A 448,447-nucleotide genomic window follows, 5' to 3' on the forward strand; every position below is an offset into this window, starting at 1 on the left:
CGATGTCTTTACTCCTTCCCCCTTCACCCCACTTCCTCACGCCGCAAGTCTCAAGATTACAGTCGCGAACAGTAGGTAAAACTTTTTTTCCTCGCTGTAAGGCCGGGTGTACACGAAAGCAGATGGAAATTGCAACTCATCGTCAAGTATTCGCATTTTTCGGTGGGAAAACTTCTTCTTGAATGCGTGCTCATAGAGAAAACGGATTATGCGTCAGTTACTCAATAGTTTTTCAAAGGAAAGTGCCTTCGTTCACGATAAGCGACGCTATGTGTGTTGATCCATTGTTATCCAGTGATGGCGTTAGAGGAGGGGAGAAATAATAACCAAAAGAGGAGGAACTGTACTCACCCCTTCATTTACTGCTGAATCCTGCACCACTCATGGTCAGTTTTGTCTCGCCTAGAATAATTGATCTGGACTACACTTCTCGTATAAGCAAGGATCCTGTTAACTTAATTGAACGAATTTATTTCTCAAAGATATTTCTACTCCACTCTAAGTTGTACAACTGGACGGGAAATTAACTTACAGGAAGTTTGGATGCCGAGTTTTTTCGCAGTTAATTTTCTAACCTTCCTCCAGTTGCGGTCGGGTTCCCCAGGTGTAAGCTGCACCATATTACTTCACGTGGTTTGTTCAGTTGCGGTGGAGTTAGAGCGTAGTTGCAGCTCCCAGTCGCCATGGTTTACACCCGGGCTAAGAGACGAACATAGATCGAAGTTGTTTGAGGAAAGGATACTAAGGACAATCATTTGGCCGTAAGAACGAGAAATTAATAGGGAGACGGAGAAAACTGCTGAGTAACCATAGGGTTCATTTATGCTGTAAACATAAATTGTGCCTGTTGTTGCATCGATGTTTAATATTTTTCTCTGTCAGAATGATTATAGCAAAATGTCATACGAAGAAAGTGACAGTCAGTGTATTTTCAGGTGCCTGTGACTGGCCTTGCAAATGAGGGCCTTTCGTGTGACATGACCATTGCTGACAAGATCATTCCACATCAATTGATTCGATGTCAGAAGCCACGAGACGTAAGTACGTACTGATAATATCAATTGGACACTTCGAAAGATCATTCATGTGTTGGTTGAATGGGGAAGGTACATTCGTAAATTCAAGTATGAACAAGCACCGACAGGTCAGACCACCACAGATTTATGCGATAATAATAATGTTTCGCCAGTCAGGAAACTTTCTTAAACCTGTAGTCGCTATGATGTATGGTTTAAGTTACAGATAAGCAAAAACGGGGATCTGAAATGTATTACTCTGTAAGTTATACATAGGCTGTGAACCATCTGATTGTTAGAATTGCTGTAAGTGAGGAAACCCGCGGAGAAAAGGCGGTTAAGCTGGATAGCTGTTTAAAACAGCGTCAGTTAATCGATAGTACACCTTATTTGTTTGTGTCGTCGTATTCTTATCTCCGGTATCAAAGTTAAATATAACTTTAATCAACACTTTGTCTTCTATATTTGCCACTAATAAATTGCATCATTTATTCACTACAAAGTAAAAGCAATTTGTATGAACCGTAAATTCGTTCAGTTTCTGAAGGTTTGATGCTATGTGGAGGTGTAACTAATTGCTATTCTTCATCGTTTACTGACCTGTCATCCATTTAAAACAGTTTCCTCCTTTGTCTTGTCTTAACTGTTCTTGTTTCACTATAACAGTCTTTTCCGTTCTATTTTCTTTTTATATTAAGAAATTCGATTAGATTCATTACCCTAATGAAATAAATACAGCCGTATTGAGTGTGTTAATAGTAAAATCTCCCATGTGCGTGAGAGAAATTTTGTTTTATGAGATCGATTTAATATTAAACCAATGTTCAATGCTCTCATAATGAAACCTCAGTTGTGTTTTGCTATTTTAGTTTATTAGTAATTTTAAAATTGTTGACGAAGTCTATATTTACATCGTATACTTATTTTAGTCGTTGATATTAACTAAGTAACTAACTACTTGTTGCAGAGCCCTTATTTACAGTATACTAGTCCTGCTAATCAAAAATTTGCTATCTGTTATGGAACATTAATGTTTATGATACTGTTTGAAAGAGTCCGTCAGTGGTTCCTGCAATGACCCAAGCGAATTGGTTTTACATCCTCTCAAACGATGTCTTATTATTAACCTACCATTTATGCCTAGGTCTCCCATATTTGACAGATGTCTCACCCGTCTCATTATTCTTCACATAATTATCCTAATAAATATGTCTAAGACTTCAAATTTAGAATATTCTTGGATTTCTCTCCGTTCTCCTATTAATTCCACTTACGTCCAAATATTCTCCTCAGAACCCTGTCTTCAGATACTGGTAACTGTGAAATTGTAAAAATAATAACAGAAAGAAACGATGTGATGGAAGATGGCTTCTTGCGTGGTTTATATACTCTAAATCAAAGTGGTAATTATGTTTACCTCCTGCTTTTACATTCAGCAACTGAATGTTGTTCACGATGTATAGATTTTATATGAATCTTAAACTGAAGAGCTATTATTATCTACGTAATAGTTTATCATTGGAATGAAAACCCCTAATGTTTTCATTTAGACTTGAACTGAAGTTTTAGGTGAAACATTATTTGTTTATGTTTTATGCTTCAAAGGATTAGCGATGCTGTACTAGTAGTTCAGTCCATACCAACTCTGATAAGACATTCCCCTCTTTGTAAGTATTATTAGTCTCTCAGATTTAGAAAATATTAACATTTTTTTTGTTGCTAAATTGGTGATTACTTATTACCGGTTACTTTTTAAATTCAGTATAGCCTCAAATACTATCCAACAGTTCTGTAATCTTTAAGTAATGCACTTTCTTAAGAAGTCTTTTGATAATATATATTATCAATAATAAGATCAATTTTATTTTGAACATTCTTAATGGACCGCGGTTTTCCTTTGTAAAATTCATATTTGACCCATTCCCATAGGAATAAGGCGTTAAACCTGGGATTTGACCAGGTAATTTGATTGGTATTCGACAACCTATCAGCGGTTCTGAGAAACCGAACATTAAGCCAGACTCAATCAGTTAATGCGTTTGATACAGAACTCATCATTAATTTCATATGACAGCTTTTGATGGTTCTCGGATCAAGCAGTGTGTATCTGTCCACCATCTTCGTAATGAATGACTGCTTGCCGTAATTTACGTCCCACCAACATTAAAAGCATTTTTTCTCGATAAACAAAGCTTAAATTTTCAGCCAGTTTTCACCTGAATCATAAATGGTAATAGTTAAGTATTGAAATAGTTACGTCATTACAGTATCTGATGTAATTTAGGGGCATTAACTATTAAAGAGCGGACAGTGGCATATCAGACACACAGTACGTGGTATGGGTTTAACACATTGGGATTAATGGTAACTATAAACACCAGCTGCTATAATAATCATTAGCTCTTTATTTTGTGTTTATGGCTCTTGTGCGACTCTCAGTGTAAACAGGCATTATTTCTGTAAACAGCATTGACCACTTGAACTGTATAATACAGAAGTTTCGTGTTTTCTTTGCAGTACGGACTGAATTCCGAAACACTATTTAGATTAGCTTCGGCATCGAAGAGTTAAAGACTTATATTGTGGTCTATTTTAATATCTCGACATTGTCAAGAGGGGTCTGAGAATGCCCACTGGAACCTTATTCATGATAGCTAATGGCTCAGGAGAGATTCGAACCTGCCACCTTCTGAGTATAAATACGAGACGTTACTGTTACACCAAACCGTTTATTGACACAAACTCAGAGAACAGACTTAACATCTGTGCATATAAATTCGTCGATATTCATGATGAATATTTCTGAATCTTATGAACAGAATATTCTTCAACATATACAGATATATTCTCAAGCTAGGTAAACCCTCAGTGGATCGTTATTTTATTTTGAAGGTCCTGCGGCATTATTTACTAATGCTACTCTGATGTTGCTAGTGTTTTATTGATGTTGAAGTTTGTGATAGATAATCCTGTGACAGGGTGTGAAAGACTTCGCATTCACGCTTCAGGAATCGTTGTCAACTTCACATGTAATATGCATACGCACTGAGGCCCATTCTGAATACGCTCATATTCATCAATCATGCTATCGCTTGTCTAACGCGTCCAGAAACCTTCATACTCTCAATGGGAGGCTTTACTTGCAAGATTCTGTCTTAACCCGAACAGAGATATGTTAATGTCGTTAGATTTCTTGATTAAAAACATGTGGTTATTCCTAGGGCTTCCAGATCTTGTCTCAAACATCAGAAAGTATTCAAGTATCCACATACGTCTATAATTAAATATTTATGACAATTTTTGTGAAACATTCTGCATATTCTCTTAATTTTTCAGTTTTGCTCATCCAAGTCCTGAATTCTTGAGAGACCGTGGTCGTTCATTGTGGATAGGAGTACCTTAATTCCTTATTTTACTATTAGCGTACACCCAGGGCTCTCGTCTATTCGTGAAAGAATTAGTTACATTATATAGAACAACAGTATTTTATGAAGATGGCTGTCTTTTGAGTTGTTTCGCCGTGTAATCTGGTAGGAGTTTACCAACGTTTCAGTGGCCCTTGCTGTCTCCAACATCAGGGCGTGCCCTGATGTTGGAGACAGCCATTTTCAGACCCACCGCCGTGAAAACCTCAAATCCTAAACAGTATTTTATTCTGAGAGACTTGTCAGTTTCTCACGGCGACGAGAATAAAGATGGCTGGCTTCTGGGATGTTGCGATGATTGAGGCAGCAAGCACACCTGAATTGCGTAATCAACAATGAAACATCTAAATTAATGTCATTTAATGTAAAACAATAAGAAATACAAATTGAAGAAAATTTAATGTTAGTTTAGAAATTAAATTTTCAGTACAAAGATGTGGGTAATAGTTCTAACAATAAAGTTTTCAACATATGTAGTTGAGATTCCTTCAGCAAGAAATATTGATTACTGCATATGAATCAATCACTGTTATAGAAACTTTCTTCGTTCTTTTTTCCTTCCCTCGCCGGATTTTGAAATGTGTGATTCATCTGAGATGTCTATATCCGCCCTCTTTCACGTCACTTTCAGAGAAAAACAAAACTGCGTATGTTTTATATCTGACATGGGCAGACTACAGATACAAAGAATGGAAAAGTGCTACAAAAAGGTGTTACTTATTGGTGTTCCCTATGGTAGAATCTGCATAAAAATAAACGGAGAATTCTCTAAACGTAAGCAACCTTAAAGATAAGCGTTTGTTTTCTAAAGCAGAACGTTATAAATTATGTGAATTTTTTAGGGGGAGCGTGTTTATGTATATACTGACCCTCCATAGGGGAGATAAATCATTATGTCTGGTCTTGTACAGTTACTGCTAACCTAAACAAAACAAAAGAGTAGGAGGGGCAGAAAAGAGAGACAGGGAGGTTTTAAAGGAGGCGTACTGAAGCTTTACGATAGGGACTGCTTTCGCGAATGAAATTATTTTACAGATTCTAAAATAATGTAATATTTCCACGGTTATTCATTTCTTCTTTTGTAGTATTTATGAGATCTATTCTCAAATAATTGTGGCAGTGTTCGGTCTAGCGGTACTCTTCTTCAAGAATAACAGAGTTATACGTCTACCTTAGGTTAGACTAGTTTATGATACGAGATCCTTTACCAGTTTAACTAAAGATAGCCTAACCTAAGGTGCAATTTTATTACACACTCAAAACACTGTTAAGACCGGGAAACGCTGCAAGTTGATAACTGTTCGAAAAAATTATGTTTTACACCTGTTAATTTTATGTTTTATGTTACTTGTACTTAATAATATTAACTATTCTGTAGGGATATCACATGATTTCTGTGCCAAGAGCGCATATTCGTTGCGGATTGTATTTTAAGCTGGGGTATTTCAGTATAATTAATCTAATGTGTCCCATTCAAATCAGTTTTTCCGATTAAAATTTCTTAATTATTGTGAAGGAATATATTCTACAATCAGTAGGCAAAATGAAGATGTCTTGGTTAGAAAGATATTTATGAATGTATTCCCCTGGGGGTCTAACGTTTTCGGAGAAACTTGGTAGCCTCCTTATTGAAGGTTTTAAGTCCGTTTTTCGACAGATGGCAAATTCCTTGCACAAGGGGTCTACTAGACGCAAGTACTGCATACACTGGAAAAAAACCCACACAAAATACTGTGAATAAATTACATGCCTTGAGTGGGATTCGAACCCATAAATTCAGCATCAAAGCAGCTAGTACTTGCCCGTTAGATAGCGCAGCCATTGAGATTTGCTTTTTGATTCTCTCGCCAGATTAAAGCTTTCTCATATTAACATTAGTTATTTTTTATGAAACAGTGGATGAAATGGAGTGGTTTCCTTTGCTCGTATATGTCAGTAGACAAAATCTTAATGCCGAAACGGGTCTCAGTGTCATAGTACACAGGTAATTTTTTTTGCATTGGATGAGTCCCCATTAAGTTGCTGATTTGCTACGCGTATTGCTTTGGAAGACATCAAAAGTACCAGAAATATTTCACTAGTTTCTAGTCGACGTATTCTATCGTCCCACTCCATCTCCGTGACCAAGATCTGTAGAATAGCCAAGCTTGTCTCAAATAGTGCGACTATCCGACCAATGATCGATGTGCTATTCTCTGTCTCACCCAAGAAAGATCCTGCTGTAAACAAACACACAATTGGTTGGAGACTTGGACAAATAGCTGTTATTTAAAAATCGCTGCTCTGCCGCGTATTGGTCAGATGTAGCAATTGAGTTTCGGTTACAATATTTATCTATAATTATTTGTTTCCTTATATTTTCTTGCAGTCTGGGTCTATGTTCCCTCTTTTTAGCACCATAAGTTTTTACTTACTTTACAAGAACCTCAAACAATTTAAATTTCTAAACTTATTTTTAACGTAAAGCATGTTGGCCCAGGACAGGGTCCGGTGGAGGGCTTTGGTTAATAAGATGATGAACCTTCGAGTTCGGTGAGCCATCTAGTTAGTTAGCATCACAATAGACATATCGATGCTTTTTAATTTAATTTAGTATAGATGTAAGATCTGATATATTGGAAATTGAATAACAAGGTCTGGACAGGAACATAGAAGATCACTGATTAATATTGCATAATTATTTTTAGTTTTGAATTTATTATAACCTTATTTGCCTTCTTTAGTTTGTGTTACTGGCGTATGCATTCCATTAGACGAGTCTATAGCTTTCCGGTGGCTTTATAGACCAAACCACCAATATAGGGCCTATACTTTTCTCTATATTCTCCGCTGTATAAGCAGGCATGCACACGTAATGGACCATAAAGCATGGATATATAGTTCAACCAAAGAGAAGTAATAGCAACTTGGGGTAAGTCTTGAGGGAGCCATCTGAGAGTACACGCAAACTCACACCCTTACCCCTTTTACTCTTTCTCTGTTTCTGTGCCTGGTGTTTGGCCAAGGTAACCAAGTTGTTGGACTTGACAAAAATAAAGTAAAAGATATTTAAAATGGAAGTGATTCTCATAACAATAGGATTACTTTACCTTATATTCTCCAAAGGGTTATTTCATCCAGGATGGCATAGGAATGGGAGGCAAGGAATATAAATAGAGACAACATCTTTTCTTTCTCTTTTTACACACACATACAAACACAGGTGCGCAAATATATACAGCATGAATGCAGTCTAAATACAAATGGGAGCCAAGACCACCGTCAGCCCACAGAAACCTGGACATGTACCTCATTATTATTTTGAAAGGTGTTGAAATTTGTTCGATTTTCTTGTGAGTCAATTACGTATGCTTATGTGAATGCTCACAGAATACAGATCGAAACAAGTTTTCTATTTATATTCACTCGTTTGACTGCTACGTTTAATACTGTGTCTCTTTGTTTGTGTCCTGAATTTCGCTTGATTTTACATCTTTATGTTTGTCTTCTTATTAATTATATTTTTGTTAAATATTATCTACAATTTAAGATTGCGAGCTTTTACAACGGCCTCTAAAATCTTATCGAAGGTAAGCTGCTTAAATTCGAAGCGAATGTCAAAGTAATGCCGAATGAAAAGTACAAACAGTGACGCGCTCTATTTACGAGTTTTACTAGGGAAAAATTAATCGTGTTTCTTTAGTGTTTGCTCATTATAGGTCGGAATATTTTCAAAGTCTTTCCTGTACCTAAAATTATCTGTTGGTAGTCTGTTGAAGGAATGAGCGTAAATGTATAATATCCTGGAAGGATGACGCTGGTTCAAATTCGAATATACATTTTGTACCTGTGTAGCATTTGTTGGGGGTCCGCAGTGGCCGCGCGGTCTGAGGCGTGGGCCTTGTGCCGCTTGGTCGCTGGGACCGTGGATTCGAATCCCGCTCAAGCCATGGATATTTGTCCGCGTTTTTCTGTGTTTGTGCTGTCCTGTGTACAGGTAGAGGCTTTGCGGCGGGCCGACCCCTCGTCCAAGGAGTCCTACCGAATGTCTATAGATTAAAGCCAACGAAAAGTTGGGACCCGCAGTGCTCAGGCACATGAAGAACGGGACGTTTCCAGTATCCCCAGTAGGATTTGTTATAGAAAATTAATTTCCACCTAACCTTTCTCTTCTTTTCTGTAAATTAGAGAGAAATTATATTAGTTTAACACGGAAAGTCATTATTTATTCGTAACTTTATTAACGATAAGTGAAGATACTTGGACAGCTAAAAGAAGTCGGTTTCTTTTTGTTAATTTTAATATCAGGGCACTGACGTAATTACAATTTTGTAATATGTGCTGCAGATTGACTGTTACCAAATAAAGAGACAGTACAATGTAGTAACAATAATAAATACATAGTTATTTAAATTATAAAAAATAACCAATTAGTCGGTTTTACAATTTTTCTTTCGTGTGAATAATTTTGCGAGAATTATCAAAAAATAAATTCAACTCTTAAAATAATGTGACACGTAACTTGAAACAAGCGTACATATCGTTAATCTTGAAAATAGAACAGGAAAGTATCAAGTTTTATTAAAATGCCAAAGGACTGAAAACAGAGGTACTTAACATTTTGCTTAAACTTGTAAAGTAAAATGGCCCTTGAAATCAACCAAACCGAATTAATCTTACACCTGGAAATATTTATGTAATAGAAGGGCCCGTGTGTCAAATAAAATCAGAATCTGTTAAAAGCTTGACTTTTTTAGATGCGGGTGAATGAATTGAAGGCCGGCCGGATTGTGTGTGGTTTTATAAATTTCAAGAAGAATAAGTAGCTTTAAAATTTCTTTCAATATATGTCGAGCAAATGGTTTATTCTGTAGAAGAAAATTACTTGGCGATGTGAAAGAATAACATTTCATGCTCTTCATTACTGTTCATCATAGGTTGAAGAAAATTACAAGATGTTAAAACGTCATAAGTTTGAGAACTTGATTATAGCTAATCCAGTGATGTTAAGGTAATATGACACAAGTGGTTTTTTTTGTTTGAACAGAGTCACGGAAGTGGTGTTTGTTAACCCTGTCAGAGAATTTATGAAAATAACCTTACTCTTCATTTTAAGTCACGAAATCTTGGAAAAGAAACATGCATTTCATTTTAAAGCCCTGTGTAGTATTTTATTGATTTCTTTCATCCGTATAAAGGTGAAAATAATTTGTTGTGTATAAGATCACTTAATTTAGTCGTTTTATATACAACTTACGACACGAGATTGATAGCACTGAATTTAATAGAAGTATTTATTTTCGTTTGCGGTGATATAAAATATTTCAAGCAAATGTTTGCGCTTTCTTTTTCGAATGTATAACAATTTTATAATATAAAGATAGCCAGTAAATATTTCGAAATTGTGGAAAGTTTGGAGCAACTGGATTAATTTTTGTCGTAGTAGGGGCTAATTTAGGGCTTTTATGAACACAATAATGAGCCATCTAGTTCCATAATAAAGCCAGGAAATTTCTTAACCAGAGGGAATCTTTTGTGTCCTTATGAACAACGTTGTTAATAGAGTTGGAATATTAAGTGGTATAAAGACATTTAAGTTCATGCAGGACTTTCTAAACAACTCGTGTTGGCGCTTTTTTGCAACTGAAAGTTGGAAAACTGGGATATTATCTTTACCATATCTCTACGCATGCTCCAATTCGATAACGATTGAACATATTTTTATGAAATTTATTGAAACGTTACAGTTTTTTTAATGGGACACCAATTTTACTCCTTAACGTTGATATCCACCTACAATTCCGCACGACATTAAACCCAGAAGATCAAAATTGTCGCCTGGACGAACGTGATAATTTCAATTCTCATATTGACTGCAATGGCTTCATCACTGAATTAATGCTTTTGTAAAATGATATACAACGAAATCGCGTTGTACCTTTGTGTGCAGCCTTGTTGGCTTTTCGAGTTTAATGCTTCGTTTGTTTTGCGTGCAAGTGAGCTTATTTTTTTTTATGACCAAGAAATGACAGGACAGTGACTGCTGATGTTTGAACTTGTTCCTTCTTGCCTTCCGTTATGAGTGACTTTAAGGAAATTATCTCCTTTCCAAGTTTCGTTCAGTAGTGTGTATTCCGACAGTCTTATATAATTGGAACAATAAAATGTTTTAAATAAATAATTTATTTTGCTTAATTTTTCTCGTTTTGGAAGCCATGTGTAATACTTTCTTTAGACGATTGTGAACTACAGGTCAGTGATCCAAATTACAAAAAGATACTCAGTAAATTGCTGAATTACTTGCGATTATTATCTTTAGGTATGATTTATAATTAATTAAGTCTTCATAGAAAATCATAAGAATGGTACTTTCTGAAGAAAATACAGAAATATAAAAAATAAATATTATTTGTGCATATTGATATTTTAGGATCACACGAGGGCGAATATGAAGATGGATGTCTTTAGTGCTGTTACACCGTGTAGTCTGGTTGTAGTTGATGGGCATTGCAGAGGTCTTTGCTGGTTCCGCTATCAAGGCGATGAAAAGGCTTACTCATCGCCCTGATGACTGAGACAGCAAGAACCTCTGAAACTTCGTGAAAATTCCTACCAGACTACTGACACAAGAACCCAGACGACAGCCATCTTCAATATAACACATGCTTACTCTAGACCAGGGGTCGTCAACCTGGTTCCTACCGCCCACTAGTGGGCGATTAAAGCTCTCATGGTGGGCGGTGGGGTTTTTTGTCCATTGTTACATATTTTGTTCCTCCTCCATATATCGAATACTTTGCTAACAACTTCGCGAGTTTGACTTTTTAAAATATGCTTTTGCAATTTACTTTTGAATTCCATCTCTAAACTTTGAATATAGATAATAATTCACCGAACACTTCTCGAAGTATACTCGTGGACGAGGGAGCAACGAATGGGCTCCGTAGCCAAAGGCACGAGTTTAGTGCGCATAACGAGGGCGGGGGCTATCAGCGGCCATCACTCAGTCTTCGAGCTGTACCTCTTTCATGGTGGTGGGCAGTACGTGCGGCACCGGTGGTCGGTAAGGAAATTTTACCATCAAAAAAGATACAAAAGTGAGCGGTTGGTATAAAAGGGTTGACGACCCCTGCTCTAGACTATCGAGTTAGTAAAATGTTTATTATATTGTCGGAACGTGAAGGCAAATGCATTGAAGTTGTCACTTGGGCCTATGTTACAGTTTGACATTTCTTTCAGATAAAGTTAGGTGTTTCGCAGACCTTTTCTCTATTCCAATCAACCAATCTCCTGTGTCTCTGGGCTTTGGTCTTATTGCTGTTTCCTGCACGAACTACAGTTTACTTGTACTGAGACAAATTGAAACGCATGTCGCGTCCAAGACGTTCCAATGCCGTACCCCGCGCCCTCTCCTCCTTTACCCACCTCCTCAGCGATATTGCATTTCTCCTTCTTTCTTGGTGTCTCCAAGTTCTTGTCTTTTCGTTTTCAAAATTCGCATTGCTGTTCTTGTATGTTGTTTATATACCAGTCTGTTTTAAAATGTCTCTTCGTTCTGAAATGTTTGATAGTTCATAATCGAAGTTTTGAGGTTATTTCATAGTTCAGTATACTGTTTCCTTAATTTCAATGTTTGAATCTGTTTCTCAAATGAGATTTCAGGTTCTCACAGTGGCGAATATGATTATCTCTACCAGATAACACGGCGCAACAATTCAGAACAGAGCCATTTGTTTCATAAATGTGAAATGAGACTGGTGATTCGATGTCACAGAATATTTCCTATTTGCGCATCCAAAATAAAATGTTGCCTGCTTAAGTGTTTCGGGTTTGAGCTCTCTCTGACAGTACTAGTAATGAAGAAGCTACGTGCCTGCTCCTTAACTCATAGCGTTAGTGACAACTGATAAATGATAATTATAATATTTAAATTAGCGTCTGAGGTGTATTAACAGAAATAGTTTCAGGAGTTAACTAAGAATTCACTGTTCATGTTAGAAGCCAACAGACATTGATGTAAGAGCACTGATATATTTTAGATATTATCTTATATAGCTTAATACACATTAAGTAATTTCAAAAACCTGTGACTGTCGAGTATTTCGAGAACCGGAGATTGTACGAGAGTAAATAGTGCAGTTCGACGCGGAGTTAAGATGGAAGTCTGGACTGAAGGGGCCCGTTGTGTTTCTGTCTTATGTAACTGGACTCATGACTTTGAGGAACAGACATATTAATTGTCAGCGTAAAAGTATGACTAAGTTTTGCGCCCAGCTTCTAACAAAATTAATAAAACGAAACAATCTGAAAAATGGGCCATATTTAACTTAATTTTATTTGTGCACAAAATCTTTTTAATGCAAAATTATTCTCTTACAGACATTGGAACCGTGAATGGTTTTAAAGACGCAAAGGCTGATTTCATGATAAACTTTCTGATCGTGATTGTTTTTCTCTACAAGGGTAGTTCATTCAGGAAATAAATACTGTCATTTTAAGTGAAATGATACATGACACTTGTACAATGTTTATATTAATTGCACTCTGAACGGTGATTGGTTCCTGGAATGAATTTTATTTCTTCGTGATGAGGGACTCTTTTTTTGTAATTTCCTTCATCCTACTTATTTTGAAGCTTCCCTAGGGAAGTTCGTCTTCCTAGAATTGTTCTTGATGAAGACTTCTTCAGCAAATAGTTTTACATCAGTGATTGATGTAGCAGTATTCGTCGAAAGAACACTTCATTAGTTCTCCACTTTTCCTCGAATAGCTTTTATCTAGATGGCTTGATACATTAGAAAACTCATAAGCTATAATAAGAAATGGGAATCTGACATCTTATACATTTTGTTTAGGCTATTATTGTTCCAGTGAATGTTCCACTAAAGACCTTCACATTTCTATTTGTCTTAAAGAGTGCGGGTATTTGGCGGCTGTGCCGCTGTAAGATCAGCTGCAACAGGCGCAGTGATAGCACATAACGGAAAGACCGATTTATGCAGCCAACACAGCCGCCAAATTATACTCCTTGTATTATTACTGTTATTAAAACAAGAATACCGTGACATGGAATACACATTTGGAAACAAATCTATACATCGTGTTGGTTTAAATGCCTGAAGGACAGAGGCCACAAGACCACCTAGAAATTAAGTTAATAGATCAGATGGGAGTCTTTGCATTGCGCATAGTACGTTTCATTCAAAGTCAGGTTTCCATATTGACCTACGTACCTATCGTACAAAGTAAAGATTAATTATCTTTAATTTTATTAATTAACGTAATTATAATTTATGACTTAGTAATTAAATTGTTTTTAAACAAATGGGTGATTAAAAGGCACTGGGTCTACTTGGTACTGTCTCTAGAGGCGGTGTTTGTGACTCGGGTGATTATAACCTGTTACTAGGACATTATTTTGCAGCGTCTGCTTGCTTACCTGTGTAGCTTTCTTGCGGGGTTTTTGTTCTGACGTCCGTTTACCCTGCGAACGAAATTATTATTACGTTTTGGAAAGAGCTAGTATGTTTTTGTTGATTACCAGGACAAGTTTTTCTGATAGGTCTGTACTTTTATCGACTCTTCGTCTTATTACAACATGTTTTACATTCATTTCTTATGTATATAGTGAAAAATGAAGTAAATGTTTAGCCTTCTACTTGAGAAATTCGTGAAAAAATAACCATTGTCATCTGTATTAACTTTACTGTTTCTGTACGTTCGACATATCCCCCCCCCCCCCACTACTGTTTAATGATTTGAACATCTCTTGAGAACAGAATGACAAGAAAATGCAGGATAACATCGCATTGTCAGACCCGAAAAAATAGAATGAGCAAACACAAGAATATAGGTAACAAATGAACTCTCATAAGTTATTCTGGTGGCTTAGACACTCAGAGAGAGAATGAACACAGAGACATGGTGGAATTGAAGCCACGAGGTGAAACGGAGACAGGAGAAAAATGAAGGCGGTAAGGAAGAGAAGAAATGAAATAAAGACCTGATGTTTATATAGACGAAAGAGGGAATGATGATGGAAACCTCCCTTGTCACACATACTGCCGGGGTCGATAGGTATCCAAGCTGGGTCACTTAAAGCTGTTCTCCCTTTAGTTCTCTTCGAAAAATGTAAAGTTTTAAACTGTTTCATAACGAAAACAAAATGTGTGATACTTAGGTTTTGTATGGCTTTGTATCAAGTTTCTTTAGTCTTTGTATGTGCAAAATTGCATCCGTTCTGTAAAAACTTTAAGGTGTAGTTCTGTGTTATATCTGTTTGCAACAAAAAGTAATAGAAAGGTAAAGTTGTTCCTGGTGTCACCCCATGCAGTCGTATTGGGAAAGTGGGGTATAGCTCCACACGTTCTTATCGTCAGAACTAGAAGGCGGTGAATGGTATCTTCACGCCTCGGCTAATTTAATAGAAAAAAATAATTCCGGTGCTCACAGGGTAGGGGAGACGATATGTACGTTGTGGCTAAGAGAAGAATTTCCTCCTCTAGTCTGTGAACTGACTGAGCTATCCCAGCGCCCATCTTTGTAGGTCGACACTGTAAAATAACAGGCGTTCTATATTTATAATTTCATCTGATAGCATAAACATTGGAGAAAGCCAAGCGATACGTTGTATAGCAGCAGATATTTTTAAAATTTTCTGTATCAATTTGCGGACATATTCTTGTGTCTGAAATAATTTATGCAACGACATTGTTTTAAATTATGAAAGTTCTAACCCAAAATATTGCAGTCTACAAAAAATAATTAAAACAGAAAACTGGATAACCATACTCCAGCAAAGTATCGTGTGTGTATTATGATGTGCTGCTTAGTCTGGGCTGTCGCAAACTCCATGGGGCGGTGGTGGATTGACGATAAGTGTAGGAACTCGAAGAAATCAGAATAAAGCCTACACCAGTACCACTTTGTCCGCAACAAATCTTACATGAATTTACCCGGGATTGAACCCCGGGTCTCCTCGGTAGGGAGTTGGAGTCTGGTCTACTAAGCTGTGGTACGGCATTTTCAATAAACTGATAACGTTTAAACCGAATTTAAGTCCTTCTTCCACTGGGGATCTAGGGAACGCTGTTGCAAGCAATATATCTTAGTTCCTTTGAAAGCAACGTAGCGCCATCCTTTCGCCCGACCGACCACTGCGCCATACGAAAACTGGCGACCCTCTGGAGATTCTGAGACCAGGTGTCATGGTGTTCTTGTATTTTATGTGTCACTCCCTGATAGCACTGTGACTCTTAACTGTACACAGTAAACAAGTTTGCGCTGGAAGAACCGAATTCCGATATTCAAAAAAGTCCGTCAGAAATTGAAACAGGCTATGTAATCTCCCTAGTTCATAAATATTTACGCAAATATTACCTACTTTTTATTCACTGTGATAGTGAGCAGTAAAGTAAACATAAATCATTGCTGGTAACCCTGTTCAGTTCGACTAAATGTCGAGAGCTAAAGTACCAATGCTAGGAACATCCAGGTTTCGAATCTATGACCGGTCTTCTTACAGAGGTGTTCTGTAGTGTTCGTCAATTCTATCCCTGTGTAATGTAGGAAAATGCCCCCAGTTATAAATTACTATGTAGGTAATAAAACTAGTGTTTTTTTCATTATTTAATATCCCCTGCTAACACCAGATGTGTATCTGCAATACGTAATAGTAAAGAACGTTAAAAATTACAACACCGAAAAGAATGGATTCCCGAAATATGCTTACTTCAAGTGTTCGTGTGTTGTCGTGTAAATTTTTTTCTCAGAAAGTTCACGATCTGGTAAACATTATATTAACGTCTTTTAAAGAACCGTGTGAATAGATCTCCCTGTTCGTCACGTTTAAACTGTAGCGAAATTCACTGGATCATGCAAGCATCCGTTTCCTTGAAAGCGGTCTCAGAAAAACATTTGTATAGTTTTATCCGACATAAGATGAGTATTACATGGCATCATGGTAGTCATTCAGCATTCCTTGTACGTGATATCCAATGTCGTACTTGTAGTAACGTACCATAACAAAAGTGTGGACTTTGGTTTTGGATATTTTTTAATAATAGGGTTTGGTACTCGGCGTATTAATTTGTTAGTTTCTTCAAGTATTAATAAATGTTTATTATACCAACTTGTATCTGTGTTTGAAGACAATTCTGGTATGCCAGAGTTAACGATGAAGTTTAATACCAAAATAATTTTTTCGAACTTCTAATATTTTTTCTTCTAATTTCATGTGTCCGTTAGTCTGAACGAGTTACAGGTTTTATGGTACTTTGTATGAATATGTTACCACTGAAGATTTTCACTTTTTACTATCTTTTATTTTTTTAAATGAGGGTTGTCTGTAATTGTAGAGTAGAATAAACACATTTTTTAAAGATCGTTAAGGAAATTTGTATACGTCAATGGTAATAACCATAAGATTATCTTTGTGTGTTCTGTTGTTCTCTCAAATTCTCATTTTATCAGGATGTGAAGGATTTGACGTGCTTAACCGTCGTCTTTCCAAGAGCGCTGCCAACCTCTTACTCTAATTCTCTATTATCTTCATACACTTTTCTATGTCCATACATATTTAGCAAGGAACGTGAATTAAGAACAACTCTTCATGTTAGCGACAGTTTGCCAGCATTGTCAAGAAAATCACACCAAGTACACAAGCCGTCAGCCTGTTGTTTGCAGAGCGGTTGCTAAACTGAATTACTTTACAGAACACTGTGTTGTTTTGTGCACTGGCCTGTAGCAGCCAATGAACAAGGCTAGTGCGTGGACCCACATGGTGTACGCACGCACGGCAGACATTTCCTTCCACTTCGTTGAGGCTTTTGTCTTTCCTGAGTGAAAATATCAGCTGGTGGTGGCCTATTCGACAACATTTTAGCTGTGTCAACGCTCTATGTGCGCGTCATTTCAGATTACGACATTCTCATATGGGGGGGGGGGGGGGGGGTAGATGTAAAAATGGTAATAATATTGAAGTTTAGATATTACAGACCGTCCCGCGTCGTAGCCGCGCGGTCTGAGGCATCATGCTTCGGACCGGCGATACGGAATGCGTGCTGGTTCGAGTTTCGGGGGAGAAGAAATTTTCTCATGAGCTTTCGACCAGTGTATGGGACTGGTGCCAACCCAGCATCGTGAGGAAATTGGGGAGCCACAATGAGTAGCGTAATCCGGTCAGGAAAACTAGCAATGGCTGTATCTGGTTGGATGATCATTCATCTCTGCTTAGGCATGTGAACGTGAGGCCAGCATCCAGCTAGTCGGCTTTGGCTCTCAGAGGGCTCTTACGCCATGGATTTTTTTTAGATATTACAGACCGGCTGCTTTGGATATATGTATCTTTAAACTTTTCTGCAGATTCATAAATCTTGTAAGTGATAATAGTGCTTACTTCAGGTTTAACGCATGCCAGTTGCGCAATGGTCCTATTCCGAGACCAAAGGACTATAAAGTAAATTATACACCCTTCCTCATTAACCAATAATGAAAGTTTCTTTTCTTACGAAATCTAAGAGTATTTCCTAACAGTTTACCACAGAATTCTTCGTTGTCTTATGATTGATTTAAATTATTTTTATAACTTGCGTGACTTTAGAAATAATTGACGAATCTTCAAGGAAGTTCGTAAACACGATATACCCCTGGATGCTCCTCTACCCACACAACTTTTGATACCTTATTTGTCATAAGTGGAAACAGCGGCCATATGTTTTATAACCCGAAGGTCCATCATTAATAATATTTATACAATGACTTCTTTTATTTCGAGCTAGATTCTTCCAATCTGCACCCACACATCCTACTTCTTGATGTAAATGTTGTGTAATGTAAAATAGGTCGGCCATGCAAATTCTGTATTTATTTATCCTTTCGATTACAGTGCCAGGATTGTTCAAAGACAATAAAGAGGGACTGGAGTTAAATGTCATTGTTCGGCTAACTGTTTATGCAAATGCGGGTCAAATAAGTACTGTAAAAAATAACAGTAACTCTTTACATGCTGCTGTACAGTCAGACGAACAGTCAGGCATTTATCTGACTGTTGCATTAAAGTATGAACGAGTTTGTTCGTACTTACCATTGAATCGAACCAACAAATTAAGCAGAATTTTTGAGTGTGTTTTAGATTCTGTACTAATAAGTCCTAGACCCATTCCAGTCCCGTAATGACGAAAATCGTATGTTTATATTTCTGTGCGTTTGAAACACCTCGTACATGCTTCAAAGGTTTATACAGAACTTCCATTGCGTGAAGTCCAGACTATTTGTGTAGGTGTACCTTTCAGGACAGGTTAATTCGCTACAGTAAATATACGTATATCCTGATTTCGTAAACCAAGACCTGTGTGTTTTATCAATGCATGTACGCATGTTTGCACATATGTCGGCACGTCTGCATCTATTTAGATGTTAATATGTCTCGCGGCCTTATAACTATTGACCGAAATTGTGTTTAGAAGAATTGGTATTGACTGACATTGGATAATATGCAGGCGCCGTGGTTGACTTTATATATTAAACAATTTCATCTTGAAAATCATACAAAAAGAGGTGTGCTTAAAATCAGTATCATTCAACTTGTAATACTCATAGTGCGTATAATAATATTAATATTAATAATAATAATAATAGTCTAGGCACCTTTTTTACATATTTATTCTAACATTCGTCTCGAGTGTAGTATAACGTAATATCGTTCGAGTGAATTGTTTGGGTTCGATGACAATAACTGAAAGATTACACCAGAAATTTAATTTAATTATTGGCAAAGCATAAAAGCATCCTCGAAACTTATATTTATATCCCGTTCTATATTAAACACAAACATCGCTACAGGACAAAATTTGATTTTGTTTTTCGAGTTAAACTGAAACACTCACTTATTTGTGTTAGCTTTCTGCGAAGTAAACTTAATACAATAATTGAGTAACGGACCCACAATTTCTTTTCTGATAATCTAAGAGCAAACATAAATGTAGATTGAGGCTTTTCCACACACCTAATTTCGATGTTTTTTCTTGTTTTATTATATTTAAAATTGATAATTGTTTCGACAAATTTTCCCTATCGTTTTAAACAAATGACAGAAATCTAAATACTTGGGCTGTAGTATAACTTGCACAGAAAAGTTATGTGACGGCTTTAAATAAACACAAAGTTCGCTAGGCCATTGTGTTAACTAGCCCTCCACCACAGGAAATGGTTTCAGTTGGCTGTGTTCCACGCTCACCTCCTCTTTCGTTCTTTAGTTTACTACCTAGTTTCTCCCTCTTTCCATTCCTTTTCAGTTTATTACACATTGAGTATTATAACCGACTCCTTTTGCCATGGTGCCATAAGAGAATCTGTCCCAGTCTCCGGGGTTGTGTCCCTTTTCTATCAGCCTTGGAACACAGACACTGGACGCACTGGTCTCCACAGACCGTGATTCTGACATACACAAAACCCCAGCCCTTCACAATGCCCCCCCCCCCCCCTACGCATACACACACAAACTTCAACACTATTCAAATGAAGTTGGGAGTCGCACTCAACTTCAACGCCGCTGGTCCTGGGTTTAAGTTACGACTGACACCACCACATGGTTCCGTACGTAGTGAGTACTCTGTCGTTTATTTTATGGCTGACATTATTAAACACATCTCATCATTCCTAGCGTTTTTGTTTTCCGTTATTTAGGTCCGCGTTTCATATTGTATACCTAATATTGTTTTGAGCTCGTAGATACAATGGTATGATTTCAAAGTTTTGTGATTTATTTTAAACGCTTTTTGGAAATTATTCTGTAGAAAGTAAGACAAATGAAGATTCTACCGTGGTGATGGTTTCTGAGAGTCGATCCAAGTAATTTCCTCTTAAGACTTAAATTCTTCTGTCGGACTTAAAATGGAATGTATGCGGTGGTCAGTGTTTTTTGTTATTCTTGTTGCATTCAGATAGATTCCAGAAAAGTAGACTAAATTCGATAAAATGTTTTTTTAATGAACTTAAGATTTCATGTATTTGTGGAAATAATAGGTATTGCCTAATATTGACTGATAATACTGTGTTAATACGTAAGCTACTCAGCATAAGTTAGTGTAACATGGCTGACTTCTTTTCAGTCCGACCATAAAGTATATCAGCAGTATAATGTGGTATTTCATGCCAGTTCCGAAAATAAATTATGTTTTCAAGTAATTTGCAAAGCTGGTACACTTTTGTTTTATACGTGGCATTTTAATTAGAAACACTTGAAAGTGCAGATCGGCAGAATTAGCTGCTGTGAGAAACAAAATGATCAGGGAAGAAATTACGGTGATTTGGTGTATTCGTCTCCATACGCATCCGTTTAAAACTTATTACAACAACGGAATATAGCGAATGCTAATGCTTGCTTTAAACTAGCTTAATTCGTTACACAGTCCTAGAACAATAATTAAGAGATTAGTTAGCCAGTTCATTTCTATCATAATTCCGACAATATCAATTTAAAGTGATTATACAATATTTAATAGAAATGTTTTTCTCCGCATAAAATTAGGGTTTTTTTCCGTAAATATTTTGAGAGTGAAAACCCCCCCACTGCGGAGATACTTATATAATTATTAGCCATAGGTAATTTCATTACCTTAGGGGTCACCCAAACATGTCACCTAAGTAATCAATGTTTAAATATTTAAATGGCTTCATAACATTGACCGTGAGGGATGTGAAAATCAATTTTATTCCTTAGTTTGTATGTTCTTCGCCCTGTTTTATTTTCCAGTTACTCTCAAGATTCTCTAAGTATTTTCCCATATGCCTTTTTGTCCAAAAATGTGTCCATGATGAAAAGAACGAAGCAAAGTTAGAAGTTATAGCTGACATGGATTTTCTGAAAATTATCTACTGAACTATGGGAGTGGAGTGTGAAACTAATTAATATAGGGAGTCTCTAGATACATAACTGTGTGGCATATTTAAAGGCCGAATCGCACTATATATCATCATTGCTGTAGAGAATAGACAAGAACCCTTCTCATAAAAATATTTATTCAATAAAGGTGTACCATCTTCATAAGCAACCCCTCAAATTGAAAAGGTCGCTTGTTTTGTTCGATTTTTTATAGGACTGGTCTAAATAAAGAAGCCAGGGAGCTGTGCTCCATTCGTTAAGCCCGGATTACAATGTGATTTTCTCAAGATCTATTGGTAATAAAAACTCAAATTATAATGTTTGCGAATTAAATCAATGGTGCATAGATATTACACTCTCTAGACACGAAAAAGTATTTTTATATGATTTCTTCACATATTAAACCGATAGAAAATAGCTTTAATAAATAGTTATAGAATTTGTTTGGTATTAATAGTTTACGACACGTGCGAGTTTCGTTGTCCAAGTCATTGTTAATTTCATTTGATTTCAATTTGGGCTTCGATTAAAGAGTGGGTCAATTGGGCCTTGAACAACCCAAATGAAATCCACCTCACAAGTGCCTGTGTAAACCACAAACACCACCCAGCATCGACATTCTTTTTGCTGTGTGCACGTAATAAAACATGCTGATCCTCAAACAGGCTTGCCCAATTATACGTTAATTTAACTCATTTCTTTAAAAACTCGCAAACGTAACTGAAGTAAGGGAAAGATAATTTTGCAGTCGAATACATCAAAACTTGTCATGCCATGGTAGACTCGATTCTCATAGAACGGTGATCATTAGCACCACAGACGTATTAAATCATGGTCCCTAACTTAACCTAGTAAAACCACCAGGAATTCTGTGTGCGACATTTTATATTGTGCGGAAGGATATATGGGAGAAACTTTTAACAAGGTTTTCATTACGAAGACCTCTCAGTCTTTACTCTTTCCAGAACTGCCACCCCGGCCGTGACCCCTCACACAGTGTTCAAAATCGATTTTTCAGAGACTAGAAGAGGAGTGCTTTTTTTATGCCTGATTGTATCTTGTTATCTTCACGGGATGTGTGCGTAGAAGTGAGAGGAAAGGTTTTCGACTGTTTATACCCCGGCAGCTAAAGGCGCCAGTGTTACTAATTGTAACAACAAGCGCGTCTGAGGGTTGGTTGGTAGTGACGGGCTGCGATGGCACTGAGTGCGGTGAAGGGTGGGGACCTTCAAAACTGAAAAATAAAAAAATAAAAGGCTGTGATGAATGAAGTGACGTTGAATTATCGTATGGTGTGGAAGCACAAATATTTTCCAAGTAGTATAATGGTTAAGCAATCAATTCTCCTGGATATAAGTAACATGACTTTTAAAATTATTGTAACCTAAATATAAACTATTGTTTCCTTACGTCTTTAGAACCTAAGGACATTTATCTCTGGGTGTTTCTTTAAAGTTATGTAAATACCGATTTTAACCACAGAATTAATCATTTGTTTAGGATCTCGAGTGTTTACAGGAAGATGAATTAAGTATTGTGGTACATTCTGAAGGTATTTTCCAGAGAAACACATCTTATTCGAGATACGAGGTTCTCACGGCGTCTTAGATGCCAGAGTTGGTCTTCTGAGAAGAAAAGCAGTGTGGACGTTTACTCAGATACAAACGTTTCGGAGAAACATACTGCTTTCTACTTCAGCCCTGAAGTCAGAAGAATCACAATCCCCCGAAACGTTAGTACCTACCTACAAGTCCGTAAGACTTTACTACCAAATCAACGTCGGTCTTGTTTGTATTCGTAAAGGAATTTAGAGCGTACGCATAGTTGGTTAAAGTGACTCTTTTTGTAAGAAGTTGTTGACTTTTCCGTTCAATATGATTAAAATTCTAATAAAATTTAAAGGAAGCTTAAAGATGTGCGTGCCCATAACTATATGTTAATGCATTCAGACTAAACAATTTTAAATAAAATAACCTACATATAATTTTAAATAATTCTCGCTGTTACTTTTTATATATTGAGAATCTAAATTGGGAAACAGGAAACTAACTCCAGACTTAATGAATGAAATTAAAATATCAGATGTGATTAAAATTTTTGCAGTTATTGGAGCTTAAAGAACGGCCACATTGAAGCTACGAAATAGGATTATTTTCGGTTTGTTGCTGAGCACACTCGCAGTTCGTAATAGAATATTCAAACCCTTTAAAATATATTTTTTTTCCTTCTCGTTATCATTTATACCCTATACTTAAAACACGATGTAGTGCAGTTCTACAGCACCAAACTAGGATATTCCGCAAATACAGGAAACGTAATTTACTTCTGGTGTTAGGTCTGCCTGTATTTAAACTAACTGCAATTCGGACGATTCTTTTAAGTTGGGCGATTTAAATCCGTAATTGTTCAGTCCACTATCACTCCCTAACCTTATTCCTACACATGGTCTTGGAGTTCACTCTCTATCCCTGGGCCCCATACTTCACTCAAACTGTTGATGTTCTTGTCTGAAAGCAATTTGTTCAATTTTCTCTGAAATCTTCCTTTTAAAAAGTCGGGTTTTATTAGACGCACCAAATGAAGCAGCTCGCTTTCGTTCAGACTTTAGTCCTAAGAAGATATTTTGACTACTTTAACACACTCTGAGGACAGGAACACAGCTTCGTTAATGCATTACACTGAGGAAGGGTGCCTACAGTAGAACTCGAGTATCGGTCTTCTGCGCCCAGAGGCTTCTTTTCACCCTTCTCGCTTGCACATTGAAGCCTTGAAACGACTTCGTTTGAATGAAACCGCTCAACCATGAACTAAAGATGCAAGATCTCTTCCTTTGCAAAAAAATAAGCAGATTCGTTTAATCCTTTAACTTAACCCAAGTCACACCGAGTTTCCACTAAACATTACACCAAGAAGGGGCTTGGTGAGTATTCCTTGAAACCTTAAATGAGGGGGAAATGGTTAGCTTCACGTTCTGTCTGCTTTACCCCTATGACTATAACTGAAATTTGGTCAGTTTCAGATCTCTCAACGATTGCGGTGATGTCGTTTCTGTCTCCAGTCCACAAGCGACTGAAATTTAATCCTGAATTCGGTTATTTGCAATTACATATTTCACGGATTATTTTTAGGAATTTATCTTTTCATATGCAAATGCAGAATCCTTCCTTCTGGTTCATGACTGTCTCCCTCTAAACACACACGCGCACATACGCTCATGCGCGCGCACTTTTCATCGTCGACTCTGTAAGACACGAAATATACGTTTCGAGAACATAAAATGTTATTGAACGCACCACGAAATTAACAATATTCCCTGTGGATAGGATGTCGGTTCGTTATGAATAACCAGATTTTGCAATTGCTTGGATTCACAGAGACTCTTCTTTGTCTTTGAGTAAAGTTTTATTTGATTAGACGTACTCACTGGGTTGCTTCTTTAAGCGGAACATGAGTTTCAGCGGTGAGAATCAAAGAGACTTTTTTTTGCGTTTTGTGCAATTACAGAATGTTGAAGAATAGGTTGGACTACAGGTAGAAGCACTTGCTAATGGCATAAAGTTTGTTCACCAGAGTGTGAAATGTTGAGATCTAATTTAGTAAGTAGCTTACAGGCAGCATTAAGTGAATATGGGAGTACCTTAACGAAGCAATGAAATTTGGAATGCAGTTCCTTAAAATGTAGTGTTCTGCTGTTGGTAGAGAATCGGTCAGTGTAGAGCTACGCGTATCCATGATCCATGTAGGTAATAAAGACACAGATAATTCCACTGTGGGATTGGGACAGCAGCCCGAAGAGCATTCTTCTAATGTCCATCACATTTGAGCATGTGATAAATATGTATTATGTGTTTCAGTATGTGTGTATAACACATGAAGCAACTACAGCAAGAAATTTGTTTATGAGGTAACCTTTGGCCATCGTCTAGTATTCCAGTATTTACGAAATCCCGTCCCTGATTGCTGGTTTGACTGCAGCCCACGTTGTCACACTCTGTTTTTCGTAATTGTTCCCTTTACTTCTTGGTCTTCCAAGTGATCTCTCCCTTTCGAAACTTTGGGACTTAGTATTGCATGTATATAGGCCTCTTATCACTTTTACATTTTACTTTCTTACGTTCAGAAATGCTGATATTGACAGAAGACCGGAGTAAGAAGTGCATCGATTTCTGACATATGATAAAAATTATTTATTGTGCATTTAGTATTACATTTTTTATGCATATTATGAAAAAATGCAGGAAGTTAATTACGTCACATATTGCTTTATTTTAGTTCACATGTACAATCTGCCATTGCTAGATGTAAGAGAGATTATAAGAGGTAACACTACTGTTGAATTCAAAGTAAGACCTTCAGAACAAATTTAACGTTTGCAAATATTTCAGAAGATTAATTTTATATTTGAGGTCTATATGAAACACCAGTATTACAACATAACGAATCATAAACCGATGTAAATGGATGTACAGTGTATCCTCGTCTCTCTTGATATTTTATAAGTCATGAGCATCACGAAGTAAAGAGAAAGAAAGGATGTGCACGTTAGAGATTAAATTATGATGTATCCAGACACGAGGACAGGAATATTTTTACATATTATAGGACTTTACCTTTTCAGTACATTTTAATCTAAAATGTTGATTCAGTCAAAAGCTTTGCCAGTGTGCAAGACTAGATTTTGAAGAAAATGACTTTTTTATGAGTAAGGTTACCATTTCCCTTTAAAACCATAAATTAAAGTAGACAAACATTTCACACATGTGAAAACATTTCAAATAAAATTTACGGCTTATAAGTGATTTGGACGTTGTGTTAAAGGCACTCGTATTACAAATTCAAAAGTGATAGTATATTATTTTATTTTAAACAGAATTATGTTAATATAGTATAATAAGTAGATTTTAGTGGTATAACATATGCATTTGAATAATTAATTATTCAACTTGAGCATACAGATTTCGTACTTACCACTGTATTTATTACCGGTATGATATATTAATATCATTATCATAGATGGAATATGAAATAAAATAATATGGATCTAAATGCGAAGAAAAGCATTTTATAAGTATTATGCCGTATTTTAAGCTCATTGAGGACAACGTAACACACATAAAGAAACCGCAGTATACTTTTCAGTTAATTCACACTTCCCGTTAAGATGAAAACAACTACCTTTAAAGCAGACGCCATATTTATGCGGTACCAATTTAGGCGAACTTGTGCGGAAGTGTACGCCGATTTAAAGGACGGCTTCATCGTATATTGATCACGTGGTATGAATAAATGGAAATATATATGATTTACAGGTTGATTACTTTCTGTTGGCGTGGCGCCAAACGTAATGCATTAGCCTGGTACTTGTATTTTGTTCTAGTAAGAAATAAAACTTTCATACCGGTACGTAGAATATCTTGCTTTTGCGCTGTGCGCACCATGCATATCTTGCGTCTCGGGATCAATCAGATATATTATCTTCTGTAAACGGAGCAGAGGCGAACGGAATGGTTGGAGTAATGGAATACCACGGCCCATTTGACTTGTACGACTTTCATAAGTTTAATACGTACTCTTATTCGTGAAAGTCATCTCTGTGAGATGAATTTGTTATCATATAGTTCCGAACTTTATTGTTCCTTTGTGTTTCGCATCTTTTATAGTCCCCACTCTCCTTAGCAGCATTTATTGCCTTATTTTTCTCTTGTCTCTCGCTGACCCACGGCGTAAGGGACTTCAGACCGAAACATACGGGGAGGTTTGCTGCCTTTTACATGGCGAGAATACAAATGCTTGTTTTCCTGTAAAGGACTGTCTTTCTTTCATCCCTTATGAATTCGGAGAAGGTTGTTTTATAAGCACTGTTTAGATGAACCCGTGAAGCATGAGGGAGGTAGATATATATCTGTGTTTGTGTTGCCATTGTAACAAATGGATTATTAGACCCTCGCGTACATTCACAAGAGGAGGGGCGTGAACATTTTTCCTGCTATCGAATTAATGAGAAACACAAGAGACTGTTAAAACAATCCAAGGTATTAATGTCTGCTTGGTATTGAAGTTCGTTTTTAATGACGAGAGAGGTAGGCCTATTTATCAGAAATTGAATGAAAGAGCTAGAAATAGAATGCGTTTATTTCCAGGTAACGAAGTTGGCGAAACCAAGTAAGTTAAAAGTGCAACTTGTAATACACGACAGCTTCACTTTGTAGCAGAATATTTCCCCTGCTTCCCCTTATGTGTCAATATTTGTGATCAACTTTTTTCCAGTTCAGCTTTCCTTTCAGGTTAAAACGAGTGTTACACATGTCGACAGCAGCGTACAAAGTAGCAACTTACCGCGTGCCATTGACAAACACACATCTACATTTTGAACAAAACACGACATGAAGGGTTTTATTTTACCGACACTTCAAAGCATTAAACACATTCAATCAAATAAGACCTGTGCTATGAAACAGGAGAGTTCGAGCGGTGGAAAAATTAATACTTTAGCGATTATAATCAACGTTAATGTTAATGCATATTTTGCTGTTATACTAATTAAGCTAGTGTAAAAATATCAGAATTTTAAGAAGCTTTTTATTTAAGTCATTCTGACCGTTTACGTGACATCGACGTCATTAAACGTTGTTTTCGACTTTGGCATTACCGAACGTTGCGACCAAGTGGTTAGGACTTCTGATTCTTGTCGAGGAGGTCCATGGTTAAAATCTCGATCTGGAGATCGGCTGTGCTGACTGAGATTTCTCGTAGTTTTCTTCGGTTCCTCCACAGAACTGCTATGGAATAATAAATTAAATTACGCAACGACCTCTTCATCCCACATCCATTCCAATTCATTACTCATTAAGCGTCCTATCATTCGAAGCTTGTGTTCTGAGCCCCTGACAGTGTAGTTAAGTAAACTACAAATAAACATTCTCTTAGGGCTGGAAATAAAATCAACAATTTCTTATAACTGACTAACACACTTCGTTTTTTATGACCTTTCATTAAAAGTGAAAATAAAAAGAATAGCTGTGGGTGATTGTTTGGAGTCATTAAATGAAGACAGTTTGCTTAAAATTGTTTACATAATCCTATCACAAACTTTCCTGAAGATGTATGCCCCATGCAGCCCTCGGTATTTACATTGTCATTATACACAACTTCAAGTGACGTATTATTAACCTTATTAAATCTTCACCAACAAGCCGACTGATAGGTTCGAGTGTTTTCTCAGTCTCTCCAGACGAATTCCTGCAGTATAACATACTATCAACTAGTTCGATACACCGCTTCCAACCCTCAACCTTCATGAAGCCTTCAGTTTATTCAAATCTTATTGATATCAACATATTTGCTTCGGTGGATAAAACATTGCGTAGATTATTACAGTATCATCCTCCATCTTCGTCATTTTATCGTTCCTCTTCTAAGCCCTCGTTACTGAGATTTTTCAATACGTAAACACATTTTCAACTCAAAACCTTCCGCCTGGAGCCACAGAAAGGGACGTAGCCTCTTGAAGGCGGTTCGCAGTGTGTGTCGTTTTTTTTTTTTTGGGGGGGGGGGGGCGGTGTTTATGCTTAATACTCACTCAGCATCTGATTTACATAACTACAGCCATTTCTAAAACAGGTTTGTGAAGTTTATGCTTCGCCCAAATCGCCAGTTGTCATGTTTCGTTGTACCTTCGATATAAACAAGCAGGGATATAATTGACAAGTGCATTTCAATTCACATTTTAATATTTGTTTCCGAAATCGGGCCTTACTTTTAATTAGAATAAATTAATTGTGAGAGAGGAGGTTTTTTACGGCCTTGAGGAAGACTTCCTTTTGTCCAACATTATAAAAATTCTTCTACTTCAACGCATTGCTACTTTAACTCTGAAAATTGAGGCTGCATGTTTCTGCGAAACTGTGGCATCTACCTGCGTGTCTATACTGTACCAAAACATCGATAGAATAAATTATTATAAGCACAGATTTTTAAATAACACCGAATAATTTATTCCATGTCTAAATCGGGGGATGCATTAACCTATAAGACTTGTGAAATTGTAGAAAGTTTGTCATCTGTTCTGTGACATTTGCATCCGTACTTTCCAGAACGAGTTTCCTGGTTGTTTGGATGCGTTGAATTCGTCATAAACCTCGTGCTCGAGAGACTGGTTTCTTGTGAGCCCCATTTTAACTAACCCCAAGAAACAGAGTCCATGAGCAGCTGCTAGCCGATCAGTTCGTTAAGAAATTCATCACCGCTTAGAAGGTCAAACGTTCATTAACGTGTTCAGAAGAACTCGCTTCTGGCAACTGTCTTCAATTTCAACAGAAAGGACCTCAAGTGGCTCTTTAAGGTAATAAACCTGGACACAGACTCCCAAACTATTGAGCTGCTGTTCTTGGCACGATGGTAAAGGGAATCATGTATCACACCTCATCAAAAAAATACAAAATACCGATCTATCTCGGTTCGAACTTATGGGACAGGAACAAGACACTAAACAAATTACAGAAAAAGTAGTCAGAAATAATTTCGTGGACATTTCATTACAAGTCATAAATACACGTGTCGTCGCAACTGTGATACTTCCTATAAAGCACACAAATTTGTGAGACAGTTCAACACTTCCCTTTGTAAATACCGTGACGACGAATTCGGTCAGTGTTTCATTTGGGACTGTACAGAGGGAATGGCTTTTACTTAATCTGATGAAGAACACTGCGATGTTCCATCACCCGTTACTTTTTGTGTTGTTCATTTATTTGTTTGTCTGGGCTTGAGGTGAGAGTCTGCAATTAGTCAGTTTCAGGCAGGAGCAAATTAGAAAATAGGTCCATTAAAACGGTTTCGTTTCGAAGGCTTTAACGGAACGATCGTCATCTATATTCATCAGCCTTCAGGGTTTAATACTGTAGCTTTACGGAGAAGAGGGAAGTAAGGAGAAGGAAGTAAATTATCACTGAAGGCCTTAAGGGTGTTCGAGGAACCATTTCGGTGTCTATCAATCGTCACCTTATAACAACAGAGAAACTTACTGAGGCTTGGTAACTTAATTATTTAGGACTCGAAAATTAATGCCTAATAAACTTTCTTTCTGTTCAAGTTCTTTCATGTATCTAACTAAGCATTAAACACCTAGAATATTTGTGGTTTAATATGGATGTCTGAAGACAGATTAATTGTTTAATTCTGCATTTGCGTCGAAAATATAGGGATACTGTTAATGTCTTCACTCAGGTAAAAGAAAAATACGCCCAAAGGAATGGAAAGGCGTGATTTGTGATTCATGTCAGTGCACTTTTCTCACCTCAATTTGTGTACAATTTTGGCTTGTAGTTGTGGTGCCGTTGCCCTGATGATGGAGGCAGTAAGTTCCTCTGAAACGTCAGGTAAACATCCAGAAGACTATGTAAGACTTGAGGTTCTCACAGCGGTGAGTATGAAGATTTCCGTCTTCTGGGTTGTTGCGCTGTGTAGTCTGGTCGATGTTAACCAACGTTTCATCACCCTGATGACGGAGGCAGTATGACCTCTGAAACGTTGGTTAACATTGACCAGACTACACAGCGCAACAACCCAGAAGACGGAAATCTTCATCCAGAAGACTACACTGTGCTATAATCCGGAGGACAGCAATCTTTGTACTCATTGCCGTCAGATCCTTAAATCCTACCTAGAAGGTCCGTGTTACATTAATTCTTCATAGCCTTTCTAAATTTGAAAGACTGGCAATTGATGCATGTTACTGAGTAGGCGAACGTAAGGCTCTCTTGTGAATACCTTAGCTAACGTGGTTCTGTGTCATCTGTTCGAAGTTTCATCTAGTCTATAGCAAATGTCCCAAGCGACAAAAATGTAAATTTGTTCTTTGCGTGTCGCGAGAAATGAATACACAGTCTCTATTAATAGACCTTAGATCTAGACGGGAGAAATTGATGGAATGAGGTGGGAGGGTGTAATCTGGATTTATGTGGCGAGCTGTTGTGATACTGACAATGAACCTTCGAGTTTCACAAAAATTAAGAAAATTTACTCTGCTCTGTGGAGATAAGTAGATGATTTGTCATTGCGTTACCCCGTACCTTAAATTCATACCCACATAGGCTTTTATAAAATATTAAATTTATTTTTAACGGGTTCCATGTTAAATGAAGTGGGCTTATGCATGCTTGCCGAAAATGAGGTTTCTGAATGCAATTGAAGATATTATGGATTTCATTGTTTCTAATACCGGAGTAAGAGCTTAATTTGTACGAATTAAATGAATTGCTCACAACAATTATTTATGAGCAGAAGCGTCTTATATGCTGTTGCATGTGCAAAATTAAATAGAACAGAATGGAAAACGCATTCATTTACTTCAGTATTTACTTTTGTTATCTAGCGATGAAATATCGACCTTACATTATTGTTTGAACAATATCGATCCTCTCTTCCGTTTTCCTTTTCGTAAATTGAATTTGTTATTTGTACAGGAAACAAACGGGTGACGTAAGTGGATTGGCTTTACTAATTAAAGGTAACCACTTGACGATAAAATAGTTAATTAGGTCAACATAACGACGTTTACTAATTAACACACACACTCCGGGTCCCATGGGGCCACAAATAAGTTTAGCTACATTAGCACAAGTTGCTATTAAAGAATTGAAATGGTAAATAAGGGATTTGTTTCTCTGACACAGTTATTGTTGTTATTATTTGTTTTGTTGATACGCACATAGAATAGTTATAGTGACCGATACGCTTCATGTCAAATATATTGTTAGTTTAAAAAACATCAGTTTTGGTGCGGCACGTGTATAACAGTTTGTCAAAGTGAATTATTTTCTATTACAGAATTTTAAAATAAATCTATCACTGGGTGTATTATCATGTACTGCTTGAACTCTTTAATAAATGGCTGTCTTCAGTGTAATAATGGGTATTGTTTGAACCTGTTAATAAATCTGCACTGGATATAATAGCAGGTGTAATATTGTGTTACATATAGGACTGATATTGTGCGGAACTGATCTTGGTGTCAAATTTGACATATCTTCTTAGTAATTCTAACTTACGTCTCAGTTCTCTTCGTCACCACATCCAGAATTGTTCTCTGACCCGCCCTGTGTCCTAACCAATAGGAACAGATGCTTCTTTTTTCAGAAGCTGTTGATTTCGAGTGCTTGGCATTTGAAATAACAACAGCCTGCAGATAATATTTTATTCAATCAAAATACGTGTTTTATCTCGAACAGGACAAATGGTTATGTGGCCAGAAAGGGAAATGCTTACTCAATATAATGAATTGTTATGCGACCTCTCGACTCTGTTTACTAGTTAGAGAAGTCGGCGCCCTCAGGGGCTGGATACCCATTGACCTTTCTCTGGATATGTCATCTAGGCACAATTTGAAGCCTACAGTGAACTGAAATGCAATAAATTTGAGACTATATTTATAAAATAAATTCCCTCACTGCACATTTTAAAATATTTTCGGTTAATTTCAATAAGTTTTGCTGAGAGCTCTGACATAAAATTCAGTTGCTGGCACAGCCAGGAAATTTGAAGTGACTTTGTTCTCGTTTCGATCCGGATATTATACGTTTTACGATGTCCATTCAAGGTATCTTTGTTTCATCCCTTCATCCACACGAACAGTATTGTTTTAGTACCATCTGCGTCAATTTCCTTGGCGTCTGCTCTCCATGGTCTTGATTTTGGTTTGGCTCGTTACGGTTTAGTTTATACAAGGGGATAGTAACATATGCACGGCGTTGTACATACTGCTCACATTGTTTATTTTGACGGCAGTTCTCCAGAGAGCATGCGCAGACCGTGTCATACTAACGATCCTTTCTTCCAGTCACCGCTTCTCGAGGAATTCAAGTTAAATCACTCGGACAGTACGTGAATGGAACAGACATTTAAATATTTCCATGTCCACTTTTCTACATTGATTTGAAGTCCAAAGATGTTTATATCTAAAAATATTAGGTTATTGATAAAATAATTTCTGATGGAATTAAATTGACTTTTATATATTAAATAATTTATATTTATGAATTTTATAATTACCCGTACATTTTCCCATGTTGTTCTCTGCATGTGTATTTCTCTGTCGCAATTGACTTCATAAAAATATGCAAGCTTCTCTGGAATGCAGTTTTATCAATAAAACAGGCATTTTGATGGCCGTTCAAATTTTGAAATAAAGCATTACAAATACAGACCAGGCTTTGCATACGCCATAACTCCCCCAGGGGATGGAGACGTAAAACATATTTAGTGTTTGTCATTAGCAATGGGCTGCTGATTACTTAAACGAATGCGATATTTGAGGATTAGCTTTAAATCTGTGTTGTGTGTCTACAAATTAAACAGTTACGCTGGGTAGCTAGTGAAACTTCACAGCTTGCTACATATGTAATGAAACATAAACATTGACTATACTTCCTTCTCGTTCAGATTTATTAAGCTTCAAAATAAATTCAATATTCATGAGTGGTGGTGGTATTTATTATGATGTTATTTCTGTTGGTATTAGGCTGTACATGAGAACACTAAAGATGTTTACTGTAATATAAAATACGTATTGTGAGAAGATCGTGAAATGTAAAAAATCTCTCTAAATGTAATGTTCGTAAGTTAATTTTCATTGTAGTATGACAATCAGCAGTACTGCAGTGAGGAAATTTCTCCAATTGGTACGCAACAGCGTAATAAAATTTTGGTTTGCAGTGATTAATTACCTGCACAATGCACGATGACTGAAAGAATATTTCTGGCCTTCGTTATGGTTCATTGCAAATGTTTCTGGATAATTATGTGTGTGCGTGTGCTGACGTTTTGAAGTTCCCTAATGATCCAACCTTCGCCTACATCTGCAGGAAAATAATTAGAATCCATATTGTGTTATAATTTCCTAAAGTCGTTGTTTGAACAATATTCATTTCAAAATAGATTTTTATTCTTATATGTATTCATAGTTTACAGGATAATGATCGCGCCTTCACTGAATGAGCGGATAATATTGTTATGCTGTTCACAGAGTTTCTTGCATTTTTTTTACAAAATTTTATCTGGTTTTGATTTGAATGCCATGAACTTAAGTACTAAGTTATACACTTTAGAATGTGATTTACTACACGTTTCTCATAAAGCAGTGATTGGAATGCTCAGTAATACTTAACTTGTCATCAACGTTATCAAAATTTGTTTTGCTTTTGATATTGAACTGTTTATTGTTATTTGTACTGAATATACATATATATATATATTGTTGTTTGTATATATATATAAGTCTGAATACTTCAGCGAGGTTCTTGCGCAAACAGATACGAAAATATGGACAGTGTCAAGAATTGTTTAAAAATGTGGATTATGCTAATTAATTAATATAGAAGTGTGAAATACGTTTTATCTGACATCAGACTGAAACAAATGTTGCCATAAATTCTGAGTATTAAATTGTAGTTATGACCAGAATGAGGTAAAAGAAATTCACATTGCAGCTGACATTTTGTGATATCAAGACGATGACGTTAACATATAAAATGAGACGTCAATAATTGGAAATCTGTGTCACTCTTTTATGTTGTACTGACTCGAAACATAAACCATTTATATGTGTTTTTGTGTACATAAAGTTAAAAACAGTGCATTTTAATACCTTGCTATAAAACGAGGGTTTCTATTTGAAACAGGGGGAGCTTCGTTTTATAATACATTTTAGTGGCTATAACTGTGGATTACATTATTTTCCCTCTGATTCTGAGTCCAGACATATGGAAGCGTTGCTCAAAGATAGACTGGAGTAGTATGTTTATTTTGAAAGCAAGTGCATCTTCTTGGCGAGAAAATTATTCCTTCTCAGTTCCTACACTGTCAAACCCATGTAACAAAATGAATTAAGCGACCGCTTTCCTTCTATGTATTTAAAAATTGTAACGACACACATATTGGATGTAGAGTCTATTTCGTCTACTCACTGTCAGCAATATTTCGGCAATAAATCCATAATTATGATCGAAGTATGTCGGGTGTTCACAGTTCAATCCGCTGTTGAATCGGGTGATACCTAGTAGAAGATCCTTCATGCAAAAATTAATCACTTAATCTTTTAAACATTAAACTGCAAATTATTTAATTTATGTTAGGCTAAAACAAATAATTATTATAATATAATCGTACATGCCGACTGCTCCCAGTTAGATGATTACAGAGTAGTGTATTCGGTATCGTGCTTTAAAGTGTAAAAAAGTTTATAATTTCTTTCGTGTGTATAGTCTGTCATGATTTCCTCCTATGCAGTTGAAGCTGACTAATGAGTGTGAAGTGATTCGAGGAGACCAGGTTGTAATAGATAAAAATTTGAGGACATTGTATTTGAAATTGAATGAACAACTCATATATCGGTATAGAAACGTTTAGAATTCAGTTCATCATCAAATGTCATAATTATCTGTGGATTATTTGTAAGGGTCTTTGCACAGAATTTGACTGTACACTTTCCTAAGAATATTACTGTGTTTAATTACTTATGCTGTGACAGCAGACGTACGAATTAACTACGTCTCATTTTTTTACATGTGACTTATACTGTTACGTACAATTTATATGATTATTTCTGATATTTCAGTTGAAGTAGGTTACACCGCACTGAGCACTCTGGAACAGTAATTTTCCCAAATAACAGGGAAGTGGTTGAAAATAAATAAATAGCAGCTTTAAGACATTTGTATTTAATTACTTGATCAGTGTAAGGCATGTGGTAACATTTTTTGAAGAAGCTAACTTTGTCTTTTTACAGATTTTCTCATTACTCATATAATGGCTGAGAGTAGGTTGGAATTCTGACTAGGATGGCTAACTTCAAGACGCTCTGAATAAACTTGTTTCTACTTCTTTTAAACCAGCTACCTGCTGTTTTCAATATGACTTAGGTTAGATTAAATTCCTGAACTCTGTCCTGAGTTATACAGAAATGTGCATCATAAACATTTCCCTAAAGCGTGCAAACATACAAAATAAAGTGACAATGTAATGTTTACGCCCGTGGGCTTAACACATCGAACACGAGACCGACTACACAGGCAGGTTCGCGACAGCTTCCTTACACATCGTTCCCAGTTTAGTGTTCATTAATATTTCCATCATTTGATGCTACTGTACGGACCTTCTATCAGGGTCGTTAAATACACACGAAATAAATAAATTATCCTCCCACAGATATTCACTCCAAACATTGCAACTGCAGTGCTTGACGATGTACGTTCACGTTCATCATTCGACGGTGTTTGCCCCGAAGGTCGAAATTGTACACTAACTTTGTAGCTCTAATTTTAACTTTTCTTACAGCACATTGTGATTTAAATTACGATACTTGAATTATTTAAAACTACCTCGTAGAGATACGTTTTAAGAGAAGTTACAAACACAACTATTCTATGAGTCTCGGGAATGAATCATAGGCCAACCATAACATTGTTCTGTTTATTCCCTCCGACATAATATCGAGATATTACCGGGTCTACAATTTATGCTGTAACGGCCTTGCTTGCATTGCGTGCTCGGCCGAGTGCACTGTTGGTGTGGGATAGAGATAGCGTGTTCTTCCCGTGAGTCACAGGCGAATCAGTTTCAGTGCCGCTAGTAACAGCGAACTACGAATATTTCTCGTCACTAACACATGTTATTACATTAATTTTCTTACCTTAAATCACAAAAGATGTTCAAAGTGACTTCCTTGTGCTTGCAGGCAAGCTTCACATCTCGTTAACATGTTTCGAAATACTTGACGAAGCTCTTCTTGGGAAATTGCCGAAATGAATTGTGGTTTCCTGTTCTTCTTTTTATCCAAAACTGATCCCGTACTACAAATTTTTTTTATTAATCTCTCTATCGTGGGCCTGCTAGGAACACTTTCCCCGGGAAAATGTTTGCGATATTTACGGCGGCATCTTCCGTAGGATGAATATTTGGCATATGTTTCGACTAAGAACACACGTTGCTTAATACTGTACACCATATTATCAACGTGAATCCGCGACGAGAGACGCAATGAAACTGAGTCGTCTGTGACTCACGGGAATAACACGCTATCTCTATCCCACACCAACAGTGCACTCGGCCGAGCACGCAATGCAAGCAAGGCCGTTACAGCATAAATTGTAGACCCGGTACAATAAAATGGTCTTCCACTCAAAAAGCATAGTTGTGAACTCGACAGTGACATCAGTTTGTTCTATAAATATTTTGGGGAGGTTTGGCTTTAGTGTCTGTGAGTGTTATGTTAAAAATTCAGGTAGAGTAATGAAGATGTTTCTTCCTATGTAGAATACGTTCCAGGAGCCAGTTCTGTTTGCTTCATTGGTCTTGTTAAACTCCCTAGCGGTTGGATCGAAGTTGTTGCGCCAAGGCATATTTTACCGAGTTTTGTGTGGTGTTTTACAGTAAGGAAAGAGATTCTATCTCTGTCAGATGATAGCATCCTGCCTAGTTTTAACACAATTAAGACTTAGATATATTTAATTCATATCGCGATATTCTAAGGAACGTTTCTCAGTAGGTTATGTGGTTATCTCTTTCTACTTCGATATTTCTCTGTATACAGAAGACTCATTTAGTCGATGAACATGTATAAATTATTAATGTAAAAATATAAGCATACCAAGAAGCAAATTTATGATTATGTGACGAACACAAACTCTATTTAACAATATCTTGTCAAAAATATACATTATTTGATAGTACGTTGAAAATTATGTACTTATACATATGTAAATAACAGTAGCGAACAAAATCGAGTTTCATGATGGAATCGAGACAATAATAAATTTATTAAATATATTGTTAAAATAATGTATCGTTGTGCCTACTTTACACTTTGATAAAAAAAACTAAGTTATGTTTATAATTTAGGTCTGCCGGAAACAATTAATGTTTTTTTGTCTATGATTGTGAAATTTAATTTATTATTTTCTACTAGTGTTTCAGAAGAAGGAAGCAAAGAAAATAATTTTACTTGAGAGAAGAATAAAGATATTGTGTAAAATGAAATTTGCGATTGAAAGAAATTACCTGTTACTGCTACGGTTGTGATATCAAGTTACTGTGTATTCGATATGTAGATTTGATTTGGAAACAATAAATCTATACAGAATATTGCCCGGAAACTTCAGATACCAAAGAGGATGTGAGGAAAATAAATGGAAATGGATTACAGGAAAATAATTTCTTATGATTGGAGTTGATGGGACTGGGTCTCACCCAAAAGTGAGCTTTTGTATCGGCAGCTTAGAACTTCCGGCTCTCAGTGTGAGACAGTTCCCATCAGTTAAGCATGTTCTGTAACTTCGAAACATAAGTTTTATCCAGAGAGGCTTGGAAGGAATTATATCTATTTAAAGATAAAGTTTTGACATTCACAAAAAGGAATTGGATGAAGCCTTCGTCTCTTTTATCATAACCACGAAAAATTTTCTATTAAAATTAATAATTCAGATTTTCACTTGTGTTCGTCCCATATATAATTCGTCACTAACAAGAGTTTTTCAACTTGTATAGGACAATTCTGTCTGACATACATCTACGGAATTATCGCTCATATACTAGATATATTGTTGTACTAAACATGCATGCATATAGCCTACTTATACTGCTCTGATGGCACTTTTAACTAAAACAGACATATAAAACGCATTTGCACGCCCGTGCACACACACACAGAACAAATTTTACAAGCAAAGTTACATTATGCAGAGGTACTCTGTATGGCATTTGAATATCATCTCGAGGATGGCGAATTTATGTAAGGGTTAAAGAAGGAAAAAGAGTTGTGTCTGTGACTCTAGCAGATGATATTTATACGGTCTTGATTTACATGTTCCATTATATTATAATAAGAGGTAAATCTCTGTAAAACTTAAAACCTGTTTACGTAACCATGTAACAAAAGGAGACCAGAAATGTAATCAGTCAGGAGTATACAGAATGAAAAGAAATTCGCTCACAATCCTCTCCATAGTGATTCCCTTTTAAAAAGTAAATCGAAACAAAAAGTCCTGAACACTTGCTTTAAAAGTTACACGTCACTATTAAATGGGTAACACTTCTCAGCAGTGTTATTTGTCACTACGATACATAAAGCGAGTTATAAATCCGAATCCTTCTTTATGGAATTTAAATACGCCAGTAAAGAATACAAAGGAGAATAAACTATGACTCTTAGTAGGAAAACGCACGTATCGTATGAGCATTTCTTCTTCAATTCATATGCAATATATATATATATATATAAATATATATATATATATATATATATATACACTTAATAGAGATTTGTTATTAAAATGTGAATTTACGTGGACATAACATCGAAATAATTCTCGTAAAATGTAGGGATGGTTTCATTTGTGAGAGAATAATAAACTGATACCTTTTTTGTTCTGCATTATCGTATGATTAAATTATTTATTTGTATTTTAAAACTGTAATCACACAATTTCAAGCCTCCGGTAAGCTTAGTGGAAACTGTGGCAGGCTCCGGTTTGCATAAGAGGATTCTGTTTCCGATTGTGGCAGGAATATTTGTATTGGCCTCAAAGTCCATACCAGCTCTGGAGTCTGTCTGTCCTCCTATCTGGAGGGGGGTTACCGCAAGTCTTTTCTCGTAGTGTGTTGCAGCTAGAGAGTGAAAAATGGTCTTCTACCTCTATCTAATATCGGAGTAAAGAATAAGTGGAGCTATACCTTCACTTCCCACGCACTTCTTCAAAGGATGCTCGTAGATGCATATACATTTGTGTTTCTGGCGTTTGTAGTTACAAGACATCACCGATAGAGACAAAGAAGTACCCGTGTGCCTCGTGAATTATTTTGCGTGCTGACTGAGACCATTATCCACTTTTACACTATGGTGTTAGATAATTTCAAACATCACGTCTTAGTTGCTTACTGTTTACGTTCCCTTCCAAGAACGTACTAACAATATGTAATCTCCAGGAATTAAATGCATCTTCAATTACGTATGTACATTCTGTCCGAATGAGGGCATTGGTGTAATCATTTATGTTTCTTTTCTCTTTGAATGCTGTAAAGTCATAAACAACATGTATCTAGTAATTAACCCTTTTCTGGTAAAATAAAATAGAACTGTTGAATATTAGAGATGGCATCCGTTAGGAATGTCATCGATCACCAAAATCTGTTTACGTATGAATATCATATTCTGATGTCGCAGGAAAGTGACATTTATAAAGGGAGTGTAGTGAAGTATGTATTTTGTATTTTGTTTTAATGCATCCGCCGAGAGTATATTTTTGCTTTATTACCAGCAAACAAAAAGTTACTTTGAATATTTATTTATAACGAACATTTCTGTCAACGGCATTTCCATGTCAGTACATGCATAAGATTGCTTGCATTGTATTCTAAAATATAATAATATTCTTATGTTTAGTTCGTGTATCAGAACAGGTTAAGGCTGAAGGACAATAAATCTCAGGGCAGGAAGTTTTAAGTACGCAATGTTAAGATAGTTTAGGGACTGGCGACGGGAGAGTTCTGTCGCAGCGAGGAAAGGGCAATGTTGGCGTAGACACCAGATGGTCGTTGAACTTTCTCCCTAACCCCGTACAAAGAAGACTAGTCTGGCAGTGTGAGCGACTCACAGATCCTCTGAAAGACTTTTAAGCACCGAAACATCAACGTTTTATAGTCTACTGGTGTTTGGGGAACTGTTCAACTTCGTAGGTCATTTTACGTCTAACTTTATGGCATAGGATATTTTTCGAGCAGTTGATAACTACTCATCTGGTTAAGAAATTCGTTGTTGTTATTGACTGCGCTTGCTATTTACCTACACAGCCTATTTATCTTAAAATCCACATTAATATTATCTTCGTTTATATGCCTGGTTATGCCTTATGTGATATTCTTTTCAGATTTTGTTTCCCAAGATTGTATTTATTACATTTAAGGAATTATCTAGAATTGAGGGATGGGAACTGAATGAATAAAATTCTCTCGGTCTATCAGTTGTGTCAAGGACATTCGGACAATGCAACTGTTTTCGCGTACCAAGTGCTGGGTTCTTGAAATACGAAATTGCTTTTTGTTAGGTTCATAGTGTGTGTTTGATACGAGATTGGCCACGATTTGTTTATCGAAACTAAATGGTAGTTAATGCGACTGTCGTCTATAAAACATTTTCTGTCACATTAAAACATGTTGTGCTATTAAGGAAAATGTAATATCTTTGCGGGAATAAACGTCACAGAATCACAGATACATTGGCGATAAGGAAAGAAGTGTGTCTTAGATTAAGTGAAAATGTTAAGCCAAATGGTGTATGTTGTTTATAGTTTTGTCTGGTGAAGAGTTTTCCGTCTTTTGCATGAAACTACTGTTTCTGTCTTTTCGAATTTACGTCATATAGTACATGATTTTACTCCCGTTAGAAATGTAACAATAGCCTCCCTCCCCCCCCCTTTAAACAGATATCTACGTTCTCATGGTTTTCTTTCACTAAGAGTCGTAGTAAAGGTAAACACAAGAGGAAGTAATCCAAAAGTCTGGTGACAAGTTTAAATATTTACAGGTCTCTCCACTTGGAGAATAGTTGAGGGCGAAGAGGACTTTGAAAGTCAAGGCCTGCTTCGACTCCATCCAGCCCGTCATGCACATGGGTTTCCGCGTCACCCATAAACATTTCATAACGTTCCGAGAATGACACGTTCCAGAGAACACCAAGCGGTTTCCGTTCCACATCAGCAGGTTTTTCTCACTTTGAAATGTTATATAATTCATCACTACCACAGACTATTGCCTCTGGGTTCACGTCGTTAGTATCCAAGAGTATCAACGGAGAAAATACTAAAGAACGAAAAAGTTTCCACTGATATCATTTCTGCTTATCGCCGATGTTTCAGTGAGATGAATCAACGGCCGAGGTAACGAATGAAGTGGTGGGGGGGGGGGAGATTATAGTTCTGTGCCTGAGCAGTAGTCTGTTGTAATTCACAGTCACGAAACTGCAAAAGCTGTCGTTTTGCACAGTGAGGAACTTCTTAATTCGTAATCTTTCGCCGGATAATATTATGAAGATAAAATAATTACGTATGAATTAGGTGGGACATCAAATATGCATGAGAGAGAAAAAAAATCATTATAAAATTTTAGTCGGATAAACTTTAAAGGAAGACTCTTGGGAAGCCTGTGCTTAAAATAAGAGGATAATATTACAAAAGGATATAAAAGTGCGGAAAGATTTGCACTGATCTGTGTGGCTGAAAATGAGTTCGGGCGAACTGTATGTTCATAAATATTTTATGTTACGCAAAGAATCTTAAGTTTCTGTTCTGTAAGTAGAATTATTTTTAATTTAAATTGTAACACACGACAATAAATTCGTGATAGTCATATTTATCTTCAGTATTAATAGGTGGTATTCAACGAAGTGTAAAATTTCACATTTAAGTGTTCTTCGCGCTCTAGCGTGATCGACAAAAACCTCGCGGACCCGTCCTTACCTGTCTGTAGCGAATTTCCTTTAGAGTAGGCAACCCGCATTACACGATGTCATTATTTAAACATTCTCGTGCGTTGTTCGAAAAATGGGAGCTGAGGCCAATGTTAGGACACATTGTTGTAACAATGAGAACCGGGTTTGTTGGTGGCTCACAATGAATACTGATCACAACAATGGCCTTGGATACCGTTACTGCCTTTAATGCCATCCTCGCATTTATTGTTCGTTTCGATTATGACTAATATTTTTGCGTTCCTTACGAGCCATGGTTCCTGCTAGTCACCATGCTGATATAAACGCCAGTGATGTGGAGTGGAAAAACATCTTGCAATATCAGTGTACTCCAAAGCTTATGTATTTCTCTAACCTGTTTCTTTCGATGGGAAGATTATCTTCTACCCCGAATTTAATATCCAGTCTCTGTAAGTTTATAAACTATCGGTTTTAAATTTTAGCTATTCAGATATTCTTCAGCATATTTCTTTGGTTCTCAGTATCTTAAATTCGTACAAAACTCGTTGTCTGATATGCCTTGTCATTTAACCTGCCAGTTATGTTATTTGTCATGTCAATGTTTTTTACATACGCGTTTTTTACAAGCTGTAGGTCTACGCTGGAACCTTTCGACGATTCTTTGATTTGCACCTTTGCAGACTGAATATACCTCTAACGTGCATGCACTTAAATACGGTTATGATGTTCAAATTGTACTCCATTATTTAATTACATAGTTAAATTGAAGGGTTTAGAAGCAGCAGTGTCCATATGTAAAGCAGTTCTCCCTAAGTGGAATGGCAGGCAATTACAGTGTTCATAGACCCGTGGTACAGTGGACTGTAATGTCTGAAATTACACCCCAGAGTACAGTGGCTTACTTTGCCTCGAGGAAGCCTTGGACTTTACTTCAAAACTGTAGGTTGCAAGCTTCGTTTTACCAAATATGTCATAATTGACATTCTCGGAAGTATGTAAAGGAAGGTTACGTTTAATAGCAACCTTTGATAAGCTGAAACATTTCTAAAGTTAGGAGAGTGTGAATACTATATATGAAGGTTTAATATATTAATGAAGATTGAGTTCCTGTAGCTTATGTTTATTTTCATTTTCCATCCGTCCATTCTTAAGACCTACATTGAATGATAAGTTTGGAAAATCAACTACTGACATCAAGCACAATCAATATCAAACTTTCCATCGAATTTGCCAGAAATATAATGTTCATAAAATTTTATGTAGGTTTAAATTCAGCACGCCTGCTTCATCCCCGTATCAACTAGTGACCTTTTACGTGACTGATTCCAAGGAATTCAGTTCGCGTAAAAGAAGTACAACAGGGAGTATATTCAAGTGCGTCTGTAAGATAGACGTTTTGGTACGCTGTAGCGTCTTACAAACTTACCTACAAACTACACTCAGGACACTTGCTTATCCGGTTGTATTCCAACTTAGAACCTATATTGCTAACCATGCGCGTTAATACTGAGAAAACATGCTTATTTTCGTCTTTTAAATCCATGACCAAAATGTATTTTGAACCATTGGCCGGTACCGTTCAGGCATACGACGTAATCGGACAACCACGTTCACAGCGATTAGCGTTCTTTGTTCGTTATCCTCTTTCCTTCTTTCTGTCTGAATAACGAGTGAGATCTAGCGGAACTTCAATCTTGGCATGTCTGAAGACATAGTGGAAATCAAATAAACTTTAATTTATTTGAGGTTTCAGTTTCTTACAGCGGTGAAGATGTCGATGTTTACCTTATGGGTTATAACACTTTGTGGACGTTTAGGTAGATACAAACGTTTCAGAGGGAAATACTGCCTCCAGCTTCAGGGTCAGTTAAATCCATACACACTCAGTGTTGAAGATGGAAGCAATATGTTCCTCCGAAACAGTAGTATCTGCTTAGAATTAAACAGTTTATTACTAGACTGAACACCAGCATGGATATCTCTTTTGTTTCAACGGAACCAGATGACATATCTCATATAATGTGTCACTGAGCTAAACTGCTTCCTTTTTATGGGAGACAAACACAGTTCATACTGCAGTCAAATTATATGCTTCCAGTGACCTGTAGTAATCGTTATGTCAATGTCCACTTGTTACCTTGGGAAACAACACATGCTATTAAAAGTGGACGGGCTAGTTTCATCGTGCAACCACGTGATACGACTGTGAACGCCACGTGCAGTAGCTGTTCACAGCGAGGAATCAGGCTTTATGCAACCTGAGGATGAGGAGACATGATTAAGTGTAATTCTACGGATCAAATATGGAAATGTCTGTCTTGGCAAACATTGGTATCTCAGATCAATCGAAGATGTTTTAGAGTACCACACGTTATGACAAGGAGTGCTAAATCATTGTCGAAGCAGTTCGAATAAATAACAGTTTTGCTTAATCAGACGGTTTATTTTATTTTAAAAATAAAAGTCTGTGTGAATCAGTGTTATACTGTCATCCTTGCTTAAGTATACATTATTAAACTCAGGTTAAGTAAGTTTAAAGTAACTCAAGAACACATTCAGACTTGTTCCCATCCTGATCTAAACACAAAAGACGAATTATTGTAACATCCACTCATAAAGTCTTCATGAACGTTTGAAATCATGCGACTCTACCAAAACATTGCCTTGTAAGCTAGATAACTTCAGTAGAATGGTGCTGTAACGAGTTTGTTCCTTTGTAGTCCCTCGGTCAGGAGTACGTTCAAGAATAATTGACACAGAGGTTTATTTTGAAAGGTCTTCGAAATTAAAACACATTCTAGTTCCAGCCCGAAAGAATGCGAGATATTGTTTGAGTGATAACATAAGCAATCGATTAGAATTATGAAAATACATCACACAAAATTATTTGTTTCAGGATTCACAAAATCGTCTTCTGTCATTAAATATACGTATTATTTTGTTTTCGTTTTGTAAGAAACTTCGTGAGACCAGGTGAAGGGTTTCTGGAATGACGTACGTCACTGAAACGGTTTACCAGACGAGATATTGTCTACTTGTTTGGAAAAAGAGAGCAGGAAAATGTTTCTTTAAACTCGTCCTGGAACGTTGAGAAGGAGATGCCAGATAGTGTACAGTTACAGCGATATCTCGGTTTATTCATCCAGTCAATAAATATCTTAATATGGATTCCGTAAATTATGAATGACAATGTAAATTGCTCTGTTCTGGTTTTATTGGAATTACACAAGAACATTTTTAGGATTGAGCTGTGCTAATAGCGATGTTACGTTCTAATACTAGAAACTTAGTTTCAGTCAGTTAACTGGATGAAATATCATACAATACCGCAGACATCGACAGTGTTCTTCTTAATTCATTCGTAATATTCTTTTTCGTGTCATTTGGCGCTGTATAAAGTGTGAAATTGAAATAACGTCTTTAAATTATTGTAAGTACTTCATATTTCTCTAAATGTTTCACTTTTTTATATGCACTATATGTTGCATGTTTTATGTAGGACTTCGCTAAAGCCTGGTAAGGAGAAGTACTGAAATTTGTGTGCCTTCCACTGGGGTCTGAACCCAAGCTCTGTAACCACTCCTATGTTCTGACTACAGCAACCTTCTGTTGTGTACTCGGCTGAACTAAAACAGACAGTGCGCTTAGTGCTTATATACATAGGTTGGAAGAGAGGATGCAGAAAATGTAATTATCAGCTTATTATTTATGCAAACTGCCAGAGATGTTGCGGTATGAGAAGAGTATCCCTTGTTCGAGGAGCTCAGATCTAAGTCAAGATGATTCAGGGCTGGAGGGATGGAGAGATGGAGGCTGCAAGTGTAGAATGCTTCAAAGTTAGCTTTCTAACTCGGTATTATCATTCTTCATGTAAGCGTTTAGTATCAACTTTAACAAAATATCACTTTTGCTTAGAATATGGGCATACCGTTTACTTCAAGTGATACTGTTCTGCGGGTTTTCTACCAAATTTGTTACGAAACTTTTTGAAGAATGAGGCATATATTATACAAGATCAGTTAGGGTGAGATGAGAAGATGGTTCTGATGTGTTATCATTTTCGATACTCTATTCAGCATTTAAACACGCTTTGTGTGCTGAGGGGGTTTGTATAGCGTCAAAGTATAAGCGAAGAAGAAAGATACTTGAATGTTAAGTACGGACTTGCGTGAAAAGAGTTGTCGAGTTTTTTCAGGATTTGCGTGAAGGGACTGAGAGAAACCATGGAAGACCTCCGGCAGGAAAGTCTACAAATATGTCGGATTAATGTAAGGAAAATTTCATGTTCTCACGGCAACGAGTATGAAGTTGGTTGTCTGCTACAACGTTTAATGTCTACTGTGGTAGATGCTGACAGACTTTTCAGAGTAGTCTGCTGTCTCCATCATCCAGGCGATGATAACGCAGTAAGCTCTCCTGAAACGTCTATACATATCTATAGAACGTTATGGCACTATATCCCAGAATACAGCTATATTAGAAATGAATTCATTTGACCTTTCGTTGTGCCAAAACACTACCATGGCGACAAATTATGTCTTATGCTCAAGATCGATTCTAGAAGTTATTTACCTCAACTGAGATTTTTTTTTGATTCTTCCTTCAGTCCATGCGGAAATAAATTAACTCTGAAATCGTTTAAGTTAGCCGTACATTTTCTTTGCATTTAACTTTAAGAATAATATGAAAACTACAAAAGTGCGATTTGTCTGTGTAAATTCTTTTGGAATAGAAATTAACAAAGTAACAACTGTATTTTCTGTTTTGAGTAGCCTAATGTACCTCTGGTGATCGCTTTCGTCTGTTATTATTGCAACGTGGAGGTCTCACATTAAATCTGTTTCTTAATTAAAGATATTTTTGTCAATTAACGAGAAGAGAGTTCTACATCTGTTCCATGTTTGTTAGTTGCGGATGAGTAAAGAACAAAACGAGACTTGTGTCTTCGTGGATGCAAGCAAGAATGCTGTCACGAAGAACAGACAGAATGTCAGAAAGTGGAAACCCCTGGATCGTAAAGCAAACTAAGCACTACTCGCATTAAGAATACGAATTAATTTAATTAGTCTCTACCGGCACGATTTAACTCTGAAGTCTAGTTAGATTTACATGGCCAATTCCCACCAAATAGCTACTTAATTAATGGAAGCAAATATGTAGGTCGCGATTATTACAAATCTGGAAGGAACTTACTTCTATTTTGCTTTTCGAATTTTGAATTAACTAGTTTGTTACGCAGTCTCTATTACTTTGTAAGTGGCAGACGTGGAGTCCTGCAAAGTTGTGTCTGATTCTGTGAGGAGGAATCAGACGAAACTATTTTCACAAACAACCGATTTACAGCTTTTAGTTTCCAAATATACGTTGTGTTCTACTCAATAAAGTTGCTATTTGCAGTTTATACTGGTTGTACAGAACAGACCATAGTATACATTACTTGTTGTAAAATTTTATTTCTTTGTGTAGAGTTTTGTAGTTGTTACGTTCATAGAGCAAATTCCCTCGCACTGACTAAGAAATGAGTTATTTTGTGCGTCTCATTCATGGACGTCTTATATATGCATGATATTTGTTTATTCGAACAACACATGTTTGACCTACGTAAAATGAATGTTGTTCAGACATCCTTATATTAGTTTGTTTATGCAGTCTGCTTAATTACCTCACTTTGAAGATAAGAAACTGAAATATCTCTCCTTAAATCAGCGTAGTTAAATTACACATAGCGAACAAGATTTGTCACGTTCTCAGTAAGAGCAGCTTTCCGCGTATATAATTCCGAAAAATAGTGTGTTATTTATACGGTATTTCATCTTCGTTATCGGAAATGATGGTAAAATTTAATTGTTTTCATACAGATTAATATGAACATCGATTTACTTATAGGATACATCTTTACCGAGTATTCTTTGTTTGGTTACTAAGTACCGTTCCGTCATTCTTGATTATGACTTCCGGCAGTTGTTACACGCGACAGAGTTGAAAAAGGCTGCAACATTTTTGCGCGAAATTGAAGAAAACAGATCACTGATAATCTTGCTGCAGATGAGAGAATAATAATAGACAGAATTTTAAAGTAATACGGAATAATGATGTTAACTGTTGTCTTCTAGTTCGAAACACTGTTCATGTCTCGGACTTCGATGTATACGGTAACGAACCGTTGTGTTTAAAGAAAGGAGGGTTTTCCACTAGTTAACCGGCTACCGAATTCTTAAGAAATCTACTCCATGATGTTATTTCTGACTTGTTGATACCGTGTGAAATTCCTGTATATGTACAAATAATTCCAAATAAACAGTGCCGCTCTGATCAACTTAACAAATCAGATTATTGAATAGAAACATGCGGAGTACAGCACTGTATGAATGTATTTCAACTGGAGCTGTTCGCAGTATTCTCACTGCAACCCACTCTGTTTCACATAATATCCAAATTGCAAGTGAATTTTGTTTGTCGTATTGGCGCTGTTTTGTAGAGCATCACACATGCCGCTTTGGATTATTTCACAACACTAGCGTGTGTAAATTTAAGTGGTCTGTTTGCTTGTAGTGCGGATTACAGTCGGTATGTATCCAGCGTCCCCAAATGGATGACGCTTTTCCGCCCTTCTGTTCAGTTAGTTCTCTGGTTGTACGGGTTACACTCACAGTGGCTGTTTGCCCACTTGCCTGTATCTCTTAAAGCGCATCGGATTTTTGACGAGCTTGTGTCTTGTTATGTACCAGTTTTAACTTCAGCCGCCAACAGCTATGCTTAAATTGGCGTTAATCTGTAATTAATGCCAGTAGTACCTTAAACTATGATCCGGGATAGCTCAGTCAGTATAGTGACTAGCTACGGGCTGGACGACCGGGGTTCGATCCCCGACGGGGACAGAGGATTTTTCCTGTAGCCTCTGCGTCCAGACCGGCTCTGGGGCCCACCCAGCCTCCTCTACAATGGGTACCGGGGTCCTTCCCCGGGGATAAAGCCGGCCGGGGCGTGATGCTGACCACTCACCCCCATCTAGTGCCGAGGTCAAGGAAGAGAGGAGCTATACCTCCTCTCACCCCAAGCGTCTACATGGCGTATAGTGGGACAAACTTTACTTTACTTTACTTTTAGTACCTTAAACTAAATAATAAATTAACACCATGAACCACAGTCTTTCCCGATCAGCTAATGAAAATAATTCCCCCTTTTATGGAACCAGAAGATGAATTAGTGTGTTCGAAACTTTGCTCTGACAGCGATTTCTCTTCTGAGTTTGATAAACTTTATCTCAATCCTTAAACTATATTTGCGTACAATTAATTATGATTCTATCATCCACGCCTTGTTCTTTCGAGTGGACTCTTTCCAACCAAAATTTCTCATCTCTCCGATCCATGCTACATTCTCCACTTTTATTATACATACTCCTCTGTTTCATATTCTAATGTCGGGTGAAAGGTAAGAGCTACGGAGAGCTTGTAGTTTGAAACCCAAATGATTTTACTTCTCGCGACCAGTCACCCATCTGCCGCCTTCATGACAGAATAAAACGTTGAACGATAGATGTATAAAGTGAAGCTTTCACGGCGACCGAAGTTGATGAAAGACTCTCGGGTTACAACCCGCGTTAGGTGGCTGAACGGTGAACAAACCATATCTTCTGCCAACATTTCGAGAACAGGCTCTGTTCTCATCCTCAGGGTTGCTGGGTAACCAGTCCGTTCCGATGTTGCGCCCTAGTTGATAGGAAATAGCGGTTGAACGATAGATGTTCTGCGAAATGGAACGCAATTATCAGTAGAAGCAAAGAGCTATGAATGGCTTGCATGATTTTAGGATAGAAAAATTGCTTTATTTGTAAATGAGGTTGCTTTTGGTAAATATTACAACGCCATTCTCTTACCTGATGAAATATTGATTCATCTATTTAACAGGCAGTCCAAATTTCGTTTGTCTGTCCTCAGTTTTAACACTGATATTGCTATATACGTAAACGCGTTTACGAAACAAAAGTGTTGTATGTGTCTTCATCTCTGAGTCAGTATATCTTAAGTTATTCTGTAGGACTTAACCGCAAATCATTATCTCCTTTTACTATTTTATAAGTTTCGTGAGAATTGTAAACTGTAGTTGAATCCCTGTTCTCGCAAAATACTTACCCCCTTCCCCCAAATCTTCTCTATTCTTCATCTTTCTCTCTCGTGGCGCCTTCAGAAATCGCGATGGTTATTACACGTACCAGCGGCGTGGTGCCTTACAGCAACATGCCGCTCTTCAAGAATTTCATCGCTCGTAATCTTGCGGCGTCCCTATCGTCCCTCGAACGGCCGTGGCCTGTCCGGCACAAGTTAACCGCATTTCCACCACATCAGAAGCAAGGATTCTCATGCTACGGTGTACAATTATCACTCCGTAAAGAGACCGCTATAACATGCTTCAAAATATCTCGTCGCACTTTCTGTTCTAGCATCATCACTTGGTCTGAAAACTTGTATTGCAAATAAATACTGACGTTTTTCCAGGTATATTTATGTATCATTGCTACTGTATTGTCCAATTCATGTATAAGATTTGCATTTGGTGATGTATAGATCATTTTAAGAAAAAATAAACTTGCTCAAATAATACGTATTATACAGAGTGATCCGGGAGGAAATGTCTAGACTTAAGCAGTTTTAATTTTGGGTAAATTCTAAGAAAAACTGTTATATCAACATTGGTCTCATTGCTAATGGTTACCGAGATAATGCAGGTGTCTACATCACCGCCTACGCAGATCTCAATACGTTGGAGCGTGTTGGCGCTTGTTGATTGGGTCAGTGAGTTAGGGAAACTTGGGAACAGCTAGTAGCACGCATTCAGAATGCATTCGATGGCTTTAGAAATGATTTTTCACGTTTCCCTTGGCAAGATTCGTTGGATCGGCGGCTCGCAGCAGGGGGTCGTCACTTTGAAAATATTCTGGGCTAGTATACTGGTGTTTAGTGTGCTTTCATTTGGTATTTACCACAGTTATCCATGAATAGTCATCTAAGATCGTTTTTTTATTATTTTTTATCGAAATTCAGATACCTGCATATCTTGGTAACCGTTACGAATCTGACCAATGTTTATATACCAGTTTTTATTTAGAATTGCCCCAAGAATCAACTGATAAAGTCTTGACATTTACTCCCGTAACACACTGTATATGTCCTTTTTGCTGTAAGGCAAAGGTATGGCGATGTTAGGTGTTATTTCAGTGCTTGTCTGTAAGATAATTAGGAAAACACCGATCATGACAGTCAGTGTCACGGTATTAAACGTCTTTGATTATTTGGATAGAGAAGTTGATACTTGCTACGCGTTTAGGCTAAATGAAGGCTAGAAATTTAAAATTTGGGAAAGATGAAGATTGGAATGTAGACGAATATCAGCAATTAGTAAAAACATCAGCTTCAAATTTCCGTTTAATCGAGAACATTGTAAGGGGTTCTGGTGGTGGCGTATTACAATCTGGATTACTGAGGTTTTCGGCTTTGTCCATCGCCTAGTACTTAAAAAACACGTCTAGAAAATTGGATATGATATCATCCTTAGGTGCAGCTTTTATAATTGACAAAACACGTGGCACAGATGGATATAATATGTTGCATCAAAGGCGAGCATAAGAACGTTTTTGCTTAAAACCCTTTTGTATAGTGAGAAAATGGGAAACGAAAAATGTAAGAAAGAATTACAATATAACCAAAACACAAACTGGATTTAATATTTGAACTGAATTATTATTAATTGTGGAAAGCAACGCGATTTAAGTGACTGTATCGGATTTCAGTAACTAGAGAAATACTTTGTATTGATAAATAATTATAAAGTTATGAATGAAGGCTTAATATCAAACAACATGGTCATTGTATTAGGTTGGCTGAAAATTGATTTCTAATTTATTCAGAGAGTAACCTAGTCAAGTATTTACTTAATTATGACTAATAGGTTTCCGGAATATGTTGGTAGTCACTTGTTGTCTTGTGAGTTGCAGTTACTTTTTGAATGTCAGTAGGTAAACAAACTAGTATTCGTAATCAAAATAAATCGATAACTTTCTTCCTGGAAGCGGCTGAAGTTAAATGACTTCAGCTTTCGGAAACCGTATTATATAACATATCAGTTGATATTTTTAGTTAATGACGTCTGCCATTGAAACCTGCACCCCGCTGCGATACTGCAGTCTGTATTCATTTTCTTATTTCTTTTGTGTTTCTTCCATAAAAATATAATTATAATATATTTGGTAGAATTTTTCTTCGAAAAACTATGTCAGTAACAAGGAAGTCGGTTGTACACGTCACAAAACTTCCAATAACTTGAGACCAAAGGCTTTTTGGGAAACGTTTAATGAAGTGACATTTTAAGTCTCACAGACACGACGTAAAAGACGACACTTCCCTCCGGTGACTGCAGGTCTTTTGTTTTGTTCTATAATACTCAACAATTTCTTTTCAAGTCCTTCGAAACACCAAAACGTTTGAGTTTTATTTACAAGAGATTCCTCAAAGAATGTACGCAGTTTCTTTGAAATGCTCAGACGCTGAAAGCTGTAGAGTTGAGTCGATTGTTTACAGGCTATAAAAGAAAGTCACCTTGAAGGACCAAATTTAGAGACGGATATTTTATCCCGGTGTGCTTGAAGTAACATTTTCATAACGCGATATTCTAAAGCGTGTCTTCAGCCTAAAGTTTCCAAATGAATTTGAGAATTTTAATTAATTTTATATGGAATGCTCTAGGTACCATTATAGGTTACCAAGTCTTTTTCTACATACTTAATCGTCATCATGGAACTATGGAAATAATTGAAACAAAATAGTACAACCAGCATATTTCGTGGTTTTAACTAGCATTATTGTTCCGAATTCAGTACATACTGAGTTGAAATATTGGTCCGGAGACCCATTACCCTTACCAACAAGGACGGTTTCCGTTTACATGTTATATGTTTATTATTTACGTTCATAAAAGCCATTCGACGCATTTAATGATATTAAGATAACAAATATCGTTAAATAAACAAACTAAATGCACTGCCGCATTTCGATGTAGTGAAATCACGGCGTTGTATTATGATAAGTATTATTTAAACATTTCATTCCTGTTTGGAAAACCATGAAGTATTTAAAAATACGAATTTTCTATTTTCAAAGTGAGAGATTAGTGCTGTTAAATGAATAACATTGATAGATTATTTCTCATTATTAATATGATTGGAGATGATAATATTACAGCAAATTTTATATGGTACAATTTATTTATCTTAAAGGTAGTAATATTATTTTATGTATATTTGCAGGTATATCTTAGGAGGAATTCAGTAAAGAATCCGAGCAAGTTTGCACTGCGGTAACTTATATTCGAAATACACCCGTTCAAATGCATACCACGGCATTACTGAGCCAATTACTCATCATTATTGACTGTATTTTTGTGATAAATGTATTCACATGTAAATATTTGTTTAGTCCAAGCACTTGTTTGTCCATTGCATAAGGTCGGGAATAAACGTGACGGAATTTGAAGCAGACTACTTATCGCCCTCTTGTGTCAAAATTATGAATGCGTGGAGTTTAGCCTCCATTTTACAAATTTAACAAGACACGCCATATTTACCACAAATGCTACGAACTATTTTAAAAGATGAGAGCCCTTTTATGTCGTTAATGTGGCAAAGAAACATAATTTCGTGTTCCTGCACCTCTCAAAATGTTAAATTCTTTGTAAGCCTTGTAGAGCATTGTTTATTTTGTTGGGTTTTTGTATGAATGAGATTTTTATTAAAAAGTATGTTCTAAAAACTCATATATTGAAATTTATTTACATTACAGTTACACCGGTGCGAAGAAAGATATGAACAACGAGGTTAGTAGTATAATGCTTTTAATTCGAAAATGGCTGTAAGTAGTGCTTTATTTGTTGAACTTCAACAAGAAATGTTCCTACTTTATTAGTATAATTGGTAGAAGTGGTACTAGTTTCTGGTTGCAGGTTAATATTTTGCTGCTGCTGTTATTATTACTATTATTATTATTATAATTAAGCACATAAGTGAGTGATTCCAAAGACTGGATTAAATTTATATAAAATCGGTTCCGTCCCACAAGGGTTACATTTACTGTCTAATATAACTCAGGGCCCGAGTATTTCCAGTCGTTTCTAAATTAGAAGGGATCCTAGTTGAGTCCTTCTTGAAGAAACCGGCACGAAACAACCTCTTTAAAACAACTCCCTCTGCCTCTTGAACCTCACTAAATCAACTTAACCCTCAACAGTCGATTTACATGGTAATCGCAGCACAATAAAGTTAGTCATAATCGACCTGGGATATCTCCGCAAGAGCTCTCCTTACATCCGATGAGAAAATTTCATACTGGCTGTTTTCATTGCATTTTCAATATTCTGAAAAGCTTGCTTTATGGAAACGATCTTTTAGCGAAGACACTTCTCTCGGTCTGTTTGTCTCTCTCTGAAGCTAAGTTCTTGAATAATTTATTTCCACCATTATTATTGTAACCATAGATGGTGTTTTAAAAACACACAATAAAGAACATAGTGTGAGACTAAATGGTTACGATAAAAACAAGGTTCAAAACTAAAATTTGCCTTAGTGTTGGTAGAAAAGTGGAACGTAAAAAGCTATCTCTTGTACTAATAAATAACCGTGCATTGCCGAGGGCCATAAGATTAGAAAGTATAGACACTTTTCATAGATACGTGTAGCTTATTTTTATATTTTGAGTAATACAGTGTTGATAAACTCGGGTATGGTTTCGATTAAGTGAACGAAATTGAGTACGTTCCAATAGCAAGTTATCATTATTGTCGGGCATTAGCTTAATGCTAATGCGATAGTGGTTTTAACAATCGTGCTAGATCTGCAGTGGTTTTCGCCACTTAAACTAAACGGGTCGTGGTAGAACTGAGGTACATCGTGTAAGGACGCGTAAAAGGAGAGGAAATTTACCCACCACAAGTTGGTAGTTAGCATCCCTATACCACATGTTTTCAACGCTTTAAAGCACAGGGGTCAGTGTGGACAACACGCTTTAACATTAGGTATTTTTGCGTTATGCCCACTGAATGCGTTTATGTTTAAATAATTATCAGAATAAACAGTGATAAGATGGTGTGTGTGTGAAAGGAATGGTAATAATAAATATCAAAGTAGAATTTAAGGTTTTCATATCGGTGAGTACGAAGATGGCTGTCTTCTGGACTGTTGGGCAGTGTAGTCTCATAGGAGTTTGCCATCCTTTCAGAGGTCAGGTTTGTGATGGAGGAAGCAGCAAGGACCGCTGAAACTTTGGTAAACATCTGCCAGAGTGGCGCTTCAGCCAAGAAGACAGCCACCAACAAAGATCAAGTATCTGTAAAGCAACACAACGGGATGCTGTATTATAAAATCGATAAACAGCTGTTATTCTCCTAAATAGCGTTAACCAATTGATCATTGCATTTGAAATGCATAGCGCTTTCTTTGTTGTATAAAGTGAATTTTTAAATATAATTTACATAAACTTATTGTATCTGCAAATGTGAAATGAAGTTCTACATCTGAGTTGTATGCTCTAAAACCTCCATACTTGAGAAACTACAGAAATGTTATTAAAAATAAACAATATAAAATTGTAGTTACGCCATAAAATTAAAATAAAATAAATATAATAATTAGAAAATTGCGATGTTTTAAGATTAAATAATAGAAACTTGTTTGCTACTGTTTTTGGCTGCTGTATCTAAATTCAGAGTATGATATTTCCATATCACAGTCATAGAGTAATAATGTTTCAAGGAACTGACAGCGTTCGTGACTGCGTGAGAATAAGAAAGACGGAGAAATAAATGAACACCCAGAAACAGGAAGTACTGCTTCAGAAGCATGGCTCCACAAAATCATATTCTTTAAGGAGGGCTTCGTTTGGATGTAAGACCACGGACGACACTTGCATTGGTTTGTTATCCATAGTCAGCATGAATTCCAAAGAGTCATATCTGTCTTTCTAAATAACAGATTCTAGTGTGCTCTGACGGATAGATAAAATCTGTAAGTGAATGAACGTGAACAAAATTAAAAGTGTCGTGTAGATGTCATACAAGTTTTTATATGTGTTACGAGTGTTCATAATTTTTTACGTGAAATAGGCAGAACAAAACCGAAACGAAAGAATATTTGTGAATCTTCTTCAAAATCTATAAACAAATAAGATCAGCGTAGAATAAAGGCTGATGTGACCGATTCAATTCCGGTCACCGTTGGTTTTCTCGGACCCTCTTAAAAGCGTACAGGTATTTAAAACTAAGAGCGAATTGTTTAATTATTGCAGTATTCTGTTTGATATTTGCATCCGTAATTGACATTGAAACACTGGAGAGGAATAAAATAAATATATGAGGTAATGCGTCACATAAATATGTTTGAAAAATATGTATTCACTAGTTTGAACAACAAGTTTCCACTCTTAACTAATTGTTCAACAGCAGAAAGGCGTAATGCGTAAAAAAATTATAGCTATAAATACATAATTTAAATAATTTAATATATTATGTGAATGTTTGCAACTACGGAAGATTCCCAAAAATTTGGAAAGCGTAAGTTTCTAATATGTATATATAATTGAAAATATGCTTAAATTTTAGTCTGTACTTCGTCTGCATCTTGATGCTCTCTCAGGTAAGATTTAAAATCATATTAGGATTGACAGAAACACCGAAGTTTTTATTTCCATTTTGAAAATTGTAAATCTCATCGGCTCCCTACATTATTGGCGCTAACACGAGGTAAACTCGGGTGACACCATTTCAATATAAACGTAAGTGTAAATGTAAACACGACCAAGGATAGGTACGAATTTAACACTTTAAACGGCTACAAAAGTCTGCCAAACGCACAGGAAGATACATATCTGCTGTTAAAGAAATGTGTGAAGCTATAGGATATTTTTTGTTGTTGTGATGTGCGAGTTCTTCCCTTTAATACTGAAACGTGCCCGTGGAATAGCCAGTGTAATTTCGTATTTCCCCGAATCGTGGCACTACTCTTTCCCTTATTAGAGCGCAACCGATCCTTATCGAACAGCCGGCCATTCTTTAACGATACCCGTGCGTACTCAAATAATAACAGTAGTCATACACAAGTGAAAAAGCCCCCGAGCACTAGGGTGTAACGGGATTTTCCTGAACCCTGTTTTGTAGCTAGAGCGCTTAATATGCAACGGAAAGAAATGCTGAATTAGAGGCTTGCTTATTTTAATATAAATTATGGAACAATTTTACCAGCCATATCGAAATTTAAAATAGTAGATAGTTAGAAATATAAGCCAAAAAGAGCCAAAAATCAATACTTTCGTGTTCATCTTTAGGTTGTTAATATACGTTTATAGCTCCACTATGATATATATTTATTTCGTAATATGAATGCGGCATGTGAACGTCCATAGGTAATTTAATTTAATCGTTGTTGAACGTCCATGATTTGTGGAAAAATTGATTCAGCGTCTACCTAGCACGTGTCTAGCCATTGGCGCCACACTGGATAATATATTAATTGTATAATTTTGGTACATGTGTCTTATTTTCCAGATGACGAAACTTGTTAAATGTTTTTTCCCCCTCCGTCACACGAATTAATGCATAACAACCTCTCGCATTCTTGTTTCAAAAATTGACTTAGCGTTGTATCTAACTACTTCGTAGGATTTGGGGTTCTCACAAATATGGCTGTCGTCTGGGTTGTAGCACCGTGTATTTTGGTAGAAGTTTACCGACGTTCAAGACCTTCGAGTGTGGTAAAATCTACATCCTGCAGAACGGCCGTTCTGTCGAGACTAGACTCTTGATGGAGGCCTGAGAAGTACACTAAGACAATTCTTCAGCTAGGCGTGTCATTGATTAAATTACATTTGCAGATTTGTGGACATAAGATTATATGCAATCAGTTTATTTTTGTTTTCACGACTTTTTGTTTAATGTGTATATTTATTAGTGTTTGCTTGTCATAGGTTCTTTGTTGTTGGCAAACACTCTAATAAAGGAATTGAACTATTATTAATTTTAAAATACGGAAAGTCCTAGGAGGGATGAAGCTAGAGGGGACTGGAAGTAACTGCATAGAGATGTGCAGCGAGCAGCTTTGCTTGTGCTCTGCACCAAATATTATTACGATAATAGATGCAAGGAGTATAAAATGGTGGGTTTATATAGGGTACATGAGGAGAAGAAAAATGCAAACAAAATTTTTGTTGGAAAACATAAATTTCGGAAGACTTTGGCGTACTTATTAATTTATTTTAGGGAACTGTGTCCAATTGTGTGGACTGGACTCACCTGTTTCAGGGTAGCGACAGATGGCAAGCAATTTTCAAAATGATAGCGAAACTTCGGCTTCCATAAAAGTCGGCTAATTTCGTGAGCAGCTGAACGTAACGTCTGTTTATGAAGGACTCTGCTTCATGACGTTTGTTAGTTATACTAGTATTTATGCCCTGGACTTCGAAACAATTAAGAGTACAATGCATTATTTATGCCTGTCTGATAAGATTGTAAAATGTGATTCCATATATGTGAATTGTACTTAAAATCAGTGGCGTTTGCGATAGTGGATGGGATAATTAGACTATTCAGTATGAATTACGCTTAGTTAGAATTCAGTCTTACGCTAACAGTTAGCGCAAAGATGTTAAATCACTGCAATAAAGGTGAGATTAGAAATATATCGGGTGCTATGTCCTTTCGTTTCACCATGAAGCAACTGCACGAAGAAGGGACACAGTTGCAGCATTGACATCCCTGAGCAGCGATACATTCTCTCTTTAATATGGGTTAGACCCATATTAAAGAAACCACGGCTTCTGAGATGAAACTTACCACTACAAAAAAACAAAAAAAATGTCGCTGGTTGGTGCTTGTTCTAAAATGCAATATGTCTGCTACTACGGCTCTGATCTCTCCAGCAAAGTTGCGTGAGGACCCAGGAATTTAATTACAAAAGCCCTCAGTTTATACATAAAGTTTGTATTAGACACCTTCTCTAATTTTCAATAATACAGATGCTCTACAGATAGGTACAGATTCCTTAATCTTATAGAGCTGACGGCGTTGTAAAAAGAAAGTTTCAATTTAATTAATTTTGTTTAAAGAACTACTATTTTTCTTATCTGCACTAATGTGTAGTAAGAAAACAAGAATGTTAAGATGTTATGATCTTGGGCTGAACTGCAGACCCGTTTAGAGTCCCAAGGGCGGTCGTAGGTACCGTCGAAATAAATGACATTGATAGAGCCTTTGGCATAAGTACGTATTTATATGAGATGTGCCCCAAAGAAACTCGATAATTTATCTTATGGCATCATCTTGCCGTTTTCTCCTGTTACTTGCATGACAATGAAATAGGCCTAAGATATAATGTAATTTTAATGTGATATATTTAGGGTGTTTGTTAATTTATTATTGTTACTTATTCAGTTTACGCTTTTCAGGATAACTGCGAGTGAAGTGAAGGCGGTACAGAGAGAACTGTGTGAAGATTTATCAGGTATGTAATAATTTAAACACAAGGTTAAGAGTCCTCTACTTATGTTGGTTCTTCGTTCTATTGTTATCCAACAGGAAATTAATTAAATGTGTTCAGATTTATGTATTAATGCGTTAGTTTAGAACGTAACAGATTTGGGGTCAATTTCCGGGATTCAAAACAGAATACTCTCATAGAAATAGATTGTTACAGAACTTACAACGTCTGACTATATCGTAAGAATTAATTTTCGAAACTCATCACGGTGTTATAACCAAAAATTGCAAAACCTTTTGTTCATATTTAGGTATTAATTTACCTTATGTTTTACATTTACAAACTGCTGTTAAGAAAGATTCTTGAGTTTATTTACAAAGGGCCCTGGTGCTGGACCTAATGCCATCTCTTGATAAAAATATGCTTGAGAACTAATTTATATAGGATGTTATAAATACGCCAGTGATTCCCAAATCGAAAATCCGAAGGCCGCTGACCTTTTGGTGACAGTAAAACTGCATAACACTCGTGTGACTCCAACACAAAGTAATGTTAATGTAGATCAGGCAGTTATCAAATCCAGTGCCTTGCTAAGGGGTCTTATAGAAAAGGTTACAGTTTTGGGGGCCATCAGATGGTCTGGGAAAATTGTGTCCGCTCACTTTTGATAATTCGAATTCTAAGGTTATGATATTTTTTGTTCGTCTATTTTCCCACAAGCACACACAAAGTCTTCTCAGCAACCTTTTTCAAGCAACCTTAGTCTGTGAAGAGAAACGATTTGAGCTCTTTTACTAACGATTAGAAGCATTCTTGATACATGTGAACTCAATCCATATTTTTACATCCTATTTATGTTTTTTTTTCTACTTACTAATTTCCTAACTTTCCTTTAGGTGTTAGGACTAAAAGTTTGTATCCGTTTTAAAATCTCTCAAGTCTTTCTACACGCATTTCCCATCCAATTATCGCAGATGTTATCATGTTCTCTGAGCGAGTATAAATTATGAATATTTTTATTATGCCACTTATCCAGTCTTATGCTAAATTTTCTCTTCTAGGGCCAGATAATCTAATCAGCATTCTTTTTCGAAAAACCCTCAGTCTGTTCAGAGAAGCAGTTTAAGATGCCTTAGTAATCATTACAAGCATCTTTATTTGTAATTAAAACTCCGAGTGAACCGACGTCATTTGTCGTCGTCGGTAGGATAGTTTCAGCCCTTCCTGCTATAAAGTTACCGTTCTAAGAACTAAATCGTACGCTGAAGCGATTCTCATGTGGCTTTTAGCTCTTCATATCTCAAGATCCCTCGGGCCGTGCTCAAAGCAGTCTGTACCTCTAATACTTCACAGTAATGGAAATGGAGTACAAGATGAAAAAGTTCTTTTATTCATAACATATTTTTGTTTTTGTACGAGAATAGAACAGCATTTAACAACAGCTGAGGTTATTTTGCTTGCAATTTAATATTTATTTATATTTTCTTAATGGCAACCAATCGTTATGCTATCTCGTACATGTAATTAACTTCGTACACTGAACAAATGACATCTAATGACTTAGCTAAATGGCAAATGTTTCCATAAAGTCTGACTCATTATTAATTATTATTTGACATTGGAAGTTAATATCTGTGTTGTCTTTAATATATTTAAAATTATATATGGATTAAATAGCGAGAGCTGAACGTTACGTAAATACTAATGATAACGAAAATTTATTACTTTATAACAACTGTTAATTAAATCACAGTATGTTTATGATATCTGCTGCATATAATAATGTCACCTAAATATGATTTAATTATCAGGTTATTTTGTGATGTTCTTTTACGAGTTAAAAATTACAAGTAAATAAATTATTATTTACGTAGAATTTAATACTGTAAAGTATTTTCCAGGTTCAGAACAGTTGAGTGAGCTAACTGAAATGTAAAGCATATATATAGAATGTGAACACAGAACAATCCTGGAAAGCTTTTTTGAAAGCAAACGTAGATACGGGCAGTTGCTCTTTTAAAGTTGAAGAGGAATCTTCTTATATTTCATGCATAAACCAGTTTGCACAATACTTAGTTTATGAAAGCGACAATTTGAGGAAAGGCGCAAAATAACACCGTGGAAAGGTCATTGTGACTGAGTGCCAAATGACGTGCCGGGTACGTTTTTTACTACGTAAATTATTCTTTGTATTATTTCCATAGTAATGGTGTTGACCTTGGAACACCTTAAGGAGTAGCCAGTCCTCACAAGAGGAAGGTATTGTGCAACCTAAGATACATACTTCTATACAGCAAGAGTTTGTTCACCTGTCAAATCAGCAAAAAATATATGAATTCAAACGGATGTATTTTTATGTCATGAGAGATTTCTCAGTAACTCCTGGTCTTTTGCATACCTGAATAAATCTAGCTGTCCACGTGCGTTGGTTCATGAATTTTGTAATTTAAAATAAATTCAGTTTCAATAAATGTCGTTAAATTGCCACTGAACGTATTCTCGTAAATTCTGTTAGAATACTAATTATAGATTTTAAATCTATACCCCTTTCCTTTTTATTATAATAAGTCTCTGAAATAACAACTTAAATTTTGAAATAATAATCCAGCACTTGAAACATTCCTTTTCATTTGCTCGTAAGTAATTCTGCTCAAATTGTAAGGATATCTGTAGAACAGAATACTGCTGGTGTTCACTACGTTTCGGCTTACCAGTGTCTATCGATATTAACTCAATATGATAGTCAACTTATAGTACCACATATTTATTTATTAAATATTTAAATGAAACCTTTGAAACTTACACAAGAAAGTTTCAAGAGTCCCGTTTACTCACAAGTTTCAGAAACGTTTATGATAGATACAAAATTGAAATTGTGAATGTGTGTATATAAGTGTATGTACTTTCGTTTATAGCTCGAGAGAGGATTTACCCATTTTCACGAAACATGGGAAGTTTATTCCTTGAGACCAGAGAAAGATTTTAGATAGGTTAAAACTCCGGAAAAGTCATCCTGAGTTTGAGTTCCGGTCAGAGAATATCTTTTAGCTCGGAAAGTAATTATGGTAGAAGAACGACGCTAAGACTGAAGTTGTTTCATCCGAAAAGGATATTACAGAAACAAAGACCAGAATCCAGAAAACCTATCCTGAATTCGAGTCTCGGTGAGTCTATGTGCTATAGTCGTACCAGGAAACAGGAGTTAACTGTTTTGTAGCAAACATGGGTCTTCTTAGTAGCCTGTTATATTATTTTCTCCATCTCCATTGCAGTGTCCATCGGTTACCTATCATGTGTGTCGCAGGCAAAAAATAATGCAACATTAATGTAACAATGTTACTGACCTTATGTTACTCCGTGAAATATATTAATTTTGATAGCGATCTGTACAATAATCTTAGAACACAAATAAATGCATTAACTATTTTATTTGTCGTACTTTAATGCGAACATCTAGTCTGAGAAATAAAAATAAAGGGATGTCGGTTTACTGCAAGATCGGCAAATGTCTGTATTGAAATGAGGTTGGAATAACAGCCGAGGTAAATTCATTTTCGACATAATAGTACATCTCAATTGGTACAGTTCTCAATTGAGCTTCACTGAGACGCTTAGTACTGACCAGCATAAAATACACAAAGGGCTATATGGTCAAAGACCTCAACCCTTTATGGATTCTTTATGGGTTCTATGACATTTCCTACTTTTTCTTTATTTTAGAGGCTTACACGAAAAGAATTGTTCTCTTTCCTTCTATTTCTAAGTTTTATCGTGTTATCTCTACCACAGTACGCAAACTTCCATGGCGTTCTAAATCTGATGCTTCTTATACCTTCACTGATCCTCAGATTCACATCTCTCATGGTTATTTCCTGTCTTCCTCTTGCCCACTGATGTTTGCAGACGGTTCTGTTCTGCCGCTAGGAACTCTGTATTACTTCTGCTGCCGTCACTTCATTCGGATTTCGAACTTCCATGAGCTTGAATAAATAGCAAAGATTTCCTGCAGAAATGTTGGTCCACCCACTGCCGTGTTGTAAGACCAACAGTAGTAAGATCCGGGGATGTCCGGCTTGGTCTTCGTTCTTAGGCCATAGAAACAGCCCGTGTAAGGTGTACAGTGGCAGGCTATGTTGCAAGACAGACCCATGTATATCAAAAGTGCTGACATAGGAATCGATAGCTATCATTCCGTAACTTACATGACTGTGGTTCGAATTTTGTGCGTGTTTTCTAGTTCCCACTTGCATGCCACATACTGAGATCACGTAACCTGATTATGGAGGCAGCAAGGTCCTCTGAAACGTTGATAAACAATACCAGACTGCACGGCACTGCCTCCTAAGACAGCCATTTCCACGTACATGTGCTTAGTATAGGGCAACGTATGATTCTGGTCTGTCATCATACCAAATTACACCTGTTGTGATCGATTATAACTAAAACTTACGTGACTTGTGTTCATTTTTATTCTAATAAAACCTGAAATTAAATAGATTTGGTGCTAAGTCAAACTCTACTATGGTGCAAGCGGAACGTTCATAAAACTGCAGGCTTGCTCAACGACCACAGTCTGTTAAGTGGGTACTTGCTGTCAGTTTTGTTCATGTAATTTAAATGCATAGGCATAATTTAAGGCATATCCAGGCCATTTAAGTTATGTGTCAGTGCAGTCACAGATACTACGCCCTACGTGTTTCTGAAGGTCTACCACCACAAAATATTTTAACGCTCAGTATCAAATGGTACTACACCTGTCGGATCTCAGAAATTTACACGACTCTTAAATTTATATTATTTGTTGCATCGACTTAAAACGTGCGAGAGTCGAAGACTTTATACGTCACTAAGTGTTTCGTAAATTTGGTTCATTGGAGTCATTAATTTTGACGGGATAGCCACGTGTAGATAACATTCGAGAATGCTAATTTCATTAGGTCGTTTTTGTTTAAAAACCGAGGAAGACCGTTGTTTCTTTAGTTATTATTGTAAGCAGTTAACAGTTACACACTTGTACTATTGCTTGCCAGCAATTCTTCAACTTTGCTAAGTTTATTTTACAGAAGGCAAAACTTTACCGCATCATTCACCATTAAAATTACGTTGTGTGGTTAAATCTGTGTAGTCTAGAATTGACACTAAAAATAAATTTTATAACTCTTTCAATAATTTTTATTACCAATTTAATATAATACATATTAATATAAAAAATCGTTTCAACACTTAAGAAATGGCTGTATTTAACTTGTGTATTCCAATTAAGCATTAATATATTAACACACAAGTTTAAAATTCGTAATTATTTTGATGTAATTTTAAGCTACTTAAATGCTATAAAATTACATTTTGTTGGTTACGACATGCAGTTCTGTGTAAAAATAAATTACATTTGACTTGGCTTATCTTAAAGAAACCAATTATTTATTCTACTGCCTGATCATTCTTATTAATGTTGACAATTTTATTGGAATTTTAAATAAAATAAACTAATCAAGTAGAATTACGTTGTGTTGGTTACGAAATGTCATTTCATATCAAAACAAATTACATTTGACTTCGCTTAACTTAAAGGAACGTGTCATTTATTCTGCTGACTTATCATTTTTATTAGCGTTTATAATTTTATTGGAAATTTAAATAAGGTAAAGTGATAAGTAGGGTATGAGGTTTTCACGGCGGTCAATTCGAAGATGGCTGCCTCCAAAATCGTCCTGGTGCTGGAGACATCAAGGACCTCTGAAATTCTTTAAACTTCTAACAGACTACACGGTGCTACAAACAAGAAGATGTAATAAAGTGATGTCTTGTCGGTGTTTGTTTCTGCTTGATGATTCATGTGTATAGGTTTGCTAAAGTGCTTTATGCATCCACATATATCACATGGTACAGGATCTGTTGACAGTAAAGCAGTTCCGTTTCAGGCTCTGCCTTCAATGGACATTTTTCATTGCCTGAAGTTATCTGCCCTTTTATTTAACAATGCAGTTTACTGAATGCATGCCCTGTGCAGAGTCAATGTTTAATTCCAGGAAAGAGAACACCCATCAACCTTCCAGCAGACTGGAACGTAGTTACTGTAGTGAAAACTCAAATTTTAAAAGAGCGTTTGTGAAAATATTCTAAATTTGACATAATAATTCCGCATGGTTATCGAACGAATTCGGTCCCATGTACTTTGTGTGAATTATAACGCATTAAATGTTAAAGTGGATATAGCATCAAACGCAGAAAATTATTCGTGTATTTTTTCTTCATTTCGTGCACTGTTGTAAAATTTAAACTATTTTTCTAAAGTTCTTCAGGTATCTCATAATACTAACCTATTTCCGTAGGCGCATGAGTGACCGAAAGGCGTCTGTGAGAAAAGCATGAAGACATAAGTAATAGCTGACGGAATTTAGAAACATAATTTAAACATAGGAGTATTTACTTTATAATGCTCGTCCACTGTTTATTAAAAGTACTTCACTATATGTAAAAATTGTATAGCGTAATTTTAATTATGAATGTAAAATTGGGTTTTAGGTGTATGAATATTTACAGTACATAACAGGAGTGTTAAACACGTTTCACCTGTGACATGTTTGAGGTGACAGTGTTAGACAGTGATTAAATGAGTTCTGTATTCAGCCGTCAGCTTCTCGCCGGCAGCATCATCTGCACAGTATGAACTGTAATTTATATTCTGTGACAATATTTTAATCACAATTTAGTTTTAAACTGGGGAGAAAGAGTGCTACCTGCTGGGATATGACCCTGGAGAGTTTCTATGGCTGCATTTACGAAAATATCTTTGTTAACGTCATTTGTAATGCTTTGACTTTACACAGTTTAATTTTCTATTATGGGAATGAACTGTCTTTAATATAAGGAATTATATTTTGAAGACAGTCGCCTTTATACAACTCTGCATGAACGCTAATACAAAATAACTTTCAGGGGGACAGAGAAGAAGCAGATATATTAATTTCTTGCTTTTACGTGTGTTAAAATTATGCCTACTGTAACTAATCCATTTATTCATCTGTTATGCGTATAAATCAGTCAAGGACGGCTAAATGGATTTTTGTAAAATTTAATGTAAAGCTTATATTAATTTTGTTTGTTTAAGGTAGAGTTGTCACTTTGACGCCTTAAATAATTATTTGTCTTTTTTTTCTGAAGTTAATATTTATATAAGTATTACTCCATTCTGATAAAGGTTTGCTATAGCTGGCATTACTCCACTCAGTTTGAGTCAGCACTAGACAGCTGAATTAAGGCCGTGCGAATGTAAAACGCTACATTATCTACGACAACAGGACACGGCTGCAAGGATTTATTATTGCCATTGTTTCTTCATTTTTTGAGTGAATTTGTTCGTGTGCAGTTAGCAGGGTCGCGTTTTAAGTAAACACATCTGTATACAGTCCACGACTGTAATCTTGAGACTTGCGGGGTGATGAAGTGGGGTGAAGGAGGAAATATAGCGTCTGCCTTTAACGCTACGGACTTCCTACTTTCCTTACAAGTCTCAAGATTACAGTCGTGACTATGAATACAGTAGGCCGAACTACTCACGTGTTTGAAGAGTGGTATTCGAAAACTAGTTTTTTATGGCCAAGGTTACCAAGAAGAACTTCCACATTTTGAGCTTGATTGTTTTTGCGATAATAATGTTTTATACTGCGCGCATGAAATTTTAAGCCTTAGTACATGTAGAACATATCAAAGGACCTTAAAGAAATTATCTAATTTGTCTTTAGAACTTCGGCTTGTATCTTAAATAAAATGCACAGAAATATGTTAAAGGTTAGTCGGTTGATGTGTGTATAGATTGAATATCGAATTATGAAGGAGGATATAATTTTGTTTAAAATCGGATACTTCGTATGAACCCCAGACTGAAAATAATATTTTTCTCAATTGACTTTTACATTATAAAACTTGTTCCCATATCACATACAGTTAATATAGATCTCTTAAAAATAAAGTTTTGTTCCAAATATTTTTCAATACAATCTGACATATTTTGCGTAACACAAGTAAATGTTGTTCATGATATTTAAAGGCGTAGGTTGTATAGAAGAAGCCAACGGCAATATTGAATTTTTTAGCCATATCCAATTATTGTAGCTGATGCACTGATTCAAATGTGTAGAGCCGTAGTTCCAACTGTTAGCCTTTCGATAATCGGCTGTCAGAGACAAACATTTTTTGTGTCGCTGTTGTTAGGAGTTGGTGCATTATGTATTACCTTGTTAGATAATGGTGACTTGAGTGCCACTGATGTGGCTGGGAAAGTCGTACGAGATGGCGGACCTACTTGTGATTCGACTTTTTACTGTAGTACGTTATTATTGATGGGCTATGTTATAAAATTGTACACTCTGTATATTTCATATAAACTTCATTTTATTCAGTCTTATCATATGAAGATACTGACCAAATGCTATGCTACAGTTTTCGTTAAACATCTATTAAATATTTGCTCCAGAGCGACATAAATTATAAGTCTGTGTAATAATTTACAGCAGCTGTAATAATTACAACAAAACTTGCTGCAAGCATCCACCATTCTGAGCAGAGTTCTAATCGTCTGTCCAATAGGATCAAATTATTATTCCCGATTCACCTCTCGTACCCTAATAGGACGTGTGTTAAGATATGGGGTCCGCAGTGGCCGCGCGGTCGCTGGGACCGTGGGTTCGAATCCCACTCAAGCCATGGATGTCTGTCTGTGTTGTGCTGTCCTGTGTACAGGTAGAGGCCTTGCGACGGGCCGATCCCTCGTCCAAGGAGTCCTACTGAATGTCTATAGATCAAGCCAACGAAAAGTTGGAACCCGCAGTGCTCAGGCACTTGAAGAACGGGTCGTTCCCAGTATCCGAGTTAAGATATAACTTTTGAGAAGACTGTAACTTTCATATTGCGATGATTATATCCATCAATCGACGGCAAAAATACCCCCAAAGAAAACTGTTTCTTATTTACAATGAAATTATCGGTAAATGATATTCCATATTATGATACATTTTTCGTACTCAGTAGAGACGTTACGGTTCGAGTTGTATTTATGATTCATCGTATAAAATTTAATTGAATTCTGTAGAGAGACAATGTAAATGTTAAAGAGAAGCATCAAAGCATCCTTAACAGACTGATGAAATCTGAAGCACACCAACAGAACCAGTCACTCCACTTAAACCGACAACTCTCATCGATTTCTGCTGAGGTCATTACCGCGGAAGCGAAGCTTTCGTGCTCTAAAGCCAGGGACTATTTTCCTTTAAAGGAGTATCTAATATCGCAAATCCGTTCGAAAACTTCGATTATTACCTTTACACGCAACACTATTATTACGAGTAGTTTATTCCTTTTAAGCCTAGCCTTTTCACTAAAAATATTTCTGGTGACAATTGGCCGCAAAGACTAACTAACTAATTAACGGATTTAATCTTTCGCTCAGTTTATAAGCAGCTGTGAAGTAAGCGTTGCAATGATTCCTTTTGAATTTACTACACAAAGAGCAAGGAACAAGATTTATTGTATCAAAGTCGAAGAACACGTGATATAAAAACACGGAAAGTTTCCTTATACCGGAGGAAGAAAGCATGTGGGATTTTGTAATTTTGCGTGATGTTTAGAACTCCAGACAAGTGAAAAAGTCCAAAAAATAAGTAATCCTGAGAATTTATTGTCTAGACCAGGATAGACATATTTTAGCTTCTGAAATGACCGTCACTTTCATGCAGTAAATCAGTTACTTGCTTGTAATAGAGAGCTATGATTTGCCAGAGCTTTGCATTTTGAACTAAAGGGGTTTGTGAATTGGCAAAAGAAATTCACATTTTGCTGAATAGTTTTATTTGTTCCATTCCTTGTTTACCATACCAGTAATGTAGAGAATTTATTCTAATGCTAGAGAAAATTTCAGTATATTGTACCAATATATTATTAATTTTTATCAGTATAAATTAATTCATTGGAAGATTATTAAAAATATGACAGATTACGCTATATTGAATAGATTAACATGCGGTTTTTTCTTATTACCTGGTAGCAATTACTGAGTTCACAGTTTCCTTTCTCGTATAAAATAATAATCCATATCCACAGCCAGATATTTTCATGCCACACCAAGTATTTACTCTTATCTCTCTTTTACACTCACATACTGTACACAAAGTGGGCTTTTCCAACACTTTCCGAGTCCATTATGAGATACTATAATGTAGTGTTACGAATATAGTGCAGGCTGATATTTATTTCCAGTTTCAGTAGGTGGACGAAGTTGTTCATAATCATCTTGGTAATGATCCAGTTTGATCTGAGCTTTGACCTTTTCTAATACAAAACCTTCGAAAATACGCATTAAGGCAAGCTTGGCAACGTTGCTAACCAAACCACTTGTTTCGCAATTCTTCGGAATTTTATTATAGAGAACAAATGTTTTAACGTTGTGTGATCTCTCTCAATACAGGCAGAAATGCCAATTTCATAAGTCTTTTTTTGTTCCCACTATAGTGTTTTTCCATGCGCTGGCAACCAGTGACGTTTGGTATACAACAGCTAGGAACACTATTACAATACATTTTGTATTCCAATCAATCTATCTCTTAGACATACACATTTATCTATGTAACTTGTGTATTCAAGGACGAACAACTGAAGTAAGGGCAATTGGTCGGAAAAAGTCCAGTACCAGCTACTGGAGTATGTCATGACCTCAGTAATTCATATTCCCTGACTGCATACTTTCGTAACAGCTTTTAAAATGGTATTTTTCATATAAGTTTAAAGAGATGCACAGTAGATAAGAGACTTTCCTTCCCCGTTTGTACGAAAAATGCATCTATTGAATAAAAACTATCGAATAATGTGAAAGGATTTATTCTTCTTTGGAAACATAATTTTGGTTATAAATGTACATCTGTGTGACAGAATACGATAAAAACTTCCTTGCATAATTAATCTTCCAGGATTATACCGATGAGTTTGTGGAGATAGTGATGAGATCATATTCTGTGAGATGGCTGCGTTTGGCAGGCAACTGTAGCGGTCTCTTCTAATGAACCATCACTAGTATTTTTTGAGAATAATTTTGAAAAACCAACAATCATAGGATATCTAACCTCGAAGAACAATCCTGAGGTAGAAGAGACACGAGCTTTACGTAATGCACTGAATAGAGGATTCTAAGGTAATTTATAGTATTAAATTATTACGCACTTGAAACTTTGCTCAAGGAACTAACTTTTTAGAATGTAAAATAACATTATTGAGACCATTCCAACATATTGTTTACCTATAAGTAAAGAACCATTGAATCTACGCATTTAAAATTTGCTCTGGTAACAGTTCGTATCTGACATACTATTTACCTGGAAAACTTTTATTCTACTTTAGGTTTTTGAAGTCAATATATGAGAGTCAATAGTATTTCCGAATCTTCTGAAGCAAAGAAAACAAATAACATTGTAATAACTGGTAACAAATAATAAAAAATAATTTTGCTGGCCTTGATACAAATTGTCTCGGGCAGGAACAAAAAATGAACTAGCCACGCTAAAACACTCTTTCTGCTCTGCCGAGTAAACGTTAGTCACGCTTTCTTTAATGCGTGGGTAGACAGAATAAAATTCTGCAGTATTTTTTTTAATTATTTTCAGGTAACTAAGGTAATTCCGGGAGAGATGCCGCACTTTTTACAACATTTGTTCTAACTCAATCCGAAAATGGTCAAAACGGCTGAAAATTCAGAGATATTATATTTAAGACCTCTATTATACCAATTCTTAAACAAAATATCTAAAGCAAATTAATTCTCAGAGATACAGGGCGATAAAAAAAAGTTGTCTTTGCGGCGTCTCTCCCGGACATGCCGGGAGAAATGCCGCTCTTTGAAAACATCCTTGAATTCAAAAAGAAACATATGAAAATGAAAACTGATGAACTTTATTCAAACTAATGAATTAATGTGAACATTAAAATGGAGAAAATATGTGAATACCAATTAAAATTGAAAAGTTAACGAATATTCAAATGAATTTTCAATTATCAAGTAACTTGAAAGAAAAATGTTCCAGAGGTTGCTTGGAGTCTAAGTGCAAACCAGTGAATTTAGAGTCTAAGCGTTAGTCAATGAAATTTGTACGGAGAGCAGAACTCATGCAGCCAGTTTTCTCAGTACTCACAGCACTTGTTGGTGTTACAGTTTTCAGGGGTCTCTTGATTAGAACTTCTTTTTTTAAGTTTTTCAACCTTTTAGACCTGAAGTACTCGGACTGTTCACCTTTGCTTTTTTCCTCTTTGCTTCTTTCGCATTTCCTCTATGTTGGTTGTTTCAGTGAGGACAGAAGCCAGTTGCCTCCTTGCAGTTGATTATTTTCTCGGTATTTTCAACACTGGACTAATTTTCCTCAATAATATAAGATAATGCAATAGACCAGGCATTTTTGAGTACTCTATATTGTATATGTATGATTTTTTCAATCAGATGCGGTATTTTTTTAAGTGCGGTATCTTTCCCTTAATTTCTTGCGGCGTCTCTCCTTATCTTCAGGGAGAGACGCCGCGCCCTCCCACTTGCCTTACCCAATGACCAACATGGCGGCCACGTCGTGCAAAGTCAAGACCAGCAACGCTGGGAACTTGTAATGTATCGTGATTTCATAGTTACTTCGATTGGAACTAATGAAGACACATCTTATGAACAATAGAAATAACTTCGAGCATAAAATTATCAAACTCACCGCATAAAATCAGTTATAACTCTCGCAAAACAGCACTGATTTTCATTGCGTCCACTCACAACATTTCTCTTGGCTCACTGAACAAGGACATGTACTGACATCGGAATAGAATTAACGGAACCCACCGAATTAGAAAATGCGGCGTCTCTCCCGCCGCGGCATCTCTCCCGGATTTACCTTATAGACTTTCAGAAATCCTAAGGTGTTGTCTGATACTGAGTGTTCCGTCTTATCTTCATTTCAACAAACACACAAAAGTATGCATGTTGCAAAAGTATGATACGTTTGTGGTCAACAGGTTTCTACCTGTAGTAGTAGTAATCTTACGTTGTCTGTTACACACAAAAAAATATGGACCACAGGATTGCTCAACACTCTACCCGATTCTATATCCAATGAGATACACGGGGTTATTTCACAAACAAAATACTGAACGTATTTATAACTGAAATATTAACATTTAGGACCAGTACCATAAAATATAATTACTAGCATCTGGCCTACGGTCCGGAGTGGATTTTTATTATAATTTAAATGCCATCTTATGGTAAAATTACGTTTATGCATGAGTATGTTTTATTAGTTTACGTTTTTATGAGAACACTTGCACTTCGTTTCCTTACCATGTCTTTGTCTTGTAATATACATGTATTCACATCTCATTTTAAATATTTATTTCTCTTTTTAAGTTTATGCTTCAGATTAAGTGTGTCAGTAAATTGCCCAGAGCCTTTCGATTCTTTCACGTTCCAGAATTTTAATTATTTTCTTTCTTCAACACTTTAACTGCTGTTTGTTATGAAGAGGAAGTTCACGATGTGCATTACACTAGTGCCTAGAAATCGCAGCCTTTACCCCTTGAAGTCGACAAACGCTCCCACCGGGCGTTAACTCGTGGCGAACCCAGGAGAGAGAAAAATTCCCACTGGAGTCGTGTGGCAGTCAGCATCCACTGTTCAAATATGGCGTGACTGAAGACAATGAAGTCTCCAGGAATAAGTGATGAAAAGGGCTAGAAGAAGCTGGGTCGCTCACACGATTCGTGATTGATCCAATAAGAAAACGTTATGAGATAAAATATTACGTCATGGACGGCTACAGCTGGGAGAGTAAACAATACAACCACGCCATTTCACGATCACAGATTGAATATTTATCTAATTGAGATTAATGTCTTCATAGTTCGTAAACTCGCTACTATATTAAGCGCAAGTTTGTAATGGATGTGTTGTAAATCACGAGTTGTGATGTGTACTGACTGGATCGATTTTGAGTTAGGTCTTTATTATGTCTTTTATTCGGTGTGTTCATACGATTCAGTTTCGTAAAGTGTATCATGTTTTCCAGTTTAATAGTACTAGTGGTCTTAATAAATAACACTAAATTCCTACCCTTATCGGTTCATTCATGACTAGCTACAGTGCGTGATTAATAGCCGTTAATCATCCCAAGAAGACTTCTGGGTTTCATGAGGCACCCCTTGTTGGTTGTACGCAACAATTTATAGCTATATTCGCGTCTATCCTTCACGGGCCACCTGCGGTCCAACTTACGAATTTGCTGAAACGTTTGATTTCAAGATAGGCTTGTAAATATTCGTAATGGGTACAATTACGGAGAGTTGTTTGATAAAGATAAATGTACAGTGGAGTAACACCTACGGTCCGTGAACCGTGTGCAGTCCCCTAGAAGGTGAGGTGAAAGGAATTTCATAAACCAGATATCACATGAAGTATTTAAAGCATGTGTTCCAAACCAGTAACCTCTATATCTGTCTCTGTAATAATCCTAAAAGTAGATTCAGTGTATATAATGGAGAGAATATTTGCACCTAAGGAAGTGGAAATAACAAGAGATTAGAGAAATTAAATATTGAGCATCTTCATAATGAGTGCTCATCAAATATTATTGTCGCGATCAAATGAAGGACGAAAATATGGACAGGACATGCAGCATGCAGAATGAAGACAATGAGAAAATCATACGCGTTAGTCGAAAACCTGTAGCGAATGAACACTTTAAAGGGTATGGTGTAGATAAAGTAAAGTAAAGTTTGTCCCACTATACGCCATGTAGGCGTTTGGGGTGAGAGGAGGTATAGCTCCTCTCTTCCTTGACCTCGGCACTAGATGGGGGTGAGTGGTCAGCATCACGCCCCGGCCGGCTTTACCCCCGGGAAAGGACCCCGGTACCCATTGTAGAGGAGGCTGGGTGGGCCCCAGAGCCGGTCTGGACGCAGAGGCTAGAGGAAAAATCCTCTGCCCCCGTCGGGGATCGAACCCCGGTCGTCCAGCCCGTAGCTAGTCACTATACTGACTGAGCTATCCCGGCTCATGGTATGGTGTAGGTGGTAGGATAATATTAAAAATAATCTTGATGAAATTGGTTATGAGTATGTGGACTGGGTTTATGTGGCTGAGGGTAGAACTAAAGTGTGGGCTGTTCTTAATATGATAATAATCTGACGGAGTTTGTAAAATGCGAGTAGCTTAACGACTGTTAAGTCCTTTAAAGGACTCTACTTCATCCTGTTATACCTACCGTTCTACTTTTATAGTCGTTGACATATGATGTAAAAAAATTGTTACTATTTCTGCTATTTTTAATTATCGGACTAAGTCAACAAATAGTGGAAGCCAAACACTAGGATCGAATTGAGAGAGCCTAAATATTTCAGGGGTACCTTAATTAACGATCGAAATTTTCCTGCGGTAGGAACGATAGTATTCAACCTGATATTTTTGGGTACCATCAGACTTACCACTACATATCAGCAATTTATCTTGTGAGACACGAGATAAAAACGCTTACACTGTATTTATCAGTAATAGCTATTGTAATATTTCATATAATTTTTAAATTCGATGTTTGAAGTGATTTGACAGAATCGATCTCTGTATGTTTAGAAAGCAACATAACTCACGGATTAGTCAGAGCACTCTTCGTGCGTGTTTACTCGTGGTTGTTTGCACGCCTATGATAGGCAGTAATTCCAGATCGTGCTTTCCTGCAAAAGCAGTTGAAATGGATTTGCGTCAATTGTGTAATTATATTTCCTGTTGTAATTAGTGAGGCGGAGCATAACGTATGGTGACACGGACGTATAGTGTGTTCTCAATCATCCGCTAACGTGTAAGGCAACGATCGATTTTCTCAGCTAGTAACATGACTCATTAATATGAACGTACATACAAATCTGCTTTCAAGACCAGCGAAATTGACTGCAATCGTCACCTTTCCCCCCCCTTGTTTTATCGTTGAATATGTCACTTCAAAATGGGTTATGATCTTTGACGTCTGATTTATCCACATTTATAATCACTATTTAGATCAGTCTTCAATGTGTCTGGAAGTACTGGATGGAAATATTGATGAACTAAGCCGACATATACTGTAAATAAATAACTTTAAATTAGTCCAGTGAAAAGTTCACTTCTGTACCACTGCATTAATCATTCGTTCCAAGCTCTAATCTCCCTTGTTCAATTTAATTTATCTTTATAATATGCATATAGTTCCCGTTTGCATCTTGGATGAACACAGCTAAATGAACTTGTAAAAATACCTTGTACGATGAATAATTTAGTTTAAGCTTCAAGCAGAGTAGGCAATTGACATGAGCGAACTCAAATTAAATTCGCCCCAAACATTTTCTGTTGTTCGTCAATAGAATATTGAATTTTGAACCGTTACTTTGTTCCTCGATTGAAATATGTAGACAGTTTCAATCGTCCATTCCATTCTGCGTAGCTTGTGGTATTAACACATAGCGTTACCCTGCAAACGTTTCCCGTCACACTTCGTGCTGATTCATGACTTTGTTGAATGATGGATGTAACTCCAATTACAAATCCAGTATCGTAAAAAAAATCGAATGTAAAAGCAGAAAGATAGTTATATTTGAATACCTACAGTTTAAAAAAATCAACGAATGTTTTGCGACGAGTCTAAGGTGCATTTTCTATGTTTCCAATGTTTATTTTGTCTTGAAATGCATTCCATGAAGTAGGAACAGCCACAGACATGAAAGTGGCCGGTGATATTGGAGATTTTTGTGGTAGTGAGTGTGAAGATGACGTGTCTTCTGAGATGTGGCGCTGTGCGATATGGTGTACATTGACCAGCGTTCGAAAGGAGCATCTTTCTGGTTTTGCGATGGGAGGAGTCTGGTGTCTTCGTGGAACTGCTTTCGCTAATGAAGTCATTGTCCATCCCCCATATGTTACTTAAGTGAATATGGAGCAGATGTGGAATGTTATTCACAGGAGAATACCGAAGGATTCGGAGAAAAACCTGTCCCAGTGCCAATTTATTCATTACATATTCCACATGGATTTCCCTGGGCGCACACACGGGCCTCCTCAGTCATAAATCGGCGACTAATAGCCTGATCAGTGACATTTAAAAGAGGCTTACTGCCTCCATCATTAGGATTTCTTAACAATTGTCGTTAGAAGTTCAAATCTTGCTAATCAAATGTTTGTGGATAATGTAATTCACGTCAGAGAATATATTAAAAGAAATAAATTTTATGATATCGTAGAATGTCCGTCAGAGTGATTATTATGAAACACTCTTGGCTTTTTGTAGTGTTCCATTAATTACTGGCTCCAAACAGCGGATTCTTCAGATGCCAATAGTCAGTCAGGTAATCAATAAATTCGCTATCTTTTACCGAATGGAAGTTACATTATAATGTTCAAAATGGCAAGAAGATGAATCCTGTACAGCATCATTTTAAGATACATTTATGAACTATATTCTCCAAGATGGCTGTCTCCTAGTTTACTAACGTTTCAGGAGTTAGGGCAACGAGATCCTAAAACCTCACCTAATACCAATCAGCTGTCAGGTTTCCCAATTCCAGATACGAAAAGAGGATAATTTTGATACACCAGGTCTCGATTCGTTGTTGAAGATTCAGCAGGATTCTTCTTTATGGCCGATACTGTACAGACCTGTCCGCAACTGAAATTCACGTGGGTTGTCCTGCGTTCCGTGATCCAGCTAAACCCTACCGTCCCGTCATTGTGTACACGTACATACAATTCCATGGACACTGAATACGTATGTTACGTGCTGATAAAACAGCAACGCAAATGTATGTGGAAGGCTGTTCTGAGTGTATGTAGATTTGCAATCCACCCCAGTTTGTTTGAGATTTTAGGTTTCTGCGGCAATAAAAATTTCAGTCGTTGTTATCTCGCTTGTAGATGGTTATCAGCGATTCTGTATTGAATTAATTCTAGAATTCTACAGCTTCACCAGTCGTTCTATAACGCTCCTTGTCCACCATTCGTCTAAAATGTTTCACAAATCTGGTTGCAGTGACTGCTGTATTTAAATGCACTTTGGGAAAGACACCGTTTCTAACACACCCGCTGTTATTCTATTATTAACATGTAGATGTCTCTCGGAGCCATTTTATCTACACAAGAAGGGTGCATAATTTTGTGTTAAGATGTTAATCAGATATGAGCTTCATTTAAATTTCTCGTCATTACAAACTTAAAACAAGTTATAATAAGTTATACTTCATCCCTTTACCTTCGCCGTAAGTTAAATTGCCATCAGTCCTACGAGCAAAAAAATACAGTTCTTCTATTTGTCACCAATATAATAAATATACCTATCTTATTATAGGTAATTAAATTATTACTTTACTGACAATTGCTGATAAATTCAGTATCGATACTGTTAATGCCTTCCATTGATAACGATTCTGAGTTAATTCAGTTTGCATCAAATTTTGATAACCTTTTCCCAAAGATCGCTTTCAATATTATACACCGAATCCTGTTTGCTCCTCTGAGTAACATCTATCTTAGAGGCTTAGCACAAAGTTCTGTTATTTATTACTTGATTTTTTCTATGGCTAAACTGTATAATTCACGAAACACCCTGTACTTCATTTTTATAAGCAGTTAAGTTATTAATTATATTATTTTTGGAGTACTGTTTGTTAGTTTCCGCCAAATAAATAATTCATTGCTCGAAAACTGTTTTGTAAAGTTAGCTGCTTTACAAAATATTATTGAACGTGACAGAGAACACTGATGTGGTTTTAGTTAAAACCGTTGTCATCGGCTTCGTTGACTGTTGACCTTCTCCCAATTCCCTAAACATCGGTTGTATTTTTTTGCTATTATTTAATTACTCTTTGTCCTGGAATTTCTGTTGTGGAACAAAATAAAATGATGAATACAGCCATCAATCGCAACACAACTGTTTCCAGACCGAGATTATCTAGAAACTATGCAATAGTGAAACACTGCGTTGCGAAGTACGGTGTGAATAATAGCGATTCCTCGATACACTACACTCCGAACGTACTATAACCGTGTTAATATTTGCTTTCAGTTTCGCCTAGTTAGTACAAAATTTTTAAATAATTTATTTTCGCATTAGTGAGACCAATTCCGTTCTGTATTTTAATTAGCTCCACTTTGCGTCATCATTTTCCACTACGTTAAACAATTTCAGTGATAATTCTTATTTCAATCCTCGTATAGTGCTTCTAAGAAGGGTCGTTGTCTCAAGATTTTAAAAAGTGGATTGAAAAATCCTTAAGGATATTCTTTATTTCCTTTCTGGCGCGGCGTCTGGCCTCATTAATTCCGATCTGTCTCGCTTCGTTCGCTGATGTAGGAGGCCCTTTATAAAATATTGTGAGCAATATAAACAGGAACGTGAAATATTTACTGTGAGAGTCTCGTGAAGCCGGAATATGCGTATGGAATATAGACAGTTCTTAAATTTCCTCTCTCAGGCATATGCTTTTCAGTTTCTTATAACTTACCTTAATATTCGAATGCATCCGTGGAATTCTAGTCATAAATTCACTTCAATACTTTTAAGAGTAGCTATCAAAGGCACTAACTTAATAATTCTGGAATATCGAAATGGCGAAGACAGGACCGGCATATATATTTCAGGGCGCACGGAATGTTCTCAGAACTATGTGCAGAGTTTCGACAATTCAGATCATCAAGAACGTTGTAAGTCTCAACTCATGGTGTAGTTACTATACGAATTATGAAAGTAACTAACAAGACAAAATCCCAAAGAGAAGAAAATATATGACAAGAATTTTAGAAGCACGGTGTTATAACAGTATTGAACTACCTGAACATAAGACATTTTCTAGAATTATGTCATTAGTGCATTATAAAAGAACTTGACATACTTCGATTTTGTTTAATGAATTTTGTTTCACTGTAATATTACCTCTCATTGAGTAACCTGTGTATCATTAGCTTTTGGTGTCCATGATTGAAGAACTGAGTATAATACATACTGGATTTGTCTTGGCAGCAGTATTATATACTTCCTTTATTAATAATATTTTTTCTGTGCTAAGCAGCGTCCTTTTTGTTACTTTAAACCAATCTTGGGTAAACAATGAATTGCAGGTCATATTTGGTGCTCGAGTTAAAACTGACGGGTGAGCCATTCTTAAGAAGTAATGCAGAAGTTCAACTATTGTCCAAATTACTAATATCAAAAGGCTTGAACATCGTATTATCCTAGTTCGAAAAGAAGTTTAATCTCCTGAGATATGAACATCATACTGCATGTATCGTATGCCCATACTTGTGTAGGAAACGGAAAGTAATTCACTTAATAGCTCGGATATTTACTGTAGATAAAATTTAGTAGCGACATAATAAAATCGATACTCGATATTAGAAATTTTACTTGGGATTAATTTCAGAAATTCTACACAGTTGTACATTTCCACATGTAATCAATCAAGGGATGTGTAAAAGCTTTTTTGTCGGATTTTTTTTAAGTAGTTGAAAATGTTTCATGTACATTGCTTGAAATTACTTGTGTGAAAATAACCCGTTTATATGTACTAGGTATTGGCTGAACAGAGTATAGGCGTACATATATACTGCTTGCTAGTTGGTAGCACGTCACACTGGAAATATAGATTTCTCTCTGCCAAATGGCAGTTGCGTTTTTTTTTAACTCCCTGACCACTAGATGACGGGATACTTCACCACCCTACGGCAGCTTAATTCATATTCCTCTTATCAAGGGAATATGGTCTATATGGAAATAAAAGTGGTACACACTCTTCCCGCACAGAATTAAATGGAAGCTGAAACCTCATCGACCTATCCGAAGGTGGCGTTCGCCTCTACAGACCAGCAGCTCGGTCGAGGTTATAGAATCATCCGCATCGTTCCGGTTTGCCGTATCGACGCCTATGTTTAATTTACGACAGTAGACCACAGAAATGCGGGTTGAATTTGCTGATAACGTTATTACAATCATCTGCGACACAGAATTGTGTTATAACTGATCAGAAACAATGTACGTACGCGTGAAACTTTCGTAATGAGGTGTCATTTAAGTTTACCGGCGTGAGTCATGACAGTCTGAAGATTAGTAGCTGTCAACCTCGGGGCTTGAAGTACTGCTTCCGATGCAACATGTTCAGAAGATCGAATTAGTTAGATGTATGATTATGAACAGTGAGTTGGTAAAAATTTAGTTGGAGTGGGTCGTGGTATACTTAAATGAACTACTGGAGAAAGTATGCTAGAGTAGCTCAGTCAGTATTGTATCTGGCTACGGACTGCAAGACAGAGGTTAGGTCCGTGGCAGGAGAAAAAATTATTTTAGCGTCTGCGTCTAGACCGGCAGTGCGGACAACCCCAGTCCAGGTCACCTGTCGAGTGGGTATTGTTGGTCCTCTCCTCGGGGGCTAGCGGGACAACTTTACTTTTCTTACTACTGAGAAAAGACCGGAAGTTTACATGATAGTCATTAACTCTGTGCTATATTATCAGTGTAACTGTAAAATGTATATTTAAAGCGCCAAAATTTCTCTTGTTTCTCCGTCAACTCAACGCACATAGGGACAAAAAAGTGAGACAACTGTGATGCAACCAGCAGCTGCATCGATTTACAAAGGCACAGTATATTTAAAGTACCACGTGTAGAAATGCTGATATGCTATAAAAATGTAAATCAGCTTTACGTACAGTTCGCTCTTGTTAGTGCAGTACATGGTTATGTTATAAGGGATGGTGAATGCGGCGTATTTGAAAATTGTCGCGTGACGCTGTGTGATTAGACCCGTTGTTATTATTCTTTTTCTACTCGCGACTCACGCAAAGCCCCTTCATGTATAGATGCAATATTACCGCTCAGGATTCGTAATATTACACCTACCACTTGTATTAACGAAATAAGTCACTACAGGGTGCTCTCTGGGGGCGGACAACACACAAAATGTACAGCAAGAAACGAAATCAAATATAGTGATAAATGAGGTAAGTTAAATTATGCCGAGTGATTGATCAGGTACCGTTTGTCTCTTGGGATATTCGATATATAAAACAACTTCAGGACTTCATGACGCACGATACCACATTAAAGAATGCACATTGGTAGATCACACACATTCCGTGAATTTATTCTTTCGATGAACTACCTTGGCGTGAGGGCGGATAATGGGAGTTCCCTTATGCGCCAGCTCCTGCAGAGAATAAAATCCTCACAAATCAGCCCGTATCTAGCCAGTATTTGTCACTGGGATATACTGACTCCTGCTTATAGACACACACACACCGGCACTTACGTGTACGTATATACATTTTATGTTACTTAGTAAGGCTTTATCGGCTAAATTTTGGGTAGGTTGTCGTATCTGGAACGTTATAAAAAGACATACTAAATTAGGAGAAAGCACCCTTGTCTGTTTCGAGGTCTGTCCTGCATTCGCCATTATGGGATGTACCATAACAACAATTGAATATATGCTATTTTGCTTACGCGTGTGTCAACTCTTTTTTATCTGTGTTAATTAGAGATGAATAACATTTAGAATGGCAAGTTTCCAAAAAGTGACCATTCCTTAATTGAAGGCACTGTGCCAGCATTCTATTGGATGGGATTAATGTCTTAGAGATATGGGGTGTTACAAAAGTCCCTGTGCACCTGTGACAAATCTTTTAAGTGGGAAGTGTTTCGAAAGTCCTTGTGCACACTCACGATCTACGTGGTGCGTGGGCCACGTGACTGTAATGCGGCCTTTCCTTCAAGCAGTTGTGCATTGTTGGCTCAGTACGTTCACCACGAGAAATACGTGTTCTCTTACAAGTGCGCCGGAAGGATCGAAACATTCTGTATACTATAACTCGTTTATTGTAATTACTATAACCCGTCCAAAAGAGATTTTTTCTATTGATTTTAAAATTCCTGACATATTGTGTACCTTGTAGGAGTATGTTAAAAAACTCTTTGTAGTTGCGTATTAAGACACAATTGAATAGAAACCTACAAACTTAAAAATAAGGAATTTACTTAAAACGGGGTCATGGAATATGGAATTAGGCTATAAAGGATTTAATAATACAAAGAAGCTAATTAAAATTTGTAAAACTCGTTGGCGCCAAGCACCTACAACGTAACATTTATTACAATCTCTTTTCTACTCTCTTTTAGGCTCAGTTACATTTCTCTATAAAAGAGGCAAATAAAACAGTGTTCATCGTAAAATTAAAAAAAATTACTTTCCAGTTCAGAACTCATATTAAATTCAGGTGATTTAAATGTAATACAGTTTTCGCAAATCGAAACAAGATGAAGAACTTATTCATAATCATACACTACGCCTGAACATTTAGATAACTGTGTAACATTAAGTGTGACCCAACTCTCATTTTAACAAAATGTTAGTTTTATTGTCATAAAATGAAACGTAGTGGAAATAAACAAAAATATCGCTAGAAACAGACTCTAGTATGAGTGTCGTTGGTACGTAGGAAGAAAATATATATTACAAACTATATTATTTATTTTCCAATTTTCAGGGTAAGTTTACTTAAAATTAGCAGATAAAGACATTGGACTGAACCAGCTGCACTAGGTCAAGAACGATTCTGGAAGCTGTTTTAATTAATTCCACATTTCCACTTGAAAACAAATGTTACCATGGCTGAGAAAAGAGCGAAAAAATTTTGGCTTTAAGGACTTTACAAGAATATCCACTTCAGCATCTCAACGGATCTGTGAGCTAAGTGCTGTTTCCTTCCACCAACTAAATAATTCATACCAAACTTCATCTAAACACTAACACAACACAACACAACACAACCCAACACTAACACAAGTTAGAGGCAATGTAAGTTACACCGCACAAGAATTTACCTAATATGAAGGCCGTTTACACTATTGGCATTACTCCACCAAAGAGAGAAATCTCTTATAGTGACTCTTTAGTTCTGAGTCGGCTTCATATCTGTGTAAGTTTCAGCTTAACATTATACGTATTTCCACCTCACTCTTGCTTTCCCAAGTAACTCTTTGCAAAAGTTTTCTTCATAAAAATACATAAGTATATCTCGTCTCTCCACCTGATATAAACGTACAGGCTATCTCAGCATCATTGATTTTACTGTAGAAACAGCTGTGGGTAACCATGAATCACAGAGTTCTCGGTCTTTAAACTTCATAACGTCATTCGTATTCACAATTACGTATTTTCCTGATTAAATCACAAAATTTATTTATACGCTTAGTTAATGAACTCAAGACCACTCTGACGTCACTGGTACTGTTTACAAATGTCAGAGGGGAATTTCATTTGATCGCACCAGAATTATTACTTTTGTATACACTTCCTAAATTGTTTAAAACTATTTACGTATAAAGTACACACACACACACACGCATATCAAGTTCTGCAATATCTCACTGTGCAAAAATATGCGGTTAATTAGTACACATGTTGATTGAACCGAATTTCGAAAGGAAAATATATTTGGATGCTTTGGACCTTTCCAGTCGATTGAGAAGCTCACGAGCAGAAGAAGAGGATCTTTCCGTTCCAGGGTTATCTAAATTTTAAGATCTCCGGATTTATGATTTCACATTCGCTGTACTATTTGTTCGTGAGACGACTAAAATATTAAGTTGTAAAATAAATAGCACCAAGCTCATGCAACTGAATAGACAGATAACATTCATTCAGTACTCAAGAAATTTCACGATCCTTTTTTTTCAAAGCAGCTCGCTATTTGACCCCAATCCTGAAACTGTTCAATCCATTTAACATCTTTGCAATCTGAATTACTAAGATCCAATGTTGTATCTGTGCTAGTTCTCCCAAGTGGTCCATTTTCATTACACAAATGCAATAAGACAGACATACAATTAAATAAATGAAAGGTATTTATAATTATAAATTCCTCTTGTCGTACCACCTCCCTTCATTATCCAATTGAAGTATAAACTCCCAAGCTTCAAGAATGTCATTAATTCAATTCAAAATTACAAAGAGGTTCTTTACTAAATACGAGTGGGGTGTATTGTAGTCCTATTGTTCGGGAAGTGGTTATATATTATCCACTTGCCATGTTAATGCTGTTTTAATGTGAGCAATATATAAAACAGACGTGTATTACGGGCCCCACTTTACGATTGAATTTCTTGTAATACTGCGTTTGTTTTGGGAGTTACATGTAGATGTCGGAACATAGGGAATTTGTCTTTCGAAGGAGTTGCACACAGCCCTACTTGATAGCATTTGGCTTTCATACCCTTAGTGAACTTCTTTATTACCTCGTTGCCCGTAATAAAACTAAAGACGAATCTAAAATGTAAGCAGTGAAATACGTTTCTTTGTTTCTAACCTTAGGGTTTTGTATCAGACGGCGAAACTTAATACAGCAAGATAATCCAATAGTACCTCAAGGCAAGTGCCGTGACGTCACCAATATTCCTTCTACTCTATGTTCCACTCCTCACAAGCTGTTATTTTCTTTCCCCTTTTCCTTCTTCCCGTCTTATTTTTCATTTTTTCTACAGTTACGTAATTTCTGCCAGCTACCGTCTCCTTCAAACGGACGGCTAAATTAAAGAGTGCCCAAATTTAAATAAATATACACAGTCATTATTGACTATCTATAATGTGCAGCAAATATTTAGGGCTTATAAAATGAGAACTTTATTCTTTGTTCGTGGATGGAATGGTGTCCTTGCTGATTGGACGTGCTAACTCTGTGGAGTAGAGTCCTTCTTGAGAAGCTAGTAGCACGCTCCGCCAGTAATTCACAAGAACCTACTACAGGTACCTATTCTAAGCCAGACAAATCTACCCCATACCCTCTAACTTCATTCATCTTAATATTATTCTATCATCTACGTCTAAGTCTTTGGAGTAGTCTCTTCCAAAAAAAGTCGTGTAGGCATTTTTCACTTCCATATTCTATTAACCGACAATGCTTTAAGCTTACGTAAAAAATATGGACTATAATTAAAAGGATGTTTTATGAATTTTACCAGTAATAATCACTGATACATAACAACTAAGATACAGCTAACATACCTGCCAACTTGACAACGGCGAGATAACGAAGACTTGTGGCAGGCACGTCGTTTATGGATTGAGATTATCTGGTGTCTGTTTTCTTAATATTTGTTATCATGCATACCTAAAGGAGCTGACTATCCTTCAAGAGAAGTCAGAAGTTGCTTAGCTAGTTATATATTTACTAGACTGTTACGGTATTTACATTGAGATGAGTCCAGTTCATAATCTTGCATTCTATTCCTTTTCCCCCTTAGAAGCCGAAGCCCGTCTAAATATTATTTAATAGATCAGTCCGTACCGCGAAGAAAACAGAACACTTCACCATTACAAATGACAACTGGTTGACGCTGTTTAAGGAAATAATCCCTGTTTACACTGAGAACCTTCCGAAACCCATACATAAAAAACGCAGAGTGAAGCAGGTGGTACATATAGTTACCACTGGGTCTTAAATGATTAAGATAAGTGTCATTGTCATCCTCCTATTTATGCTCAGGTCCTCATGTTTTACGGCTAAACTGCTGTATTTTTTATTCGATACAAGATAATTCTGATGCATACGCGAACTTCATTGTATTTTGATGTGTAAGATGGAAATCCAATTAAGTAACTTCATTAGTTCTCTGGTTCCTACAGTTAATTTTTAGCTTTTAAACGTCACTTAAATTATCATGTGGAATTGAGCCAGGTTACTTTCTTTAAGTTGCTGGTAAATTTAACTTGTATTTGTGTGTACCTCGTCGCAGTTATTTAATGTATATTAAAATCTAATTCCTGGCTCTTTTAAAAATGAAAAATGAACTTTTGGGCTCTCCACAAGACGAGAAATTTCTTGTCTGCCCAAGCCGCTATCTGGCCTATTCGTAAACACCCAATAAAGGGCTTTGCTCCATGGCGCCGTTCAAAATCGCATTACTTGCAAGTGAAGATTGTATCGAAGAACGAGAGGGGCGGGCGATATACGGAATTTGAAAGCGGTGACGCAACTTCTCCATGTTGGTGCTCCTTCCAATTTACAGACCTAAGAGCAAGAACGGAATAAGTGCGTAAGTGCATTTTGATATCAGCTGCGATCACTTGTTATGGAAATTTAATTTAAATTCCGTGTTTCAAAAATTTAATTAACGCTTTAATAAACTGCAAAATATTGAAATAATTCTAAGGTATATTGACGATAGTGTGTGGTAATAGTTTTGGCTGAAATATTGAACATTATCCATCTTCTGGTCCATTGGTGGAGCCTAGCTCCTCTTAAGGGACCCAACAGAGTAGCAACCCCTTATTACTCTTATTTTACCTGTTGGCGGAGACAAATCCAGTTCCCGAAACGTCGTGTTATGAGAAACAACTGATTATGGGTAATTTTCAAAATTTTATCTAAAACTGTTTTAAATTATGGACTGTTGATTATTATTATTACTTTCAAGAAATTAACTCGTTTTACAAAATCTGGCGGAATATGATATTCGGATTTAGTTGCAAATTTAATATCGATTGCAAATCCTGCAGTTTCTGTCGCATCCACGTCCTTATAAACAATGTTAATTAAAATCTTATTGTCAAGCTGCACCTCGGTATCTGCCCGAAGCCCAAGAGGAGACGACTTATAAGGCAGAACTTCATTAAGATTTATTCACTGTGAATTTTCATCTGATACATGGAGGCTTTGACACACATGCAATGACAGTTCGCAAAATAGATGCACTTTACCGGTAGGTGCCTCTCGATCAGTCTCCATTTCCCTGCTGGAAGATACTTTTAGTTCGGGAAAGCGACTGCTTACCTCTGATGAGATCCTTTTCTTCGTCCCACGTTGTCGACATACTGCCATACAAGATCATTTATCTTGTCTGTTTGCTTCACCATACCGCACTATCACCTGTCACACATCTTCAGTACAGGATCTCATAAAGTGTATTCCCTCATCGCAGCTGCCTCACGGACGTGCAGGTATTTTTGATTAGAATTAGGAGGCGTCGTAACATTGTTTCTACGCCTTTATGTAGCACATATTTTCTGAGTTATTTTGATTAATGTTTGGGTTGTTATCAGATGTATGAGAAAGAGGTGGTAATTAAGGTATCGAATTATTCATCACTACAAGTACTCAGAAAAACATAAGAAAAAATATGAGATAGTTAATACAAGGGGGGAGCAAACTTGTCAGAGTGTAACTAATTCTCACAATTAGAACATTTTGATGAGAATTGAGTGTCCTTAAGTATTCCTAAATGATGTTTATTAACCTACGTTGTTTCATATGTAAGTTTGCAGAAAGAATGTCTGGTTAGTGTGAAAGAGGCTATTGAGTATCTTTCCAAGCTTTAACGAACTTAAAGTAGAAGTTCACAATCTGACAGAAACAAGAAAGAGAAGACATAAAGGCATATTTGTTTATGCTGCTTATTTATTTAAAACTGTCATCATTTAAATTGGTATGACGGTAAGGTTTCTTAATTTTATTTAAAAAGTTAAAGAGTGTGAATATGCAATAATTATAATTTTTTTATAAGTCACGAGAAATGAACAGATATATATGAGGATGATTAATACACCTTCGACTATTAGCGTTAAGACAGCGATGCTATTTTAGATTTTCAAAGCCAAGTTACGATAATTGTTAAAAGGAACATAAATTATATTAAGACATAATTTTCCACATTAGGTAGCGACATGTCAACTTGCTGTTATGCTCTTGATACTTTATATTCTACACAAATAATTTACAAAAGAAAGTGAAGTTTGATACAGACATAGACATTTTCCTTCATAAAAAAGTTCAAGAACCTTCAATGATAGGCGCCGATATTGCTCCCACCTTAGTTGTTTCTAGTTATGGTGTTTTACATACTAATGAGAGTAAAGATGGGTTTTTCTGCATTTTATTCAGTGACACAGATTTGACAAAGTTCTTAGAATTGGTTCCAAAGTTTCTCCGCGGTAATCATATGCGCACATATAAAAATATTCAGTCTGCCTCCCACCATAATTTAACACACACGAAGGCGATACCATAAACCCCACTCCATATAAAATAGCGGAGACACGGTAAGAAAATTGACATTTTTATTTTTAAAAATGTACAGTGACAACAGGAGGCAGGGGGTTTTAATGTTATGAATCGACTTGAAAATCGTCATGTAACTTGGATCTGGGCAATATTTATCAGCTCGGATCATACTCCTGGCTACTTACAACAGATTGGAACTAAAGAATGAATGCAGAGACTTATCTTTTCCACTAGTTACATAGCTTTTTCTTGCGTTATACAAACGTACGTTATTTGACAACATACTTATCTAAATGATTAATTGTCTTGTAAACGCTGCAGGCCATGAGGTGTAGCTGCTCACAGTATTTGAACAATTCATCCTGCCTCATTTTGAAGGAACGGGGTTATTTATTTCCATAAGTAAATCACTCTTTCCCTCTATCTCGTTAGCGGAGTTTAATATTTTTTTTATAATTAGTTCTGAACGTTCTTTTTTTCAGTTTGCCTGTGTTGTGGAGGCTAACTAGTACAATATTTAATTGTTCCTGCCTTAACGATAAGCATTGCATTTCTTGTTAACACGGGTTGCGGGATGCGGAAAACGTCTGCACATTGTTTAAACAAATTAATTTTAATAAATATGTATTCTAACGTTCTATGTACCTGAGACAAACCTTGCCCGTTAGGTACATAGTACAGCAGCTATTTCTGAAATATATTTTGTTATTATTATTATTATTATTATTTTCACCTTAATTGGGTGATTTGTGCTGGCCATTATATTTTAATTTATTAGAACATTTTTGGTAATACCTTCATAAAATAAGCGATTAACTGGATGGTGTTAGATTAGTTTTGTTTGCCAATGTATTCAGAAGCTTGGAAGTATGAGCTTTACGTTCAAAACATCCTATAACTTCGGAGAAGTCTATAAAGAGAGGTAGGGTTTAAAGAAATCCACTTTAGTTTGCAGAGATGGCGTTGTAGTCTGCAGACTTCACGCAATTTCTGGTGAGAATGATGGCGCAATTGATCTCTGTGACGAGCGAAGGGAAGTCAAGGTTTCTGTGCCGTCAGCATCATGAATGTAGCTGTCACATACCAAGGTTTACCTCTTGGAGCATTTATAGCTTCAGGTCTTCTTAAAAATGCATTTCCCAGTCTCCTTCAGCCTTCTTCCTCCACTCATGTCAGGACTTCATTTCAAGATAGAAATACTAGTTCTCTTGCTTTATTTTACCTTGTAGCGTGTTTCTAGTTAGGAAAGTGTAGGGCCTGTTCAGAGATAAATTTATTGTAAGACGATCCTAAGGAACTAAGAAGTTTGTGAAACTTCTTAGCATATAAGAGTTGCACTTCAGATATATTCATTAGCAAAAAACTTTTAAAGTTTCTCGGTGTTCATGGCAAAATCCAAACACCGAGACAAAAATAGAAAAAAGTTTGAGATTTTAGAGATAAATGGAATCTGTAATTTTATTTAATTTCAGCGAAGCTGGGTTCTTACAACAGAGTGAACACACAGCAGGTCCACGGTTTGTTGCATTACAATTTTAAAAAGTGCTAAAACTTACGAATATTTAAGAAATGTTAGTTGTACACTTCTGATAAGTATTTAGAGAAAAGTAATATAATATGTTTGTGAAAGTTAATAGGCTTCTAGTCACAGTTGGCAATAGTAATATTTAAGTACGAGGTGCGATCGGAAAGTTTAAAGACTGCGCGTATAAAAACCCGTACACTTATCTCATGTATTAAATTCATCCATCACCCTCGAAGTAGTTCCCCTGGGAGTGAACACAACGATCCCAGCGCCGCTGCCAAGCCTGGAAGCATCCCTGGAAATCTTTCTTTGTCAGCCTGTCAAGCACCATCTGCGATTCTGCCTGAATCTCTTCTATCGTCTCAAATCTCCTTCCCTTTAGCTGAATTTTCATCTTTGGGAAGAGGAAACCTTAGAAAGGAAGTTGGGGTCGGTTCTTGCAAGATCTTTGAGCTCCTGACAAACGAGAAGTCGATTCTGCTTCTGGTCCTCAGACAGGAGCCTTGGCACAAACTTGGCTGCGATGCGTCGCATGTGGAGTTCTTCCTTTAGAATCAGCTGACAGGTCCCATAGCCTATCCCAACAATGTCGCACAAGTCGTTGAAGGTACGACGTCGATCTTCGTGAATGGCCTGCCGAATCTTCGTAACATTTTCGGGCGTTGTGCTCGAAGGTGGTCGTCCAGAACGCTCGTCATCATCGACAGAGGTTCGGCCATTTTTAAAACGTGAATGCCACACAGACGTTTGTGCACGACCCATTGCGGACTCCCCAAATGCTTGCTTTAGCATTTCATAGGTTTCCTTGGCGGTTTGGGCCAGTCTTTGGCAAAATTTGATTTGTTCATGAAAATCCGCCATTCCGAAATCGCAGGAGGGTCGGTGTAATGCACTACCAAAACGCCCGTAACTAAGAAACAAATGCTAATTCGATGATGCCGGCTGGCACACTGATTCTCTATGAATGTAGGCCGCACCCCCTAGCAACAGAAGCTCGTACTACATCCGGTTCGCCCTCTATTGACACAGTCTTGAAACTTTCCGATCGCACCTCGTACTACAAGACTGATTGAACAGTTATAAAGCGACTATTAGTTGCTGATATTTGTATTGTCAATCTCAACAGTTTGGCTCTCATGGTTTGTCACTGCAATATAGACTTCATTGTTCTTAACCCTTTCAAATACAAGTTATTATTATTTAAATTAGGGTTTTCTAATCCATGAATTTGTTCGGCTGGACAAGCGGTCTGTCCACACGAAAACTGTGGTTCTTTGAAACGAATGACTTCGATTTCAGGATTGTGAGCTAAGCGTCCAAGTAGAACACGTTCATTGCTATTGAATCTACGAAAGCCTTGCTCAACTGTTCCAGTGCATCATCCTCGTTCAATAGTTGGTAGCTCATAAGACGAAAGCAAAGAACTCGATGCACGGAGCCGTAACATGTTTTCGCATTGTGCGATCCGATAATTTACCTCGTAGTAATGTAGGCAACTGAAGGTAATAGTTACGTAGGCCTGTTTTCATCATCGTGTCACTGGTATTCGCCCATTCTGTTAAATTCGAGCAGCAGAGGTAAAGCGGCCAGATCCTGAGTCTAAAATTACAGCTTCATTTGATGACAATGCTGAGAAGTCATGAAAAGTCAGCTTTCTAACTTCGACAGCAAAGGAAGGCGGATGTATTTTATCCACATGTGATGGACTCGAGAAGTCACATGTGTATGTCGTTCGTATAAGACACTGCCATATTGTATGCAGTGCGTACAACATTCCTCGAGCCTTAACCACACGCGAGGTCTCCGTACATACTGAGATATAGTCAGCAGACGTGATGCCTGCCTACCGAAAACATAAAAACATCTTTACTGACCTCGAGACATGTACTGAATTCCTATGCATTGCTGTGTCCCGCTATCTATCTCGAATAAATGTTAGAATGTAACACATTGGATATGGAAAATTCTGCTCAGGTCTTGCTCGCACTCTTGTTAACGACAAGTCCTGCATTCAAGGTTTCAAACATGTGGCATGGTGTATGAATGTGGCTTCTTTCACTCCTGAGATCAGTTTTCAAATCTCGGCAAACGTCGAAGGGTCTAGTGATATGTTACCCAATATGCTCTACGTTCCATCTTTCCATATACCCTTCGAACAAATGTTTTCTGTCACAAATCAGAACACAGTGTATATAGGGTAAGATTTCATTACATAGCGAGGTACAGTGGAACATTGAATTTTTCTAGGAGTTGCGTAATTCGAAAGATGGCCTCCTGTTTTGTGCGAGGGAACTCTTGAGGTACGGCGGGACTACAGACGCAAATCGATTTATCTCTAGCTGCGTAGGAGACCCGAGATCACGGAACCGTCGAGATCGGCTATGGGACTTGAACATTTGCGTGCATGTTATTCTGTATTAAATGTTAACACTCATTGCTGTTTTATCTGCAGTTCTTCATAATATGCAAGCCATCGCCCGAAAGAGCAACATGTATTATTATGTTTCGCGCTTTGTTCATTCTGCGGCAGTGTATTATATGCGTCTTTACTCTCTGGCTAGTTGGTGCAAGTGGATGGTGAATGAAAAATATTCTCGCGTTGTTGGTTGATTCTTTGAGTGTTGTGTTTGGTGAGAATGTTTCAAGAACAAAATTTTATACATGCTGGAAATTAAGTATTTGTAAATAATCACTAGTTTCCTAATTTGTATATTCTATCCTGTAAACTGCCAGATATAGTAGTCGCAGTAGTTTTTGGCCGGTGGAATTTTCAAGGGGAAGGCTGTCGGCGAGTCACTTGTACGATAGTATAATGTTTCATCTGCCTCCAGGAAGGACAAGGAGGTTATCGGACTGAATGTCCAAACAAATCAAACACACTGACCTTACCACCTCAGGTACACAGAGTAGGTCCGTCCGCCAGTTCTGCTAGCTTCTCGGCCAGGTCAAAAACTACTTCGCCTGCTATAAAGGCAGAGGCAGATGAGAATTTCCGGTACTCTGACCTCTCCCACATACCGTCATGTGAAATATTTTTAAAATATTCGTAAGAGTGGAAGACAGCCACTTAGAAGACTGAGGATTAGATGGTATGAAAACATAAGGATGAATTTTAATTAAATAGTGTACGAGGAAATGAGGCGGGTGTGACGAGCTTTATATTGTATACAATGGCGGATTCTCTTATTAAAAGTGAATTATACTGCTAGGTCCAAAGAGTTCGATGCAGTAACTACAATGATAGTAACAACAAAGGCTTTGAGATTGAAAATCCGCTCCTATTACCACATCTTTATTGGCAAATACTTCCCAAAGTATTAAAGCATAAGCTTTTAAAATGTCCAGCTCTTGAAACTGTTTTGAGTTGTATTTCAGAATCTGGCGGAAAAAAACAGAAGAAATTCAGAACTCATACCAGGGCTTTCTGATTTCTACGTTGTTTTAGAGAACTGGTTTCTCACACCGTAGCGTAATGAAGCAACACATAACTTTAACGCCATTAATTTAAGAATTTAATCTAGTAATTACCACTTCAGCCGATTGACCTATATTTCATGGAGGTCTAAACATTTCCAGAGGGAACGAAGCATTAAGAATGATCACGATTTCTAGTCATGACCCGTTACTTTTTATGCTTCTTTTTATCGTTGGATTATTATTCTTGAAAACACACATAATATGTGGATCGTGGTGGCTTGAAGCCCGGAACATGGTTCCACCACACGCTAAGCCGTCGAGGATTCAAACAGCAGGGAAAAGCTAGAAACACGACCGTGGTTGGGTAAGGTAGGGAGGCAAACATGCAATTAAAAAAGGGGAGACGACGGTTGTAGATAACTAACTAACTAAGTAGATGGCTTTCAGAACCCGAAGGTTCATCATCGTACTAACTAAAGACCTCCACCGGGCCTTGTCTTGGGCCAACAAAATCCAGTCTCCTTCAACTCCTATCTCCCATAGATCCCGCCTGACATTATCCTACGTCTAGGTCTCCCCAGCGGCCTCTTCGGACCAGGCTCCCCGACCAATACCCGGTGCACACCTCTTGTCCTATCCATTCGCTCTAGATGTCCTACCCATCTCATTCTTCTTGACGTAATCACCCTGACAATACTGGGAGAAAAATACAAATTTTTAAGTTCATCATTATGCAACGACTGTTGTAGATAAAGAAGTTACCTCATTCTGAAATAAGTAGTATAGGCATAGGCTAGACATTGTTAAGTTCTGCTTAGGCCATTTACGTTTCACACACCATGGACTGTAAAATGTGCGTTTAACTGAGATGTCCCGTTTCTTACAAATGAATAAGATATTCACCGTCCCCAAATCTTAGAATATTATTTGCTAGATGTGCAAGGCCGATTCATTGCTAAGAGTTTCAAAACAAATTGTTACGGCGACGTGCTGACAAGAAAATTACACCATCAGAAAACTGGCAGTTTGTTCTGAAATTGTTAGGATAAAATATCTTGGTATGTGGGGGTGTATCGCAAAAGACAAACGAATAGTATAAACAACGTGTTGGTGAGAAAATCTTAAAATTGGAAATTCATTAACGGTAGATGAGAGGATAATATTAACGTCTTTAATCCGAAGCTCGTCTAAATATTATTTACGAATTCATTCCTTAGGTCAAAGAAAATACATAAATTTTAAATTACAAAAATAGCCTAGTTAATGCTGTTTTAAGGAAATATCTTAGTTTACTCTGAGAATCGGTACATAAATACAAAATGCAGAATTACTGATTAGTAAAGCAGGTAACCCATATGTTTACAAAGAAGCTGTTTTAATAGAAGTAATAGAGTTATCATTTATGAAGATGTGCAAGTTGTGGCTCAGGGTAATTGTATTATAGTATTTTGTTTTTACAGCGATTAAAGTTCAGGTAATATAAAGAATGGAAGTTTTGTGAACATTTGACTGCCGTTTGTATTACAGACACTTTACCGTAAAGCTAGCTGCGAAGGCAGTCTATTGGTTGACTAGTTATGTAGGTAAGGTTAGGCTTTTCTCGTATAAACAGAGCGGTCCTACGAGATACAGGTTGCTTTAAATTCCTCACATCATCAACGTGAAAATCGTTAACACACATCAGAATGAAGACGAAGTTGATAGAACGGTGAGGTTAGACAGGGAAAGAAGTCCTTTCTAATTACTTTAAACTTGTCATCGTAAATTGCTTAACTGGATGAAGCAATCAAGCTGTGTACCCAACATCCAATTGATAATCAAATAATGCAGTCAGGATATTGCTTAATGGAATGTAACAGTACAGGGTCGCTGTCTGCCTGTTGGCAACAAACGGAGGGTCGTGTGTTAAAACTTTAGTTATCAATCAGTAAAGTCCATCTCAGGATCTCCGGAGATTTGATCTAAATTGATGTTAAGACCTGTTGCCCTTCGGCTTCGATAAGTATGGCCATGGGAATTGTAAACTTCCCTGTTTGGTAAAATGAGTGGGTGAGGACGGATTAAATGAATCAACTGGGTGGAGTTCAATTTATTTCGTGTTAATATCTGTAATCTCTTGTATCCAAGGAAAGATTATTGTAAACTTCGAAACCAGTATCGCAATTCTTATGTGTACAGTAATATCATTTTGGACAAGTTATAATTTTACTTTGACAGCACCTTCCTCTAGCTTCAAAAATGGCAGTTTGTAAAGATACCTTCCGTTTAAATTGACGTCAGCTGAAAGCAAATATCATTCCTTGAAACATACTTATGTAACCTGCCTTTAGTACTTACTAAAACCTGCCATTAGCAAGATACCGAGCCAGTCCCATTTACCTCCGATCTTCAAAACCATTCTTCGTAAAATCAGTTAAATTGTAGGGTCTATCCTCTCATCTTATTTTCACAAGCGGTGACATTGAACTAGGTTTTCCAAGAAGAATTATGCATACGTTTCTTCCGTCACTAACCCACATGTATTGCCAGCCCAACGTATACTCCTAGATGCCAGTAGCCGAACACTACTATGCTTCCTGTATAAATCATGAAGTTTCTCGTTTTGTTCCACCCATCGGTGGCTGGCTGTTCAATATAACATCAGCTACCCTCCATATCTGGAGGACATTTTCTCCCACAACCCGAGCATGCCGTGTCGACAAGGGACATCTGTAACATTTACATTTCTGGAGCACGTTTGTACATATTTAAGTGGCGAGTAACTTAAAAGCAGAAAAACAGAAAGAGAAAAACATCGCGATAAATGACAGTAACAAAATCAGACGATTGAATGATGAAAGTAATTACGCTCGTTGGGAAAAGTGCGAAGGAAGTGCGCACTGCGTTAATGGAAAATGGCTGATGTCATGGGTCTCGGAGGGCCGTTAAGGGTGAGATTGTGTTACAGAATAGCCAGCGACGCTGCCTTAAATATCATTCCTAACTCATTGCGGTATCGAAGATAACGACGTTGTATACAACATCACAGATTTATATGAATGCCTTGTACATTTCGTAAAGAGTTATAAGGTAAAGCACATAATAATCTGAGAAGTCCTCTGTAAACCTAATCTGATCTTTGGCTTAATGATAACAAATTTCGAAACACGAACTCGTCGGTTTTACGCCTACAAACGTAGTCACAGATGCTGAATCGCTTTATTAGATATTTAACTTACTGTGGCTTAGATCGTGCGGAATTTCCTGTGTGTCATGCGTCTGTCCTTTCATGTGTCAGAGTCATAATACTTGATGTACAAGCAACCGCCAGGGGCCAGGAAGTGAACATAATTAGGGACCTTGACTGTGCACAAAAGGAACTATACTTTATGCATTTATTTGCTTATGACGAAACTCCGTCATCATTTAGTTGCCGTGCTTTGGTGGTGTGGAGTACAGCCTTCTTGGCTGGTCCACTTACACACTTAACATAACGTAGGAAATTACGATAAGTGAGAGAAGTTATTATTATTATTATTATTATTCGTATATTCAGTTCGTTTTGAGATATGAAATAATGTTTGTAAATAATTTTGGTTGGAGTTTTAAAAATCTCCTTTAACTCCTGGGTTTAAGCACTTGACATTGACAGGCTTTCGATGTGCAGCAGAATATGTCTATTTACTGCTTCTGTTCTTATATTTTTTTGTAAACGAAATTTATTTGTTTTGAATGTTAATGCTAATAAATTATGAGGACTCGTTATGGAATTCCGAAATATGATTTTATGGATTTCATATTACTGGTATTTTTAAATGCAATATATAGGGTGTGAAGCAGAATGAAATTGTGTTCCTTAACACACGCGTGTGCACACACACACACACCTACTGTTCTCAGATACTCTCTATTCCCCTTAAATTTCTAAATGATTTTATCTTCCAAATTTGTGTCTTCACCCATGCTAACCCTCTTTAAACTGTGCAGCAGTCAACACCATATATTCTTTATTGTAAGGTGAAATAACTTATTTCGTATAAAATGTTCTGTCTTTCTGAAATCCTATATGCTTTATTAGTTTCAAAGCCTGACACATGTTTAAGAGTTAAACTTGATATCGCGAGACATTGCAAAGAAGATAACCAAAACAATTGTACACTAATTTCCGGTAATTTAAAATGTTATTAATCAAAGTAGTGATCTCTGCGCATTTTCTATAATGTTACTTTAATGTTTTCGTAGAAATATGTAATACGTTTAAAATTTCCATTTCTGTTGACAACAAGACACGAATTATGCCAGGAAATTTAGTTGAGTGAAACATTAATATAAAGAACTTTTCAATAATAATTACACAACTTCCTGGACATTCGAACCCAATTATTATTAAACACTGTGAATAAATGTCACATATTTTTGATCCTTTAATCATTCAGGTCAGGTCATTTTAACCTAAGGTTTCAGAATGTTGAGACGTTTTGGCATCGTTTGTTTTCACAACAGTTTGTAAATACTACTACTTTGTACGTTAATAGTTCCCTTGTAGATGAACTATATACATATTTCATAAAGGAAAGTTATTGTACCATTGAAGATTTTACCTTACGTTATGCTAGTTTCTGTTTCAACCTGTAGGCCTAAGTCGTGGCCTTGTTGATATGTAATAGTTGTATTCACAGATCCACCTGAAACACTCCTGGCATTTTGAACTTAATCGGACGGCTGTCCACAAACATCTGGTATTATCATTAATTCTGGGAGACTTGAACCAGCTCTCTTACTCAACAGATCCGGGACCTGAAGAAGGGACTAATGACATAGCCAAAGTGTGTTCCCTTTCTGCCCTTTCACGAACTGAAAATTAGAGAGGATTTACTTCTTTTCTTACGCACAGAAAATTCGTCGGGGTGGTTCCAGCTAAATTACTGGTTATTTTCTGTTATATTGCCGTGGGCTGCATAATACAGCAACGTAGCTATTTATTACTGAAACTCGTTTGCATTGAAGATCACTAACTCACTCACTCTACGGTGCAGGATATTCTTGAAAAATCAATTGTGTACTCGGCATGTCAAAGAATAACCAGCTTTCTTTATGGAACTCGAAGGTTCATCGCCGTGTTCACAAAAGCCTCAGGTGAGGAGTACAGGCCGTGAAGCTCATCATAATGCAATTTTCTTCGCAGTCAGGAGCTACGGAACGAAATGCAAGCTCTGCGTAAAACTGCTTGTTTTGTCATAATGTATCAGGAGCCTAAAAATTGCCTGCCGATTTGACGATCATGTTTCTATTCCCACCTCCAGGTCCGTATTGGCTCTGGGACCAACCCTCTTATCGAATAAATAGAGGGGACAAAGCGTTCGAAGCGTGAAGTTCTCATGGAAGTAAATTATTATTTGGCCACTGAGCAGATGTCTGATTAGCGACGGAAAACTCCAGCTTACCAACCAGCTACTAACCTCAGAAATGAGACTAGTCACTAACTTAATTTATCTGAGAAGCTAAGAATCGCACAGCTAATCAAAGTAATTCTTTCTCTTTATGGTACCCGCAAGTTCATTGCCTCATTCCTAAGCGTAACCACTGGTTCCCATTTCGAGCCAGTTGAAACCAATTTGCATTCTCACACATTAATTATTTCGGTTTTTTAAATATTATCTTATTATGTGCGCTCAAGCCTCCAAAATTATATCTTCAAAAAATTTCTTCCGACTAAAATTTTACACATATTTTTCTCCATATAGGTGCTACTTTTCCGCATAGCTTATTTTACTCTATTTGATAATCTTCATATTTAGCGAGGCGTTAGATTACGCAATTTTTAGCCCTCCATTAAGCTCAAATAATCTTCTCAGCACCCTGCTCTAAAGAACCCTCCAGTTTTTCATTTGTGTGAGAGAAAGTTATTTTTAGGCCTGTTTGTAGAGCTTTAATTGACTACAGAACGCCATGTTCTTCCACTACTCTTACAAAAACGTATATAGTTAAGCATTAGAAAAGGCTCTCATTCACCAACAGCAAGAGACAAAGCCAGCATTCTGTGATGTATTTTAATTACATGACACAAACTTCGCCCAGAGCCATGACAGGCAAAAACCACGTGAGTGCGTGTTTTAAGTGGGATCATTATCATTACAAATTGCTGTTACCGTCATGCTTTCTGTTGTAAATCAGGGGAATACTTTTTGTTACTGATAATGCAGTCGTGATGGACGTCCTGTGAAATACAACAAGTCAGCTTTGCATTAGGCACACAACGTCTTCGAATCTTTGCTGGATCCGATTACCCTGAGATTTTATTTGATTTTTCCATAGTATTTTCGGAAAATCTCAATTCTTCTATACCAGCATCTCATTAGACGCTACATAACCTCCATAGTATACAAAGCCGCTTAGAATAAGCTGATATATAGCGAATTGTGAAAAGAATTCTTTCGTATGTTTCTTCGTCAGTAAAATATTGAATCAAATGACACGGTTAAGAAGTGTGAGGAACTACTCGTTTCATGTTTTTTGCTTTGAAGACCTCAATAAATGAGGTCCTAGGTAAAGGCTCTGCCCTGAGCATTCGGTTCAGTGATTCCCTGCGAAATGTGGATAATAGTTAACTGGGCACACCGGAAAAATAAACATTGTCCACTTCCTTAGGCGATGCACGGAACTTTTAGAAAGTTGGCTCTGCTCCCACATTCAGGATATCGGTTTTCATTATACAGGCAGAATTTTGTTAATCATATTTTTGAGAATTTACACGACGACTGTGATTGAACCAGGAAGTGGAGCCAACTGTCGAAACATCCACATAAAATCAATTTCGAACAGGATATACTTATGAATGAACAGCGTATACCAGATTTAACATCATGGAGCAGAGTCATTTCTGAGAAGTCGATAATACGCTCAGGTAGTCAAGAAATTCCCCGTCTTTCATGGAACCCGGAGACGGTGAATAACGCAGAGTAATATTTTATAAATGAGTGTAATTTCTCATACCTTTCTGAGGAGTGTATCAAATTCACCTCAAGGCTCGTACTTATCTTAATTATCAACCTCATCTCCTTCTCCCTAAATGTTTAGAGCAATACGCGTATGTAAATTGTTTCTTCATCGCAACATATGATGACTTAGTCGGGTTGCAGAAGACCATGTCCTCCGGATATGATCGTGATTTGTTCAACAGCCGTGGACACTTCATTTTATCTCATATCGTAACATTCTCTTTCACCAATATTCTTCTTAATATTATTGCATCTTTTCTTATCATCCTATTTATAACAATCCAAGCGTTTTCCAAAATAAATTTTGTACATAATAGGTATTCCACACCCAAACTACATGCGAATTCCACAGTTACATAACCTTTGTATTTGTCCTGTTGGTTGTAGTAGTACTGTACACTGTATTGACTGTATTTAAATTCTTTCTTATGTAATAACACTTATTCTGCTTTAAATTCGCCTGTTTTAATTAAAGAAGAAGTTTCGTTACAGCAAATCATCTCGTTTCACGATATGAAATACAGCTAGCAGAATTGCATTTCTCTCAGCTTCAATGCTAATAAACGTAAGATGACAAATCTTGGATTCCTCGCTGATAGTAATGCAATACTCATGGGATTTAGCAGTCATAAACTAATCATTCCACTCAGACATTTCCATCCGCGACGTTTACATAGGAAATGACGAATGACAACGTGCAGCTTCGTTTCTGCTTTCGAATGTCTTTTGATTAAAAATTCAAATTTACACGGTACGAAATAATAACTGCGCGATGGAAAGTATTCCTTGAGAAGTTATTCAGTTGTTCAAGATGTTCGGTGTGAAATTTCACCAACGTCTCGTCGTTTGTCTTGTATAGAATCATATGAATGTCTTTGTAAGGTACGTGTAATATTGCGTAAAGATGCTTGTTAAACCTATGGTCACTTTCATGTTATGCTTTTCCTTCTTTTTTATTTATTTTTCGCTCGCTTTCTTATTTAGGTTTTTCTGTATTTTCGGTTTTATGTACGTGTTAACGCATATACATTTTTTCTTTGTCACGTAGTATATTCCTTCACTAGTTTTGAACTGAGATACATACATAACTGCAATTGACGACCTAGTCGAAAGATGTATGCTGCCGCAATAGACATAATGAGAAATATTAAATATATCCTACAGAAGCCACTAAGTGTTATAAGCGTAATATAAATAATATAAAATATTTCGAACAGCTTATTAAGTGACTTTTGAGGAAATGTTTCATGTACTAACTTAGTAATTTGCCTTAAACTGTCGGTTGAAAGATAAAGGTAAAATATTTTAGAAAAACATTATTCTTGTTTTGTGAGAAGTATTTTGCGGTAAAACGTACTGATAGCCACATTACTTGACAAACTCAATGATTAAAATACCTCACATAAACTACTGTAAGTACTAAACGTAAGTACTCTCAGAGACAACAAAATAATAATTATATTTAATTCGGTGTTATCTGTAGCTTCAATCATTAAACGTCAAGGTTCCCAGTTATCAGTAGCTTTGTTTAGTGTATAATTGATTACGTCCTCTTATCGTTCAAAACATCAAATGTCCTGAAACACACTAGAATAAAAATGTATAATGCACTAGCTTACCAGCTTACCAGCTTGCAGAGTGCAAACCGAATAGTCAAAGCAAAAGACAAATCGAGACTTGCAAAGCTGAAATGGTGTTTATGGGAAGAGTAGCTATATATACTTGGATGAACTGTAAAATCAACGAAACATACTAAAAATATAAAATATAGTACCTACCGGTATATAAGACAAAAGTTTTAAATAAAAACCAGTCACATTGAATATACTGACAGAATGCAAAATGATTGACGTCCCAAACTATTATGAACTTACGAACCAAGAAGATTAAAATCTCGAACGCGAGCATTAGAGTGATGTTTTGACTACTGAAAAACGAACGGACCAAATTTTGTCTAATTTCGTGATTGTCGTATGATCATGACGATCATGAGCTGACATCTGAAAGAGGAAGGAAAAATATATTATGACAAAATTAAATGTACCGTTCCTTCTAAAAGTTGATATTTTCCATTTCATTACTTATGAAGAAATTCATTGCACGTTTGTGTCCAAAACGGAAAATTGTAAAAAATTTAAATTAACATTGAATTATTCCACGTCAGTGTTGCTCCTCACACAGAACGGTAGGCGGTGTTTGGATACTTGTACCTCTAGGTAATCTGGTGGAAATCATTACGTAGATTACATTTTTATTTCCCCTTTTATTTCAAATTAGTGCCTATGCGAGTAGCAGAGTTTCATTGTTCCGAATGAACAAATTAATTTAAGTCACAGCATATTTTCCACCTAAAGGCATTCCAGCACCCTGAAATGTGTGTGCCTATTAGAAATCCCCTAGTCTGGCAGTGTTGTAATTTCCATCAGTTAAACAAACAGGAGAAGCCGTCATTAGAAACATTTGTATAAGTATTTTATGATAGCTGTTCGGGTGGTTTATATAAATACTAACAATGCGTGCAGGAATTTTTATATTCTTTTTGCCTGCTTGTATGAAGACAAAAGACGACGCGGTATTTGTTTTATTTGCTAATAATTAAGGTGAAAAGATTATACTAACTTGATGCGAAGTCACGTATTTAGTAGGTGAAGCTTTCACAGACAAATGAACTACGTTGTGTTTGTTGAAGCGGATTAATTCAGTAATAGACTTACAAGGCTCGTACACTCAGACTGTAAATATAATGCAACATCATATATTCTGTCCACAGTCGAATATACACCGCAATGAATCCGTAAAGCGTCTTTCGTTTTGTGCTAGACTTTATTGAGAGAATTCAATACGTGGCAGATTTTTGTTTCTTTTCATCAGAGCATGTCCAAGTAGCTTTAAAACCCTGCAACCGTTGTTTCCGGGAGTAATAACTTAAAGATAGGCGCAACACCCAAATATCTATAATCCTGATATATAAGATTACACATTCGCTATACTTTTATGGCGTACACCTATTGCTAATGAAGTGGATTAACTTTAAACTCACAAAAAGTTATCTCATATTTTGTTGTGCTCCGTTTTACCATTTGCCTGTATTTTGCAAGTCCTGATGTAAATATCACTTGGTTATAAATTCGGATTCTAGTCTGTTAAGTCATAAATCCAATAATAACGTTCTAATTATCGCCGTAATATATTCGGTTAGGAGGTTATAACGTAAAGTTCCTCATTGTGTGTTTGCTTTCTGGGTTGTGCTTTTGTTTCCGGTGACCAAGGGCCCCCTCCTATTTCACTTCTGCCTTCTAACGATCATCAAATTGTCGATAAGAGGTGCGTGAGATCACGACTTCCCTTACACATCGGCATTTAGATACAGTCTTTGACTACAGCAGCTAGACTTATTTCAAGTATAAGCCTACATAAATGTCACGTAGCTGCGACCTAAGCTCGTGTTCTCAGAAATTTACGCCTTCAAACAGTAGATTACTTTACCAATTACGTAACGTTGATTACATGTAGTGTTTTACTGTGATTTTCAATCTGACTTCACGTCTATGTAAAACGAAAGGTTCATTATTGTGTTTATAAAGTGTTATATTTCTCTTTGTCCTGGACCAGATAAATCTACTAGTCCAGGCCCCCCAAAACGTTTATCCTTCCATCAACGCAGATGTCTTCAAAGTGCTTTATTTCCTTCCTCTCTCTCCTTGTGCGCATTTCTGATCTCTCCTATGCATATCGTAATTTAACATACTATGCCGGCATTCACCTGCAGTGACTGAGAAAGACCGCGAGAAACCTCAGTCACGATATCGGATCTCCTATGTAAAATTGTGACCTCGGGACTCGCGAATAAGACGACCTAACCTAACCAACCTAACCTAACCTAACCAACGCGGAATCGACAATTGCTGAAGAATTTGTTGTCAGACCTAACACGCCTCTCCATTATCAAGAACACTGTTCACTCAACTCTTGTCTTAGTATCCCTCGATCTGTGTGCCCTTGATTTCAGTAGTGGGCATATTTACCCCACTCATTCAAGTTCTTTCTTATCTTCAGTCTTGCTAATATGTTCGTATGTGTCCAGCTGCATAGATAACATACCCTCTCTCTTATGTCTGCGTTTATCAGATGTTGCCATCTAATCAGTCCAGCAATTCGTCTGTGCTGGATGAAATATCAAATTTCATTCTCGTACTGAAGCCCTTTGTGTGTACCACTAAATATTAATTTTTAATAACTTGTTTTGCTTTCTTCAACTATTTCTGGATTAGTACTCATTAATAATTTAGATAATGTTTCTCGTTCATTCATTGTGTTTTGTTACAATTTATCGTAGAACTAAATAATCCACACACGACTGTCTTCCTCATTCGTGCTGTCTGTTTCAGTATTATCTTAACGTTCGTCATACTTTCAGTACAAAAACAGACACAAATGATGAGGACACTGTCCATGTAAGCTTTAAATCGTACCAATTTATCAAACGCAAAGTTTTAAGCTTTCACTTCCGTTTCTACATTCAACAGCTGTATTAATCAAGTGATATTTACAGAGGTTGCCCTGTTGCGATATTTTGTCTCGAGATTTGAACTGCAGACTCCTCTGAGAATCTGTATGCAAAAATTTATTAAGTGTCTTCATACAAATTTAACGCCTCCGGACCAGCCGTTGGTTTCTGAAGTCGTGTTGTTACTAGACGCGGTTATACTCAGAAACACACAAAAAAGACAAAGGATTTATACCTGCCGTAAAATGAACAAAGAGAATAAAAAGTAATCAAGATAAAAAGAGCAAACGGCTAAGAGAAAGATGAAAAATAAGTAGCAGGATGAAATAATTGTTGCCGAAAGAATATAGGAGTAGAAGAACATGGCACAAATTTTTAGAGAGAGTTCAAGACAGCAGAAACAAAAAAGAATCTTATGTAATGTTCCCTGCTTTCAGAATACTGGAATTCTGGAACCCTAACGGGCTTAGTCCGCTAAATACAAACGATTTGAATTATCAGACTTTTTGTTTAAAATGATCGTCCCTTTTAAGTTTCTGACGGCAGAGAAGACGAAGATGATGATTTTGTTCTTCTGGGTCATGACGCCATGAAGACTTGCACTGTATCAACCTAAAACACTAAGCTACATACCAAGTACACGTGTTGGCTACCACAATGAACCTATATATTTTGCAACATTGTAATTTTCTCGTTTTCTAGAAGACATTGTGACAACTGATGAATCTGTAGGAGAGAGTACAAAATTGATTCCTTATGGTTGTGTTGAAACAATTAACTTATTAAATGGTGTCATTGAAGAACGACACAGTGGAAAGCAGGATTTAAAGTTACAATAGAATTTTCTGCCTGACAATTGCTAGTATGATACAAATATTCTTTAAGTTACCTGCAGCTTGTAGCAAATGTAACTTTTTTTTATCATGACAGGATATAAAAAATAGCGGACTATTCACGAGTCTGCCAGTTTGAATCCTTCCGGTGTAGTTAAATGTAAATCCTATTATACCTTCTCATTGAAGGTTTCCGAGATGTTGCTATAGTATATACACATTTCCGTCTCGTAAAGTAAGTGTCCCTTTAAACAGAATAAAGGAAATTATTTTCAACAACCTATTATTTATAAAACTTTCCAGAGTAAACAATTACATTGTAACTGTATTAATTCGCTTGTAAGGGTTTTCAGAGGGATATTTACGTTCTGATTTCTGTAAATTAAAAAAATATATTTATTATATACATCTCACACTTTCTAACTTTTTGCAGAGATGTGCAAACCGTTACACAAATGTCGATCCTTTCAGAGTGAGACTGTACTGCAGAACAACCGTGATCTGTTCACGTTTTACGCATACAAATTGCTTCGATGAAAGTGTGTTGGGGCAACAGAAGATAGCTAAGGGAGGCCCTAAGGCTGCTTTTCGTGTGAAACTAAAGAGCAAACGAAACATACAAGACACACACATATATATGTGTGTGTGTGTGTGTGTAGGGTCCGCAGTGGCCGCGTGGTCGCTGGGACCGTAGGTTCGAATCCCACTCAAGCCATGGATGTTTGTCCGCGTTTTTCTGTGTTGTGCTGTCCTGTGTATAGGTAGAGGCCTTGCGACGGGCCGATCCCTCGCCCAAGGAGTCCTACCGAATGTCTATAGATCTAGCCAACAAAAAGTTGGGACCCGCAGTGCTCAGGCACTTGAAGAACGGGTCGTTCCCAGTATATATATATATATATATAAATATATATATAAATATATATATATATATATATATATATGTATGTGTGTGTGTGTGTAACACACATACATATGCATTCAAATATGTGTGTTGTAGCTGTAAATTTCTGCTGGTAGACGTGGATCGAAACTTAGTTAAACCGTCTTTGAAATCAATATACAATATATTACAAAAGAAGAATACTACTATCCAAGAGATGACAAATACGTGCAAAAATCTGGTCGGAAAATCTGAAAAAATTATTCCACTTATAAAACGTAGGCGAAATGGGTGGCTAATATTGAAGAGGATGTTGATGAAATAGTTTTTGAATGGTGTGCACTGGACTTTAATGGTGAGATTTTGTGAATATTTTAATGAACCCCTGGGTTTTATAAATGGCGGGTAATTCCTTGACTGAACGGCTGCTGCCTTTTCCGGGATGAATGTGCCAATGGAATAAGTTAATATTTCTACCGTATACGTAATTGTCTACAGTTCATACATTTTCCGTGTATTGCCATGATACGGTCTGTACCATCTGCGTGATAATTGTGAGCATTCTACCCCGTCAGACCGTGACCCTCACTTGAACTCACGTTGGTGGCTGTCGTTAGCTTTTCACTTGGCACCTGTACTTTCTTCTGTCGCCAACTAACGTCGAGGATGTGATAATGCAAGTGTATTTATGCAGTGCCTCCCCTATGCATTGTACACTTAGCACGAAGGCATAGGTTTTATGTAACTTCTGTTTAAATTTACATACTAGATTTATTAATCATTTAATTTTGTACTTCCAATACTTCGCTGAGGTCCTCACGTAAGATGACATTATTGTTTACAATAGCAGGCCTTACGTGAAATCTGTTTATGGGTGTTTGCACTGTGCGGATGTTGACTATATATCCGACAATCTTGTGATATGTTTACCACCTCCATCTTCAAGACGAACTCAATACACAGCGTAGGTTTGCGTTTTAAGATGCAGACGAGATCTTTGAAACATCGGTAATATATATTGCACCAGAACCTAGCAGCAGGACTTACATTAGCGCTCAATCACACTTAAAGACCGGTATCTTTAAACATTTATAACATAAGTTAATAATGATAATATAAACAACATTTCAAACGCTTACACAAACTTACGTTTGTGGGACATATTATGTAAACACGTAGGCCAACAATAAGTTTTTAAAATTCCATTTAAATAAACTAATGACTCATCACCTTTACAGACTGAATATCGATGTATGAGGAACTTGTGTTCTTAGGCATTAACCCCTATACGGCCTGTGATTTTTTTAACTAATACCTGGAATACCAGTTTTGTGTTTTGTCCTTACATTTTAATGACCCAGAAGTGCAAAGCTAACTTTTTTTTCTAAGAACATTAGTAATATACATTTAACTGGAAAAAAGCGTGCACTTTTTCTTGAAGTTTATCCCACGCTTTTACAAAATTACTTCTCAACATAATCATCTGTGCGGTCCACACACTTCTAGAAACTTTGTGTTAGTTGTATTAGTCAGTCACGATAGAACTCTTCGTCTTGTTGATGTAACCACGTCTTCTCCTCTGTCTTGACTTCACCGTCTGAGAAGAAGTGATTTCATCTCAGGTTTCCCTTCATTTTCCCGGAAGAGGCAGAATTCATGCGGAGACTAGTCTGGACTGTATGGCGGGTGGTCCAAGACAGTGAAACCAAGGTGAAGAATCTGTGCACAATTAGCGGGCTCGTGTGTGGAATTGTCCCAGAAAGCAGTGTCCATGAATGTGCCAGCAGAAAGTGCGGTGTTCAACTTCACAAGTCCTGACGAACCTTTGTATGATACTGCATCGATAGTCTCCTCTTCAGGCTCGGAAATGATACACCCAGCTTCCGACCCCGATGACAGTGTTGCACAGGCATTAGTCAGTCGCTCTCGCTTTTCTACGGTAACAACTGTTTGTGTCAGTTGCTCGATGAGCGTTTGGGGAATCCATCAGAACGTCACCCACGGCGCACTGTTCTGCGCTGACATCGACTCCTTACACTGACAGTCAGAAACTCGGCTCACAGTACAAACCATTGTCTCCTGAAAAACTAGTATAGACTTTTTACCGCTACACCGACACACATTGCTGGCAATTTCTTACGATACTATGTAGTTCACTCAAGATAAAATGGTTATTGCGTCAATACGAAAGGTGCTAGTTTATTTTTAAGCTTATATTTGTTGTTAGTTAGGCAATTATACGTAGAACAGAAACAGTTACTTTGAAAATGTAGAGGTCGTTAACTCTCAATACGACTGTCACGAACCGGCCAATAAATCATTGAGTAGCAATAAGTTTGCCGTTCTGAGTTCGACAGTTATCGAGAACGATAAACTCGAATGTGAAATTAAATGACGACATATAGGTAACATAATGATATAATGATTTATGACACGTTTATTAAAAGTTAGTTCTCTCTTATTGTACATAGGCGCCCTAATTTTAAGTGTCTGTAATTGATTGTATAATGTTTGTAGCCGATTTCAGCAATGTAAAACTAAAAATTTGTTTATGAATTTATGACGATTAATGTTGAGGCGAACTCTTTCAGTGACCATTAGAGCAAAAGATTTATTATCTGCATATTAACAGTGCCTTGAAAGCTTTTATTTTAAAATGTTTAAAGCTACTATAAATTTGAATTTATATATATATATATATATATATGCTTTATTAAGCTTTATTTACAACACACGTATTACAGTATTTTTATAAATTTGACAATATATATAAAATTTACTTCGTCAAATATAGTGCCTGCCCGATTTATTCTCTGTGTGGATCGATAATTTATATAAGAACTGTGAATGTCAGAATTAATTAAATTATTCTCGTAGAGTCCACCTCCAGTCCACACACATATATACACACACACGGGTTGATTGATTCGGTGACGTCAGTAAATGAACGTTCTTTCGCTGTAAGACCATGTAAATGTTCTGTTTTCGACACTGTCCTTTTCTATCATATTTAGCTGAAGAATAATATTAAAATATGTATCGAACGTTGTGAGCACGTAGTCTGTATTTATTCCCTCAAAAATGGGCGAGTATATCAAAAATAAATATTTGTACCAAACTGTTTGATGTTGCTTCACGTAAGATATTCGTTTTTCTCTCGCCTTGGAACTGGAGTTTCTGCAATAGAAAGATCCCATTCTGATTATCAACCAGCATGTTCTCTTGTCTTTTAAATGGAGTTTCTTAAGTAGAAATCGTCCTTATATAATTCAATTAATCAGGTTGACCTGTCTTTGAATTGGAGTTTCTTCAGTACAAAGCATCCATATCATATATTATATCCATTAATTGGAGCTCCTCTGCACAAGGTGTCAGTAACTTCCCCTTCATCCAGCTAACCCTACATAGGTAAAAGATTGTATCAATATAAATGTAGCTTTAACATTGATGCCTGTAACATATTAAAACAGGTTTCTAACAAGTATGTTAGGAACTTACACGTGTGAAGTTTTATCCTTTCTGTCTGCTGGTTGCAATAAAGACGCTTAAATATCACATATTTAGCAGCAGACCTCGGAGCAGGCCAGTATTTGATTTATCATCTGCAAACAGAACCACTATGACAGTCCATAATCAGGCTACGAAATTTGATACACTCGATTCCAGAAACTGATACGTTACTTAGTTCTGTACACAATATAACAAAATAATCTGATTTAAAAAAGTTAGATTTTCGGTCTAATGTAACACCAAACGAGAGAAGTGTAATAAAAGAGGAAAGCATATATATATATATATATATATATATATATATATATATATACCCTTTGTTATAAAGATATTCGAAATCTGTATGACCCTCAGATGAATACTTTTCCGTCGAAGTATGTGTCCAGAAAAAAATAAACTTTATGTTTAAACTTTTAGAGTTTGAACCTTCACATCGATGATTTCATGTGTTTGTTTTGTCATTAAAATCCACAACTTACCGTTCTGTAATACACGAAAATTTTCTTTTCTTATTTATTTATTTTAAGTAGCTCTCAGTATACACTTTTTCAGTTTTCGTTATTAGCAGCAGTAATAAATTGTCCATGAATTTCTCTAGGAAATATCAGTATAGATTCCAGTAACATGGCATGTCTATACATAGAAATTATTAATGATAATAATAAAGCTCCTCTGTTTATTCTTTGTATAAATACATGCAGAATACATTGGGGGAAAAAGCGTGTAACTGACCGAAACAAGAAACATAAAAATACTGATTAGGCTTACTAAATTGTAAACTGAAGCAATAACCGGAAATGTTGTCAGAAAGAGAACCCCGCTGTGTTTAGCGGACTACGCTAGAGGGGCAGTCATTTGTTTAATCCGGGCCAGTTGTTTGACGTGCCTGTAAACCATATTCTTTGCATTAAACGCCAACAAAGTGAGTTGCTTGATTTATCTCACCCACACGAATAAATCCCGTAATAACCATACTTTTATCAAATTCGTTGTAGCAAAGTTACACGTGCGTAATTTGTATAACAAAAAAAATTGATCAATGTAAATTATAGCATCCACTATCCATTTCTCAGGCTAGTCTACGCAAAAATGATAGCTCATTTGGCTGTAACAGAGTTGCATTCTGATCAGAAATGCTGTCATTAATACGTTTTAATTAAACGTAAGCCTTGTTAGGAGATTGTTTGATGGTTTTTCCTGCGTCGACATTTATACTCGTGTTAAATCAAGTTTGTGGATGTAGTTACACAGCCATTGGAGCAACAAGGGCTTTTGTGACCTCACAGATATTTAAGATTTTCCTTCGCCCGTATCGCTGGCTACACTGCGTGAACCTAAAGTTCTATAGCATTTGTGTAATCCATTACAGAAAATATGTTTAATGGTTCTTCATATATCCCTTTCCGATTTTCTACCATAATCTGAAATCAGTTGACTACAGACTAGGACGCTTACATTCCAACGTCCGACATGGGCGCTGGCAATATTTCTCTTGAGCACTATATCTACAGTGACTGTAAGACCAAGACATAATCTCCTATAGTCGACGCCGTGGCTGCTTTCCCATTGCTAAGCGCAGCTCACACTAAGCTTATACTTTCATCCAAATCTTAACAAAGATTACTAGGATATGAAAAGCAGAGTTATCACAATAGGTTGCCTGCTTCAGGAGTAACTTGACTAAAAGTGTTCAAGAAACAAACTAACCTAACTCATGGAGAGGAGTCCTTGAGAAGTTAATAGAGCGATAAACTGGTCAAGAATTGTTATTAAACCCGAAGGTTCATTAATATGTTCACAGGATATTAAGACATAAATATACACCGAATTAAGTAGCTCTTCTGTTGTAAGATTTGAGGTTTCCACAGCGGTGAGTATGAATATTTCCGTCTTCTGGGTTGTTGCGCTGTGTAGTCTGGTCGATATTAACCAACGTTTCAGAGGTCATACTGCCTGATGACGGAGGCAGTATGACCTCTGAAACGTTGGTTAACATCGACCAGACTACACAGCGCAACAACCCAGAAGACAGAAATCTTCAACTATTTTTTATTGTGAAGTACTTCCTTACATGTAACATATTTTTTAGACAAGCCTTAATTAAATCTTATGCAATAGGCTACTGAACTTGAATAGCAGTTATCTTTGACAGCCTACTGCCAGCTTCTTGCCCACTTGAGTACGTGCTAAATATGATCGTGACTCTGCACGTCTTGACATTTATCAGCTGATACTTTATTTAACGCATTTGTTTCGTTTGCTTAGATTAGACTATATATCGCCGTATTACACAGAAAAATGGTCTTGACCTATGACCACGTATGAACATGGATGGATGCTGTCTCTTAGCCCGTGTTAGGGTATTATGTCATAATTTGGCTTGAGACACTAAGGAAAACTGTAAACACCTCCAAATTTACTAAGATTAGAACCTAACACCTATCAGATAAAAGTCTAGAGCGTTTCGCTCCGGGATGCTTGGTGTTTGTTTGTTTGATCGTATATGGTGGAAATATATTATGATCAGAATTCATTATATTTTTACTAGACTGATGTTAGAATATTGTACTGAAATAGTATGTAACAGCTTGAATCGTGAACAGCTGCACCTTACCACTTACTTATAGTTGGCTTAGCTGCAGTTGATAAAGCGTCGAAAAATAAGTAAAATATTAAATAAATTATTTTATTTATCTGGGAGATAGTACGAAGATTATGCCTGGTACTCCCCATGTCAATATCACATTGTTCTTCCTGCCATGCAGCCTGCTTCCAGTAACTGCATTTCCTAACCGAGCAATGGGGGAATTCAAATGACGTATGAATATCTAAATGCATATGACAGATTTAGGTCGCCGAGATCATTATATTAGGTGCAAATGTAATGGAATTATAATTTAGGTAATTTCGTTTAAAGTGTGGTTTGTGTTTGTGTTTTGATCCGTTTTCCAGATGTGTTAATTAACGCTCTGCTTTTGAGTCGACATTAAATGACTTACCGCTATATTAATAAAATAAATATTTAATTCATATACAAACATTTCATATATGACGTAAAATTTTATGTGCTGGCGTTGTTGCTCTGAAAACGCATTCAGGGCGAACAAAATAGTTTTCACGCATCTTTTCGTGAGACTCTACTTTGGTTATTCAACTCTGAATGTAACGGAAGAGGGGAAAGTCTAATGGAATTCCCACCAATGTAAATAAAGTCCGTATACACAACGTTAAGTAAATGTGTTTCGTTACAAATGTTAATGTAGTTTCCTTGAATTTGTGAAAGCTACTTACAGATTGCGGGTGATGACATAATACGAGTACTTGTAGTAGGGATGTTACAGTTTGAATCTCGGCCTGTCTATGCCGAGATTTCGTAATTCCCTTTTCCAGTTACAACAAAATCTGCCAAAGATTCTATGACATAATTAACCGATGATATTCTGATATCTGAACTCCGCAGTAAATATATCGATTGTGGGATTCAGGTGACATTGTGTAGTCTTGTAGGCGTGAGGAACATTACGCCTTCATCGCACTTGAATATGGACGAGACGAAGGATGGAGACGATATGTTCTTCTGAAACACTGTTAGTCACCAATAATACTTTGTATCATCACGAAGTGGAAAAACTTACACACGTTTTCACCGCCATGAAATCCCCAAAAGTCAACGTTGATACGTTTTCCTGCATGTGGCTACCTGGACAAGTGTCAAGTTTTATTTACAACTGTTATTTTTTTAAGTGATACACACGGTTATGAGTCATATATGCCGAAATATTAAAACCTTGCATACCGTGTGGTATATTGGAATATAAAATATGCATACAAACATTAGTGTCATTCATAGTGTAAACAGTTTTGTTTATATGCTTATTTTATATTCATATATGCCGAAATTTTAATTTAAAATTATGGACAAATATTAAATCGTAATTAACCGACCCGCTAACAGAAGTCTGTGCACGGCAGAATAATTTAATAGAAGGTTCTCTTGAACTCACTGAAACGGTCGTAACACAGTCGATCGAGTTGTAAATTCGCCAGTAATTCTTTGAGTCGTCACTTGTTTGTACATATAATATTACAATAATTCTTCCACATATCCGATTCCTTAAGTAAGTCGGCTAGAATTTCTGGCAAATTTGTGTATGGAATTGGTGTTGATCTGAGAGATATGAATAGAAATTCGTGTTTATTAAAGCATCAGGATTCTCAGATGCCTAAATCAGTGTTGCAGATTTTGTATGCGACATCTGTTTTTGAAGCTTTTAATATTTGAAGCCCTCTGATTCGATCTGCGTTTCTGGTAACATTTAACGGTCGTAACTTTGGTCCTATTTAAACCTGTAAAGCATATTATACAATAATTAACCAGGTAACAGTAGAGCGATATAAGCTAGTGATACACCCAGACAATTGAGAGAGTGTGTCGTCGTCTGATTATTGCAATACTGTTTGTTAAATTGGCAATCAGCGAACCGTTTCTGTAACACGTCTTCTTCCATTATTGACGATCGGTCATTATCTACCCATATTATCTGCCTCATACCCGATCATATTGAAACACTGCAATACACCATGCATGAATCTCCTGCAGTATTATTGCTTCGTATTCGAGATGATCGCAGTGTGAATCCTAGCCGGAAACAAATTATACTGGTACGTCTAGCAACTTGTTCTGGGCCCCTTCGTACAGGAAATTCCCGATGGCACGTTGCATCAGGCCAAAGTCAGGTTCACCGCACAGTCATTCCATAATTACTCATTTGACACTATGTAACGTTTAATTGGTGTAGCGTTTATGAAGAAATTAATACTCTTATCATTTTTATTTGGTATTTATTTAACGATGCTGTCAGTTAGACTATACAGCCTAGAATGACTTAGCTTTTATGACCATGTACAAAATACGAAAATACTTGAACACTTCCAAACTTTCAAAACAAAACTAAGAACGAAGAAATAAGTAGCACTCATGTCTGATTGTGTATATAAATAAGATACCTCAAAGAATTATAATATCCACATCTGCTGGCTGCAGAGTTGAAGGGCGTACTGAAATAACATAAAAGATTTCGTTCTGAATGTTCAGTTACTAATAATAATTTGTGTTAATTTCTTTATAGCAATTGAAGAAGGGACTGATACTTCAGTACAAAGGTAGCATAGCCTTTAAAATTGTTTAAACAAACGAAAGCGTTTTACAGATTCGAGAAGGTTTTTAATCTGTCTCCCGGATCTACTTGTGTTCGTCCTGCAGCAGTTCCTGGGATTCGACTGACAAATTGCCTCAGCTCGGATACTCTAAAATTTATGTATGAAGTTTCATTTGTTTCGGTCCATCACCGGAAATTTACAAAGAAACTTAGTCATAGGTGCTCATTTACAGATATGATTTATGTAATAATAAAGAAGTTTTGTTACAGTAAGTGCATTAAACCAGTCGTAAATTGCTCTGTTTAGTCATCTATTCAGCAATTCAATCTCCAAATGTCAGTCAGATGAACTTTTCAGCCGTTCTGTCAACCCTACAAGGAAACCAATTAGTCATTCTTTTATTTAGTCAGCAAACTGGGAGGTGGACTACTTATCTAAGTATTTAAATATGGTCCAAACAATGTACATTGCCTTCTGCGGCATTCCCAATACCTATTCTCTACATGCTCGTCACAGAACTCAACCAAACACTAAAAAAACAACCCAATATAACGAAATTCAACCAAATCTGCCCCACAGGAGTTAAAAATTCGGCTTTGAGTTCTGCGCATATGCTATTATGCGCATGGGCGTCTCTAACAACGCACAAACGTACCCATCCAATCGAATTAAATCAATTTCAACCAAATTTACTCTCTAGAATCTAAAAATGCGCAAAATTAACTGCGCAAAATTAACTACTAACCAAAATCATGTCAGTCTATCTCTTAGCAGCTTACAATTGCGCAAGGAAGTCTGCACATCCGCAAAAGTTCGTCTGCGCATATCCGTCACTTCACTAACCTAATCCAACACAACCCAATGTAACCCAAGCCATTATGTAAACATTGAGCCCTATTACAATTTCGACTGCCATGATTCTTAAGAAAATGTTCACTGTATACAGGGAACACAACGTTATTACCATGTCAACTGTCAGTATTCCATTAATAAATGAACACCCACTTAAAACTGTTTTCATCCGTTCTCTGTCTATTTAATACGTAGAACTTCTTTTGTAATCGATAGTAATCTATACTACTCAACAGACCAAACGGAAAATATTACATATAATGCATGGAATGACAATGTCCATCCATCAAGTGATGGCATACAATTATTCATAGTAGCTGTAATGTGTTTTATTTTTACTTTATTTATAATACATAGTTTGGAAGTCAAGCAATTTATTTATTGCATTAGTACGACATACCAGAAGATAAGGTTATGAAGCTAATAACTGAGGATATGTTCCAGAATTTATTGAACGATGTGTGTACCATAATGTTTTGTAAGATTTTCATACAAATTAAACCAAGAAGGTACAATATTAATAAATAATTAGTAGAAAAATTTGTGGTTTATTTAATTCAGATAAGTCTATTTCAAGTAGGCTTGAGTCAGTATACTGAATTATTGAAGCAACAGATTATATATATTAGATGTTTCCTGATCTAATCCTAGTAGATCAAACATTTCTTTGTGAAATGCACTAATAATTTCGTTGGCGAGGATGATTGTAAATTACTAACGAGCCTTTGAAACTGCCTCAAATATGTTACTGCGTAAGATTAGGCTGTCATGAATTTTAAGAACTATTATATTAGTTACGTTTATGTACTGTTGTTTCAAAATTGTATTTAGATTAACTGTTAAGAATCCTTTGTACGTATTTCCGTAAATACTTTTAATTTTCTAAATGTTTTTTAGTCTAATGGGTTTGCTTGATGATAAGTGATCAATAATTTAATTATTTTCCTTGCATTAGTCTAATTGTCATCGATGATATAAAATGTAACGCGATGACGTACAAGAGACTGCTGTATTGAATGCAGGTCAAATGCTAAGATTATCTTGGCGTAAGGAGTGATCTACGTATACAACGAGAAAGGAAGTTCAGAAACAGTCGATAGCTTTTGCTCAAGACTTGCGTTTGAATAAAAATTCTTTAAAGTTTTTTATCAGTGTAAGCATCACAGTTACCGAGTAACATTCAGTCCAGACGTGGCCAATATTTCAGCAACGGGACTACGACTAAATGTAGGTCTGTGACCAGGCACCATCAGTAGACGTTTATAGAGTAAATCAGTCTCTGTTTAACGGCAGTGAAATTTTGAACATTAATGCAAAAGTGAAACAACTTGTTCCACACTTCTTTCTGCACATTTATACAAATGTAACATTCTCGTAAACGTCTGTCTGTGACTTATATTATAAAACATGTGAATAATTATAAAGGTAATAAATGAGTTTCTGTGCTTGGTGTTGATTCGTCTCTAACAATATTGGAAACAAATCTTTGTTGAGTTAATTTGTATCTAATTTAGTTTCTCTATTTCTGAATAAATGCCATGGATATTTGTCGAAACTTTTTCAGCGCATATTCTAAATTTCAAGTATCTCAGAGAACTTATGCGTAGATAAACGAGTGTTTCTGACGTTATTTGCTTCATAGTCGTTATCGGTTTAATTTCTCTCCTTACGCGCATTGCTTAATCCTGTACTAAATATTTCACCACCCATTGAGTAGCCTCGGAACTTCTGATTATACTGCTTCTGTCATTATATTTGTGGTTTGTAGCCTCTCTTATGTATCTATAACACTGCCTCTCATTAACAGTTTATATTTCACTGGTAACTATATGTACCACACGTTTTAACTTTCAGTAACTCTTAATTTCGCCTACAGAGTGTGTTTATGTGTTTCATATGATTCTCAAAATGAACGTCTATCTCATATTTAAAGAGTATAAAAATAGGTATTTGTAATGGAGACGTGTTGTGTTGTCTTTGAGGTAAGAATTTAATTTTTAAATTGTATTTGCATTATCTTCAGGGTTCACAGGGTTATTGCCACTACGGTTTCAGGCCCTACACTTGTATTATACTCGTACGTAAGGATTGCTTGGTTTTCATAGGCAGAGACGTCGGCCACTCCATTTTTCTTCCATGAATCGTTGTTGGAAAGGACGTGCAGTGAGTGACTTGGTATCGATTTGTTGATCAAGTGATTCCTGTGTCGAGCGACATGCACAAACACATAACATAAATGGGTGGGCTTATCGGGAGCTCGCTGCAATAAATAGCTACCAAAACGATCAATATGCCGTCCCGAAAATACAGTATAAATGTTCCTGTCTTCACAGAAGTTACAGCCACCACTTCACTGACGAGCTGAACTCACATTCCGCCACACTGTGAAATGACCGCGTTCAAAACATGACCAACGGTCAAAGTCCGCTTTCGTTGTTAGTTAATACACTGATGTTTTAATTGCTGTCATGAATCGACTAGGATTCGAACCCCCCGATTGTAATCGGAGTAGGTTACTCTTCTCATAGCTACTGCGTCCACACGGGCTCTAGGGTCAGCATGCCCAGCATTGGGGTTCATTCCCCAAAGGAAAACCAAACTGGTCACGAAGCTGACCACTCTCCTGCGTCTGCTGTCAGGTTCATGTTTGACTTGTGTACACTCAGTTAATTATAGATGGCCATATAAGTACGAATTCCATTGGTCAGTTTCCGGAAGGATTTATTGTGGTTGTGGCGTGACTGAACGATTACGTAATCATTTTCTGTGGTATGTGGTTGAGAGCCTTACTAAGCAAGTAACGCAAGACAACAGGGTCACAGTGTCTCTTTGTTCCTTTACACGGTGCCTCAATCTGAAGAACGTGGTTGTACATTCTTGCCCGAGAGAAATGAGAATGACTGCAAAGCTTTCAAATCATGAGGACAAAGCTTTGTACATTGTGAATTTATTTAACTTGCAGACCACCTGCACAAAAGAATGTATTGTGTATTTGAATTCAGGATGATGCTGTAATGAAGTACGTGACATATGACGATAAGGATTAATCGTGATGATTGAGGACTGTGGTGTGTTTGAAACATTAACTCTGGTTTTGTTTCAAAAGGCGGAGGGAACCTTGAAAGAAAAGATTTTCAGTACAGCCCGCCGATTAATATGGAACGCAGTTGGTTGTCATGATGAGCAGTCTTGGAAGGAAACCACATGGGGCACCTGACATCTCAATAATGGGAGAGACGTAAGTCACTTCTTCAGACACAAAGAATTATTTCAATCTTCAAGTATGAGGAGATGCTTGGCCGCACATGTGGAGGGATGACATTTACATTTATTTGTCAATTGCCATAAATATAAATTGTATACTCTTGGCGAGGCACGAAAATTCTTAGCTTATTATGTTTGAAATCAGGGAAATTTGAGAAATATTAGGACCTAAGGCAGAGTAACAGGAGGCTAGTTAAAGTTAAATAATGAGGAACTTCATCACGTTTAGTCACATTTTTCACCAATTATTATTAAGGTGAGTGTTTTAAGGAGAAAACTAATATGTATACAAATTTATGTAGCAGAATCTTTACGGAAGATACCGTTTAGTAGATTTAGTTGTAGACGAGAGGATAATATTAAAATTGAACTTAAAGAAATAAGGCATGTGAATGTGTGCTGTATTCAACTGGCTCAGGTTAGGATACAATGTCGGGCTGTATTGTACATGGCAATGAACCTCCGAATTTCATAAAGCTTACAGAAAGTCTTGTTTATGTGATGCACAATTATATTCTCATATCGAACTCTGCTCCACACCGCCTATGTACACAAGCTGTAGTCTGAATCTATCCCGGCCTAATCCTGACTTTGTGATGTCTAATTGCTCTGTTTTACTAATGTATTCCTTGACAGAGATCGGCAGAACAAGAAGATTCATAAACATGCCTTGGCCAATATTTGTTTATCTTATATTTCCAGGGTCTTAAAATACGATCTTCAAAGAAGGTTTGATTGATTAAATTGGAATACATTACTTAGGAACCCTAATTATAGAGTAATCTAAAGTACACTTCTATCACGTCATTTCTTTGTTATCTGCCGCTCGGTTACATTCCTCTACTTTCTTGTATTGGAGACTGCGTAGGTATAAATGGAATGCGTTCATCATTAGCAGACTTGTGTACCGATACTCCACTAATTGGATGGTTGCTAATTACACAAAAATTCCCCTTTAAGGACAAGAAAGTAAATACTTCCTCTCTGCCTCTGCCTTCCGACGATTTCGCTACACGCCACATAAAGTTTACTTGTTCAGTTGTACTTAGTGCCAGATCGTTGATAATGTTACTCTTTCCCATGCCTTTAAGACATAGTGACTGGCTTTAAGAAGTATCAAGTTCACTCAATTTTTTGTGCTTTACATAGCAAATATGGTTCGTTTGTCAGTTCGGAATTACTGAGAACTTTATGTTCAAACTCGTTTTTCCTCAGGCTTATATATACTATATATTTACGCATTTAGAGGCCGAAACATGTCTTGTCTGTAAAAACATGTTTTTCCCTTGAAAAAGCAATCAAATTATGAATCTGTAACTTCACATACTTGCAGAATCTGTCCACATACCGGAGCGGCAAAACATAAACGAAAAATGTTTTAGTTATAAGAATATAAATATATACGAGTTTCCAAAAATCAAAATAAGAATAAGAAGAAGAATAACATATATCCGCATAGGCTTAATTTATATTGCATTTTAAGGTCCGGGATACTGAATTGATCGCGGACAGTACCATTATGACATATATCGTGTGCATGTGTTGTGTGGTTCTCTTTAAAATAACCTAGTTATTCATTACTATCCTTAAAGAGAGACCAGCAGTGTACAGGTTTAACAAATGTGTTGTGGGCCACTGTGCAGCAAGGAAGATCTCTTATTTCCATTACATTAAATCGAATCCTAAGCGGTACAGGAAAACGAAGTAAAAGTTGTTTTTCACTTCAACTTTGAATGTAAATTTTCAGTCTCAGTCTCGACACACTTAGCTTTTCTATACCTTTTGTTCTGCGACTAATGGGGGGTATGGTAAAGAACAATGTGTAGGCCTAGTAATGCATTATGTGTTAAATAGCATTCTGTTGATGAATTTTAACTCAACCACTAGCTGCTTAGCAGTCAGTCAAAAACCTAACCTCCTCTCTGATTGCAATGTTTTTCACTTTATATTTATACTGCTTGTACCAAACTAGGGATTGTATATCATCTTCGTTAATTTAACTACAGTATAAGGCAAGTTATTATTAAACCACAACAAATAAATGGGTTAAAACAGAATATTAAATAAATCACAAGAAAATAAGACGAAGTTGGGTAAATCGTTACTCAAATAACTGATATGTTGTTCAGTTTCGATAGCGGAGGCGGATAATTTATTGACTTTGAAGGAGTCATAAGTAGAAGTCATCTGTTCTAATCTACTACTGCAGCATTTGCTGGTCTGTTTGCGTTACCACGATGAAGTCCGGTCAGGATGAGGTGTTAGACAGTCGCGACCTTGTGATTACTAATCCTGCTTCGTATTTGGGAGGTTTCAGGTTCACATCTTGATCTAAAGACCGCATGTCTTTCGTGATTTGTTGAGTCCTTCCAGTGAATTACCTTCCTTCCAGATACCGTCCAGTTCGTTATTCATTCATTAATTATTTCATCTGACCGCTGTATAGTCTAAGCTACTAACAGTGCCCTTAACATACCTTATATAAAAAGACTTTTATAACCGAAGATTTTCAGCACAGTACTTAGTCTTGTAGTGTAAAGTACAGGACATTGACCAAGGAGTCTTGAAGATAAAAATGAAAACTTTTTGCAGTGTTAAACAGTGCTGTCTACTGACTGAAGTAGTCTTATCAGATTGGCTTTTCCAAATGCGTTGCATGATCTTTGCGAAAGAATTCGTATGTAAGACATTAAACGACACATCGTTATTTCTCTCCTTCGCCTCTCAAAGTATAACTCCATCCAGGCTTAACATATAATAGACAAGTGAATTTGTCTCATGAATGTTTTTGTATGACAAATCCTTATAACAGGGATCGACTATGGAAGAAATTCTATTTATAGTGAAATACTGCTGAAAATAACAGTTGGCATTTCCATTCCTAACTAATACGTTAACATTACCAGCATTGCCATTAATATAATACCAAAATAGGATGACTGTAAGTGTACTAGCATTATCATACTACTACACATGTTAAAAGGAGTAATTATTCACATCTGAAAATTACGTGGGGACTTAAATCAACCACAAATGATGTCGGAATAGGTGGTTATTATAATGGGTAAATGAAAGGCGAAGGAATTTTGAAATATAAATTAAATTATGAATTGGTGTGAAGCAGGAGGGATAGTGTTATTAAATTTGTATAAATTCGGGGTATATCTTTGCGTACTCAGGAAAATTTATGTTCCGGATTTCGAACACTGTTTGCTTCCTTGTTATCGACACAAAACGTGTTGTTTGATTGATAGAAGCCATGTTGGAACTTGGGTTACCGTAATTAGCTTGCACGGGTTGTTATTGGAGACCTTTTCACATTATCTCCATTTTTCGATCCAGATATAATTATAGTAACTGTAGGCAAAATACTGTTCTGATGTAAATTGCTTTCCTGTTAGGTTATCAGGTAGTTCACTTTTGTATGGTAACAACATGCATGAACACCTGTTCTCCTCGGATAGTTAACAATCCTATTGTAATTTAGCAGGTAGCTATTATTCCACTGAGATAACGTTTCGTATGTGCAACATTAATAATTTCAATTGTCGCACAGGTCGGATATGGATGGAGAACAGGATACTGAGATAATATAAACATACCAAGCGGTTTTTTGAACACCTGAAAGCACGTACAACTTTACAATTATTATATATGAAACAGAATCAGATTTCTTATGTGTAATTCAGGACATAAATCGCATGTGCAAGCCTACTCTTCGGGTTTCAGTTGGTTATTGACGATGGTGGAAATTCCGAGAAAATATGAACTCCATATTTTACAATTGTCTCGAATAAAAACCATCAACAGAATCGAGTACACGGAATGAATCGCATTTTTTTGCAAAGACCTTACGTTCATACACGTTTGTGGCAGTTCATTAATCGATAAAGATTGTCTGTAATTTTTTTTCTTCAATGCATTTATTTGATTCAGCATATTTTTCAGTCTTCTATTGATATCATTCAGTATATTAATTTAGCTATTCGTTCAGTGCAATAATTTATTTGTACATTTATTTAATACGTACATTTACTTACTCAGTACAGTAGCGCACTTACTCATTCCGAAAATACATTCACTCATTTATTTGTTCCATTCATTCAATATTTTATTCAGTAATCGTCCAGTCATTAATTCATGAATTTATGGCTTCTTTCTTAATAACATTTATTGATTATTATGTGCATTAACTCAGTAACTTAGTTATAAATTTATTTATGCAATAAATTCAATGATTCAGTACGTTCCCCCACCCCCATGAAATTCAATATTGCAGTATCGAATACACGAACGCTCAACTCTGAGAGTCTCTTCGTCAAACACTCTGCTGAGACAAAAGATATTCAGACCAAGGAGAAATGTATGGGTGGGGCATGTAGCAAGCACCTGAGAGATGGCAAGTGCATACAGAATTTTAGTCGGAAAGCCTGAATAAAATATATCGCGTTGTTTTACACAGACGTAGGTGAGAATATGATTAAATGAACCTTGATCTTAAGAGATTTAAAAATGTATACCGGTCGTACCTGGCTTAGGTTAGTGATTAACAACAGACTCCTGTAGACACGGAATTAAAGCTTCGCATTCCATAAAATTCCTTTACTGTCTGAGGGTCTGCTAGGTTCTGAATCGCGGTTCTGTTCAGTGAAGTTAGTTCTGAGTCACAGAGAGAAGGGTCACGAGAAACGCAAGACAATAATAATGTCGCCTTCGAAGTACAAACTACTAAATTTCCTACTGTGCCTTTCGCTGTCTGATTCGTCTTTGTGTATGTCCATTCATTCGCTATTATAGATAGAATTTCATTTAACTTTGTATGCGCCTGCATAAACCGTTGCACTGTATGAACAGAGTTTATTTAAACCTCCGCGCTCCAGAGGATGCATTGTGTGTATTCATATAGAAGATACCAAACGATCGCTTGGTTTTGTAATTAACAGGTTTATACTAACCGAACCAGATACAATTCTGTCAAAATCTTTTAGCCGAAAACCTCGCTTAATTAACATCATCGACGAGTTTACAAACTGCATCAATGATATTCCATCAATGTTATGATCTTTCAGTGTCTAATGTCTGTCAGACTTTTATATGCTTCCTCTTCACATCCGAGCTACATGTCCATCCCATCATAACGCTGACAGCAATAGTTAATCTATACAAACCCCTTTATGAAATACGGTCCTACTTTGTTGGCCACATTAATTTACGTTTTGAAACATTTTAAATGTCAATGTTAGTTGTTATTTTATGACACATACTACTCTCTTAAAGCCTTCCCCCTCAAATCCAAAGTCAGTTTCATTAATCACAGCAAACTACTTAACAAGTACGCTACCAGTGACCGGCTGCTGACGTATTTGTAGCTGAGCTTACTTTTATGTCATCAAATACCTATAATGATGATAACAATTTCCTGGAACACTGGTCTTTCTAGAAGAGAAAAATAATTCTTGTAATATATTTCAATATGTTGGCATGACATGATATTCCCATGACATAACAATGTATCCGGCTTGCTTAGTACGTGGAATGTTACTTGTTAACGCCCCTGACGTCACCTTGCTTCTCGTGACGTTCACATTGCTCATCAATTTGCCAACCCCAATAAACATACTTTAGTCGTGCACCGTAGCCAGCAAATATTACTAGGCGTAGCATCTACGTGCTTACGATTTCTGAGAAACGGGTTCAGAAAATCAGGGCGTCTTTTTGATTTCAAATAAGTTCTGTCGCTTGATATTGAAATGTTATAAATTCTATTGTACGCCCTATAGCGGTGATCGGCAACCTTTCGGCGACCGTCACACGATTTGTGGGCTACCCGGTGTGAGAAGTGCATGAATTTTCTGATACTGAAGGGGTCATTCATATAAAGCTACTGATTACCATAGTAAACCGACGTTTCGGGAACCAACTCTGTCCCCATCCTCAGGGTTCTGATGTGACTGGATACCTCGGAAGTCGCCTGTGTATAAGGCGAATCTGATTCACGTTCTTGAATTCTTTCGTCTGTTAATTTTAAAATGTTAACTGTTAAAATACGACGTTTCGGAAGCTGACTCTGCCTCCCTACATTTGATAACACCTTACAGTGCTATCATTTGGGTCTATCAGAATTGATATTAGGTCCTTCTTGTGAAGCCAACTGGGTAGAATGTTTTATTATACACGATGACGGGGTCAGAACGGGCTACTGGAACGTCTGACTTTCTTTAAAGTCTTTTTTAACTTTGAAATCAATAGGCGAAAGATAATACCCGAGTATATGCATTAGTTATCGACACACACAGTTTTGCTGAAATAAACTAATCTAACGTATTACGCCAGCTGTGAAAAAAGAAACAACAAACATTTATCTTTGCAAAACTTCGACACTGTTCCCTCAGACATCGTAACCAGAAGTTGCTCTTCATGGTTACAATGTAACTGTGACGTAGACTGTTATCTCCAGAATGAGTAAAGCCACGTCGATAGGTGGGGTAATGGAAAAAGCGAAGACATGCCTTAGGCGAAGTTCGAATCCCCGGTCGGAGAACTTGGTGCGGCAGGAATCACGCTCTAAAAATTCTGCCTACCACAGAAAAGAGTTGTAATTTAAATAACTTGAAGTAAAATATTCTTCTGTGTCATGTGATCCACGCCATGGCGAAGCTTTAACCTCGACATTACACCGAAGTGAAAAGTCGACTTCACGCTGTACCCGCTTTACCACTTGCAAAACAATCGACTGTGTCCATACATAGTTTGAGTTGCAAGATGGGTTCCAGACCTAACTGACTTTTGTACCTGCACGGCATAAAGACGAGTACTTTGGAAAAAAGGACCTCTTTTAGGGACTCTTGTTTCATATTTTTATATTTCTTAACTTCAAATATATAGTAATTGAATTCTTTGGCTTTTCTCCTGTCAGACACAAATTTTAAAAATATAAAAAGCAAACAAACAGAAGAATCATGCATTCGAATGCGATTTGAAACTGTGGGGAGAGTGTCCGCTGAACACAACGCATGTGTTTTCATGGAATAATTATTTATTTTGTGCTTTCAGTTACATAAATTTGACATCGCAGGTTTTCTGCTTTACAAAGGTGACCAATGACATTAATTTTATACCAACGAGTGGAGAAATTAATTATTTTTATCAACAAAATAAATTAAAGTTATTTTTATTTTTTAAATAAACACATCGTTTATTTCTTCTGTTTCCACAGTTGTGTTTATTTGCTGATTTGTTTAAAGTCCTTATGTCAACTACATATGTTATATTCATACGTCGTTGAGTGAGAATTGGCAGCAGCTTTATAATTAATTGCGAGCTGAGATGAGTGTACAGAGGGTTATATTGTAGACTTATTATGAAACGAATTTCTTTGTTTGTCTGTAGTAAACACAAAATACGTGAGCCAAATGTAACCTACGAAGGTCTTGGCCAGGGACTTCCGAATAAGATAAACCGTACAAGTTTGCAAGTAGGGACCTTATTACATTGGAAGCAGTAGGTTTCTGGAAGAGTATGTTACAATTGTAATTTTCTGCGTTTTAAAGGCAACAAGTGTGTTCGTGTGCTATGAAAGTGTACACCTGAAGAGTTTTGACATGTCAGCATTTAGGAACACAGATTATAAAGTTATGGAAGGTTACTGAGAATCTGACTGACATAACATATGGATGACTAAACAAGACTTCCAGAATTTAACGTAGACGTTTGTACTCGGTGAATTTCCATTACCATCACGTCCCATGACATGATAACTGGGAATTATGACCTGAGAAACTATGGTTATAATAGGCCATGGAAGAGATAGGCAAAGGATTATTGGCTAATAGCATTTCTGAGTGCCCACCCTGTTTCTTGTAAAATAATATACATATTCAAATCCTTTTTGTGTTTCTGCCATTTTTCACTTTCTTCTTGTTGTGTTATGTGATAGTACCAGAAAATAGAGCTCAGTGGAAAAATTGTGAGTATATAGAAGAAACATGTAGCCATACAGATCGATAAAAATGGTTGTCTTCTCGTCTCGTAGAAATAGACCAAGATTTCAGAGGCGCTTACTGTCTCCATCATCGCCCTGATAATGGAATCAATAATCACATTCGAAACGACAGTAATTTTCTACGACACTACACGTCTAAACATCCCATAAGATACTTAACTTTATACTCATCTCATAACCATACAGATCCTTGAATGGTATCGTTCTATTTTTGTATCTGAATATGTCTCAGACCCTTTGTCAAGGTGTCTCTTTTAGATAGATTTCCTTATATGGCTTGAAAGGAAATAAGAAGACACTGAATGAAACCTAATTTATAGAAGCGCGCACGTGTTTGCTAACATTGAGAATGAATTAGGATCACGAAGGTTATTTTACGAATACATGCATCTATGTAGCACGTGCGACGAATTCCTTCTGTTCATTGTTAAAAAGAGACATGCATTGCAAAGAAGACACAAACGAGTTGCGTTACTTATAAATTATCAAGGAAACCAGGTATCGTTTGTATATTTCTCGTGATTCAGTAAAGGGAACATTGGAAAGCAAAGTCTGTTTCAACTGTCGGTTGATGAATGAATTTATTCAATGAACTGAAAAAAAATTTCAATTACATGCACAAGCGGTTTTGTTTAAAGGTTTCAAACGATGCATTCAGTAGACATTACTCACTGCTGACAAAGGAAGGTCCACTTCTTGATCTCGTGCATTCATTTCCACTCGTAACCTAAAACAAACTATTTTAACATCATTAAAGTGTTATTTTATTGATTGATTCTTGGTTTACTTAACGGAGATTTTTAATTGCATTGTACATCTTCCCAAGTTAGGATGATTTTTAATTATATGTTGCACGTTTAAGCAGACAGTTGTAATTTTTTATGTACGATTTCATATTTTACGTAGAGGAAGTTATGAAAATCAGAAATAGTTTGTTAAGTTGCGTCAACTTATGCATAAGTCTGTGTCCACATACCATTCAGTTGCGGTCCAAACGTCTCGGCCCTTAATATTTAATTCATAAGGTTACTCTAGATACCCCACTGTTTTTGGTTGTTAGTAACTCTGATAAATGTCAGATAACAAGACCTTGAAATCCGATTAAGTTATTGTATTGCAGCATCTTTTCCGCGAGAACAGAAACACGCATAATTAAAATCCTTGGCAGTGCGTCGTAAGATCACAGCATGTATGACAGTTGAATCGTGACTAAGCGATCAGACAGGACAATTGGGGGGGGGGGGGGGGGTGGCATTTTGGTGTATAATTTAATAGCTTCATTTCCTGTGCCTTTTTGTTCTGTATGGACTGTACAGTGCTGAAAATACATAAAGACTTAAGCATCTTGCCGATCCCAGTGTATAAGGGGCTTATGGACTTTGGCCTTGCCGACGCTAGGATTGCGACAAGATTTTCTCGTGGGCCGAGGCGTTTTTGAGCACAGCCGGTCATCCTGCTCGTCAGAATAATCCCGTTCTGGATCTGTCTAGCCGCTCATGAAGTTGAAACACGATGTAAATTTGCTCCCAGTGTTGAGGAAACACAAACTGAAATCCGTAAAAAATATATTTAACCGAAACGAATCAAAAACCCTATTTAATATTTTTACAAAAATATGTTTTCGTAAAAAGTATGTGGTCTTACTGTTATCTTAACATTTCTCTCCTATCAATCAATGAAAATTTTATCACCTGTTATAAAGAGATAGTACGCATGTCAGCCACTTTATAAGAAACGTCAGCACCTATAACACAGATTTAGTGTGACTTCATCTGGACATAGTTATTATTTCTTTAAACGATATCAGAATGCCGTGACCACGTACTACAACACCAAGTAGTGATTCTGAACACTGAAGTTTGATTTGTTAACTCAAGAGATCAATAGTAAACAACGAGGTAGGGTATTCTTTGGAAGGCGTTGTTAACCTGAGCATTGTATTCAGTATGGATTTCATTTTCCCAATTAAACACTATAAACAAACTAAATTTATAGAAAGGCGATCATACAGCTGTTAAATATTGTTTTGTTAAGAAAATGTTATGCTTAGCTGAAGGTCCTTTCATAATGAGGAATATCAGACAAATCGAAAATGAGTTCATTTTCCCCACGTGGCGCGACGAGCGATAAGTGAAGGATAAATGAAAAGAGAATTACAGGATAAGTTAACAAGGAAGATTTCAACGTTACTATGTTCAATTTCTTAATACAGGTTACACGAACCTGCCGTTTATTGCGTCGTTTTTGCGTAATCTGACTCGCATTTGCTGTCTACTCGCTTTAATCGTCGCCGGGATTTTTTTTGAACGACTACTAATATTTGTATTGTTGATTTTGAAGAAATTAGCCAGTAAAAATTTTAATTCTCTCTAGTGGCATGATATTTATATTAACCTTTATGAAAATAAATTATTCGGTTCAGATTTATTCAGGACGAAAATCAGATATTTATGATAACGCCATATAAATTTTCGTTAATAAAATACAACTTTAGGCTAAAAACTGCATTTTGTGATTTGTTGCATCACAAGCTTAAGTAAAACTGGGTCTAATTTAAGGTAAATTTGTCCTTATTTCTTCCGCTGTTGTTCTCTGAAAGAATGTCAGGTCAAATGCGTGTGAGTAAAAGTACAGTAAGATCTACAGAAAGCTGTTTAACGTTTGGAATAAGATTGAATCGAACGGAAGTAGCGTGAAAATTATTTTGAATTAATAATATATTGCATTTCATTCAGTAACGTTACTCCTCTTGAAATATTCAGGTAACATAATTACATCGCAAAATATCACGAGCAGTCATTACTCAGGCAAGAACAGAGATAACCACGGTTTTGTATTAATTATATATATTATTGATTTTGGTAATCGGGTACAGCGGCGCGTGGTAGGTATTAGGGCTCAGTACTCATAGGGCTTCGTGTTTCAATCCCTCGGAAATTAGGATGTTTGTGGTAATTTTCATCATATTCCATTATCATTACATCCATTAGTTAATGTAATATAATTAGCAGCGTGTAGTATTTCCCATTGCGAAAGATTTTAAGCGGATGTTGACTTATCCAGTGAAGAACGAAATTCGGATCTGAAAGGGTGCTTGGATTTTACTGATTTTATTCGTTTCATTTTTCTCATTGTTTATTTATTTATTTATTACGACTTTTATTATTATTTAGTGTTAGCATTTATAATACATTAAAATGGTATTAGGAGCTACAAGAATCTAGTACATTTTCCACATTTACGAATTATATAGAGTCAAATTACTTATTCTGAGTTTAATGTTATGAGCATTCAAAAGAAAGAGAAATTTTATTTTCAATTCCTTACGATTTGCAATAAACTGTATTACTTTTCAAGAAAAAATATATTATTCCCGTAAAATTTGAAGATTTATGCTACACTAGTACTAAACATAACATTTAATCTTATTACCGAAGTTACTCACAGACAAAGAGAAAACTGTATTTCAGTATTTACTGTGTAGCACGTTATGCATACATTTTACCTTGTGTGAGGATTGTAATATCAATGCTACAAACACTACTGTTATTAAAATGTTACAAGGTTTTGTGCATATTAGACGGAAATAATTTTTCGCCTGTGATGTCTTCATGCCTATAAAGTGCTTGATTTTCTACGATGCTATTTACGTGCGTATAGTAACGTAGTGATATTATGATTTTCACGTTCTCTTCAGAACAAAAACATTAAATTTATGATCGTTAAAAGTATAGATCTTATACATTTTCTTGGTAAAATAAATTAAATGTGAAATATCTACATGGTGACTTAAGCCATTTTCGTGCTAAACCCACCAATACAAAACCCATCGCCTGAGTCCATATTCTAAACTCCCGCGAAACGGGTCACGCTTGGTGGACATTGGCTACTATATCAGGAGTAGATATATTAACACAAGGTAAACTCATAAATTATTTTAAGTATGTAGTCGGTGAATGTTATCAGCATTGGAGAGTTTGGGCGAGGATTTTCCATATTGATGATAGCAGAAGTTTTGCGTATTTACTGTTTCTTATCTGAATCCTGGGTTATGTATCCACCACATTAAACTCCGTCGCTATGTTGTCTTGTAGTGAACTTTTATGTTGATGAGATCAACTTTCTTGCTAATAAGATGTAGGGAAAACTCGTCTTGAACAAATTAATATTGCATTATAAATTGTTAATCTGTTTATTTGTTAGAAAATTTTTATTTTTTGTGAAGACGATTAATTCGTTAGTCAGCCAATAACAAGATATGTTGCTCAGTTGTCAGTAGACTTTCTAAAACTCTATAAATATCATATTGTATTCTCGTATACAACTGTTTCGCTTTTTCAAATTAACGGTTTCTGGAACGTTTCTGTTGATTTCCGCGTCCTTTCGGAACGCTATTGTTGAAATTCTGCTTCCAGTGTTACTCATAAAGTACATTGGATTGTATGTCGTTGGGGTGCTGAGCCTGTGCAATAGGCAACATGCTACATTCTAGTCTTACTGGACTTTATAAGGTTGGTGTTTAAATTTCTCTCACGTAGCTATTCTGTAATTCGGAACAAGTAAACGTGCGTGGAGTCAGATAATTGAAGCGATGAAAGAAAAGTTCATGCATAAGCCTGTGAATCAGTAACGTGGTGAACGGAAGAAAGAGGATAAAACAGTGTAAACAGAAGGGCCGTAATGAATTGTGGGAAGTGAAAACGGTAGAACGTGGATGCTACGATCTAAATTAATAAAAAGAGAGTGAAGTGGAGGACTGAATGTAAAAACAAGCGATGTAAATTAGAGAGTGAGGGAGACTCCCACTTGTTTCAGTGGTCCAGTCCAATGTAAAACTAAATAAACCTTAGAATGAAAAAGAAGTTTATATTAAGAGGAGAAAGTTTTGAAGTACTTTTCCGCTGCGAAGAAAGTTTATTTTCTTCGTTACTTGTATTAATTCACACACTGTGAACTTCAAATATTATTATATTATTACAAGAAAAATCATGAAAAATGTTTAGGTCTTCAGTTACGTATATTGTGAAAATTATGTACATTGAACTTAGAAATTCAGTACATTTTCCATGTAGCGCTACATGAAGTATCTTTAACCACTGTTTGCACAGATAGAAAGAAGAAACTTGTTCTTATTTTCTTGTTTCTGGTTTTGAAATTGAAGCATAATTCGTGGAGATAAAACTCAAACTTTTTTACTGATGAGAAATCTTACCATTTAAACAGGCTCCTTATACATAAGTTCATCTTAATGAAATATATTTCTTCTGCTCAGACTTTTAAAACATCAGGTAGAGCAACGAATGGATGCTGCAACGGTGAAATATAACATCTGTGAGAATCCATAAAAGTCAATATATGTAACGTAAATCCTTTTAAACAGAAACAGAAATGTATATTTCCATCTTCACGTGTTTAATTAAAAGTCGCTGCAAGCGCTGACTTGTTATATTGACACACATTTTGGATAATTTCCATCCTGTTTCTAGTTAAATTGATGTACGATGTATCAGAGAAGGTTTCACGCGTAAGATTCGAGGTTTTCGCAGTGGTGAGTATGAAGATTTCTGTCTTCTGGGTTGAGGAATCGCCCTGATGACGGAGGCAGTATGACCTCTGAAACGTTGGTAAACATCTACCATACTACATAGTGCAACAAGGAAGACAGAAATCTTCAAGTTTTCACACATTTACCAGACAATAGAAGCAGGACGAGGTTTCGAAAATTTAGTGTTTTTAACAAAAATTGACGACGGAGAATGTCAAAAAGAGTAAAATGAAAATGTAATTAAATAATAAACCCGTCGTCAAATGCTGTAGGACTGCAGTGAAAACTTAATGGCGGAGACATACGTTTTACAAATGGCAGTATTCGTTGGCCGAGTATGGTATACGTCATCGTTAGAGCGTGGCCTTTTTACGGTCTTGGTTTCCGTGGTTATGGTTTCCAATCCAGCTCAGGATATGGCTTGTTGTCTTTGTTTTTCTTTTCAAGCCATTTACGAAGGGCGGTTATCGTGGGTCGGAATGTTTACTTTTATACATATTTCAGCCGCAGACAAATATGCAGAAACTGGATCGACTAAAGTTCGAATGTTTAGAAATGGTATGCAACTCGGGTATGAAAGCCTCTCTCTTCTCATTTGAAGCACTTTGTAGTTCCGAAGGTGTAAGATTCACCAGCACCATAAACCTGTTAGCAGATATTCTTATTGTATTGATATGTTTAAACTGTAATTTATTCCTGATGGATATCTGTACAGTTTCAGTAAAATATTGATGAAATCATAATCTATCTAATTTTGTAGTTGTTTTGAAGTGTCTTGCGCAAAAAGAGCTTAATTTCTACTATAAACTTAGTAGAGTCTACAATTCACTTATCTCTGTACTCTGTTGGTAAGGATTATAAAGAATTAATAATTTTCTTTTAAATGTTCGTGCCTATAATGTGTGAAATTGGAGACGACTAAAACATTATTGTATTACAATATACAACATAACTTACTTAAAATATTCTTGCTTTCGTTATGACTATGTGATTTACATCCTATAGGAACAAACTGAAAACTAATATACTAACTTAATCTTATATTATTAATACCCCATATCCCTCCTCCCCATAAACACATATATTTTGTTATTTACAAGGTACTAAAATCTTTAGTGAATCTGTGCCAGAAACACATAAATACACTATATTTCACACATATTGAGAATGTGTATTTAAATAGTCTGTCTAATGCACTAACAGCCACGTTCCTTATTTCCAGGTAGAGGTTCCAGACCTGCCTAGCGACAAGTCCTCATTTGCATGCATGCAGTTGCATACAGGCACCGGCATTGCAGGTAAATCACATATATTCAAGGTCATGTAAACACAGGTTTCGTAATTTTTATATGAGCAATTATATTTCTGGAATCGCATGCTGCCATCTCCTTTATGTAACTAAGGTCATCATTGCTAATCCACCGATGTCATGAGTCTCTCCTCATTACATGCAAATTGCATAATATATTATAGCCCGTACTTATGATATATTTTACGAAACATTTTCGTATTTAAGTAGGCCTATATATGTGTATATTATACTATTAATTATATATAATATTTTACATATATTTCCGAACCCTTGTGGTTTATCTGTAAATTTCGTCCAGTCTTGTAGCAACGTAATACAGCTAGAGGGCAGATTATCATATGGAGGATTTCCTATTTAAACGTTGCCACAAATAGAATAATAAGCCTGTACTTTAATTACAGTAATTGTCACTTGTGTATTCTCAGATCCAACACCGTTTAGACGTAGCAAAATTAGTGAGAAGTAGAACACAGTATATGTCTGTGTGGCTCATATATCAAGCATTTCGAAGATAATACTGAATTTTATAGGAATCTTGAGTGGACACCCTATAAATTGTCAACGTTTAATATAGAAAGTATTAATTAGTACTGTCAGACTCCGTTCCGCAAACTGCCAGGAATGATAGGCCTGCCTGTTTTTCAATTTACCGCAGCAGTGATAAATATTATAGTGGTTAGTAAACTGTTCAGAGCAGTGAGCAAAATAAGGGCTACTCTGAACCCAACATGGAGAAGAGAGGTTCGCGTGTATTATTATGTATGGTGATCGTGTAAGATAGATGTATATTGTACGCAGTCTCCATACTTTTAAATATATTATTACACTGTTCATAAAACAATGGGTTTGATATTATCACACTTCCAAAAATAATCTGAACGTTTTACTCCTTAAATTTGGGAAAATTGCAGAAAAAATACCTGTTTTTAACACCGGCTTTGAACGTGAATTGTGATGCATCGTTCCGTGGTATTGTGCGTTCCACTGCTGAAACAGGATCCACGTCAGTAACCAGAATAATCGCCACTATATTTCTTTATTATTAAAGCTGGCTTGAACATTAAGATTTGTGCCTATATAAAACTAGAGAAATTTTCTGTAAAGTTCACCCCGTTAAAGATGCTCAGTACACGCGTAAACATGTCATATACATATTTGGGTATTCGGTGCAGTGAAATTCGATAGGAAACATCTGGTTGCCGCTCAAAACAAGAGAGCGATACCAACATAAGAGAATTTTAAATTATTTTAAAGTTACATTAATCTAACATAAATTTGGAGTTGCGGTAAAAAAAACGTTGCTCAGAACAATTCGAAGGACTTTCATGCACACTAACTATTTGAACGTAGGGTAGAACGTTAATGAAATTGGATCGAAAATTAACGTGATATCGTTTAACGCTGAAGGTTATGAGTGTATGGAGATATTAACAGACCCGTTGTTAATGCGGAATATTTTATCTATGTTTCTGTTAATTCAACGGAACTTGTTTAATTTCACTTTAACAGCTTGCTGATCATTGTGAATGTTATATGATTTTTGTACGATAATGCTGACTACGAAATTTTTCTCGTTCGTGCTCCCCATTGTAACCTGTCCTTGTTGCCTCTGATAATGGGACAAGGAAACTCTGAATCCCAATTAATAGTTGTGTGTCCATGCATAACATAAGGTCTAATAAGATAAAGTACACATTGTGGCTTTTCATTGTGACAGAAGTTTATAGAAACTTCTCCGCCCTGACACAACAGACAGCTGTAATACCGATCAGAACTGCGTGACCTCATTCTGCGAGGACTGTGCTTTTAATTAGAGACTGATTGTACGGTTAATTAGTTCCCTGCCTCCTACCAATGATAGAGAAAAAGACGGAGAATTTGCGCGTGAAAACAAAGTCCTCAGAATTGTGTTAAACCTTCAGTCTGTATCCCTCATTTGTAAAAGTCAGGGTGCCGACCCTTTAAAGGAACAAGAGAGGTCTTGTGGCGACTCCAGAAAACCATCATTTTTTCCAAAGATCACAGTCAGTTCTCGGGATATTTTGCAGGTCTAGGTAGAAGCACGACATGGAAAGTACCATGTGAATGAAAAGTAATTTTGTGTTACAGAACTGCGGTTTTTAAGTCGAACAATAACATTAAATTTTAATGTCTCTGGAGTTATATGCATTCTTGCATTTCGAGGTTGCCACATGATCGCTCTACTTGCTATATCCTATCCTAGTTCCTCCAAAATAATTTTGTAGATCTTTATAAGGCGTTTCTTAAATGGTTACTATTCCATTTATGTTTGTCCAGTTTCAGAGGTCGTCAATTTTGAAAGAGGTTTTGCTGCCTTTCCGAATTCCACACAAAAATATATCGGCATTGCTTTGCCATGATGGTTCCACAGATGAGGCAGCCAGACGTTGTCTGAATTCGATATATTTCCCAGGTCACTTGGAGAGGGCTTCGTGATGGACGAAGTGGCACTGGAATAGGTTTCTCTCCGTGCCCTTCGCATTTCCTCTGTTAATCGCAATTTCCTAATTGCTCCATATTTATCTATCACCGCCCCCTGAGGCGTCCGAGAACGGCTAGTGTTAATTTGCTCAATTAGTTTATGCCGATTTAGTGTAGTTGTTTCTATAGTGTTCTTCCCCAGAGACCTGCAAAACCCTTGCCAACTATTTATGGCATTATTTGACATTGCCAGTTCTTGTGTAAACAAGGTACGATCTAACTGAATAGATGGCAAGGGAAATAAAATCCTGTTAACACAGCTTTGACCACAAATCTAATACTAAGCTTGAAAGTCTCGAACGTAGTTCTGCTTGATTAGACGTGTACGTTTTAGCCGCAAGATTTATCTGCTTTTATAGTAGTTGGTATGGTGTCATATAGTTACCTAAGTTTTCAATCAGTCTTCAGTATAATATTCTCTTGACTAAGTTCTTTGTAAATCAATGAAGCTCACAGGACCCGCCCTGTCAGGGAAGTGTTTTAAACGCCGGATCGTAGCCGTTAAGAATCCACTGTCCTAGCCTGAGGCACGTTCTGTGTTCGCGCCTGCAGCTAATTGAGTCAGTTTGATTTCCCAATAGGAACTAACTAGGAGCTGAGACTAAGCAGCAAGAACACGGGTTCTCCCACCAGTTAGCTGGCTTGGAATAGTGGTGCTAATATTTCTTTCTATCCCTCCTGCCCTCTACTCATCCCTTTCCATTTCGCGACCAATTTGAAACAGGAAGGAAAACCGAGCTTGCACGACTTTGGTTTCAATTTCCTCCGACGTCTCTTCACACCAATATTTGCAACCCTGGCAAACGTCCGACAGGTTGCAGTTCAGCTGTGATACAATAGTAGATGATAAGTGGCGAAGGGTTCACTTGCGGTGTAGGACAGAAACTTGCCTATAACAAGGCGTAAATTTGTAGTCCGAGTAGCCAGTGTCCGGGGCACATACAACACAGCTTACAATTTCTCCTTAAACCAAGATATTGCTGTAGCTAACTTAAACATGCCAGCTGGATTTTGTGAACCTTCAGACTTATATTTGAAGGTACGAAATAAGTCTGCTAAATACTAAATTACCCCCGTTGTTTTTCAGCGTAATCTATGAAAATGGGTAATACACATTTAAACTTGGTTGAATTTGTACGAGCAGTTTACCAGAACAAACCTAAGATGAATGGACAGTGATGCAGTTCGAGTTTCAAGCCGTTTAACCTATCCAAGACTGGTAATTCCAACGTTAATAGTAACCACGTAAAAATTAGCGCAAAAAATGGCAAGATTTAGTTTGCCTACATATATATATATATATATATATATATATATATATAAATAAGTCATACCTTACTTCAGTTATAACACGTTCATAACCGTTTGGAAATATGTTTTATGCTTGCAGTTACAGCATGTTACTCTGTATGTGTAATGTAAAATGTTCTGTTAGACTGCATCCATCTTCTGATAATTACTACTTCTGACACTTACTTAATTACTTACTCTATGGCTCTACAGTCCTTGAAGGACCTTGGTCGCCCCACGTATTAGAGGTTTCTTTAGCCACTTAGACATCTGGTAGGACTCTTTGGACAACGTCGTCGTCTTCACAGGACAGAACAATACAGAAAGATAAACGCATAATGGAGGGTCTTTTCTGTCAGTACGTCATTAGTAAGCTTATTCTCACAATTATTAATCTTATGTTGTTAAAATTTGAATTGACAATCAACAATAAATTTTGTTGGGAGAATTTTATATTAGATAAATATGAATAAAACTTTGCAGGAAACTCGTACAGAACTTCATCGATTTTCTTGTAAAAGAACCTAATCATCTTACAAATGGTTTGTACACAACATAAAATATAGACCTCTTTACGATATGTGCCTACAAGGATTGTTGAAGTAATGTTTTGTTGTGGAGAACATTTAACGAGATACAAACAAAGTTTATTTCGGCTGATAATGCGAATAGATTTGCAGCAGCGTTTGTATAAACAGCACATTGTAACATATCATGGCTTTCAAAAACAAGCAACAAGTACATATTTACCTTGAAGATGACAACTGGAGTGTTTGCCTAAACGTAAGACTCACCTCCGTAAACCTTAGTCATATTAACTGTGTGCTCATCTAATTTACCCTTTTATGGGTGCATATTCTTGAAATAAAATATGAATGGATAAATAGTAATTGATTTTTCGTAATCTAAACAAGTCTTTTCAAGGACCTCGCCACAACTCATACATACGTTAGTCCTAGTTACAGACCTTAATCTTATACTCTGAGGTTTCCGGACCTCACGGTGACGAATATGAAGATGGCTGCCTTCTTTGTACTTGTGCTGTGTATCTGGTAAAAGCTTACCGACGTTTCAGACGTGCTTGACAGCCCATCATCCTGTTGATAGAGGTAACAAGCACCTCTAAAACGTCGCTAAGATTCTACCATACTACATGGCGGATGAACCCAGAAGACAGCCATCTTCTTAATCTGATTCAGTTGTGTTCATCAGCTTTTTATGACAATTATTTGAGACCACTCCAACTTTCCAAGTTGTCACTAGGGACGATAAAATGTGGCTGTCCGAAGTTTCCTATGCGTGAACACAAATAATAACAATCAGTGTAAAAGCTGTGTGTTTTGGTAATGTTTAGTATACATTACATACATACATACATACATACATACATACATACATACATACATACACACATACATACATATAATGTAATGCAATTGTATTTAGCACAACTGAAAATAATAACATGGTTAACATGAAAAATAATGTTGGTTCATGACCAGTTCATGCATAATGTTAGCTTGACATATGAAATTAACGAAAGTTTGGTTCATTCTCTACGTACCCAGAATTAGTGCTAATAGAAAAGATAGTTTCGGATCATGAAAATCAATTTTCGTGACATATTTTAGAGAAAATCTAACGTTGTGATTATTTAAGAAACTACAGTAAATTCTCTGATCATAGTCTTTAATGTAGGCTGTTATTAAAGGCCTGTTTATGTATATCTGCTTGTGGAGCTTGAAGGTATTGGAGCTCAAAGTCGATTTCCACGTGACATAATATAACTCACAGCTCTACCTTATGCAACGCAAATTTTCCATAACGCAGATATTATCGGTTCCAAACAATGCCGTTTCAGATGGAACATGTTGAATTCTTGCGGTGTCTGCTGAGCCCAGATAGATTGTTTTGTTTCGATGTTTGTCTAAAATTATACACTCATTGTTATCAATTTATCGACACTACGTGTTTATCATAGTTAACCTGTTTAAACCTACTAGAAACTACCTGCACAGGGAAACGTTTTCTTCACATTACTGTTCTTCAATTGCTTGGTTTGGTTTACCTCCTAAGACGTGGCACGTTTGTGAGATTAAAACATTTATCAATCATTACATAGGAATTTAGACTAGATCCCACCCAGGACCCTCTTCGTCGAGGGGCGTTGCCACAGAGCAAACTGCATGGGTCAGAATGAAAGGGTTTGTTCCCCCCTCCGTAATACGAGTAGATCGTAACGTATCCCTGTATTGTGAATTATGAGCAACGTTTTATTTGTAGTTACTGAGAGAACGTGGTGCTGAGACCCTGTCGGTCTGTGTATTAAACGTGGCAGTGTACCATAGTTTACTTACAAACTTGTGTTCACTCAAGCGACCTTTATAATGACCTCCCTGTGACTCGTTCAATGACTAGCTGCTCGCGAGTCGAGGATGGGACGAAGTAAATGTTACCAGGAGCTGGAGCGCGTTTCGGTTACCGCCACGGCTCTAGAATGACACTTTAACTTTTCATATCACTGCACTTTGATGTTGGTGAACTGTTGACATTTGTGATTTCCGTCGTGTAGGTCTGAAGATGGCTTCGTAACACGAAACGGACGGACAATTGTAATGACTTTATTTTGGGTTTTTTTCCGATGACAGCCTTCTGGGATGTTGTGCCCTAATGATGGAGGAAGTAAGCACCTCTGAAAAGTCAATAAACTTCAACGAGACGACGCGGCGCAAGTATCTGGCTGTCATCTTCATACACGAGACAGTAAGAACCTAAAATCTCACTGGAATCTTCTCTGTTATCAATAGCTTCAGTGAAGCTTCTTTGACCTAAACACGGTCGCCATCACTTCATTCAACTTGACTTCACTCCGTCAATCATTATTATTTCTCATTCATTGGTTGTTACTGCATTATAGCAGCTTTTTGGCTTGTTATTGTGTTGGCAAATAAGTAAACCGTTCATGCTTGTTGCTAGTGAAATGGTGACGTGAAATATTATTTAAACAATTATTGCACTCTGCCACTGCGTATTCGATCAAATACGTCTGATATTTGGACACCACGTTACTTTAGGCTAAATTTATTTTTATCAACTTTAACTACGAAGGTGTGATCCTGCATCTACATTGCAGACTTACCTCAATTTTCCTTTCTATTTGCTGTTATATTTCTGTATATTTCGTTATAATTTTAATTGCGCGCTCTACAGCTGAAAGTATAATTGTATTTGCAGGATGAGTTTCAGTGAATTCTCATCTGTACGTTGCGTATTATAAAGATTAAACAATTAGCCAGTAAATGCCTTTAAACTAAAACACTTTTATTTTGTATTAGATTTGTTATATTGTTTATTAATTATGAATCAAACGACATTTATAATAAGGTAATCGTGTTATAAGTTGTAATCATAGAAATCTTTCCGGTAAATGAGGGTGAACAGCAGATGGTGCTCGAACCCGGTATGTTTGGAATGAGTGGCAGATTGTCTGCAGCCTCTTTAACCACTCGCTAAGAATTATACGTATTCTCTTCCATGAAACGGAGACGTGTAGGCTTATGCTGATAGTAAAAACCGTGTTTACGCTATAAAATATTTTATGCCAGTAGCTGGGTATTCAGTGAAATGAAATTGTAACACCAGGTGTGGCATATCACGTCTGTGTTTGTATCACCACGCGTTTTACGTCACATACAGTGATGTAATATGTTGCAGTAGAAATTAAACAGCACTGAAGTAAAGTGTGAGTATGGCCGTTCTCATAAACTATTCTGTGATTAATTGCCTGAAGGCCCCGTCTTCTTCTTTGTATGTTCGCATTCATGATATAGCTTAGTCCGCCTTGACCCCATTTGAGTTCACTGATGTGGCAGTGTGGGGTCTAAGTTAAGTATGTACCACATGTGACGAAGATATCGTTTGAACTACGGGTATTCATTGTAGTCATTTATCGTCTTAGAATGATATTGTGTTTTATTATGTGTAGAATCATATTGATTACGCGTGTTATATTTCTTGCATTCTGCACATTGCCATTTGGTGAACATTATGATACATTTATTATATTATGGTTATCATTAGATCTGAATGTTAGTTGTTGCCGCTGAGTCGCTAGTAACGAAAAATATGGAAGGAGAATTGATAGCTCAGCAGTGAGTGTATGTTACGTTGCATTACGTCTTTCTGAACAAGTCAAAGATGAATGAGGTAACGTGCTCATAGTAAAAGGCGTATCTGAAATTGTCTGTTTGTTTAAGAAGTTTATTTGATCTGTTACTCTGTGTTAGTATAATTAACAGATCCGCGTATCAGATTTATTTTGTTCATGTAAAAACGATAAAAATTATAGTTATGTGAAACCAACCCTATGCTCATTTCGTTTGCTTCGAAGGCGCTTTGCACATTTACTTTTCTAGTAACCTTTCACATGCGTATGTGAGATGTTGGGGTCAATTGATGTTACCTGTAAGATAGAAGCTGCATAACAAAAGCGAATTTAAGCAATATCACCACTTACAGTAATGACAGTTTGACTGATTTATTTATTAATGGGCCCTAAGTCAGAATATTATTTGTATATATTATATTATTTTTGCGAACCAGCATGTAAATTCATTGCAAAATTTGAACTTTTGTTTTGTGATTGAAATTGCCTGTACAGTGCTTTATTTGCGAAAATGTACTTATTTAAAGAATTAAATGTTTAATTTCACTAATCTTTATATTTTGCACAGCCTACGTTAAACTTTTTTATGTAAGTAGTCATCTTTTTTCCTAATTATGACGTTAATAATAATAATACCTCTTTGTTGCTATATCATGCCTACCTCCAATCGAAGTAATAATGCGTTTTAAATACATGTGTATAGGCCCTGTGTTTGCAATAACCTTACCTGTATCTCCATTCTTCGACATCGGGAACATAAAGACACGAGCCAAGAGGTAGTTCCGTTATGTTGCAGAATCAAACGTATTTTTTCAAAGCTATTGATATTCATTACCTGGCGTTATAAATATTTCTCTTTTACTTGTTAAATACTAATTCTAATAATACGTAAAACGCTTTACATAAAACTTGCAGATTATAATGATATCTGCGTTTTATGTCACATAAGTATATATGTGGACAGTACGAAACAAAAACTTTTCTTACATTTCAGTATAGGCCTTCAGCACTAATTTCTAAAGAAATTCTTTGTGTAGCTTCACAGCTGAAACGTTTGGACAGAGAGACGGACAGAGAGATGACGTCCTCATTACACATTCCTTGCACAGAGTGGATAAAAAATGACGCATAATACAAACCAAAATGTCAAGGATGTGGAAGGGATCAGTGACTTAGTAATCAGAGTGGGATCAGATAATAATATACAGGCGAGTAGATAAAGGGAATTTTTAAGCAGCAAGGGTTGATTTATAATTGTACTATCCATGACGAAGATTGACACTCAGGTTTCTGCAAGGATTTTCCATAAAACAACACCAAATTCTGGGAATGAATGGGACATCGGACGGGGTCAGTCGAAGTCCTCACTCCCTCAACTTCAGCCGCCTCAAGGTTGTTGCATATTCAGTACGCTTATGCAATGTCAAGAAGTTGACATGCGCCTTCGTCACGTAACGTCGCAACATACAGCCTGTCAAGTTTAGTGTAACCAGCCTTTGGACGGTTGTCTATGTATCACTGTCAGCTAATATGTGCATTTACGAACACTGGAAATCGGAAACGTGACAGTGCATGGCTACAATGAGACTACACTGGAAGAATACAGTACATATTTATTACATATACTGTACACAGGAACGGAAATCAGAATGAGGGCAAACTGATAAAGTGGATAGTTGTAGAATAGGATTTGAGGTTCTTACTGTGGTGACTATGAAGATGGCTGTCTTCTGTGTTATAGCATCGGGTAGAATTTACGTGAAGATGGAGGCAGCAAGGACCTCTGAAACGTTGGTAAACGTGTACCAGACTATGAGTCGGTACAACACAGACGAGAGCCATATTGTGGAAAGTTGCATTTTCTAACATTACTATACCAAATATTATAAGTTAGACTCTTTGTGGAGATTCGGAAACCTGAGAAAAGTTTCCAAATTCCTCCGTAGCTCGAGTCTTAAAAGTTCATACTTTTAGGAACATTAAATATGAATTGAAAAGAAATTCTATGTATTTGTGTATTTTGGATTTTGCTTTTAAATGTATGATGAAACGTATAGAAGTATTGACCCGATATGGTAATATTAAGGGAACTGCAGAACTTACCAGAGGCATACGTCGAGGTAAATATTGGTACTTTCTTTTATTAAATATCGGGTTGTTGCTACTGTACCTGCAAGACATTTAAAAGCTGAAATTTGTATATTTCAGAAACATTAATGTTTGGACATTAAAGAACAACGTACGGAATGTAAGAACGAGTGTTAGTAGTAAGGCATTTAAAACGAAGTCCGGAGTTGGGAATCGCTGCCAAAATTGTCTGCACCAAGATTTCTCGTCGCTTTATGCCCTTTAAAGAAATTAAAATATATCATTACTTTAAAATAAGCTTAGTAGCATTCTTCTATAGCCATATCCATCATTCTGTCTTCCAGTTACTCGTTAAGTATTTAATAAGTTATTATAAAAGAAAATGGACCAACAAGATTCTATAATGTGCGACTATGAGACAAACACGTCCAATATCGTCTTTTGTAGGAACACTTTTCACATAGCTTCTTATCCTTCAACTACAGGTTCGGGTTTTGAGACAGGATATTCAACCAGGGGCTATCTGGAAGTAGCTAAATCAATATAAATCCTATTATAACTCTGTGCACCTAGAGCTACTGTGAATTATCAGGTTCGCATGTACAGAATTCAAATTACATTTCTAATCTAACTTCCGTGTCTAAATAATCGCTATTCTTGCTACCTCTACCCGCCTGAGATAAGATTCTTTTCAGACGAACCTGCTGATGGAATAGTGTCACTATACAGTTGCATTGATGTTTGTTGTTTAACAAAGCAATGTAAAGTCGCATAGATAATATTAATAGCTTTATTAAAGCTGGTGTGATGTGTTTTCTGGCGGAACTTTGATTTCAACAGTATTACGATTACATTTTGATTATAAACTGAGCATTAATGTATTTTTGTTTTGAAATTTCAGTCAGTACCTGCAAAATTTGGGCGTAAAAACTTTAATTACTGTAGTCCGTGATAGAAGTAATATATGTTAATTTATTTTACACTGTATTAGTAAATAGAGTATGCTTTGCTTTACGGTGTCAGTGAAAACTAATCTTCTTACATGGCAACATTTCTCATTGAGTTATTAAGTTTATTGTATGCTACATCATATTAATTTAGATAGTTAATGGTTTTATTGACATTAACAATATGGTGCAGTTCGATGGGTTATGAGAGTTATTACCTAAGCTGAATAAAGTAGGATTCATAACAGACTTCTGTTCTACGTAATAACTCGGAGTATATTATTGTGTTAATTGAGTATGTGATCAGATCCATTAGCACTCTGTCGTTTTCACAGATAAGCAGAATCTGTACGTAGTGAAACAATAAAGCAGGCTGAATTTCGTCGAACTCTATCCTCACAAACAAATGTCGTGCGCACGGCAGATATACAGGAGCAATGCAAAATCTGAGAACTGTGTATGAGACTTTGCGGTAGATGTAAGGAAATTATATTATAACGCCAAAGATTGTACTGGTGTAGGAAACAAGTTTCCATGCTAATTTTGCTTTTATTAAAACCTGTACATGTATTTTACAACGTTTTACGCTAACAGAAATGTAACTGTAATGGCAACACTTCGATAAAAACTTATTCAACGACATTAATTTTACCATATTATATGAACAACAATTTAAAAAAGTATTAGCATGATCTTAATTTACTCATAACTCATTAATTATTTGAAGCGCATAACGAAATGCGTAATAAGGGAGAGGATTAGTTAGATGAATTAATGGTTTGAAGCACGATTTTCATATAGCAGTCATTCAAGCCTAATAATTAAAAATGCAGTTGATATCTAAAAAAAACAACAACAAAAAAACAGCGCGTCTCTGTTACAAACATCAGGAGGATAACGCCGTTTACAGAGAAAATCACTCTTTATTCTCAGAATCACACAACACGCTGAAGGAATGGCAGAGATATAGAATGTTGAAGGAGGTAGTAGTTTGCACTGAGCTTCAAAGAGCAAATAACACAGTCAGAGTTTTCTCGTGGTTTTCTTTTGTTCCTCCACCGTAAGCCAGATTAGTGTGCCTTAATCAAGACACGGCTGTTTTTTTCTGTATTGTTATAAATTCATTATTTATCTCACTCGACGTTTTATATTTTGACATTGTCTTTAAATAAACCACGAATAAATTAATTTTGCACTACCTTAACGACTATCATAACTTGAAGAAGGACTCTGCTTCAAGCAAATTAGTAAGTTAAGCATTGCAAATGATTGAAAACAGGTTTGGCATTTATGCCCACAGTCTTGATATTTCGAGTTAAAAGATCATATGCAGATTTGAAGAAAAATGCAGGTAATTTGAGTGTAGGAAGAAGAGATTAGAGACATAGCCCTGACCTTAATGTGAGTACTTAACTTATGTTGTTTGACTTTGTAGTTTAACGTCTGACACTTTTGAAACCGGAATTTAGAAGACGTGACAAAATTAGGTGGCCGTAGGATTATGTGTTAAAACGTATTAGAGATGTAGGAGTCATGCAATAGAGCAACGTACTTGAAGAATTTCTTACAATAATTAAATACTGCAGTTAATCTCAGTGATTAGAAAAAGCCCTGCGTTTTGAATCGTAGACTTACTGAGTACGACGCAATTATCACAACTTACGAGCGCAATCTAAAAAAAATACACACACAGGTGTCAGTCATGAGAAAAATAAATTGTCTACATTAGACCTAAAGTTTTATTGCATGAATATATAAAGTAAATTAAATTTTAAACGCAGTTGTCGGCCTTGGGATTTCTACAGACCTGCCGTGACGTGAAAGCAGTGGGCCGTCATGTTAATATTTTACCGCAAAATTAGCTTCGGTGTGCGACATACTATTTCTGATCCACTGGGACCACTGAAAGTCGCAGTTAAGTACTTAGCGGACCTGCTTTCTATTACTAAGGTCACCGTTTGGAATCTCAGACCAGAGATCACGTATTCTGACTGACGTTATTTCAGTTTTCTCATTTTCTAAAGGAACATACTGAAATAATACTGTAAAATAAACTGCGACTTGCAATGGGAAACAAGCTACTGCGGACTATTTTAAGGGAACCTTTTAAAACAGTACTATCCAGAAGAGTGAAGTGGCAATAGGCCGGAGAAAACTGTAAAGTGATGAGCTCCATAATTTGTGCTGTTCACCCTTGTTACTAGGATGATTAAATCAAGGGATGAAGCGAGACCTGCTGCGTTCATGCGAGTAGGCGAAAAATGAGCACGGTTCTTTGTTTCGAAAGGCTGGAAAGTAAAATGCCACTCTGAAGACGCAGGCGTAAATGGGAGATAATATTAAAATGGAGCAAAGGTAAATAGTATTCGATTTTGAAATGAGATAAATGCATTTCTTACAAATCTGACCAAGCGATTTTAATAGAAGCTTCTCAGGATTGCGCCTAAAACGCTGACTTCCGTCTAGCACGATCACAATTCGAGCTTAGTTGTTTGAATGGTCCGATACTTACGCTGTACGAACCCAAGGACGTTTAAAAGCAACATCGTTGGGTGATTTCAGAAATAGTGTGCGTGTTAAACAAAATGCAGTTAAAAGGCGTAAGCTGAGTTGAATGGGTAAAGACGCAGGCAGGCGCACCTTGTGGAGCGGGTGGGACAGCCAAGCAGCAGTGCGATGCGCAACTGGCATTCAGTAGTCTGCGGGCAGGCGAGCCGCTCGCATCGCGGTGTTGGTGGTCGTAGTTCGTTTCCATGCAGTTGCTGGATTCTAGAACTTTCCAATGCTGTGTGTGGGGTCGGAAGTGTTGCTTCTATGCGCGGCATCATTTTAAAATGTACTCACTCTGTGTTGGACGCATGAAATCGAAAATAGCGGTGTTTTATCAGTGATAGTGGTTAAAACTTTTTAACAAGTTTTGAGACTCGGTACAAGATACGTATGACAGTTACCAACTTTGAAGAAAGTGGCAGAATATTCGTGGCATTTCTCCTTATTAAGTGTTGAAGCAGATATGGTGTTACAGATGTCAGAAAGACATGTTCTTTGCGCTTACAGTTTTAAAGTTTGTTTTTATTACTGGTTACTGAGACTTCGTGTTAAATCAATCTCAAGACACAAAATGTAGCTGAAAAGTTCTTCATGACATTCGTGCTTCGAGAATCATGTCACCGTTGTTTGACACCGGAAGTGGAAACTGTGAAACTGTAATACGAGTATGTCAAAATAGGTTTATGTTCGTTTTACTATGCCGTACGTTTACAAAGTTAGGTTTTAAAATAAACCGCTCGTTACCAGTTACTGATATAATGAAGTGTAGAAGTGAACGTTGGAAAAGGTGTACAAGTAACTTGGGTCTGAAAGGGAAAGGGATAATTTGCTCAGAAAATAATGTCCATTGCAGATTTTGAGCGTGAAATCGAACTGCAAGAATATAGCACGACCATCAGTGTTTCCACTGAATAGTGTATTTTGTTGAAATCTTTGGCTTAAAGGTGTGTTAGTAACCACAATACTTTTATATGCTTCCAAATAATTAAGTCATACAAACGAGAAAATATGTCCGTCTACCATCTGTTTTAAGTAATTGGTCATAAGTAACTTGTTCTTCACGTCCACCATTTTAAATCTAAAAGAAAATCCATGTGCTAGAATTTTTGTCGTGTAGATGTGTAGATGGATTTTTAAATGTTTCCGAATTTTTTTCCGAGTTTGTCTTCGAAGGAAATGTTTGTTGTGTCCGTATTAAAAAGACGCGCGTTGTTTTAATCTGATAACACAACTTGTTTAAGAAGGAAGAACAAGGGGGAACGGATAGGCCTACACTGTCGTAATTCATCTGGTGTTAAGCAGCTTACAGTTCGCAATTTTTCAAGCCACGAAGAACAATTGGGCTCAAATGTCTGCGAGCATTCAATTTCATTTGTTAATATATAATCTCGTACCTGTATCTAATGACCACGAACAAAATTTAACTTCATATGACGCAGAAAAGGAGTTTTACACATCGTGTAGCAGTAAAATCAGTGTGCGTTTCTCGACTCCACAACACGAACGACTTATTAAAAAGTAAAATTTCTTCCACCCTGAAGAATTGGAGTGTCTGTTGTCGGTTTAGGTGTTACAGCAGAAAAAAAAACATTTCGGAAGTGTACTTGTCATTAAAAAAATTTCCATACGTGTTACGTGTTAATGTTACGACGTTTGTCAGATTTTATTGAATATATTGAGTCTAAGAGTTCAATTAAGTTACAACAAATCCCATATAAAGACTTTTTAAACATTTAGAAACAACTCTGTGTTGAAGCTGTTGTGAATTATTCGAAGTTAACTCTGTGTGTGCCATTTTATCGTAAGTCAGATAGTTGGTCAAGAGGATTTAAATTTTATGGTTGTATGAAGTGCGTGCCATGTGTTTACTAGCATTATAAAAAACATTTGACTCAGCGCTTGAAGACTTAAGATATCAAGATGGCGAGTAGCGAAACTGTGATGGTGTTGGTGATGGCGTTCTTGCTGCAAGGAGCCGCGTCGACTTCCCAGGCAACAACGGAGGAACTTCTATCCGAACTCGACAAACCAAGTGAGTAATGTTACAACGGCGATGCAGTTTTATATCGACTTTGTGAAAAAAAAATCTGGTTTGAATACATTCGCTCTTTTACGTAGACGTGTGCAATCGCAGACAAATTAATATGCAGTAGTTCACTCAACGTTGTTCTCCAATCTACAGTTTTACGTAACTTCAGTACATATTTAGTTTAATTTATCCTCGACAGATGTCACTGATAACAGTACCTCGGATACCGAACCAGCAGTATGAACGAAATGTCTGTTTTATATATATATGCCTACGTGTATTTTTCAGTCTTCTAATGTAAAAGAGTGCAGATGTGCCGAATTAATTCCTTGTGTTTCATGTGTTAACAAAGATAAGAAATATAATTGTGAGTGCGTTACGTAGAAACGTTTGAATTTATTATGAGCCCATTTTGCTACGGCGAAATGTTTGAAAGGCATAAACGATATTGCTGACAGTTATGAATTTGTCGAAGATAATCTAGGTGGCAAGTCGATATTACAATATGAATGACGTATACAGCCTCTTAAACAATAGACTATTCATTTCATATCGGCTTAAGATTCGTAATTCTTTGGAGATAATGTCTCCATTCCATCTGGCAGAGATTAATGTTGTATCATGTAGTGCACCTTTACGTTTTTCGACGGCTTAGAGAACTGAGGATTGAGACCATAGTTCGTATAAAATCTTCACAACATCTGTTGTTATTTTTCGGTTTCCTGAAGTGAGAAATAATTGCGTGGAATCCATTATGTGGTCCTGTGTCGAATTCTGCCCCTTAATTATTTCTTACACACACGGTATATCATAGACAGGTGAACGACCAATCGCTTGGCCTCTGTTACGAAAAGACGGGAAAGCAAATTGCGAACAAACAAGGAACAACTTCACATATCCAGCGCATTAGAGCCACTGACCCCAGAGCCTTAATGCAGCTTCGCCTCGAGTGTTCTTGATAGACTTACAAAGAAAAGATTTTCACACGTCCTTCGTAAGGAGAAAAAAATAAAACTATAAAATTGTTTTGATGCTTAGGGAGAATGTCTTTAACGGAGGAAAATAAGGCCCCAAGCACTGTTCATTAAGATGTTTTTTTACACTTTGCTGCGTCAACGTCATCAATCTTGAATAAAGAAGTATTTTATTTTACCTAGCATACAGATTACAGTGTAATGCAAAATACGACATATATTTTCGTAACCCTCTAACACTGCTCCTTCTCTTTATCAGGCATGATTAGGATAATAAACCCTTGGAGGATGAAATGGGCAGGACATGTATCGCGGATTGGGGGGATTATAAATACTTACAAAGTAATCCAGAATACCTAAGCATAGGCAGAGGAATAATATTAAAATGGAATTTAGGAAAACAGGTTTCTAGGGCGCGGATTGGATTAATCTGCCTCAGGATAGGGGAAGGTGTTGAATACGTGTTAATAAAAAGCGCTTAATTTATTTACTAGCTGAGATGAATGTCTGTTTTACAAGAAGAACTGTGCTGCGTGAAATTAACACAGAATTATGTTGTGTAGCTTGTAGGCTACCTCGCGTCGTGTACACCAAATTTTGGAGACGAATCTGACTTTTTGTTGTTATGTACCTGCAACTTTAGTCCCGGGTTAGCATGTTTCACGATGCACGACAGCGCAAAGGTACGTCGGAGCCTACAAGCCCTCCATCTGTCGGGGTACTTTAGTGTGCAGATTTAACGACTATAGGTATCCTACAAAGTCAGAAGGTGTTTAGATCTGAGAGGCTTGGAGGAGTACAAATACCGCTAATAGACGGGGATTCAGCTATACCACATCTCAAGAAAACTGCGTTACAGGGATTGTTAATAGAGTAGAACTGTGATTACAGGACGTTGACCGACGATACAATATCATAAACATTGTCTTGGTGTTAGTGATCTGTTAAGTTGTAATGGAATCTTAGAGTGTCTTGCTACGCCACAGCCTTGGAAGGAGGCCTATAAGACGATGTAAACAGTAGTGGAACCAGTTTTAGGGAACATCTAAACCTGTTCCTTCCTATAGTGATTACGTAAGGGCTTAATAACCTGACTATACACTCTGAGTTGTATGGCTGAGGCACGTCAGATCGTATACCGCTTCTGAGTTCGAATCTTGCTCAGGGCAAGGACGTTTGATCGTGTCTTGTTGTTTAAGAAGACTTGACGAAAATCTGATTCTCCACCACATACGCCAAGTCATGTTGTATTTCTTAATACGTATTTAAAGCAATTACTTCACAGTAAAATGATTTAGAAGTACGAGATTTATCTGCAGTTTAAAATGAGTGTTCTTCCTCTTTTGTGATATTTGGTGGAAAAGTTGGTATAGAATTAAATGAAATTTAAAACAGGGGACATAGGTTTCTATCATCTTGGTAATATATTACGGACTGATTGACCTGAGTTCAAGCATCGACAGGAATGTTGTCAAATTTTCTTTTCGTCAAATTGCCCTTATTAAATGCGGGCTCACACGTGACCTATTTTCTAAAGAAATATGGCGCCCGGTTTGAGTTCAGTATTGCTTGGAGGCTTTTGTCTCCAAACATGATACAGTTTGTGAAGACTTGGAAGAACATTTCAGGAATATTTATCAGATGTATAAGACTATATGTTTAACCCAGCTCTGACGTTTTTGATTTGTATTGCATATGTAACCGGTTTGTGTCGGAGTGTAACATCCGACCAATTACTCTGACTAAGGTTTTGTGTAGAATTCCTTGGTTCGAACAAACGAAAACTGGGATATTTCATTTATAACAGTTATTAGCACGTATTTTTAAATCAGTTAACCGTCCATTATCAATTGTAATCGTTGCATTCAAAGCCTCTGGATGTTCTGAAGTCAGTAAATCGTCGTTGAAGAGTCAGTCGTAATTCAGGACATTTTTTTTGTCAACAAGTTTAGGGAGAGTTACTTTATGAACGTTATAGACAGTCTTTTACCCAGAGTCTTAATACCTCTTGGATTTTGACAATAGAAAAAACATGTGACACAGTTAATAACGTGTAGTTAAATTACTTAGAAACTCTTCAAAGAAACATTTTATATTTGTGCTTAGCAAGTCATAGTCATAGCCAAGAATATCCCAAAATGTTTTACGTATATGTGTGAAGTAGGCTAACTTTGTTCAGCCTTATCATTTCTGAATGTATTTATAGGAAACAGAAAGAGAGACTGGTAAAATCTAAATATTACCACTTGAAGCGAAAATGTGGTAATTATGCCATGATGTTGATGAGTAATTTAAGGAAAATAACGCGTTTCTGTGCTTTTAATGTAACGTAAAATGAATAAAATGGGGTATACGGGGTGCAGTTTTAGGTTCCGTAATTAAATACAAGTGATTATCTAATACAGATTTAAAGACTGTAAGATGTTTAAAAATTTGTTTGTGAAGTGGAAGAATTTGGTAGGCGCATTTAAAATACGAAATGCCGATTTTCTCAGGATTTTACTGTTTATTCGGTAGACCGATTAGACGTCGGCTTCTCACCGAGACGACTCGGGTTCATTCCCGGGTGACGTCAAGTGAGATTCGTGGTGGACGAATTGGCAATGTAGCTGACGTTTCTCAGAGGTCTTAGGTTTTTCCTTGCTTATCATCGTTCGGCCACTGATTCATTCCCATCTGTCATCGCCCCGTGAGTTGGGCGGTAGCCTTGGCCAAGCAGCGCATTTTGATAACGTCTGTCCTAAGATAAGGGCTTCATCTCTGAACCGACTCTTGGCTGGCCTCGGAGTGAAGTTAGGTAGTTCTGTTATTTTTGTTCGTCTCCTATTCGATGAGCTGTGGTGGCAGTTTTCTGGGAAAAATGGGACCAGAACTGACTACAAGTCTCGATCGACCGACGGAATATTACTTTCACGTTTATATATTCCTTTATATTATGGTGCTTAGACGCAGGTGTAAATATAGCTAAGCTAATGACTGTTTCATCTACAGAATTCTGATAGAAAATGCAGGCATAACATAGTTTCTCATCCCATATTTGAGTTAATTTCCATACTGGATATTGCAACGTTTCAATAATTGTCTCTTGTAAATTAATGTATGTTTGGTTGATAAGGACAAAGCTGTAGATTACACAGAAGTGAGACCTATTTAGAGAGGAACTTTGGTTCATCGGACTCACCCAGAAATCTTTGTTGTCGTGGGTACAGTGGCACCTTTTTTATATGACACATGGTAGGAATGAGAAATGCTTACAAAATTTTAGTCAGTAAATCCGAAGGGAGGAGATTACATAGGAGAAGAAAATGTAAATGTGAGTATAAAATTAACATTTGTCTTAAAGAAATAGTGCATTCAGAGTATAAAATGGATTTATGTGGTCCAGTAGCAGGCATTTATGAGCACCATAATGAACTCGTATATTCCATATTGTACTAAAAATATATTGAGTGACTGTTACCTGCTACATGTAGTTAGTTGGGGATGATTTCAATGTGAACACTGTTGCATTGAAATCTTATTGAAATGTAAAGCATGAAGATGTAAGACGGTGATAATAGAAATTCAAATTTTGAAGTTAATGGAAAAATAAGCATCCCATGAAAATTATGTAAACATTTTTAGTCATAATTGTTTATAATACTGTGTTATATCTGTGATAAAATGGATCTCACGAATAAGACATGCTTTTTGATTTAGCATGGTCTTGTTAAGGGAAAGGTATTTAACTAACTGAAATAATGTTGGAGTTTATTCATTTAGGTTGGAATGGAATTAAATAATTAACTCAGCGACATAGTTTGTATCGGTTTTGTGTCTGACGCCAAATTTAATGAACTATATTACCTTTCGTAGGCATAACGAATTAAAGTAGCACAAGGCCCCTATAATTTCGAAAAGTGTGTGAAAGTAGCATTTAACGATGCTGCTGTGAGATTTATGAAGATGGTGTTGTAATGAGCGGTTGGATTTGCCAAGAATGTGTCAGCCAGGATATCTTAATATATATGGTTTTCTACACAGTTGCATTGTTAAATATTTTCATTATCTCTTTGTAGACTACGAGATGACTGGAATTAGTAGCCTGTGTGTCCCACGCAATAAAATAACATAACTATGAATTTTGTATAGAAATTTTCAGTAACATTGACCACTGAAAACATTATACATTACCACGATACTTTAGTACATCGTCAGATAAATCAGTCCAAGTTCACGATCTCTCATTAAATCGTAGGTACTGCTGGCTTTAATTACCCGAATTATATTTTCAGCTAATTGCATCATCGAAAAATTGTAGCTGTGATGTGGCGAGATTGTATCGATTAAATGCTGTACGTTATAAAAGCAAGCCGTTGGTAAATAGGCACTTAGCTAAGCGGCAGGACAACGGGGAGTTACCTACTACCGCACCAGACACTACAATCAAAAACTCTTCTGGCAGATTGCTGGGAATATTTTTCCTTTATCGTGGGAGGACCTGTGATATGTTTCTTGTTTTTTCCCCCAATAGTTCCTTACGTTAGCAGGTGGCCTTTAGCAAGGGAAAATATATTGCAAAACTTGTAATATTTGTACGGTCCCAATCAGAAAATCGATGTAATTAATTAAAGATCCAGCGTTGCTGAGCTGCTAAATGCTCACAACACCATAGAAATAGCGGTGCAAGGACGGATGACGCCCGCTATTTATTCCACTTATTTGTATTCTTTTCTTTTCCAGCTCTGATTATAGTAAGATATAAAAAATTTAGAATATTTCAGTACTAGTTTATACTTCAAGAGCTAAAATATATCTAAATTAATGGTAACTCTTTCCAGTTTCTAAATTTTTTTTATCATAATACTATAATAATAATAATAATAATTTTATAATAATAATAATATTGATTAAAAATAAAATTTATTTTCCTATTTTATTCCGCACTCTCTGTCGCTAGGCCTACAGTGTGTGTTATGCATTATGGGAGTAACATCTGACTGCTTTGTTTAATAATACGTCAAACTAATTACTAAAATAATTATTAACATGATTATAATTATTGTTGATGTTGCTTAATTGTTTGAAGTACCAGAGAGAGAAGGGTGTGTTGAAATAGTACCTACAGATGTCAGTTAGGTTTTTAATTTGTTTAATAATCAATCAAAACACAAAGCTCAAAATGTAACAATTGACATAATAAACAGTGAACTGATTAACATGACTCGAGTGATGACAAATCGGCAAACTAATCATAAATAATGAAGATGAGAAGATTTTTATTATTGTTATGTTAACTGATTAAATAAATGACATTTAATTCAAACTAGCATAGTTGCTTTTTAATTTGGTGGGTGATGCATAATGTCAAACCTTTCAAAGACACACAGTATCAGTAACAAAAAAATGTCTAATATCATTTTCACTGCTCGGTATGAAGTATGGATAGTGGCAGTGCAGAATATATGGCTTTATGTTCTATTACAAAAGCAATTAAAAAAGAACCACTTGCAACCTATACTTATTAAATAGAAATGAAGGAACGGAAAAGCTTGTTTTATTGTTCTACAATAATTGAGTAGAAAAAAATCAGCCCATATTTAGACCCTAAGTGGTATCTAAACACATGATTAAGTACAGTGAAGCATAGATCTACTGTCACATAGATGTGGTGAGCGTGATGATGTCAAGAATTTGTAGACTTTTTAGTTAATTTTGTTTACAAAATTCCACGTACCCCACGTTACACAAAGACAGAAATGAGATATCTGTCTGTGTTCGTAGTCTGTAATAAGTTTATTATCGATTTATAAGTCGTTTTGAGGATTTTAAATCGGATATATCTCACACTTTATGAACAGATGCCCAGTACTGGTGAAATAAGCTTGGGAAATTAATGTCTTTCTAATTACTGTCTGCGTTTTCTCATTCAGAACCACTTTCTGGTAGCTGCCTGTCAGTGCTCAAGAGCTACTATTTTTAATTTATCTAATTGTCTGTACTGTATTATTCGTCAGGAATACGATCGACAAGTTCAGTTCTGATTATCAGCTACTACCAACGCTTGTCACATCACACTTTTGAAGGAGTGACAGATTTAGAATGACTGTAAAAGATTAATTGCGAAGTTTGACCGAGCGAAATGCCAATTTTACCTGCCTCTTACTAATTCAAGGGATACATTCAACACGTTGGCTCCCATGAGGGTCACGAGTGGATTGCATGAGCATGTTTTAGTACCGCGAAAGCCACCGGTGAGCCACAAGACAATAACGTTTATTAGATGCTGAAGCTTCATGGAGTGACTAATGTAATGTATTTCCAACGCCACAGCTATTTGGGAGAGGAAAGATGCATGGGGTTTGTGAGCGTCACCTGAGTGTGACGCGGTTTATGCAGTAAGAGTTATGAATTTTTTACAATTTAAGGGTGAGAATCATTGGTGTTTCACAGTATGAAGTTTATGCCCGGAAGAAGTAGCTTTGTGTCCAACGTGTTAAAAAAGTGTCGTAATTTAAATTGTCTCTTGTGATGGTATGTGTTTAGTTGAATAGTTGTCTTGTCCTAGTTTAAATTAGACCAACGGTTCCAAATTGATAATATTATTACTTGTCATTCAAAGTACACGTCTGTGTAAAATTTGTGCAGAAATTTATATTTGTTCTCCTTTATGTGATTGTTTAAATATAATTGTATTTATCGAAGAAACATTTTTTTATAGTTTTGTATGAGATAGTCGCGATTTCTTCTTTATTATCTTTCTTATCTTTCTTTGCATCCTCCTTCCTTGAATTACTTACTTTACTGTTAACGAATATATAATTATGCCTTGAAATACAGGAATAAATCGGCCTCGGTTGTTGTTTACCATTAATGAGCGATCAGGTTTAGGTTAATTAAAGTGTTGAATGAAATTGCTGATGTTTATTCTTCTTTGCGTAATGTTATAAAATCACCGTGCTTTAAGTTGCATCTATGTGTTGCTGTGAAAGGGTAAAGTAGTTTAGTGTGACAAGAGTAATGAAAGTGGAATTTTTTTTCTATATAATACTGCAGTGAAAATAACACTGTAATTGGCAGTTGTGGTGTGTACCAGATCTTGTACATGTCAGCTGTGAAAGTTCATTATTCTTAGTTCATGTAACCCGGAATGTGTCATTTTGTCAGGTCTCATTTACCAATGTAATAATGCTGTTGCATAACATATTGGGTCTGATGTCCTGAAGGATGAATTATAACGACGTATAGCCCCACAATGGACCTAACCTAACCTCGCTACTACTATTCTTTCTAAAAGATGGAGAAATTCCTATCATTTTCATGATTTAAGTCTATCATTTCTCCGTTCCACCGAAGCGAAATCCCTCAGATAAATCGACCATTTTCTTCCATTACCTGCAGTATTTCACTTGCTCACATACTGGCTATCGGTTTCGCAGAGAATCTGCTTCGGCTATAAACCAGAGCGGAGCGACATTACGTACCTCCATTCTTTCGTGCTGGTAGTGGAATTTGAGAGCAGGAGACATGTAACCTCCACAGACACTTTCAACGTAACTGAAATATCAATTTTATTTATCTTTTTGTTTTTCTACAAAATGCGAATTATGCTTACGATGTCCAAGCGACCAGATGAACATTTAAAAATGGGCAGCTTCCCTAGCTGGCTGATATCGAGTACAGGGAATTATAGGCTGTGGTCTTCGTTATTCAGAGTGCAGTATGTTGATACAGAGCAGTCTGTTGAAAGGCAGTTCGATTTGGAAGCACTCAACGTAATTTCATACTTCTGCTGTGACACCTAAGGTCTAGATAGTTTTGATAAACGTTGTGGTATTTTAACGATGTACTAATCACAGTGTTCTTAGTATCAAGACGATTCGAAATATGAGTATTTCTAATTACAAGCATACTAAGTAACAGAAACGCCAGTTTAGTTGTAAGAGTATAGAGGGCTATTTTCTTGAGGTGTGTCTGTTGCTGCACTTTATTGCTTAAACGTCTTCTAAAATAGAGCGGTGCGAGCGATATCCCGAAAATACCAAGGATAATGTAATGTTTGACGAGATATTTTCTCTGGATATCCGAAAGGTAGTGAATGAGGTCAAGGAAATTTAAACAGCTCTGTTAATATCAGTTAGAATGAAATAATGGCAGATGGAATGTAAGAGATAGGAGAACTCTAAAACAGCCAAATGCAGTTTCGTTGAACAGGAATTGTGTAGGAATGTTCTAGTATCCAACCTGTTGAGCTGCGTACGCATGCCATTGTACCAACTATGTTGCCAATGTTGAATGTATGAACAGAGAGCTGAAACAGCCGAATGTGTACCAACGTTTAATTGAGGGATTCCAGTTCTTCCTATTTATACTACTCGTATTTTCCCTGTTTAACTGCCAGATGGCTAGCTCTCTGTGGAGAACATGAGTTGCAGTTGATAACAGTTGAAAGGTTTTGTTATAAATTAATGGCCGATGCGTTGAGTGTATCGAAATGTGACATAGTTCAACGCGTGAATCTTGTCCCCACATATTGGTCCACGAATCAGTACCAGACCTGAGATTTATCATGTCGTTGTAAGAACTGAAGGTACATTTTTAGTTAAAATACTTTTATTTATTTACAACTTCCGTTCACTAAAATGTCCTTGAATATCTTCAACTTATTTCTCCTTTTCGGAATGTAAACAATCATTCAATTGTCTTCCTTGTCTTAACTTATCCTCTGTGTAGACATACATTAAACAGTTCAGATACATTACTTGTCACGAATTGCAGTATTTATTTTATTGGTCGTTATGAATATCGAGTGAAAAGTCGCGGAATATCGCTTCTGTTCTGAAATCACGTACAGGCCAGACATTAACGCGATTGTCCATAGTCCGGAAGGTTGTGAAAGTTGACGATCTCTAGTAAAGACGGCTGCGGCTTATTAAATATTAACTAATTCATTGTAGATTAAATTTTATGTCCCAGTGGTTTATTCAAGACGGCATGAATTTTAACTCGCTCCAGATGTTCAGAATTTTGCACACGAAAATACTGTTCACTCATGTTTCAATTTTCCAAGACCTTTTTGCCTATTAATACCTCTGTTGCCATTTGGATTATGATCTTCTGTGTGGTTACTAGTATTCTGGTGGAACCTGCTATTTCCTTCTTTAGGATGGAGATAGCAGATTCCTCCGAAACGAAACCATACACGTCTATACGGTATCTCATTCCAGAACATCACAGTCTTAACTTTCGACAACTGTGGAAACCTCGTATCTCTATCTCATTTACTTATTGAGTTTATTACATTTCTGCATAGTTAATGTTTGAATTGAATGTAAAATATTTATGCACGATGTTTGCAGGAGAGAGTAGTGCGCTAATGGGACGGAGGGGAGAAGTATGTTCGACCTAGTTAAGAATTATCGATGTGAAAGTGCTTCATGCTTTCGAGTAGGATAGGTAGGTCGTGAATAGCTAGTGGAAAAAGGGGTGATTTAACCTTCGTTTTAGTCAACTGTACTTTTGGGCATTAAGGCGGCAGAAAAATGCTTTGCGTTACCCCTGTCAGGATAGCGGAACCCGGTGGGAATCGAATCGATACCACGAACCGTAACGCGGTACCACTGAGCTAAATCTACTCCATATGTCGCATCTTAACAGTAACTACTTATCATGTTCTCACTTGGAAAGAAATGTTTCGATGCGAAGGTAGATACGGAAGAAAATACCAATTCTAATTGAATTGTACATTACACCTACCGAACACGTTGTAGGAGTCATAACCATGTCCCACGGGAATCAATGACAGAACGTATTTCTTTCTTAACAATTGTAGTTAGAATTTATAAGTTGTACCGAATTTAGAAATGTCAGCGGTAACCTTCATTTAATGCGAAATGAAATTGCAGTTTAATAACCAAATGGTCATCAACTTCTGATATATTATAATATTCTCTTAAAAGAGTTAGTTTAAAAATTATCGTAATAAATGAGAACTGCTATGTTAATGTTGAGCTTGTAGCTTATAACGGTTTATAAGATGTGTTGTTTATAGTTTTAAAAACGCTTATGTCAAAATCAGTTAAAACGGAAAACATTTTCGTAAATGTATTGATTTTTCCCAGTCTGATTTATTTTCTTTACAACTTAGTGAAACATTCCCGTTAATTCCACTCTCACACAAATTAAAATTGTGAACATTTTTCGATCACTTGCATTATGCGTAGTGACGTAAATGTTTGCCGATACAAATAAATAATTTAATGTATATGTGCTTGATTATCACATAAAATAGAGATGATCATTATTTCAGTTTAGTATTTATATATGTATTGCATCGGAAACAGATTTAAACAAAACTCGTAGCCCATTTGTGGCTTATAATAATATTAGATTCGCCCTTTTTGTAAAATTCAGAACGTATACAGAGTAAACTCTCAATCCGTCTACAACCTTTAATGTAGACGCCTAGTATTACATTTCATAAATATTAATTATTTCAGAGTTGAATTATGCTAGCGCGCAAAATGATCTGCTGATAATCTTTCATTTTATGTAATTCGTGCAAATAAAGCGATCAATCGACATAGAATTTTACACACCGCCATAATGCTGGGGGCACACAAGAGAACGGCCATCTGAGGTGTATTCTCAAGTCGTATAAAGGTGAAGGGAGAAGTTATGTTGTTTTATTTAGGCACTACCTGGTATATTCGTTTAAAGCCGCAGAAATCTTTAGTCAGAATTTTGACACGCGCCTAGCTTCAAACCAGCTGCATCTCGAAATCAACACGAAAATTCAGAATTAAAATATATACACGCGCGAACGTGGCAGAAAGCCGAACAGCCTAAGTAAATGAGGTAACAGTCATAAAGTTTCGTCCATCTTTTTTTCTATGGGACTTGTAAGCTATGGTACATAACTTATGACAAGTTTCTAGCCTGTTGGTAAGTAGTCAGGTGATATAGCTCATGTCCAGACAGGCTTATGCATATGCCTTTCGTCCGGTTTTCATGTGACCTTTATACCGCTACATCTCTGTAACATTTCTAGGTTGGGTTGGCGACGAATTGGAGACGTTAAAAATGCTTCCGGAAAGCCCTTCTGTATTTATTGATATAATGGCACATTCTTTTACCTGCTTGCTCCAGACCTCAATTGCCGGTCGGAAGGTTAGGTTGTTTCTTTCCCATCTCTCGTTTCTAAAGCTTTAAAGTGTTGGTTGTAATTAATGTTTTATTCAAGATGGCGTCACTAATGCCTTGCCACGTCGACATCGATTCTTTAGGTCTGACATTGTCAGGGGATGTAGCGGAACTTGTATATAACTTGTCGTATATCAACAATTAATTAGGTCAAAATCTGTCCCGGAGAAGCTAAAAAATCCATTCTATAAACGTTAACATGGATCTTACTTCAAGGGACTGAGTTGCTGTGTGTTTGTAAATCAAGGACCGAATTTTATTGCACAGTTTTCTATACAAGCAATGGCATGAGCGATTTGCCCACATTGGACTCTCCTCAGTGTAATTTTTGCTATTTGTCACATGAAGAATTTTTGTGAAGTTACAACAATCCGCTAAAAATTATGGGATACATCTTTCATTGAAGGTTAAAATTAAACATTATTATGGTTTTTATTCGTATTAAATCATTTAAGTATCTCACAACCCATCCGTTTTATCATCTGGAAAGCACTCCCGTAACCCTTTTAATAGGGGGAGGGGCTGTTTGGGCTCCGGAACTAATTATTTGTCACCCTAACATAACCTCGATGTCTCAAAACTAAACATCAAACTGGAAAGATGTGTAATTAGTCAGATATGGTACTGCACAATGTTACAAGCATTAGACACTGAGATAAAACATTAACACATTTCAAACAACTCTGTTGTTGCTGTTTCTTGTCAGGCAGTTACATAAAATATTAACATCATTCAAATCTTTAATAAGTTTATTTGTCAGATATTGCAGTACGTTGTAGTTATTTACAGAGATTTAGCAGCAGTGGACGTCGAAAATAGTTTCGCAGTCAAAATGGCTACTCGGCGAAGGCTATGTTTGTAAGACGGGACCAGGTGTTCGCGTGTGTGTGTCTGTTTACCTGATGTACTCCGCAGAGAATGATTATTACTGTTACTACTCTCCTCTACTGCTGCTTGCACCTAGCTAATGAGGATCCATCATATCATTACCTGAGTAACGTGTCAGAATCTACATCTCCGTCACGACGCTATTATTTCACGAATAATTACAGTGTCGCGTTACTCAGCTGGCTCTGATGTTGCTTAGCTACTGATGGTTAATTTAAGTCCGATAAACAGTAAAAACCATGTTAACAGTGACGAATGAAATAATGACTTGGTATCCGTGTAGTAGTATAATAGTAACTGCACGGATAAGTCTTTGTTGAGACGCTGATAGTCGTTCAGGTAGTCAATAAATTCTCCATTTTTGTAGAAACCGAACGCCGATGGAAAATATTCGTAGCCAGTTGAATCCAGTTACCTCCCTACTGACCTGTTTTTCTGGGATCCTGTTTAATCTTCCCCTCCGATCCATTCCCAAGTCTTCAGAGTGCTCTCCTTCCTGTAATCTTTAATCGAACACCGTGTGTGCCTTCTCATTTTTCCTCTGTGCCACCCATCTCATCTGTTTGGTCATCCTAATAGTACCTGCGTTCGCTGATAAAGTTGAACGCCACTGTCACTTCTCGGTTCAGGCAGGAACTGTTATTTTTGATAAGACGATTTTATTGTTTTTGTGGAGTGAAACGTGACTCGTATCGGGAAAACCTTGTTGCACTTGGCAGTGAGCTATGCTGTTCCAGCAGCAATCCAGGAAGTGACAGTGCTTCTGTCCGTCTCGATGTACATCAGGAAATGTTACGGACAAAGTCAACCTCTTTCGTTCCATTGGTCCGAGTACCAAAGTGGGAAATTATTAGTTGTAACATTTGGCAACTCAGAATAGAACGCACCTGCTTTGAAACATTGAAGGGGATTTTATAGGCTTATAAAATTCGTAATGTTACAGTTTAGATTTGGTTCGCTGTCTCGAAGTTTCCATGTCATTTGTGAATTAGCTCTGACGCATACGTATTAAAATATTCTCTACAATCCATTAAGTAAATGTTTTTAAGTGTTATAGGTATAGTCCTAAGATGATTTATCATAATCATCTTTGAATCTGACACGTAGATGTATGTGTCTTTGCATATGAAAGCAATTGGTTTTAGTGAGGTAGTGTAATTTATCCTTATATCTTGGCTTACAGTTCTAGGAATCCGAAATACGCATCATTGGAGAAGGAATGAGTCAATGACCCCCGAAACGACGCAAGCCCATGCAATTATGCGTAAAATACCAACATGTCTCAAGGTGTAGAACACAAAGTTAGAATTGTGAATCATGTGGGATTAGTACCTTGCAGTAGAATGTGTGTGTAATAATTGATGGGGCTATGGATAGTTGAAACATAATCTCGTAGTGCTAAATACAGGTACGACCGGTTACTTCTGTCAGTGGATTTCTTTCCTTCGGGCCCTAATTTACAGCTTGGGTTCATCTGTCCATATAACTTTCAAAATAAGAAAGCTTCATAAAATTATTGGGGTTATGATGCTACTAAACTATAATCAGTGGAACTGTAAAAAGAGAAAATTGAAATTTGTCATTCTTCTTATTTAATGACTAAATCTTGTTATAAGAGTAAACCATGAACTTGAGTGGATTTAATGCTTATTTAGTTTTACAACTCCTTTGTCTATATCGAAATTCATATGTAGGGCAGACTTCTTTTGTACGTCTTGTGAAGTCAAGAGAAAATAGATAACGGAATATGAGAGAGAGATGAGAAATAAATACAGAATTTTAGTTGAAATGATTGAAAAGCAAAGATCGCGTGTGACATCAGGAGTAGATTAAAATGGACGTTTAAGAAATACGGATTTGAAGGTTTAGATTGAATAAATCTTAATTTTTCAGTTACTTTTCACCTGGAATGCATGAATGCTAAACTGAAACATTTACCATTTATGCAGCTGCAACTAATATCTGGATTATTAATTATGCGTATTTATATTTAAATAAATGAATTGAATTATGTCTTAAATTAAGTGGCATTTTGCAACGAGTAGCTTGGTGTTATGTAATCTTAGTATCGCCACAATTGTCAAATGTGACCGGGGGGAGGGGCGATTGAGGGAGTAGTGTTAATAAAGGACGAAATTCATAAAAGGTGCGGTTGGGAGACGTTAAATCGGAGCGTAGAGAAACTGGCTATGCGACTGTGAACTTGTTAGGGATGACGTATTCTGGTGGGTATTGATTACATAGATTTTCAAACAGATGACTTTTGCTTGGTGTGTCAGTCACTTAATCTCTGAGAGCGTCGTATTAATTACGCTACTCTCTTAAACACAGATTTGAATATAGACTGTTACAATTTTGTAACTTTTTTAATTTGTGCGGTTTGACGGATGTCTTAACAAATACATGTACTTGTAACCTTTTTCCTTAGCAGATCTTCTTCCATTTAACCAACGCCGTGGAGTGTCTAACTAATCTCTCCCATTACACATTCGGTTGCATGCGTTAGATACGGAATCAGACCCTCGAAATCTGCGTCCACACGGAGCCACTGTGCATCTACACCTACAAGCAGGGCTTCATTAGAATCGACAGTGCCAACGTTTGAGTGATCCAGTCCCATCGGTAAATACTATGAATGGTTTCTTATCTATGTGACCCTTTCAGAAATACTCCACGATGTAATTGGTTATAAACAAACATGAAATACTACTAATTGTTTACCTGTTTCGATAACTTTGGTTGTTTGAGTCGAGTATTGACTTTACCGACTTTTCTTGGAGTGTGCACTTACTATTGATTGATTACCCTTAGGGCTGCACAGCGATGTTTCCCGCCAAGTTTTGCACCCATACCACATCACTTTGTAGTTCAAATATTGATTGACTCGAAGTTTAAGACGTATTGGTAGAGATCGATAGCTTCAAGCTAATATCACTGCATAATTGAAGCTACGAATGAGCTTTGAGCGACTGTGGCGATGCCACAATGAGTACAAGGAAACCGACTTTATTGTTTAATAAGTTTCATCTTCTCTTGGGGGTGTCATTTTAATAATCACGTAACGCTAGAGGAATATTTTAATGATCATGTTTACAACAACGTGTTCAGGGTATAAGCGATGTTATGACAGAATCAATATACATATATAAAGAAACGAGCAGGCAGCTATGTAAGTGATGGCTTTGTACATTCTCATGCTTCAGAGCCTGCTGTCAGACCTTGTTTGGACCGATATTACTAATGGTCAATAGCGTTACCACCACCACCACTGCTACAACTGGTGGTTCCGACTTGATAAACATGCTTAAAGTGTTTCCAGCACAGTGCCTTCATACTTAGGTCGTGTTCCTTGTTCCCTTCTTTTAATTCCTTTCAGTTTTAAGCACCTACCGGCATGAATTGTGGTATTTCCCGAATACTCTGTGTCTAATACATCTAAGTAATGTTCTCAGGGGAGTTGCATGTTCGTTTGACGAAGAAATACTGTAAATATCCACGCCCATTTTTAGAAAGTACCGAAGTACTCTTTCGTAGCATGGTTATTATTAATTAAGGGGATTCCTGAAACGTTTATTCTGATGTATTTTTGTTTTAAGAACAGCCATTTTAATGACGGTCTACCATATTTGAGACTAAGTCTTGATTTTGTAAGAGTTAGTCAAAGACATCGCGCTAGTCTTATGTCCGTGATCAACTGGATTCTTGATTTGTTTGTGTAGTTTCTTCATACCATTTTCTACTAGTTTTGTACACATTGGTACATCAGAAGGGCAAGAAATCAATAGATGCCTATTAAGGCAATAGAGCCGCTTCTGAAATAAAGAATGAGGGAAATGTTGAAGATGTGAAGATTACGTATCCATAATCAATTATAGTAGGAACTTCTAAAACGCATTGCTGTAATGTTGATTGTGTTGATTCCTCAGGGACGCTCTTCCTAAACGAGATAAGGCAACGATGGATGAGTGTGTAGGGCAATGAATATTACAAATGCTAAACTGAAGTGGGTTAAGCTAAATTTCTGGTACTCACAGCCAACCAAATGAAGCCCCAACAATAGAAGGGCTCCGTGATAACATCCCTGACACTCAGTCACGTCTTATACAGGGACTTCTTTTTTTCACTCCCTATTTTGAAGTTATTATTTCAAACAGCTCAGCAGTTCTGAAATGTCAACTTTGCAAATTAAGTATTTACAACAGACTGGGTACAAAGGAAAGGAGAAAAAGCTTACTGTTAAGAAGCTTCATGGTCTGATCCTAACAACTGTCTTGAACAACGATTTTGATGAGGATTCAAATCTTTATTATTATTATTAGCGTCTTGTGCCGACAGCCAGAAGGCCAATTACAGATGCAGCACAAGAGATGAGCACACGAAAACAATAAATATATAAAGGTAACAACAAAGAGAATATAAAATACATGAGTGCAGAGGACGCTAAAACACAAAGAAAAATTGCTACTAAATACATTAGTATGTTTTTAATAATAATTTAAATAAATTAAGAAAATTAGGCTGTTATATAATGTGATTATGTGTAACATTTTTTGTATCAAATATAACCAAGTATGATGATGATAATAATAATAATTCAATTAAATTCTTTATTATTAGTGTGCTGTATCAACAGACTGATGGCCAATTACAGATACAGCTCAGTTGTAGGAGCAACAGGAACTGTCTCCAGGTCACTCAGAAAATATTTGGCCAACATCCCGGGCGAACACGACATCAGAGAACAGCAGAATACCGCCATTTTGGGAACTTCAAACATAATCCGAAAGACGCTTTCATAAAATAAAATTATATAATACATGTGACACTTTCTAAAAACAATATGTATCCCGGAAATAGCTGCTGCCCTATGTACCTTAGGGCCAAGGTCTGTCTCGGGTACATGGAAGCACATACCCCATAAAGTGGTGAATAAATAAGATAATAACAATTAAATTAATTTATTTAAATGCTTGACAACAGCCAGGTAAGGCCAATAACAGTCAAGCACTGAAAACCAACCAAGGATGAAAATATAATACAATGATTACATTCATTTCAATAATAATAAAAGTAAAACATTACAAATACAAAATCAAACAAATGAAACTAAATATAAAAATGTATCATATTATTATTAATAATAATAATAATTAAATTCCTTTATTGAGTTATAATTCAGAAGAAAATGGGCTAATTAATATTTTTATTTTTTATTTAGTGTTCTGTCTGACGACAGGTCCATATGAACAGGATCCTTCCATCCTTTTCTCGGACTGGGACCTGTTCATATACGTTCTTGGCAGATGATCCAGAAGTGGTTTGCCATTGCCTTCTTCTATGTGTGAATGGAGTGATTGTTGGGATGCCACGGAGAAACCCCCGGAGGAAAACTCAGTAATATAAAAAACTAAGTAATATAATAATTCAATTCATTAATACTAAAAGAACATTAAACAATAAAAAACTAGAATAAACTTACAAGATTAAATACCAAAAACTATGGTCAAAATTAAGAATTTTGAATAATAATAATAATAACAACTGTCGGTGTTGCAATGACTCATTTGACATCAAAAGATAGATGTATGTGGACAGGAGAGCACACCATAAACCAGTTTTTAAACGGTGATCTGCCTAGCACATTGTATTTAAATTGCACTCATTAGTCGATGGTTTGTGCAACAGATTGCCGACTATTTTATAAAAAGGATATTAATACCCTTTTATGCAGTGCCCTGTATCGCGTTCTTTCTTCCATTCTGAGGCATACTATTTTATTCCCTTTCATGTCAGCCATTTTACTAATTAATATTCGTGAGTTTTTGGTCTTGCTTTCCCGACTTTTTAACACATACTTTATACATACTATACCGGCATAAGCTCTTTGAAATATAACTTATGACGTTAATTATGTGATAACCGTAGAAGTAGACCTCGTCGTACTGTATCTTTAAACTATCCTGAAGTATTAAGATAGGTTATTTTGTTACCATCTGCCATACAACAATGTAGCTGCACTGACAAAAATATATTTACCGATTGGATCTACATGACTTGAATTGGTAGTGAGAAATTGATTATACGATACAATTGTCTAACTAGTTTATTAGTCTAAAAGTGCGTTAAATAAAAATTAAATTACTGGTTATATTCTGATTAGGTAACTTATATAGAGATCGTCTGTGACACTCTTGGTCTATTACATAATTTCGATTTGTCCTTACATATTTGTGGGGCATCTTTGGGGCATATTGAACTTATAATAATGGCTTCTCTATTTGAATCTAATAATCTTGGTCTAGGCTTTGAAAGAATACATAGACAGATTAGAAAATTCACTAAGACCAAGGGTTTTGTAATAAAATATATGGCCGTAAACTCACTGTTTCTATTTGTAAGTAATTTCTTTGTTGGACTAACTTTATATATTTCCCTCAGTCGCTTCCTCTACATAGAAACCAAGGCAGTAACCCGTATCACCATTCACTGGCGCTTAATTCTCCATCGTTGGGACATTATAGTTAACGATATGTTGCAATTGATAAAGTGCTGTTAAATAGAAATGGACTACTTCAGTTTATGTCTTTAAATAATCAAGTTTCAAGTTGTTTACTCTACAACTGTGTTGATGTTGACCCCCATACTGAATCAAAATTGTTATTTCAAATAACTTACCTCATTTCTATAAACAGAAGTGCTTCTCATTAATGTATATGTGTTCGTGAATAGACGATAAGTACTTAGCCAAGTACCAATTGTAGTAGTAATGAGCACTGCGTAAATGTTGCTAGTGATAATAATTAATTAAACCTTTTACATTTTGACCCACCCGTAATATATCGCAATGTCTGTAATATTCTCGATAATTAAAATTCAACTTCCATACTCAGAGTTCACTGTCAGAGGGAAGGCCTTAACGAAGCCCCGAGATTCTGATAACGCGATTATTGTACTGGTCTATCACACACTTCAGGAATGATAACAGATGAGGGGTTTTATTGAAATTATTATTGGCAAGAGAAAACCGAAGTGTCATTATCTCATTTTTCCCACCACGGATCTCACACAGAATTCAATGGAATTGAAAATGAGCCTCCATAGTGAGAAACCGGCGTATAGCTATATGATAAAAGAGAAGTTAATTTTATATTTGTGTTGGTTTCCATTCATTCTCTTTTTCCTTTTCTTTTCTTCCATCTGGCCATCGCTTGGAACATTGATACGAATAGTAAAACCTCAAGAATCAGGATGATGCAGGTTTCCCTTTATAGCCATTTACATACCGTGTTTAATGTACGGTTCGTGAAAGCAATATTCATATCCAAAAGAAACGAATTTTTCATATCGTCATCTGTAATAATTATTCATACTGTATCTGACATTAAAACAGGAATTACAGCTATTTTTAAAGTGATTTGCCGAATACTACCATTTTGATTCGGTTTCCATGCCCTATCCTCCTCCTTTGTCTATGTGTTTTTCAGCACTGACATTGTATTCCAACAGTTCATTGTCACGATGTGTTATAGTGATATTATGTCATCCATTCCCTGAATATACGACAAGCGTCACATATCGATTTTAGAGGGTAAAATTCGAATATGTCAGATGTCAGTGTATAAAGGAGATTTATTATCGGTGGCTCATTTGGTGGTTTGGTGGAGGAGTGAGAAGGAAAAAAGCTTTCAGTACCAAACCGCGAGTTATTAGGGTAGTTCACGGTCATCAATTCTAAATAATCTTTTGAAAACAGAAATGAATACACCCTTATCACTTCTCTCAAAATTTTAGAAACTATATTTCCCGTGGTTTCTCTTCTCCACAAACGGTAAATTTATAATTACCTAATTTCTACTGATATTAATCTTCGCGTTTCCGGTTTAATTTATACACCCGAAATAAAATCTGATCACGCTATTAAAGTTATCTGTTGTTCGGAGAGATGTCGTGAAATATGTTCAGTCTGTTTGATCAGGTATTTACAGTATGTGTTTCGGAGGTTGCAATCGTAATAGAACACGAAATTCGAACAGTACATTGATCAAGATTTTTAAAATTACAGTGAAAATTTATTGTAGTATCTATAGCTATTTAAAATATCGTGTTCGGAGTTGTTATACACTAACTTTTAATACTTTTCTTGGTGGTAATGCCGCATACAGATTACAATGCGGCATGTTGTAACAGTTTAGCACGTTCCATATTTTATTGCCTCTAGATATTAAATTCGTGAATTTTAAATTCTGGTAGTTTTATAACAAGCCTAAACAGACGTGGCTGTTCTGTAGGGACCGCTGTATTTTCAAAAATAGGTCAAGAATTCTGATTTATGCCTATGAGATGATCCAACACTAAAATAGTTTTTTTAATTACCTCTAAAGTTGTAGAAGTTAGATACACGCAGAAACTCTTTTACGTCTTCATGTAAGGCGCTCGTTATGTTGTTCGGTATTATCGAAGTATTCCGATGTATAAAAAATATACAACTTTCAAATATTAAATTAATGAATACCCGTTCAGAGGTTCTCGAGTTGTTACAAGCTTACAGACGGACAGACTGACGCTGGGATTTCAATAGGCACTCCGCTGGGTTGTGAACGTGACTAGAAAGACAATTGACACGTTCGTTATCTTTCGTTTTGTGACGCTCTTGTTCACGTATTGAAGTTATTATGTAAAGTTAGGAGACTTATGGTTGTACTTATGAATAAATTAAAGTTTTTATTAAATAGACCCGTGTTAGAGACTTGGACTTTCTTGACTGGAATGCTGTACAAGTTACACGTCCAGGAATTCTCAGATTATAGAGCTTATCATCATTTACATTGACGGCGCTAGATAACCACGCAGTCTGATACTCCATCACCGAACATTTATATTTTCATGCGCCTAGTTAACTTCCCGTCAGGATATTTTGATGTTTGAAATGTCTCCTTCTGTAAGTCAGACTGGTAATTTGAAGATGTTGACCTGGTCTTTACAGATTCGTGTCTATCGTTCTTAACTAGATCAACGGCAGTGTTAGGAGCCTGTAAGGCCTATGGAGATCTGTGAAGGCCAATTCTCCGCCTTTACAATATGTACCTTTCTTTGTACCATTCATGCCACAATGGAACTGTTTACAGGGATCTGTGTTTACTCTGAAGTCCTTCTACACTTGCGTTGTCTTCGATTGAATTGTTGGCGAGTGGATAGACGGATGAATGGAGAAATTCTTCCAACTTTTAAAATTAAATAAAATCTGGAAGCTTTGATGGGATATTTGGTATGAAAAATGGGTGATGTTGAGAATATCGTAACTTGGAACACATTTTGCTAGGTTTAGATCACTTATCACAGTACGACGACTGTCTTCTTGCATGTTACGAAGTGTAGTCTAATAGAAGTTTGTTGATGTTTTAGAAGTGCTTGATGCCTCTATCATTAGGGCGATGATGGAGGCAGCAAGCATTTCTGAAACGTCGATAAAGTTCAGACCATACTACACGGCGTAAAAACCCATAAGACAGCCATTGTTGTACTTTTCCACGTGTGAGAACCTGAAATCTCTCTCATATTGTTCCCAGAGCGTGGTATACGCTGCTTACATTTAGTTTATTTCTTATATGTTATCTCTCCTTATCGTTCTCATGACGGTTTATTTTATTAATTTATTCATAGTCCGTGGACGAGATCGAACACTCATATTCTCTGTTATGTTAACACAGCTACTATATAGTATAATCTGTAATCTTAGTGCACATCTAATCCCAAGAAAAACTCAGACAACTGCCACCAGTTGGCAACAAATTACTTAGAAGTGTCAATGTGTCTGAATTCCCAAGACAGTGAACATTACCCGATGCAATATTATCATAATCAATCAACAATTGCCACTGACTTCCCGAAAAACATCGACTGTCGTTTGTTAAACTGGCCTCAAACAGCAACATTCGTGTCTTTAAATAGACCTGGAACACTTTCACCCAGATTCTCTCTTGCATTCTATGACGACTGTAAAATAAGCAATCTCTTCGCAATCAGTCTGAACAGTGTAGAAAATATAAACAAACTGGTGAAATGTTTATGTATCAAACGTTAATTGCCAACACTGATCTTGGGAGTATAAGTAATTCTGGATGGGGCAGACCTCATGCGTTGTAGTCTCTCAACTCCTTTCACTTGTCCGAATATCATGGTGCAGAATTTGCCTTATGTACGGAATTAACCGCCTGGTTTCATTGTTACCTTTTTGGTTGTGGGTGAAAACCTCATAAACCCATAAACAACTTATAAGCTACAGTGTACTGTGATTTCCGCAAATATTTAATATTTAATTACGTGTTACTATGTTTTTGTTTATGTACCAGAAAGTTAATTACCATCGACAAGAATCCTGACTGCAGAACCTTGCGTCTATTTAAGTAACGTCAGTTCGCAAGGCATTCTCGTTAGCCTTCTTCGTAATATTCCCTACACCAAGAGGTCCTGCCACCAGATTGTCATATTTATTATTTTGTGCCATGCTATTATGCATATGTCGCACCCGACTGAAATTTCATGATTTAATTAAATTATGATTACAAAGCGAAGAATACAACTTATGAATCTTCTCCATTATAGTGTTCTACATTCTTTTGTGTTGAGTGTCTTGACTGTCGAATGACCTTGGAAATTTCAAAGGCCCCTTTTCGGGAAACCCTCGGTCTGATATCATCGTTAATTTAACATGACGCTAACCTGTCCGTGACCTCAAATTTGACATGTGTGTTGTCACTCAGATGCCAACAGTTTGGCAGATATATGCGTTTAAAAACATGACTTTCGAATATCTTCAAAATTTAAAAGGCCTCTATCCAGAAAACACATAGACTGATATTGTCGTGACAAGACGCTGACCTCTCTGTGTCATTTGAGATTCCTGCAGACCTGTAGAATTATGTTGTTGAAAAAATGGCTTTCGAATGACATTGAAAATTTAAGAGGGCTCTCTTCGGAAAACCCACCGACAGATGTGACTGTAACGTAACACTGACCTGTCCGTTACTTCAAACTGACATATGTATTGTTTCAGGTAACGAATCCTAAACAGTGAGAATGCTGCTTACGCGCCTACTTGGCGGCTTCACTAGGTAGGGCGTGACGGGACTCTGTCGCAGGGTTGATATTTTTACACATCCATTAAACCTAATCCTCTAGAATGCTTTCCTGTACATTAGGCCACTTCGCTCCTTCTGCACTTCTCAATAATGCAAACCAAAGTATCCCCATACTTCCACTTCAGTTCGTTCGTGTAAACTGCTTTGAAAACATGATTTGATCGTGTGTAAATGGCCTATAATTTGACGGAAAGCAAATGTCGTGTACTTGTCTTTCCCGGCAGCGCTCGAAGACCGCACACAATTGAGTCAAATCCGTAAATACTAGGAAGCCTAAATTTACAATTGCTCCACTTTGTAAAGTCTTAGCGTTGTTACGTAAGAGTTTTACAGAAATAGAAACCTGAATATAAAATAAGGTTATTTCTGTTATATTGAAGGGTTGGCGTCCACCGTGTATAAGCTTTGAAAGGGCACATGCATGTTTTATGATGCCAAATGTAGAACAGTCGAGTTCATAGGCAATACATACGAATCATTGAAATAAAACACGTAATGCGTAATGCGATCTTTTGCGTTGCGACACCTTATCGCCAGGTACGTGACTAGCAGTGTTTCAGAGGAACCTCTTGCCTTCATATTCAGCATAGGAGACGGGTGCCATTTTCAAGATAGCTAGACAATTTATACGGCCCGTCTTGCATTTGTAGGGCACGTTTGTATGTCATAGATCGTCGACCTTTGTGCTGTTAGCTTCCTTAAACTAAACCATTAGTAAAGTCCCATCTAGTTCAGATGAAATCTGATATGTTTACGGCTGTGAAAATCGTCTTCTAGCTTCAGACACCGCGCAGTTGTTTAGGTGGTTACAGACGTTTCGAACGAAATTGATACTGTCTCTGGAACCCGTTCTTCGCCCAAGTTCTTAAATCCCCTGCAATATTTGTTCAGGCTAAATGCATAACACCAATGTGTAAGAAGTTGCCGCTCCATCGCGGCGCTCGTTGGTGTGAGTAGTATGAGGCAGATAAGTTGCTAAAACGCAGGTTAGAGCGTTGGGATATATTCTTTCAGTCACTACGTCGCGAAATAAGATCTCGAAGCTGATTCGAGATACCTTTTTGTAGAGAATTCTGAGAATTCATGAAAGTCTATCTTTACGCCCCAAGCGCTTTTCATGGCAAGGCAAAGGGGTAAGTTAAGCCTTTAGTCCGTACATCTCCTTCTCATAAATTTCACCTTTGCTGCTAGTGATGTCCAAGTGGTTTCAGGTCGGTACCTCTTCCTGCAGACACTGGCTTCATTTTTACGAGGCCAAGTAATTAACACGCAAAGAGCAAGTTCCTTTTAAACTTTTTGTTTGATATTCCATGGGTCGTATTTCGTCTTTTCTCTAGACATAATTATAGCTCTCTCAGTTCCTCTGCTTGTATAACCCATTTCACGAAAAGAATAGAATTTCTTGTACACCCGAACCGCTTTTACGTCGCTTAAATATGTGATGGCATTTACCTCGTAAATAGCGACACCCTAATACAGACTAGGGGTGGAGTTATTTTCAGTGAACTTATAACACCACTGGTTAAGCACATAAATGAGACATTTTGGTACATCCCGATTTTAAACCTTTATTATCAATTTTTATTTTAATGTCATGTCACTCTAAGTCGTTGTGAAGGTTCACGACTTATTATTTACTGTCTATGTATCTTATTTTGAGTTGAAAATAGGAATGTATCGCTCTTAACCGGACTCAAATGATGAGACTGCATATGTTCTTGTGTTCCTGTACCTTCTGTTATTGTAGTAGAATAGTTTGAACACACTCAAGGACTTCATATTACCCTAGGTGAGTTTTAATCAAATGTACCACATATACAGTCCACGACTGTAATCTTGAGACTTGCGGGGTGAGGAGGTGGGGTGAAGGAGGAAAGATAGTGTCAGCCTTTAACGCTACGGACTTCCTGCATTCCTTGCATGTCTCAAGATTATACTCGTGGACTGTAGGTTTGATTATTTGTTCGTATAGGATACGGATAGCCACGGTGGTCTAGCGGTTAGAACGCTGGTCTTGTGATCCTGGGGGTCTCGGGTTCGATTCCCGGCGGTGCCCGAATTTATAACTTGTGTTGGGCAAGGCCGTGGTCTAGGCAACACGGAGTTTTCCTCCGTGGCATCCCAACAATTACTCCATTCACACACAGAAGAAGGCAATGGCAAACCACTTCTGGATCATCTGCCAAGAACGTATATGAACAGGTCCCAGTCCGAGAAAAGGATGGAAGGATCCTGTTCATATGGACCTGTCGTCAGACAGAACACTAAATAAAATATAATAATAAAAATAAATAGGATACGGATGAAAATTATGTGTTTGGGTTCCACACTGAAGAGTATTATAATATGTTCCTCTTTGGATTGTGTAACTCAATTAGGATTGACTTTATTCAAGCATTTCTATTTATTTTCAGAACTTCTAAGTCGTATCGAATGTTTTCAAACACAGCACTGAAAACGGGGGAAAAGAGAAAATTGAAGTAATATAAATTTTTTTCATGCAAACAATTTAATGGTATCTCCCCTTGTTATGGCTAACTGCCTGTGCCCTCCTTTCTATATACAGAAGACTGTGAAGATATGGTTCCTACTTCTACGACAGTTTCATTATCCGCTCAAGAATGGTGAACATATGTTTAACTAAATAGAAACTTACTCAAACATTATTCATGGTTGTAGATTATATAAGTCTGTGCTTCTATATACGTATTAAATTACATTTTCGTTGCAGACTATTGGAATTTTATTAGAAATATACGCAACGTAATGAAACGAAGCTTCGTTATTATATGGGAACGTTGCAAGTACAGTCAGGATTTGTATAGGATTATGCGGATGAAGTCAGTGATGTGGAATGTTATGGGATCTTGCATGGTGAATTTGAAATCCCATGTTTGCTCCTCTGACTGACTTTTGTTTACTACGGATGAACGCTCCTCTCTCTCTCTATCTCTCTCTCTCTCTCTTTCTTTCACTTTTCAGTATCAGCGATTGGCTATCTCTCCTCACCGTCGACTTTTGAAAACCAGTTACTTCCGATAAATGATATGCCAGCCTATGAACTCATTATAACCACTTCAGTATTTTCCTTGAAACGAAAAGATTAATTTAGCCTGTGGTAACCAACACGAATGTTTTTTCTTAGAATTTATCTATATTCATCTAACACTGCTGATTAAAAACAAAAGTTGAAAAAATGCATGTTTGAATAAACTATAATTATGATTATGAAAAAATAATTTAATACTGACTTCTAGGCGAATTTTTATTATACAGACGTAGTGATTACTTTATATTCATTTGATTAACTCGCATGGAAATCGTCTAATTTGCTTCTGAGTGCCGTGGAAATCTTTTATTCGTAACTGCTAGATTTTTGTTGACTGAAAACTGAAGCGTCTGTGTTATTTGTTGTAATTTATCGGGAAGATCTGAGGAACAGAAATGTGCTATTCAATCACGATTGTGTGAATCTGGTATGACCTTTTGGCCTCCAAATTAAAGAGGCTATACGCTTAGTTCAGATCCTGTGATTTAAAACGCGTCTTGTGGTTGGTAGAACGGGTTACGTTCCTGGTTCTTACATTTTCTGTGCACGAAATGCATACTATGAACCCGCAAACAAGAGATTGTGTCTCACTTCAGTATGTTTTATCTCCGAATACTGAATTACTGAAATATTTAACCTTACGTTATATGTGTTATATATATATGCAGATAATTTTTTATCATTAACGAACTTATCATAACAAAAATTGGTCTGTGTGACATAAAATACAGGAAACCACTAAATTATGCATCATTCACGATATTTAGCCAAAATAATGAATTCCTCTATCAAGAGATATTTAAGTATATTTCTCTTGGTAAGATTTGAGGTTCTCACTGCGGGGAATATTAAGATGGCTGTCTTCCGGATTGTAGCGCCATGTAGTCTGGTAGAAGTTTACAGACGTTTCAGAGGAACGTGCTGCCTTTATCACCAGGGTAATCATGGAACTATAATTCAGAAGACAGCCATCTATATCTTCCCCTCACTAATTTGGACACATATTTTATTCACTCGAATTGAGCAAAAGTTGGAGAAGGTGAAACTGCAACATATCAATATCAGGACCACAGAGGACTGCAAAGTCGGAACGTATATGCCTACATACTTTAAAATATGCGTGTTGCGTTGGAGTAATCTACACCTTATAATGTGGATCAACTTACACACATGAAGGTCTGGGACTTTGCTTGCAGTATCATCTGTTTATTTTCTGTTGCGTAGGTTCTAAGTGGCGGCACTGCTTAGCGCGGTTTCTAGTGCAAGATTGTATTACGGACGGTTCAGTTATGGAAATAATGGACAGAAAACAGTAGTTGTTCCTTATTTGAAGTTGTTATTTTATATTTCGCCATACCAGCCTAAATAAACAACGTGTGTTGGTCCTATTAGGGATGATTTGGATTGATATGTGACACCTCTCGATATGTTTTCCATTTTTAATGATTGAAAATATGAATTTAAATAAGTGAAGCAAGAGAGCGCGTTGTACGTAGTAATATGAATTTTAATGAACTATCTCACTGTGTTCGGTTGCAGTTCCTAGTTTGTAATGAACATCCTGAACAGGTATGCACGATATTATTTTCATATCGACGTATGCAACATAAGTTGAAAGTATTGGAGTGGCTGAAAGATGGAAAATATTTGGTGCGGTGGAACAGAAGTAATGACGTGAAGTATTTTGAAATTCTCTTTTTTCTGATCAAATTATTTCTGAATCGCGTCTTATGATCAGATTGATGATTATGATCAGAAATATGATTCTGGCACTATTGATTCTAAGGAAATTCATAGAAAAGAACTACGTCTTTCGGGAAGAAGTCACTCAGCAGAGTAAAACACAGGACAGAACTATGTATACAGAGTGTCCCAAAAATATGTATACACACAACCATTACATACGCCAGCATTGTGTATACATCTTTTTTTTGGATATTCTATAGAATTTATTATGTAGGAAACGACGGACGGAAAGAGTATGACGAAGGGACAAACAGATAAGGAGAACCAATAAAGACTGGTTATTGAAGACTGAGAGGAAGTTTTTAATGACGTAGTATCAAGGAAACTTTATTTTAGCCACCGCGTTCATTCTAGCATTTGGGCCCACCCAGCCTCCTATCCGGTGGAGCCGGGAGCCTTTTTTGCTGAGCCCTCTCCTTTTAGTTGCAAAATCAAGAAACAGTGGTGATTACCCCCATATGATTTCATGATACGTATCAGGGACATCTTTCCAAGGGAGATTGAAATTGTGGTCACGTAAATTTACACTATAAATAAAGAGTGATGATGTTATGGTCTCTAAAACATTCTTCTCTGAATGTCATTGACGTTTGTATTGATTCTTCCTTTGTTTCAGACCTTGTCTATTATCTGCTTTTAAAAGTCACAGAAATATCAAAACCTTGAAAACTCACCGCGTGTCTAATGAAGGGTCATGTCTCTTCATTTTCCCCAGTGTACAGATCGGGAAGAGCTTTCTACCGGATGAAACAGAACAGGTGTTTCTTTCTTTTTCCTGAAGACAAAGAAAGATCCATCTTTGGAAACATTATTTTTTTAAAACTTTTAAGATTTAAAATAAAGATCCTGAATAGGCTGTGTTCCAAAACACAGAATGTAATCCTTACAGTATTATGATTCTAACGACAATAATTTTGATTCGAGACGTGGTTAATTATTCGATATTAATAATTTATCTAGCTATGATTTCGGAAATTGGCTTTCCTTGTACTGTAACCCACTCTGCATTATCTTCATTGTTGACTCATTTTTAAGAATTTCTTTAGTATCTAAGAAATAAGTTGAAGACTGTCCTCCTCTGGTGTTTCAATACCAACCGAGTTCTCGTAATAGCTCTGACCTTCCTGACACAATGTGTCATTAAATCGGATAACATTGTGACGATTTACTCTAGAACCAAATCACTAATGATTCCACATCTGCTTTGTAGTCTACATTGATTTTGTAGTTTTGTTTGAATTCATCCAGAGATTTGCCTGATTTTGTTACGGCCTAGGTAATGTTTAAAGAACACAGTACATTTTATTTGATGCCCTATTACTGTTTTCGAAATAATTCCTGAAAGCAGAAACCGAAACCTATCTGTATATACCGAAACATAGAAAATGTCGACAGACATTCGACAACGTTATTAAAGGAACAGTTTTTCCCCCCCATTGTAATGGAACTGACAAAAAGCTAATCCATTATGTTGATTACGATGATGATGGACATGTGGTTTCAAGTAATAGACATTGAAGCCTGACACGGAAAACTGTTGTTATACAGCTATTTACGGCTGCCTGCATATTTTACTCAAACTGTATAGCCTTTTGTGATTAACCATTACTACCATTTTAACTAAAGGCTGAGACGTATTTCTGTACGAAATTCCAAAGACTCGTTGACAGCATGCACAGAATGAGTCGTCAGTTGTCTTGGGTTGTACATTTGGTGCCATGGAATACAATTTTGACAAATGTAATTCAATATATGACACTGTTTTCGCGAAGTACTTCATGAACGCTGTGTAACACACTTGACGTATGCCACCCGACAGAAGCGTACTTCTGTAAGTTGGTCAAGGCTGGTTGCATGGACGTTTCAAATCGATTTCACGTCATATCACGGAACCTAACGTGTTGGAGAAATTCGTGAGGTTGTAGCGTGGTGTCTTGCAAGTGATTTCTGGTTCCGGACTAGGTGTGTTTCCAATCAGTTTTATCAGACCATCAAGTACAGGCCATACCTTATACAAGTGCACACAGATTTATCTCTGATTTTCAACCGTAACATGTCTTTAACAATTGGGTATCAACTTTAAATAATTAGTGTATGAAATTCTACTGTAATATTAAAATTAAAATCTTCCACATGAAAATTTTGATATAAATTAAATGCGTTGACAGGAGTTTAATATTTGTTCTAGCCTTATCAGCTTCTTCAACCGCTCTCAGATTTTGTATTCTGCGAATAAAAAATTTGAAGTCCAATTTTCTAGCTGTGTCTTGTAGTAAACAGCCAAACATGTGTAGTGTCTGGTAATTTATTCACCACCACCACCACCACCACACGGGCTGTCGGGGCAGGGGAAGGGAGCCCTTAATTTAGTAGAATTTTTTGAATCGTAATCTACTGAACCATCGGGTTGTAAAAGGATGGGCAATTCCTTGACAAGCTTAGCTTAAAAGAACCTTGGTCTACAAGGTTAATTAGTTATACTGCAGTGCTGTATTATTCAAGAACACTTGTTGTCTAGATTAAAGAACGAAGATTTTGTTACGATGATATCATTTTCAAACGAAATGAGATTCCAGTAATGTTGAATAATATCTACCTTTATTTTTAATTATCAAGTAACAACTATTGCTTTAAATGCGTGCATGTAAGTTCTGTCAATGTTCATAGTAGTAGCGGCGACACTTAGAAGCACACTCAGTAAATTGGATGTAAATATGTACGATATAGAAATACATATATCACTGTGTCTCGTTTATTTCTAGTCATGTTCGAGTCAATAACGCTACCTTTTATTTCTGTTCGACTGTTGGTCAATGAATATATACATATTGATGAGCTAATATGTAAATGTTAAGCTGGACTTTCATACGTAATTCATAAGTAACTTAACACTGAATTTGTTTAAAAATTAATACTGCATTCAGTGAAGATGTTTCAAAAATACTGATGGATTTGATAGACAGTAAATGTATTTTAAAAAAAATTATTTAGTGCGAAAATTCAAGGGAATATGAGTATTGTCGAAGGATGGGCGCCGTCTTCTCGAAATTTCCAGGGTTGCTCAGGTTTGCAGATTCTCCCGGCAGTCACAAAGTGTTTAAGGTTAAGCCGACGACAAAGAGTCAGCTCCAAAAGCGTAGAGAACAAACGGAACGGAACTACATTATGTTTACTCGCCTCTGCCGCTCTTGAATTCTAAGAATCTCCACAAACAACTAAACCGGCTCCACTGCCGATCAGAAATGTGGAGGCGGGAAGCGGTATGAAAACTTCAAATGTTAAACAAGTTTTTAGGCCCAAGTGAGTACCTACATACATTTATTAACAACAATTATGGACATGTACATTGGGAAAATATTTTTGTAACCTTTAATGATAAAGGTTGGATGAGTTATGAACGTGGAAGAGTAAGTAACTCTACTTTAGCTTGAAGATTTCCAGTTATTTCACTGTAGTAATATATTCTGAATCTCTTTGTAGCAACAGAATCTCATAAACTATACGTAATTTTAATAGGCCATTCTTGTGTGAATAGTCGTAGAAAGTATTTAAATAATTTTCAAATAATTAATTATAACCACTGCGAAAAATGAAATGAAAGTATTTGTTCTTCATTTATTAAACAACTTTTTTCATGATATGTTACTGAGATACCCAAAACTTCTACATAGGAATTTTAAACAACTTAATATCAGTTATGGCAAGAAATGTGATCTGTTCTTTACGACATTTTGTGTATACGCATCCCCTCACATTTTAGTAAGTTATATTGAAATAATCGATTTACAAGCAGCATATTTAGATATACTAAGGGACATTCTTACATGGCCAATTCACTCTTTAAAACCATCTCTCTTTAGATATAATCAGTTTACTTAATTAATGACATTCATTAGTCAACAATTATTAAAATCTTACTTCAATCCTTTAAAGGTCGGTGAAAATTAAATAATATAAAATATTCTTGAGCTTAAACATGTAATTTATGCTATTACATTTCGATAATGTCAAATTGTAACTAACATCTGCATTAATAATCAATAACTGTGCACTTTTGCCTGTAGTGCATTATGGGTACGTGCAATTCTTAGACTAAAAACATTTCCTCAAGCAGCACTAACCAAGTGATCTTTGTAATGGAGATGTGTATTTTCTTTAAGGTAGAAACTGAATTTTCGTGTAATGTGTGGATGAGTTTCGCGCTTCAAACGATAAATTTGCATATGTGTTCCGGCGTTCAAGTGTTTAGGTGAAAGGCTGTTCCCTACAGTATTACATCTGTCTCTTTTCCGTACCAGATTCAGTATAATAGTCCATTTTACATGTAAACGCTGTCTTATGCAATCTATTTTCCTTACCTTTGTCTTATACATAAAAGTTTAATGCAAGAAGTGCTTTTATTCTTTGTTGAATTAATGTAAGATTAGAATAAGTTCATACAGTTGTAAAGCTGCTTCGAGTTTTCAGCAGGTTTTTCACATATATAGTATGCAAGCTGTTTTATAAACGTAATATTCTCGAGAATAATTATAAATTTTCAGACTTCGATACGTGTGTCGAACAGATATGCTATTCTGTTTACTAAGCGGACTACACAGTAAGCAGACGTCCGAATCAGATTTCGTAGATTACCAGTTTCGTATCTCTAAAGAAAGCCGGTAACCATGACAGATGTTTGCTTTGATTTTCCTCGGTCCATCTAGACACCCTGTTTTCAAATACTAGCCTTCATAAGGAATAGACAGATGGCCACTCCGGATTCGGTAATGATCCTCGATTTCTTTGGAAGATTAATAAGGACTTTAGATAACGTTCTTGACATCCTCCGCTATCTCCAGTCTTCGGTGCCATAAGCAACACTAACCCCCACACGTTTTTCCAGTCCCACAGCATTTCTATGTAATAAACTTATCACTTCAGATATCGCAACACTACCTGCGTTGCTGTGGAACGTAAAATTGTTGATATAGCAGGTTTTGTGTGTTATTAGTTCAGCCAAATTACAAGAAATCCTACCGTTAACTCTCTCAAATGCATGTAATTAGATAAGAAATATTGAAAAAAAGTATTATGAAACATTACAACTTAACTTCGTGTATAAGCCTATATATATATATTTAGTTGAAGTGTTTTCAATTGTGCTTTGAGAAACTCAGATTCCATATGATCTGGAGCTCCCATAGGGTCTATAGTATCGAATGAAAAGGTGATTAATGAATAATTAATCGCAAGGAATATGGAAGGAAGCAGTCACGCACTCATTTAAGGTACTATGCAGTCAGTTGCTTTGAGAAACTGAGGAAAACCATAAAGTACTTGAGACTTGAATTTCGCCGTGTCTCCACGAAAAAAGAAAAATAATTATAAGTTTAAACTAATTAATTATTTTTAATTAATCTGTTTTATTAACGCACTGCTTAATGACGGGCTTCAAACAGCTACCAACTTCTGACACGAATTTTAAAATTTTTCCGCATACAAATATCAGTAGCAATAATTTAGTTACCAATAATAGCTATAAATCTTATACTGCGTTGATAATTCTTTTGTTTATTAAGGGATGTGTACATCTCTGACGACTTGACAGTGATGTGTAGTGTTCAGCATGCTGCAACCGAGTACTGCAGATGTGATTTACTGTATCTTAAACACCTTGGCATTCCACGTGTTTCTTGTTAGCCATGTCAGGTTGCAGACACGCTAGGTGTTTCGTGTTTCCGTCTGCCCATATGCAAATGAGGCAACTCTCAAGTGATAAAACTTGTCAGTTCCCTCCAGAGAACGAAGGGAAGTGGAAACAGAGTTCACAGTTTTCTTGGTTACTGCTGCTTCTCTTCGATTCATTTCTTTATTGTTTGATTTTCTGTACATTTCTTCTGAGAGGCAACAAAACTCGAAGAGGACTGGTGGATAAATAAGGAATATCTGGATAAAGCTAATGAAACATTACGAACACTCTTCGCCAGTTTTGCATTTGGTAACTGACGTAGATTACTTTCACGATTAGAAGGAACCACTTTTATTTTCGATACCAGTTATGCTGATTCTTGTTACCTTAAAATCAACAGTTTTAACGTAAATTAATGAACTGGTACTTCTAGGTTACGTACGTTTCTAATTGCGAAGGAGAACTCGCACGCACATCCTTTAATTTTTAATTTCTTTCTATCATTTTGACATGTGAATGAAATTTCGTGAGGAAGGACCCAAAACGAACATATTTGGGCTAATCCATTTAATTGGAATTTTTACTTAATAAAAATACCCAATTAAACTGTTTCTTTATCGAATTCAGTGAATACCAAATAAGAATGCGATGAAAATTAAAGTTATAAAACTCAATTCGGTATGTATTTTATTGCTGAAACATCAAATTTCTGGTACTATTAGCTGTTTTCAATATACAGAACACTTTTAGATGCAGGTCTGAATATTTTCCGCCCATGTACACTGGAGTTAGTTTCGTGAGAGTGTACCCTATAACAGTAGCAATGAATTGACACGTTTCCACATAGTGTGTCTTTTCTTTATAAAAAGTTCACCTTCTTTCGCCTTATGAAGTTTCATAAAATTCATTATTGCTTATAATGAAAGTGTTAATTGTATACCGGACATACATTCATTTCATACATTTGATTTCAAATGTAATAGAACGTATATATCTGCATACTGAGTAACTGTTTAAGAAACGCATGTAATTGAAGTCGAATCTGAAAGTTTTCGTTTGAAACGTGTTAAAGCAAGCAGTATGGTTGGCAAATCAGTGATAGGAATTGTTGTAATTCTTCTCTTCATTTCTGACCAACCAGAACCCAAGACAAAAGCTTATATGAATCATTCTATTGATTGAAATTTATGTCATTATTAAAGCACAGCGACAGAACTAGGCTGGTATTAACCCATTGACCAACCACAACCTCCCTTTTATATGACGTTGCTTCGGGGTTCATAACTATGGGGATGGTTTTGAGTTTTAGACAGGGTGGTTTAAAAGGGCTCGAATGGCGGTTGCAGTGGAGACAGTCTGGACTAATGTGGGTATGGAATGGGCGGGGTTTGGATTCTACTTTACGCTCTGGAGTCAGGCATAACCGATAATGAAAATGAAAGGCTGACATGATGATCTCGCGGTCCGATAAAATGTTCGCTAGCGATGACATAGGAGCTAGTATTATGTTTATATAGTAGTAAGCCGACAACTGAATGTGCTTGCTGTAGGGTAATGCATGACTTTTTAGGGAGGAAATAAACATTTATGGGTCATATAGAATGATGGTGTTTCCCATAGCCATCTGTCGGTTACCGTGCCCTGATATCGGGACAGGAATGTGTGATAGAACTCTGATTTTTTGTGTAGATTTTCAAATCGGTGAAAGGAATTATAGGAAATAAATAGACGATTGAGTTTATTACACCACAGTAGAACACAGCACAGCACTTTGTGCTTCGGAAAACGCTACTCATGGTACGGGTGAATGTACTCTTCATTTCCGTGGGTTTCCAATTTTTTTTCTCGGAAGGATGTAGATGTTTTATGTATATATAATGTATGTATATGTGTACTTTAAAATTTGTATACCGGTATGTTACATTCATATGTAGACATGTTCTTTTTCATTTTGTGTAAGAGTTGGAAGCTGTCTAAATAGTTGGGTTTCCTTGCAGTTGTAAACACGGACACATTTGTATCTTGTAAGTGTAACGTCTCCCGTTGGTACTTACGTACGTCATTCCTGAAGTGCCAATTAAAACTTGTCTTACCGAAACAAAAAAGTATCAGCGTGAATTAATACTAAAAACAGAAGGGCCTGGTTTAAATATAATAGAATCACACACAATAACATACAACATTGCATCGTTATGATGTTTTGGAATAGACAAAACATAATGGAATCATACTAGTACGTACCCAACAGAATTTCAACGTTAGATGTATAGAAGCACACACCTTATGTATTTCTTCCATTAAAATTTGTTACTCACTACAGTAAACTCCCCTTAGACTACCATGATATTAAAATACGACACATGTATTGTCTGGTCTGCTGTGCTTGAAAATACCAGCTACGTCGCAATTAGATATCTAAATCACGCATGCTTGTCTATGTGTCCAGAGCCACACGGTACATTTATACATACTCGTATTCGTAAATATTTATATATATGTAAGTAGACAGGACGAAACTGTACTAGACTCGTGTGTTATTCCAGTTATATCTCCATACGAAAACAAAATAATCTTAAATGCATTATATGACGACTGTTATAGCGTCGTTAAATAATAACACATAGATAGTCATGAGAGAATAAACATGAGATTTAATGCTCTTAGGGCGAGAAAATATCGATAGTGGAAAGCTGGAAAGTCGACGGAGAGGGTCGCGACGCCGACCCAGCAAGAGGCAAGGGAAGACACGATGCTTGAAAGCCGACGATAGCCTTGCCGACTCTGATTCAGAATTCAATGTAAACCGTACACGAGGCCAGGGAAACCATAAAACACGACGTTGGCGCAAGAACGCCAATTGTGGCGACGACACAGAATTAAAGATCTAGGAAAGGGAGTTTGTGATCCGATACAAAACGATAACGGAAAATCTACGCCGAGATTTTCTCAAAAAATATCTGTCCAGCATTATTAATTAACTTACCCCAATTCAACAAAAGTATGGTTACGTGGACTAACCGTACCTAACCTAATCTAACCAAGCCAAATATAAACTTACACATACTAACCTAATCTGCCAAAACCGAACCTAACGTTAACTTACCAATAATTTAAAACGCGTATTGTAAACAACGTAGAAGCACGTCAGACATTGCTTACATTCGGCCACAGCTATGCTGATTATTTATAACAGGTCTAAGTTTCTTATTACGAGGCTCGTCCACAAAGTAAGTTTCCCTGGGGCCGTTTACAGAAACAAAACACAATTTCATGGAAATATTTATTGCAACAGATACAGCAAGTGTCCAGCTATTTTTCAACATATTCGCCACCGGAATTGAGACATTTGTCATACCGTGGGACCAACTTTTGAATACCTGTGTCGTAGAAGTCTGCCGCCTGGGATTGGAACCACTGTGTGACAACCATCTCCACCTCTCTGTCATTCTCAAAACGCTGACGCTGACCGGACAGGAATTTCTTGAGGTGTAGGAAAAGATGGAAATCACTGGGAGCGAGTTCCGGGCTGTAGGGTGAATGATCAAACACCTCCCAGCTGAACTCCTGCAGGAGACTTGCTGTCCGTCGAGCCGTGTATGGCCTAGCGTTATCACTGACCGCACTTCACAGTCGGCGGGAGCTGGAATAAGAACCTCCATCTTCAACAGCTGCAACGATGCTACTGTGAGAACGCGGGAGGTGCCGTTAGTGCATGCGCCATGCTACGTCATTGCTCTATCACGTACGCACAGTCGCTTCGCGCAATATAAGGTTTGCTAGCTGTGGGACGAGTGGGAAACTTACTTTGTGGACGCGCCTCGTACTTATACTTCATTTAAGGACGTTATTGGTAGCCCAGATTATGTAACTTGAAATTACAGCACGATTAATGAGTAAATAATGATACAGTATATGGGAGCAAGCCACCGTCACATAATTTAACGTACTCTCCTGGCATTTGTCAAGAAGGACTGTGGAAAACCACGAAAACTTCGTTCAATATAGGCATCCTGGGGGCTGAAGTTGTAACTCGGGAACTCCGAAATACGTTGTAGGAATGCTAACCACTCAGGCGTGAAACAGTTACGTATTACGTTTTTAAATTCCACCCACGAAGAAAATCTCTTGTGTATTCTGAATATGTATGACTTCATTTCGCGATTCTGTAAAAGAATAGACGATATGTAGCTTCGAAGAGAAAGTGTGTACAGCCATGAATGATAAGTACGGTTATGTTCGTAGAAAGCAGTTAGCCATATTTGAAATAACGGCCCTCATAGTTGTTTGGAAGGATTCAATAGAATCAAAAAATATTAAATCTCGGTAACAATTCCTGGGATTTGATCTAGCGACTTTTGAACGCGCGGCAGAAACGTTTTTAAGAAACAGGGGTTTTAAAAATTTTCAAAATCTGGGGTCACGTTCAGTTCTTATCGAACCCATACTCCACAGTATTTTATATAAGAACAATTAGTTGAAACGGCATCACAATTCCTTATAAATGAGACTAAATTTGACCCATTAATGCACATAAGCAAAAATCTGGATTAATTTCTGTTGCGATTCGCATCCTAGTTCTTGATTTGACGTTCTTCATGCTGAACAGTTAGTCGCAGAGATAGTTACTGCCAAATACTGACGATATCAATAATCGTATCTTCTGTTATCAGGTATCAGAGTGTCTGAATATTACAAAACAAGTGAGCGAGCCACATAGAACATATCTGCGGGCTGAGAACCCTTGTCATAAGTTTGTATTTTATTTAACGACTCTTCTAGTAGCTGATATTATATAGCGTCAGGCAGGATAATTATTTAACTGCTTGAAACGGACATGGAAAGGAACAGGCTGGGACTAATTGAAGTTATCATCGAAAAAAATGTCCTGTAGAGACAGAGGGAAACGATGATCATCAGTCAGAAATGCCGGTCATTGGGCAGATATTTGAACTCGGAGTCTCTTGAATATGACGCAGGAGCGTTACCCTGCCGTACAATGTAACAAGTAACTCTGTAATGAAACTATGTACTTTGATTCAGAGAAGACTGTAACATGGTCAGGTATTATATATTAGATCCGCTTGTGCTTAACTACAAGAACCTGAGTCATTAGAGACAGGCTTGAGATCTAGTCCCTATCTCTCGTTTGCGATCCGTTGTTTAAAGCTGACTTTCATATAGGTTAATCACTTTAGCGTGTCTAATACTGTGTGCAGAGGATATAGCACACAGAATTCTGGAGGTATTTATTTTACGATAAATGAAACCTAGAGGACAGATAGCTTGTGAACAGTTTAAAGTTCTAGACATTTTACTGTATTATCCAGCTCTTTACGTATGTAGGTTACATAATCATACTGAATAATTTTCCTGTCCCCATCCATCATAGCTTTTCTGGCTGATGAAAAGGAGTCGAACCCTCGCAATCCATCAAATGTATGTATGGCGTATTTATCATCATATATGGGACATCAGTGACCCCGGAACCGGCGTGAACATGACCAGACAGACGAACATGCCCTTCATAGAATACATATACCATTACAACACGGTAGAAGAAGAGTTCCATGCCTGTTTTCATGGAGGTAATTACTCATTTATGTCATTCCGAATAGAACGAAATGTGATAAAATATGGCTGAAATAAACGCAATTGAGTCTGTATATTTCATTCAGTGTGAACGCTAATGCGTTATAGGTGAATTATTTATTAAATTTAAAACTTTTATGCAGCACGTATATTGGAGATGAGAAATACATAGTTTCTGTAGTAAAATGTTAAAAGAGCAAACAACTTCCGAGATCTAGACTTAATGATGGGAATAGTCATACTGACCTAACTTCTTACAATACAGTCCTTTCCGAAAACCTGATAGTCGCTCATCTAATCAATAACTGTGGTGTTCATTACAGTGTTTATAATAGCACGCCATAAATAAAATTCTCAGACAGTTGAACTATATTCTGTCATCCCATTTCTATAAGATGCACATTTACGCTTAGGCTTATCATTGTCTTTTACACTCAATTTCCATGAACATTTTCCATCCTATCATGTGTGCTATATGTGTCGCGTACAGCAACCATCTTGATTTGGCAACCCTAAATGTGTGTGAAATTTGCTAAAGAGTACAAATGATAAATCGTCCCATTATGTATGATGTGCCCGAAAATTGCCAGTTTTAATTTAGTTAATATTTTCTCCCTGCCTAAAGGGCAACAAAAGTATTAATTTAAATCTCGTAGTAACTGTCGTCCTTTTTTCCAACTTTGACTGCTGTGTTATTGCGCAAGTAATAATACTTTCTTCCTATCGAAGGTGATATAAGGGAAAAGAACAAACATATAAGATGATTTCATGTTGCAACGAGTCGAATTTTGAACCATATTACGAGTGCAGTACTACCTAATTATTCATAAAAATAACAGTAGTAAAGTATTCTTAAAAACCGCTTTAATTCTAGGAGAACTCAGAAATACCAATAATAATTGATTTTGTAACTTTCTCTGACAATTTTAATAAATTCTTCTCGGGCTACCAGCCCTGTAAGTTGGTTGGCTTACACGGCTGGTAGCCCGAGAAGAATTTACTATACGTATTTAGCTGCCGTGAAAACTTCAGATCATTTTCTGGAAACTCTTTATTCATTTTACCAAAACGATGTGCGAACGTCCATTTCCTAAGGTGTATCTCATATGCACAGAAGTTCTGGATTTGGCCCTATTATCGTCATTTGATTTGTTGTCATTATACTGACAGATTGTTCTTTTTTATTTTAAGATAATTGGCTTAAGTTAGGATCAAATCCAGACAAATCGTTCACTTGCACGCAGGAATAGAGGCAAATTGCAAAACGTTACGTTTATCTGATATACCTCAGTCAACACGTGCAAAATAATATTGGTATAATCGTTAACACGCAATTATAAGCATCACTACAATTGTCCCTATAGTAAACGACTGTAGGTTGGTTAATCAATATAATGAAGTCTGTATGCTCTGCATGTTTGCTGGCCAAGTCAGGCGTAATGGGTGACAAAGTGAGTGGACCTTGTGGTCTGGTGGAATTGATTAAGCAGGTTAACACGATGAGACGAGAGTAGTCGGGCGGGCGCCTGTGGGAAGACCAAAGTGTTTGTATTACCGGTACTCCACTTCAGGGGTTTCTAAACTTGAGCTTGATCTCAGGTGACTCACTGCATTCAGACATTTATCCTCTTATTGCTGAAGTTTAGTATACTCTTGTTTGTTTCGAGTGTGAATGACAGTGTAGATTAATCGGCGAAAATTCTTATATGCAAATAAGAAATTATAGTTAAATGTCGCAAGCTACTAACTTCAGTAATTACCATAGGCCTGCACCATCAAACGGTAGGCGTATCTGAAGCACATGGAGCCTAATGGATAAGGTTTTATTTATGTACGTTTTGTAGGAACAGAATAAAACGCGTATGATTTATCACAATTGGTTACTTCCATCTCTAATTTTACTTTCTGCAGCAAAAGACCAGTTACGGATCTACGCTATCCGTCCGTTTTTGTAATGAGAATTAGTGTTTCTTGGTATAAACGATTCCCTTTTCCCGAGGTCTTAAAATAATTATTTGTCCCTCAAATAAGTATGTTTTTAGTTATGCCAAAACAGTAGTCCCAATCTCGTAGGCGAGTAGAGGTGTCAGAACAGAAAAAATCGCAGATACAAGTCTGAAGTCGCCTTCCCATTTTGATCTTCTGACACAAAATATAATTGCCTGAATCGTCCGGTAATATGATCGATGTAAGAAGACCATACCTCGTCTATTCTAAACACCAGTTGATGTCCAATGCTGTCCGTATAATTGCGGTTGTATCAGTTGTCACGTGAAGCAGAAGGTACGGATGCACAATAGGATGTCCAGAGGGAGGAAGCAGGCCTCAGCTCGGAGGTTTAATGTTGGAGATGCTCTTTCCCTGTCCCCTTTGTGGCAAAGTGTCACAAGCAGAACGCACCTTTCGCAAAACATATCCCGAGTTATGCACAGGGTATAGTCGGGATCACATTTCATCGTAACTTATACCTCTGTAGGGAACAGAAACTTGGGTCTACAGCACCGCAAAGACCCAAGGAAAAAGTACAGAATTTACGTAAACTACAGAGGGTCAAAGCGAGAAGATGGCATTCACAATGTAAGGATATTCTGTGTAATACTGTAACCTCACTGTTGCTGTGTGTTTAAAAAACTAACAGGTAACATTACTTGAGTGTGATTATGGCCGTGGTTAAACCCAGAGGAGTAGCAGATCTGTTGCGTCTTTACCAAGTTTACAGCACCACATATACGTAGTGGAAACGAAGTTCCGTCCTCAATTTGTGTTTAAGTACGTACAGAGAATAATGTCCTGTTGATATGTCTCCTTAAAAATATTAACTTCTGTGTTAATGAAAAAGTTGACAGCTTACTTTCCTCCGCTGAGAGTTTTTAATCAAAAATAAGAATAGTTACTGATGTTAAGTGAACACACAGGTACAATAGTCTGTATGAATGAGTATCGTTTACGTAATCATTATCATGCCTTTTGAATGACGAATATCAAACTGGTAGCTGATATTGTGTTCAGCGTCTGCAAAATCAAAGCGCTGTGAATTCATTTTCTGATTTTGCTGCCTTTGACTGTAAAATACGACGGTTTTATCATGCATTAGCGACTTTAAGTTATTTACTCATATTATTGTTCCATATATGAGTGAAATAGTTTAGCGTTTGAGTGTAAAGTGAGCAATGCATTCATGCTTGACTTTGAAACAATCTCCGCTTTGTCTACATGGGACGAAAGTGGAAAGAATATGGAAAGTTATGTGAACCGGGTATTTCAAAGGGTAAGGCTACTAACTTCCGATTGGAATGCGATCTCCGACAAACGGACCCAGGTTCGGTTTCCATTGCAGAATGTGAAAAGTGTACATCCGTTAACTGGTTCAAGTAATTGTTGTTCATCGCTTTGAAATAATCCTATAATAAGGAGACACAGATTACTTCTTAAAAAGAGCCTGTTATAACTAATTAATAAATTTAAATTCGAATATCTTATATCAAATCTAATGGCAATAGCATGAAACACGTCTGATCTATGATATGGCACTTTACTAATTTTTATACTAATCATAAACTTGATATTTATATGACTTTCTTCTGAGATTTTCCTTCGAGTTATGCGGTAGAAGTTTTCCGACGTTTCAGATGTACTTGCTGCCATAACACTAATCACCTTGATGATGGAGGCAGTAAGCACGTATGAAACGTCAGTAAAATTCTACCAGTCTAACGACGTAACATCCCAGAAGACAGTCTGTCATCTTGATGCTCAACGCCGTGAGAATTTTAAATATTATTTTTATGTAAATTCTTGCGGTAAAAATGTGAGCGATTACTTTCGAATCACTTCTCTGCTCTCTGCATGTACTCGTTCGTTAAGAAACCGCCGATGTTAATTCCAGAGAGAGATTGGGATTGAGAAAGAATAGTAAAAATAACAATTTAGAAAATGTATCAGGCCTCCTTATGTATTGCTGGTGTTCCATATGCATGGACAGAACGAGAATAACTGCAGAAATCGGGGGTATATCTTGCATTCAGGTATGCTGTTGAGCACATCTCGTGTGTCTGTATGCAATACTTTATGACTATTTTTCAACCACGCTCTTGTAGAGTGGCTATAAAACCAGTGTAATAGATGTGTATTTTTAGAAATTCGGGTGTTAAAGTTGAGAATTACGGTTCTAGTTGGTTGTAGCTGTGATGAAACTGATCTCAATGAAAGTGTGTGTTAATGTGTAATGGGAACGTTATTTTGCGAAAGCAGTTTCTATTGAAAATCATAGTTAAGTGGATATTTCCATTTACTCTGGGATAGTGAAACTAGCAAATGCAAATATTTAGCGCAGACGAAAGGGAAAACTTCTCCATACTGGATATGTATTGCATATTTGCAAACTACAAACGTTTTATAATTGGGCTGCAATCCTCGGAGGCTAAGTGGAATGTGAACGAACGAACATGTAATATCAATCATACTGTATACCTGTGAGCTATAATATGTGCTTGGGATTACAAATTTGATGTAATTCGTGTATTACAGTAGGCTAATGAGTTCGTAGAGCATCTAACCGTCAATTTATTGGTTGAACTAAATTCAAATAACTCGTTCAGTGCAACATATATGGAAACGTATTTTGACTTTGTCTCAAAAATCTCTCTGTGAAACGTAACAGATCCTAAAATTCATAATTTGGCTTTTTCCCTCTTCAATAAGACCACAGAATTTTTATTAGTGTACGTGTTCTAAGTAAATATTTATTCTTAATTTATTACAGAAATAATTTCGTATTTTATGGAAATTTAAAGAACATGGCACTCCTCATCCTGACGACATTATCATAATTTAAGTCCTTTTAAGTCCTTGTATTCGTTTATTTGCTCACTTTCCTTTTGTGTGGTTAACTTTGTGAGTGTATAACATAAAGTTATCCCTAACGCGAGTGTTTCTGAGCTAGTAATTAACTAAGACAAGTACATTTTTAACTGCCTATTTGTTTACGTGCATGAATCTACTTGGTAAATTAATTTTATAATCAAATGTTATCGCGATGTAAGCATGTTTATGTAAAATTATTATGTGTCTGGGCTGGAAACGGAAACAGTAATATAGACCCTGTGTTCGATTCTTCATCTAAAGTGTGTACTCGCCATTAAGTTACATTCTGTAACCCTACCTACTTTTGGTAGCTAAGACTGTTAATTAACGTCATCCAATTTAAAAGATATATGTTTTAAGCTTTGGTGCCATGTTGATTTTTTTACGTTTGTGACGGGCGCAGAGTTAATTAAAGTCGTGTTTTATTAAAAGAAATTACGATTTAAAATCTTAGTGGCACAGAATTCTGCATCTTCTGAAGGGTTTTTTTTGCCCGTCTGGAAGATGACATGAAAATTAGAATTTCATCTGAGAAGCAGTAATATACGTAGTTATACCAAAATATCGGGTTACAATTCTGAAACTTGTGTCGGGAGGACACGCAAATGGAAGAAGCACTCATAGACAGAGGGATTCGAAGAAATACATATTCGAAACGAGGACTGCGATAACGTTGATTTACAATTCTGTTGATTTAGTTTGGTTTAATTACACGGGCTCATTGAATGAAGTGTTAACAAGAAATTCGATTACGAACACACGTTTTTGCTCTTACCAAAAAGGAATGATTCTCTTCAGTTTTTTTCCATTCGGTCACCAGAAACAAGATCTACAGTCAAGTTCTTCTCATTTTTAAACATTCTATTCAGATTTTAAGATCTTTGTTATGCATCTATCAGGTCTTCCTTTCTTGCTGTATACACCTATATTATTTTTTTTAAATAATGTTTAATTTAATTTTCCATTTTCTTGCTGTATACACCTATATTATTTTTTTTTAAATAATGTTTAATTTAATTTTCCATTTACTTCACGCCTTTTCGAGACGTTTCCAATTTGAACGATATAAAATGGCAAGTTATTGGACTCATATGAGCAAAAATCCAAAAACCTATATATATTAGACTAGCACATATTGAAAATACGTTGTGTTGTGGGCGGCTACGGGAAAGAAACTTTCTTCGTGAATGGTCAGCAGTTTTGATGGTTGTTTCTCATGGAAATGTTAATTACGACCGATATTGGTTGCGCAAGTGCTCAGAATGAATGTACTTATTCAAACATTGGGACACAATCGAACGCAGTTGCTTTGCCAAATATGAGGCTTCCTGTCGCCACTTGACCGATCACTTTTTTAGTGACTGTTGTTATCATAATAGACCAGTCGATTTCCAGATATGAACGACGATCTGTGAAACGAGTAGCGATCACGAAGCATGAAATAACTTAATCATGAGGTTCCGTGCATGTGTGCAATTTCCGTGAGATTTTATTCAAAGTGAACAATATGGAAACGCGTAGTCCAGAATTAATTTTTGTGAACTTAAAGGTAGCAGTTGCGTCTCTGCCGAATATTCTGTACCTAAAAGGCGATGCATAGGGGCTATAATTCCTAGCTAAAGTTACTCTATACTTTGGCGCTTTGGTGGTGCATAGAGTGGGTCAGTTTCGCGTTCCAATTATCCTTTTTCCGGAGAAAAATCCTGTGTTATTGATTGGGCATGAAATGCTTTCCTTTCGTTGCTGCTAAAGAGACGAAGTTCAACATACCAGCCGGGAATCAAACTTCCATTCATCCAGTAGGCAGTCACTGTACTGCATTAGCTGTTTCATACAATTTCAGCAACACATGTAATCTCGATGAGAAGTAAATAATTTTATGGATTACAGTCCTTAAGAAGCTAACAGTAACCTACATTCAGCTACTCAAGAAATTACGTATTTTGGTTAAAGTCGTCTCAGGAAACTTATGCCCATTCACATGGCTTTCCGGACTCCAAAATTGTGTACCTGCGGGTATTTACAGTCTGCTTGCAAGAGAAGTAGCAGTTTCATGAAATTTGAGTGCCCGTTGTCATTAGTAATATTAGTCATAAATTTCCCTTTAAAATGACGGGATAAATTAAAATAGTGCATAAAACATTTCTGTTAGAAAGTTCAACAAAGGAGTATGTGAAATGATTACTGGTCTATTCTTAATAAAATAATATGGTAGAATTTATTGTAGTATAAATAGTGATTTTATAAACATTATCACCAGCCAAGCAACAGGCATTTGTTTATTAGGACTATATATAGGATTACACATTATTGTTATTTTAAAGTTGGACACTTGCATTTAAATTTTGGGAGATATGCATATCAATAGCACCAAGTCGGTCTCTTGAGTGTACAATCAGATACACTTTTGATATTTGTCATTGTTACCGATCAGGTGAGTATGATGATACTTATGATGATTAACAATGCTAATAATGTTTTAGTATTCTTAGCAATATTATTCATGAATTGTCATAGTAAATCCAAGATCATATATTTTCATTGTGATGTGGTAGGCCTACCTGAAGATATTACGGTTTTCCTTATTTAGATAATTCGCTGTTTGCATCTGAGCGAAGAGATCGGCTAGGTGCGTAGCGTACTTAGAGATCAGAGGTTTGACACCCGTCTTCGATCGTAGTGGAAAAGGCAAGAGAGAATTGAGCGACTGCAACTAAGGAATAGTGTAAAGGTACAATTTGGCTGCACGCGACAGAGACAAGCGACCAAAGCAGGCGACAGAGTTACGAGACCGAGACTGGTCGCTTCCTGTCTGCTCTCTGTACAATCGTATGGAGTACAATTACGAGCGCGAGACAAAGACAGGCGACAGAGACAAAGCACAGGAGACCGCTCTCGGACCAGTAGTGTCTCGCGACGGGCTCAGGCAGCACGTGTGTTGTTGAGTAAAATAATGGCAGAAATTAAATTTACTGGTGACCAAGATGAGCAATTGGTAGAATTAGTAGCAGAAAACCGACCACTGACAGAAAGAACCTTCTTCACGTCTGGTTTTGAATATTGAACTCATAGGTTTTCTTTGTTTCTTTCGCAACAAATAACACAGCAACACATCATCTTCTTCGATTAACCTTTTTAGAAGCATTTTGTACTCATTTTTCACAGAATATGTGCACGTATGTCACAAAAAAACAAAGAAAACAAACACTTTGCCGCATGTCTCGGTCGTCACCTCAAAAGTGTGTGGCGACAAGCTGCGATGTGTCCGTCTCCCGTCTCTGTCGCCTGCCTCGGTCGCTTGTCTCTGTCGCGTGCAGCCAAAATTGTACCTTAATTGCGACAGCTTAGAAGCGTCTCTTGCCTGCATGCCTATTAGTAATATGGAGGAAGAGAATCTCTAGAAAATATCTGCAGAAACCTAATCCTTGCAGTTACCTTGCCGGTGTTTATGTTGACCAGTGGCTCAAAATGCACTGAGAAGCAGGCAATTACTACAAAAGAGAAAACACTGATAACCGCATTTCCAATATTTTAATGCTCCAAATTGCGTCGAGGGTAATTATATCGTGGTTTTGATACCATTCGATTACTTGTGAATCCACTGAAACCACAATTCGAAAACTGCCCATTTACGGCAATTTTACATTACAATGCTTTACATTAGAATGCTTTCTACAGAGTGTGACAATGCTAAGTTACCTATGCCGATGTCCCTACTTTACGAGTAATCTCTAAGTTGAAAAGAGATAACGTTATAAAAGTTTGTAGATTATATTATTCCATAATATGTGTAGAATTAAGCAGTTAATTTCCTCTCATGTATGATTAAAATTAAGAGGACAGCAGAGAGACAACAATGTATGGATGTATTTGAGAAATGCGCGTACCGTTTTGTACCATGCAATGTCAGAGCTCAGACGCTGGCTTCTTAGCGTGAGTGACAGGGGTTCAGTTCTACGTGACAGAGTAAAATTGTTAGTGCACCAAGAGACACTGAAGCAGGTTTTTCCGCGATGTTTTTGGTGTTCCCATGCTAATTATCGTTCCGCTGCTCCATACTCATCTGTCATCGTCCAACTGGATGTGCTATAGCTCTGACCATTTAACCTATTGTGATGACCTGAGTCCTCAGTTAGGGATTTAATCTCTGACCCGGCACTTGGCTGGTCTCAGAGTTAAGGTAGAATGTTCCTGCAACAGACACTCTTCGCGATCTGGTGGAGGAGGAAGGTGAGGAAAAGAATTTGAGGAATGGATAGAATACGGGAGGTAATAATGGAAAGAAACGCTTGTTGCAGAAATATTAATTTTCTTTCATGAGAGGCACAGATAGGAGAAATCGAAAGAATGACGTAAGGATCTTTAAATAGTATGTCTATTGATTAGAGAGCGTAACGGTTTAATAAAACAACTCTGTGTTCGCTGGAACGACAGAACCTGACTTCCAGCCTTATAAATAAAAGCGATGTGTAAAGCAATATCCTATGAGACGATCGTCATGAGATCTGACGTTATTACTGCGGTGGAGGTGTCGATGATTGACATGTGGGCTTGCAGGCGGTTAGCAATCCTCCTACGAAATGTTTTTTAACCTGTTTGAAGCTGTTTCAATTATTCGTGCAAATGTTAATGTGAATGGTAATATCGGATAAGTGAAGACGAGGTCTATTCTAGTACAGTTTATTCTACGTTATAATTTTTTTTTTGTAAACGAGGAAACAAGTACGTATTTAGATTCTGACAGCAATAATGGTACGAATACGATTAAATTTTCACACAACGCAGATCTTATTTGACAAGTAAAATAGTGGCAGTATGTTGTTTTCTTAACAGAGAATACAATGCTGCATTTATACAGTAAAATATAATTTAATCATCTTAGACACTGAATGGGATTAAATATGGGGTACCTCACGAATCACCGTTTGAACGAACATGTGAAATACAATTAAAGTGACCGCATTAGTAGCCGATGGGCACTGGAGCAACGCGTCACATTAATCATTATCACGTTATTCACTCAACATTATCACATTAATCAATATTGAATAGTTCTTGAGTGTATACATACGTTTAATGATTTGTGAACAACATGGCGCTGGAATACGTATTATATATATATATATATATATATATATATATATATATATATATTACACACACACACACGATTACTTCGCTCCCAAGTGCTCCAATTTAAACTTGTCAGATTGAATAAATCAGACCCCAGCTCTTCGTATGATAATACTCAGTCGCCCCATGACGTAGCATAATGGTCTATTTAGGACGCAGGCAGTATCCAATAAATTAACATCGTTATTTCTGAGATACCTATCTTCTTCCTTGGCTGCACGTTTCAGATAGCTTAGCCGTTCCACCCACCTTGACTCAGCTCGACTGAGCATGGATTTTTACGTTACGGCATAAGTACTTCCATGCGATGGAGCTCTTATCAATACAAACCCCCTTCCACCCTCGCATGCACTCTTTGTCCCGTTCCCTTAAGCAATAACATTTTCATAAATAACGCTCGGCGATTAGAGGGATTCAGTTCTCGGGCATTGTAGCTGTTATTTGTCACGTAGGAATGTGGTTATCCCATTTATAACGAGACAATTCATGTTTGAGAAGGATAAAAGCAAAAGTTGATTCAGCTCGTTATCTGCGTTTAATAAATGGCGCGTTTGCTCTGTAGAAATGTACAGCTACAATTTTAAAACACAAAATATTCTGAGGACAAATATGTAGACTAATATGAACCAAAACGGGTAGGGGAAGAAGAGATGTTCTCTGATTTCGAGGGATATTTGACTTTTCCCCTGGAAGGACTAAGGAACATCTTGAGAGAGCTCAGTCGGTAAGCATTGCTTAGTGGGGATTTGAAGCAAATATCTAAGTAATTTAATGCAAATGTAAAATAAATTTTGTAGATGATACAAGTTATTTAGGGCATACACACGAATCAAATGTTTCCAAACTGGAAACTCAAAAACGATAATAGATATGCAATGTAGACGAAGCCCAGTGTTCTTTTAGAAGGTGCAGCTCGTATGACGATATCATATCCAAGCGAACGAATTATTCTGCCATTGCATGAAGTTCTTATGCGCTAGTTTTTACTGTTTTTAATATAAACGTACATTGTAGATCGTTTCATGAAGCCCTTTGAGCGAAATGACTGTTTAGCGATACGTTTTACAGTTGCTGTGACCATGGAAGCCTACAGACAATACTTTTTTTTACAAAATATTTATTTTATTTTTATTTTTCAGCATAATGAAACACGAATCCTCTCTCCATCGCTAGCTTAGTCTTTGGGCGCAGTGAATACAAAAAACCTTAATCCTGTGCTAAATTGGTTTCCAGTTGTATAAAAGTAAACATGTCGGTATTCTGCGTCCCAACGTCACATTGTAAACTCAACCCCTGGATTCAAAATAAAACTTTCAGAATAAAATTTTTATTTTTAAAACTAAATTAAAATTTTCATCTCTCAAAAGTGTACTAATTCTTTAACAAGCGCTCAAAACACGTGCCTTCTAATATGCAATCAGCGAGCACAGATGTAGTATTTAATCTTCCTAGGAAATAAGCCTCAGCCATTTGTAAATTATTTATAATTTTGTAATTATCAGGGAAGAGATACAGTGACTTTTTGGGTATCCTATCCAGCTAGTACAAGGTTGAAGATTTCCGTCTTCTGGGTCATACTGCCTCCGTCATCAGGGTGATGAATCGCCCTGATGACGGAGGCAGTATGACCTCTGAAACGTTGGTTAATATCGACCAGACTACACAGCGCAACAACCCAGAAGACGGAAATCTTCATACTCACCGCTGTGAGAACCTCAAGTCTTACATAGTACAAGGTTCTTTTCTAGGTGGTAAAACGGCCGGAGCGTGAAGCAAGCCATAAATATCCACTTAGCCTTGAGGTTAAGAAATCGTTAGTCTATTTCCAGAGCTTCTACCTCCGCAAAAGCACACGTCTTCATGGCGTTTTTCTTAGCTTTATTTTACCTCAGTATGATCTAAAAATATATTTCAGCAGGGTGACGTATTCGGAATTAATTATTAAAGGTAATTGATGTGGAGTCTATACTGATATTCAGTTGCATGTCGTCATTGATTTTATGATGACATATCATGGCCCTGTATTGTCGTAGTGGTTATGATGATGTGGACAGACATTTCGGAAGGGAGAAACACACACACATACACCAAAAGACCGTTAAAGGTTTTTAAATATAGCATAAATTCAACTAACCAAATTCAGTAATCTGTGTTCTTTACAAAGCAGTAGTCGCTCAGTTAGAAGGAATTATGTCTTTTCCTTTTTTTCCATCACAGGACGTTATCTTAAGCCAAACGAATCCGATCCAACTTATTTCTCTGTGATTTCTTTATTTTTATTATACCATCTATACCTCGGTGTCTGTAGTGGCCACGTGTATATTTATTATCTGTTATAATTTACATTTCAACCCCTCGTGTTTCATCAATTATCATCGGTCTAAAAAAAGTGACTTAGAGTTTTTCCTATCGCCATGAAAATTTACCACAAAATATTTTAATCATGTATGTGTAAATATTGTTAAAGAGTTATTTTCACATAAAATGAATACACCGCACATGTTCGTTTGCCTTCCAAGTTATTACTGATTCTTGAAAATAAATAGACAGTCTAATATTTATCAAATTCCGTCTGATGTTTTCTAGTTGAAAGCTGCAGACAGAATGGTCAGCCCCTGGTCACTGCCATGGGTATTTTATATTACTTCACATATTAGGGACGGACAGACAGACAGATCGACAGACAGACAATCGTTTACGTTGCAGTTGCATATGAAATGCGGAAGATAATCAGAAACCAAATTCAGTTTTGTAAAAGAAAAGTAGGACATGAGTGTATGTATACGTTATATACGACTAAATTTTTGTTGAAGATGACCGTCATCTGGGTTGCTGCATTGTGTAGTCTGGTTGAAGTTGGAATGCATGGTAGGAACAGATATGAACATGAATTGTCCATCACATTCGCATGTTCAACGCGTTATAGTTATTGGATATCCATATATACTATGTAAACGTATTATCATAGAATTGTAAATTGCTACTGTGATTAAAAATGCATGAAGTGTGAATATGAGTCCTTGATACAAAATTCACTGCACGGAATATTCATGAGTGTTTCACAGAGTTCCGCGTTCAGCGAGATCATTATTTTCATGATAATAAAACGTCCATGGATGTTGTAACAACGCATGGTCATGTTACTGAGGTATTGGTTTTGAACCTTCGTTGTATTGATTTTGTCTGAGTGTCACTGTTTTTGGCAGTTTAACAGACAATTTACCGAAAAATTACCACATGACCGCTCATGTTATAACCAACAGATTTTCTTACCCATTTAAGTTTAAGTCGTGATTGTATATGCAGAGAAATATTGTTTTCTCAAAATGTACGGACTGAATTCTTATATAATAATTAGACGAGCTTTCGCTAAAAATGATAATTGTACTTAAGTTTTTCTTTAAGCGATTAAAATTCTTATAGATTTGTTTAAAATTCTGTACCTTACCCATCGTCAGAGGGACAAGGGATTTCTACTCTGTGGGTTCCCTAAGAAGAAGCTGATCTCCATCGCTCATCATTTTGCCTGATAGCGGAGACAGATCATTTCCCGAAAAGTCGTATTATGACAAAGACCAGACGATGGATAATGTACAGAATTTTAACCAAACCTATTGCAATACAACGTTGCCAACTGCCTTTAGAATGATCTGAAATCCACCTGTTTCGTATTTCGTATATTTGTGGTTCCATGAAGTTCCTGAATGTTTTTAATTTGTTCCTGTTAAAATGTGTTAACAAAGAAATCTACTTTTCTACTCCTTGATATTAGTATTAATAGAAAAGCCCTGTTGCAATTTAACTGTCAATTATTTCATTTGTGTCTTTATTCTTTACTCCCTTTTTTTCGTTTACTCTGTGACTTGAATACCTTTGCGCTCGTTAGAAGTACTTAAGAAAGCTACCTAAATATTGAATCCATTCTATCGTACGTAATGACATAGTGAGCCATTAACAATATTGTGTGTGTGTGTGTGTGTCTATGTCTATATATATATATATATATATATATATATATATATATATATATATATATCACATCGTTATAACTTAAGTATCAATAGACGTCATGAGTTGATTACATAATCTGCATTTTAATGCTCTAAGCCAGTTTTTAAATTTGTAAAAATATAGGACGTGATGAATGGTCCTACATAACTTTTACTTTATACCCTCTTGACAACTAACGAAGAATCCGAACTATAATAAATAAGAGTTGATATATGTATTCCACTTCATAATGTATCCACACATTTTCCAAATTTGCTATTTACGATTTTTCATTGTCCATTAAAATAAAATTTAATTTAATTTTGGAACAAATTTTATAACGAAAAATACATTTATTTCCTTTTCATTTTAATAAATTGTAATCTCGCTTATTTAAATCTCTGAAGAATGGCACAATTGGGTACTGCCACCATTATTATGATTTAATTCTTGGTTACATTAACTTATCTTGTAACTGTGAGGTGATTATCGTTTATGTTACCGTGTTAGCCCTGCTAACACCTTGAGAAATGAAAAATAAAGTTTTACTTTCGTGGTTCAGTGGTACTACATGCACTTAAAAGCAGATTCGATAAGGTTAGATATATTTCTGGCCAACTCCAGAATGCCAGGCTTTGTTAGCCAATAGCTGGCTAACGATACATTTTATATGATCAATTCTGGTGTGTTCCAGTTCATGCGGTTCAACGAAAGTCAATCATCTTATGTTTTGTTTTTCGAAGTGTTAGCTGGGCTTATACGATTAACATGAACGCTTCGCTCCTGCTCTTAATGTTTAATTATAAAGTGAATATTATATTTACTGTGTATCTAATCACATAGCTTTAATTAAAATCGCATTATTGAACTATATTGTATTTAATACGTTACTGCATATCCTTTCCCAGCACGAAACTGAACAGTGTATGTCAAAAGTCAGTCCCGATAATGTTGCACATATAGAAGCGTTGTTGTAAATTTTGTGCACCCTATTGCCTTCTGGTTTTAAAAATGTCGATGAATTTCGATTTGAGTTTCACAGATTTAAAAAATGCGAATGAAAATTAAATTATGTTGACACACTTTAGTACAACTTTTCCTTCTTCAGTTATCTGTTTAACAAAAATAAACCTATTACTTTAGGATAAGAAACAAGCTGATGGACGGACAGACAGAAACAACCTTCAGATTAAGCGCTTATTTTATATGCTTTCTGTAAGAACTCATAAGTATCGTGGACGTTATATTTCTGTGCAGGTACAACACAGTTGCCGGTTTTAGCTTCTACTGAAACGATATTAATCTGAAATAATCCGTGTAAAAAAACATAAATCTGGTTAAAATACTTTAGAATCCCCATCCGTTTCTAAAATTAGTCATTCAGATATAAGGCAAAGGGGTACAGTCACTGGTAAAACATAAAAATCTGCGTGGGTTGTTACTGAGTCGGTCCGAATTGGTGTATTGGGTTCAATTGCAAGTACGTAAGTACAAAGTGAGAACAAAATATGAAACCTCTGATTCTTGTTAAGACGCAAAGAGAACAATTTTATTCTAGCTGTGGGTTGGACGAGTAATTTGGATGGACGACTTCATTTCCTATCTGCGGGGAGTTTTAGGTTTTTTATCTTTTGGGTAGAAATTTGTTGTGATTCAAAATAGAAGCAAATTGCATAACGTTTCATTCTGAAAAAAATTGTTTGATTTTTTTGGTCATCTTCATTTGTTTTTTGAAAGACATTGTGTAACAAATTGGGTGCTGGAAACCGCAACGAAAATGTTTACTGTGTAGAACTATGGGACTAATTTTTCTATAGTCGTAGGGTTAAAGATCTGGTGAAATTAAGTTATAACTACGAAAGTTCAAAGGTCCTGTCGTAATGTACTTTAGTAGTGTAAAGATTCTTATACACAATTATCTCATTATTAAGTAGCGAGTGATGTCTTTAAAACAAGATAGATTTCTTGACTGAGTTGTAGAAATCTGTTAATTCCAAATTCCATTTTTCCTTTTCAAGATTAAGTATTTGGGAAAATTTGATTACATGATTCAAAGTTTCAGATACATATCACACAATCAGCATGAAAATATTTCGATTACAGGAATATGATCTCACGTCGCCGGCTTATTCTCTCATTGGGCACAGAGTACATCAGTTTTCGGAGACATGAAATATCTCGTACATTAAGACAAACATGCACGCACGCACGTACCACGTCGTCTACGCACAGACCAGTCGATATCGATTCGACCTGAGTTTGAGAACTGTCTGAAATAGGTATCCACTAGGTGAGATAGGAATACTAAGGAAAAGTAAACGAAAGACTAAATAAGGAGGTAAATAAATTGGAGAAACAGAAGGGGAACGAAATAAAATCTGAAAAACCGCAGTCGTATAGCACCTGCAGGGCCTACATTGGATTTTACGCCCAAGCCCACAGTCTGTTTCACCGTCAGTGTTAAAAAGTGTAATACATTTTTACTATATATTGATTATTTTGTAATCTGCCAAAGCATTGTTAGAAATAATAACTGTGCTATTTTAAGTGTGAAGTTTCAAGTTTCACACATGCAAGAAAACCGAAACTGCGAATATGAAGAGAGTTCAGCGTAAATGAATTTTTATACACCCTGTTAGGACGACTCCGTATCCGTCTGTAGGTTCCGTATTTTACCGCATGTTGCAATATAAGAAAAGGGATGGAATGAGTAAAGCGGTGATATCTGTGTGTCTTTCAGACTAAGAGAAGGGACTGGGCTTTAGTAAGGAAGATTTTGCATTGTAGACGGACCCGTAAATTTTGCTCTGCTTCTTTCCTCTGGAGTATACGAACCTCCAGCATCAGCTGTAGCACCTAGACAGGCTGCGCTGTAGTGTGGGCAGAATTGGACATTTCGACGTTGTGTTTCTGTAGGAGATAGAAAACAAACATATTATAGCCTCATATACCGAGCAAGGCGTTTCACGAAGGTATTATGTTCTTGTTAGGCGAGGCTACTCGTTTCTCTGTTGTACAGTTATTACGCAGAACATTGTCGTAATTTGTGATGACCCTAACGCCTGTTTCACAGCTGCTGATTTTTCCAAAACAAAGACCAGTCGTAAACCAAGAAATCCTAATGAAACAAGGCTGTAAGCTACAGAGCAGGTACTGAATTTGAAACAAGATTTAAGAATTGCTTTCTATTTATGATGTGTAATAACTTATACAGTTCCTTTGCATATTTTTACGTCCTATAATTATTCATTGATGCATGTAGCACGGGAAGTAAGTCTGTAGTCCAGGATCCGGGTGTGTTATGTTATTTCTTGATTGTTATTTTAAATCACTTTCATACACACACGCACACACACTGTTCGCTGTCCATTCTATTTCACAATATGTTTCGCTCCGATGTGGCCGTCATCAGGCTCAATTCCTTGTTTTTTTTTCATTGCATTGAGGATAATATTATCTCCTCCTAATTTCCAAATACAGTGACATAAAAACGGAACTGGACCTGATGAAAATAAAATATGTTAAATGACAAAATATAATTTGAGAAAAACATTATTTGCGCTGTCGGATTGACATTTTCACGGCGATTTGTGTGTGGCTGGTGATAATCTTCTGGCTGTTCATCATATAGTGTTTTCGCAGTATGCGTAAGTTTTCGAAGAGCATAGTGGGTTTCGAATGTTTCTCAAATCAAGCAGCGATTATTTCCCATAAAGTGGAGGAACCTGTTGACCTTTGTAATGTGTTTGCTTTGAAGTTGGAACAGAACTTTTTCTAATAGTTGAATTTGTTACTCCAGTTAAACACATCTGATAGTTGTGCCTTTTAAGAGATTGACATAATTCGATCTAATAGCAGTCGATTGTGCATACACAAAAATGCGGGTCTATCGGATCTGAATTCTTCTCAAAGTTTACTGTCGGTGTGATTTACCTACCATCCTTTCTTCTTGTGTATCTTTCATCTTAAGCCCCCAACATAGCAACCATTAGAAATTTCCCGTATTTGCTTTTTAATTTACTTCCGTAGTTTTCCCTTCCAGAGATTGGCACGAAACGTACGGATTGATTGACTATATAAGTTTGTGCCCAACATTTCTGCTGACCACTACTTGTGATAACGTCTAGGCTCCAAGCTTCCTGGATTCACTACCAGTTTGGCTGATGAGAGTTTTGTGGCGAAAAATGTAATATGAGATATATTTTTATTGCCCACAGGTTTTTGCGTCTGGTGTCAGTGTTTTCTGAACTGATAGCGTCTCATACCCACCTTAAAAATGGCAATTACAATGCTTACCGAAACATTAGTCTGTTCTTAGTCCTTCCTTTAATTTTGTTCCTTACCAAAGTTAGTACCGCCACGGTGGTCTAGCGGTTAGAGCGCTGGCCTTGTAATCCTGGGGTCTCGGGTTCGATTCCCGGCGGTGCCCGAATTTATAACTTGTGTTGGGCAAGGCAGTGGTCTAGGCAACACGGAGTTTTCCTCCGGGGGCTTCCCCGGTTTCTCCGTGGCATCCCAACAATTACTGCATTCACACACAGAAGAAGGCAATGGCAAACCACTTCTGGATCATCTGCCAAGAACGTATATGAACAGGTCCCAGTCCCAGAAAAGGATGGAAGGATCCTGTTCATATGGACCTGTCATCAGACAGAACACTAATAATAATAAAAATAATAACCAAAGTTCAGGAAGTTACAACATAAAAGTGATATTTTATACCTAATAAATAGATATTTCGTGTGGGAGGGAATTGTAGAGAAAAATCTAAGCTCTCTTGAGTTAGATTTAAAGTGATTCATATTTATTGTAAGGTTCCACGAGTATTTGGAAATTGATCACAACTCATTTTACAGCTGGTGTGTGTTTAACTGTGGACACTATAGCTTCTGCACAAACATTTCACGGACACTTTTAAAAATAAGAATTAATGGATATATTGCCTCGTAGTTTGTAGTGTACTATATTGTTATATAATTGCGTAACCACGGCTGCTTTGAAGCAGATTCATACAGCGCATCTCACGATATGAGAAAAGATAAAATAGTTTCCTTTGTAACTACACTGTGCAGCAAGAAATTCGCATAAACGTATGTGTTTCCTGGAGCGTGTACTTCAATTGCTTTGTCAAACCAAGCGTAAGACTAGCTTTTTCCGACTGGAGTTATATAAAGTTTATGAAACGTACATTTTGTTTGTGCACATTTTGAAGATCCTCCTTCTTTATAATTGAATGTTTTCATACGCCTTGAATAACTTGGGTAGCAGTCTGCTTATCCACATTTCTTCTGCATTTATTTTCCTTCCCCGTTTCTTACAAAGAGTACTTTTTTGTTTCCCTTTGCTGTTGTTTAATTCTATCTTTCTGTGGCAATATCCACTATCTGTTGCATTTCAGTATCCGGAGCATTTATATCAAATGCCTTAAACCAGGTTCCATATTGCCTAATATGAGAAAAGAGCGGTGTTAGATAATATGAATTCCCTTCACTGAAGGTAAAATTATTCTCCTTATTGCATGGTAAAAGCGCTCAAGGCAGTTCACAAGTTCGTTCCGTCTTTACCAAGGTCTGCCTTTGTCTGGGTGTCCTCTTAGATAATACCACAGACTCTTTGTGTATCCTGTCACGTGACATTATATACAGGGGATGTAAGGTAGACAGGGCATGTAAATACGCTTGATGGCGAAGAGTCCTGCATATAGTTTTAGTCAGGATACTTCAAGGAAAGAAATCATTTAGAAGACTTAAGCGTGAATGGAAAAATAATGTTAATCTTGGGACGATTGGCTTCTGGAATGTTGCGCCATGTAGTCTGGAAGAAATTGACAGACGTTTCAGGAGTGCTTAGTGCCTCTATATCAACGAGCCAGGTCATAGAGGCAGCAGGCACCTCTGAAACATCGGTAGATTTCTGCCAGAGTACACAGCGCAACATCCGAGATAGTCATCTTCATATTCGTTGCCGTGAGAACCTGACGTCTTACCAATTATTCCACATCGACAGGGTATGAAGATTAGACTAGATACACATGGATTATGACAGGGGCCAGTGGCAGGCGTTTTTGAATACATTAATGAACGTTCGTGTTATGTATAAGAAGTGGTTACTACCTTGACTATACCGGTGACTATTAGCTGTTCAAGAATAAGTTATTTTAGTTTTCATACAGGAATTTATGGATGTTAAAGTTCTTTAAGAAATATTTAAAAATGAGGCATTACAATATTTTGTCTTTTTTGTACCCATCCTTATCAAATTATATTTTGTCAGTCTTCACGAATTTGAAGCAGCCGTAGGATGTAAGAGACGAAACAGATATAAGTGCAGGGAGGGAGGTGCCAGAACCATCTTTTCCGTCTTCATGTGCCTCGGCTGTCTTTGGGATATGATGAGATACGTACTTAAGTAAGATTTCAAGCTTTCACGGAGACTAAATGCGATGAAGTCTTCTGGGGACGATCATCCGTGTAAATATGCAGTCACGGTACATAACTCCATATTTACACGGTTGATCGGCCTGAGAAGACTTCACTATGAGATTACTTACGTAATACGGTTCGCACGAAGATGGAGTTCGTGTCCCTGATAGTAGCTAGCTAGGTTACAGGATAGGTTTACCTTGTCGCATGGGAAATAATGAAGATAATGACCAGAAGGAATGGTACGGGTGGTCAATATGAGATTACTGCCCTGAGGCCGGCTGTCATGACTGAGGTTTTTGTGGTTTTCTCCATTCCCTTCATGTAAATTTCCATGCAATACATTGAATTAGGCCGAGACTGCTTCCTTCCATATCCTTTCCAATAATAATTTTTCTCGGCAAAAGTCGATTCAGAAACCATTAGTCTCTAAAAATTGAAGTTGACGTAGTATCAGAAACGTTTTTGAAAATTGTACACTTTTAATGTAAACAAGTGTAAAGTTCAAGCAAGAAGCGATGGACTGAGGTCAAGTGATTGACATTCAGACGCGTATGAATTATAGTTTGCAACTGCACTGTGTTGCTCCGCCGACTTTATAGGACAAACAGTTTTCGTGTGACACTCGATAACATTCGATATCGATCCACACGTGTGTGTGCAAGCTCTTGACTCTCCCAATGTTAATTCCAAATACACTGAGTTGAAAAACGTGATTATCTTCAGAAAGGAGAGGAAGGACTGTGCTGTGACAGAACATCGCGGCCAGTGGTTAGCACTCCCGCTTCGTGTTTGGGAGGTCATGATTTTTGATTTTGGTCTTCTTGTGAACACGGTATTGAACATTCGGGTTCCATAACATTTTGGGAACTTCTTGAGTGGCTAAGCGGTCTGCTTCTTCACAGTAAGGACTCTGCTCCGTGGAGTATTACGTCTAATTTAGATTTATACAGGGCAAGTGTAGCTATTGAAATATAAGCCGTATTCCATAATCACCCTGTGGGTCGATTAACAAGAATGGCGTGAAACCGAGGGAGAAATGTAGATTGATTATGTTACACACACTCATGTCCTTATACAGTACAAGACGTATTCTTTTCCTTTAATTAATTCAGTTTAAATACTGACCTCGACCTTATTCTATAGTTCGCTCTTATGTTTGGCTTCATTAAATCCAAATATTGCGTGTTTGAACCCAATTCAGAACAAAGGTTCTTTTTTCCCCACAAACAATTTTACTTTTATATGACTTTATATGAATTCTTTGCGTGTGATATTCATAAGAGAGACGTCACGCACAATGCACATTGCAAAAGACAAACTGTATATAAATACAATTTGTAATTATTAAGTATCTTTGCGTCTTCTATTGTAACAGTAATCTTCTGTTAGTATTCTGGTAGATATAATTTAAAATTACGTTACCAGTTCCAAATAGCATTTATTTTATTTTAAGACTATACACATAGCAGTAGCACAGCGTTTTATTAATACTAAGAGAATGCACTTTTCAGTAACTCACATCCAGCCATTGTTCATGTTACCTTATGTTTCATCTTACACACTTAATTCCCTGTATAGAACAAATAACACTTAATTGCGGTTAAATCTTTGTCTAAGGCATGTTAACAGTTATTTAAACATTATTAATTGAATGATCACCCTGAAAAAAGATACCGAACAGTTCTGCGGTAGTAACGATCTATGTTTGTATTAGGGAGGTACTTTGTTAGTATTTTGGCCACGATATAACTTTTTTTCATGAAGAGAAACACAGAGCACAGAACCCACAACCTTCGGACAATGTCACACAAATACCTTTCTAGGGAAATATTTTGGCAGGAACATCAAGTTTCTAACAGCATTGAAATTGTCTGTCAAGCTAGAGATGCAAATCTGCCTTTTTAGGTGTAGTATGCAAGCAGTCTACTGTCAATAATAGTATTTTATTGAAGGTATTTAAAAATTGTTATTTTCCACAATACCTTTTTCTTTGTTGTCGGTCATACACGTATGAGGCAAACTACGGCAACATAAGGAGAAAGAACAATTCCCATATGTCCAAGTACAAGAGTGAGACATGGGAGGCCAGAAAAAGCGAGAGGCCCTGAAATATTCGTTGTTATCACTACAAACGAACGAAACCTGTGACCTCTTTGAACAAAATGCAGAGTTACTGAATTTTAAAGTAGGTTTATGAAATTCGGACATTCCTCATCGCGTATTTACGTAAAATTCTTTTGCCTAGTTACGACCAACATGTTGACAGGTATAGTTTCAATAAAATTGTGTTATTGCACAATTGTGTTATTGCACAATTTTTAGATACCTTTGATATAAAACAAATCTGAACATTGTGTTGGAGTAGGCCTATGAAAGAGTATGCGGGCTACTTTGTAAGTGAAATACCCTCAACAGTCATGTCTCGTGAGTCAAAGTAATTATATTTTCCAGTGGAATAAATACTGACGCACGGTAGGACTTCAAAGTCTTTTAAATGAAGAAAATTTTTGTACTTTACTCTTCATAATTAATATTACAACATACAAAAGCAGAACACTGCTTTTGATATTGTTAAAACAGCTCTGATACAGTATGTATTTTCTACAAAAAGAAACAAAAGAAGGTGTAGTTAGTCATTCTTTTCGTAATTTTGTTACTAAAGGCAATAAACATTAAAGAGCAATATTTTCAGAATTCTGCGAAAGAGATACGTCCAGTAAGAATTTCCGGGATAATTTTGTACGCTTGATGTCTTTTTGACTGCAGCTTTCATTTTATTTTTGGTATTTCACTTTATTTTACATTGCTGCAGCTATTGTCTTTCCGCCGTCTTATATTTACCGTCACAGATAATAACGCTGATTCCGTCTGTCGACTTACAAATCTCTGTACACACTTCTCTGATCATAATTTTTGGAATGAAAGAACTGTCGTATCTCTGTTGGGAATAGAGAGGTAAAGTGGTGTTAGGGAATTGTGTTCTTTATCATATCCCACACCGGTATTAAACTCATTTCTATGACACAAAATGTCTGTACGATGGTCTGACGATTAACCACAGTTGTTATTGACATTGATGATAATGACAAAAATCTTTGTAAAACCGACGATTAATTAATTCCGTTCCAGTGCAACTTATTATTTCAAGTCTTACAACACCTGATAGTTTTTTCCCCGACAAATTTTAACAGATCTCTGGTTATGATCGAAACATGCGCCTTGAAACATGTTAGTTAACCACATCTGAACTGTGTAAAAAAATTGGCCTAACTATTGAATACAAAATTTGTAAAAGTGAATGATTATGTTTGTCGGGTCTGTCATTCCTGCGAGGTTGTGTTTCTGGTAAAATAGCCTTAACCGATTTTATTCATGAATTCCTCTGTATAAATAAATGTCGTTTACTAGGAAATGCATTAGGCGCACAATGTGATTTCTGCGTAATAGACATTTATAATTAACAAACTGCCATTTTGATTATGGCTCCCAGTCGGTAACGTAAGTACTGCACCACTTTTTAGTGAATAGTTAATTGATTATTATTTTCGTAACTTTGCAAGGACCGCGCTTTAATTTCCCATACGCAAGTAAATTGAAAAAGGCCAAAAAATGTTCACACACCCTTAGTATGGGACTTTCAGATCTCTAAAGACAAAATTAAAAACGGTCAAGAGAGACGTGCCTTAAAATTTTCAAAAGCAGCGTCCTGTTTTTTTGTTTGTTTACTTAATGCGCTAAACATAATGTTGCATAGGAACTGAATATATGCACTGATGTTCAGTACCCTGAGGATGACGTCAAATATGGTTCTCGAAACGTTGGCGTTTTCTCCATTCAACCACCTGACACAGCTAATAGCCCGATAAGAATTCATTAAGTCAGTTCATACCACAATGGGATCATTGCCCTTTAGGGTTCTTGATTTTTGTTGATACGGTCAGGTCGATGGGATACATGTACACGTGCACATTCATTATTATTGCACTAAAGGCCTTTAACGCTTTATTTGTGTTCTGTGCATCTGCCCATCTCTCGTTTTATGTACTCTGAGGAGTAGCCTATATGATGTGCTGTTTGAATCTGTTGACTTACGTTTTAGAAATCGCAATCGAACCAGAAAATGTACACTGTAGCAGCAAGGACTTGCAAAACGTAATCCGTACCTTCGTTTCCTGTGTTTTGTTACCGTTTATATTAATGTCAAAATAAGTATGCATAAATTAAATAACGAATTTTACCTTTCCTACGGTCACAGGAAAAAAAACATTTCTTGTCAAATCATAGCATTTAAACTTCTGAATACTGTATTTTCGTAAAGTGCAGATCTGGGCGTAATATAATTGTTTCTTGATGTTAATTTGTTCCGCAAGAATTCATCACAATCTCCTGAAAAGAAAATGAAAGACAAAGGAAAAACAGGGTCTTGGATTGTGGAAATGGGTGGTGGGGGGAAGGGTAAGGAAGAAGAGGTGAAATGGGAAAGGAAGAAGAACTGAAAACAAGCGTAATATAAATTTAATGCTTTGTGGTAAACTCAGAAAACCATAATTCCCTAAAGTTTACTTACTTCTGATTACCTGGCTGTTCTAGAGTATTTTCGCTCCTGGAATATTTCTCAGTTTGTGTACACGTATTAAAAATTGTGCACGGCTGGTTTTGTGAAGGAAATTGGTATGACATTCGGGTCTTATTTTCATTTTCTCTTGCAGGCAGGTTCACAACCCTGAAGCACCTGACTTGCATCCGAATGATACACGGTTCAGTTCTCGGCCAACGCGGAGATTCTACTTTTCGTAGTCCTTTCTTTTTTATTCCCAGTTCTTCCACGTAGATGTCGAAATATGCTAGAATGATTTATTATCAAATAACGTTTGCAGTTGATATTTAATTAAGTTCCCTACGAGCCAAGGAAACCTGTGAGGTGTTCTCTGTGCCACTACACATAAAGTCCATAGAATATAATACACCTGATCTATAAATTTGTAAGAATGTAGTAGATATATTTCGAAAAACTATGCAGTAAATGAGGACAAAAATGTCAGTATCCTCTCTTTAAAATATGAATAATTTGTGGTGACTACTGCAATGCTAGTGGATCTTCAGTGACTGCGAAGAAGCCAAAGTACGGGATAGACCTGCACTGGAAAACTAAAACTACAAATTAGCATAAAAACGTGATGTGAATCCTTTCGTTTGTTCCAATAATATCATTGTTGTATTATTTTTATTTAGTGTTCTGTCTGACGACAGGTCCATATGAACAGGATCCTTCCATCCTTTTCTCGGACTGGGACCTGTTCATATATGTTCTTGGCAGATGATCCAGAAGTGGTTTGCCATTGCCTTCTTCTGTGTGTGAATGGAGTAATTGTTGGGATGCCACGGAGAAACCGGGGAAGCCCCCGGAGGAAAACTCAGTGTTGCCTAGACACGGCCTTGCCCAACACAAGTTATAAATTCGGGCACCGCCGGGAATCGAACCCGAGATCCCAGGATTACAAGGCCAGCGTTCTAACCGCTATACCACCGTGGCTCTCATTGTTGTCTTATCGTTCTATAAATTAGACTCCCGGTCTTCTTAAAAGGATAACGAACCGCTTCTGAGAGGTATGGCCTCCTGTGACCTACGTAATAAAAAGCAAGGAAAGAAAGGTACTTTCAGACATGCAAAGGTGTACATGTCTAAGAACCATATTTTTTTTGTTCCTATACTTAAGTCATGTCAACATTTAGGTTATGATTACTGAAAGCTGTTTGATGTATGAATTCATTGTTTTGGTAGCATAATATAGGAAATTTTTTGCATTGAATTGTCTCCCTTACATGCTTGAGGCCTGTTGAGTTGAAGTTACATTTCTACGTCTAATACAGATTTCATAACATAACCGTTGCTAGGAAGTGGAATTGTGTAGCCCCGTTGATTTCCTTTATCGTTTCTGCTATTTATCCTGTAAAGGCCGGGAATCTACTTCTGATACAAGTTTACTTTATATATTTGAGAAGTATTTCTTCGGAGTATGAAGCGTATGAAAAGTGAAAGATATATTAATTTATTAAATGTCTGTGTTATGTTTCCATCATCAGAATGAAGATTATTACGCGAACAGACGCTTGTTGGTTCGTAAAATAACCCCCATCGTTAATATCATTAAATAAAATATGTTTAATGAGCGAACGAGGAAAACCATTTTCTTAAAAAAACGTTAATTGGAAAACCTGAAAGCGGGTGTGTGGGTGGTAGTTGGGAAGATGAACCTAAAATGTAGGAGATAAATTAAATGGGTTACGCGGTAAGTGTTTGACGTCAATGGATTAAGTTCAAATTGATTTCTTTAACCTTTTATCTATTGTATTTTTGAGTAAAGTTAATAGCTCTTTCTAAATATATTGGCGCAGTTTTACTCTACCGAAGGGCAACTTGTATCCTATCTACAAATAAAGATTAAAATACCCAAAACTGTAATTGTAACCGTTGCGTGTGTTGGTATAAACTTTGCTTCTCGCATCAAGACAAGGTACAATATTTACTGTACTGGAGAACAGGATACTGAGGAGAGTATTTGAAATTATGTGCAATGTAGTTACAATAGACTGAAGAGAATTGCGCAGCTGAAGATCGTCTTAATATTTGTGATCTTCTCCGAATATTATTAGCAGCACGGACAGTAAATAAGGGTGAGATGGGCCAAGCATGCACCACGCATAATCTGAATGCGTACAGAAAGAATTGTGATTGGAAAAGTCGAAGCAAATAGACCAAAAAAAAAACCAGGCTCGTATGGGTGGACAATATTAAACTGGATCTTGAGGAAATAGGGTAGAGGAGTGTGGATTGGAATTGTCCGAGAGGTGGCGGACTTGTGAACATTGAAGTTAACCTTCTGGTTCCATAAAAGATCGGAAATATATTAAATATCTGAGTGACTGTTGGATTCTCGCACAAAGGACTCTTGCTTGGAGTTTTGTTAGCTCGTTAAATTAGTCACTTTGGTCAGTTAGTTAACGTTATTAGTATCTCGGTTTGGGAGACAGGTAAAATCAGTCCTGACAGCGATTTATTAAAGTGTAAATTTTAGATCTTTGTAGATACCAAAATGTGAAGGTGTATATGTGGCGTGGAGTTTATAAGTAAATTATTTTCGTGTATTTCTCGTTGCTTTAAAAAAGTCTGCGGCTGTTTCCAATTTTCCCACTGTACTCACCTCCATGATTGACCTTATATTCATTGTAGGTGTCAGGAGCTGTGTAGGTAACACGATGATTATCGCACGCCACTTTAGCGTTGTTGCGTGTAAGGAATAAGATGCTTTGAAGTGCGTTCACGTTTGTCGGTCTGTTTATACCCCACAAATAGATCAACTGACCAGTCAACCGATTCTCATTGAACTTAGTGTGAAGTTAATGCCTCTGAGGGCCTACCTTCTGTCCTCCCTGGCTGCTAACGTGGAGTTGGGGTCACAACAAAGCGACCACCTGACATTTGCCCTGACATTCACATCGGGGCTCAGTCCATTGAATCTGCAGGCCGCCTTAATTCGTTATAACGAAACAGATGCTATCATTACCATTCAGTAATCAGTGTTGTTTTCAAAAACAAGGGTGGGAATTCTCAGGGCAATATGAAGTGCAAAGTGTTTCCACACGTGTACTGTGAAATTTTACAAACTTAATGATCGACTTTGTATTACCGTTTTTCTGTATAGGTGTTTGGAGGTGTAGCTCCACACATTCTTAAATGAGTGGCTAGTTTTACGCTCTGGATAATTTCGATCTTCGGAAAAGAAATCTGCACCCACTAGATCTTTGAAAATTTCTAAAAACATTCAATTTTTTTTATATATTTCTACTTTCATACGCACACTCTCTTGGCACGCTCGGTCACTGATGTCGTACGTTCGGATCCCACTCACGGTATATTCTTTAAAAAACTTTGGGCTCTAGGACCTTGCGAATATAAACGTAAAGGAAGATACGGATAGAAAGTGTGTCTAACCTCGTGGTACTTGGTAGGTTCAGGGTTTGATTCTCAGTTCAGACGTGGCTGTCCTGAATAGGATACCTAAGTTGATTTTCTCAGTTCATTTACGAAACGTCGAGTTGGTACAATAAAAAACATGCATTCTCCCTTGCCCTCTCCAAGTTATTATTCAAAATTATGTTTCCAGTCAACGTTGTAGCTAACGTATACGATTGAGAAAGCCCTATTAAAGAAAGGAAGAGAGAATGAGAAAATAGAGATAATTTCAAGTCGTTCGGAAAACGACACCGTCGATTTTGATTAAATTAATTGAATTCATTCTAAGTGAATGATAAGTTAAATTGAAATTTATGTTCCACTTGTTCCAAATATCGCCACACTGCTTCAAGAACTTTCTTGAAATCTAAATCTAAATGAGAAATTGCGTGTATTATAAACTTTGTGTTTTGTATATTACTGATTATTATGACACTCTTGTTGTAATTGTGTGTAAATTGCTGCAAATAATAAACATTATCTCTTTGTGTAAATTGTTGATAGCAAAGAAAATGATTACTCTCTGTTAGGGGTACTTTATCAGAATTTTCTGAATTTTAAACTTACGTGTGGACGCCTGCACATTTCGTCGAGTAGTCACTGTATATTTTTATTTATAACGCTGCGTAAAGGAACGTATTATTCTGGGTTTCGAATACATGGGCATGTACAAATATGGCATAAGCTGAATATTTTTTTAATATTACTGTTTTCTGGACTTGGTCCATCGTTCAGTACTCTAAAGCGAAGCCACTACGTTTCGATAGCTGGCTCTGATCAGTTTTTAGGTGAAAATACCTATTCATCTGAAGACCGATAGATCGGATTATTCCAGACCTGGTCCAGGGTCTCGGGATATTCTGTGTGATAGTTTAAAACTATTTAAAATAATAAATGCACTGAGGACAGTTATGTGTGTTAACAGCTTATTAGTTACATCCGCTGATGACAACTAACTCAGACACACACACAGCAATACATAGTGATAAAATTAATAGTACTGCAGTGAGTGAGGATGACTATAATGTTCTATAGTTAGAGTAAATCATATGTTCAACAAGAGAAGGCAGAACGTTATTTTTAAATTTAAGGTAAAATATATCTTCTTCTGCGGATATTTTTCTGAGAGTCTAAACTCTGGATTGTCGTAAACTGAATCTGTATTTCGGCAACGTAATGAATAAAATATCACTTTCGATCTACCTTTACTTTTGCTTTATGTCACACTACACTATCACGTAACATATTCTTATGTAGATTTTAACCACTCTTTAAACGAAAGTTTTATTTGTAGAACCATTTTCATGTAGCTAAATGCGTGGCTCTAGTTTTTTACTCATTCTCACGAGATTGAAGAGCCAAATTTTTAAGCAAAATCTGATGAATCGAATTACTAAAACATCACCAGGAGACAGCAGAAGTGTCCATGCAGTATTTGATCATTATCATTATTTAATCATATATTGTGTCAACGTTGGTATCTGAATATGCCATGATGACACAAAGTAAAACCTCCTACTAATTGCAATTAGGATAGTCTACCCAAACCAGACCACCCACGAGCCAAGCGACGGGTAAAAGCCTGTCATTCTCTTTGCCTGAGTACACACGCAGGACAGGAAACTGCGTAGATCACTTAGTGGACTATTCTATACCCCTCGTTTTATGTAGGGTACATGTCTCAACGTTACGTATTTGTTTGTAATTAAAGGAAAGAAGTTGAGGGCAACTCAGGAGTACGTATTCCTTTTATAATATATTTTTAATGAAGGAATTATCATGTATTAGATGAGAAAAATTATCAAATGACTATTCTTTTCATCTGGGTTGTGACGTCGTGTGCATTCTTAGGTAGAAACCAGCGTTTCGTTAAAGCATCTTCATTGCAGTGAGAACCTCAGACCTCACACTATTTTCCAATTATCATCCCTTATTGGATGTAATATACCGATTAATAAAACACTTAACATTTATCTCACACGTTTTGATTAATTAAGTAGGCATGATATCCTGAACCCTCACCTGCGCTGTCATGAATTGTATCTATTTTGTATTCAGCTGTTCGTATAGTTAATTATAGTGGCCTAATAAATAAATGTACTATGACAACAAATTTTATGTTTTTTCAACATCTCGATATTTTTGCGTCTAGAGTGCGCTCTAATATGGTATGTGTCAAAATAACAACAAAATACCCTATTTAATAATGTCCGAAAGCCTTTGTGAGGCGGATTGATTTTTTTTCACGGAATGAAGTTTGTTCATCCCTGTATTACTATGCAGTATTTTTGAGAATCGATTAAATATTACAGGCGAAAAGGTGAGAATTTGTTATAGCTTAGTAAATGTTGTCATTTTTAATAATATTTGCTAGAATATTGATTTAAATTTTTAGAAATGGGACTACTATTTGAAACTACAAATTGTTAAAATCATTGTCCTTCATTTCTTAATGTCCGGTTCATAGGACTCCTACACTTTTAAGTCAGGCAGGAGCGTCTACTGCTTCAGCGAAAGGGTGGGTACAAGAAAACTTGCAATGGGTGTAAAAGGGTCAAAGAGGTCATGTAACAGGAATTATGTTTCCCAGCAATACAGCGATGTGAGTTAGCATGCTGCTGTTGCTGGTAAGTTGTGGCAGGACAAGACAGATCTTTCACCAGACCTTACGTAACAGATGCACTAAGAACAGCAGTGGCATAAGTGAGTCACTCTGAAGTTCGACCCTGAAGACAGATTTTTTCGCTGTGTGTTGAGATGTAGGCCTAATGTTTTGTAATCAGAGAAATACTTTTATGTTTGAACCACTCACTGACCGTAAATTATTTTCAATTGGAGGAATTGGTGCAGGTACGTCGTATGCTGAAGGCCGAAGTTAGAATTAGGTCAGAAGGACTAGGTAATGTGCATCTTTGTTTAATTCTACAGTTTTTCACCGTTGTCATCTGTTCATATTTCATAATCATTAATTCCTTTATCATTTGTCAGCAAACTCGCAGAAATATAAATATAGTACGTAATTCTTACCATAAAAGTGGCCGACAGTTTACCTCTGTCAAGTGTAGAGGTTAAAAATTTATCTAGAGTATAATTTTATTTAAAACTTCTAAAGAATCGTAATTATTACTCTTAGGCCAACAAAGTCACATTCTTTCAACTTATAATAGAAGTATTGCCATGTGTTTGTTTCCGCCATGCGCTTCTGAAGTACGGACCATACAAGTCCATCTGCTACATTTATTCCATTCACGTAACAAACTCTTCCGTCACTTGTTCACGTTTTTTGGATCATGAATGCCATTGACCATTTCATTTCTTACCTTTTGTAATCTACCTTAAATCATGCATTTTGTAGAGACGAAATTACTGTTTGTGCATATTTTCTGAGTCAAGTTTGAGGTGTCCCCTTGTGAGAAAACACTACACTTGTGTGTGCAGAAGTTGGAAATAGGTTTTTCTCCAAAAGTCCAACGCGTAAGATGTGTGCGTGTAGTTAATACCGAGTTCAAACCAAAATAAATTTACCTGCTCATAGCAACAAATAAGCCAAGATACGAGTGATAAAGATGACCTTGGTTTGACAGTAGATGCTACAAGAGTTGACTCCTCTCATCCTGTAGCCTGACTTGTGAATGCGACCACAACCAAACCTTGAGAGTACTGTTGTAATGTACAAAGGAGTGGCATTTCAGTAAAATTAATCAATATACTTCCTTGAAGTTGTACCACTGTTACATGAAACACATTAGTGTTGCTGCATGGTCCAAGGTCTGCGGCTTTAAGCGAAGAGCAGTATAACTGGTGGGTCATTCCGTGAATCTTACCAGTAATAGGCCGATGAACATTTACATATTCCAACCAGTCTTAGGAACTCATATCCACTGCTGCTCAGACACACGTCCTTCTTATAATTAATATCTTACACAACAGTGTGGCTTCAGGATTCATAGTTCCATGTAGGAAGGCCATAAAGCGAACATAAGCCTTGACCTTTTGCTATTTAATGCGTCTCAGAACGCGACAAATACCCATCACACACTTTAATCTTCCAGACATACATGAAACAATATAACTACAGGCATATGTATGCATATGTCTTCAACACAGGCGCGGTAATATAGCTGGAAATTTCTGCATCCGGGTTCTATAACAAACTGGTTTCTTCTGCAGAAACGTGTGATGATGAGCATATGTTTTTTTTTTCTGAATAGGTTTTGTTCGGTTGATACATTCATTGGATTCCGCGGTGGGCGAGGAATGTAGCACGCGTGGGAAATGGGCATTTGTAAAGTGTTTTGTCGAAAGAACTGAAGGGAAGAGACCGCTCGGAGGACGGTAGACAGGATAAAATGAAAATGGATCTTGAATAAATCGGGTGTGAGATGTGAAGTGTTTTCATTTTAATCGCGACAAGGACCGGTGGCGAGTTCTTCTGATGAAAGAAATCTGCTTTAGGGTTTCATGTTGGGGGGGGGGGGGGGGGGGCTATGCGACTGTCTGGTCTCTGCTCCATATTGGACGTAACCACAACTCTTTTATTCCTTTACCTTGTAACATGTAGATGTGTTGCTATTTATAACTGTTGGTATGTAAGTGAGAAATATTCAATATTAAATGTATATAGTAAAAAGATCTTAAGAAAACAGTCTGTGGACTAAAGTAGCTCAGGACGTGGCCAAAGGTCTTAGAGGTGTCCATCTTTTGAAGTAGAACATCAAACAATTGTCTTCCCTTTCCTATCTCCGTTTCGTGTTTTAACTACTTAATTTCTCCAACTACCAACAGTTTAATAAGGGAGAATTCTTTTTCTGATTTTATCTATTTTTCTCCAGTTTCTGTCTGTATTAGTTCCAATTTTCTTCCCAAATTCACCTTTTCCATTTTTACTTGTAGTTATTCTATTTTTTATCTTCGCCTTTCTGTAGTCTCCACAATGTTTTATCCGCACGTTCTTTACTTTATCTTCAGATTTTTCCAAGCTCAAATATCATTCGACTCAAAACTATTATTTTATTTACATTTATCTTTAGAAGTGTTCCCCTCTGATATCTTTAACTTCTTATTATTATCTTTATACGATCCCCCGATTAATACTCTGATCTGTAGTAAATTGTCCATACCTCTTAACTTCCTCTCATCTTTGCCCCTACTCCTTTATTTTGCTGTCAGTTTTTTTTTAATGTTCAGTCACTGAAATTTGTTTGGTATTGAAATGTAACGTGTAGTCATGAATAATTATTATAAGACATGAATGCTTATTTTTGTAAAGGAGTAGCAACGTTTGATCACAGAAATAATACCAGATATTTGAAACAGTAGTAGCACCTAATATAATTTAGTGAAGGGTAGCAGTTATTAAGTTCCTCGCTGTTCAAATCGCGAAGAATCTGAATGATTCGTTTACTTGGGTTAGGGCACGTCACGGCGTTAGAAAGAAAGTCGAGAATTCCTTGTGTTTCCACACCTAGTACTGCGACATAAAATAGAAATGTTCGATATCACTGTTCCACCAACAGTCATTTTGCCTTCAGTGGATGTTAAGTATCTGCGGTTTTTGAAACTTGCGCACACATGGATAAATTTCGGTGGCTTCCGCGCATATAAATTTATTCATAGTTGCTACGACCATGGCTGTAATGACACTCGAAATCATTTTCATAGATTCCAGACGTCTGAACGTGTTGTTTTTCATAGGCGTAATTCCCCTCGGGTGGCGAGTGATTGCTGTATTGTGTTGGAGACGAGGAAATTTCGTATTCAGATCGTCTGACATCAAAAACACCATGTGCTGATGTAATCCATAGAAAGAAATATTCGTGAACATCGCAAATTTTATAATGTGCAAAATATGTACAGTGCAATTTTGTTTTCATATAATGACATATTTGTTCGACATGAAAGGCTATTGTGTGTAATGTTTCAGGTAGGATTGTGAAGGGATTCTGGAACTATATTTCAAGTTATGTCCAAATTCAGCACACACTATTGTTACATTTAAAACGTATTCTCCTTTCCCCTTAACGTATTTATGGAATTGCTGTTGTGGACATAGAAAGTCTGTGTGTAGGTCTGTTAGTCTACCTAATGAAACGTTTGCACCGAAGTTCTGTAGGCCTTTGTTTCGGTTTATTTATAACCAACGTTGTGAAGTTCATTGTCCGGACCGAAAGTCACAACTGAGTGTTTAGCACGCCTGCCTCGTATCCAGGTCGAGGATTCAAATCTCGGCCTGGAGACGGTCTATCGGTTTCCATGGTTTTCCTCGTCCTCACAGCAAATGCGGAATAGTGCCACTTCCAATTCTTTATACATTTACAATCCCATCATTCGATAGTATATAGTCTAAGCTGCCGACGGCTTTGTTAAATAAACCGTAAATATATTTAATGTTCACTTTGCTTTTGAGTTAGTGCTTTTCCCACAAAATAGATGGTCTATATCATATATTTATTGTCTGGAATTTACCAGATATTTACTTTTATTGGGAGGTTTATCTGGTCTTATTTGTCGAATCTCAGTTTTATGCCTATAAATTCAGCAAATATTCATACTTGTTAAAGCTGACACATGCTACTTGTCGACGGGATACATTATTGGGGTGCATTCCGTGTATAATATTAAACATTATGTAACTATGGGCGTGGAATGTTGGTTAAGGAACGTGATTTGTAGGTGAAAGTTTTAATTCTGTATTACAGTTTTTTACGTTCTTGGGGTCTTCCGTTGAATTTTCAGTATTGCAGTAAGGACATTTTACGACCGACATCAGTATAAAGTGTTAAACGTAGAAGTTTGCATAGTTGCAGCTACAGTGGTAATCTTCTAGTTTTTAAGTGTGTAGGCGCATCTGTTGACTAGTTTTTATTTGGGTCCGTGTTACAAGTTACCAAACCTGACTGGAGAGGAATTGGTTCTGTTTGGGGCTTGGATTATTTATATCTGTTTACTCCGGTTAGTCATTTAAACACTCATCTTGGCTGTCTGCGAATAAAATTATTCACAGTTCAATGCTAGTTCAGTTTATAGTCATACTAATCCGTGCCTTGGATTTTTATATATTTCAAAGGGTAATGAAGAAATCTGCCTTTCCCATATCTGAAACATAATTGTGTGTTAGTTAGCGGTCATAACCGTGGACTATTAAAATATTAGTTACTGATTATGTGTGATTTATTTCGTTTGATAGGATAAATTTTGGAAATTCTGAAGAATTTACATTCATCAATCAATATATAAATGTAATGTTTGTGTCATTAACGCTGCGTATTTTGTATTGTATTTTTGTTTCCCAAGAGATTAGCCATTATATTACGATTTTAATATGAACCGCAAAGAGCGATTGTATATTTTGCGTACGCTAATAATTTGAATGTGTTCAGGGTTCTTTGCTTTTAAATGAATATATTTAAAAATGGAGCCACTGCCAAATCATTGCTTGTTGAGATTTATCTGTATTTTGAAACGTCACAGGCCTCTGTACCAGGTGGGTATGAGAATTCCTGCCGCTACATACAGTGGCAACAAATACGCCCGGGACCCATTGGATTGGGAGCGCACCGATTACAGGATGAGGTAGGCGATGAGAAAAGTTTTCACAATCGCTGCAGATAGGATTGAACTCTGACGGTCGTGTATAGTTGCATAAACCGATCAGCCATTTATTAAGTCGAGTCTTTTATACAGGATATTGTGTCCGTCTAACACCGGTCCTTTTTGTCCACGGCTGTTATGTAAATTTCTCTAGTGGGGATATTTTCTTTTAGGGTGTAGTTACATAAATGTAATCAGTTTGATGATTTAATAGTTCGAATCTATGCAGAGAAATTAATATCCTGAATATTTTCATGATATTTTATCTGAACCTCATAAATACTTCCGGACGTAAGCCCGTTTTAAATATCGACCGTTATGCCATCTATCTAGAGTGAGCTTTCTTTCGTTAAGACCCCACAGTCTGTCAGCTGAGGCCTGGTTACGATCTCTTTCCACGTCATACTCATCTTCCCATTACATTCGATGTTACAAAATCTCTCGAACCGAAACATTGCAGTTTAAGAATCTTTTGTTTTTCACCTAGCTTCCACCCACTTTCCTTCCGATTTATGAACTATAATTAAATTTATTCTTCCTCTACGGCAAGGTTTATTGCTGGCAACGAATATAAAAATGAATCGACATGACTTTTAGGTTTCTAAACTTATAACTTGTATTGTCGTGGCTCATTTTAAGCTGCTGTCTTGGAATTTTCATTCGAGAACAGAAGAATTATGATCCCGCCATAGAATTTAGTTGTCGTGGACTGGAATTCTAACTGTCGTTCGAGATAATACGTAACTAACGTCTCGGAAAGTCACAAGTGTCATTATAGGAGGTAAATCTACGTAGGATTACACGTGGAATGCGACAGCATGTGTAAAGAGTGAAAAAAATGATGTGAATAGAAGGATTAGAATGCAATAAAACATTGGAATTAAACAGCACAGCATGCGATAGAAAGTGATTATTTAAACAAACAGGAAAATATAAGCGCTGAATATTAGAAACAACGTAGGAAATCGCATAAACGGGAAGTAAATCTTAAACCGGAACAGGTAGTTTATATTAAGTACGTGACTTCTCCCTCTGCCTATGTAGGGAGCTCGTTGTAAGTTATGGGGAACAGACATGGAAACCCTCTGGGAACGCTCGACGAGAAGTTAAGAACTTGTTGTCCAGTTCATTGGATGATTGCAGCCTAAGTTCTTCCCGGTGCGTCTGGACGAGCAACTTTAATCCACAGAAACTGGAAATATGAACACATGAAAGCAGATATTTGTTTAGAAGATAGTGTAATAGAAGTGGTGCAATAATATAACTGTATATTCTTATTTCTGAAGCTTCAGTTACACAAAAACACGCCTGATAAAAAATTTCTCTGCTGGGCTGAAACAACCAAAAGCATACCATATCAACACTGAACAGAGAGAAACAGCCGTAAGGAAATTACGAGCTTTCTATAGCATGTAGCTCCACATAATAAAGAATACAACATCTGGAGGAGAATGCACGTAAAAATATTAGTGTTTCAAGGTACAAAACGTCCAAGGAATAAGTCTCCCCTTCACGCCAGCACTTTTTTGTCGTCATGTATTTTTCATTGAAAGTTTGCATGATTCTATTTAAAACGCATAATTTATAATATTATTATATACACCAGTGAACAAATCGATCATATATTTACTAACAGTAGTCTCTGAGATTGCACTCGTATAAAAGAACCAGTTACATTTTGTGTCTGATTTCAGGGAATGAAATGGGTTTTTATTCTTAGATTTGTACAAAATACAATTTTAATTGTTCTTAACAACGCTGGATGTCTAGTAACATTATTTTTGCGATCAGTTAGTTATTCAGGCTGAGACATTCTCCAGCTTTCCTTAATTGAAAATTTCAAGATAAAGAGAAAATACTCATTTCCTTTCCTACTCTTTCTAATTGAATAATAATAGTGACTCCTGTTAGCCATTTCAAAGCGAGACACTCCGTTATAGTTATTAGATGTCTGACTAGTGTCATTAGGTAATCAGTCGAACTAAATAGATCCACCATTCACATTTACACCTCATGATAAGAAGACTTATAAAAGTGGACTTATGTATGTTTTGGCTTAGCAGAGACGGATACAAATATACAGACATAACACAAATCTCATGAAGATGACTGTCTTCTAGATTTTAACGCCGTGCAGTCTGGTAGATGATTACCAACGCGTCAAAGGGTCATGCTGCCCCCATTATCAGGGCGATGAGTGAAACGTTGGTATACTTGTACCTGACTGCACGATGCTACAGCCCAGGAATCAGCCATCTTTGTGTTCAACCGCCGTGAGAACACCAAACACTGTTTCTATGACCACAATGGAATACTGCCGTTCGTTATAAAACATTTTTGTTATGTACAGTTGGGAAAGCAACTAACTCCGAGTAAAAATGGCCACCGAAAAGGATCGAATACAAGAACAATAGATTGCGATGCGAGAGCGCTGTGCTACACGTGACACCCTTCTGTGAACATTTGTTTTCTTGCGTACAGTAAGGCTGTTACGAAACACATGTGTTTAATAGCTTCTTCAGTCAAAGTAAAACAAAGGAAATGAAATAGTGTTGGGCAAGAGACCGTAATTGTTTGAATTCTAGGAAAGTGATCGCTCTGTGTTTTGCCTGTGGACTACAGCAACTGTCACACTTCTCACGTGCTCCATTCAAATTAGGGACAACTGATACCGTTATCAAAATTGTCATACTGTTTTGACGTGTCTCATTGTTCTGTCACATGTGGATGATGGGATATGTATAAGGCTTCACTAAAATGATGTAAAGTAGAGCTAACCAAATTATAGAGAGAGTTGAAATTTAACGGAAGTTACCTGCGTATTGAATCTCGATTCAGATGCCAGATGAATTAAGTAAACATGTGATTTTTACTGTCTTTCCAGGCGAATGTGAGTTAAATAAATAATAAGTTATGTATTTAGTCCTTTAATTCTATGATGGTTAGCATTTGAAATGTGGTGCTATAGAAGGATGTTGAAAATTAAGTGGACTGATGAAGTACGCAATGAACTTGTCTTAGACAGGATGGGCGAAGGAAGAAGTCTGTAGAAAAATCTTACCAGAAGAAGAGATAGGATGGTGAGACATTCTGAGGTACCCAGGATTGGTTAATTTGGTAATGGACGTAACAGTTGAAGGGAAGAATTGTAGGGGGAGACAAGATTGGAATATGTGACGCAGATTTTTGAGTATGTGGGGTGCAAAAAATATATGGAAATGAAGAGATTGGCGCAAGTTAGGCGAAAATGGAGGACCACATCAAACCTGTCGAAAGACTGATGACAAACAAGTTATGTATCTCTTTTGTACCTTGTCATTACTAATTGATATTCAGTATAACCACCTTAGTCATTCTTTTTCATGTCTGTCTGATTGTTTAACTATGTGTTTTTTCTCCAAAACTATTAATGTGGATTAAGTTTGCTGATGGAAGTCCACATAAGTTTCCGTGCTAGCATAATTTTCGTATTTTGGTTCCTGGTCCAATATAATCCCATGTAATTACCTTAGGTTGACAGTTTGCTGATAAACTGTTGGTAGTACAAAACATTCGTACGTGACCACGGACGTGATATAAGATAACGGATGGTTAAGGAAAATATTGGTAGGTCTATAGGCGAATCATAATCAACGTGAGAATTAGGGAGCAGAAATGAACTCGAACATTAGTTAACCATTTGAAGCTGAAGCTTGTAGAGAGTATATTTTCAGATCCAGTTCGTACCGCAAATAAAACACAATACATCACCGTCAAAGCATAACCGGTTGATGCTGTTTAAGAAAATTATTTATATTTAATATCCATTGGAATGATTTATGGCAAGGATTCTTATAATTGTGTTCAAGATATTTCTCTGTCAGATTAATATTCCGAAAACGTATTTAGACTCTTAAGAAATTCCAATCTTCAAATAAACTGAAGCTAATGAATAGAATTATCTTATCACAAGTTTCATCTGCAAGGAATCTCAGAAGATATAGCTGAAACTTCACTTAGGCCCTTAAATATAGTAGCTGTCAAAAGGGAACAAACGGAACTACACTTTAAATACTGAAACACAGTTTAATCTAGAAATGACTTACGAAGTTTGATGGAGATCGGCTTCCTAGTTCAAACGTTGTGACTTGCAGAAATATGGACGGGGCGGACTTACGAATACGTACGAATCTAATACTTTGATATTATGTCTCCTTTTTGAATATCGCTTAAAGAACACACGTTGGTCCTGCAAGAAATAATGTTGTTAGTCATGTGACTAAAAAGGAATAAGATTTCCTGATGCGGCCTTAATGATATTTTAGAAATCAATTAAGCGAGTATGTTTATAATATTTTCATTTCGCAGGAAAATGTTTACTCATGTAGTAAGTGAATGTTTGTCCATGCCTTAAAAAACTTATCGTAAGTGTGTGTAGAATATACGCAGAAATGTGTTGAATATCGACCTTGGTGATTGAGCATCGAAGAAGACCTCAAATCTCCTTCAAAAAGCAACCAACCCTTCCGCCCGGGACGAGTATGAGAACAACATAATGGGAAAGAAGAAGACATTAGTTACGGAGGTATTGAAAATTGCTTCCAACATTTTGGTGAGAAGATACTATCGTGGGTGAAGTTTGAAGAGGAAGACGTTAGTTTAAATTTAATATATTCTCCGCTGAGAAATAATTCTTCAGTACTGACGTAGCTTGATATTAAACACGTATATGACATGCCCTTTGACCTGAACACTGCAGTATGTATCACATGAAGGAAATCAACAACAGTATAGCCTATGTACAAAATAGATATTATACACTACTGAATTATCTCAGATTCCTTTTATTTGTTATATATACACGTTATATGAAACTTTGCATGAACGTAGGCCCTATAAGAATATTTCCTCAAATATGTTTGCACCAGTAAAAGATTTTAAATTGAATGGTAAAGTGGGTAAGAAGGAAATGGTGATACAAAATGAGGCCCTTAAGGGAAGTGAGTGGAGTTGAGGGTGGCGTTATTGCGTAATCATATATCCTGTGACTTAATTGAGTTTCTCCAGGCTAGAATGAATTATCTAACGTTCTAATCGAAATAGACTTCTGAGTACATTTACTAGCACCTCCGTCCTTATACAACACAATTGTCTCTTCCAGATTTGTCTCCTGAATCTGCAGTGTCACGTGATCAAGAAACCTATCGAATAACCTATCTGCTGTTTTAACTCCCTATATTTTTGAACAAGTTGATGAATTTCCTGAGCAGAAGGCAGAAGTTTTAACGTGTGTGAAGAATAAAGAACAGATTCACAGATTCAGTAGAATCTTCTTATCTTCTCCCTTTCTTTCTTCTTGTCTTCCTTTCTTCTTATCTGAAGCGTTTTACATTTTGTGAACTACTCAGCGGATTTTAATTGGCGCAATACAGCATTAAAGTTAGAGAACGTAGATCTTTGGTGAAATTAAAATATTTATGAGGACCTGAATTAACTTATAATTACATTTTGATGTGGAATTTTAACAGAATTTTACAAAACTTCAATTGTATCGATGGCGTTGGTTGCATTTGATTAATCGGACAGACAGACTCACGCAGCAAGACTTTGTAATTCTGAATAGGCCATTTTGCCTCATTGAAGGAAGATTTATGAAACTCGTTATAAGCGTCTTATAGGAAGCAACAGAGTAGGATATTTCCAGTATAATGATTTTAACATAATGGATAATCCGTATATTACGCTGTTAAGAGATTTGCGAAACTAAGGCAATAGGATAGCGGTAGCGTATGGCGGGAATGGGGACTAATGCTGATGTCCATAGAAATGGAATTCTATGGTGATGATTAAGAAAGTGAAGGGCGAACTTAAAAGCTGATAATGGAGAAAGTAGACTGATAATATAATAATACAATTTGCAAAAATGAAATCAACGGTAAAGGATAAGTATTAAAGTAAGACGATGGATACTTTATAATTACATTCCAATTATTGGGAAATACATTAGCTGTGGGACTGAAAACCGCACAGGTGTCTTTCAAAAACGACGAAATTTGTCGGATGTCTCTGTAACAGAATTACGTTATTAAACGAAATTGTAATGGCTACTTGAATGCCACAGAACGTAACCTTCAAATGACTGATGGAAAATGAAAATGAAAGAAATCGTGTTTGTAAAGAGCTGAACCGAATGTTTAATGAGAGCTTTGAACACTTTTATCGTATGAATTCAGCTGTTGGAATGGAAGAGACCATTCCTTTCCTGTTTTAAAAATATCAAAAGGCAAGGGTAATTCCCCGTTCTACTTTTTTCACTTTGTAGGCATATAGCCAACCAACATCACACTGCAATTTGCTTTCAACCACCCACCTACCCACCCACTCCCCTATTTCAACTCCCCACGGTACCCAGCTTCATCATTTGTCTGTGTTAACTCGACTAGGATTGACCACAAAACCTAGTGACAGCTGTGTACAGCTTTGCTAAACGCAAAACAACACGCGTTCCATATCCGATAGGCGACGAAACGGCGAGCGAGCGGTCTGTCATAGACAGTGACGGAGGGAGCTTGTGGCCACGTACAGAGTGTTTTTTTACTACCGAAAACACTAAAATGTTACAAAACACCAACGTTCTATTCATAGCAGTTAAAATCTCCACCTTCGACCTTCCTAATTTCGGGAAACGTTCTCTCTTAGTTGATTTGTTCTGTAACACGCTCCTCCCCTATCCTTTGCCCATTGAAACAACGTGCTACCGGGATTTATTCCATTGACCCTTGACCGTTTTGTACGGTAGTAGTTTGGTTCATGAACCGAGATTTTGTATTGTCAGTCATCACAAGAGATAAATTGCAGAATGATACACAGAAGCCGTAGGTGTTCACAGCTGACATTCTACTATGCAGTAGACATGTGGTACTCTTTGTATTGCGACCACTCGGGGACGAAAGACTCCTTGAAGTTCGGCGTTTCCATTAATTCTTCTATACTGAATATAATTACGTATACGTTACTTGATGCATGTAGAGAATTCAAAATTATTTACACTTAAAAATAGGTCAGTTGTATAGACGATTCACTTAAAATATGGGGGTTGCCTTTCTGAGAATTGTCGCTTATATTTAGAACGCGTAAACCGCTAAATGTAAAACATCTCTGAAAGGAGACATTAATGGAACCAAATTGTGGGGGGACGTAGTGAAATGTCGCTCCTGCAAATCAATTTCTACCATTCCCGCAGATGCTCCTCGTGATATTAAAATTAAACTGCGTTTATGCGAAAAAGTGAATAGCGAAAGTGCGTATGACGATAGTCACGTGTACTTATTTTGTGGGCCGAAATAAATTTATAAGTAAATGAGAACACCAAGAGGATTTTTTGATGTTTATTTATTTATAGTTTATTTAATGAGGCTCTTAGTATTTTATGCTCTGTGTGGCACAAAAATGTACTTTTAGAGGTGGTAAAAATTATCGATTGTACACGTGAATGTGTTTTAGCTCCAGAATCATAACTTCAAAGCGTAGAGTTTTCCCTAACTTGAATCTACCTCAATATTTGAAGAAAACGTCTATGCAGAGGGATAATTTAAATAGTCTGTAACATTGTACCACAATCAAGAGAAACCGCGATTTATGACAAAATATTATTTACTGAAACGAAAAGCAATTATAGAATTTGAGCTTGAGTTCTGCTAGTATCAATAATAGTACATACATTATATTTATTTTAAAGGAATATGCTAACATATAATGATAATTAATTTATCTTTTAACGCTCGAAGCGTTTATGTTACTCAGTGAATTTTGCATCAGCTTTTCAGTAAATGTGTAGGACTCCTAATTTACGTAAACAAAGCAGTGTATTTTCCACATGTCGTAGTGAAATTGCCGAAAGCCCTGGCGTAGCTTTTCGAGCCTGTAATTAGCCAAATGAAATTTCTGACATTCAGATATATAGGACTTTCATCCATTCGTATTCGCACCATAACGACAGCATTCTCACCGAGAACTCGTTGGTATCAATGCAATGCGCAGGGATAAGCCAAGTTTCATCCTGTCTGGTCCGAGGATGTGGCTTAATTTTATATGTTTTTTTTAAATGACCCTTAAATTTAATTACCTAACTACATAGCAAACATCACTAATTTTTTTGTCCCCGATTTCAGTAGTCTAGGGAGAATGTGCTGCCCCTGGTGGCAATGTCACAGAATTAACCCACACAGAATCGAAGAACTGCAACAAGAAATTTCAGCAGCAGTGGTCATTGTCGATGAACAAACTTTAGCTGCAGTTGTGCGAAATTTTCGACGTCGGCTGCAGATGGCGTACATATTGAAAGCGTTTTTACGTGATTGTCATCTCCCACGACTACTGAATTCAGACAGACCAAATACAGTGAAGTTTGCTATGTAGTTGGATAATTATATGCAATTAAATCTGGATCGTCTTTTTAGGAAGAGTGTCTATTCTATATGTATGATGCGTTACCTAACGCAACTGGTCAAAACTGATTGTAATAAACGTATTATACCTCGAAAGTTTAGAAATCCAACGTTGACATGCCTAAAGCAATATCCTGCCTTTATAATTCAATAGATCTGTTTTCCTTGATCTGTCTTCAGGTAATAGGGGAGGAAGATTTCTAGCCAGCTGGAGCCATTGAATAGAGTTAGACTATATCCTACGGATCCAGTTTTGCAAAAGATGGACATTGTCCAAAATAATGACTTTGTTTATGATGAGTTTAGAAGCAGACGGTTACATTCTGAGTTCCCAAGAGCATCTGTTGCTGAATTAAATAAAATGGAGTTTTCATTTTATTATTACAGCATAGAATCGAAAAAGGGAGGTAGGATAAATGCCCAGACTTGTTGAAATGCTATTAAGTTTAGGTTAGGTGTTATTAGTCCCCACCCTTCTCTTCGTCACCAAGTTGTGATACGGTATTACCGTATGATAATGTTACAACATGGCGACCTAATGTTATAGTGTTTCAGGCAGGATAATTTTCCAGTATGAGGCAATCATAACCACGCGGTGTTGCGGGGGTCTTCAAACCTATGGTGAGTGAGAGAGAAAGAGACGGTTTTGATTGTAAAGAGTGTTGTAACAGGAAGCATCGAGACGCAGTTCCGACATGAAAAGTCACCATTAAGGGCATAGAAAGCACGATATTGAGAGGCCGTCCGTACACTGCTTAGATTTGCGGATAATGTAAGTTAGTGTGTGTGTGTGACGCGTTTGTGACTTCGACTCTTGGTTACGAATACGTTAGGCTTTATTTCTTTAATATATAGAATAGCTAAACACAGACAGCTAATATCTGTGAAATAAAAGTCTTTTCTGGATTGTTTCGCAGTGCAGTCTGATAGAAGTTTAACCACGTTTCAGAGGTGCAAGCTGCTTCCATCTTTAGGGCGATGAGTAAGCCGCGTGCTAGTAATCGGTTTAGGCATGGAAAAGAATGGTACAAGGTATTATCTTGGCCGGCCAAGGTCTACTGCCCTATACAGACGTTTCTATGTTTCTACGATACTGGTCTTTGGTCTGGAGTTTTGGTGCTCACTAAATTTTTCTGTTTGAACAAAATAACCCCAAGGTTAGAGAAACCAGAAATATACCTATTCATAGCGGACTATGGACTTTACCCTCTGTTCCGCACGCTACAGAATGGAATGTTTCAATACAGTCTTATAATGTAAGCTAAACATTTCATAGAAATTTGTACGACGTAAAATATATGTAATCGTATTGGAGGACATGATCACAGCCGCGGTATAATGGGGCGCAGTATAACGAGGTTCAACTGAACTCAAAGAAAAATTACGCTGCGTTTCAATACCTGTGCAATCCTAGTATGTATGCCTGTATTTCCTTCGAAAGGCGTGATATTTGTACATATTATAGTCTTTGTTAACATAAAAAACATACGGACACCTGCCCTCTTCAAGTACACTTCTTACCCGGTAATAAAGTTCCTCTTACAAGGTTTCGAGCTACATGTTTTAGATTTCATCGACTCATTTTAATTATTTTATATCGCAATGTAGGTGACACCTTCTGTCAGAATATTTATTTGCATGGTCCGTGTCATAAATTGTTCATAGACACGTTAAAACCAAACTTTATGACAACTAAGTGACTGCTATGTAATGTTTGTGGAACTCTTCCAATATCCAAAACTACCGAATCCGTTTTGGCAGACATCTCATAACCAACTAGGGAGAATTCCGTTTGCGACAGGCCAGAATTTTGGGGTTGACCGTTGACCCGAGGAAACGTCCAGTTCTGCTCGTTTGCCTGTTCATTGCATCTGATTCAGACACACAATGAACGCGGAAAATTACTTTAGTGCATGGAATTCCAGGGTACAATTGAGAGGAAACACATGGGACAGATTATCCAGCTTCCAATAGCTATTAAGATGAAAGTGGATGTACTATTTGTCATACTTCATGGGGAAAAAATAAAAATAACGTGCCACTCTATGTATTTGTGTTTTTTCTATGATGGCAGAGCGGATTTTAGCAGTCTGTGTGAGTTCTTCACTCGCTTCTAATTAGTTTGAACACGGTGATGAAACTTCGGTTTACGTAAAAGTAAAGGGATTTCTTGACTGGCTGATTTTCAGGTTCTCAAAAAGACACTTCCGTGAGTTTTGTTGTGTACTCTGTTCGTGAGAAATGAACGGTATTGTTTTATGATTGTGTGTTTGGAAGAACGGAACTTAATCGGTTTCAAGGCTTTAAGATCATATTCCAGTTATAATAAATATTTTGGTTATTAAAATTATTTTCAGTTTGCATATAAGTTGGTGATTTCAATTATTAATTACACTGAACGTTAATAGTTAAACAGGAAATATAGAATTCATTTGAAGGGCTGTAAAATGTAGAGATTTGTGAATAGTAAAGAAGAATTTATACATAATCGACTTCAGTACAGCGTAATAAATAGCAACATCACTGCAAACAAATTTACAGGTAACTGCACGTACAAAGAAGACTAATATACACCGATGCACTGTTTCTGTAAACCGCTGCCTGTTTGGCACAGTCTATTTGCTACTGTGTCTCATGTATCTGTCGTAAACCGGAGTTATAAAGCACAATTTAAATATGGCTGTGATTGCTTTAGAAAGAGGCCACAAATGTCCGCCTCACATGACATGTCGCTGCAGTCGGTTGCGGTTTGTTTCATTCGTTTGTCCAGCGAACGATGTCAAAGGAATGGACGAGAATGAGTTTCATCTAGAACGCTCACCAGAGGCATAATTGAAAGAGGGGTGTTATAAAATACCCTTTTCGTTCATACTACAATCAGCAGAGAGTGGATTATTAACAAAGATGAACTATTTTATGGTGTATTTTAGTGTTAGATTGACGTATTTAATATTGCCTTAAGACTACAAACCAACAGCGTGATGCGGATTAGAGTGATCTGAATGTTCACTGCTAATAAGTACGAGCTCTTAACCCTTCAAGGGTGTTGGACGTCCCGGGACGCCCTGGCATTTAAATTCCCGGTCTGCTGTTAAGCCTAATTTCAAAAGCCCATAATTATGGAAATAATAACGACTGATATATGATGTTTGTAGTTGATCTGGTGTGGAAGAAATGCTCTTTCTGATCATGTATTGGCAACGTCGCATTCTTCGATCTCTAAAGGCTAGTCTGTGAATAAATGCGTGACCTAAGAGGTTAAGAACTTCATTAAACGGAAGGTGATCATAAGTTATTTTGAAGATAAGTGTCTTTTGTAATATTGTACCGTGTAGTATGGTAGAAGTTTACTAAAGTTTCAGAGGTTCTTGCTGCCTCCATCATCAGGGAAATTAGGCCCAGATAATTTTCAGCATTCGACTCTGCTCATTCCCCAAAGAAGAAATTTTATATTGGAATATAACCGTGAATGGCTAAGGACAATTACTGCAAATCTTGCCTTTTAATTATTCTTCTCTAATAAGGATTGGGAATAAAATCCCCATTTCGAGTATACTGAAAATTATTGCACTATTATTGTATCTAGTTTGAAAGAAGAATTTTCAAACACGATTCTTTGCGTTCATTAAACTGAATATTCACAGTCGCTTCTGCCAATATCGGACCTACAGTCCTTCGTTGTTCCCTGGTTTTAGCCTATTTGATCACGGTTCTTTCATAACCACCCCGAAAATGTGGTACATGGAATGTTCACAGTTTGGTGAACGCCATAAAACTTGCGAAGGCGGAGTGGACATACAAATTTTTGAATCGTGGTTGAGAAATATGATTCTGTAAATTGCGAGTCGCGATATTTAGCAGTTACAGTATTGAGAAGATTCCGTGTTCGATGCTTACCTTCTCTACTAACCTTAAAATATTTGTCAGTGTAATATCAATCAGTCATGTTAAGACATGAATGTAATCAAGTCTCGAAACGTAGAGTCTTGGCATACACCACAGGAAAGGTACAGTGTTCAATAGTATCAATCTTGGTCTGGTCTCTTATTGTAGGCCTGCCTTGTGAATTGTAAGTAATAAATCAAAATGTGTGTACATTTATTGAAACAATATTATTTTACATATCAAAACTGTTTAACAGTTGAAAAAATTATTTTAGTCATTGACAGAAGAAGTTTAATCAGTCTAAACCATTTATTATTACGTGCCGGCTACTTTTGATTGTAAAGAAGATAATACAAAAGTTTACGAACTTTATCGGCTTTTGAATATTAAAAGAGCGAATAATAGCAGTAATATTGCAAAATGGGTAGAATCTGACAACTATCATTGGGTTTGTATATTCCTGCTATGAAAATAGAATTTGCTGTGTTCTTCAGTGCAAGTCAGGAAGTTTTCACGGTAATTACCCCTATGAAGAACTGTAATTGTGTAACTATGAATCAGTAAAAAAAGACAGTCACCACGATTGTAGTTTTTTTAAATGTAGGAATTCAATATTACTCTCACGTAGCCAAAACAAAGAACATGAACGTGCCTGTTACTACTGACTAATTAATTAGCCTGTATGACATGAAGTAAATTTCAAATCGACCCTGACAATTTGAAAGAGGAAGTGCTTTACTGTACTGGTAATCCGCAGAGCACTTCAAAAATTGTTTTGTCGCTCTGAATGTATCCATACACCTCATATATTCTTTTTAGGAATAATATTCAGGAGGATTGTTCTCGTTGTCATGAATGTTTAAGACCGACAGGTAGTTCAGCACGGTAGCTTAATTACGTATTTTTTTTCTAAGCACAGCCCGTATTTATTAGGCCGATTGTAATGGTTATGAATTTAAGATATTAACATAAAATTAGTACGATTTCTGATTACATTTATGTGTCGCTATTTAAAGAAAGGGGAGAGCAGGTAACGGACTTGAGTAGTTTAAGGTACAATATAGAAAATGTTCTGGAAGCAGTGAAGAAAACTACGAAAACCCTTTATACGGTGTTCAAACCGAGATTTGAACTCAGACTCTGTACCTATGGATGACAGGAGAATTCATCAATTGGAAATCAGGTGGCAGGAACAGGTTTTTGCCGAATTTTAGGTATAATGCAGATCTGCCTTCATGTTTAGGCTGAGTGATTATTACCCTGATGAAGGCAGCAAGCACTTTTGAAACTTCGGTAAACTTCTATCAGACTACATGGCGCAACGCCCAGAAGGTAGTCAACTTCACTCGCGGCTGTGAAAGCCAGAAAGATCATATTGCAAAAAGTTTTCGAAATTCAAAATAAACGAAAACCATTTGATTTGTGGAACTTGTGTGCTTCATTCAGAAGTGAACGTTCACTTGAGACATAACACTTTGTATAGGGACTAAATAAAATGTATCATTATAATTCAGTTGTTTTATACTCCGAGGGTAAAGCATACGCATTGAAAACGAATATTGCCAATTCAAGTGTGCAGATCTTTACCTAAGTGTCCGATTACTTTCGTAACAAAGTTTGTTATTCGCCTGTAATATATTTTGTAATTTGCAAAGTGTTGCATCTCAAATGAGAACTTATTAAAGTAATGCGTCTTCTAGAACTGAAATTATTTCTGTAGGGATAGAAATTTTTGCGCCTGCCTTTGAGCTTGGAATTGACTGACAGGCTGATGTTTGCATGCTTCGTGGAGACAAACAAACAAACTCTGAAGAGCAAACTTCGATCCGAACTTCACGGACTACCCACGTGACGTATGTAGTGAGAAGTTCGCTGTCATGCAGGTTGCATAGGAATTCTGTACCAGTCTCGTCCTTTTTGAAACTCCAGTAACGGTTCAGATAGGATTTTTATATTCGTGGAGTATTTCAGGATCTCAGGCAATTATCAGATTAGCCAGATGAGCTGTCATTACACTTTCTTTGCTTTTCATGGCTTGTTCGTACAAAAGAATGTATCAACGGTTTAACGAAAGACATACGCGTATGAAATAAGATATTTTTTCCCAATGTGAGCATAATTTTATACTGCGTATTATAATGAAAGATATCTAAACAAAATCAGTAAACATATATTCCTTAAACATAAATTTATGCCCATTGTGTTGCTTTTGGAGTATGTTGTTTTATAGTGTGAAATTTTTAAAGTTAAATAGTGTTACTGATATGCAGTATTTTGCAAACATGATGTTCTTCCAAATAAAATACTGTCTCCCCATTATTTTATATTCATGATGCCCTCTGTTTGTTTCAGGTAAGTGTTTCCTGTGGCAGTCAAACATTCCTAAAGGTAGTGTAAAATAAATGTATATTTTGTTTTTGTCTTAAATGTGTAATAATTATGGCAACAAATGAGATTTGAGGTCCTCACGCGATTGAGGATGTCATTGGTGGTCTCCTTGGCTGTCGCGACAGATGGACTAGCAGGTAGACACCGACGTTTCGGAGAAAAATACTATCTCCATCTTACGGGTTTCCTGGTAATGGACACAGTAGGTTTCTCCTCCGAAACGCTGGTATCTACCTGCAAGACTACACAGCGTTACGACCTATAAGACAAACATGGACAATTACAGGTTTTCCTTGATCTGTATGCTCAATGCCTACGACAGTCGATCCGCAAAATGTGCTTTAGCATCTTAAAAACAATTTCATTGTTTGAAGGAAGAGCTATCATAATTCCTACATTGGTTTAAGTACCGTTCTGTACTATTTATCAAATTGTGAAATTTACAATGGCACTTGAGTCGTGGATAAAAGTTACAGTTGTTTTTCATTGGAGACAGCATTAAAAACAGGATCTGATAATATTTACGTTGAGATTTATTACCAAAATTTATTCCGCTTTTGTTGGTTACGTACTAGCTGAGCTCATTGTGAACAGATAAAAATATTTGTGGAATGTCTTCGTAATTGTTCAAAGTTAACGCACTTAAGAAAGAGACGTGCAGTTTCTGTGAGCAGCCAATTAAATATTAAAATATACACATGTGTATATACACCGTTGTATATGACGATCATAACCATTATGGCATATGTACATATGTTAATATTTATTCGACAAAAGAAAAGTAGGCGAAGAAAATTATTGTATCCATAAATCGGTTTGCATTATTACAAACAACTCCAATTCAATTTAATTATTTTGCACATGTGAAATATGTATGATTTGTTATCTTTATTAAAATAAAAGTTTAGAACTGTAATATTTGGAACACGTGTTTAAATTGAAACTATGCTGTACGTCATATGCCCAAAAGGCTACACGAGTTGTACTGTAACGACAACAGAATTACATAATTACTCCTGTATACACAAATTGAAAATAATTCAAATACGAGCGACTACTGTACCATGACTAGTGAAAATGGCGGATAATGGATAGAAAGTTATTCATGCCCTTTCTGTGCTGTGAATATGAATTTTGTATTTTTAGAGTAGAATTAACAAGCACCTGATAAATTATATTTGTATTTGATGTTTGTTTATTGTTTCATATTGGTATTCCACTAAATGAATTTCTTTTTCCCCTGATACTTCTAGCTCCGAGCACCAGTAGTGTGAAATATGAAATTATATTGCAAAACAGAAATGGACACATATGATTAAATCTGTATACCATATTGAACAACTATTATCGCGTCAAATATTTCAGTCACGAAGAGTAGTCAGGCTGTTAACGGCCTTTACAATGAGATACAAAATGTGAAATATTGTTTGGCGGCTTTTGTTTGAATACTTTCAATTATTGCTACTGAGGAAACCTTCTGGTTTATGTCGAATTTGAGGTTTCAACACTGTTAAGCCGAAAACAGCCGTCTTCTGGGTTGTAGCGCCGTGTAGTCTGGCAGAAGTTTATCAACGTTTCAGAGGTCCTTGCTGCCTCTATCGCCAGGGCGATCGACGTTGAAAACTTCTACCAGACTACGCAGTGGTACAAACCAGAAGAGAGCCAAATTCTTTCTAGTTTATATCTGCTGTGTAGAAAGATTTACACTTATGGAATTATATTATTAGACCTTACTTCGTGCTATTCCAATATATAGATTGGAGTACACATGTACTATAAAGGGAAGCAGCGTTGTACATTCTTATCCGAGCTTTATCTTGCGTTCAAGTGATATACGGTAATTTCCTGTAGATTTGAGTAAAACAACAGTACAGTTTGATATCTTCCGAATACATCAACTGAACCAGCCCCATTGATCTGAAATTATCCCTGGTAATTAAGTAAACACCACACTGTGAGGATAAATTCTTGGATGGTGGTAAAGCTGTGCGCATTTTTAAACTCGGCGCAAAAAGTACGTAATTGGTGAGCTTAACACCCAAGGAAAGACACAATGATAAAATGATCGGTGGTCCCCTGATCAGGTCTGGACTTTTGATGTGTCAGAGTTGTATTAAATCTCATATTTTACTCGCAAATATTTGCCGCTTTGTTTATGGCATTGCGAATAATGACCATAACAGTGGAATAACTTAGGTCTGTTGGCTGTTGTCATTTTTCCATACTAGTCCCCACGTGGAACACAATTGTACGTTAATCAGGGGACATTGTTCTAGAGCTGCCACTTCATTTCTTTCGGACACTATATGGGAAATGGCAAATTTATATCGGCTTGATCTATTACATTTCGGAACTCTGATGGATAGAGGATTTTTAAAGATATTATGTACCTATCTATACACAGCTGACGTAGTAATTGATTCTGATAAAACGCGAGTGATCTATTGTTCATGAGTTTGCAATGGATCATACGGGCCAACGCGATGATTTTATGTAACATAATCTTGTTCCAATAGCTATTATTCATGTATATCTCAATAACGTTTCAGAATATGTCATATAGAGATTTCTGACGATTTGTGAATATTTAATTCGCTGTTAGTGCAGTAGTTATTAGAAGATTTTAGTATTATTATAAGAGACAGTTGTTAAGAGCGATGTACAAGTGTATTTTAATGTGTTTCTCCATATGTATCAATGATTGAAACATAAAGATGTCATTTTAAATGTTGCTTAATTGGAATTCCGCCATGCTTGTTTGCAACTCCTTTGACGTGTTTGTAGGTTTATAGGTAGAACTATAATCTCTTAGACTATCTGAATTTCACTTAAATAAAGCGCCATAAAACCGAAAATATTGACTTTCTCTAAGCGTTCTTGTTAACTTTGCAAAAATGTGACCTTAATAGAAAGTTCATATTATCTCAAACACGTAATTAACAAAATTAAAATTGCATTTTTATTTTCGCCTTAACAGTTCGAACGGTAGCAACGTTAAATTTAGTCTTCTTTCAAATTTCCTCGTGAAAATTATTACCCAGAGCAGTCCTCGAACTCAAAAACTCAAGAAAATGTTGACTGCTTCCTGCCCACTAAGAACAGCTGAGAAACGCTGTTAATCTGCATTACTATTACGACTGTATTTTCCAGTGTTACTAAAGGAAAATGTGATAAATATACTTTTTCTTTTGTCATTCACCGCATTACATGTATGACGTACTGATCAGCGGCAACTCGTGATTATTAAATTTGGCTGGAAAGATTAACTAAGCCATGCCCATAGTTTTCTGTCTCATATTTTACTGTGGTTCGATAATTATGTTGATGTCTTACCGTACTTGTCAAACTCTGTTGGAGAGCCGCGTATGTAGACATAGATATATATTTTCCGTCTCTCTGTCCCCCGATTGAATAGATACAATATAATAATAAGGATAATGTAATTAATTGGTAATTTTAGTTTAAACGATTTTCCAGAACACTAGCTATATAAAAGTAATACATTCATTAATAACCTAATTACTGTTATAGAAACTGTGACGTGAATCTAAAACGATTAAATTTAACCGATAGGTTCTTAAGTTGTTTAATTCTCAATAGTAATTTTATTCCTATTTATTTAAATTGTTCATCAGTTGCCAGTTATATACAATCCATCGACACTTTATAATCTGAACTGTATGCTGCATAATTAAATAAACCATAAATAAATGAATGTACAACCTTGTTATTATGAAAACATGTGGAATATTATATTCGCTCGGGAATAGAAAACTATGCAAGATTTAAGCTAAGGAAATTGGGTTTCAAGGGAAGATTTACTGACACGAAATCATACGTTGTAAAAAAACTATACTTTTTGTCAGTAACTAAGTGTGTTGCTTCCTTAAATGCTAATCTCTCTGTGGCAGCGAATTAAGAATAATTGTTATTTCGCACAGTGTATATTTATAAATGCTACTTAAAAGAAATTACAATTTATGGAATTAAAATCTAGAATTCAACCTGAAAGAAACCGGTATTATTGATTTTTTCTGTAAGGGATAATTTCAAAGGGATCTCCATAAATCCGCACACGTTACTGTTTATCTCCTGGCGCCGCTAAATTTCTACGTCAGGGGTAGGTCAGCTGACTTCGAGTAGAATTCCAGCAGTTACAAAATAGACAATTCGGTAAAGGGGCACTTACTTATGTTATGTTTGTGTTTTAAATACTTTTCCTAATATGTGATTAACAAACAAGTTTATTAACTGGATATGAATTTAAGATTCCTACGCAAAAGATAAAGCCCATTTCTTAAATTAGATTGTTAACAGCTGCTAGCAGGTCAGTCTGTTTTAATACTAACATTGTTTTATTATGTAATTTGTTCATAGTCATTAAGATGAAACATCACTGCAGCTGAGTGACACCACGAGTCACCGTATAGTGTCGTATTTCATATTCGTGTTTTGCATTTACCAGTGGAGTTACTACCATTATCTTCAAGCTATTAGGTTAATGTTAGAACACAGTCACATTATTCGGCTAATGTCTTACTTGACATAGCTACTAAAGCCAGTTTAGTAAATAAAATCTGTTGTTAGATTCGTTTATCACATCTTCAGGTTTTATGTACATGCCTTAAGTGACGCACAAACCAAAGGAATTTAAAACGTAATCCTACTATCTTGGTGTTATTAGACTTATATTCTTCATAGAACCGCGATATCGTAAGTATTTGATTGTTAACATTATAATTGATGTCTTTTTATATTTTTTAAAGTTTTACAATTATATTAGTGTTCCCTTGGTGGATTATTTGTTTTTATTTATATTTCTTCATTTTTTGCTCTGTGTTAATATTGTTTCTATTTTGGGTTTGCCTGTACTTGGCAGTTATATTTAATACTGTACATGTATAAGTTTAGTTAATCCGTTTGTGTAATATTATCCATTATTATTTCACTATTATTGTATATATTATCAGTGTTTGCCTGTTATTGGCTTCTTGCTGTTGGCAAACACGTAAATAAATTAATTGAATTGAATTGAATTAACCTGGATTCATGCTTTTGTAATGAAAATTAGTATAAATCTTACATGCTTTTGCTTTTAAGCAAAATAAAATATTTATACTACTCTGTATGTTGCCTGATTCTTTTTAAGATAATGTTTTAGAAATATCAATGTGTTGAACCTATTAAATTACTGAAATTATTTTTAATTATGTCCGGGAAAAATAAGATATATATATATATATATATATCAAGTTCTCATAATTTGTTACATTACAGCTGTTTACAAGAAACAGTTGAAAAATCTGCAGTTAATTTATTCTCAGATCCGTCCGCATCTCAATTTTTATTCGTATCAGCATTAGCTGTCGCCTCAAGAAGTTGCGTGTGACTGAACAGAAAATCCCATAACTCGTTTTCCGACCCCTTAAAGCGATACGTTTGACGATAAACGGAATATAAAATTATCTTTCAGTTGTGTTTCATATTTGTGAATGCATCAAAATATGATGTATTTATTTTCAGTCGGTGAAGATTTTCAGTTAGAACTGGGCGGTAAGATTTCTTGCATGTCAGGTATGACTTATTTTTATAATTTTTATTTTGGTTTTGCACAGTATCATAAGTGTCATGCTAGAGACTTGTGGAGTAGAGTAATCGCCCTCCTGAGAGACTCGTAAAGCAGTCTTCCGCACAAAGTCTTCTGCCTCTGGTTCCTGTTTCCCTCATTTGTCGTAGCACAGTTCCTCCTCGTATCCCCGCGCGGGCTTTCCATCACAAGACGCAAAAATCCAAAGATAAGGTTGACTTGGAGATGTCTTCTCAGTTCGCCATCAGAATACCGGAAAACAATGCCGCAGGGACGTGACATTATAATAATTGGAAGGAGGCTGAATCCTCAGGTCTAATGTTGAATACTTTAGACTTCTCTCCTTTCACCCCCCTCCCCTCACTTGAGTAATCTACTCGTCTTCTAAAGCAAGACAACGCGGGTTTACTGCTTCGTCCTATTATAATGCTTATAATAGTGTAGTTCTTGTAGTAATCAGATCAAGTTCTAATAACTGCAATAATAGAGGATAGGTGAAACGGCGAGATCAGAAATCGTGTTGCTGCCGGAATCTACAAGCAGTTGTATGAGACACATGGATATAAAAAGTTACTCTGGTATGATTGTCTCCTGGCATTTTTAAATCGTATGTTATGTATTTCTTATAAAAGGCAGGAATGATGAAACAATTAATTAGGAAATTAACAGCCCGTTATAAATAGACGTGATATGTCACTGAACACTTTCTTTACTGCGAAGTAAAACCCACAACACAAACATATACATACATACTCGTGGTGCTGAATTGTGTTTGTTTCTTCGCGTAGTCTCCTCTAAGGATGATGGTTTGGAAACTTCCTTAAGTTGATTCAGTAGTAGTTCATGATCTGGAAGAATTAAGTCAAATTGATAACCATTACTTTAGAGGTCAGAAAAATTGACAAATGGAATTTTAATCATGTTTCACTACGGACACAGAGTAATTGATGGCAAGACTGTTAAATTCTGTCATGTTTGGTAAAAATCAAACACTTTCTAAATTTATTTAACACTTTATCGTGGTTTAAAAGTTAACTCGCAGGCAGAAAGCGGATTGAAGTGGCAGGTCGGTCAGTTCTGCGACTGGCTAGATTAATATCTGGTTGGTTGATTAGTTCGCTGGGTGGCTAATTTGCTGTCAGACTAATAGGCTGTGTGACTGGATGACAGGGTAAGTGCTTAGCTAGCCAACACGTGGGCTTCCAGCTATCCTTTTGACCGGCTCTGTGTTCAGTGATTAGTATGTGTTTTTATGACTGTTGTTTAGGATGATTATATATTGTATATGCATGCGGAGGTGTGAACCCATTGAATGTAACTGAAGTGACCTTTTCTAAAATGCGCGCCACGAACGATGGCGGCAGAATTTTAGACTCTTCTGTGCCGTCGTGAACCTGTCAGCTTCAATCTTTTCCTGCACACTCGCTTGGGTAGCAGTGGTGTTCATGTTATATGTCAATGTTACTCTGATGGAAAACTATGTGAATGTTATCTTTATGTGAAGAAGGTTCTTGGTATTGGCATTATATTACACTTGGTGTGTTCAAACATCGATGGTGAACGTCACAAGGCCAAAGGTTTGGTGTATAAAGTATTAAGAAGTGGAGAAGACCCTGACATTCTAGTCCAAGCACAATATGTACAGTTAAGCGTGCGATATATGGATTGGAAGCGAGCAAAGAATTATTAACGAATGCAACGTCGCGATTTTCAACTCTGTGTGTCTCTCTCTTCGTGGAACCCGCCTTCCTCCGTGTCGATCACTTTAGTTCTCGTTAACTGCGTACAAGTGACTTCGCATTGTGCGATCCATACGATACAAACCTCGATGACAATACTGGTGATAACGATGAACGAGTTACGTAGACCTACTACTATAGTTCACTAATTATGTTTCGCGTTGGAATATTCGTAATGTACATGGAGAGAGACTCATTGATTTCTCATTAACGAATTGAACATTTACATTTTATATATGTCGGTCTACTCTATCGGGATGTAAAAGCAAGCTCCGTTGGAAGTTACTTATCACTCAATTACAATGCATCGTACTGAGCAGTATTTTTTTCCTTCCTGCTCGATGGTGTGTGGCGATGGTCGATATGTATGTTAATGACGTCTGTTTTGAGGCGTGCTCTGCTCCAGTGTGCGTCCCAACGCTAAATTAAAGTAATGAACAGCACTCATAGCCGTTATTATGTATGTACGCAGTGAGGCATGCACTTGCTAGTTGTCAGAAATGTTATTGACGATCTTAGACTTTACTAAACAGACAAGTTAATTGTAGTGATAAAGAAGAATAGAGGATGATAAGATCTCATTATTCGATGCTATTATTCTACTGAGTAGATACGAACGTTTCTGAGAAATATATTTTCGTGAAAACATTTTGGATTTGAGGTTCTAAAAGATCTACATCTGAGAAGACAGCCACCTTCAGATATATGTTCTCCATCTTCGGGGATGATGTGGACTAGGTTCGCTTTGTTGAGGAAAGGATCCAGTGGCGGAATCTTGTCGGAACGATAATGAAACGACAGACTCATTGAACGTCAATGAATTATGTAGAGTAGCTGTATGACAGTTTCATCTCGAGAATGACTTTCTTCTGTGGACTTAAAAATTACGAGACACTGCGTAAAGGATTTTGTTTAAGTGTTATACTATTGCTTACTGATATATGGAAACGTGTATAAATAAATTTAAGAAGGATAATATATTTTAAAATGTTAAGTGTCAACATTATATTCTAGAAGCGAACGAAACTAATATTTGATATTGAACGACTGTCGTCTGTAGGCTGTAATGGGCGTAGACTTCGGAAGACAAATATTTGAGAGCTGAAAGAAATACTGAACGTTGTATATAAGTATGCCAAATATTGAACCGTATGTCACAACATTGTCTATGGACAGTATGCAAGTTTTATATTTTCTCTAACCAATAATAGCCGCTTCCTGGAATTCGTATTGTCTGTCCCTTCATTCTTTCACACTGCAAGTGGGAGAAAACGCAAACTTCAGATTCACGTAGTTCCCACAAACAATTCTCTGGCGACCGAATCTTGGCGGTATAACCTATGTATGTTGGTGAGGAAATTAGACTGCCTAATTTTAAAAAAGTCAGATTTATGACGTGGTCTTGCTTCGTCAGTAAATTGACTGCCTGCGGGATGGATTATCTGGGCTTGATCCCCGGAAGAGGCAGGGATTTTGGTGTTTTTACCCACGTCCAGACGACTCTGAGGACCGCCCATCGTCCCATGTGATGGGTACCAAACGTAAAGAACCCGCAAAGTCTGAATGACTTTATTAAGAATGGGCAGAACTTTGTCTCGAGTCATCCAGGCATTCTCATGGCGTTTTTGATGAGGCAAATTGCCAACTTTGTCCTTACCTTCACAGGATACATAAATGACTCCATGGAGTAGATTCGTGGTTGAAAAGCTGATACTAGCTCGACTACTCAGGACATTCGTCGCCTTTAATGGAACTAGTCCAAGTGCTCCATCCTGAGCCAAGATGAATCCAATTAACATCTTATGTATTTAACATTTATTTGGTTCCCATTTAGTGACAGTTATCTTCCAGAGAAAGTAAATAGTATTACGGCAACAATATGTCACTTATTATACATTTGTTACAAATGAGATGCTTCTATGAAAATGACGTAAATGTCTTTAGCACTACTTTGCCAAGCCTCTAAGTGGGTTCTGAAGAAAGGGTTGGCCATCGGGCTCTGAACTGCCTCTGAGCTAAGAACTCTAGCTACAGTACCACATTACACATTGTTATTTATGCCCAATTCGATGGTTCGTAGAAAATTATAACTTAAGATGTACACAAGTTACTTTTTCCACATTAGTTATAAACGATATTCACAAGAAGACTTAAAGACTTGTATGCCGTATTTGTTCAGCATTTAGAAGGGATCTTGTAAATAATATCATTGGGTTTTGTGGCCATGTCAGCGTCCCAGCTAAGATTGTTCTTAACAAGTTCACGGACGTGACTTGAATAATTATGTTCTTTCAGTACCTTGTAAGATAATGGCTATTTACTATTCAGACACACAATTGCATAATATTTTAAGTTCGTGCCTACTGAATTTCTGCCACTGATTCATTTTGACGCCACCTGTGTGTTCAGCTCAGTAAAAAGGAAATTATGTGACTGATGCCATCTTTATAAACCTTTGTTTAATTCTCAGGAACACTTATAAATACTTCGTTGCAAACTAAGTACACGGTCGTGCACCTTGTCTCGACGCATCACAACGTAGCATCTGCAGAAGTTATGTGGCATCGAATGAGATGTGGTATATCGGGTTGAATAAAGCAGTTTTAAGACATGGTGACAAAACTGAGTTGGATGAGATTATCACTAGAGACCTCACAATACCCAGTTTCGTTTGTGGTTCGAACAGGCGAGACGAACGCTTCGCCACTGTTTCTGTCAGCAAAACGTATAATGCATGTGAGAGATGGGTGGTAAAGAATGCGTACAGAAATATGCTGAGGAATCCTCTTTGAAAATGCCGACTTTACCTTTTTCCACAGTCATAGACACGTTTATTTTCTGCGTTTGTTATCCCATTCATAATCTCGTGATCTATTTTCCGATTGAGGTATTTTAGAGGACGTCTAACCATTTCTTATTATACGTTGTCATCCATACACGCAGATCCGATGGTCATAATTTCTGCTAGGACGAGATGTAAATTTACATTGTGGCTTCTGAGTCCATCGAAGCGTAGTATTTAATTTCTTGACATGGACTTAACTACATTAACTTACGTATTATTTAACAATATGCCTCTCCGCAATGTAACGTGAAGGAAATGACACTTGTGTAATACTCATTTGCTCTGTTTATCTCTGTGTTCAGGCGAGACGAAACTACGAAGGGTGTCAGAGCTCCTTTGAGCAAAGCAAGGGCGCTGTACCGTATAATGGTGGTTAAACCAACTGTAGTTCTCTTTTGGGTGGGGATGGGTAAGGGGAATGTGACAGTGGTTCATATAGTGGCCAGAACACCTAAGTTTTAAATGTCTCTGCTTGTCCAACACAATCGGAGCCTCAGAATGTCTTTTCTTCGCTGTTTACAATACGGAGGTATTTAATTTACGTTAAAAATCGTTCTGGGGAAAAAATATAATTGCAGGAGGTAAATAATTTTATCATAAATGCAAATAAATAACAAAAAAATTGTCGGTGTACTATTATTGTCTTGACAAGAAGCTGGAGCGCTGTCAGCAGACTGAAGCTGGTATACGCGCCATAAGCGCGTCTCCACGCTCTGTGAGTCGTATTAACAAATGCGAGTGATTAAAACATGGACGGATAAAGAAACCGACGACGGATTTATAAACCATAAAAGGAGAACCGACGGTTATAATAAACTACGTATTCAGAGTCGACGGATAATGAGGGTTTGTTGTATAGCAAGTGCATATCCGTGGTTGTTAGGTACTCACACAGCTGACCTCAAAATTCATTGGGTCGAAAATTATTTTTCCTTGCATTTCATTAAGAATTTGCCGAAGGGGAAAATAAAAGATATAGATTTTGTTAGATATAGTTTTCATGCAATGTACACATAATTTTACAGTAAGCCTTTTAAAGAAATATGATGAAATGCATATAAGATGGGAATTGTAATGGAGAATGAGAACCGAAATTAAATTGGACCAATAAATTTTACTGTGAACGGAACAGACTGCCGCATCAAAATTTAATCATCGTCACGTTATTCTAGGAGACGGAATAAAGAGACAGCAAGAAGAAAACGACCATCCCATTATTCGTTCATTTTATTCGCTTTTCGGGGATCGCATGGCTTACAAACCACAGTTTGTGATTTATTTACCAGTGTTTTATTTATTTATTTATTTATTGTGTGGTATATTTCACGACACTATCAGTAGCACAACCGATTAGCGTGTATGTTCTTGATGTGGGCCTACTTGTAATTTAAAGAAAGTAATAGTTTTGTGATATTATACGTATTTTATTCTGATATGCAATGTCTAGCTACTTTTTATTTCATAAGATGGACACCATAAGTAACATTGAATATATTTTCTCCTAAAATGCGACGCCAGGTCAGGTATCTTTAAATTTAAAAAAAATCATACAGTTCAACGCTTTTAAACGTAAAAATCATTGGAATAATATTTAAACATTCAGTTTATGCCTCGAATAAAACTCAAAATTAATTAACAATTGCTCTATTCTGTTCAGCGAAATTGTCGCTGTTCACTGAGATCATATGAAACCCGATAACACACACTGTACACAGAATTATAAGGTATTGAGACAGGTGGTATATATTGTTACCATTTTGTCCTAAGAGTGCAAAGTCTCGAATAGATCAATTGTAAGAGACGTGAAATATTCACCAATCCTTCGCTATTTATCTGCGTTCCATTAGTGCAATGACAGGGGTCGTGCTTCTGCAAATACCATTCCTGGTTGCTGTAGGGAGACAAACGTTACAGATGCGGCTTGCGGTTTTAGGCTTGTGTTCTATGATTTATAGGGCATTCATAGTAGCTGACGGGAAAGGAGGAGGGGGTAAACCATAGTAACGCTTCTGCCACTGTAACTAGACTTTACGGCCCTTCCACTTCCAAACCCAGTCTAGTGGGGGCCCTGTAATCCCTTGAGGACACCCAACACGACAAATCTGTTTATTTGCCACAAACATGCAAAGACAGCCATTGCTGATAAAAGGTAAATAATGCTGTGGTATTGTGTGTAAAAGAGGAGAGATTTTATGTGTGGAGAGAGTGGTGAGGAAATACAGAGCTTGACGAAAACTTTGGATACTACGGGGTTAAAATAACAAAAGTGGCTTAGTAGCATTTGCGAACCTGCTTAATTGCGACAAGTGCGTCTTACAACATACAGGCTTCCATTTCGAATCAAGAGATTTCGGGAAACTGGTCGCCGAAAATTGTGTAGCATCCTACCAGTCTACCTTGACAGGGTAGCATTTTATGCCAGAAGAAAATTAAAGTGAAAACATCTGCATTTGTTCTATATATTAAAATTCAATTCAATTCAATTAATTTATTTAAGTGTTTGCCAACAGCAAGAAGCCAATAACAGGCAAACACTGATAATAATCTCTTTAATTTTAAAAGAATTCTTGACTGTTGTACAGTTTCACGGATAAATTTATTTTCTGAAGCACAATTATATCATTACTTTCAGTAATACAAACTTTAGTAATTTTTAATTTTAGTACACATTTCCTTATGTTATTTATACTATCATTCCACCCGATGTTCACTTATTGGCATTATTTTATCGTGGTACACAAGTCGTTGCTGACAGTGTTTGTAAACAGACCACTCTGAAACAAGGAAGACAATCAATCAATCAATCTTAGCTATACTGCGTTCCAGCGTTTTTGGTCGCTGAACTTTGTGAATTGGAACTTCGGAGCGAGTCACTTACCAGAAGTTTGCTGGAAGTACACTCCAAATAAAATATCACCGCGGTATGTAACACAGGAAAATTATAATTATTTGATTTTCCAATGTATACATTTTAACACAAAATTGATATAGCCTGAATGAAGGTCATTCTTTGTGGTAATTATAATGTATCTTCCAACGAGAGTTTTGGAACAAATCACACTCTCTGAGTATGACTCAAGAACTCTAAACAGCATGATGTACTGGAACTATGATTTCTACAATAAACTTTGCAGCTGGAGTCTCACAAGTACTTTCATATTTTGATTATTATAATTATTAAAATTAAATTAATGTTCAAAGTAATCCCACAATTTTATAAGAAATACGAATTTGTGGTGTTATTAAAGCTGGGGAAATATGTGTTTATATAATATACAATTCTCTAATCCAAATTTGAAATAAGAGACAAGACATAACATTACTACTTTGTTATAATTTCTTTTGTACGAATTGGAAATTTATAATATATGATTTTGAGTAAATTCAGAGCAGAAATATTGTGAAATAATATAAATGGATTTTATAATTTGTGACCGCCTATTCAGTACTCTGGAAGCTAAATTGGTGACATGTAACTGCACTGGAACGATATAAATGCTGCACATTCGAAAGCAGCGTCTCCTGTGAGATTGTCATTTATACTTGAGTGTAAATTTACAGAGCTCGTTTATTACCAAACGGTGTAATAAAGCACAGGCTCTTGTAGCACGTGCCAGAAATGTACTAGCCAAAGTCTGCCATCTGTGTTTGTTCACTTTGATTTATCATTCCGGAAACCCGCACAATTAAATACAATTTTATTATGATCGTAGTCTTTTATCTCTTCTCGAGAGCTTAAATGCGCAATAAATAATGACGAAAAATAATATAAAGAAGGTAATTTACCTGCATAATATTATTAAAAGTAATTAAATTAATCCTATTGAATCGAACAGAATGTAGGTCTAGTTCTCTACAGAGGGAAGGAAACAGATACATTATTTTATTTGGAGATCTGAGTATAATGAAGATGTTTCGGTAATACAGATGCAGATGGAAGGACTTTGAGACAAAGGGTCTTAATTAAATAACGTTTAAGGATTTGATCTTGAATAAACTGGCGGAGGGTAGGGTGATGTGCTTTTGAAGTGACGGCGATGAAATCTTAGCTTTTATAAAAGCAAGGGATGTAGTGAATACTTGAATAACTAACTACATGTTGGATGGTATCAGTTATACTTGTATAGGTATATATATTTTACGGCCGGCATTGGATTTATTGCTGAATAGTAATTATGTTTTCCTCTTGGGCGGCAGCCACATGTTACATTACTTTCGAAGTGACGTTCTTAGCTCTCTCACACTCTGCCTTCACCGGCAAATATAATATCTGTATGGCTGTTCAGATAACTATCGAGTGGTTATGAAATTTAAGTGTAGTAGAGTAGCGACCACGGAAGGGTTTAGAATGTTCAGCACAGGCTAGGATTCAAACACGACACTTTCCCAGTTTAAACTGCTCCACCTTAACTACAGGCTATTGTACGAGATATAATGACAGTTTGTAATTTGCTATGTAATCATGTGACAGAAACAATTGACGAAATGTCGTACCGTAATATGAAGCCGTCCTTTCGCATAAGTTGTGGAGGCTTATGGAGATGTGCGTGAATGACAATCTACATGTCCTGGGCCCTTTTATTACCAGAAAAGCAGCCCCCATTACTCATTTGATAAGGCAGTGCATGTACTCCAAAAAAGTTTCTGGTCGTGGTGTCAAAGAGGAAATCCCATAAGTTTTCCGAGAATCGACCCTGGAATTTCATCCCATAGCCGCTCAATAATACTGACTGAGTTAACTGAGATTTACAAGAAATTCGGGTGTAATGTTAATTGAAAGGATACCGGGTTTCTTGGCAAAGGTATCTTAAATTTTGTTATCGTTGGCTGCTTCGGAAGAAACTCCGTGACTATGTTTGTAACGAGATATTCTCTCTGGAGGGGAAGACATTAGTTAGACCAAGTCTGAAGAGATTTCTAAGGACGAATATTGAATCGGTAAGCAGAAACTCGCGTTTATAAGCCACATATGCCCGGAAAGGATTCACAGTTCGTGTTCGGGAAGTTGTTTTGTGGCTCGTGGCGAATATCGACATCCATGTCATGAAGCAGTGCAGATATAATAACTCTTGGAATTTATTGTACTATCGTTCTTCGTACTGGGTGGTATCTACGTCAAGTGCGAAAAGTTGAAAATACATCAAGAAGTTGCTCGAAGATGTACTAAAGTATGTACTTTTGTTGCTGATATCCTAGACTTAAGCTTCCCAAGTTTTTTTTGCGTCCTTTCTCGGCTACAAATGTCCACCTTTTGTTTTGAATGGGTGTCTAACCCGATCTGTCACAATAAGGAATGAGGGTGTGAGAACAGGGTTCTGGGAAGAATGTTTGAACCTAAGAGAGATAACAGCAGGCCGGAGAAAATTATATAACGTAAAGCTTCTTAATGTTCGCTCACATTATAATACATAAGCGTCTGTTACGAGGATAGGCAGTTGAACCACGACAGACTCGTCAGTTTGCACTTAAAAATTGTTGTTTTTGACTCCAAACCTGTACTGAATATTCTAAGCCTTTCCGTGGTCGCTATCTACTACACTTAGATTTCTTAATCACTCGACTTATATAAGAACCCTCATCCAGATATTGTATATGCCGGACAAGGGACACTGTCAGCGTACTAAGAACTAGACTTTGGATCAACGGTGATATGGGTTTAGAACAGAACAGAATATCTGAAACATTGCAAGCTAGTGAAAATTCAGGACGTGTGAAAACGAACGGAAATCGCAGAGATTAGATAACCACTCACCCACTCACCGCAATTTGTATATAGCAGCTGTTTCTACGTGGATGCCCGGAGAATGGAATTCTTTTGTACAGCTCAGCGTGACGTAAAATTGCACGAGACGGGCTTCTCTCGGCATTACATTCAGATACGAGTGTGATAAATGGCGAAAAGTAAAAGTGTCTAATACGGCTAGAAACGAGTTCTGTTTGCGTGTTTTCGTCGTATTTCGGAACTGTGCTGATTGAATTCAAAAATGGTTTGATGAGAGTAGAATCTGATTCTACCGTTATATAAGGCTAATGAACCATAGTTTATTTAAACCTGTAGTATTATTAGTGTCTCTGTGGCATTGTAACGTGAAGATGCTACAGCATTAGTAAAGAGGCACACTTCAACACCCAATTCAGAGACACTAAAGTTCTGTAATCGCAAATGCACTTCCTTAAGACCTGGTTTGTGTTACAATCTCTTTTTATTCTCGTGATTCAAACAGAAATTCCCAATAATATTTCTCCACCAAAATCCTGTTTATGGCCTACCCCAAACTATTTATATGTTTATCACATTATATCCTCATAGATTATCCTACCGTAAACGATTGGAAAATGACAGATTATCTAACTTCATGAGCCACATTCGTTAATCAGAAAGTCATTTTTGCTCAGTATGTCACAAAATTTCTCTCCTTTTATGGAACTAAAATATTAAACGTCTTGTTTAAAAGATCCGGCCGCTGGTCCGATTATTGAGGTAGATAAATCTAGCTCACATCCTAGTGTTATAATTCTTTAAGATATGCTTAAAGTATAGACAATTGTTTTCTTCTCTTCAAATATTGCGATGAAATTTTTGCAAGCTTATACATCTGATAATATTAAAATTGGCACTTCGTATTTTTATGACACATTGCCTGTGTCTAAAAAGCTTCACATTTTACTCAAACAGTATCTTGCTTTAACTAAGCTTCCACAGTTTTGTCTCGAAGCTGATGGCATAAACAAAACGTGGACTGCCCAAGTACGTTTTTCAAGCACTTACAATGATCATCTTCTCTTCCAGACAGCAGTGTGTAAAAAGCGGTCCTGGAAACTGACACACACGATAGAGCATAAAATGTGCGTGCAGGAAGTCAATTAGGCATGTCTTAGGTGTAATTATAAAGAGTACCATTAGTAGCAGTGTACAGCCTGGGGGTTCAGAGTTCTGCTCTCCCTACCTCTGACAGAAACAAGAGTGCTCGTAGATTAAATGCTGGATTCACTCAGTATTTGCTCAGCATTTCATATTTTAGGGAGAAATTATTCATACGAAAATAATTTATATTGACTCTCGGTTACGTTAAACGAACGAAGGTCTTATTTTTGAAGTAGAACCTCCGTAAGTATTGTATTTTTTAATATTAGTTTGGCATCGATAGAATTTTATAAACAAATTATACATTTGGCTTTCATTGTTTGTGACATTTCTGAATGGAATATAAGTTAAAGTTATCCGTGTATTTAATTAAGCACTACGACATGAATATACATGGGAGAGTGAAGACGCAATACAGTCCTTCCTAGCGTAGTTATTTCGTGGGTATGGGTGGTCAGCCTGTAAAAAAAACCCATTCACATCGGTTAGAATTATGGGTGGACCGCAGTGTCGGACTGGACGTTGTGACGATAAAATACCTGCCACTGCTAATAAATGCAGCACGCTTCTCTAATGTGCACTGTTTATAATCTATGTCAGAGAGACTATTTATAATCCATATAGTCCCTGTTTTACAAAGTTGAAACTGATGGACAGTAATATTATTGTTGAAATGCATGTAGGCCTAAAATTTAAAGTGTTATATTTAAAACACAGCCCCAAATCAATCACGTACTACGGTAAAAACATTAAATCAGAATCAGTCCCCCCCCCCCTCCCATGTAGCAAACTGTCTGAACATCCCCGCGACAGTCGTCTCGAATCTTGTCTTGCTGCTAGGCCGCTGCTCATATCAGTTGCGCAAAATCTGTGCAGGTGCGAATATAATGTATTCTGGAGCAGAACGTGCGTTCATTCTCAAACATTACTTCACATCGAAACAGTCTGCTGCTGTTTGTGAAGCATCTATCGACGCGTGAAGAGGACAGCAATACACCTATTAACAACATTTTTGGACAGGGGCAATGTTTTTTCGTGAATAGTGTTCATGGAGCGATAAAACTTCTGGAAACATCCTCGTACAGATTCAGGCAGTGCATCAGCTGCAACGACGGGGTACAGCTGCAAGATTTCTATATTGTCATTGGTTTCGTCGTTTCTCGAGTGAAGGGGTTCATGTGAAGCAGTTGGGGCTGTGTTTTAAATGGAATATTCTGTGATTCTGGAGATTCAAGAAATATGCGGAAATGTGAAAAGAGGTTTCTGCATTGCTTTTGAACAAAACGGAAATGCGGTAGGAACCTGTAGAATATATTTTAATGTTTAAATAAACAGAAAATCGAGACCTATGTACTATACAGCACGGCTTTATATATCTGATTCTCTATAACTGAACATAATATTATCTATAGTTGACTGCCATTTATTTCTGGTTTATTTAACGAAGCTGTCGGGTTATAGTGTCGAGTGATGGTGTGATTAATGACAAACGAATTTTGAAGGATTTGAAATAAAACAATCTTGACCTGTTTAAAGATAATATCCTGTCGATTTCTTTGCAGGGACGGAGAAAAGCAACGAAAAATCTGTCGGGCTGAGTTATGAACTCGGGATCTCCCGATAAACGAATCAGTAGTTAATTGCCTGCCATTATTAAAACACACTTATTGGAATTTTATTATAATAATATGACTTTGTTTAGTACGTGAACGGTTAGTCGCACAAGTATTCGGATTTCGAATGGAAGCATTCCTGAAAATTTTCAGTCGGATTCGAACTACGTGCCTACATGTACACACATACATGCATTAATACATACATACACATATCCTGTTACCGTTCAGATATTAAAGATTTATGGGTTTGGATCTAAGAAACCTATCATTACAGATTTCTGTAGATCTCGGTGTTTGAATTTAACCCCAGTAAGAATACCTTGTACTCTATGTGTGTGTATTTCTTCCGTGCTAATTCTGATAAGATTGTCATGAAAAATCCATTATAGCAACGTAATGTTTTCTGTAACATTTACATGACTGAAGTTTCCTTTGATGTCTATGTTCGGTCACCCATTGTTTAGTTTCTGTGATTCACTGCCCTCTCCCCAAACCCTCTCCTCGGCTAACTTAGTTGTATTTCTCAAGAGAGGAGTTTGGAAGATTTGGCAAAAAATATATTTTGGTATTTTGTGACAAATCCATGTTCTTAGTTTCATAGTAATATCCTCTTTTAAACTTTACTAAGAAGTTATAAGCACAGCGTCCGACAGGCAAAATTCCTGTACAAGCTTTTCTTTATTTCGGGAAACAAAGCTGATAATCATATGCTCGTAAAACTCTAAACACATATTTTTATTTTTGTTTCATTTTATTTTAAACAAGAATTGGTTAACAAACCGTCTCTGCTGGAATTATTTAACGTCAGCAGTTACATTAACAATACGGAGACAGTTTTTAAATTCATATCAGGACATCAGTAAATCCTAATATAATGTCTAGCAGATTGGTTTATCCATGAAACATGCAACTTCACAGATAACAAAGTGTCGTTAAATAATCCAACAGCACTAGCACATTCCTTGAACGGTTACAATATTTCGCTACTGAGACACAGAACGAATGTTACTTAAACTTTAGTTTTTAGTAATTTTAAAGTAATTTTATGTACTGAACTATCTCCAGAGACCACAGCTCTTAATAAGCTAATATTTTCTCAGATTTTTACAAAATTCACTCTTCCTTTTGTGGAACCATAAAGTTCATTTCTGCATTCACAAGAGCACAGTAGGCCAGGTTATCATATTATATTTTAGCTCTAGGTTAATACTCTCCTTTGTGCTTCAAAACGTTTACATATTACAGACTACTGTGGAGATCACACCCTGCAATCTGGGATTAAGTGCCACTTGTATTTTTGTAAATCACAGCATAGAAATATCATTGTAGTGCAAACACTGTGTCGTCCGTCCGTACATTTTCTCAGCGTTCATCATCATTATATTCTGGTCAACGATGTTGTCGGAACCATTACTCACTTGGCGGAAACAAACAAGCGTTATGCACGGATTAGCGCGTATGTATGTTGCCCCAGCTGCAGCGGTGCAGTGACGCTCATAATTTTGGTCCACTTCTTGCAGTATCAGATGATACATCAAGTAATATTCATGAGACTGCTACAGATGAGAGTGAACAAATTAGAGTCACGTTTCAGTAATAATATTTTTATTTCGACTTTAGTTTTATAGATAGCAGAAGGCAGTTCAGGATTGTATATGATGTCTGTATTTGTCTCTCTCTATTTTGAAACAATTCACGAGAATTCAAAGGCACGCGACAGGAGAGGAATGCAGATAATAGGAACTGGGACGCCACGGTTTTGAATTTCAGCAATATCCCTCGTCATTCTATGTATGTTGACACAAAAAACACCTTGTAAGAACATGATTTAATTTAAAAGACTTTGTTCCCCAGAGGACTTAAATCGGGACTTTGTTACAAGTACAGATTTATGGGTTGATAATGTCGCGCTATTAATTTTAGAATTTCCTTATATATTATCTAAAGAAGAGGTTTCTTTACAGCGCTTTTGTTATAATCTCCCTCAGAATATATTTTACTTAATTTGTATATGAGTGTTAAATTTTCCGTGTTGTTACAAAAGTGGGTCCTTTAGTATCTGCTTTAATATCCGAGGTCTTGTGAAGTCAGTTCTCCTATGTTAATCATTAATAAATAATTTGGTCTTCGATCATTACATGAACACAACTTGTATGTGTATGTTTTTTGTCTTCGTGTCTAGTGTCACAGCTCTATTCTTTAGAAGAAATCCTATTCTTGATTATTAAAATACCAAGTAGGCCAAATTGAGAAATGATTATATATTATTGAAACAGCGATCATTCCTAATCTCACACTTTACAAGTACTAATTTCATGTTCCTGCAATTTCTCTGTTTAGATTGATTTCAGGGTTTTTGACTCCGCCTTGCTTTGTAGGTGGTTACCCTTTCTTCGGATGAAACAATTGGCTCTATCGTCAGGGTGACCTTATTTTGTCAACAAACTTTGTAACAGAAAACAAGAAAACAGGGTGCCATAAAACAAAAATCACAACTAAAACTTTTCTTTTTCAGATTATTGGTGTTTTTTTTTCACCGACTCTTACCTTCAAACCGCTTAACGAGACTGCATCTTTCCATCTCGGAAATTTGGTCAGATGTAATTTCTAATACAAGGTGTCTTTCATGCCATCATTTTACCTTCCTTCAGTTCTTCCACATTTGTGTCTGTATCCTCTACAATGGAGTATTGTTTGCCGAAGACAACCCTCGCAACAAGGTGGGGTTTACGTAAGTCAAGATATTATCTTTAAAAAACCGACCATCAAAACACTGTCAGTCTTTCATGCAACCTCCTGATTTACCATGTTGAAATTTGCGATCTCCTTTATATTAAATTTCACCGCACCGTTAGTATCATCCGCTCGATATACTTAGCTAGCTGAAAGGTATCCTGTAAGTCATAGGTATTCTAGGGTATAAAGGAAACTGTTAGACCAAATATCGGAGTTAACACACAATAGTATTATTTTTAATTTATTTAAAAGTATATAATTAAACATTCCCACCTTCAAATCAACTTGTATACCAAGTAACAAAACAGACCACAATTACTCTGTTACTTATTGTTTGTTATATTCAATCGAAAAGACGAAAATAACTTCGTATGTGATTCAGGAGAGTACGTGTATTGTCGAATTATATTTTAAATTACAATGGTAGAAACACCAACTTCTGCTGTGAATTTATAAATAAAACTTTAACTCTTTTCCTAACCTGTAATTAATTTAGCTAATAGACCTTGATACTTTCACGAGACTCTTTAAATTCATTGTTATGCATATCTCAGTGGTTTCGATTGATTTTATTATTCTTTGGGGAGGACCACACCCACGATCACGTGGAAACCAACAAAACAGCTTTTACAGTAAGAAGTTCCGCTCACCCTTGCAATAGACATTTGAAGTCCTTCGTCTAAAAATGCAATGAAATGGTTATTAATTTTTTCCGCCTCCAGGTTTAACGCCTAATCCACACACACTGATCTACATATTGAGCAGTGTTTAAGTACAGGAATTACACAACTTCATTTCCTTTGCTTATAATAAAGTACTTGACCAGTTTTCTCTGAAATTCTTCAATATTTTACTTTGTTTTTTATTAAGAATAGTAGGTTTTAAGTCGGAACTAATTTTTAATGCGTATATGAAACGATATCTGGTGTAAGTCGTATGTACATTTTCGGGGAATATAGAAAAATGAAGAACGTAGGTCTACAAATATTATAAAATTCATCGACTTTAAACTGGCGTTGTAGATATCTCTGCTATGTGAAGTATGGTCTCTGGTAATATCAGAAACTGAATTAGATTTCCAAATTTACCTTCTTGCTCGAACCCTGTACATTTTTTTAAAAAAATGTCCTTCTTTAAAGCAAGACATACAGAGACGTACAGTGATATCGTGTTCTGTATATACAAATGGAGTTCAGGATTTCCTACCTCTTCAGATTATGTTCCTAGAAAATGAAGGGAATAATTTGTTATTGACACGTTTGAAAATGGTGGTTGTGTGCGTTTTCTCCTCGGGGGGAAGAGAGCAAAGTTGTGCTTTCCCACCTACTTTTCTAGAAATGGACACAGGCTGTTTGAATTTAAACCGGTGTATCACATTTTTTCAAAAGTTTGCTCTGGCTAAGAATTTACAGTCTTATATTCTTTAGTTTCTTCAATTACCTGAGTACACAGTTCGGTCTGCTACAAAAGGGGATAAGCACTTCAGATTTGATATGTAAGACTCCATTTGCATTTTTTCAGAAGCTGGATACATTTCCAACCGGATCACACTGTGGATTTATGTTCGGTTGATTCAACACAGAAGCTTCAGTTGTGGTGAACATCATGAACTTCTATATTACGTTTTGGGTATCTGGGTTCAACTGCAGTTTCTTCTAAATGCATTTCATTAATATTTCATAATGCCGTGTTTGACGCAGAAATGTCACGTGGGTAGGAGTTTAAATGGCATTTGACAAATATTTCGAGTATCTTCATAATACACTCAAACTTCATTGTATGTATGTATTGCACGTTTATTATGTACCATATTGGTAAACTGATAGAGCGACAGATAGATCATCGTTTCAATAATAGACAATTAATGCATTCCAATGCGATCTGAACATGAACACATTATTTTGTGAACACACGGTTTCCGAAGATTGATTGGTTTGTGTTGATACCTTGACCAATGAATAGTTAAAATTTTAATTATGACGCAGTTAGTGCATGTGGGGTGTAAAAAAACGAGGTTAACGTGATGAATGAGACACTAGCTCTCAATAACCAGAATTAATGAAATGCAAATTATAAACAAGCAAATAATTAATATTGTACACTAGTTTATTGGCTTAATAGGGGTATGACTAAAGGCAGAATATGAAATTATTTCAGGTAGTCATAAGCCCATGAGTTTTAGATTTCGTTAAATTGAACCATTTTGCAAATCCGTTATTTAAAAAAATGTCACTGACCAGCCAGTCTGAAGTTAAGCATGTCATGTACGTGCTTTTTAAACTCTATATACTTACATCACGTTTAACATCACCAAAGCAAAGCAAAGTTTGTCCCACTATAAGCCATGTAGGCGTTTGGGGTGAGTGGAGGTATGGCTCCTCTCTTCCTTGACCTCGGCACTAGATGGGGGTGAGTGGTCAGCATCACGCCCCGGCCGGCTTTACCCCCGGGAAAGGACCCCGGTACCCATTGTAGAGGACGCTGGGTGGGCCCCAGAGCCGGTCTGGACGCAGAGGCTACAGAAAAAAATCCTCTGTCCCCGTCGGGGATCGAACCCCGGCCGTCCAGCCCGTAGGTAGTAACTATATTGACTGAGCTATCCCGGCTCATTGTTTAACAACACCACCTAGCTTAAATTTCACATTGCGATTAACGTAACACCAGTTATGTATGTTAATTGGCTGATTGAATTCATAGATATCCGAGTCTTAGACTGCAAAAGACCAGCAGCTCGCAGAATATTGGACTGTTATGGACGTTGGCGGTGTTATTTATTAATATTATTTGATTCTGAAGGCTCATATTTATATTGAGTTTTTAACCGGAAATAAATGCAGTCTTTACTAGTTTGCGTTTAGGAAACTGGGATTCGTGGTTGTGTTTCAAAGCGTACCTTGGCAGACGAGAGAATAGTCGATGGATCAACCTGTTTGAAGTTCTTTTGTTGCTAGAAAATGAAATGCTTCCTCTTTTTTTTTAATTTTAATTTTCAGCTTCCAAGGCCTATGCCACGTAGAGGCAGGCCAGCTCGTTCGCTGATCAAGTGTACCGACGTACTGTGTAACGTGTTAGACCCATATCAATATCTAAACGAGCTGTGAGGTTCGTTCAAGCGTGGAATAGCACGTGTGGAGACATGTAACACAAAGTAAGCTCTTTACATGTTTGTCTACGACGATATTGAGATACGATATGTGAAAATATATTCGGAAGGAGACCATGTGAAAGTTATGAACTCACTGATACTCATATTGGAAGAGAATAGTTAAAAAGTTCTATGTAAATAATGTGAATTTTATCTAAGGTAATATGAAATTGTTCATGAGAATTTAATATTCTACAATCGAATATTTATTATAAACAAACAAGAGAGTACCTGCTGTACGAACATCAATAATAATAATTACTTTACTGTAAGAGGCAAGTATTCTTGAAGCCACGCGTAGAAAGTCACAGAATTATCACCGGTGGTTTAGTGGCTTTAACATTTCCGCTGTAGTAAGAGTTCAAGCAGTTTGATCTGTCAAAATGACTGTTAAAATTTGTTTTAATTTTCTTGTAGAAGTTCGTTGACATTTTAGATTAAATGTAATGGTTACTTAAGAAATTGAAGAAACGAAATTATCCTTCAAAGTTGATTTCATGTTATGGAGTAAATTGAAATCTTCTGAAATCCGTTCTAGTATTTAATGATAATGAGTTTTCGGGCCCCGAACCAAAGTACTCCTTAAGATAAAAACGAAAATTTTTAATGGACCTATAGTATATGATAATTGCTATATCATTTCATTTGGAAGTCGCGCTATTATTAAGTTATGCCATTATCTTCGGCGATTCTGTGTTCTTAAACTCTGATAATTTATAGATTATAGAACTTCCAAATTCACATTATTAAGTTAATGCTTCCACGATAATGTAGGCGATGGGTTAGAGTAGATAATCAATTAAGGTGTTTCAGAAGAAGAATGGCACATATGGGCCATAGTCGAATTTCTATGCATTAGAGGGTTGGGATAAGCTTGCAGTGAAATTCTGATGATGTGGGCGGGACAGCGTTAACCCGTAATGTAAAATGTCAGCGCTATGATCGATGGGATTTCGATTATCTCAAGATAGGCCGCGCTCCTAGTAAATCTATACAGTTGAATGGCCGCCCAACTGCCTCTATCTGCCTGGAATAACACGTGATGTGGAGTGACTTATGCGCCCTTAATCTTGTAATGTGAGACCTACTTATGTTGTCAATTGCCCTTCTATGCAGAACCTCCATGTGGACTTGTAGGTAGATACTAACGTTTCAGAGTAACATTCCGTCTCCATCTACAGTCCTGATAAAGGCGGCCGTATGTTCCTCCGAAACATTTTCTATCTGTTAGTCCACACGGCGTTTCTACACAGAAGATACGCATCGATATCTTCACTGCAGTGAAAACCCCAGTCCCTCAACTCCTGTTCATGTAATTTAAAAGCTTGTAGAGGAATTGTAAGACTTAAAATGGTAGCGGGTCCATCTTCGCTGCAGGAACACAAGCAGAACGTCACAGTCGAACTTAAACTTTTGTATTTAACAAACTTTAGTTTGGCCCTTAAAGGAAACATTCATGTCATTAGTTAATGCATTTACTTAATTATGTGTCTTACTGAATGGTGAAGAGTAACGTTTACATCCACAGCTGGTTTAGAAATGTTGTGCTTTTATAGAACTCTTAAATTTCATTATCTTGTTCACAAGAGGTTGTCACTGTAAAGTAACCTAAGCTAGTAGAATCAAGTCTGTACCACAACATGCCTTAAAGACACGTTTCAATTCCATCATCGCATTGACGAATTTTCTCATTTGGTATTATCCGTTCAGGCTTCCTACCGTACATTTTTGTAAACGGCCGTCTTCTGGTTTATGGCGCCATGTAGTCTGGACTTATGACACGTAGGTAAACTTCTACTGAACTACAACCCAGAAAACAGTCATCTTCGTACTCGGCGCATCAAATCCTACACGTGTCTCTTTTTTACACTCCTCGTCTATTTCACAGTTTCTGATAGAATTACTGTCAGGCGAGACTGTTTTCCTCCATTTTCGTGTTCATTTGGTTCCAAATATTCTTATCGGCACTCTGTTGTGAAACACAGCTTTTTACTTAGAGTGAGGAAACCAAGTTTCAAATTACGTATAATTTTAAGTTCAGCAATTTTATCTAATAGCGGTGCGTTCATATTTATTTCAGGAGTAAGTGGGGACCACCAAAGATATTGTTTACATCACACAATTCCTACGTCTCGGGTAAACCTTAACAACATTCGTAATATTTTTAAAGTATGTCGAGTATGTTAAACGTGGGTTTGTTATGTGAAGCTCCTTATCTAGAAACCAACATGTCGCGTATAAAATGGCTTATTTACGACATGCTCGTCGTTGTACGAAAACCGTCGTACCAAGCAGACTGGTGAAGCGGTATAAATTTCGTCTTGTTTTCGGCAGCAAGTAGGATTTATTGTCGACCGATTTGCCTACTTTCGGACTAACTGAGAGACCTCATACTGGACGAGATGACCTTTCAAAACGTGTATCGAAAAATTTGGTTGTGTATGTGTGGACTGAATTCAGCTGACTCAGAATAAGTTCCGGTGGCGGGCATAATCAGGAAAGGGAAATGAATATTTTGTATGAAAGGAGGAATGTATTTCATTGTAAGTGTCGACATTTCGACGAAGGATTTGTATATGAATATTATTTAAGAGGGAAGTGAATTAGTTTCTACACTCAGCTTGCAATTAATATTTGTATGTTGCCGAGAAGAAACAGCTCGGTGTGAAACTTCACTGTCTAACTAACTAACTAAATAGATGACTTAAGGAACCCGAAGGTTCATTAACGAATTAACCAAAGCCCTCCACTGGTCCCTGTCCTGGGCCAGCAAAATCCAATCGCAGACACTTAACTTTCTGCTGTTTTTCTGTGGACATCAGCTCTTAGAAGTTTAGATACGCCAGTATCAGAATGTTGGTTTACTTAAGAATCTTGCTTTGTTCTTAGTAATGGTTTATCAACTTCGTATTAGGCAAGGAATGCTTAGATAATTATGCACATTGAATCGACGAGCATGTTTAATAAATCAGCCGTGGCCCGCCTTAAAATACCTTAGCATTATCCAAAAGAGATTGGAAAAACTACGAAGTGTCTCAGTAATAACAGACGGTCTCATGGACTAATTCGATAACGCGGCCTCCCAAGTATGTCCTCTGCACCGGACGTTAAACTTCGTTCACTCCCCGTCTCACACATGAGAAACTGAGTCTAAATGCTTACCGGCTGCATGTTCAGGTGGTCGCAATTTTATTCTTAGCCCAGAGGTCAGCTGTCCTGCCTGAGGGTTTTGTGCTTTCAACATACGTAGACGAAAATCCTCATTTACTGCATTAAAATATACCACGGCCGCTTCCTTCCAAATCTCCTCACTTAATCTTTTATAATCATCTCACAATTTTAAGCTTCATAATTGATGCATTAAGAATGAGTCGTTAAGTAAACGAAGACGTAATCGGCTGTACGGACAGAACAGAATGTATTTTACTCAGGAGCACCGCCACATTGACTCTTTCGTGAATTAAGAAAAGGCACTTTCCTTGCAACGACTGTGACTTCCTTTTATTCCTTCAAATTGAACAATTCCCTAAGAGGAACTGGCTTTCTGGATAAGAAGACAAAGAAACGAGGCGAGACACAGAAGGCATGTCTGAGATCCCGGTGACAGGAAGGACGTAGTAGGTGCCTTTGTGTCAAAGGGGACTTCTTTCAAGGAGCCAAAGTCATCTGAACTGTAAATACGCGTAGACGTTTTATCTACAGTAGAGTAATTCCAGAAAATGTTTTATGATACCACATGCAATGATTATACATCGCTCTTCTATTGTAATTTTTGAACAGATTACTAAAAGTCGAAATATTAATTATTCAAACTTCCGTGCACTAAGCACGTATTCATTGCGTACCTTACTTTTAAGATTATTTCTGGAGTCAGATGTGAACCTAAGGCCTATACAGTTAATGACGGGAGAAAGAATGCGTCAGAGATTTGTTTATTCCACTATTTTTACATTCAATAATTGCATGTATCTCTGTCAGGGCATGGCGATCACTGAATTAGGAATATTTTATTAAATTAATCATGTATCAATGCTTGTTACACTACTTCTACAGTGCACCGTTAGAACTTTCATTTGAAATTATATATAGCGGTTTAACGACAATTTGTTAGCTACTGAAATCGTTGGAATATGCAAAATATTTGACAAAAATGAGTTTCCGGAGTAAAATTAAAACAACAAAGAGAAATAAATTTAAGTCTGTAATATTCTGATATATTCCGACATTCTTGCAGATTACGAATCATAAATGATAATCCTTGTATTTAAAAGATACATGATACAGATAAAAGCAACAAATTTGTGAATGGTTGGTCATAAGTTCCATTTAAGAAACGTCTGAATTGTAATCGCGCGTGTTATTGACTGAAGCAATTAATTTTATCCAAATTGTTCAAAGAAAATACATCGAATATAAGTGTATTTATATCATAAACTAAGGATTAATTTTTTTTAAACCTGGATTTATATTTTGACCAAGCTGTCTCAATTACAGTTGTTCTTGACTCACGCAAAGGAAGCTAAAATATCTTTGACGCCAAAAGGTAAGAAAATAAAGAGGTTAACATCGGCCTCAATGTTATAATTTGCTTTCTAAGTAGGTTACCATTAAAATTGTAGATAAAACGTCAATAATATTGGCATAGATTTGTATCAGAATAGCTGCTAGGCATATTATATTTACTTTATGTCATTTTGTCTGCGTGTTTTTATCTGAGTTCACAAACTAGTACTTACGTTACGTAAGCTGTCAGTATAAATATTTTATTCTCAGAAATTGTGTCTTTTTTCAGCCTTTAACTTCATATTTCTCTACGAATTAAATACGGTCGTCTAATAATTTATTTCTGAAAATTCATATTAACAAATCCTAGAGTATATTCATACGATCAGAGTAGAATGGAAGCATTTCAGAAAAGAAGCTTTAAAAACATATCACAGTGTGTGTATTCTATGAACTCAAAATAATTATGGTATGATTTAAAATTGTGTATTCTATAGCATCTTCTGTTAATGTGGCATGTTTAATAATGTTCACATCAAAAAACAGTTGTTAGCCTACCTGTAATTGGTATTTTATTCTGGGACCATGCTATTAAAAAAGAATCAATGTTTTTTTTCTGCTAGAAACTGACAAGTTTAATCCTCGCCTCCTGAATTTCCAATTCTGCCTTATTTTTTTTCGTGTTTCAGGTGAACTTAATGGGGTCAAGGTTCAAAGGTTCCAGTGCTCTTCATTTCCCTCTTATTCGTCCCTTGTATCTCACAGTCGTAAAACTCGCTTCGACAGTTTGTGTAATTTATAGGGTTTATGATGTATAAATTTGTATTGGAAACTTTTTTTTATCGAAATTCGCTTTACCTTAGACCCAAATTGTTTGCTGCAACTTCTAGTCCATTCATTATCATAGGACAACATCCGATTGGCGAGGAAAGTTGTTTCCAACCTTTGTATGCATTCCATAGATCCTCATTTTCTGTCGACGGAATGTGCTGCTATGCTCACTGAGATTTAAAGTAGCTTTCCTTTTTGATATTTGCAATTACATGCATTAAAAGAGGCCACGGTCACAATCGTATTATTGTAATATCTAAATAGATTCTGCATTGTTATTTAACTCCGTTGAAGCAGAATCCTACAGGTAACATCAAAACCCGCCACTGGAAAGTTCCTGGGCTAGTTCCATCCACTTCCTATCCTTCGAAACTCTCGCAGATCTATCTCAATGTTATCGTTTCTTCTCTTTGGTTTTACAGTTAACACCGAAGCACCTATGCATGTTGCTTAGGTCTTTCTGTAGAATCCCCCCAACATTAAGGTCTTTATAAGTTTCTAACACTGAACATGTGTGCAGGGTCGCTTTAAGGTGAATTTTTTTTTTAAAAAAGATCCTTATAATTTTGTACCAGTAAAATATGCATAGGTAGATAACCAACGTTTCCACAGACCATATTTTCTCCATCATTTCCGTTGGTATATACCTATAGGTTCATATTGCGTTACAGCCCGGAATACCAACACAGACATCTTGACTATATTAAAAACGTAAAATATCCTATAATTCAAAAGTAAACATATTTCTGTTTTCTTTTCATTTATAGAAGGACATTTAATACTTCTTATAGGATTAATTTTGTTTCAGGTAAATAACTCTTATAAATATACTACATTTTAGTTTTACTGGAAGATAATACATTCTGTTACAAGTTGAATGATGGGCTGTCGTGACAGGAGGGACCACTTGGTTCCGTAACAACATTGCTAGATTCAGGACTCACTCTCTCTCTCCGCCCCCTTAGGTTTTGACTCAAAACAAAACGCTAATGAATGAAATAATGCTGCTAATGAAAAGTTTTATGAGGAATCAGGATAACATTTTCTGAAACCAAGAAGTAGGCCTACGTGATTTTCATCGTGGAACAAAATTAGAAATAATTCACAACAATCACAATGTGTTGTAATTAAAGAATGTCTAAAAGTATAGGGAAAACAGTAATAAATGAGACACAATTACTATAGGATTCCCTGGAAATATATTATTCTTTGCTGTTATGTTATCGAGGTAGCATCGTCGTAAATGTTTGGTATTGATAACTTGAAGAGTGTAATGCCGCATCTGCTCATTATTGGTTAAACTGCCCAAAACTGGATATTGGAACTTTTTTTTAACTTTTTTTCGTATTTCTAAAAATAATAAAGTTTTACTATATCCCCGTACTTACGATACAAACATTTTACTATTTAGTTCATGGGGAGTGACATGTAGATTGGCGCCATGAAAATGTATCATGGAGACTCCAGTACCAGCCGTATACTGGAACAGGATTTCTCAGTGAAGTTGGTATATTCTCTCAACTCACAAAGTCAAATTTACATTGGAAAAGAGAAAAGAATCAGAATATTGAAAGAAGATGAGTAAGAGTCATCCATTTTAATCTTTATCAGACTAAGAGAAGACAGGTCATTCAATCTTGAAGCTGAATAATTTAACGATAAAGATTAGGAGTTTGCAGTGCAAAGCTTAAGAAAGAGTAAGCGGAAACTAAATCAGATTGTGTCTGCTGATATTTTACCTGGTACAAGGCTTATGACGTTTATCGTCTACCGATTCTTTATAAATAGTTCAGGCTTTCCACGTATTTTCCCAATACATATAAAATACTTTTAAGTTCGAATATTAGTTGCCTGCATTTCAAACTTTAGTCGTTATACGAACTTCTTACAATTTTAAAACTTCTCTTATGCAGGTTAAAATAAAAATCCTTTCTTATCATATTATGAACACGTTATTCGCTTGCACATCTCTAATAGTTGGTTCAGTATTCATATTGTTCTGTAATATACGAAGATAGGGCATGTTTGCTGGCAGTATTTAGAGTTAGTCTTAATTAATAGGCCTTTATAAGTACATTCTCTGAGAGCGTAGGATGCATGCATAAATCGTAGATTATTGTTTCGTCGTTTCTGAAAATTGTTAAACAATTTATGTCAGGTAAAACAGAATTTTGCTACTAAAACAACAGCATGTTCTTTTCATTTATTTATTCATAATATTCATATCTTCAGTTATATTCCTTTAGCCAAAGAAAGAGACGTGAATTTAGTAGTAAGTATATATATTTATTTCAAAAAGGCACCCTTAAATCATACGCAGTTATGTGTACAACAGTTGCAATTAAAACTATCACTTTCGGAATTACAGCAACGCGTAGTTCGTCCTGTGTCGATCGTTTCTCGTAGAACGAGAGTCGGGTGGTATTCATGCACCAACACGATACAGGACGGCTATATATTAAGTCATTATAATTCACGTAAAGTGAACATATTAGTGTATTTAAGCATGGTAGAACATTAATCGCCCCTTTGACTCCGTCTCAGAACATTCTGATCTTTATGATCTGATTGTGAATTATTCTTTGCTTCTATTTAGCAAGTTGGGTCTAGAGGTTTAGTCCTGTGTTATCTACGCCGTTTTCAGTGCACGGCTACATAATAGCGTAAGAAATGGATCTGTGCTGTGTAGTCGTGAGCCGAGGGCGATATTCAAACAAGAAAGAAAAGTTAGCTACTCATGTCTTACTTCATATAAATGAACTTGAAGTATATTTAATTACGTTCCACGTCGAAAAATGTTAAGCCAGAATGTATAAGCATGAATTGTCTACGAATTATTTTAATGTTAAGCCATTTCTACAAAATAGTTAAAAATGACATTTCAGCTATGCCACACAAATGTTTTCGTTCGAAATGTTCATCGTCTTTTCCGAACATTGTTTTAGAAATGCGTCTCTGGATTATAATTATTTATAATAAATTACAAATTTAAGAATTGCATGCATTCAGTTATTTCATTGGCCCATACCCTTCACTTATGGTAGTGACATCCTTCATGAATTTCGAATTTGAATAAGTAGAAAATATTTTCTTTCTGTTGACATTTAATGATCTTACTGATCAGATATAACGTTCGTTACCTCAGTTCTTTCAAGTTTATTAAATGGTTATTTTTTCACATTCCCATCACAACCAGTTTTCGTGTCTGTAACGTTTTGAAAAAAAATAACAGATGACACATTCGTTAAATCGTTCTGTGTTCACTGCTTATAAGTCTGCTTCATGGGCACCGTATTTCCGTCCGTCCTTTCTTATAGTCTGTTTCCTTTGTCTCCTGGTAAATTATTTTGTTGATCCAAAAAGACCCCTTTTTCTAGAACAGAAGTTCTTTCATTATTATAGTCGGAAACTCCAGTGTTTAATTTCTGCATCGGAGAAGCTTTCCTGGCGGTTAACAAAGGCATTTGGAATTCAATAACAAAATGTCAGGTCCCCGCTTACGTTTGACTAGAGTCTGCTTGAGACATGTGGCCGCTAATGAGGCCACGTTGAATACTTTGCCAGTGATGTGACTCAGATTATTTTGCTCTATGCTAAATGGAACATTTACGCTGTCTCATCAAACTTCTTTGCAGTACACTGCTACTTAATATTTGAACACACTGCTTCTCCATGTAAATTCAGTTAGCGTATCTGTGGTTTGTGATCAATGCCTTAAAATCTGATTGCTGATTTGGCAGAAAGGGTACAATTAATAATCTTGCCAGTTTTTTACATTTGCACTATAACATGTTTAGACAAATTAGACAAATTTATTGAATTTTATAAATCCAGGCTAAATACTTTAAAAGTTCAAAAAATGTTATCGTAGCGGACTATATTATTTGTCTACAGCATTTCAGGTTGAAGAAGATCACATTATGTCATCAAAAAACAATATTTTGTAAGAGGATTTCTCGAGGACAGTGTACATGTAATGAAATTATTCTGATTGGCTTCCGTAATGAGAACTGATCTTTTATGACATATGCTTCAGTACAAAATAATCTTTGATTTCCTTGAAAGTTGCTTTGTGGAGTATATGTAGACCTACAGAATAACACTTACCTGGAAGCCATAAAATAACAGTACCTCGCACGTTTGAAATTCCTTTGCTTGGTGGGGGGCTAATACATCCGCTATGCAGAAAAATCTGATTTGGTTCTTAAACTTATTACAGTGTATGTATGACCGAATCTTTGACATTTCAGATTAAATAGTATCGGAGAATAATTATCACAAGTGTCTTACCATTAAAAATATTTTCCGAAGATGGCTGTCTCGTGGGTTTTAGCGCCCTGTAAACCTCAAACCTTTCCATGTGTTCTAACCCAGAATTTGTCTGTTTCAGGTAAGAATAGCCGTTTTCTGTTGCCGTGAGTAGTGTCTACAGCTGCATGTGCTGTGAGTACAGAATCATATATCGAAAAATATTCTTGCAGTACACCCAGAATATGAAACATCCTTTCCTCACCTTTCGGATAATAACAATCTTCGAATTTGCCTTCTTATCTCAGGATTTATTTTTTATAATATTGATTTTCTGAGTCAATGCAGTAGCGGAAAACAATGCGTATATTGATGCCGAATTACGTTTTCATGATCAGTAGGAAATGCAAGAAGCCTGGGAACGAAATTAGTGCTTGTGAAGAAACTTGTGGAATCAAGAATGAGAGCTTCAGCAGGAAAACGCACATGCTACATTTTTCGTGTTATAAGCAAGAAGCAGTTGGTTAATGGTGTCTATGGAAATAATCCTTGTTTATACCAAATGTCACACGAAATCCATATATACTAAAATCAGCGTTATTGACTGTTGAAGAGGTAGTGCATATAATTACAACTAGGCTTTAAAGTGTTAAATCTATTGGAAGATATTTTAAATTAATAAGTGAGTAGAAAATACTATTAAACTGCTTTAAATGTGCTCTAACTAATGTTTTCACAGCAAAAGAGAATATAGCGAATCCAAATGAAACACATTTTAAAGCATGTTCATACTGAATGGTAACTGGAATCTGTTCTCCATAGCGACAGCCATGAATCTTTGCTCTAAATAACAGCAGTTCGGTACACTGTCAGCTTAGAGGATCCCCTGCTCCTGTCTCACGTAATTTACTTTTATTGGTTTAGTTTCAGCAACATTTTTGTTCGTTCCATTCCACGCAAACACATACACGTGTATATAAACACGATTCTAGACGTACAAACAATAAAAATTTGTCAGCAATTCCTGTTAACCAAGAGTTCCATTGGGATTGGGAACATGCTGGATTGAACATTAATTTTCTGGTCAGCAATTTCTCTCCCACGTGTACACTAATGCCTTGCAAAAAGACGCACTGTTTATATGTAGCAACTAAAATGCTGGTGGTTGTATATGCAGCTGTACTTCACAACTGCATCTAAATACTGTTGATGGCTATAGGTTACTTATATGTAATTCTGAGTCGTATGTGGTTGGTTTTGATTCTTGCAATAAATTGAATTTCATACGTTCAAATGAATAATATTCATCTAAAGGACAACTTCTTGTTTTCGTGATTAACATAATTGATACCCTGTTGTTCAGAATTACATTTACAGATACAAGTTATGCATACACTACATTTGTTCAGAATCACAGTTCCTTAAAAAACATTTGAATATAATTATCTCATATTTGTGTTCATGTACGTACAAAATTTTAACCGTGCAACATGTGCTCCTTTCACTTAAACGGTGTTTTGATTTGTTTAATGAGGCATATGTACATTTAATACAGAACTGAAATCAGAAAATGTGTGGGTGTAGTAAAGACAGTAATTTTTTTGTGTGGTGCTTTGCGCTGTATAGCATTATGCTAAAAGACGGATGAACGGAATACGTGGAAAGTATGTTTCAGTGTTGATCCGTTGTTGCGAACAATCTTAATTTAAAAATAACTGATTCCTAAAACTCAAACTTCTTTCTAAACAGAGTTTATCGTGAGACACTGATAGTAGTTCAGTTGGTCCAGAAATTAATTTGCTTTTTAGAAACAGAATTTCTGTTATCGTGTTCATACGAATGCCACCCGCCCCTGTCTTGAGTCAAACGAATTTTGTCGGCACCCTCTTCTGTATTCCTCGAAAATCAATTTTATTATAGACCCCAATCCTTTCATCTACTGTATGTCTTTACACTTCATTATTAAGATAATTTAAAATGAGTAACCATTCCCTTTTTGTAGTTTAGCCTTCAGACTCAGAGTACATTCACCTGTCTTCTCGATCTCTTCTGATCTGTAATTCTTACTCGGTTTCTTTTCAATCACATGAAGAACGAAATTACTTCCGCCTGCAAAATTATATTTAGACTACCCGCGCGCTTTTCTTGCAGTCACCGGTTTCATACGGCACAGCAGAAAACTCAGTAACTGGTGGCATCTGCTGATTGAAATTTAAATACTCCAGAGCTTACCTTACGATGTGAGATAGGCTTAAAATGTCTGTGAATGTGCTTTTTAATTGAAGCAATTGACGGATAAACATTGTGACTGGTATAGATTATAACATTTGAAGCTTCGAATTTAATTTTTCAATTTTTGTCAGTTTATTGGTGAGGAAATGCTGTAGCATTTGTTGTCTGAATTTGCGGACACTCAGGGCTCCCGCTGAGGAACAACACTGCATTGTAATCACAACGAATTCCTTATCGCATCTCTTAATCTCACTCACCCGCTGTGCCTGTTTCGGAAGACAGTCGTTAGAATAAAACGTTCTTGTCACGCGTTAAGTTGAAAGGGACTAAAATCTATCCCTTATGTGTACTTCCATACAAGAGATATTCGGATACAAGGCATCTACAGGCAGAGTGAGGCATTGCTCTCTTTTCTTTGCTGTATGCTAATTACAAATGTAAATAATAATATGAGGCAAGTGTACAAGCAATTGCAGTAGATCTGAACAGTAGGAAATGAAAATAAGCAGCCTCTACACTGAATTGCGTTTAGGGGTTTCTTAACGGTTCTGAAAATAATCGAAATTTTTTTTCAAAGGAACAGTATTGTGTTCAAAGCACTGAAAACATTTTAAATGTTGTGTTGTTGGGGTCGGCGAGGCAGACGTTGTTTATGTTGGCAAGCCTGTGGTACAAAGGGGTATCCAATTTTACGGTCTGTGTGAGTGGACCCATACTCTGTCTTCTTCCTTTTGTTATCTCCTCGTATTATTTATTTATTTAATTTTTACCATTCAGTTCAGACAGTTCCAAGACTCATGCTTATTTCAGGTAGATGGTGATGTTTGACACTTCGAAAATTGTCAGGCATGCAATTTGGGTGTCTCAGAGAACGATTTTAAAGTGTAAAAATTTGACCATTTAGTGCACCAGTCATTAGGTTTGTTCTTGTCATAAAATGGAAATTTTATAAACTACGTCTTCATAATAAGTACTTGAAGTCTCTGACTTCCCGCATTTCATCAATTCTGAGACACACTTTTCCATTTTAATATTACAGAAATCGTGGTGCATTCGTTTCGCTTGTTTAGAGGCAAAGTTCACACCTGCTTTTTTCAGATATTAATAATTTTCCCTCTTCAGTCCATAGATTAGGCAATTCTCCTGTTCCGTATTCATAGTACATTTCGCCATGCATTCATAATCGTAATTACTATTTGATTTAAACTTAATATGAATTGTCATTATGTTATTTACAAGAAACAGAGGTGTTTATTGATTTTAAGAGCTGGCGTATCCTTGAACTTCGTTCTTAGAAACGTATTATTTATGGCCGTTGTTTGAGATACAACTATAAAGTGGAACATAGTTTTAACCTACCACAATTTAATTACAAATTGTGTGTAAGTAATGTATACAGTGGAGAATGTTTGGAGGTGTGTGTATTTCTGCGATTTTTAAGAGGACTAATTTTAATTATTATAGAGGCTCCATGCTATTGTAAATGTATTTCTGGATTTTATTCAAGTGTCAAATGTCATTAGTAATTGTGAGTATAAGATTTTATAAGAATTTATTGACCGAGATAGAATTTAGAGAAGAGCTTGCAAAGACTGGAACAGCAAAGATGTAGAGCCCCATTTTGACTTGTTCAAAACAAGTGTAAAATAATGTTTAATGACGTGAAAGGAGTTTGAGCCCGTCGGCAGCTTTTCCTTGTGGCCTGATATCGGCCTATGTTGGCCTATGGAATATGACACGAAGTGCTGTTACATTGACAAATTAACCTGTACAAAAAATAATTATTTCTGGATTATAGCAATAGAAGTTAGATTTTGTTAATTAATTTTTAAATGCCTCTTCTGTAAATGAAATTTAATCTGTCATGAATGTCATATCCTCCTAGAAGCTGACTTTGAAACAGACCACGAACAGATTTCCTGAATTTAAACGTGGTAAATAATGTAGCCTGCTCTTCTCAAATAATTACGCTTGTTTGGCAGGTAACTCAGCATCTCTGTCTATTGACTGAACCTGCCTACCAGTATGCTGATACGCCAGGAAATGATTATGATGTTGAGTTTACATGAGAGGTCAATTATATTGGGTTGTTAATATGCCGACAAAGAGACTACGTTCACAGGAAATTAATCTTAGGTTGCTTGGTGGAGTCTAGTTACTGTTTTCTAATTACAGATTCATGAGTCATGATCCTTTGTATTACAACTCGATGCCATCGTAAACGTGTTGATTACTTTCATTCGTAAGAAGTCTTTTCAGAAACAGAAAGTGATTTTTTAACAGGTGCGTAGATAATAAATTAGTCAGGTTTGTTATTCTAGCTAAGATTCTATAATGTGAGTGTTATTAATGTTCGCGTTGGCACTGATAGGTATAGATGTTCACAGACGTTTTCAATAAGTGGTCTGCGTTTTGGAAACCAAAATGTTTTGATGAAGTCTGGGAAGCTTGGGCCTCCAACTAAATGAAGTCGATTTGCTGGGTGTTGTAGTCTACGCGTGAAAACTGTTTCTGCTTCGTATTTAGTGTTCTTTTGTCGTCCGGTCGATTGCCGAATTCGTTTCGCACACGGTGATTTTCTCGCCCGAGAACCAAAAAAGAAAAGTTTAATCTTAAGTGAGTTACTTTTAAAAGTGTCTGTGTGCGTCAGCAACAACTATAGATGATTATAAACAATTATCTCTTGAGGTTCCAGATCATCGGGTGTCCAGAAAGATTTCGACTCCACGGTTTATATTCCATTGCGCCCGTTGGCATTTTACTGCATTTGTCTTAAGGCTGTGTGTGTGTGTGTAGTAGCCAATTCTTTTGGTTCTCTACAGTTCTTTTGAACTTTTATTTCCTCCCGGACGTCTGCATTTCGTTGTGGATCTAGTCTTGTAATCCTGTACTCAATAAAAGTCGTAGAAATGCAATTTGTGTTGCTCCCTGTATTTTAATGTCCCTTTCCTTAACTCTGCCGTATTTCAGAGTTCCCTTTGCTTTAATGTTATGTACAGTACTTTTGTTTTCGGGCATCTGCTTTTACCAACATTCTTTATGCGAGAATGTTTTGAAAAGTGAACGGGAATTCTTTGCTCACCAAGACTTCATAAAATGAACTATGATGTTCCTAAAACTGTTGCCGAAGTGCATTTTACATTTTCAAAATGGTTAACAAACTATTCAATAAAGAACCACAGTTTCCTGTGCAAGAGGTAAATATGAAGTGTCTTCAGGAGTTCCGATATTGTATTTATATCCACTCTTAAATATTTTTGTGGCTATAGTGTAGCTATCATAAAAGAACAATTAATATATTTTAAATGCCATTTGTAAACGTAAATACTACTTATTATACCAGCCAGATTATTTATGTCAGTCTGTTATTAATCTAAACTAACACAGATAATCACAACTACTTCAGAACAAAACGACCGATATAATGTGTTGTTTTGTAAGTTATTGAACGTCCTTACGAATTTTACAGGTCAGGCTGTTGGTCACCCAATTCTTACTGTAGAAATCCAGATTAATTCTACGACAATCCAAGTGGAATTTGTGGTACTCAAAGTGACACTGAGCTATGTTTATTCCGTGTACTTGAGTTTATCCAGAAAAGAGCAATTCAGCCAATGCCCCGTACCAATCTATCAATGTCTCTGGGCTGCTGGGTAGACCCGACCAGCCAACACAACCTCGGACACCAGTTCAAATTTCTCTTCAGTCCCGAAATTTACCTTGACTCTTAGAAGAGAAATAACTTCGACGCTTTCTGTTCATTTATAGTGTACGGAATGATTGGAAAATAGGACGGTAGTAACGAGGACACGGTGATAATTTATTTAAATTAGTATCTGGACGTTCGTTTAGATTATTGTCCAAATTTCGAAGCTTATTTGGCATAGACTAGTTTTCTGAATAAACTAATTATATTCGATATCATAACATTGAAAACAGTGGAAACTGCTGTCGATATCTTTAGTTGGAGGGACACAAAGTGGACTTCAGTCCCTCATGAATGAAGCCTAGGCATGCCCTGTGACGTAGGATGCAAGTTGTTAGGATGAATTGTTATCCCTTAGGAACAGAGTGGACCACGACTCTTTGCCTCCTCTATTTCTGCAGGAAGCAAGGGAGTAGAATTCTAGCAGGCGTTCCCATTGTTGCTTGCTTAATTTAAAATGACAAGCAGAGAAACGTAGCTGACATGAGAAGCCATTGTCAAACCTCAACACATACGAATAGCCTTCCTTTGCACAGGGTAACGGTCAAGGGCATGCTATTCCTGGGAATTCCCTGTCCGATTAAAGGGGATAGGTTCTTGAGCGATTTCTCGCCCACTTCCTAGCCTGATTTCTGAAAGGAAAATTTTCACTCATGAAATGCGTGACGTCGTTGCAGATTCGTACTTTGATACAATCGTTTGTTTGCAGCCTAAAGAATGGGTGGTGTAGAAGAAACTCGACAAACTCAAAAGTATCAGGTTTTAATCCGTACGGGCACCGGAGTGTTTCTTATATTCGTTCGTGAATTAATTTTGATTCTGTGTAGAACCTAACTTTATTTTTAAAACCATTTTCTTCACCTAAATTAGGTGTATACGCTACGTACCCTGTGAACGTATTCTTCAAAAAATGGGTGAAAAATTGTATATATTCGATTGTTCTCTTGTGTTTTGTGTAATAGGAAAACAACAGTCAGCATTTTTTGTCTTTTCCATTGTTCTCTCCAAGTTGCGAATCAGAGAGTGTAATTTTTTGTCATATTTTTTAGAATATTTTGGCTGGTATTACAAATTTAACAGTTTAATTACTTTCTCATGCACTTTGTGGTGAAACCAAATATTTTTATCTTCCGCCATGTTTTCTGCTGACTTACCACTTAGCAGATAAGCAGTGTATTACGGTGTCTAAAACATTTGACTGAAATTAAAACTCGTTTGACCCTTCAGATTTATGTATTTTTCCGAGCTCCAATTATGGACATGTACAGATTTGCGGATTTTAATTGCATATGGAAATATCTTAAAGGCCTGATACACAGACCCAAGGGAGAAAGACATTAGTTACTTTTTGTTTACAGATTAGACACACTTCATTATATTTGTCATTTAGTTACCTAAGAAAAATATACGACTTTGTTTTCGTGTTGTGTATTCCAATTTAACTTTCCTGTATCCGTACCAGTTTCCTATAATTTCGCTGAGAGAAATTATGTTAACACAGAACTTTCTCCCTGCAGTACTTTACGTGAACGAATTGGGTTTCCATACCTGGTCCCCATGGATAAGTGGTCTTTGTTCTAGTCGCAAGAGTAAACTGTGTTGCCTGTGACACGGATGCTAGTTTTCACTGAACCTTGGCTTTATTGAGAATTGTGTAGGCCAGCTTTCCGGAATTTTTTCGACAATTATGAGCGATTGGTCGACCTGTCGTAGCAGGACGTGTACCAACACAGGACACCACAATATTGAAAGACACACGTTCATGCCTCGAGTGAATTTCAGTCTACGAGCTCATTGTCAGAGCTCCCGGTGAAATAGTTACTTTCGGTTTGACGCGTTTGAAAATGTATATTACCATTTGAACTCCGTAACCAATATCTGTTACAACGAAAACACTCCAACCCACTTAAATACATCACTCAATACGTTCTTGAAAGCTAGTAGTAGAGCTACTTATCATTCATCTACGTTTGAACTTTAATAATAAGTTTCTATAAGCGAGTAAATAATCGCGTGTTTGTGGCGAATAGCACGGCTTTGTGATATAATTTTTAATTTGTTATTAAGAGATCGTAAGTTGGAGCAGTTGGCTCAAGATCAGCTTTGGCAGTTATTTATGTTACTGTTTAAGTTTAATTATGGTGAAAATGAAATTCGTTTTATGGGAGAGTAGAAAATGATTAGAAATTATGGTTTCAAGAACTCGATTAAACATTTTTTGAAGCAGTGAAAGTGGTGTGCATGGGTAGGCTATGTTATCGGAGAGAGTTAAACACGGCAAAGCTAACTTGATGTGAGCAGAGAATACGGTTTTATGTTGTAACGACGACAGACTTTCCATTTCCAGAATATTCTTTCAAAAATACTTGTCGACTTCTCACAGAATATTCTAAAACATGGAAAGGGTTAATACTGAGGGTTTACCTTTACTGTGCAAAGAACACAAGATTTAGTTATTTCTACGGAATAGGATCTGTAAAGAAACGTCTCCAATACATCCTTCTCTTATCGAGGAAACTTGATATCAAAGTAACCCGACAAATAAAACCACTGAACCTTCTAGTCGTACCACATCTCCTTCAATATCGTCCGGTCGAAAATTCTGAACTTATTTTCGAGGGTAAATCTGTAGAACATAGCCATTCTGTTGGCCTGCCCCTCCTGGCAGTTCAATTGGGGTCACTTAGATTTACTGCAGAGAATTCCGGGCGCAGCGTCTCTCTTTATCGAGAAGAAACTTGTTTTAGACTGTTGTGTGTTATTCTTCCAACAGATGGACACGATTCCGTAATAAAGAAAGCTCTTACCACGATGTATCGCCCGATGGCAATTCTGTGTCACGTATGATTACAGAAATCTCTTTTAAATAAGTTGCGAATTGGTGTGCTGAAACCTGAGTCAAAGCTTTAGCAGATATGCCATGAAAGAATCATATCATTTAGAAAATGAAGCCGATTTAAACCAGAGGGGCTGAACATGTTTTGTTGTTTAAAGAATGATAGTTCTCTAGGTCCAAATAGACCTTAAGGGAAAAATAATTGTCGAATAAAGGAAGTATTACTTTATTAGGCAGTTATCGTACACCATTTATATGAAGCATGTCATCTCATGTCTTTGATACAATCACGTTCTTTTCACACGCTCATTACATTTAGTCTTAATTTTTATATTACAATTTCAAGTTGTTTAAACTTTTGTTTCGTTTACAATTTTTCAGACTGAATTTAACCGGATGATGAGTATCTTTTCAAGATCATGACTTATCCCTCCCCAAGTAATGAATCATTGAAGAATTTTGTTTTCTTTAAGAACCAATTTATGGGTAAGCAACCACAGGCCATTTGGGGAAGATATTTCTTCACACCTAGTATTTTACATTAATTCTCTTTAAAATATTTCACTTTAGAGGTAGCCCTCTTATCTTTTCCCATTTTCCACTTCTCTTCGTCTTCGTTCACTTTAGCTTCTTACATTCACGTACCAGCGGATTCGTTTCACAGATACTGTGCACTTGCCACGAGAAGTCCTTTGGGAGTGTGGGTTGAGCATAAACGTCTGCGCTTATACACTTTCACAGAACATACGACCACCCCTGCACGCACAATACACTGCAGTGCTGGAGAACACTGGAGTACACTATGTTTAGAATCGGAATAGGCGAATTACGCATGCTCAGTAAATTTACCCGAAATTATATATCCCAGCGGACGTTTCCTGTTGTTCGCAGAGAAAAATATGTGAGAGTGAGTGTGTAGCTTTGACGCGGGTAGTATGCAATCTGAACAGAAGAATCTCTTTAGTTAAGAGCGCTGTTTGGAAGAATAATATTAATGTAAGTCTTAGGAAAACAGGATATGAAAGAAAGCGTTGATTGATACTAGCTCAGAATAATGTCAAGTTTTGGTATTTGGTATCTTTTAGTGGTAAACGTTTGGATTCGCCACCAGAGGGCTTGGCTGTGTTACTTCATTTAGCGGAACACAAAATTCTCATAATCAGTATTCCTAGAGTTCTCAAATAAAACGGGATTCAAGGTACAGAATCAGCAAGTAATTCGAATGACTGAGTAAAGTGAGATCATTTGCGGAAGATGACGCAGTAAGAGAAAGAAAGGGCTTGTTTGACGCTTAGGTTGTCATACATTACCGCTGAATAGCACAGAATTCTACAGGCGGAAGGGAGTACGTAGCCCGTGTTTCTTGTAAACCAGTGACCAGTTTCGGCCACCTGTCTGCATACGAGGTGCGATCGGAAAGTTTCTAGACTGCGCCTATAAAAACCCGTACACTTATCTCAGGTATTAAATTCATCCATCACCCTCGACGTAGTTCCCCTGGGAGTGAACACAACGATCCCAGCGCCGCTGCCAAGCCTGGAAGCATCCCTGGAAATCTTTTTTTGTCAGCCTGTCAAGCACCATCTGCGATTCTGCCTGAATCTCTTCTATCGTCTCAAATCGCCTTCCCTTTAGCTGAATTTTCATCTTTGGGAAGAGGAAGAAGTCACACGGCGAATAAGGAGGGTGCGGGATGACGGCCATGGTGTTTGAGGCCAAAAACTGCCGAACTTTGAGGGCGGTGTGCGCTGGCGCGTTGTCATGATGCGTCGCATGTGGAGTTCTTCCTTTAGAATCAGCTGACAGGTCCCATAGCCTATCCCAACAATGTCGCACAAGTCGTTGATGGTACGACGTTGATCTTCGTGAATGGCCTGCCGAATCTTCGTAACATTTTCGGGCGTTGTGCTCGAAGATGGTCGTCCAGAACGCTCGTCATCATCGACAGAGGTTCGGCCATTTTTAAAACGTGAATGCCACACAAAAGTTTGTGCACGACCCATTGCGGACTCCCCAAATGCTTGCTTTAGCATTTCATAGGTTTCCGTAGCCGTTTTGGCGAGTCTTTGGCAAAATTTGATGCACACGCCATTCCGAAATCGCAGGATGGTCGTTGTAATGCACTACCAAAACGCCCGTAACTAAGAAACAAATGCTAATTCGATGATGCCGGCTGGCACACTGATTCACTATGAATGTAGGCCGCACCCCCTAGCGGCAGAAGCTCGTACTACATCCGGTTCGCCCGCTATTGACACAGTCTTGAAACTTTCCGATCGCACCTCGTACACTAATTTATTTTCTAACATTGTGTCGATTGAGTTATACGTGGATGAGCGATTCAGAATGTTAAACAGTCAACAAATTAATATGTGATATTATCTTTAATTTATAAATTATATTCGGTATTCCCAGTGCAGTTGATTTATCGATTACTTTGCTGTTGGCTGTCGTAAGAGAGCAACGTGTCATTTCGTACCCAGACTGAGTTTGTAGGGAGTTCAGATGTTTTAAACTTGAGCAATTACATGTTTATATGCATAATTTTAAACGTTGACTGCCTGTAGTTTGGTCGCAGTTTAATTTAATCCAATGTTGAATATGCCAGTAATTTATAAATATAGAATCGACATCACAGGGTAGGATTTTATGTGATTTTATTGTAATTCGTCTGTATATACTTTTTTATTTTTCATTTCATTTATGTAATTATTACCTTTTTGTTTTATTATAGCGCTTTCTCAATTATTGAATGTGAGTACGTTTACCAGTGAAAGGTTAACCTAACATAACGTCTGTGTACATTTGTTTTGTGTGCATCGCTTATTGTAGTCGGATGCCAAATATTTTACACATAATATTAGCTTGCGTCGTTTTTAGTGCGATACTTTGCTTCTCATAAAACATACGAAGGCTGCCGAGATTCCTACCCCGTCATCTCAGAACCTTATTGAGCGAAGACAAAACAATGCATGTCTTTTGCTTTCCTCAAATTCCAGGCATCCTCGCTTACAGGAAGACCACGTAATACGCATTTCCTTATAAGACGCCCAAGTAGTGAAGCCCAATCTCTAGAAACTTCGTCTCAAGTTGTGCATTTGTACACCAAAGATGATCTTCCTATCAGTACTCCCCAGGGAACCAAACGGTGATCAGATCTCTTTACACAGAGGGACTATACAAACAAGAAACGAGGCTAACTTAAATTGGAATAGGTATATTTGTAATAGTCCGCTGTACTCTCAGGTAATTTGCTTTGAACAGTCAGTGAACCCAAGCAGAATGTAACCTTCAGACCCTAAATCGACTGTTATAATGTTAGCAGACTGCGAAACACGTTCGGATTTAGGTAGGAACACGAATTTCACAACCAAAACCATTGGCCTTTTCGTACAACAACATTTCTGAATGTCGAATTACGTCGGCAGATAATTATAAATATTAATGACCCAAGGCTTTGGAACGAGGTTGTCGTGGCCCACTTTTCCCGTCTTTTATCAGGATAGGAAGTTAGAATAGCCAGTAATTCCGTGTAGATTCGAACCGGGTTCCTTCCGAATAAAAATCTGTACGTTATTGCCTCACCAGTTTACTCGATGCAGCCATACGAGTACTCGTATAGTCGAAATCGAACGCATTGTAACTCTGCTACAACACTCTTGTGACTGAGACACAGCATGTTTACCAATATCCCATGAAGTACTTCCAGTGCGTACCGATTTTTAACATCGAAATTTCTGTCATGCCTGGTTGTAAAGTGTAATGATAAAATGGATCCATGCTCGAAAGTGACATGAATGCTGACATTCTTAACCTTGTATGGATATTTTATTTATGCCACAATACAATAAATTCTATTTCAGAAATTGAAGTCACACTTTTGAACTTAAGTGTATAAGGATCAATGCTAGACTATTCCTGTAGGTAGACTTCATATCACAGATGTTAATTTTCGCTAATGTCGGCATTATTACACACGGTAGCTTGTGTCTTTCTTTTTTCATTTTTTAAACGTGGTCGATCCAATTTTGTTTACAATGTACTAATTTTCTTCGGTTAGTTCCATACCGACTCTGAAATGTCTTTATTTCTCACATGGCATATTAAACTGTGCCATGCTGTTCCTTTATGCCCTTCTTCAGTACAACATCCACAAGTCGTATGCATATGACAGCTCCGTGTCGAGCATCCATTAATGGCAAATATGATGCAAGGGTGAAAAGATATTTTCGTCCTAGGAATGGGGTCTCAGACGGTCGTAAGCAACCGGAAAGAAATTCCTCGTGTTCCTTTACAGACCATCAAGCCCATATTTGGAGGGTTAAATAGCTTTAATTTACTGTTAGTATGCGGTTATGATACTCCGCCATGCTGCATTTGAGTTGCACTGAAAAATATATATTTATGGTCAGTGTAACCCAACGCTTCATTTGACCACTGTACGTATACACCATGAATTGTAACTGGATTTAGATTTCTGTCTCTTCTAAACTTTTGTTGTTGTTAAGGATATCGAAAATCAAAATGGAACTCTGTCGGATATTGAAACTGGTCGTTCACGCATTTACAACTGTTAGCATTTGTTTTTCTTCGAATAGGGTTGGATATGAAAACAGAGATGTGACTTGGATATAGGATGGATCAATATTAATATCCTAATGGTCTATACTTACATTACATTATGACTTAATACATTACATGAATATATTTCTTCACCTTTCACTATTATTTTGAATAAAATTTATTGATGTTGGACATTTTCCCCTTACACCAAAGTTAACATTTTAAATGAATTTATATGGATAATTAGATACATAATGCATGTACATTCTACACGTATCACCAGTGGTAAACAATGTTCAGAACGGAACATTCACGTTGTTTTCGGAGTTTACCTGGGGAAAACAGCATATCAGTAGTCCACCATCCCCTTCAATGTCGGATACGAAATATGCGTTTTATGAAGCAAAGTCAAACATAAAATATTTACATTTTGGCTTTTCACTGTCGTTCTTGTAATGCATCACTGCTTCTGTTTTGATTTGTTACCCCAAGTGATTTCGATATGCAAGTCCCAGCCCTGTGTTGACGAGGGCTGCGTAAACTGCTAGGCGCACAGTTATAAATTTTCCAAAAACGAGCGAACAGTACGTACTGGAGCTCTGTTACGTTAAAGAGTAAGACTGTTACAAGAACTCTCAGGTGCAAGTCATCGAGTCATTGTGATCAGTGTTTTTTTGCAGAAAGAGGACCATAAAGCGAATTGAGGTGGGCCGCGTTGATGCTTGACTTTTTAACAGTTGCCTATCACTGGCCTCCGCGATCTGACAGATCAATCTAAAAATTATCCAAGCATCCTGTTTTTTTTCAGTCCTATTTTAGTTCTGTGCTCCCAATTGACCAATTGATTAGTTTTCGTTCGACAGAACTAAAAATCTCGTGAAAATGAAAGCGGTCCAAGTTTTACGCAGGTGGTCTACGAGATATGTCTCGAAGCTTTGGCGTTGTGGCATACTATAAATGCCTCGATTTGGATTTGGATCAGAAGATACATTTCAACGTTCTTTTCCCTGTTTTACGTAATGGAATTTGTATTAATCAGCTGATACATTTTGTTGTAAACAAGTGACATGTCTTCTATGAAAACTGAAATGTAACTTTTCTACACTATACGCCCACACACGAAGCATCTGCAACATGATTCCCACGATCCTCTGTTTTCTTTTCGTTATCTAACGGAGTTTTTGCTTTAATATTGCGAAGTGAACTGTCAGGTCCTGCGACATTTACAATGAATGACGGGAGTCCAAGGGTACAAAATCCAGTCTTCATAAATTGCAAAACTGTCGGTACACTGCATTAAGGAAAGAATAAAATAACACTGGCAAAATAAGTATGAAAATGTAAATACAAATGTCAGTAGTAAAGCAACGATTCTGTGTCGACGGTGCAGTGCCATTAATCACCAGTAAAGAGAGAGATTTTTGAGATGTATACACATCTTTTTAAAACAAGAAGTTACTTTTTAATTCACTTAGTAGTTTAAAATTTGATTCATCAGCCCCCCCCCCCCCCCCCCCCCCCCCCAGCAACGTTTCTGTGAATTCCGAGAGGGAAGAGTTGGCTTATATTTGTTGTTGATACAGGAGTTCCATCACGGCCGTAGATGGAGATTATTGGATTTGTGGGCATGTCCTCCCTCCATGTCCAGGTAGGCCTCCGTGGTTATTTATGTTGTCTTATATTTCCAGTAATAAAGTAAACAGAACAAAGACATATACGAGATAGTAGTCGCAGGGGAAATGATCGAAAATGTACTTTACTTCGGTACACCAGTACTTCGGACTGAGCACGGACTTAAAGACAACACAGGAAAGAAAACAAGGGGCTGCTTGTGTTAGGTGAGTGTTTCATAACCAGTGATCTACTGCCAAAGTTCCATATATAAGTAGAGCTTATTATTGCTTCATTTAGTAATGGTTAATAATTACATATCCTAACTCTTTATGTCTTTTACGTTACTTTTACAGACTAAATAGTGTTACTGACGTCAACCGGATGGTTTCCCCTGAATTTTGCTGCATGTAATCGTGTGACAGGCAGAGCAAATAGGAGGGTAAACACCCTGTTAAATATATCGATCCGTGCAGAATCAGGAAAGGGTATAAAACAGTGTTATCCTTGATGACAGATACATCTCACAGTTTAAATTATGTAATATGTTCTCGCGAATGAACTTTTATTGTGAATGTTCAGTGCGGGTGATTATGACATCGCCTACTTTGTAACGCGACATAAAAGCGTAAATTATTCATTTCAGATAAAGATGTATAGACGTGCTAGTAAAAATTAGATTTGTAGAGTATTGTTTGTACTGCAAAATGTAGGACTTATTGTACACGAGTATTCGGTAAATCCAGTACTCTTTCAGTTTCCATGAATTGGAAAAAAACAGAGACCATTGATATTTTCGAAGTGATATAATGAACAATGTGTGCCACAGCCATATTGTTTTGTTCAAATGACTTTCTTTTAAATACGGAGCTGAAATATTGCATGGCGCAATGAAACATTTACATTATTCAAGCATGAACAAATTATTAGCGAAAACCTAAGTGAGAACGCCATATATTTAAAAAAAAACTATCGAAGAGATCCAATAAAGTGAAATAAATCAGTGTTTTGGGGAAACAAATATTACATGATCAGATTGCTACCTTGTGGCATTCCTGTGGCAAGGATTAATTTATAACGATAAACGAGATTTCAAGTTTGTACGAAGGAACAGGGGAAAATATTCATTTGACGAACTTGAGTCGTGCCTCTTGATTGGCGTGGAAGAGAGTCTGAAAGAATGATACTCATGAAGTCAACAATTGACTTACAATAGAATATTTATTGAATCCGTTTAGAACCAAATAGCCATAGTTTATAACTTGTTTTTGGGGTACATTTATTTCTCAAAATTCAGTACGATAAACAAATGCTATGTCAAGAATAATGGGATTATCGAAGAAAAATGTTCTTGTAATTTGTAATTTGGCTTGGAATTTTGACATGTTTGACAGTTAACGATAGGGTAAGTATCATGCGTCTCATGTAACGCATTTAACTGTCAAAAAGATGCAACTAAAAGTTTTTTTTCAGGGTTTTATTATACTAATCATAACTTTAAGACCTGAATAAATTTCTTAGGAAGTGTGTGCCGGCATTGCCATGTGTTTTACTCTCATACTGAACTTTTATGGTAATAGGTGATAATTTTAGCTAGAAATTTCGCTGCTTATAAATATTTCGCGTGAAATGTGATTAAATCATGCAGAATTGCAATAGGTTGTTTTATTTCCGAGTAAGAGATGCGAACTTATATCGGATGGAAGGGCGGACGGTCAGTAACGTACGTAGGCTTTGTCGAACCCCCAGGGTTTTGAATTCTTGCTGCCAGATTCTATAGACTAATGTTTAATTTCAAATTTAAAACTTTTATTTCGCGGCTTCCATTTGTTTTCCTGTGTTTGTTGTAGGATATGATTACACAGTCTTAATTCTTGCCCCAGGAATTCACGATATTACATTCCCTGTTTGAATGAGACATCGTTCATTCTATAGTGGTATGCGGAATGATGTTACCGAATTTAAAATTCTGAGTGTTTACGTGAGAATAAACAGTAGAGGTACTAAACAAACAAGAATCTATAACGGTGGAAGAGAATGGATGTGTTTGCTTGAACTTTTACACAAAGTCTTCCCGTTGGGTTATAAAGTCTACATTTTGGCTCCAATTTTTATAAAACTTCCACACAGAGATACACCACAGAATGACTGTATGTTTTCCTTTACAATAGGATCGAATTTTTAAATAAATTTTAGTAAAATTGTTTTCGCCTTCATTTTACAGTACGCCTAGTATATGTTTGGAGTAAAGAGAGAAATTTATAGTGAATTCTTCTTTATTACGCCGTCTCCTTTACAGGAGGTTGGCGACATATTATGAACAGGATCCTTCCATCCTTTCTCGGACTGGGACCTTGTTCATATACGCCATGCTAACATTTTCTAACTTGTTACATTATCATTCCGTCCGCGCATACATAATCATCCGTGCTACATGTACCGACCGCCTCATCTTCCTTCATTAAAATCTCATAATTTTCTTTTGCAAAGTCGAATAATTGCGTTATTTATATTATCATTGCCAACCCCCCGTACAGAATAATCGCTGTCGAGAAAGGCGCACATTTCATCCTTGATCTTTATGTGACCATCAGTACTAATAGAACACATGACTTCGCAATTTAGTCTAAAATAAAAGTTGTAACCATGGACAGCGTTATTTGTTTTCAACTTAGGTACACTACAGTTTCCAGCAGACGGTGGTTTATAACAAGCTAACTTGACTTTGCCAATTGTTCAGGCTGCAGGGTCACCACAAGCAGCGATTCGTAAATATGCATGAAAGAGTGTTTTGCAACGGGAGATTGTACCGCGCTGTTCCAAATATTTTATGAACTAGACCATCTACCACTGCGGATGAGGCCTAAGGCTTCCTGAGAACTTTAAGTAACATTTATGCCAACATAATTTAACTTGCCCTTTGTGGTGTTGAGAGGTATGTGTATAATGCAGCATGATTATCCACAAGAGACTGACTGAAGTTACTTATGTTTAATTTGCTCTGAAAATCTGGATGTTTATGGAGTTCTCTTTTATATTTTTTTCACGGTAAGCAACACCGATAGTTTTCTTACTTCATATTTACCAACTCCTTGTGTGCCGAAGTTAAAAATGCAGAAGCTTCTCCTCCAGTCCGCTGTTGTCTTCATGGCGGAGTGCTTAACACACAAACAAACTCCACTTGCCCTACTAAATTATGAAAATTCAGCACAATGTAAATTTTAAGTGTGGTTATGTCTAGTGCACTGAATTAAGTGACCGTTCCAACCCCAGAGAGAGCGGTTACAAATTCTCACATTATGTCGGTCCAGTTTATTCCAGATGTCCTTAATCTCTGCATGAGTTGCGCAAGGTTTCCAAAATTAAAATTGTTTTCGGGTTATAATTTCCGCAATATCAGTTAAATGTGTTAGCTCGCTGCTTTATTCGGAATCACAGTAAGTATCACCGTCATCAGTGAAAACAAATTATGTTGGCGGTGCGTCACGGACTACATTTTGCAGTAGTTTGAGGGTGGTGGTCTTCAGTGGTGTTCAGCCGCGTAGTCTGGTAGAAACTTACCTTTGTATCTAAGGTGCTTATTGTCTCTATCATTCTGAAGACGCAGTAAGCAACAATCGTGGGTGCAAATTCCCCAACCAAAAATCCTCTTGAAGGACCTAGTAGGTAATGCCCCAGGGGTCGGATAACCATGGTTTGGACTAGGCCTTGGGGGTGCCCAAAAGGAGCTTAGTCTGCTAAAATCGCATGGCCCCGTTGGTAACTAAGCTCCTGGGGGCGTTCCTGGACGTCTTCAGGCCTGCATGATATAGCCTGAGATGATGCAGGTAAGGGGTGTCCAACCCGGTGAAGGCTAGGACGTTAAATAATAAAAGAGTGGGAATAACAGTAGGAGCAACCATGACAATTTGAATAACAATAAAAATTGGATTTAAAACAACAGTAAATTCCCTTTGTTACGAAAAAGTAAACCGATTATGCAGGGTTTTCTATCCCCGTAGGGAAAAGTTGCAGGTATGGAGGGACCCATATTACGTTCAGCGCCCACGCCCAGAGCGTGAAGAACACTAAAATGTTCAGATCCTACCCCAGAGGAAACACGACACGTCTGCATTATTGAGATAAATTAGCTTAGCGTGAGAAGCGTGCAAAACCCCGCAAAGACATTCTTTGGGAAACATGCACAGTAACTGAATATCAATACAGTTAGTACGAAAAATGAATTTGGGATAAGGAAGAGATGCCACAACAATGAAAGGAATCCATAATTATTCCTATTCGTCAGAAGGGTGACAAGACAGTGTGGTAATTTAAAATTATTTGTTGTCAGGACTTTTTCCATCGTCTGTTTTTTAAAATCAAGACATCATCCTCCCGTACAGAGGACGACAGTAGTGGATTATCCTGTGTTTTTATGATGTTTGGGTTTTAATGTCCTTTGACGACTTGGATGCCAAAATTTTTAGCAGGGATTTTATGTCAATTTTTATGTGGTTCCAGAACTGGTCGCTTACAGAGCTGTGTGAGCGGTCTTATAATTTTTATTTCATCATTTAAGTATTATAATCTACTGACAGAACACGTCCTTGAGTGGATAAGTTGAAATAATTGCACTATTTATATTGTCCAGTGACAGAGATTAGCTCTATCTAAGGGACCCAACAGAGTAGATACCTCTCACCTGTAGACGGAGACAAAACCAGCCTCCGAAACGTCGTGATTTTAAAAAAGACATACGATGGAAAAAGTCTGACAACGAATAATTTTAAGTGTAAACTACCGTCGTCAAAAGCCTTTAGAAGTGTATAATTGCCGAGGAATTTCTCTACTATCAACCTCGTCCAAAATTTTGGAAATATTAACTCCATATGTGAATAAAATAATCCGGGTCATCAGTGTGTGTTCAGACGTAAGAGATCAACAATTTATTGGACTTTTGCTGTAAGGCATCCACACGTCACGAGAGAAGCATCGTGCTGTGTGCCTTTTAAAGCGAATAGCAAGCAGCCCGCTGTACTGTAATGGAGGTGGCGAACTGCGCCTTGATAAGTTAAATTGCATCAGCTAACTGTCACTCTCCTGTCAAATTACGTCCCTCACGTTTAAGTCCACTCCGTAACGATGTCCAGTCTGGGCTTCGACAAGTTCCCCGATCCTATGATTCGTTATTTAGGATGACATTTCAACTCTTATTCTCATAGTCTGCGTCTCCAGCCTTTTAAAGCATTTAAAGTGTGTAGTTTCGTAAACAAATATGCCTAAGCTATGATGTAAGCTAGAACTGCCTCGGATTGCTGTTTCGTTGTTGGCTTCTGTGATGACAACGATAAGCCTTCGAAAACACGAAAATGTTCGATCTGACAAATAAATGTATAAGGAAGTGCCATGTCCCGTATTTTCGAGAATGTCTGGGACTTTGAAGCCGAAGTAACAAGCATCTAGAGAAACTTGCGAACCTGGAGCTTCATATTACGTAGGTTGAGGTTTAGTCAAATAACTAAATAGGACGATTGAATGGAGCAGAATGATGCGGAGATGAGAAATGCGTAAAAAGTGTGGATTTAAAATCAAGAAGGGGCCAGACCACTCAAAAGACGTAGAAATAGATGGGAGGATTCTACTAAAAGTATATTAAGGATATGAACTAGGGGTTTGTGGACTGGGTTCATCTTGCACAGGTAGCGTCCGATGAACACAGTGATGAGACAGCAGATTCTGTAAAATGCGGAGGAAATATTTGTCTAGGTGAGTGCCTGACACGCTCTGAGCTGTAAGTTGTTTACAAGGAGCGAGTTACTGCGTCTGTTGATTAATTAGTTAACGTTACGTTACATCCATACGGATGTAAGTGTTGCTTCAGCTATTCCCTGAAACACCTCAGAGACATTAAATATCCAATATCTAAGACATGTCCGCAATGGAGAGATTTAAAATGGATACAAAATTTTAGTCAAGATACCGTGAAGAGAAAGTACAATTTGGGAGACCTAGACATAAATGGTAGGATAACACGTTAATAGAATGGGTGATAATTGATTGTGGGATGCATTTATCTGGATCAGGATATGGAAGAGTAACAGGTTCTTTTATACACAATATAGCTCATTCAGATTCCTTAAAAAACGGTGAAATTATTGACCACCTGCAAGTTCCCAAGAACTGAAGAAGTGCTCGCCACTTGAAACGAGCTTCGTTGACATGTCCGATCTAAGAGTAATAAGTAAAAGGTAGCTGGCAATGTGATAATCACAATCCCTGTATTACTCGAAGCGTGTTGAAATTACACTTATTCTTATTTTGTATCGTATTTCTTAAATGTCATCAAATAACAATACGACCGTTCGGTATATATTAATGAGCAAGTTCTAAGGACAAGTTATTTATTCATTCCCTTCAGATACATTAACCATTCCTTTTCGTTTTTTGTTCCTTCCGTATGTTTTTATCTTTAACTCCGCCTAATGAAGTAACTGGTATCGATTCTTAAAATTTAATTGCCGCTGCTTAAATTGAAAGTCTTTATTCTTCTTAACCCAAGTATCACTTCGATAAAAATGTTGAAAAGTGCCGCCGATTTTTAAAACACAGACTTGTTTTCTGCTTATTGTGTTGCATAATTGTGTCCATGTCAGGTACTCAGTGCTAATAATACGAGGCGCGTCCCAAAAGTATGTTTCCCACTCGTCCCACAGCTAGCAAACCTTATATTGAGCGAAGCGACTGTGCGTACGTGATAGAGCAATGACGTAGCATGGCGCATGCACTAACGGTACTTCCCGCGTTCTCACAGTAGCATCGTTGCAGCTGTTGAAGATGGAGGTTCTTATTCCAGCTCCCGCCGACTGTGAAGTGCGGTCAGTGATAACGCTAGGCCGCACACGGCTCGACGGACAGCAAGTCTCCTGCAGGAGTTCAGGTGGGAGGTGTTTAATCATCCACCCTACAGCCCGGACCTCTCTCCCAGTGATTTCCATCTTTTCCTACACCTCAAGAAATTCCTGTCCGGTCAGCGTCAGCGTTTTGAGAATGACAGAGAGGCGGAGATGGTTGTCACACAGTGGTTCCAATCCCAGGCGGCAGACTTCTACGACACAGGTATTCAAAAGTTGGTCCCACGGTATGACAAATGTCTCAATTGCGGTGGCGAATATGTTGAAAAATAGCTGGACACTTGCTGTATCTGTTGCAATAAATATTTCCATGAAATTGTGTTTTGTTTCTGTAAACGGCCCCAGGGAAACTTACTTTAAGGACGAGCCTCGTATTTTCATTTGCCATGTCGATATTATTATTGCTAAATGATTAGAAATTTTTTAAAGAGGCTTGGTCTCAAGTAATGTTACGTTTATGCAATCTCCAGTGAATTACACGTGGTTTTAAACATGTTAGGGATAAAGACGGCTAAGACACACACACACAACCACACGGGACACTTCAACAAGTCTCACTTCCTTAGAGAAATAAGGAAAGTTAAGTAAGTGTTTATAAAATTATCATACTCTAGTGTTGGATCACTGACATCTGTTGTGATTCTGTTTAAAATTCTTTCTTGTTGTAGATGCACGGAACGTAATGCGGTTTGCACTCCATTTCTGATCCGTTCGAATGCAGGCAATAGTTACAGTTTGTCTTGATTTTCGGAAAGATATGCCAATACGTACCTGTCGATGTTTGTGTGTTCGGTAGTAGTGCTGTGCGGAATTGTGGGAAGATACTGATGTTTTGGAGGGATATCGTATATAAATATTTTGGACAGTACGTTGCTCCGAAACGTCTGTATTTACCTGTCAGTCCACAAGACTACACAACACCGTACACCGAGTTTGATGTGTGAGGTTAAAGAAACTCCCTATGGAGAATGTGTATATTTCTTTCACATCGTGCAAATGGGCCTCTGTATGTCTACAGAGTAATCAATGTACAACGCAATCAACCCACCTGGGCTCTCAACAACTGCGCGAAATGGTTCACGGCTGTTGCAAACCCAATAATCTACAGCACCCTTCCCCATCTCTTACTACCGCGGCCTAGTCGTACCCCCCCCCCCCCCCCCCCGCAACACACACACCATTTCCATTTCCATCATATAAGCGCCACCAAATAATTAAATTTTTCTGCCGTCCGCTTCACCTCCTTTTTATATTTTACCCTACAACCGGCTCGTTCTACTAAAGTACAACAAGCACACGAAACATGTTAATATGCAGTGCTTAAATTAATTTTTCTGCAATATTTCTCATGTTGAAACTGATTTGCAACCTATATATCAATGTCATGCATGTATTAAATTCTATGTGAACTGTTTATTTGTCTGTAGAGGAGCGATTTTGAAACTTAACTTAATCAGATCCACATCGTGTTTTCAATACATTGAAATTTAATATTTGGATATTTTGAAACACTCAGTTACGTGTGGTACAATTTATATTTTAAGCTGTCTCATATTTAAATGTCATCTTTACAAAGAATTGGAATCACCGGCTTTGATCTATCAAATTTGTAATCAGAATTCCCGCAGTAATTTGCATAATTACACTTTGTAGGTAATTGTTTGTTTCCTTGCGGAAGAAAGTAGAGAATGTCTGAGGGTGAAGTGTTGAGGAAAACATTTGTACTTTAGAAATATGAAGTAACACGAGAATGCGAAAAATCAAATAGAGAAGAGGTTCATAATTTGTACCTATTTCCATTGTCATTTGGGTGGCCAAATCAAGGAGGATGGACTGGACATGTGGCACACATTTTATATGTCTGCTGTGTATCACAGTAAGTGTTTGATAAGAGTACGTGTTATCAGACCGGTAATTCAGATTGTAGACTTTAGGCGAAAAGTCCGCATTTGACTTGACGATACTTAATATAAGTTGCTATTCCAGCATTTTACGGAGAGGTACATCGCAAAATATAACATAGGTTTAGTTCAACATGAATGCTATTTTGAAACATTGCCTCTGAAAATAACATACGTATTAGTGATAATTTAAAGCAGTCAGAGTTTGATATTTCCAGTTAGTTATTCATTTATGGACCTCCGTAATCCACAGCTGAAACCAATGGTTCCAACAAGACTATTTTAAATGAAAATATTATCGTTAATCCGGAATGAAACATGCGGCGCCATATTAAAAACCAAACGCAACTAAAATTTTCTTTTGCAGTCCAAGAAAAAAGAATTATGAGTACAGAAGACAACGTTTAAGTTTATGTAATAATATTTTATTTTCAAGTATATGGTAGTGTCTCGTTAAAGTTTCGTTGGAAGTCTAGTCTTCTTGAGACTTTAGTTTTCGTTCTTAGACACCAGCAATTAATTTACTTTCACCTCTCATCTTCTATTCCTGCTTCGAGAGCGGGGATGTTTTTGTTTCTTGTTTCTCAAAATCATTGTTTACTTTATATCAAGGGAGAGCAATCCACAATTCCGTGAGGTTTCGGTGTGCATGGTGTAAAATGTCAAACAGGTAAAATGTAAGACGCCAGAAGGAATATTCAGCCATGTTTTAACTTTGGAATTATTAACACGAAAGGCGAAGTGAGATAACTCTGTGCCACTGTGATTAAAATATATTAGGCCTCATAAAAATCACTAGTCTTGCATTTAGAATTCATGATCATTAGACATTTTCCACTATAGATGGCTGATGGGTGTAATTAAAATAATACGCCCGTACGTGCAGCTAGTCAAGAAATTTGATGTTTTTTAGAACCCGAAGGATCACCACATGTTCGCAAGAGCTTCAGCCTTCTATATTAAAAAAAAGTGTGTGGGTTTTATAGATTTATGTTCTCCCAAATTTTTATAAAACTCACTTTTTATCATCGTTAATTACTTAAGCGATACTTGCAGAAATTACGTAACAAACAGCTTGATAATACTCATAACGAAATTAAGATGAAATAGATGGACAGAAAATGTAGCGCGCATTGATGCGGTAGATCAGTAATCATACACTGTTTTAGCCGGAAAACATGAACTAGTTCAGGATATGGTCCACTAGCGGGCTCTTGTGATCACATTAATGAACCTTCTGGATTTGTAAAAGGCGAGGCATTTTTTAACAGCTGAGAGGCTCTCAGTTTCTCTACAGGAACTGAACTTTAATGGGATTTATAAACCTTTCGATTTTACTTAGTATGTTAATATAAATATTTTATGGCAAACTTAATGGTTACTCATGTAACGCACCAGTTTCGCTGTATCCTGTTCAGATGTGCTTCCGTACATTCTCAAAGTGTAAGCATAAACATTGGATTGCTGTAGTCTGTTGTTTAAGTTTGTTCTGCGCCAGTTTTCATTTTTCCGGTGATACGTGAATGGCTGTTTAAAAGCCCACGTATAATTTAGCTCGTAGAGCACACGTCAACGATGTAGAATAATGCATAGATTCGAGTTGGGTCTCACACAATAGATCATTTATTACATGAAAGAAAAACTTTATCCTCACGGGGAATCTTTTGACTCGGTGCTTGTATTGGCTTTCAAATACACGAAATGTAAAACTAAATTAATACGGAAATATTTGTAGAACTGTATGTAGTGTTTTATATCATTATGTTGTAGCAATAGGGTAAAATTTTATTGATGGCTGTCGACTCTGTTGTAGAAGTATACCAACGTTTCAAAGGTCCTTGCTACCTCCTTCATCAGGGCGATCCTACTAAAATTTTATTATTTATCATGTGTTCTTCTTATAAGGCAGTCATACTGAGCAGTGTCACAAGATGTACACTTATCATAACAAGTACAGACATACCTAGTTTTGTTGCACTTCGCAGATATTGCCTTTTTTATATACAGGTGCACAGAAATTTTGAATCGCTCTGTACATAAATAACCAAAGTTCCTTGTTCCTAGAATGATAATATTAAGTAAGCTGCGAACTTATTCTTGCCAGAGTTAATTTTTTGTTAAATCCTTTTTGATCGGCTCTTTGTTTTTTCTGTGCTGACTTTTAATTCATCAGGCAAATTACAGAAGAATCACAAAGAAATTACGAAAGAGGCTAAGACAAACAGAAATACATACAAAATGGAAATAAACTCTACTTGTAACACTAGAACAGTGTCCATTTGTGTAAGGACTAGACGCTATAATAAAAAAAATGATATCGCCATATACAAGAAAGATAGTGCAGAAAGGAAAACTGAAAATAGATTGTATTTTTATCTAAAGAAGGAATATAATATTATCTGGGACAACCACACAAGAGCGACAATTGTAATACAGAGAAGTGCAGAATATACGCAACATTAAATAGTTCCTGTCATTAGCAGTGTAATTTTGCAAGATATCATTCGGACGTCTTGATTAATTTAGATTATAGGGAATGTCGTAACTAGACATTTAACTGCCATAAAACACATATAATTAACCAAATTTAATTTTGTGCAGCAGACGCGTACGTTACTTTCACTAACCGTGTCAGTCTTAACTGTGCATCAGGTAAGAATATTGATTTTATTTTGTTTGAAAAACTTCTCTTAAAGGCATTTCCGTTGTATTTTATGTAATACGTCTGCCCTCACCATAAATTTATTTAAGCAAACTTCTGTGAAGACTGAAAGTTTGAAGGGCTGCAACTTCCTGCGTGGTTCACGGTGGGCTGTGAACTACCGACGTCCGTTGAGTTACGAGAGATATTTCTGTTTTTATACACGAAACAGTAATCAATATTTGTACTCACTGTATTGCGAAAAGACATTTTTATATATGTTTTGTAGTTAGAAGTAAAGTTGTCTTTTAACGTTATATCTCAGAGTGTTTAAAAATTACTGAAATTACGATGAATTGATTCGCGGAATTTAATCTGTTGATGTCCCTAGTTGCTCGGAAGTGTCTAAAGCACTCCTATTCGTGATGCTGTGTTAATTCTTGGTGTCTTTTATAAATGCAATGTTTTATTGCTTATATTTTTTTTGTTTGCAGTGATTGCTTTCTCTGTAATTCAGTATCCATAACTACAAATGATTTTGACGTAAAACATTTTAATGGGCCGATTTATTTCAGGCGAGGTACTTACGACAATTGATTCATTGTACATTGCCTTCGTGTATAACTTATTTTTCTTATCTGATTATTATTTAAAAACATTAGCGTTCCGTAAAAATTATCCTGTCAACATCTGCTACTTTTGCGTACCGACGTCTCTTTGAAGTTGGCAGATCAAGGTAACTCAGCATTAATGGCGAAGGGAAGAATTTCCGTGCTGGATGAAGGAAAGTAAACTTGACTGTACTAAACATATTGTTCGTCTCAGCGAAACTCGTTCTCTCGGCTTTCAAAATGAATCTTCGAGAGGATGACTTTAGACAGGGTCCATCCTTTTATCTGTAGTCCTTATCCCTTTGGGGTGGAGGATCCTGTCGTGGTGGTATGCAACCACCTATGGAAGCAAATGAGGCAATCCAACAGTAGGGTCGAATAGTAGTAGAAAGAGTCCTTTCAGCCTTCACAATTCCTTCTTGGCAGGATAGTAGAGGTCTACACATCTCTAACTGCCAACAGGGTAGATTCCAGTGTGGCGGTAGCTGCAGCTTCAACATTATTGCTCTCTCGAGACCATTATCTTAAGGGAAACGTGTATAAACTTCTTTTCCTCTATCCATCCTCTGCACGTTTTAGTAAAAAGGAGACGGGGTGGGTACAAGAGGGTTGAAGGAATGTAATATTTGTTGGCGTAAGCGTATGCAGAGACGTTGCAATCTCTAGGCGGTAGAAGAAACCTTCTGGCTTCGACTGTAGTGGCAGTAGAGAACTTACGGTGTCAGATTTTTCTCTCCGTTGCACTTTTTCGGAGTTTGTTTTGTATGACAGAGAAAATGCACGACCTCATTTACCAAATGACTTGTGCAAGATGACATACAGATGTGCGCATGCGACAGTGAAGGTTAAAGGAAGAAGAGTCGATACTGTTGCAGTCTAAAGTCGAGTGAGTTATTGGTCATGCCCTTTACTAAATCAACTGCTGGGGGAGTCTGAAGTAGCAGTAATACTTTTGTGTTGGGAAGAAAGGTTCTTCATAAACAGAACGTTTAGTTCCTTTGAGGTCCCGCTAGGAAGACAATAATGCAAGAAGCATGTATAAAGTGATTTCGGAAAGAAAATTGTATTGTCTTCATTCACTTATGTAAATTGCCTTTTGTTCCAGTAGAAGTTTTCCGACGTTTCAGAGTTGTTTATTGCATACATCTTCAGGGTGATTGCCTGTTGATGAAGACAAAAATCATATCTGAAACGTCAGGAAAACCACGCTCTACGAAATATTAAGACTAACTTTGTAACCGGGCACTTCCAGTAAAAATATAAGTTCTTATGTAAATTTATCGAAAATCAATGGCGTTGCTTTAAATAATTCATAAACGTTGAATTAATCAAGTGTATGGAAGAATTCGTGATGCCCACATTCCTTCAAGAGCTCAGGTCTGTACGGCGTTACTATCAAGACCATTAAGATATAATTATACAATTAGTCAACACATTTCTGTGCATGTTTTCCATTAGTTAAGATTCTCAATACATCCAATTTGTAACATACTACCTCAAATTTTATCCCCGTTACAATTCTTGTAATTTCTAACGTATAAAAATGGCTCGTGTGGATTTTGTAGACATGCTTATGACCTAGCTACGTACAAAGTTCACATGCCTAGCTGTAATGATTCATTAGTTACCGACGTCAAACCAGAAGCTAAATATAGATTCCACGCAGCCCCGCTGTACGTAAACGCTGCATTAATATAACAGCAATGCTGTCGTTTCAAATTCTGGAGGGTACCTTTTCAAACATCGGCCAAATTTCAGGCTATATAAAGAGTTGTTTTCGTTATTGTTCTTGGTTCACAGAAGCCAGTGACGGGAATCCACCATGAAATTAATTAAATCACGACCCTCTATGATTGTACGAATCTCAGTGTAATCAGAGATTCTTTCCTTAACCAGCATTGATGAAGTGTAGTGTTCTCTTAGCGGTACTAACTGAACTGTTAAATATTGTTTAAACGTACTTAGGTTTTAAAGGGTTAATCAACAGATAAATAAAAATTCTTTATACGCTGCTGCATGTTATCGTAACTAATCGAATAAACTGTAATCTATGCTTTGGTTGGGTTAATGGAAGAAAGAAATATGCACTTTAAAGTTTATTTATCGTCTAATGAAATTTGGTGATGATGAGAGGGGTGTGTTTGGAAGAGGCAGTGGTATTGATTTGAAGGCACAGTTCAGGCACATGCCTTAGAAGATATGAGGAATGTTTGAGGCACTCGAACAGCTAGTTCTCGGCTGCCTCCCAAATGATTTGACTAACTTCATCAAGGAGAGACCGTCTTAAACCAGTCGTAGCTCAGGTAATCAAGAAATTCCCTATCAGCCTTTAACTCCTCCCGTGTGCCAAGTGGTCTCCCAAGCGATTCATTCTCTTCAGGTCTTCTAAAATTATGTACGAAGTTATATTTCGTGCGGGGATTAAATGTTCCTCCCGTCTTGTGCTGCTTCATTTTTTCGCTGCAGTAATATTTGATGGAGCACAAAATATGACATTCCTGGTTATGCAGTATTTTCTTTTATACGCTGACTTTATTTCTCATGGGTTTAAGCAGTTTTTACTACATCATATCTGTTCTTATATTATATATACCAACAGTTTACTTTCTTCCCTTCTAAAAATTGTAGATCATATGTAACAACAGGTGAAGTTTTAATTTTGTATATTTTAATCATTTGATAGAAAATGGAATGTAAAACATTTTGAGCAGAATGGTAGTACGTTTTCCCAGAATTTAGTCTTTCCTCCCGAATACAATTTTTGTGTTTATAAGAAATGGCTTCTGGTTTGAAGACTTACAACGTGGAATTAACTTTGCTTATTTTTGTAAATTTACTTTACCCACATAAACGCTATTGACATAGGCCTGTATGTTCAGTGGTAGCTAATATCTGGTCCGATATAAATACGAAGAGGTGATTTGCGACTACACAGCAGATGTGAAATCATATTTTTGTTAAGATAATGTAACATTTTGGAACTGTAGCAATTATTCAATTCTTACATTTCGTCATTGAATTATCTGATACTTTCGAACGAGTTCTTCTTGTGTTTAAAACATTTGCTACTTCGTTCATAAAGTTCTACCGTCTTTAATTATTTAGCGTGTTTCTATTCACTTCCTTCATGTTATGGAATTTAGCGTGCTTTCTTTGATGTTTTGTCAAGGCATGATTAATTCCGCTTGAACTCTTAATGCCGACATCTATGGCAATTTTTTTATATTATAATATTCTCAGAAATTCTGTTTGTGTCAGAACTTTGATCTGTTTTACAAAGCCGCAAAACTATTTGCAACCTTTAGCTAGTACTCCTCTTCAACTTCCACATCTTATAGATGGTAGATATTGAGTTTTATCCGTATGAAACTGTTGCTTCCCTGTAAATTCATTATTACTACAGATTTCCTAAAAAAATTCAATACCAATTGCTAAAAATGTCTTCTGCCCTTCTGTATTTTTTCACTTAAATCTCTTTAAAAATTCTGATACTGGCAGTTTATGGTTTGCACGTTCTGTTTTCCCATAAACTTATGCTTTGTACCGGAATTTTTATCCTCACATGGGCAGGTTATTCGTTCAGAACAACTATAGGCAACACCTATTATCTCATAGCATTACACATTGTAACCTACCAATAACTAACCGGTGATCTGTGCATTTTATTTGCAATAAAACCCATCCATATTGATAATTACAAAGGGAGAGTGCTTAGCGAAGATTAGTGCAAGATATTAGCATATTTAATTGGGTTGATTGCCAGTTAACAACTGCAGTAAAAAAGCATTGCAGAGACAGACTGGGGTAATTTATTTTGCATTTATTAGTACGAAATAAAAAAAAACAGAAAATAAAAGAGACGCAGTAAATTTAAATTAACATTTTCTTTTTAGAATTGTAGGAGACAAGGCTTTGTTGATCGTCGGGGGACTATTATAGAAATTTTAATCTCCACACAAACTTAAGTCGGCACTGAGCTTCAGTTTAAATGAATATCACATGCACAATAGGTGATCATATTATTCTTCAACGTTACAATATCAAACAGGATTAAAGGATCTTGTACAAAATTGTGGCTAGAAAGCATGAAGGAAAGACAACTCGAAAGGTTTAGACGTAGATGGGATAATAATTTTGGAATTGGTTTCAGGAAAATAGCATAGTTGGGCGTACAGATTCTTGTGAAGAGTAATGAGTCTTTGGGGTCCATAAAATCCGGTTGTTTTATTGACTAGTTGAGCTACTATCAGCTTCTCAGCTGGCTGTGCTCCAGTGAGTAAGGTTTAAGGATCGTTAGATAAGCCGCGGTAGATAAAACATACGATCTGAGCTGTCATCCCTGGTAGATTTTTCTCCTATTGACCCAGAAACAATACATCAGGAAGTTCTAGAAAACAGATTATATAAATCCAATGAAGAAGTGGTGACCAGCGAGGCTGTGTACAGTCCGCGCTATTCTTTCAGTAGGTAGGGACATAAATCAGTTTCCTGTAATATAACCGCTGCAACAAGGGTTGGGTTTAGGGGTGTAGGTGGGCTATGGACACGCTTCATATCTCAGCCCGGCAGGCTCCGTTGTTCTTTCACTTGTGATTGGCTCTTCTGTTCACCGATGTGAGTGAGAATGGATTGTTATCTCAGCGGGGAGGAAGCATGTGAACGTAGACACGTGTTTGCGAGAGATAGGGCGATCTTTAGTTTGGAAAGTTCGGTCTAAACGGGCCTGCCATGGAATAAATCGGTAATTATCGGACGTAGCTGCAAACACGATATTGTTTAGTGTGGACCTTTGTAGCCCGTTTAATTAAAAGCAAGGAAAATGCAGAAAACAAGTCCGAAAGAATTGGCTGTTTGGGTGGACGCTTCATTTAATTAGGGAACCCAATAGAAACAGGCAGATTGTATCAAAATATATATTTTTTTTTAATTGTATAACGCAAGCAAGTTAGGAAATGCACGCTTATCGTAACAATTCCGACGCGTTCCAGTATTTGATATTCGACCTTAGTGTATGGCGCCAGTGACGTCAGAATGTGTCTGGGCGGCGAGTCTGATTGGATGATTTTCATAATGGGGATTCGCCACGCGGTTGCACATTTGGTTTGGAATTTGTAATTGGAGAATTCCGCTACTGGGGATTTGGAACTAATTCTCCGATGGACAGTCTTCTCGACAAATTAAACAATCCCTACTATCAGACCGTCACGTGGTGTCTGTAATTAAAGAAAAACAATTAGCAAGTCCTAAAGACGTACCCTGAGCAGAATTCGAACCCGTAATTCCGGAATGTCTGCAGCCCTTGCCATTCACGTTTTAAACTGAGTGTTCCCTGGAATCTTAAAGTAAAATCATTTGACTCTAGTTAGTTATAAATAAATCAGTAAATCAGTAGGTTTATTTTCTACAACAGTTGTTTATACACTACAATATATGTGTAACTTTTCTTTTAGAAATAGAACTTGGTTCATGACAGGCAACAGTAGACTGCATAAATTTCGGAGTCTTTTGTAACAAATCTCTATTTCGGATGTAATCTTAAAATTGACCTTATTTGAAATGTCGAGTCAACTAGTTCAAGATGAAATTCCGTCGGTGGGATTTATTTAAAATGGTTTGGTAAACATTCTAATATTTTAAAAGCACTGAAGTTTTCGATGGCTGAAGAGCTATCGGCGCAAGTAATGTGCACGATGAAGCCAGCTTCTTTGAAATGTTGCGCATCTATTGTGATTTGGATATCGCCTATGCCCCGTTTGTTGTCGTAATTCCAGTTCTGTTTGATGGATAGCAGACGGATCTGATGTTGAAAGAACTAATAAGGTGGAAGACAAATGATTAGCTGGTGACGTTGTCTCTGGGAGTTTATCAGTGTCACTTATCCAGTCTTATTACGGCGACTAAGGAGGGCCATGGCTTGACATTATCTAATCTATCACATGCATGACCTTATTTTGTATCCGTCGTTTCAGTGTACCACTGCTGCAAAGCTGAAAGAATTAGTTACTTTCACCCAGTTACAACCTTGTTCGGAGCACTGGATCTTCTGTAGTGTTTACTTCACTGGGATACTGGGAACGACCCGTTCTTCAGGTGCCTGAGCACTGCGGGTCCCAACTTTCTCGTTGGCTTGATCTATAGACATTCGGTAGGACTCCTTGGACGAGGGATCGGCCCGTCGCAAGGCCTCTACCTGTACAGAGGACAGCACAACACAGAAAAACGCGGACAAACATCCATGGCTTGAGTGGGATTCGAACCCACGGTCCCAGCGACCAATCGACACAAGGCCCACGCCTCAGACCGCGCGGTCACTGCGGACCCCTTACTTCACTGGGTTTTCTCAATTCTTCCAGGCTCAAAAACTTGCAAGAAAGTAAATATATTGACGGAACAAACGTGGTTGATATAGGAAAATAATTGTGCAGTTTGATAATTTAATTTGTGAACCAGTGGAAAATGAAAAAAAAACTTCGCGTAAAGAAGACTACGAGCATGGAGTTTACGTTCTTTGTCTCACCACATTATGCAGACAACAAAGAATGTTACTTCTAATGTCATGTCCCCAGGAATCTTTTACTCAACGTTCTTTGCATTTTCATGAGTTCAAAAATAAAATGAACAATGTGTATTATTTAGTACTGGCCCTAAATCTGACGTCAGAGCTAAAAAATTAAGATCTGATGTGTAAAAACACCCGCCATTTCTCCTGAAGTCGGACATTAACCTGAAAAATGAATCCTATGTTTTTCGACAAATGTGTTTTGTTAAGCTAATAATGCATGGACTTTCTGTCGTTACGTTTTGTTTTTTTATGAAGAACACAGCATTCGGGAAACTGTGTTTAAAAAAATTACGGGGCGAAGGAATGTCTACAAGAATATATATTAGTTTATGTAATCAGAAACTATGTTACATGTTATGAAAGATAAAACCGTTAATAAATGGTTTGGGATTATGGTGGACAGATAATAGTAGCATTAAATAGGGAGTATTTCGGCCGGGCTTGCATTGAGTGTATGCCATAGTTTGGTGAGGTGATTATTTTCACATCCTCCTTGATCTACAGCTCGCTTGCTTCTCTCATTTGTGATATAATTACTAACCCGTTGCCTTCTCTTCGCCTTTCCCTTCCCCCGTTGGTTTATAGCGGACACTGTGCAGCATTAAGGCACCCACTCCAGTGCTCTTTCATTATTCTAATTATAGGCGGAAGGAATACCGTAAGAGCACTGCTCATAGCTTGGTAACCATGGAAAACAACAACGGCAGTATTCTTTATTCATTAGTTGTTGTGATAACCACCTGGAGTGATGACATCAGTGGCGCAAAGGATCGTATTCATTGACGTCATCGCTGAGTATCAACCTCCTGAACGTCTGGGCTTCCGTCAGGATTGTATTAACGACTGTGGAAATTAGAAAACACGAATCTGGAGTAGCCTCCAGTAGCCTGTAGATGGGTCTTAAATACGTGGAGTGGAGTTCGTGCACTGGATTCACCTGACTCAGGGTTAGGTTCAGTGGCACGCTGTTGTGAGCGCTGTGGTGAACCTTCCGGTCCCTTTAAACGTCTCTGTTTGATGGCAACAGTCCCTTTTCCACAATGACGTGGTATAAACTAGGACACGGAATGGCCGTGTACATGTGTGTTGCTTTTAACGGTGGTTGTCATAATTAACACAATAATCAAAATTTACATGTATAATCATAGTATTTATTAGGGTTTAAAATGGGTTCTGCAATCAGACACACAGAATATAAGACAGTAAGGAGTACACTAGTATATCCAAAGGACGATGACACCTGCAACGTTCAAGGGCAGTATGGATTGATTAGTCATGTCGTAACAGACAATAGTACAAAGGGGAATAACTCGTCATAACAGTCACGTGGCTAGTGTCAGCTCACATGATATATAATCATATAGTCTTATAGAGAGATGAGATTCTGCAGTTTTATACAATAATTGCAATTGTGTCTAATTTTCCTCTGTGAGGATACAGTGCTTTCTTCAGAAACAGTGTTCGTTACATTGAAAGAACGTTGAATTGTACACAGTAAAACTTTTTGTAAACGCTTGTATTCTGATGTGTCTAAATTAAGAGACATGTTTATTTGAAGGAAAACAAGTTTCCAGACTGGGCTAATGTAGGCTTCATTTCATGAAAGCATATTTTTCGAGTGCTTTGATATATTTCCCTTGTAATAAAGAATTCAAACAAGCAGGACTTCATTTTGAATATGTAATTTTAAATAACGTCCCTTTCTTACATATTGAACATAAAAGCGACAAAATGGGAAAAACGCATAGGAAGAAAAAAAAAGTAATACAAACACTGAGATAAAAGGGAAAGCATTTTGAAAAAGAGATTCATTTTCTTACAGATTTTCGTCCTACTCTGGTAATTGCGTTCCTTATAGAGCATTTCCCCCCCCCCCCCCTTTGATCACCTAATTCCTCTTTCAGCAACCTTCACCTTTGTTTTCTCCCACTTTCTGTGTGTGTGTGTATCTCCTCAAACATATTTTTATACCGTGGCAAAGTTAACTCAGCGAAAAAACATTACAGGGCCAATAATAAGACTGTCTAAAAGTTGTATTTAATTTATTCTCCTCTTACAATTTTTCTAGTCCTTGTAGGGAGCATCTGATTTTGAAGGTATGGTATCTTGTTCTGTGGATACAAGAAAATAATTTGGCCGTTTCATCTGCGTCTCAAGAAGTGTGATGATGATCTTTGTAATGGAGAAGCTTTACGTTTTCTTTGCGGTACGGCTTGAATTCTTTTACACACTTTAGACGAGCTTCAGCTTTAAAGGGTTAACTCTTAGCCGCGTTAGTCCACTAGATAAGGCGCCAGGTTTTCAGGCTTGTATGTGATCGTCATATTAAAAATTTAATTTGGTATTAGCATTATTTTCACTTTTGTTATTTTTAATTTTATTTAAATTGTTTATATCTTTACCTCTCCTCTTATAACCTCGGAAAGCCATTTATATGTATATAGTATTCATGAAGTTCAATGATGAAGCCTGCTGCCAACTCTACTGCGTCCTTTTATTATGGATGTTGTGCTAGCTAGTTAGTAGCTTTGAAATAGAAAAGCTTCAATAATAAGATGCACTGCAACTCATGTTTCTTCTAAACAGTGTAAATTAGTGTCATCTTTACATAATGTACTTGAATTTTTGTGTGTAATGAAATGTGCAAATGACAGGATGCCTGACACCTATTAAATTTTATCGGCAGAGAAACAAAAACCCGTCTGAGGTGGTATTTAGTCGTCTTTGCGTTATTCTGTGTTTTCCGCTTAATCCAGCTTTCATAATTAATTAACATGTCGCTAATGTATTCATGTAAATATAGTATGACTTGCCAATGGGTTAGGTAGCTGGCTATCACATTTATACAGCAGTGAGAAGTCTAAAAAATTCTGATACTTGTTCTTCTGTTTCCTCAACAGCTGCTGGACTTAGCTGCAGAAACGTATAATTTTCTTTAACATCCGTCCTAATATACAGGTCTGAAGATCTGCTCTGCATTTTGAAATATTCACCAGCCTGATAAAGGAGTGCGTATCACACATGTTAAACGTAGTTACATATAATTTGCAAATGATAGCCATGTCTGCGAGGGTTTATTAAAAATGACACCTACTAAATGATTAACGTGATATCGATTATAAGAGACGCTAAACTGTTCTTGGCAGTGCACTAGTTATCTAGACATCTCGCGTGTTGCTGTGGGCAGACGTTTCACATATATGTTTGTATCGGCATTGAACGGAATTAAGACTCTTTCCGCATAGATTTAAAATGAAGATAATTATGCTAATAGGTATGGTCATACAATGGACGTAAATTTCGGTAACCCGCAGAACACACGAGCACATTGCATTGTGTGTTCAGTATCTTGTTAGGTGTATTTGCCATTCACAGTACAGCTATCTTAAAACTAATCTCTGTGGTATGAGAGGCATGTAATTATCAGAAAGCTGTACGTTGTGTATAATGTCCATTTTGATGTTACTAAAAATGAAATCGTCTGAATAACAGTCGACCGACTTTAAGACAGTCCGCATTCAATGTAACTTTCTTGATCAGGGGTACCCACTGGGGTTGGTTATTGGGGCTACGGTCCAGTCCCTGTATATGCATTTCGGTTCTTTACGAGTTGTCAATGTAATTACATCGTTTGCAAATATAAGAGAGAAATCATCTTCAAAATGAAAGAGGACGAGAAAGTGATCTTTATAAGTAGGCAACAAATTTGATACGAAGAAAGGTTTCTTTTTGTGGTCGATATTTATGCAGTGTATAATATTCCTGTCCTCAGCTGCTGTCATTCTTCTAGAATATTTTGTTCGTTTTCCTAACCTGTCTGTTTAATGCTGCGGAAAATTGTACTCGAAAAGGGATATAAATTATGTTCACTTTACCCACCAGGTCCTGGGATCGATACCAATCAGTGGGATACAACGTCAAGAGAAGCGCTAGGTTGTGTCAAGGTAGCGTAACATACCTTGTATTAGTTGGAATGTCTTCATTTGTACTGGATCGTGCTCCATTGGTTCGTGTAAGCTGTGGTAGTGTTATGGTACCCTCAGTTGCAATCAGAAATGAGCAGTTCTCTGTACCGCCCCACGTACGGTAGACGAGCGATGTGTTCGTGTAAATACAGAGGAAAATGCTGATACGAAAATAAATGGATAAATAGATGGACACATCGAGATATCGAGACACATGAAGATAGATGATTAGCAGATGGAAGGATGGGTGGATGGACAGACAGACAAAGGCTACTTGTGTATTCAGCCGCTTTCCATGCTAAAGCTATTATCTTTGCGTGCGTTTTCTTATGTAGGCTGTATTCATACAAGAAAACTTTTCCTAGGAAGTGGTCCGCCTATGTAAATTTTGTATTCTAGTTTCTTACTATATCGAGATCGAAAGTATTATTAGTTGAGGACCTTGTAGTTTTGCCTAAAGACTTTTTATGAATATCTCATTAAATATTCAGGAGATTGATAAATAATTCAGACGTAATTTGTAGGACTCAGTTTTTTATTAATATTATATAACATTTTCATGCTATATGACGCACACGACAGAAGGGTTTTGAAGATTTTAGAAACGTTGTCTGTGTTGTGCGGGATGTGTATTCTCATCCTTGTTCTTATCCACTGAACTGAGTTATGAATGAAATCCAATAAAACTTCTTTGTAAGATCTAAGTCTTTGTGAAGTTACTGAGACGTCTCGATCCTCTGCTGTGTTGGGTCCATATTAAATATACTAAGCATAAAGTACGATTTGTTCTAGAATGACTGGTCCACATTCAAAGTCTGAGTTTAATGGTTTTATTACCACGTTTACTTGATTAATATTAATACTATTGATTTATATGAATGCAATTTAAATCATTTTCTGTTTTTCTTGTATTCACTGTCTGTAAATTTTTCATTTTATGTATTCAGCAGAAATGTAAATAATTTGGAAGGTACAGAACATGCCGTTTGTTGGTAGGATTAAATGTAGCCGGCACTAAATTAACTATGAAACTAGTTCTACTTTTGGCAATATTTTCCGTCAACTTGGTTAACACTTTTAATGGCAAAGGTTAATACTTCGCGTAGAAGGTCTTTACAAAGGGATAAGAAAAGTGCATCTGAAGTAACTTAAACCACCTGTAGCACAGTTCTGTACACTGAACAAAAAGGCGTTAATTTAAATCGATAAGTGGATTACTTTAAAGTATTTTGTGCTATAAATTAACAAACATAATCTTAATGATTTTAAAGTGATAAAGTACGAAGCTATGTTTAACAATGTTGTTATATTGTAAAGCTCGTCACTTCTTTTTCTGTTTGATACGCGATAGTTTGTTTCAGATTTTGAAGTGACAAAATGTTACAGTCGGTTGCATAACTCTGTGTTCGGAATGAATGGTTGGTTGTCAGAGAGACAAGCCACGGGAATGAATAGAATGTAGATATAAACGTTAGAAGTGTGTGTCTGGGTACACGTAATTGAATTGGTGTCTAACCGTTGCAACGACATTTTAATATTTGAACTAAACTATGTTTACTGATCTCGTTCCTTTAAAAAATACAAGATTCAGTGCTTGTTCATCTCTTCATGCCACGAGTCCAATATTACTGGCTCCTATTCGTCGCCACGTAAAAATTCCACTTGGTAACGTCGAACATGTGAAATAACCGGTAAGACTTAAGCGAAGATGGCCGGCTACCCAGACTGAGGTTTTTGTGATTTTGCTTAATCTGTAAATTAGGCAACGGCTGCCTCATTTCACATCCTTGCCAATTAATTACTCATTTTCCATCCTCAGCATCGTTGAATAAACCATAAATAAATAAATAAAAATGCAAATGATTTCATGCTGTAATATTCCGTATAAAGCACGTACAATTCTTAATATTAAAAGCCAACATTAAAAGGATTGAAAAGCAAATTGGTTTTGTTTTGTAGAACTGAACTGATTGTGCAAACGCTGATGTTAAAACCAATTTTGATGTTGAAGAAGAGGTGAGGGAATTTTAATGGTAAGTAAACTGAAACCAATTTCAGTGTTTATCAGTGTAAGCGGCGTACTGGAAAACCGATTAACGGTACCGGTAGCTGAACGTTCTTAGAGAGTTGATTCCTTTTCCCATCGCATGAGGTCGTTAGCGCCGGATTATAGTCCTGACCTTCCGCACTACTTATGTAGATATTGCCACATGGTAATTATGTTGCTCAGGACGTTACGCGTAAGCTATAAAAACAATTTACTTCTCATTATGGAATCGGTGAAGGTATCGTTACTGAATTTACATCTCAGACAAAGTTTGTACTAACAAAACGTCATCATTGCAATAGGGTAATTTTCATTCATTCATGATGTAGTACGTCCATGAAACATGCAGATAAAATTAATGACATTTTTGGGTTATTTTGTAGTAATATATCTTATATTTAATATTCAGCTTCAACTTGCTTTGTAGTGTGTAAAAGAATCCTCGAATACGTTTTTATAGGGATTTCAAATAATTTTACGAAATTCTGTTATGCTGTTCTCCCTTCTGTCTTTCCGTCCGTCAGTGACCAGATATATCACAGCGTAAATGCGACTGATATCCAGCGTATTATGGTGGGAGACGATTGAATTTCGAACCGACTGTATTGAAGTGATGTTCGAGAATGAACACACATTTAGCTCGTAAGTATACCTTGTTCGCACTTTCACTGCTTTTGCGTGACCAGGGACCACTTAACCAACGCGGCTTTGACTCGAGTGTCACGGTGAGGTTTGTAGAGAATGTTATGAAGTGGAGAATCTACTTTTGATTTCATATTTGTGCCGTGTTACGTGAGCTTTTATTACATTTTAAATGATACGTCCTGCACTTTATAGGATTTTCCTTCAGTTTCTGAAGTGTAGGTATCTTTTATTTTAATGTTAATTACATGAGAGTCCCGATTATCCGATCTTCGGTTATCCGACATTCATTCCGTTTCATCCGACGTGCCGTTTGGGAACGCTCCAGTTTATCGGCAGTCAACTCAGCGTCTAGCGGAACGAATCACACTCCCCCACAACGCACCTTCATCATTCTACGTATTCAGTTGCTTTATCGTATTCTGTTCTGTTCGTAATTTTATAATATCGTAAGTTGTGTTGATATTTAAGCTTATCCGACTGCTTACCCGTTTAGGTCTGTTAATCAGGATTCTACTGTGTAAAATTTTTGTATTACGCATCTATAACGAACTCTTATTGCTTGTTTTATCTTAACGCATTATTAATACAATTAATAAATGGCATAAACAGTATGAGTTAACCTTTCGCTGTTAGCATGAATACAAAAGTAGCTCAGTAAAACGCAGAACTGCACGCCACCTACACATTTTATTCTTTGTTAGAAAGTTCTAAATATCAAGGACTGTAACATCGCGTAACCTTTGCACGGCTTGTTAATGTCTTTTGAACATAAAATGTATCGCTTTTACTGTGAACTTGTGTGGTTGCTCGCTTTATGCATTATATTTTATATGTCGTCAGCTACTGCAAGGCAGGCATGACAGAAGCAAAGTGGAGAGACAAAAAAATTCCTTAAATAATTTGTGGTGCAGGGAAATAAAACTGGCCCCTACGATAAAACCGAAAGTAGAACTTCAATATTGATCTCCTCCATACGCTGATGAATTTCGATTGATTTGTGGCAATCCCGACAACTTCCGGATTTGGCGGTTGAGGTTCGCGGTAGGCCACAGTACGTGATGTCAGTTGCCATACATCACCTCCGAGAACATCCAACTCTCACGTTCCATTCCTCAGCTCAACGAGTTATATGTATGACGCCTTGATATCTCTTACTACACTATTATCTATGTAACTAAAGCAACATAGCCTGATCGCATGCCACTTGCGCTTAAAATGCCCAGTAACTAAACAATGAAAATTGGTTTAATTGAAAAGATAGAGGTACTTGGTTTATATCACAACAATCTTTACCCTGTGTTCGATTCATCTGTTATGGCTTCTTCGGTCATTAGGCCAAATTTTAAAGTGCACAGTACAAAACCTATGTTACGTAAATAACACTGTCATCTTCAAAAGCTGTATTCTGTTTACAAGAACGATACCCAGGAGGCATAGTCGTAGTGGAATAACCATTACATGCATGGAGGAGAAGTACTGTTACGTAATTAACAACGAGTCATGTCGGTTAAAGAACACGTCTGTTATGAAGGAAATGTCATGTATAAATCCAGAAGAACGAATTCGTGGTGATTTTCCTCTTGCTGCTGTATCTGTAGTGCAGGAAATGGAATTTATTTCCAGAAGGAACGAGTCACAACAGCGTGTAACACTTAACCCACTGTGGAGCAACTGCCAGTGTCTAATTACCGGTCATCGCGGTCGATCGCTTAGCACTCCTGCTTCTTACCCTCGAGAGGCCCAGTATTTGAATCTGGGTACAGAGGCCGACTCGTAATTGGAGGATTTCGTGGTATTTCTCGGGTTAATGTAAGGGAGTGCTAGGATAGAACGTTAAAGTTTGCTACGACCACATATTTCACATCCTTTCCAATTCACCACCCAAAAGTAAGCGACCCATTTGGCGATATATGACATTTGTAGTTGGTAAGAGTGGCTGCAGAAGTGTTTACTGCCTCTGTCATCAGGGCGTAACCATGACTGAAACGTTGGTCAACGTGAAAGAAATGAGCCTATCTAATTAGAGAAGAACTGAAGAATGGTGGTGAAGTCGTTACATCTGTAGTTAAGGAAGGGCATTTTAAATTGAGCTAAATATAATTTTAGGTTTGACGTTCCGCTTTCACAGCAACAGAGTGGATTACAAAGCCTCCAGTCGTTCCGTTGCTAAATTTAAAGACCAGTATCCATTTAAAATCACAACACTATGAAAAGTGGTTTAACTCAGTTCAAATCATTTTAGTTACCATTTTTTCTGCACCAAATAATCGGAAATGTACACATAAAAGAAAAAAAGTTAAAATGCTGTATGGATATTCTAGTGTATCGGTCGTCCTCATACTTACTGGGAGGAAGGATGACTTGATATGTGATTTATCTCTCGGATTATTTGCAGAGTTATATATGATCTAACCTTCCATTCACGGGAGCCTCCCTCAGTCTTCGACATATTGCCGGTCATGTCAGGATCGCTACTGTGACGTCATTAGTCGACTTCTGCGTAGTCCCTCGTGTTGTCAGGATTCTCGTGTTAGATGAGAACTCGAGGAAATGAGAGGAATCAGGTGAAAGGTTAGGAAAGAAGAAGGAGAATGTAAAGACAAAAGCGAGGAGAGATAGATGGGGGTCAAGAGGTTTGAACGATAAGGGGAGAATGATGAACGTAAGGAATGATGAGAGGAGAAAGAAATAAGATTGAAGAGAGGGAGTGAGTGATGAGAGGTTATAGGCTCGCCTAACGCACAGGGGAAGTGATATGCTTGAAGGAAGACGAATGTGGAAGAATTCAGATGACGTGGAGTTTTATAAAATATGAGGGAACTGATAATTATGAGGTCATATCGGTTTTGATGGGATAATTTAGTCTTCAGGTTACGTAGTTTAGATTGAAGATTGTTCAACAGTGATTTGTTTTGTCCGATATTTCGGCAGTTAGGACTTATAGGTGCACAATGCATATTGCAGGTAATATAATATGGCAGTTACCTTTCCGCGAAATGTTTACTGGGCTGAAATGTTTCTATTCAGTAATTATTTACCTGTCAAAAGGTCATGCAGAGTTATTTATTTAAATTTATGTAACCTGATAGTGTGTTTGAATGCATACGTGTGCTGGAATAAAGATGGTTTTATGACCTGGAACAGAGCTGGTGAAGATTATCAGCGATTTCTGCAAGCCACTTGCGACCACTGTACCGAACACAGGATTGTGCCAATTAGTGGCTTTTTATGATTCTATATAGCGTCATTTATCAGTGTTGTTTTTGTAATGCCAGTTGCAGTGTGTCCTTAATCTGGCATAGAAGGTTTTATCGGGTATGAGGCCTATATTTAGAATCTAATTGTGTTAAAGCTTTTCACTGCAGTATAAGCCTAATTTTATATCTACAAAATCGTTACAGCTATTAAGGTTACATCGTCACCGTGTCTATTTATATAACTAAATTCCTAATTAAATTTTGTTCTGGTGGAAATACAGTGGGATCATAGTGGTTTAACTTTTTCTCAGTAACGCCTGTTAATCAATGTCGCCCAGGAAAGTGTAATCCGCTGAAAGTGCGGTCAGAGTGGTTAACAGTCCTATTCACGAGGCCCCAGGATCGCATCTCGGCTAGGAGACCGGCTTCTTTTGCTACCAGAATTATTTTTAAGTTTTACTTGGTACTTCTAGGCAAATGCCAGGAGAGGGCGTAGGTCACGACTGCATTCTTCCACATTTTTCAGTGCCATATTCATTAACTATTCTGTCACTTTATGCCAGAGTTCTATAAACTGAGCTTTTAAATTATTTATATCCAGGCTATTGGCTATTTACTTTCATAAGTTATTTAGTCTTGCTTATAATGTGTAATGATTGATTCATAATATACTGTAGACTTACATGACGTCTTGAAATTCAGAGTTGTAATATTGCCTATGAAAGCTTTGAATCAAAAAGTGACGAATATTAAAATATTCTAATTTTTTATAACCTTTCTATGCTAGAAATTACTGGCGTTTCACTTAGCTAAATGTGTTTACACCACATATGGCGTAGTAGTTTTAATTGCGGTATTCTTGGAAAACAATTTTGAAGCAAAAACAGACACACATGGGTTTAGCAATGAAGTTTCAAACATTATATCGAGTTCTTTGAAACAGGACTAATTGAAAAATTCTCTGCCTTTCCTTTTTCTTGCTTCTTCACACTTTAAATCTGCCTGTTTTTAAACCTTTAAAGCCAAATTTCTCCTAAATATGTAAAAATTCGTTTACTTCCTCGAGGGAAACATCTACCGTTACGAAGATCAGTTTGTTCTTCCTGTTCAGGAAAAATGCAGTTCATTCTGAGAAAACATTTCAACGGTATTGCATGTTAAAGCAGGTTGTACGTAAACTTGCCACTGTTCTTTAAAAAACCAAAGAATTTTCCACTGAGTAATTGATAATATTGTTGTTATTCTCCAATAAATAGTGAATGTTATATGAATCTATATGAAATTTGTCAGAAATTTAAGTTATATGATTTAGTAACAAAATTGCATGGGTCTATGAGGTCAGTTGATTTAAGCAATTGATAAAGCTATGTCTCCCATTTAGCCTAAAAAAATTCTTTTCTCTGTAACCGAGACTTCAGTATATTTACGTTTGCTTCAGATTTGCTGGTAATTTTAACCCTTTAAGCCATAGTTAGTCTAAATAATATTTAATAATTTAATCCGTACCTCAAAGAAAACACTTTGTCATTACAGCGATGAACCTGTAAGTGCTACTTCCGGAACTAATCTCTGTTTACACTGGGAATTCTATGAAACCTATGAATATAAAATGCAAAGGTATTGCTTGTTAAAGCAGGTGGTTCATGTAAAATATTGATAATGGCGAGAGGATTCTGACAAGTAATTACTCGCTTCTTACCATTCTTGAGACAAAATATTGATTTCTCTCTTTCTTATTTATTTCTATTCTCGTCCTCATCCTTCGTCGTATAACTAAGTCACTGCAAACGAGTTATGCGCCAGACTGAAGATTTGCTGTAAAATTACACTTACTGTTTTGTTTGTTCTGTCTTACGTTCACAGAGTCTAAAAATCTCAAAGAATGCTTGGCTATTAGCATATTCATTGTTGTGGTATATTTATATTGATTTATATTAATGTGCGTACTTATCCGACACATGTTTTCGTAAGTACATACCTGTTATCGTGGCAAGCAAAGCTCGAATAGAGTTACAGTGAACTTCGAAGTCCAGGTCATTTCGCTGGAGTACATGCAAGCACGCATAGAGGTTTAGCGACAATTCGCGAGTATTTGTAGTCACGAAACACTGTCGGTGAAGGCTTAAGATAATACAGCAATTCAGTAATAGCACATGTTAATGAAGGAGAATTCCTTTCTTAGAATTCGTGACCAGAAACCAAAGGAAGTTTTTTTGTTTTTCATCGACAAAAGGAAACCTTCTAGTGCAGTATTTATATTATGTTGGTAGACGTTAAGGAAGTGTATTACTAGTATGTAATTGTAGGAAAGGTTTTGAAATAAACTGAATATTTGGAAGTTGTAACTTCTTGCTGTTAAGTTGTTGCTCTGGCGTATGTAGAAAGTTTCGCATATTTAAATGTCTGTCTGACGAAAAATGTCATTGCATATTTCAATAAACGTAGAGGAAAACAATTTGTGCTGAGTAGAGTTCTATGCTGTTTTTGCAGGCTTGTTCTCTGGTCGCTTGCTTTGTTTTATGGCTTACACAATTTCACATTTATTAGTGGTCCTAAGTTTATGCATTTATTTGTCTTAGATTATGGAGATAATGTGACTAGTACAAAGATGGTGAATAGTTCATTAGTCAGGCAGTGGGCATTGTACTTTTAGAATTTCTTTACGGGATTAAGCTTCAGTGTGCTAATGTCTCGTATACGTGTCGCACCATCCATTCATATACTGTGTACCTGCATGGAGCTGCCCTTCAAGATAGTTTACTAAATTCCTCACTCAGAGATTTTTTTACGAGGTTTATTAAGTGAATGCACAAAGCACATAGAGTCCATCCTCATGTTTCACGTGATAGAATAACACTTTGTTTCACATTAATCTCAAATGACATTAAGCAATTCTTTTTAAACAGAGCATTATATTATACAAGAATCCTCAAAAGTAACTGAGAAAAGAAGTTCTCACAAATATATACAAAATTAACTCCATCTTACCATACTTAAATACAGTTAGCATGTAAAATTTTTCTAGGAAAGCCTGAAGGGAAGAGATCACTCGTGAGACCTAGGCGTGGATGGGAGAATAATATTCAAGTCGATATTTGGGCTATAGTTTTTTTGGAGTGTGGATTCGATTAATCTGGCTTATTATAGAGATCAGTGGCGGGTTCCTCTGAAGACGATAATGAACCTTCGAGTTCAGTGAAATGCTGGAATCTCTTGATATCTGAGCGTATTGTTGGATTATCGAAAGGAGTGTACTCCACTGAGTTGTTTACATGTGGATAGACGGGCGGACAGACATACACCAAACTAATGTGCTATAGGCTGCGCTCAAGTGCCGACTGTTTGCCACCATCATGTACTGTGAAATCCTTCGTACTGTCCACGTCGTTCTTATGTGATCCGTCAACATTTTAACTTAAATCATTCTAATGAAACCAACTGATTGTGCACATGTAGGCTTGCTTAATCGAGGGGGAACATTATTTACGTATTAATTCAGTCTTAATAATTATTTCAGATTTATTGTACTTGATTTTCCCTGCAGATATTGGGTTTTGCTAGGTTCATATAATACAGTCATTTAAAGATTAGAAACTTCCACTCTTTTGTTTTTCCTGCCCCAAAAGATGAAGATAGAGATAGCGGGAGAGTAAAACCTCTCGCTTCGCTGGTTTCCATCACTTTGAGCATAGTCTTCATTAATTTTCATCTTATTCAGTCCTTATTTGAATAAGAGCTATTTGTTTCCAAACTTACCATCACTTTTCAAAAGCATAGACACTTAAAAGTCTTTGTTACAACTTTATCCTCGTCAGGTCCCTCTCTTGCAGACTTTTGCAAGAATAATTACCCATTACAGAATTAATAAAAACAAAGGTATGAGACCTGGTTTTGTAAGCGATAATCTAAGAGAATCATTTTCAAACTCTGTTTCATTCGAAACACAGTCTTCTTTAATTTCACTATTTAAAACTGTTGATAGCAATTCTGGTATGAAATCCTTCCTGATACGTAAGTAGAACAGGAGGATTGAGTTATTTATGTCATAAATAAAACGAAAATGTTTTAAATTACAAAAGAAGCCGTAATATAAGGTCACTTCTATTTCTTTCACTCCGATGATTTATTAATATTAATCAAAGTTATGCTGATATAGTGCATGTGGTAGGCTGATTTTTATTATACTTATAAAAGGCCATCAGCCATTCCAACCTATTAAAGCGTTACTGTTGTGAGCAGCTTAGTAGTGCTGTAGATAACTCTCATTTTAACTTCGGCGTCTACTCTTGTGCGAATTTTGACTCTTGTGAATTCTGATGTTACTTTGTGAGACGGTCATTTATGTAGCAGGTGCCTTGGTCCCACACTCCGTGACTTGTCGGTCGTTTTCATATGTAATTCAATAATACATCGAACGTGTCATAATTAAGCAAAAATATAAAGATTATAATTTTTATAAGCTGCTTTATTACACTTGTCTTTAAGAACTATTTTCGATTTCACGTCGTTCTTCACGAGCAGTTATATAGTGATATATTTTTGAATTAATTCTGTTATATTTTTTTATATTTTAAGTAAATACATGAACATGCGGCCCTGCGTACACATTTTAATCATTTATCCCCCTTTTTCACATGGACGTTGATCCAAAATCGATAGTGGTTCTGAGTAGCTCAAATGTACCAATCGCATTTATGTAGTATATTTACCCAAAACGTTTAAAAATGTGTGGAAGTTGTAACCATGTCTACTTTGATGATAATTTTGCCTTGCATTTGTGGAATTGGGGTTTAATTTTGTGGTAGATAAGCCTTTTCATGTTGAGTATTAATATTGAATTACATGAAGGTATCCACAGATTTCTTTGCGTTTGGTTGATGTTATCATTAACTAAAACAGGACTAAGTCTGCCAATCATTTTCATATTTACCGTAGCGTTGTATTAATTTGTATACAAAGAGAAGATCTACTTGAAAATGTACAGTGCATCTGTGCAAATGAACTTTACGGCGTATTACAATCCTCTTAGTGTTAACCAATCCTCTTACACGATATGCGGCTCTATGGTATATGCCATGAGTTATGTAATCTATATTATGCTTGGGGAGTAAAAACAGATAGGCCCTATTAGCCCCAAAGCGTAGCCCTTACAGACTCCATGAGCGAACGACTGAGTCGGTATACAACAGATGAAATATTTTAATAAATAGAAAATAATCACTGCGATAAAAAGTATGTATAAGCTCAGAAGAGGTGTTTTTGACTGTATTCTCTTGCTTGAATTTAGACTTTATTTATACAACACACATTGATTAAAATAAATCCTAATTAGCTGTGTTAACCGCAGAGGTAATAATTAGTACGTCATTTTAAAACGTTGAAGACTGGGTGTTTTTTCTGGAAAGTTCCTCTGAAGAATAAATTATCAGTTGAAATAAATGGTTTTTGCACGTGAAAAATTACGACGAAAGAGATTACGCAGAAAACTGATATACGTCTATATTACGATTGTTTGATTTTTAAGAATTTTTGTTTTATACTGTCTGTTGGTAACAACCATGGTTGTTTTATTAGAAATATTCTTAGGTATTAAACCGAAGTACAGCTTTACTGAATGCAAATGGAATATGGATTTTAGGCACAAATTTATGTGATCGTAAGGGCTAAATTCCTATTTTACGTGGTAGGTTTGTTCTCTGTGCCTGGCTCTGCATATGGTGGGATAAATTTTTAATCATAAGTTTAAGAATGTATTCCTATATCTTAATATTATTAGGCGTATGGGTACAAAGTAATACAGGCGATCATATAGAATGATTCTTATTTTTACCTACGAAGGGAAGTCAGGGGGAAGAACGCAGCCTGCAATGCAGCATTTACCTGTCCCGGTATTTTAAGCCTGGCGATGGTTTTGGTAACCGCACTTGGGTGTTGTCAGGATATCCGCAGCTTCCGCTCCTAGATGCCTCCAAGAAAGGAAATGGGAAAGCCGTTACAACCCCCTTTCTTCCAACAGAGTTTCTTATTTACGAGCATCATTCTTCTGCCATCTTAGGCGCATCCATCTTGGGTTTATTTCACCACAAAGTAGCAGTCTCCACTAGCCTTACACTGTGAATCGAGTGGTTGAATTTGTTTCTAAAACATTGCTGAAAATCCGGTTTTATTTCCTTTTCGCTGTTTTGTCTTTTGTAGAATTTACGAACGTGTTTCGATGTTTTAAATAGTATTAGAAAGTCTTACTGCATACATCACATGTTATTCGCATTTCCACACTGTGTTTATTACTGATATCAGGAGCCCTGCCAACGGCACAAAGGCTCGGACGTGTACAAATTTTGTTGAAATTGTTGTTCCGTGTTAAAGGACTATATATTTTTTGTAAAATGCTCTCAAAGAAATAATTGATATAATTCGTCTGAAGTATGTGGTACATTTTCTAATTGAAAATTATTATGAATGGAATGTTGAATGAATTCACTATGGACTTGGGACTGGTGTTAAAAGAGGTCAATTCACAATGATCATATGATTCCACATTTGTTTATTTCACCTATCTTCTTCTTCTTTTGCTTTTCGGTTGTTCAAATCGTATTACTCACGTTGTCAATTCACTTTCCTTTCTTACCAATAAAAACAAGTTTTTTTATTTATTTTTTTCAAAGTACTTCCTTCTGTAGTTCAGCAAAGTCTTGTTGGAAATAGGTAGGATTTCCTTTCGTTCTATGTAAAGTGAAAACAGAAAAGTTTTCAGCACGTAGCGTTTGCTTAAGCTTATCAGAAAGTTAATGATTGATAGCAGAAAGGAGTAATCTACAAAATCCTTGCGCTGAACATCAGCAAAGTAGCATACACGATTTACCAATGCCTGGGTAGAAATTGGCAGACTTTCGTGTATGAAAGACTTTTAAACTGCTTTCATGTCGGTTTACCTGTAAAACTTTCTTTGTGACACAAACAGAGCTGTTCTCGGAAAAGAATATATCTGTTAAAAGCCCAAAATACTAATCACATAATTAATGTCAAATACTAATATTAGTTTAGACATTGTTAATAGTCCTACCTTGTTTTCGAATACGATGTTTTGGAAAATGATGTATCCCTGCAGTATCACTGCGGAACGCATGGGGGAGGGGACGGGTGTTTACAAGGTTTTGGTTGGGAGGCCTGAATGGAGGAGACCGCTGAGAAGACCTAGGTATAGATGGGAGAATAACATTAAGATGGGCATTAGGGAGGCGGGAATCGATGGAGCAAACTGGGTGTGATTAGCGCAGGATAGAGCCAGTTGGCGGACTTTTGTGAACACGGTGATGAACCTTTTGGTTTCATAAAGAACGTCGTCTATTCTTTGACAAGCCGAGTATGCAATCGACTTTTCAAAGAATGTCCTACACTATAGAGTTTGTTAGGCTTCAAAAGATCAATTAAGCAGACAATCAGTTACATTTGCATATTATCTTAATGAGTAGGACACAGTTTTGTGGACTTAAGTTTTCGGTGCATAACTACTTTTTATCATTTATAATGCGTGGAGAAACAGAGAATTTATAAATAAATAGATTTGGATCTTGCTACCCAACTTTTATAATATACCATTTATTTCCATAAAGATTTAAAGTGCATGGTTAGTCTATTAAAGCAACTGTTTAACGTTTTCTCTGTATCACAATATAACAAAATTAAATGTTAAACGTATTTATTTCGAAACTGTATGTAATAGTGATTTAAAATAGAAATGCTACGTAAAATAATGCTTTGAATATGGAATTATTCCCTCCACAGCTACATACTGTCTGGGAATTAATGCACAGTATTTGCATAGAAATGTTGCGTGCACAACAAGCACAAGGAATCGTCGTGTAATCCCATGTCATTTACAAGTGTAAGAATTAAAGCTTGACAGAAAATGCACGGCAAATCATGCTGTGCGTAACTGAAGTAATTAATTCTACGTTAAAATAGTGCTGCATTATGGTTATCATTCCGTATGTAGCAGATCTGTTCAGTATAGATTGAACATAATTAGTTCTTGTAAAATATGAGTTTTTTTGACAGATGGAATTTCATTAAAATAACAATATAATACACTTGACAGGCTACAGATAGTTAAGACTGAAAATTAGGTTGATCATTCATAGTGACTCAATGTGTTCAGGACAAAACATCACTTTACAATACGACATGGAGCTAGTATTTTCAATATTATTATTATATTATATTTAATTCTGTACATATATATGTTTAGTTAATTTGTTTGTGAAATATTTTTCATTATTATTTCACTATTATTGTATGTATTATCAGTGGTTGCCTTTTATTGGCTTCTTGCTGTTGGCAAACACTTAAATACATTAATTGAATTGAACTGAAAATCCTTGTGCTGTGCTTCGTAATAATGCTTCTTAGCACAGAATTTTTGCCACTTCATCATGGTTACTGTTTAGGCTCAGTTTGAAGGATATCTTGAAATTTATTTTTGCGACAGTGTGGAGGGTGTGTACTGAATTTATCTGACATGGGTTGGTGGCAAAATTGAATTTATTTTTATAAATGAAATCGGGAAATCCCCTGACTAACTGAGCGTACTTTAATTTTTCAAGGAGTCTTTCATGGAGAAAAGCCATTCTGATATTCCTCGTCATCGACTAGATTAATTACACGCTTTTTTCATGTTTGGCCGTAAGCACTCTTAGAATGTAGTTAGTCTAGTTGCTACTTATTCTATCGCTGTATAGAGCACTTGTCTGTCTTTTCTTAATATTTTTTCATATAACTTATTTTCTTAAAACATTTCTTTCTCAAATTGGTTTAGTATAGAATTTGTGTCTAATTTTATTTCTCGCTCTTTTAAGCACTGTAACAAAAGTAATTGAATTATGATTATTATTATCTGTAGTAAGTCGGTTTAACTGGTATTTGCCGTTTGTCTAATCTTAAATTATGTAACTATAGGATTTGGAGGTTTTGCACTTGTGGTTTGGAAGGAATTATTTGAAACTGTGCTTATTATATAATATGTTTCTGAAAGGATATTCGTTGAAGCTTGAGCCTCGTGGGTTACCTAATTATATTATCGTATTCAACAACGTCAGTGTAAAATCCTCAGCGCATATGATCTTGTCTGTCCTGTTGTAACGATACTCCGTCAGTTCGCTTAACACACGCTGGTATGTTATTTAATTATAACGTACAACGGCACAGATGAAAATTATGTGATATAAATTACTTGGTTCCATAATAAAACGTAAGTTTATTAGCGCTTTAAAAGTGAAAGCCAAATTAATACTCTGAAAGACTTAAAAGTATATTTGATGTTTAATATTAATACATTTATCTTAAAATGAATTGTGGTCCGCCTACTGAAGTGCACTGTTGCAGTAAACTTGTCACTCGCATCAAAAAAGTTCAATTTTGTGTTCAAATTGCACGTTTGTACAATTTTCTTCAACAGTCTTCTTGATTAACCATTTGTACTCATTTTACCTGTCACCTTTCTGTATTTAGGAAAACGAAACGCAAATACTCTTCTTTAGTTTTTGTAAGTTGCTCTCATTTCGGGATGAATTTGTGTATATATTTGTCAAGCATGAATTTGAGGAAATTTGAATAACAGGGCTAACAGATATGTTTCAACAGCGAAGGAGAAACAGAAGAAATATGTACGATAATAACTTGTGGGAAAATACGTGGGTGTGGAGTTGCACTTAAAAATTAACTTGATGAAATAAACCCTTATAATATAGGTTATATTAGGCTAATGTGAAGTTAAGCTGTTTTACTTTGTGAGGGCCGTGATGAGCTTTGAATATAACAGAACTAACACATTATTCATACAATTTAAAGTTGTCACTCTGAGTATTTTATTATTGATCTGGAGCTCGTATACTGATGGATACGTACGATAGTAATTAAGTTTTGGATGTTCCTCAGTCAGCTGTTTGTAACTGCATATTTCCATGTTTAAGCTATAGCTTTCAGAATTCTGGACGGTAGTTGACTGATTTTGTGAAAATCGGTTAGAAATGGATAACTGGAAAGAGTCCTATTCGATACTTAATAGACTCCTATTTCCACCACTATAAATAAGGAGATCGTGCTAACGTATCTGTAAACAACGCCAATATGATTCTTTTGTGGTGTCTGAAAGCTGTACGGTGTCTAAATCTATGCGACAGAGATCTTCTTAATAACAGTAGACCATGTCCTAAGTTATAAAGTCTAGCTAACGCCTTTGACATCTTATTTGCTGTAGATTAAACGTAATATTCTTTTATGTGCGCCTGTATTTCCCAAATTATTTATTCTCTTCAAATTTTCAAATAATATCTGTATAGATTTTCATCATTCTCACGCATGCTAAATGTCCTACCGATAATATCGTCTTTAATTTTATCACTCTGAATTCATCTGATAAAACACTATGAAGCACTTCATTATACACTATTATCTAGTCTCCTATTGCTTCATACCTGTTCAGTCTAAATGTTTGCCTAAGAAACCAGTTATCGGTTGTTCTCTCCTTAAGGTACGAGACACGTTATGCCCACATACGAAACAACAGCTAAAACTTTATTGTTGTGTTTCAATCTGTACATTAGTTAGGTCGTGGGACGACGCCTTGAACTGAGAAGTGCAAGCATTTCCTGTAGAATCGTCTCTTTCTTATCTCCTTAATATAATAATATTTTTCGATATTTTAAAATATTTTAACTTTTCGCATTTTCCATAGATTCATTAGCTATTTATACATTAATTTATCTTACATTTAGACGAGACAATAACTGCTGTTTTCCCATTAATTTCCTTACAGACCAACTAATATGGCCTACTAGTATAGCATATTAATATTAGCTTTATGGTGACTGGTAATTGTAAGGTTAGTTTTTAGGATATCTGAAACCCTACGAGATCTGGTATGGTGGAATGACGATGAATAGTGAATCATAGTAACTTTGAATGTAAAATGTGTATAGTGACATGCTATAATCGTTTTAAACACGGAGGGATAAAATAATTTGGTACCCTACATTCGCCACGTCGCTGGCTACTGCTTTGAAAATTGTTTTAATAAACGTTGAATGTTTCAGAGTTTTGATCTGAAAAGGAGTTTAATTTTGTAATAGTTGTCGAGTTCTAAAATTTTTCGTAGCGTGATCAAGTACAATGGAAAGAAGCATCGATGAATAACAGTTTAAGCTCACCAGTCACTACAAGTTCCTTACTAGCTGCAACCGGAATGTAGCTAATTGCTTCTCATCGCGGTCTTCAAGTCATTAATCATGCTTGGCTGCAATGACAGTGGCTTATGAGCGTTTTTGTTCAATTTTAGCTATACAAGTTCAGCGAGGATGTGCAGGCAATAATGAACAACATGCAAGTCGATAAGACGTTATAATTCGTTCAGGAAACGAACCGAGTAGTAAGAACGACATTTTCTTTACCTGTCAACTTGAATTACAGTCTGTGTTGAAGAGACGAGTTTTTTTTAGTTACTGTTTTATTTATCTGATTTTTGCTCATGAATTATGTTATAGAAGCGTCTAAGTGCGCATGACTGATGAACACGTACAACGGTGGCATAAGTTGCGTAAGTAACAAAGCCGCTTACATGATAAACTATTAACAACCAGGCAAGTTAGTGGTTGTAAAGTCTCGTGCAATAAGTACTATGTTTGTATTCTTTGTAAAACAGACCAATAAAATATGAATTTCTTGTCTCTGGTGAATATATGCTCTTACATGCATATATTCATGTGAGTACGTGTACATGTGTATTCTTATGTTTTAAGTAACCATTCTGGTTTGCAATTTGAAATATAAATCGGCCTATAGATATCTTATTAGTTTTTCACAAAACACTTTAGCAGAGAGAGTAGGTGTGTAGTAAAGACGATCAAATAGCTCTACTTACGTAGAGTCTAGATTTCGAGGCACAGGTCCTCAGAAGAACCGTCATGTTTTCTAGTTACACTTAATCATTGGTTTAACCCTTGGTTCTGTATGAGTGATGAACCGACAATTTGAAATTACCTTAAAACTAGGAAATTGCCCATCAGGAATGAGAATAAAATCTAATGTAGTGATTAACACACATTTTTGTTGAATAGTGAGATAGAATAATTGTTTTCTTTGCTTAAGTACGAGAGCTGCATTAGCTAATATTAGGTTGGTGGAATTAATCTGTCGAGACGGTAGGAATATAGTTGGAATATAAAATGCGTGTGATACAGAACGTTGATATGAAAATATTCTGAAAAGCGACGATATATTCAGACTGTATTTGCATTAGAGAGAACAACCCATACATTGTTACTATGTGTCCGTGAGAGTTGGATAAAATTTTGTACCTTATATTTTAGTCATTATTATTTCAATTACAGTTTCAATTGCATTAAATTTGTTTTTGAAATTATTCTTAAAATTTCTTTATGTTTTGTTTGTAAAATACATTTTCCTCTAATTTTATGCCTTTAAAATCAAATTTAGGAACAGTCCTTCCTTAATTACATGTTTCCTCACTCTTCTGCCATTTTAGAGGACCCTTCTATTCTTTGTCTTTCTCATTCTCCCTCGTAACTTTAAGTAGAATCCACATCAATCAAACGCACGGTGGACATGCCCCTCCCTAACCCTACTCAAACCTATTTCCTTTGCTTTGTGTTTCCTTCCTAAACGATTGTCCCATCCAAATGACAAAATTCTGTCACACCATGAGATATGAACGTAAATTAAAGTCGTTTTTCAAGAAGAGAGAATTTTCAGAATACACGATCTATATTATGATGGATGTGAAGAAATGCTCATTTTTGTAATTAAGCTATATTTAAATATATATATTCGGCGAAAAGGATGAAATGAAGGAACTACAAATATTCTACTCACAGTTAATGTTTTGGTTGCATTAACAATTTTTTGGACATTATATTTACCTGCTACGGTTACACAAATTCTTGATACTTGTGTTAATATATTCCATATTTCAAGCATTTAAAAGTTTTAGATACGATGATAAGATAAGTATTTGTATTTTGTATTGGCGGGGATGGATGAGAAGAAAAACGCAAAACTTAATTTGGAAACCTGGAGGAAAATTATTATACGTAATTTTCGTCAGGTACGAATGGTCGAAGATGTCACATTGAAAGTTTTTAACTGTTGGCATCTTGATCCAAACACTTTTATAAACTCTCTCTGATACTATGAGACGGCTTTTGGTTGCTAATTTAATAACGATTCCTAAGGATTTAAGTCGGAAATGGAATCCTTTCACTTGCATGTTTGGGAGGTGTCGGCTTTGAATATCCGTCTACAAATGAATATCTTGATTGAGGCTTTCGCAATTTTCGGCAGAATATTAGGCGATGCATCTTATATCATCTTTAAATAGGTCACGGTATTTTTCGCTTCTGCTCTTTCCGGTTATTTGTTCGTTGTCTTACTGATACCTCTTATCTGACGTTACATATCGTTTTAAGTATATAGATCTTCTAAGACAAAAGAAGTATAGGTTACCCAAGAGGGAAGTTTATTCCTCAACTCAGACGATTCCGTTTATTTCGGAAATATTCAATATCATCTCTTCTTGTTCCAACCGTACATACAGGGTTTCTCCACTGATATCAGTACTGACTGTTGAAGTACATGTCGAATTAGGTTATGCAATTTGGCTATCAATTGTTCTGCTATCCTTGCCCCAGTTCTGTGTTAATGTTCCTATCAGGCTCTTGTATTATACATTGGTGTTCATGTCAACATTCTGTCCTGATTACGTAATTTACTCTAATTGAAATTTGTTAGGGTAAATGCAACGTGTCCCTCTGTACGTGAGCAAGTAGAACATCTTCGTATTTCTGTGGTACCCGATTCCAAGTCGTCACAAAAGTCGTCCATGCCAACGTTTTCTTCATTTCTTCGTGTCGCATTTTCGAACTATATAATACAATGTGCCACAGCGGCCTCCTTCCTCATCCTTTCCAGTACGTCATTCATAGAAGTCCTAACGTTTGATATCACGAAAACGTGTACACTTGAGAGAGCGTTTTAAATGAAGCAAGAAACCTAAACGAGAAATCGAACTGGATGTGAGCAAGCGAAGTTTAAAACAATCAAAACTTTTAATTTGGAAGACGCTGTAGAAGAACTGTGTTAAGAATTGTTCATTTTCTGATATGTATTTCATATACACGACGTTTCGGGAGCTGACAGCTGACTCTACCCCGTATTAAAATGAGGAATTCTCATTATACTAACGGGTTATTTCCGTATCGTAGTAACAACGGTAGAGACCAAATACGAAAACTTTTTAACATTAGGCTAGTACATCGTCTACTAGACCAACGGAGCGGCTCAGAAGTGGTTGTAGTTGTTAACTCTAATTACGCTACCAACCCTGCAATGCAGGAAGCCATATGGCACTTACACGTCTATGCTTGGTTGACTGTTAGCCTTTTCTGTTGTTCTGATGAATGCTGATTCTTTCAGTTTCCTAATGGTTCTGTTTTCTTCTTTGTGCATGATTTCTGCCTTATTCCATTGCATTCTCTGGTCCACATTCAAGAGTGTTCTGCTTTTTTGGACTTGTTTATTGTAAGAGGTACGTACTGGAACTTACCTTTCAGCGGTCTAACCTCGTACGGAAATCTTGTGGGATCGTGGATAAGCCTTACAACCATTGTTGGCATATGGCTAGAGACGAAAATCAGAACATTTGTAGCAGAATTTGAAAAATGTTCATAGCCTTTAAGATATTTTAGAGTGTGTAGACTCGAACATTTGTTTACGGCAGAGCTCTAACATGTGATAAGATTGCGGACAAGAGAAATTTCTTATCATTCCCTTTATACGACTACATGCATCACAGTAAATGGTGCTAGTCATGTTTAATTCACAATATTTTTGTAAACGTAAGTGAACCATGCACATCGTCATTTGCGTATAAGTACGTAAGTAGGTACTTTGTGTTTGATCGTGCTATTCAGGAAGTGATGATAAGCTGGATTTGTGTTTTAAATCGAAGTATAGGGTAGGTGTACCTCCCGAACTTAAATTTTTATTCTTAAGATCTATAGTGGACATTTAAGGCCGCTGGACATCATATATGCTAATTGGAACTTTGCTGGAGCAATCATAAACGCTACTGCTACAGTGCATAGTCGTAACAAGGGTGTACGATTTGAATAACTCAAGTTTAATGGAAAATCAATTTTTAAAGTCTTAAAGGAATCGTAAAGTGATAACATTTTCAGTCCACCACCTACCCAACTCGAAAGTGTGGCTCAGAAAATAGAACTTTCTAATGGCTCTATCTTCTAGCAATGTTTACGATCACTGCACAATTTTTTACGAGCACTCCTGTACACGTAAACTACCCTCCAAGGCACAATTCATTCCCTTCATCCCTCTATCTTCTACCCATACCACTTATAGACTTTACGTTCTATTACAGTTAATTAAGTGGTGAGGAGTTTTCAGTAATAAAAATCAACTGCTCAACTAGGACACTATAGGGTACCTCCCATTCTTCCATCCTCTTTAAAGTAAGGTCATTATGGGACGTAAACCCGTGCTGAAAGTCTTCCGCCTCCTTCTTTTGGAAGGGAACTACAGCTTCGGTTATATCAAAGTAGATCGACCGTTATGGAACTAGACGTACAAAAGAAAGTAAACGGATTTCTATGTTTTGTTCTCAAATGACTGATAAGTTAAGCTTTTTTAACAATTTAAATTAATGTATAATATTGCAATGCTGATCAACATGGCTGGATCAAGTTATCTTGCTTGTAAATTGTATTCAGTACATTGTTGATTTTTATGGAATCCGAGTGATCAGTGCCGCGTTATCAAGAGCCCATTTTTATCCTCATTCTGTGTCAGACAAATCCGTCTCACATCGTCATATTCTGTTTTTTAAAGTTTCAATTATAATTAACTTCCCATTTATAACTTGATCTTCGTGTTGATCCCTTATGTTCAGGTTTCCCGAGTAAAACATCTGTATAGAACATTTTTATATTTCCTCGGTGTACCACATACAACCAATAAATATTTGTTAGATCCAAAATTTTTCAGTCCAACGTTACAGCCATTAATATATTAAGTCATGTACAGTAAATTGACACATCGAGTGTTTCCAAGATACTTGTCAGTCTATATTTGCCACAGCATTTTGCTAGCGCTGATGTTAGAATTACTAGCGTATGACCCATCAAAGTTGGCAATTGATTGCAGAACCATCTTTGAAAATTGCATTTGAAGTACAAAATTTATTATGTTTTACGAAATGAATTAAATGTGCTGCCAAACTCACCAACACGAAACCGAAGCCCTGACACCAGACTCTGCCGTACCTCATCATAGGCGCCATTACAGCTTCGTCTACATATCTTGCTGTCAGAGTCGACACCGTTAGAACTCAATCAATTTCTTCAGATCGCCTGGTACATCAAAGCGTGACTGACATGGCTGTTATATTAGATGTAGAAATTTGTAGACTGTGATGATTGTATTGATATTTGGAAATGTACTGATCCAGTTTTAAAAAAGTTTGATATATAAAATCATTGAGACCCCACAAAGATAATAATCCAGTTCGTGTCAGAATTACAACACAGCTTCACAGAAGACAGTAGTAATGTTGAAAGGCGTTTCCATGGTATGGTCGTGACGTATTCTAACACGTGCTAATGAGATGCTGCATAGACGGCTTCCACCATAATGGTGTTATTCGAGCATATAGCACAGTGACGTAAGGTCGTTAGAAGGTTTTATTTATCGTACTTGATAGCCAACAGAACATGTTTTACGTCATGTTTCATTCTGTCAACATTAATTTTAGGTAGACTGATTAATCTGAAAAGTCATTAACTTCTGTTCTGACAAATATAACACCCTGATTCTTACCAGAGATTTTGTGAAAATTTTGGCGACAAGGAGATTATAAAACTGCTGGCATCAGAATTTGGCAGAATGATTGCCTTAATCCTCTTATTTTCTTTTCTCCTTCTCATTAATTTCTTATAAATCTATCGACTTTTGGACCGTGCAGTTTTGTCGTCTTCTTAAGGGTACAGCATTGGAGAAAATGGTTTCATTGGTTGTTGACCTGCGTTAAGAAAACACGCTTTTCCAGTTAACTAATTAAACTAATGTTTTCTGTACAGTTGATGTTTGTTTTGTCGTTCTGACTTTCAAGTTTGATGGTAACCGTAACGTTATCAACAATCACAATAAAAGTCTTAAGTTTTACAAATTTTTGTTTTATATAATATATTGTATTCAACTAAGATCATTTGAAGTTCATCTACCTTGTAGTACATTATCTTCATAAGTAATAATAATTTGAAGTCAACTACCGGCTTTCTCTTAACAGACGTTTTGTGAAAATGTTAAATTGTTAGAAAGATTTGAATTCATGGTTAAGATGTGTTAAGTTCCATGAGACTTAGAAACACTTGTACATAGTTTTCTTAAAAATTCTTTTATCTTAAAATTTTATTCACAGATTGACTGTACGTGCCTCATATCTCGCCTTCCATTGTTTGCATGGGATTTCCTCTTACTCTAACCTCTAGATTTTTAGTTAATTGCTATTCTCGGCCACCTCACGTCATCAGTTCTGTGTGCCTAACACTTCGGTCTGTAAACGAGAATTTATCACTGCAATTGAGCCACCGACCTTCGTTTTTTTTATTTTATCGAAATTTTATTCGTGTTATTTTTATTCTTCTCGTACCACCACGTGTCCACGTGTCACTGACTTACTTTATAAAATACTTAATCAATATTTTGGGAAACTAATTTTCCAGTCTCTTTTGCCACTATCGGCTTCATAAAGAAGGACTTTGATCAAAAAAGTTATTTTCCTCAGAATGGCAAGAGTGATTGAATGAATGGTGCATTACCTTTTCACTTTGAAGCAAACATAAATGATTGTCGACCTGAAAGAAGACCTTATACTGGTTTAGACAGCTTGTTTACTAAAACATAACCAGCAATTAATATACGTGTACTTGTTTCCTCATATGAAATACTGTATACCTCTCCTTTCTTATCATATTTCATTGAGATCTGTTTTAATATTGATTCATATTTATGTCTCAATTTGTTGAAAGTTGTGGCGTCTATCCCAGGCTGAACCGATCTAAATAGTTTTATCACCCCTTGTTTAACACATTATTTTCCTGCTTCTGAAAATACAGAAAGAGTGACAGAGTTGAAGTCGGTGTGACTTAGAGAGATGTCAGTGAGTTGAAATCAGTTACGAATAGCGTCCATAACAGAAATGTTCTTTATTAAAGAAGAAAGGATATAGATTGAGGAATTCCCAGTAAAATATGATGCGTGTGAGGTTTATTGATGGTAAAACAATGCAACTGTGAAAGTCGAGACACATATTTATTCCCTTAAATAGAAACATTGCTTTGCTTTTGTTTCTGTGTTCGTTTAATTTAACGCCGAACTCTTCTGTCGTGTTTCCATTGTTTACGGTGATAGATTGCAACACTGAATTCAGTTGTTTATTGCTGAAAGTAAAACGTTACAATATATGAAACAAATTTACAGAGCACAACGATGAAACCTCTAGTTGTAGCGGTGATCCATTCATATTATTACTTCTATTCACGTACCATTCCAATTATTTTCAACACACTGAATAAATATGTCAATTTCATTCGTTCCTTGCTGATAGTGTGTAGGCGCTGTGCGTTCGATGGTAATACTTTAAAAGATTCAGTTTTCTCCACCAACGGCACATGGTACTGAAACATGGCGGGCTTGCGATGTATAAAAATCTTCTCTAGAAATTCTGAGTTTTATTTAAAACATTTTTCAATCTGACTTACACATTCCCAATATCAAATTTTATCGAAATCTGAAGAATAAGCTCAGTAATTGACAGAAATGAGATTTCTGTTCATACTCTGTTACGTAAAGATTCCAACTCGGTATTTTATGAAATGTTAGGAGGGCTTTTAATAGTAACTCGCGTAAGCCAGAATACTATCATAGAAGATGCAGACAGCTGTGGATATTTATATAGACCTACAGAATTTCGGAGAAAAATATGTTGTGTCTGTGTGAACTGTAATGGGTGAGCTATTTCAAGGACTCAGCAGAAAGAGCACGTGTATCTCCGTGCTTTGTGGTTTCTACAACGTTGGGTGTCTGCCACAATAGATCCAGTAAAATATCGTGCATCTGTCTGAATCCTTCTGGTAAATATGTATTTAAAATTTAAACACACATTACGAAACAGATCCCGGTCTATTGTAAAGTTCCTTAAGTACTATTAATGCAACAAAAGGCATATAGGTATGTAGGAAAGGCAGATATTTTACATATAATGTAATGGTGTTTCAAAGTTAATAGGGAACAGAAATGTGAAACAAGTTATGAAAGTTACAGCGACTGTTTCGTTTAAAATTGTATTCCGGGAAGAAGAAAGTATACTATAGACATGCACTAGGGCTGGAATACACCCTACCTAGTGGAGAAGAAGATAAGAAAACGTACGCACATACATTTTTAATTTTTTTTTTGGTACCATCGGCTCGGAGCCGACCCCTGGTGACATTATAAACAAGTTCCCTCTGATAGGGACCTGTTCATATGTTTCCTCGGCAAATGATCTAGAAGTTGTTTGCCATTGCCTTCTTCTGTGTGTAAATGATGATGAGAATGGAGTAATTGCTGGGATGCCACGGAGAAACCGGGGAAGCCCCGGAGGAAACCTCCGTGATACCTGGTGATGCCTTGCCCAACACAAGTTATAAATCCGGGCACCACCGGGAATCCGGGATCCCAGGATTACAAGCCCAGCGTTCTGACCACCGTGGCGGTCACATTTATATTTGTCCCATAAAATTGTGTTTCTCTTTTAAAACCAAAACATAAGGAAAATGGTATCGTTTTTGAGTACAGAAATCTGTATTTATTTTTGTTATAGGAATGATGTGTGCTAATCCGGTCATTTGCAGCTGTAATGAACTGTTAGCATTGGTTGTTGTATCTTAGACGTGTTTGAATTATTTATGACAAGAAGTGTCAGATAGAAGCACTGCTTTATTTCATGAATTAAAGGGATTTTCCTAAAAAGCATTCGGCTTTGAGAAGAAACGTGTACAAGTTTTAAATAAAAAAACAGGCTTTATTCATTTTCTCTGTATTTTAAAAAGTTTATACTTTCTCCTGCTGTAGAAATTCGCAGCTTGGCGTATCACGTCTGTACCCACAAGTTTATAGCTACAAATTAGAGATGAAGGATTAAATTCAGAACAAGGGCGACGCTGCTTTTAGATGTGAATGTGTAATTCTGCGCTAATATGATTGTTGAATTCTGTCCTACTTGTTGCAAAATGAAATTTTAATCAGATTGTGTCATGGCCTGCAGCTTTCATCGCCCTTGATTCAATTAAACGGTGGGGACTGTCCTGCGCTGCATCTTCACTACGAAATTACATCCGCAGATGACAGTCATTTCTGTGCTCAGTTACACGGTTACGGAAAGTCGTTCACTCAAGGAGAAAAATCATGAACATCGTTTCCTATCATAAGTTAATTGAATACGTTGGAGAGTGGCGGTAAAAGATGAGTAGTTGTGAAAATGATGTGTCAGTTTGTTTGTAATTTTGTAGACTGTGAATATGGCCCTTGTAGCCACAAAATTCACACGTCCATAGGAATCCAGTGGAATCTCGCTTCAAGATCTCCACATATCGCAACTGTTCGAACTTCATGTGATTTAAATACTATTTACAATTCTTTTATTCCTTTGTCCTTGCTATCTTTCTCTGTTCTTTTTCCCCTTCTTCTTCTTCTTCTTCTTCTTCTTCTTCTTCTTCTTTGTTACTTCTTCCGGTTTCGTTACGTTTCATTTCCGATTTCTCTTAACCTCGTTCCTCTTCTTCGTCTGTCTTCCTTGTCGATAGTCAGTCTTCTTGCCCATTATCTCCCATGATGGAGAGAGCTCAGTGGCAAATTGTAAATGGCAGGAGTCAAAACCGCTGTGCTTGTCGGTTACTCAGTTATTGCTGGTGTTTCAGTGGCTTCTAAACTAATTAATGACGACACTTTCACTCCGCTGTTCTGCATGGAGAGCATACCTGGCGATATTTATACTGCACGTCGTAAAGTAACTGTGCATATAGAGGCGTTTTGGATAATTTTTCTTTGTGTAATGATATTTTTCTTGCACAGGCAGTATGTAAAATTGTATGGTCTTTCACCTGATATTTGAAAATTGTAAGGAATTTTGCGGGTTAATTCTTTCCCTTTACTTGCACATCAGATTTTGATCTTCCGTTCATCTTCGTTTGGGTAATGAATGATTCACAGGACTTTCAGCGAATGACTGCGTAGAAAGTCCGGAGTTCCAAACAAATAATTTAAATTAAATTAGTAATAGGCTTATGTACTGTATGGCAAACATTTCATATATCGAAACCTAGTACTACTGGTATAATTTTGAGGTGTGTATTTTAGCATTATTATTAAAGTCGTATTTTAGCAACCACTGAGTTGTGCCATGTAGTCGTGTTCTTCCCTGAGAATGGAGGCGGTATGTTTCTCAGGAACATTTATAACCACCTACAATACTACACGATGTCACAACCCTATAAAACACAATCCACTTCTTTACGGCCGCCAGAGCATAAAATATTTTCACGCCGATATTTGACGAACACAAAATTAGAAGGTTTTATAAAATTGTACAATTATAATAAATTTTTTCATTACTTCTAAACGTGATTGCGTATTAGTAACTTATTTGTTTCTTCTTTCTGATAAATTTATCTATTTTCCTTTGCCATGAATTTACTGTAGAGGCGGAGAGCCTCAACCTTATGTCCAGAGGGCTGGCATTAACCTTTTTACAGAAAGTGTGCATCATGTTCCTTTTGAATGAGTAAAATGTGACGGAGTTAGCATATCGAGTTCTTTCAAAGATTGTCTTCCTTGTATGTTGTCAACTTATTCAATTATATTTTCTGGTTACTGAAGATGCCTGGGTGTTCTCATTATTTGTTTTTAATATGCCTGTGTATTATCCCCGAGTTCCATCTCGTGTAGCAACGTAGAACCAGTTTCCACCGTCTTTACACGTAGGTAGCGTGTGCTAATCCTGGAGGCTTCAGACTAGGCTGAAGTTTTATCGTGCTCTGGTATCCAAGCAAGCGTCCGCCTTAAGGATTTATATAATCCACACTTTTATTCACTCTGAAGTACCTCCCTTTCCAGTCGTCGTCATCATCCTGGGACATCCTCGTTACAGCGCTACCGCAGTGCAGCGTGGATTAGTTCTTCCCCATCGCTTCAGTAAGGTACAATCTGGCAAGAAAGTTGCCAGGTATGTAGGCAATTACCCAACTGTTTGGAAAATCTGAGTGGTCCTAATACATTAATATGCCTGTAATAATCTTTCGTAATGCAGGGAGAATTTCTCCGAGTGCTTTCACTGGGACTTCCTATAGCAGGACCTCATTTGTGTTTGTATACCACAATAAGCTTTAAGTTCATTCTGCCTACCATCATCATCATTATCATTATCCACTGTATGCTATCTTCGGGGGAGCATAATGGAAAATCCACTAACTGGGTCGTACTATGGGTTCCTACCTTCATCTTAGCCAGACGGACAGACAACAAAATAATCGAAAACCATATCTAAATTCCAAAGCCACAAATTCAACAAACACTTCGGGTGGTTCTAAAATACGAGACCCACGAATAACTATCATTATACCAATAGACATATAATGAAGTTTTCAGATACCTTGTTCCAACGGCACAAAAATGACTTTTGTCTGCCTGACATTCTTTAATTTTTTTAGCTATATAACTGGGAAAGTAGATATAGGTACACGCAGAACAATGATTTTTACGAACTAAGCACTAAGGGTATTGTTTTGCAGATAAAGTCATTTAGATGCGACTATTTAAAACATTGTGTCTTACGTTAATCTTAGTTTATTCAAATACGTAAAAGACTGTTTGTAAGAGATTGGATTTTGAAATTGGACATCTGTGGGCAATGTTGCTCCCAGAACAGGAAATTGTGAATTTGGGTCGGAGAAGCTTGATAGCAAAAGCAGAAATGCCTCGGGCTTAAGGAAGATTATAGAAAGTCGAAGTGAAGGTAAGAACTTGTCCATGTAGGTCCTGGTGTTTACTTCTTCATAGAATAAGGTAATTTCACTATCCTTATATTTCTCACTTCCAATTCGTAAGATATCATAATTGGAAATCGCTTTTTAAGTGCTGAAACAAGATAGTTGTTTAAATGAAATAGAAACTACAGAATAAAGAAGATCAGTATTTGTTTCTATTATTCTTCCCACCAAGTTTCGGGACAATGATCCATTCTGATTTCATTTTTCAATAAACTAACTTCACTAATATTCCATTATGTGAAATAACAGAATTTCATATATTTTTACTTCAGTAATCTAGTAATACGATTATAGTGTTCATTTCACAGAACAGGGAGATCTTGTAATATATTCGTCTTATTCTGTGTAAAGGTTCTTCTGCTTCAGAGAAAGTGGAGTGAAAAATACCGAATTTTATACAGTGGAAAACAAAGACGGAGATTTAATTAGTAAATTGATGTTTCGATATTATGAATCTCGTATTTCAGTAGCTGCTTCGTGAAATTTAGATTTAACAGGATAAGAAATGTGATGCCTGAACTACACTTAGTTAAAAACAACAGAGTATATAATTCGTTTATGGACGTTTCGGAGAACAGCTTTATTTCATTGTGTTTTGAATGGAAATATAATCTTTGAGATAGAGGCTTTATACCTGATCTCTTCTCCAGTAACACGCCCACCAAGAATACGGGACAACATATTTGTTTCTTCGGTGCGTGTTGATACTAGGCTATTCTGCACACTTGACAGGGTTTCGATTCTGCGATATTACCCCTCGTTCGTTCCAGGTTTAAGTATAGATCTGTTGTCTGTTACTACTCACGGATATTAATCAGCTTGTCAGATTAATGTTTATTTATTTCTCTTATAAATATTTTTCGTAACTGTATTTCATTGTGTTAATTATTTCAGTGATTGCATGCAATTGGATTCATCTTCTTTCGAACGGATTAAAGAAATAATTTAAATATTATTAAACTATAGAATTATTATCGTCATTGCCATTATAAATATTTCGATTAGGTAATGAAACTGACAGTATTCATTTAAGGAGTCAAACAATTTATGTTGCCTTATGTTATGGTTTATTAAATAAAGTATTTGATGTCTTTCACTCAGTGATTTGAAGGGGGTATGTATAACCTAACCTAACATTACCACGCGTTCAGGGGGCGAAGCAGGTAAGGCAGCTGGTGTGAGATGAAGTAATCGCTAAGAAGTTTTTCCCTGATTGGTTTCGAACCTTGAGTCTCTTGGCATTTTGACATTTAAAACATAATTATGAGTGGTACCAACACTGCTGGTAACGTTGTTTATTATGTGACCGCTGGTCTTCATAGATTCCATAATTTAAAGTTTTGACAATCTCTTTTCGCCGTAAGTAAAACAATTATTTTGGACATTGTTAGTCATGTGATGTTACACATGAATCGACACTAGCTACGTCCAGTTGAATGGAACTTTTGTCGTATGTTACCTGAGACTAAAAAGGTCCAGTTTACGATAAGTCGTTTTTGAAAACTTTTTAGCGATGTAAAGTGTCCAAGCGAATCGTATTAGGTTGCGGGTTATTTACTTCAGAAATTTTTTTTCCAATAAACTTGCCGATTTGCAATACTAGTGAATTTAAATTCAGTTAGAGAATCTAAGAATGTTTACACGAAGCTTACATGAAACACACTTCAAGGCTAGAATTTATTCTCTACATTCATTTGATTTTAATCCGATAGCGAGATCTTTACTGAATCAAAATTACATTTTCTACCGGATATTATAACTCTCACTCCCATCCAATGGAAGTTATTTAGGCAGTAAGTTAGCTGGTTCCACTTATAAATTTCTTTAAAAAGAGAAAAGATATTTCATGTGATAAGTTACCTAATTTAAATCTCAGAAAGCAGAGAATACGATGATGCAGGGATGTGGTAAAGTTATGTAAGTCCGATTTAATAGTATTTTCTATTATGTTTGTTTCCCATAAAGTTTGTATTTTATCTTGCGAACAATCTGTCCTACAACAGTATTTGTCTCTTAGTAGTTCTAGTAGTTAGATGGCTCTGGCAGTCAAATCAGGATTGAGTGGAAATTGTACAGAGTCAGTGGGCTGGTCACTCACTACTCTTAAATGCACGCTTTAAAGACTATGAAACCTCCGAAAGGAGACCTGTACTCCGGAAAAGATTGATAGGAAATAAGGAAAGAAGTTTTAGTAGTATTGTAACTGGTGTGGCTTAATTCATTGACAGGAGTACGTCTCGTTGAAAAATATTATTTTGTCTTTTATTTGACAATGTTTTTAGTATCTCAGACTATACAGCGTCGATTTATGAGAATGATGATTAAAGAATGAATTTGAAAGGAAGAGGTCCTGGCCAAATTTAAGGCATTACCTCGTAATGTTCCTTAAAAAACCACAGAAGACCTCAGTCTTTGGCCAGAAAGTTGAATCAAGGACCTCCCGGATACAAAACAAGAGTGTCAGAACTTGCCTGGGAGGTTCACGAATAGAACATAAATATTGACATCGTGCCATATATGTTTTATTACGTACAACGTAAACTCTTATTCTACACATAACTCGCAGATGAAATAATTTAGTCTAGGGGTTCTGAGTCTGCGCTGTATTATAAAAATATTTACCACCTGTTACAATCATTTAATTTTAAATAACCGAACGTCACGGTCGAATGGGGTCGTTGAAACATAGATAAATTTGTTTTAAGTTAATAGTTAATAAATGTAAAAAGTCAAGATATTTGTTGAAGAAAATTATTAGTTAATGTTACAAATTACGCATAAGATTTTAATAACAACTGTATGTTAAGTTTCAAATCGTTGTTCCTGTTTATAACTTGGCGGCCCACAAGTCAATAAAATATTAAGAATAGAGCATCAAGTCTTGAAAGGTGAAAACGCCTGATACTCGTCTGTACTTAGGCGGTAACATCGTTTCCGTTCCAGGAAAACTTATAAGCGTTACATCACTAATTATGAAAAGAGAGAGCTTGTTTTGCAATTCATTCTACACATTATATCAATAAAACGCTTTTATGCCAAAAAATTATGTTGACCATTTCAGCGAAGATGTTATTAACAGTCTTTACGCAAAAGTTTAAATTTACTGATGTGTAAACTCAACGAAACTTAAAAGCGAAGAACAAATAAAATAAACTCCCAGTGAAGTTTAAAGTAATGTATCTTTGGTCGTCATTAAGAAGAATTTAAATTAAACGGGCACCACGTTTTTCTGAAGCACCACACATCATAGGGTGTTTACATGCATAACGAACGCCATATACTTAAATACCACTGGCGTTGTCGTTGTAATACGTACATGTCCATAGCTTGTTGATTTACAAAATATGCAGATTCTTTGACACAGTATTTATTTATTAAAGCTTTCGGGAATGTGTAACAGACTTGAATTTGAGTGTATCAATTCTAGGGCATACGATTTTAAGTGGTCCATATGAACATTTTCCTGTTTAAAAGAATATCTTCCAGTTCCATATAGACATTTTTACATGTTATGGTAAATATAAACTATGTATTACCTCAGTGTAGGCCTATAATAAGTATGTCGTTCATAGTACATACTGCTGATTTATCTCGAAACTTTCTTCTGTAGGATATGGATAATTAAACTTTCTATGAATTCCTGCTACCTTATCTGCTTGATTTTATGACTTTATTTATAATCAGCTCTATAGGTCGTGTAGCTTCGACAGATAAACAATCGAATCGTCTTGAATTTTCTTTGCAGTGAGGGAAGGAGGGAGGTAGGGTATTCAGCTGCCATGACACTGATCGAGGTTGAACGCAATTGTGACTTGCTTTCATGAAGCGATACTTGATTCGTATCGGTAAAAGCTTGTAGCGCTTGTCAATGAGTCATGCGTTTCCAACTGGGAGCCGGAAGTGACAGTTACATTAAATTTCATCACTGAACGCACTGCAGTCAGGACATTGATGGACTGCACACGCATGTAAAATGGGGGAAATGAAGGCATGCAGGATTTTCTTGGATAAAATCCAAGGATATCTATAAAATTTTGGGTTCTGCTACCGCAGTATTGTTTAACACTATAATGCTGATTTTTGTTGCAGTTCCGATTGTGGATGTGCGGGGAGTGCTTGGTAAGAAGACGATGATGCCTTGCGATATCACGCCACGTGATCGTGATGATGCTGTCTATATGGTGCTCTGGTTCAAGGAAGCGGATGGGGAGCCTTTGTACAGGTGAGTGATTCGGTATACGGAACATAGAGACCGTCAGTGTTGTTGACTTCGAGATGCGGGAAGGATGTGAGACACCAGCTTTTCTTAAAATTTCCTCATAATATGACTTGGGTGAAGTCGATAACTTGAAATTAATTATGTTTTTCGTAAATTGATTAAGGAACGCAATGCTTTTATCTGTCACAAATTTTCCCCGTTCTGGGATGGCTTTTCAAATGAAAGGAGTATCGTATTTAGAATGATATTATGGAAATTGGGCAGGAGACTGTGGGTTGGATTCATCTGGTTCAGGAGAAGGACTGTTGGCAGCCTCTTGTGAACACGGTTATGAACATTCTTTTCTACAAAAGGCGGGAAATTTTGACTACCTGAGTTTCGTTTTCGCGTAACAAAACGGACTCTGCACGATGGAATTAATTAGTTGGTAAGTTGGTTGGTCGGTAAGATAGTTAGTCAGGCAGTTTGTTGGATAGTTAGTTAGTTATTTAGAGTATCCGCAAATTGTTCCTTATTTGCGTCCAGTAGACATTATCCTGTGTTATTTACAACCACCTTTCTTAGATTGTGTGGTATCTGCAAGACCTTTACATCCCCAAGGCGTTCTCGTTTTAATTGTTACTTTGGTCATCTTGGTTGTTTTGGTTGCCTGGGGAATCCCCACTCAGCCGCACAGTCAAATTTGTATATGATTACGTCATTACTCAGGCAGACAGGTGATACACACCCGCTTATTCGCTCATTGAAAGGTCGTTGATATTATACAACTTCCATCATTTGTACCATTCCCAAATTTTAAATTTCAAATTGTGACAAAGTGCGCTTATATTTCTCAACTAGTTTAATTTCTGTCAATTCGTATTTGTGCTGTACGTCGTAATATTTTATAGCTCAATAAGGAACATACAAAGCGTTTCTTTTACACATTTGCTGAAAATGCAGTTATAAAGTCGAAGAGGCACAGGAATGATCGCGCTTTTTTGAGGTCCGGCCAGGCAATCACCGCACCACAACCGTGCGTGATTCTCGTCTGTTTGGGCTTTTGTTCGTACCTTTATCATGGTGTTTAACTTGGGAGGGGCAATGCATTGAAATGTTTCAACTTAGCATTCGTCGTAAGTTGGCTACTGTGTGTTCCAGGAAGTCTTTTCTAAAACCAATCCCGTTCTCTGCGCTATCTCTGTATTGTGGCGTGGAAATTATTGAAGAATCAGGTCGGTTCCTCCCATTGCATGCAAACCCTCGACCCTTACGTCACCGTAGGCGCTAGATTCTCATTCTGTTGGATTTCTCGGCTATGTTTGAGAGAAAATGGAAGTTAAGAGACTGCGATTTAGCAGCACATAGCTGCTACTAGCATCGGGGTTGCAGCTTTTATGATATGAAAGTATTTGTTTTTTATCTTAAAACGTAATATATTTTATAGTATGTCTAAATATGTAATACGTTTTCATTAGATGACAGATTATGCTATTGGAGTAGTGTTTTACGTAGTTTTATCTATTCGTTCAGAAGAATATTAGAATATTATTTTTTTAATATTCCACGGTCAATATTTACAGCACGTTATATTCCCTCGTATTGTTTATGTGTGAGTAACTGAAGCAAGAATTAGTGGGACCCTCACATCACCGAAGTCCGTCATTTGTTAGTTGTTAAGTTACAGCGAGTTTAAACGCAGATGAAAGTTGTAAAATGCTTTATGCCATTCACTTTTTAATGTTTCTTGTCTTGTTTTGAGTTACAACGTCAGCTGTTTCGTATAGATATCTCACCTTTATTAAGGCTATGAATAGAAGTTGCTAGACAACAGGCTGATGACAATATTTTTATCTACGACAGAAAAAAATAATTGGAAGTTTGGTAAAACGGCATCAGGACGATTTTATTATTTGTGTTCAACATATATTAATACAGTAACCAAATAAGGGAAGAATTAAATATTGAAACGCAAGTAATATTTGTATTGTTCTTACATAAACAATGGTTACTGATGTAAAGCTTTATAAGGGTAAGAAAGCGTGAAAATTACCGAAACAGCACATTTAATGTTACCGGAATGCATCGGACAGTAGCCAGAAACAACGACTATTAACACCAAGGCAGTAATAATACTTATGAGGTTGTCATTAAAGCAACGACGATGTAAAATGTGAGAATGTTGACTGTAGAATATTTAAAAACATCTCTGATCCGCTTACACTAATTTCATATTGAAGAATGTGAGCTATTTTTGGCTTGTAGAATAAAGCCTGCATTTAATTCAAGGGCGTTTTGCGTTAACGTTTGTCGGTGTGTGGCAAAAAACAATTTTTGCTGCGATATTACACAGGTTAAGCAACTTGCTGCTTCTTGTTTTTAGTAAAACTACTAAGTTCTTGTGGAGCCTGGAGCTTACATGTAAATCAGCTTATGTTTAAATCATAATAAAGCGTTCACTACTGCATTCGCCTGTGAATATGAACTTAGTAACATGCAGAAAGAGCAGAGTCTGGATGTTCATAAAGTTCAAACCTAACTAATGAACTAGGCCTAACTTTACCCGTTTAAAGAAAAAGTGAAGAAAAACATAAAGTTTCTGCAAGTCATGAAATTAAGTTTGAATTTAATTAACAGGAGCTAGATGTATGTGGCCAGTCCAGTGCGATGGGGTAATTTAAAATACGTTGTCAGTATCAGACGAAAATTTCACGACTGAAATTAATTAAACTGAAATATAGAAACAAGACACGTTACGTTTATCTAGATATATTCTATTAACGAGAGGTATCAAAAACAAGCAGGTTCCGCTTGGAGACAAAATGCTATTGTGTTTATATCGGTTCATTAGAACAGCATTTTCCACACCGAACGTCGCGTAGGAGTGGTTAGCAGTCCTCCGTATTCAAGAGATTCTCGTTCAAATATCGGCAAGGAAACCGAATATTAAGATTATAGTTGTTTTTGATTTTCAGCAAATGCTGGGACAGCAAAGGCCTTTCACATCATTCCCTTTCCGTCATTTTCATTCTTATTAAAATCTGACGCTGTATACAAAAGTGAAGCTTAAAAGCGTCGTTAAAATCCGAGAGTCAATCAGTGACACGAGTACTTTCTTAAATAGTAAAAATTGAAGTATTTGTTGACAAATGTCGTGGACTACAACCTTGATGAAAACGTTAAATATTAACATTCTCACTTTTGAACTTCTATTACAATATCGTTTATTACATTCATGTTACGGAGTATAAGTGCAGCTTTGACGAGGCTGTTGTAATTAACAACAGGCTGAATGACCTCTTAGTATAGGTGGTGCAACTACAGCTCGTGGAGTGGATATATGATCATACTTATTGCTGCATGTTGTAAATCTCATTTCCTACTCTGTACCCTTTGTGTACTGCATGTTACATAGTACAGGTAAAGCTCTGACGAGACCGTGTTGAAATTCGCCACAGATTTCATGGCTTCTTATGTTCGAATAGTGCCACTACAGACCTTCGAGTGCAGATATTACAAGAGTGTTACTGCATTCGGTAGATTACATGACCTGCTCTCTACTGCGTATCATGAAGTACAGCTCTGATGAGGCTTTATCCGGAAGTGCCGTGTTTCCTGTACGTTATGCAAGCCGTGGTGCTTCCGACACTAGCGCCAACGTCCTGCGTGCACATTATGTATAATGCAGACATGGCGCTCGCCGGACACATGAATCGGCAGTTGATATCTCTCCTGTTGAGAGACGTTCCAAATAATGGAACGTTCAGCGTTAGTACGGTTGTTAAAGTTCTTTCCAAATGTCCTGACTGCAATAAGGAACATATATCAAAGAAATTAAATGTTTAAATCGTCGGGGTTTGTTTTTGGGAAGACCGTTATCATAGGTCTTGCTTCGGTTTCAACTTTGTTGAAAAGCTTAGGACATTTGCGTTCGCCTGTATCGATTGACATGCCTTTATGTTTTTTGACTCACAGTTAATTCCACACATATATTTAAAATGTTTCAAGGAATTAAGAATTAAAAATCGTTTACAGATATGAACCAGTAATTACCTCGCTTTAAATAATTAGGTGTGCAAAATTGTGTTACGAACTGATTAATCTTACTTGTAGTCTATGTTATTCCTACTGTAGAACCTGTGTCTGATATAATATATTTTTGTAGGATTTACCTAAACACTAGCATTCATTTCCAGAGCTGTGAGGTGTCCGTCATGGAATCTTCAATTTCTTTATTTTGCGAGTACCGGACATAGAGTGACGATATCCTTTTCTCCAGCAAGTCCGTCACAAAACCGTACAGCGCCGTAGCTCACACTTATTTTCCGGACATCCTCATAAGATATTAAAAATTGAATTTTTAAATTGGAGTCGGCCTGTCGCTGTCGTTGTCGTTGAAGTTTAATTTCTTATTACAGTCAGACCGGTTTGAAATGATAAGTGTGGCTATTAAAATATGGAACAGTGCTAATGTATAAATCATTGTTTCGTTTGTTGTCGCGAAATGAGAGTCATAATTAAGTTATAAAACTGTGACGTCAGTGGCAAGCTTTGTGACTGAATATGTTATTACAGCAGCTTTGAAATTCTGTTCGTGAGATACATATTTCGAATGTCGGCTGGGACACTTTCTTTAATGACAGGTTCTTGTGCGTTTTCGAAGCCTGTTGAAGCGAATTCCATAGAAACACTCTTAAATAAGTAACTACTTCGTCTCTGAACCATTAAGGAGTCGCCTTCAGTGATTGTCTCATAATTTTATTGGATGTAAATATCATTAGAGTGACTGAAATCAAAATGCCTTTATTTTTTAAGGCAATGGTGAAGACGTTTAAAGTTTGAAATATTTATAAATATATAAAAAATTAATTTTAATAGAGGAATGGCTATAGAGGAACGAAAATACATAATGTGAAATAAGTATTTTTCCGACGTCACCATCAACACACCCTCTTTATTACAAATGTAATGTCGTTGAGCTTCATGTTTCAGCCTGACAGTACCATCTTCAGGTGCATTTCTTAATATTAAACGGCTATCTAACTAAGACCTCTCCAAAGATCATGAAGGTAGTTTATTTGTGGCGACATATTCCTGCATACTTGGACCGAATAATGTGGTCAGTGTAATTAAAGCCGGCCATTATACTAATCGATGCACACGAGCTTTCATAGTCATCGGCGCAGAGAGGGCGTGTTAGACCTGTTAGCACATACGAACAACTTCACGCATATAAAGAAGTTACTCTGTAGAGCTGTTTAATAAAACGGGTAATTTCAAAACACGATATGGAGGACGTAATACCTTGACATAAAAGTTTTCGCTCTGATTCTTGAAGTTAAACTTTATGTACGTTGACGACTAATAAGAATTTTGAAGTAAATCGGCCCTACGAGCATAAATGTTGACAGTAAACACTTCGTGATGTGACAATAGAGTATATAAATGTTTATATGTGCCGTATTGTCACTCAACGTTCATTTTTGTCTGAGACAGTTTTATTTGTTACATCTAAATTTGTAGTCTTGCTGTGCAGACCAGTTGGAAGTAACGCGACGCTATAAAGTTCATCTAAAAATACAAAGACACTTGAATAAAGGAAAAGGCTAATAATTGAAGGAGTTTTTGTGTTTGGTATTTTCATAAGCTGAGGTTTATGTCCCTTCGTTCACTGTTGCATATACTTACGTCTTCCATCATTAACCTATAGACAATATATCAAGAAATTGACGCACGCGAAGCTGCCATGGCTTGAGATTAGTTCAGACAGGATGTCCAACAGACACATTTTCTGTTCTCATCCCTTTTTCTACCTGATGACGAGAGCAGAATGTAGTTTTCGAAAGGTGGTTTTTTTAAATTAAGACGACGGACATTGTCCAAAATAACACTTTTACTCAGTACAATAAAACATTTGATTATCATCTTTTATTGAATTGTGTACTTTGGAAAGCAACAGCAAAACCAGCACGCAATATTCTAGATGAACATTAATATTCGTGTCACAGAACTTCTTAGTTGCAAGAATATTTATGAGGTGAAATAAAGATTTTTTTGTCTCCTTCTGTTGAACAGTTTCGATGTGCGAGGGCGTCAGTTTGGTCAAGCGAGATTGTGGTCTGCGCCTTCGGCGTTTGGTACCAGAGCGTACTTCAGGACAGCGTCCACTCCGGCCCAACTCCTAGTGGATGACGTCGCTCTCTCTGACGAAGGGATGTATCGGTGTCGAGTGGACTTCCGCAACACCCCAACACGAAATCTCAAAATAAACCTAACCGTCATCGGTGAGTTTGTGTTTGAGTTTGCTGTAGTTTACGCCGCTCACCTCTGTTCTCAGTCTTTGTGTCTTTTCGTCGTAAAGAAATTCTAATGAAGGCAAATAGTCTTTGTGAAGCAGTGCTTCATACATTCCTCAGTCTGGCTTCTGAGAAACAGAAAATGGCTTCTTCAAATATGCCTCCTATTTTAGTATTTGTTTTAATTTTCTCTAAATGTCAGAATAGAAAGACCTCGTCATACTCTTCTTTCACAACTTCATACACGTGCACTTTTCACGAAATTGTAAAAAAGAATTACAGACGTATTTACAAGTGTAATGAAGCAGTTTGTAAATTAAATCAGTGATAATCTTATTGAACACCGCTCTTCCAAGAGCCGAGTAGTTCATTCGGGCTGGACGAACAGAATTCGAATCTCTTCAGAGGCAGACATATTTCTTTTTCCACCGCTTTCAGTATGGACATAGTTTCTCCTCAGTTGCCTGCTGAATAGGCACTGGGGTCCCTTTCCTCGATGATAAAGCAGTCGGAGCGTGAAACTTACCAGTCACCTTCATCTACTGCCAAGTTTAAAAATGTGTAAAGCTATATCCCCACTACCCCCAGGCTTTTATGGTGTTGATTAAGAAGCTCACACAACTTTGTTTTCCGTTTTTCTGTTACTACAGAATGCCACGATATACAGAATCTCTTTACTATCAATGTTATAATAATTTTTGCTACAAAGAATCACTTCCGTTAGTAGAAAGTTAAAATTAGATTTATCACGATTTTTGAGTGAATTCTATGCCTGTATCAAGAAAAAAATGGCTGTCTTCTGATTGATCGTGTTGGTGATGGATGCAGCAAGGATCTCTGAAACGTTGGTAAACTTCTACCGGACTACTACGGAAGACAGCCATCTTCGAAACATAGATCCTACTTATGTCAGGATCAGATTCCTTTTTGTGTGTTGTAATCGCAAATATGCTGTAAGGCGGTTTTAGATTCTGTCCGTGACAGAATGGTCACGGGCTAACGTACTCAGTGGATTTATGATGTTGATAGTTGACATAATTGAAATAGTCTCTGCTTTACGATTAGACTTCCGAAACAGTGGATATCTGGTTGGTTAACTGTATCCAGTGAAAATACTGAACTTTTGTTCTGCGTTTGAAACTAGGAGAAAATTCAGATTGACGTATGTACAAACAGTTGATAGTCTACGTACCTACAGTCGCACTTGGTAAACTGAGGAATGTATCTTAGGAAACAGAAACAGAATCAAGTCTTTAACAGTGGGATGTTTAATGTATATGAACTGGAGGAAACTGAGAATTTGTAAGAAAAATAATTGTCCGTATAATGACAATATTCGGTATTACCCATTCACCTTCGCGCGAAATATCTGAAGGTCCTTTTCCTTGTTTCTGTTCCTTATGGAGAGTCTCGTAAATTTGTACTAAAATACTGTCGCTTAAAACAGGTTTGGCATATTTGAATTTAGTTAATTTCTATTCACAGTTGTTTGGACTACGTCAAGAATATGAAATTAAAAATTATTGCTATTATTTATGTAAGATATTCCAAACGTAGAGCCATTTGAATGCTTTCATTACATTCAGCGTTGAATTTAATTAAAACTCCTGAGTTAGGTGAACGTAAAAGTTACTCACTTCACGTATTCTTATTTGCATTTAGCAGCCTTATTAAAGTTGTTACGACCTGATCAGTAGCACTGACATAAAACTCACGCTTATGCGTCGGAATATTTTTCGATCCTACACGTTACCGCCACAGTTAAGTGTAGCATTACCTTGGGCCTAGCCACCGAAGAATTTAAGATTGATTTTCCCCTCTCATTGGTGTTTGAGTTTATCTCGCTCTTTGCCATGACACCCAGCAGCATTCAAAGCCACTGGAAATCGAAAATGAAACAGAATGAAAACGTGAATCACACTTCAAAGCCATAACAACCAAACATTTTAAATTGAAATTGTTGATTTATGTGTTTGTTCGCTTATACCATATAAGGGTAAAACTTCGGAAGATGTGTCCTGAGTTCGATTGCCGCTGACGGCGTTTCTGATAGCTCAAAAACTAAGCGTGATAGAAAAATTGCGCCTGTACCAAAGTCATCTGTTTCGAAGAGGATATTGCAGAAACACAGACCAGAATCCCGAAAAATTATGTTTTCGGACGCCAGTGAAGATGATTTCTGTAGCTCGGATATTAAGCACGGCGCCTTGGCAAAAGATGTTTATTTCGGACCGCCAGAACACCGAGAACTGTCCTGGGATCGAGTCCTGGTGAGGAAGTTTTATGAAGATCCGAAACAAAGCTCAAGAGAAGAATGGTGCCGGGAACAAATTAATGAAACTGTTGATCTTCGGTCTTATGCACATCATAGGAGTTTGTTCGTATTAGATTTTGACGCCGTGTAGACTCGTCGGTATATGACAATGTTTCATAGATTCACAGATAGACATTGCCCTCGTCTTCAGGGTTGGAGCAAAATTTCACACTATAATAAATGTTAAATGTGTAGTCTAAGTTGTCAGTAGGCCTGCGTCAAATTTACGTATATTTGTAATTTCTCTTTATAGTTTATTATCAACATTTTGTTGTATCTATTTATTGTATACAAATCACCAATCTTACTCTGACAAGCTGCCTGTTGTAGGCATGTAAGTTAGTCGCGGAAAGAATGCTGTCACTTAATTACATTCCAGTGCCACGCTCGACATCTACTTTGCACTGCCATTTTTGAGAGTAGTTACAATATTTATATTTATGCGTGTTCTTTAGGGCGATGTATCCACCATTGATATTATTAAATTTCTGTAACATATCTACTGCTGTGTTTCTGAGGGAAATGATATGCAGTTCTTAAGCCTACTACTCACTAATGATCTGATTTCATTTAAGAACCCGAATGCTATGTATATTATTAAGACATTATAACTGTAGTTCTGTTCATTACACACTACTGTTTATTAAGTACTATAGATTTGTCCATCATTGTAAACGGGAAACTTTTAGCAGACGAAATAATGTGCATGACAGTCACAGTAATTCAGTATGATATTTGCATATATACACGGCGTCATCTGGGAAAGTTTAAATAACAATTATACGGTTCATATGGAAACCGGAAAATAACTTTGTTTGGCAATGACCAAATATTTATGAGTTAGTTTTTGTGTTTATTTTTGTCAGTGTTCGTTGACGTGTGGTTTTTAAATAGTTGGGATGAAATATGACGACAGAATATTAGATTGTGATATTGAGATGCATGTGTCACAGGTACGCATGCAAATATCGATTCCTTATCTGAGATACTGATGTTATCTTTGTATGTGGTATTGTACAGCAATAAATCAGATTACCCGAAACGTTCATCATATGGTCCTATCAACCAAGGGTCGCGGGTTGAAGTGAGGAAACAACAGTAAACATATATTGCCAGTCTCTGTCTGTGTAAAAGTGTTTTCATTTGAAGTAAAAGATTGGATCAGAAGAGTTCAGCATATGATCACAGAATGCAAGTGTAAATATGAGAGATATGGCATTATAACTTCTTATAATTTAAATGATGGGTTGGTGTAGTGGCATCGTTAATTATTGGATTTTTGATAATAATTTAACACATTTAATTGTCCATGATAGACGCGTAATAAACACAACAGGAAACACATTCTTCAGATACTGCAGGGGGTGGATTCACCATCCACTGGGATACTGGGAACGACCCGTTCTTCAAGTGCCTGAGCACTGCGGGTTCCAATTTTTCGTTGGCTTGATCAATAGACATTCGGTAGGACTCCTTGGACGAGGGATCGGCCCGTCGCAAGGCCTCTACCTGTACACAGGACATCACAACACAGAAAAACGCGGATAAACATCTATGGCTTGAGTGGGATTTGAACCCAGCGACCCACGCCTCAGACTGCGCGGCCACGGCAGACCCCTTCACCATGCACGCATAAAGGAAAATATTTACTATATCACAGTGTGCCTTAACCCTTTAAGACCCAGTGGTATCTTTTGCATACCGTTTGCTATAACATTCAATAACTCTGCAATTTCCCCCGTAAAGTGTTTATTGGTTTATGATTTCAACTTGTTAATTTCGTAGTAGAAATGCATTGTGTATTCTTTGAGGCAGAAACTGAATGTTTAAATGCTATTTAGATGAACTTTTGTAATCTAAAGGGTTAACAGATGCCTTTGGCGTCGTCATATGTTCATCCGTTTGTTTCGCAGCCTTCTACTAATAGACCAAGCTTTTGATTCGGTTCACCAATTACTGTGGAACTCAATTTATTACATTGGTTGTCGGTAATACAGAGTGGTTCAGAAATGGCTAATAGTTTTCTAAATGAAATTATTAAAGAGGAAAAAGGTGCAGTTTATTAAGAGTTATATAGATATATTTTTAATTCAGTGGAGAAATGCCATAACCATCAGCGCTTTCAGTTCACTTAAGAGAACTAATTGGATGCAGCCAACCTACTCTGTGGTACTGAATGCTGGTGGTGTAGCAGAAATGCCTTGGACTAGCAATCGATATATATCCATTTCTATTCTCGGTTAGTACACTCTCTGTCCTGCAGATATCATTGGTTTTCCTTAGTTGCTGGAGGCCTCTATTATGATTAATTACGAGTCTGTGTGCAGGTTTGTGTGCTGTGTGAAGTGGGAAATACTTTATCTCATTAGAGGTCGCATATCACAGTACCATTATCAGTTTAATTACATATTTATATGATGCAGTATTAATTTGAAACTCGTAACAGATTCGCAAATTATCAGAACAAATAGCAAGTTAATGATGGTACAAAACATGTGTATTCTTTGTGTGTGTGCGTACGATGTTAGTTAACATGAAAATCAGAAATTTAATAATACATTATGAGCGTGTAAGCAATAGTCGGAAAATATTTAACACGTCATTAGTAATGCTATAAACATTGAGTAGTTGGGGCAGTACTTGGTTTTCAGTATTGAAAAAATTGTCAGTCAGTCAGTTACTTGCGTTTTATAACCGTTCTATACATTTTAATAAACTTTAATTTTTTATCATCTGTATTGGTTGCTCGAGAACCCCCAACACCCTGAACACCGCAAACCAAGACTCTAATACCGAACGGGAAAACGGGTGTATATTTTGATAGTGGCGTTTATTATACGTAGCATATAACGATTATATTGTCATTAGATAATTAAACGTTCGTCATTCGTTGTGTAATTGTTATGCGGCTGCAGTATTGTTTGAAAAAGCGAGGTGTGCCTAAATAAAGTGAAGGTGTAAGTGGGTGTTAACATCCAATAATTTCATATTCCTAGTTTTTCTTAACCAACTAATGTACTAGCTGCCTACCTAACTAAATGTATAGAGCAGATAAATATTTATAGTCTCCCACTTAAAGAGGTTACCCATCATTGATGGAGTACGATTACTTATTGCCGTGTTACAAAATCCCACAGCTGTGCCTTATCCCAAGCAGGTCTAATGCAATCCACGATCTTACGCCTTATCAGCTTTAATGTCATCTTCCATACATATACATACTTTCTTTTCTATTAGTTATTCTTCTTCAGTGTAAGGGATTACGCCATCTGACTTGTCCCACTTCTGAAAATCTTATCAGCTCCCTCGAGATTCCGTTCTGACAGTGTTGTGTTGTGTTGTGTTATAGTCCCCAACCCCATGCGTGCTCAATGTTTTACCCATTTCGTGCTCCCTGTTTTAATCAGCTTAGCTTCCTCACTCTGTAGTTACCCATCAAGCTCTATTGCGATTTATCTAGTTGGCATGGTTACGGATTTAGCAGGTCTACTGAATCGCGTTCCAAAGTGCATTACTTTGTGAGATTTTAGGTTCTTGTGGCGGTGAAGACGATGATGCTGTTGCTCTGGGTTTTTCCGCCGTGTAGACTTGTAGATCATAAAAATGGGTACAAGTTGTTTCTCCGAATCGTTGGTAATTTACCTAGGAGTCCACAAAGCGTCACAGCGCTCAAGAGCAATATAATCATAAAGATTTCTGTCTTCTAGGTTGTTGCGCTGTGTAGTCTGGTCGATGTTAACCAACGTTTCAGAGGTCATACTGCCAGAATGACCTCTGAAACAGCGCAATAACCCAGAAGACACAAATCCTCATACTCACCGCTGTGAAAACAATACAGCCATACTTTATATTGAACCCAATTTGCGTAAAATTAGTAAGGAAGTATTCTTGATATATTCTAAGCCGGTCTGATGTCATCACTGCGTGGTTTTGGTGCATATTACGTATGGGAGAGCTTGTCTGTTGATGTGAATATTGAATCTCCAGTTTGTATACAGACTTTGTTACTACTAGCCAGACCAGAGCATTTGGCACTGCTTATGAGCTGCTGTAATCTTCCAAATGAGGACTCTGCTCCATGGAGAAATTGCGTTCTCGGTCCTCATTCGTAGATCTCTTGCAGTATTCTTATTCCTCTTAAAAATATACAGTCTCACGTCCTTTACCAGTACTCGTGTTCTTGAGTGAATCAAAAGCTGCCTGCTAAATACTGTAAAGTAGCCGATTCAGGCATTTTCCTTACAGAAACATACTGAATTTTTTATTTAAAATTGAAAAAGTAAATGATGAAGACAGTTCTTACAGTGTGTGAGGCGAACCTTAGCCCTCTGAAGAGAAACCATAAAAGAAAGGACCTTACCATTCTGCGTGTGTAGTTGGAAAGCAAGATGGAGTACCCATCACAGCGAGATAATTTCTCAGCTGTAATGGCTGTGCTGCACGGAGGAACTAGTGTCTGTTTATTTATGGCCACGCACTGTGGCTGTTAACTAACGCGGTCATTTGAGGCTTTCAGTGAAGGCTTACAGTTCTTTTGCTTCAGATTATCACTACGTGATTTCAGTTGTACCATACTTTTTCCTTTTCACCTCGAGGTTCAGCAGGAACACGTACCTTGTATTTATGTTTCCCCTCACTTTATTTCTGCCACACAATGGCGTATATTCGTTGATGGGAAATTGACCTCGAAGGCAGAATGTTTTAATTTTGGTACATGTTCAGGTTCTTACGTACGAACTTCTTTGGCAAATACGTGTATAATATCTTATCAAAGGGTCATGACCATTTCCCTTTAACTCTACCCAATATTATCTTTATTCTGCAATCTGTAATAGGTTGATCACTCATATAGCTGTTCCTTTGTAGCCTTGAATGACAGTGGATCTGTGCAAATAACAAGAAAGAACGGAAGCAAATAAGAACACGAGAAGAGACGACAAAAACTTAATTATACCTGTGAGCAGAAAGCATTTTTCGATTCTTGTGCTACTTTATATTCAGGAGGAAAGCCGAATAATTTCATTTCTCTGGAAACTGCCGATTTCTCCAAATGATAATTTTTATAATTTCTTTATAATCCAGGTTCTGTTCAAGTTTTGGTTAGTACAACGCTTTTGTCTCTGTGTATCTGTGTTATTTGGTAGCTTTCTTGTTATCATGAAACTCTACACGAAAATTTTTCCATTAATTGCATTTAAGAGCAAAGTTTTTAAATCGTGTTTCTATTGAATTAACATTCTAGATATAAATCGTATGAAATGGAAGCAGAACTAACTCCATTGTATCGGAATCTGCTGTTAATGCAACCATCGTTAAATGTTTTCTAAATGTTATGATGACGTATTTAATTATTATTCACATAACACGCGAAATTAATATTATTTCTTCAGGCTTTAAACACCAACTCCATGATCAGTCTTTGTTGAGAAACATAGCCGCTCATTTAGTCAGGAAATATATGCCTACTGACTTCTGTAGAACCGGAAAGTATATTAACATGTTTACGATAGCCCGCCACTGGCCTAATACGTGCTACAAGCTCTACCTACCTGATCAGCATACATGCAAATACTATACATGTGTATGTGTTTGCTTATGGAATCATTTCGACGTAGCAATTAAGTTCTTGGTTTTATATCAGGCTTGTTGGCAGGTGTCTCTTTGTGCCTTCATCTTACTGGCGTGTTCCCTCACAAATAATAATGAATGTTGGGAGTAATATATTTTTTTAAATTAGGAGATTGTAACATTCTAAGATCTGGTGCGGCATTTTACCTTTTCTTGTCGACTCGCGGGTAGCCAGTTTATATATAACTCACTAAAATATATTGGAAGTTCGTGGCGGTTAAATAGGAATATTTTTACTTTTAAGCTGTAAATAGGCACACATTGTTCTCATTAATGTTATTTAACAAATATGTTTATTTGTTACATTTATTAATCATCGTCCTAAAACTAAATATTTTATTCACTCCGTAACATTCATTCATTATTCAGAACCATATTAGATTATTATAAAAACTTATGCGCATCTCACAGCCGTAGTCGAGCCTTGGCCTCCTCCCATGTGGGAGGTTTCTTTGTCTTTGAAGTGTGCATTTATGAGTAGTAAGAAGAAGAATACGCATCTCAAGGATCGCTGGTTCAGATCCCTACTTTAATTAATCTAGGACTGCATTTAGCAGGAGAAATTACATAGGAAATGTAATGACATAAATATAAGAATATACTTTGCAGTTCCGAGATTAGAGCCACAGACTTTAACGTCACGCACAAATTCATATTCTAACGAGTAGAGTTTGCCTTATGAATCAGAAACAATGTATAAACAACCGTGACTGTAGAGTTGTAACATGCAAGTAACGGGGTTGTTTGTGACCTCAGTAGCTGTATTTCCTTTCCTTATTTCTGTCGTAGTAATCTCCATGAACAGAACAAATAAAGTTAACATGGGGAACAAAAATGATGTAAGACGTATGTGTGTGTCTGGTTCTCATTGTCAGGAATCAGTAGAAATGCCTGTTCTTTAAGCAAGGAAAGATGTAAAGCATGACTCATAGTGAATAACACGCAAATCGACCATTAAGAATAAGATCATGTAATCGACACTTCCAACATGCTAGATCTTGAAAACTTTTAACCAACCCTCATGCAGACATGACTCCGACAGTTGGTCACGTGACGTAAAACCATTCCAGAAAAGTGTGAAACTGTCTTGTTCCAAAAGCCAAATCATTGCCGCTCAATTATGCAGCGACTCCTTAGTCTCAGAGTGAACTTTGCCAGTTCTAAACTGTATATTTACACTCATTAAGTGATTTTATCATGCATTAGTCTCGTTATACTGTTACGTTAGAAGTGATCTTTCCATATTTACATTTGTCATCTTATTTGTCTTCAACCTTTCGGTTCTCGTTGAACAGAATTCTGTGGAAAATTTAGTTTCTTAATATGTTTTACACAATAGAAACAAGTTGTATGTTGGTCATCGAATTTATTAAGGTTTTCGATTTCTTTTCTGACGTATATCAATGCGATTGGTTTCCTATAATTCATGATTGATGGTTCGAACTTTAATTCAGATTCATCACTCCATCGTTCTGATTTATTCAATACTATAGGAGATTCATTCGTGGTGTGATGCTGACCACTCACCCCTATATAGTGCCGAGGTCAAAAAAGGGTAGGAGTTATACCTCACCTCCCCCAAGCGCCTGCATAGGTGTGTAGCGGGACGTTAAAAATAGGAGATCCATTACTTATAATATTTCAAGGATTTCTCTAATTGATTTTTACTTATGTTTTTTTCCGTTGTGTTACTTATATTTTGAATGTTATAGTGTACAAATTGTTTCACACATTCTCTGTCTGCTATCGTGTTACCGAGGAGACACCTTTAATGTCCTCGAGTCTTCTGCAATATGCGTCGTGTAGCCTTTTGGATTTGTTACAATTCTGAGAGCTTAACTCTCATGCTGTAACCAGACGTTGCCTCGCGTCCATCTTACATGCAATCGCCCTGTAAGTGAAGCTCCTTAATATAAACACGATATTTTTCAAAGTTGTGTCGACGTGTGGAAATCGCGACAGATTTCTGAAACTTTTTCTTTGGTCATATCGCCTTTTCAGGGTACGAAATGTTGATCGAGTTGTCAGTCTATGAACCGTAGATAGAGTGGATCTGAAAGAGATTTAATAGAAATGTCTGGAGGTGACGTATGCATGCAGGAATATGAAGTACTTGAAGTCAAGTTTGTCGTATTAAATTATGTTCCTTCAACCTTCCCTATCTTCAGCACAGTGACTTAATTCCGTTGCATTGTGGGTAACTACATGACGCGTGCATTTTACATACTTCTGCATATTAAAGTCTCGTATTGTTAGGTTTTCTTCATGCTATAACTATAGGATTCTCGTTACATGGTTATTAATTTGTAAAAGGAGTGAGATTAATACTTTATTTAGTATTGAATTCTGTAGTAACAGCTAAAAGATTTGTCAGTCCAGATGTGAATCCATAAAGCAGAATCTGTCTGGATTCTTATAATAATTGTAAGTGGGGTAATTAGACTATTTGGAAGTAGGCTGAGTAACTAATGCTGAACTAATAAAAAGGAAATTGGAATTTGTAGACAACAATACACGTTTTATCAACGGACGAACTTTTGTAAATAGTTTCCGTCTTAAGGGATACGTATTTTCCGTTGTAAGGATGTTCATTCAGTGATAAGTCTTTTTGGTATTGTTAAGTACTAGATAATACTTAGTGTACTGTATAAGTTAACTTATTGTGACTGAATTTCATCAAGTTTTAGACCTGTGTTAACAGACTTATATGCAGACACTCCCAATTTCGGTATTTGATGGGGCACGTGAGATCCTGTTTCTCAAATTCCAAGATACCGTTTAAAATTAGCTTCGACCGCTTTCTCAGAAATGTCTTGTTACTTATTATTTATGACCAATACATAATTATTATTCAGCGTCGCATGTTCTTTGCAAGTGAAGCAGCGTTGTTAAATTAAACTGTGAAAACTGTTAGTCACCAACGTTTCATTTGCGAAAGGGTTTACCAGATTTCGTTTTATAAGCATCTGAAAAAGGTCACAAACAGAAAATTGAACTCCAGTATTATTGTCCTAAAATTTTCTACAGGATTTTCTTGCTCAGAACTGTAAAAACAAGGCTAAAGTATTATTGGCAGCAAGAAACTTTCGAAGTTCCTCATAACTCTTTCCGTCATCAGTTGTAACTGACCGACAGGATGACTTTTAATTACATGTTGAAACATATCCGTACTTTCCTTTTCATCGGAAAGGAATATATTTAAGCGAAATTGCTTGTGAAGAAATTTGAAGTGTTCATACACTAACTTAATCGAATTTGTAGATATAGAAATGCTAACTAAATAACAATTTTCACCAAAATAGGTTATACATTTCAATGCTCACTTCATATAGTTAGTGATGCCGTAATTTTATTTCATAGGCTTTGATGATGACAATGATTTTGTATTTGAGGTTCTCAGGACTTTGAGTATGACGAGAGCTTTCTAACTTCTGGTTCCGTGTTATCTGGCAGAATTTTACCAACGTTTTAGAGGTCTTCGCTACCCCCATCATCAAGGCGATGAGTGCCCTGAGGATGAAGGCAGCAAGGAGTAAACCACACCTGGTAGCCCATAATTTTATAATTTTAATTTTTGTTTTTAACACTTGGACATGAAAAAACGTGCCAGTCCATTTTACAGACAAGAATAATTTAAATTTATATCAGCATCAGTTGTATGGGGCGTTGCTGTTTGTATTTATCTTCAACAAGGAATATCGTCAAGGGTAAAGTCAGACTGCTAAGCTCGCTCTATAAACCATCTTGGAGTTAGAGTATTTTTTTATAACCTGTAAACCCAGATAAATAGCAGATACAGAGTTACGAAAAATGTCACTCCATTATGCTCCAGGGAATTACTGTGTTATAATTTTTTCTCGTAACCTGGAAAAACAAAAAAAAAAACGTCAGTTAGGAACTTATGAAAAATGTCACTCATGTGTACTCTAAGGAATTACGTTATGAGAAAATGTGCTGTAGCTTTAGATAATAATGACTTTCACGTCGCAGTGTTTTATTTTCATGTATACTCATATTATAAGAATGCTCTCCTTGTCATTTATTAATCCGTAGTAAGTACGTTAGATGCAGGCTTGATCTATCCAAAGGGAACTACAGACTGGCAAATTCAGTTCTGTTTACTGCCATTTTGTCTGTTGATCGGGGAAATATAACATTATATGCGCTCAAGCACTCGTTATACTTTTGATGTTGGACTAGTATAGCCTGTAATCAGGTACTTCTAGTGAATTTTGACGCCAGTTTATTTTGAGTCGTTTAATCATTCTTAATATTTTTTATTATTTCAGATTTAAAGTGATTCTTAAAAATGAAGACGTAAGGATACAACTACAGTTTTATTTTTATTCTTTAAATGTTCTTTCTGTTTAAGTAACATTTTGTTTTATTTTTTAGAACGCCATTTTATTTGAAATATTAACACATAATTAAGTGTTTTCTACTTGACAATCTGTAGCATCTTTAAAATATTCCTTTGTTATGGAATGTCGCTGTTTATTTGTTAAGTTCTTATCACCGCGGCATTATGTCCGGAATGTCCCCATTTCGAATCTCATCCGGGATATTGCTTTGCATGATTCAGCTTTATCGTAGCATTAATTGTTTGTTTTTTTCAGGTACTTTTACGTGCTTCGTTTCACATTCTTTCATCTTCATAATTCATGATTTTCGCATTAGTTGAGAAACAATATTTCTCTTTAATAAATCTTTAGCTTAAATAACTGACTAATGACGAACTAAGCAACGAACTCCACGTAGGAGAACTCATATTGAGCCGTTTTCGACCCTATTCTTGGAAACGCGTGTTGAATACTCACGGGCTCCAAAGTACAGTCGCATATCGAGCCAGACTAGCTCTGAGATGGCGTGTCTGTTTTCCGAATTTTTGACTCTTAACCCAGAAACCGAAAGTTGTGATTTTCCATCGGCTTCGTGTTCCGGAAACATCACTTTCGAATCTTCGCACTGAGAATCTTAGTTCTTTGAGGCTTTTCACAGTCCTTGAAGACGAGTATTGAGACATCTTGAAATACTCCATGACCTCTTCCGTTTACATGATTTTTACATTATCTTCCGTAAAATAATCCTGCCATCGGCGTTCCCAAACTTGTTAAACCGGCAATTTTTGTTTTTTAAAAGCGACAGTTTAGCCAAGTAACTTATTTACTGAGTGCTAATAGCTTTAGAGTTACATTATTCATATAGTGAATAGAGTAGGTAGTAGACGGACGCGATTTGATTCTCGGCATGGCAGGATTTTCCTTTTCGACTGAATGCTGTGTGGCTGATCCATCCTCTTTTATAATGGATACTCGGGTTCCTTCCTCAAAGGTAAGGCGGTAGGATCGTGGCGAAATTAAGAAAGCGTAGACTTGTGTCTCCGTTCTTCCATACGTCTGCTTGGTGTGTTGCCTACTTAAGGAAAAGGAGCTATTTTACTTGTATTTCTGTTTATAAACCTAACAGAATTCCAGCCGTAGTTTCGTATTACGAGTTAATATTTATCTCTTCTCCATATCATTTAATTTGCATAATAATATACCGCTATACAATTAATGTAACTAACAAGTATTTTCTTACGAAGGTCTAAATTAGTTCAGTACTGGTTTTTGTTAGAAAACGGATAGTAATTTATTGAACGAAAGGATAATTTTGAATGCACCTATATATAGCTTTAGGGCAGCACCAGAAGCTAACAGGAAAAACAGAGACGATGAGTAGGATATAAAAACAGTGCACCAGTTACAGTTTGTGCCTTGGACCACACGCATGCACACGGTGTCATATAAATTTTGCGCTAATGAGAACTCATGCTACCACTTACTAGCACTGTTTCTGTGGTGTGTGTGAATGCACGCAATTAAATTCGAAATATAGTGGACAACTAAGAAGAAGCCTTGACCCACAAGAAACTCTCTCCCCAGGACCTTCCCGCATTCGTCTGATGTGTTAACGTAATTTCGTATAATCCTGTATCTTCTCTGCTGTGCTACGTTTCTGTTAGAGGAATCTCTAACAATCTTATATTGATCTTCTATACAAGGATGTCAGACAGGGAAAATTACGTCTCTGAATATTGCAGAAAACATAGAAAATTGAATATTTAATCCTTAGTTATTAATTAATTTTACTTTCTCGTACCGTTGTACTATTAGGTAGTAACATAGCCAGCTCGATACATTTGGTTTTGAGTGCTATATAATTTATTAAAGACCATTAATTTTATGTTAAAATGTTTCTATCGGGACGGAAGAAATAACAGAGTGATGAGACGTAGCCAAAAAAGTTTCAAGTCTTTAGACTATAATCCCGGTTTGTTATGTTGATTCTTGATTTTTATTCTACGTCACTTTTCACATACACTGTTCACTGTCTATTCCGGTAGTAAATAACATTTTTAAAAACCATTTAATGTTTTTGGCATTTGTAAATTTTTGACCGTTTTAAAACATTTTAATAAATAATTTGATCATTATTTCTTGACATCGGAAGGAGGTTTTACGTTCCCCAATAAAATGACGTGAAAGCATGGCATGCTTAAAACTTTGCATACCCAGAAGACAGCCATCTTCGTACTCACGGCCGTACGCACTTCAAATCCCACTTGTTAATTCATTGTAATTTGTGCATATTTTAATAAGATTTATTTTATATATTATATGTTAATTTGTCGTTGCTGAATACCTCATGAAGGGCTCCTTGGCCCTGGGATGCAACGAGGAAAATTTTATTGGCCCAAAGGTAGAAAAAAAGTTGAACCTCATATTCAAGTTGGTTACTCACCTCGCTGTAGTGTCGACATACTGTCTACGTTATGATCTGTGGCCCTCTGTTTTGTATATGCCAGTATGTCACGTAATAAATCCGATTATTCAATTCTCAAGTCTCGTTTTATGTGTGGAGATTAATTTTTCTCTAATAAATATCCCCAGAAAGTAATGCTTGGACACAGAAGCTGCTATAGTTTTTATTACTTAAAATAGGTCTCGACTTTTTCCTTTCACGTTAATTCGAATTTATTATTCGTAAGCACTTTGGAATTTTGCAATTCGTGAAGCTGAGATAACTTAATGATATATTACCAGATATGAAAGGGTGTCATTAAGGAGCATGCAGACAGATATGATTATTCTGCATTTCGTTCTTTGGAGAGAAAGAAATGTTAAAAATGCAGTTAATTACAAAACATGTTAACGAGTTACTGTGCAAAACATGGCTGTCGTTTTCAGTTGTAATAGATCACCAATGAGCACATGTTCTAGCTGAATACGTGTGTTTAATAGGTTTAACCACAGCTGGAGGCAGATGGCTTCTATTGGTCTTTAACGCGCGACCGTCGACCGCACAGGATATAAGTCACTGTGACAGGTTGTACTCCGTGCATGCATGGAAAGTTTAACGACGTAACGCACTTGTTTTCACTGAGCTCAACTAAATGTGAACTGTCTGTTCCACTGGTTCGTTCATTGTGGTTTATACAGGGGAAAATGTTCATCATCCTTATGACCGTTCATTTTTCAACTGCTTTGTGTGGCATCACTGTAATTGTCAGATTTTTTTGTTTACTGGTGTTCGATTTTTTCCAGATATAAAGAAGGAACAAAAAACACGCGTAAATAATGCACTTATTAAAGATCTCAAACGCAGTGTTTCAGCTGGATAACGGACAGCACATTTCACCATAATTTTACCGCTGGCGTCAGTTAAGATTGAAATGGCTGGGCAGCGTTTTGTAAAACTCCCCAGTATTATATTTTATCGAAATCTGTTTATCTGCCCTCGATTCGTATTACATGCACCCCTACAGGCATGTAGAGGAACAGATGATTTGGAACGCACCTGTGTGAATTACCTGCGCTTGAAAATGATGAATCTCAAATAGTAATTATACAGCTGTAAGTACTTATTAATTCAAACGATGATAATACTTTGATGGAAGCAGAAAATGTTTTTTGATCGAATTTTATACATGCCACTGCTTCTAATTGTTGAACGATTTATAATGAGCTCAGCTTTAAACCATATCGGTATGGAATCAATGCATAGTTTTGATGACAAATCTAAAAACCAAAAATTGAGGATCTTTGTAGTTTTTAATATCCACCACTAATCTTTGTTTGTGAGAACTTCAAAGAGAAGTAGGAGGGTGAGGTTTTCGATGTAGTAAAGAATGAAACGAAATGCAAAAGAGAAAGTAGCTCGACGGGTGGTGTGGATGAAAGGAGGGATAAGGATCTAAAGTGGAAGTAATTTAGAGACAAAATAAAGCTTGAATAATTAAAAGACTAAAGGACAATGAGAAGAGATACTATCCAGACCTGTAGGAAAGAAAATCCGGTAATTTGAATAAAAACATATTGTTCTTCTTTACTCACATTATTATTCAGAATAATTTTTAAACGTTCTCGTTCGAGTGTTACCCATTCTTTTCAGTCCTGTATTTTTATTTTTATTTGTTTTTTGTATTTAAGATGAAATTTTCTGAAACTTTTGCTCCCAGTCATAACAATTTGTTTTAAGTAGCCTAACATTTCATGAATGCAACAGGTAAACTATGATAATTCTCATTTCACTTCCAGTAATATACGAAATTACGTAACGACGTACCACCAATAATTTAGATTAAGTGGATTCAAAGTCACTAATTCTAACCAACTATTAATACATTAATGTTTATGGTTCTCTCAGTCTCTTAAACAGCCAAATTGCCCTCTTCCATTCATCTCCAATTCAGACTCTACGGTAACAATTTTAGACGCTCTAGCCTTCAAAATGTTATGTAGAAATATATTTTTCGTCCCGTTTGCCATGTTAAGATAGGTCGATAACAAGGTCGTTGTATCTGCCATTAGTTCTTGAATCAGTCAGTGAGTGAGCCTGTTATAAAATGAAAGATTTATGCTTATGCGAGATTAGAAGTTGCAGTATCGACGTCGGTTTGGCTGTAGAATTGGGATCGTAAAGTTTATGCCTGATAAAATGTAACCGTTGTGGTCTTAAAGAAGTTCTTGAAATCTTTGACTTCCACAGGTCCTCTATTTGAAACAGTGAAACAGATTAAGTAAGTTAGACTGTTGTGACTGTTGGTAGTGACTGCTTTTGAGGTGGGTTTGCTTGGGAGGGTCGTCAAAGTCTCTGATAATTTAAGTCTGGTTTTCCCGGAATTCTTTTCTCAGCAGAGGTAGGAAATTTTGTCTTCGCTATTGACTCAAACCGGTTCTTGGCCAAACTCGACTCTAATATCAAAAGGGTACCAAGAACCTCAGTCTTTGTAATATAGCCGCCAGAGCGTGTAACTGATCAAATTCTTTCGTCTTGTACAGAGGTTAGGAATGCGAGGGGCTTTACCCCCCCCCCCAACGCCCACACACACACACACACATTTCGTCATGTTTCACTTACGTACAATCGGAATGATTCAAATGTGTGTGAGCTGTAGTTGTTGAATCGCGTATTATACATTTATGTTAATTCCTTCAATCCAGCTTCTTCATAAATATCGCTAGTTTTAAGATTATTCTTATAGTTGACTTAGCTTGACAGAGTCACATCTAATAGTTCCTGCCCTTGACCGGACATATATTTAAACGCTTCATGATAATATCAGAATATGATAAAATTACAGTATATCAGTTTATGGTGAATAAAGTGATATAAATCTATACGTTAACCTAGTTAGGGCTACATATCGACATGAGAAATTTCGAAGTGCAAAGAGTAATGCCGTTATGTGAATCGCAAAGTTGGTAATAATATTCTGCATCCATCATGATCGGCAGACGTTTATTCTTCTCAGCAAACATGAGAATTCAATTATAGAAATATCATCAGTGTACTTGTTTGAAATGAGAAAATAAATAAATGCTTTGAGGTTGCCAGCCAAAGAAAGAAAGGGGTTGAGTTCCGACATCTCTGTTGCCCATTTGCTCCATTTTGTGCTGGATGTACAACAGAAATAGATGACTCGCATAAAATGGGTACGTTTTAGAAAGACGAAAATAAAATATAAACCGCTGCTACAAGGATTCTGAAACTTTCGCCAGTGCTTTATTTTAAATGGCGATGTTAATAATAAAACTATGAGAATACTTAAACGTGTCTTCAATAAAAATGTTGCATTAGCTTAAACATATTTTTATTAAACTAATTTGGATAATAATATCCAGTGACTTAAGCCTGAACTGTAAATATGTTAATCAATTATGGTTATAGTTTGCGTAAGACAGTTGTTAGGAATATGAAATTTTGAATAGACGTAAAACGTAAACATTTTTGTAACTATTTCAATGCGTTTTCGTTTTGAAAATCGCATCAGTAGTATACAAATTTAGAATTGTATATTAATAAAGTTAATGAACAAATACAACTCATGGAATCGTGCGTTGCTACTAGCCACGACGTTAGTGGAAGTCTTATACAAGTAATTTTCATCTTTAGTGACAAGCAGACTATTATGGAGTTAAAATTATTCAAATGTACGCGTGGCATTTCTCCACTCCATTTTGCGAAGTTAATTGTAAAGCAGAATTATTTGCGCAACCATCTGCATGATAAAGGCAATACGCCACAAAAATAAGAAAAGTAGATGTGAGAGAAAGTATCAAAATGGGTTTATCCCTAAATAGATGCTTCTTTAAAGTGAGATATTTTTCGTGTTTAATCACTTGAAATAATCTCAGCGAGTAAAATTTAATTTTGAATGATGTTTAGTTTTTCTTCTTCTTCTAATGTTGAAGTGGAAGGCGCAAGATGAAACTCATTTATTTTTCTATCACTGAATGTATAAAACTTAAGGCGTTGGGAAAAAGAAGATTAAGCTAGGAAACTGAGTGTGAGTACGGACAGCGTCGGCGGGGTGAGGAAGACTTGAAACAAATGAAATGCTGTGCCGTGACATCTGTCACCGACAGAGGTCTCCACGTACCGCGCCAACGCCTTCAGCTCTTACTTCTACAACACTAAACTTTCAGCTGACGCGTTGGAAAAGCCTTTGCAGAACTTATTATTGCGTGTATGCCCCAGCACCACCGATAACTTGCAAAAATTTGTGGCGTTTAAAATGAAACACCACGCAACTGGAAACTGATTTATAAAATTCTGGAATACGATCGATGAATCTTATAGTAAATATAATCATATATGGACATTAAACATTCCATGATGTACATAACGCATGATGTTGTAAAGTTTAGTTACATATTGAATAAGCGCTCTGTCATATACTTCGCTGGCTTCAAAATAAAAACACTTATCTAACGCAGAAAATTATTATTATCATGCACTTTAATAAATAAATTGAATTGGATTATTATCGATTCTTTTCTGATACCTTTTCGTACATCAGGCTAGCATACCTTTCAAACTGAGCATGTTTTATTTGCGTAATTTCATATGGTGTAGTTAGTATGAACTATACCATCCGCTAAATCAATGATTTACAATTTTTTAATTATTTTAAGTGTATATTTCCATACTTAAAACTCTCTCCAGCAAGTATTTCGTATAACTTTGTTAAACTTTCAGTTATTCCACCCGTGATTAAACATAAATTATGTGTCCGGCTGCTGCTATGTCGTTGATTTATTATCATAAGAAACAATTAAAGTTTCACAGTTTTCGATAACCGCTTACTTCAACAAATATCAGGGTCCGAAAATAAATAGTACATATGTTATTACTGTCCTAGAACTTGGCACATCCGCCTTTGTCGTAATACCTACGGCATGAAATTTAAAAAAAACACACGGATGGGAATGGTATCTAGTCCTTGATGCTGACACGAAATTTGATTAAAATCGATCGGTTGTTTTATATACACGCAGGCAGGCAGCCACATTGACGCGCTATATTTCTTGACCTAGGTTTTCGCGGTTGTAGTTCGAAATATAACTTCGGCGTTCAGGTGTGAACCGCGTAGAATGTTGAGTATTAACCAAAGTTTCGGCAGACATTGCCATCTTGAATTTTCAAAATTCGATGCGGCTCACACCCGAAACCCGAAGTTACGCAGAACACAAGAAACTGTAAGTATATTAGTTCTTTTGTATATAAAAGAAGACAAACTGAAAATAACTCTTGCAGTAGTAAATTATAGCATGTTGATTCCGCTAAATTTAAATTTGTCGGGTATGACCTTAAAGCAGTCGCCCATCACCATATTAGTAAGTTTGACAAACAAGTCATATTTCATACAGAATTTCCTAGCATACTTATGATCTATCTCCATACCAAATGTGTTTACGAGCAGCAAAAGAGTTTTATTAGTTACCGTCAAAACAAAATTTGAATGTGCATTATAAACGGACTTCATATTGTTTTCCAATCTACATAACTGTCTTTACAATGATTCTGTGTTTCCAAGACAAGTTATGGTACCATAGAAATTTAATCAGCACATTTATTGTCGCTAATATAGCTTCAATTTCAGAAGATTGTGAGACCTCCATGTTAGAATTATTGACTACAGGAAACTGAAATTACGAAGATGAGACGTTCTCCAGTGATTTGATGCCCGTTCCAAGGTTCATACATATTTGTCAATCGACTCTAAAGATATTGGTGTTGTGTGGGGGTTGGAGGTCAAGACGCAGCGAAGTATTGAACATAACATAAAGTTATCTTATAAAACAATGAAGGCGTCTGAACATATTTAACACCCAATAAATATTACACATATTATAAAAATCAGATAATTCTGAAGCTTTCTTATTTCTGCATAGGTTTAAACCGCTTTTGTCTAGTCGCTTTCGTGTATATTGGCTTCCCGATACAACTTTATATTCCCCATACACAACGTAGAAAAGAAAGTGTTAGAAACAGCACTCTATGAATGCCAGAGTCATGTAGCTAATAAAGCATCAGTCTTGACAAGTTACATTTTTCGCTTTTCACACGCATTGTTTTATATGTCCGCTGTCTCTCTTTTATATTGTGCGAAATAACTATCCTTCTGCTGTATTTCTCATTAGTGTTTTGAAATGAGAAATGTTAATGTATTTATTCTAACTTTTCGTCAGTGCATTCTCTCATCTCCAGTCCAGTAGTAAGCACACAATCTGTCAGTTTGTCTTTGCTTGTAATTATACACACAGACCATACAATTCTTCATACGCTCCTATGGGTACTCGCTATTTAATTTAACTTTAACCACCCAAACGTTAGAGTTTTACTTGCGGCTTAGTTTTATTTCAGAAACAGCCCTTACTAATTTGTTCGCAGCTGTGTACGTGGTGCAAATGTGGAAGTGACATGTGGTTTGTCGCAAGTTGTCATGGGACTCGTCCCGTTGAAAGCCTCTGTGCAGCTTAAAATATCGTTCCAAAAAAGGCAGTGCGCGTCATGTGAATACACACAAAACTATATAAAGTATTACCTGACATGGATCTGGATGCCTCTGCCACGATAACGCGGTGGTAATTTATTTCTGTGGTTAGTGAAAAGTCATTTTGTTTCCATCTGTCTGAGTTGTTTGGAAAATAGAACTAAATGCAGGTTTTCCAAGCAATCATTCTCATATTAGTGAGACAGCAAAAAATTTATAACTAACGACCAAGTGGAAATAGCTTGTCCATAAAGCTTACGTTTATAAAAAAGCGACCGTGCTGGGTGTGTTGAAAGGTGATCATAAAAAATATTGGAGAGGATATCGGGATAAAAAACGGAACGTGATAGACCGTGATAATATAGAGGAAAATGATAAGGAATCGTGTGCTGAGAAGAATTAAAGGAGGTCTCAGAACACAATAACCCACAAATTCTGTGAATGTAAATATACAGAAGTAAAAAAAACCTGGTTTAATAGTGATGCATGTCTATACACTTTTAGCCCCATGTATGTTTAGTCAGAACTTTCCTTTATGCAAAATATTTTATATTTGAATTTAATTGTTTTAAATTGAATAAAAATTTACTTGGATATTATCCATCGTCTAGTAAATATAAAACTTAAAACGACGTTTCGGAGATGGGACTCTATCTCCGTCTTCAGGTTCCTACACAGTTGGGCCCACTAGATAGAGCTAATCCCTATCTCCGGACAAAGTAAAAAAGTGAAAGTCCCGGAATAAAAAGGCATTACCACACCATCCATCCGTGGGACGTGAGTTTTTGTTTTTTGGCTTTATCGTGTTTATGAATTTTGATTTCTACATACTATTCTTTTACGTCCCACGTATGGATGGTGTGGTAATGCCTTTTTATTCCGGGACTTTCACTTTTTTACTTTGTCCGGAGATAGGGATTAGCTCTATCTAGTGGGCCCAACTGTGTAGGAACCTGAAGACGGAGATAGAGTCCCATCTCCGAAACGTCGTTTTACGTTTTATATTTACTAGACGATGGATAATATCCAAGTAAATTTTTATTCAATTGACTCTTCACCATCGTCAAGAAGTTTTAGATTTGGTAATTGTTTTAGGTTAGGTTTGAGGTTTCAGTGGTGACGAGTGTGAATGTCACCATGCAATCTGATAGACAGATAGACAGGTGTTTACTACGTCCGTCATCAGCGCTATCAAACATCGGTCATCATCTATCACACTACACGGTATGACCAGAAGACAGCCAACTTCGTAATTTTATTGGATTATTGAGATTTTTTAATTATTTATTTCAGAAATATCACATTGTTCTTTTACTAACCTGCTTCATGGTGCACAGTCATTAATACGAAACTGAGAGTTGCACAGCCGATCAATAAACTTGTGGTACGCGAAAGTTTATTACTGTGTATGCTGCTGGACCTTCGTAATCCTGACGCAAATGTGATTTGTTTTCGATAGATAATCGGTTCGAATCTCGGCTACAGAATAATTTAATACAGTTCAATAAATAACTAGGATAACTGCGGTGTAGGCACAAACTACTTTAGACTTTTATTATATTGGATAAGTATTGTTTAATTTTATTAAGAACTAAGTAGGTTTTAATATGAGTAAATTTGCGCTAATGTCGAAACAGAAGACATTTCAGGCAATCGGCCATGGTCTGGTTTAAAGGTGGTGTTCCGACGCAGAACTAAGAAATTAGAGCATGTTATGCAACTTTTCTTTATAATTAGTTTCTTGCAGGGTTCAAAGCGAGGGCCATTTGAATGGACTGCGCTGCTCAGGATTTCTCCGTCTTTTTGAAAATTAAAGTATACAAAACAATAATCTTGCCTGTTGTTTTGTATGGGTGCGAAACATGGTCTCTCACTCAGAGGGAGGAACACAGATTGCAGGTGTTTGAGAATCGGGTGTTGAGGAGGATATTTGGGCCTAAGAGGGAAGACGATGGGGCGTGGAGAAAACTGCACAATGACGAGCTTAAAAATCTGTACTGCTCCCCCAGTATTGTGAGGGTGATTAAGTCGAGAAGAGTGAGATGGGCGGGACATGTAGCGCGCATGGATGGGACAAGAGGTGTGCACCGGGTACTGGTTGGGAAACCTGAAGGGAAGAGACCGCTGGGGAGACCTAGACGTAGATGGGAGGATAATCTCAGGCGGGATCTATGGGAGATAGGAGTTGAAGGAAACTGGATTTTGTTGGCCCAGGACAGGGTCCGGTGGAGGGCTTTGGTTAATTCGGTGATGAACCTTCGGGTTCGGTAAGCCATCTAGTTAGTTAGTCAGTTTGATATTTTGGTTGGACTGTGGTTTTTATGATTGGCTGTAATGATGGTATCACTCTGTTATTTCTTCACGGAAAGTGATAAAGAATGTAGTTTTGTTTAACGTTATTTTTGGAAAGAAATTGATATGTCATCGTACGATGGAATGATAAATTAATTCATCTCATACGTGGAAGCATATATTTTATACTAAATTTTAAAATTAAATCGAATTTTTTGACATAAATTGAAGGAAAACCAGTAGGTTTGATAAAGGAGATGTATTCTTCCCACTTCTCAGTTTTCGTTTTGCTTTTGAGTATTCATGGAGAACTGAGTAACACGAAGGGAGGAGGAAACTTACAGCCACTTGGCGCACAAACAGTCGAATGAAAGATGACGTTGGGAAATTGTATGAGAACAGAAAGAGACCAAAAATATATGGAAGTGTTCCAAACTGCGAGTCATTTTCTAACTTTCAAGAATTTTTCTATCTTCCTTTCTTGTTGTTGCAAGAAACAATTTTTCATCATTCTACTCGTCCTACCGTTGTGTAAAAAACTGACTTGAACTTTAGTGAAGTATGACAATACGATCATTTAGGAAGAAAGTTGCATTGGCAAAAACCTAAAATGATGGGTTATATAGTGTAAAAAGATCCCATTTTAGTTGTTTTTTTCCCCTACAGAGCGCATAAACATGGCCCGTATTTTATCATCTTCACATAAACTTCTGACAGTAAAATATTATTTTGCACTTCAGTCGGTAATAAGATGGAACTATCAGGTGTGAAATATAGTGCATGCGATTTATCTGCTTTTCGACGTTATTATCAGTGTTATAATATACCAGTGCTCATCGTCTCTTAAAATTGGTCTAATTTGGAACAGCATTAACAAACATTTGTAAACACGTCATAGATATGGCAAGCATGGCTTATGACATAAGGAAGCCGACAGAATAGACTTGGCCACATATCATATAGCTGCCAGAATTCCTGAATAAAAATCTATATCTTACATGGAATAAGGCAAAACTCATCAGCATTTGAAGACAAATCAGTTAATAATATTAAATTAGAAAATGCCGAATCTGAACTAACAAAAGAGGACATTAATAATTAATTAAATTGTCAGTGATTAAACATTATTAATGTTAAAAGTCAAATACTTTATGTTGTAAATTTAAATGAAGAGAACAGGGATATATATATATATATATATATATATATATATATATATATATATAGTGTATGATGCCCACTTCCACTCAAAAACTTCCCTTCCCGAATGAAGACCTTCCAAACCTATAAAATATTAATTACATAGCTCACCGATCTCTCTTTGTGCAACAGTACTGCTGGTATGGACTTCCAATATCACAAAGTTTTGAAACATGATATTAAAACTTTCAAACGCAAAAATTCTTCCTAGAAATTAGCACGATACTGACGTTATCAAGTCTGGCTTCAGTAGCTGCGTGACTTATACCAATGAAACATAAATATCAAACCTGTATTACTTGCTTCACAACCACGTCGTTATTTTCAGTTTCAGGAATATCAGCCAGTGTAGAAGTTGCTGTTTACGATTTTAATAATACACACTAAATTTTAACCCTGACAATGAAGGACACAATTTTGACTCCAAATCATATTCTAGAACGTGTGACATGCCTTGCTCTAATGTTTGTCAGGTTGTTTCCAGTGGGACGATTTCCACTGCACGTATGATGTTTATTAACTTGTTTATAGATGTGAGATTTGAGGTTTTCACGGCGGTGGTGGTGATGATGATGATGATCTCTTGGGTTCTGGCGCCATGTGGGTTGTGTCGTAGACCGTTATGGATTATTAAACAGAATAAGAGGGAAGACACATTCAAATTACAGACCATTTCATTGTAATTTTGACATGAAATGACACGAGAACATTGAACATTCAAGAACTTGAGCGTTTTATAATTAAATATTAGGCTTTTCCATAAAACGATATCCTGTGTTAGTGAGGTGTTATTTACTGTGTTTCAGTTCCACCCGAGCGTCCTGTGATTTATGACGACAAGAGAAGGGACAGAAGCAAGCTCCTGGAGCGATACAACGAAGGGAGCGACGTGTTCCTCGTGTGTGAGGTCACGGGAGGTGAGTATCCTGACCTGATAAATTGCACCAAGAAAATTACACTGGCCCTTCCATTTCTCTGCGGATGTACACACGCGTGTATTCGGTTGCGGAAGTGACGTAAAGGAGCTCATTAAAGGTAAAAGTAGGGATATTCGAGAATGAATAATAACTGATGTCAACAAACCGGATGTTGTAATTGTTATTGGCTTTGTAGTTGCGTTCAGTATTGCAGACTATAGAGAATAAAATAGGATGTGATCGATACTTGATTAGTGTTAATTAAAATATTTATCACACAATTTTTTAAGTACGCAGGCCACTCAGTTTGCACTATTACAGTGTTGTCGACAGATTCTGGTTTTCATGTGGCAAATCTTTGAAATCTTCGTAAATTGTATGATCATTGTATTTTAGTCATGGCACAAATTCTGCGTCATTCGCGATCTTCTATCGTGTCAGGTGTAGCACAAAGACTTGTGGTCTTCATACCTAGAAGTAGGCTTAACATAGTGGCAATGTAATGAAGGATGTATCTCTCATTCATGAGGTGGGCGAATTGTGTAAATAGAAATGACTTTGGATAATTTTGGTTTAACTTCTCTGTGTTTGTCGCTCTGTACTGAGCGTGTTTACTTACTGTAAATGCCCTGTTAGAATTTGATGTTGACAACTGATTTAATTACTCAAGTATTCCTTAATGTGTAAATGAAACTGAAATAAAATACGTTCTAAACTCGGCGAAGATGAGATCGTTTTTGACATAACAACGCTTGTGGTATTCACTCTACCTTCTTTGTGTTTAATGTTATTGGCCGAGAACCTGTTATTTTTATACACCGCGTTACTTGAACTAGTATTTTTCAGAACACACTGTTAAGTAAGGAGATTTTTATACTGTTTGTTAAGTTATATTGCTTAACAGAAATGGTGTTAAAATCATGTGGCCATATGTATTCGTCATCCATCCATTTAAGAGAATACTCTGTTTGCAATGAAGTGTGTAAAGAATAGCACGTTTTCCATTGAAAGCGTGTACAGTTATTTATTAGAGTTTATGACTTTTTGGAGATCGCTTCAGGAATATATCCACTGCCAATAGAAAGGTACGCGTGCATTCTGTATTGCAAAAGGCCGAATGTCATTTTCTTACGTTAGCTGTAGTATCTTTACGACAAGGAACCGATATCTCTGGACGCTTTCAAATGCTTTTGCACGTTTACAATCATCTCGGCGTATCTCGTCTAGTCTACCAATGTTACAGAAAGGTTATGTTTACATTAGAATCCTAGTCGTAGTCCCTAAGGATCATGGAGATCTAAAAAAAACTTAGTGGGGCCTAATTGTTCCTTGATGTAGAAGAGAGAATAGCGAGTCTTCAACTTATTCATTTAAAATTTAATTTAATTTCGGCCTCAGTTTCAAGTGGCTCAGACTTCATCGCGATATTTACTCCGCTGCGATTCCTTCACCATTTTTTTTGCCAATAAAATAGATATACGTAAATAATTATATTTTCAATTTCTTAGTGAAGCACATACGTCTGTTGTTGCTCTGTTTTTTGTTTTTGTTTTTCAGCATACTATGAAAGCAATTATACTGTTTGCCATTTATTTTACTTAATGAAGGTAATGCTGATCCTAATATCCTGATGAAACGAGGGGTTAGGACTTCTGCTTCAAATTCGGAAGTTCCCTTTTTCAAATCTCGGACAGGAGACAGGCTGTTCTGACTGAATGTTTTCGTCGCTTTTGCCGTCTCTCCAGGCATATTCCGGGATATTAACTTTAATCAGGCCACGACAATTTCTTGAATACCCTTTCCAATTCATTATTTATTGATCATCCTATAATTCGACGCTTTATTTTGACCTAATGACAGAATCGTCACAAACAAACACTAAAGCCTTGTAGCCCTTTTTTTCAATGTATTTTGTTTGGAATTTACCTAATTTTTATATAAAATAAAGCGATATATACATATATGGTTATTTAAAAAGAGCCATTCTGTGAATTATTACACTAACTACCGTAGTATGACCAGTCAAATTTGACGGGAATGAATCCTTTAGTGTTCAGCAACCATACAAATTATCGCATCATTGTTCTTGCAAATCGCATTGAAAGTACAAAGTCCATAATGTATTAAGTAAATTATATGTGAAAACATATTCACGGCGACTATAACCAAATTCCAATCAACGAAACGAAAAAAAAGAGGAAAATAAACTACCGACCTGCCCTCTCCAGACACCAGACTTCCGCCAATCGCATAGTCCGTCGAACCACATTATAGGCGCCATTATAGCCTCGTTTGCATTTCTTAATACCATACTCTCGACCGTCAAAACCTTATTCTTCCCGAATAAAGTGAATTCCGCGCCCCTACAATGTAGTGTGACGGACGGACATGAGGAGAAGATACAGATCTTTTGACACACTTTACCACTCAGCATTGGATAAGCTTACAGTTATTTTCCCTCTCATACATTTTCTCTTTTGCCACGATTTGCATTATGACCCACCTTAACGGCGGCCCTAACATCTGTGAACTTACTTAACAGCTTCCGTGTTATTTCATTAAATACGTACAAAGACTTGCTTCATTACGGTATCTCCCATCGCGGAAACGAAGCCTACTGCATACATTACTGTCAGAGGTCGTATTGATCGAGCCTCGAGGCTTAATTTGCCCTATATCATAAAGAGGTAATAATTGCAAGTGGATGTTGCAATATCAAATCTAGTTTCTTATTACATTGTATTCCGGAATAATTAACGTGCATTCCTCAGCCGAGGCTTCGAGGTCGTTTCCATGGTGAAGACTTACGTAATTGCTTCTTGTCAGCCTATGTCGTACTCAAAGAGTTGATTTTGATGCAAGAAAAGTTGAGAATTAGATGGAAGAATAAGTAAGGACTGTGTGTAATATTTAGCGTCTATGAGCAGACGTAATTTAAGTCCACATGGACTAATATTAGGTAGATACCAGTATTTCGGAGAAAGTTATTGTCACCATCTTTAGGGTTGCTCGTTTTTATGCAACTTAATATTTTATTTTCTAGGTTCATCGTTACGTACGTGGTTTGTATATAAGCTGACACTTCAAAGTTTGTCGCTTAATTATTCTGTTAAAAATGCAACTAGGATAGGAGAGATGAAATTTGTATACGACGTTCTTTTGAAAGGGAGAGTGCTGAGATAATATTAAACAGATTTAATAATATTAATAATAATTTGTGAGGATTTGAATCGGATTGAGTTGGTTCAGGGATACATGTGCAGTGTGCAGATAACCTTAACGACTGTCTTACTGTGTTATGTATGAAAGTTTACCGCAGAGGCAAAGTCGAAAACTTAAAATTCCATAAATCCACCTAATACATGCATAAAGGTTGCTTTTCTATTGCCATAAATACATAGCATCTTCAGAGACTGCTGTAATAATTGAAGGAATGCTAAATTGTATTTAGTGCGCTGTTTCAAAGTAAGTGTTGCGGGAAGACCAAAGAAATTTGGCAGTATACTATACTAAGCGCTCAAGAAAACAGGCACACAATTTCGTAATAAGGAATATAAAATAAAACACGAAATGAGTTAAGGCAGAATGTAGAAAACATATAATCAGAATAAAAGAGATTGGTATTTATATGATGGTTCCTTTCACGTTCATTAAAACTTTTCTTTAGAAATTACATTTGAATTCGTACAATTTTCTTTTGTTATGCTTGTCCCTAAGTTTCCACTTTTCCTCAATAAACTTGAAGGTTGCTGCTATACGGGGATTTCCAGTACCGTTTTCTTCTCTCTTTTTTGTATTATGTTCTGCTTAAGAGAACGGTTCTGCATTCGAGAGGTGGAAGCAAGGAAGCCCTGGGACGTGAGATTGTGAAGTCATGACACAATACACCTAAATGGAGTAAAGTCTGAGTGTCATTACAATGCTTGCAATGAGTGTTAGACAGTTTTCAATTTGTATAGCTAGCCTATATCTTATTATTTTAAAGTCATGAAGACTTTCCAGTATTTCTGTCAACTTTATTTCTTCACACTACAGGGAGGGGTATCGCTAGTCCGAACATAAACTTTGAAAAGCATTGTAACAAAACTCATGTTCAAAACTCATAACAACGAAGGCTTACTTAAACGTTTTCTTCGATATGTGTTGTAGAACAGAATTCTTTTGAGATAGACTTTCACGGAATTGGACAGACAAATTTTCGTTAGCCTCTAACAGTTAAGAGATCATTGTTGTCATACCTTACAACCCAGTTTCACTAAGAAATATTTTACTATTATCTTCCCAATATGCCGGCCAAAATCTTCCGTATAGGATAACAAGATTTTGTTCTCATTGCTAATTACCTTTATGCCTTGTCCGCCTGATGAACATTCTAATATCTGATTCTCCGATTAATTACGTACATTTCTATATTCGGTGCGATCGGAAAGTTTCCAGACTGCGCGTATAAAAACCCGTACACTTATCTCAGGTATTAAATTCATCCATCACCCTCGAAGTAGTTTCCCTGGGAGTGAACACAACGATCCCAGCGCCGCTGCCAAGCCTGGAAGCATCCCTGGAAATCTTTCTTTGTCAGCCTGTCAAGCACCATCTGCGATTCTGCCTGAATCTCTTCTATCGTCTCAAATCTCCTTCCCTTTAGCTGAATTTTCATCTTTGGGAAGAGGAAGAAGTCACATGGCGAATAAGGAGGGTGCGGGATGACGGCCATGGTGTTTGAGGCCAAAAACTGCCGAACTTTGAGGGCGGTGTGCGCTGGCGCGTTGTCATGATGCAGCAGCCAGTTGTGGTTGCGCCACTTTGACGGCCGCTTCCGTCCTTTAGAATCAGCTGACAGGTCCCATATCCTATCCCAACAATGTCGTACAAGTCGTTGATGGTACGACGTCGATCTTCGTGAATGGCCTGCCGAATCTTCGTAACATTTTCGGGCGTTGTGCTCGAAGATGGTCGTCCAGAACGCTCGTCATCATCGACAGAGGTTCGGCCATTTTTAAAACGTGAATGCCACACAAAAGTTTGTGCACGACCCATTGCGGACTCCCCAAATGCTTGCTTTAGCATTTTATAGGTTTCCGTAGCCGTTTTGGCGAGTCTTTGGCAAGAGATTCAGGCAGAATCGCAGATGGTGCTTGACAGGCTGACAAAGACAGATTTCCAGGGATGCTTCCAGGCTTGGCAGCGGCACTGGGATCGTTGTGTTCACTCCCAGGGGAACTACTTCGAGGGTGATGGATGAATTTAATACCTGAGATAAGTGTACGGGTTTTTATACGCTCAGTCTGGAAACCTTCCGATCGCACCTCGTATGCAATTAATTGGAGCGTGAACTGTAACATATTCCTTGTATATTTTCAATAAATATCGTTATATATATATATATATATATATATATATATATATATATATGTATATATTAGTTGTTTTATCAGGATCACTTGAACATCCTGGAACTGAATGTTGTTATTGAATGCCTGCAGTCTAGTTCCGTTTTAGAGAGAACCAATATTAATTGTGCGCTTGCAGTCCTCTGTACAGTCTCATTGTTTGTCAGTCTATAAATTCTGTAGAAAGCGTAATTAGTATGTACAGTGCATAAATTAGATGTATGGTGCAAAATGATTTCCGAACTATAACTGGGAAAATCAGATGTTTATATTGTCACTAATATTTTTGGTGTAGAATGTTGTTCATTAATATGGAATATGTGCCATATGGTACTATTTGAACCCAAAAATCTGTGTATATGTTGGGGACTTAGTTTTATGAATAGTTAAAAATGTACTTCCTCGTGTCTGAGTCCATGAATGTGTGAATTATTTATCATGCAATAAAATTAAATATTGAAAGATATTTACATTTGGCTGTGTCGGTATAAATCCTTGCAGTACTAAAATTACAATAGGCATGAAACTCCCTACGGAACTTTTATGTTATTAAATGATTCCCAGAATGTTGCATTTGAGGTAATTCAATTCAATTCATTTCAATTCAATGGTCGGTCTTTTGATCCTTAATTTAATTAGACTCTCCTTTAGTCTTCGAATAATTCGTGAATTAAAGTGGCCACTGCATTTTGAAGTATCATCCATTGTAATGAATTTTTTAGTGTGTCTTTATTAATCCCAGTGTGGAACATTTCACTGGCTGTATCTAATATCTGTACTTCATAGACATCGTGTTTAATTTCACCATTCAAAATAAAATTCTTTGTGCTACGGTGTATTCAGTTTGAGATTTTCTGTTACCATATAGATGTCTCGTTTATGTTAATTAAATTGTCACATAAACGTAACCATCTTATTGTTCAACTTGACAAAGTTTGTATTCGTTCGCTTATTACGAGTAGTTGGATACCTGATTGGTAGAGCATAAACATTTTCTTCCGAGTAGAGAAATAGTATATTAATAAACTCGACTGTGGATAAAATTCATTAAAATCTCTTACCTAAAATAATTTATTATAATATATCAATTATGTGGATGCCAAAAAAAAAAAAAAAAAAAAAAAAGTAACTTAAAATTTTATGTTCAAAATGCCGCGTAAAATCATGTAGCCATTTCCATTACTTGAAGATAATAATTTTTGAAATTTCGGCAGATGCAAGATGACAGATATGGACGTTAATGTTAGCTCTACTTTGTAACCTTTTATATTTTTGATCTTTAGGAACCTCTATACATCAAAAGTTTGTACCAAATTTGATTGTAGTGTTTGATTATATTAACTTCATTAGTATATTGATGATTTTAGAATTGAAATTTAAAAGTAACCCTTGTCCACACTATTGTCCAATGAATTATGTTTATTTGGAAGAGAGTGTTGCAGCTATCCATGAAAAAGATACATTCTGTTAGAATTGGATTGAATAGCAATAAAGCAACAAATAAAGACACGTTTCTCAACACTTTCGCAAAGCTGATGAGATGTTTAGCATAGAACGCATTTAGGTATCGGACTATAGGTGGAAAGTTATTCACTTTCATTCTTCTGTAAAGCAAAAACTTTTGTCAAACTACAGAAGTGTAGTCAGTGTACAAACTTGAACAAACATGCATAAACATACTAATGACTCTAAAACTGTGAACTTTTATTTGCACTTCTCGGAAAGACTAGTTATGTTATCGATTTGGAATCACGAAACGCTGAGAACCATAGTAGGTCTTGTGTATGACATACTGTCTTGTCGATTTGCGGTAACCGAGGGCCGTTTGTAATATATTCCTTAACAGCTCTTGAATAACAACTGTGCTGTGCTGCGACTACTTGGGGACAGAACAAGTTTATAGATGCATAATTTTAATTATTATCTGTTTGTCGATCTACCGACCTCGGCAGTCCCAGAATTTCAGAGCTCTGTGGTAGAGTTAGGGAATCCCTGTCCTACAGGTTAAGCAAATCATGTGTGATATTTCATGTTCTCACGCCGGCAAGAATTAAGATGACTGTCTTCTGGGCAGAGAGGCCGTGTAATCAGGTTGACGTTCATCGAGGTTTTAATAATGCATGCTGCCTCCATCATCAATGCGATGAGGCCTGATGATGGAGACAGTAAGCACCTCTGAAACGTCGATATGCGCCTACCAGACTACACGGCGAAACGGCTGAGAAGTCACTTATTTTGCAAGACGTATGATTGTGGCTGACAGAGCAGGTGGACACCGGATCTTAACAAAATTTGACGTGCGCTTGCAGTGCAATAAGTGGTTTACGTAGATTAAACTTTCATTCTGAGTAGATGCTGCCTGCATGCCATAGTGTGAGAAATTGATGAATTACCTTCTTATGTACACTTGTTGATCTTATTATTCTAAGAAGCATTGCTTATGTATTATAAAACAGGCCGACTAAGCCCTGCCGCAACACGCCAACGTCTAAGCTACACAAATACAACCTCAACCGGAAGTGCATATACTCAGCGACTTATATTTCCTTCGACCCTTTGTGACGTATTCAAGAGCAACTTCAGCTTCTTAACGTAGACCTGAGCATTGACACACGAGTTCGGTATTCAAGGTTTATCTAGAATTTTGTTTGCTAAAGAACTGTCTCTGCACTTAATTCAGATGCGTTAAATCACAGCCAACTTGCTCAATGATTTGCTCGATTAATCTTCATGGCGTTGATAAAGGTAAATTGGTCTTTAGGATATGAGTGTGTGGTGGTAAGCTGTACCTACTTAATGTACTATTTGTAGGACAAAGTTTTGAAAAAAATAAACTTTCTTCTTGCTATATGTGTCATGTATTTCTCCCAAAGTTTTGAATAGTTTTGCTTTCAGCGTAACTACAATACACATAACTGATTACTTAACCGAGATCTGTCTTTAAATTCCGTTGGTGCGTTATATAACAATATTAAATCAACTATGGAGATAGTTGGATTCCGAAATTAATGTGAGGTTGGTTACCAAATATTAATAATTATATATGAGGTTTATTATAAGCGATTAATTATTCTTGCGTCAGTATAACACCTTCAATGAACGAAATTCGGAAGTACATACGCCTTCTGTGTCCTTAAAATTAGTTCCAACTTGGAAGTTCGTTTTTAGTAAATGTGTCAAAATTTTAGACGTAGTAAGAACCGCCATGGGGCGTGTATGCCGATTGAATGTTCCGTCACTGATAGTTAATCCGTTTTAGCAATTGATGCCCGAATTACCCTACCAGTTCGTTAACAGTTTTGTGAATTTATGAGTAGTTTTTTGAGAGAACTGCAAATGTTGGCCTCGTTACAGATTTTATTATTTTATAGCATTTCCCTGTCGTTTTGAAGATACTTTCTTCTCCATTCATCTCACACTTGACATTTACCCGAGAATTTGTCTTGGAAATCTTCCCTTTTCTTCCAATGTAACTGTTTTATGTTTTATAGCGATTTTATGTATAACCTGATGGGCTTAAATCATTCTTCATATAATGTAAGTCTATAATGGGAGAGGAAGCTAGTGAGTATTCTGATCTATGATAGAACACGAAGAAAATCACGGATAAAAATACGTGAAAGTTAATCCCGTGCGATATAAAACCCAATGGCTCATATCAGAAACAGGGCAAAACTCATTTTTATAGTTCGTGTCTTGACTTATTTATCTGAGCTAGTCGGTATTAGATGCTTTAGATACAAGGAATATATTTTATTAGAAGATTGTGAATTCCGAACGTTATAGTAGGAAGCAACAGTGGCTTATTTTAAGGCAAATTTTCTGTCATGACCGAAGAAAATTGATAACCTGAGGATACCAGTATCCGGAGAGGATTCGAATAGGCGTTCCAACCACTGTATCGCCCGTTATTAGTTATATGTATAACAATAACTTCGATTTTCAGTATTCATTGACCGTCCTGTGCATGTAAATAAAGAGGGTCCTTCATAATAGTGAAATATGACAGCCTTCGTCATGGAGAGTGTATTGATTTAGCTCATGTTTGATAGTGGTTGCTCTCACTTATCAAGGCTGTGATGAACGGGGAGGACTGCTCTGTTATTCACACAGCTAATTTGTTGAACATCAGCTTCTACCTGTATCCAACTCCGAGCTTCATATTTTGTCCACGATGATTGACCGGAGAGTTCATGGAAAACATACGACAATTTATCATTCATTGAACCCATAGTTTAGTTTGTAAGCACCTTGTCGACCGCAAGTTATCAGGTAATCAGAGGTCATATTTTGCTTTATGTTTTCTTTTAAAGCTTTCAGCTGTGAGGTACAGAGCCAATGATAGATATATGTTGAATTTTCTATTCACGCCCATACATTCAGTGCCGCGTAAATAGAAGCCTTACTTGTTTATTCAGCGCTACGTAATGGGCCTGCTTTTCGTTTGAATCTTTTCGTTCAGTGAACGGTAGTGGAATTATTTATTTTAATTAATTTATTGTATCACATATTCCAATAATCTCTTACTTATTGCTTGTAACAACGTATTATAATACTAATAACATGATAGTTCAATCTCGTAGTTGGAAAATGAAAATGAGTGAGTTGAAAAAATTACGTATTTTCGTTTTAGAATGAAGTGTGTGACATAACGTATCTTGTATGCTTCACCGGTGTGACGTCACATGGTGACAAGGTTTATAAATCCAAGATAAATACTTTGTGCGTTAAATATTGAATTATCTATCAACCACAAAAGAGAGAGAGAGAATAAATATCAGCTGGGGGGCAAAAGTATTTGATATTATACATTTCCGATATTCCATTCTTAATGGCATCGTCTGTGTTCATGCTGTTCAAGTTCTAATTTGTTGTTCTTTTAAAGACTCTGTATCAGTAGCAGAGCCTATTTAGTGTTGAATAAAATGAGCTAGTCGAGAATGAATGGTATGAAAAGAGTAGGATGTCCTGTATTTCAGATCACGATAACTAAATTTGCTGAGGCGAGTTAGCGTTGCGCATAGATTCTCAGGATAGACACCTCCGACCGAGAGTCGAGTTTGGTACCAACAGAATGTAAATGATTACTGTTCGACTTTGGATTGTATTCCAGTACTCTTCAGGGCGTCGTCCATTCGCATTGGGTTTACCTTTTCGTCTTCCTACTCCTCTCCGTGATATTAACACGAAAGTTTCCTCAAAATTCTGAAACTGGCCAAGGTATTTATACGCCTATGGCACTATTTATCATATCAAAAATAAATAAATATTGTACACCATTCTGGTTTACGTATTCTCGCTGTCTTCAATACAAAGTGTTATATCCGGCATTGTAATTTCTTTCAGGCCGACCTCGACCGAGGGTGACATGGTTCCTGGAAAACACTATCATAGACGACTCGTATACACATGAGCCGAATGACGTCACGACAAACCACCTGTCTTTCCCCAACATCGGGCGACAACACCTGAACGCTAGATTAATCTGCCAAGCATCTAACACAAACCTCACTCATGCACAGTCGGAAGTCGTCGTTCTGGATGTGAACCGTGAGTATAAATATTGTTGTTTTAACATTTATTACTGTTATGCAATTTTCATACCTATTACAGGGCTTATGTTCATGAACCTTGGTCAGACCACATTCCTCAAGTTTATTATGTAGTAGCTTCTATAAAATACTTTTGCAATTAATAAAGTGCTAATTTATTATCTTCCTCAGAATATCTATCTTTTTGTAAATCCAATTTGGATTGCCTTGGAAATATTTTTCTGGCGTTATAATTAATTTTCGGGCTTTCAGACAGACAGAGGATATGATTTCACAGGTAGAATAGGCTTATTCCCGGATAAACGACTCAATTTTAGTTACTACCATAGAAATGATAAACAGGCCCACAGGCAAATTAGAGAGCTTGCTGTATTTTTGTGATTGAAAGTACTCGTAGGGGACTGTTTGACTTGTTTGGCGTGACCAGTCTACGTTATTTTGAACATGTTGATCCTTCGAAAGATAAGTCTCCAACTTTCCCATTCGGTTGGAAGCCAAACAGACTTTGTTTTTCTGTTTATTCACAGTAAAGCCTGTCGCAGTTCACATTACGACTAAGGACAAACAAGTCTCTGCTGATAAACGTTACGACGTGGAATGCAAATCTTCAGGTTCGAGGCCAGAGGCAGTCATTACGTGGTGGAAAAACAGCCGTCAAATAAAACGAATCACCAAAAACGTAAGTTTTATTTTGTCATTAGTCATTCATGATTTCGATTTCAGCGGTGTAGACTAGAAATCAATAACCAATTGAAAGTAGAAATTTGTTCAAAGCCTACATGATGACCATTCCATAATTCAAAACAAACAATACAATAAAATTTACTTAAACGTATGCTCTGCCCCGTCGAAATATGATTAATATTTAAATGTCTGATAAGATGATGTTATGAAATTTGTTTCGTGATCCACAATGTGAGATTCCAGAACCGATCGATTTTATGTTCTGAAAATATACGTCTCGAAGTTTTGAAGATGTATCAGTGGTTTCGTTTACAACGTATCGGTGAAGGATTAAATGTCTACGAGGTTTAGAAATATTCTCCATGGCACATCTATTGTCCAGAAAACCACCTAAAAATCAACAGTAAGTCAGTAGAGAAGTTACTTGGGAAGATATGCTTCAGCTGCAGTAAGCATAGCTTACAGGTTATGATCCAGCGTGATGCTGTACCTCGCTCACTTTTAATTTGTCATTGAGCTTCCACGTCCCGTGGGACAGGATGATCCCAAGCCAGAACGTGCGATTACCGGATTTGTTCTGAAGGTCGTACACACCCCACAACAGAGGCTTTTCTAAGTGTGAAGAAGAGGTGTTATCAGTGACCAATCGAGGAACAATATGTACTTCACGTGCTTGTACATCGTAGCGTAGCGACGGTGCAAAAATTATAAAGATTAACTTCAAATATGAATTTGTTCATGGTCATGAACTGTGAACAGGAATTAGGAAGAAAAGAATCCTTTGTGGCTCAGTTCAAAAGTCAAAATATTAAGGATATAATCAGTGAGATCAGAAGAAGGAATTAAAGGCTGCAGTGAAAAGACCTTTTTAAATATTCAAGTTCTTGCTTAAAACCACGACAGGTCTTCGTGCCATCTTAACTGGAATTATGTAACTAATGACGATCCTCGCCAATCTTCCACCAATAAGTGGGAGACTTTCTTCTTCTTCTTCTTCTTCTTCTTCCTTTTCCGGTACCCTTTACGGGTCCCCAAAAGTGGGAGACTTTTTATGTGTAAAAACAGTCTAAAACTACATTTTGGCCAAAACTAGTTAAAGCCTTTTTTTACTTTGGACTCTAAAATTCCAGTATAAATTACGTTGTCACGGACAAAATAATGCTCACAGGCTGTCAGCGAACAGTTTCGCACATTGTTATTTCTTAACACCGCTTGAACCTTAGGTCCGTATTGCACAAAGAGGCTGGTCCCTCTCAGAATCGTAGATTTTAACGTAACATTAAGAATCCTCATCAATATGCAGGCCTTGAAACTGTTGGTTGAAATGTTTTTTCAGTATTTTGGATACTTCACGATCTTTTTTTCAGTGATATCACTTTCGTGTGCATAATTTGGTAGCAATGTAAATTTGCAATAAGTGGATTTGGTTCTGTAACCAGATATCTTCAGTAAGTGATAAATGCAGAATCCTGACGAAATATAAGATAACTAACTTAATTTATTCATACTGATTCGGGATAAACAATGGTTGTAATAACGTTTCATTTTCCAAGACTATGTGTGACAGTGACTGTATAAGGTAGAAGAATGGTTTATCTTAGGTTCATCTCCTGGATTTCATCCAACCTAATCTTACTAAAATGGCCGTTACAATCTTCCTGTAACTGTGGTTTATGTACGTGTATGGGAAGGGATTTCATATTTATGCTCGGTCTGCGAAATCTGGCAGTAAATATGGGTCTTTGTGTAGACAGGTTTTGCTTGAAATATTACGCGAAATGCAGCTCCGATAACACGGCATCTGTTTCTGGCCTAGAGTGTCCATTTATTCGGAAATTGTCACCTAATGTTTGTTCCCATCCTCACGGAAAATTGAACATTATTTTTACTCCGAAATTAGAGCAAATTTGTAACTTTGGTTCTTATCAGCTGTATCCTCAGTCAAATCGTACTTCTGTCACTTTTTGTACCAATTAACTACCCGAATATCGATATAATATTCCGAAATATATAGTGTGTAAATGTTTTTGAAATACCCCATTATAATAAATCAAATTCCTGCATTAATCGTAGTGAGCCTTGGTTAAATTCGTGTTTTTCAACTTTCAGCCGATGCGTTCCACCAGTTTGTAACCTTCCTGATGCGATTATCGTAATAACATTAGGACAATAAAATAAATTACGATTTTGTCCATAATAATAATTCCTGGTCTTCCGAATTGTTGCACCGTGTATTTTGAGGAGGAATGTGCTGCCTCCACCTGCAGTCCTGGTGATCAAGGCTAATGAAGTGACCATTATATTAGATTAGGGTCTCGAAAATTTGTCGAATTGTTAGTGCATTTTAGACATATTGCAGGATTTCTTTATCCTCGTATTCTGTGTCCATTCCATTAAAGAAAGATGGCTGAGGTAATACGACTTCCGCATAAGCTACATAAATATAGCGAATGGACCTAATATTATTATTTTACTTGATAATCTTTGAAGATAATAAAAATGAGAATTTCGAATGTATTAGGCTTAGAGTTATCCATTCAGACTATTGTAACAGATAAGACAGGGTTTTTTTTATAAAATAAGAATAATCAGTTGACATACAAATATTTTAAATACAATTTCTCTTTTTATAGTTTTATTCTGCTGCAGACTGTAATGTATTCTTGTGCCACATAACATTAACACGTGGACTTACGTGACATTAGATCAGTCCTGGATGCAAACGCCTGTGCATTTAGATGTGGCGTGGAATAAATAATGTCAAGAAAGGAACATTTGTGTTTTTGCTGCCTAGAAAAAGTAATATGTTTTCCGTGAATTTTGTGTGTACAGTATCTTCTCCTTTTGGGTTAACATTTTCAAGTCACGATCCACGCCTGGAACACTGGAGATTTTCTGTAATTCCAGGCAACATATACACAGCATTCATATTATATATGCGTCTCGCAGTTAAGTCAGGCAGAATAATATTACTCTGGTAAAGCTCTCTGAAATTACTGCTTACGTAAATGTAACATCTAGGATTCGGGAGAACAACAGTGTAAATCCGAGTACAATATTGAGAGATACATATATCGAATTAACATACGTGATCCTGCTAACTATGATGGATCTGTTGTCCTTAGCAAATCACTTTAACACTCTGCTGAACCAATTGAAATACGTAGAATTTGCATTGTGTAATTATGTGTGCATATCCGTTAGGAAAAGGACGTTTGAGTGTAAAAACATAAGAATGGGGCGTTGAATTAAAATAGTCTTGACAACATCTTTCAAAATTTCAATTTACGATGTGAATTAATCGAGCAAACTGGTACGGTGAACGAACACTAACCCCGTGTATATTCGGATGGCACCAAGTTAAGAATTCGTGAAAGAATCTGATGGAGTGGCTTGATTTGTTAGATGCATGACTTTCGGGTGTAGTTAGGTACTTTGCAGCTGAAAATAATTTACGCGATGTCCTCCATACAAAAGTTTTGTAATGTAATATATGTTTAAAATATTTGTTGCAAATTTTCGTACATCTCTTGAGTTTACATAATCAAATAGTACTAGTAGAATGAAGTCGTTGATTGTGGAAATGGAATTTACTTCGCGTCTTTTGTTTTTATTCATTTTTTAATCCTTTACTTCATCTCTCTCTACTTTAAAATTACTCCTCAGAGCTGCCTAATTTCAGAAGCATTTGTAAAATAGAGTATTCCACCGTCTAATGTCATTAACTGAGAACTTGGTCATATGTGACGCGCACACAGTGTTAACAGCATCCTCTTATTATTTTCATGTGGTGGAAACAATCTATGATTTAATCCCAAGGATTAAAGCTTGTTCCAGTGACAGCCTGGAGGTTCATGAAAACACATTGAATTTAGAAATGATTGAGAAACGTAGTCCCGTGAATTTAATGTGTAAACCACTGTGATTGTAACAGTCGTGGTTTCGCAGCAAATCGAAAAATGTTGATATTGTTAATTGACAGTGAGTGTTGTAGCTGACGTTATACTGAGTGTGTAATATTTCTTACACATGTTATTAGAGAGTTTTTTGAGTGGTGAGAAGTCTTAATGTAACAACATTAGATCGCACTATAGATACGACCGGGATACTACATTAGCACAGGTCACTCGCTCCATGATGTAGACGACCTTCGACAGTGTAATTTCTTGCGACGTCACTTCCGCCATATTCACATTGTAAGCATGATGCGAAAACATGCCAAGATTTCCTTAAGTCAGAGGACCAAAAATGCAACCCCTCTTTCTTAGTATAAGCCAGTGTACAATCACGCGTAGATGAAGTGTTTTTATCTGTAAACTTTAATTAAGTGAAATTTTTCGTTAGATATGGTGTGGGTTATTTTCTGTACTAACCAGGATATCTCCATATTTACTTTGGACAAGTATTTTGAAGCTGTGACATGGTTATATTCTGTGACTTCTTTGATCGTATAAGGAAACATCGGAAATTTGAATATGAAGATGTGTAGAGCTACTTTGTTTTTGTTCGTGAAATAGTTTCGGCGTACTAACGACCTCGAACACAGCCCTTTCAGAATAGATATTATTCACTCACTTGGATTTGAATCCGATCGATTGAAAATATCCGATTCGGCTCCTGATTTGCAGTATGGCAGTGGACCCCTGTCATAAATATTAGGTGCTGATACACCACTTTTTCTTTGCGACACGCAGGAGGGTGCATCAAGGCATAAAATGCAGCATATTTACTTAAATAAATATGTCGATATATAATAGCAGTTATTATATATTCCTATAGTACGAATAGTCTTTTAACGCGTATCTAGAGCCCCGTTTGAAATGCTAATGTGTTGTTTTGGCCACGGAATTCTGATACTCGAGCTGGTTGATGATTGGAGTTCGACTTTTTCATATATTTTTTTTCCTCTCGTTCGATTTCAATGGTCGTCACTTCCGGAACACCTGCCGTGCGTTCAGCAGGTCAGTGAACTACGTAAAAATTATACGTCGAATCTCTTCCGACTCTAGCGCATGTGTGAACACCGTCAAATTTAAACAACGAAGGCTGAAATTATTTTGCTTCTCATCAGAAATCTCAGTGGAATTGAATATTTTAGGAATTTTTCTGTCTTTTTCGAAGTTGTTTCACAAAATCAAAGTCATAAAGATAGGCGTCACCAAATTTTATGCTTCGCAGTTATAAAAAATCGTTCGACGTTGCAACACAAACATCGAAGCCGAGGCGAGTGAAGACGGCTCAGAACTTGCGCTGTACCAAAGCTACCAACGCTAAATCGTTGACTTCGATCCACACGATAATTTGGGTTAAGACCTTCCATGGCCTCGAAATATGCAATTTTGTGACGGCTGCTATAATATTACGCTAGGAATGTAGTTTATGATGACGGGAAGTGGATGGAAGTATCTCAGTGCAGTGATGTGTTTGGTATTAACGGTGTCTAGTCTGTGCTACCAGACTTGGTTAAACTGTAAGAATCGATTCGAGAACTACAACAATAATGGACCTTGTAGCATTTGAATATAATGTTTTTGTTGCCTTGTGTAGGTTTCTGTTGATGAAATAAATGAAAGTATGTGTAACGCGCCCCCCAGGAAGAAGCTCTTGAAGAATTCCAGGTCCCACGTAGGGCTTTAGAGCCAATGATGTGTAACACGTAGATCTACATTTTTTATTTTACCAACCGTATGTGATCTGCGTGATAGTTAGCCGTGTGAACAAAATTATTTATAAATTTATTATACTGTGGTAGGTATTCACTGACCTAGACTGCTGAATAACAAACTTAATAATATTTACAGTGATTACAATTAAAATTAACTGTATTGTTAGCTTGGTTAAAAATTCACCAAAATACAACAAAATATCAGAGGAAGTCTCTAGATAACAAATGAAAACAGTACATTTTTGGGGCACAATGCACCGTGGCTCGTCAGTGTATAATAAAAGCCGACTGAATGTCGATTTTATATCATTCCGGTTAATGATTTTACATATAATGTAAAACTGGCTTCGTTGTGTTTGGTCATTAAAGCGCGTTGTTTTCATTTATAGGCCTTCTTTATTGCAGTTTCGAATTCTGTCCAGGGAATGGATATTTGTATGGATTTTTCATTGCTGTCAATAATCCTATAATCGCCATAATTCCTTCCATTTTTGCTGGCTTTTATTGGATAAAAATAGTTACATCAGCGTAAGAGGAAACACGGAAAGTTAGAAAACAGCGCTAATACGACAAAACTATTTTTATTGTTGTAAAGGGGATTCCATTTACAAAATAACGCCATGATACAGGAATTTTTACTAAAATTTGGCAGTAACTGAAGTTGTCAATGTCACATTTAAACATAAGTTAAGAAATCTACGTGTTAGGTCATCACATTGCTGGAGGTCTCAATTTAATAGTATTATTTTAATGGCCTTAATTGCTGTGTAAGAAATCAGTCACCTTAAAGTGCCATTGTTAGTCAGTAATTGTTATTTTAATGAGAGCTGGCGCTAATTTGAAATTTAGCATTAGGTCCAAATCAATAATTTGTTTGCCACCACTGTAGTGCAATCAACGTCCTGTCCAATACGTCAGAGGCACAGTTGAGCCGATAATGTTGAGGCTTGACATTCTTTTCTGCTTAGTTAACCTCGCTGTTTTTTAGACCTAGCCACCGTTCTGGAACAATTTAGTTGAAGCATATTTTTCTTCCCGACAACTAGCAACTATTCTCCCAAATCATAATTTTTATAATATATAATTAAAGAGGACAGATATGCTGACTAACACTTACTCAGTTCATTCACCATTCGTCTCAGTATAATCTAATATTTCTTCTGTCGGCAAAAGATTCTAAAATTAAATTAATTTAAATTGTTGTAGTTGTTAATATAGCTGCTAGTTTCAGTGAATTCTACGTAGCCTAAACACTCTGAAGTTTATAATTTTATAGCACAGCAAGTTGCTGTTGTCACACATTGGCAGTAAATCGTATGGTTGAAAGGGAAATATTTTGCTTCGTAGTGTTAAAGTATATTAACCGGACGCAATTAATTCTGTAACATATAGTAAATGTGACAGTTTGTTGGCATTTACGTGTATTCCGAATAAATCACTAGGAAAAGTTATAGTAATGGAACAAAGCCTTGTACACTGAGGAAAGACTGGTTTGAAAATGGTACATTTTATATATATTTCTATATTTAGAGTATTTCAATTGTGAAGAGTTATGATGAAATGATTTTCGGAACCTTTAATTCCAGAAAAACACTTTAATAATATTGTTCTGTCATTCTCGTTTATTTTTTAATGGCATTTCCTCTGCCTTCATTATGTTCTTGAATATTTACGAACTACAGATTAATAGAAAGTTTCTCCATTTTATTTCCGTGGAATCGTACCGTACATATTAGTACACAATCTCTCCCTGAAAGTTCAGTATATTTTGTGGCGTGTTATGAAGCCAAGTTCCACTCTGGAGGATTTGTTGTCCAAAATACAAGGTGTAGGCCTATTCATTAAATTCAATGTATGACATGATTGTCTATGTCATTGTTCGTAACTCACGCTAAAGTTGATTCCAGTATTTATAAAAGTTTCCGTTCTCGAATTATATGCAGAGTTCGTAGTTACAGATGTTTCTGTGTTCGAGAGATAGAGGTCTCTGTCTTGTAAAAGAGAATCATTGAAATTATATGCTTTGATTTAGAATTTCGATTAATAATTCTTATCATTGGTGCTTGCTGAAAAGTGTTTAATTTTCTAATGTTTTAATTTTATACGTATATTTATTTTATATTGACACGCGATAAATATTGTTATAAATAAAATAAATTACTGAATATATTAATGTATGTCGGCTGCACAGGCACTATCCTGCACCAAGAAATTATTGGTTACTTATTGCCTACATAAAAAATGGAACGAATATATAATAAAGGACGTTGAGACAATATAATTGACTATACTGTGGAATTACGGTGGTCTTTTTACTGGCCCCTTCAGGCTTTTCCTTATATGTGTGTAGTTTAGTGTATCTGTGTTCATTAGAGAAGTGGAGGTAGGATAGCGCCTTGGGTTAAGGTGTGTAAGCATCTAGTTTCAGTAAACTTGTGCCTACCTTTCCTTAGTATTATACTAGCATTACTACAGTAGACAAATTGCTGTAGGGTAGAAGGTATTATTTTGTGCTTAAAGACTTCTTCCATTGCTTAGTAGCTTCCTTCTGTAGGCCAGAATCTTAACATAACGTAGCTCGGCGAAACTGTGGAGCTAAAGGTTTGGCGAGAGAGCGGGAAGGAGTTGGTGAATTATGAGCAAGCTTTTTGTTAATTCAAAGAGTTGGTGAGCTAGAGCTGGTCTGCAGAGAGGGGGGTAGCTTTTGTTCGTCCGCCTCTCCCGCACCCCCAAACTAGAATCTCCTACTATATTTTTTGTGCAAAAAAGGGTTTGTTGAAAATCGTAACAATAAGGGAAACCCGCTAACGTCATGAGCCTAGGTTACTTTACATTTCATATCCTTTCTCTTTCCTCTTCTTTGTTCACTTATTTTCTGTCTCATTTTGTTCGTTCCACGATTTCTCTTCCTTTTTTCTTCTGTGATTGCAGTAAAGTCATCATTATACAGTAAAGGGATGAGAAAATAATGTATTCGGGTTCAGTTAAATGTTGTCTGTGTCTGGTTACAATAGAGTTATAGTTCATTTCGTAATAATCTGTGTATAAATGGATCGCGTTATGTTAAAGAATTCCTGCGGATGGATGTGGATCTTCATATCGTAAAGTTGTAGAGGAGGTTCATTTTCCAACTTGTGACATAGTTCTTGATCTCTTTTGCAGTGATGATGCTGACCCTTAAGACGTGTGTAGAATGAGATAATAAAATTACTGTGTAATGCGAATTGGAAAAAAGGAAGGAAAAGGCCGTCACCTGTTTCTGGAAAGAATCCGTACATTCTGATGTGCTGACTGAATAAAACCGAGGAAAGCTCAGATTTATATAGCGGATTCTCCGGCAGACATACATATAGTTGTCTGCAGAAAGAAAATATTACGTCGCATTTCACAAATGTATTTAGCCCACCTTTACGAGGCTCATTCACTTTCATGATTCTGTCTCTTAGTCATCGATACTTTTAACTTCTGGAGTGTTTTGAACAAATATAAAACCTGTAAGTTTGGTTAATAACTGATATTACACCGGGGTCTGCCATTTATGTTATGCATAGCTGTATAGTCAACATATCGGGGCTATGCTGTCAGTTCTACATCGATATTCCTTATCTGTATTTCAAATTATCCATTTCGAAATCGAATTGGCGCAAATTATTTTCATTACTTAAGAAGTTAGTAGTCTTCTCTGCTAAGGATTCGCTTTCCTCTACAAGCGTTGTGGTTGTCTCTCCTTAAGTAAAGGCTGATATAGAACCTGCTCCCAAGGGCCAAACACTTTCCATTTCACTTGTTTTTACGGTGCTGTGTGTCAGATGCGATAAGTAGAGAGAACTGTTGCTCTCAAACAATTGACAGCTTTCGCCCATTCCTAGTAAACCTTTTGATGTTTGTCGAAATGTCAGCGATAATTCAACACCGAACTTTCAGCTTTTCTGGAACTTCCCATGTGTGTTTCGGCACCTGTAAAACTTATAAAAATTCGATCTAAGATCTTATAAATGGAGGTACGTGGTTTTATGATAATGTAACAAAATTCTGAAGAGATTACAGTATGTTCCAAAAATATGTATACAGACCAGCAACTTTGGTGGGTGCTTGTCAGTCAGTTTCTTATCGCTGTCATCTGTGCCACGAAGCTATGAGTGATTATTTTTAGCACCTACAATAGATTTGCCAATTCGCTAAGTTCCAATGCTCACGCATGTAATTAGTTTATTAAATTGTGTTTATTTTATTCATTGGATGTGTATATACATGGTTTTGAGTCATTCTCTATTCTTGTCCTTGGGATTTCATGGTTAGAGTTCGATGTAAAATTTCATATTTCGGAGATGAGCCGCGTCGAATTCTGAAAGTTATCCCATTTTTTAACATATATTATTTTTTTCTTGTACGAAAAAAATCACTGGCCGAATACAGCCTGTTATATTAGGCTTTAAGAAGTCTCCAACCAACATATTCACTCTGAAAATGGCAGCTCATTATGAAGTGTAAAATAATTTTAGGAAAATAAATTGTACCCCGTCTTGGGAATACAGGTGAGCTGTTTCTTTCACAATTGTAAGTCATTTTGACAGAATGTGGAAAAATTATAATATTGTGTTTAGTATACGATATTAAAAAATTAGTCCTAGGTATTAAACAGATTATCACAGCCTGATTACAATTCTTCTTTCTAACGCGATGGCTGACATGAAAGTATGCTTCTTAAATTGTCCGGTAATTTGTTTCGATGGTATAGTTACTTAGGACGCATCTTATGCTTCTCTCCGTTAGCAGAACGAAAAGTTTTTTAAGGCACACGGGCAGCTTATCCGTTAATACTTGTCATGTGGTGTCTGTTTTTTTACGCAACCAAAGAAAATATTTCCTTGTTATTTTAAGTCACTTCCTGCTGGATGCAAAGAAATGCATTTCCACCAAGAAGAGTAAGCCATGTTGGAAAATCCTTTATCCAATATCAACATATTTCAAGAAAAAGCAAAGAATGCAAAATACACATTCGTTGTACGAATAATTTGGATTGTTCTTGTGTTGCCGTCGTGAGAATGGAGCATCTGTTGTGTCTCACTTAAAAACATTAGGATTTTAGTTTTTTCTCTTTCCTGAGCGGGACTGTGAAAGAAATGTCTACATTTTCTAATATTAATACCTGACATTTTCACAACCGAATGTATATTCTAATATAGTGACCATAAATACGTTCACCGGAGAAAACATTTCACCGATATTTTGAGACGATAATTGATACAGTATGTATCCTGTTAAATATTAAACAGCAGAGCAGGAAATTAATAAATCCGGTCAGGTAAATGATTCTTCACACCGAAGATACGTTCATTTGGTCTTCAAGCTTGAAGTAATCAACACTTCAGTTGCACCCACAAATTGGCGACAAAATACATGCGCTTTAATGACAAGTGTTCATTCTTTGAGTCTTCGATGGGAACGATATTTAAAATTGAATAAGCTTCCGTATCAAAACCGAAAACGCAGATACTAAAACGACGTACAAATTTAAAATGTAATTCCTTTATCGGTTTGCTTACAAATATGTATCAAAATAAGTATAGAATTAACGTTTTAAAGATTGTTGGTAAATATAAATGCTATGTGTTCTGACATTCCATAACTCGATATTTCGCACATAGTTGTGGTATTTGATACAATTATTTTGTTATCAAAATAAACGCGATTTTCCTAGAACATCAACGGGTCTAAAAGAAGCAGTGTATATTGTGGGAGGCAGGAACGAAACATTGATGATATTTAGGCGATCTCTGTGCTTTTAGAGGTTGTGAGCGTATTTCCTTTGCAGTAAATATATGAAATATTTCTTGCTTGTTTCATTCTAAGACAAGAAGGTGGATTTAATTTTAAAAAGGAGGACGAGATAAGCAAGATGAGTTATTTTTATATTACGTTTTCTATAGTATCGTTAAATGGATTGTCAGCAGACAAACATAAATAACAATATATATGCGGTGTGACAAGGAACAAAACAAACCTCTTCTCATATAGACAGTAATGAAAAGTATAAAGGAGCATTTTATATGAGATTTTTATGTTTATTTTCTTTCCTTGTGATATGGAATGTCCCAGATGATGAAGAAACGAGGACGAAATTATATTTCATATTGGAGAAGTAATTCTATAAGTCAGCACACTACCATAGTTCAGCGAGGTTAATTTATTGAGAAAATCGAGTGAAAATTAACGTGTTATACTCAAATTTGAGCCTAGGTTTTGTTTTGTTAATACGAATATAGTTTCGTACGCTCTCACACAGTAGTCCACATTTGAAATAAACTTAACATGTACAAGGAGGCTGTTGACTGTGTGGCTCGTAGCACGAACTAGCCTTGAAAATGAGGACAGAGATGGTTCTCGAAACGTCGGCGATTGACCACCAACTAACATGGCAGATAGCCCGAGAAGACTTTATTAATGAAAGCCGCCGTGAAAGCTTCACATCATATAACTTAACATGTGTTTGTTTTTGTCATAAAAATGATAAACATGACCAGGTCTGTCTTCATTGAATAGTAATTTAAATATAGCATCTGAATTTATACTTAAGAGAAAATAATATATACCTCATACTTAATTATTCATTTCATGCAAACGAAATGACGAATAATATATTTATATACATGTTTTAATAAACTAAATTTTTTCGTCAGTATGAAACCCAAGTTATGGTGTCGTTTGGCACGATGGACAAGCAGTGTTTCACTTAAGAAGTAATTAATTACACTTACCACCGGAGATCCTCTTTTGAAGATCGCGGACTTTGTTGTCGATTTTCGTCTTACGTATTTGCAACATTGTCTTCCACAAATGGTTGTAGGGCTTCACTCATAATTTTGTCACTACAGGCGATCCCCGCATGTAAGATGCATTTCCTTTCCGAGAAATTCCGCATGTGGACCCTAGGTGGCCACCTCATAAACCTATTGTTTCAGTCAATACTAATTTTAGGATAAGAGCATAAAAGTTTCAAGCTGAGTTACGTCAAAAACAACAATGATTCTCCGAAGCCAGTGACACGTAAATCACACTGTATTCCTTTCTAGTTGGTTTTATAATCAAATCGTACATCGCATCTGCAAAAAAAATAAAATGGGCTTGGATGTTTTTGGTTTGTTTGCAGCACTCAGAGGAAGGGAATCTGAGCGTTAGTGTCCTGAGCTTCGTTCCAGTCATCGATGACGACGGGAAGTACCTGACGTGTCGGGCCGAGAACCCGGAAATCAGCGATAGTGCCTTAGAGGACAGATGGCGTCTCAACGTTCACTGTGAGTACCTCAGCGTCTTGGAAACCATTTTTGAAAGAGCCATTCGCAGAAGACCTGAATTTTTGAATATAATATGTGCATCTATTATATATTTATCACGTTATTGCACCATGAAGCTAACGGATGTGTACACACTAATATTTATGTGCTAATATTATTGTCGACAATCTTATGGGTAATTAGAGTTAAAATATGTAACATCGAGAGAGATGCCCGAAATTTAACGTCGTCCGTAGATGATACAGACAGGAAGTATATCTGGAACGTCAGTAATCTTTTACGCGATTACACGGTAGAGTATCGCAGAAGTGAGTAAACTTCACACTCGACTCCGTGAGAACCTCACATGTCACCTTTATATGGAAACTACACTTTCAAGGAAAAACACATTTCATTGTTCCTGGATTGAGACTGCCGCACCAGTCGTAGTAACACAGTATTACAACATGGCTATTACGTGCTCCTTGTCTGTGTAACAAGTGGCTTTTGCGAAACAGTAAACCTGATCCACCACCTCAGTACGGATAGTAAGAAAAAGGCAACATAATAAAGAATCATTAAGACCACTTACGTAAAAGTTGTTGTTTTAATATGTAATTTTAACCTTGCTTACACTTTGTTGTACATTCCTTTTAATACTTCAAATTTGTTGGTCCACGTAAATGTGAATAGACGTTCCAATAAGCATGTCCTGACGTACGTCGTTTACAAGCAGGGCTCTGATGATGGCATAAAAAGTGCTGAAACCTGTAACTCATAATTTTGGAACATCAAATTGTGTATTTCAAAATACAAAAGTTGTATTTGACAAACAATACATTGTCTTAATACATGAAGGAGTTTTCTTTTATAACTGTGAATATTTAACAATTTAGTAATACAATAAAAACATCGCAATTGAATATTTTATGCGATTTCGTAAGGGATGCAGTATTAATATTTATCGTACTTAGTTTTTTTGAGAATATTTGATATAGTGACGTCAAGGTCAACAAAGAACGGAGCGCATCACAGACGCGTGTCGTACGGTATTTTGTGAAGTGGAGTTTGTAGTACTCCACCAGTTGTCACTCAAGTCGTACAAAAGATTACGTTTATTTACATTTCTCCGTGCAGATATTTTAGTAAAATGACTTCTATTCATTGACGGTTGACAAAGTTGTTTTTGAACTGTGTAAATGCTGATTTTGGCGAAGACATGTGAATTAAGGGGGCAAGATAGATGAGAGTTAACCTCCGGCAACATTAACTCCCGCGGAAATAACCCCCTGGTTCATTTCTGTAGGAAATGTGTGTCGGTGAAAAATTGTTCCAAATATTCCTTTCAGAAAATGAAACCTGATCATTTGTACAGTACCTCCACGCCTTTGACATCAATGATAACAAAAGCTACATCGTCGAAAATCTCCAACAAACTTAGTGTCTACCATTCTAGCATTTGATATATGCAATTCAGAACCTTTGGTATCTAATGTGGCTCACTTGGTGACACCAAAATTATTAGAACCCACAAATTACCACATTTCTGTTTTGTTGCAAAATTTTTGGTGCGGTTGTATTATTAACCTGTTTTTTTTCAAGAGTTACAGACAAGTCAGCGGTCATAACCCGACAATGTACGTATAGTGCTGCCGGGCACATATATTTAGAGATTACAGCGTTACTTTATGAGGGACACGTTGATACCATCTCGTTTGCTTTAATGAGGTAGTTCACAGAGACAATTGTGAGTTTGTATGAGAATATTTTCGTGAAACTATTGGATTTTTAAACATCACTGTGTGCTTGCACTGTCTTTACTGTTCCATGACTCATTCTTTTGCTTTTAATGAAACAACCCTTGCTTCTGTTGTTTGAAATCTCGGGGTTTATGGTTTACTTTGATACCGGATTGTAATAAAAAAAAGGAATGTAAACGTAAAAGCACGCATTATGGCTACCTAACATTTTACGCGCTTGGGTCTTCAACAAAAAAAAAGGCTTTATACCAGTGCAGCTAATGCATTCAGGTCTTTCAATACTGTCTGGCAAGCTCGTCGTTGTTTGTACGTGCATTCGAAGTACAGTTTTTAAATACTTTACGATATTTATGATTATATTCGTGTTCGTAACATCGTAAGCCAAGATCGCGTCTCACAATCTGAGCGTTCGTTGCTTTACAACACTAACCTGGACTATGTTTGCTATACATATTTAGTACAGACGACAGTGTAAAAGTAAAATATGTTTATTGCTCATGAGTGATAAGTGTAGAGGCCTTCATATTTTATCTTAAAATAAATAAAATAAATCCGTGGCGTAACAGCTCCAGAGAGCCAAAGCCAACTAGCTTGACTGCTGGCCTCACGTTCACATGCCTAAGCAGGGATGAACGATCATACAACCAGATATAGGGTGACGTGTGGTCAGCACGACAAACCCCCGGCCATTGCTAGCTTTCCTGATCGGATTACGCTACTCATTGTAGCTCCCCAATTTCCTCACGATGCTGGGTTGGCACCGGTCCCATACACTGGTCGAAAGCTCATGAGAAAATTTCTTCTCCCCGAGACTCGAACCAGCGCGCATTCCGTATCGTCGGTCCGAAGCATGATGCCTCAGACCGCGCGGCTACGGCGCGGGACCATATTTTATCTTAGCAATTTAAAAACGGGAAGAATGCTAAGTTTTCAGTTAAAACCTTTAGCCATATAACTTCTTGTCGCTAATTAGTATTACGTAAATCTATCGTACTGTTTTTTTCTCTTTACATGGAGTGAAACTCTATAGTTGAAATTGTCTAATTTGTATTTGTCGTAAGCCATTTATCGTGATGTAATTATCAGGTTTAGCCCGTGAATGTTGTGCCCGTCAGACGATGAGATCCGGTATAATTACGTAGTTTTCAAGGAACCAGCATGAACACTATACTTAGATATTGTCGATATCATTCTAAGACGACAGCAGAGCCATGGCACGTCCGACGTATTTAACCCAAAATACATTGTAATCTGGCATACAATACCTACTTCATTAAACTCGATATGAAATACCTCCCACAGACGGTCATACAACACACGTGTTAAAAGTCCTCTGTTGAAGTTCTTCTCCTTTAGGCGAAGGAATCCACATGTTAATATCCTCGTGGTATTTCATTACTTAAACATTAATTCATCATCTACGGAGCTTCGGCCCTTTTCGGGTCATGATCTCCCCCTTTCTCGGAAGTTTATCGTTCTTTGAAGTGTGCATTTATGAGTAGTGAATGACCAGCCCACTGCCTCTGCACAATTTCTACTCAATCCTGATTTGACTACCAGAGCCATCTAGCAGTGAATCGGGACATCTCGTATCATGTTCGTAAGCTTCTATTACATGCCGTAAATCTACGACATGGGACCGCCGGCTACGGATTTTTGTCACCCCTCTTAACTTTAATTTCTATGGCATATTACGATTTTTGCTACGATGTGTAATGTACTGACACATGCATCTTGCCGCTAAACGTTTTGAAAACTGGAAGGATCTTCGGAGCAAAAAAAGGCAACATTATTTTTTTTACAAAGAAGCCAGAAATTCCGCAGTGAAGTAGTTGGTACTCCTGTCTCTTATTTGTGTCGCAAGTTTCTATTAATCTTAATTAGGGTATTCCACATGAATGCTGGTTACTGGATTAACCACTTTCATCGTCTTCAAATTTATATCTCTATAACGTACGCAGACGAGAAAGTGTCGTTAAATAAATTGTGAACTATATTAATCTGGAATTCTCCTCGTAATTTAAATTTCATTACTTATTTCAGTGAAAGCATTTGATTCCATGGCAACATAAATTATTATTTAACATTTCTTGTGCCGTCACAGTGGACTACGAAGCTAGCGTAGGATGCAAGTTTTGAATAGTCTCGCCCAAACAGAACAGTTTGTGCTTGAATTATATTTCGTAACATGCTACAGTGTCATCAGACGGATTCAATGGAACGTCGAGTTTATTAATTTATTTATGAAATGAGGCGTCACTGTGGAGAAAATGTTAACCTTCCGCTTACTCTCGCGAAGTGGCAATCTGTTTACTGTAGTTTGCTGTTGACTGACGTCGAAAAGCCATCCTGAACAGGTTCACAGGATGTAATTGAAAAGTACCTTCAAACAGTCACCAGTATATTCATTATGAACGACTGGAAATTTAATATCTTTAACACCGTTAATCTTAGGATACAAGAACTTGGACAGTTACAAGTATAACAATTTGAATCCATCATTTTATAAAATCGTGTAATTAACTTATGATAACTCACCAAATTTTAATCAAGTTCACGTCTTTACAAAAACGTTCACATGACCTATTTCCATATTACTCCTTAACTTTCTCCTAATCTGAAGAAAATTTAAATTTCCTTGACTATTTTAAAAAAAATTGCATACATTTCTTATCCAAATTTTTACTACATTTCACACCCATCTCATCCTTCTTTAAGGAAATAAATCAGTCAACGTAATAACACTAAGCGAGGAGTACATATTTGTAAGCTCCCCATTTATGTAATTTTCTTCAGCTCGTTGCATAATTTATTCTGAATCTAAATATTATTTTAAGAAACTTTCAACATCTAACCTTTCCTCAGACTGACAGACCAAGTTTCACTTTTATTCAAAAGAACAAGTGTGTGTGTGTATATATATATATATATATATATATATATATATATATATATATATTCATATTTTAGTTCATCGTAAAGCAGAGAGGAATATAAAATATTCTGAATTGAATGATAAGCATTTTCGCCTGATATAGTACTCGTGTTTGTCATCAACGACGTGGCCCATAAATCCTTATTTAGATTATTTCTATTGCGCCGATCTTTATAAAATTTTGAGATTTTTCGGCAAACTTTTGCAAACCTGTAGCATGAAGTCTGATGAAAGAACGTCCAGCGGTTTTGGAGTTATGACATGACGCAGCATAAATTTTACGCTTATCGTGAAAACCGTAAGACTTTCTATGGAATGTATTGGGCATAAAAAGTGTTTTTTTTTGTTTTCTATGAAATTTTCTAAACATATTTCGCAGCATTAGATATGTACCAAGTTATTTTCGAGATGCTTCCTAGAAATATAAGAAAGTGTTCATGCAAATAATTTCTTATCTCTACCTATTCTAAACAAAATTTGTGTTTGGAAAACTTTTAGTGAAACTGTCCAACACCAAATTTAATTATCATTCATTCAGCGATTTTCAAGTTTTTGCGTATGGACAGAAAGACCTTGTGAAGCTAGTAGGTAAATGCGCTTAAAGTGAATTTCTTTCAAATGTGACTAAACCCCATTATTAAGGAACTCTGTACGCCTATAATTCCATGTATTTAGACATCCATGAACACGCAAGATTTAAATTCTTTAACGAGTTCTTCTTCAATCAGACGATAATGGCTGCATACTTAATTTACCACCTCCTGAAAGATCCAAGTCCATTCGTATTGTACATTCTTGCAGTTCCAAAATATTGATTGCAGAAAAAATGTACAATGAGAATTTTCCACTTACTTTTTCTACCACTGGATCAGGTGATCTTTCAGAATATATTCAAAAGTTTTAGTAATGTTAAAAAATGTTAATAATACAGGCCATGCGTGAAGAAATAATTACACCGTCAATTAATGTCAAGTCTTCTCGTCCGCATGTTTTGTTTAATTGACTGTTCAATTTTATAGTTGCATATTTGTTTATAATTTTAATACGATAAATTCTTGCGGACGAGGAAACAGCACTCGATGTATGTGTATTAATCATGTTCATGTAAGAGGAAGTGTTCTGAATGAAAGTTATCCTTTCATATTGATAACGTTTTGAAAGAGCTGTTCGTCGAATATTAAATATGAATGATCCATTTCGACAAAGTGGCTCATCCTAATAGCTACCAGTGTATCCGTTCTTTGAGTCGATCCCAGTGTTCGCTTTCCGTTTTTCGATTAAATCAACGAGGGTCTAAGCGATTGCTCGTGTGAGTTGATGCCATTTCCTGCCTTGCTTTTTAGTTTATGAAATGGAAGCAGGAAGTGTGGTAAAAAGGTCGAGCCTTTAATCCAACTACTTTGCTTTCCTTTCATGAAACTGTTAATGTAAACTGTTCATTAATGTGTAATAGCTGAAGACAATCGGAATACAAATTGCCATTCGCCCCAGACAGTTATAAAGATCTTTCATTTCCTAACCAAACGTACATTACTAATTAAGGATGTAGCCTATAGAATGGTTTCGAATCTAGATCGAGGAAAGAGTGCGATGTTCTAAAATTGTGAAGAATCAATCTATAGTCGCGTGTTTTATAACTCTTGGCTGGAAATATTTTGAAACTCAATTGAAGGACTAAATGATGCAGATTGTTCTGTAAGAATTATTTTATAGATATCTTTTTTTTTTATCTTAATTGCGTCATGTTTGTGTTTTATTGATACAATATTTTTATTTTCCGTCTATACACAAACTTAAAATAATGTTGTTTAAAATTATCTAAAATTATAACATTCTTAGTAGACACTGCATCATGTTACATTTTTTGTATCGACGACATGTTTCAATGTGTATTACATCATCATCAGGTCTATCAATTTTAATATATTTTATTTTTTTTAATATATTTTAAAAACTGTAGTACATTTTGCGTTGCGTTTATTGATTATTTTAATTTGTTTAATTTTAAGTTTTTTGTCTCTTCCTTTTGGTTTGGAGGTTGTACTTGGATGTTTTATATCGGGTTGTAATTGATGTGTTGTGTGTCCGATATTAAGAGACGGTAAACTGCCTTATTACTACATTATTTTAAGTTTGTGTATAGACGGAAAATAAAAATATTGTATTATAGATATCTGTTTTACAGGTTCTTTGTAATTCTGCGATAATGAAACTTACATCCTTACTGCCTGGTATTTCAGCTTTTGGTGTATAAGTCCGTATATTTACGAAATGTAAGATTAATACAGTCAATATTACTATATGCATACGGAGAGATGCCATTACATGTGATAATTATACGAGGCGGCAACATTAAAATAACTTAGCTATTTGCGGTGGAATTATCACTACGAAAATATGGATTAAGTTAAAGGCGAAAGTAGTTTTTTTTCAGAAAATTAGTCACATGTCGGACGATAGACTAAGTGAGATTTATATTATTTTGTTTATATAGCATACTACAGTCCACGACTGTAATCTTGAGACTTGTGGGGTGAGGAGGTGGGATGAAGGAGGAAGGAGGAAAGGTAGCGTCTGCCTTTAACGCTTCGGACTTCCTGCATTCCTTGCAAGTCTCAAGATTACAGTCGTGGACTGTATGCAGAATTCTTTGCTTTTACAGTAGGTATGTGTGTTGTACTTCGAAATGCCGTTCGTACCTCCACATGGAGAGAAAGAAACAAAAAAGTTCATTGAATTTTTCTGGTCAAGAATGAATACGAATGCCCTTGAACATTATCCACATATCTGCAGCGGTTGCTTTCATATAAAATTTTTAATAACGAAATAGCAGTGTTTTAGGCTACTTTAAGTTTTTACCGCGCCTACAGCGTAGAATTATCTACGGTGCATGCGTTATCATTAAATATGAATTTTAAAATTCATTGGAAAAATATAACATATTAAGAACTGTAATGCGAAACGGTATATATCGTATTCCACGGGTTGAAAGCTGTCTGCATAATAGAAAAGTATAAAAATCGATGAAACGCAAGCCTGTATATTTTTACGGCTGTATTTGTCGAGAATATAAAACATGGAAACTTGCTGCGTTATACTTGAATTAAATGCAGCAGCTGTGGGGTATTTTAACTTGAAAAATGACAAGCGAACTGCACACTAGTACTTGCGAAAGCGAGGATGTCGGACGGGTTAAAACACACAAAGCAGAAAATGTAGATGTAGTATTGCGTTTCAGGTTTTGAAATTGACCCGAAAACTGGACAGGAGTCGTATTTGCTGAGCGCTTGGGTTGTATGTAAATACTCGCAGGGGAAATCAGAAATACGGCGAAACAGGTGGCGGAGAAAGAGGCATGTATAAAACATCATGACTTCACTTATGTACCTACATTCAGGGATATTTTCTTTAGACACTCGTTTCTACATAACAAATATTACTAACAATAAAAAGTATGGAACATTAAGTCAGTTGATGTAAATTCCATTAAATTCGATATTCGAAACGTAAAATATTCCCACTAAGGCCCCTCGTTTCCAGCGAAGAATTAAGGTTTTAAAAGTTTAATTTAAATCTTTAGGTATTTCTTATTTTATATGATAAGGTTCTGTGATAAAAAAGCAGAAAAGGTGGAACCAAATACGAAATAACTTTTCAACCCAATGTTACAGGCAGCTAAAAAAATATAATGAAGAACTGTAAAATTCAGAAAGTTCCATTTTATTAAAAATAAATTATATATGTGAATGGATTCATGAGACTCAGGTCAGGTCTGGTGACGAGCTCCTGTGAATACGGTAATACATCTTCGGATGTTATAATAGGACGTAAATTTCTTGACTAAGCAAGGAAACCACTGAGTTTGCTAGTTTGTTAATAAGTCGTTATCAGCAGCTAAAAGGTTTAAGTCATTTGACCTGATTTGATCTCCGAGTTATTCGAACTTATCCATCTGTCTGTTCTGTGGTTTGCCTTTATAGTGACAGTCAAATAACTGCCCCGTTTAACGTAATCATCCAAATACTATGGGTACAAAAAGCATGCATAATATCATTCAGCTATAGACTCCGCCAACGTCTCATACAGAGTCGTTAAGCTACCTTATAATAAGCGCACTCAACTTTGATTAAATAGCTGCATTACTACACTTAAATAAAGGAAAGGATAACCCCGGACATGTAAAAGTAAACTCTGGTCTTTGTTTAACGCTGACATGTTCTGACGAGAAGGTTACTTCAAAACCGAAACAATTACATATAGTACATTGCATTACAGTAATTCTAATTGCAGATTCCATTTGTTGAGTCATTTGCGTATTTATTTAAAACAGAGGTTCTAAATCTTGGTTTAATGCCAAAGTTTTAAATCCTATCACGTAAACGTGTTTAACGTACAATAGGTGATCAGTGGAAAATAATGAAAAAGTGAGCGAGGGAATTTGAAAGTGGATGAGTGGTGCGTCTGGGCGAATAAGTGGGTGATTTGAATGAGCGTGTGAGTGATTTGATTAAGCACGATTTCGCATAAATTTTAACTGGATTACTGGCTAAACCATACGCGGTAGCGATTTCATACGCTCCAGTGATATCAAGTAGTAAACCAACTGTCTCTTGTGTGATGAGAGCGAATAGTTATATCAACCATTCTACAAGCTGTTGTACACAAATTCACTTTATTGAAATTTACGTACATTATCTGTTCATGAAAACAAAAACGAAAGAAAGAATAGGTCAATGTTTTGTAACACCATAATGCACCATAATGAGAAAACATTCTCAAAACATTCGTGCCAAATGCACGGCTGTAAAGTTCGTAAAAATTTTTGACAATTTAAATTTTATTGAATGTCAAAATAATTTGTAACCACAAGAAACATTTCCCAGTAGCGGATTTAGGGTCTGTTCAACACCCCTAAAAATATTCAGAATGGCGTAATATCGTTATAATATGCCGCTTATGGCTGTAACGAGTTCATTTGTTATATTTTGTTTAAAATTCATAATTTATTAATATGCATATAAATTAATTGTATGATTTTTAATGCTGTAAACATTATTTCTTACTGGGATATAAAAATATAAATTACACAACTTTTAATCAAATTTTGAATTGAAACATTATAACCAGATGAGGAGAATAAGACAAATTGAGGTTATTTCAAAACAGGGACGTAGTTGAGGGAATTACAGTCGGTAGAATGTTAGCTTAAATAGGATGAAGGTGAATGAAATATTTGTGGGAATTGTCTTTAAAATAGGTTTCCTGGAAGACTAAACATAGGACAAGACAATAATATTAATGTGGATATTAGATATGTACGTGGACAGGCTATCGACTGCATTGGACCTACTGAAGTTCAGGTCCAGTGACGAGCTCTGTGTTCGATGAAAGAGAAAATAGGTGTAAAGTAACTGTCTGAATATTGATATTAATATTAATTTGACGAAACTTTGAACGACTGAAACAACATTCGTTAATATAAATTATTTTCGTGAATTTCTGTCTACGAGCTCACAAAATCAGTTTGCTTCAGACGATCGGGCGACCGCATTTTTTTAAGCCAGCTTATAAATGAATGTGTAATTAATCGCACAACTGTTGGCTTATGAGTACCTTTACTGAGAAAGATGAAAGGATGGTTTCAATATTTATTAATCAGTCGGTGCTTTGTACGTCACGCGTCGCCCACTCTGTTCTGTCCGACAGTCTATTAACTATTTACACCTCTGTGAGGTGAAGCCAGACTGTCGTGCTGCGACCCCACAGCCTTGTAAACCTGACCTGGATTCATCTCCACAGGAAGCTGTCTGTATTACCATCAGCACTACGTCATCTCTGACCAGTCATAATAGATATATGTACAGGGAAACAGCTTTTGGGGCAAGATAAAAATCGGGTCGTCGTATATTTTGCATACATATTATAAACTATCATGCAATATATTCGTTTAAATACACGATTTAGACAAATGAATATGAAGTCAGGGGATTATAATAAAATATCTATGCGTTTAAAAGACTGTTGAATATTAATCTTACAATGCCTATTTGTGCCCAATATTTCAGTAACCTGTTTATTGCAAAGAATTTATGGAATTTGTATCCGAAAAGCTTGTCTGAGACAGTAATTTACAGACTTATGATGTAATAGCATACACAATTCACTGCACAAAGATATGGGAGCTAAACCTTGAGCGCTAATATGGAAACATTTCAGGTTCTCATTCTGGCGATTATGAACTTTTCTGTCTTCTAGGATTTTGCTCCATATGGTTTGGTAGACGTTTACCGACGTTTGAGAGGTACTTGTTGCTCCCATTATCAGGAGAATAATAATAAAATAGCGTATAGAATCTAGATTTATAACCGACGCTCCTTGAAAATACTAGTGAATTGTCATACATATCTCCTTTCAGAATTCACCAAATGACGTATGAGGATAAAATTTGGATTAAGTAATCAATTCGTTAACCGAACAACGGTAATGGGGTAGCATCAGTGACCGGGACTTCATTTTAAACTTGGTAGCTCGGCAAACACTTTGAAAAGTGAAAAATAAAGATACTTCTGACTTGCTTTCGTCACTTAATGTTACTCCATACAATAGAACACGGTAGAACCAATCAGATAAAACTCAGGCTTACGATTATTGCAAATTTGCGATGCTGTTTCTTCGAATCACAAAACAAAACCAGAATACTTTTAATTTTCTTTTTTCAAAGTATTAACCATGTTAACGCGGTTAACACCAATGCTTCACCTGCCCCCTAGGAAGAAACGATTGTAACAAATTTATAACAGTTATTTGTGTTTGTTTTCAGATGTCCCAGTGGTGTCCCTTAAGATGGGTTCCAGCCTCAACCCAGATGACATCAAAGAGGGCGATGACGTTTATTTTGAGTGCAACATCCGAGCCAATCCCAAGGCTTACAGATTAGCCTGGTTCCACAATGTAAGTTAGAACAAATGACTTTATGCTTACTGTTGTGGTAAAATAACTGTGCGAGCCATTTCTCAAACTTTCCTCCACAAAATCAGTGCTACACTAGTTACCGTAACAGAAACACAAAAAAGTCCAGCACTTGTAAATTGCTATATGAAAATATTTTCAGAATTAAAGATTAATTTATTGTGTTCATTTTCTTAAGCGAAAGTGAATTATGTCTTATTTGTTGTCAGTGCAAATGAAATGAAGCTGCCCAGATTTTGAATGATTTTTGTAAATCAGAATCCCTACTTTAGTAAATGTATTAAAATGTCGTTTAAGGATTATGGCAATAAATTCGATAAGGGATAGTTTAAACTCGACATATCAACTCCTCCGCCAACACACACTACAGGTAGCGAGGTCGAACTCGTTTTACGGATTTGGGCAGATAATTTCCAAGGACACACGATTAAATTAAGAGTCTAGAGGAAAAATGCTCTGCCCCCGTAGGTGATCTAACGCCAGTCGTCCAGTCTGTAGTCGGTCACTGCGATAGAATTCTAAAGTGGATAACCACGGTTCAGTGGCAAAGGTTTAATAGAAGTTATATTCTGTAGATATGGGAAGTATTATATATAACCAGAAGTTCGAAATGAAAAAAATCTGTCATTTTATCTTGGGCAGGAAATTGTAACAACGTACATAAAGTCTAGGGAGATCATCTATGTAAACAGATAACACATATTTGATTGCCAGTAATTGAGCTGTATTTAAGAATTAGGTAGAAGGTATGTAAGTTTGTCTAACAGCAAATCGTATAAAGCTAGTAACTCAGTGGCAGTTTAAAAGTTCTGAAATAACAGTGACAGTGAAATCATTGTTTCAGACAGTAGTCTGATAAAGTTACGTAAATAAACAGATTCGATTGAAGAACCACATTTTTTTTATGAACGAAGTTTTAAACAATATTAGTCACACAGATGGTAATGAATTACGATGCGAAAGTAGTACACTACCGTATGAAGCATAAGTCTTTCCATCGTTGGATACGTAATATTAGTTTCGCTCGTTTACTTCAGATTCCTGAGTTCAGTACAATGTCGGTAACACATTTTCGACCGATCGAAATACGATATCTGAGGCAAGCGAAGATGAGCACGTTCAGTATCAAGCCTAGAGTCACATAATATGTGATGTCAGTTCTTGTGCACGTAGCATACGTTGGACCCACCTTCTTTCTAGTGTCAGTAGTTTAAAGTAAGAGTGACCTAAAGTCGCGTTTGGACCGTAACGCTGATGCTGACAGTAATAGTGGTTTAGCATCTGCCTCCTATCAGTCATCATTTATTTTGTGGTATTAGCGAAGTATCTTGTAAGGGTCGGATTGACAGTTCTTTCTGTGGACGGAATCCGATATACCGCAAACTTTTTCCGTGGGTGTAAATGCCTCGTTGTTTCCGTTTACTCATAAACCCATAAGTAACTACTACCTTTTTGATACTTAATTCACTAGCTTTACCTAAAATATTAGCATATTATAGATTTACTTTAGATTTCTGACTGAAATTACTTGTACTACGAAGAAATATATGTATAAACAGTAGCTTGTGTACGTAGATGGAAAAACTCTCAATATGGTCGAACATATTAATTTCTCTCACTGGCATAAGAACTGTTACATCAATGCTTAATCCAACTGAGAATCACTTAAATGTTACTGAGACGTAAATTTCATATGAATGTAATTTGGAGCGTTATCAGGCCTGTTTATCGTAAGCTTTATAAAATATTAAAATATTTTTGTAAACATTATTCTAGCATTAGTTCTTTATTCATGTAATTGTTAGTCGTTAAGTGTTTTTTTTCAAAAATTGTTTAAAATAAACACGTTGTTGTGAGACTGGGTCCATTCATCTTCAAATTTGCTCACCGAAATCATCAATAGTCCGTCTCGTAGAACAAATATTTGGTGTTCGGTAATTAAAACAGATAGTGGTTGCAAGTCGAAACGTCTCCTGCAACGATCCTTAAAAGACGTAGTTGATGATGGGCTATCAAGCATAAACTGAAAGGTAAAATACGTCACAGGATGGTCATCCAAGTGAAGCCATTAAACGCCACAACCACTGAAAGGCAGATTTGGCAACCGCTTTATATTATATTAGGACAGTTATTAATGTTCCTGCTGTCGCCTGTAGCAGTTTGAAAGTTGATGCGATAATATTATTGCAATAAATTGAAATGTTATACTTAGGACTTACTTATATAACGATGTTGACTCATACAATGGACAGATATGCCTTATATCAGCTTTACAGACAAATTAAACAATCTTCCTGCTCTATTGTAATTGACAGATTCGGGTTTTTTGGAACTAATTAAAATCTCGCATTTGTGTGTCTCGCTGAGTTTTGCTGTTACTCTGTCAGTAAATTGTAAATTATCCTTCTTTAAATACGGTTTGTTTAACAAAACAATTGAGTATATGGATGACGTCTAATTTAGCTACTGATACAATAAATAGTGTCAAATCTATATTATGTTGGGCGTTGTCAGTTGTCCCAGGTATATTTAATATATGCGACTTAGTGAAACCTGTTAAAATGAAACTAGGAACCTTCATAATACGAGGCTACAACGCTGAACCCTACCCGAAAATTCGAAATGTCTACCTTCCAAAGTAGAGATACGTCACTTTTGCATCCGACAGACAATATGTCGGCTGGAGAAGGCTGCTAGTACATAACACCGCGTCTGTCAAATGCACTTCAAGTCAGATGCGGCGTTGTTTGATTGCAGGGCCATGAAATTCACCACAACGTGACTGCGGGAGTCATCCTAAGCGACCACAGTCTGGTGCTCCAGGGCGTCACGCGTCTCACGGCTGGCGACTACACTTGTCTCGCCGCCAACACGGAAGGCAAGGGCACTAGCAACCCCGTCATTCTGCGAGTCATGTGTGAGTACATGCTGCTCTCCCACATACTGTGCCCCGCAAGTCTCTGACTCCGCCCTCTAACGCCTGCATTGATCCTGCGTGGTCAGTGTTTAAAGCTAAATCATCTGATATTTCGTTCCTCTTAATTGGAAACTCGACCGACGTCATCTATTTCGTCTGCGTTATTTCAGATTCATTGCCCGCTATCTATTGGGCCCAACTGAGTAGGTACCTGAAGACGGAGTCAGAGCCCTATCCCCGAAACGTCGTTTTTCTATTTTATTTATTAGACGATGGAAAATATCCAAGGAATTTTTTATTAAAATGACTCTCCATCGTCACGAACTTTAAGATTAGAATGTGTCATGTCCGTGTAATTTAATTTGGCTGACGAGAGGGAGGTGAGATTGTATAACACGGTCTGCGCATGCTCTGCTTAGTACTACAGTCGAAAATAATATCTCTCAGTTGTATTTGTGCGCACATGTAGTAATGGAGCGAACACCGCTGCAAAGAATGTTATTTGACCGGCGAATAGCTGCGTAACCAAGCCGTAACCAGCCAAACCAAAACCACGCCTATGAAGCCAGAAGTGTAATAAACTGACGCGAACATTGTATTACGAATATAGTTTCATACTTTTGCCATCAATTTCATGTAATTTGTTAGCTTTTTGACTGTTATATATGCTTAATTCTTGGGTTATAAATGATCACAGAATTTTAAGTAGAGTGGAATAAGGAACAGAGCTTGAGTACGAATGAATGAGTGGATAATGGAGGTAAATACCGTTCTACATTGTAATTAATAACATTTACTTACCCAATCTATCTTTATTACTATTTTAATCAGAACAAATTTTATCGTATGCCAGAGTGAGATGACGAGATCATAAAATTGTAATCTTCAAGACAGACTATTTCAGATAGCTTTCGGCTTGTCTTTCTACATACCGATATTATCATCAAAACGGGGTTTCTTAGGCGATATTATCGACTGGCCAAATGTAGTTGGTAAGATTTATATTTAGTAGTACGTAGGAACATTGCATTCGTGGCTAGCGATTAGCCACTTTAGTTTTACGTTCGTACGTTTCGTTTTTTGGTTCGTAGTGACGCAGTGTTCAGACCACCCATTATTCAGTATGTTCTGCTTTAACCACACTCGGAGGTTAGAGGAGATAGTTTATGTCTAGTAAATGCTTTACCTCGTGCCACAATGGTTTGTCATACGAAGTAGAATCTTGCGGTTCCATTGTTGAACGATAAAATATTGATGCGACGAGCGTAAAGCACGTGCAGATATTAATGTAACGTGGACGTTATTGTTGTGTTTAACCAAAATTGGGATCGTTGAAAAATTTTAGTAGAGCTTTCCAACACAAAATTTATTGGAAAATATTTCGAACGCTAGTTGTAGAGAAAAGTGAAAAACTTTTTATGTCCTGTATACTTTTTCCGCACGTCTTAGTAAACGCTTCGAAATCTTCTACTATAAAAATTCGTGATTTGTCGTCGTCAAATTAATTTGTCGTCAAGAAATGACGTCTTCAAACAAATGACTTGAAAAATGACTTGAGTAAGACACTAAGACCAACCCCCCCGAATGGGGTGATTGGTTTAGTCTCTTACACAAGATTTTAAAACGCAACCAACTCCCCCAAAGGGGAGGTTGGTGTAATTTCATACACAAGATTTTAAAACGCAACCAACCCCCCCGAAGGGGGGTTCTTGTAGTTTTAAAAACTTGACCAAACCCCCGAGGAGCTCCGAAAGGAGCGCTCTGCTCTAATAATTAATAATAAATGAGTTTTATACACTGTCGTATTATTATAACTTGATAACCATTTGACAGACATTACCCGAATTTTATTTAAAAGATGTTTAGTCGTCCAATTTGAAATGTAGAAGAAATAACAGAGCGAACCCTCCGAATCAGTTACGCCATACGTACATTTCATAACCATAATATTTGCAATCGCAGTGAACCATATTGAGAATGAAGTATGGCTCCCTTCCGTCCGCTTTAAAATTACTCTTTTGTCGGATATTTTCTTCCGAATTCGGTACAAAGCTATTTCATTACAGTAACATGTAATGATTCTGTATAGAAATAGTAAATTAGCCTCAAGTTTTTCCTTCACCCTGTGCAGATAATTGTGCAGTCACACCCTTCACGTGAATTTAATTACCTCTCCCTGGAGAGACATCTACGACGCATATCGAACAGCTGATACGTATTCTACATTACTTGAGGGCTTTATATTTTAGGGCGGGGTAAGGGTACAACAGGAGGCGGATTGCGGCACAAGCACAAGTGTGATGCATTATTCATACGTGCCGTAGAATTAAAGGCGAATTCTGATTCAGCAAATGTTTAGTCACGGTTTTACATTCAGAACTTACGTCACGTCACTTACATTGTGACTTTGGTTTCTAGTTGGTATCTTACGATCTCTATGGCGAATGCAGCAATGAAAGATCGCATCATTCCGAAAGCAGCCAAGTGCCAGTAACTTTGGACCGGGGGTAGATAATGTGTTATTTGGGTACGGCTATCGCAAAGTGCATTGGGCGTAACAGATGAGTGTGGGTCAGCGTTTAACAGCCTTAACTATTCCGAGCTTTGGATACATTCTCCTGCTAGTAGTTATAAAACTATCATTTACGTAATTAATACTTATTAATGATAAAGAATTGAATTTGGCATATTTTTCGCATGAATTTAACGTGTATGTCTGTCGGTCCTTTCGCTTCGAAGTTACGTGTTGTAACATACTCGTGACATGTATTTTCAATTTAGTATTACGTGGGGAAGGTCTGCGTCGAAAGACGTCACACACGACTTTGTTGTTAACTTATGCCAATCTTACGTAACGTTTACTTAATTTCGGGCTGAAATCGAATTTTATCATTTTTTTTCAAAACGACTTATAGCACAGAAGATTGTACACTACAAACTATATTTTTTATTAACATCTTCATATGACTTATTTGAAATTTTATTAGCTTTTAGAATGTTAACGTCATTCGAGATAAATTTCTGACAGTGCAGTGCTATCCTTATACTGTAATTAACTTCAAAATTATAATTTTATATTTCAAATAAACTAATATAAAAATTAATGACGTAACAATCGATAAAATCGGATGTGAAATTATTTATCCCACTGCAGTTCAAACTTTACAATATTTTAGTAAATATTCACAGCGCATACCTAATTACCGCTTAAAATATTCTACTTGAAAAATTAAGTTTATTCAAATTCAATGGGAAACATGAATTAACCTCTTAGTGGCGATCTGTAACCGCTTTAAAGAAAATGACACTTATGGTGTCAGTTTCCGATACATTTTCTTCCTTCTCAGTGTTCTTATTCTTACTCTCTCATACTACTGAAGTGTTAAAAAGTAGAGTTGGAAAGTTTAAAACCCTTTACGTCACCATCATAATCGTTTTCATCATAAATTCGTCGTCAAAGCTTAGACCACGTGTTGACTCGTTAAAAAATTTATTCAATAATTGTTCAAAACCCGTGTTCGCGAAGTCGGCTGGATCGCCGGGAAGTGTTTTGTTGACATAAGCTACTTCTGTCACAAAAAGCATGTAAACATGTGCGTAGCTCTGATAGAGCTTGTACTAAAAAAAATATGTTAACAAAGCTATTTAATTAAAGCGACATTATGCGGCCTTAGTCAATGGACGTGTTCATATGCATGGCACAATTTAGCAAAAACCATCTATTTAATGGATAGTGGCTTAAACCAGTCACATACGTATAGTCAGAGCAAAACGAAGACTTTTTTAAACAATTGATAGCTCGTATTCATGAAAATAGTTGTTACGAGGAGGAGATTGATTGACTGTGTTTGGAAAAGGGGCCCTGAGAAGAATATTTTGATTTTAACAGGGAACGAGTAACAGGAATATGGAGAAAATTGTATAACGCTGAACTTCGTAACGTGTCAATTTCTATTATTACGATTATCAAATCAAGGAGAATGAGGTTATGTAGCGCACATGAGAGATGGAGGATGCATGCGAAGTTTCAGCTGGAAAACATGAAAGAAGTTAACACTAGGAGACCTAGAAATTTATTACAGGATATCAAAAGAATTCTAAATAGATTGTAAGGATGTTTACTAGATACCGAGTTCTCTTTCACGGTCCTAATTGCGGGCATTTGTGAACTTAATGAACTTTCGGGTCCCATTAAGGGCGGGGTAATTTCTAGACTGTCTTTGAGACCATTAAATTCCTTCAGATATTCTTAAAGATTTGCTTTAATTAATCTCCCATACGGACTTCGATCACTAGTGTTATTGGAAGTGGGTAGCTTTCAACAAAACACAGTTAATAAATGAACAAGATTGACAAGCAATGGACATTTACATACAGATTTTTATGAGTTGTGAATAATAAGACATTGAACCGTATTCATATAAACTTGACGTATCGTATGAAACACTCATAAAATAAAAGTTATTTTACGCATTTCGTAAATGAACAGAATCGCTGGTTAGGAGGACAATTTAAGGAAGGTGCTTGGGGAAGTTCCAGTCGATATCTTGAAATTCGTTTAATTCTTACAATTACGTTTCACTCATTAGATCGTAATTTTCCAGTTAAGTGGGCCGATTCATTTTTTCTGCCGCTCGTGACAGACTGTCGAATCGGGGTGGGAAGGGCGTAGTTCCTTCCAGAGTTTCCAGGCTATTAGATAAGTCAGTCAATAATTTCCGACGGATCGCACATATAAAGGAAATATTTTTCTCCTTTCATTGCTTAATACGACATTAAGACCCGATTACTCATAATATTTTCTTGTGTCCTATTATTTGCTTCTAGCGTATAATATACAATTAATTAAACTCTTCATCCCCGGGTATTATAAATATGATACGACGTTGCTACTTCTAATTTTGAGGGTATATGTTACAATGATCTTTAATGTGTAACCTTTTCTATTTCTGTCACTTGTTTATTTAGCTTAACATGTTGCATTAAAACTGTTGCAACAAGATCATTGTCATCTGTGATGTAGTCTCGTAGAAACTAAGTCCTACTGCCTCCATCATCAACGACTTGACGATGGATGCAGTAAGCGCCTTTGAATAGTCGGCTGTTTTCTATGAGAAGAGGCAACATCCTTAAGGAAGGTGATCTTCATAGTGCCACCGTGAGAAACTGATATTTTACTCAGCTACACCAATTTCCAGCATATGCCATGCCGTTCCTACAAAATGCGAAGATAAATGGATAGACGCCTTTTTAAAATACGTAGGGATATTATTCGGGAAGGAAATGCTTGAAGTTATCAGATATATGAATGGCGGAGAAGAATAAGAAATAATCTGGATTGCTTTCTGACACATTTTTAATCATAAGATCAGCGAATGAATAGGAAAATTACAAACTACGCACTTTAACGACTTCGTGGTAGTAATATGATGGACATATTCTTTAAATGTTTTATAACCTTCAACCCGACGTCAAATACAAAAATATTTGCTTTCGTTGTGTTATTACAGCTTGAACTTGAATCTCATTCTTTTGTTTTTCCCCATTTAATTCGCGTCATCATCATCAATATTTTGTTGAAAGATTATGTTGATGATTACTGTCGGATGTTTATTTACCTTTCGCACTGCACTGTGTTTGTTATTTACTGATGCACTTAAATATTATCCACTTGCTCTTTTTTCAAATTCGTATCAATCGATCTCCGGTTCGATACCATACTAAATACATCATCGGTATTTTAGAGAAAAATCAGATAATATGATTTCGCCGAGGTTTTAATTTGCTTGAAATTTACTTCTTGATATCCGAATTCACGGTTTGTTATGACATTCAAAGATAATAAAAACGCCAGAAATGTCTACCGTATTGCGAGAATTTCACAATTGAATTCTCTGTTCGTAGAATTCAAATCAGTAACCGTATCAGTTTTGAGGACGCACTACAAAGTGAAACATCTAGTGGTCAGTGTAGTTGTTATAAAGAAGTTACTGCCTTATAGTCGAATCCTCACAAACAAGATTAAGAAGCCATGTCTTCTGAAAGAGGTAAACACTCTGAACTACGCGATTCAAAGCATAGAAGAAAGAGGCACACAATGGGATATAAGAGGAAGAATTTAATTCTGGGGTTGCAGTATAGACTATCCAAAAATACTTTACTTTCAAAGTCATTCTGTTCAGGTAAATTTCTCCAGCTTCTTCGTATTCAGATTCCGCAATGTTTGGAAACTATATACTCCACATCCAATAACGAAACTCTTCATGCGTCAGCCATGTTTGCTCTTGAAGTGTATTACGTTCCCAACGTTCTTTGTGACTTCCACATGGGATACCTTCCAAGAACAAATGTGTTTAGTTTCTGATCGGTTCTCATAAGACCTTTGATAAACTGCAGCGTTACTCATGTCTGAAAGCCACAGATACATTTGTTTTATTAAATCCAGGAACAGATAGCTACGTAGGAAGTGGTTATTATGCATAAATGATTCTCTACAGTATTTTTAGATTATTTAAAATTAATAAGTAAGATGTACGAGTTTAGGTTCTAACCGCGAATAAGAATGAAACTGTCTTTTGGGATGTTTTGGCCTGCGGTTTCGTATCAATTGACCACCGATTCTTCAGAGATTCTTGCTGCTTCCGATGATGGAGAAAGTACAGATTTAACAGTTACAATAATTAGGAGTTTAAGTATATTTAAGTGTTAGTAACTTCATTTTAACGCCCAAATTAACCGCCACGGTGGTCTAGCGGTTGTAGTACTGGGGTCCCGGGTTCGATTCCCGGCGGTGCTCAGATTTACAACTTGTGTTGGGCAAGACCGTGGTCCAGGCATTACGGAGTTTTCCTCCGGGGTTTCCCCGGTTTCTCCGTGGCATCCCAACAATTACGCCACTTTCATGGTCATTTCGCAAAAAGGGGGTCACAGCAGGAGCGTTAAATGTCGCGGTCCCGATCGTGAATCCTGCTAACCACCAATGCACACCATGCTGAATGGTGTGTACTGGATACGAAACAAAAGCGCCCAAAATATAATATTGTAGTCAACTAAATTTAATTTTTTATTATTAACCTTGTTTTAACGAGTTAACACAAAAATTAGATTTCGTCGTGCCTTAATAGTTTTAAATTTTCTCCATTAATTGTCAAATTTGAAACTTGTTGTTTCCAACGACAAACGTAATCTATGCAGTGTTAGTTTAGACCTCACGGTGCTAATTGATTTTGCTTTCTTTTTTTCTTTTTTCTTTTTTGGGTTTTTTACTACGCTGTTGAAAAGTCTATTTCCCATTTTTCTTATACAGAAGAAACAAAACCTTAATTCTGACATACATCTGTGTGAGATGAATTGAAAAATTTAGTGTACAGTTTTTCATACATATTTCCAAGAGAGAGTTTCATTTATAATCACTCAGCTCATCGTTGTATGTTTGGACTTGATGTGCTGTATTTCCGGGAATATTTCAGCTTTGATGTTTGCTCCTTTCGTGCAAGTTTAGTAAAGTGCTGCATAGGAATTTCTCTTTGTTGTCTTATTGTTTGCCGTGTCCAGTAACTTTATTTTAAAAGAATCACTAGGAATCTGTTTACCTTAAAGGGATTTTGAAACTGAATTAGTTTCTGACCACGGCATTCACGATATTTCTGTTAGATTGAAAATCAACCGAGCTGTATTTTCATCCCTAGTGTTAGCAAAGGAGAATTTATATTAGTTGTGTAGAACGTCTTTAGTACAGAAGTAAATAATCACTAAGAATGTACTATATACGAATTTAGCCTTATTCTATTTAAAGGTAAATTTGTGGAAAGGTAAGGAGTAGGTTTAACAAAAACTTTTTCGTACAGGCTTATGTGCTTAACGTAACCTTCGTAATTGCTAATAATCATGCAGGTGACACACTTATCCTTCGTCATGCTTATTTACTAATATTGTTTTGTACGTACTGAGTGTTATGACCCTGCTTTCAGCTTGCGTAATACTACGATTAGCGCATAGTAAATCTTTTAGTCTGTACCCACGAAACTTTGTCCGTATTCATATTTGAGTATTAAGACTCACAGTGTTTGTTTATAACGTGCATGATAATCACACGTAAATTTTATTTAAACCTTTGTTTCTTGCTTTATGTTAAAAATTACCAGATAATAACGAAAATGTAAATCTTTAAATTCGTGGAATATGAAGTAAGGGGTATAATAGGTAGGAAACCCAACCTAGTTTTAATACAGAAATGTGAATTAAGTTATTGTTATCGCATGTACGTAACATTCTAATTAACTGTGGTTTTCTACATTAGATCTTCTTTTTCGTTTGTTATGACTTCATAGTTTTTAACATCTACCCGAAATAGAACATGTACGAGAGAGAGTTCATTCGCTTTTAAAGTATTCATCACTCCTTAACCCATTGTCTCATTCCCCTTCATTAGCTTAATTCAATTTCACACAAAAGGCCATTTTTGTCATATCTCTCTTTCTTCTTAATTTTAATCTTGTTTCATTTCTTGGAGACAAAAAATGGTTTTCCTCTCGAGGGGATTTTTTGGGCATTGCGAAACTTTTTTTATGTAACTCGCAGACGGACGGACACACAGTCTCACTCTCTGCTATAGTTAAACGCAACATTGTTTTCAAGTATTTCATAGCAATATTTTGTTGTTTTCTTCCATTGTGTCCCTTCTCCCTTTCTTTTACCGGTATTTTGTTCTCTTCTGCTCTTCTGCCTAAGACTTGTACTTATATTCATTCTTATTTTGGAGATTATTTTCTTTCCCTGTATCATCCAAATCACTTTTATTTGTAAGAATTATTTTGTACTTTTTATAACTCCTCATCTTCTTCTATCCGATGTTGAAAAATGAGACAGGCGCCTCAAACTAGGAATGCAAAACAGTCGGAAATTACTAAGTTACAAGGAAAGCTACCACAGGCCAGCTGCAATGCTTCTAACATTACGGAATCATGAAATATGTTTTATTAAAGAGCTCAGAGACAGCGCATTTAGTGGATATAAACTCTCTTCTTCATTCTTTCCCCCCCCCCCTTGAAATGCATACTGAATACCCTTTTCTTCTGCAAGATAAATCCCACCAACTGCAAAATGTGAACAAGTAAGTAGATAAGGAGAGATCTTGCTACTAACGTTTATAAAGCTGAGTAGTATTTGTAGTGTTTGGTTTAGAAGTAGAGCCGAGCGAAAGCTTACTGACGTTTCAGCTTGTGATTCTCTGATTGCCGCTCTTAACTAAGTTTAAAAGTTGATAGTTACTCGGCTGTTAAGAAATGTTGCTGATTTTGTGGAACGCTAAGGTTCATTACCGTTTTCAAAGTAACCCCCCCCCCCCCTGGTTCGTATCGTGAGTCATTTCGGTGCAACACACCCCTTTACGCCTCATTTCCTTAAGTTCCTGTATATTATTTTACAATTGACGAAAATATTCTAAGCGATCTCTGTCTTTGATATTTGCATTTAAAATTCTCTTTGCATTTCTAATTTCTGCCATGCGCGATTCTTGTTCTTATGTAAATTAAAACTGGGACAAGTCTTTGAAGTTCTGTCTGTAGTATAATAATATTATTTTGAAAACTTGTGTTGAAATCCTAACCCAGGTTTCTTCATTATATTTACTTCAACACTGAATAATCGGTCGTTAAATAATCGCTGTTTTAAAAGTTGTTCAAACGATTTAGCAATATTATATTTGGGGATTTAAGTGCTATGACCAGCGTTTGTTTTTATTGAGTGCCAAGTAAGTAAAACTGGCTCCAAATTTACTGAGTAATTACCGTGAAAATTTCCAAAATTTGTTAGTCATTTTATGACTCCTTTATGAATATTCTTGAGTACAATCTGTTGTTCTTAGTTTTGTATTATTCTACGAATATTAAATAATTAATTTGTGATATGCGTGTGAATTTGTATTTGCGTTTTAACGTGTGATGATATCTTACGAATTTATTTTTGCAATGTCTAAATAAAGCAATTAATTTTGAGCCGGAATATTGTACTTCCACGAAACGTAAAGAAATATTCCCTAGTTGAAAAGTTTGTCTGTCAGTTGTAGACAGTGAAAGTAAAATATTAGTCATTAGTAATTCCCAGCATTCATAGCTGCATTTGTTCTTATTTACACAGAATGTCCATGAAGTCTGGAATCAGTGTAAAAAATATTTTATTAAGATAGTTACAATAAAATAGTGAGAACATATGGTTAAAATGGCAACTGTCAAGTTCAAAGCAATTGTGAACGATAACGAATTGTTATTTGAAGGTTTTCCAAAATGTCAGCAGCTGTCTGTACGATTCTGATTTTTAGTTGTTATAATTATGTTATTTTTACGTAATAAACTTTCTACGTAATTTTGTCATACAGCAAAATCTATCGTATTCAAATCGGACAATCTCGGGTCCCTTTCTGTGCACAAAGGACTTTGTGAGAAATGTTTTAAAACAGAATAAGTCTACATTTACTCTTGACGTTATGGAGATTCTGTATTTTCAAATAATACTTACAACGTAATCTACGTAGTGTCATTCATGTATTCAGTCTAATTAATATAACAGCGGTTGAGATGTTTGTGAAATGGAGACATGTCTGTCAGTGTTGTTGGATGGTCATGTGTTTCACAAACAGCAAGTCAAAGTTTTGGAAGGTGGGGTATAAAGGACCAGGATTCGCAAGACATTTGCTCGCAGCTGCAGCTGGAAAGTTTGCAGACAATATGGCGCGACTGGATGGCGTCCCTTCAACATCGCCAACTCAGACATTACGAACTATGTGTAGAAAATAAACAGCAGGTTGCTTCATTGCAGGTCTCTCATACCTATTCTGCCGAACTTTCATGAACACGGCGCAGATGAATCGTTTCCTTATGTTTAACTACGACTTTGGATCCTCGGTGGCCTTGTACCTATAGTTTCAGAGACGAAATACTCTCCTCAGAGCTTGACTTGTATACGTAACATGTCTTTTGTATGTAAGATTTGAGGTTTTCACAGCGGTGAGTATGAAGATTTTTGTCTTCTGGGTTGTTGCGCTATGTAGTCTGGTATTCATCGCCCTGATGACGGAGACGTTGGTTAACATCGACCAGACTACACAGCGCATCAACCCAGAAGACAGAAATCTTCATGTCTTTTGTAACGTATAAAATGAGGTTTCTCGTTAATATCGTATAAAAACGTCGGATAATTTGGTATGCTTGCAAGGAAATTTTATTAGCTCTAGTATAAAAGTGTTTTTATTGGTTACAGAAAATAAGCTGAAAACATACACATGACAGACTATTCTTGTGCCTTTATTGGCTTGTGCTTGTTATCAGCTCCATACCGGTTATTCCACGAGCCGCTGCCGGTTGGATGCGTAATCATTCCGGCCCAGAAATTCTTTTTTATATTATTATATTCTTGTCTCGGAATGATTTCGAAAAATACCACTGCTTTCCTCTTCTCTTAACGACATTCTGTTAAGCGGCTAAGTGATGAGGAAAGCGAACACTGAATTTTATGTCATTCGTTGAACCGCTAAGCAAAGGTAAGATGTATTAAAAAGTCCACAGCTCTGGAAAGACGAACATGTTTAATACCATTCCTTATTTTGTTTGTCCTCCTGCTATGTTTTTAGTTGCAAATCTACACTGTGTGTAATGTGACGTATCGTCGGTTTTAATACAATACCATTGAACTTATAAGAAATTTAAAGAAATTTGTTTAGATATGCTTGTAATACTTGTAGGCCTATTTGTGATTTATTAATCATTCTGCACAGCAACAGGCGACAGGTGAATCACGATATCATACTGTCTAATAATGTCAGCGAATTAAATAATAGTTGAATGCCACATATTCTATAACCTGCATAATCGTAATGGTTGTTTGTTCTTCAATAGCCATATTACTATATACTATTGAGTGCTACACACAGAATGGTTCATTTTATGATGCAATGAACCACTACAAACAACCCACTTCATAGCGATAAGCGATACGTATAAGCAGCATGTATCGCGTATTGCCTGATGCTTGTTGCTATTTGAGTCGGTGTTCGTACTCTCATAAACAACAGCGTAACTACGGATAATCTTGTTCCAGTTGTACCCACGTGCAAGGATGATCGAGAGGAATTGCTGGGCGCCTTAAAACACGAGACGTTGACACTGAGGTGTGAGGTAGACGCCAATCCACACCTTGTGACGTTCCATTGGACGTTTAACAACTCCGGCGACCTGGCAGAAGTGTCCCCGTCTCGCTTCACGAGTGTTGGTTCAGTGTCGCGTCTCAATTACACACCCGTGACCGATATGGATTACGGCACCCTGGCCTGTTGGGGTTCCAACGCGGTCGGCCACCAACGGTCGCCGTGCATCTTTCAGGTAGTGGCCGCAGGTAACTTGCAAGGCTACAGAATTTACCCTCACCCTCCCCGTCAACGCACTTCACTATCAGCTATTTGTGGAATTGCATAAAATAAAGTTTACTAAGAAACGAAAGAACGTGTTGAACGCCTAATTTGCTTTGAGTTTCCTGATAAAATAGGCATGGATAGTGACGAATATTTCTTTAATAATTTGTTGTTAATTTAGGAGCACTCTGCATTTCAATTAGCGTTCAGTTGCTTCATAAAAGCTTGACACTGTGAAAGCGTCTCTTCGCTGTAATGATATCCTGGGGCACGAATGTTTATATGTTGTTTACATCACGTCAGGATTTAAAAGCTTGCAGTCATACACATCTTGCCTGTGGCGATTAAATGTAACCACTAATACCTTCGATACCGTTTTCACAGCATGTAACATGCACCAGGGATAAAAATTGCACTTGTCTCTGAACTGGAAACGTTCGAAAGTGTGTTAATGTAAACGACAACAAATCAGCATACATCTAGTGTGCTGTCTTACATGAATCATGTAGAGGGTGGAATGCTTAGATCAAGAACAGGAGATAGAACAGCACACATTTCGGGGGGAAATTACACAAAGAAGAAAAATTTCAGTACGTCACTAAGCCTTTTTCGGCACAAAAACTGTAATACCTTCACAGGCATCAACCATCCAGCGACCTTTGATTGAATCTTATTTTATTTAACAGTGTGTGTGTTATCTTCTTCTGGCGCAGTGTCAGTTTGCTTCGTTGATGAGATTTTAACGTGAAATTAAAACTATTAAAGTGTGCGCTTAGATTTTTCGTCATCTTTTATTAAGACGATAAAATCGATGACTCTGAGAAAAGCGGGTTATGTAGCACGCAATGGAGATGAGAACATCTTAATCAGATAATCTGGAAGGAAGAGCTCGCAGAGTCGTAGATGTGAGGAAAATATTAAATTAGAACTGAAAAAATGAACTATAGGGCAAAGACTGGATTGATCATGTTCAAGACAGTGTTTGATGGCGTTATTTTGTGAATACACTGATGTGCTTCGGATCTCGTATAAGATTGGGGTATTTCTTGAATGGCTAAAAAATTGCCAGTTTTTGCACAGGAATAAATAAAGACTTCTGTTTATATTTTACTGGCTCTTAAACTGTGTTTGCTGACACATGACATACAACAGCTTACGTAAGACAAAATTTGCAGTACAACTGACATCTTTTATGTCCAGGTGTACTGATTTTGAATCTAAATTACTTTGATTTATATGTAAATTATTTGCACTGATTCCGTTATATCCTATCATAAAATGAGGAACGAAACGAAATTAATAGAAATGCTTCTATTTTAATATTTTTTTAAATATTTTCCGTCAAATCACAATTTTAATAAGATAATAAAATATTTAAAATATCATTTCACGTTCCGCATCGAATGATCGATTTACAAATTGGAACGTCTCTTACGACATGTTTCGGTTATATTTAACCGTCCTCAGGTATAAATTAGATTGGTAAATTTAAAACTCGAATTACAATCATTTACAATGTTATGCAGTTTATTGAAATGTTCTTATCAGATTACTCTTATATATTAGAACGAAGGTATTGTTTTTTATATTGCGTGGTTCATCTGATGTTTAATATTAGTCTGTAAAGCAATGATTTAAATAAAACATTAATAAATATGGAGTAATATAGAAAACAAAATGATAGAAGTAAATAAATAGTAGAATGTATAAGTAAAATAAAATTAAATTAATTTAATAAAACATACCGGTGATAAGTTGATAGAGACATGACGTGTCTGGCGGAAGACATCTAGAAGTATTACTGTGTCGGGTCGAGGTTTAATACTGAATTGCGGTTGCTCGTGGAGTGCGTAGGTGAAAGGAGGTTGTTATGGTTGGGGTCAAGGATCTGGAGGGCATTGAAGATGGGGTTATTAAGAAAAATATTGTTGTCGTTTAGGGAAAGGTTTTGTTTATATGTTTGTTGTATGTAATATGTCTTTATTGTATCTCTATGTCTTTTGTTACGTACTATTTTTAGAATGTCCTTAGTTTGTGTAATTGTATTGTATGAGTGTCCTGTGTTTAGAATATGCTTTGCGTATGCAGAATTTTCTTTATTGTGTTTTATGGCAGCTATATGTTCTTTATATCTTTGTGTAAAGGTGCGTCCAGTTTGTCCTATATAAGTTAATTGGCAATCTTTACATTTTAATCTGTATATACCTGGAAGGTTATATTGATTATTAATATCTATTGATGGTTTTTGTTTGAGGATGTTTTTTATTGTATTGTTTGTTTTGAAGGCAATTTTTATTTTGTTTCAAAAATAACAAAAATATTCAAATAAAACAAAAATTATACACACTTCGAACCGGTAAAAATATAAAATTGGAGAGAAAGCAACAAACGAGGGGAGAAAGAAGACAAGAATGTTATATAAAAAAGGAATATGTGGGAAATGATTAATGTTACAGATGAGCAAGGAAAGAATAAATTTTAATTGGCCGTTATGAAGTAAATCTAAAAATATTTATTTATTTTCGCTGCATAAATTTTTTGTCAAATCTGACTGATATTTGTAAGATCACGGTAGAGACATCTTGATTTTACGCGATGGTGTCCCATTGCCTGAATAACTTTTTAATTTACAGATTTAGAACACTGAGAGATCCGTATTCTGTGTTATATGCCGTTAAATCTTCCACTGACTATTTTTTTTTTTTACATTTTTCTTTTATTTATTGACGATTATATTTGACCTATTTTATTTTATTTTATTTAGTGTTCTGTCTGACGACAGATCCATATGAACAGGATCCTTCCATCCTTTTCTCGGACTGGGACCTGTTCATATACGTTCTTGGCAGATGATCCAGAAGTGGTTTGCCATTGCCTTCTTCTGTGTGTGAATGGAGTAATTGTTGGGATGCCACGGAGGAAAACTCCGTGTTGCCTAGACCACGGCCTTGCCCAACACAAGTTATAAATTCGGGCACCGCTGGGAATCGAACCCGAGACCCCAGGATTACAAGGCCAGCGTTCTAACCGCTAGACCACCGTGGCTTGCATTTGACCTATATGGACATAAAATTCAACTTACGCAGAGATTTCTTTCCCCACCTAACTCCGAATAAGAAATTCGTTTTAAATCCTTTGATTAGTTTTGAAAGTGAAACATTAAGATAAAATGAAATGTTTATAATATGTACACATTTTTTTTTTGAACATTATACAACGTTTCTCGTTACAAGCGGTTCAGCGGACGGACAGTAATTAATCACGGATTACACAGATCCTTCACAAATGAATTTTGCCATGTGCAGCGCCTGAACATTTAAAACGTAGCAACAGTACCACAAGTGTTTGTATCAGTTCACTTCGAGGTCATCACAATGACGCTTTACACTTCATACCCTATAAGTTTGCTTTCACCCCCGTGTAATTCTGTGAGCGAGTCTGGATTTTCAGCGATCGTGCGTATTATACGACTAGAAATTCTTTTGGATTTCCGGCGCACAATACCTTGACAGAGACAGAAAACCAGAAAACTGCAATCAGTTTGAAGATGTGAGTATATTAGAAGTACGGTTAATTTCGTTTATGTATGGTGTTGTTGTTAACTAACTAGCTAACTAACCAACCAACTCTACTGAGCAGAGTTCTTCATCAGAAACTGTTTTGACTACGTGGCAATTATAAACAAATAAAATATAACAAAAATGTAAATCTTTCACTCCTCTGAAAAGATAACGTAATACCCCGTGTGCTGATCTGTGAGTCTGTAGTTTCATTTCACATATCTTGTGAACAATAAGTTTGGAAGACGGTATAAAAAGAAGGAAGTTGAGAGAAGCAAAGAGCATGAGAAAGAATGGAAACATCACTATAGGAACAAACCTTACGATAATATACGATGTTCATCCTCTCGCTTATAAAAAAGGAAGGGTCGCAGACAACGTCCGCCCTTCCACGTTATTTCCCGTCTCTTATTTTTCGAAATAATAAATTGTACACGTGTAACGACATTCATTTTAAAATTTGTTTCTTTCATCTTACTCAAAGCTTTAGAAATCTAACAAAGACATCATTTTAAAAAAAGATACTATGCACTTAATAATCTTAATATAATTTTTAGAGCAACGTTACTACCAAAAAAATTCACAATTCCAAGTTTATTTGACCTGTTCGAAGTCCTTATATAAAAGCAACGTGTAAATAATTCCAGCTTTCTGCAGTGGAACTTCGTGATTACTAAAGCACTCAGTTTGCTTGGAATTAATTGTTAGCAATCCCATCTCGTATTCCGGATGTTTATAGTTTGAAATGATGTTAGAAGACGGGTAGTATCTTAAATTAGGCCACGACAGATTCCTACCATATCATTTCCTAGTTATCCTGTCATTGGACGTTATATAGTTTCAGCTACTGATAGCGTCGTTAAATAATCATGATTTAATTATTCTCACTGGGTTCACCCTATTTTCGTCTCACAGAATTAATATTATGTGAGACTCAGATAAAAGACTTCCCTACTCTGAAATGAAATGGAGAACGGTCTCGTTTTCACAAACTACGCTTTGTAGCTGAAGTTTTAAGCTTTTGAACTAGAGTTAGTATTTAATGGCCCTGTTATTCTGATTCAGGAACAAACACACTTATCTACTCATGATACAGTTTTGTACATGCAAAGGGCGTAACGCAGGAGATCTGATCGGCCGACAGCGAGTGTCCACTCCCTGCCCAAGTTCCTGGTTGGTCCGTCCGCTCTGCTCTTTGCTGCCGATGATCCACTAGTTGATTAAATTTTGTACCATTTCCTGGAATCCCTTACGTAATTTGAACTAAAATAAAAGTATTTGTAAAATTTCTTCACATATTTCGTTAATTTACGTTGTTCCGTGTACCCTCTCTGCCGTTGATTAGTTCTATCAGCTGTTTAGGTGAAAGGTTAAATTCAACCGTGGTTTATTCTCATCTTCTTAACATCCCAAACAACCCAACATTCTTTGAGTGACAGAGTTATTAGCTTTCGCATTTGACAATCCTACTTAAGAACACGGACGTTGTTCGTACCTGATCCCACGGTATTAAACGGCAATCACTTTTGGTTGAAAATACCAAGTCTGCGGTAAAGCTTTTGAGTCAAAATGTTACCTACTACGGGATTAGACTTCCTTCTCATCTGTCTGGAAAAAAAAATGTATACGCAGGTGGAATGGAGATGAAGTGCATCTCATAGGCATGAACCATAGAAGGAAGAAAATGTATAAACAGAACCACTGTCTTTAACAGAGCCACCTAACGGTTGACGTCATCTCAGGCTTCATGATAATGACTTTAATGTAAAGAGATATTTAGTTTTTATTTATTATTATGAAAATTGTTTATTCTATGGGCGGTGAAGGCGAGTTTAAGTACCCGAGAAAATAGCTCTGAGAAGTGTGGTGTTCAGCTAGGATACTATCATTTAATTGTCGATACTTTAAAACGTTTTGAATCTTTAGCTTCTGATGTCAGTGTTTTTCTATATCTGACTTTGGAGCTTCATCCTGTCATAATGACTTCATTCATCCTGGTAAGAAGTGACGACATGAAAGCCCACATCGTCTTGTGTCTATTCTCCCACGCCCGGTTTTGTGAAATTGTTGTTAGTGAATGTAGAACTTGTGTTATTTCAACTTTTTATGCGTGAAGTACTTAGAGTCGATTATTGTTGGGCCAGGAATATGCGTCAGTAAGCACCACCTGGCGTTTCTGAATCGGTGGCAGTTTGAATTAGCTCCAAGAGACTTCATTGTTTCCTAAGTGTCTTCGTACAATATCAGTTATTGAAATGGTTATTTCTCGCGTGTTCTGATGTATTACACACATCTAAATCCTATACTGTGTATTTTAGGCTCTTCGTTAAATCTTTCTAAGATGAAATGTTGCACGTCGCAATAAATGTACGTAACGTTCTTATAGCTGGGATAGTATTTTTCTGTAGCGTAACGTCATAGTCTTGCGTCAGACTGAAGACAGAGTTTGAAAATGTGTTTAACACGAGCTTACAGGAGTCAACATTTGTGAGGAGTTTCGTGACACAAACGTAAAGATAGCTTGAAATGTATTTAATTATCACGACTTAATTTTTTACATAATTTGTTATCGCCAATACGGCACGCAAGGCCGTAACACGAAGTGTTTACAATACAAACATTACAGTGAATATTTACCAGCGTAATTTGGAATAGATATACACATAATTGCAAGGAAATTCTAACTATCCTACAGCTGAACGTGAAGGTACAACACCCGTAAAACTTAGTGCGTGCGATTGAAACAAGATCCCGAGCCAGTTCCGTTCAACTTTCAACTTCACAACTTTTTTGTTTCGAGCTTCAACTTAATGTTACCCTCCCATCTCTCTGTCGGTCCCCGATTCAAATCACGGCCTGAAGACCGGCTATCCTAACAGAGGTTTTTCGTGGTTTTCCTCGGTCCCTCCTGGAAAATGCCGGGATAGTACCTTAAATTAGGCCTCGACCGCCTAATTCCACAACCTTTGAATATGATCGTCTTATTCGGCGGTGTATAGTCTGAGCTACCGGGGTTCGATCCAGACGGGGGCAGAGGATCTTTCCAGACCGACTCTGGGTTCCACCCCGCCTCCTGTCCAACGGGTACCGGGATCCTTTCCCGGGGATAAAGTGTGGACGGGGCTTAACGCTGACCACTCACACCCATCTAGTGCTGTTAAGGCGGAATAATCACTTCTTATTCTGAAAATCACGAAAACCGTAAGTACACGTTGTGGAGACGAATATGCAGTTACTTATTGTTAAAATAAGTTGTTATCACTGTGTTTTAGATTATAAGTCGGGATCTTCTGATAAGAGTTCGGTTCCCTCAGAACTGTTCTTGGATTTACTCGATTATATTGAATATGAAGGTAAATATGGAATCTGGAGCTGGAGTTTCTCCCTTGTTGACCCTCTACGGCCCGATATTTCTTTCGTGATTCAAAGATTTCTAGAGGAGCTTAAATCGAGTTCATCGCCCATAGATTTGACTCAGCGATCATCCGACAGTATCCAAACTTTTACCTGATCGTAACAGTTTGGAGCGACTCAAATGCTCATGCAGGCGAAGAGCATTCGAACTGAGCCCTCCTCTTATTTCCACTAGAATACACTGATGTGGCTATGCCATGTTAATTCTGTACATATATGTAGTTTACTTTCATTCTTTGATGTGCACTTCACTAATTATTAGCATTTATTATTCCATTACCATTCGGAATGGATGGTACTCTATTAACTTCCATGTTCATTTGTAATTAATACAGCTTTTCATTTCAACCGAAATTCCTCCCCCTTTTTTACGTCGGTGCGAAATTTGGTTTCACACTCTGATACGAAAAAGTACACACACATGAATTTTTGTGTGTTTGTGACTTTGAAAACAATGATCTGAAAATGTTATGTGAGTGAAAGGTACAATAACACGGAAATGGTAAAATTTGCGCAAGGTTACTTTTGTATTTCATTGTAGTAAATACAGAAAAATGGTCAGGACATTTCAGGCCGTTAGATAAACATGTTCATACTCACCCGTGGAGCTAAGCGAGAGATTAAATACAAGAATATTAATTAACGCAGCTATTAAACGTAACACTGAATGAAGCCTTAACACAGGCTTCACAATACAACTTCTGTTTACACGAAATCATCTTGTTCGTTTTATATTAGAAAATTACTTAAATTTTTAGTGATGACCACATTTAGAATTAATCGTGGTTACAAATCTGATAACAAAACTTTTTGAAATTATACTTATTTTATTGTTAATTTTCAAAGATAGACGAAGTTTAATTTCCAACACAAAATTAGCAATTATAAGTTCGGGCTGATATAGTTTACAGTGCTGTAGAATCATCCATTTTGCCACTGATGATATGTAATTTTGAATGATAACATTTTTAGAGGTCAATTACTGACAGTTATTCTTATACGATGTGGCCTATTGAACAAATTTCAGAGATAACTGTCACTAAGGATCAAAATCTAACATTTTCTACACCAGTGGCTAAGACGTGCTTCGTAAAACACTGTGTATTGTATATATAGGAGAAAATGAAGTTGTGTTTTAAGTTAAGTGTTCATTGAGTTTTTGAGGAGGTCATTATAATGACCACTGACATGCGAGACAATGAACACATACTGCTACCAGTGTTTCTTCCCAGGACGTCCGTTTCCGCTGATCAACTGCTCAGTAGTGAACCAGACTTCGGACTCGCTGCACGTCGAATGCCTTGAGAGCTTTGACGGCGGCCTACCTCAGAGCTTCCTGATGGAGCTGCTGGAACTTCCTAGTCTAAGACCGCGGTACAACGTGACGGTGGCCCGCGGACCACCTGTGTTTGATATTTACGGGATGGAACCTGGAGCAAGTTACCAGGTCAACCTCTACGCTGTGAACGCCAAGGGACGAAGTGAGTCGTACATAATTGAAGCTGTGACCTTCAAAGGTGTCGCAAAATTTACAGGTAAGAAGATGCACTTGTATAAATGTTACGTTAGGTCGGTATTACAGATCATTGTTATCCCGCGATGATCAACGTTCTTTGTCGATACATTTGCTTATTTTTCAGAGTAACTCATGTTTTCAGGAATTAGTTGATGCCAGATTTTAAATTATTTCTGGTAATTTTAATTAATTTATTATCAACTTGAGTATAAAAACACGAGGTATTAAAATTATTTTGATTTGTATTACTAACATTTCTCTGTAAGGTATAACATGACTTACGCTTGTAGATATTTTATTGTTACATGATAATTCTCTCGTTATTTATTCCCTTGACACATTGATATCGCCATACGTGTTATGCGGGCTTATAAACGAAAACTGTGTGATAAATCAAGGATAAATTTTGTGAGATAAATACTACCAAAATAAAAGCTTATACGCCTCGCACTTATAGCTTCATATTAGTGCAATTAATTAATTAATTAATTAATTAAACTTGGTCTTACGTGTTGAGAGAAAACACATTTCCTTACAGAGTCTTGTCCTAAATCAAGGTATTCCTAGTTACCGCGGGGTTGTGGCTTACTTTAGATGCCGCTGGCTTTGTGGTCAGCCAGGCAACAGAACGGGCCTCGATGTGATGATATTTCCATCACGCCTCACATGCGACCTGTTCCAATGTAAACGTTCTAACTAGGCACTTCTCATTACCTTCGTATGAATATTTTATCAGCTGTTGCTTAGCGGTTAGCATATTACATTAGTTGACCTCCAGTGTCTACAATGTTGCTGCAGGCCCTAGAGAGCTTTTTGACTCCGGTTTTATCAAGGACCTTAAAATAACTTCTCCTAATGTCACAGAAAATTTGCGTGGTAAACGGTTTAGAGCATTAAATTGCGTAATTTAATTTTAAGACATTTATTTTCCGGCCCCGCACAAAATTTTAAATCCTGTGATAACATATTTAGTTCTTGTCACATCGTTTTATTTAGGCCTAGTTTATGTAATGCTGCTGTCGTATGTTCTAATTCTTTTCAGCACGTCATTCGAGTTAAACGATGGATAATTTATGAAATAATTTTTAATTTTATTTATTTGTACATTAAATATTCTTTGTGGGGGGACCTTGGTTAAAAACACAATTTAAGTACGTTTTAACGTAAACCTGCCAGACGTTTCAGCAACTACAGGAAACACGCTTAATTGGTTGTAGGTTGAACAATAAAAAAGAATTACATTTCTCACGGAAATAAATCCGGGACCAGTTTTCACGACTCGTTTCCTGAAATTCTCGCTGTCAAGAACATTAAGCCACGGTGGAATAAGTCTCATCTCCAGTACAACTAATTCAACCAATTTCCTTTTTAGGCACTGTAGCTGTTTTTATGCTTAGAATGAGACGTCTGCCTCCTCCGTTAACTCTTTACGTACCAGATCATTCTGTAATTTGGTATTCAGAAGACGCTGTAGTTTAAACTTGAAGCTCTTATTTTTTATTTGCCTCGAAAGATTTTGATGGTTTCTTGAAGGGGTGTGGGTGGTGAGTGTAAAGAGTTGAAGGTGTGGGGGAAAAATTGCTTTCGAGAGAACAAGAAAAGTTGTGTTCTGTGTGTTGAGTATCCGGAACTTCAAGGATAGTTGTTGTGTATGAGAGATTGGAAGGTTGAGGAGTGAGGGGATGAATTTCTTGTTAGTAGTGGTTGTGGTGGTTTGTATCATGATCCACGAGCATCCTGTTTTAGTAGGTCTATCCATCCTGCTTCCCTTTTCCCATAGTAGCTAGAGACGAGTGTTGTTATGGAGCATGACTTATCCAAATCGCGGGAAAAGGCATTCAAACGTGGTGACACAGTGAATTATACATGAGCCGTGGCTAAAATATGGAGATGAGAATCGACACTGTATAAGTAAAAAAGGAGGATGGAAAATGGAGAAAGAAGAAATATAGAGAGAAAAACATGGGAGTATCAACGAGTCAAAGATAAAAATGTGTCGACGAAAGTTTAGCATGTATAATGATGATTGATTTAATGGTGATGATGGAATATTGAAGCACTACGTAAACCGATTTATGATCGTTCGTGAAGTACTGAAACAATTTAATTTTTGCTTATATCCTACTCTTATTGTGTGTAAGTTGTGAATTTCTTCCTGTACGTGATGTGAAAATATAGAGTAACATTTACAAACGTTTAGTATTTGAGACCAATCTGTGCGTTATGAGATAAATGTGACATTGTGAGCGATCTTTAACTTAAGACTTAACCACACTAGTAGGCGGTTGCTTTGAACAGTTCGTGTCTCGCGTCAGACATTCCACTTCGCGCTCCAGATAGATGGACGGTTGACTGAGCGTGTTGTCCTCTGGTTCGATTATTCAATGGATCATGTTGAATTAATGTGCGAGTGCCATTTTGTCGCCATGTATCATCCTTAATTTAGGCCTGTGCAGTAATTATACAAGCACAAAATTAGAGACTTTCCAGTGGGGAGTAGAATTGCATGTCAGTAGATGTCATGTCATGAAAGTGTCCGTAAAATCGAAGAAGAAGAATGGGATATGAGACGTAAGTCTTTTGCTGTTTATGTGGGATCTCTTTGCTGCTGTGATTATAGACACGGTGGATGTTAATGCAAGGAAAGATGGTCTTATGTTATGGTCGTATATTTGTCTTCGTAATGACATTGTAACTAATTTATTTTATTAAAATTGGTATGAACGTTGTGATACTAGAGGCAGTTTCATTTTAAAATAGAATGAATATTTGCTATTATTATAAAAAATCACTAAGAAATTTTAGCCTACGTACTTTTTAGAAATGTCTAATTTTATGTTTAGCCAAAAATCATTCGTTAAACGTGTTTTTATATTGTTATCCCCTTGTTACATTTTTCTCACAGGGGAGATTTCCACTCGTAAGAACGCAATATTATTAGACCGGTCAAATCAACGAGAATGAGTTTGGCTTCAGCGTTTAACACGGGGCGTAATGATGAGGGGCACCTTATTAGAATGTGAGAGAGTGAGCTGGATTAAACAGAGTCAGGCTAGTATTCAGTGGCGGGCAATTTCGTGACTAGCTGAGCGACCTTAAATTTCTCAACGAAGATTTTTTCCTATGGAATTAGTTATTAGTTAGTTGGTATGTCTTTCTGTTTGTCGGTCGTGGAAGGACCTGCACCCGGTCAACGAACTGCGTTTGTGTTTCTGTCTTCGATGTCGAGCAGAGGCGAGTTTGGTCTGCTCCCGGAATCAGCAGCAGCTAGTGCTTGCAGGGAGTGGCAGTGCAGTGAGTGTTGTCTCTCTTTTCAGGACCATCCGCATCTCTCCCCATGAACCCCGTGCTCACCGGTTTGATTGCCACGGCTGTGGGACTTCTAGTGATAGTGTGCGTTGTCTTTGTGACACTTTACCGGCGCCACCAGCATCGCCGTCATCCCCGCCAGGCAAAATTAAGCCAACTGGATGCGACGCTGCATGAGGCAGACGACCCGGCGTCGGCTGATGGCGGTTGCGCAAGCGCGGGGCAAACGACACCGCTGAACCCAGCATCTGCTTCCGCTGTAGGTGTCATTGTTGCTTCTGATCATCGGAACACGGAGGATACGGATCCTGATATTATCCCCAACAAATACGGTATGTCGGCAGAAAAACAGCTGAATATTAAAATTGTGGCTGCTGTCTTTTGGACCGTAACGTCGCGTGGACTTGCCGTAGGCATCGCCGTTATTGAAGATCACATTGCCTCAAAATTTTAATAAACCGTTTTGTTATTTGCATAAGTTAAGTTAAATTTCTGTAATAGGTAGCCTACATCTTTATACGATGTGAGTATGTAATTAAATTTACGTAAATATGTTTGGAATATGCTATAAAAGTTCGTTTAAAACAGATTTTCGAAGGCGTACTTTACTTAACTAGTTTTTTTTCATCGAGAAGTTGTTAGAAATCCCACCCAGCACCGAATCTGAGGACAAGCCCCTGTTCGCTCGTCGCTGCTGCGTATAAAATATAAGAAAATTGTGTGTTTAAATATTAAAGAAAATACTAAGAGAAAATTAAAGTTTTATAAAATTAAATCCTCGCTGCTTTAGGAGCTTAGGCATAAAATATTAAACGTCTAAATGAAAGAAGATTCCGTTGTTCACCAACGAACGGTAGAATGCTAATAGCGTAGCATCTAAATCGCACGTGGTAAATGGTATCCATCTTGAACTTAGGCGTCTTTATGAACTACATTTCTGTGTTATATGTTTGCCACGACATGTTTCTCCATCAGACTCTTTTATTTTATACCATTTAAGCTAATATAACACATTCGCGTGTTATTTTTTGGAGAAGACGGTACAGTCATAACTAGTATTAAACAGAACATTCCGTAGCAAAAATCCAAATTTTAACGAATTGCGTCTTTGTTTTGGGTACAATTGTCCGCAGAAATGCAACATACAGTAACACCTTTTTAGAGAAACGATACAAATATTTTTCTGCCTCGTTCTTATATTTTAGAAATGAAGATTCGTGATATATTTTAGCTAAGTTTCTTGTTTTGCTGCGACTGTATAACATTGTCTAACGTTATGTTATGAATGCACAGTGCCTTGTCATTTTTCTTCGCTCTCGACTGCTGTGTGCTCAATGACTTCATAAAACACAATAGCTTCAGGCATAACACGTTGAAGCGAACGATGGTGTGGGTTTGCTATTGCAGTTGCCTTCGTTGGGTCGGGTCGCAAAATACAGCCGTACCGTAACCGAAACTATATACCGTACTCTTTTGGTTTCTGTGAGCGAATTGTGCACTGTGTATGTTAAAGAATTTCTCCTTTTACTCATCTTCTAGGTTTCTTATTCTGACTATTTCTCGTTCTGTTTTCCTTTTTGCGTAAACATACTTTGATTCTCTCATTTCTCCTCGCTTTCTCTAGATTATACCCAGACAGAGTTAAAGAAGATACAGCGAGGTAGAAGGGAATATTGAGTGAATGTTTCTGCCCCTGTCTGCACAGCTCTAAAGAAATTTTTTCTTGTACGTTGCTATGATATACCAGAACGCAGAAAGAGAAATTTCCGAAGAGAATGAGAAAAGGCAGTGTTAAACTTGTACAATACATTTCCATCTATTTTATCGTCAATCTTTTAAGCTGTTGGTGTAGCTCAGAATTTGGAGTTGATATTTCAAAGATGTAGGCCTTCGTAATCAACGTTCATTTCATAACAAAAGTTTACAATGGTATAATAATATTTCACAGTCGACTCCAGGAGCATTGAGATTAAGGCAGTCAGAAACGCAGTCGATGTTACAGAGATTCCGACTGTGTAGTGTTTCTGAAGACTTCTTAATAAATACTGAAATGTTTAACTGGATACTCCTAGGCCTGGGTCCGGTGAAGGGCTTTGGTTAATTCGGTGATGAACCTTCGGGTTTCGTAAGCCATCTAGTTAGTTAGTTAGTTGCATACTACGATGTCATACTTTGCCAGTAATGTGAATTACATATATATATAAACTGATGTTTCCGCAAAAATATATAGGTATATTTAAATTAAATGATTGCTTCCATTGCGGTTCAGAAAATTCTTGCCATGAATATAAGAATATTTCTTGGAGACTGTTGCTTTAGTGTCTTCGTTCAAATGCGTGTAACGAGGGATGGCTTATTAGGAGGCTGGAGAAAGTTGCGCATTGAGGAGTATTAGAAGTTGTACTCCTCGCAAAATGTAATTAGACCAATGAGGATGAAATGGGCAGGCCGTGGATTTCGCATGGGAGAGAAGAGGAATGCAAACAAAATATTTATAGGTAATTTTATACGCAAATTTGTAAGATGCGGTTGCAGGTACTTTGCTTGCGTAATTGGAACAATTTAAATTATTTATTTGGGCATTGGGAGACACGTATGAGGAGGCAGTCGTGCGGAGAGTCATGATTGTGTGATATTCTGTAAACTAACTGATCAGTTTTGCAAATATGACACGGAAATTTAGCCAAGGTGAGATTTCAGATTCTCACGTCGGCGAGTATGTTGATGACTGTATTCTCGGTTATTGTGCTGTGTAATCTTCTAAAAGATGGCACAAATCACCCTGAAGACGTAGGCAGGAAGCACCCCTGAAACGCTGATAAACTTCTACCATATTGCTTGGAACAACATCCCAGACGATAGGCCTCTAAATGTAGCTCGCTTTAAAACTCAAGTATTTGATTCGTTAGTGCAGTCTGTTTTCAGAATATACGTCTGATGATCCTGGAATATAAATACGGTACATTACCTCTATAACATTATGTTGGCACAATATTATAGCTGTAGACATGGCAGAGATTAGAAAGAAAGATATTTTGTCCCGTGACCCCGTCAGACGAAAATGTTTTTTAAAAAAATAAAGGAAAAGGATACATTATATCCTTCCTCATTCGTTGCGGTACAAAACTCGCTTTGTCTTCCTCTTTTTCATTTGTGTGCTCATTTCCTTTTTAAATCTAGTGATTAAGTCATGCAGCGTATTAAACAGTGTTAAGTCTATGTGTTCTTCTCTGTTATGGGAGTAGTGCAAGTACACCTACATTGTATTTCATTTTAGATGTACCTTGTGATCTCCACAGATCTTATTTAATTTTACCCTATTTGGGACTACGGCATACTTTCCGTAGGCACAAACAGCGTCCCTTCGTAGAATAGATAGAAATTGAATTGATTTCCTATTGGAGAGTTCCATAAATATTATTATACATATATTTATTCACGAAGTGTCCAGAACCAAGGAATAGGATTTGTTGTATATTACTGGGCGATATTATTTCCGAGTTAACACAATTTTCTGCCTTTCGTGTAAATTAATACCGAGCGTCATCTCTGTATAAATCACACGCACAAATATGTTTCATAATCTGTTAACACCTGCTTGTGATGATATTACCGGAAAGGTGTACTCTGTGGAGTAAAGTGTTCTTCAAGCCACATGGCCTCTTATTATTGCACTAATGTGACCCGAACTCGGTTTTGACCCTTAGACCATTATTACACTAAACCTTTCTTAGGCCATTGTTTCACAATAATGACTCCGGTAATGCAGGTTTCCTTCCTCCTTAGAAAAAGTACGACAGACGGACTGACAGACATAAACTGATGCGTAAATTGTTCTTTTAGCACCTTAGAACTGTGAAGAACACCTAAAAATGCAAGGGTAACGTCCGTTGTCCTCAAGATTCTGAGAGCTTTTTTACACTCGTAAGGTAACATTTTCTAGACTGTATTTTATAAACTGCCTATATCAATAATCTATTATGACCTCTCTTTACATTCGGAAGCACACCTTTTGACATATTTTTCGAAATTCTTGTGGTGAAATACTTTATTTATTACGATTCTTAATACTTTTGTGCGAATTATTCCAGAACTCTGTAAAATCTACGTAGTGCTCAATTTTCGATTCTTTATGTGTAATCGTAGTTTCGTTTTCAGGAACACGCGCAGAATAAAAGTGATCACCTTTCTTATCAGGTTATGGGAACTTCCCAATTTTATGAGGAAAATCAGAGCGTAGAATGCTTGTCAAGTTATATGAAATCCCATCAGTTGGTACATAATTTTAGCTGGAAAGAAGGAAAACCTGGTACGCGTACGTGATGACACATTGCATCTGTATTTTATTCTGAAACTAGTTAATTAAAGTAGCCCAAAAACAAACAAAAAAACAAAGAAGCAACTCGTACTGTTCATAAGCTATTTGTAAAATCCTGCGGAATACGTTTGAAAATTTTGATACTGCCACTTCGAAATGAAGTACTTTGTTCCTCTTTTGCCTGAAGTTTTGTGCTGTCGAGATTTTGCAAACACTCAATGTTCATATTTTGCTCTCCCGAATTTCAAAGACCAGGGGCACTTACGTAATTGAACTTGAAACTTAATCTTTTGTTTTATAGAAAGGCGTCCCCTGAAGGGTTTCATGAAGATGTACAAGACTCCCCCACAACGGCGTCGGAAAAAGAATGACGCTGAAGACGATGAGGAAATTCAAAGGGAAGAGCTCAACCACCGCCATCTTGCCAAAGACATTCACAACAACCAAGTAAACAGTGTAAGTATTCGAAGTTTCTTCCCTTTCTGTGCCACAGCGAGAAAGTTTCTTATGGAATTAAACTTGCATGCTTTTAGTACAGAACAAATCCAAAACTCATACGAAGCAGTACGTACGCACCCCTTAGCATGGACAAACATTCTTGGTAATGAATAAAATTTATTTCGTGTCACGTAGGGCGGAATGTTGCAGATTGTCGTCATATGAATTAATTTTTACTTTGTAGCAGACTGAGCTAGCCTCCGGCATTCATAGGTCTCGTACTAGCAGTCTTTTCGTTCGTTGTTATACTTTATTCCAGAGTTTACCCGGAATTCCTGCTCTGCCCTTGAATTCGTGAGTTATACTGTACGAATCTCGGATGAGATGTCTGTAATTCTGAAGTACTTTGTGCTTGTCCTTAATCCCATTAGGAAAATTTTTGATGTATGACTAAAATAGGCCACTGCTACTTCCTTTCATATCCTACTCTGCCGGGTAGAACGATATTGACTGATATTCAGTCCAGTGTCAGCCGTGATTATCGTAACTGTTTTCGTGGTTTTTTCGAGCCTCTCCAGGTTAATGGCGTATTACTGGGTCAACCTTACAGTGTTTCAAGACAGTCTGACTCAGAAACCTATCGTAATCACCATTTATCTCCCAATCTCTCAGTGCTATTTTGTATTAGTTGTTTAGCGTTTCGATGACGGAAGTTACGGGAATTTATTTCCCGCGCATAAAGCATAGAACCAGGATCATTAGCGGTTTGTTCTATGATTTAATTCCTTAGCCCGTAAATGGTAGGGCGTGATGGAAGAAAGCTGCATTTTCTATACGTATGATCAACTTTCCTTCAACACTTACCTGAAAACAGTTTATTTTTTAAATTAATTACTAATTCTGTGTAGGTCTGAGATGTGTCTGTGCTGTTCCTTGTTAGGTATGCAATCTGCGTGCGCACAAGGGCGTAACGGCGTCCAGTCCTCTAAGCGCCGGTCCAGAGACGCTGTCGCCCTCGTCGCCTCTGTTGCACAAACTTGGACACGAAGTCGTGACATCGTCACACAGGATACAAGAGAGTTGTATATAGAGGCACTGTCCTTCCCTGTCAGACGTTTATATTGCAAATAATAAAAATAAATAAAAATAAGAATATGTATGGGAACGCTGATTATATTCTTAGTGTAACCCAACCCCTTCCCTGATTTAAAAATTTCATATGGCCTTATATAAGACGACTAAAAGACGTTTTCCTACAGGTGACAGACAGAGTAGCTTTTGGAACTGAAATATAAACTTAGCCGCTGAATTAAGTTTATGCCGGCCCTTATATTGAAGTGAAAATGTCCTTCGTACGCTGTGTTCGGCGGGTGGTACTTTATATTCTTGAAGTCTACTGTCTAACATTACGCGGTGAAATATGTAAATTGCCATTTCTAAATGTAAGTCAACGTGCGTAGTGGTGTAGTATCAGTCTTAACGCAGAGCAAATTCAGTTTTATTGCGAATGTTCTTCTGTAGAAAATCATATCGAGATTACAAGTTGAGGCCTTCGAGGGATCTTCTTGCAGAGTCCAAATCGCTAGAAACTTTACGATTTCAACAGCGTTTTATACGGAGTAATCACGACAGTGCTTCTGGATTGGAGTGAAGACTTCAAGACACTATTTTCTTTCGCTATGCAAATAAATTATAAGTTTTGGCTCGTATTTTAGTCATTTACAGAATGTTACCATCGATATCCATCCCCGTGGGTTTTGCCTTCGTTCAGATATTAGCCGATCTACAGATAGGTATTATCACAAGAGAAGATAATAAT

At 36.7% G+C, this 448,447-nt stretch overlaps 1 protein-coding gene across 3 annotated transcripts; it reads left to right on the top strand.

The window, feature by feature from the left end:
• Positions 1 to 935: 935 nt before the first annotated feature.
• side-IV (sidestep IV transmembrane protein) lies at positions 936 to 447,793 on the top strand. Of its 3 annotated transcripts, XM_087358210.1 has the most exons (16): positions 936 to 1,037; positions 60,258 to 60,313; positions 135,058 to 135,133; positions 346,448 to 346,580; positions 352,632 to 352,840; positions 378,414 to 378,524; positions 389,261 to 389,464; positions 389,994 to 390,145; positions 402,966 to 403,110; positions 414,605 to 414,735; positions 417,511 to 417,670; positions 429,764 to 430,057; positions 438,280 to 438,582; positions 441,881 to 442,204; positions 446,492 to 446,646; positions 447,569 to 447,793. In XM_087358210.1, the coding sequence occupies exons 3-16, from the start codon at positions 135,103 to 135,105 to the stop codon at positions 447,716 to 447,718; spliced, it is 2,502 nt and encodes an 833-aa protein (XP_087214336.1). In that variant the 5' UTR covers positions 936 to 1,037; positions 60,258 to 60,313; positions 135,058 to 135,102; the 3' UTR covers positions 447,719 to 447,793. The 3 variants fall into 3 exon arrangements, with proteins under 3 accessions (XP_087214336.1, XP_087214337.1, XP_087214335.1); XM_087358211.1 differs by lacking the exons at positions 936 to 1,037; positions 60,258 to 60,313 and adding an exon at positions 120,247 to 120,262; XM_087358209.1 differs by lacking the exons at positions 936 to 1,037; positions 60,258 to 60,313; positions 135,058 to 135,133 and adding an exon at positions 148,813 to 150,721.
• The last annotated feature ends 654 nt before the right edge of the window (positions 447,794 to 448,447 follow it).

The sequence above is a fragment of the Zootermopsis nevadensis genome, unplaced genomic scaffold, assembly GCF_977971745.1.
Source record: "Zootermopsis nevadensis isolate Lab colony 2312 unplaced genomic scaffold, Znev_1.0 Znev_ptg000029l, whole genome shotgun sequence".
Classification (NCBI taxonomy): domain Eukaryota; kingdom Metazoa; phylum Arthropoda; class Insecta; order Blattodea; family Termopsidae; genus Zootermopsis; species Zootermopsis nevadensis.

Excerpts from the sequence above, each read along its gene's own strand:
- side-IV (XM_087358209.1), top strand. The coding sequence starts at position 150,610 with ATGGCGAGTAGCGAAACTGTGATGGTGTTGGTGATGGCGTTCTTGCTG. Across the intron at positions 390,146-402,965 it reads TAAAACGAATCACCAAAAAC|CACTCAGAGGAAGGGAATCT; the intron begins GTAAGTTTTATT and ends GTTTGTTTGCAG. Across the intron at positions 403,111-414,604 it reads ATGGCGTCTCAACGTTCACT|ATGTCCCAGTGGTGTCCCTT; the intron begins GTGAGTACCTCA and ends GTTTGTTTTCAG.